The 576,716-nt window shown below is 39.2% G+C and overlaps 22 protein-coding genes and 1 non-coding gene across 44 annotated transcripts; 10 read left to right on the forward strand and 13 right to left on the reverse strand.

Moving 5' to 3' along the window:
- Positions 1-4,510: 4,510 nt before the first annotated feature.
- LOC140561325 (mitogen-activated protein kinase kinase kinase kinase 4-like) lies at positions 4,511-59,412 on the forward strand. 8 transcript variants are annotated; one of them, XM_072686459.1, is made up of 32 exons: positions 4,511-4,835; positions 5,189-5,254; positions 20,704-20,760; positions 23,656-23,781; positions 25,201-25,311; positions 25,744-25,834; positions 26,619-26,749; positions 27,531-27,585; positions 28,025-28,103; positions 28,376-28,551; positions 29,369-29,441; positions 29,731-29,941; positions 30,994-31,155; positions 32,088-32,174; positions 33,800-34,423; positions 36,075-36,230; positions 39,406-39,555; positions 40,353-40,447; positions 40,552-40,688; positions 42,579-42,673; positions 43,523-43,701; positions 44,714-44,828; positions 45,670-45,918; positions 47,665-47,776; positions 49,210-49,377; positions 49,988-50,131; positions 52,273-52,407; positions 52,613-52,713; positions 52,943-53,092; positions 53,499-53,658; positions 54,637-54,776; positions 56,253-59,412. In XM_072686459.1, exons 1-32 carry the CDS (start codon positions 4,779-4,781, stop codon positions 56,334-56,336), a joined length of 4,476 nt encoding a protein of 1,491 aa, XP_072542560.1. In that variant the 5' UTR covers positions 4,511-4,778; the 3' UTR covers positions 56,337-59,412. The 8 variants fall into 8 exon arrangements, with proteins under 8 accessions (XP_072542560.1, XP_072542563.1, XP_072542562.1 ...); XM_072686460.1 differs by lacking the exon at positions 4,511-4,835 and adding an exon at positions 13,893-14,138; XM_072686462.1 differs by lacking the exon at positions 45,670-45,918.
- Positions 59,413-62,998: 3,586 nt separating this feature from the next.
- LOC140560727 (interleukin-1 receptor type 2) lies at positions 62,999-70,019 on the forward strand. The gene is made up of 10 exons (XM_072685243.1): positions 62,999-63,025; positions 64,423-64,492; positions 64,924-65,179; positions 66,158-66,329; positions 67,514-67,691; positions 67,911-67,979; positions 68,216-68,281; positions 69,022-69,157; positions 69,327-69,460; positions 69,877-70,019. Exons 1-10 carry the CDS (start codon positions 63,005-63,007, stop codon positions 70,017-70,019), a joined length of 1,245 nt encoding a protein of 414 aa, XP_072541344.1. The 5' UTR covers positions 62,999-63,004.
- Positions 70,020-76,757: 6,738 nt separating this feature from the next.
- Positions 76,758-103,676, forward strand: LOC140561327 (interleukin-1 receptor type 1). Its single transcript, XM_072686468.1, has 12 exons — positions 76,758-77,228; positions 77,739-77,786; positions 87,322-87,414; positions 88,661-88,913; positions 89,214-89,394; positions 89,822-89,993; positions 90,329-90,391; positions 90,977-91,112; positions 93,164-93,309; positions 95,190-95,333; positions 97,388-97,555; positions 100,646-103,676. Exons 3-12 carry the CDS (start codon positions 87,324-87,326, stop codon positions 101,080-101,082), a joined length of 1,791 nt encoding a protein of 596 aa, XP_072542569.1. The 5' UTR covers positions 76,758-77,228; positions 77,739-77,786; positions 87,322-87,323; the 3' UTR covers positions 101,083-103,676.
- A 2,201-nt stretch (positions 103,677-105,877) lies between these two features.
- Positions 105,878-131,198, forward strand: il1rl2 (interleukin 1 receptor-like 2). Of its 3 annotated transcripts, none has more exons than XM_072686469.1 (11): positions 105,878-105,980; positions 107,269-107,419; positions 113,105-113,321; positions 114,974-115,151; positions 115,288-115,435; positions 117,750-117,812; positions 119,346-119,481; positions 122,675-122,817; positions 124,884-125,018; positions 125,448-125,594; positions 129,728-131,198. In XM_072686469.1, the coding sequence occupies exons 2-11, from the start codon at positions 107,359-107,361 to the stop codon at positions 130,180-130,182; spliced, it is 1,683 nt and encodes a 560-aa protein (XP_072542570.1). In that variant the 5' UTR covers positions 105,878-105,980; positions 107,269-107,358; the 3' UTR covers positions 130,183-131,198. The 3 variants fall into 3 exon arrangements, with proteins under 3 accessions (XP_072542570.1, XP_072542571.1, XP_072542572.1); XM_072686470.1 differs by lacking the exon at positions 105,878-105,980 and adding an exon at positions 106,734-107,006; XM_072686471.1 differs by lacking the exon at positions 105,878-105,980 and adding an exon at positions 107,067-107,173.
- Positions 131,199-132,837: 1,639 nt separating this feature from the next.
- Positions 132,838-147,345, forward strand: il1rl1 (interleukin 1 receptor-like 1). 2 transcript variants are annotated; one of them, XM_072686473.1, is made up of 11 exons: positions 132,838-132,908; positions 137,924-137,999; positions 140,406-140,652; positions 140,766-140,919; positions 141,434-141,584; positions 142,422-142,490; positions 142,573-142,696; positions 142,973-143,106; positions 143,257-143,394; positions 144,064-144,228; positions 146,384-147,345. In XM_072686473.1, the coding sequence occupies exons 2-11, from the start codon at positions 137,924-137,926 to the stop codon at positions 146,776-146,778; spliced, it is 1,653 nt and encodes a 550-aa protein (XP_072542574.1). In that variant the 5' UTR covers positions 132,838-132,908; the 3' UTR covers positions 146,779-147,345. The 2 variants fall into 2 exon arrangements, with proteins under 2 accessions (XP_072542574.1, XP_072542573.1); XM_072686472.1 differs by lacking the exons at positions 132,838-132,908; positions 137,924-137,999; positions 140,406-140,652; positions 140,766-140,919 and adding exons at positions 145,298-145,341; positions 145,503-145,665 and having other exon boundaries at positions 141,342-141,584.
- A 707-nt stretch (positions 147,346-148,052) lies between these two features.
- Positions 148,053-158,961, reverse strand: ifngr2 (interferon gamma receptor 2). The gene is made up of 7 exons (XM_072686474.1): positions 158,786-158,961; positions 156,517-156,622; positions 154,975-155,132; positions 154,169-154,323; positions 153,661-153,802; positions 152,712-152,866; positions 148,053-151,664 (listed from the first exon to the last, which is right to left on the reverse strand). Exons 1-7 carry the CDS (start codon positions 158,838-158,840, stop codon positions 151,539-151,541), a joined length of 897 nt encoding a protein of 298 aa, XP_072542575.1. The 5' UTR covers positions 158,841-158,961; the 3' UTR covers positions 148,053-151,538.
- Positions 158,962-167,468: 8,507 nt separating this feature from the next.
- On the reverse strand, positions 167,469-180,391 carry LOC140561333 (interferon alpha/beta receptor 1a-like). Of its 2 annotated transcripts, none has more exons than XM_072686477.1 (7): positions 180,309-180,391; positions 172,910-173,036; positions 172,283-172,452; positions 170,960-171,099; positions 169,765-169,909; positions 169,464-169,591; positions 167,469-168,216 (listed from the first exon to the last, which is right to left on the reverse strand). In XM_072686477.1, exons 2-7 carry the CDS (start codon positions 172,999-173,001, stop codon positions 168,010-168,012), a joined length of 882 nt encoding a protein of 293 aa, XP_072542578.1. In that variant the 5' UTR covers positions 173,002-173,036; positions 180,309-180,391; the 3' UTR covers positions 167,469-168,009. The 2 variants fall into 2 exon arrangements, with proteins under 2 accessions (XP_072542578.1, XP_072542577.1); XM_072686476.1 differs by lacking the exon at positions 180,309-180,391 and adding an exon at positions 176,572-176,709.
- On the reverse strand, positions 177,216-199,045 carry LOC140561332 (interferon alpha/beta receptor 1b-like). The gene is made up of 7 exons (XM_072686475.1): positions 198,807-199,045; positions 190,263-190,392; positions 189,507-189,697; positions 188,568-188,728; positions 184,812-184,959; positions 182,433-182,590; positions 177,216-180,690 (listed from the first exon to the last, which is right to left on the reverse strand). The coding sequence occupies exons 1-7, from the start codon at positions 198,859-198,861 to the stop codon at positions 180,340-180,342; spliced, it is 1,194 nt and encodes a 397-aa protein (XP_072542576.1). The 5' UTR covers positions 198,862-199,045; the 3' UTR covers positions 177,216-180,339.
- Positions 199,046-200,812: 1,767 nt separating this feature from the next.
- LOC140561334 (interleukin-10 receptor subunit beta-like) lies at positions 200,813-212,652 on the reverse strand. Of its 2 annotated transcripts, none has more exons than XM_072686480.1 (7): positions 210,043-212,652; positions 209,190-209,307; positions 208,511-208,677; positions 208,138-208,292; positions 205,571-205,739; positions 204,068-204,219; positions 200,813-201,323 (listed from the first exon to the last, which is right to left on the reverse strand). In XM_072686480.1, exons 1-7 carry the CDS (start codon positions 210,095-210,097, stop codon positions 201,066-201,068), a joined length of 1,074 nt encoding a protein of 357 aa, XP_072542581.1. In that variant the 5' UTR covers positions 210,098-212,652; the 3' UTR covers positions 200,813-201,065. The 2 variants fall into 2 exon arrangements, with proteins under 2 accessions (XP_072542581.1, XP_072542580.1); XM_072686479.1 differs by having other exon boundaries at positions 204,068-204,222; positions 210,043-212,650.
- Positions 212,653-212,807: 155 nt separating this feature from the next.
- Positions 212,808-231,930, reverse strand: crfb2 (cytokine receptor family member b2). The gene is made up of 13 exons (XM_072686735.1): positions 231,469-231,930; positions 230,686-230,818; positions 229,715-229,896; positions 228,634-228,791; positions 228,011-228,161; positions 227,769-227,875; positions 224,573-225,355; positions 219,118-219,241; positions 217,515-217,644; positions 216,726-216,901; positions 216,339-216,496; positions 214,817-214,973; positions 212,808-213,210 (listed from the first exon to the last, which is right to left on the reverse strand). The coding sequence occupies exons 1-13, from the start codon at positions 231,527-231,529 to the stop codon at positions 213,077-213,079; spliced, it is 2,454 nt and encodes an 817-aa protein (XP_072542836.1). The 5' UTR covers positions 231,530-231,930; the 3' UTR covers positions 212,808-213,076.
- Positions 231,931-233,957: 2,027 nt separating this feature from the next.
- On the reverse strand, positions 233,958-245,889 carry crfb1 (cytokine receptor family member b1). 5 transcript variants are annotated; one of them, XM_072686482.1, is made up of 9 exons: positions 245,732-245,889; positions 244,366-244,454; positions 243,662-243,782; positions 242,837-242,997; positions 242,590-242,669; positions 241,597-241,789; positions 240,548-240,672; positions 237,115-237,246; positions 233,958-235,840 (listed from the first exon to the last, which is right to left on the reverse strand). In XM_072686482.1, exons 2-9 carry the CDS (start codon positions 244,415-244,417, stop codon positions 235,070-235,072), a joined length of 1,635 nt encoding a protein of 544 aa, XP_072542583.1. In that variant the 5' UTR covers positions 244,418-244,454; positions 245,732-245,889; the 3' UTR covers positions 233,958-235,069. The 5 variants fall into 5 exon arrangements, with proteins under 5 accessions (XP_072542583.1, XP_072542584.1, XP_072542582.1 ...); XM_072686483.1 differs by having other exon boundaries at positions 241,597-241,681; positions 242,590-242,744; XM_072686481.1 differs by having other exon boundaries at positions 242,590-242,744.
- Positions 245,890-247,293: 1,404 nt separating this feature from the next.
- On the reverse strand, positions 247,294-254,857 carry LOC140560728 (exosomal polycystin-1-interacting protein-like). Of its 2 annotated transcripts, none has more exons than XM_072685244.1 (2): positions 254,687-254,857; positions 247,294-251,222 (listed from the first exon to the last, which is right to left on the reverse strand). In XM_072685244.1, the coding sequence occupies exon 2, from the start codon at positions 251,178-251,180 to the stop codon at positions 250,482-250,484; it is 699 nt and encodes a 232-aa protein (XP_072541345.1). In that variant the 5' UTR covers positions 251,181-251,222; positions 254,687-254,857; the 3' UTR covers positions 247,294-250,481. The 2 variants fall into 2 exon arrangements, with proteins under 2 accessions (XP_072541345.1, XP_072541346.1); XM_072685245.1 differs by having other exon boundaries at positions 247,294-251,225.
- A 413-nt stretch (positions 254,858-255,270) lies between these two features.
- On the reverse strand, positions 255,271-259,982 carry tyw5 (tRNA-yW synthesizing protein 5). Its single transcript, XM_072685246.1, has 8 exons — positions 259,831-259,982; positions 259,404-259,558; positions 258,801-258,870; positions 258,241-258,285; positions 257,757-257,894; positions 256,618-256,705; positions 256,357-256,473; positions 255,271-255,978 (listed from the first exon to the last, which is right to left on the reverse strand). Exons 1-8 carry the CDS (start codon positions 259,909-259,911, stop codon positions 255,704-255,706), a joined length of 969 nt encoding a protein of 322 aa, XP_072541347.1. The 5' UTR covers positions 259,912-259,982; the 3' UTR covers positions 255,271-255,703.
- Positions 259,983-260,598: 616 nt separating this feature from the next.
- maip1 (matrix AAA peptidase interacting protein 1) lies at positions 260,599-264,418 on the forward strand. Its single transcript, XM_072686487.1, has 5 exons — positions 260,599-260,941; positions 261,942-262,013; positions 262,095-262,221; positions 262,573-262,717; positions 263,653-264,418. The coding sequence occupies exons 1-5, from the start codon at positions 260,636-260,638 to the stop codon at positions 263,729-263,731; spliced, it is 729 nt and encodes a 242-aa protein (XP_072542588.1). The 5' UTR covers positions 260,599-260,635; the 3' UTR covers positions 263,732-264,418.
- A 691-nt stretch (positions 264,419-265,109) lies between these two features.
- Positions 265,110-289,941, forward strand: pgap1 (post-GPI attachment to proteins inositol deacylase 1). Its single transcript, XM_072686486.1, has 26 exons — positions 265,110-265,303; positions 267,237-267,390; positions 268,334-268,509; positions 269,713-269,884; positions 270,108-270,268; positions 271,425-271,477; positions 272,216-272,282; positions 272,372-272,477; positions 274,239-274,297; positions 274,410-274,493; positions 274,725-274,774; positions 275,046-275,097; positions 275,757-275,834; positions 276,075-276,150; positions 277,305-277,378; positions 277,539-277,590; positions 277,688-277,754; positions 277,865-277,970; positions 278,391-278,429; positions 278,622-278,806; positions 279,072-279,302; positions 280,006-280,141; positions 280,618-280,668; positions 282,385-282,599; positions 283,354-283,458; positions 283,904-289,941. The coding sequence occupies exons 1-26, from the start codon at positions 265,172-265,174 to the stop codon at positions 284,043-284,045; spliced, it is 2,823 nt and encodes a 940-aa protein (XP_072542587.1). The 5' UTR covers positions 265,110-265,171; the 3' UTR covers positions 284,046-289,941.
- A 3,645-nt stretch (positions 289,942-293,586) lies between these two features.
- On the forward strand, positions 293,587-341,020 carry hecw2a (HECT, C2 and WW domain containing E3 ubiquitin protein ligase 2a). 3 transcript variants are annotated; one of them, XM_072686495.1, is made up of 30 exons: positions 293,591-294,050; positions 303,373-304,289; positions 311,905-312,012; positions 313,030-313,124; positions 314,353-314,422; positions 315,182-315,351; positions 316,627-316,769; positions 317,033-317,133; positions 317,577-318,346; positions 318,930-319,251; positions 319,389-319,487; positions 320,435-320,585; positions 321,319-321,422; positions 322,301-322,425; positions 323,711-323,896; positions 325,111-325,245; positions 325,460-325,562; positions 326,608-326,704; positions 328,502-328,585; positions 329,694-329,782; positions 330,171-330,291; positions 331,346-331,459; positions 332,529-332,681; positions 332,872-332,970; positions 334,353-334,482; positions 335,549-335,695; positions 336,116-336,230; positions 336,826-336,911; positions 337,425-337,537; positions 338,230-341,020. In XM_072686495.1, the coding sequence occupies exons 2-30, from the start codon at positions 303,965-303,967 to the stop codon at positions 338,339-338,341; spliced, it is 4,467 nt and encodes a 1,488-aa protein (XP_072542596.1). In that variant the 5' UTR covers positions 293,591-294,050; positions 303,373-303,964; the 3' UTR covers positions 338,342-341,020. The 3 variants fall into 3 exon arrangements, 2 of the variants coding, with proteins under 2 accessions (XP_072542596.1, XP_072542595.1); XM_072686494.1 differs by having other exon boundaries at positions 293,592-294,050; positions 318,927-319,251; XR_011980055.1 differs by lacking the exons at positions 335,549-335,695; positions 336,116-336,230; positions 336,826-336,911; positions 337,425-337,537; positions 338,230-341,020 and having other exon boundaries at positions 293,587-294,050; positions 318,927-319,251; positions 331,346-331,407; positions 334,353-334,445.
- A 5,143-nt stretch (positions 341,021-346,163) lies between these two features.
- stk17b (serine/threonine kinase 17b (apoptosis-inducing)) lies at positions 346,164-356,147 on the forward strand. The gene is made up of 7 exons (XM_072686488.1): positions 346,164-347,099; positions 350,298-350,510; positions 350,654-350,792; positions 350,901-351,027; positions 351,592-351,640; positions 351,909-352,088; positions 353,277-356,147. Exons 1-7 carry the CDS (start codon positions 346,981-346,983, stop codon positions 353,509-353,511), a joined length of 1,062 nt encoding a protein of 353 aa, XP_072542589.1. The 5' UTR covers positions 346,164-346,980; the 3' UTR covers positions 353,512-356,147.
- A 2,049-nt stretch (positions 356,148-358,196) lies between these two features.
- On the reverse strand, positions 358,197-362,636 carry c8h2orf69 (chromosome 8 C2orf69 homolog). The gene is made up of 2 exons (XM_072686492.1): positions 362,042-362,636; positions 358,197-360,491 (listed from the first exon to the last, which is right to left on the reverse strand). The coding sequence occupies exons 1-2, from the start codon at positions 362,303-362,305 to the stop codon at positions 359,784-359,786; spliced, it is 972 nt and encodes a 323-aa protein (XP_072542593.1). The 5' UTR covers positions 362,306-362,636; the 3' UTR covers positions 358,197-359,783.
- ftcdnl1 (formiminotransferase cyclodeaminase N-terminal like 1) lies at positions 361,566-370,094 on the forward strand. Of its 2 annotated transcripts, XM_072686490.1 has the most exons (7): positions 361,566-361,626; positions 362,987-363,271; positions 365,028-365,145; positions 365,264-365,359; positions 366,644-366,799; positions 366,889-367,077; positions 367,341-370,094. In XM_072686490.1, the coding sequence occupies exons 3-7, from the start codon at positions 365,034-365,036 to the stop codon at positions 367,778-367,780; spliced, it is 993 nt and encodes a 330-aa protein (XP_072542591.1). In that variant the 5' UTR covers positions 361,566-361,626; positions 362,987-363,271; positions 365,028-365,033; the 3' UTR covers positions 367,781-370,094. The 2 variants fall into 2 exon arrangements, with proteins under 2 accessions (XP_072542591.1, XP_072542590.1); XM_072686489.1 differs by having other exon boundaries at positions 362,987-365,145.
- Positions 368,149-373,551, reverse strand: nabp1a (nucleic acid binding protein 1a). The gene is made up of 6 exons (XM_072686493.1): positions 372,414-373,551; positions 372,048-372,186; positions 371,816-371,887; positions 371,623-371,707; positions 371,237-371,297; positions 368,149-370,911 (listed from the first exon to the last, which is right to left on the reverse strand). Exons 1-6 carry the CDS (start codon positions 372,505-372,507, stop codon positions 370,718-370,720), a joined length of 645 nt encoding a protein of 214 aa, XP_072542594.1. The 5' UTR covers positions 372,508-373,551; the 3' UTR covers positions 368,149-370,717.
- Positions 373,552-374,326: 775 nt separating this feature from the next.
- trnas-cga (transfer RNA serine (anticodon CGA)) lies at positions 374,327-374,408 on the reverse strand. The gene has a single exon. It is a non-coding gene; the product is annotated as a tRNA-Ser (tRNA).
- Positions 374,409-380,695: 6,287 nt separating this feature from the next.
- cavin2a (caveolae associated protein 2a) lies at positions 380,696-408,411 on the reverse strand. The gene is made up of 2 exons (XM_072685247.1): positions 407,519-408,411; positions 380,696-382,999 (listed from the first exon to the last, which is right to left on the reverse strand). The coding sequence occupies exons 1-2, from the start codon at positions 408,080-408,082 to the stop codon at positions 382,124-382,126; spliced, it is 1,440 nt and encodes a 479-aa protein (XP_072541348.1). The 5' UTR covers positions 408,083-408,411; the 3' UTR covers positions 380,696-382,123.
- Positions 408,412-417,626: 9,215 nt separating this feature from the next.
- On the reverse strand, positions 417,627-550,137 carry tmeff2a (transmembrane protein with EGF-like and two follistatin-like domains 2a). Of its 2 annotated transcripts, none has more exons than XM_072686497.1 (10): positions 549,459-550,137; positions 523,380-523,489; positions 508,768-508,897; positions 480,794-480,820; positions 447,151-447,247; positions 427,864-428,012; positions 424,882-424,941; positions 423,076-423,199; positions 420,261-420,419; positions 417,627-417,809 (listed from the first exon to the last, which is right to left on the reverse strand). In XM_072686497.1, exons 1-10 carry the CDS (start codon positions 549,613-549,615, stop codon positions 417,713-417,715), a joined length of 1,110 nt encoding a protein of 369 aa, XP_072542598.1. In that variant the 5' UTR covers positions 549,616-550,137; the 3' UTR covers positions 417,627-417,712. The 2 variants fall into 2 exon arrangements, with proteins under 2 accessions (XP_072542598.1, XP_072542597.1); XM_072686496.1 differs by having other exon boundaries at positions 447,151-447,250.
- Between the last annotated feature and the right edge of the window lie 26,579 nt (positions 550,138-576,716).

Here is a 576,716-nt window from a genome sequence, read left to right on the forward strand (position 1 = left end):
ACTTTTCAAACACAGAGCAGCAGAGAAGGACTGTGTTCAGCAGATGGTGCTGCAGAGCAACATATCACTCAAAACCTGGGCATCCTTTGTGAGTTAAATGCATTTTTCAAAACCTCTGTGGAAGGAGGGACATGAGACAAGTTTCTACTCATGAATAAAACACATGAAGACTCCACCACTTTTGGGCCCCACTGGAGCCTTTGGGAGGTCTGTGCTGCTACTGCCTTTATACAGTACCTGAAACAGTATCTATTTCATTTAAACAACTGCTTTAGCATGATACAGTAAGCAGCAGTGAGTGAGATTAATCCAGATCCAGTCTAAAATTTGTCACTGTGTAAAACCAATGTAGTTGCAGTGTGTCTAGTTCATAACTAGAATCCATCATATTCCAACAGTAGAGACCAAGGCCAAGCCAGATAACCTAACTAAACAATGTAAATAGATAAATATAGCATATTATTTATGTTATTTAATTTCTATAATGTGTCTTTGTATTCCTTCTTACTGCAATAACTACTAAAAAACTTGAGATGTAAAAGATGTAAAAGTATTTGAGGTAAAAGTGGTAAAAGCTGTCTAAGCATTTGACCTATCACTGGGAGATTGCAAATTAGTATAATTGGCCTTACTCTCTCTGGATGGGTAGGATGGTCTTCCCTTTCCCTCATCTCTCACTTTTCTGCAGTGCTAGCCACCTCTGGCATCTGTTAGCTGACATAACAAAATTGGCATGTGGCCTTCTGCTTCAAGAGCGTTTAGCTGTCCGTTGACATTGTATTAGCACCAGTAGAAAAAACAGATGGGGTAGGCTGACTTTACATGTCTCTTAGACACATAGAGAGTCCAAACTATTAAGTGGGAATTGGCATTGATAAGAAAATTGGGGGGAAAAAATCATTTAAAATGCTTTAAAGGTGTTTCAGGTGTTCCATCAACTGGGGAACCATAGGACCTGAACGTAAAAAGGTGTACTTAATGGCTGAACATTAAATGAATGAAGGATGGTCTCTGACCTTAATACTTCCTTTAGGATCCTTGGGGATAATGTAACTGAGGATCTCTCACGGACCTGCACCACTTCTTCTTCCATCAAAAAGGCAAAGTATTTTTCGAAGTGTATTCTGCCAGGGAATACCAGGTGCCACAAGTGTTGTCTGTATTATTGGGAGATCACAAGTTTGTTGCCACAGTTATCAATGTGTGTCCAAGAGAGCTTTGACTTTGATCTCTTTATGGGTTTGATGAGATGGTAGCCAATGTGTGCGTCTGTTAGATGATGTAAAATAACTAGCAGTTAGTGTTCTCCTCCAAGCACGCTAAGCTTCCCATTGCCGTTGCATTAACAGCAAACTCCTTAAAAGGTCTTGTCCATGCCTTGATGGGTCAGATCTGTTAAAGTGACACAAGGTGAACCTACTTAATATTAGGCAGGTGGTGCTAAAGTCTAGTAGTAACAGACAAATTCTATTCTATTTGAATCTTTTCCAGTTTTTCCAAATTAATTCAGTGAATTTAAAATAAGCTCTTTTTGTAGCGCAGTTTCCAAAGACAGATCCTGTAACCTTTGAATCTTTCATTTTAAAAAATGTGAAAAATGAGCATTTCAATGGAGTAGAATAGAAAGTACTTCCTAAATGACAATCCCAAAGGAAAATGTCAGAAATGTAGCATAGGTTATTTTTTAATTTTTGGAGAATGTTATCATTTTAATATATCATTTTTAAATCTATGTGTTGGTCTAAACAAACTTATTCAGAATTTAGAGCATTTTGGACACTTTCAGAATCCTTTACCTAAAAGGTTTGTTCCTCACTATAGTTCTTCACTGCTTGGTGGCAGCTTCAGTTAAGTTTAGGACCAATCAATGTTCAATGTTTATCAATGTTTGAATTTTATTTATTGTATTTGACCTTTTTGTCTAACTGGGAATGTTGTGAAGGAAAATTCTAAACCTTGTGATGCAAATCACACATTTTCAGAACGCTCCTGGAATATTATGTTACTAGTTCACCTTTTTGGAACCTTTTGAAAACATTGCAACATAACTCATAACTCATTCTCTGCTAACTGGGTATATACTTCATGTCATACGCCAACATAATTACATTATATAAAATGAAGTGAGATGCACATAAACACATTATTATTTACACCTGCATTTAACTGATCTTCACATATACTCTAAATATGTACTAAAGATGTACAGTGGCATTTAGTCAATAAGTGACTTAAATAAATAGAAGCCAGTATGTTTCCTATTGCAGGGTCAGAGAGGGCCAACCAACATTTCTCATAGTCAAAGTCAGCAATGAAAAAAAATTATTTTTGACCAGTATTTCTTATTTTGGAATCATGTACATTGACCTTAGCTGAGGAAAATGAGGCATGCAGTTCTTTAGATGCTTGTCTGGGATTTCTTGTGACGTTCTGGATGAGTTGTCGATGTGCTCTTGGTGAAATTTTTAAATCGTAAAAACCCAGTTGTCAATTGAATTTAGTTATATAACTTTTCCACAAGGGTGACTATAATAAAGGAGATCATTTAAAAGCTGCGTTGCATATCTTGTGGACAGAGTTTTGTGGCATTTCTTGTTTGGGGACTTTTTGCCCTTTTTTCCTGCAAAAGGCTTCTAGTTCTGTGTTATTGGGCCGTCTTGCTCTTGCCCTTGCCCAATTACATTTTGTGACCAGGAGTATCTAAACTTTTTCATGGCACTGTGAAGAAAGAGGAGATGCACAGTATGGGTTCTCTTTATGTTCTTCGTTCATAAAGTAAGAAGGACATACAAAAATGTAGCTATGTAGGTTTTGTTTTCTTCTTTGCCTGTTATGTTGCCTAAACCATATTTGCATCACAATAAACGACACACTGCAATAGGTACATTTAGCAGAATTTAGTTCATTTTATACTGTAATGCTATTATGTCTATTTTTATTAGCTACTTTTTAAATAGATTATTACAATGGATTATTACACAACACTTTGTTGTTACATTGTATCAAACACATTAGTGCCCTATTGCACTTTTTCTATGACTAGACCAAAAGGTGGATCTACATTTGCTCTGGTGATAGCTGGGGGCTATGTAGCACCACTGCTTTTCTGCACCACTTAGTCCTGGATTGGCTCCCTGTAAGTATCATATTAATGTTGTAAAACGGATGTGAAATGTCAAATCTTAAGTAATTCAACTATAGAACATAAAAATCAGGTAAAAAGTATTATATTGACTAATATCCGCACTAATAAATCAATAAACCTGAAGATGCTACTCACTCCTGTTACTGCCACTCAGTCCTGTTACTCTTTATTTGCGTAACAGGACTAAAAGGTCTTCTCATGGCCTTCAGAAGATCCAGATGATGTAACTTCCTGTTGAACATGTGACTTGTAGAGTCTCAGTTTCAAATTACAGAGAAGGGTGAATGTTTTAGGGTACAAATTGAGTAAAAAAAAATTGGAGACAGAAATTTGTATTTTTACCCAACATATGAATAAAATAAAATAAAATAGCACACAATAATTAAGTCACACAAAACAAAGTAGAGGATATTATCGTTATATTTCATTAGAGACTAGGGGCAGGTATTTTCAGTTTTTAAGTTTAAGTTTTTTTCTTACATTTGCAATTAGACCAATGTGCAGAACACTTGGCTTAGTAATAATATGTATTTTACAGTTTTCAAATTTCATTTTTACATATATTTTTACATGTTATGTCCTGGGGAAGGGAGTGTCACTAATTTGGTGTAATGGCCCATTAATAATTCAGCTGAACTGGTTACACAGGTCAAGTAATCACAATTCTTGACTTGTGTAACCAGTTCTACATAGTTCTAATTAAAGCCTAAGGAATTCATTATTACATTTTTAGGTTAATCGAATATAAAGAAATATGCATGAAAATTTGGTGAAAACGGTATTCTGTTATGAGCTAGTTGGAGAGGTTGTGTTTACTTCTCACTTAACTTCACTACTTGCCAGGATGCCCAAACCATTGCATACAATATTGGCAGAATTTACAGAATTCAGATTTCAATTCAATATGAAACAGGGGTGTCTTGATTATTTGGCTCTGGGTTACTGATTTTAGGGTTGATACCCAGGTTTTTTAAACTACCACTGTTGGGCCTGTTGACTCTCTCTGCTTCAGGGGCACCTAATTGGCATGGGTGACCCCAGACCCTGCGCATTTACCCCAGTTTTCCATGAGATGAGAAGAATTCCGTTGTACTGCACAAATGTGTGTAAGTATAATGACAACACAGGCACCTTCTTCTTCTGTCCAACACTGTACTGCAAAGGCTAATATCATGGTTATTAACAAATGATTGTGCAGTTGTGCGGATGAGGTTGTGCAGTGCTAATCAATATTACACATTATAGAGTTTACAGTACACACGACGTCATTCTGTTGGTAACCATTTGTAGCCTCTCAACCCAATCCTCCACCCCTCCACCCCCTCCCCCAACCCAGGCTCTGTATCAGTCATTCCGCCGGGTGTCCTGTGAGTGGCGTCCTCCTTCTGAGAGCTCAGCTCCGTCATGGAATAACCAGCCCAGCCTCAGCCGCAGCTCCTGCTCGACCACTCCGGGAATACAAAGGTGGAGGAAAAACGGTCCTGGGGTCTCACCGTGTCCGCACGAAAAGACTTAGGATTATTACCAATAACCAAAGGATGACCTGCTGCGTCGCGGACACACCAGTAGCGTGAAATCAACGGATTAACGCGTTGCAACTTGGGGGGGAAAACAAACAAAAAACACTGATAAAATGGCGAACGATTCCCCAGCTAAAAGTCTGGTTGATATAGACCTCGCCTCTCTGCGGGTAAGTACGGCAGCTAGCGGCGCTGCAAAGCTTAGCCCATATTTCAAAGCACAGAGAATAAACCGTAGCCGCACGCCTGTGTGTAATACAGAGTACGAAACACACCCTAAAGTCGGGTTTAGACCGGACCTGGGGGTCTAGTCTCTGTGCAGAACCGCTAACGTTAAAGCTAACGGATTTGTTATTGATGTGGGTCTCCAGTACCGACGAGCTCTTTGTTTGCAAAAAAAAAAAAGCAGCAGTGCAAAGCTCACAGCTAGCTGTGTGTCTGGTTTTGTCTCTACCAATAAACATTTTTTGGATTGTGTTCATTTACTGTCGTGAGAACATTTTGTGTGCCTTTTTATTTTTAGGACCCTGCTGGGATTTTTGAACTGGTGGAGGTGGTCGGCAATGGCACGTATGGACAAGTATACAAGGTTAGTCTGTTCTCTCATTTGATTTATTTTTGTGGAACAAGCTAAGGCTAAGCCAAGGCGACTTTTTGGTCAGGATGTTAAGATATTTTTGGTTGTCAGCGACGACGGCGCTGGTGGTCAGTGGGTTTAATCCTATACCCGACGATGGCTATGGCGTTGGCCCCGGCCCCCACTGGCCACTGCCCTATATTTCCTCAATTCTCTTCGGAGTTGGACAGTCTTTCAGCGTTTGCTGCTGGCCTGGTCTTCTTAGTCGAATTGCACGTTCCGTCTTAAATGGTGCAGCAGGGTTAATGCCAATAGGATGGTCAGGGTGCAGAGGCGCATGCAGTGCTGCTGGGTGTGATCCGTTTGCGCATTCTCCGCTTTGTAGCTCGTGTGCTGCGACCAGCCCATTGCTTATTGGCTGGGGGGTATTTCACCAAGGAGGATTATGCAGCTAACTGGTTGACTTAACCCAAAAAGTGAGTACCGTTTGATGTCCATCTTATTGGGCACATAGCTTTGGCTATGTAGCTGACATAACCACACCCCCCCCCCCCCCCCCCCACACACACACACACACCACCATCACCACCACCACCATGATGCATCTTTGTAGTATGGGGAAACAACAGCAGGCCTCATGTATGGGTACTGATGTCGGGCTGATATCAGCAAAATGCTTGCTTGGTTGTCCCAAGGGGAAAATCATGTAACAAGCTTAAAATAGCACACACTCACACTCTGTGAATGCATCTGGCTAGCGTTGTGTTGAGATGCCCACCATAAGTAATCTAAATGGCTTCAGATTAAAGAAACCAAGATTTGTGACACTGAAGACTGTTCCTTCTTAGGGCTCCCTCAACCTCGTTTGTGTGTGGGTGTCCACACTTCGTGACCACACACCATTTCCACTGTATAGTCTCTAAATAGTAGACCTGAACAAGAGCGTAAAATTATGTTTAAAATGCTGTCAGTGTAAACTTAATATACAGTCAATGAGCACTTTAATAGAAAGACCTGTACGCCTACTTATTTATGCAATTATCTAATCAGCCAATGTGGCAGCAGTGCCCAAAATTATGTAGATACTTCTCAGGATTTTCATTACAACAGTCCCTAGAGTTACTTGGAGTTACTTTACTTAGGTTCAGTAAAGAAAAAAACACCCAGTTCTGCGGTTTGAGCTGATAGAAAGGTAGCTCAGGTAACCTCTCTGGGTAATCTACTAACTGGGAAGCAGCTATAAAAAGTACTCAGTAATTCCTTAGCCTATTACCTGTGCTTCACCATGTATTTTCTTTTAAGGGCGCTGTCTACGATTTCAATTCAGTACACTTTTTGTAAAACTCAGTCAGTTTCCAGCTTGCATGCTGTGAAAAAAGTCTGGTGCTTATTTTTTTGCACAATGCCGGGTATCTATTCCTGGATAAAATGAATGAAGATTTATTTTGTTACTACTTTCTTGCTAATATTGTGGTATTTATACCAGCAGCACCAACTTCAGCCACAGTACTCTAGTTCAAATTTGCTAAATGAACAGGCTTGTTGCGCAACTGACAGATGAGGAGGAAAAAACGGCAAGCAATCCTGGGAGTCTTGGCAACTCCATTTCATTTTTGCTGCTTTTCTGGTTTCTTTTCTTCTTCTGTTGTCTGATGGGTGGCGATAGCCTGCCTTAACCTCCTGTAATTGGTCAGAAAGTCTGAACCATCTAAAAAAGTGTTTTCGAACAGGATCATGGTTTCATCGACCCTGAGATCACCCCTTTTGTTCTGATCAAAATGTGGTCCTTTGGTTCCGATTGTGGTTCGCTGCACTTTTTGGTTGGTTCAGCCCAAACTGAAAAGTCTGAATATCCTGGCGAAACCAGGTAGATGTGAAAGCACCAAAAGAGACTACGGGGCAACCGGAACAGGTTGCGTTCATGCTCGTGCGCAGGATGGGGTAGGGGGAGGGGCAGAGGAGACTGTGTTTCTGGCAATTGCTAACTAGATGTACAACTACATGCGTTATCAAGGAGTGATGTCAAAGAAGCAGCCAAATAGATAAAGATCTGACAAAAACACACTGGACATAAGGTTCTTAGATCAGGAGAGTTTGATGGAGAGATCTCTGAACATTGAAAGGCATGAAAAGGGATGAGTGTGTTGCTCGATGGGTAGCTGGGTAACACTGACTTTTTTTTTTTTTTTTGCTACTAGGTCAGTATCATTTTGTCCCATTTGCGAATGTTCAGAGTAATGATCACCATTTTGCTTAGCAGCAGCAATTGTAGCAACAGTTTGCTAATGGTAACCTAGCTATAGCTAATTACTTGTCATGATGTTGCTCTATAATATTATGGTATTTGATCATATAGCATTTGCAAAGAGTTCACTAGGGTTTATTTTTATTTTTTATATATATATATATATATATATATATATATATATATACTAGCACAGTGGGATTCATGCGTAATTCAAAATGCTAGCTAACATTAGTTGGACAAGGCCGTTAGCCAGCATGTTACTGTCGCGATAGAAATGTTTGGTGAGGCTCCTAGCCTGCGCGCTACCATCACAGTTGCGGTATTTGACAAGGCCAGTACACAGCTAATAAAACAGGGTTTCCTTAAATGAAAAGAATACGTAGTTCAGGGGAAAAAAAACCCGAGCAACCACTTGGTGTAGATCACGAGTGCTACACTTTCTGTTAATGTTGGATAACTTTACTGCTTGATTAAAAAAAAAAAAAAAGATGCTCGATGCTATGGAGTTTTGATCTACCATCCCTTTACGCAGTTTTCACCATTTGTGTCGGACACAGATGGAATTTGGCCTTGTATTTCACTTTGAACTCCACAGTGCAATTCAGAGCCAGCTAGTTCCAGCTAGTCTCAGCTAAACTGAGCTTCTGTTATTTATTGTAAATAAAAACTGGCTACAGCTATAAAGATCTGTAAATCCAGGTATATGTGCTTCCATGCTGTATTTATAATCTCGATGGGAAAGCCAAGTTTTATTTTCCTGCTAAATTCTTGTAAGCACTAGCAATCCAGCATTTATTTTGTCCTGTGTACAATTTTTAATCCCGGGACAACAGGATGATTAGTCCAGAGCCCTGATTCTAAACAATAAAGTGGTAATCTTGTGAACCTTAAAGGCCTGATTGTGGAAATACAGTATGTTCCTCACCCTCAGCAGCATCTTAGGTTTATAGCAGCTAAAAAAAAAAAAAAAAAAAAAAGCCTAGGTTAAATGGTTAAATATATAAAGATATTAAAAAAGCTGTCACTGAACCAAGAGCTTATCATGCATCCAGTAGCAGTTGACCATTATCATGGATCACTGTAGGGATAGGAATCCATAACCTTTAATTGAGAATCTCGACCATGTCAATTATTTTGGATTTGTGTAGTCACGTGACTCCGCCCTGTTCAGGCATGGAATCAACGTGAAAGCCACATGGAATTAACATTAAGGCGAACTGAAACACTGAGCCAACTGAGCAACTCGAGCAGCTTATTTAAATGTCTTCAACCGTAACCGAGGTAAAAATGTTCAGTTAATGTTTATCGTGTTACAGTACCATGCTGGAATTATGAGTTATGTATTTGCCTGACTGGGACTTTAGGTTTGTGACTTATTCTGTTCTCAAGAGTACATGGAATATTAAACAATTTATCATGCATAAAATAAAGGTTTTAAGTAGTGTAGGGTAGGGCTGGGGCAACGTGTCAACATAATCTACGTAATCAGAATCAGAATCTCTTTATTTCACCAAGTATGTTACACATACAAGGAATTTGTCTTGGTGAGAGCAACACGTATGACAAGTAACAAAAAACACAGAACACAGTCTTAAACTAAAGGAAAATTACACTAAACAATAAATAGGGTAGGGGATATTTACAGAAAGTAAAGAGCTGATATTTACAGAAAAGAACATCTGTACAGTGTGCAAATAGTCATAGTGCAAATCGATTGCAGAATTATGGCAATTTTCATAATGTGCGTCGATGCATCTCAAAGATGGCCATGCCCACTAAAAGCATGGATGTAATTTGCCAAACTACATATTGACAAACCCCAAGGCTTCTGGGAGAATGTCGAATGGACAGATGAGACAAATATTTAAATTTTTGCCAAGGCACATCAGCTCTATGTTCACAGATGGAAAAATGAAACTTATCAAGAAAAAACACTGTCCCTACTGTGAAACATGGAGGCGGCTCTGTTATGTTCTGGGGCTGCTTTGCTGCATCTGGCACAGGGTGTCTTAAATCTGTGCAGGGTACAATGAAATCTCAAGACTATCAAGGGATTTTGCCTCAAAAGGTTGTGCAACAAAATATTAAATTAAGGGTACCATAATTTCTGTCCAGGCCTGTTTCATGAGTTTATTTTTTTTTTAAATAATTCTGTTGAAGCATGGTTGAAAAGCAATGTCTGACTTTCATTTGTTTATTTCAATATTTGTTTTTATTATTACTTTTGTCAGATTCAAGTTATTTCTGTGACCATTGTGGGTTTTCTTTCTTTAACCGAGTGGTACCAACAATTCTGTCCATGTGTGTACATAGCTGATTCTCAAATGGATTTCTGCCAACATATATAGTCAACAAAATGTCAGATTTTTTTGTCCGTGAGGTGTGTAGGCTATGTGTCACTTGTGCCTCTTAAAGTCCTGTTAGAGCGCAGTGTTTCAGTCTTTTTAACCATTTATAGATCACATGCGTTTAAGGTACCCTACATTAAGTCATGCTTTTGAGCCCCCCACAGTGCAGGGTCACCAATTCCAGTCCCTTGTGTTCTGTCGACAACAACACATACATATATATATATATATATATATATATATATATATATATATTGAAAAATGTTCTGATACAATAGTCCCTAGAGTCAGAATGGTTCAATAAAGAAAAAAAACACTCTGCGGACAGAAGCATCTTGTTGATGAGACAGGTCAACCGAAAATGGTAATCTACCAACTGGGAAGCAGCTATATAAAATACTCAGAAATTCCCCAGCCTATTACCTGTGCTGTACCATGTATTTTCTTTAAATGCGCTGTGGACGTTTTCAATTTAATACAGTTTAAGTTCGAAGTTTAAGACTTTGGGCTTCAGGATTGACTTAAATATTACATTAAGAAGTCAGGCTGTTTTGAGTTTTTCTGCATTGAGATATAATTCAGGGCACAGAAACATTCTTAAGGGTGAACCATGGTGATGTCTCAAAGCAGCTTGCAGACAGTCGTTTTAGATTTATTGAAACAAATAATTAGTTATTAAATAATTAAGATTATGAATGGCTCATTTACTAAATAACTCTTATGTAGCTACCAGCTTTTAAATTGAGCTTTTAAAATGTTATTACTGCTAATATTAAAGATTAGTAAAGCTTCCACTATCTTTTTACTGTCAAAATGTGAAACCGATGATGTGCAAAGTAGCAGCAGTAAAATAAATAAAAACAAAACCAAATCAGATTTCAGCTAAAATTATCATTTTAGCTTTCAGTTTGGAAGTGTACAACAAAATATTGTCATATTGCTCAGCTCTAGTTGGACCCCTAGCCACTAATGTCCGGCAGCCCTTAGCCTTTTTAGTCTTACTTCCATATCCTCCTCCAGTAGCTGTTGCATTTGCGCTCGAAAGGTGCTCGAAAGAAAACGTGCTGGGTGTATGTAAAATTTGGTGTGAATATATTGCGACGACTCGTTTGAGTTCGCGTTATGGCACTTATGTGAACTCTCATTATTCAACTGTAAAATATCTTATACAGCATGTCCATGACTTCCCTTAAAGCAGCTGAGTTTCCTATATTCATAACCCCAACATGTAAAGAAAAGATTAAGGGGTATGAAGTGTAATTTTATGGAAAAAAGTTTAGATTTCTTTTTTATTCACCTTTTCTCAGATTTAAGTAAGATGTTTGGAATTGACTGGGTCATTAAATTAATTATCAGCTGAGCTGGCATAACTACACAAGTCCATACTTAAGTAAAAGTACACATTTTACTTAGATAATACTTAAGTAACAGTTGAAGTAAAAGTACACACTCCTATATGTATGTATGTATATCTGTAACACAACCATGAAATGTTAAAAATCAAGAAATGACTAATAGTTTGTACTAGAACTGCAGCACCATCTGCAAAATCATACAAAGGATTTTTAAATCTGCTTTTGTGCAACAAGAACTAAAACTATTGTCATTAAAATACAAGTTTGCCAGTTTCATATTTAGTTCAGTAATAAATGTCGTAATGTATGGTTCTCAGCTCTTGATACCCTGAACATGTGATATAATTACAATATTAAAGTTATTTTTAAACCAGCAAAATAAAAAACTGACACTGCCCCTCTGAAATCAACAAACCCTCCACTTTAACTGTGTTCAGTTTTCAGTTATTTACAGTTATTTACCTCCTCACATGACTTGACTATGACTATGATTTATCCCATTGAACTGGCGGAACTAATTGGCAATAATATTCAGTGTTAAAACACTGTTAGCTAGTTATCTATGGATGCCTTTTAGAGTATAACAGTGAGAAAAACAGTAGATTAAACATAGTTTTACCTGGCTATCAGATTTAGCAAACATATGTGAAACACCTGACATACCCCTGACATTTTTACTTTGAATTGAAACAGATATTGACTGTAATCTAGGCTGTATAAAGGTAGGGGCATAAGAACACATTTAGCTGTTGTTAAACATTGTAATACAGCAGAAAAGGTGTTACATTTACTAAAAGAACATACACAAACTTGAGGCGCCAACAGAAAGAACTTGAGGCTGTTATTAAAGTTAGGCACTTGGTGGTAAATCCAGTTCTAACCAGCCTGTGGCCTCCTGCATACTGAATAAATCTGTGACTTTTAAAATATTGGCGGCATGTTCTTAAAAGAAAATAAAGCCTGGCCAAAATATTGGTTATCTGAAGAATTACTAATATTGAGATTCCACTGATTTCCACTGAACATCCAGTTGATAAAGCATCAGTATCGCTTTGTTTTATGTTAAAAACAATTATGTTTTTACCCTTTTATGAGTAATAGTTTGATGTACAGAAAAAACACTGCTGACAGCTACTAATTTATTTTCTACAGCAGTTTGACTCTGCTTACTGTGGAGGAACCTCCTTAAGGTGCTGTGAGGAACCTTTAATGAACCTTTTTGTTCTAAAAACCTTTTCCAGAATGTTCCTTAAAGCACCTCCAGAGGTTTCTCCACAGCTTTAAATTGAAGAACCTCCAAATATTTCTAAAGGAACTTACACTTTTAACAGTGTACATAGACCAGTCTTAAAGGCACAGTAACAGAAACAACCAGTTTAATTATAAGGGTTTGGAATATTGAAATTAGAAAATACTGATGTACAAATACATTATGATATATGTAAATGTTTCTAAATGGTTTTAGATCTGTATTGAGATTTGTTTAAAAAATCCATTCCTTATTATTTGTAACTTCCATGTGAATAAACAGAGCCAAACTACTGTAAGCTGAAAGGGCATATATACGTAAATATGTTGGTTTTCATTATGTCACAAAAAATCTGTATCAGTAGCGGTCTGTGGCAAATAGTTGCAAGAGGGTGGATTATTTACAATAAATTTCCAGTAAATTATAGGTATCTTTCCATGGGAACTTTAGCTCAAGAACTTTGGAAATATTCCAAATTGTAAACTTTCTATGGATGGGAATTTATTGGAATTAATAAGAAATATTGGATCATTCAAAGGAAGCGTATCATTCACTATCATCAATATACTATTTGTGTGTCAACAACAGACATGAAGGCATAACAATACAAATATATTTACCATGGAAATAAATAAGTAATAAGTAAAAAGTAATTATGGATCAGTGAACAGAATTGCAAGGGCTGTTTTTCCCATTTTTTCCCCATTAATTCCCATAATAACCCGCTAATTCTCATGGTAAAATTCCTGACTTTGAGTGTATGTATGTTATGTTTATGTTAGCCCTAATGTAACATTTAATATCTAAAAATGGAAAATCATAATGGTTGCACAGTTTGTGGTTCCCAGTTCCAGGTAGTTGCTAGGCTGTTTGCTAGATGGAACACTGTTTTGATAAGTGATTGCTATCATTTATTTTTTTTGGCAATTGCTACATTTATTTTGTGGTTGCTAGTGTTTCTATGCAGTTGTTATTTACTTTCAGGTTGTTGCTAAGGCAGTTGCTAAGATGTTTTAGGTGGTTACTAAACTGTTGCTATCTGGGTGCTATGGTGTTGCTGAGGTGTTTGTTGGTGGTTGCTATGGTACCTTAGGTGGTTGCTAAGCTAATGTATCATCTTTTCTGTGTGGTGTCGCTGGCGTCTTGTGCGATTAGAGGATTTGGTTGTTTATTCTTTGTTTACCTACTATCTTGCCCTGTTTTTTTCTCCTCCGCAGGCCTTATTCCTGCAGGTCTTCAGTAATGCCTATATTTAGAATATCTGACACAGTGGTTTTCAAAGTGGTCCTCAGGCCTCTCAGATGGTCTCCATTTATGCTCTAACCCTGTGAGTGGGGAGGGAGCGCTGATCACAAACTAACTGATCCATCGCACACGCTTCACACACTCACTGAGTTTTCTTTTTTTTTTCATCCAAAGCACAACGCCTCTCTTCCTCCTCTCTTCCCAGATACGGGCCTGGAGTCAGCTGACTGAAACCAGAGCCTCTGATTGGCTGGGGAAAGCTGTGCATTTTTTCTTGTAGCTAGGCAGACCTAACTCCTACAAGGAAGTGGCCCTAAATACCACTGTGTTCAAACCACACACAAGAACACATATACTGACAGTTCTCTGTTTTCTGCCACATCAAGTAAATTGGATCAGATATGTTGTCACTGCTTTAAAGATGGTGACACAGACCGTACAACTAAACAGGGTAAGTTGTCAGTGATTCCCACAGGTCTCAAACAAAACTGGGGGGGTGTAACCGGGTGGAAAAACCGGGTGGAAAAGTGTAGTTCATTTTAGTTGTGTTTATAATTGATTGCATGTTAGATTAAAATGATTCAACCCCCATTGCAAATTAGGGTTATTGGCAAACTTTGAGCTGTTTTCAATAAAATATCAATTAAAGAAGAATAACTAATGACAAGCATCTTTAGTAATTAGTCAAGCATCCTTTTGCTGTAACAACCTGCTCCAAATGTGATGCATAACGTGCACTTCTGGCAGTGTTTCTGAGGAATCTTAACCCAATCATCATGGGCAGTGGCCTCCGGTTCGCTAAGCGACTATGCCGAAAACTCTTCCAGGACTTCTTCTGAAACCAAGCCTTGATGGACTTTGAGGTATGCTTGAGATCATTGTCCTATTGGAAGTTCTAATGACATCCAAGCTGCAGCTTCCTTACAGAAGGCATGACGTTTGCTCCTAGGGTTTCTGTAGGCTGTAGGCTTGCTGTAGGTTTCCAGTGCCAGAGGAAGTAAATCAGCACCACAGAGCCATCCTCATGCTTCACTGCTTCACTGCTTCACATTTCTAACATGCAATGAAATGTCACAGTCAACAAACCCATATCCCGAATATTTAACCCCTTATAACTGCAGACAATTGCTAAAATGACATTTTCTAAATCGTGGAGTTTCCGATCTTTGCCATTTCACCAATTACATTTAACCTTAAAAGTGCGGAGACTGTTTTACAAATGTAAAACATTCAGAGATCAGGAGCCTTGTGGTGTTTTAATATTAGTTTTGACACATATAAGTGTTGTAATGCAAATATCCTCTGACTATCCAATATCAGAATAACTATACTAAGCTCAAAAAATGTGCAATAAAAAAAAGATTTATGGAGGCAGGTTGTGCACGTAATTTACTTTACTATTGTTTGTTTTGTTTTAGTTTTCAGTGTTGTTTAATGTCAATAAGCCCATGTGTATGTGTATGCCTAATGTATTCTTCATCATTAGCTTAGCTGTGTAGTGGGAAAGCAATTAATACAGCCTTCGTAGCATTTCAGATACAGCTGAATTAGTAATGTAATGACATTAAGGAGTAACAAAGAGCGACATGTGAACAGAGCTTATACACCCTCAGTCACAATGCAGCCATATTGTATGTACAAAGCCTTGTTCAATTCCACATGTCATATTTGTGAAAAAAAAGTTTACCTTGAGAATACATCTGTCTATGCCATTATTACCTCAACATTTAGCTCTTCAGGAGATCAATAAATAGATTAGATATTGGTTTAATATACTTGAAAATAAAACAATACAATAGCTTATCACAGTATGTGGTTTTTCAGGGAAGGTTTGTGATAGGATCAGGTTGGCTGCATTCCTTGTTTTCCCTTTGTTATCCCACCCAGTATTTTCTACTGATGTCAACCCAAAAGTAATACCTATCAGTACTGATATGTCATCAAAATATATAATAAGTATAAAAAATATAACATCCCTAGCTGAAACACTCCTGACAACACATAAGACCGGGGAAAACCTTTTCTATCCCCCACCCTCCTTCTTCCTCCAGCTCTCCAACTGTTGTTGGTTTCTATGGCAACGGCTCAGAGCTATTTGGAGCGGAGGTGACGGTGTGAATCAGCTGTGAGCTTGAGCGCGCCTCGCTGCTCCAGATTCTGTCGGCCGGGTTAGCAGCTGACGCTCTGCGCTGTTCAATTTTGACCCGTTTACAAGCCCAGTGCAAATGTAAAGAACTGTAACTATTAATACTGGGGTCACACGTATAGGGGTCTGCTTACAAATCCTCCTCCCTAAACTCCAAAAAAAAGGACAAAGTCAGTGGCTTTAGTATGTGGACAAAATGCCATTGTACTTTCACATGTTATGATTGCCATATCCAGCAAAATGCATTATGTAACAAGGAAGCATTATTTTGACTGAAATTGTTGCATCTTGCGAATCCCTTTACTCATCACAACACCCACAGAAACACTGGGACTTCAGGCATTGTTCAGGACATTCTCAGCACACAATGGACGTTTCTGTGATTTATGAAAAGCCTCATTTGCGTATTGCAGCCTCCTGCGATACAGCATTCATAAAGTCAATGTTGTGATAAAGATTAGCAAACAATATATGGTGCAGCAGTATACTGTATATAATTTTAATATTGTTCTTTTTTTAAAGGACAGATTCTCAGGCATTTTTACAGTGTGGATACTTTATCAAATGGAGATTACACCTTGTTACACCGCTGTTATACATGTTACATGTCGTTTCACCCATGCTATACATACTGAAAGCTATATTTACAATGCACAACAAACACTCCTCTAACATCCTGTATAGAATACAGATTGTAGTAATCTGTGGAGTATAATAATCAGGAAAAGCTTGCTTCATTGTAACAAACGGACGGGCTAATTGTCACTGTAGCTAAAAAAAAAACAACAAAAAAAAATAATTTTTACAAGCACAAATAATTAGCCAAAAATCAACTTTCCAGCCTAAATACAAAACTATTTGCGTCCAAATAAATGATTAGACAAAAAAGATTATTATGCTTATTATGACTGCAAAGTAGAAAAGTAAAATGTTTCTTATAAATCGATACAAATTCTAAATTCAGTTATTGTTTGATTTATTTTTTTGTTTGCTTTTTTTTGGTAGAGAAATATGGACTTTGTTCATTGTTTCTTCCAGGACTGTGTTAAACCTTACCAAGCATGTTTTATTAAGACATGTTTTACTATGTAAAGACATTTGTGGTGTTTCTTTTCATTTGTTCATTATAAAGTTACAATATTAGAAACATTCAAACGGCACTATTGAGTTTTGCTTAAATACTGCAAGCTAATGCACTAACGACAAGCTAGCGCATAATCCTAAACAAATGTGCTAATGGCAAATTAATGCAATAAATCGCAAGCTACTTAATTTGCTCCTCTATTGAATATGTGGTTAAATGTCCATGTAAATTGAGAAGGGATGCATCAACGCTGCATTTTCAAACGCAGACTGAAGACCCACCTCTTCAGAGAGTACTTGGACGAATAGTTCTATGGTCGCCTTATTGTATTGTGTTTAGCAATGTCTAAGCTTGGAGGTATCTTTTGTATTAGTCTATTCTAACTAGCTGAGGTTTTCTTGGGTAAATAGCAAAGCACTTTGTAAGTCGCTCTGGATAAGAGCGTCTGCTAAATGCCGTAAATGTAAATGTAAATGCATCAATCTCTTTCTCACAGTCTTATTTACATAGTCAGATCAGAATATTATGACAATCTGCCTAATAGTGGGGGTAACTTCCCCTGGCGTTAATGACGCTAGCGAGACACTGTGGCGTAGACAGTATTAGGTGACGGAATATGTTCATTGTAGAGGTTAACTGATCTATGGTGGCGCGTCAACTGCTTTGTACCATGCACTGGAGTTGTTTCCCTCTGGCATCGATGGCCCATGGGGCAACACTGTAATACTGTTGGAAGTCACTCAATGCGCACACAACAGTGGCTCTAGAACATCCCACAAAGCTAGCGGTTTCCAGCAATACCAGCAATAAATTCAAAACTAAATTGTCAAAAAAAAAGCTAAAACCAAGCCAGATGGTCCTGCTGTTAAAAATAAAGTATAAGAGATGCTGCTGTCTGCACTGAGTAATAGAGGTGGACACAAAAACAGAGAAAGATGGAGCATGATGCAAGAGAGAGGCAACCTGACCAAGGGATAACCTCCTCAGGCCCGCCTCGCTGTCTCATTCATTATCACACACACATCACTCTCCTTCACCCCAACTATTCACATACCCCTCACTCTCTCTCCGCACACTCTCGCTCTTGCCTTTTTCTTGCCACTGGCCCCACCCCCTCCCTCAGCCTGGATGACATTAACTCTTGGCTGACCATGTACTCTGCCGGGCAAATGCAGGAGCGAGGGGGTGTATAACAGCTGGGGGGCTCGAGCTGGTTAACAGCGCCTCCATGTGAGCCAAGCACTATTTATAGATCTTCTGCCGAGCATGGATGGATTGTAGGTTAGTGTGTTGAGCACAAAGGGTCCAGTTATCACATGTATGAGGAAAACAGGCGCAGTATATGAGTGTCTCAACTTGTTGTTTTTGCAGTTAGGTAGAAATGTTGCACCCAGACTTGCTAATTGTGTTGCCATGACCAGTATACACGCATACACCGATTTCTCTGTATGGCATACTGTCACACAGACAATGCATCTTTACATATACATATTCCACACATTATTTCCTCTCAGCTTACTATTGTGTTGTGTGTTGGTGTGGCGCAACAGAGAACACCACTACCTGCCAGCTATCGCACCATGTGGGAGACTGGGGTTCGATTCCCAGTCTGACTATGCTGCGCTACACTAATAAATCTACATTGGCCTTACTCTGTAATATGAGTAACCTTGTAAGCCGCTCTGAATAAGACCATCAGCTAAATGCCATAAATGTAATGTAAATGTTGGTCAGCAAGTTGACCAGCAAGTAAAAAATAAAACCTTTGTATGTGGGCACAAAGAAGCGACCAGCTGTAGTCGGTCATCATCATTTACAGATCAGCTTTTCATCAGACTGATCCATTCTTGGCTTTGTAAGCCAGCTTCAGGGTTTTGAATCTGAAGCAGGCAGCTACAGGAAGCCAGTGAAGAGAACACAGCAGAGGAGTTACAGTAACGGGAAGTTAGGAGGCCCCATATATATCTTATATATAAGATGAGTGTGTGTAAACTTCTGACCACAATTGCACATCTCTTTGCTCAAAGTGTTGAATGAAAAAGGGTTGCTTGGCTTCTTTATAACTGAAAGACGTTGTCTATGGCTTTATTGTCTGTTGTATGTCATGTGGTCATGTGAAGGTAACATCTTGATGCCCCCAAAAATCTAGTACATGGATAGAATTGAGTGTGGCTACAATATACCAGGGAAGTGATTCTTCCCTGTAACTTTTAGACCGAATCAGTATTTATGGGTCAATAGTGAAGTAACCGCTACAGTACTGTAAGGGAACAGTACTCTTGATCTCTGATGATCTAATTTAGTTTAGAACCTGCAAGGCTAGGGTAACATTGCAACCAAAAACTGGACTGTGGCTGTCACCAATCTCATCTTGAGGAAATACATGCCCAGCAGGTTGTTTTTTTTAAAGCAAACAAAAAAACGTTTGCTGCAATGCCAAATGCTGTGTTTTAAGTAGCTATACCAATTTTATTACATTTGCTTGCATAGTTTTTTGGTACATTAGCACTTAATATTTAACCTCCGTTGCAAATAAGGTTTATTAGCAAAATTTACATAACTTCCAGCTGTTAACAGAACCTCCAAATCCTAAACAAAACACAAAATAAAACACTTCTAATGACTGCAGTCTCAAAATTAGTTAGCCCCCTGAATAGGATCCCTCATTAAAGCATACATTTACAAATCAAGTGGCAAATTAGGGGCTTCATTGGCTGCATTAGATGTGCTTGGGGTAAAACCTGGACTGACTAGGGATTTGTTGACCGTGACGTTTGACTGCATGTTGGAAATAAGTTAAGAGAGTTGTCCAAAAAGTTCAGAGAAGAGATCCTTGCTTTGCCAAAACAAGAAGAAAGGATTGTAGTTAAGAAGAAGGATTGTAGTAAAAATGTCCAGTCACTGGGTAATCAGTATTCCTGGCTACAAATACACCATGACAAAGACAAAAGAACACTCCACAGAACTCTGAAATAAGGTTATTGAAGAGTAGAAGTCAGTGCATGTATACAAAACCGTCTCCAAGTCACCGAAAGTGCCCTGGAGTTCAGTTAAATCCATCATATGCCTAGAGCAGGCTGTACCCTCAAGCTGAGTGACCATTCAAGAAGGAGACTAGTGAGGGATGCCACCAATTTTAATTTTAAAGGTGTATATTCCATGATTCCATTTATAAAATTAATAAAATGGAAAAAAATATTTGTAAATAAGCCACTGAGGTTTTGGGATTCTGTTCTGTGGAGTAGTGAAACAACTTTTTGGGCCTATTGAACAACCTGCCTACAGTGAAGCATGGTGGTGGTTTGGTGATGCTCTGGTGATGCTTTGCATTCTCTGGCACTGAAAACCTGCAGCATGTGGAAGGCAAGATGGATTCAATCAAGCATCAGGAAATGACAGAAGAAAACTTCATAATCCACCAAGACTTGGTTTCAGAAATATGTCCTAGAGGATTCTGGAGTGATTGTCAACCATCCACATTGGAAATCTTTGTCGGAATTTGAAGAAGGCAGTTGCAGCATGCAAATCTAAGTATATTAGTGAACTAGAGTCCATTGCCCATGAGGAGTGGGCTAAGATTCCCCAGGAACACTGCCCACTGGTGTCTGGCAATGCATCGCATTTACAGCAGGTCATCAAAACATCAAAAGTGTACTCTACTAAGTACTAAATGCTTATTGAGGTCTCAAAAGATCCCTTCAAATTGTGAATGTTGGAAGCATTCTAAACTCTGAAAAACATTTTTTTTTAATGTCCCATTCACTTCTGTCTTTTCTCTTTGAACAGGGTCGACATGTCAAAACAGGACAGCTGGCAGCCATTAAGGTCATGGACGTTACAGAGGTAAGAAGAGAACAAAACAAAAAATATATACGTAGTTCAATTCCATTCTAAATAATAGCTAAGAAGATATTTTGCAACCAACAAAAAGATTCAGTAAGCTGGTTTATTGGACTACTCCCAAATAGGGATGTCCCAATCAAGTTTCTTTGCCCCTGATCCAATCCAAGTACCCTAATGCTCAGGTGAAACAGATTTGATCTTTGTGTTTATACAAATAATAGCATCATGTTTACAACAAACCTCTGAGCTAAAATAAGTCTAACCCAAACTTTGTTCCACCCTGTTGCCTGCTTCTCTTCTTTTAATCCCTATCCTAAACAAAACAAAAGAGATTTACTTGAACAGATACGCGTGGTGAGGTTGCCAGAAAGCCAACAAGGCTTCCTAAATGGTTAACCTTAAACCGTGCTGCAGTTATTTTGTACATTTCGACTGGAGAACATAACTGCTGCATCATTCGAGGTGAAACAGATGTTTTTGCTGCTAACTGGTAACATCTTCACAGTTATCAGTTTCAATAAAGCTTTTTTATTTTGTTCACTGTAATAAGGTCACAGAGGAACACTGTTTAGGGTAGTTTCTGAGTTACTCATCGTGGCAGGCAGCAGCTGAGAATCTTGTCTGTTAATGGGGCCTAGAGGATGCGAGAGGGCGCTCTGCTACAACAAAACCAATGATTGGGAGTGGATCTAGTTTTAAAAGCCAAAACCCGATCCATTAAAAATGCCTGGATCTGATTGGATCCGATTGGAACTCCTAAATGTATAATATATATTTTTGGACCAAACATCAAGACAGTATTTTTAGGGATGCACTGATGTTTCAGGCATCAAAACATTTCAGCTGAAAAGGGAACAACTGGCATGGTAACTACAGTTTTGAGAAAATACTAAGAAAATATTGTAGTATTTGGAAAATACTGCACTAAAGGTGTCTTTACTAAAGGTGTGATATGACTATAAAAGCAGCATTATGCTTGACATGTAGCACACAGTGCGCAACAGAGGAGTTTAAACTGTCCGTGGGCTAAGCAAGTTTTGGGCGACCAAATTGTTGCTCTGACATGACATTATTATCAGAATAACAGTGATATATTATACTATACTATATATATATATATATTATAAGGATAGATTGCTCTCGTCCGCTGGCTGTGTGTGTGTTTGTGTGTGCCTATAGCCACAGGACTGACTCTAAATCAGCTCCACTGGTGCAGCTCTGCGCCTGACCCATATACAGCTTCCTGCTCTATTTACAGAGAGAGAGCATGAACGAGGGAGAGAGAGGAAGGTGGCAATATTTATTTTCTTTTTTCTTTTCATAAAGAGGTTCAGCAGAAGTGCTGTGGGATTATGGGAGGGGGTAATGGTTTTTATCTCTCTCTCGTGCACTCTCGCTCTCACCTTTCTCCCTCTCTGTTTCCCTCTCTCTATCTCTCTCACCTTTGCCTTTGTAACACTCTCTCTCTCTCTCTCTCTCTCTCTCTCTCTCTCTCTCTCTCACTCTCTCTCTCTCCCAAGATTCAAAGAAGCTTTATTGGCATGACAATAATGACAACAATATTGCCAAAGCATTACAAAAATAACAATAATAACACAATTTTAGTGCATTAAAAGTAACAATTACAAAATAAGTGACCGAAGTGAATAAAAATAGCATTAATTAAAATGAAGACAAAAGGATATATATATAAAATATGTACATATACTTTATATACATACTAATATCACTCTCTGTAATATCTCTCTCTCTCTCTCGCACACTAGCTCTTACTTCTCTTGCTCATACATGTGCTCTCTGGCTTTCTCGCTAAGTGAGGGATTTTCAAGAGGATGAGGTCATCACACTGTATATTTCCCCTCCCCCAGTGGCTCTACAGATGCACACCCCACATGGTGTATGTGATGCCTCCAGAACATGTGGCATGTGATGGCCATTGGTGGACTGATGATGGCATGCAAAAGTTTTAGTAATGGTACTAAAACTTTTGCATGCCATCATCAGTCCACCAATGGCCATCACATGCCAAATGTTCTGGAGGCATCACAAAAAAGACTCTTTAACCAAGGGCTCAGATAACTTTAACCAAGGGCTCAGACCTTAATTAGCCTTGCCGTGTGATGCATATTTGAATATTTCATAAATACTCCTCAAACCTTGATCCAGCAATTATTGTCTCTTCTAAACAGCTGCCTGCCATTTACAAAATGTAAATAATCGATGCCCACAAAGCAGGAGAAGGCTATAAGAAGGCAGCAAAGCATTTTTAGGTAGACATTTCCCCCGTTTGTAATGTAAGTAAGTATTAACAGGGACAGTGGAGGTCAAGTTGAGTTCTGGAAAAGCTAGAAACGACCTCAAAGAAGTGCTGGTATGTTTGATAGAAAGGAAATTTAAAACCCATTTGAGTGCAAAACTGGGAGATCTGGAGAGAGGAGGCAGGATGCAGATGCAAGCTCGCTTTTTTGTGGACAAGTGAAATCTGACTGTGATACAATCACTAAAATCACATGTTAATGCCAGGTGTAAACATGCTCTTATCTACTACAAAAACCTTTTTGTAGTACAACCTTTCTTTTCATCCTTCCCAAAGGGGAGATAACAAGTACTGACCAAGCATGCATGCTGCTGTATGAAGTGTTCACTGTATTCTATTACTTTCAGAGGAAATGTCTTTTATATTCTATCATTTTATATTAATAGTAGTTACATACACTTCTTTATACACCTCCCAAAGTACTGTTGAGGTCTAATGTTTGCTGACTCTGTGTAAAGTGTTTATTTTCTGGTTCTGGAATTGTGATTTCCTCCCATTAAGAATTTATTGGTGCGTTTGTGGAGTTGCCTCTCATGCCTTTCTGCTTTTTCTTTTGGTCTTGTTTGTGTGATATCTAGGATGAAGAGGAAGAGATTAAGTTGGAGATTAATATGCTGAAAAAGTATTCCCACCATCGAAACATTGCCACCTACTATGGAGCATTCATCAAGAAGAGCCCTCCTGGACATGATGACCAGCTCTGGGTTAGTGTTTTCCTCCTGAGCCCCTTATATTCAGTTCACAGATTGACTACATTCACTGGCCACTTTCTAAGAAAGCCCCATCTCATAAGACCATCTTGCTTGATGATCTTGATGTTCTGTGAGATACTGTATTTCTGTGAGATTCAAGATATTATTATTATTATTATGTATTAGATTATTATAATAATAATAATAAAAAAGGATTTACATTTTTTGTGCACATTAGCATTATTAAAAGTGGAAAAAGGTTTCAGCTACTGGGCTGGATTTGGAGCCTCCCAAGGAGGGTGTGAGCAATTGAGACTGGTCTACTGATCTACTGGTCTATTGGCACTAACCACAATCTGGCTTTGTTTTATCAGTAGAACACAATTTATATTAATTTACCGGTCACATGATTATATATGTAACATTTCAATCACTATTTTGGTGTACAGAGAGTCCTATTTTATTGGCAAGACTTATCTACAAAGTTAAAGTAAATAAGTTCATTAGGAGGTGTGATCACAAAATTTTAACAAGAAGTGTAAATTAAACACGTGCTGTATGCTAAAAGCTAGTCATCAGTCTTGGAATGCCACAGAACATCACGCACATATCAAAAACTGCACTGTAAAAGAAATGGCACTGTAGTAGTCATTAGTAGACTAACACATACTGTCTTAATTATGTAATTGTATATGAATATGCAGTTTCCCACACTTGAAACCAGCAAGCTGATTGGCTTTTTTTGTTGAAAGGCGCGCCTTTATCCATAAACGGATGCCATGTTTGCGTTACAAGAACTCCCTTTCGTATTTCAACTAGTGACCACTCTTCTCATTTTTCTCTGGGTTGACTTGAAGGTTTCTTCTTTTTACACTCAGCCTATGTCCACATGAGACCCCCATGCTGCACAGATATACTCTCCACTTACACGTTAATATGACAGACTGCTACTCTTTGTTTTTTTCACTGCAGCTCTGCGTCAAGTTGAGGGAGTTATTACTGTAAAGTGTAACAGTGGCAATAAAACTGTATTCCAAACTGTTATGGTTGAACTTTGACTTTAAATTTGCAATCCACGTACGAACCAATCATAGTTAATATGAGAAACTTGCATGATTGTGTCTCCAATTAATCAAGTATTAAATTGGTTAACATTCATTTATGTCTAATGTATATTGTATGTATTTATTTAGAATCTCATTTAAAGAAAGTACTACTAAAGCACATCTTATTTTGATTTTAAACCCTTGGCTAAGTTGGCTCATGTTAAAACGAGTTTCCTGCTTCTTTGCCACCTTCACACGTTTGCACTGGTGAGAAGGCACAGTGTCAGACATGACAAAAAAATCTAGAGAATGTTGCTGAACTGCTGAAGTTCTGGAATTATTTGGAATTCTGTGGTATAACTGAGTGTCCTTTCTCTCTATATAGCTGGTTATGGAGTTCTGTGGTGCTGGCTCAATCACAGACCTGGTGAAGAACACTAAAGGAAACTCACTGAAGGAAGACTGGATTGCATACATCTCTAGAGAGATCCTCAGGGTAGAGTACTACACCCACTCGCTCGCAAGCGCATTTGTTTGCTGCCATTTAAAAAAAAATGGAAAGACATCTACAGTGTAGTCCATGAACTACAAGACAGTTACACATTTCTTTCCTATCTTGGATCTGAAATAAAACCATGACTGAAGTTAAAGTCCTGAATGGCAGCCTCAGTTTGTAGTTTGTATTTACATCTATATAGTATATATAATGAAGCATACAGGAATCACATAGGAATAACGTTCTTAGTCGCTTCTTGGGTTGCTTTGAGTCTTTTACCATTAGTTAATGTTCCAGAGAGCTAACAAAAGGTCTAGAGCTGGTTCTAGAAGGTCCATCTCAGCTCAGCATCTGTCATACACACCTTAACATTTGCATTTGTATTTTTCTCCAGGCTCAAAGTTTATGTGTGTGGTGTATGTTTCTCTTCAGGGACTGGCTCACCTACATGCCCATCACGTCATCCATCGAGATATTAAAGGGCAGAACGTACTGCTGACTGAAAATGCAGAGGTCAAACTGGGTAAGACTAGCACCAATACTATACAAATTTCAAATAACAAAGTGTTTCTAGCAATTTTAGGAGGAGTTTCAAATCTAAATGTAATGTAAGTAAATGTAAGGAATTGTATGTAATGTATGTAAATGTAAGTTGATTCCAATAATGCAAGCCCCCACATTAAATATGAATCTTTACATAATAATAAAATTAAAACAAGTAAATGACTTCACTCTTCAAGCGAAAGAGCTCAAGCGAGTGGGTCAATAAGCTGGGCCAAAAGCTAAACCTAGCCTAGTAGCATTCCAAATGAGGCCATTTTAGCTAGCTGGGCTAACCCAGTGCCTTAAATGCACCTTGCATTTAAAAATGACATGTTTGTTAGAAGAACACAGTTAAAAGAAAACTCTGTGTTCTTCAGCCACTGTATGGATTTGTTCAGCTCCAACAGCAGCTTATCTGCTTTACTTTAATGTAGGATTGTAAACTAGGAATTGGGTGGTAACTATCAGTACTAAATTGGACATTTTCTTAGATGCCTCTCAGATTTTTGCATATTATTTTACAGTATGGTAGCATTATATTGTTGGCACAGGTTAACCTATTGCTCTTACTGTACAACGAGGTCTGTGCCAACTGAACACACAAAAGATGAAGTCAGTTAAACGTAGCCTATTGTTACCACCATATACGTTCAAATATATTTGGCTATAAACTCTAGAACCTAAATGAATTTTACATTAATCCATCTGTCTGCTCATTTGTGCTGAAGTGCTTTAAACTGGTTTGCTTTGATTGCATCTGGTAGTGGACTTTGGTGTGAGTGCCCAGCTCGACCGCACTGTTGGCCGTAGGAACACCTTCATCGGCACACCATACTGGATGGCACCTGAGGTCATTGCCTGCGACGAAAACCCTGACGCTACGTACGACTACAGGGTAAGACCTGTACCTGTTTCTTAAAAAAACTTTACTGGTGCATGGTGATGCATACATTTTTGTTTTAAACAGCTATTTGACTAGTGTTGATTATAATTGATCAGTATTTAGTAATTCATGATGGGCATTACATTTTTTACAGTGTACCTCGTATGTGGAACACATAGAACTCCTAAGGTTTGCAGCTCACCAGATGCATTAGGCAAGAGACATAAACAATCCAGACCTTTCTGTGTCATTCCATGTCAACGTGCCCTGCCAATCAGTGATTTCCAGCACTGCTCTGAGCTCAGCATTACTGCATTAAATTAAATTACTGCAGTATTACTCTATCACATTACATTTAGATGCACACAAAAGTATGAGAGGAGATCATTTGCTTAGCAAAGATCAAAGTTTCAAGCAAAATTTGTTTTATTACACTTTCAAAACTATTCATATATTGTGACTCATCCCTACCAGAAATTTTATAGTGGTGAGGAATGACTTCCAGGAACTGTACAGTTTTATCGAAGGCATGCAAGTTTCATAGTAGGAATGCATAATATAATTAACAACTCAACATGATTTGAGTCAGATGTGTAATTTAGGTAAGCAGTTTGGACAATGCTAATTGGCTTACATAAGCTTTCGTATTACTTGTTAGCTACATTAGCATCCAGAGCAGGACTAAAGAAGAAAATATAAGACATAAAACATGACATAAATATTGGACTACATTTGGATTAAGAGGAAAATGTACATTTATTTTTTAAACTATGCCTTTTTTTACTTAATCCAGAGTGATCTGTGGTCCTGTGGAATTACAGCTATAGAGATGGCTGAGGGAGCACCACGTAAGTGCAGTTTGCTCAGTAGAACTCTTCTTTCTTGACCCATTTCCACTCTTTGCTTTTTGTTCTTATAAAGCTGTAGGGTTTACAGTGAAAATATTTGGGAATTGTGAAAATTTTTGTTTATATTTATATTTTCATCCAAATCATTTTTATCCAAATTATAGTTTCATTTTGTATGTGTGAAAGGTATTTAATAGTTTTTATGTTGTGTAGGGAATGTTTGGGCTAAACCAGTACCATGTCAAATGAATAACACATAGCAAATATAGATATGCTTTTGTTTAACTATCATCATAACTACTCATCAGTTCAATTAACAGGTGTTTTTAGGCAAGGAAAATCTCCAAACTTTGCAGCAATCCAGCCCTCCAGGACTGGAGTTCTACATCCTTGCCTTATATACTTCTTTAGTGTCTGTGCTTTCTCTTGGGCTTTCTAGCACTGTGTGACATGCACCCGATGCGAGCGCTATTCCTCATTCCCCGAAACCCTCCACCCAGACTTAAGTCCAAAAAATGGTGAGTGAATGTTTTGGCCTAGGGGCCTTGTTTAGTAAATTCTACTGTAAATTAGTCCAGAATATCTCATTATAGAAAGTGTTACTAATACTACTTTAGTCTTTATTAGCAGCACATCTTATAAAAACTGTATGGCTGTATTATTTATAAAAACATAGGGATGGGAGGGCAAATGAATTTAATTAAAAATTAAATTTTGTTGTTCCCCCACTCCTTTTTTCCTTCCATCCTTCTTTCAAAATCTGTCTTCCACTGCTTTTCTGATGACTTAGGTCCAAGAAGTTTTTTAGCTTTATTGAAGGCTGCCTGGTGAAGAACTACACCCAGAGACCTCCCACAGACCAGCTGCTAAAGCATCCTTTCATCCGGGACCAGCCCAACGAAAGACAAGTGCGCATCCAACTCAAAGACCACATCGACCGCACCCGAAAGAAGAGGGGGGAGAAAGGTGCGATATGGCATTCATTAAGTAAAGTAGGGACCAATATGTTTTAACATTGCCCTGCAATTCTAATAGGGACCAATTAGTAGATCATTTGGTCTATAAAACAAGCTAAGATTTTTATTGAAAACACTTGATAAAGTATCATGTTTCATTTTGCAATGGCAACATTGCAGTTATATGCAGAAAACTATTCTGTGAATCTTAGCCCAAGGTGCTACAAATTTATATATTTCAATTCTTATGAGTTTTTGTTGTTTGAGCTTAATCTGTAATAATTTGGTATTTGAGAGCTGTCATATCTACTGGTGTAGATATTTATTTATATTTATATTACTATATTATTGCCTTTAGCTCTTTTTATTTGATAGTGGGGATGGATGGGGCCATGATTTGTAGACAGCTAAAGATGTACATAACTGTTTCTTCTTTATACAGGCTTTTATTTTTTTTACATTTTGTAATATGTAAAGACAAATATCAGTTACAGTGGTTCACTACAGTTCCAGAAACCCCATTAACTCTTCTTAAAAGGCTTATCTGTAACAGTCATTTATGCTGGATGTAAGGTTATTTGGTTAAATCAGTCAACCTTCAAGTTATTGAGATGTCTAGAAACTAAGGATTTTGCTGTTCAAATGAATGAAAGACTAAAATGCTGAATTTCATATCTAAAATGACTTTAGAAGGGCAGGGCCTATTTAATTAGTGGGTTCACAGTGGCCGGAAATTCAGTTAGTTTAGTTACTGGTTGTGTGTGAATTTTGTTTGTTTGTGCAGATAGATTGAGAGTGCAATAGTTATATGCTTCTTATTCTTTTAGATGAGACAGAGTATGAATACAGTGGCAGTGAGGAAGAAGAGGAGGAAGCTCCAGAGCAGGAAGGAGAACCAAGGTAGTTACACACACAGCACATGTAGCACATCTACCTCTTTATTATGCCAACATAAAAACGTTTCCCTGACTTGTTAGAAATCAGCATTTGCCATGACATGTTTAGTGTCTGTACTTTTTCCAAGTAATGGAAGCTAATTAACACTGGAACCATACAGTGTACCGATGTCTGTAAAAATAAACACAGTACAGTAGTACAGTACAGCTACTACTGGATTATGTACTTCCAGCAAAAAAATACTGATTTGCTTTTTCTGACAATATGAGCTTAACACCTCTCCTAACTGCAGCTCTATTGTAAACGTGCCGGGAGAATCAACCCTGCGTCGGGACTTCATCCGCCTTCAGCAGGAGAACAAGGAACGTTCAGAGGCGCTAAGAAGGCAGCAGCTTCTCCAGGAGCAGCAGCTCCGCGAGCAGGAGGAATACAAGCGTCAGTTGCTGGCTGAACGACAAAAACGCATTGAGCAACAGAAGGAGCAAAGGAGGAGGCTTGAGGAGGTAAGAGACACTTGTCTATCAATACTGTAACATCATAGTGTTTGTCAGTATATCACCAGTTTTTACAGGCGAGTACAAGTAATATTGCATATAAACCCGTCACCAAATTTTAAGGCAGACAATTCAATCTTGGTAGACGGGCACTGGTTTAATCATTTATCTGACCATACAATTTATCTGGCCCATCAGTACTGCAGCTCTTTCTAACTGTAAAAGGATATTTTGATATCCTAAAATGGAAAGAAAAATATGGCAGAATTGGAGATACTCTTGACGCATGACTGCGTTAATGTGCAAATGGACGCTACTCTTTCCAGACTGTTCAAATTGTCAGCAGTTCAACTCACTGGTAGGTAGAGTTGGTCATTTGGATAAAGACTATTAGGTACTTAGTTAGGTACTTGTTTCATGTCTAGTTTGTATCTGGAAGTGCCTTGGCTATTGTATTTACACTTTTCACTAGAATGCATCCCCAGTGTGACCAGATGAGCTCCAGTTTTACTTTCCCACATAAAAAGTACAGTAATCTGCTGTAAACTTGGTCAAGATCAGTTATGGACCACCTCTGGTTGCCATCTGATTGTAAGCCAATAACAATCGTTGTGCTTGTGTCTTTTTAATACAAACAATTATGGGATAAGACAAATTAGATTTGTTCTTACTGATGGAAGTTTACCATTGCTGTCTCACCAAAACCTCTTCAAAATGGCAACTTTACAGAAAAAGGAATAACACCTCAACTTTTATAGGAAGTCCCTGTCAATGAAATTTGACAAAAATGTGCATATAAGGTTTATTTCCGACAGTGGTTTCATGTTAAGACATGGTGTAAGCAGCCTTTTCGAGTGTTGAATTACTTTTAATGAGTTTTAATATATTTTGCCACACTGATCAATGAACTGTGGCTGCACAAAATATTCTGTAATGTTGGAGTTGATATCTTATTCTTACCTCACGCTCTCTCTCACTATCTGGCTCTCCTTTTCCCTCCGTCAATCTGACTCTTACTGTCTGTGTGTTCCACTGCGTCACCCTCTGCTGGTCATCCACAGCAACAACGGCGTGAGCGGGAGATGCGGAGGCAGCAGGAAAGAGAGCAGAGGAGGCGTGAGCAGGAGGAAAAGCGGCGCCTGGAGGAAATTGAGCGCAGGCGCAAGGAAGAGGAGGAGCGGAGAAGGGCGGAGGAGGAGAAAAGGAGAGCAGACCGGGAGCAGGTATAATGGCAATTTTCGCCCTAGACAGCAAGTCTGGAGAAGAAACAGGTGAAACGTCCTGAATTCAGCTTACATTACTGAAGTCAACTTGTGCTTCAAGAATTAGCACTTTTTGCAAACCACAAATTTACAAATCCACAATGCGTGTTTGACATCAGTTCATCACCAGAATCTCACAATCCACTCTTAACCCCCAAACCCTTAACCCTCAGTGGCCAATGAAAGTTAAAATTAGTTGGAGAGAGCAGAGTTTGAAAGCTGTAGGCTTTGTAGGCTTATTGTATGATATGATCTTTGTTTGCAGATATGCCCGGACCCTCACTAGGGTCTGTTGTTTAAAATGGAACACAGATGCACAGACCGCTGCAGAAGCAGTGCCAGTTCTATTAAGCAAACAAACTGCTTTTGTTTAAATTTTTGTTTCAAAATGCACTGTTTTCAATCAGTATCATATTTTTGAGCTCTATAATGCAACAGGAACCAGTGCTAAGTGAGCCGCCTTAAGTTGGCTGGAAGAGCTGCAACACAAGAAAGCCACAAGCTCGAGAGTGAATTTCCAGGGCTTGAAGATGAATTCATATCATACATGCACTGTGGAGCCCATACTGCCATCATGAATAAAAAGTCTAATTTAGCCCATATGTAGTGGATTGGCTATTGCGGGTTTGATAGAAGTGGGCTGATACATTAAGCATTTTGGTTTACAGTATGAAATTGTACACCTGGGTAGTGGACCTAAAATGTAACTGTAATGTGGTGGGTTGCCAGTGAAAGTAGAATGGTAAGGCTTCTAATAAAGTGCATCTGTGAAAGCATGTATATATGTTCAATCAGAACGATATATTGTGACAAAACTGAAGTATTGTTCAGCTTCTTTGTTAAGTGAATACAGGTGTTGAGTTGTCCCTGCTTGTTTGGTGTTTATTTGACAGGAATACATCCGTCGACAATTGGAGGAGGAGCAGAGGCATCTAGAAATACTACAGCAGCAACTTTTGCATGAGCAGGCCATGCTGTTGGTAAGAGTCACACATTTCTCTAGCTCTGTCAGTCATTTTTCCTATAAAATAAGCTAATCTGGTTTGGGTGATAAATGCTGATAAATCCCAATGTGCTTTTCTGAGTATATTATGGGTTGTTTTATACCAGAACATATACGGAAATATAGTGTACTGATAATGTAAATGTAGAAAAACTATAATTGTAATATACTATATAGACAAAAGTATTGAAACACCTGCTCATTAATAGTTTTTGTTTGTTTGTTGTTGTTTTTTTCAAAAATGGGTGGAGTAACTGTCTCTAGTGTACAGGAAATGTTTCTCCTGCATTTTGTAGCATTGCTTTGAGGATTTGATTGTAATCAGCGACAGAAGTGTTAGTAACCCAAAAGTATTGAATGGAGCACTGACAATCATTTCAGAGAACTCCACAGTTCAATGCTGGGGGGCTTTATACCTCTCTAGCCCATGTTTGGCTTTAGTCATGGTGCCAATAGGTTCATTAGGTCATATTCTATTGGAAGTACTTCTCTACCATGTCCACACAAGCTGTGCGTTCGTGCATGCATGCGATTTTGCTTACACAGAAGGGAACATACTTCTGCCATATATGTGTATTTAGTGTACAATCTGTCCAGATGCTTCGTTGCCTAATTGGAAGAAAATGCAGATTGAAGGAAAGGAAAAGCGTAAATGGTGTAAATGGAAAATTAACAGTTATTAACCATATAACCAGTAAGTTTTAATTTTGGAATTCCAAAAGACAAAGTACAATACAAACACCAATGTACTGTGACTGCATTAATTGCACCGCAACAAGTAGAGCCCACTCGAAAGCCTTTGATCACCAATATTGCTGAAGTAAAGCAAAGGGTTAAATATAATCAAAAGCATGAAAATAATTCATTGAGTCTTACAAAAACAGTACTTTTTTGGGGAAAAAATAGAAGAACAGGAGCAGTTAGACTTACAGAAACACAATTTAAAAGTCTTTGCTCTTCTGAAAGTAAAGTCTGTAAACCAGGGTTCTTTATATCCGTCTCTGGAGGGTCCACTGCCCAGCATCGTTTAGTGATTTCTCAACTCAAATGACTCATTGTAGGTCACCAAAGTGGGCAAAGCACCAGTCCTCCAGGATTTGTATTTGAAGAACCCTCCTTCCTTATGTAGATTGTGGAGCAAGCCTATTCACTGCTCAGTCATTGCGTGTTCATCTTGTCCACTCTTTGCCTGCACAGTGAATCATCTTTGCTTTGCACTGTGTATTTTGGCAGTAAAAATCGTTTTGCTTGTTTTTAGTATTTTTTCTCGTAGAGTTCACTAGTGCATCAGCCAGCAAAATAAGAATATTGTGACCTGTGTCTGAACTTGATACATCACATTGTTAACAATTTACGACCTAGATTTTCAAAACATTTGTAAGGAAGGAATACTAAACATCTTTCTGTGCCATTATTGTTTGAAATGCAATGAACCTGTTGGCCCCTCACAGTGGTGATATTGTCTCCTGGGACTTAAAGTAAGGTATTAGCAAAAAAAAGTTACTGAGAAAATTATATTTAGATTTCCAACTCAAGTTGTCTTCAAACTTTTGATTGGCAGTGTGGATTAAATGCATTTTTTACGCACTGTGTGTATGTCAGGAGTTTAAGTGGAGGGAGCTGGAAGAGCAGAGGCAGGCAGAGAGACTACAGAGACAGTTACAGCAAGAGCAGGCCTACCTGCTTTCCCTTCAACAGCCCAAAAACAATCCCCAACAACAACCTCAACCACAACAGGTGGACAAGACCAGAAACCTCCAGCAGCCTCCGTCTTCAGCTCAGAGGAGCAAAATTCCCCAGCAGCAGCAACCCTTGGCTGATAAATTAAAAAAAGGTCCACCAGGGCAGTATCAAGACAAGATCAAAAACCAGCAATCCCAACCATCAGCGATTCAAGATAGGTCTAGAATTCCACAGTTACAGCATTGTGCTGTCGACAGGACCAAAACACCCCCATTACCTCAACAGTCCACACAGGATCGGAGTAGAATTCCCCAGCTGCAGCAGAGCACACAAGAAAAAAAAATCCCACACCCTCAGCAATCCGCCCAGCAGGATCAGGAACTTCCGCCAGAAGCAAGCCGCGGATCCACTGCACAGCAAAACCAATCACACGAGAGCCCAAACTCCCAGCCTCAGCAGCCTACCCAGGATGAGGGTCAAAGCAACATTGTGCTTCCGGCAGAATCTCAGGGCCCCATCCCAGACTCTGAGCCAGTTCGAGAGGTGAAACCGTAACCCAGAGGTGTCCAGTTCTGGTCCAATACAGTTTGGTGGTTTTCCTGCGCAAGCACACTTATTAAACCTGCTATCTAATGATGTGTTTGGACAGTCCTTGTTAAAAGTGAGAATATTACTATATGGTAATGACAGATCTGTGACTCACGCTTGAGATGTACTAGGGTTGTTCATAGCCTACTTCATGCAAGTCAGCATTAAGTCTAAATTGAAGTCTGCTAGGCATGATAAATAATGATTTATCATGATTTGATTTTGCATGATTTAAGCTGTAGTTTGTATAGCAAGTATGCTTTCTAGTTAGTGTAATAGCTAATCCAGCTGAAGTGTTAATAAGCTTTAAAGTAATTGATCTGTAACTTAGATTAGCTGACCGTTAAAGCTAAATTTGCTGTTACACTAACTAGCATACTCTCTATCCAAGCTGCATAAATATTGACATTGTTGTGAGGAATCTAATTGGTCCTTCCTTCAAATATATATTGTCCCTATATCCAAACTTTTGGTTTTACAGAAAAAAAACTTCTTAACTTTGATCCTGAGTCAAAGTCATTTTCATTCCATACATTTCTATTTTCCTATTCATCATTCATCAAAAGTAAAAAATCGAGATACAAGGTTTTTACAGTGACTATACGTTTTTTCACTTGCTACAGGTACAAATAACTGGAAGTTATGATTTGGTGTTGGGACAATTTTACAACTACACCAACTGTCAAGGAACCCATTATTCTGCAGAATAACTCTTGAAATTATTGTGATGTGTTTGAGCAGAGAATTCACCAAACCGTACTGGACAAAAAGGCCCTCCATGACTGAAGATGGACATTTCTGCCTTAACACACGCAGTAACTTGACTTGCTAATCACACTTTCTGCTCGGACTGATGAAGCTGACTCTCCACGTTAAAGGGCATAAATGTCGCTGCTGTTTCACGCTTGCTCACTTATACTAATATTTCAGTGTTTTTGTGCTTTTAATTGTTGCTGGCTTTTGTGGTTTTATTACTGAGCCAAAGATTTTTTGAGGTGTAAATGGACATCAGCAGCAAGAAGATTTCTAGCAGGTCCCCTAGGTTGGTCACTAGGATTTAGTTTTTTAGTTATGCAATCTGAAATGTTTTCTTTTTCTTTTTACAACGAGTAAACATGAAATAAAAATGTGTAATGATGTTTAATCGTATGGCATTGCACCTTCCTTTGCTTGAGATGACTGCTTGCATTTAGCATCGGCTGCTGAAGCAATTCTCATTATGCTTTGTTTGCTTGTGCATTTGTTATGAAATCCACCCTTGAATCAAATACTTTTCAGTTGTTTCGAGCTTAAGGTTTTTGACACTTTGCTGCTTTCTCTTTGGCACCTTCTTGTACTCCTGCAGAATACACTCTTCCTTACTTAGAACTGTTCAGTCTCATCAATGTGTGTCTTCAGGGCTCAACAATGAACAATACTCACATGCTAATTTTTTACTAGCATTCTAGCTATTTTGTGCTTAAAACTATTAACACCTCCTTTTACAGGTTAACTCCATTCTGGCTTAGTCTGAAATGTTGGAGTTCTTGTCCTCGTTTTGTAAACAAATAGAGCTTAAGCAGTCTGCCCAAAGACTGACCTATTACCACTGTTCCTGGGTTTGCAGGCAGATGAGCGGCACCGTAGGAATGTGCAGGGCTCTCCGCAGGCTGCAGGGGCGCAGAAGCAACCCCCTGCTGTGCCACCACGGGCTGAAACCTTTTCCAATGGCAACGCCTCTGAACAAGCCCAGCCTGCGATGCATCGGCCCATGGAACCACAGGTAACAGCGGTAACATCATCTCTGGTACCCCATTTGTGCTGGACCAGTTGACAGTGCCTGCTGTAAGTGGGAAAAGTCAACACCTTCAGCTTCATGTTGGCGTGTTTGTGCCAAAGCTGACAAACGTTACTGATTTTCCCGTCCTGTGTGAAAACCTGATGGAATATCAGCTTTCACAACGATGTGAGGAGGGAAAAGATGGTGTGGCTTATTTCAGTGCAGTTGCCAGACAGGCCTGTCACAATTGTCTTCTGATCACAGTCATTTAAGTTGTCTGCAGTCACTTTCCACTGTAGTTTCATTAAAGTCATAATTGCAAAAAGCAAAATGTGAATCACACATTGGCTAATAAATAATAATAATACAAAAAACATTTAAAGTGAACATATTCATTAAAATATGGTTGTTGGTTTTGCAAATCTACAAAAAGTCAGACTTAATGTAACAGGTTTATATGTTTAGATTAGGGATATCCCAATCCAATTCAGTGGATCAAGGCCTATCCTGGCATATCTAAATGTGTCAGGTATTGGCTATTTTGATCCCAATTCTACCACTACCACAGAAGAGCACATTCAGATTAGAGGTTAACGCTAATGCTAGTACACGTGCACTATAGAAACCAAAATCCCAGCACATTCACCAGCTATAAACCAGTTATTTCACATCAGCAGTCGACAGATGTCAGTACAGATTGTACTACTACACACACAGTAATTTGACTGCAGTGTTTTAAAGGAACTGGGAGCTGAATGGCCGAGGAGATGAGTAAGGCTAAATTATACAATATAAAATACACTGTAAAACATTTTAAGAAAAGTCTCTAATTATCTCTATTTAGACTAAACTAAATAAATCAGTCCAGAATGACTAATAGTATTAATTAGCAGTACATCTTTTCTAAACTGTGTGGCTGTATTATTTATTAAAACACAAAGATTGGATTGGTTTCGGTTGATGCTCCGCATTAAGAGACTCCCAATTCGATTGAGGGGGACCGGAAATGGGCACGATTGTGACAGACCTGTTATAGCAACATTGTAAATGTGCTGGTGTGAATGCAAAATGATTCAGTCAAAGCAGTACCTTACTTAAGAGTTCACTTCTCTTTACCTTTGATCTCAGGCAGGTACTTACTTTGACTTTAACCCAGTATATTTTTTGCATGACCACATAAAGAGGACTCTTTCATGTTCCTGAAAGCCCAACACTGCCAATTTGGAGGCCATTCCCTCTGAACTGGGCAGTTTTTAGTGAGAAGTTAAGTTTGTTTTGAGTGTAATTCACGGTTTAAAAAATAGAAAATCCACCCCTTTCTTTACTCTTTGTGGATTTGTCCTCTTTTCCTAAATGTCTTTCTTTCTCTCTCTCCACCTCTACCATTCTTTTACTGGGCTCTGGACAAGCCTCCTCTGCTTCTTGCTGGTCTAAGGGATTTTCACTTTAGCTCACTCATTTCCCCCCTCCTGTGTTGAGGTCAAGTAGCATTTTAATCTGTAGTACAGCACACTTTCTGCTTACTGACCACTGCTTGACCCAGTCTGTATTTAGAGCAGTTATGCAATTTTAGCTTTTGCTATCTGTGCTAATCAATGAATGAAAGCAAGTGGGGTCCAGTTAGCATTAGTAAATGTGTGTCATGTTAACAGCTCCCATGACCCTTCATTCATTATTAGCCATGTAGTTGTCTGTCAGATACTAAATGTGCATTGTAGTCATTGCTTGAAAAGCTCTTTTGTGCTCTCTCTCTCTGGTAGTTTACTGTAGTAGTCAGGGTTACTAAGCGCTCTCTCTCTCAGCTTGTTCTCTCTAATCCAACTCTTCAGCTAATACACTCTGTTATGAGCAGTATTGTTTTCATTGCTCTTTTTTTCACACTTATGTCTTTAGCTCACAAACTGATTTACTCACTCCTGGCTATTATGTGGTAGATCACCATTCTCCAAACTTCATCTCTGTCTGCCATACTTTCTGTTTTCTATTTTACTGGTATATAGAAGATGGGCCAGTTTGGTGCAGTTGTCCATGGTTAGCAATGTTAAGCAATGGGAACCTGTCCGGTGGTTGGTTGATAAACAGGGATGCTGTGGCTTTGACTAGCGTCCATGACTCCATGCCCTGTCAATTCACTTGCTTTTGGCTGCATCATTCACTCTCACCTTCCCGTGTTTGCATGTTTAGTGTGTTTTTTGTTTGTTTGTTTTTTTGTTTGCATTAAAACCATCAGTATTTTGGTCCAGTGTCTACCCTGTTGGTATGCTACAAAAGTATAGCACAGCTAAAACCACATCAATAGTATGTAATGTTAGAATATCACAAAAAAACAACATATAGAATTGGTATAGAAGCATAGAAAGGCTGAACACGATCGATCAGCATTTTACATTTAACTATTGATTTTAGTGTGTTTACTGATGTAGTTCAAAATATATCCAGAAGGCAGCAGCAAAATAATTGTGTTTACTAGGGATGGCTTGTAGCCTACTAAACTTATCATTTTACAGTATTTTTGACATGATACCTTAAACCTGTTGTGTTTTTTGCACTGAACATTTCTAATTGTCTGATGAATTTAAGTGATCCACACTGATGACTATTGGGGCATCTTTAGCTTCAGTGGCCACATAGAAAGAGGTGCAGTTTGTTGCAGTCTGACGTCAGGTAATTTAACTACACTAGCTGGAATTTAAAAGTAATAAAATATGGCAGTTTAGACCATAACGTGGCTTGAAAGGACAAAGCCTCCAAGTGCTAAATAGAAAAAATGATATCAACATAATAAAGCAATATGGTATTAAATAAAGTATTAAATAAATTTTAATAAAGTGTTAAAATTATTTGGGCCAGCCCTAAAGTACATTGCTACAGAAGCAGCATCATTTTTGAGGCTTGATACTTTTTTAACATTTTAATAGAAATTCTGATTGGGGTTAGTGTCTGATTTAGACATGCAGTATTTTGATGGTGGTTATACATTTCCTTCTACATTTCTACATTAGCCCTGTGGCTCTAGTCAAAGGCTAATGTTTTTTTCATTGCTTACACCTCATTACTTCTCCTGTTTTTTGTTTTTTATTTTCACCTGTTTCCCACTACACCCCCTTTTTTATGTTTAATATCTGGATTTGCATCCTCTCCCTTCTCCATTGCTCCATGCCACTCCGCCTGTGGAAAGGTGCAGTGGTCCCAGCTAGCCGCTCTTAAGAGCAGCTTGGCCGCTCCGCACTCCATGTCTCGCTCACACTCGCTCAGCGACCCCTCAACCCCGCAACCCCACCAGCGACCCAAACCACCACCGCACTCACACGACGAGGAGCCCCCCCGGGTAAGCACAGGTCCTCAAAGCTCTAAACTGCCGGACAGTTCATCCGCTCTGAGCAGGGTACTGTGTTCTGATGGTGGGAACCGGATAGTCATAGCATGGGTGCTTTAGCTGGATGTTTTTTCTAATGCTTCTTTAATGTGCTCATAAGATGTTTCTAACCCCCCACCATTTCCAAGTCATAATAACGCAGTCAAGTGCTTGGCATTTGATAGATCTTCTGCTAATGTTGACTAGTTAGTATGGGTGGGAATCTCTACAGTCACAATACAGTATTCTACTTACTATAATGAAGTATATATTAATTATATCGTAATACTTCACAAACCTATTGTAAGCTGGTATTTTAAGACTTGTAATTTGCTATGTTGCTATTCTTTTGCTATTTCTGGCATGTTTCTGACAGATTTTACCCTAATTAAAATGTGTTTCAGGCCAATATTGGCTGGTCTATTGTAGATAGCTTATGCAATGAAATCACAAAAGACGAAATGCATAAAACTTGAACTTGAAAAAAATTATTAAAAAGGTAAAGAACATTAACATGTAATTATGACTTGACAACTTGTCCCATTTTAGGATGAGAACACACTTTACTGTTCACTCGAACAGCATTGAAGCAAGACTAAATTGTGTGTATGTAGGGTTTTTTTTTTTTTTTGAGTGAATGAATGTGACCTTGTTGACCGGTGTTCTGGACGGCTTTAAGAGGGTTGCTGTTTCCCCAAATGTATCTTTCACATCATTGCCCAGCCACACACACACGCATCAATGAGTGTCCCTGCCTGTCTCCCTGGAAGGTTCCGGTAAGAACAACCTCTAGGTCACCAGTGCTCTCTCGCCGTGAATCCCCCCACCAAGGCAGCGCACTGCAGGCTCAGAAGAATGCTGGAAGGTATGTGTGTCTGTGTGTGTCTGTGTACTTTGTAAAAACACTGACTGCTAGGTTGTGTAGGCTGTGTCAGTGTGGGTGTCAAACAGTCATACCTGTCTCCATAGTAATGCTGAACCACGGTTGCTATGGGAACGTGTAGAGAAGATGGGCCCGCGGCCCAGCAGTAGCAGCAGCTCGTCAGGGTCTAGTTCCACTTCCAGCAACTCTAACACCGGATCTGGAGAGAGATTCAGACCACGCAGTGAGTGTATACACACACACACACACACACACACTAAAAACACTTGACCTGAAGACTGATAAGACCCAAACACTACACCACTAAGCCTAACTTTAACAACATGAAGAAACACTCATTTTTCAAACAAATAGGGAATTTTTCTAAAATATGTGTGCTTCAAAAAAAGATATGCTGCCAAAAAAAAATCCTCCCATTGACTGTCACGGGACTAGAGCAAGACAGCAAAATTGCTTTTAGAAAAGAATGTATAGATAATATAGCAAAGCAATATTAAGGTCAGGACTCGAAGGCAGAGAGGGCAGCATAATTGTGAACTTGATTTAATATACAGCACATTAAAAAAACACTCTTAGCAAGAGAAACGGTTTATCAAGGCAGTTTGTTTTTTTTTTGTTTTTTTACAAAAACATAATGTAGCAAGTTATGAATGTCTCTTACTGTCAACATGGTGTTTGGATGTTCAGAAAAATGAAGAGGCAACTTGTAAAATATGTGTCATATCTAACTGTAGAACTGTGGTCACCAACTATGCTTTTGGAGATCTACTTTTTAGTAGACCTATAGTAGATCTATCCAGTCGTTCTCATAAGTGTAGTCTGGCTAGATGTGCATTACTACCACAAAATATCATATAGCCCACAATATGCTTTTGTAAATTTACTGTAGCAAATCCTGAATAAAACAAATGTGATGGTGCTGATGCATTTTGACTATGTTCATACAGCAGGTGAAGTGGCCCAAATCAGATTTTCTCTACAAATGTTTGTTAGGCTGTTCACACTTTTTTTTGTTATTCGTCTAAACAGTTCACACTCTTAAACTGACAAGCATGCACAAAAAAATCATGCTTTACGTGAGGTTTCAAGTGCATCCTCACCAGCAGTTATAAAGAGTTCTATTGCCTGACAGCGCTCAAGCTCAAGCTCTCTGTAAAAAGCATGCGTGATTCGGTCACAGACACATCTTTTCTTCAAACTTTGCTTTTAGGCTTTTTATTTTCCCTTAATACTACGGCTGAAAACCTCCCATACTGCTGTCGTCCATTTTTCCCTCTCTTTGGAGCACATTTAGGGCAAATGTCATATTGAATTTATGTAAAAGACACGTGAATTCCGATCTGGCCTTCACAGTATGGTACATATTGTGTATTGTATAAATGTCTTTTATTACAATATTGCACTAGTGGTTGGCTGATGTCTTTTACTACTTTATTGGCACAGGTCTGGTCCTCATATTGACTAATGGCCTACATTGACTAGTGGTCTTCAGAAGTGACCGAATACCTAGTGTAGATCTTCGAAGCTGTTATACTTGCACTAATGAAGAAATTAAACTCACTAGAGTAGTCAAACATCTATGTAGCCCTTTCTTCCAAACATTATGCTGCTTTGAAATGAGGGGGGTGAAATGTATTGGGTGCAGTAATTTGTACATTATAAAACTAAAATGTATAAATAAACCCTTTCTTAACTTGAGAATCTGCACTTTAACCACAAAAACCTGAAGGCTGAATACAGTGCTAATGCGTGTTAAATGTAATGCAAATGTAACATTTTATTAAGTAATTTTGCACCATTTCTGTTCCTTTTGTCCTGAAATGTACACACAATGTAATGGACAAGTAGTATTTTCAAATGGTTTTCTATCATCCATGAATAACAATGAGAACAGCATTCTGCCGGCACATCTGGCTTTTGGAATTTGATTGTTTCGTTGAAAGACTAAATTCTTGTAGAGTTTGGAGTGTTTTTGGACTTACTTAACAGACAACAAAATCAGAGCCTGTGTCATGTCTACATGCAAAACAAACTTCCACACTTTGGAACTGAGGCCTGGACCACAACAGTGTGTGCGCGCATCCAGTTCTCACTCTCGTATCTCTTTCGGCAGCCTCTTCTAAATCCGAGGGTTCCCCGCAGTGGCTGGAGCATGCATCCAAAAAAACTGAAGAGAGGAAGGATTTAACCCGGCCGGGGCGTCTGGTGGTGAGAGAACACTGAGATGTAGCAGAAAAGAGTGTGTGCGCTTGCAAGGGTTACATGTAAATAATTATGTGCAACATAGTTGTGTAGTACGGTTTGACCTTTCCAGTGTTTTAAAGGTTCCACAACATCTCTTTTGATACAAGCAGGGTTTGATTGCATTTTTGTTTCTATATTTCTCTTTTTTTGTTTGTTTGTTTGTTTGTTTATTTATGATCATGCACTGTGGAACTCAACACCATTATGTGATCCTCTGCTGTGGTTCTAATAGGCTGAAGTGGTAAGCGTGAGTAGGTTGTTTTGTTGAATGGCAGATTTAATGTTGGCTGAACAGAAGTACTAACGGCTCGTCTTCTACTAATGATTTGTGTTTTCTCTCGGGCTTGGACTGTTTCTCTGGTGTCCCGCAACTGCATTAACACACTCTGTGGATCACAACCACAACCTCACTCATTACAACCTGCTCATGTTCATACAGGCTGGCTAACAGGAGGACTGGGATTGGTTGGGATGAGATCAATCATCTGCTTTTGTTTTTTTTTTTGTTTTTTTTATTCTGTTTGCTATGCTCTTATCGGCTTCTGACTGACCTTCAAGCCTTTAATCTTACCCTGTCGCAGTCAAATTGTACAGCAATGCAGACCTTGTAATGAGCCCTGAATGGCAAAACTAACAACAGTTTTAAAGTGAGAGAGTGCCATTGAGCTAAGGATGAGAACAAGCATGAAATAGAGAGAGCTGAGACATTTACCAGAATGCAACAAGAGTGTAAAGAGAGAGAGAGTTCAAACAGAGTTGGGAGTTGGACAGTGTACCCTGTCTTTGTTTGACCTTTGGCCCCCTCAACCACAGGATTTGACAGCACTGGCCAAAGAGCTGCGTGCGGTGGAAGATGTGCGACCTCCCCACAAGGTCACCGATTATTCCTCCTCTAGCGATGACTCCGGAACCACTGACGATGAGGATGATGAGGAGGTGGATCAGGAGGGAGGAGAGGAATCCACTTCTGGGCCAGAGGACTCACGTGGGGGGTAAGCCCACCAAAGCATGTCATCATTTTCTTGCCATTTTCAATAGACTAAAAAGATCAATGCTCTTTGGAATATCAAAGCTATTTTTTTAAATGCATTCACTGGCCCCTTTATTAGAAACCCAAAAGTTATGTAAACAATTCACGTTCAGATACGTTAGTATGTTCATGTTTCCATTTTCAACATTCTTTTAAACATACAATATTAAAAACCAAAGCCGTGCTTTATAGTGTCATAAAGCCTTAGTACTGAGCTAGCACACTAGTCTTGAGATAACATGCTTGTTTAAATTCAACGCAATACACTGAGATGCAAATTTAGTACAGCTCTACTGTGATATTCTTACCAAAAACCTAAACGGATGGCATGTGCTGGAGAAATGCTATCCATATGAACGCCAGGAGTCGACTTGACATTCGACTTGACAATAGAAGTTGAGCCCAAGTCAAAGCCAAAAACGGGCATGTCCAAGTATGAGATTGGATCAAGATTAAAATAAGTTTGTAGTTCATATTACAATCATTTTACTTAATGAATTTTATAATAATGAAATTAATATAAATGAGTAATTCATGCTCAGTCTTAATGTTGAGCTGTCACTGATAACATACTGACTGATATACTGAGGCGCTGCCGTTATTGTTGGTGTATTGGTGTTGGAGCTGCTGCGGTAGCAGACTCCCTACATCGTTGATATTACATGTTATACAATTAAAAAACGTACTGCATGCGGTGCATTTTTATACCAGTAAGTAGCTGCCTCTTGTTTTACAATATACTTTATTTTACATAGCTGTGAACGTAAGAAATTAATGGATAAAAAAAAGATGTTGTGTATAACTGGTTTCATGAAAAGGTAATGTCTTTCTCATCTTGAAACCAAAATTAGGGTTTCTGATAAAGTGGATGGTGAGTGCAATTCTAATTGTACTTGTTACATTTTCATGTCTTTAATTAATTTAAATGATAGCTCACTACATTATGTGACATAATGCATGTATGTGACTGACAGCTCATCCAGGCTAAGCAACGGTGAGACTGAGTCAGTTAAGACGATGGTTGTCCATGAAGATGGTGACGATGCCTCGTCCACTCCATGCAAGGATAGCACGCTAGTTGTCCGACAGGTGGCACACGCACATTTCCCTTTCACATGTAACATTTTTGAAAATAATAAAAAATTTTTAGTCATATAGTAAGTTTGCATGCTACAAAGTACTACAAAATGCTACAGTACAGCACAACCTATAGTGGCTCATCTTTTATTTTATTCAACCTGTACCATTAACCATTTTAACCAACCTTTTTCTACCCCATTATGTATTTCAAACCCTTATGTTTACATTAAGTTGATGTTTGTTTAACTTTTATGATTTGTGTTTGTTGAGTTTATGATTTGTGTTTGAGTATTTATGATTTATATATATTGTTGTTATTACTAGTGAAAACTAGGGCCCAAACTGAAAGTGTCATAAACTGAAAATGAATGAATTCTAGATCTTGGACTGAGCTCAGTCAAGTTGTGTTATTCAAATGACCACATTATCCTTAACAGCAACAATAGAACTATTTCATAACGGCTTTCAAAATCAGTAAGCAAGTATCAAAAAATTCATTTCAAACAAAACAAAAATGCTTGCTAAATTAGCTAGTGAGTTATAATTCTTGAGTAGCTGGAGTAGATGACCTGTCACACAAAGTCCCGCATGGACTGAAGCGGGACGCAGCCCACCTTCATTTGACGAAGATGAGAAGGCAGTGTTAGCAATATGCTAAAATGCATGCTCATCGATTACTGATTTCAAAATCATTCAATAATACAAATCTGTTTTTTTACCAAACAAGGACAAGTTAGAGATTATGCTTATTAGAAAAAATAATGTTCAGACCTTGTGGTGAGAAACCGATCCTCAGAGCTGTTTTCACCTCTGAGGCTTCCATAGACAATCTACCTCTTCTCGATTCCAGAGCTCAGGGGATATAAAAAAGCGTCCGGTGCCAGGGTCTGGCTTTGGCTCCCCCGCAGTTGCGGGCCTGCAGGGGATCCAGGACCGGAATGGCTTTTCGGGCCGAATACACCTCCTGCCCGACCTGCTCCAGCAGAGTCAGCCCTCACCCCCTTCCTCCTGTCCCTCCACCCCCTCTTCATCCTCATGCCACAGCAGTCCTGCCCTGTCCCCCCTCACGCCCCCGGACAGATCGTCCTGCCCCATGGAGGTACGTCCTGGCGCTTCCCACGTGCCCTCCTCTGGCCTGACTGACGAGCAAACCTCTTAGAAACCCCAATAGATGTCCTCAGAAAACTGTGAGAGGCTAAGAATAAAGTCTAGTAACTATTTGTCCCTATTCTTACTACTAGGGCCTGACCGCAACATCAGTTAGGTTATAAAACTGTCTAATATTGTATCTAAAACTGTCTAAGTTATCCAGAGTGGTGAAATATGTGATTGTAATTGAACTTTGAGTCACCAGTGGTGAAACCCAGAAATTACCTCTGCCAAGATAAATAAGTATCTGTAGATGTCATGGTAAACAGACATCTCAGAAATCAATCATTTTAAATTTTCAGTCAAATTTTTGTGCTAGTCTTTACATTGACCGCTTGAATGGCAATGATCATTTTCACTTTAACTCGTAAACTTGAAAATAAAATAATGTTTTTTTTTTTAAAAGCAAAAACATGTAAAAAGCATTAAGAGGGGATGATGAGACAAACATATTCGAAGAGATTTAAATAATGTAAGTGTTAATTTACAGGAATGAACAAAATCAAAATGCTGCCAATCCGCCCTCGATTTAACTTTAGTATTTCGGGACTTTTTTATTTTATTTAAGGATCTCTATGTAGGTGAGAACTGTCCTATCGGTCAGGCCCTAATTTTAAGTTCCTGTATATCTCTTCTCATATTCTCTCCCTTCCTTCTCTTGCTGTATTATTCTGTCTAGTCCTCCCAGTGGGAAAGGGTAGTGTTGGTGGTGGTAAGTCTGGATGTTGGCTTCATATTCAGCACTGACCATATGGCTGCTAACGCCCCTCCAAGGAGATAAATAACAGTCCCCAGGAATCTTTCACTGTCTAATCTTTATTGCTCACTTTTCAATATTCCATTTAATACAAGACACTTAACTTACTGATTTGGTGGGAAAATTGGGAAATTATCTCATTAAGCAAGTTTAATTTCATATCATATTTAATGTCCTATTTTCACTTTCTCTGTAAACATATTTTTCCCATTTCATTATTCTTCTCATTCATCTGCCATCAAGAACAGTAATAGGTTTATCGCATCCAGTTTATCTATAATCTCTTTATCTATCACCCCTCACACTGTATTATTACTGTATAATCGTCTTATTAAAATGAGTCTTTTGTCTAGTGGGATTAATTAAATGTATGCTATGCCTGTTGTGAATACTATGCTATGTGTGTACAATTTCAAAGATCTGCTTTGTGATGACAAAAAATTAGGCAATGATACAAGATACTTCATAAATAAACTGTATTAATAATTTGTTAGTACATCAGTTATCAGTGACCCTGGACTACTGTGCATAGTTATTATTTTATTTTATTTTTTGTAATAGATGTCAGGTAATCATTAAGAAATGTAAAAATATAGCAAGTTTTCTGCCAGTTATTTTTTCCCGAACCTATTTTTTCCACAATATTGTTGTTTTGTAAAATTGAATTAAAGTTTTTTTTTATTTATTACACCTTTAACATAGACCCTTAGATTAGCTGGTTAGTAGCCGATTGGATTTATTTATTTAATTTTAACTATTTGACTTTTACTCTAAATAAATTGATGAAGTAGAATAAAAAAAAAATCTAATTTAGATTTTCATAAATGGGGGGAAATGGATATAGATTCTATATAGTTTCACCAGGGGGTGTTTTGTAAGTTGAACTAAGCTGATTTATTTTGCCCATGATTTTTTTTCTTTTATTTTGCCAATGAGCAGTCACAGTCCACCACAATGCAGAAGCACAAGTCCTCCTCTTCCTTTACTCCCTTCATCGACCCTCGCCTCCTACAGATCTCTCCATCCACTGGCAGTGCCCTTAACAACGTGGGTAAGTTAATTCCACCCACCTACAGTGACTGCAACCCTCCCACATTTCTCACTGAATATTTGCGTTGTGTTTCATGGTGAGCTATGTACCATTGAAATTAAAGTGTGTGTATTTGTGTGTGTGTGTGTGTTACGGACTCCAAACATGCACAAATGAGTACACGTACAGAGTGTGTGCATGAGGATAGTGTCGTGAGGTAGGTATTTAGACAGTCAGGTATGAGGTCCAGTTGTTTCATTTCAGACCAAACAAACATGGTTTTACAATCCTGCAGATTCAATAGAAAACAACTTTCTGTACGTCATCACAGCACATTTTTTATTAGATAAATGACCTACTTCACCTTTAGTATTAAAATAAGAACATAAGAAAGGTAATAAAAGTGCTAAAATGTTCTCATTCTTGTACTTTTTAATTGGCAACATTGTAGCATTTTGAAGAGTACATTTGTTCTTTTCTAATTACTTCTCATTATTTTACCTAATAGTTAATTAGTTTGAAAGAAAAAAAATGGCCACTTGTGATTTGTTACTTTTTTGGAGTTGGTAGTTACTTAGTACCTTAAGTATTGGGACACCTACACATTACACCTTTAGGTGCTTTTGGGGGTCATGAGCTTGAATCCCAAGCCATAGCACTTTGCCATTGGTTGCTGGAGTCCAGTAGAGCCCATTTGGTCATGGGTACATGGCATTTGCTTTCCTCATTCCTCATAGACAGTTGGTGTGGTGTGGTGGAGCAGAGGATCCAGCAATTTCCTCCGCAACGGTGGCAGTTCGTAAGCAATGTTTCAGAGGAGACATGTGTTTAGTCCTTAAACTCTTAGTGCCAAGAACATTGCTAGTGCTAGGGGGAGTTATGAGCGGGTGAGTTAAATGACAGTGTAAGAAAAGCAAAATCCAGCTTAATGTTTGTTTTAGATGTTACCCTGAGGTCTTTTATTATTTCCTGTTGAAGTTTACCACTACACAGAAAATTGCTTATCATCTGTAAGGTTTTCCAGCCTGATGAACTTTCACTGTTGTTGTTGTGTGAGGTCTTCAGTTCAGTTTCACCAAATGTAGGCTAAAATTGTTGTTAAAGGCCTCGGTTATCCAGCTTAAACATTGATACAGTATTGATTGATTTTCTGGAATATATGTGTTTTCATATACTGTAAATCTGTTGTAACATCCTTTTAAGAAATTTCTTCTTTTGCTGAATTCAGGAAGTGGTCTTTGTGGAAGGAACAAGAAGATATTTCACGGAAAACTTGAACCCAGTGAAACTAACCAGAATTGCAAAGTTTACATAAGGGTTACCTAAATCTATGTAATTTAACATTGGGAGTCATACAAGGAATAAGCAATAATGTCAGAATTGGTCAAAGTCTGACAGTGAAACCAGCATCACTCTTCTAATTTCACTCTTTACTTCTGCTGTTGGCTCCCCAGGTTATGGGAATGACGCAAGGCTGCAGGAGGCCCTGAGGCAGGACGCGTCTCGTAAAGGCTCCGTAGTCAACGTCAACCCAGTGAACACCAGGCCACAGAGTGACACACCTGAGATCCGCAAGTACAAGAAGAGGTTTAACTCCGAGATACTGTGTGCTGCTCTGTGGGGTGAATATTTCCATTGCACTAGCACCCAGTAAATTTGACATGTTACATTTCTTCAGTGCTAAATTTAGAGTGCTAACAAAACACTGTTGGTATATTACATTTGTGCTAATCAGGAACAAATTAATACATAATACATATATAAATCTATTAATAAACCTAATAAACATCTACCCACACATTTCAACAGAACACACACATAAAACACAATTCATCATGTTCTGTTTAAACTTTGGCTACTAAAATGGCAGGTCCTTTTTACAATAATAATATATAAACTATAATTAATTAATATTTAGATGCCAATTATGTCATTGAAATGTGTTCTGATATAGGTTGTCAGCGTCTGATCACTGTCGTTTAATTAAAGTAAAGCAAGGTTGTTTTTAACCAAAAATACTGAGTGCTGCTCAGTGTATATGACGGGTGAAGAAAACAAGTTTTATTATAGGATATATCTAAAAGTTAAAAATGTGAATAAATAAATAAATCACTATGTACATAAATAACTTGTTATACTATTTGTGCAGCAGTGCATGAACACAAAGCATGTCCTAATTCACTTGTCCTAATAAATTAAATCTATTATAGTGAAATGATTTTTCCTCCTCAGGTGTGAATCTGTTGGTTGGGACAGAAAGTGGTCTGATGTTACTTGATCGTAGCGGTCAGGGGAAGGTCTATCCTCTCATCAACCGCAGACGCTTTCAACAAATGGATGTGCTGGAAGGCTTAAATGTGCTGGTGACCATATCAGGTATGGTGAACGTAAAATTTTACTTGTGATATATACATAAAATGAACTCATCAATAAACAGAATCATAAACATATGAGATACACTTCTACAGCTATTCATATTGTTCGCTCATGAATTTACACCTTTTGCATCTTTTACACCTAATAAAACACTACCTGCCTTTACTGGCACTTTTTTTCGGACACAGTTGACTAAAAAAAAAGGTGCACGTATTCGTCACTGTACAGTGTGGACTGTACAGCGAAATGTGTCCTCCGCATTTAACCCATCTGGTAGTGAACACACACTCACACACACACACGTGTTAGGGGCAGTGAGTACACACACACACCCAGAGCGGTGGGCAGCCAACTCCAGCGCCCGGGGAGCAGAGAGGGTAAAGGGCCTTGCTCAAGGGCCCAACAGTGGCAGCTTGCCGAGCCCGGGAATCGAACCCACAACCCTGTTATCGATATCCCGGCGCTCTAACCGCTGAGCCACCACTGCCCCCTATTGGTGCTGTGTACATAATGTACAGTCCATCTTTTCCCATTCACACATAATGTTAGTAATCCTCTATCCAGTAGTCGGATGGGGATATATTGTTATATCAATCAAACAGAGCCATTTGCTTAGTCATTAAAACTACACTTAAGATCACAGTGTCACTGATGAGAACTGCTGTTAATGAAGCACTAAATGCTACTTGAAGTTTCATATCTTTAGTGGCTTGTAGTTTCACTTAACAGGGAATCTCAAAATGACTCCACTGAGTTGGTAAACCGTTTAAGCCTGTTCACATTACTCAGTGAAATTGTGCAATTTAACAGAGGTATTTATCTTATTTTATAGATGTTCCCAGTCAAGTAGTTGAGTGCTACTTATCCTTGAGTTTTGCACATTTTTGTCTGGTTTGCTTTTGGATCACCACCACATTTCTTTGTCTAAATGGTTCTATTAAGTTTAACACACAACAGGTTGTACATGCAAGTCGGCCAAATGGAGAGTGGATGCAGTGTACAAGAACTGTGAAAGACTGGAATTGTGGCAGAAACATTTGAAATCAGAGTTACAGGATAATAATTTGTCATGAGGTCACCCACTTCTTGCTTTTGTGTCAACACAGGCTTCCTGGTAGCTAAGTTGCAGGGTGTGCTATTTTCTAGCCTCTTTTTGAATGATAGGATAATTACTCATAACATTTTCTTTGTAGAGAATAACTGAGGTGCTGTTTTCCTTTTTCTCTTGTTTCTTCACTCTACACCAGTCTTGGTTTTAACAAGGAAGAGTTGCTAAATATGACCGTTTCTCAGAGACAAAGGAAATTGAGCAAATGTCTTGTTTATTTCCCGGTGATCATGTGATGTTCATTGGACAGAACGATTCCATGACATAAGAGTGTGGCCACAATGCAAAGATGTTTAAAGTGCTAGTGAATAGCTGCTACAGTCATCTCATGACTAGCTTTCGGAAAGAGTGTGAGACATGTTAAAAAATATTATTGCTGTTGATGTGCATCCAAGATCAACATTAGCAACAGGTGAAGTGAAAAACCACTGACATCTTTATCTACAGTGGCATCTGTCAAGGGGTGGGATAGATTAGGCAGCAAGGACAACAGGATCAACAGGATAAAGGCATATTGATGTGATTCATGGAGTGCTGCTAACACCTTTAGATAACTTCTGGAGTGCATGCCTTAAATGATCAGATCTGTTTTGGTGGCACTAGGGGGAGATACTCGGTATTAGGCAGGTGATGCTAATGCTGTGGATGCAGTCATGTGAAAATTTAAAGTTAGTAAAATATTAACAATTAACAGAAACTCAGTTCTCTAGTGATAGGAAAAAGTTAGTTCATACTCTGCACTAATAGCGGGTATTTCCCTCTTTGGCTAAAATATCCTCAGACATTTCCTATAACCGACTATCCGTTACCGACTGGGATAGTGATTTTCTCACTCCTACATGCAACAAAAATTTCAGCTGTGTGACATGTCTAGTTTTTGAACAGATGGTCTCATGTTTTCCACAAACACTCTGATGCAATAAAAAATTTAACTGGATTCATAGTAATTCACCAAGCTTTTTATATCGGTCTGGCTGGTTCATCCTTTTTTCTTTCTCTTTTCTTCCTCTTCTGCTTCACTTGCTTGCCACAGGGAAAAAGAACAAGTTGCGAGTATACTACCTGTCCTGGCTAAGGAACAAGATTCTTCACAATGACCCTGAGGTGGAGAAAAAGCAGGGCTGGACTACTGTAGGGGACTTGGAGGGCTGCGTCCACTACAAAGTCGGTATGTGTCCTGTTTCTTTCGAGAACACTACATTACGCATTTAAAAACAGCATCTCATTTAAATCTTGAATTTTCCCATTAAATTGATCTTGATGCTTGTAATGTAGGTGGATTGCTAGTGTATGACCACCAGGAACTGTTGATTGCTCTGGTTATGTCAGTCGGACAGTTTTAATGGAGATCTGCCCGTTTTGTTTCATTTTAGTGAAATATGAGAGAATCAAGTTTTTGGTTCTTGCTCTTAAGAACTCTGTGGAGGTATACGCCTGGGCTCCAAAGCCTTACCATAAGTTCATGGCTTTCAAGGTCAGTCAAGCTGATGGACACATGGGACACATGCAGTTAATGCCTTTGTTTGAATGTACACATAGTGACGTCATTGCAAACATTGATGTTATTGTTGAGATATTTCATTGTAGCAATGCCTTTTTATGGGTTAAATGTTTATATAACTGATTAAGTATTCTTTAGTAATTTACTGGACACACACCATTATTGATCTGAGTGTTAATAAGCTTTTTTTCCTCTGTGGCAGTCATTTGGTGATCTAGTACACAAGCCCCTCTTGGTTGACTTGACCGTGGAGGAAGGTCAGAGGTTAAAGGTCATCTATGGCTCGTGCTCAGGGTTCCATGCTGTGGATGTGGACTCGGGAGCTGTCTATGACATCTATCTACCCACTCACGTATGTGTTATAACCATCGTTTCCAGTTTCAAACCTATACACCTTGGATTCACACCAGATGAACCAGTACAGTAAAGTACCATCTTTCCAAACCGAGACAGCTTCTAGCTAACTCCTGCAAGCCAATGGTTCTCAAATTGGTCTTCAGGGTCCCCCAGACAGTTCATATTATTTGTTGGATAAATTAAGTGGACTGTTTGGTGGGGCCCTGGGGACTGAATATAGAGCTAGATTCTGATTATGCTCTAAGTGTTTCTGGGGAGGTTATAGTTTATATCTAGTTTAGTTCTAATATGATTAGCAATGCTATGGAAAGTGAAATTTATGATTATGATTTGATTGGTGAAGAAAAATATACCTTTGCTCACATATACAGTCAAAGTCTTGCTTTCTGTTTCCTGCTTAGATTCAGACAAGTATTCAATCCCATGCCATCATCATTCTGCCAAACACGGATGGAATAGAGCTTCTGGTGTGTTATGAAGATGAGGGAGTTTATGTCAACACCTACGGGCGTATCACAAAAGACGTGGTGCTACAGTGGGGAGAGATGCCTACCTCTGTGGGTATGTGGTACAAGCATACGTGTGCAAGCACTCGGCACATTTGTATTAGTGATGGGCATTTGAGTCAAATTTTATATTTTTTTCACTCCATTGTTGTAATGATATTCAGTAAATTCCACCATCTGTATCGGGGGGGGGGGGAACAGTTGACCATGACCAGAGCTGCTCTCTGAAGGCATAAGTGTATCGATCATGCACAAGTAGGCTCTTGTTAGCTGACCTATCTTTACTGTGGTTTTTGTTCTCATTTGCCTTCCACCAATTCGGGGGATCCATGTGTAGTGGTATGCACATTTGTCGCAGTAGTCATTAAATGGTAAACTGTGGAAACTTCAGCTAGCAGTTTTACATGGCAGAGTTTACATTGTACCTAGTTTTTATCTTTTCAATCATTTACAGCCCCCTCTGGTAGAGAGTTTAGACCTGTCTCTTTTTTAAGATCGGACATGCCCATGTATTTAAATATGACTGTGTAATGTTAAAAAAAGCTAATTTGTATATAATCAAACATAATTTACTGTTCCATTTTCACACACTTCCATGAATACTTGATTATTCAAACATCATTCAAACTCCTCTCTGAGTTAGATACCAGTATGCTGAGACACTGGTGCTTGGACCCCGATGATTACTATGTGACATTGCAAATATCTCAAAGATTGCAGTAATTTGTATACTGTGGCTAAGCTCTCATATTGGTTACCCAGGTCAACAAAAATCTAGTCAGTGGTCTGCAACTCTCCAACCCAATTTTAACACACCTAACGCTGCTGATTAAGAATCACTAAACAAGCAGAGTTGGAGACCACTGTTCTGTTTTAAACAAAAAAATAATGAAATGCCAACAGTGAATAATTTAGACATGCTTTCTCTTTCACTCACCTCTCCTTTATAATTTGCCATTTCTGTAGTAGCTTATAACCAATGCGCTAGTGGTTTTGATGCAGCACCTTTTTTGTTTGTTTGTTTTCCTCACAGCATACATTCGCTCCAACCAGATTATGGGCTGGGGAGAAAAGGCCATTGAGATTCGCTCTGTAGAGACTGGGCACCTGGATGGGGTCTTTATGCACAAGAGAGCTCAAAGGCTGAAGTTCCTGTGTGAACGGAATGATAAGGTGATTAATTTGCCAACACAGGCACGCATGTACACACATTCCCAGTTCCCAAGTGTGACATTTTGATTTCGAAAGGCACATTCTTCAATATAAATAATTAGTAATACATTTCCAGATAATTTACACCTCGTTATGTTGGTGGTCCAGGGTCAGAAGTTCAGTAAGCCCATGCAGCTAGAGAGAAAAGACAAAAGGGTCCCTCATTATCCAGACCCTTTACCTCCTTTATTATCCTCTTGCCCTTTTTTTTCTCCTAATAATGCACTGGACATATGTTTGTTGCCAGAAATGTGGTGTAAGACAACCATAGTATAAGATAAATTAGCCCCTAATTATAGGCTTATCATGGAGCACTAAAAGATAAGAACCTAGAAGTAAAAAAAAATGGAGCATAATGTTGCCTTGAGACAGGATTATTAAATTCAGCTATTTAGGCTTTTTAGGATTTTAAAGTAACACAGTTAAGGCAAGTGGCGGGCATACTAACACCCCATTTACACCTGGTCACTTCAAGTATTTGGATCATATCCTGGTGAGATTTTAGCCATATGCAGGCAAATGCGTCTTCTGGTTAGTCCGACCAAAATTGCTGTGTTGGACGGAATTATGCAAATGTTTGTTGTTGCGCAGCAACCAGTTGTTTATCTGTTCAGCCTCTTCCTGTGTTGTGCTAAAGATGGTTGCGCGAAGTTTGCAATTTTATATGTTGCCGTGCATGATTTTACAATTTGTCATCCCCCATCATTGTCAAGATTGACACAGATCAAGTGCATAGCGACGTACTGCATGGGGAGGTGTTTCTGTTGTACTGGTAGGGGTTCATGTGGCTTGGCCTTATCCAGATATTATCCTGATACTCAAGATGCAGTAAGTGACCAGGTGTAAACAGGGTTAAAGTAAGCATTTTAATTTTGCACTCAGCTACTCAAGGCAACTTGAGGCAATTGGGTGATCTAACCTTGAGAGAATGTTGTTGTAAACATTATTCATTTACTAGTTAAGCATTGCATAGTGGCTTTAGTTATGGATGGAACTTTACATACACTCATCACAGACAATGTCATGGCAATTTTGGGATTTCAGTGATGTCTTTGAACTGTTGTTTTTTTGAGGCAGAAAATGAGTGGAAACATCTTTAATAGAAAAAAGAATGCCAAGATTTAGCTGCACAAGTTCGAATTTTTAACACAGGATCAAAATCCTATACCTAAGCCTCTTCATACCTCTGATCTTGATTGACAACAGGTCCAAAAAATGAAAAAGAAAACAGATGCTTCTCTGCATCACTCATTGGATTGACCAACACACAGTACAATGGGGAAAGTCCATCTGAAAAGGGTGATTGTAGATTGTAGGAGTATCTGTAGCACAACCTTGAACCAGCAGCAGCTGTTCTACAAAGACATGTTTGGTAAGAGGAAGATTTTTGGAGGAACTGTTATTTAAGCTTACATGCTTTTGAATTTTTCCCACCAGGTTTTCTTTGCATCTGTGCGTTCTGGAGGTTCCAGTCAGGTCTACTTCATGACCCTGGGTCGAACCTCCTTACTCAGCTGGTAAGCGGCACCCGCCGGACAACAAGCCAAGCCCTCTTTATGTTTCTATGACAACAGCATAGAAAAACTACAACTACCACGAAACTGAACGGCGACTGGAGTTCTTCAATGTGATGAGCAGAGGCTGCACTAAACGAATGGCTTGCGCCTGCTGTTGTAAGGCAGACTGAGAAACTGTACAGAAAAAAACTTAGACGATAACAAAAAAAGAAAGAAAAGATGGTGTGAAAGGGAGCGGAAGCCCAAGAGGCTTGAGCTTACAGTATTATTGCTAGTCTGTATGTCCTTTTTTTAAACCTAGAATCCCTGCTTGACCAACTGGTACAGTAAGGTTGGCTGCCATAACTACAAGGAGTGAGTTTGTCATGATGGAGGGCAAAAAAACAGGCTCTAGTGCTTTTGTATTGTTTTTGTTTTTTGTTTTTTATTATTATTTATTTTGTTTTGGTTTTGTTTGTTTGTTTTTTAAACTGGGGAAGTGACTTGCATTCAGACTGTGGGCAGGTTTGTGTGTGTGTGGGATGGGCCTAGGACAGAGACGGACCATTTTAAAGAATATTTTTCAAAATTCAGTTATCCTGTTATGATGATGATTTTATTATTCTTATTATTCCCTAAATGCGTGGATTAGCATATTCTGCTTTTCAAGGCTTGCATGTCCTTTGTCCATAGTAATTTTGGCCCTTTTATAAATTTAATCAATGCCCAGTGTACCAGCCTACTCTGTTTTAAAGAAGCAGAGAGAGAGGAACACGCATGGACATTGTACATATTTAGCCAACGTGGCTCCTCCCTGATAGAGCCTAGGAAGCTGACGTTCATGTCCGGTCACATTCTCTTTCTTTCTTTCTTTCTTTCTTTCTTTCTTTCTTTCTCTCTCTCTCTCTCTCTCTCTCTCTCTCTCTCTCTCTCTCTCTCTCTCTCTCTCTTTCTATCTATCTCTCTCTCTCTCTCTCTCGCTCTCTCTCCCCCTCGCTCCTCTATTTAGAATTAAATAGACTGTGTATGAAGTTATATACCTGCTGTGAATAAGTGATATAAAAACAAACGGAAGTAGAGATATGTGTCACCTCAGCTGTGTGTGCGTGCACACGTATCAGATACAACCAAAAGGTTTAGAGAGCTTTGGATTTAATCACGTCTTGTGAGATTGTCATAGGGAACACACACACTCACTTATGTTGTTTTCCCTTTTCTTTTCGTTTTTTATTTAATTTAATTTTATTTTTTATTTAATTTTATTATTATTTTTCCCCAAATATGCGATGCACTAAGTTGGAATGTAGTGTGAAAATACTGTTTTGTGGTTGATGTTGAAATGAAAGGCATGGATCCACATTTTCTTTTCTTCCTTAAGATGTTCAACAGTATAACTACAGCGACTGAGCCTGTCCGATTAATTCTGTCATATGTGACATTGAGACTGCGATAACTCTGTTTAGCGGTGTTGGAAACGGAACTGTAAGGATTTTACCTTCACCTTTACAGGTTAGATTTTCTTTTTTCTTTTTTTTTCCTTCTTTTTTTTCTTCAGTGTTACATAAAATGTTTTTAGCATTTCTTGGTGTCATTTTTTGCTGCCTGCCACCTGGATTCCCATCAGGTGATTTTGACAGTTGTTAGTATTTACTCTGTGTTTCTTAAGAGCTTAACACTTGCAGTCAGCAGTAAGAGCAGTGATCTGTGGTTTTGACTATCCTACTGTCCTAAACTCTGCTTTACTTCAAGAGCGTTTGCACCTCCGTGGAGAGCAATATCGACCCCAAAAACACCAACAACCTTTTCGTACTGTCAAATGTAAGGCTGCATGATATGGACAGAATGCCATGTTACAATTTTATCACTATGTAATGCAATATATTGTTTAAGAACACATGACCCATGAACCCATGAAAAGGATATTGCAAAGGCAAATGATTACTAATTAAAGTGTTGTGCAGACCTTCTTTCATGTTTCACCTCTTTCTGTAGCTTTGTTTCTGCAAGCAGGTATAGCAGAGTAACTACTTTTGGAGTTTTTTCTTGTCTATGGCAGAAAAAAACACAACTGCTGTCTTCTCCATGTTGTAAAGACGAATGCAGTATTTAGGTGAAATATGTTGTTGATGCATTCAAATGTTAAAAATGTCCTTTCCGTACACTGAGGAGGCATTCAGTTTTAAAACTCTACACATTTATATTAGCTGACTCTTTGGGAAGGGCGGTCTCTCACATACAGAGACACTTGATTGAACAGCCCTTCTGGCAGTGTCCTCCCGTGTTTTGTGATCTTTCGCCCTGACCAGTTCTGATGTTTATTCCTTCGCTTTACTTTTCTCCTACTTCCCAAACTACCACCCAACACCAGACATACACATGCTCACACAAACACAGTACACTCTACTACACTTTTTTTTTGATTGTTCATATGATTTTATTTAATGGTAATTAGTATTAATAATTGGGCAAGTTGATAAACTGTAACCTCCAGCTTTATGCAAACAGATTACCGCTTTGCATAAGATAAAGATAAAAAATATATATATAAAATTGTGCTGAAGTGATGAATTTGAAAACATCAGAACTGGTGTTAAGAAACCACTACATTAAATGAAGTAACTTTTTTTGGCTTATTTTTAAAAGCTTTGGGTACTTTTAGTTAACATAGTTAAGATGTTAAACTATAGATGGTTTCTGTAACTTTTTTTTGTTTGTTCTTCAGTCTTTACAACTGTATGACTATAATGACCTAATATAGTGCTCACTTAATATAATGCTCACCTGTTGAGAATGTTTACAGAGGCGAAGTTTTGTTACACTAATGTGCATCATTATATTTATGTTCTCTCACAGAATTCTTTGCTTTTTTGTATTGAACCTTATTTTTGTCAGTATTTCTCTGCTCCGTTGTTCTAAGGATAATTGTTCAGACAGCATTCTCTTAGTGCTGTGCTGACCTTTCAGAAACGTTCCCGGCTGATTGGATGTCTGTGTTTCAGTCGTGGCGCTGTATCGTATGTCTTCTGTGTATGGCAGGAAGTCCTGTATTTTCCTGATGGTCCTTTGTTTTTCTTTGAAAATAAACCCCTAAAGTAATTTAAGGTATTTCTGTCAACTGTTTTCATTTTTCCTTTTTCTTTTGTCTCTGCAGAACTTGAACACCAAATTGTAAAATTCCACAAATCCCACAATTATATTTGATCAATAATATTTATTGTAAAATATTTTTCTAAATTACTGTTTAAAGACTCCAATATATGTACAGTTGTGGCCAGATGTTAACATACGTTCATCGTGGGCATAAAAAAATGGCAATATTGGGTTTTCAAAGATTTCTTTGAAAGTTTTATTTTTTCCAGTGAAGAACAAATATACATACAATAAAAATATACATACACCTACTTAGATTATTAATTTAGTGCTAAAGGTTCCAGGACACTCCAGGTGAATCGATTTCTCAGAATATGCAGACAAGGCTTTGGGATATAGCTATTGTGAGGGCTGTAAAGATCCAAAAGGGGAAAAGGGATACCTACCCAGTATTAGTATAGTTTATAATAACGTGCTCGCGAAAATGCATGTAAATTTGAAAAAGCATTACGTGTACTGCAACCTCCTCTTAAAGGTCTGCTGTAAAGTTTCATAATTGTACTTGCGGCATTACTGGCTTCCTCTTTATTTTCCCCGCAAGTTTTTTCCTCTTAAAAGTGGTGTGTGCTGAGTAGGCATTGTACGTGGTCCTTCCCAAGGACTTTTTGATGAGCTATGCAAACACCCAAAACATTATAATCAGACTTATAAATAATATAACTGATAAAACATAAGAATGTGAATTCCAGGATGGTACTGTCAAAAGATGCCATCTGTGCAACAAGGTCAGTCGTGCAGTGGAGTAGTATTCTCTGGAGTGACAAATCACACTTTTCTGTCTGGCAATCCGATGGACGATTCTGGGGTGGTTGCCAGGAGAACAGTCCATGTCTGACTCCATTGTGCCAGGTGTAAAGTCTGGTGGAGGGGGGATTATGGTGTTGGATTGTTTTTCAGGAGTTTGGTTCGGCCCCTTAGTTCCATTGAAAGGAACTCTTCAGGATACCAAGAGATTTTTGTTAATTTCATGCTCCCAACTTTGCGATATATATATAAGGAGCCATGACCAAACTTATATTGTAAAGTATCCTGAAGAGTTCCTTTGCTTTAAAGAGTTCCTTTCCTTTCACATTAATATATATATATATATATATATATATATATATATATATATATATATATATGTATGTATATAATTACCTTCTACGTGCCTCTGTTATACTACATTGATGGCCTCTCATTAATGCTAAATTGGCAATTATGTTTTTTCCATTACTTTTGTGACCATTACATTCCACAGCCCAATAATCTACTGAATTTTGTTTAGGGCAGAAAACACTTGCCTCAACTCTTTCCAATGAGTCAATTTCAGATGATGTCAACATGAAGTGTAGTTCAATAAGAAATAAGTTTTCCATAGCAAAGGTAACATGAAAGGTTACATGAAATCATTAGTGTGACATGTTACTCAACGTCACAGCAACTTGTGAAAGCCTTGTGTAAGCATGTGTGTGTGTGTGTAAGTAAATATATTTTTGGATTAGCGTCACAGCAGGAATCTCTTGTTTTAGTCATACAAAGGATGCCACAGGAAGCACTTGTTTTGGAAGAATTCCTACACAATGCAAGTGTGTGTGTGTGACAGGGTATGTACTCTGACCCAGTCACTGTGTTGTGTCATAGTCCTAAAGTAGATAAGCAATGTCATGCAAAACTTAAGGGAATAAAATCACATCAATAACTGAAATATGTGTATGATCTTATAAAACATGGTTACAAAAATACAACACTATGCAAATTCACAAACCATAAACATGAAGTCTGTGGCTTTAGCTCTTGTTTATGTTTTCTGGAAGTAGGACACTGTGTGACGCTGAATAAAGGAACATGCCCATTCTGACTCATTGGGCTTTCATGGTATTGCAACGTTGCAGCTTATTCAGTAGAAGCCACTGATGCATACATGCGCCATTGGTCTTTGGGCTGTTTTGACAGTTCATGTGCCACTTCACTCACAATTTGCAATATCTAAATAAACACATCAAATGAACATATTTGCACATATACCTGTAAGGTGTAATTTTTCTGATGTTTTAACTTGATTAATTTGGGTAAGGCTCACTACTTTGCAAAGTTAATAGATTAATGTTCTAAACATTGCGAAATCATGTGTAATATGATTTGGGATGTGGGAAATAGTTAAGATTTATTTTAAGATCAGTTGTACATTTCTTTATTTACATTTAAATTAAGCTACATTTTACTATATGAGAGATTCATATTTCATTTAAACAGGATTCATGCTTCTGGAATCATCTGTTTAATTTACAGCCTACCTCGCCTTTTCTGTTTACACCGATCATCCATCAAAGTGGTTTTAAAGCGGTCATTCTCATAAAAGTGTCAAACCACAGCCATGCATATAGTTATCATTGAGAGAAACAACATTAACAAAATGGGGGATCTATTACATATATATGTAAGGTGAATCCCATAACTTTAATGTTCCTCAGTTGCCAATGTTCCAGCATGCAGAAAGTTAGAATAGCCCATATTTGCCTACTGGATCAAGTTTTAGTGTCTCTTAATATGCCTTAAGTTATACTACTTCTAAACTACTACTAAAGCTATATAGAAGTCCAATGTCTTGTGACTAATATGTTTAAACAGATTAAACCAACTTAACTTAATCTAAACTTAGTTTCTTAGTTTCTTAGTAAGCGATAGCATTTATCAAACATCAAGTAGCATTTCACAATGTCTTTAAGTGACATTATATTAAGTAATGTTAAAAGTTCCACCAAAAAGGCGTTACTTATAGGCTGTGGTGTTTCAGCTGTGTTCATTCACGTGTAACATCACTGTCTCCTCAAAAGCACTATTATTACAAAAGCCAGATATGTTGTGTGTGCAAGAATAACAGTCTTAATTGCGCTACCATGAAGACAGGCTCACGTATGTTACCGGGGCCAACTATTGGGTCACTTCCTCTCATATCATAAGACCTGCTTGCATGTGAACTATTGAAAAATAAATAAATAAATAAATAAAATTAAAAAACATGTTATACATGTTATATATATATATATATATATATATATATATATATATATATATATATATATATATATATATAACATGTATAACATGCCCAATAATAATATATAATATAATATATAAATAATATATAAAAACATTCTGACTTCACTTTGATATGCCAAGCCAAAACAAAAAAGGATTATTCATACCTTTATTAGTTATTAGTTTTCTTGTCCTGTTCACACAGGCAGAGCGGAAGAGCCTAAGAGTGCACATTTGTCTGTGTTGGTGTGTATGCATGTGTCAGGGAATGGTGACTTAATGGGTCTCTGATTAGGAAAGCTGAGGAATTTCCAAGCTCACATGAGGGACCTTAAAAAGCATGGAGGTTCCCCCCATCTCACCGCCTACAGAACACATGGACAAAAAAGGAACTGCCCTGTTCCCCTCCTCTACAATATATGTGCCTATAACTCTGTGTATGCTCCCTCACACTCTTTCTCTCTCTCAGGTTTTCTCATTACATTTCGCATCTCCCCTGTCGGTCAAGGACTTACCTTCACCATGATTACCATAAAGCAGCAGGTGAGGGTTTGCTCGAAAGAGTCTTTTTTGTATTTCTCATTTTTGATCATGATTTGACAGTATATGCTGAATCTTAACAGAATTGATGTTCATGCCAATTTTTCATATGTTATTTTGTATACTTTGTGGTTGCAGCATTATTGGCTGCCAAACAAAGTAGTGTTATGTGCTAAATATTATTTCTTGTTGTAGTATAGTTTTGCTGTATATTTAATCATCATATTGTAATATAGTAAGTGGACTCATATAATTATACAGAGCATTATTCATTAAGAATACTTGCACTAATCAGCTTATGCAGTTCGGCATTTTTATCTGTTTATTAAAAACAGACTTAAATGTTAAAAGATGTATTCAACAAACTGTTTTAACAGTATACACAGAGAAGTCGGCAGAAACTGTGATTTTGTGAATAATCCACTCAGTTGATGAAGCCAGTTCTGAACTAAAACTGTTGTCAAAGCAGTTCACTGAGACCCTGTTCAGGCAGATTCATTGTGCCTTTTGGCCTTTAATGTCAAAGTTGGCATTCACATTGGGTTGTAACTGGTTCATGAATGTAAAGCTCCTTCATGTGTGCAAAACAAAGAATATATACGCTTGTAGATATATGATCACATATGGTGAAAAATATTAGACACCGCTGTTCAAATGACATGTTTGTTGATTGTCTAGATGAAAGCTTTGCAAAGCCTCTACAACAAGGAAACAAACATGTTAATGTTCTATGTCACAATTTATTGGCTGAATTTACTATATTGGAACAAAACTATCCTAAAATGTCCCATAACCTTTATACATTGTCAGTGTGAACAGGTAAGGCTTTCCTGTAAAAACAGTGCAATGATTAAAGGCAGTTTTCACTGTGAAGTTAGACAGTAATGACTGGACATTATATGGTTAGTTTTAACACTTTAGCATTGTATGCATTGTACACCAACCTCTTTTATTTAAAAATGTTTTTCCATGATATGGGCTCATTAAAAATTAAGCAGTGAAAAACTGGATTGTCAAAACTTTTGAAGACTCTTAACAGATTAAGGTAGAAAAATAATATTTAGTGACTTAAAATGTTCCCTAAATGTATTTAATCATTCCCTCAGTTTAATATCTAGTTCATATAAATCTAAATAAATGTCCCCTCTGTTTAACTAAAGGATTACTCTAAACTGAGGAAGAACGTATTAAACTAAGGAAACGGATTGTCAAATTGAGGAAACAATTTATGTCTTTAACCTCTTTTTTTACCATAATACTTCAGGGACTCCATGTGATGAATTTGTAAATAGAGTCAGATAACCCTAAATGGTTTACAGTGTTTGCTTCCACATCAACATTTGGATGAATGTATGTGGCTTATGATTGTTTAAGCATGCTTCCTCTCTCATTACCCCTAGTGCATCTTGGGGTTTGCATGGATTTTCGTGTCTGTTAGCCTTGATGCTGTCTACACAGTCCCTATAAAAGGTAATGTCAGTATGATTGTGGAATGACTTTGTCTGGGACAGAACTTTAAACTTTAAAGATCTTTAAAGAGCATTTGCTTTGTATGTGTATGGATTGGTTTGTGATGTCATTTGATTCACTGAACTGAATTCAAAACATTTATCTGATATTCTCAGTCCAAGGACTATTCCTGGTGTAGTGTTGTGTGCTTGCTTGGTTAGGAAATCGAACCCTAGTCTGCCAATAATTCTAATTGCTGTGTTTAGCTATTTAAACAAGTTATTGTTCCCATTTGATGTCAATATTCTGACATAGATTTGAGTTGTGTGCTACAGTTTCTCTTAATGTTGCACATGTTCTGTACAGCTCCTTATAAAGATAACATTTGTAGGCAGAGCATTGAACCGTCAATTACCCTTTAACTCTCTAAATAATCTGTTATGTTATCCTAGACAGCTGTACAGTGATGCATCCGGAGATGCCAGATTTTCACGCTCAGGGAGAAGCAGTGGTCATCAGATTTCCATTTCTCGAGAACGTTATTACTTACAAGAGGCTTCAAGTGGACGACAGCACCACATTTCACATCTCTCACAGCGACCATGATGACCTGCAAAACCACAGTCACAGGGTTGTACAAAGTGAACGTTCCCTTTGGCTCCTCCCGTCTTTGCCCTCAGACTCTGGAACCTACACCTATGTGTTCAGGTTGGATTTTGTTAATGGCACATATCTGAAACCTGCTGTTCTATGCTAAGCTATGTTCCAAATCTTTGTAAGGTTTCTATATATGTAGTTACAGACTGTATCTGCTGATGCTCAGTGCGCTGTCCTCTAGCTCATCATCATGGTCCGTTCCCACAGGGCCACTCTTGGCTGGATACGTTTGGGTAGTGGACCACTCTCTGGTGGACCAATCTTGGATTAACAATGACATGTAAACAAAAAAGAACAGCAACACTTTTGTTTTATTAAACTGACCAATAATGAATGGGAAAGTGGGGCTTCTGACATGCTGTGCAGCAACAAAATGGACTACAGTCTGTAAAAGTATACCTGTATAGTGGACCTATAAGATAAGTAACTAGTACATGTGAAAGTACATGGCAAGAGTTTCTAGTAAAGTGAAGGGTGACTGTACCAAGTTCAGCTATGGCATTAAAACAACTTGCATAGTATTAGGTCGGTCCTACTCCACTAAAACAGCTCTAAACTGTACAAGACACACCAAGTTTTAACGTTTTTTTGTTTTGTTTTTTTTTCGCTTTGTGCTACAGTAACTCTTGTGTGGTATCAGAAGGTCTAGCCTTCACACCCCACATGTGTCAATGAGCACTTTTGGTAGGTACTAAACTCTGCACACCAGCAACACCCCACAAGACCCACCCCTCAAGACCTACCTACTCCAATTGTCTAACCATCATAGTTTGGCCCTGTAATAAGCAATACAGTCATGAGCTAATTTAACTTATGCTGGTGATAGAGATGCTAATCTTGAGGACTGGCCCTCGTTAAAGAGATCCATGCTTTCCCATTTTCCCGCTTCCAACACATCAAATTCACTTGCTGCCTAACATGTCCCACCCCTTGACAGGTGCTACTGGAATCAAATAATCATGTTATTTCCTTCACCTGTCACCTTTTTGGAGATATACACTCATGTTACTGTCTATGTTGTCCTTTCAGAAGCAGCACATTCTGCTTTACTGGGGAGATCACTGTGATCATTTACGCATTAGGAAAAGAAGACATGGATATGATGTCACATCCTGTTTCTACACAGCCAGACAGAGACCTGACCATCAACTGTCCTCACATAGATCATTTCCAAAGGGCGGAAAGTCCACAGTGGTATAAGGTACGTTCCCGTGCAGGGTGACAGGAGAGAAGACGAAAAGAAGACAGAAGGGCGGATATGTTTGGTAACAGTAAGACAGGCTATTTGTCAGTCTAGACAAAAAAGAGACAAGGTCCTGTTGCCTCCACTTGCTCAGTGCTTAGGTCTACTTGAAAGCCAATAACTGATTTTTATAAATGTGCTGATGCTACACAAATTATCATGCACAATATTTTTTACAATCAGTTCAGTCTGTGGTTAGCTATATATATATATATATATATATATATATATACAAAAAAAAATTAGTGTGATTATTGGCTTTACAAGCAACATCGACAGCTAATTTTCTACATATTTTCTATATACAAGTGTTTGCCCCATCTGACCTGAATTTGTACTTATTTTAAACACCAAATGGCATTACATCTTTAACTTATATGTAATATTGCATGAAAGGGGGAACAAACCCCAAAATAATGTGATGGTATTCATGGAAGACTTGTCTCACATTTGCAAAAGCACCTTAATGACCCATAAGCATTTTGAAATAAGATTCAAAGTCATAAAGCTGACAAACATCATACAACACCTGTCAAATTTGGTGTTGGTAGTGTGATTGTGTGGGAATATTTTTCACACAGGGCCTGGGCAGCTTGCCATAGTTAATGGAACAATGAATGAATCAGAACAAAATACTTTCTCATGGCACTATTACCTACATTTTAGTCTGTTCTTCAGCAGAGAAAGGTGCCAACATGCCACATTGGCAATATGTTGGTTTCCAATTACACAAATGCAAAATCATAAAGATAATTGTTTAATTATTTCATAATTTTATTTATAATTAATTTTTTTTATAATTAAATGTATTACTTTTATAAATTCATAATTTATATATATATATATATATATATATATATATATATATATATATATATATATATAAATAAATAAATATAAATAAAGTAGTATTAGAGGCTAGCCTGGTTAGTAATTATGTGATAATTATTTTCCATCAGGAAATATTTTGTAATTAAACATACAATTGGTTTATAATAATTGTAATAAAACATAATTGTTTTAGAGGTTCCAATCAAGTAATATATAAAACAATAAAGTAGTATATATATATATATATATATATATATAGCTTGGACATGTTTTCCTGAATTCCTGAGAGTGACCCTATTGTTCCTTTACAGGGTTTGCACTCAGAGGCTTTCCCTTTAAACAGCACTCGCTATAACACCAGAGCAGAAGACCAGCTTACTATCAGAAATATCTCTGTGGAGGACGAGGGGTTGTACACCTGCAAGCTCAAAGTTACAGTCAACAATACACAATATAATGTTAGCAGGACCTGGAAACTACAAGTGTCAGGTAAATTACAGTACCCAGCATTACACAGTGACGGTTACACAGTGACGGTTACACAGTGACGGTTACACAGTGACGGTTACACTCTTTATTCCTGTACCATTACAATTTAACTATTCCACCCTTTAAAATGTTTGCATTTTTACAATGCTGTTTATATATTGTTTGTATATTTCTATATATTTAATTATTTCTGGTGTTTTACATTCTGTTATTTTTCAGTGCCAGTCACAGTCATTCCAGACTTGCTCCCTGAATCCACGACTAAATCAAGGGATGCTACTTTAACATGTGAGTAAACCTAGACTAAGTAAAGTTTGTCATTACTGACAAATACCAACTAAAAGTTAATTAACACATGCATATATAATATATATATGATATATACGTATACAGTAAAGTCTACATCTGTTTTTCCTCTCTTTAATTAAAAAGTAGAGACAATCCTCTTAATAGGAATCTATTAATAATATATGTAATGGATATGAAGCGTACATGTAGGTGTTGATATTGATTTTTTCATGCAGCATCAAGCATAATCTACCCATACATCACCACCCCTGTAAGCGGCTCTATTATCGAAAGTCATCTTGGTAAGTTCAGTGTACGTTTTTTACTTTTTGACACACTTCTTTACATTATGTAAAAATATCATGATGAAGGGACCAACAGAAATGCTACAAATGACTTTTCTTTTGTTTTTTCTCCCGTAAAGTTGCCATTTTAAAAACAGCAAAATGGTGGCTCTGCAGTCAGCATCCATGTTTTAGATACCCGCTTGAGCTTCACTGATCACTTTCTGTGGGCCCAACACAATTTTTTCTTAAATATTGTAATTCAACATTTTTGCTGGTATTTGTTTATGCTAATTTAATTGTTTTTGATGGATGTTTTTGTTTTACCTTGAAATATCTTTGAACCATTACTGTACAAACATTACAGTTTGGGACAAGCAGTTGCAGTAAAAATACACAGTAGCTACTGTGTGTCTATTAATGATTATAATGTGTAATCAAATTTCACAAGGGCAAGTTCAATCCAGTAACCACAAGCTGTAAGCCATTAGCAAGTTAGCAACGTGCCATGCTAAGCTTAGCTCAAGCTGACTATGGAGAGCGCATAGGATCTAGAAGGTTTTTTTTGTTGTTGTTGTTTTTTATTTGTTTTTTTAGGGGAATGTTTGAATTGGAATTTAGGGGAAATGTCGTCAATGGTTTATGAAATACAACAACCTAAACACATACCAAGTATAAATAGTAAAACCAGAGAAACTGATAATGGTAGGAATTAAATGCAATGGTTAATAAAATTGCATTACATTATTTCCAATCAGGTGCTACTTTGGTGATCCAGTGCAAGGTATTTGTTGGCAACCAGTCAGCGGACTCCACTGAGGTCGACTGGTTAGTCAATGGCCAGTCACTTGAGCACTCTTATCTGAGTGGACGAGTATTTCAAGCGAAGCAGAGGTAGGCATTTGTAAGCTGCTGCTGATTCCATTAAGCTTTATGTTCTCCATATAAAGTGGTATTTAAGGTGCAATCTACCAGCTTGGCCTAAAAAAAACTAATAAATACAACATCTTTGACACACTGGATCTGAGGTCAACTTTAACATAGAAATGTTTGATATGTGCAGGGTGACGGCTAGCCATATTGAGGTGCAGCTGGTTTTCCTGGAGGTGCATGAGGAGGACACTAAGGTGGGCCTAAAGTGTGTCGCTCAGTATGCATCAGGAAGACAGGAAGCAATTATACAAATTAAACTGCAAGGTAGGTGCACATAAACGTATATTTACTGTTTGTGTAGATCATATGCACATTTTTAAATTAATTATTAATAAACAGTTTAACAAGATTATTTACTGCTTTACTGATAAATTAACATATTTAAGTTGAAAGAAAATTTAAGAAAAACACATTCAGTTTCCCATCTTTGTCTTAAAACACACACACAAAGTTATCTAAAATATATTACCATATTAACTTGAATGTCATCACTAGAGCACTACTGTAAAAAACTACTGTACTAGTGTAGTATCAGCATATGACCACAAGATGTCCTTGTTGTAGAGCATACAGTGGCCAATACACCTAATGATCAATATAGCCTATTCTTGGGTCAAATAAGTAAATTAATGAAGAAATTGTAATAATAAAAATAACACTTTTAATATCCCTGTTTACAGACTCCACATTTGTGTGGTTGGTGACAGCTGCTATAGCTGGCAGCTTTTTCCTGATTGTGCTGAGTGTGTTTCTGCATCTGCTGTGCCCCAAACGGCAGAAGCAACGGGACTACATGCTGGCCCGGCAAAGCAGCACCTTTTAACTGTCCTTTCCAACGAAGAAACTTTGTCTCGCCTGTTTTTTTTTTTCTCTTAAATTGTTTTATATACTTGAGCTCATAAAAGCCTTTATTGTACTTTGTACTTTCCACTCACTGGCCCACTTTATGAGCGCTACCAACTTTATATTTGCTAAGGTGGACAATTGAAGCCCATCCACCGCTGCAAATTTCTTTATCTGCTCTCTACCTCATTCATCACTGGTCAGTTTCAGGCCACAGCGCCACTTTTAACCAAGCCACCCAAAACAATACCCAGTCAAGAGCAGCTCTTTGGTCATAATCATATTATTATGACTAATGATGGTAGAGAATGGCCATGGAATGATACAGAATGGCTAGGGACTACAACTTATGATCTACAGTCTCTGTACAAGGAAGGACAGTGCAGGTGTATGTATGCTTTCTTGAACCTGTTTTGACTTTAGCTTTATTTTTTTATAGTTTTATTTTTGTACATGTATACTGAGTTTAAGTCTTTATTTTAGTTGTGAAAGTCACAAACCAAATGTGTCTATTTAATAACAGCTGAAAATAAACTATGATAAAACTACTTTTGTATTATTTGTGTGCTGTGAACTAAACATGTATCCAGTTACGTGAGATTAATTCAGTACTACATTGGTTCCTAAAGCCTTTCCCAAATACCCCATGATTTAAACTATTTTATTAATTCAACACCCAAGTTGAATCAGATGTGAAAAACAAAGTAAAGCACAAAACCATGTATAATGTGGGATCCCGGCATACCATCATACAAATGGCAGTAAAGATGCAGAGCTGCCAGTAGAGCCCTAGGGAATGCTTGCAGGGTTTCTCACCTAACAAGGGACAGAGCAGTGATTTTGTGGGCTGAGCCAGAACACAACAAAAACTCCAGCCAGCCAGTTGGAAAGAGAATTTCAGAAGAGGACCCTGTTGGGAAAGACCAGGGTGTAGGCTATAGTTTAGTGTGTTTGTTTTTATCTTTAAACTACATTTCCCAGCTAGTGTGAATAAGCCCCTCCCCAGCCTGAGGTTACAATTGCTATATCTTTACCATTTTTTAAAATGTATTAGCATGCCAACATAAAACCTCTGTTGATAAAAAGAACTAAATCAAGTAAAACCAAGACCAGCTAAACCATCAAACAAAAATGCATGCTCCGTGCTGGTGAACAGCTTAGCTCGAGCTAGACAGGCTGTTTTTTCAGGAGGAAAACAGGACAGAGCAGCACTGGCAGTACTAAATATGTGGTGTGAAAATCAGGGCACCCTTGACCAAAGGACATCAGACAGCAACACACCTCCCCCTATATACACATAGCTCAAAACAAGTACCAGTATTTAACTTCTGCCTGTGGCATTTAACAGTTTGCTCTCCTGTTTTCAACCTCCCTCAAATCTTCATTGGGCTCCAGCAGTCAATTAGATGGCAGGTAACATGTCTGGAGGTCGCTCTAACACGGACAAAAGCCTGGTTTGTTCTGGCCGAAGCAAACCAGCAAACCAAACAAAGAAGCTTAAGCGGAGTCTTAAGTCCATTGAGCAAATCACACCTTAGGTGAGGTGTGGTGCCCAGCCCTTTTGCATGGGCTCCCCACTGGCCCAGCAGAGGGAGACATTACAGTACCATTCAGTGCCGCAGCAGCACTATGGACTCCCCATCCGGCTTGCAGGCCTCCTTCGGGGCACTTGGCGGCACAGAGGCGATCTGAGAGCTGGGACTCCTCCATCCGACTTGGGCTCCCACATTTGCTCCAGGGGACCTGGCAGTGCTGGGGCTCCTTATCTGGCTTGCAGGCCTCCTCCAGGGCACTTGGCAACACTGTGGTCTCCCCATTCCCTGTGTGCCCAGCCATCTCCATGGAGACCAAAGGCCTGGCCTGAGAATGGTATAGCCCCCCCCCCAAAGTTATCTTGGGAAGCCTCCTCTGGATTAAAACACAGACTCAAGGAGGTCCCAAAACAGGCTAGAGGGGTGAGTAGCCTCGCTATGGTGGCCATATATCTGAACTGCGCAGTCCAAGACAGGCCCACATAGAAGTAAAACTACAAAACCTACTTTGCCTTCCTTGGACTGGAACACCTCAGAAGAGTGGGCCAGATAGCTCAGGCACTCACCTCTAAACACTCCCCACTGCTTCAGGTCCCCATGGAAAAAGCAAGGGTACACAGATGGTGAGGAGATGGTCTTAGGAAGGATGTCCTTTGCTGCATTCTTCATTGGTGGAGTCTTCTGTGAGATAGTGGTTGTAGCAGGCAGTATGCACCAAAGGACTTTATTAGGGTTTAGACAAAACTCAAACTCAGGGCAGGCAGGTAGGCAGATCCATACTCCAGTAACAAAAACAAACCAAGAAACTAGCAACACAAACACAGCAAGAATCAGTATTGTCATGGAAACTCCACACCAAACAAAAGAATTTAAGTGGAGTCTTAATCAGTCCATTGATCAACTCCACCTGTGTGCTTAGAAGTGATCCTCCCGTGAGGGGCCGCAGACTGAGACCAATGAGGCCAGCAGAGGAAGACATTACAATCTGTGATTTTTATTGAAAGATGTCGTCTGGTGGATAATCAATAAACTTATGTTTGCCTAGAAAAAAAAAACATTTTCACCCCACCATTAATCTTAACTCTGCATGATTCACATTATCTGTTGACTGCAAATACAAGCAGAGATAAATATTTTAGTCATAATTTATCTGTTCTCATATCATCATAGTGAAATTCAACATATTTTATGTTCATATCATGCATCCTTTTACTCAAACTTTGCCCCAACAATCAGCAGCAAATTTTGGAAGCAAACATCACACCATTTGGTAAAAATAAAACGGCTTCTACAGGGTGATAATAATCCTAAACACACCTTAAAATTCACAGTGAATTTACAATTGATTACTTTCAATGCAGTGCTGTAAAGAACTGAAACTTAAAAGAGCAGTGCAGCAAGACCCAAGAACCTCATTGAGCTAGAAGCCTTTAAAAGAAAGAAAAGGGGGGATTTCCTCAAACTAAAACTAAAACTTAGCTGCTACAAAAAATGTTTACAAGCTGTAATACTTGCCAATAGGCTGGTACGAAGTACTGTACTGGCTCCTTGCCCTTTTTCTTTTTAATGTTTTGATATTGTAAAAGATGACAAATACACAAAAATGAATCATGTTTAATAACAAAGAAAAGTGTCATCATAACTTTAGGAATATTGTTAAGAAGAAATAGCAAAAGGACTGGGCACAAACCCAAAGCATATGACGGAGCTGCCATGGCTTGGGCATGTATGGTTGCCACAGGTACTAGCGCACATATCTTCATTAATAATGTAACTGCTGATCATTCAAATTATCGTTACATTTATTAAAGATAAAAAACTATCCAGTTAATCCAATTCAATTGATAACTGGAATCTGGTAATGTAAAGCAGGCTGGAAGGTCTTAAAAAGTAGCTTCAACTAAAAAATTAAAAAGAGATTCAAATACAGATACGAAACAAAGTAATTGAAGTCTCCAGGACTCCAACGATTTACAGTGAGAGGCATTTTTCACAAATGGAGAAAAGTTGGAACAGAGGTGGATCTTCCCAAGAGTATCCGGCCTTCCAAAATTAAATTTTCAAATTGAATTCTGTTGTCTATCAGAAAATTCTGAATGAGAATGTCTGTCCATTTGCACAGCACAAGCACAGTTGGGTTATGCAGCAGGACAATTATCTAAATCACATAAGCAAGTCCACCTCTGAATGGCTTTAAAGAAACATAATTAAGGTTTTAGAGTGGCCAAGACAAAGTCCTTGAATCCCATTAAGATGCTGTGGCAAGACCTTAAACAGGCAATGGATGCTCAAAAACCCAAGATGATACTGCAAAGATGAGTGGGCCATAATTGCTCCATTGCAATGTAAACGACTCATCAAGGTGGCACAACCAGTTAGTATGTTTATTGAGCAATTACTTTTCACATGCTTGAAATAGATTTTGTATGAATATTTATCTTTAATAAATGGAATGATAATTTAAAACCATGTCATGTCATGGTCGTGAAATGGGCCTTTTCATCTAAGAGAATATATAGAACTGCCACATGCACCTTTAGTGAGAAATGATAGCATACACATAGACATAGACATACACATTGGCTTCCAGTTAAATTCTGTACTGACTATAAAATTCATCTATTAATAACATACAAAGCCCTACATGGCCTCGCTCCTGAGTACCTGCAAGATCTTATTACATATTATAAACCATCAAGATTACTTAGATCACCGGGTGCTGGTTTCTTAGTCCTTTCCCAAATTCAGAAAGCCTCAGCAGGGGAAAGAGCCTTTTTTTATAAAGCCCTCCAACTCTGAAATAATAATCTTCCAGATAATGTTCAAATCTAGGCTGAAAACTCACCTGTTTAGCTTTTGGTAATTAATGTTTCCCCTTAGATAAAGGTTGTAGGTCCAGGGGTTCACAGACACGGGTATTGTAGTATACTGAGATGCTGGAGCTGTTGTCTTGCTGCTTACACGCGATCACTCAGGTTTGTGGAAGGTGGAGAAGATGGACGCCAGTGTTTCAGGGTGCTCCCGTGTCTGTGTTACCTTCTGGCTCTCTCCTTTTAATTAAGCTGTTATAGTCAGATCTGCCAGAGTCATCAGACACACTTTGTTACTGCTCAACATTCTCTGCTCTCTATAAACTGATACTGCTCAACATTCTCTGCTCTCCATACATCCATTCAGAACTAACTCTGTCTCCTTACCCTCTCAGAGTAAATGGTTGCCCACTTACCCATATTAAGGTATACTATACCATGATTATTTTGATATGATTAAGAATATGTTACACATGAGCAGTACAAGAGTTTAGGTTTGATGACTTTTATCAATAATTTATGAATAGTTCTGACCAGAGGAGGATGGATCCCCCTTGTGAGTCTTGGTTCCTCCCAACATTTCTTCCTTTACCTCTCAAGGAGTTTTATCTTGCCACTGTCACCTTTGTCTTGCTGGGGGTCTTATGTTTTTAATTTGTTCTTATGTCATTGAGTTCTTGTCTTTTTACTAATTACTGATTGTGTAAAGCTTTGTGACAACAACAGTTGTAAAAAGTGCAATGTACATTCACAAAGATACAGCCTTTGGCTAAAAGGAAGTTGTGCATGTTTGTTTTCTGTTATTGTTTGCTGAATGTATTACATGTACTCTGACCTCACAATCTGAAAGTCATGAAATAGAATAAAATATTCCAGTCATTTCCTATGTTCTGGTTTCCCCTATCCTGAGAAGAACAATATCACAGGCTGCAGCACTGTGTGCATTTACATGTATGTATTTAATAAACACAAGAACAACACAGCAGAAGACAATGGTTGTAGCAGGCTACGACCAAGGACCAAGACAAAGTAATGCTAGCATGTTAGCTGGAAATTGAATAAAGGCCTGGCTTTTGCTCAGTACTGCTGTTTCTTTGTATCCATGCTATAACCAAAGCAATACTGGTATGCATGGAAGGCTATCACTGTAAAGTCAACAGGGTTCAACAGGGACTCATAACAACAATGGAACCCTCTTTAGTGCTATATAGAATTATTTTCAAAGATCCCTGATCCACTGACAAGTACAATATAAACATTCAAATCATTTTTTGAGTTGTTCTATTAGTTGTTCTAGTTGTTTCATGGTTCTATACTTGTGTTCTCCAACTCTGCTTCTGGAGAGCTACCTTTCTGCATACTTTGGATGTACAAATACTTTGGCTTAACTAAAGAACCCTTGAGGAACCTTTTTTTTAATGTACTATTACATTTTAATGCTATTATTGAACATCAGCTAATCAAACTGTAATCTACTACTGCCAAAGCAGCTTAACTGCCACACTGGACAAAGCTTGTTGTTTTACGTTTGGAATTTTAGCATGACTTATGGCAAAATAAATGTTGTATAAAAAGAGCTTTAACTATAAAAATGAAACAGAATGACTTTTAATGACAACCCAACTCTCATGGTCAATACAATAACACATTGATACATGCCCCATGAACAGTTAGACAACATGTGCCTATTCAAAGTTCTCATTTTAACACACATTGATGAACCATTGTGCATCGCCAGTCTAGCTTTTGTCACAATACTGATCTGCTACCCTACCTCTCCTCTGTTTGAGCTACTACTGAGTGAGCTTGTTTCTGTCATCTGTCAAAATAACACGTTGATGCCAAATGAACTGTGAGGGAAACACTATGGATTTGTTAAGTATTATTGTTACCATTATTCTTGACTCATGACACATTAGCAACTGGAAAAGCTGAAAAAGCTTATCCTGTTAGCGATGTGGATTCAAAAGAAAGTGCATGACTAGTAAAGAACGAGTTCTGTTAACCGTTAATGTACAAAATGACTTCATAAAAAATCTACTAGATACAGACGGACCGTTAAATTTTCATGTTGTGCTAGGGATAAGGGAGTGCAACCCCATAACGATAAGTTTGAAACCTAAGAACGTTTAACAACAGAAGTTCAACAGAACTTTTAACCATTAAAAAAAGGTTAAAAACAAAGAGGTTGGACCAAACTTTTTTTAAGTGACCTTTTCTAAAGATGCGTGGGAAATCGTGGGTGGGAGTTGGCTGGGTAAAACCGGAGGAATTCGGGATGTGAACTCACTCTGAAGCCTGCTGTGCTCTTGGCTTCAGAGTTCCTCTGGGAGTGTTTTTGCTAGGCTGGCCGAGTTAACTAACGGTAGTTAAAAAGGAGTCTTTTTTTTGGGAAATTACTGTGAGGAAAATGCCTGCACAAGCCGTGTCTGATTTGGCAGACGTCTACTTTTCCAGTTGAACGTTTAGACACGAAGACGTCAGGACAAGGAGTAGCAAAACTTCACAACGTGATTCCTCGCTTACTTCTCCTTCTCCAGCCAGGGTTCGCTTCTGGAGTTGCGCAAGCAAACTTAACCAAGGCCGATGAAGAGGAAAGCAATCCATGCTGCGAAAGGAAGTTGCAACATGGGCTTTCTCAAACTCTCAGACGCTCCTTTAAGCATGGAGAACTAAAGTGTTTCTACAGCGTAGCCACTTCCACGGGAAAAAGCACGGTTTACTTCGTGACAGTTTGTTTATGGACGCACCGGCCGACCGTTGCCGAGCTAAATCCAGTGATGTGCCGAGAAGTTTAAGGCCAGGCTGTCGAGAAACGGTGGTTGTGAAAACTCTACCTAGCTGTTGGTAAGGTTCTTCTCATTCATTATTTGTCTGGCACACTAGGCTTAGGCTGTTTGTCTGCTTGTCAGCTTCTTACTCGAATTTTCTGTTCCACCTTAAAGTGCAGCAGTTATGTCCAGGCGCCTGTCGTCGCCACACTGTAGCTGCTGCAGCGTTTAAGGTGGAACGGATAATTCCAAAATCAAATGGAGGTCTATGTGGGAGAGCACAGGATATGGATGTGGTGTGTTTGGGAGGGTGTATGTGCTGGTCACTGCTAGCGTCCTGTTACAATGTAAAAAAATGAAAAAGCCCTGTCAAATTTACTGTTGTTCATTATTCAATTTCACTACTATTGCCTGAGCCCAAGGTGAATTATTTGCTATTGTGATTATATGCAGCAAAACTAATGACACATTTTTGTCATTATCCTTGAATTGACTTAACTCAGACTTTACTGTCTTCTTAGGTCAATTTTAGATGACATGCTGAGAGTGATCCTAACTGAAAGTGTTTTTTTGTTTTTTTTTTAAGGTCAAGCGAAAGGCATCAGAAGAACAGCAGGAAGGGGAAATTTATCAGGTAAGTAGGGCTGAAGGATGCATAAAGGGTTCAGCACTTCAAACACTTTCATGGGCCTGGTTTGTAATACGCACCTCTAGATCCACCACAACAAACAGCTTTGTAGTACAGAAGTTGCACATTCATAAAAGAGCTCATTCATATCACTGGCTTGTTTTTACTGTTTGTGTGATATCTGGTGCTTTTCCCCTTTAAGTGATTCATAACAGAACACTAACCTTTAGAAAAACACCACATGATTAAGTGTAAAGGTAAGTTTCCCAGTTAGAAAGCAATATAAAAGCAGTACCTTTCTATAAGGCTTTCAAACATGTTTGGTCACACAAGCCATTAACCAATTCTGCATATACACACACTAAGCTGATTAACTATTATATGTAAAAGGCACAATTAGATGTGGTTGGATTAAGCATCCTGACAAATGTTGCAGCTGCAGTTGAAATGAACTTGACATGCTTTTTTTTGTAAACATGACGCAGAAACAACAAATACTCTGTTCTACCTGCAAGAGAACCCCAATTCTTTCTTGGGTTATAAACCATAATTGAAGAGGAGGCTAATGCACACACACTAAGTGATCTGACTGCAGAGTTTGTCAGTTAGACTGGATTGTAAGATATTCAAGTTAACATTCCTAATTATTATCATTATTATTATACATATATTTTATTTATATCTTACTGACAACAAATCTACTCTGAGAGGAACCTGAAAGCCCAGCTCATGCTCATTAGGTGTCCAATGTAAACATGTGTTTTGCTCTGACTTGAGGGAGGGAGGGAGGGGGCTGGTCACTCTGACGCAGCTTTATGTTTGACCATCAGTCACACTGTGTGCTAGGCTGTAGTGAGTGGTGAGTAATAGGAGCGTAAGCTCTTTGCCTGGATGAGACTTGGTCCTCCCTTCACTGAGGTTGGTTGGCATTACGGTGAACACACTCCCCTACGTCCTGTTGCTGGCTTCTGCCAGATCATTTTATGGAGGTGAGCTCCAGTTTTTCCTTCATGTTTAAATTTTATAGATCATAGTATTATATACTTTGACTTTCCCATGTGATTGGTTTGCATAAGCCTTTCTAACAAAACATGCTGATTCACCAGATGTCTCATATCCCCTTTTAGTTTCCATGAATCAGCATGGAGGTTTTGGTTGTTTATTGAACAAATGGTGCAGCATTGTGGGCACTCGCAAATATAACTACTAAATTCAGCATATTACACAGTGCTTAACTTCATATTTTATAGACATTCACTAATGTCTTTTCCAGTGTAAAAAGGGCAACTGATGTTCTCAAATGGTATAAAACTATTAAAAAGGTTAGGCTGCTTTAATATGACAACAGCTGCATGCCTCGGTTCAGTTTGATAGATTTACATTTCCTCTTGTCTTTTCTTTTGATGGCTCAGTGCACAGAGCTAGTTCCCAGGCCATCACTTGACTGCTTGCTCTCCGTGCTTAATTCTTGTGAGAGAGAATGTGGCTTGGCAAAGATTGATTGAGTGCACTAGACTGTCACGTACAAACAAGCAGAGAGAAAGATAGAGGGAAAAAGATAAATGGCACAACATTGTATAGAGCACCCCTCGGTACTGTTGTTAGACTCCCTTTTTTATTTTATCTTAAAGGAGATTAATTTTGTCATGATTTATGCTTCTGGTGTCATTGCGAAATGCAACATCTATATCAAATGTCACTTTTTTCATGCATATGATACAGTGCAAGTGGTTAATGTGGCCAAAATAACTTTCATGAAACTTTGGGTGATTCTTGGGCTGTCTTTGCAAGCAGGCCTTTTTTTGTCCACAGATTTTCAATTATGTATAGGTCAGTGGACTGTGAGTGCCATTAATTTCTTGAGGGTGAACATTTGAGGTGGTGCACTGTGTCCATTATCCTGCTGTAGAAACCATCCATTTTTCATCTTCCGCTTTTTCATACATTGTGAGATAGTTGTTCTCAGAATTTGCTGGTGTTGAATTAAATCCATGCGTCTGTCTACCAGTCAAATGTTCTAAGAAATTCAAGTTTAATGTTAGCCTTTAACATAAGGATTAATTTAGCTATTGCTAGCTAGCAGCTCCTTTACCAACAGTGGCTGCAGCCAGCTGGGTTTTCCCCTGATTTGTTGAAACGTAGATACCAAAACCGCTTCACCTGCAGAAGTTTCCAGAAGTGATTTTTGTGTCATGATTATTGTCACATTTATCCAAATTAAAGTTAAAGTGGCTCCAAATGCTGCATTACTGCCATGATCAATCTATAGAAAATACAATCCTCATCGATTAAATTCATCAGTAAATGTAATAGTAAAGTACAATATACTGGTTAAGGTCATTCGTCATTCAGCCACTTTTACAGAGGCATGCCAGCCCTTATTTAATTTTTTTTTCTATGTACAGCAGCATAATATAATTGTTGTCTGACTGCCCATAGGTTTATAGGAAATTCATATTTTGTTCAACTAAATTGTCAAAGACCTGGACATTTGTATTTACCACCAGTCAAATTAGACCAACTGTTTTCACCCAAAAGGGAGTGGGGGTATTTTGCAAGAGCAACGTACACGTACACATTGTTCTCATCCATTTGTCCATACTATGTAGTCCTAGCACACAACCACCACCTCTTTTGATTGTATAATAGGCAGTTGCTGTTGTTTATTGGTATTTGTGATCATATTGTTGTCATTGTTTGTTGTGCTGTTACATGATTGGATAAATCAATAGAATATCCCAGTACTTCAAGTTCTAGAAGGTGGTCTATTTTCCAGCAGTTTCAGAAGCTTTCGAGAAACTTAATACTTATGCCAATGTTTAAGTGTTTTCCTGTCACTTAAAATATGAAAAATAATCTAAAATCTGTTCATAGGATGTGAACTATTTGTTATACTATTTAAAGATCAAACCATTTTTAACCCCGCCCAGGTATATTTACTTACTAGTACCAGTCAGTAGTTACCCAATATCAGTCATCGTTGGAAGCACACTTTAAAGGGGGTGCAGAGTCTATAAACCACTAATAAATGTGTATAATTATCTATAATCAGAAAATTGCCCAGAAAGGAAGCCAATTACATTTCTCTTTTTGTATTGTAAATACATATACAAGACAGACTCTGACATCAGACAAATCGATTAGGCATACAGTATATTGGCTGCTGTCAGAATGGACCATTTTCGTATTTAAACTTCCAGTTCCGTTATAAATAAGTAAGACCTCTTCTTAAATAGGAAAGCTTGTTCTTAGCACTTTAGTTAGATAGGCTTATTTTTACATCACATCCTCTCAAAATAGTAATACTTGCCTTTTCCAATTATTTAAATAAATGTACACACACTATGCATGTTGAAGTGGTGAGCTTTAAGAATCAAGAAATTAGAAAAAAATATTGAAATGTTTTTTGAGTTGAACACGATGAACCATGAGTGTAAACAATGGTTTATGCTAGAACTGCGGCATCCTCTGCAAAATCATACAAATGACATCTGATTTTTACTACCATAAATAAAATATCAATAAAAGTGTATTAGTTCCATATTCTGTTCATTGATGATAAATGCGGTAATGTATGGTTCTCAGTTTTGATACCCTGAACATGTAATCAACGCTAGCCTGTTCCTGGCTTTTCACTTAGACCTTATTTACTGATTAAACTAATTTACTTAGACAAATTTACTGATTAAACTCAGTATTTCTTAGACATCATAATTATATCAAATCAAACAAATTTCTAAACCAGCAAAAACTGACACCACCCATGTGAAATAAACAACCCCTCCACTCCTGTTTAACTGTGTTGGTTTCCAGTTATTTACTGGTTTTAAGAAACAAGTGGTAGAGATACTGTTTATCCAGAAAATTGGTCAAATGTTGATCTATGTTTTAGTGTTGTCCATTCAGATTTGAAAACCACTTGAAAGACCACTGAAAACCCCACCATGAAAAGCTTTTTCTCAGAACCACTGAAAACCCCACAGTTTATCCCAAAAACTGGTGAAATGTTCATCTATGTCTAATGTTTGGAAACCTGTTTCTCACATCACTAAAAACATCATTCTTACCTCACAGAACTAACTGAAGTGGTAAAACTGGTAATATTAATCAATATTAATAACTGTTAGCTCGCCTTTTAGTACACTGTATAACAGTGGGAAAACAGTAAGTTAAATATCATAGTTTTACCTGGCTGTCAGATTTAGCAAACTCATCAGTGTATCTGACAGTAGCCTCTGAAATACATCTTTTACTTTGCCTACTAAAGTGTCAGACACTTACTTTGCATTGAGTTCAGAGAAATCAAACAATTTTAATCAGATTAGAGTTTTTCAGTTTAAAGAGTTGAATCCGCTCACAAAACAAAACTTTAATGGGTTCAAATTCACAGCAGCACGGGTGATTAGATGTCTGATTAGAAACTGTGCGGTTAAAAATTGTAACAAGTTATGTTATGGAATGTGTGTGTGTGTGGGGGGTAGAATTGACAGAAATACTCAGATTATACTCAGAAGTACTCAGTTTATTACATTTACGCAGAGGTAGCCATTAACAGCCCTCATTATTTTTTGCTTGTCTATTTTCCAACTTCTCTTTATCTCTTAGAATTGAGCAGTCTGCTTTTGTCTGTGCCTTTAAGACTGATCAGTAGAAAAAAAAGTGCATTCAGACTGGCTGCTAGACTAAATAGGCAGGTATATGTAAACGTGCTGGTTGATGAATTCGATGAATTTAAAATGTTTTCATATATAGACTACACACCACACAGTACATTTTAAAGTTTTAGCACATCTCATTTAATATGTTTGTCTTGTCAATGTGCTTACTACTGTGTAAACGGTTGTTGCTCCATGCTCCAGAAAGCTTGATAAATGAATGAAAACGGAAATGCACACAGTAATACAGTCTGTGAAATGGCTTGTTATCATGAGAAGATATGACATAGGAAACAAGAGCGGGCCGGGGGGTGAATGTCATGTTTCATTATATTTTATTATTCCCAGATTGCAGTTCAGCAAACAATAATATATCAAACACGCACACAATGTATTTTTTATCCAAGAGCAATGAAAGTCCATTAGACCAAACTATAGCACAAAGTTGAAGCACAGCAGGACTCCATAACTTCATCTTATACCTACTTTGTACCAGGAAAAATAAAATCAGTTGTCATGGCAACGCAAATGTCTCTCACACACCTGATTAGGCATGCAGTTTTTCTAAATGTAGGTGCTGCATATTCTGCCGCAGTGTAATGAAACGGTAAACCCAGTCCTTAGTCAGAAACAAGTATTTAACAAAAGAGCTGTGGTGTGGTTTTCTGAAAACAGTTTTTTTTTTTACAAATCTAGCACTACTAGTGCTTTTTGTATATATTTTTTTATTTAGATACATATTGTGTACAGTGAAAATAAGAAGTGTGATGGTATATTTTACTTATATCTTACTTATATAGGGAAGGAAGCTCAATAGCAGTGTTGGCTAACAGACCTGATGTTGCAATTACAGAGGGTTGTCAGACCTGATTGGGAATGTTTTTTTTACAAACAGGCCCAAACGTGCAGCAGCTGTACCAAGACGTTTTGCTGAGCAAGTGGTTAGAAAATGTGGAAGTATTACTTCCTGAAATCAGAAATGTTCATCCCTGAAATGCAGAGTTCAATTGAAATTGTCAGATATACATTTTTTTTTAGCTTAGGGTGAATCAGACAGATTCACAAAAGTGTCTGAAGAAAAAAAAATATTCATACCTATATGAACTAAAAAAGATTAAACTTTTTTGTTAATTATAAAAGTTAATATTTTCTTAAACTTATCTTTAGATTTAAAGTGGAGATTGTTCTTAAAGTGCTGTTCGTTCTGCTAGTTTCTGATGTCACACCGCAGGTATTATAAATGTTTTAAGAGTTTTCTTGGAAGTAAAGACTTATATTTGAGACTTTAAGTTGTTTTTTTGTGTGTGTGTGTGTGTGTTTTTTTCGGAGAACTGCATTTAAGAATATTGTTAAACTTTGTTCATTGTTCTCTTAAGATTTTTTGTAAGATATTTCTTTGAAAAGCTTTTGTGAATCTGACCCCTGAATCTAAAACTGAGATTTTTTTATTGGCTGGGAAGTTTCAGCACAGCTGTAAGATTGTAACCTCTAAATTCATTTAACATATATCTTAAGGCTGATATTAGTAAACTCCTGGGGTGAACGCGATGCTGCTTTAGCGGAATTTATATGAATCAGGAGGCAACTCTCATGTCCTGTTTTTTTGGGGTGTGTTCTATTTTTAATTGGTGGCGGTCTTACATTTTTGCTGAATTGTAAAGATTTAGTTCCACTATGTACTGGACACACCTTCCTCTTTGCACACACTGCTTTTTTGGCCTGGGTTTGATTATTGGTTCTGCTAAACACTAATGTAGCAGTCATCACCCTCATTACACATGTATCGAATTATCAGAGTTTCTGTTTTTGTTTCTGTTTTGATGCTGGTCAAAACTTAAGATCAAATTACTGTTTAAAAAGAAAACAGATTTTAAATATGTGATCAAATCTGACAAAAACCTCAAGATTAGGCTGTAGAATTTAGCTCAATAAAGTACAAAAAACACGTAAGTAACCAGCAAGCTGATTGGCCCATTTTGTTGAAAAGTAAAACTTTATCCGTAAACAGATGCCATGCTGAGCATTACGAGAACTCCCATTCATATTTCAACCAGCGATTAGTCTTAGACTTCTGTCCTTCACATACTGCACTAATTTGTTTATTCGATGAATGTGTTGTGCAGTCGTTCTTGCATGACATGATAAGCAGGTCTAAACAATACCTAAAGCATAATTTAGAATCTCTTAAAGCAACATTATATAGCATGTTTACCTTAAAATAACAGCTTCTCCACAAAAATCTTTGTGACGCTCCATTGGACTGTAATGGGGAGAAAAGTGTCTATATTGTTGTTACTCTGGGTTCCACACACTGCTAACTGAAAATACTATTGAGAATTGTGTAGTGCTGTGTAACCCAAGTCATATTTGTGTACAATCCTGTAATATTTCTCTACTGCGGTGGTCCACAAGATTCTTTCACTTTAAATGCTGGTTCTTGTGGGGTGGCTTAAAGTGTGAATTCTACTTCCTGTAGAATTCTGGAGGGGGAACCTAAGAGCAAGAAATAGCAATTCTCACATACTGCTGCTTTAAAATGGAACCAGTTAAGCATATTGATGTATTGAAATTCTAGACTAACATTGCTAACAAATACTGGACTGGACAATCTAGACAAAAATTACACATTTATGGATTAGGATGATGAGCTAGATGAGAGGTGACGCTAGTCTAATTGTTCATTGGCCTACTATTTTCTACAGAACTACAGAAGCTCCAGAGACTTAAGATACCAGATATTTATGATTGTATATAATTTTAATTTGATTTTGAATTTGATTAAAGTCAAATGTATCTAATGATGCGCTGGTGCAGGAGTGAGCTTCAAGTCCTTGTGGACCCCCAGTGTCAAGTTGTCTTCTCACAGTGGAAGGAAGGACAGAAACATATGTGGATGCTTTCAGGCTTAAAGCAAGAGTGAAAAAATATTTTTCCTTTTCCCTCAAAGATGAATGCTTAATTGCTGTTCATCTAATGGGGTGGTTTTGGTGATCCATAACGCCATTTTCTATAATTTTTTATTCATTTTTGAACTTCTTTACCTTTGGCTTTCCCCTTCTTTGTGGGAGTGTATTGTGTTATCTAGTGTTCTTAGAAATATTTCCTGAATGTATTATTGGAAACTTGTCCCTGACCACCAAAAGGGCTTCACGGTAAGAAGACGTTGCGCTTACAGCCAATGGCAGTCAGTGAAACAGGAGTAAAATAACCTTTACATGTGTTTCGCAAGCTGCAGGTACATCCTGACCTTTGAGTTTGGAGAGCAAACATTCATCATTCACAGTAAATGTTTACGTCAGTAAGGGTTCAGAGTCTGCTAGCTAGGTATCTGGCACATTTTTTCATGAACATAAATCAAGACAAAGACTGAATGATTGATTGTTTGCGAACATCTGCGGCCATTGTACTGTATTATGTATTACAGACCTAAAGCAGTGCTGGGGGCTCAGAACTGCAGTGGAGTAAAAGGAAATGGCACTCTTCACTGTACTGTCCGTCAGTGGTCGGTGGTGTTTCCCATGTCTTGGAGAAAGCATTTAGCTAGCTTTCCAGTTCCGTGGTGTCGTGTGTGTGACTCTGTGAGGAGCTGGAATTTGACACAACCGAATTAGAGAAACTTCTCTCGAAAGTCCTCAAAAAAAAAAAAATTACAACTTTTGTATATTTCTTTATTTCGTTTTGATTAGAGTGACTCATAGCAAGGAGTGGGTGAAGTGCAAATACCTTCCTCTGTTCTCCACCCACACATACATGCACGGCCAACACACCCATTATAACACACACACATACACACACAGCTCAGTTTAACATTATCTAACAGGTTAGCTACTGCCTTACCCTCTTTTTAATGCTTTTATTGTACTTAGCTCGCAACTACAGTGGGCTTGTTTATTTCCCCACCTATTTTCATAGCATGACCTCATCAATCAGTGAGCTCCCACAGCGCCTCCACCCTGTAGCTCCCTTAAATGTACATAGGTGAATGAGCTTATTTGGCCATGTACTAGATGGAGACAGAACAAAAATGACACATCAGACATCATAAAAAAACATTTAAAATACTGTCCTCATTTTCAGATGCAATCAACTTTTTTAAATACTGCAGCATATGGTATATGGAGTTTTGCTTGCTTTTATAACTGACCACCTTTTTGTTTTCTGGGAGGCTGATAAAATCACGGCTCTTTTACACAGTTGTGTTAATAGTGCAGGTATTTTACACTGGGCATTTAAATAAACAAATAAAAAGTGGCAGATCAAAAGCTTATTTTTGCTCCCCCTCTGCTGAATGTGGGGTGAGCATGTGCTCTACTTACTCAGTGTACCTGGTCTTGTAATGCAAATCTGTTCTATACCATGATTTAGATTTAGATTAGATTTTCATGTTTGCTTCAATAATATGTCATTCAAGGCCAGTTACATTAACACAGTTATTACCACTTGAACCCATTGCCTTTGTCATCTGTGCTTTTATTAAACAAGAAAGTACAGTAGAATAAAACAAACCAGTGTTCAGTGAGTAGTCACATTTATTGTTAGTAATGCTACTGAGGGTTATGTAATTTTTGGACTCCTTGGGAAGTACAATCGTGAGCTGTAATTTTTTTTTTCTTGGAGAGGGATGTGAAGGGAATGACTTGAATGACAGTGAGTCATTGGCACGTCACATGCTCTCTTCTACTTGACACATCCATGATGCAGCAGTGAACGCCCCACTTCCACTGTTTTGTCTCGTCATTTTATTTAATTTTATTTTTTTACATCACATATAAAAATAATGTAAAATAAATGCATGAGGTTAGAAAAAGCTACACAATAGTAACAACTACATGGTTGGGTGTTGTGGGAGATTTTAAAAGTAAAATGTTTTTTCCCCCTCTTTACAGAAATGAGTGTTCAATACCTTACTCTGCTGGGCTGTGTTGCTCTGTGGGCATTTGGAGCTGGTGCATTGTCATATAATGAAACTGCATGGCTAGGTAAGTCTGTGTGTGTATGGTAGCTCTTTGCCCAGTTGAATACATGCCTTACTTCAGACAAACAAACAAAAAAAACAACATTGTAAATATCTACTGGCCCATTACACTGCTGTTGACAAATAGAGCCACCAGTGCTCGTCATTAGGTAGACACAAGTTCAAGGAGTTACCACAGGATTCAAGTAATGCATGCAGTTATATGTTGGGTTGGGAGGGTTACTTTTAAAATTGTATCCCTTTACAAATGACCAACCACACTGTTTATACAAAATACATTAAAATAAGTTTTTTTAAATGAGCCAACATTTAGAACATTGTCATTATTTATTATTTTTGAGAGAATTGTATTTTTGACAAATTATAAATGATCAGTAACCAAGAAGGAGTTCTTTTAAGAAAAGTTGTGCTTGTGTGGCTGGAATAGGCTTCCATAATTGACTACATTGTTTTTGGGGATGCTGACAATATACAGGTATTTTTTTACCGGAAGTTCAAATATTTTCCTCCCTCTCTGCTAAACCGGGGGTGGGCATATGATCCACTTGTTATAATATATGTACCAAATACCACATATGTACCAAAACTGTATGTCCAAAAAGGGAACTTTACAGGAAAAAAAAATTCATTTTCATTGTTAATGGAAAGTATTGTAAAAAGGTCAAATGATCTTCTGCAGGACAGTGTATGTGGCTTTTTTTTATTATGTTTATCCTGTCAGTGAGGATAATTAATATTTAGCTTACAGGTAATTGTAATTAATACCATTTTTAATACTAAAATATTACACAGAAACCGTCATGGACACTCTTTTAGCAACAAAATAAATGGCAAGTGGTAGATAACACAAGATAGCTTTGTGTCTTTAAAAAAAAAAAAAAAAAAAAAAGTCATGACAACCACATGAACAGCAGTGTCTCACAAACACACATTTGGTGGATATGAAGTAAAATACAACCTGAAAGTAAACCGAATGTCAATTAGATGCTGCTGCAGTTTGACACTCAATCAGAAACAACATTGTAAGAGTAGTGATCCTTGTTCAGCTATAACGGAATCCTGCTAGTCATCACCCTATTTTATTTTATCCGTAATCTAATGACTTTCTCATCATTATATGTATTCTGTTTCTACCCAACCCTGGTGTTAATATGAAATATTTTGCCCCAGCTTTTCAACAGTGACAGCTTATAATGGGTATCTTTGTGCTTTTGAAATGAAGTTATTTGTCTTTGTGTTGGTTTGTACAGATTTCTGCAAAGACTATCGTGTGGCATTTGAGCGTGTATTCACAGTGCCAAAAGAGGCTGCAATGCTGAACTGCCATTTGATAAATAAACATGCCTTTGATGTTCCAAACACCCCCTATAACGTCACATGGTACGACCAGAGAACTGGCCTGGAGATCACAGGAGAAGAAGATGGTACCATAATAAAGGGGGCATCGCTTTGGTTCCTCAACAGCACCATGGAACACCAGGGAAAGTACTTGTGTGTTGTCAGGTGTGTTGTCATCAGATTTATCTAATGTTACTCAAAGCTGCAGCAAAATTGAATTTTACCATACTCCAGACAGTGTCTAGGATTTTGCAGTTTTAATGTGTAGTATTATAATAAGTAATATATAATAGTGGTGGTAAATGATGATGCAACAGTAAAATAGGGTGCAGCCTACTTTTTATCTCTGTATCAGCAATTTAAATCAAATTAGTCAAATTCAAATGTATTTAAAATTTATATTTTAATTGCTCTTCAAACTTAAGCATCCATTGAATCATTTTGCTCTCTTGTCGTTTTGAGCAGAACTCCTGAGAAGTGCTACAAACAGGCCATTGTTCTACAAGTGAGCCAGCCAAACTCCAGAGAGTGTGGTAGACCGCAGACGGCACCACAGCTGCTGAAAATGTCCGTGAATGACAATCTGGCATGTCCTTTAAGAGATTACGCTGAAGCAGTGGACAGGTTTTCTATCCAGTGGTACAAGGTTAGTTGCGCAACATGTGTGGTTCATGTTAAGGGGAATTTCAATCCATGACTGAGAATTGTATGAGGGCATTTTGGAAGTGGATCCATTTTACAAAAAATAAATAAATAAATAAATAAAAGTTGTGTGTGATTTAAAGCAGCATTCTGCCAGTAATGCTCCCCCTATAGTCCAGAGGTGTTCTTTATACTTCTTCCATAAAATACAAACCATGCTTTAATTTAATTAATATTACAAGATTTTCCCAGAGGAAATGCCAGAGGAAAGGAAGGGTGGTCTCAGACTATACCATACAATAATAAGGAAATAAATACATTTAGATAGTCGACTAATAGATCTTAGCTAACGATTTGACATAGAGTGGACAGTCCTAGTTATGAGCTTTAAAACACAGAAGAATCACTCACTCTTTCTTCCTATGACTTAGGGCTGTGAGCTGCTTCAAGAAGGCCCTACGTTTGGCTTTATGGACAAAAACCTCTTGCTGCTTATCCGTGATGTATCACACAACGAGGCTGGACTCTATACCTGCAGAATGACATTTGTCCTCGGTGGGGTCATCAGCGAAGTTGCAGAGACGATCGAGTGTGTAATAAGTGGTGAGGAGACCGTATATGGTTCACGTAACACCATTTTTTTGTCAGTGAAAGACATTTGGTGCATACATGACCAGTATTTGCAACCTAAGACTTTCTATGTGTGCATTTCTGCTGTGAGAAATATTTTCAGTGTTGATTTAGTGTTGTCCTTAATACTAATGTATATAAATATTTATAAGAAAGAGCTCTATTCAATAGTGGCTTCTTCTGGTAAAAAGTGGAACGAATTGGTTGTTGACCAATGTATCTGTACTTTTGTTCGAAACGCGCATTAACTTTATCTTTTATCTTTTATTCTGCTTTTTGTAGTAATTATTTTCGTGTTTCTGTTTCAGAGGCAGTGGTATGGAGACCTCACATGATTGAGCCAACTAATGAGGACATTAATATCGCACCTGGTGAGTTTTACCTTAAAAGTATGTATGTGTGTGTGTGTGTGTGTGTGTGTGTGTGTGTGTGTGTGTGTGTGTTTATATGTACACCGATCAGCCATATCATTTATCACCTCGTGCCACCACAACAGATCTGACTATTTGAGGCATGGACTCTATTCAAGGCATCTGTCAATTATGAGGTGGGGCCTCCTTAGATTGCATCAATGAGCCGTAGGTGCCCATAACCCTGTTGTCAGTTCACTAGTTGTCCTTTCTTGGACCACTTTTGGATGGGCTGACCACTGCATACCAAAAAAAAGTGTTTTTCACTTGACCTTTTTTGTTTTTATTTGTTTGTTTGTATGGTTTGTATGTTTTTTTTACATTTTAATGTACTTTTAATCTGGTTGTTGTTCTTTACATTGTGTCAAAATGTCATGCTGAACGAACCAAAAGAAATAAAAATTAGAATTAAATCTTTTAACACAGTTGTTTTGGAAATACAACATTTTTGCATAAAGGCCACAAGATTGATTACTGATTTGTTTATTTATTGCTTTTATATCCAAAATTAGAATTAATTGATCATATTCTTGTGTGTTTTAACAGGTTCTCAGTTTAAGAAGCAATGTCGTGTTTTTGTACATGGCAAAGACACCGACCATGGGGTTACCGTGCTGTGGGTGTTAAATAATAGCTTTGTCTCCCAAAATACCTTAGACCGCATCCACCAGACTCCTCAGAAGTAAGTACAGTTACTTTATACTTCCAGTGGTCATGTGAAAAGTTTGTGTCACAACACAATTTTATCTTAACGCATTTGTTAATAATAGTGCAGTACTGATGCATTTACAAAAAAGCATCTCAGAAAAGTGCATAATTGGTGGTAATCAGAAATCAGTAATGTCCACATGTAATACTTTGTAGCTGAATATTACTCTGACTCAATACATGTTAATACGTGTCTGGTACTAGTAAAATTATGTACAAACTAAAAAAGAGTTTATTTATTAGATATTTAACTCTCTGTGCTTTTCTCTTTACATATAACATATTTTAATAGTATTATATATACAATATACCATAGGGTTTTTTTTTCCCCAAGGTGACTTTACCATATGATAAATGTTAAATACTCTATAGCTCACATTTTGCCTGATTGTAATGCACTTATGGGCACCTAAACAATTGGTTAAAGGGTGCAGATGCACACATTATTATGTCATTATAACACACAAGAACAAGATTTATTAGGAATCCTGTTCCCGCCAGGAAGAGGTGGTTTTCCCCTCTGTTCCTGAGAGCAGAAGTGATCTGTATATTTATTGAAATAAACATATATACATAATATATAGAGCAGTTAGGACTAAACAATAGCTATCTTTCTCAATTATTCCATAAATAAGCATTCATTTCTCATGATTTAAAGCTTTCTTTAAGAACAGCAGCTTTGTTGTAGAGTATATTAGACAGTATATTAAAATGATCAATTTACAGTAATGCTTTTTTGTATTAAAATGTAATTGCTACTTTTCAAATACGAGTCACTCGGCTTTCCACAAATGGTCATTTTTTTGTGAATTTATATTTTAAAAATGTAGCGATCAACTATTTGTTTAACTTTTTCAGTATATTTGAATTTGACTATTAACTGTTTTGTGGCTGATGCTAAAGCTTCGGCCTTGGCTCTAAAGGACTGTGTGCATGTTAAGCACCTGAGAAACCTTTGAGCTACATGCCCCATTATTAGCCTACTGGATGTATTTTGAATTGCAGTAACAAGCAGGCTTAAAGTATGGTAATTATTAATCTTAAATATTCCTAAGGGTTTTAAGGGCGCATATCCAGAGCTTGTAAAATGCTGTTTGGTCCAGCCCTAGTATGTAGTCCATGTTTGTCAGCATACAAGATGAGGACTTTCTATCATTACAGAAAGGCACACATTATTGTTCCTTAAGAAAATTCCCATCTGGCATTGTTTGATATCACTTTGATGACAGAGGCTTGCAGGCTGTATAAACACAGGTTGCAGTGGCAGTTATTTCCTCTGGATAAGCAGATCTTTGCCACATTTCCTTTTGTCCTGCTGGTCATAAATGATTGTGAGAAGCGTGAGCGGAAACGGTGGCGAAAGTCTAGCCACAAGTGCTGTAAACGTGCCAGGAAATGTTTAGGCAACACCCGAGCTTTGCACTGCATTGTCTTTGTTCTTTTTTTTATCCTTTTGTTTTTTATTATTTGATCTGTGCTTTAAATTTAAAAGACAATATCCACAGTAACCACTGTGTTGCGCTTGTTTCTACCCCTTTAAATAATTTTCAGACAAGAAGTTAATATAGCTGCTATAGATGCTTTGTACTTAAATAAAGTAAATAAACAGCAAGTAGTCTTTATAATGTGCAGAAATGTTTCTGTAGAGGATGTTAACTCATACACACTTGTACACATCATGTAATTTGCAACAGGGTGCCCAAACCTTGGCAGAATTTCTACTTCTGACACTGAATAATAATAATAATTGTTCTTAATTGCTGTTAATTCTGAAATAAAAAAAGACGAATGTGATTTCTGACGTTTGCACAGAATTACATGCATATGAACAGTATTCCTCAAATCTGTCACATTCCTAACATTTTCTGAACAGTGTCCATTGAAACCTAAATGCATATATAAATGAAGAATGACGCATTTAGTAAAAGCATAATATTTAAGGACTAAGGTAATGAATAACAACACTTCTCTGTTGCATTGTTCCATGTGAACAGTTGGTCTAAATATTGTCTTCTCATCTCACAGTGAAACTTATGTGGAAAATGGCTTTTGGCTGGAGAGCGCCTTGCTGTTTTCTTCAGTATTGCAAGATGATTTCAACCAAAACTTCACCTGTGTGGCCTTCAATTATCGAGAAAGCATTTTCAGCTATTTCAGACTCCAGCCAGCAAGTAAGAAAATACACAGTTCTCTTCAGTTCAGCATTCTGCCTGTGTACTGGTATTGAGATGATACTTAAACAGGCCATATTTAAGACTCCTCTTATATACTGCTCAAAAAAATAAAGGGAACACTCAAATAACACATCCTAGACCTGAATAAATGAAATATTCTCATTAAATACTTTGTTTTGTACAAAGTTAAATGTGCTGACAACAAAATCACACAAAAATCATCAATGGAAATCAAATTTATTAACCAATGAAGGCCTAGATTTGGAGTCACACACAAAATTAAAGTGGAAAAACACACTACAGGCTGATCCAACTTTGATGTAATGTCCTTAAAACAAGTCAAAATGAGGCTCAGTATTGTGTGTGGCCTCCATGTGCTCCTGATGCTGAAGGATGTTGCAGGCAGCAGATCGCTCTCCACGGTGTCTCCAGACTCTGTCACGTCTGTCACATGTGCTCAGTATGAACCTGCTTTCATCTGTGAAGAGCACAGGGCACCAGTGGTGAATTTTCCAATCCTGGTGTTCTCTGGCAAATGCCAAGCGTCCTGCACGGTGTTGGGCTGTGAGCACAACCCCCATCTGTGGACGTCGGGCCCTCATACCATCCTCATGAAGTCGGTTTCTAACCATTTGTGCAGACACATGCACATTTGTGCATTTACATTTACATTTACATTTATGGCATTTAGCAGACGCTCTTATCCAGAGCGACTTACAAAGTGCTTTGCTATTTACCCAAGAAAGAAACCTTAGCTAGTTAGAATAGACTAATAATTCAAAGATACCTCTAAGCTTAGACATTACTAAACACAATACAATAAGGCGACCATAGAACTATTCGTCCAAGTACTCTCTGAAGAGGTGGGTCTTCAGTTTGCGTTTGAAGACAGCGAGCGACTCGGCCGTTCGGACACCCAGTGGAAGTTCATTCCACCACTTTGGTGCCAAGACAGAAAAAAGTCTGGACGCTTGTCTTCCGTGGATTTTGAGGGATGGCGGGTCGAGCCGAGCCATACTTGAAGCTCGAAGGGCTCTTGGTGCAGACCGGCTTTTGACCATTGCCATCAAGTACGGAGGGGCTGGTCCAGTCTTGGCTTTGTAGGCCAGCGTCAGGGTTTTGAATCTGATGCGGGCAGCTACAGGAAGCCAGTGGAGAGAACGCAGCAGTGGAGTGACATGGCTGAATTTAGGGACATTGAAGACGACCCGTGCCGCTGCATTCTGCATCCAGGAAGAGACGTCGGCGAGGCATGCTGAGATGCGGGCAGAAACCTGTGTGTCAGACGGTGGGAAAGAGAGCATGAGTTGAGTGTCGTCGGCGTAACAGTGGTAAGAGAATCCATGGGAGGATATCACTTTACCAAGAGAGCTAGTATAAAGTGAGAAAAGAAGAGGACCAAGAACCGAGCCTTGTGGAACGCCAGTGGAGAGACTACAAGGAGCGGACGTGTCTCCCTGCCATGTTACCTGGTATGAGCGTACCTGCAGGTATGATGCAAACCATTGCCATGCAGAGCCGGTGATTCCAAGGCCGGCAAGGATAGTGGCCTGCTGGAGGTCATTTTGCAGGATGCAGGATACACAGTTTCTGACTTTGATTAGAGATTTCAGATTATGCAGCAAATTTAGTTTACAACAAGGCTTAATATCAGTGATTTTTGAAATTCCCATTCATTTTGGCCATCAAGAAATCCTGTCTAGATCTGAAGTTCCTTATATGGGCTGGATGCCGACCACAGAATGACAACATGACCTATGTGGTCCTGTAAAAAACTCACACATCATTTACCCCCTTTACCTCCTTACCATGTGTTGCAGAAAACAAGTGTCTGAAGATAAATTCTGTCCTTAACTTTTAAAAATTTATGTCAACAGATCCAGATCTGCTCTTGCCAATTGGACTTCTTCTGACCATGCTGGCCCTGCTGTTAATGACGGGAGTTTTTCTGTACAGAGCGTTTAAGGTGGAGCTCACGCTGGCTTTCAGGACCCATTGTCCTTTCTTTTACGAAAGCACAGGTAGGTGCTTTGACAGGAAACTTGCCCCCTCGCCCCAGCCTTTACTAATTTAACACTTGTCTGCAAAGAAATGTGAAAACCCGCTGAGTACTGAGAATAACCCACCACAAACAGCTTCCTCAGCAACAGAGCGGAAAACAGGAAGACACAAATACGCAGACGAACGAGGCATGTGCAAACAGGTAGACAGCATTCGTGTTGATACTTGTGAGTCCACTGACAACCTGGACGTCCTGTTTTTAAAAAGTTTGAATAAAAATACTACTTGAGTTAAATATCTGTTACTGTCAGTTGAGCAATATGCCAGTCTTTTCATCAAAACAGTTCTTAATTCAACACACACAACTGCTAACACTAAGTGTCATAAACAAACAAACATGTGGGGCACATGCAGACCACTGAACTACTTTCTTTTCCTGACACTTGGCTTTGTCTTTTTTTTTTTTTCCAGGCCTAATTACCTTCTCATACCTACCTACTTTTAGTATAGGATACTCATTTCACACAGATCATGTCTATCGTCAGGGGGGAAAAAAGATTTAGAAATTTTGCTTCTCACCGTGTTCAGTCTCTTGCTGTCTGTATTCCCCAAATCACAGAAAAATGGAAGGTTCTGACTCTCTCAGCCGTTTGCTTGGTCTAGGTGGTAGAACTTGGTCTCCATCCTCTCCACACTGGGAGAGCATGAATAATAAAGTAATTCAGAAAAATTATTAATGGCTGATGAAAGGGGCAATTGTAATGGATATAAAAAGCATGTTCACAATTTGAGCTGCAAAAAAGTTTATATTTTTGTTTTCAGTAATTAGTGTTAATACATTAAAATGATTATTTGGGTATTTCTCATTACTTGTTTAAACAAATAAAAAAAAAGGAATAGCTACAGATCTTACTCTTACTGTAAAAGTCAGAGACTTGATAAAGGAATACCTCAAACAGAACTCCTACAAGTCCTAGTTATGTTTATAGAGGTAGGCCGGCTCAACAGTAACCTTGTGTCATTAAGTCTGATATTAGCAATCCACACTTTAACAGCCTGCTTATCCGCTTTATACAGGGATTTTAACATAGCAAACGACAACTACACATCAACATGTTCTTTTTCAGTGAGAGGTGGGCTGAATGGCAAAGCAGCATAGGCCAGTCAGTGCAATGAGAGAACTCAACACCAAGACCTATACTCGAGACAGGTGATAGCTAGCTACTGTTGCAAAGTCACCAAAGTTAACCTGCAGGAGATGGGAACATTTTTTTGCCTGCTGCATGAGCGCCTCAGCGGAGTTCTCACCTTTCACACAGGAAGTGGACAGAGAGTGGGGGGTGGGGTGTGCAAAGAGTGTTTTGATTTGATGCATACTGTGTGAAAAAGCATTTAAAGCAGCTCATCACACATGCAAGACCTATACTCAGGCATGAGATGTCAGCATTTTAATAACCTTCACTGCTTTTTGACATTTAGCCTCATGTACAAACCCTGCACTGTAGTCTCTGCCATATGTTTTCTCTCTCAGTAGCGTCATCAAACCTAACTAACTGAGAACATCATTCAGTGTCATTCATTTTTCTTGTCAATGTTGTCAACTTGTAGTTTTCTGTTATCTGCTTGCTGCTCAGAACCTTTGAGTGCAGAATCATGTGAACATGTATAACAAACAACAAGCAGTTACCTAGAAACACCATAGCAACCAGCCATTTAAGATAATATAGCAACTGCCAGAACAGCCATCTAAAACACCTTAGCAGTCACCTGAAATGTCATAGAAATGTCAAGCACCCTAATCACAGTTTCACCATAGTGATCACGTATACATGTACAAACAGCATAGAAACTCCATTTGCTTTGGGAAATGCACTTTTATAGTAAGCGCTAGTTATAGTGATGTAGGGTTATAAAGTCATTATATTAAAAAACACCTGCAAAAATGCTTCTGCAGTGCTACAAATTCATACATGTAGCTCCACAAATCTAATGTTTGAGAAAACTAAGATTATTTGCTATTATTTGCTAAATTGAGCAAACTTAATTCAGACCTTTTTACTTTTTTGCCCCCCAGATGGTGATGGAAAGGTGTATGATGCATACGTTGTGTACCCGCGATTCCAAGGGGATACCTCCAGTGAAGCAGTTGAGATTTTCACCTTAAAGATGCTGCCACAAGTTCTGGAGGGACGCTTTGGCTACAGACTTTTCATTTTGGGTCGGGATAGTCTACCTGGACATGGTAAGTCCTTTTTGTTGCATATTCTTGTTTTGAGTTATGCATAATGAGAGATACTGGCATGCATTTATTATTATTTCTTAGTAATAACACTGATTTAGCGTCAGGCTCTGTTCATTGAGCTGGCCACCCCTATTTTGGCACACAGTGACTGTAGCTTATTTGTTCCTGCACAGTTTGTCAGCCCCCACCCCTAATCGTGAAACATAGTACAACTCAGTTTATACTGAATGCATTTTCTGCTTCAACATGTGTGTTGAACAGTTCTGGATTAATAGCTTTTTTGTGAGAACATGGTATCTAGATAATGACGTATTGTGATAAAATAGTCAACGTGTTTGAACTGACAGTGTTCTGAAACCACCCACTTCTTACGATCCTTTTTGGTAAAACATACCCTTTCAGTTTGTGTTTGTGCAAGACTTTCTAACCTCAGTCTGACCTCATGCTGAAATGTATGCTTGGCTTTGCACTTCTTCATGTCACCTTTTGAAAACCTCAGTTTGTTACGGTGTGGTGTGGGGTTTGGACTCAAGTGCAGTTAAAGTTTGTTTTATTATGATCAAATGGAACTACTCCTCTTGTGGTGTGTGCTTGGTGACTGTTGGGCTTGTTGGGCACAATACGTCATTATCTAGATACCATGTTCTCACAAAAAGTTATTAATCCAGAACTGTTCAACACACATGTTAAAGCAGAAAATGCATTCAGTATAAACTGAGTTGTACTATGTTTCACGATTAGAGGTGGGGGCTGACAAACTGTGCAGGAACAAATAAGCTACAGTCACTGTGTGCCAAAATAGTGGTGGCCAGCTCAATGAGCAGAGCCTGACGCTAAATCAGTGTTATTACTAAGAAATAATAAGAAATGCATGTCAGTGTCTCTCATTATGTGTAAAATGGAAGCGGCCAAAAAACAGTGCCCATCGTGCCTGCCGAGGGTTCAGTCGTTTGGCCTGCTGTATGTAAGCCAAATTTTTGTGGTCTGTCCAAACAATAAATGGGTGTTTGGCCCCCTCAAGCCAGTGCCTCCATTCCTCCAGAGCCAACTTCACCGCAAGGAGCTCCCTGTCCCCAATGGGATAGTTGCGTTCCGCCGGGGTTAGCCTGTGGGAGTAGAACGCACAGGGATGGAGCTTTTTACCTGGACCCAGGCGTTGGGACAGGACTGCACCTACACCCACATCAGAGGCGTCTACCTCAACGACAAATGGCTCATTGGGGTCCGGTAGCTGTAAAACCGGGGGTGAGGTCAACCTCACTTTAATCTCTACAAAGGCCCTTTGAGCCTCCATGGACCAACGAAAGGGACCTGGGGTCTTTCGAGTCAGGGCAGTAAGGGGAGCCACCACTGTACTGAAGTTCCGCACAAAACAGCGAAAGAAGTTGGCGAACCCCAGGAAGAGAGAATAAGGACGCCTAAGAGAATAAGGACGTGGCCAGTCTTTGATGGCCTGAATCTTGGTTGGATTCCATTTGAAGGGTGCCTTTGGAGATTATGAACCCCAGGAATTACACAGTCTCTGTGTGGAACACAGACTTCTCCAACTTGATGAAGAGACGGTTCTCCAAGAGCAGTTGGAGGACTCGCCTGACGTGTCCCACGTGTTCCTCCAGGGACTGGCTGTATATTAATATGTCATCGAGGTAGACATATACGAAGCGGTCCAAGGCCTCCCGTAATACGTCGTTGATAAGATGCTGGAAAACCGCTGGGGCATTCATAAGGCCGAATGGCATGACTCGATACTCATAATGCCCTGTAGGGGTGATGAAAGCGGTTTTCCACTCATCCCCGTTGTATGCGGACCAGGTTGTAGGCACTGCGTAGGTCCAGTTTGGTAAAGACTGATGCCTGCTGCAGTGCCTCAAAAGCAGTCGACATGAGGGGGAGGGGATAGCGGTCCTTTACAGTGATCGCGTTTAAGCCTCGATAATCTATGCATGGGCGGAGTCCGCCATCTTTCTTCCCCACAAAGAAGAAACCAGCCCCAGCCGGGGATGAGGATGGACGTATGAAACCGGACTCCAATGCCTCCTTAATGTAGGAGTCCATTGTTGGTCGCACCTTTCTGTTAAAGTGTGGTGTGGGGTTTGGACTCAAGTGCAGTTAAAGTTTGTTACACTTTGTTAAAGTTAAAGTTTGTTGAAACACTGATCTTAAACAACACAGAAAACGGCGGGAAAATAAACAAAGGAAAAACCAGGAGTGATGTTTACTCAAACTAAAGACAGCAACTCAAATGCTTTTCTCTTTTCTGTTCACAATTTTAACTTTTCTCTTTTCTGTTCACAATTTAAACTTTTCACTTTTCTCTTTTCACTTTTCACTTTTCTGTTCACAACTTTTCTCTTTTCTGTTCGCAACTTAAACCCACTGTTATCATTCGCCCCTCTACAAAGGTGCGACGGGGAAGTGTGTTTGGCTGGGTGTATTTATACCGTGCCACACAGGTGGGTCTGGTCAGCGTTGATTACCGCTGAGAATTCTGGGGCTTGGAGTTCTTTGCTCCAACCCCACTAGCTTTCCTACTTTGCTGGCCGGGCCCCCTGCTGGTGGCAGGCGGTACATGCTGCCTGCTCACACAGTTATTGCAGAATGAACTGTAACATAAATGTGCTCTTTGTTATGAGCTGTTAACTCGATTAGCACATTTTGAGTTCTGAATGTTGTAGTTATAATCAAAGTAAAACAAGCTTAGGTAGCCATGTTAATAAAATAAATAAAACATAAATAAAACATGTGGCATGTGCAAATGTTTGGACATTCTTTCACTTGAAGAATCTTAGAACATAATTGGCTCATTACGCCTAATCACTTAACAAACACTTCAACCAGACTGTGGTGTGGTCCGCTGTTTTGCAAAAATGCACGTAGACCAGTGCAAGCAAGCCAGTGATAATGAGCTTCTTCCACAAACAAACCCAGAATCGATCCAAGAATATTGCAGAGCTTCAAACATTCTGTTAGGAAGAGTGGGTGAAATTTCCTAAATACAAAGATAGGAAGACATATGGGCACATTCTGATTACAGAATTGTAATCAATGCAAATAACATGACACTTGTTCTTTCTGGCCTTCTCTTTCCAGCTGTGGTGGACGTGGTGGAGGACACTCTTAGCCGCTGCCGTCAGCTGCTTCTTTTGTACACAAGAACGTCACTCTGCAGGCCAGAAGGGGTGGAGTGGTTTGAGAGGCAGGCGGGCATGCACCGGGCACTTGTAGAGGGCTCCCTCAAGGTGGTGTTACTGGAGCTGGAAGAGGTCACCAACCCTTTGAGCCTCCCAGAGTCGGTCCGTCTGCTCCGCGAGAAGCAGGGGGCTGTGGAGGCCTGGGAGAAGAAAAGGAGGTGGAGGTGCTGGCCAATGTGCTCTAACCAGAGAAGGACAGAGAAAGACAGTGACTTAGAGAAGCCGCTCACTTTTTTCACCTTGCCCAGTCGTTTCTGGAGAGAGGTGCGCTACCACATGCCAGTGAGGGGCAAAGCTAAGCCTCACTCAAAGAGAAACTTGCTTCTGAATGTGTGAAGTGAGGAACTGTGTTGATTTTAGTAAGGTTTCAAAAACCATCCGGTACAACATGCCAAAGGCTACGGTTTTCTGACCAGAAAGGCATTCCAAGAGTTTCCTTCCGAACTTGGAAGAATTTAATTTCTCTAGCCATCTTGAAGGGCATTGCAAATTTTTGCTGTCACTTGAGGGATTTAGTCTTGGAATGGAAGAGCAGTGCCATGTCCTGAGGTTTTTATTCAGCATAAGGATTAAGAGCAATCCTTAAAGCTAAATGCAGATGATATGTACTTTCAGCTAACGTTAAGATAAACTGATCATATGCAGCTATCATCGTGTATGCTGACTGCACACACACATGTTTTACAACTAACATAAGTTCTAGATAACATAAACCAGTGTAGGTTTAGCTTGTGCTGATCGCTTGCACTTGTGCTCAATACTAACAGTAAGCAGGGGTCATCTCTACACATCAGTCAGCCTTTCAGATTGAGATAAACTCACTGGACCAGAAAACACATTTAATTTATATGTGAGTTTCATTTGAAGGCGGTAATAGCAAGTGTGGGGGATCCTCGCATGTCGGCTTAGTATGAGTTAGTGTTGCGGACTACACAGTGTTGTACTACACAGACTGATATGTCAGTCAACTAGTAATTTGTCCTGTCATAGTCAGCAGTTCTAAAAGTCTAGTTCAAGTGGTTGAGGCACCCACAACTAGTGGATGTAAAAGTTGAGTAGTCTATGCAACCCTTAGCTCAAACTTCTAAAGTCTATTTCATTGTTAAACCTGCAAATGAGAAAAAAATCTTCAGCAAATGAGTGGTGTATGTGCAGAAAAGAAGGACAGTGGGAGACGAATGTGGGAAATGCAGTTTTGGAAAAAAGTGGTTTATATGTGTATTCATGAGTTTGGGGTCACTGCAGAACCACGACAGGCACTCCAGTGATGCAGCAGTTATTACTGTACTTTTCCCATTAAATATTTCTTGTTAAAGAACCTGCTAGATCATCACATTTGATCAATGGTAGGTTTTCTCTCAAATGCTTGAGATTCTAATCCAGTCTTTGTGCTTGTATAAATAATACAGGGACAGAGTTTAGAAAAGATTTGCTGCTGATTAACACTGAGTAAAATCACTTTATGTATAGTAACATTTTTATAACCAGACATTCTGGACTGGTTCTGGATTTAGTTTAGCAGAGACTTTTCTTAAAATGACTGTTTTATAGTGTTTAATATCTTATAATCCAGTCTCTGTCCTTCCTGACCATTCAGCTCCCATCTCCTGTACAACACTGCAGTCACATTAGTTTGTGGGTGTGTTTGTGTAGTAGTATACATTCTGGACTGATATTGGTTGTTGTTTGTCTACTGATGTGAAATAACTGTTATGTAGTGAGGTGAACGTGATAAGATTTGGGTTTCTGTAGCATGTGTGCATTAGCATTAGCGCTAGCCTCCACTCGGTTCTGAATGCGATCAGGATTAAAATAGCTAAAACCCAAACCATTCAAAATGCCTAGATCATCTCCAATCCACTGGATCAGATCAGGACATCCCTGCACATAGATGCAGCTAAATGTGTGTTTATATCACCATTGTCACATAAAAACCTGTTTTTCTAAACAAAAACTAGAGATCTTATATAAAAATGAAAATACATGTATTAAATAAAATGTGTCCCTGTTTTTGTTTTGTTTTTTGTTTTTTTTGCCACATTTGAAGTTTGAGTCATTGTCCTAAAAGGAATAGGGGACAACAAGGCACAATGTAATATATTTTTTGTTAAATACATTTTAAATCAAACTTCCAAATCTCACAAATACAAATGAGAAATGTAAATGTTACACTCTGCATGAAGTTGGGGCTGTAATGTTTGCACTCATGCTGCTTTCAGCTGCATTGTCTGGTTTCATAATTTAAAGTACGCACAATGAATTTAATACAGTTCCATGTTTTACAGAATTAATGGCCCACTCAATTTGATATTTGATAGGACATTCAACAATATGTAACGGTATGCTTTGAGTCATTGTCTTACCATCCTTGTCCAACGGTACATGTCCTCTAGGCAAAATCAGTTTTGCTTTAAAAATCTAAAATATATAATATATATTATAACTGATTAAACACTGGAATTACAAGCTGAATGTGTAGTGGTCCTATATTAAGAAAAATGCCATATCATTTAATATCATAAATTCTTACTTGTAAATAAAGTATGTAAAAATTGTTACATTTTTTAAAATATCTTTCTCATTCTGCAGACATTTCACCCATAAAAAACACACTTCCTCACCCACATTCTTTACTGGATTTTTTTTTTTATGGGAGATGATGGAAACCCCAAAGCTAAAGGCTCAGTCTGAGGTGTGAGCTTTGCAGGCACCACAGCTCATATATCCATCCACCTACAATGGAACACGTCAGGCATATGACTCGTCTGCACTCTGTGTGTTGTAATGTACTGTTTGTATGCTCTTGTTCTGTGTTGCCCTTGTGTTACTGTCTGTGTTGCACCATGGTCCTGGAGGACCGTTGTTTCGTTTCACTGTGTACTGTTTATAGTTATGATGACAATAAAGCCTCTTGACTTGAGATGTTCTGACCCAGACGTCTTGTGTTTGGTTCTTGTCAAAGTGTCTCAGATAAAAACAAAATTAAGAAAAGATTTTTTGCAGAAGAATGCAGGTAAATGGACCACAACAACAGAAGATCACATCTGGTTAAGCCTCTGTCAGCCAAGAACAGAAAACTAGAGGCTAGAGTCGGCACAGACTTACCAGAACTGAGCGGCTAAAGACTGGCTAACTACCCTGACTAATCTGGATTTCTGCTAAGGTACACAGATAGTAGGCTCAGAATTTGCCACAAACAGCATGAATTCATGGAACCACCCTGTTTTGTGTCAACAGTCCAGGGTGGTCGAGGTAGTATAACGGGTTGTATAAGTGTGTTGGGAAAGACACACTTTAGGCCTGTTAACACCTATAAACCATCATTGACAGCCACAGCCTATTTTAGTATTGTTGCTAACCATGTGCATTCCTTCATGACCACAGTTTACATAGCGGCTACTTCAGGCATGAAAATGGACCTTGTCATCTCAAACTGGTTTCATAAACACCACAATGAGTCTGGTGACTGGGAAACTAAATTCAGTAGAACACATTTGGGATGTGATAGAACAGGAGATGTGCTCAGCAGGAATTAAATCACAAATGTCAACAAGCTGAGGTTGTGGCAAAAAGTAATTTAGTCAGCCACTGATTGTGCAAGTTCTCCTACTTAGAAAGATAAAAGTATTTTTCATCATAGTTCCAGGAAATCACATTGTAAATTATGGTGGTCAATAATGGTTTGGTCAACAACAAAAGCTCAACTCAGTACTTTTTACCTTTGTTGGCAATGACAGAAGTCAAACGTTTCCACCAGTCTTCACCAGGTTTGCACACACTGTAACTGGTATTTTGGCCCATTCCTCCTTGCTGATCTCCTCTAGAGCAGTGATGTTTTGGGGCTGTCGCTGGGCAACACAGACTCCAGGACCTTGAAATGCTTTTTACAGAGCCACTCCTTTGTTGCCTCAGCGGTGTGTTTTGGATCATTGTCTGCTGGAAGACCCAGCCACGTTCCATCTTCAATGCTCTCACTGCTGGAAGGAGGTTTTGGCTTAAAATCTTACGGTACATGGCCCTGTTCATTCTTTCAGTTGTCCTGTCCCCTTTGCAGAAAAACAGCCATAAAACATGTTTCCACCCCCATGCTTCACAGTAGGTATGGTGTTCTTAGGATGCAACTCAGCATTCTTCTTCCATCTTCAAACACGACAAGTTGAGTTTTTACCAAAAAGTTCTATTTTGGTTTCATCTGATCACATGATATTCTCACAATCCTCTACTGGATCATCCATATGCTCTCTGGCAAACTTCAGACAGGCCTGGACATGTACTGGCTTAAGCAGGGGGACACCCCTGACACTGCAGGATTTGAGTCCCTCTCGGCGTAGTGTGTTACTGATGGTAGCCCAGATCGAGGGAGATTATCAATGGTCCTGTTTGTCTTCCATTTTTTTTTTACAATTGTTACCACAGTTGATTTATTCACACCAACCTGCTTGCCTATTGTAGATTCACTCTTACCAGCCTGGTGCAGGTCTACAATTTTCTTCCCGATGTCCTTCGACAGCTCTTTGGTCTTGGCCATGGTTAAGTTTGGCGTCTGACTGTTTAAGGCTGTGGACAGGTGTCTTTAATACAGATAACGAGTTCAAACAGGTGCCATTAATACAGGTAACAAGTGGAGGACAGAAGAGCTTCTTAAGAAGTAGTTACAGGCCAGACATCTTGCTTGTTTGAGGGTGATTAAATACTTATTTTCCACCATAATTTACAAATAAATTATTTAAAATTTCTACAATGTGATTTCCTGGATTTTTTTCTCATTTTGTCTCTCATAGTTGAAGTGTCCCTATGATGAAAAAAACTAATCTTTCTAAGTAGGATAACTTGCACAATCAGTGGCTGACTAAATACTTTTTTGCCCCACTGTATGTATTACAATAGTGTCTTTAATAAAGTACTTGAGTGTACATTCTGTAATAAGGGAATACACACTAACACACACACACACCGACCCACTTCCTCCCCATTTCCCCCTTGAGTGTACACTCTGATGAAAACACAGCTACTTTTTTTGTAGATGTTTCATAAAAAACAAAACCGCAGGCTTCCTCACCCGCATTCAGATGAAATGGCAGCATATTTGCTGCCTCTTCATAGGAAAATGTTTTTAAGGGAGGTGACGGAAACCCCAAAACTGTGAAAAGTTGTGCAAGAGCTGAAGGCTCAGTCTGAGGTGGGAGCTGTGCAGGGAGCATCGCTCATATATCCATCTACCTACGCTGGAACAGGTCAGGCATATGAAGGAGAGATTTATTTCAATATTTTACACAGTTGCTTTGTTATATCTTAAATAACAGATATAGTCAACTAGCATGAAAACATAGATGAAGACTAGAACAGTAAGGTTAACACTTACATTTTAAATATATTACTTATAGTTCATATTACTAGTCTACTTAAAAGAACTTTATAATAAATAATACTTATGACTTAAACCTTAATAAATAATAAATAGGAAACAAATAATATATATATATTATAAAAAGTGAGGAATATACTTTTACGCATATACAATACACACACACACACACACACACACACACATATATATATAAATAATGCGGATAACAGCAGTTATTAGAATTTTCTCTAGGTTGTGCTTTAATAGAAAGCAATTTGGGATTCAGTCATAGGTTTCACAACTACCTGTTTTAGGTTTAGTGCCCTAAAAGTGCTTGAATATTGTAGAGCACGATATTATATAGGGAGTATGGAGCCATTTGAGACGCTTACAGCTTGATAAAAACAAGGTTACCACGTATCCTGGAAAATCTGTAAAACCTGTGGATTTGTTAAAATGCCTTTTGAATCTATGTATGTCTGGAAGGCATTGAAAATGTTTTCCTTAAAAGACTGATAAAGACTAAATCAGCAAGGTAGCTTCTGTGAAAGTTAGATGTTTTGTTGTTCGTACACATTTTAGCTAACTTGGCTTATGTATGAGCAACAGCTTACAAGTTCCTCTCACCTCTTGGTGGCCAGAACGTGTTTGGCACACAGTGAAGAGCCTGTGAGGAATAGGATGCTCCGTGATGTCGTTTTACTCTATAAAGCCACGTTAAGTTGTGTGATAGTCCTGTGGCAATTCATTTTCGATTACAGAAAATTATGTCGGTAGACAGTGTCTTTAACCTAAAACTACACAGTCCTTATGACCAGGACGATGTGAGAGTGGGTTTTGTAAGGTGATGTTTTAGTACTTTAATCCACAGTAACTTTATTTTACGCGAAGATCTACTTCAGGAACTCACTGGGTCAGTTTACTTTACGAACTTACTTGTCAAGTAGTGGAATTTATTTCGGGCTTAGTTCAGCATAACGCGAACTGTGGTCTAGTCGAATGTAGGTCTACAGTTTTAAAATGAATAGGTCTAGCTGTTGGGAAAGTCCAGGTTTCCTGTCACTCCTCTACCCCTTATTGGTAAAGTGACTTCCCTCCTAATCTCTGGAAAGAAAGAAGTGTTTTTTTTTTCGACGGACTTTCTTCGGCTTGACATTTCAATGTATATTTTCCAGGCTCCGAGGCTCTAAACAATCCCTGAGTAGAAGAAAAAACAGACGAGACACTGAATCCGCGTCATATCTTTCAGCTGAAGTTCGGAGAACATGATTCACACCTTTCCCTTCCAGTGGTTGCTGATTCTCACCCTTTCCGCACAAATCAAAGGTAAGCTTTAGTTTCAGTATTTACTGAACCTCACAAAATGTTGTTTTACTTCTTAGGGAATTGTTGGATGAACGCGCCTTTTCAGCGATATAATCAAAATGGTGGAAGTGGTGGTGAGAACGAAAGTGTGTTGGTCTTCTATGATGTCATACAACATTTATTTTTAGAGATGACAAAACCTAACTGCAAGGTTCTTTTTTATCCACATGCTTGAATGAAAACAAAATGGCATAAAACTAAATAATTTATTTCTGAAATATTATTATTTATTCTTATTTTATTTTAGACAGAACAGAGCAAGACTAACAACCATTTTTCTTAAAGACATTCCCTTCCATAATGTTTTTGGGTTGTGGATCACTCACAGATATTCAGAAGAAAAACACTGGCAATAACTGATGTGTTTGATCCTGTGGTAAGAAAATGACCAGTGATTAATACGGTTGGAGTAGAGAACACAATTATGTCCAAACCGAAGTATAGTCCTAGTAAATTCTCTCAGGATGCAACTTTAGCCCAACTAAACCTAAATTTGGCCGGACAAAATCATCACAATCATAGCTAACTTTGAGTGAATAAAATAGTAATAATTTATATAATAATATAGATGTACAATTGTCATTTGATTTAAATTTTAAAGGGTTGTATTTACAAACAGCAGGAAAAAAGGTTAGAAGTTAAATTGCCCTGCCTTTTTTGACAAAAGAAATCCTCTTGTTAGATATTTTAAAATGTTAAGCCCTAAAAATGTATATCAAAATAAGGAATAAAAAAACCTGCAGTTACACCAGGTCTTTGTGGATAAGATGCTGCAATCATCCCACCTGACCTTTAAATCAAGACAGAAAGAGGAAACAATAATTGATGGTGACTTATATCTGTATTAAAGGTGCTTTAGAATGGAATTCTGTATTTACATTGGCATAGTTGAAAAATGAGAGTTAGGTTCATGGAGACAGAGCTGTAAAACAGGCCAATATCAGAACCTCAAAACTGTTACTCACCAGTCTTGGCTCATGTTATTTATGCTCCCAAATTTTACATACACCCAGCCCACTAGCAAGAGCTAGCTAGCAAGACTGGCAAACACAGTAAAACGCAATGGTGACTTCGGTAGAATATGGTGTTTTGGATATGTTTAGTCAGTTTTGTGGGATAATCACCTCTACAGATTCTGATATTGATAGATACTGAAAAACATGTTGCTATGTGAATCAGGCCTTGTGACTGCAGCTTTTCCTATGCCAGTGTTTGCAGAGGGGTAACTCAGACTCAGTGAGCAAAGTGATGTTCCTAGATGACCAGCTTTTACCATCTCTTCTTTCCAGTGTTCACTCTCTCAAAAAAAAATAAGTTGAGCTAACCACATTCAAGGGGAAGGGGAACTTAAAAGTGCTGTGTCGCATAAGTAAGCAAAGTTAAGGGAAGTGTGATACGTGGGTGCTAGGCTAAATGCTTACTCTATCACAATCTCCCTAAGCTAGCTAACCTCACAGGGAGGACAGAAACACTCAACATCACTATTACTTCTGAGTATGACTCGGAAATACTTACAAATGTAATTATAGTATTATAGTTACAGTGATAAAAACAAAGCCCACTGTAAGCCGTCGGGGTGCCACAAATCAGCCAATCAGAGTCCAACACAACAGGAAAATTAGCATGTTTTATTCTGAGGTAAAATAACAGGGTTCCAAAACTGCATCTGGGCATTTTTTACACCAACCAAAGTCTCACACACTCACTATTTATACAATATGTGCACCTTTACCTTTACCTTTACAAAGAACAACTTAAATACTTAATATCTTAAATACATTCCATGGCACCTTTAAGATCTATGGGAAAGATTCTAGTAAACAAGGCTGTAAATTGAGATGCAAAGCAGACGTTCAGTGACAGTTCTCTGATATGTAAGAAAAAACAGAAACGCAGTTATGTCTCAGTGTACTAGGTGTATGAACATTTCAACAGTCCGTTCACAACTTCATATAGAGGGAGGTTACAGTAGGGCTACAGTGCATAACCCCTCACTACAAAGACAAGCACACAACTGAGAGATCAGGGGTGTAAAAACCACAGGCACTGGTCAGATTACTCATCCTTCACCATATTCTTCACAAGTGGACAGGTGCCTTTGTGGCGTACACCATAGAGAACAATGCAGGCTTGACTGCATGCTATTCCACTGCAGGGCCAAATGGTCTAATACGGACCTGTTAGACTGGTTACATTTTATTTTTCCATTTGTTGTTTAGCTAAATCAGGACCAGGAAGTGCACTGCATTTCATAAAAATTGCACTACTCCTAGGCTAATGAATCTGTTAGCATTGTATAATCTGCATGCATAAATCACACTCGTTTCAAACCATGCCAAGAAGGCCATTTTACAGATGTAGTATGCCAAATACTGGAATATTTGGAATATTTCCAAATATTGGAACTTAAACAAGTCTGTTTGACCAAGTGTGTAATAACTTCGCCAATTGCAGTTAGCACATCGGGTAGCTATAGCCGTGGTACTGGCATAAAATACAATACAAAGTCATAAGATCATGAAGATAGTCCAGCACAGCTGTTACAAATCAACGTTTAATACAGAAACCCTGCAGTTGGCTTTTAAGTGTCTCGCGAAAGTAATGCTAGTTTCCTCTAAGCAAGGTGGGCCGTGCTAACGCAGTGGTAGTGATGTTGGACGAGGTCCATAGCCAACTCAAGTATGATAAATGTTTTTATTATGTTACTGTGCATTAAAAGTGTACTTGTCGCCACACTAATGATCAATGGAAATTCTTGGACTAATTAGATACTGTCTCTGCCATTTTTTGTACAGAGAAAAATAAAGGCTCCAGATTTTGCAGCACAAAGGTGCCACCAAAAACGTTGTGTGAAGTTGGGGTGGTGGTGGCCAAACATCTCACAAAGACACTTTATGTTGACACTTTATGATACCTTTCCTTTAATTGGTCATCTGTCTGTAGGTGCAAAGCTGGGATAGCTAAAATCTAAATGTAACATTAAAAAAGAAATACATTGGATGTGTTATATCACTATCACCTCAACCAATTGCCTATAGCAACTGTCAAAATGAAAATTAGGTCAGTGGTGAGTTCAACTACTGATTTTACATACCCACACTTGGCTCATAACCCACGGGCTGGGGGGCGCTTATTTACTAGCATAGTAAAAAACAAGGTTTAAAAGTGCAGTCCTGATGGCTTGCATTTAAGGTTGCAAATGTGCCAGTTACTCTGCAGTTTAGTGCTTCAGATCATACAGGGATCACGACTAGCATTTGGTTTCCACTTGGTCTGTTGATGTTTGCTTCTCTATAATAGTAGAGGATTCTATACAGCAGTTCTGTAATGTCTGTAAAGTAACAGTAATGTATGGTCTTATGATTTTGTTATTAGTTAGTGAACCTAGCCTAAACTTTAATAGCCATTCATAAAAAAAGGTTTACTAAGTCTACAGATAGTGTTGACTATAAAATGGGGGGAAAAAACACTAGATCTATACAGTTTACAGCATGTATATAACAATATATCATACATTGTCAAAAAAAAACTTCAGTTTTTTCCACTTCAAGTGTATTTAGTCATATAAGTGTGTAAGTGAAGCAGTGTTTTTGTAAAATAGGTTGACTTTTCAAAAAGAAATTCAAAATGGTTCTTTTCCAAAACATTCAAATATAAATTCTGCTATGTATTTAAAAACTGGCACGCGCTATGGGTTTGTGCACTGCTACGTGTCCATGTGTGTGTAGCAAGCGGGGTGTATATGCATTGGGCACGCACCTGTGACAATTTACTGCCAAGATAGCAATGAACGCCTGACTGTTAACGTCTGCCTAGGTTGTTTTCAGTCAGTAGCACACCTGTTTGTTCGTTGCCAAGATAGCAATACTCTTGAAATTTACCTGAACACACCTCATTTTGAGATCAGCACACCCATCAACGTAGATATATTCGCATGAAAATAGACTGTTGATGGGGTGTAAGATGGCAATGAGCATTGATTATGCCATCAAATTCTGCACGCTATCGGCAGAAAGTGGATGGAATGTCAACGCTCTTGTTTCACCCTTTCACCATAGTCTCAGTGAGGAGCTCAAGGATGAGCTGGCCTACCGTTACCGTCCCACCTCCCTCAATCGACTCATTGAGTTGGCCCAAAGAGTGAATAACCGCCTTGAGGAAAGGTGTAGTGTCAGAGCTACCCGTTGCACCTGTACAGTGCCTACAACTTGGACAGGGTCAAAGAGGGTGATGAGTGGAAGACGGCGTTCATCACCCTTTCTGGGCACTACGAGAACCTTGTCATGCCATTCGGATTGATGAACAAGCCCACCATCTTCCAACAATACATCAACTAGGTCCTATAAATGACATCCTCATTTATAGTACGTCCGTAGACGAACATGTCGCCCACGTCTGGCGGGTTGTACAGTTGCTCCTGGAGAACCAACTGTTCATCAAACTGGAGAAATCACAGTTCCATGCACAGACAATCTCCACTTTAGGCTTTGTCGTGTCCCACAGCACCCTGCACATGGACAAAATCAAGGCAGTGGAAAACTGACCCAGGCCAACGTCTGTACGCCTAGTCCAGCACTTCCTGGTCCAACTTCTTCCGACGGTTTGTGAGGAATTTTGGCTCCGTGGCAGCCCCTTTGAAAGCGCTGACGAGTAATCCCCACGATAGGCCAGGTGGGAATTGTTCTTTACTCGATCCGATTTCATATTATCGTTCCGACCGGGCCCGAAGAACATCAAACCCGATGCTCTCTCTCACCAGTGGGAACTCCCTCCTCTATTGAACACGGCCACAAACATAGTCCCCGAAACCCAGATTGTGGCGCCCATCTAATGGAGACTAGAGGACGCATTCCTTTTGCGTAATTCCATATTGGAATTCCACAACTCATTACATTTGTGTAATTAAAATGATGGAGTTCCACAACTTGTTGGTGTAATAACAAATCAAAAATCTTCAACTTACATTGCTACATTTGAGTATTTGTGAATCACAAATTTTTACAATTGAGTAAATAAATAGGGGAATTCCACAAATTGTTGCATTTGTGTAATAACAAAATTCTACAACTTACATTTGTTACATTTATGTAATTATGCTGGAAGTTTAATTAGGACATATCCTTTTAGGACAGTGATAAATCTTTGATGTTCTCTTAATGGTATTGTTAAGCAAAATGTTTGTTGTATTTTTTCACCCAATGCAATCCAGGAAGCAGGAAGGAGTGAATTCAGCCACCAAATAAAGAGCAACCCAAACGGTGTTAAATTTTCAAAATGTACCTTCTATTTAAACTAAGCTTTGGTATAAGAACTCGTTTGGAATTCATTGTTTCAGTGATGTCACAACAAATCAACACATTTACATATATCCACCTATTTATCCTACAGCAGTTCAGCCATGCCCATTAATGTTCAGGTTATAAGCAGTGTTTCCGTCTGGACTGCCTTTTGAATAAGGCGCAAAACAAGTCAGCAACTCAAAGCAGATTTTATGTGGATATATCTGTCTTAATATAAATCTTGAAAAGATGTTGAAAATGTAAAAATGAATTTTGACTGTTATTTTTGGCAGTAACCCACACAAATTTCGATTACTGAAGTTGAGAATTATACAGCAACCTTTATCAACTCTTCTCTTTTCTCTAGGGTACCAGATGACAAATCAACTAGAGATCAGTGCAGGTCACGTGTTTCCACTCGAGTGTACACATGAAGAACAAAATGTGGAAGTAAGGTGGAGTTCAGAAAAGGAGCTGAACTTTGATATGGACAGTCTTCCTGCAGGAATAAAGATAATAAAAAAATCTCTGTGGTTCTTCCCTGCGGAGCCCTCACACAGTGGAAACTACTCTTGTACTTTCTGGTATGTAACCACTTCTGGCAAAAATATAGTGGTTCCTAGTTTCAGCCTCAGATGCTCAACCCCCATGTGATTTATACAGCATGATAACCTAAGAATGGAAAACTATTACATTGGCATTATTGAATTATGTTTGTCACATGGAAATGATTAACCATGAACCTTGATCATTGTTCCTCATTCAAATGAGAATTCCTCATTCAAATGAGAATCCAGCATAATCAAAACAGAGCTGTAAAACAGGGCAATTCCAAAAGCCTGAAACCGTTTCATAACTGTTCTGCCTAATTATATTTACACACCCAAAATGTACATAAACCTAGCACATTAGAGAAAGCCTATCAACACCTAAATATTGGTCATGGTAAAAATGCATTTGCTACTTCCGACAAATATGGTGTTGTTGGAACTTGTAACTCTGGAGAGCCACCAATCAGCATCAGACTGGTCCTGGGAACACAGGTTTCTACACATACCAGACCTTGTGATGCACACTACATAATGTTAGCCCTGATTCATCAACAGGTTTTGGAAGTCACCGAAAAAAACATTAGCTCAAAGGCAAATCGGTTTTGCTCGGGGCTCAAAAATCAGTTCTAGATCGCTATGTGTGAATTGTTCAAAGACGTGTCTCGACTGGCTTGCAGGTTGTATCTAGCATATCTAGTATCTAGACCTGACATTGAAATCCTGTAGTATGAAAAGTGTCACAACCAGGTTATGACTGGTTATGCCAACGAGAATGCAAGGAGTGAGGAAAGCCGAGGAAGAAGGGAAAGGACTCGCACAAACATATTTAACTGCTCGCTTTTTGAGGACATCCAGATCCATGTTTTTTGGAATAAAAAAAAACCCCTTTCTCACGCACAGTATCGCGTCATCCTCAGTCTCTTCTGTATTTTTATCTCTAAACAAGAGCAGACAGACTCGTTTGTGATTTTTCCTGGAACGATCGTAATCTGTTACTTGCTGTTGTTGAACAGACGTGTAGTGTGCAAACCACAACAACTTAAACATTCACGATTACAAAAGATTGAGTTATGTAGTTTGAATAGTACAAATGGTGTTTTCAAACAATCTTACACTGCATCACTGTAACACTGTTACAGTGCTAAAACCAAAGTTATGCTATGGTAGCGGAAAACGCCATTTATTTGACTTTTCTTAACCTTTTGAACTTTGAATGGAATTTTATTTATTTATTTATCTATAATTGATCATTGGCTTCTATATAATTCACACACAAACTGATGCGGAGTCATTGTACAGCTTGAGGTACAACTATTTCTGCTGTTAACATCAGCTTACAAATGCTACACTATCTAGCATTTCACAGAGTGACTGAGAGAAGATGGGACATCTTGCCAACCCAGAGAGAGTGAGGCTAGTTCTGGTCTCTGAGACTCCCGATCACAAATGGCTGCGGCATCACCAGGGATCGAACCTGGCATTACCAGTTTCAAGAACCTAGCAACCTACTGTACATAATGTTACTTGGACAAAAAATCAACTCAACAGTTTCAGTTAAACAGTACTTTCTGTGTTCCCTTAATATATCCACCCAACTGTTTATTGGCTGGAGTGAATGGTGCAGAAGCTGTCATATGTGTTCAGTTTCCCATCTGCTGTCTTTTTCTCTTTTGTTTATGTGCCAGGTACAACAATAGTAGCAATCACACCAAAAGAGTCTTTTCCATTGCCGTGGCCAATTGGACAATTCCAACAGTGACACGCCACGTTGTCAGGGGTACATCTACGTTCCTCAGCTGTGACTTGGGCCACATAAGCAAAATCCTCCAAATAGACCCTGGTTTTCGTGTGACCTGGATAAAGGTATCCTTTGTCAGACATTTGGTTAACCATCTTATAAACAATCTACATTACAGGCTTAAATTAACTAATGTTAATTTCTTGTCATTGTAGGCTTTATGTTCATATATTTATTTTATGTCTTTGTCCCTTTGCCTAGGACGGCAGCAATCATAGCAAGGATTTCCTTCTCCGGTTTTTGAATGTTGATGAGAAGGATAGCGGAGAGTATACGTGCTTAGTGAATTTTACCCATGAAGGAAATTTGTACACTGCTGCTCAGATCTTTCAACTGTCCGTTTCTCCAGGTAAATACATAGGGTTGCAAAATTCTGGGAATTTTCAAAGTTGGGAAATTTACCATGGGAATCAACGGTAATTAATGGGTAATTATGGGAAATATTGGGAATAAAGTGGGAATATTCAAAGCTAAAGGTGAAAAATTTACATATAGTTGGTAAACATATACTGAAGCATAATCTTAGCTAAAATAATAAGATATGATACCAAAATAGTTGAATAGCAAAGTAGCTTCTTAATCCCAGGGACATGGTACAATTTACACTGAAGGGCTATTGAGACCACACCCCATGCATGCACATGTTCATTCCTCCATCACATGTACAGTATATGTACAGTACACCTAATTCCCCTTAATTTATTGGAAACTTTCCACCCCTTTGCAAACCTTTAAATACACAAGAATAAGGGTTAGAAGTCTAAATGTTGAGAAGTGTATTTGTGCAGTACTGTGCAAAAATCAAAACAGCCATTACAGCTTAATAACAGCACCTGTTGTACATGCTGAAAACATTTATTTAACAGATAATTGCACAGAAGTCTTATCAACTAAATATAAAACGATTTCAGTATTTAATGCATCCACTTTTTACCTATTACTGCCTCCATTCTTTTCAGAAAAATTACTTCAGTCCACTTATGAGCTGCATTTCCTACTATATTTCCTACACACACATGATATTGATGATAAGGTTGAATTGTGTAAATAAGTTGGGTAAATCCCTTTATTTGAAATGCCCTGCAAAAAACAACAACTAATAGATAACTAGCAAACTAATGAACTACATTACATTATGTATGTAACATTTGTGACAAACACACATTGAGGACATTGTTTTTACAATTATTTTGCGTAAATAAGGGAACAAGCCAGCTGTTTTAACACAAGACACACAATGACTGACGAGCAAACTGCACTGTCAACTTCCTGTGTAGTGATATACTTGACTACTCACTACTTAGTTCCCTTTAAACTGAACGCTTTCACTCACTATCCCCAGAACACGGAGGACCACACAAATCAACTAGTTTAATTAACTACATCAAGCCACTGCAGCACTGCAGCACTCTCACAAATAATCACGTGCAATCTGGCCAATTCACCTTTTGTTTCCAAGTTTAAAGACTTTGTAACAGACACAATGTGTTATTTCTCCCACTAAATTGCAGTTTTATTGGTCCATACATAATATCTCCAAATGGTTGTAGACACCCCTGTGGAGCTTTGTTCTCTGTAATGATGGCACTCATTTCAGTACTTCTGGGATGAGTTGAGGAGGATCATTCAACGTTCTGACCTCACTAGTGCTTTTCTTGCCAGAATACGACCAAAATACCCTTGATTTAAGATGAAATAGTGAATGAGCAGGTATTATATTACTTTAGTCACGTTTTGTACTTTGCAGGATGCATGGGATTTATATTGCATATTTTCCTTTTTAAACTTTCAACTTTGATAAGTTGAACCTGTTACATATTTGAGTACCACTGGCTTACAGTTTTGCAGTGTTGGAATCTGTGGTTATTTTAAAAGGGCTCCAAGAGGACAATTATGTGTAAATGTATTTGTGTAAATGCTGTTATTAATGTTGATCACTAACAGAAAGTTAAGAGCTGCTGGCCTTGGCAAGAAAACAATATTTCCAGCACTATTGAAATAATAATCTAAGTGGGTGCATGTATATTCGTTACGCTATATGTAACATTTGGATATTTTTTATTAAATATATATTGTCACTCATTTTGCACATGAAAAACATCAATACAAAGAAATATTTGAAAGCCCGGTTTTGAAGCTACATCTTTACACATCATTGCTGTTCATAGGGCACACCACATCCAAAAGTGTGTGGACTCCAGCTGTGAGGAGTTGATTGCATTCAACCACAATGATGGCAGATGTTTAGTTCAAGAGGATTTGTATCCTCTGCTCCAATTTCTATCCTCTGCTCCATAATCAACACCTTCAAGGAGTACACTTTAGGCATCTATCCCCAAGAACACTGTACAGACTGCTAAGCAAGGTGGATCATAGCATCACGCCCTGGTGCTGTTTTGCTGCCAGGGGCATTGATACATGGAATTGGGTGTTTCAACAGGATAGTGACCCTTAACACACAGCACTGGAAGTGATAAAGCAGGCTAATAATAAGCTTCAAAGAATCATCATTAAAAGCCCAATATCGCCATGACATTCATGTCCATTGTGAGTGTATGTAAACATCTGACCATAGCTGTGGACATTATTTCGATGTTGTGCTTGTTGTGCTTATATATTTTTGTTTTTGCAGTCATGGTTCAATATGTTTTTTGTGCCAACAGGTGTAATTGCACAGATACCCAGAGTGCTCAGCCCACAACAGGACATTCATACTGTCCAAATTGGTGAGTAATGTATCAGTGCTTCCTTCTGAAACCAAGCATTAGTTGACTTTAAGGTATGCTTGGGATCATTATTCTTTTGAAAGGTCCATTGACACCTAAGCTTTAGCTGTCTTACAGAAGGCACAATGTTTACAGAAGGCAAACATGAACCTGTTGGCACCATGCCTGATGTCAGGCATGGGCTAGAGGGGTATAAAGCCCCCAGGATTGAGCTGTGAAGCAGTGCAACTGTGTTCTTTGGAAAGATGGTACTCAATTTATTACTCTTGCTATGAGTTGGGGAGTAGGGGATAGGATAGGGTGGTGATCATCCAACTTACTGACCTCACTAACATGCTTGTTGCTGAATGCAATAACATTTTCACAGAAAGCTCCAAAATCTAGAAGAAAGCCTTTTCTAGATATACTTTTTCTTAATACCCTTGATTTCAGAAGAAGCAACAAATGAGCAGGTGTCCCAATATTTATGTCTATATATCATTCCACATAGAACTCCAGAAACTGACTGGACACAATTATTGGCACCCAATATTCAAATTAATATTTGGTAGCACACCCTTTGGAAACAATAGCTAAAAACAGTCAGTTTCTGTAACCATGAATGAGTTTCTTACACCTCTCTTGGAATTTCAGACCACTCTTCTTTTACCAATTGTTCTCTGAGATTTGAAAGGTCTTCTTCCAACTGCTGTTTTGACATCTCTCCACGTGTTCTATAGGATTTAGACTTGGACTAATTAATTTCAGAACTCTCTGGCTCTTTGTCTTAAAGCATTTTGGGTGCTTTTTTTCACTCCAGAAGTATTCAGATTTCATAATGCCACACACACAGTCAGTGCATTCAGAAGCAGCATATCAACCCCAAAACATCTTGGAACACCCATAATGTAATGACTGTTATTTTCTTTGAAGATCTCATTTCGTTTTCTGTAAAAAGTAGAATGATTTACTACAAAGCTCTATTGCGGTCTGTCACACAGGACACTCTCCCAGAAGGATTGTAGCCTCCCTCAGGTACATCTGGCTTTTTATGCCTCTGTGCCAACAGTGGGGTTCTCCTGGGTCTCATTCAGATCTTGATGGATAGTATGAATTGACATGGTTGTACCTTGTATCTGCAGCTCAACTTGACAACAAATTTGTTTGGAAGTTGATTGAGGTTTTTTAGTCACCATTTAATTTTTTTTTGGCTCTTTCTTTTCTCCATGCTCAGTTGATCCAAAGATTGAATTAGCTTTTCATGATTTATGCCACAAACAAAATGGTGCATCACATAATTAAAAATCCAATTATTGATTGAAAGTTCCAAAAAGGACCTGTGCTTTTTCATAGTTTATTTTTAGAATTCTGTGTTTAATGAAATCAGATTTTTTTGGTTTGTTCTTATGCAAACAAAAGAAATAAGCATGTGAATACCAAAGCATTTTTAACAGCAACAAATATCTGGGGAAAGTGGTGCATTTGGTGCAAGAAGTGCAAGGGTGCCAATATTTCAATGTTTGTCCATGTAAGTGTTTGTGTTTTTTGTTATAGGCTCAAGACATGAACTAAAATGTAAAGCATTTGTTGGAACTGACGAAGATGATTTTGCAGAACCTACCACACCTTATTGGATTGTGGGTAATAAATATGCTTCCACTTACCCAAAACACTTTGTTATTAAAAATGGGTAAGTATGAAAATGCAAAATGATGCACATCTTCCATGCTTACACAAGTACATTACAGCAAGATTGTTTATGTTTGACAATGTCACAGTTTGTCGAGCTCTGAGACTGACGTAAACGCAGGGTATTTAGGCATGGGCTAGAGGGGTATAAAGCCCCCAGGATTGAGCTGTGAAGCAGTGCAACTGTGTTCTTTGGAAAGATGGTACTCAATTTATTACTCTTGCTATGAGTTGGGGAGTAGGGGATAGGATAGGGTGGTGATCATCCAACTTACTGACCTCACTAACATGCTTGTTGCTGAATGCAATAACATTTTCACAGAAAGCTCCAAAATCTAGAAGAAAGCCTTTTCTAGATATACTTTTTCTTAATACCCTTGATTTCAGAAGAAGCAACAAATGAGCAGGTGTCCCAATATTTATGTCTATATATCATTCCACATAGAACTCCAGAAACTGACTGGACACAATTATTGGCACCCAATATTCAAATTAATATTTGGTAGTATTTATTAATAGGAAAACACACAGAACAAACAGGCTATAAACCAAACACTGAGACTAAAAACAGAAACAAACAGAACAAACAGGAAAAGCAAACAAGCACGAAAACTAACAAACTAAACAGACAGGCCAAGCCATCAAAACGCAAACTGGCGTGAACACAAACACATAAATATGACCATTTTAGCACGCACAGACAGGCACAAACACTGGAGCCAGGACCTTGGGTGCAGACACTGTATTCGGGGCAGACTATTCTAGTTCGAGAGGGCGCAGACATGAGGAGGTCCATAATATCCCATGAAGGAAGATCCTCAAGACATGCACCATGTTAGCCTCGCCTCTCCAGTCCTGAGACTCAAGACCAACAGTACCAATCCGCAACACCCCCTCCCCCAATTATGTCACAACTCTCAAACGGAGAATCATCTGGTGAGGGAGAGACCCCAGTACGTTGCATGTGCTGAATCTTACGCCTGTGGGTAGAGGAGGTCTCCTTAACATCCTACACATACCCGACAGGCAGACCATGAAGGGATCGCACATCTGGCCCAGGTATCACAGTTTGTCGAGCTTGGAGACAGAGGCCGACGTGCACGCAGGAGACTTATTAACCTTATTAAGGAAAATAAAACTAAACAAACAGAAACCAAACAAACACTAAGATTACCAAATAAAACTATGCAAGAATCACACAAATGGGCAAGTCAGCAAACCATAAAATGGACATGCACATGACCAGACAAAGGAATGCTGAAACAAAGGTACTTATAGGAATGATAACAAGGAACTCCTGGGAGTAACAAGGGGGCGTGGTTACAAAGGAGACACTAGTAGGAACACTAATAGACAGACGGGGCTAGGACAGACGAGACACAAACAGAGGTAGACATGACAACAGGGGCAGACATGACAGACACAGACAACGTACACATCTCTGGTACAAATGAGGGTACTTGCTAAAATGTCTGGTAAATGAATACAAGCACAATTAATTCAATACAAATGTTGTAGTTGTATGAGCTTTGCAACCATACACTTAAAATACCTGCATTAAATGTGTGAAAATAGGCTGTGTCAAATATAGCAGAGAGACTGGTGAGGCTGAGGATGAGAGATATTCTTAATGAAATTCTGATCCAGAGCACTTAGGACCACAAACTGGGCCAAAGGTTTACCTTCCAACAAAACAATGAACAGTCGAGACAACGCAGGAGTGGCTTAGGGACAGCTCTGTGAATGTCCTTGAGGGTCCCAGCCAGAGCACTGACTTAAAGGTTCTGAATATTTATGTCAATGCAATATTTTAGTTTTACCTTTTAAATAAATTAGCACATTTTTTTACTTTATCATTAGGGTGCATTAGGGTGTTTTGTTGAGTGCAAAAAAGATTTCTATTGTTTGATTGTAATTGTTTACACTTTACATATATGGTGGTAAGTTGTTTTTCAGTGTGGTTGAAAGTTTACATTTACATATTTCATATCAACAAACAAGGATTTGATTACTAGATTACTAGTTTTTAATTTGTGTCACTTAGATTGGCAGTTCAGTTCATTAATTCAGTTAATTCAGTTCCTAAATGTCTTTTAACTTTTCCCAGCTAGGACTTCCTGTTAGTGATTTTACTCTACAAATTCTGCCAAAACAATGGTCAAATTTTCAACCAGAATTCTTCCTAAAGCTTGTTGATGGCTACCAAAAGTAGGAAGCCCCTCTTCCCTAGTCTAACATCCTATAAATTCCATCTCTACCTTCATGCGTCTATAACAAGTCTGCACACCTCCTTCACCACCCCTTTACCTCCCTTATAACCCTGTCAACAGGAAGGTATTATTATAACCCATATCACAGGAAGGTACTGGCTTCCTACCACAAAAGCAGATGAGCTCCACATAAACTCCTCCCCCCCCTTTCTATTAGAGTCTTCTCCCAAATCAAGTTGAAATCAAGTTGAAGGCAAGGTCCAACCTAGCAAAGTGTCTGGTTATGGTAAACGTAAAAGTAAAGGGGCATTTATATATACTTTGTGTGTTTCTGCGTGTAATTTTGATCATGTGTTTATTGTAGAACATATCCAAACTTTCAACCACAACTCTAAATGCTTCAAAATACTGCTATATTAGGGCCACTGAGATGTCATGGTCTTTGACATGGGTGTGCTATTATAATTTGAGAAGACAACCAAATGCATGTTCTACTTGGACCTGGTTAACCACATAAAACATTGTTACAGTAGCCCCACATAGTTCTATTCCCTCTTGTAAAACATTTGAAAGTAATACATGCTGGATACTTCCTACATTGGCATGTTTGACACATCAAAATTGTACTGAATTAATTGTGTTGGCATGGATTTACCAGACTTTTTAACTATTAAAAACCCTCAGTCTATTACTATTATCCCTGTCTTGCATTTCACACCTACATTTGGTGCAGACCATTTAAATGTTTTCTTGAGTTTGCTCCATTTTAAAACGTGTAAACACTTTACCCATATGAGCACCTGCAGCAAAAATCAAAGGTTCAGTTCGCTGCACTTGGGAAGGCATTGTTATAATGGTCCAGTTTTACAAATCCACAGTATCTGCCTTTTCTTTTGACTCTAATGTAATGTAAAGTGTGACTGCCTCAACGTCAACACGTTCTTCATATTTTGTGCTAAAATTTTATTTTTTGTTTGATTGTAGGTGTACAACGAAAGACAGTACAATATATTGCAGCACTAATCTTACCATATTGGAAGTTCAGAAAGAATTCTTACACATCCCTTTCATGTGTGTAGTCTTGAACTCCAAAGGTTTTCACAATGGCACAGTAACACTTATTCCAGGTAAGGGTTTTGGAAACATACACCCATCAAATCATTATTTACACACACACAAACACACACGTGTGTATATACCAAGAGAGCCTATAGTAACCACTCAAATCTTGAGGTGGACGTGCTACAACAGCAGAAGACCACATCAGGTTACACTTCTGTCAGCCAATAGAAAGCTGCATTGGGCACAGGCTTACCAAAATCTGTACAGCTGAACGCCGTAAATGAAGTAATTTTGATTTCTACTGAGGCATATATATGGTAGGATCACAATCTGGCATTAACAGAATGAATCCATGGCCCATAAACAGTCATGGTCAAAATATGTGCACCCTTCACTTAGACACCCTAGACACTGCAGGATGTGATGCACTGTATGTTGCAACACATTACGTCTGAAATATTTGTGAAATTTGCCACAGTGGCGCTTCTGTAGATTTAGATGGGAGAACCTTTGTTGCACTTGGGCATCAGTGAGCCTTGGGTGCCCAACATCCTTTTGCTAGTTTGTAGTCACTTTTGGATGTGAGAGAAGATTGTCTGTCTGAAGGTGCTCCTGAAAATCATGCTAACATAGACCATATTCTCAAAGGAATGTTTCTGATCATCTTGTTGAATACATGCCACAAAGAATTGAGGCCGTTTTAACTGCAAAGGCAGGCCCTACCCAGTATTAGATTTCTGATAGATTGCTTAGTGGTTGTCAGTATATGTGAATGCAGCACCTTCATCAACAAAAATACACTCAGGAAAAAGCATTACTGCTGTATAAACAACAATTGCAATTGGTGTAGTTCATCTCCAAACCACTTGAGGGCATCCAGCGCATAGCACATAACATTGTAATCAGGTAGTCTTCAGAATGGCAGATAACTTGATTGTTTAATGTAGGAGAAAGAGGGGCACAACATAACTTATTGATTATTGCTAAATAATTTCAAAAATATATAAGCAAGAAAAAATATTTCTAAATACGAGCAACATGCACATCTCTCCCACAAATGAAAATATAGTATACAGTCTAGGTGAAAGTGTATTAAGTGGAAATGTGACAACTCACCACATAGACACAGTTCATTTTTACAGACTTAACAGAAACTGTGCAGTTGCTAAAAGGTTATTTTGCTGCTTATTTTACATAGTTATTGTACGTAGTAGAACAGCAAGTATCACAGCAGTTTAAATATCACACTGATTAAACATACAATTTTTACCTTACTGAATCTTTGAACAAAAATACTACTTGTTATATATTTCTTAGTTATGGTGCTGTGCTCTCCCTGTGAGTCATTTTGTCTAAGACCATCCTTAATTTAATTTCCAGCGAAAACAGCCATTTAGTGCTTAAAAAAGGATTAAACAGAATTGGACAGAAAATGACATTGCTTTAAGAACAGCAGTTTTAGCAGTTTGATTTATATATATATATATATATATATATATATATATATATATATATATATATAGATCTTTCTTCTTTGGTTTTCTTTCACAGTAGGAAGTAGAGTCTTGAATGTTCTCACAGTGGATGTATACACAGAAACATCTTGACTTCAAATCTGAAAAATCAGGAGTGGAGATTCTCTTAAATATTAAAGCTGTAAGTGCTGTTTATCTGATGGGGCCAGTTTGATGGTCTACGAAGTCTTCCACAAATGATAGGGAACCTATTTTCTTTCAGTTTTCTTTTGACCTCCCTTTATTTAAGTGATTTAAGATCTCCCCAGAAATATCTATTGAAAAAGCAATAACTTGTAATTAATGGAGATTTTACTGGAAATTAAATAAAAGAGGTGGTCTGACTTTTGAACACTATATTCTCAATGCGTTCTTACATACAGAACAAAATTAGCATTACATTTAAAAATTACAATATATTAAACACATCCGTGCTCAGCAGGTAGTATTGTATGACTGCTTTATTTTAACTTAAAAACAGAAGTTGTGTGTACATTCAGTGAGAAGTAGTGAAGTAGCACTATAAATCATTCTTCTGAATTATATTCTTCTTGAATAATTTTTTTTAAATCAAATTGTCTTTATCAAAATGCATCTTAATCTGTTATTCCTAACAGCTAGTCCAAGTTATTGGGTGGTGGCGCTTGTTGCTTATGTAGTGCTAGCACTGGGTCTGCTGATGGTCCATCTCTTTAAGGTTGACCTGGTTCTGGCTTACAGGAAACTCAGCCCTTGTTTAAAAAGACAGTGTGGTGAGTGATGCAGTTTTTATGTTTAATATAAGTAAACTTTAACTTTAGATAATCTTTGGTTAGGATCTCTGGTAGAATGTCTCTGATTTTTTGCTTCTTCATTAGAGAGACATTTTTTCTGAATGTTTTTTTTTCGGAATGTAGAATGCTTTATTACTTTAATGAAGGACAAAATACATAAAAGTATGTGGCACTTATATAAGCCTTGAATTGGTTTAATTATTGTTTTATATTATTATTTTAAGGTAAACTACATTATTATGCTACATTATGTTGCTTTGACTGCAGATATGGCATAGGTAGTGTGGTCTTCAAATGACAAATGTAAAGCTCAGAAGGGTCAGTAATATACATACATATATAAAATACATTATTTTAAACACTGCTTGTTTATGTAATACGTTGTTTTGTTGTTTTTGAACTTTACAGATGGGAAGCTATATGATGCCTATGTCAGTTACTTCCATGGAAATTACCAAAGCATTTCCTTTGCCCTGCGTACCCTTCCTGAGGTCATGGAGGATCATCTTGGCTACAAGCTGTTCATTAGCAGTCGGGATGAACTACCTGGAACAGGTACATGTACAGTCAGACACATTCATGGTCACACCTGAGGACATATATATGAAGGGTGCATATAAATGAGCAACAAATGCTGAGCAACAACCTATGATATTTCTGAAAGTGGAACTTTCTACAGAAAAAACATACCCACAATAGTTTTTAGTTTTAATACATTTTAGTTGAAGATAAAATGCTTTTTACTTGAAGGTTCATGTGAACAAAATGCCAAGTGAAAATGCCTGCGGTGAAGCAGGTGATACACTTTGTCACATTCGACCAACAAATAGATTACTGGCCATAAAAATATTACTGGTCAGCTAGCTATATGTAGGATCCAGTAAGGTGCCTGTTTAGGTGGTTGTCAAGTCAAGTCAAGTCAAGTGGGTTTTATTGTCATTTCAACTACATACAGAGTACACAGTGAAACGAAACAACGTTCCTCCAGGACCATGGTGCAACATAGACAGTGCATACAAGACACAAGTGCAACACAAACAAACAAGTGCGGACAGACAACACAACACAGTACAGACCAGAGAATAATAAATAATGACGGTAGTGTGCAAATGGTGCAATGTGCAATAAATAGAGTCCAGTGAGGTAGTAAAGTTATTAGTGCAAATGCTGTGCAAAAAATGCTTCCCATGTTATCTGGGGTAAATGGTTGGAAAGAGAGGGAGAGTGTACACGTACCAGAAAGATATCAGTTCGGAAGTTGAGTTGTGTTGAGGAGTCTGATGGCTTGGGGGAAGAAGCTGTTGCAGAGTCTGGTCGTGTTGGACCGGATGCTGCGGTACCTTCTTCCTGATGGCAGGAGGGAGAACAGTCTGTGTGAAGGGTGGGTGAAGTCATCCACAATGCTGGTTGCTTTGCGGATGCAGCGGGTGGTGTAAATGTCCATGACGGAGGGGAGAGAGACTCCGATGATCTTCTCAGCTGTCCTCACAATGCGTTGGAGGGACTTGCGGTCAGAGGCTGTGCAGGTCCCAAACCGGGCAGTGATGCAGCTGCTTAGGATGCTCTCTATGGTTCCCCTATAGAAGAGGGTGAGGATGGGTGGAGGGAGACGGGCCTTTCTCAGCTTTCGGAGGAAGTAGAGACGCTGTTGGGCTTTCTTGGCTGTAGAGCTGGTGTTCAGGGACCAGGTGAGGTTCTCCGCTAGGTGGACACCAAGGAACTTGGTGCTCTTAACGATCTCCACAGAGGAGCCGTTGATGTTAAGCGGAGAGTGGTCCGGTCTTGATTTCCTGAAGTCAACAACCATTTCCTTGGTCTTCTCTACATTCCAGTGAAGGTTGTTGACTGTACACCAGTCTGTCAGCTGCTGCACCTCCTCTCTGTATGCTGACTCGTCGCCTTTGCTGATGAGACCCAGCACAGTTGTATCATCGGCGAACTTTATGATGCTGTTAGAACTGTGTTTCGCAACACAGTCATGAGTCAGCAGGGTGAACAACAGAGGACTCAGTACACTGCCCTGGGGTACCCCAGTGTTCATGGTGATGGTGCTGGAGCTGCTGTCCCCGAACCGGACTAACTGGGGCCTTCCTGTCAGGAAGTCCAGGATCCAGTTGCAGAGGGGGGTGTTGAGGCCCAGCAGGCTTAACTTCCTGGTGAGGTTCTGTGGGATGATGGTGTTGAATGCTGAACTGAAGTCTATGAACAGCATTCTGACATAGGTGTCCTTCTCCATGTGGGTAAGGGAGAGATGAAGGGTGGTGGTGATGGCATCGTCCGTGGAGCGGTTGGGGCGATATGCAAATTGCAGGGGGTCCAATGAAGAGGGCAGTTGGTTCTTGATGTTCCTCATGACTAACCGCTCGAAGCACTTCATGATGATGGGCGTGAGAGCTACGGGACGGTAGTCATTGAGGCAGGACACCGTGGACTTCTTTGGCACTGGGACGATGGTGGTGGTCTTGAGGCACGTTGGGACAGTGGAGCTGCGCAGGGAGACGTTGAAGATGTCCGTGAGAACATTTGTCAACTGGTCTGCACACTCTCTGAGCACTCTGCCGGGGATGTTGTCTGGTCCTGCAGCTTTCCGTGGGTTGACTCTGCGCAGAGTTTTCCTCACGTCCACTGCAGTCAGGCACAACACATGCTCGTCCGGCTTGGGTGTGGTCTTTCTCACCAACGTGTTGTTCCGTGCCTCAAACCGTGCATAAAAGTCGTTCAGGGCATCGGGGAGGAAGGCATCACTGTCACAGGACGGTGGCATTGTCCTGTAGTTTGTGATTTCCTGGATGCCCTGCCACATGCGCCGTGTGTCACCTGTGTCCTTAAAGTGGTTGTGGATTCTCTGAGCGTGCGCTTTGCCTCTCTGATGGCTCGTGACAATTTGGCTCTTGCTTTCCTTAGGGCCGCCTTGTCACCCACTCTGAAGGCCGAGTCGCGGGTCCTCAGTAGCGCACGCACCTCAGGAGTCATCCACGGCTTCTGATTTGGGCGTGTGGTGATGGTCTTGGAGACAGTGACATCATCAATACACTTGCTGATGTAGCCAGTGACTGATGCTGTGTACTCCTCCAAGTTAACAGAGTCGCCTTCAGTCGCAGCCTCCCTAAACATGTCCCATGCAGTGCACTCAAAACAGTCCTGAAGGGCAGAGATGGCTCCTGCCGGCCAGGTTTTCACCTGCTTCTGAACTGGTCTGGAGCGTCTGATGAGGGGTGTGTAAGCTGGAGTCAGATACACAGACATGTGGTCCGAGAACGCGAGGTGGGGGCGGGGCTCCGCCCGGTATGCGCTGGGGATGTTTGTGTAAACAAGGTCCAGCGCGTTCGCTCCTCTCGTGGCAAAGTCCACATGCTGATGGAATTTAGGGAGGACTGACTGGAGATTTGCATGGTTGAAATCTCCGGCGATAATGGTTGTATAGGTTGTGTTCACAAAACAACAGCAAAGATAGCCCTTGAGATTTTCTGAGAAAATTGACTAGCTTTTTTTTCCCAAACAACAGAGTCGAAAAAAAGTCTTAGCAAGCTAACCAATAATATAGCTACACATTACAACACTGTAACGCAGGTATACACAAAATTCACACGAAATCTGTTCTGATTGGCTACCCTGTGTTTTTACTTCTAGTTTAAGGTAAAAGCATTTTAACCCTTGATTCCAGTTGTTTTAATACCAATGAGTAAAATGTTTTTAAATGAAGGCCTTTATGTTTGTGTTACTGGTGGATGTTGATATTGTTGTCACCAGTAAAGAAAGTCTGCATTGTGTTTTCAGGTTTATTCGGGTAACAGAAATAATACAGCCATCAATATTGGCAGTGAGCCCTCTGCCCCTGCTTTTTCTGTCCTCTCCTCCTCATGTAGAATAAAAGTTAAAAGGGAGGATGCAAAGATAGCAAGATAATATATGGAGTTGTGTAATAACTGAAAGTTTGGGAGAAGGACCACGCCCAAACTCCTCCCCTCCATTACTACACACTATAAAATCGTTCCTCTCCCTTCTTGTTCTCATGACGAAAACTTGCACCCCACCACCGCCCCTGCTCCTCCTGATCATCCAATCATACTCAACCGCTACCTGGCAAAGGGGGGTCTGGCTTCAGGTCCCATCAGCTTGAAGCCCCCCAGAACTCCAGCCCAAATTTCTCGAGTTCTCCTCCTCAGCTAGCGTGGTCCGCATTCACAAACAATGATATTTTGCATACCTGGTAACATAAATAATACAGTATTGGCAATTAGCCCCTGCCTCTTCTTCCCTCCTCTCCTCCTCATATGAAAACAATATAAAAGAACACGCTAAGCTGACTAAGCATGACTGAGTGAACCATGTGGTGTAATGCTAGCAATAAGTGCAGGAGTATAATTCACCCCAAAATTGACCATGAGCAAAATCTAATACAGTGCAATTACTTATAAAGAGTCCAGAACATATCAGTTTACACTTGGTGGGCTTCTTATGAACTGCAAATTAAGGTTTTACAGTCCAACCTGGGGTGTCCCAACCTGAACTGCTCAGCACCAAAACAGGCTATTATACATTATATACTGAGATACATTTTGTGTAAATATATCAACTGAACACATATAGATTTTACTTTTGTTACATGTGCAGTATAGGAACATGGACCATTACAAAAAATCTTCCAAAATAACATTTTAAATCATTTAATGCTTTGTTTTTTCCAGCGGTTCCTGACGTCATTGCTGAGACAGTTGGCAAGTGTCGACGGTTAATAATCATTCTTTCATCTCAGGCCTGCACAAAGCCTACATACAGTGCCACTGAGGGACTTATGCAGGAAATGTCTGCTGAACACTTGAGCTTAAACAATAATGGAACAGAGGTTTATCCACATCTTTCTGATCCGGCTGAAACAAATGAATTGAACTGGGGCCCTTACGAGTGGTGGGTGGGTCTGTATGATGCCCTTGTAAAAGGGGGTCTGCAGGTCATTCTGGTCCAGGTGGGAGAAGAGGTGGACGAAGCTCAGCTGCCAGAGTCACTGCGCTATCTCAAGCGTACTCAAGGCATACTGCGCTGGAAGCAAGACTACACCACCAAGCCTAATGGAAAGTTCTGGAAGCAGCTGCGTTACCGCATGCCTCTAGTGCAGAAGGGTAAAGTAAGTGCTGTGGTCTAAAGCCACCTACCATTGTTGTCTGTGATAATAAGGGCAGTTCTTTACTTATCCACTAAGCCTATCCACAAAATAATGCTCCAAAGTTTCTTATTAGTTATGCATTTTGTTTGTTATCAGATTGTCCCTTAAATATAGAATAGAGCTTTTGTTAAGCAGTTTGACTTACGATTTAAGATACCAAAAAACTGGAGCACAGTTTTGAAATGTTACACAGTTATTGAATTAAATTTAAAAACTTGCTTGAATTATCAGTAGAATCTAACTCAAACCTGTCAGCCACTGGTAGGCATATGGCCAGTAATACTCCCATGCTGTGATATGAATTTCAGGTACATTTTAAGTTGTTTGTGTTTGTGTGTTATGTATACATATTCGTGTAGAGTATTGTATATATCTCTGTAATTTTATTCATTTTACTCGCTGTTCAAACTTTAGTTTGAAAGTGCATTCCTCAGAGTTCTACAACATTTATTATTTCTGTCTGTATAACACACCAAAAACATGCTTGACTGAACAAGCTGGTCTACACATCTTTAGCTAAATTTGGCTTTCCTCACATTTCCCCAGGGCAATCACAAGCCACCGCCCACAGGCCCAAATAATGACTTCCGTTGCATTACTGCATAACTACAAGATCACAGAAGTCTGTGTCTTAGCAATATTGCTCTGTTACGCGTCTTTTATTACATTGTACTATTTATAATGATGTAGTAGGCAATATTATGCCCCTTTTGTCTGTTAAACACTTTCATTGAATAGTAGACTGTTGGACACAAAGACTAGCTGGCTAGCTAGTTGCTGTAAGCTGATAGCAGTGAATCTAAATGTAAATGATTAACTGTGTATGGGTGTTTTACATGGTTTATTGTTTTTTGTACTTTATATGTTTAATTATTTTCATGTACATTTTATTTTTAGATTTTCATGTACATATTTGTTTGTACAATATTTTGTTATGTATTCCTACCTCAAATGAGGTTTGGATGGGTTTTAAATAAAGATATGAAGGAAATTGAGCTGTTTTCTTGCAGCTTCTGTGGTCTGTATATACAGCAGTTTTAACAACAGACATTGTCCCAAAGCAGTTATACTAGAATCCCAAGTGACCAAGCCAATGATGACAGTGGCAAGGAGAAACTCCCTCTGATCAGGAGGAAGAGATCTTGAGAGAAACTATGACTCAAAAGAAGAACTCCCTGCTCACTGGATAGTAACACAAAAACCAGCATTATTTCCCCACTGCGGGACTAATAAAGGACTATCTTAAGATGTAGCCTTTTCTTTTAAATCATTGTAAGGTACACTTGCTTGTGTACTATAGATCATTGTCGTGTTGCATGTCGTGTTTTCTGATACAGAAAAGAATTCATAGTTCCTTTAATAGTAGCAAAGTGTTCCCAAGCCATCACAATACCATCACCATGTTTCACGGTTTGAATTAGTTTCTTACTTTCTTTATAAAACTCACCTTTTAAGTTTTGGCGCACATACATTTGGGTGTCTAGAGTACCTATGTCATAAGCTGTCCACATTACAATTTTACCACCTCCCATCTGAGTTTCACCCACTGCCCCTACCAATTTCAAAAAGCAGCCATGGTTCAAAATCATCAGTGCCTTATTACACTTGAATATACATTTTAAGTAACAGGCAGAAAAACAGAAGGATCATGCAAATGTTCCTATTTTGAACACTGACCTCAGTTCTTGAATTCTTTGTCACTTCCTGAAGGATTTATCAAAGAATCTTCAAGAGAATATCAGGTCCAGACTGAAACCCTATTGAAATGGTGTGGCAGGACCTAAAAGGCCTACACGCCACTGAGCAGAAACAGGTAAGACACTACTGCATGACTACATCTCTTTTGGTTAAGTAGGTGAATCCACCACCTTCCATTTCCACCCCTAAACACAAATTATTCTTTTTATAAAGAATGAACCAGTCATTCTCCCACTTACTTCACAGATTCCTCTGTGGTGTTTGGCCAGAGCAGGCATCAACCCAACTGAAATGCTGTGGCTGGACCTTAAGAGAACTGTGTATAAACAAATTCCCACAAACAGCAACACTGAACTGAAGCAACTTTATGTGGGAATAGTGGGCCACAATTTCTCCATTATGATGTGAGAGGCTGAAAGTTAACAGAAAACGTTTATTTCTTGTAATTGCTGCTAAAGGTGGTTCTACTTTGTGTATTATCATATGATATATATTTGTATTTTATGATTATTGTTTAATGGTTTAAAAAATACTTGTATTTACTTCCCTTCCCACCGCACACATGCATACCCCTCCACACACACATAAGTATGAACAAATGACACCCGTCATATCAGTTATTAGGAAATGGTCCTTGAATATTTGCAGATAAAATGTGCGTGGTAAAGCAGGAAGTGGAGGCTATCGAACATCCGCCAGTAACTTTGTGTTAGTGTCAGTTTTGGATGTAGTTGTTAGTTGTAGTTGATTAAATATTAATGAGCCTAACTTATATGGTCAGGTTTAGGTGTCTACATGGTACTGTTTAGTGCGAGCAATATCTAATAAACCCCATAAAGATAGAAATGCAAGTTGTGTGTGTGGAGTTTATCTATCATCAGCGCACACAAACATTGGTCTCAGTGTGCTGGTGTGTGTATGATCAAAAGAGTAAGTGTATCCTTTGCGACGGAGTGTATTCTGTGCTCTGAAGGCTTCACTGTTGCAGAGAAAAGCTTGACCAAAAGGTGAGCAAACTACTATCTGTATGATATAAAATACATATAGCAAAAATTGGAGCACAACATTACACATTTTGTTTTTTTTGCTTTATTTAGCATTTTTATACAATCAAGCTCATTTGTTCACAATTCAGTTTTAACATCCATACAGTGGGTTAACTTTATCAGACAGAGACTATACTCTTAAAATGTGCTAGAAAAGGTTCTTTTAGTGATGCCAGAGAAACTTTTTTACCTTAAGAACCATGTTTGTATACAAGATCTGTGAGCGTAAAGAACCTGTAAATTACTTTTTTGGACTTTTGAAAGACATTTTGTGTACATTACCTGTTTTACAGAAATGAGTCTTCAGGGACCAAGTAGTGGTACTTTCTATGGCATCAAAAGAACCTTTTGTAGCACCTTAAGAGTGTAGTTGTAACAGTGCTAAAAAAAAAAAAAAAAAAAAACGGTTGCATTGACACATGCACATTTAATTCAGCACAGTTTGAGCTTCCCAACCTGAATACACACAAAAATATGAATCAATCTAAAAAGATTAGTGAAAAGAGGCTCAAAACATGGAAAATGTAACAGCAAATGATAGCACAACATTTAGACAACTAAAATATTTTCATGGCATTTGAAGAATATTTTAATAGATTAAACTTTGGAATGACTTTGAACTTTACTTAAAGAACACAATAAAGAATTCAATCCATTGTACTAAAACTGTCAGGAATTTAGAAAAAAAAATTACATTTCAATTCAAATAAAAAAATAAGTGACTCTAAGTAAGCTCTTAGTCCAAACAGTCTGAATCGGTGGTTTTGACAAAAGTAAGACATCTCTGTAACATCTCTATTTCCATCATAGAGATTTTAAGTGTTCTTTGAGTTGTACTCTCCACTACTTTACACTGATTTCTCTACAGTTTGAGTTTACTGAAAACAGTAGTGATTCAACTTTATTGTATAGAAGGATTAAAGAAAAAGGATTTCAAGCTACAGGGTCACTATGGTAATCAGATATCGTGCTGTTTTCAGTGGTTGTGTCTCACTTAATGGTCCTTAAGTCAAGAGTCAAGTGATTAAACTTAAAGTTATTAAAAAAAATGTCAGTTAACAGGCAGACAGGCCTTGATTCTATCAGTTCACTGACATCCTGTTTGAAAGCAAGAGTCAAGTCAAGTCAAGTCAAGTCAAATTTATTTGTATAGCGCTTTTTACAACTGTTGTCGTCACAAAGCAGCTTTACATAATTAGTACTTAATAAAGGACAGAGACAGAGAAGAAAGAAGAAATAACATGAAGGGTCAAAGACCCCCGTGAGCAAGCCAATGGCGACAGTGGCAAGGAAAAACTCCCTCAGAGCTGGAGGAAGACACCTTGGGAGGGACCAAGACTCACAAGGGGGACCCATCCTCCTCTGGCCAGACTATTTAAACATTAATGATAAAAATTACCAAAGCAGATACAACAGAAAGTTAATAGTGGTGATATTAATAGTGTCAGACAGACACGAGTCCATCTAGGTTTCAGCACGGCCACCAAACAGGCAGCAGCGGCAGGCAGGTGAGCCATGGGTGGTGGCGGGTTGGGGGGAGCCACTGGCCGGACTGGTAGGTGGCAGCTGGTTAGACGCAGGTAGAGGGGACCTCAGCGAGCAATCTTCCAGCAGGTCGGGCTGGGTGACCATTTACAAAAAGCTAGTTCTAAGAGGAATTTTATGGAGGGCAGAGAATGTTGAGCATCAGCATCTGGGTATGTCTGACGACTCCGGCAGGTCTGATTATCACAGCATATTTAAAAGGAGAGAGCCAGAAGGTAACACGGACGCGGGCGCACCCTGAGAACACCAGCATCTATCTGCTCCACCGTCAACAAACCTGAGTGATCGCGTGTAAGCAGCGAGACGACAGCTCCAGCATCTCAGTGTACTACAATTCCCTGGGTCCGCGAACCCCTGGACCTGCAGCCCTTATCTAAGAAACGTTAATTACCAAAAGCTAAACTAAACATATAAGTTTTCAGCTTAGATTTAAAGATTGAGACTGTGTCTGAGTCCCGAACATTATCTGGAAGGTTATTCCAGAGTTGGGGGGCTTTATAAGAAAAGGCTCTTCCCCCTGCTGAGGTTTTCTGAATTTTGGGAATGAGTAAAAGGCCAGCACCCTGAGATCTAAGTAGTCTTGATGGTTCGTAATATACAATAAGATCCTGCAGGTACTCAGGTATGGCAGGTACTCAGGTTTGATATGGTCAAATTTTCTAGTTTTAGTAAGGACCCTGGCTGCAGCGTTTTGCACCAGCTGAAGTTTATTGAGGTTCCTGCTGGAACAACCTGACAGTAGTGCGTTACAACAATCTAGCCTTGAGGTAATAAAAGCATGTACTAGCTTTTCTGCGTCTTGTAGTGATAAGGAGTTTCTTAGTTTGGAGATGTTCCTAAGCTGCATAAAGGCTGTTCTACTAATATTAGGTATATGTTGCTCAAATGATAAATCTGAGTCAAATGTGACGCCAAGACTTTTAGCTGCTAAACCAGGAATGATGGAAGCATCAGCCAAGTCTAACATTAAGTCTGAAAGTTTATTTCTAGAGTCTTTTGGACCTAAAAGGAGAACTTCGGTTTTGTCACTGTTGAGGAGAAGGAAGTTATGTGACATCCAGAGTTTTATATCCTTTATACAGTCCTCCATTTTCTGTAGTCTAAATGTATCATCAGGTTTGGCTGAAATATAGAGCTGTGTGTCATCTGCATAGAAATGGAAATTAACGCCATGTCTGCTTATAACTGAGCCCAGTGGTAACATGTATAATGTAAATAATAGCGGTCCTAAAATTGAGCCTTGCGGAACTCCATATCTTACTTCTGCGTAGTTTGAAGATGAATCTTTTATCTTTACAAATTCATAGCGTCCCGTTAGATATGATTGGAACCATGATAGGGCTGTCCCTGTGATTCCAACCATTTTCTCTAATCTTTCTAGTAATATAGTATGATCTATTGTATCAAAGGCTGCACTAAGGTCTAGTAGGACTAATAAAGATACGTAGCCTTGATCAGAGGCAAGAAGGAGATCTTTCGTCATCTTCACTAGGGCTGTCTCTGTGCTGTGACTGGGTCTAAATCCAGACTGGAATTTCTCATACATGTAATTTTTACTCAGGTATAAGCAGAGTTGTTGGGCCACAGCTTTTTCTAATATCTTAGATACGAATGTTAAGTTTGAGATGGGTCTATAATTAGATAATACGCTAGGACCAAGATTTGGTTTCTTGATTAAAGGTTTTATAACTGCTAATTTAAGGGTTTGGGGTACATGCCCAAAGCTAAGGGATGAATTTACAATTGTTAAAAGAGTTCTGATTATAATTGGGAGAATTTCTTTTAGCAATTTAGAGGGAATCGGGTCGAGTGTACATGTTGTACAATTAGCTGAGAAAATCATTTTTTCTAGTTCAGGCTGTGGAAGTGGGTAAAAGGCTTCCAGCCTTTGTTCTACAACTAAGTTATGTTCTAAAGCAACTACATCAGGTGACTGCCATGTTTGATTTAATAAGCAGGGTTGGATTTGTTGTCTAATATTTTCTATTTTATTATTAAAATAGTCCATAAAAACATGACTGGTTAAAGATGTTGGGATCTGGGGTTGAGTATCTGCCTGGCTTTTAGTAAGTTTAGAGATCTCACTAAAAAGAACTCTGGGATTGTTTTTGTTTTTCTCGATCAGTGAGGCCAAATACACTGAGCGAGCTTTAATGAGTGCCTTTCTATACTGACTAAGGCTGTCCTTCCACGCGGAGTGGAACACCTCTAGTTTGGTCGTCCGCCATTTACGCTCTAGATTCCGCACTGTTTGTTTTAAGGTACGAGTATGATCACTGTACCGCGGTGCGAGCCTTTTTTGCCTCAACATTTTACTTTTAAATGATGCTACTTTGTCTAAGGTTGATTGAAGGGTATTTTCTAGATCGTTTGTTAATTTAACTAGCTCTGTTTGGTCTGACGGAGTGTAAGCTAAGGTCGATAGGGGTGAGAGGTTTTTAGTAAACTGTACAGCTGTCATTGCGGTTATTGTGGGCTTTAGACAGTGTTGGGGGGGACAAATTAACATTTTGCCTTAGATGTAGCTCAAAGGAGATTAGATAATGGTCTGATATTACTGAGCTTTGAGGTAGAATATTTAGATGATCGATGCTAACACCCAGGGTCAGGACTAAATCTAGGGTATGGTTACTGTAATGTGTGGGTCCAGTTACGTTTTGTGTGATGCCGACAGAATCTAAAATTGATACAAACGCCTTTGTTAATGGATCGTCTGCTTTTTCAAAGTGAATATTAAAGTCTCCTACTATTATAACTTTGTTGCTGCACACTGCCAAGTCTGCAGCAAAGTCACTACATTCTTTTAAAAATTCAGAGTAGGCCTATAAATATTAATCAGTGAGAAAACATTTTTATTTGTGGCCGGATTTGATATATTAATGTAGATAAGCTCAAAAGAAGTGAAGGTGTTAGTGTTTTTGAATAATATCTAGTGTATTCTGGTAGATTATGCATACTCCACCCCCTCTGCCTGATAATCTAGGGCTATGTAAATATTTATAGCCTGCGGGGGTGGCTTCATTTAGTGCTAAATATTGATCAGGTCTAATCCAGGTTTCGGTTAGGCAGAAAACATCTAGTTTCTGATCACATGTAATTTTATTTACGATCACTGCTTAACCTTCTGGCAACACCTTTATAATAAGAGCACAGGATACAAATTCCAGCTCCAGTTCTGAAAGACATTAGTTGACAGAATGGGATATACATGTTCTAGTCAATAAACAAGCAGCAATACAACAATACAGTTAATACTTTATGGTCCCTATGGTCTCAAACCTGGTAGTAATGCCTACTATAAGCATTTCGTTACTGATGATTTCCAAAGAGTTTTGTAGAATGATGTGTTCCTTTATGAATATGATATATTTCTCACTCTGGACTGCAAGTACTTGCTCTGATCATATTGTAATTGTATCTATATTTTGCAGATGGCACAGTTATGGATGATTATGATCTGCTTCCTGGCTGAACGTGTAAAAACCTCTACATGTATGGATTTTACAGGTGGGGTGCACTATTGAATGAGTATTAATAAGTGGTGGGTCTGAAAAAAACTGCATGTATTTGGCATTATACCAAATTAGTGCGGAACAGAGCTTTCTAAAGCCTGGAAAGTGAGAACCAAAAATCTGTCACAAAGACACTGTCATTGGAAGCTCATAGTGTCAAAAACCACACACAGGTCACATCCTCAGGGAGGATAAGGACATACAACGTGAACATTTTAGCACAAGTTCTATCAAGAAATTAGAGTGCATACTCAATACTCAGTTAATACTCAACTAATTACCAGCTTCCACCTCTCTTCAAAAGAATGCTACTCACATGGCCATTTTGCTGCTTCCAGCGATCATGCAGCCGTCATGCCAATGTCTAAGCTTCCTCATTTTCACTAACATTTTTAGGGTTGTGCTTGTTTCCCTGTCTCCACCGCTGTCACTGTGAAGGAGTGCTAGCCTTGCATGGTCTCCTTGCTGTTGGGGTGCTTTTTAATCATATGGGTGCTTGCAGTGTTCGGGCTAGTAGCGGTTATGTTGAGGGTTATGTGGTTATGTCTGCTTGTGGTGTATTGGTTCATGAATACTCCTGATACATACAGCTTGTTCCCCACAGTTCGGGATAAAGACAAAGACTTCCATATTCACCATTTGTGTTGGACAAAGATGAAATCTGGCCATCACTTATAACCCATCCATGCAGTGAACTCACACATAAACACTTGTGAGCAAACACACACAGTGGACAGGATCATTCGAGAGCATTTAGGAGGATCTCATTTAAGGTGTCATTTAACCCTTATACATTTAGTTTGGTTTGCTTTTGATTGGTAAAGTAAGTGGTGTTAACATGGTAAGATCCAAAGAGCTTTCGGAGGCCTTCAGAAAGAGGGTTGTAGATGCAAATGAGTCTGGGAAGGGGTTTAAAAAGAACAATTAGAAATCAGCTGCTTCCACAAAATAATTGACATGTGCAACAACTGCCAACATGGCCAGATCAGGCCATCCTAGCAAGTTCAGGCCAACAGCAGACCAGAAAATGTGTAAAGAAGTCTGCAACAATCCTAACGTCATCACAGGATCTAAATGTAGCTCCAGCCGAAGCTGAAGTCAAAGTATAGCATCAGAAAGAAAGCCCACACATTTGAGGTGTGCAAGGAGGAAACCCTTGCGTTCAGAAAAAGATTAGAGCAAGACTAAAGCTTTCCAGAGAGCACCTAGACCAAGACCACTAAATATGAAATGCCACACAGCTGAAAGAATTCTGCATGGAGGAGTGGGGAAAAAACTTCTCCTATTTGATGTCAGAGACTGGTAGATATTTATAGGAAACTATAAGTTATTTCAGCCAAAGGTGAAATAGGGCATAGGTTGTCTTAACATTTTCCTCACAATAGAATTGCATTTCTGTTAAGTACATTTCACAAATGATTTTTTTTTCAGTTGTATGTGTTTAGTTATATTACCGATATCTCTCAATATTGTTAAAATGAAGATCAAATGTCCATTTGTTTAAAGATATTAAAACATTTTTTAAAAGAATTCTTAAAAAGATTTGGTGTCTGTCAGGATCTGAATTAGCTCTGTTACAGCTTCTGTTCAATGTGTATTCCATGGTCTGCTCAAGGGAAGTATTATGTTTGCCACACTTTCGTTTTGACCTGTCTTTGGTAGCCCTGTTTATAGTTTTTCCCTTGCAACTCCTGCTTGTATTTTTACCCTGTGCCTTGTTGTATTTCTCTGCTGTCTTCCACTGCTTCGTGGTTTCGGTTTATTCCTGCCCTGCCCTGTTTTGCACCCAAGCACGGCATGAGGTTTTTTGTTATCGTTTGTTTCTGATCCCCTCTGAGCGCTGCTTAGCTGTCTTGGTTTATTCTTCCTCTTATGTCCCTCGTCTTTCTGATCCCAGCCTCTTTCTAGTCCCAGGTCTGCTGTTTTGCCCTGTCTGTATCTGTTGTCACGTTACATCTGATTTCTAGTTCTGCTCTTTAGTTTGCTGCCTTAGTTTGATGCCTCTCTAGTTATCCTGATTACTCCATTTTGTGTTTTACCCCTTTTTTGTTTTTTAAATAAATCTTGCATCGTCCATCTCTGCAAGTGTTCCTTGGTTTGCTGCCACGGCTGACCAGGCATGACAGTGTCCTAACTTTTTCACATGACTGTATTTTCTCCTCACTGAAGAGTCTTCATTCAGGATGATTTGGTGTCCAATACTAGGCTTAACCTTTAGAACCTGACAGTCTGTATGGCTGCCTTTACTTGCCTCTTGACTCAGGAACAGGTCAAATGCAATATAATGCACATAGTCATTTTATGCAAAGAATTATGGGAAAGAAATTATGTAAAAGTAATCATTGTCCAGAAAATGAACTCTAAATGGTGTGTGCAAAGCTTTTTCTTTTTGTCTTTTCAGAGCAGTGTGACAGACCTGATAACAAAGAAGAAGTCAAAGCTATTCAAGGGGAAGCATTGTATTGGCCATGCCCAAATCTAGAGTGCAGCAAAGAAGCAGACCACTCGCAGATATATTGGTACAAAAACATCAGCGGCAGAATCCAGGAAATCACAACAGAGAAGAGTGCCCGAGTTCATCATCATGGCCCTGTTTTATACATCCTGCCTTTGACTTCAGATGACACAGGCCTTTATATCACACGGTGGTCATTACAGTGTATTTTAATGTTTGCTATTTGCATAATGAAACATCTGAACACCTACTGTATCTGTATGTCTTTGCAGTGCAGTATGGTGTAAAATGTGCTCTGTCTTGCAGGTGGACTGCATTGAATAACACTGACTGTGTTGAGTTTGAAACTAGCCTTGTGGTTGGTGAGAAGTTCCACACTAAAAAGTCAGAGATCACAGACACTGTGCTGATTATATGTCCAGTGTGTGAGGAGCAGCTCAAGAATCTGTCCTGGTACAAGGTACATCCAGGAGGAGACCCATAGCTCCTTTAACTAAGGTTTTATCAGACAAAGTGATTTTAAGGGGTTTGACTGACCAGTTTGTTCAGGATACGTTATGACTAGAATTGATATGTTAAGACTAGAATTGACACAGACAAGCAAATAAAAATGTCCTATTAATGCCAGAGCAGCTAGTAATAGGTGCTTTAAATGCCATAGACAAATGCATGACAAAAAGAGTATGAAGAACATTTTGAAGGTCTAAAGAATTTTGACTTAATTTAAAGCTAACTAACTATTTTGGCCAATGTTAGTCCAACATGGTTATAACACAGTGTAAAATGTACTGTAGATATTTATGTAGTTAAAAGATTCTGGTAAATTAAATATGTTTTAGTTTAAAAAAATATTATTTATTACATTATACATATCTGTATTTAATACAGATATTATTAGCTGTAAGCTTAATGTCTGAATTGTAGAATACTCACACCTGTTTGGTGTTTTTCCAATATGTTGAATGCTTTTGGAGGATTTCCATCTTATTCCTAATGAATCTAAGGAAAGGCTATATCTTCGCAATACATCAAAAAAAGATGAGGGCATGTACACCTGTTTGTGTACCTGGGAGCATGATGGTAGACAATACAACACCAGTGGCTCTATCCACCTGCAAATCAAAGGTAAATCACACCCCCAACATAATCATAATTTTTTAACCCCCGTTACAACTTTATTAGCAAAACTTTGGCTGTTTGCAATAAATCAAGCAAGAATAATTTATATAACTGAACACAACTAATATGACACGTGCTTTCTCAAAATCTACCACAAATTACCACTTTTAACTACTACAGCAGTCTCAGAATTATTCAACCCCCTGAACAAGATCTCTCATAAGACCACACATATACAAAACAGGTGGCAAATCAGGAGCTTCATTAGTTGCATCAAGTGTACTTGAGCTAAAACACACCCAATACCTGGTATTTAAGTATTCTGAGAAGAGATCATTGTCTTGGCAAACAAGAAAAAGAGTAGACAAAGAGCGCAGAGGAACTGTATGTTTCTAGAGAACTGGATACAAAGTTTGCAGGTTCAAAGTTAAAGAAACACTGGCTATGCTACCTGGATGTGACAGAAAGAGGAAGCTCCAACCAATTGCCAGCAAATTCCTGAGGAAGCAGGTGATTAAAAACCATTGAGACCTGCAGCAAGATTTAGTGGCAGAATTTTGTGTTGAATTTGGAGAATCCACTTGTTGTATCAGTTGTGTTGAGCTATTTAAATGTTTTTGTTTGATTGTTTTTTTGCAAAGGTTGTACATTTTGCTAATCAACCTAATTTGCAATGGGGTTAATTCATTTTAAGTTTAACTGTGTGTAAACACAACTCTGACCAGGTACTGCGATTACCAAATTTTAAGGTACTGGAAAATGGCGCACATAAATTGCAGTGAATACATCATGTAGTCACATATTGAAGTAGAGCATGAACTTTACTGTTAATTTTGTTTGCAGAACCTACAACAAGTTTTACTCCAACTATTGTACATCCCAGGAACAACTCTGTAGAGTTCATAGATCTGGGTGAGAATCTAAGTCCAAATTTAGTTTAGTTAGAGCAAATTAAGAATTAAGAAAAAACTCAAACTGATTCCTCTTGTTTCAGGTTCTGAGGTGGTATTGAACTGCTCTGCGTTCTTTGGTATCAATATAAAGAAGCAGTGCTTTGTTATCTGGCTCAGGAACAACACCAGACTGGAAGGAGTGGATGGATATACAATTCACAATTGGTAAAACTATCAGCTCATAGTTGAATTATGTTGTGTTTATCATTCTTTTGGTTTTATGACTGTTGAACTTTGTGAGTAATTCAAACAGCAGTTTTCCTGATGGGTTGATATCACAATGTAAAATATCTTAATGGTTTAACAAGTGACCTGTACCTGTAACCTGTTTTCTAAAGGGTTCTAATGGTTTCTAACAGGCCAATTCCTTTTTAAATCCTTTAAAACAATCTAGCTATCATAAACTAAAGCACCTGATATTCTTACTGCTGCTTTTTACAGGGACCAAGAAGGGACATTTCATTCAATTCTGACCATCAATAAAGTTTCAGAGGTGGACCTGCATTCTGAGTTTCAATGCAAAGCCATTAACCTAATGAGCTTGTCGCATGTAATAATCACTCTTAAATCCAGGGGTAGGTTACAATTGATCTTTGTAGAATGTAAAGTTTCTAGTGTGTGAGTGTGAGAAGAATTAATTGATTCACTGATTGTAATGGCTATTAATATAACTAAACCATATTGTGGACCACTGCCTCATTTTTGTGAATTTCTTTATTTTTCAGAATCAGTTCTACCACTGGTTGTGATGTTTCTTTGCACATTCTTGATCTTTCTTCTGGCTGCTGGCACCACAAAATGGTTTGCCGTGGATCTGGCCTTGTTTTTCAGAGGCTTGTGTATTATACGGACCAACAATGATGGTAAAATGTCTGATCTGTATACACCAGTCAGCCATAACATTAAAACCACTGACACGTGAAGTGATGTGAATGGCACCTATCAACGTGTGGGATATAGTAGGCAGCAAGTGAACAGTCAGATCCCACAGGACACCTTCAAATACAATATGAGGCTAGATAAGACAGGACAGAGGTTCTTAACCTACTTTTTTGTTTCCAATACACCAGAATGTAGTAGTCAGAATAACTGAGGGCAGACCAATTTAAGCACTAAGCAAAACAGACAGCTGCCTAGGGCCCCCATGAAAATTCAAACTAGATAGATGTTAATTAACCTGTTCTGAGATGTATATACATTTTAAAATCTCTGATTTTTTGTTTCCTGTCCATCAATGTCAGAAAATCACTACATGTGGACTTTTCAATAAAGCCTCTACTAAGCTTAATGCTCTGTATATGTATATCATAAGGTCAGGTCAGTCAGGTTGTTGACAGAAGATATGAGAGGGCCTAAAGGAATTAATTTAGATTCAGATTAGATGTGTCTCTGGGGGTCCATTTCAATTTTTTTCTCATGGCCCCAAAGTCACTTCTATCTGGCCCTGGCTAGTTGTGTTCCACGGCTAGCATAAGAAACAACAATTACGAAATCCTGAGATGCCTGAAATGACATCTGTTTCTGACCTTTAGATGGAAAAGTATATGATGCATATGTGATCTACCAGAAGGACAATGAGGATGGGAAAACAGAAAACAGTGTCTCTCATTTCATCAATATAGTTCTCCCAGCCGTCTTGGAAAACAGCTGTGGCTTTAAACTTTACATTCACGGTAGAGACGACCTGCCTGGGGAAGGTACAGTATGTATTTTAGACATAACATAAATCACATAAAATCTATTCATACAATTATACGTTTAGACATTACCACAGGCTGACCAGAGACCTTGGTACAGAGACCTAGTCTCATGATTTGAAACTGTGTAACTGCAGAAGCCTTGCTTTAATAATCAATACTGTCTAAACCGACTGTTATTATTAGTGTTATTAGTAACTGTGTCATTTGCCACACTGTTATCTAATTTGTGTTTTTCTTCTTATGATTGTTTTTGCCTGCACACTCATCCTTATGTTTGATAAGGATGAGTGTGCAGGCATCCTTATGTTTGATAAGATAATCTTAACTCATAGGGAGAGCGTTCCGTGTAATGTTCACTCTTCTGTTTAAAAATCCTCTTTGTGCAAGGATGCTTTTGGAAAACTCACTATGTACTTGCTTTGCCCTGTATACACCAGTCAGCCAAAACATTAAAACCACTGACAGGTGAAGTCATGTGAATAACATTAATTATCTGATTCCTATGGCATCTATCAGTTAGGTATATTAGCAAAATTTACAAACTTTCAGCTGCAATAAACCAATCAAACAAAAACACTTTAACTAGCTCAACACAACTAATACCAGTGCTTTTTCCAATTCAAACTACTGTAGTTTCAGAATTATTCAACCCCTTCAAGACAAGCATCTATTTTGTTGTTAGGAGCACTCTTGATGTTATGACCTACTGCAAACATGGTGCATAACCAGCTTCTAGCAGCATCCATGAGAAATACTATTCCTTATTGGCAATGACCTCCAGTTTACTAATATTCTTCTTCAAATCTCAACAAAGATTTTCTATGGGGCTCATGTCTGACTGTTCAAGTGACAACTACTTGAGAATCTTCCAGGACTTCTTCTGAAACCAAACATCAGTGTTCCTTTGATGTATGCTTGGGATAATTGTCCTGTTGGAAGGTCCAATGATGCCCAAGCTTCAGCTGCCTCACAGAAGGCACAATGTTTTCTCATAGAATTTCCTGATTCTTAATTCTTAATTTTCTTGATTCTTAATTAAACCCATTGTGCCCTCCACATGTTGCAGGTTTCCAGTGCCAGAAAATTCTCCCCATAATTCACTGTAGGCAGGTTGGTCTTCTCAGTGTAGCCTTCATTCTTCTTACTACTTCCTACCTTTTACTGATCCATATAACCGAAAAGTTTGAGGTTTGTTCCACGGCTAGAAAGAACAGAATTCCGAAACTGTGGTTTATTTATATGGTTCTTTTCTTGTGCTTTTGGGTCAGTAGAGGTGGGTCATGGGACCTTCAGTGTTTGGTATGTGCCATATGATGCAAACTGGCACCAATTCTTGCTGCAAGTATTTTGCGGTCACTCAAGGGTTTTTGACCACCTGCATCCTCAGGAAACTGGCAGTAGCTGGTGATGGGTTCCTCTTTCTGCAATATCCAGGTAGTGCAGCCAGAGACCCTTTAACTTTAAACATGCAAACTATGCTTTCAACTGTATATCTAGAAACATTTAGTGCCTCTGATATCATTTTGTATAATTTTCCTTGTTTGTGCAAGGCAATGATCTGTCCTCTGAACTTTTTGACTGCTCTCTAGACCATATTTCTTACATGCAGTCAATAAACCCCTAGCCAGTCCAGGTATTTGATGTGTTTTATGGCAAGAACACCTGATGCAACTAATGGAGCCCTTGCAAATGTGTGCTCTTATAAAGGATTCTATTCAGAAGGCTGAATCATTCTGAAACTTCAGTAGCCATTAAAAGTGGTATTTTTGTTGAATTTGGAGAATCCACTTAGTTGTATTGAGCTATTTAAAGTGTTCTTGTTTGATTGGTTTATATATATATATATATATATATATATATATATATATATATATATATATATATATATATATATATATATATAGATCTACACACACACACACACATCGGTTTATATATATATATATATATATATATATATATATATATATATATATATATATATATATATATATATATATATATATATAAAAACTGATGTGTGTGTGTGTGTGTGTGTGTAGATTTAAATATAAAATGGGCCTGTATGAGTATACTGTCATAAGTTATACACTATGTTTGATTAATAAAACACAATTACAGTATGGTCAGTTACAACTGTTTCTGTCACCAGATTCTATGGAGCTCATAGAAACGAGAATGAAGCTCAGCCGAAGACTCATAGTGGTGCTAACTACAGGGATGAGCCATGGACAAGAGGTTACAATTCCACAAGGTTATGACTGGCAGATGGGGCTGTATCAGGTGCTGGTTCAACAAGAAATGAGCATGATTCTCATTCAGCTTGGGGACACGAAGGACTACTCCCATCTGCCCCTAGCGATGCAGCATCTCCTGCAAAAGACCCCACCATTAAAATGGAATGAGAAGAGTCACCAGGCAACTTCCCCCAGCTCCCGCTTCTGGAAGAGGGTGCGCTACATGATGCCTATTGTTCCAGCTCAGGTGTGTCCAAATTCTAGTTCTGCCAAATACCATTGCCAAGAATTTTGTGACACACATTGCTAAAGCTGAGAATTTCTAGTGTGGAGACCTGGAATTCAAAAGGGCCCTCTTGGGTCAGATACTACAGGGTAAAATTAATAGGTTTTGTTTCATTAATGGTTCACCTTTTTTTTTTCCAGACAAATACATGCTCACCAAGCAAATTAACAGTCAATCATATTGCAATTCAGAACATAATAATTGCAGCACATAAAATCATGCAGATACAGAACAATGCAATATTTACATCCACCATCAGAAAACAAAATGGGTAGCTGTTTTGGGTAGAGTAAAAGGAGGCCCTACCCAGTATTAATATAGCGTTTCTAATAATCTGATATTATTTCTTCGCTCTGAGATCCAGAAAACATGATGTGAACTCTGTTAGGAACCGTTTTAAAAGTTTGTGTTGTTGTTTACCTCTTTTTATTTCAAAAAGTTATTTAACCAGGGGTGCCCAAATTCTTATTTTTTGTTCAACTGAATACTTAAGTTGTAATTTTTTCTCATTAGTATTTCTTACTTTTTATTCATATTCATTTTATGTTAAGTGGACATTTGCACACAAATGATCAAATTAAATAACAAACAAAAGCATCTGCGTTCTTGTTTCCTGTCATTGTATCAACTACTGGGGTTGTGAGGAGCGTTAGTATAGATCAGGCACCTGTTATTACAATGTTGACCTTTGCAGTAATACTATTGCAAAAGTCTGCAATATGCAAATAAGACCTGTAATTACTCATAATGTAGGTCAGGCACTGAGTTGAATCATTTATGTTAAACAGTTGTTAACTGAAACAGAACAAAGCCAGCCATGTTTGGTCTACTCCTGTTTTAATCATTCCACTGGAATGATTACCAGAAATAAACTTGTAAGGAAAAATCAGGGGGAAAACGCAAACACTAAATGCAGTTTTCAAGATTTTGACATTATCACTTTTCTTATTTGAGATTTAAGTTTATGAGGATAATGGGTAAAATATTTTAGAGCAGAGGCGTGAACAATTCGGCAGTTTAAACACACATCATGAATCTTACGTATCCTTTTCTCAAGAACACATTTTAGGAAATTTGAAAATAAAAAATGTGATCTTAGTGATTTCAAGATTTCAAGTGTTGCTGGTTTGAGTTTACTCAGATAAAAAAAAAAAAAAAAAAGTCCAGTGAGTAGCAGTTCTGCTGCCAAAAATACTATTTACTGTCCATTTACAGTAAATTAAACCACATCTGTGCACAAAACAAAGCAACAACTGACACAATGTTTTAAATCAAGTCAATGCTTCTAGAAGATAATCTATTTTACCTATTTTATGAAAATACACTTTTATTAGTTTTGCCAACGATAAATTGAAACCACAAAATACACAGAAATAAATTATATTGTGCAGAATACATTCAGACAAATTTTACTTGAAGCCATTAAAACATATCAGCTCCCCATCACATACAAGCTAATCATTACCCAACATTTAACATTAATATGAACACGGTATAAGCATCATTAAAAAAATCTGTATATACACCAATCTAAATTATATTTATCCATCAGCTAAATTTCAAATCTGATTCTTTAACACAAATCCATGTGTTACGGCCTAGTAAAAACATTTGATAGTAGACCACATTAGATGCACAGATTACATTTAAACGGCATTATGGGCAGTAAAGTAAGCAGTTGTAGGTACACATGTGGACAAAATTGTTGGTACCCCTCGGTTAATGAAAGAAAAACCCACAATGGTCACAGAAATAACTTGAATCTGACAAACGTAATAATACATAAAAATTCTATGAAAATGAACTAATGAAAACCCGACATTAATTTTGAACCATGCTTTAACAGAATTATTTTAAAAAGTAAACTCATTAAACAGGCCCAGATAAAAATGGTACCCCTGAAAATAATGTGGGACATGTTAAATCAAGGTGTGTCCACTAATTAGCATTCAGGTGTCTCCAATTTTGTAATTAGTCAGTGGGCTTATATATAGGGCTACAGGTAGTCACTGTGCTGTTTGGTGACAGGGTATATACACAACACTCAACATGGACCAGAGGAGGAGTTTTGTCAGGAGATTAGGAAATAAAAAAATTATAGACAAGCATGTTAAAGGTAAAGGTTATAAGACCATCTCCAAGCAGCTTGATGTTCCTGTGACTACAGTTGCACATATTATTCAGAATTTTAAGATCCATGAGACTGTAGCAAACCTCCCTGATCGTGGACACAGAAGGAAAATAGAGACGGATAATACAAATGGTAACAAAAGAGCACAGAAAAAATTCTTAGAGATTAAAGATGAACTTCAAGCTCAAGAAACATCAGTGTCAGATCGCACCATCCATCGTTGTTTGAGCCTATGTTCACAGAAAAAGTAAGCATATCAAGAAAAGAACACTGTCCTTACTGTGAAACATGGAATGAGACTCGGTTATGTTCTGGGGCTGCTTTGCTGCATCTGGCAAAGGGTGTCTTGAATCTGTGCAGGGTACAATGAAATCTCAAGACTATCAAGGGATTCCAGAAAGACATGTGCTGCCCAGTGTCAGAAGGCTTGGTCTCAGGTCATGGGTCATGGGTCTTGCAACAGGATGACCCAAAATATACAGCTAGAACTAAGAATGGTTAAGAGGAAAACATTGGATTATTCTGAAGTGGCCTTCTATGAGCTCTGACCTAAATCCTATTGAGCATCTATGGAAGGAGCTAAAACATGCCATCTGGAAAAGGCACCCTTTAAACCTGAGACAACTGGAGCAGTTTGTTCATGAGTGGGCCAAAATACCTGCTGAGAGGTGCAGAAGTCTCATTGACAGTTACAGGAATTGTTTGATTGCAGTGATTGCCTCAAAAGGTTGTGCAACAAAATATTAAGTTAAGGGTACCATCATTTCTGTCCAGGCCTGTTTCATGAGTTTGTTTTTAATAATTCTGTTGAAGCATGGTTAAAAAGCAATGTCGGACTTTCATTGGTTAATTTTCATAGCATTTTTATTTATTATTACTTTTGTCAGATTCAAGTTATTTCGGTGACACATACCGCACATATAAGTATAAGACAGTATAAGACACTTCTATAAGTTAAATTCTGAACATTCAATTGAGCACTCCACCCAAACAAAAACAACACATTGTTCCTGTACAATTACACTGGTCATTGATTATCTTAATAGTTTTATGAGAACAGAAACACTAACAAAGTTTGAAATGTTAAAGAAAACACAGGAATGGAAAAGTACTTTCACAGGTTCAGGATGTCCATGTAAATATTATCAGTTGCTAACTGCAATTCCTAAAACTAAAATGGGACATTGATTGTGCAACATCTGTCACTGGTTTTACAGATAATGGTGTAGACCTTATTTTTAATGTAGTGTTTAAAACACTGACTTAATAGTTCAAAGGAAGGACTTTATGAAATGTATCCAATACATTAAATTATATTCAATGACTTAAAAGAGTATATACACAGAAAAAAAAGGTGTTCAGTCCAGAAGCGGAACTGACTTAATATAAAACTACCCAGTCATGAACACCGTCAGTGTTTGTTTACTGGAATCTGAAAAGATAGCTAACTTTTTCTAGAAAGCTTCTCTGGAGATAATCCAATCTTAGTTTAGAAAGGGTAGCAGCAAGAAATAATGCAACTGGCATTTAATATATTTCACATAGTGTGTCAACAAACCATGATCAAGTGAATCAGACTGCTATCACAGTAAGAACACAGGTCACAGGTTTCACTGTATGTAGGTTACGGTATGAAGCATCCTGACTAGACTTGGTATCTGTATTAAAATCAAAATCGTAAAATTCATAATATGAAAACATTAATAAAAAGTGCATAGTGTTTGGGGACAAAAAGCTAATACACATTACTATAGCACAAAAACTCTGATCCCATTTTCCTCTTTAAAGGCACAACAATCCTAGAAAAAGTTTTTTTTATATTTAAAGATATTTTTCTGCTGGCATTTCGAAGGACATTAAAAGTTGTCCCTTTGTAAATGACTATGTAACAAACACAAACCATGTAACAAACTGCAAATAGTTTTTTTGGAAGTAATGTTTTAACTATTCTTTTTCTTTCTTAATTTAATTCATTCCTTTGCCCCAGAGACCACAATAAAAAAAACAGATGTGCATTACCAATCAAAAAGTCACTGTTTCATTCTAAGATCACTTTTACACATAAGCCAGCAAGAAGGTAAAGTCCAAATATTTTAGAAAACTTTCAAATCTGGAGAACGGCTAAGGGTTGTATCTTGCCACAGAGGCAAATTTAACTAAAAAAACAAACAACAGCCAATCAACTATTCAGCACTACATGCTGAAGGTAAGTAAGCAAAAAGTGCAACAAATGCAATAGTGAAACAGATTTCTACATTCAAACATAGTATAAAATGTGAGTGAAGGTATTCCCAAGTAGCTAAACAATCTGTCTAAACAATGGCCTCATCATGTTGTAGCCATCTGTTTCCTAAAGTCCCAGAGAGACTGGCCTCCTTCTCCACCCTAATACTAAGCTTGATAGCCAACATGGGCATCTTCTGGCTGATGTAAAATAATTTTTCTCTAAGCTTGTTGAGCTTTCCATAGACAATGTGAATTATTATTATTATTTTATTTATTTATTTATTTTTTAATGCAGTGGACTTCACATGTCTCAGAAGAAGCATGTCATAGTCTTTACCCTCCCAGTGTGGGTAACACTGTGTAATGGGGAGAGACCTATCTAGTCTTTAGTCACTCATGGGGTGAGGTGGCATGCCAAAAGTGTTCTTTAGGTAAAACGTCCACTCTGTGCATCATCACCTCTGCTCCCTTCCAAAATTACAAGATCATTCAGTTCCAGCTCTTGGCTATCAAGACAAACACGTTCCTGGTGTGGGAATTCCTCGGACAAGAACTGCAGAAATATAAAAGAGAATAATTCTTTATAATCAAGTGTGCTTTCTTCATGATTAATTACATAATCACAAAACAAACATGTATGATAGGAACCAACACTTTTTCACAGAATAACCTGTATATCATTATGTTCCAACAATCACTGCTGTCTAAGAAAAACATTAATCTGCCTTTTTGTTTTCTTCACACTTTGTAAATAATTCTGGACAAATATACCATGCTCTATAACTGCTTTTAGAAACTCTTATTTTACAGTAACTTTTTCTGCAAAATCATCATTTTGGAGATACATGTTTTTCATTAAACAACGACGATATGCTTAACTGTCTTTTGGAATACTCCCCCCCCCCCCCCCCCAAACTAGGTTCTATAGCACAGTTTTCCAATGTAGGCCCAATTTTCTTATTTAGCTGGTCAATAATTATCTACCCCTGCAGCATTTATGTTTATGGATCTCATTGAGTTTAACGAAGTTACAGAAGTGTTGGAATAAAGTGCTAGCAGTTGGTGCTCATTCAGTATTTAAAAAAAATATAACATTTTTTTTTTTTTAAAAACCCACACACAAAGACCCCAGGTTTCGTGCTTGCCTAATGAAATAAAAACAATAATAAATAGATAAAACAAGGCCCTACTATTTTGCAAACATGTACCCAAAAAAGTGATCCAAATTGCACAATCGATCTGTGTTTTGTACAGAATTCTTCAATGTGAAAGCAAACCAGTGATAATGATCCCCTTCCCCAAAACAAACCCAAAATTTGGCTTGGGTGCGGAATTGTGCATTCGGGACACGTGTGAAAACACTCTGAAATCTTTTTTATATTCTAATAATCGAGTCATGCAAAATATATATATATATATATAAAATTGTAAAAAATAATAAAAAAAATACTGTGATAAACTGTGAACCACCAGAGTCTTAAAAATAATACTATGATGCACATTTTTGGTATTAAAAGTGTACAGTGCTGTCCTATTCCCAGTATGCTGCATGGAGGGCAAGGGTGTTCCCTTCATCACTACACCAAAAAAATAAACATACCCTTTCAATGTGCTCTGGAATATCCAGGGGGGGCTGAAGGAATAGTTTCACCTTTTTGTAATTCTTGTAAACAAAGTAAAGGCACACTCCAAAAATAACCAATCCCACGACTATTACCACCCCCGAGATGATGATGTGAAAGTTTTCCTGCGCAGCTGGACAGAAAAGGAAAGAGAAAAATAATCAACGAGTGTTAAGATTTTCATTGTGAAGTTTCAATAGCTTTTATCACACTAAAGTGTCAGATTCCATTTCCTATAAACAACAAAAAAGGAAAAGGGCCAGAAGCAAAAGCTTGGGTACCCTGAATGGTCAGCATCACAGCTTATAAGGTTTTTTTTTTTTGTAGTCAAGAGTCTCTCAAGACTCATTCTTCCTTGCAAAAGGCCTCTAGTTGTGTGAGATTCTTGGTATTATAGATGTCACTATATAGTATTTGAGCTTTGAAAGCTTTGAAATTTGCACCGCCTGGCCTTTACCAACGATGACTGTGGACAAGCTATTTAAAGTCTAAGACTGATTAAGGTCTAAGATTTTTTTCAGAGCTCAAATGTCTTGGGGTGCCCAGACCCTTGCATGGTGCGCCCTCCTTTTTCTCTTCTTGTACAAATAAAAGAAAATAACACACATCTGGCTTGTAATGTAAATCAGAATGTTTCATCTTTAACATTATACCCTTTGTAGATCAGTTTGTCTACTACCTTTATTATTCCCAGTAACAGAATTTTTGACTAGGGTGCTTAAACCTTTGCATGCCACTGTAAATGTTTAAAGCGTTAAATAATTATGTTAATTGTTTCAGATTCCCTGCATTCTTAGTGGTATCTGTCCCCTTTATTGTAATATGCATTTGATAAACATTATGATAAACATGAATAATTGGCAAAACACTGACATTTTAATAGTACCTAAAATAATCACAAGAAGGTTTACAAACTCCACAACTTACATGATAGAGGAATTACTTTACAAAGCACATGGCTGGGATTTCCAAAGGATTTACTGTAAACCAGATACACAACCTGGAAGCAGTACTTTTGTCCAAACTCAAGGCCCTCTATTGCCAAGGTCATGCCTCCTGTATTGCGCTCCTGGAAATGTTAAAAAATTGCTTTATTTTCCTTCAGAAGTAGTAGGATGGATTACATTTTTTAATTTATAATTTTTAATTCATTTTATAATTTTAATTAGTTTTGAACAAAACAACACAATCTCAGGAATTTGTAGATTTACTGTGCCCAAGGCAACAATATTGTGCCCAATATTGCAAATTGTTTGTGCTCAAACACATGCCTTAAAATATAAGGCATACAAATAAGATATAAAAATGTTCTTATTTTGTCTTGCATGTTGTTCTTTCATAATTTAAACCATATTCAGTGCACAGCAAAAAAAAAGCTATTTTGACTGCACTACTAAATTCCTTATAAAGGTGACTGTATAAAAGAATACTGTACCTGGTTATCACTGACTCTGGCTTCTTTCCAGTACAGAACCCTAAAAGTGATGTGACCCCCAAACTCTTCATATAGTGTCTGGTCTTTGTGGCCCATCCACAGAAGTGCCTTGTTTGTTTTTATTGTCAGGTTGAACAGGGGAGCACATGTGCCAGCTGAGGAACAGGGAAAGCAGAAAGCAGTGAGTCTATGGCACTATACCCAGAGTATATATTTTATATTTTATATATTTTTTTAATATAGCTTTTGAGTTGTCAATTGGCAGAACAGCTGTAAATGTATGTAAAAATGTTAAAATTGCACCTAAAGGAGGCCAGTGACTAATCTGTTACATCAGTTTAAAAAAAAAATAAACAAAGTATCAGAACTGGATCTGGCCTAAAATAGCTGATACCGGATCCATTTAAATGTGAATGGATCAGCACCAACACACAGTATTAGATCAGGAAGTCCTTTTTTCAGTATTTTGGTATTCAGTGGTATTAAAAGTGTAATTAGAGTAAATAAAGGTATTAAAAGTATATAAAATTATTAAAGTAAGTATTAAGTAAAAATATTTAAAGTAGAATTGTTAAAAGTATAAGAAGAAGAAATTATGGCATATGAATATCAAGTGTCCTTACTGTCAAGAAGAAACCTTCTATCTTCATGTGCATTACATTCTGTCAAGATTTCATGATGAATGGCCCAATATAATAAAATGTTTTATACTGAATTCCATTAAGTTAGATTCTTGTCCTGCAGGGTTACCATTTTGAAGATACAATGACTTTCTGTGACGGTGATGACCTTCAGATTTGACTTACTGTGTTCACACTGGACCTGCTTTGAAAGTTTCCAAACTGATGTTTGGTTTGCGGTCTCTGCTCGCACACGAAATATCTTTCCATAGAAATCTTCAGCTGTAAAGTTGAACTGTGGCTGATTACAGCCACACACATTGTGCCACTCTTCCTCTTCTGCCCTAAGATTACAACAATGACAGAACTGACTTGAAACAGGTTTGTGTGAGCCTACAACAGCCACACAGCTGGTGTTGGAAGCTTTAATAATTTCTTGGCTACAAATCTTTGTGATATATACATTCTGGTCTTTATCTCGATACTAAGCTGCACTTAAGCTGAACCATCTCTTAAAGAAGCTTGGTGATTAGCAGAGTTGAACATCATGGATAAAAAAAAAAGGACAAACACCAAATTTTGCAGTGCCAAAGGTCTCCATTGCATACATCTGTAAATAAGGGTTTACAAATTACAGCTCACCTAAATATCTACAGCTACTGGGTTTTATATAATTAAGATACTGTCCTCTGTACTACAGATTTTTCTCCCAAAAAACATTAAATAAAAATTAGTGATGTTTACTATAAAATGTTTAACATGTAGAGTGCAAGCTATACATTACATCTATCAGGTTTTCTAAACATATATATCATATCATATATACATTTTTTAAATAAGTAATTTGTGCAAGACCAGTGGACATAGCAAAGATAGGCCAAAAGCTTAATGTAGAGGAAGTCCAGTCATCAGTCAATATTTTGAAGCTGGAATATGCATCAAGAAAATAATCCAAAGCACAAGAGCAAGTCCACCTCTGATTGGCTGTTATTATTGTAATTATTTTAAAAGGACCAATATGGTGGGAACTTAGCATTACCATGCTATCTATTTATTAACATTACCTTATTATGATTATAAATAAAGCAAAATGAAAAAGATGCAGACAATGCAATGCAATAGCCTAGTGTCATCAAAAAGATTCCAGCTGTTCCAGAAGTACAATAAATACATTCTCAAATATTGAAATATCAGTGATCAGATGCATACAAACAAGAACACAATTTCAAACTCTCTGCTTTTTAGTAAGTGGTATATAAATTTTTTTTCTAACCTGCAATCATACAAAAATCTAAATTCCACTTCTTCTGCGTTCTGAGTTTTTGCCTGCTTCAGTGCACATTTATGTCATTTTGGTTCACCCTATAACACTCCTCTTTCTTTGTCTGGCTGACCTGAGAATTTCAGCTGATTGTAATCCTCAGAATTACTAGTATGCTTGTTGAATACAAACAATAACTGACTCACTTTATATAAATGTCTAAAGGCAATCTGGAGTGTACATACCTCTTTATTGTGTATAAATAATATATAGTACAATACAATAAGGAAATGTATTGTATAGTATGTAATAGTATGCTTGCAAATGCATGCTGAACTTTCTGACATCAAACATGCACTTGCTGTCATACACCACATTGCTTTGAGGACTTTTTGCATTACTCATAAGAACTTTACACAAATTATTCTGTGTTGTTGATATACACACAATGCAGGAACAGGACTTACATGCTGTACTGAACAGTATAAGTCACATTCGTTTCGCCTGGTGGAGGTTTCCACGACAATACGGATAACTCAACTTTAACATGTGTTGGTGGTTCAATCGACCATGCTGTAATAATGAAAACAGAACACAGTTCAATGAAGACTATTAACACAAAGAACAATCATTCAATAATCCCTAGCTTTCATTAATAAACAACTGACATTACCGTAATCTTACCAAGGTCAGAGAGCAGAGTAGCTACAACTAAAGCACATCAAAACCAAAGGACTGTGTGGGGAGGACTGTTTCATAGGGGACGATAGTTTTTTTTTTTTTTTTTTCATGAATCTACCTTAGACACACGCACAGGCACCAAAAATAGCTTGAGAAACAAGAGATGGAAACAACAGTGAAAGCTGTGGGTGGATCTTAAATAGAAGAATAAAATGTCATCTGTATTGCCCATATCTTAAATATTACAAAGTGATGTGATTGTACAGTATAATTATTTTCTTGGAGCTATAAAATAACATTTTCCAATGGTTCTTTGAGTGTTCACAGTTGTATACATATGTAGCCTAAATACTAAATCCTAGTCACAATCAAATCACTATCAATTAATCACTATTATTTCTAATTTTGCAGTCAAACTGTGGACTGAATCTCCCACTCACAGCTGCTTTAACTTTGAAACTAAAAGTTGAGGGTACAAATGTATTAAATGACAAACATATAATCAAGAATGAATGGTGGGTCATTCTCAGCACTGCGGTGGCACAAACATGATGGTGGTGTGTTAGCTTGTGTTGTGCTGCTGGAGTTTTTAAACATCTCAGCATCCCTGTTGGACTGAGAATAGTCCACCAATCAGAAACAGCCAGCAATGTCCCGTAACCACGGATGAAGGACTAGAGGACGACAGACAAAGTGCAGCAACAGATGAGCTTCTGTGTCTGACTTTTACATCTACAATGTGGTCGAACTAAATAGGAGTGCCTAACAGAGAGGACAGTAGGTAAAAACTCCAGCAGTTGACACTGTTGTATCTGATCAACTTGTACCAAATCAACACACACCAACACAATTATGTCAGTGTCACTGCAGTGCTGAAAATGACCCCCAACAGGTCATGTGGTGTCCTGACCATTGAAGAACAGGGTATTCAGAGAAACAGACTGACTACAATCTGGAATTATACAACTACAAAGTGGAGCTGATATAATGTCCAGAGTTTATCCCAAACCAGGGATGGTCATAATATTCTGATATGACCGTTTATATTGGTGTGATCACTGATCTGTCTACTATGATATTCCATAATGACTGTAGTTATTTAGTATTTGTAGTTATTTATGCAATATCTTATAGGTAATATTACTGATAGTAAGATCCTTGGAAATTACAAAAATATATATATTTTAAAAGCAAAATACGGCCACTAACAGGCGGATAAGGGAAGGGTTTTCCTAAACATCTAAAAACAAGAATAATATTGAAACGGTAAAGCAAGGATCCCACTGATCACTCTCTTTACCAGTTAGGTTCACAGGAATAGATGCGGCTGGGAAACACAAGAGAATATAGCTAGCTAATTTCATAAATACTTATGATTTCACTAATGAATGTGGTAGGAGCACACTTGTAACAATGGTGCACAGGGTTTTACACACTAATGACTTCATATTCCGTAGCACACATCGTAAAAAGTATCTGATGAGTTTGTGTGAGGTAGGACAAGAAACAAAATCAGAGCTGTAACGCTGTAGATATACATTACTAAGGAATACTTTACAGGAGAGCAAGCGCCACTTTTATATGAATATTTATATGAATACTTATAAACATTTTGAAAACAGAAAAAAGTAGCGCTACCATTATTTAAGTGTGCCACCGACAACTGAAAGCTACTCAAACTAACTAGCTAATATTAAAAAAAATCCCCAAACACCAAACGTTAACTTGGCTAGCTAACGGTTAGCCAGCAAGGGGTTCATGGGGAACTGTGTAGCTTACGGGGAGATAAGAACCAGTGTGGCTTTTTCAGCTAATTTTTTCACAATTATTTTATTCAGGTACTTTATATTTAACACCGAGTTCAGTGTCTAAATACACACCATCTTAACATACGTGGTTTAATCGCAGCAGCTGAACGGTTGTTAGCAAGCTAGCTAGCTAGCAACTTTAGCAATCCACGGCCAGCTTTCAAGCAACAAGCTACAGCTATGGGAGCATGAACGCTACTCGTACCTTTCTTTTCCATATAAAACCCGATACGAATAAGAACCTTACCACTGCTTGCAGTGAAAACGACCAGACATGAGACAAACGCGTTCCTCCAATCCATAACGAACAGCGAAACAATTCAGCTATCTATATAAAATCCATTATTTGGCACGGTGGAAACCTGCCGCTTCCTTCTTCTGTCTCCCGGACTAACGCCCCCGCACTGGTTCCGCTTCAAAACGAAAAGCGAAAATGCAGCCCTTTCTCAGAGTCCATCGCTCTGTTTAAAGTCACGGTCCTGCCTTTATTAATAAAAAAAAACCCTCCATATTTTCAGTGACAATAGCACATAGTATTATCGTAGTGTTTATACGTATGAGCAGTAGTAGCTGGTGATTCTCACAGTGGATGCAAGCGAGGTACAGTGTGAACTACAGTGACTCCTCTGCGGTTTCTGTGGACAGATGTGTTAACCGTCAGTGTGTAGTATGAGTTGGAAACCCCACGACACGTAAACTTCTCAGAAGCCTCGTGTAGTTTACCAAGACTGTTTTTGCTTTCTGTAATAAAAGCTGTGAAACTGAATGCTAAAGTACATATATATGAACGATCGCAGTAGAAAAATAATATTTAGGCATAAATCGTTCCCTCGATGTATTAACTAATTTTCCTATTAAAAGAAAATGTTTCCCGATTTAGCGTTCCCGTATGATAAACTGAGGGAATTATATTGTGGGAAAACAAATTGTTTAATTGATGGTACGAATTGTTAAGTTGAGCGTAAGATTGATTCAATTTAGGGGACGGGTTACTAAAATGAGGAAACGAAATATTAAATTGAGCATACGAAATGTTCAGTTGAGGGAACAATGTTACTAAAGTGAGAGAACAGATTTTTACAACGAGAGAACGATTTATTAATTTAAGGGAAAATATTGTAAAGTTAAGGAAACAATTTATTAAACTGAGGGAACGTATTGTTAAAGTGAGTGAACGATTTATTAAATTGAGGGTTGTATGACTTTTGTTTCCAAATATTATTTTCTTCCTTGGTACTTTGGGGGCTTTCATGTTGGGGTCGTTGCGCGCACTGGACTCTTTTCTACACTATATATGTCGCTGTCTGCTCACAGACTCGAGCTCGCCTCCGGCAGAGAGCAGGCGAGAGAAACAGGCTAAACACAAGTAAACGCAACACAATGGACAATATCGAGGGCAGCAAAAAATATCGAGGCCATAGAAATATATCGTGCTTGTCATTAATACTAACTGCAGTCACTACATATACCTAGTAGGGGGTACTGGGGTGCAACAGTAAAGAGCAATCACGAGCTCTTGGTTTCAAGAGTAAGTAGCTAAACGTACGTAATAAAATGAGCCTTTTCCCTCGACCTTCCAGCTGCCATATATGTTTATTAAGGTTCCACATCACACATCCACATATCACAGTCACGAATCAGGCTCTGAGGCCTTGTTAGAGACAGTCAGCTTTTGCGAAGCTTAGGGTGCTTAAACCACAGGTCACACTGATGACCTTTGTTTTATTTTTGATGTATGAAAGGCAGACTAACTGTAGGGTATGCTTTACCGCAAGTGTTTATTATGTTTGATTAGCTAGTCTTAAATCATTTGGTAAACTATGTGGGTGCATTAAGGAGTGTAGTTTTGTTCAGTGTTTATTTGACCCCTTTCCACAGGTCAGACAGGATGGATAGATACAAGGCCAGAAAAGTTCTCAACATAAAACATAAGATGACTAACAGATACAGACAGTGCTACAGTGTCTCATTTCCTTTGCTACATCAGTTGCGCTATACAAATAAATGAGATTTTATTTGATTTGTTTTTCATACAATTTGCATGAATGTGCAGTATCTCCCATGAGGGAGAAACCTGATATCACTGACAATTCAGGCATGGGGGGGGTATTCAGTCTAAAACACTTTCATCTTTCATCGTTTAAAATTTCTGCTGCCTAAATATTTATTTCAGATGAGACTAAATGTCCTGACATTGAACATTTTTGTATACTAATACTCTGTATCTTCAGGCCAGATGAAAAAAGAGTCAAGTGTTGGTTAAGTGGGTGTGCATGTGTGTGTGCTGTGAATGTGGGCTTTTTGCAATGCTATAGCACACGATAGCCTCAGCCAACAGTCTTCTGCTCCGTGGAAAGTGTTTATCAGGTCAGCAGCCAGTGACCTCGCCATTGTCTCAATTGAACCATGATCCGACAGAATCATGAATGACTCTTTGCAACCCTTTTGACATCAAAACCACTCTTGATACTGTCACACATTTGTTGTAGTATAAAGAGCCTCTTAACTCTTGAATGCTATGATGCTTTTGGGAAACACAGACCAGATCAAATTTAGCACACAAACATTACAAAATGGTAGTCACACATGCAGTAAAGTCTCTCTCTCTGATTTCCACCATGTTCCCATTAACAAGCTTTAGTATTTCAATAGTGTTTTCTAGTAAGTTAAACTTGATAATGATTATATTCGGAAGGCTGTGGGTGACCATGTTGCAACATTTTGAACTTTGGCCCTTCAAGGCTCATCAGTTGCTGTGTCACTGTAAGTATTGTTACATCAGTGCTGGGGATTCAGCAACATTTGTCTGTATGTAACAACTTTTTCTTCTGATGTCCTCATCTAGTAAGTATGTGATAAAACATGTAGCTTGTAAATAAGAGAACCAAAAATGGATCCTTATGGAACGCCAACAGGGGCAGATGTAATTTATATTTACCAGTGTTGATTATTGACTGTTAGTGAACTTTGAAATGAACCACTCAATTACTTGCATGAAAAACCAACAGAAAATAGACAGTATATCATAGTTTACAAGGAGGTCAAGGTGAAAAATATATATATATTAAAAAAACATCATCAACAGTATTATTTACATAAGTTGTGATGCTATCACTCTTTTCAACACCAGCTTAGAAGTGAAGGTTGTTCTGTAGATGATAAGAGGATTTGTGAAGGTCAAGTTTCACATGGATAGGATGTAGAACACTACATTCAAAAAGCACTTATCAGTATCAATGTTTTTACAGCAGACATGGTTTGGAAAGTTGGTTGGTGATTTGATCTGATCTTGATCTGAGCTGAATACAGCAGTTTGCTTTCATTGACGTCATAAATGTACATTGTAAGAAAGACGGAAATGGAAAGTGTTTAAAAAGATGACAGTGTTTTATACTGTTCTGTTTTGAAAAAAACAAGTGCATTTTTAAGCAGGTCTGGGTAGTAACAGAATACATGTAACAGAGTTATGTAATCAAAAGTAAGTAACAAAGTAACAAAAAAAGTTATTATATATTATATTTTGGAATAAAGTAATTTTTCAATTATGAACTTTTAAGATTTTTTTCCTTTTCCCTGTGAAGTTTCTATTTTTAATATTTTGGATTTTATGTTTATTTATATGTGATGTTTTTATTTTTTCTTAATTTGAATAAATGGCTTTAAAAAAGACAAATAATCCATTGTTACTGATTTGCTTTCACACAGAAAAATTTCATTCAAACCATCTATTGCAATTCTGAACAGCACTTTTCTGTGTGCATTCTTGCAAAATACTAGGGCCTAGGTTCATCCATTTCCTTTTCTTATTTTCCTTGGAGAAAAGCAACAAAGAACTGCACTTTCTGGAGTCATGGCATTTTACCATGCAGAAACACATGTAGACAAGGAGTCACTCTCATAAGAGAAGCTTTTAGCTATGCAGGCAATATGTCAAGGCCGTCACATGACAAAATACACCAATCACGCAATCCCACATGCGGCATTGGGATCGGATAGCTAGACCAGAGATCGGTTTTCTGGGCTGTTTCGGGCTTTAAAACGTCTTTCACACTTGACCAAGCGTGTTGAACTCTTCAACTCTTCCTGGATGAAAAAAAACACCCTAATAAAGAGAAAACAAGCAATCTGTATAGATAACTTCTACTGTTGCCCTACCCACCTCTGGAGGACACCACACCAACCCCTGCTTCAAAGCCAAAAACAGATTAAAATAAATGTTGGTCACCCAGCAATATATTTATGTGTTCATTAAACATCTTGTTTTATAGGCATTAAAGAAATTATTTAAACATGTTTAGTGTTCATGTTTTCTTACTAAGCTTAGCGCTGGAGCTACTAATGCTAATGTTGCTACACTAAAACACTAAAAGCCAATAATAGAAATACAGAAATATATGCCTTCACACTTTTTCACTCAAATCACATTAATGTCTTCATTAAATTTACACAGGCTTGCCAATGTTGCTTAGGGTGCAGTATGATTTAAAATGAATTGAAAGTACACTTAAACCTAAGTGTGTAGCGCATTGCTAAGTGTAGGCATTTTAGACAGGTGTTATGACTTGCATTTATGCACATCACACAAACATAGGAATGTGTCAGACATAGGAATTGTCAGAGGTGCCTGAACATAGCTATGGTTGCTAATCTAATATTAGGCCAATCACTATCTAGGGGCAGGACTTAGCAAAGGACAAAGTCAATGGAGCGTGTGGTTTGTCATACACCCTCAGGTGCGTCTACAGGTAGAGGAAAAAATATGTATAAAAAGGGAGATCTGTAATGACCTTATAAGTGATATGTACACAAGAAAACCCAGAAGGTGCTTTGTGATTTAAATACCACCGAAAATGTGAACGGGGTTTACCCAAAAACACTGAACACTCTCTCTACCAACTGTTAACACTCATGTGACACGGGGACTGAGAGTTGTGGAAAAATATGCTGGTTAAAACTGAAACTTCGTAAATCACGCTGTTCCATGAGTTTATAAGGCACTGTATCTGAATCATTTGCCTTTTTTTAAACGAAAGAGCAATTCTCTCATTTTAAGGATTTCCCCTAATCTTTGTTGACTGCTTGTGCACACAGCCTATTAAGATTAAGAGAAGGTGAGAATGATAATATGCTTACTTAGCTCTTTTTTAACTCTTTAAACACTAAAGGCATGTATCTGGACCCATATTTCAGTTCCTCAGCTTCCTCTCAGTCTTATTTAATGTCAAAACAATTTGTCATTTGAACAGAGGCATTCATACTGTTATGCCTGTATATATGAATGTCCAAAATGTCAGTCAGCTCTTATTAGACATTTATTTACAGCTAGAAATACTTTAAATAATTGTTCTGAAGTCATTTTCGGGATTGTTTTAAACAAAGAATACCATTGTAGTTTTAAATGCACTTAATGTGCAGTAATGCCTTACTACTAATAATAATCTTATTGTGGGTCTTTTATTGTGAAAACGAGTTAATCTGAAAAAAGCAATGTCTTATATAACTGAATATCAAATAAATATCAAATCTGTGTACTTTTATGATCACAAACTGAACTACACCTGCAATTTACCACTGCGCATCTAGTAGTAGGGCAAACGTACAGTCAAACGCCTGTAGCTACATAGTGCTTGCGACCTAAAACACAACTTGTACAGGTAGATCTGAATGAATGAAAAGTACAAAATGTAGTGAAATGCAAATTTGCACATCTGAAAATGAAAATTAATGCAGTAAGACTCCAAAAGTACCCACCTAGAGATTTGCAGGTATTCCATTGGACCCGTTAAGAATGAACACATTAATCATTCTTCCTTCTACCACCAAAATGTTTCCTGTGCAAGCCCAACCTGTGCTGCACTCTGCTGTGCCCAGTCTCTGAGCCCAGTCAGCAACAACTGTCAAGGGAGACAGAATGTGATGGAGGTGTTGTTCCACCATCACTGCGTTTTTTTTTCCTGCCAGGGAGCCCGGTGTGCAACTGAACACAGAGGACACCCACACTCCTCTGGACCTGTTGAAATAGTTTTTTTTCCAGAGGAGGCTGTGGAATCCTTCTGCTGGAACACCAACAAGCAAGCTGCCAGGAATGTAGCCAGAAGTGCAAAAGTACAAAAGGGATGTTGGAATAGTAGACTTTTACATTGTATTGGACTGATTTTCTACATGGCCATGATCAAGCTGGATCACAACACTCACTGTTGGTGGAAATGCCGCATCTTTTCCATTCCTTTCCCACCACGGGTGATGTCCAGGGACAGACACCGGACATCAGTATCACAATATCCTGGAATATTCACATGAGTGACCCAGATGAGAACAAAGTGAATGATGCCAAGAAGGGAACCTCAGAGCATGATCTACTATTCTGTGTCAAACCCCTCATTTGCACTGAATGCCTGTAAGTTATTCTATCATCCCCGCAGGAATGTTGCTCTGGTTGAATATATGAAGGACAGGCCAACCAAGTGGGGTTTTAGGTTGTTTGTGCTCACAGACTCCAGCAACGGGTACACTGGGACTTGTCTGTATTCAGTGGAAAGAACAAAGGCCAGGGACTCTCTTATGACACTGTCATGTCACTGATTAACAGAAGGTATTTGGGGACTGGGTACCATGTGTACATGGACAGTTTCTATACAAGCCCGAAGCTTCTCAATGACCTGTTTGCTTGTAAGTTTGTTGTTTGTAGAACATACAAAGAGTCCAGGAATGACTATGCACACAATGCTGTTAATGCACAGACAAAGATGTCATTTGGAGGAACGCACCACTGGAGAAGGGATGGTCTTCTTCTCTTTGTGAAGTGGATGGACACACAAGAGGTGTCTGTCTGCTCCACAATACATACAGCTTTCACTGGAAATGCAGTACAGAGAAAAGTGAAATCCAGACAGAGTGTCTGGACCACAGAGTCCTTTCCATGCCCCTCACCAAGGATGGAATACAACAAGCTCATGGCAGAAGTGGACTTGTCAAGCCAGCTGATCTGGTATTACACAACACAGCACAAAACACTGAAGTGGTACAGTAAAGTCTTTCTTTATTTGTTGAACATTGCTGCAACCAATACCTACATTCTCCACAAAGAACTGCACCAAGGCAGCATGACCTATGAGGTCTTCATGTAGTAGCTCATTACACAGCCGTGTGGTGTGACACAGAAACTATAAAAGCTAGTCTGTGTTGTACCTTGAAGAATTAGGGAAACAGAGGCACACAACAAGAAAGAGACATCTTCTTCTCTTGATGTTGATATGTTAATCGTTTCTCTTTTATCTCTAAAAACACTCATGATTGCTACTGCAATCCACGGCTTCCCTCAATTCTCCTCATAAGTACTACAATCAGGAACAGGAACTGATATTAGATAAAATTAGATGCCTATCTTAGTCTTTCCAGATCTCAACTTGAACTCCACCATTCCTGTTAACTACCATTCTATTTTCTTACAGCATTCTACTTCTTTGTGGGAATGAAACACCCAGCTAACATGCTAAAAATCCCAAATATCTTCAGTTCATGTATACAGTGGAGGAAATAAGTATTTGACCCCCCACTGACTTTAAAAGTTTTAATACAAAAAATTAATGAAACGTCTCATTTTATGACAGCTTTATTTTAACTGACACATAGAATATCAAAAGAAAAACTGAATTTCATTGAAGGAAATAAGTATTTGACCCCCTAGTAAAACATAATTTAATACTTGGTGGCAAAACCCTTGTTGGAAAGCACAGCAGTCAGACGTTTCTTGTAGTTTTATTAGGTTTGCACACACTTCAGGAGTAATTTTGGCCCACTCCTCTCTGCAGATCATCTCCAAATCCTTAAGGTTTTTAGGCGTTCATTTGGAAACGCAAGGCTTCAGCTCTCTCCATAGATTTTCTAAAGGATTGAGGACAGGAGACTGTCTAGGCCATTCCATGACCTTGATATGCTTCTTATGGAGCCACTCCTTTGTTTCCTTGGTTGTATGTTTTGGGTCATTGTCGTGCTGGAAGACCTATCCACGACCCATTTTCAGTGCCCTGGCAGAGGCAAAGAGGTTGTCACCCAGGATACATTGCTCTGTTCATCTTCCCGTCGATGCAGTAAAGTTGGCCTGTGCCCTTAAAAGAAAAACACCCCCAAAACGTAATACATCCATCACCATGCTTGACGGTGGGGATGGTGTTCTTAGGGTCATATTCTGCATTTTTCTTCCTCCAAACACGTTGAGTTGAGTTGAGACCAAAGAGCTCAATTTTGGTCTCATCTGACCACAGCACCTTCTCCCAGTCTCTCTCGGAGTCATTAATATGTTCATTGGCGAACTTGAGGCGGGCCTAGACATGAGCTTTCTTTAGCAGAGGAACCTTGCGTGCACTGCAGGATTTTAAACCATTACATTACGAGTGTATTACCAATGTTTTTTTGGAGACTGTGGTCCCAGCTGCCTTGAGATCATTAACCAGCTCCTCCTGTGTAATTCTTGGCTGATTTTTAACCTATCTTGATCAATGACACTCCACGAGGTGATATCTTGCATGGAGCTCCAGGCCTAGGTTGATTAACAGTAATGTAATGTAATGTACTTCTTCCACTTCCGAATAATTGCACCAACAGTTGCCACCTTCTCATCCAGCTTCTTACTTATGGCTTTGTAGTCCATTCCAGCCTTTTGCAGGTCAACAATTTTGTCCCTAACATCTTCAGACAGCTCTTTAGTCTTGCCCATGGTGGAGATGTTGGCGTGTCACTGAGTCTCTTGGCAGGTAGCCTTTTACACTGGTGACAATTTGGGACAGGTGTCTCTCATGCAGGTAACGACTTCACTGAGATTAGGGTGTGTCAGTGGTCTGTGGGAGCCAACATTAGTCATGTTTTTTAGGGGATCAAATACTTAGTTCCCTCAATGAAATGCAAATTATTTTTTATTTAAATATTATTTTATTTTCTAGATTTTCTTTTTGATATTCCATCTTCTCTAAAATGAAGCTACCATAAAAATCATAGACTGTTTAATTATTTGTCAGTGTACCAACTTTCAAAATCAGTGGGGGATCAAATACTTATTTCCTATATATGTATGTATATATATACAGTATATATATAACATAGAACATGCTATCCAGTCACTCTCATCTGCTGTAAGCTTGTCTTGTAACGCCTCAATGGTAGGGGTGTAATAGTTCTCAGTTGTTTACACAAGTTAAACATTTGTCAAATGATTTAATACATAACTAAATAAACATAAAAAACCAGCAGATTCAAACTGTTTAAAAAGAGGATCATTTCTAAACATCAATCACAAAAAAGGAGAGCAGCATTCAAATGTTATTTAAAATCTAAACATCACTCAATCTTTACAGGTTCTGAATTCTGGAGTGAGAAGTAGATTTCCAAAACTAAAATTCAAACTGTTGTCAGAATTTTTAGAAACACAAAACAGTCCTGAGGGCAAAGGTTCACATTAAGACCATTAGTCCTTTATCAGCTTTCTTCTCCAGAACCGATGCCGGAGTCCTGCTCCGAACCGTTGCTCCATTGGCAGGACACTGCCTGAAGCTCAGCTATGCCATCATACTGCTGCTGGGAGAGCTGTGGTGACTCCAGCTGTGGGGTGAGTGCAGTCACAAGTGCTACATCACAGCTCATCTCTTGAGCCTCCAGAAGGGGAGGGTGGTCAAATGGAAGCCCCTAAGGATGACAGAGTACATTATATTTTATTTCCTTTTGTGACTCCTATATCTTGATTCAGCATTTGTGGTAAATGTAACAAACACATGTTCTACAAAAAGAACAAACATAGGAAATGTACAAACAACAATAAATTCCCCTTTGAGGTTGTTTAAGTTAACTTTTTGACTACCTGTCTCTATTTTGGACCCACCATGCGCCCCCTGTCAACAACAACATTTTTAGCATCTCATGACTCAATATGTGTTTGTTTTGATACTGGTGTATAGATTTAGAATCAAGCCATCCTAGCTAATTTTATCAATATGAACAAATTTGATGCTCAAATGTCAAATGCTACTTGAGGCTATTTGATAATAAATTTCATGCTTGATATAGGATTAACCCTGGAAATTTCAATATAAGCAATAACCAATTTATTTTAATATAAATTGGTCCACATCACTGCTTGAGATATGAGGAAGGTCCTTAAGACAACATTTAAAGTGCCCTACGGCTAACCAGATGTCATTTTACCTGCTTTGTTGCTATTTCCTTTTAATGACATCTGAGTGTGAAAGGGGTCTTTGTGGATAATCCAACTTGTTTTTCAGAACTAATGCTAGGCCTAAATAAATCCTAGCAAAATGTTTAGTTTAAAATTCTTTGTTTGAAATATTCTGATTCTTAAAAAATACAAACTATCCTATGAGAGAATTTTGTGTTCTATTTTTTTTTTTATTTCACTTTCAAGGTGTCCAATAGATTAAGTAATTAACCAGATCACACCAGTCACTCGGACATTAGAACCTTGTAGCTCCACTATGCTGGTGTACAGTAAGTCCTAGTGTTTGGGTTTATTTTGGTCTCTGGTATTTGATGATATTTCACATTTTACCCTACCATCCAGTTTATTACAAAACATGCCCTTTATAGTGCCACATTACTGGCGTACTGTTAAAGACTATAACCCATTGGTTGATGCACTGATTGTGGATATTTTTGGGTGGTGGAACAACCTTAATGTAGCAGTTGTAATGTACGAAACCTGCACTATACACTGCAATGTTAGCATGTGAGAACTATCCACTCCCAAACAATATGTGGTCAACAGCAGCCCTGTGACCATAATACTAAATTGTGTAGAGACTGATTAATAGTTCAGCAAAGATGGGCTACAGTCTTTCATAGTACACTTATAATGTGTCTTTAATGAAGAAGATGGGAAAATGATTTATAGTCCTATATAGCACACGTCAAATGCTTACTAGAATGCTGTCAGGGGTTTTGTATTCTGGCAAATTTCTTGTAAATCTGCAGAAGAATAGGAGTAAAAACCCCAATACAAGAATACTGCACAACACAGCAAGCCATCTCAGCCAGGCCAAATGTTGGCCTAAAAGTGACACAAAAAAACACAGCACTTTAGAGAGAGATTGGCATTAGCATTCTGAATAAAATCTAATCAAGTAAGATATATGTATTAAAATAAAAATATATAAACAATATAAACCTCATAGTTATATAAAGAAAACAAGCAAAGTAGGAATAAAGACCAAGGCTTAATACCTGTTGTAGACACACACTGTGGGGATGTGAAATTGCTCCTCTTATTGTAGTCCTGATTAAAGACACTCACTTGCACACAATATTCTGTCCAAGGCTTTAGTGAAGTCAATGAAGCGTGTGGGTTTTCAAATACCTTCTGGTCCATCTGCAGGTTATGAGAAAAATGTAATATACAATGAGAGTCATTTGTGATGACGACATAAGTGACAGGCGCTCAAGCAAACCAGCACCTTAATATCTTAATCCTATGAAGCCTTTGGTAAACTGGGCTCTCAGAGGTTTGTCTATCTGTTAGCTGAATAACTAACAACTGAACACTAGAGGTCAGTATTAAATTGCAATATTAGACGTTATTCTTTACTCTGAAGACAGTTTTTCGGAATTTACCCAACAGTTATCGATCACATGACACAGGGACTTTGAAATATCGAATTAAAAAATGCCTTTGTAAAAAAGTAAAAAAGATAGTTGTTGAAAAAGATGGCTAATCATTGTTGACTACTAGTACACACAACCTACTGTTAGATTAAGAGAAGTTGAGAAGGATTTTAATATCATTAGCTTCCATTCATTAAATATAATGGTGGTTGGTGTGGTGCGGCAGATAACACCACTACACCACCATCATGTGGGAGACTGGGGTTCGATTCCTGGTATGGGTGACTATACTGCGCTACACCAATAAGAGTCCTTGGACAAGACTCCTAACACTACGTTGGCCCTCCTCTGTAATAAAAGTAACCTTGTAAGTCGCTCTGGTTAAGAGCGTCAGCTAAATGCCGTAAATGTAAATATTAGTTGAAAATCCAACTTTATGTTGTCAGACTCCAAGGAATGCCTGAAACATGCTTTCTTCACACAGTTTTGTGCCAATTTGCAGTGGCTTTTTTAGCAAGTTAATGCATTCTGTCACTTTGCACACATACTGTTTGGTAATAGTTTTAGTAACATAATTTCCCCAAATCTCCTGGGGAAGCATCTGTCTTACAGTATATATTGCTAACATTATTTTTAGACTAAAAGAAAGTCTTAAAAGGACCCTTAAAAGGATTCCCAAAGAGATGTACCAGTGGTACTTCTATACACACACCTTGATCACAATTCCCACAAAGTTGGTGAAGTGGGTGAAGTAGGCTTGAGGCGTAGGAGGGTTCATATTACAGATTTGTGCATGGGAGCATGTGGTGCATGTTACCTGCTCAGGTTTCAGCCGCTCCCAGTACCACAACTTGTATCGCAACGTCATCACAGAGCTCATAACTGACTCAGAAATGATTAGGATTATCATGTCCATGTGTACCTCCATGTCCACTTTGCTGGGAGGCCCAAGCAGCACTGCAACATTCAGGCAAAACAATTTACTGTCCACTTCATCGGAAATGTGTCCCTTATACTTCTTCAACCTAGATACTTTAGGAGCTCCACATATCGCATACCATCATTTAAATGTTTGGAATACCCACTTTAATTATGTTAGTTGATTTCATGTACAATAATGACCTACATTATCTTGAAAACTCAAACTATCAAAATGTATTTATTTGTATATTTAAATTTTTTGGAATGAGTAAAGTGGAAGAGATACATAATATACACCATTGCTGTTTTTTGTTTATTTTATTAATATCATATTATTATTTTTGCTGATATTTCATCCGGTAATCCAGTCCAAGATCAACACCAAACCAACTCTGAAATATTCTGTGACACTGACACTTTTACACAGTTGAATTTTGATGAATATTGAATGGGTATACAGTGTACCAAATGTGTTGGTGATTTTTTTTTTCTTATTGGTATGAATAATGAAACCACACCAAACACCTAGGAATATCCTAGCAACCACCACAGATACCACACCAACTGATTAAGTCTTGCAAGCAACTTAAATACCATCAAACCCCAAGGCATTCCCTTGGAACAGCATAACAACCGCTTGGCAACCACCACAGATACTGTACGATACCATTCACCTAGCAATACTACAGCATAGCAAAGATAGCACAGCAACCACCTAGCAACAATCCTGAGGCATCACAGCAACCACCTGGAATATTTTAACAACTGCTTAGCAACACCCTAGGGACCATTAAATATACTACATCAACAACCTAGAAACACCCTGACAACCACCTGGAATGTTACAGCCTCTATGTAGTAATGACCTTGATTACTATAGCAATTGTCTAGCAACACCCCAGCACCCAGCAACTGACCAGATATGATTTGGGTGGAACACTGTTAAGCAGTGACACTGATGTGGCCATGGCATGGTAGCATGTGTTGCTGGTATGAGTGTATCAAGCACAGTGGTCCATCCAAAGATTATCCAGCCAATAGTAAGTCTGTGATTAGAAACTGACCACTCATAAATGACTATGGGATGGATGATTCAACAAAACAAAGGTTTGTTTTATAAAAAAAAAAGACATCCATATTCCTGTAAAAAGAAATTGCAACTACATTTATTCATCTTTTTATCACTACCACTGCCCAAAACTGGGCAGGGTTTGCTTACCATCCTCATCTGGGGTGAATCTGAGATGAGTCCAGTTGGAGTGCTTGCTGTTAGCTTCGGCTCTAACCCTTATCTGGTATGTTCCTCGAAAATTCAGCTTGTGGGTAAAATCACACTTGAGTTCTCCAGAGCCTTTACATGCCTGCTTATACGATCCATCATCTTGCCAGCTGAGAACAGCAGGACATAGGGGTTGTGACTAAGCCATGTCACATGAACTGATCATAATGTAGACAATAACAATTATATATATTACTGGTCTTTTGTTTTTTTTTATGCACCTGTAGCAGACTGACTGGCCTGAACCCAACACAACTCAAAAATTCTATCTCATGGTAAATTTACAAGGAAAGGACAAACTATTTTAAAGGTTAATGCAACAATACCTATTTGAATACTTCTGGACCATTTCTATTGGTATATCCTTTCTACTAAAATGACCATTCAAGGTTCTGTCCTGACAGTGTTGATCTTTAAACTTTCTTTTTGTATTCTTTAAAGATTTAATCTAAAAGTTTTGATGGGATCTCCTGATTGAATGTAAAACATACTTTAAACTTTAAACTTGTATTGGATAGCCTGGTTAACTAGTACCTTTAAAGCAGAAAACATGCTGGAAGGACTCACAAGGCATAATCAGCTGTGAAGTTGACAGAACCATTCAGTTGTTTGCTCCTCCAGGCCCACTGCAGGGTGTAGTTCATGTCCACTGCAACCATTCTTACATCATAGGGGCTGGGCAGAGATGAGGAGACTGTGGGGAGGACAAATGTAACATTGTATTTTTCTGCAATATTTATACTAACAAAAGCAGCAGTGCTCTAGAGCTGTCTTTAAGTGTCTTTGTGGAATTTAGAAGGAAGCATTAAAAGGCCACTGCAGCCAGCGTAAATCCCACATCTCACATCCACTCACATTTCACTTCCCACGGATCACATGCTCTGCTACAGTTAACCTGTGTTTTCTGATGGCCCTGCCCTTCACGTCCTTTCTTACTTCTCCCTTCCTACCCTGGAGTGTCTCCTTCACAGAGGGAAGCTAAGTGGTAACACTATTGCTATCATGAGTAAATGTGTAGTTTCATGGGCTCCAAGTGGCTTAGTCGTCTAATGCGCTACCACTATGGCCCGAGAGCTGCAAGTTTGAATCTCAAGCCATGCCACTGTTCCCTTGCTGACTGTCCGGCAATGCTGCATTGGAGACATTGGAGTTTGAAAAGAGGTGGTGTCTGGGTTCGCATTTATATCAGAGGAGAGATGTTAAGTCCTTTCCTATCTAGTGTCAGGAGCATTGCTAGAGCTAAGGGAGCTATGAAGGGGGGGGGGGGGGGGGGGGTGTTAATTAGTAAATTGGGTTTGGACCATGCTGGATGAAATTAGATGAAATCCTGCCTGCAGTCATACAGGCCCTTTGCAATAAGACAGGTTCCCCTATGGAGATGATTTGGAGTACAAAGTTCTAACACCATATGACAAATTTGTACTGGAGATATGATGATGTTATACTTAACAAGTAAGGGAGCCTTAAGTCTACAAATTAGCACAGTCCAAAGTGCATGCTTACAATTTACACCACATACCACATCAAGTTGTTGAGTAATCTGAAAAAAAACATCTTACAGTGCCATTTTTTAAAGTCTCTATATTCAGATATTTGTCACAATAAACAGTTTCAGATCCTTATACAAAATGTAAATGAAGACAAGGAGTTAAACGTTCTGTGCAGAACGTGCTGCGTAGACAGCCTTCAAGAATGTCGTTTGTAACTTTCTAGGCAACTGTAAAGCACCTGACTATGCCGAACAGGTTCAAAGTCTGCTTCAGGCATACAAATCGATAAAGTGCAACATGTCACTAGATTATCTTCATTCCCACTTGGACTTTTTCCCAGACAACCACGAAAGACCAACATGGTGAAAGGTTTTATCAAGACATTGTTGGCATCTTCCGCTTTCGAGGAGAGGCCACCAGGTTTTGATTTTAAATATCCTGATATTTCGAGTTCATGATGCCATGCACCCTAACAAGGTTCCAGGGGGCTTTGGAAAAGAAACCGGCCCACAGCATCACCGATTCTCCACCATACTTCACAGTGGACATGAGGTGCTTTTTTTTTAAAAAAATCTTTTTTTATGTATTTCTTTTTTAATTCACTTGTGTTGAAGGTTTATGCTTATGCTTGTGAGATTATGCTTCTGTAATAAAAAAAGGACAAAAAGGAATATGCTTCACGTATGAGAGAAGATTCCACTTGCCATGATACCGTTTCTCTATACCAATAATATATTGGTATAATATATAATATAAATGGTATAATATAATAAATGGTATAATATATAATATATATTATTGGTATAGAGAAACGGTATCATGGCAAGTGGAATCTTCTCTCATACGTGAAGCGCTGGACAGTGATTACAAACAAAAGACTGCGGCAAAACATGTTTTGTATTGTTTCCTGATGCCAATATTGTCATCATAGTGTATGTCGCTTGACATGTGACAATGCTTCACGAATATTGCAATTTTCTGACAATTGGTACAGGATACAGACATCATAAAAACATATTTGTGTTCAGCTTGCTAAAACCTACTTGTTTCACTAAATATTATATTGTAAACAAAATGTACAAATGTATTTATCAGTTTAATTCAGCAAAAAAAGGAATAAAGATAAACAAGAGTCAGACAAATTTACCTTTCAATTCGATTTTTTGTTTTGTGTCACTGCTACGTTTCTGTTTGTGACACAATCTGGCTGGAGCCATGATATCATTGACCCTTCTCTGTTTGTGGTGTAAACAGCAAAGTGGAAGGGCCTTATTTGTAACCAGTAAGCTTATTGTCTCTTTGTGTTGAAGGGTGGGACTCTATCCGTAAACGGACGGCATGTTGAGTGGATTCTTTTTTTTTTAACCATGTTTCATTACAGATATAACTCTACTCTCCACTCACACACCAGTACACACATCAAACCTGTACATTTTAAACAGTGCAATAATGTACATAAAGTATGTATAGTGTGTGTATAGAATATGTACAGTGTAAGTTAATCTGTACATATTCTGTATTTCTATTTTGTAAATGTCTGTGTTTTTCCTATTGTCAAAGACTACATTTTCTTTTACTCACCTTTACACCGGTGTAATTTGATGAGACAATAACATGGCCTGTGTGACATGATTCAAATCGAAGTCACCCCGGGTAAGAGCATCAACTAAATTCCATAAACGTAAAAAGAAATGTCTTCTACATCAACAATGTTCCCTCATTCAACCTCTCGCTGATCTAGAATTCACGCTATGTTCTATAATATTCATCTTCACACTGTTCCTCAAAGTTCTCTACATCCACCACATTTTAGAATGTTCTCCTCATTCACACTATTTTAGATTTGTGCTGTTGTAAAATATTCTTCCCACATATGATGTTATAGATTGTTCTACTCCTGTTCACAAGTTTACTTCCTTATTCTACCTTATTCTACACACTGCTAGATTATTCTACCCCCATTCACATTCCACAAAGTGCCCCTGTATTCTTACCGCTCTTGAATGTTCTAAACCTACCCAGTGTTCTATAAGTTTCCCACAGTGTCCTAAAATGTGATTCCACATTTACACTGTTCTACAAAGTTTGCCACTATTTGCAAAGTTCTAGAAAGTTTCTTCCCATTTGCACTGTTCTACAATGTTCCCACTGCATTCCCACTGTTATAGAATTTTCTAACACTATTCACTGTTCTAGAATATTTTCCCTGATTCAGTGTTCTAGATTGTTCTAACCTTCAACTGTGTGTCTGGGGAAATGTTGTGAAAGTTAGTGTTGATGGGCCGCAACCTGCATCTCGAGACAAGGGAGTTCTAGCACACCTGATCCATTCCTCTGAGAATGTGAAAGCTTACAAATGGGCGCGGCTCGTTACAAATATGAGACTAATTTACATAGAAATGCAGATACGCGAAAAACAAAAAAACACTGGAAAAAGTGGGACAGACCTCACCATAAGAAGTACCAGTTTTTCAAGCCCAAACACGTTTTTGCAATGATGGTGCTAGGCATATCTACACAGGAAGTCTGCTCACTCAGTAATGATTGGAGAAAACACACACTTTTAGACATTTGTTGTGCTTGCTTACCGACTACAACACAGTCCAATATAGTAACTGTATCCTTATTTAGACTAATATATATATAGAAATAAACATATATAGAAATAACAGAAATAAAATGGCAGCTAAGTAGGCAGTCTTTATCCACTTTCTCTTTCGAATTCTCTCATTCTCTTACCAGAAAAGAGGGCGAGAAAACTGAGTCCCACATGGAAGCACAGAAGCATTCCTGTTGCCAATCATCCAGTATCGTTTCCCCCCCCCAATGCCTTCTGCACAGCATCAACCAGCGCTAGGAGTGCATACATCCATCACCTTGTCTGTTTGTCTACAGGAAATGTGAACCAGAGAAAAGCTCTTCACAGTATGTTTTAGACAGACACTCAACCACTTCCGTGCCAGGCAAAATCAGCTGAGCTGACAAAGGCAGCACGTAATGTGGTTTATGGAGCGCTTGAGAAGGCATCATTTTGCAATGACATCTCTTCTCATATCTAATGTGTACAGAACTGTATTCACAGTCCTACTGTACAATACAGTGTTATGTGAAGGAAACTTTTACCATAGGTAATTTACTGTACAAGTGAAATTCAACAAACAAATTTAACATAACCCTCAGTTGGTGTTGATGAAATGCCAACATTGTCTATATCTATATACTCTGCAGCCCTGCTACACAGGAAAGAACAGTCAAGTGTTGCAGTCCTGATTTGTTTTTTGTTTCAGATGCTTTAATTCACATTCTGTGGAGAAAATTCCCACAGATGATGAGGATGAAGAGAACGATGCTATGTAAAGCAGAATAAAGACAGTATGCAGTACTGGGTTTTCTGCACCTTTATTTTACATTTCTGTTCAACAGTCAGTTGTCAACAAAATCAGTCACACACTCAAAACCTTGAGTATGTCTTAAATGCCCTGGCAAAGCATTCATGAAAGGTATTTTTTATTTTTATTTTTTAGAAAAACCTTGAATGTCCATTTTTAACATAGAAGCAGAGCTACTCAAACGCTATTCTTTCTACAATTGTTCTTCTAGACAGCTTACTTAAACAACAAAACAAAAACAAATTAACATCTGGCTCCAAACTTTAAGTAGAAGACAAACAAAAGATATATAAAGTGCATATACAAATAACAGTTTGAGACAGATGCAGAAAACCTGTGCCTTACAGAGCTTATAGTGCTTTACTGAGCTTAACAAAGCATCTCACAAACACTAACGAAAGGAAATCAATGAAGAAAAAAGATTAAAGAAATCTGTAGCTTCAGATTCTATAAGAATCATATAAACCAAAACGGGCTCGTTTTGACTGGACTGTGAAACACTCAAAAAAAGGCAAACACAAGTATATACAAAATCAAATAACTTGTTTGTTTGCAAACAACATAAAACTCACATTATTCAGCAAGGGGCAGATTTACAAAAAATAAGCATCAGATTCTGGTAGTCCACTGGTGATCATGGCCGAAGAACTCCCATACAAATAAACACAGACGCAACTTTGTAATTAAAATAAGCAGCACAATATACACCTACGTTGACTAGAAGCATGCTAGTCTTCTAATAGTTAAGGAAAAAGGAAAAGAGTGGGCCCACTTACTGAGAGTGAGAATAAATATGCTCTGTTGGACTCCCACCCATGGATGTCTGTGTCATTAATGGGGATCAGTTAAGAGTTTGACAGGGACAACACTGACAGGTGTGCCACTTGAGAACCCCATACAAGTCACTGGATAATTGAGGTCTGGAATAATCTGGGGAAAATTCCTGCATTTTATATCATCACAATATATATTGCAGAACAACAAAATATGGCACCTTCGATTTCCAAAATCGTGCAACCCTAGTTGACGGAGCGCAAACAGCGGAACTCAGAAATATGGAAGTGCAGCACCGGACAATCTGTATCTGTATATCTGTAGAATACAGGTGCAAATCTTTGGCAATAACATTCACTTCGTCCTTTATGAGCTCCTCTGTTTAGCAGCAACAAAAGCATCTAGAAGAACTACAACAAAAGTTGTAGTAGCTGCCAAGCAGAGGATCATTAAGCAAACAATGCTTCCACCCAACTTATTATAACCAGGACACACAGTATTACTTATGCAAAGCACCAGAAGCACCAACAGTTCTCATGTGGAGAATATAAAAGCCTTCTCCATGTATTCTGCGCTTTGAGAGGCAATGGGCCAATAGAGGAAAAGGGCAACAACTGCTTTTGTGATTTTATTGTGGGTGCTGGGATCAATACTCCTATACGACAAGTAAGTCACTTTCTAATGCTTAAATGGGCCTGGCAACATCGCAAAACATGAAGTAAATCTGCCCCCAGGTTTTCTTTTTCTGTACATTCTGAAACATTCTGATGATTTGATGAACAGGAAATAAGTTCACAATAAACAAAACATTATCTGGCTAAAGAATGCATACAATGTACAGTCGAGGTCACCTAGGCTTGTAGAATTTTTGCAACAACAGAATTTCACAGATTTCAACAGGATCCAAAGGAATGAGTGATTTAGCACTGGCTATGCTTCCTCTGAAAGAATAGCCTGACTCTGAAACTTAAAACAGAGATACTAATGTCAGCCATGTTTATGCATAGCTATTTCTTCCTCACTGGCTCTAAATAAACTAAAAAGGCAGAGACTGCACACACAGTAAATTAGGGAACTTTATCTTTCTGTGATTTTACAGTTTATTGTAGGCAAGTTAGCCTGCATGCTGATGATTAAATTATCTCCTCAACTGTACATCTCAACCACTGCCCTCATTACCTGTTATACATACAGTTTATACTACAAACGCAACAAATTATGTTATGTACTGTGGTGAGTATGTCATTTTATGGCATGATTATGCTCACTGTTGTAATGTACTGTTTGTGGTTACATAGTTAACTTGCATGCTAATCTGCTGAGAGGAGATAAATACTTAAGTTAAGGTAAATCACCTACTGCCCCCAAACAAAGCTGAAATATAAAGTTTTAGATTAAACCCAGTGTGTGGTGCTGCACTAATGTTAGTATATAATTATTAGGCATACTGATGTTCTCTGTTTATGGTAGCTATGGTACGCAGCCTGCTAATTGTTAAGTTAGCTCCAAGCTAAGCGCAGTTCCACACAAAGATGCAATGGATATAATTATTTATTTGTGTTTTTACTGTTAGTTAGTTAAGTTAGTCAACGGACAATGGCGTATATCAAGGACTGGAATATATATGGGTGGTAAGCGGTTGTCACAGGTCTGCTGCTAATGTCTTGGTGTCTGATACCACAGGACACATTCAGGGGTCTCGCAGAATCTCTGCCTCAGCGAGTCTGGTAGCTGTTCTGGTAGCGTAATAAGCAGGTGGTCATAAGAGCTTGCAGCTACAGAGCAAAAGTAAAGACTCAAGCTTCAGCTCTTCACTTGAGTTAAGGGACTAAATATGACGTTTTAGGAAGCTGAAAATCTCTTTTAAGGCTGACTGCGGAAAGGGAGCACTTCCAAGTGTTCCATCTCGCACCAAAAACACACAGCAGCACCCTCAGAACGCTACAACGACACCATGCCTCACTAACATGTATGTAAATTTCATGGCGTGCCATGAATAACCAACAAAGTCACAACATCCTGTGGTCGCTTCATTGTCTTAGTTGTCTAGCGGAAGAGAATTAGACAATGTAATGTGCCCCCCTCCTTTACTCAGGCACAAAGAACAACAGAGGATCAGCAAGGCACCCTTTCGCCATCCCTTTGAGGTGCATTCTTTTTCCTCGCTGTTGGACCTATCAAACCAAGTCACAGATCAAAATATCCTCATTTACTTTCTCCTTCTAACAGTGAGTATGTTTGTTTATTTTAGTCCCACTATAAGAAGCAGGCAGGGGAGGACAGAGTAGGCAACAGTAGAACATAAAAGCCTACTTTTATCTCCAAGCTGTTTCCTTTGGCTGTGTTAAACACACGCATCCTGTATCCTTTGGTCCAGCTCTGGCCCTCGCTCTCTGTGAAAGCTTATGTGGCCCATTTTCACCAGCTTCACTTCTTCGTTTCCCCTCAAGGCCTGGCTGCTCTGGCTGGAGCCTGAGCCCTCCTCAGTAGAGTACACCCCAGAGTCCCCGCTATTGTGGCGACTGTGGTTCCTGCCGTCCTGCTCTGAATCCTGGGGCGGGGCATGGATCTCCATGACGACATCCGTGTCCACAGTGTCGGTGGTCAGGATGTCAAGCCGGTCGCAGCAAATCTCCACCTCCGACTCGGTGGTCAGCAAGGGTGGCATTTCTGAGCCAGGTGAGTCACCGAGGTACTACAGTGGGAGGGGGAAAAAAAAGACAGCTGAGACATTTGGGACTGAAGGAGTGACTTATACACAGTGGCTGTCCGCTTACACAAGTTTGAAGTCTGCCACGGCTGTCTGTACACTTGTGGAGAGAAAATCAAGAGAAAATCAAAGAATGGAGACAAGAAATGTATAGATTATGGTCAATAAATTAAAAGAAATAATAATGTAGAAAAACGCTATTGTGTTTGATAGTGTATCTCTTTAATAAAGCACTATGAAATAAATGTTAATTGGATTGAATTATTAATTTTTACTAAGTTACTCTTATAATATGTAGTGTGTATGTTTTCTTATCTTATTTTTTATTCTTGGATATCGCTGTCCAATGAAAAACATGACAGTCCATTTTTGTCCGTTCTTGCCTATATTACTTGGAATCAACTATTATTTTACATTAACGTTCATTCAAAGTAAAGAACATTTTTGGCTTCTCCTGTAAAGTCACCATTTGGAGATGCATGCTTTTCATTGGGCAGTGACAATATACTTGTCTTTAATTATCAGCACATTATCAGTTGACTACTGCAACTCTTTTCTGGCTTGTCTCCCTCTACGCACCATTAGGCCCCTGCAACTTATCCAGAACGCAGCAGCACGGGTTGTCTTCAATGTTTCTAAATTCAGCCATGTCAGCTCACTTGTTGCATTATCTTCACTGGCTTCCCGTAGCTGCTGGCATCAGATTCAAAACCCTGACGTTGGCCTACAAAGCCAAGAATGGACCAGCTCCTCCATACTTGGGCGAATATAGTGGTCACCTTACTGAATTGTGTTAAGTAGTGTCTAAACTTAGAGGTATCTTTGAATTTTTAGCCTATTCAAACTAGCTGAGGTTATTCTTGGGTAAATAGCAAAGCACTTTTGTAAGTCCCTCTGGATAAGAGCGTCAGCTAAATGCCTTGAATGTAAATGTTGAATGTAATTATATTTTATTATGACATTCCAGCTTTTAGGTTAGCATATGAACACAAGTAAGCAATTCAATCTAAAGTTAAAAATGTGGGCTGACCTTTTGGGGTTTTCTTGCTAAAACATTGTTGAAAATACATAGTGACACTGAACACCATTTATTTTTGTTGACAACTGAATGACCCTGGTGCCTATTTTGGTTTCTAGATTTCTGTTTGTCTGTCTGCATAAATTGTGTGAAAGCTCCACTTTAGTTTGCACTAAAATACACATGTATCTTCATGTTTTGTAAAAATTCAAGTTAATATGTATTCAAAGTCAATATGTATATGTATTACGAGATATTTTAAATTTATAGATTATGATCAATAACATTTTTACATGTATTAAAGTATTGGAGATGATATATCTCTGTAATTAAGCACAAGTAATACATGTTATTACCTAAAAGTTACTCTTATGAATATAAATAGTGTGCATGTTATGTTTATAACATCGCTGCAGATACATCTTTCTATATTTCTATGCTGTTTATTGTGACAAAAGTAGTAGCAAATAAATATTTAAAAAATGTATCTTATTTGTATATTTATATAATCATTTTAATTTTGCAAATTAGAATTTTTTGAACACTGCTTTGTGTTGGTGTGTCTACAAATGTAAAACACTCACTCGCAGACCCAACAAAGTTTTTACAGCATTAAATGTACAAACATATACCAACTTTATACCAACATTGGTGAGTTACTGTGTATTTGTGTCATAATTTCTGGTGAGCTAAGATGAAGGTGTTGTACCTCTTGTATGGGGGTAGGGAGCTGGATAGAAGGGTAGAAGGTGGTCTTGATGACCTTAAACGACTTCAAGAAGCAAAAGGACAGCCCCAGCACGATCAGGAAACTCAATGCCAGTGACAACAGGAAATAGAGAAAAATTTGCCAGTAAGGCATCTGACCTGAAACCACACAGATATCACATGATGAATTTAAAACCCAGATCACATTATTTTCTAGACACCTGTTTGTCCATTTAGCAGCGAAACACTACATTTTGTCTATACAGTCAGGTTCAGGTATTTGGACTGCCTTTATACACCACCTTATGGGATTTAAAATTAAGCAATCCAGATATAAGTGCAGACGTGCTGGCTCCAGCACTGCTGTCTGTAAGTTATCTTATCCTACTGCACATTTGAATGACTGTTATAATGACACTACCTGTTGCTTCAATTATCCATTATAGTTTGCACTTGACACTGCTTGTGTGTGTAGGGTGAGTGTAGACACAGCTTGGCTGGAGTAGCTGGACGCAGTTGGTTTATTTACATATGGTGGATACTCAAGTTACCAATAGAGGTACAAAGCACACCAATATCAATGCATCATAAATAATGAATTAATTATTTTCCTGAACTTTCATCCAATCAGCAGTTCATGTGTCTGACATGGAAAAATAATGAACTGAAATACTGCATGTTAACACAAATAACTTCACTATGAGAATGAGACTTCCAACCTGACTTTTTTAGGCTACATGAAAATGCGTCACCAAAACAGTCACTTAAGTCTAAATGTAGTCCGTCTATATGGACATCCTATGATCCAATGATCCATGTAATACGTAAGTTAATCATCTCAGTCATTTGACTGATTATCCTATGCAAATATACACTGTTTGACTACCAACTCAAGCCAACCCCCATAAAAACACAAGCAAACTGTTGTAGTCATAGTCAACAAGTAGCCCTTTTATTTGTTTTGGCAGGATGGGAAATTCACCAGCAAAAAAGAATAACCCACAGGAACATTATATACAATACCAGGGACATTTAATCAAATACTAGGTGTGCTGTATTTATATCTTTGACTCTTTGACCATTTTTTTCTGAAAAAATTATAAATAAACTTTTGTTTATTTTTATTAAACATACCATTCTGCCCCAGACAAAGTACAAAGAAGTCACTTAAAAGCCCAATAGGGTCATCAGATTTATGTTTGTGATAAGTTCATGTGAACATTCAACCACAACTGTATGAAGGCTATCCTGGTGGGCTACCAAATATTTTTACTTTTTCATTCCTTCCTTCATATTTTCACACAGGTGTCTGGTGGTTTTCTGGCATGACAGCCAACAAATACATTTCGCCAATACATGGCAGAAGTGGGGCCAGCCACTGTAGTTTGGACACAAAAATGTGCTTTGGATTATATTACTGGATGGAAACAAAAATGCTAAAATAAAAAGTGCTTGCTTATTCTTAAGGCAAGAATTTGTGCCATTATTGTGGGTTGCATAATTCTAGCAACATCTTGGCAAAATGAAGGACATCTGCTTGTAAATTAATATATCAATGTGACTTAGAGATAGCACCAATGCAATACCCAATATTCTTACTGGGCCGATATCAGCAGGTCATATAGTCATGATCAAATGCTGAGGGTACATTTTATTAAATAGCAGTATTACATGTGGAAAGCTTATTTTATCCATTTGCCACCATTAAAACATAATGCAAGTTCACACTGTGCCAATGGAATTTGGAATCAAGTGCTTCCAATGATATTTGCAGATTTAAGATGTGTACCTACACTTTACATTTGTTCAGTAAATCTCAACATAAATCCTAATATTTTACAGAATAACCATTCCATCACCAAAATGGGAAAAAGCCTATGTACGACTAGTTTGTCACACTATACATATTTGGGGATGCTTGAGATTTATAAGCACCCATGATGATTTAGGACACAATACTGCCAAATGCTTTTTACTGCAGTTACATTATCTTCGTCATCTGAAAAATAATATGATTGTAATTTGAATATATTTAAAAATTGGGCAAACAAGGGAAGACACAATTCTAATTTAATTTATAAAACAAAGTTGGCAGCCCAATTGGGCTTTACTTAATAAGCCGAATAACGCCAAGAAGCACAAAAAGCATTCTAGTTAAACTGGTCTGTTTATGGTCACACACAAATGTTACCTGCAAAGTGACCTGCTTTTTCTAGCTAGCCTTTTTTTTTAACATGCTGAATTTATTTTAACAACTTGAGAACCAATGCTGTAGAGAAACAGATCAGTCAAAACCAGTTGCAGATTAGCTTTAGCCACATTAAAACATAGGCCACACAGTGCAGTCTTACTTCAACTGCAGACTATCTGGGAAACTTACCATCTGTCTGTTCACAGTATGTGGGACTAAAGTTGCTGCTTTTGTTGTAGAAGTCATATCGAGACTGCACTCTCACACAGTACCACGTCCAAGTCTCCAGATCAGATAGAGTTACCAGGTTACGTGGGGTGCTTAGCTGCTTATGTTTCTGTAGGAAAGTTTAAAGTAGAGAAGAGAAAAATCATGAGAAAAATCATGATGACTTAATACATTACATATAAAGCTATAAGCCATGTCAGAATAAAAGGCTCATCATACGTCTGAAAGTACTATCCAAGGACCAACTCTGAAAAGAAAAAAAATGAGGAGAAAAACCACAAAATCCAAAGAATTATATTAAAATAGATATTTAAAAGCTGTATCTCATTTATTATTTAGGCTGGATCTACTCCATTGTGCCATTCAGTTGTGATAATTAGTAAGACTTAAAAAATAAGTGAAAAGGCTTAAGCACTGCTTTGATTCTGTTAAATGAAAGACTAATTTAATATTTGCTTTGCAGTATAAATAATAATTAGTAGTAAAATGACTAGTTTTTTAATTAAATAGTTTTGTATATGATGACAATGTGTGTATTTAGCAGTTTCTTCTGTAATGCAGACTGTTAGGTAAACACTAGTTACTGTTAAGACTCCTTGTTTAACCAGTTTACACTTTATATTCTCTGTTACTGTTATATTCCCTGTTATCTCCTGTCCTCTCTAGAGAGTAATATAAATAAACAGGATTTAAAACAGGCTCCTAAACATAAAGAAGTACGAAAGAACTGCATGAAGAATAATAAAACCTTTGCACGCTGTTGTTTTAGAATAAAAAAAACAAAAATGTGCAATTAGAATGTACCACTATGCTAGCACCCAACTAGAGAAGGATACGCTATTTGTAAAGCAAATTACTGCAGTAAAGGTTTTTTTTTAAAACGACAAATTAGTGGATATTAGAATTTATTTCTCTTCCTCAATGTGGCATCTTGACGTAGTCCCTAAATGTATCCATTTCTCTAGGTTTACAGAACACCACACTTTCACAGTGTCATAAACTTCATTATTTACCAATTCACACTAAAGTGTGAAGTGTGAACATCAGAAGTGATTCAACCTGGACTGCTTTCTGAATAAGGCACAACACAGGGCAGGCAATCAGCTCATTTATTTACAGTCACATGCAAATGTTTGGACACCCCTGATCGAAATCGGATACTGAATAGCTAAGCCTTGTCCTTAAAAAAAACAAAAAACACAAATCTTTAATACACGATTGTTTAATCTTTAACATTTTGTCTTATTGAGATCTGTTTATCTTCTATTCACTCAACTTTTCACAGTAACAAATTTTGACCAGGGGTGACCAAACCTTTGCATGCCAGTGTATATATCAGTTTTAAAGATGCAGTAACAAAAACATAAAGAGCCTTTTGAAACTGAGCATATAACATTTTGACTGTTTTTGGTACATTTACCAATCTCACAGAATAAAAGAGGATATGAACCCTTTAACACTTTCAGTGTCTGTAACCACACACAATTTAAGAAGCAAAAACTAGGAACTAAACCAGCAGGTAAATCAGCGGCCAAAGAACAATGCTTCGAGGCAAAGCAACCAAAAGGAAAACAAAGTCAAATGACCGAAGTCACGCAACTAGAGAACATTTGCAAAATTGACCTCAATATACCCAAGAGGAACTTGTAATTGTAACTGAGCTGTCTTAAAAAAAAAAAAAATGGCTAAAACAATTATATTTTTAAAAATGTGCAGTTTTAATTTGTGAGGTATAAGCTTCCATTACCTGTTAAAAACTAAAAAAAAAAAAAAAAAAAAAAAAAAAAAACTAAAAAAGCAAACTTTTTAATTTTACCCTAAGTGTTTAGGTACTGTAAATCTGGTGAAGACAACACAAAACAATAAGGATGCACTTGGGTTGATCTAATGGTAATATGTTACAACGGAGTACTTAAGATTATTATGATATTTCTAAATTCAACTTTCTATTGCGCATCTACACTAATAAACAGGCAAATTTCAATAGTAAATGAATCCTATAAACAAGCATTAGCCATCTAGTCTTTTAGACTGAAATGTGAGATCAGAACAGATGATGCAGTGATGAACTGAATATCTCAACTGTGGTTAATAACAATACATTGGGTAGTGCTGTTTTAGATTTTTTTCTGCTCCAATTCAAAGATTTCATTTATTTTGTAAAAAGTTATGCATCATTGGTCATTTTTGGGGGTGGTTTAAAGGTATAAAGAAACTGGACAACAATTTATTTAATGCACACCTAGAACCTCGAACACCTACACAAACAATCTAAAGATGTTGCATCCATAAATAAACAGACAACTTCTGCAAACCTTGCTAGGAATGCAGGTGTGCCTTTTACAGGCTGTGGTCAATCTACAGTGGTGTGGTTACACTATGCAAGGTGTCAATTTGAAAGGAACACAGATTTGAGATGTGAAAGCAAAAATAAATGCTGGCACCTGTCACCACAGATATTACCAGCACTTTATCAACATCATCATCATCATCATCACCACCTTTTGACTTTATCCGTATTACATTTGTGTATAAAGAATTGTTTTGTGAAAAGGAAAAACATAATTTCTAATCAGGTACAGTTAGCAGGTGTATTTGATAAGGAGTGTTTAGGACATGTTAATGACATGTCTATTTTAGTGGCAGCAGGGGAATTTGATTTGTGTGCAAGGGGCAGTGTATTGTAAGAAATAAATGTGATTTAGTGTTTGGTGTTTTAGTGATTAGTGTAAGGAAGGAATAATTTCACTCCAAATAGATAAACGTTTAATGACAAGTTGTGAGGAAAGTGTTGTTGATTGGATCATAAACGGCCACAGCAACATAGGAAGGGAGGCGCCTACCTGATAGAGCTTGAGATACAATGAATGATGAGAGTAAGGAAAAAGGAGATACTTCTCACAAGTCATCCAAAATACATTCAATAGTAGAGGTCTGGAATCTGGAGTGATCAGTCCATTGTTATGAAACACAAGTATCTTTTGTCTGCGTCCTTTTCTAAGTAAGGGCTTCTTGTGCTACAAATTCTTGCAGACCCACAGCGAGGCATGTTGAGTCATGTTAAATTTACATAATTTCACAGCATTTTGACTGACACTCTTATCCAAAGTAACTTACATATGAATCATGTTGCACAGGTAGAAGAATGTAGCACATCAAGTAGTGTGATAGCCCTATCAAGGAATCTAACCCTGGTCTGCCATAGGGAGGGTTGTTACCCACTACACTACTATAGCAATGTCTTCCCACAGTAGAAGGATACACAGAAACACCTATGGATCTGAGGAGCTTGAGCTGTATCTCAATCATAGATAAAAGTATTAAGTGCTGGTTATCTGTTGGTACTCCACCAGGTATAACATGTATCTTGGAATTGTTTTTAGTTTTTCAGTTGTTTTCTTTTGACTTTCATTTTCCTTACACAATTTTAGAAAATGAATTACTCTGTGACTGTTCGGAAACATTTGTCTCAGGCAATTTTTACGCTACTGTATGTAATGACATTTAAATAATGTAAACTGAAATATGCTAATATCTTTTAAATATCGTTTGGAGGGGTTCGTAAAATGGAAAGGAGAAAGCACACAAGTTTTATTTAACAGTCTATATCTTAGACTGTGACTAGATCATTGCAAAGCTTTCCAAAGTATCAGCTCTCACATTTTTATAGTTACAGTCTCACAGTGGACAGGAGAATTTGCGACTATGTGTGCTTACCTGCATCTCCAGAGGATCCTTCCAGTATTGGACAATATACTTGAGACTTTTTACCCATTCCTTCATTGAAGTGTTTCTGTTAGACAGCGGGTCAGAGATGGCAACCTCCAGTACACCCTTAACAGGTTTCACGACCACTGCAGATGGCGGGCCGATGGCAGCTGCAGAGAGAGAAAGTCACATTCCCAGTCAAAGACAAAGTGATGGGTTAGGGTTAGCAGGGTGACTTTTCTTTTCAGTGGGAAAATATATAAAAAAATATAACACAGTTACACAGTTTACCTCAAATTTGTCAAAACCAACCAAGACATAATTGCATTTATGGCATTAGCAGTAGCTCTTAACCATAGCAGCCTACAAAAATGCTTTGTTGTCCTTAAGCAAGTGTAAATATGCAGGGGTCCAAAGTTGCTTCTGAGTTAACACATATAAATCACTGCCAATACAAAGATACTTAATACACAAAAATTACAGGACACTTTCACAACCAGTGCAAGAGTAATGTTTATTTCAAAGCTTTTCAAAGAGCTAGAGGGTCTTCTTTTGTGTTTGAAGACGAGTTTTGGTGGGATGATAGGTAAAGGTAAAGGTGCACGTATTTGTCACTGTACACTGTACAGCGAAATGTGTCCTCCGCATTTAACCCATCTGGTAGTGAACACACACTCACACAGAACTCCAGCGCACGGGGAGCAGAGGGGGTAAAGGGCCTTGCTCAAGGGCCCAACAGTGGCAGCTTGCCGAGCCCGGGAATCGAACCCACAACCCTGTTCTCGATATCCCGGCGCTCTAACTGCTGAGCCACCACTGCCCCAGGTCGAGTGGACACAGCAGACTGGACCTAATCCTGTGACTGGAGTGCCCAGTACCATATGTCACATATGCATATGTATGTTGAATGTTTTGCCAAACTACTGCTTTAAACTATAGGTGACTCACCGTCTCTGTCAGGACAGAACTCGACTTGGATCCAAGGGGACACATGCAAGTTGCTCTGGGCCCTCACACGAAGGATCCACATTCCCAAATAATACAACTCTGCAGCAGTGAAGTCGCAGTGGTGTTCAGATGTGGCCACACACATTGTTTTCCAGTCATTCTTGTGCTTCCGACTATTGATCTTGTACTTGCTGTTGAGACAAGAAGATCAAGAAGCTTAGCCAAAAACAACATGGGTAAACGCAACCAAGAGGCATTGAACATGAATGCTACCTGGTACCACACTTCAATATATGAAAAATTGTTCATAACAATGATAATTTAGACAAAACTTTATCATTAAAAGGTACTGAAAATTAAAGAATAACCTGTTCAACTGTATTACATGGACCATGGAAGGTGGCAAAAAACCCTATTCACGCTCAAAGCCAAGGACATTGCTATTACGTAGAAATATGAAGTATGAACAGTCCTTCATTTTTGAATCATGCAAAAATTCAGTAATGTCAAGTCTCATGAAAACCCTGTTGTAAAAACACCAGCAATGCTGTGTTGCTTTGCCAACCACTCAGAAAACAAGTTAAACATTTGTTTTTGTAGGCTTCCCCTACAGTTGGGAAGTGTAATTTGCACTTTAAGACACCACTAAAGGACACAAAATAGTCACTGAAAATAAAATGATGTGGTGGTGTTCTTAAATTAGTAAATTAATCTATCAATCAATTGCAAGAAATGTCAAAAAGAGGAATGCCTTACGCCAGATATTGTGCAGTGAAAGTAACGTTGTCTTTGCTGCCTGGTCTGTGTTCCCACTCCCATTTCAGGATGTAATTTGTGTTGAGAGTCTGAAGAGTGACGTTCCCAGGACTTGGCAAATCAGCGATCACTGTGAATGGAAAGAAGAAAAAGAGATCTTGTTTAGTCTTGGTCACTTTATCAGAGTATCAGGATTATACATGGGTAAGGCCAAGCCACATCAAACTGCAAGTGTCAAGACAACAAAGATTCACTTAGAACACAGACAAATTCGATCACTCGAAACTACTTTAGAAGGGGGTCAGAGATGCATTTGAGTCCTCTCTCAAAGACACATTTGACAACCAAAATCCCGCCAGGTACGCCCAAAACTCTAGTAATGATTGCCACGCAATGAGCGAATTTGCATTTTCCATCCCACACAATCCTTTACTAAGCTTTACACCAATTCTAAATGCATGTATGTATGCATGCATGCATGCATAAATCTTGACCAGGTGTAAATGGGGTCAGAGAGCAAGACAGCGAGTTAGTTAAAGATTAGCTTACATAATATTAGTTTGATGGCTAATCATGTGGTGAGACACTGTTCTACATTTACATTTACTTACATTTGTGATATTTGGCTGCCACTCTTATCCAGAGATCCTACAACTGAACTATGTTAAACAAGTAGGAGAATGTAGTGTTAGCAGTCTTGCCCATATACTCTAATTGGTGTACGGATTAATACTCTTATAGTCTGCCATGGTGAAGGGGGTGGTATTATCCACTACACTACACTACACCAACCATGTGCAACAAAACTTCTCTCTGGAAAGAACAATAAATGTTTCTTTAGTTAAGTCAAGAAAATCAGTATTGGTCAGTCTTGGAATTTGGACACAGTTTCTGCTTGCTGTCCTTAACCAGTAAGTAACTGGTCATTGTGTATGTTTATTCAGCCGTCATGATATAAGCACAATGGAAAGGTAAAAATGAGTTAAAATGGCTTCAAGTTTCACAACCATAAACCTTCTTTTGAATCCATATGCAGACTCCTAAAAGTAGCTTGCTGAACCAAAGAAACAGGAACAATGCTGAAAGCAGCAGATGAAGCTCACATGATGTCAGACTGTGACATCAGACAGCTATATTGACGCCTGTGAGTTCAGATTACACACAGATTCGAAAACAATGCCTGACTATTTCTTCTCAAACGGTGCAATACTTAAAAAAAAACTATTTACCCAAATATCAATTGGCGCTGAAGGCAAAGTGCTCTGGAATCTTTACACACTGTCTGGAAAAATGACTGACATGGAAATCACGTTACCCCATCTGCCTATGTAAAACTAGCCCTGTCCAAATAGGGCTTTAGAAGGTAAAGAATCAATAATTTCCAAATAAGTACCAAACCACCCAAGAATCTATAGTAGAATATAAACCATAATTGAGTTGTGTGAGTGTCTTGTGGAAAGTGCTTATCATTTTATCCATTATTATTCATTTCTACCTTTTCTGCACTATGTTTCATTATATTTAAAGTTGGGATTTTGTGCTTTTATCCCTCTGTCTAATACCCCAACAGGGGTATTAGACTTATTAAATATCCCACCATTAAATGGATTTTATTACAGTGTATTAGATTTGGCCACATTATTAACATTATTAACAAGCAATGTTAATAATGTGTAAACTTTAACTATACTAAACTATACTTTTTCTTGTTGATGATACTCAACATATTAAGAAAATAAGATAATAAAAGCCTAAAAAGTACACTATGTGTCCAAATGTTTATGGATACATTCAGCTATTGGCTTGCTCACGGGGGTCTTTGACGCTTCATGTTATTCCTTCTTTCTTCTCTGTCTCTGTTCTTTATTAAGTACTAATTATGTAAAGCTGCTTTGTGACGACAACAGTTGTAAAAAGCGCTATACAAATAAATTTGACTTGACTTGACTTGACTATTGTTGGCACAGCTGTGCAAATGCACACACCCATCTTGTCCAGGCATTGTAAAAAACTGGTAATAAAATAGAACTCTCAGGATCATATGAGCAGGTTTGAGATCTGTTCAATTTTAATTTATCTACCCCCCCCCCCCCCCCCCAAAAGAAAAATGGGTTTTAAAACTCCACGAGTCTAGTACTTTTGTCTAATTTAATAGTTTTAGGGTACTTGCAAGATCATTGTTTGTACATGAAAAAACACAAATTTAGATTAAGTGGCATGTCCTCTTTTCTGCTTTATCGTTTGTGCAAAAGCCTCTAATGAGATATCTAAAAGATATCTAAGAGTCATCTTATGGTAAAAAACAGACAGTGAAAAAAGGTGACAAAAGGTAAAACACAAGTTATGAACATGTATATACATAATAACCTTCAGAACTGATGCACTATTTAAAGCAGCAATATGCAAGAAATTGTATTTGCTGCTCCTGGGCACCCTGTACAGGCAGAGAGTGTCATTCACTTTTACTCCAGTTTATACAAATCACGCTTTTGTACACAAGCATTGAACATGCGGAGAGATACAAAAAAAATGGCAGTAAAGTAATATCACAAAATTTTACACAATTATGACTCTATGATGTAATAGGTTATGCAGTGTTACGCAGTTCTTGCGAGTGTTGTCCTGCTTGCTTCACCAGTTACATAGTGCAGTTAGCAACGTGCCAAGCCTGGAGAACCATTGATGTAGACGCTATTCTCCCTACTGAACTTAAATGAAGTTAAAATCAGCTTCTCTTAAAACTTTTTTACAATTTACAAAGTAATCAGTTTACCAGGTTTTTAAGTAAAATGTTTACAGTTTACAACTCATGTACTGCTTTCAAGGTATTTTGATGGTTTTGATTCTGTTTACAACACAATTCCATGACATGTTCAATCTTGGAAATATCCAAGCACGTAGGAAGTGAAAAATGCTGACAGGAACTGGAAGTTAGCATTCGTTTATATCACTGTAGCTGTTGTCAAATTAAAGATAAAAACCTTTCTCAAGCTATTTTTCTTGTTAAAATACATAGTAGCAGAAAAAAGTAAAAGAGGAGCCACCGAAGCATTGGAACAATCATCAGGTGATTACAGGGTCCATCCTTGTAATTGCAACAGTCATCTGAGACCAGAGAGAATATCGATGACCCTTCTCCCCATCCTATCCTTCAGCACACTGCTAGCCACACTGTTAACTGATGTGACAGAACTGGCCATTCGAAAAGAAGAGGTCGGTCAGATTAATGTTATTCAGAGGAAGCATCTGTTAGCCTCCAACCTAACTAGTGAGTGGGAATTAGAATTGACTAAACCGGACAGAAAACGGAAAAAGAAATGTGTGTGTATTTGTGTGTCTAGCAGGAAACGTGCCGTTTCTCAGTTGGGCTGGTCTTGTTGGGCTGGTCCTGGATGTGTTTTGGAGAAGTGTGTCTTAATACGATAAAAGACAAGAAATAGATAAACAGCTCTAAACTAGTTAGAGAAACATTAAAAAAAAGAGGAACTAAGCATTGTGTGAGCCTCTGGGATTCTTGGCCCTGAAACTTCGGGCAGCTTGCTTAGAGATTCACCCCACGCCTCACTGAACTTTTACGCATAAAAAGGAAAAAAGAGGAACATGTTAAAAGTATCCCTGAAGCAGGAGGATTTTAGCCTGCTTGTGACTGCACACTACGGGTTACACAATCAAAGTTTTACAGTTTCCGCTCCATAAGCTCTTTCTGTTTTTGTCTTTCCCCTTTGACTCATACCTTCCACAAAAAAAACATTCAACAGCTTGCTAATTTACAACCCGTCATTCAGGTACTGTAAACACTATAAACACTCATTACAGACAGTCTTCTTATGCTAAAAATCTGAAAAAAGTAGTGTGGTTAAACAATTGAAAAATTAGCACTTTTTTAGCATTTAGCAGTTTGTTTTTTAAACCTTGTCATAAGGGACATTCACTTCCTGTACAAGCTTACAAAAGCACTGCTTGCTTATACAGTAACATACAGCATTGTGCAAGACCATCACACGATGTTTAAACTGGTATAAAGAAGTGCTCTCAAAGCATTTTTATTACATTTTGCAAATCAGGGACTCCTTTCTGTGTGAAACATAACCCACAACCCTTCACAGATTTGTTAGTGACTGCACACAGCAAAGACTCTAGCAACCACCTATGATACCAAACCAACCAACAACCACCTGTGACACCATACCAACCACCTAGCAACCCCATAGCAACAACCTGGGATGTGCGAGACACCACATTTCTGTTTCTGGCCCTGGGAACCTCATTAGGGTGCATGGCATCATGAACTTTAAAATACCAGGACAGTTTATATAAAAATCTGGTGCCCTCTCCTCGAAAGCTGAGGATGGGTCGTCACTGTTTTTTTTTTCCAGCAAAATAATGACCCTAAACTTGTGGCCTAATGTACACAAAAATGGTTCATCAGACACAAAATCAAGCACCTCCCATGGCCATCTTGGTCCCCAGAACTGAACCTGTTTGAAAACCTGTGGAGTGAGCTGAAGAGGAGCGTGCATAGGAGAGGACTGGTCTGTATTCTCTTATCTTGTGAAGTGTTATAGGAGAAAATTAAGTGCTATCTTGTTGGCAAAAGGGGGTTGTACAAAGTATTAACATCAGGGGTGGCAATAATTGTGGCACACATGATTTCATGTAAAATAATTATTTCTTAATGTGGGATTTTCCCTACTGAATAAATGCACTTGAATTAAAGAATTTTTTTTTTGCATAGTTGTTCTATATAATAATAATAGTAATAATGTTACTAGAAGCCCAAGAACACATCTTAACCAGGGCTGCCAATAATTGTTGAGGGCACTGTATATTTAGTATTACTGCAACAAAGGAGAGCACAGCAAGAGCATAAGTTGATCAATGTTTTCATCCAGTAAGAAACATCAGTAGCATGCACTTGTTTCTGTGTAAATAAGAGCAAGCCATTCAAAAGACTCTTTACTGCAGTGTTCATATGTTGCTGCTAAATAACTAAAATACAACATGTTTAAAATATAATCAGGCTTGTTTCCCATCAATAAATAAAAGACCTGGTCAAAATGCACTTTTGCACTTCTTTTAGAAAATCCACCACTTCTCCAAGAACATTTTTGCAAATGCGTTGGCATTCATCATGTTTATTTATTTTGCTTGCATTGGAACACCACAAAAAGAGCTAAGAAAAGAGTCAAATCTTACATCATTTTTACAAAAATGACCAATACCCTCAACTTCATATTTGGTAGCACCACCCCATAAATACTTAAATCAGTTGCTTCCTGTAACCATGAATTAGCTTTTAATACCACTCTACAGGAATTTTGGACCACTCTTCTTTTGCCAACTGCTCCTAGTCTCTGGGATTTGAAGAGTGCCTTCTCTCAACTGTTTTGAGATCTGGCCACAGGTGTTTAATAGCATTTAGACCCAGACTGTGGCCTCCTAAATATTTGGTATTCTTCAGATTTTGTAATGCCATACACTCGCACACAGTCAAGACATCCAGTGCAAGAAGCAGCAAAACCTCAGAACATCTGTAAACCTCCACCATGTTTGCCCATTCTTTTCTCATTTTGTTTATTATGTTTAAACGGTACTATGATGTGCTTTACCAAAAAGCTCTATTCCGGCATCATCAACGTCAACAGGACATTCTCAGCAAAGGATTGCAACCTCACTTAGGCAAGTTCTGGTCTCTGTATCAACAGTGGGGTCCTCCTGGGTTTCATAACATACTATTTCATTCAGTTTTAAATCACATCTTAATTTTTGGTAACTGTCATATTGTCTATGATTTCCTAAAATGTTAGATTTCTCTCCTTCATCCAGTGGAAGATTAAACAACAAAAGAAAGTATTTTTCTCCTATCCTTACCAAGTGTGCCGATATTCTCCAGATCAGTATATGGTGACAATGTTCACAATTCAATAAAAGGTCAAGCTGGTCATAAGAGTCAATGTCAACTTAAAATACAGCTTTGAAAGGCAGTGCAGTGCAGCCTAACACACCCTTGGAAAAGATAAACAGTTTACAACCCTTGTGAAATGTGTGATACAGCATACTGGTGACAGTACACGCTATCTGCATGGTTACAATCTAAGGTTCCATGTACTCATATCACACTATAATATTTTACTTATGCTGGAGAATTTGTATAATGTACTATGGCCCAGTTACACATCACAAATATTATTTTAAATACAGTGCCGCTACAAAGTTAAAGACAATATTCAGCAAACTTTATAGTCAAAACGGCCAAGAGGTACAAGTTTCTAATTTTTCAGAATCAGGAAATGAGAAAATTTGCAATGTTCTTCGTTGTCAGCTTGCTTTTTTTTTTTTAGTAATCACTGTTGGATGGACAAACTGTTCTGCAGATTTATTTTTTTTTTTTTTAGAACTAGAAGCCTAAAAGCCTAAATGCTGTTTATTTGACAGTGTGCTTTTGGGGAGCTACCAGCTTTTTAAGTAAAAAAACAAACAAAAAAAACCTAAAACACAATACTCTGGCTTAGTATCCCCTTATTGTCCTTTGACATTCCCTTTCCTTTAGTAAGCAGATTATCTTGGATCTAATCCTAAAAAATTAATTACTTGTACTTAGTGGCCGAAGGGTAGTTGCTGACTTTTCTCTGCACTGGGGCTCCGTCATATGAAAAATAGATCCTTTCAAACAGTTTTGTTCAAGCTCGGAATTCTTTGGCTCTGATTTTCACAAAAGATAAGAGCTGCCTGAATGTGCTGAAAAACAAAAACTGGTCTCCACAAAAAGTGCAAGATTTATATTAGTTGGAAAACGAATTACTATTAACACAGTAAAAGCAAAACACAAGTTCTTGCCCGAACTCTGTTGTACTTTAGAAACTGCCCTTGACTAGACAACTGCTACCCACAGCAGCGACACTAAGTGACTGGTCAACCCTTAGTCCCTAAGCTATTGATTTTCCAAGAGCTAATTAAATTTTTCATCCTAGTGCGCTGCACTCATTTTTGTTTTAAGATGCTGATGGACATCCTGTTTCAGGGCTGTGCTGGCAAACTATTGTTAACTAGGATGTGCATTCCAACTAAATTCTATGTAAGAGTAACCATAGGAGTTAATGAACCTGTAGTTGGTTAACCACAAGGAAGACTTCCCATAAATATCTCCAATATAAATATGCACATGCTGCAAACACAAAATGCCAACACTGGCAGGAAAGTCATATCACAAATTCAGTCTATCTGTAATGCAGTTTTACCTGGTAGAAATGTTCAGATCTAAACTTTAAACTCTATTTTTACTAGTAATACTAGATCTGCAGATCAATAATGCCATTGTTGATGCCAATGTAATGTTATTTTTGCCAGGATGTAATATGTTACTATTAATTTACATGGAATCTCTCTCTCTTATCTATAATTACATTTTCACAAGAAAAAATCCATGAATCCATTCAATTATTTTTACCAGTGCAAACAGTGATTCCTACACTGTAATTCAGACTGGTCATAAGCACGTTATTAATAGTATTACATATTAATATTATCCTTACTAGTCAAAACTGAATCATAAATATCTAAAGCTATGTTTTACAGATCTGAATCTGCACTTTCATCCTGAATGCATATTACAACTAGTCAAAACTAAATTACAGATATCTTGAATAGCATCTGCTCAAGTCAATATTAATTTATGGATATGTAGACCTGTCATTTTAGTCAAATAAAAAACAAGATTCCATGCAAATCAATGGTTAACTAGTCATTTTAAAATGCAATTATATTTTATACAACATTATTATCTGCTCTTGCTTTTGTTCGTCTTGCTATGTTTGTGCTGCAGCAATGTGTGACTTTCCCTCGGGCTTCAGGCAGTTGACCAAAGGCCTTGTAGTATTTACTCTAGTAAAAGGTAGCTATAATAGCTACTGTACCAAGAGCTTAATCGTCCATGTTCCAATAAGCACCGTTCTCTTCATCTAGCAGACCACATGTCCCCTGTTATGCCTTCGTTTATGTTATTCATACAACAGTATAGGACATTTTCTATGATATTTTTACACACAATTCTAAACTGTCTGGTCTCACTGACTACAGTAAACAGGTTACAGATCTGCTGTTCGACATGACAAATGACAATTTGACATATCACATGCAAAACTAGTCCTCCCACTGCTAACAGTGAGTGAGGAACATCCGTTTAATGACGGTATCGACAGCATTTAAATGTAGCTAGCATTTAAAGTTTTATTTTATTTTTATTTGACCGTTTAAGAAATTAAAACAGTGGTAGATATATTCACGTTATCGTTGTTTATATCGCTATGCAACTAGGTCGCAGTAGCAATCATTAGCGACTGGGTTTATATTGTATTTAGCTAGCATAGCTAGCACTAGCTGCTAGCTAGCTAACTAGCTACTCCAAGCCTGTGAGCTGTCAGTGACCAAAAAACACAATAAAACGCAAGCAACGTTATCAATGTTAAATACAGCATTTAGAGCGGTTAGTATTAAATATTTACTAGAAGTGTATTAATATTAATATCAATAAAAAAACAAACTCACCGACTGCAGAAATTCCCAACAAAACGAAAGCGCTGAAGGCGAAGTGTGTCTGCATCGTTCACCTTTGACACGAAAACACACTAAAGCTCCAGAAAGTCCCTTATTAGATGTTAAGCTACAAATGTGGTCTAAATTAACCTCTACAGACACATTTCCAGCTAAGCTGAGAGGAGCAGAGAGGAGAGGATAGAATTTACACCTTCAGGTTTCTGTCTGACTCGCAGCTCCTCCCCGCTTCTTCTCCTGCTGCTCTGATGGGTCTCAGCAGTGAGCTGGGTTTAGAGCGCGACCTGCCTCTCACACTATTAACTGCACTCTACATTACAGACGTGAACCCAAAAATAAATAATAATAATTATTATTATTATTATTTTTATTGTTGTTGTTGTTGTTGCTAATAGCAACAGTAATAACATCAGTAATAGTTACTAACTAGAGCTGAACTGTAAAAAATAATAAAATGCAAACATTATTTTAATACTAAAAGTATCAGCAGGATAATTAGCCTATACATATACAATAAAGACAGAACATAAATATATGTGTATAGATATATAAGATAGATATAAGATATATGAAACAATATATGTATAACAATATTGTTATTATTGTTATATGAATTATTAAAACACTATTTGATATATAGTACAGTTAATGCCCAAATGTTTGTGGACATGGATGTATTCAGCCACTTTAAGTGGTATCCATGTGGTACCCATGTGGCACTCCACAAAGCATGTTTCCACTGTAGACTCAACCACAGAAACCAATGCCATGAATCCCCTGGCTCACAGTTTTTGTGCTGATGTTAATGCCAGAATGTTGGCAACTTTTATATACTGTTTGTCTCAGCACTCGCTGAGTTGCTGTGGGTCCTAAACGCTTCCACTTTTCAATAATACCACACACAAATGTTTAAGGTGGAATACCTAGAAGGGCTACTGAAGGCCACTAACTGTTGCATCCTATCACAGTACCACACTGAAATTTAGTAAGCTCTTTAGAACAACCCATTCTTTTACAAATGTTTGTGAAGGCAGACTACATATGTGGCAATGGGATTGAATAGAATCCCTGAATTCAATGGTAAAGATGTGTGCCCCTTTTGTTCATGTAGTATAAGTTTATGTATATTTTACACTTAATTTACGTGAGATCAACAGTTGGTATTTTATCGGACAACATATATAGCACAGTTTGATTATCAGTGATTGTAACTAAAAAACAGTCAGCAGGTGGTCAGTACTGTCTGCTGTAGGGAAACTCATTGCATAGCTTTATTGCAGTAGGTCAGGATGATCTCACATGCCGCACTTTAACGCAGCAAAGCTGAATCAGTCTGACACTAATCATGCTTCTCTAAAGTGAGTTTTGCTTTGCCATGGACTGAGAGGCTTCAAGACAGAAACCCCTGAATCAAAATCAACACCTTCAAGCTTGTTCAAAGGACAAAAAAAATTATGGTTAAAGTTATGGTCAGATCAGACCATTATTGAGGTTTTTGACCACAGTAACCGAAGGTGTTTGGAGGAGTCATGTGTCAGTCGTCACCCCTCATTGTCAGAAGCATCATATGTAAGACTTTATAGACATTATAGTGATCTATGTCTTCTAAAGAAAATCTGGGTTTAAAAAGAACATTAATTAATTAATAAATACTTGAGCAAAACGTTAGATACGTTATACAGCCTTTATAATGTTTAACTTAATGAGTTATACATTAAATTTAGTTTTTATCCCAGACTTGACAAAAGCAGAATCCTACAGTTGATCACAGATTGATTTTTGAGACTGAATTTTTGGTGGGAATAATGCATTAATGCCTACATTTAGTGTTGTGCCAGATTTCTCCCTTAAAGCAAACTCAGGAGAAGACCAGAGTGTTTTTAAAAGGAATGCCCAGAAATATCTGCTGGAAATGTAAATAGAAATATTTAAAAGGTAATAAAACATTAGCATCTATTAGCTGGTTTCATTTAGGTAAATGTCTCTAGATCTACACTTGCTTTCAAATAAAATAAACACATTTATTGTGCAAGAAGGCAAATACACTCACAATGTGACTCACCATACTTATTTTTGTATATAAAAATATTATTCTTCACTTAATCTAATACAATTCCGATTCACTGCAAATACAAGAAATGTCTTTAGCAGAAACTTGTAAACAGCATGAAAATGCACACACCAATGTCAACTTTGCAGAACTGAAAAACATATTTACAACAATATGTGTTTGTTTCTCCAATAAGGTCTGCCTTATTGCAATAGTTGCTCCATCTCTCCATCTTTATTCTGCTCATGGCCACAGACCTCTTGACTCTGTCCTTCTTCTGGTTTGGAAGAGATGGTTGCATAAGGTTTAGTGCACTTAGGGCCTTCTGCCTTCTGGAGCTCCTGAGGCACAATAGGGTCTTCCAGACACTGAATGATGCTAACCTCATGGTAATGCTCCTCAGGCTGAGGGTTGTTCTGCATGGCCAGGAACAGGGAAGATTTGGGGTGCTCACATAAATACTGAAAAAATCAAAAAAGAGAAGAAAACCAGTGAGTGTTAGAGTGATAGGAGTTTTATAGTGGCAGCATTATGACAATACTTTACATTTTGTTAGTATGATACACAATACACTTTTTGAGCATGTTGTGGATATTGTTATTACTTAAAGAGCACTGACTAAAGACATATTCAGCACATTTTGAATAAAAATCATTGTGCTATGTATGTAATAGTATTTGGATGCTTATTTTAAATAAATAAATCCCCTTGGCTGTGGGGCTGAAAATTCAAACAAGTGTCATGAGTGAAGCTGAAGGTAAAAGCACAGCATACAATGTAAAGAAAAACATGCCCATTTTAGTGTAGTAATGCATTCATTTGTACTTAGTAAACTTAGATGTTATATCCACCCTTTGTTTGCATTTAAAAGTTAGATTTAATTCAGATAAAAGACAGATATAAAGAATAAATATACAGTGAGTCCAAGAAGTATTTGATCCCTTGCTGATTTTCTTTGTTTGCCCACTAATAAAGACACTATCCTTCTGCACTTTTAATGGTAGATATATTCTAACATGGAGAGACAGAATATCAAGACAAAAATCCAGAATATAATTTTAAAGAATATATTTTAATTAATTTGTATTTCAATGAGGAAAATAAGTATTTGATCCCTCTTGCCAAACACACTCAATACTTAGTGGCAAAGCCTTTGTTTGCAAGCACAGCGGTGAGACGTTTGTTGTAGTTAACCACAAGTTTAGCACACACACCAGGGGGAATTTTGGCCCACTCTTCTTTGCAGATCCTCTCTAAATCATGAAGGTTGGTGGGCTGTCGCTTGGCAACTCTGACCTTCAGCTCCCTCCATAGATTTTCGATCGGATTGAGGTCTGGCGACTGGCTGGGCCACTCCATGACCTTAATGTGATTTTTCTTGAGCCAATCCTTTGTTGCCTTTGCTGTATGTTTAGGGTCGTTATCATGTTGGAAGACCCAACCACGGCCCATTTTCAGATCCCTGGCAGAGGGGAGGAGGTTGTCCCTCAGGATTGTGCGGTACATGGCTACATCCATCTTCCCAGTGATGCGGTGAAGTAGCCCTGTACCCTTGGCAGAGAAACACCCCCAAAACATTATGCTTCCACCTCCATGCTTGACGGTGGGCACAGTGTTCTTGGGGTCATAGGCAGCATTTTTCTTCCTCCACACATGGCGGGTGGAGTTGAGGCCAAAAAGTTCAATTTTGGTCTCGTCTGACCACAAAACCTTCTCCCAATAACTTGGTTCATCTTTCAAATGATCATTGGCATACTTGAGGCGCGCCTCCACATGTGCTCTCTTCAGCAGGGGTACCTTTCGGGCACTGCAGGATGTGAATCCATTGTTGCGCAAAGTGTTGCCAATTGTTTCCTTGCAAACTGTGGTCCCAGCTGCCTTCAGGTCATTTGCTAACTCCTGCCGAGTGGTTGCAGGACGATTTCTGACTGTTCTCAGCATCATTGCCACCCCACGAGGCGAAATCTTCTTTGGAGCACCGGGCCGAGGTCTGTTGATTGTCATGTTATACTCTTTAAACTTTCTGATAATTGCACCAATAGTTGTTACTTTCACATCCAACACCTTACTAATCTTTTTGTAGCCCATTCCAGCTTTGTGAAGGTCAACAATTCTGACTCTGAGGTCCTGTGACAGCTCTTTGGTTTTACCCATGTTGGAGACTTGAAATCTGTGTGATCTGTCTGATTCTGTGGACAGGTGTTTTTCACACAAGTGATTAGTGAGAACAGGTGGCTTCAGGTCAGGTAACAAGTTGATTGGGAGTGTCTAACTGGTCTGTAAAAGCCAGAACTGCTAATGAATACTAAGGGATCAAATACTTATTTCACTCCATGAAATACAAATCAATTAATATATATTCCTTAGATTTATTTTCTGGATTTTCTTTTTAATATTCTGTCTCTCCATGTAAGAATACATCTACCATTAAAAGTATAGAATGATCATGTCTTTATTAGTGGGCCAACGAAGAAAATCAGCAAGGGATCAAATACTTCTTGGACTCACTGTAACTCACTCCAGCCTCTTGTGTAACGAATTTGTGTAAATGTATCAAAAATGTGTTTAGCTAGATACATACTAACTCATGTTCAAATAAACAGAGACAGATTATCTTTGTTGACTGCAACAATGACCTTTGTGTTTCAAAATAATTTTTTGTATTGTTCATTTACAAATTTATTTCACACAAACCATAGCAATATACTACCATTATGACACATTAACAAAATGTTAAACTTTTTACATGCTGAGTGAACTGGTGTACTGGCCAACTGAATGCAGGTGCTGAAGGTATCATGTACAAAAAAGGGACTTTTATGTGATACTGTGTATATTTTAGAACATCCTCATACCTCCTATCGCAGAATCAGGTTTTAGACAGACAATGGCTTCAGAAGCTAAGGTAAGCAGTCTTAGACAGTAAAGAGTGTGTTACATTTGCAACCTCGGTTCTTTTTACTACCACTAGTTACTCGCAGTTTGGTGGCAAAATAAAACAACCTTTTACTGAACTGCATTTGAACATTTATTGTGTTGTTTTATTTGCAAAGTTTAAGCTCAAATATTAAGGTCAACACTGCTTCAGTGCCATAGACCATCTCAACATTACCCAATCTCAACATTTATAATTATTGGCTAACTGAATGTAGGTGCTGCAGAGGCCAAATTCCATAGTGAATATGGGTGTCTTTGAAACACAAACCTGCTTAAAGTGTTCAGGCAGTTTGGCTTTCGGGTGCAGGAATCTGAAGCCTCTGTAGGTGTACCAGCAAGCAAAGAAAACCAGGACCACCAAAACCAAAACCACCACGCAACTGCCCAGCAGGACGACTACTATCAGCCATGGCTCCACGTCTTCTACAAACAGAATGAGATTTTGATTATAATAATACAATAAAAAGAGACATCACATCCAAAGAGAAATTTACATCCTTTAAATTGAGCACACTTATGCAATGCAGAATTACTGCTGCTAAATGCTAAAAATAATGGGGTGGGGGGGCATAAAAAGTTATATGAAGTCAACACAGGGTCAAAAATATACAGACAGCACACTAAATATTTAGTTAAATGTTCCGTAGCAGAATGCAACCACCAGCTATCTTACCTCTGGCAGAAATCGCATTGAAATCGCAGTCCACATATTTTATTTTGGTTGAAGTGAGAACTTTGGGAAGGCCATTCCAAAAGCTTAATATTAGCCTGCTTTCTGCATTCTACAAACCCCTTTAATGTGTGTTTGGGGTCACTGTCCTGTTGAAATATTCAACTGTTTCTGTAACTAACCTAGCCGATGATTTAAGGTTAAGCTGAAGAATTCTGAGGTAGTCCTCCATTATTATTTTATTCACTTTGTACAGTGCACCAGTTCCACTAGCAGCAAAACTGCCCCAGAGCATGCTACTCCCACCAACTTGCTTAACAGTTGATACAGTGGAGTTGAATGCCTCATATTTTCTCCTCCAAACATCCCACTGGTCACTTTTGTAAAACTTTTCTGTAGGCAGTGACACTGGTGTTCCAGCAGCTCCTGTCAGGCCTGTTCCTTGCTGGTTCTTGACCATTTAAGCCTATTTCTTGTCAGCTGAGGGTTTTACGTATGTGCAACTATTTGAACTGATGATCTCGGAATCTGCAGTTTGGAAATAGCCCCAAAAAACATTGAGTGCTTTCCCATTGAGTGTTGGTCAATGTAATTAGCTCTGTTAAACAAACCCTTTTTTATGTGGGCACAAAGAAAAGCTACCAGGTGTAGTTTTACTACACAGTTATCACTAACAAGGAATCACTGACAATCACTAAAGGAATGTTTAAATCAGGCATTAAGACAATCACTAATAATCATTTACAGGAAGTTTTCAGCTCTACTGAATTAATATCTGAATCTAAATATTATTGGTTGTTTGTATATTTATGACCCTGTATGTATAATTGTGACCCTGTGTTGACATAACAATTCTTGAACCAAATTTCTTTTTTCTGTTAAAGATGTGCGTTAAGAAATTAGAAGATAGCTTAAAAGGTATGGAAAAAAAACACATCCCTCTTCCTATTTTCTTGTAATCATGTTTATATAGCGGTATAATAATAACATAAACACACTTAGCACTGAGATAAATAGTTTTAAACAATTTGCTTAGATGTCTAAGATTTTTTTTTAAAGAAAGAGGGCAAAATCTGTTGGAAACGGAAGGCAAAAGCTTACCATTCTCAGTGTTGAGTATACAGGTTTTGTTGCTTGGCAGGCTAGTTCTGATTTCACCACTTGAACTTTCAGTATATTTATTTGTCAAAATCTCTACTTGCACACAGTACCGGACCTTTGGTATAAGAGTCTGAAGCATGATCCTGCTCTGCTCTGCCTTTAGCTCTTCCTGCAGATAATAAAAAAACATAACTGAGAAAAAGTCATGGGAATGGTGTAAGGTGAAGTTCTGTCTTCAATTTAGCATTATAGTGAATTATTAACTGTCTGATCTAAGAACTGATCACAGTTCTGATCACATGATGCATGACTATAATGCATAAGAGAAGATCTGGTCACATGTTTTAAGTCAGTCACTCAAACAAAGAATAATCCTGGACTAAACAGCATTTTTGAATCAAAAGAAAAAGTCCAGGACAGTCCTGGGCAATGCTTAATCCCTGTCCATGACACCTAGCCTTTGTGTTTTCCGAAATAATTTGTTCAGCAAGTGTAATCATTTTTAATCTATAAGCACATTTGTGAATAAAAATATTCTGTTAAGCACATTTGTGAATAAAAATTCTGTTTCAAGTACCTACAGTGCCCTCCATAATTATTGGCACCCCTGGTTAAGATGTGTTCTTTAGCTTCTAATAAATTGAGTTTTTTTCTAAATAATATAGGACCACGATGGAAAAAAGAGTAAAATCCAACCTTTAACTCAAGTGAATTTTAAGGGGAAAAAAATCCCTGACTAAGAAATAATTATTCTTCATAAAATCACCTGTTCCACAATTATTGGCACCCCTAACATTTCTTAGGAAATAAATGTAATTAAAGTATTTCTGTCAATTCTACAGTAGTTTACGAAGTTGATCAGAGTATGTTGGAACATTTAATTAGTAATTCACAACTTCCTGTTTCCCTGGGGTATAAATATGATGTGACACAGAGGCCATTTCTCTTCAACATGGGAAAGATAAAGGAACATACCATTCAAGTGAGGCAGATGTGTGTTGACCTCCACAAGTCAGGCAATGGCTACAAGAAAATAGCCACTCACCTACACCTGTCCATATCTACTGTCAGAGGAATTATTACGAAGTTTAAAACAACTGGAACAGTGGAAACTGTGAAATATGGGGGAGGATCAATGATGCTGTGAACCTTGTTAGGGTGCATGGCATCATGAATGCTTTGAAATACCAGGACATTTTAAAACAAAATCTGGTGGCTTCTGCCCAAAAGCTGAAGATGGGTCGTCACTGGGTCTTTCAGCAAGATAATGACCCAAAACATATGGCCAAATCTACACAGAAATGGTTCACCACACACAGAATCAAGCTCCTCCCATGGCCATCTCAGTCCCCAGACCTCAACCCCATTGAAAACCTGTGGGATGAGCTGAAGAGGAGAGTGCAGAGGAGAGGACCCAGAGATTGTGCAAAGAGGAATGGTCAAAGATCCCTCTATCTGTATTCTCCCATCTTGTGAAACATTATAAGAGAAGATTAGGTGCTGTTTTGCTGGCAAAAGTGGGTTGTACAAAGTATTAACATCAGGGGTGCCAATAATTGTGGCACACATGATTTGATGTTAAACAATTATTTCCTAATGTGGGATTTTTTTCCTACTGAATAAATTCACTTGAGTTAAAGGTTGGATTTTACTCTTTTTTCCATCGTGGTCCTATATTATTTAGAAACAAACTCAATTTATTAGAAGCTAAAGAACACATCTTAACCAGGGGTGCCAATAATTATGGAGGGCACTTTATGTACTATTCAGCTAAAATAGCACATATATAACAACTTCAATCAGTTAATTGTCAACGAGTCAATTGTAATGATGGGTTAAATGTAAAATCAATTAGAAAAGTTTGGAAAATGGATTCAAATGTTATTCCAAAGCAATTGTATATAATATAAATCAAACTGAATATGACTAGTGACAGAACTACAAAGTAGAACAGTAAACAGCAAGTTAAAATTGAACTAGTTTTTTAATCTGTAGATGTTTTTAATGATTTTAATTGGATTTTAAAAATATAACACTGTTATAACACTGTTAATACTAAGCCACTCACAGCTCCTACTGTGAGTTAATCATGTGCTTCATAATGGGGCTATATTACTGCAACCTAAAGGCACACAAAAATAGTAGCCAATATTAAAATACTGTACTTCCCCCAGGCCACCTGAAGCCATCCAACCACATCTTTTTAAACTGTTCCAATAATCGGACAGCTCAACACACTTGGAGGAGAACACTACTTTGTTACATCTTTGAAAACATTGTTACATCAGACAGAAAGATGACCGCATAGTCTAGGATGGAAACCAGTCTCCCAATGATAGGATCAACGTTTCCACAGCGTCCCACAACGTCTCTTGTATATAATAATAATAAATGTTTGAAGAAATTACCTGCCAATGTCAATATGAAGTAATTACTTGCACAATATCATTGCATCAGTCTCCTGTTTTACTACAATTTTACTATGACAAGCACAATGTTACATTTAACACCAATACTGTGGATCACATCAGTGAAAAGAAATAACACAAAGTACATGGTACAATTACCTTTTTCTCTTCCCCTTCAGTCCAATAACGAATGCGGTAAGAAATGGGATGAAAATATTCCCTAAGGTTACTTTTTCTGAGGACAGGGTCAGTGATGTCAACCTCGATTTCCCCCTTTCTGCTCTGTAGCTTTACTTCTGGAGCACTTATTATAGCTGCATACAAAAGACAGAAAATTCTTAAGACAGGACATCAGCACTAAAAAATATAAATCTGTAAATCTATCACCACTTAGCTGCCCCATTTCATCTATTGCAAAGTAGATGACTTAACATTTAAAGGGAGTGTCACGCAAATGCACAGTAACGTCTGAATACACAGATACAACACTGCCATTAAACACTGTGTTAAATACAAATGAAGCCACACTCACTTATATTATCCAGAGATATGTTCTCAATCACTACCCAATCAGAGCTCCTTCCTTCCAGCTCTGTCCGCACACGGAGATCATAAGTCCCAAAGGCAGTGACGTTAGCAGTGAAATCACAGCTTAGTGACCAGTCATTTAGGCAAACTGCCTGGAATGACCTATACCCTCTAGAAGACAAAAATGCAACTTTACTTTATTACCTTTTCTTTATCACATTTTTAATATTTCTTTATCACAAGGTAATATGCTAATATTTTAAGCAATATTGGACATTATTCCAAACTTGCACCCTTTCCATTTATATAGTATAGTAAATAAATAAAGCAGTTAGAGTGTAAATAAAACAGTGTATGGGCCTGAAACAGAACATTAAAAGAATGTGACATAAAAGTAAAAAGAATAGAAAAGGAATAAATTAAAAAACAAGCCTTGAAATGAAAGTAACTAAATCAACTGATATCTGTATATTGTGGATTTAGGTAATCCTTAAAAACACTGCATTACAGGGAGCAATATTTAAACATAAAATATGTTTTTTTTTGTGATGCTATCAATGTGAGACATAAACATGAATCAATCATTATACAAAACATTTCTACTTTTAATTCTGTTCTGTTGATGGTTCTGTTTGTGCATATTGAACAAAACTGGCTCTGGTGCTGACACTGTTGTGTCTTACTTGTACTCTGCTGTGTAAGTGAAGTTCTTCCCAGTGGAGTTCTGTGGTGGATCCCACGTCAAAACCAGCCCCATGTCGAGCGATATTATTGTTACACTCTCAGGGGAGGGAACTTGACCTGAGAGCAATAAATGCCTTAAACATGACAATAGCATTTGTGCGGTTCATTCTACACATTAAAATTTGTAATAAATGTACAGAATTTGTGCAGAGATACTTTCAGGAGACCTGAGTGTTACCCAGGAAATGTTTACACTGCAATTTTATATATAACTTAACATCAACATAACATCATCATTTAAGATCAAACATAGCGTTTTATGGTTTTACAATGCACTGTACAGAAAAGTAAAAATGCAATATTATTCATATATCACATAAGACACTCTCTATAGGAAGCTCCAGGAAAATACTGCTTTCGGAAACCTTAGCAGTTAGTTAATGAATGACTTAAATAATCGTATAATAACAATAACACAAACATTATATATATATATATATATATATATATATATATATATATATATATATATATATATATATGAGCAGCTTGAGTAATTGTGTATAGCTGTGGCTTTAGATCCGCCTCCTGTAGGAAGTGGAGGACGAATTTACAGTAAATGGTTCCCCATGGTTTTCCCCAAATCCCGGCCACTAAAGTACAGAAAGCACAGCCGGGGAACTGAAAGCGACACTACAGAGAACCATTAATCTAACAGCTAACAGAAAAGAGCGAAACACAAGCTAATGCTACCTCAGAAATAGCATATTCTACAAGCTAAGGTCCAAGCCAGAAACATGATAACATAGCTAATTACTTTAACGATATAAAAAATTTAAAACCGAGTCTTACCTTCAGCAGCATTGAGGGAGTTGTAAAACAGCAGGGTTATAAGTGTTACAAACATTATTTCGGGCTTTAAGAAGAGAGAACAGGCAAAGACAAGAGCCACGTTTGAAGAGCTCAGTTCCGTGTTAATGAAATGTGCTGTTCCTCTAAATGTTTAGGAGAACAGCAGAACAGGCGGAGCTTGCTGAGAAAACGAAAGTAGTAGCAGACCGGCTCTGGCCAGGTAGCTAGCGCAGAGCGCTGTAGCTGACCATTCACTAAATACTGGTCTCGTTTCTCTTTTTTTCTCATGTAGTCTCTAAACTAATATGTTCCGACTTAGCCGTTTTGTTAAAGTAAGTAAGGCTAAAAAACACCCATAAAACACACATTTACTCTTTGAGAGGCGAGTTCCAGTGATGCCCCGCTAGAGTCGACTCTTGGTGCTAGAATCGATTCTTTGAATTGACTTCGTTTTACAGGAAAACTGTATAAGCCCTGACATCGTTGACTAACGAAGAAAGGGGTATTTTGGTTTTTAAAAAAGGAAAGGGGGCTTCAAGTATGACTAAGAACCATGGCAAACTGTATGCGTGAGAGTTAAAACCACTGATAATGAACAGTAATACGTACAACATGTACCATTCATGTACCAAGACAAATAAAAAATCCACAATAGACCGCATGGCAAGTAATCGTCTTTCATTTCAATTCATATGTCTTAAAAATAAAAAGTAAAAAAAACATAATGCTGAAATTGAGGAACTCCCCATCACTGCTTAGTTCATGTCTGAGAGTGCTGATAGTGTGTTTGATAAGATAAGCCCTGTGTACTGAAAGCTTATTGAATTCACCTGCATTAGAAAAAATGGAATTTGCTTTAACGCTGGTTTACTTTTGACAGTTTCAGTATGAATATGCACGTATAATCATACTGAACTATGTACAGTATTTACGTCAAGCTTGACGCAAAGCATAGAGTAATCAGATTTGCAGTAGTAAGCTAGCCAGTGCCTGTATGCCATAATGTTATCTTTTTCTATAGTATTATAATTTGACGTAGAGTCTGACTAAATTAATAAAAACATCACAAATGTAACAAATCAAACTAAAAGTGATGACCAAATAGTGCAGAATAGAGTGTTTAAAATGAATGTACACATTTTTATAGTGGATATAAAACTTCCACACCCCACTGTTAAAATGTTAGGTTTTTGTTAGATTAAAAAGAAGGCCAAGATTAACTATTTCAGAACTTTAAAAAACACCTTTACCATGACCTATAATTGTGCAATTCAACTTGCCTTTAGTCTTTCTGGGTCTAAGTTTATCACCGTGGCATATCTTGACTTGGCAGTCTTTGCTCGCTGTTTCTTGCAAAAGCGCTCGAAATCTGTCAGATTGCGAGGCTATCTTCTGTGCGGTCTTCAAGTCACCCAACAGATTTCCAATTGGATTCAGGCCTTGGCTGGGCCTGGCTAGTTTTGGGCCATGTTTTATTTCCACTGTATGTCCATGCATGATAGATTTATAGGTATATTATAGCCTATTATCCTGTACTACTTTGTTGTCAAGCACCTACCCATTACTTATCATAGTTTGGAAGCTTAAGACTTAACAGCTCCAGCATCAGACTAAACAGCCTCATCTGGTCTCCCCTGGGGAAACCTGGCTGTGTAGACTTTTTATATCCACCATATATTTAAGCATGATAGACTTTATAAAGGTTTACCGTAGCCAAAAGTATTAAGGTCTTCATTTGGAATAGTCTTTACCTAAATCTTGTAAAAAAAAATGTAACAAATTTTTTAATTTAATGTTGTATTTGTCAGACCCTTGTTATCGTGCTCTCCCCATTAAGGACTTCCACCTTCCAGTTCATTTGTGTTCAATTTATGTTCATGTGTTGCACCTGGGACTGGGAGCATTTAAGGAGCTTCCTGACTGCTACTCTGTGCCGTGAATTGATTCTCCTCGCGTGGTGCATTACGTCACTTCCTGCTCATGCTCCTTGGCAACTCCAGCTCACGAGGCAGTCACGGCGTGACGGCTTGCCTTGTTATCTAGTCTGGCAGCTGGCTCTCCAGCTATCCCTTTTCTTTACTCAGAGCGCGGCTCTGGTTTTCAGTTCTAGTTTCCCCTGCATCCCAAGCTAGGCTTGTGGTTTCGTTTGTCCCCTTCCTTTGTATAGTTTCTTAGTTAAGTCTGGCTCATCCCCTGACACTCCCTGTTCCTCCCAGTCCCAGATTTGTTGTGTTTGCCACTTGGTTTGTCATCTTCTGTTCACGTTCTAGTTTTGACCATTAGCTTGCTGCACCTTGTTTTCTTTGCACCTTGTTTTGTACGCCCTTTTGTGTTTAATAAATATATTGCTTAGTTCCTTCTCTGTGAGTGTTCATCCCACCTTGTCTGACCGTACACGGCATGACAGTATTAGCATGTGTGTGTATATAGGCAGCCCAACCGAGCCCCATGTACAAACCTACTCAGAGCCCACTCCTCCTTGGAACCCAACTTGGCCACTTTCAAGCCAAGCAGGCTGCTTTTTCGTTGTGTTTTTTAAGAAACAGATTAATGATTTTTTTTTTGTTAAACAAATGTAATCAGTATTTTTTATGCATTTCTTTTTTTATTCATCTTTTTATTTGTAATGTTTGTTAGGGCACATAAGAGATTAATATATATATATGTAATTAATAATATATAATATGATATATATATATATATATATATATATATATATATATATATATATATTGCATATACATTGTAGGTTTTGTGACTAATAATTGAGAAATGTTCCCTGCTATTTTGCATCTGTCTAACATTTGTATATAGTTAACAGATAAAATATAAGTTGCACATTACAAGTTAATGTTCATATGAAAACCCAAATAAAAATTTAAAAAGTATGTTGTTAAGCGCAACAAACAAAATTTTACATAGAGAGCTATGTTTCCTCATAGAACTCCAGAAGCATTTGAGTATGAATTTTTTTTAGCTGTAGTTGTCAGCAACATCAATCAGATGTTCAGCTTAAATATTAGCAAATGTAAGATTATTTATTTATTACTTTTACCAAAGTTCGTAGGGCCTTGTGGAGCATTCCAAGCTGGCCACTGTGGATCAGGGCTGCACAGAATAGCACCACCAACAGGAAGAGAATGCAGAGTGCAGTCAGAAACACAGCCACTACAAGAAAGAGGGAGGGAACAATATAATGTTATTGTAACATATAAACAGTAGCTCTCTTATTCGTATATAACTACCCATAAAGCTACACTTAATCACCCATAATGACAAACTAAAAACATGTTTTTAGAGAGGAAAAAAAAAACCCTGAAATCTTATTCTCAAAAATATTCTGAACCTTTATTCACTGCTTCATAGAAACCCTTTGAGGGGCAATTACAGCTGCAAATTCTATCAGAGACACCTCTATAAGTTTTGGTGCAACACGATTTGGCCAGTTTCTCTTATTGTTTATGGCAGATTGTCTCGAGCGTCTTCAGGTTGGACGATAAGTGTCCGTGAACTCTTTACAGAGTTTGGAGCTTAAGTCTAGGCCACTAAAGGACATTTCAAGACTTGCATCAAAGCCACTGCAGTGCTGTTTTGGCTGTATGCATTAAAGGTGAACTGTTGAGGATGTTCTTCTTTTCTATAAGGATGTTCCTGTATTTGGCTGCATTCCTGTCTCAGTTGTTATCCAGTCTCCCTGTCTCTGCTGCTAAGAATCACCTTCATAACATGATGCTGCCACCACCATGTTTCACTGTAGAATAATATTTACCAGGTCAAGTACAGAGTCTATTTTTTGCCATTTGAACTTTTATCTCATTGAACCAGAGAATCTTTTTTCAAGTTGCCAGGCTTCAAGCGAACTGTCATATACCTTTTACTTAACAGTAGCTTCCATCTTGCCACTTTGCTATAAAGCGGAAACTGTAAAAACAACTCTTCATCATTGTAGCTGTTTAAGGGTAGAGCCGTAAAATAACAATTATGTCTATTTGAAACCAAATTCAAAAAGGAGTACTTTCTGCACTGTGTCTAAGCAGTTTAGCCAAGCAGTAAAAGTATATTATATTAATATTAATGTTTAGTAATAAAAAACTATTGAGGGGACTCAATAATGGCTCAGCAGTCTAATGAACTACCACTTTAGCTCAGGGGCAAGTTCCAGAATCCTGAGCCATGCCACTTTGCCATCAGCCCGGAGTCAGAAAGATCACGATTGACCATGCTCTTTCTGGATGGGTAGATAGATGATGCTCTCTCTCCCTATTGCTTTTGAACTACCATTGGCTGGTACAGGCGTCTGTTAGCTGGTGCAGAGCTGGGGACCCTCCGAGTGTGCACAAACCCTCCAGAGTGTGTCTGCTGCTCAGTGAAAAGAAGCAGTGGATGGCTTCACATGTATCAGAGGTGACATGTTAAGTTCTTACCCTCTTGGGGGCATTGCTAGTGCTAGGGGGAGCTACGTACAGATGGGTTAATTGACAGTAGGAAATTGGCAGAAAAGGGAAAAATGTTACAGTTACCATAATATACAAATAACCATGACATACTATAACTATACTCATAAAGTGAAACTATGAGTATAGGTAAAGACTTAATAGATATAATAAATATATAATAGATATAATAAAGATATAAAACATATAAAATAATGAATTTTAGTCCAGTGACCTGTAAGCTACAGCATCAAAATCAACCTTTGTTAAACCAAGTTGTAATGAACTAAAAGTAACTAAACTTACTAAAAACTTAAACTTACTTATTAACTAAACTTTACCTGTGTTGACTGGTGGTGGGCTGGTGTAGGCACAGTGAGGTCCAGAGGGAACAACAGGATTGTTTAGTTTCGTTACTGGAAGGATCATAACACAGTATTCCACCCCTTTCTCCAGGTAATCGATTCGATTCTCTCCAGAGTACGCCATTATAACAAACTAAGAAAGAAATGGAGATGTACTCATGTACTCTGAAACTGCATTTCTCAAACAGTTGAACTAAAAAATGTATTGTGAAATTACTCATTACTATTTTTTCCAGGTTGTTCAGGTTGGTTGGAGACCACAAATATTGAAAGAGTGCACAGATTGTAATGTGATCTGGACTTTGACTTTTTGTTGATCTACCACTTCTGCGGTGTCCTGCTTAAAGTTAAAGCTTCTCCTAGGCTTCAGTTTATTAGCAAACTAAAGCAAGTTGTTTTGACGTTGCTTTGTTGTTTGCACCATCCATTTTAAAAAGAAGCCAATTCCCCACTGCTGAAAAGCATTCTGTGTTGTGGGGTTTTGCTGTTTCTTTGTGTTGACGTGACACTCTTAAACGGAAACCACAATTTAAAGGCAAAGCTGGGTCTCACTTTACCTTTGCAGGAAACCTTGAAAAAGCTTGCCTGGAAGAAAAACACAACTTTTTGGAGAACGGTTGTGAAAGTGCGCTTGTGTGCAAGTGCGCTTGTGTGCGAGCTGCGTTATCTAGCAACCACAAACCCATCTTTGTGTGCAAATATATATGTCAGTACACAGCAGAAATCCCCATATCTGGTTTAGGAAACAGCGGAGGCTGTTTACAAGCAGAAGACATCCATTTTCATAACATTTGCACCATAGATAGAGAAACAAAGGAAATAATTATGCATCCTAAAAATCTGCAGCTTAATTTTGCATGTAGAATTTCTGGTATGACTGTCCTTTTCAAGGAACAGAGAAATGCAGTCTTGTGAGAATATTTTTTATATTGCTATTTCATTACCTATTTATTGTATTATGTCAAACTGAATGATTATATAACTTTAAACCTGTAATATTAGACAAAACTACCCAAAATATATATTACCAATTTAAACACATATCAGAATATACAGTATATTAAGAAAACTATCAAAAATATCAAAGAAAAAAAAATTTCAAGAAACTCTAACAAAGGTTTCTACAAAGCTTCTACAGCATCACTGTCTGAGTAGCTGGTGCTGTTCTAGAATAGTGTTCAGTTTATCAGTGGACTTACTTTCATGGAAGGTCATTTCAGTGTACAGTAGTGTCAGCCTGCTTGTAGCATGTGTAGCATAAGTGTAGCAAGGCTCACATTTGGCTCCTTACTGAACTATACATTTGACAAAATACAATTTATAGAAAATTCCAGCTTAGATCTCAAGTTCCTAAAAAGAGCATGACAGTGACCACAGAATGATGCATGACTTCAGAGATTCTATAAATGTAGTCTATAACATGTTTGTTGAATATGTGGATGTATATATAACTTAAACCGAACATTTAAAAAGAAAGAAAGTCATATTCCAGACTCACGTGTGCCTTATCTCTAGTCCTGGACACATTAACATTATAGTCACGAAACAAGTATTCCAACTGTCTGGTGTGGAGCCCCCTGCTGGCTGGACGGCTAAGCTTCAGGAGCAGGCAGTTTCCACAGCCTGTGAGGGCCACCTCTGGTGGCCCTAGAGTTGCTGCACAGAGAATAAGGTGGTCAGCTGATGGACTGGGGATTGGCTGGCTGAATGTACTCCAGGTAGTCAATAGGGATGAGTGATATCACAACCTTTTTTTGTTGTTCCAATATCAAGTAATACCCATGTTAGTATCTCAACACCAATACAGATCTTAATTTTTTAAAGCTTTTGCATTGATAATAAACTGCCACATAAATAAAGCATTTAGTGAAATATGTTTTCTTACTTTGCCACAGGGGGTAAAACAGTTTTGAACTGGTCCAGTTGGATTCCTGGTCTGAACTGAATGCTTGCACCCGCACCAAGTAATGGCAGTATAAGTCCTTCAGAGAGTTTGTTAAGTCACATCGCTCGCCAGTTCTCAAGTCTGAACAGTTCAAAACAGGCTTCCAGAGATGTTTCCTGCAGAAACAGTGAAAATAGATACATACAGGTTTCAAAAGTAGACAGAAGTCATGATGGTCAACAAACTGGGTGAGGCGAGTCATGGTGGTTGACCAGCTTTGTTAATTAATGCTGGTCGACTAGCTTGCTTAAACTGACCATGCTAATTGATCAGCATGGTCTTGCTGGTCGTGCTGGACTGGTTGACTGGTTTGGTCAAGTTTACAATGCTTGTAAACTCAGATACAGTACAAAAAAGAACCTGTGCTAATCATCTAGTTAATCTGTTCAAATAACTTAACCAGGTTTTTTCTGCATGGGTGTTACCCATGTTAATCTAGCAAATTAGCTAGTTATTTGATATAGAGTAGCTTTTAGCTAACATTAATGGCTATAAACTATTAACTATATAAACTATTAACTGGCTATAGTGTTCACCAGTATTTGCTAGTTGCATGAAACATTTTAAATGCTATATAGTGATATTTTATGACTGTAATGACTAAAATGACTAAACTGCTACTCTGAATCTGCTATTTCCTAAAATTTTATGTAAGCTGATGTTGCTCAGCTCAGTACAGAGCTATGCATATTTTTTGTTTTTAAATGTATCATGTATTTCTTAACTTACTTCATAGTATATTTCTGCACCCTGAATTGTGCAAAGGCAGGTGTCCCGGGGCCGGGGGTCCAAGTGAGCTTGTGCTCCAAATTAAAGGAAACAATGGTGACATTTTGGGGAGCTGGGAGCAGGCAGTACACTTGAGGAGAACAAAATGAGGGACAAGCTAAGTAAAATGGAGTACATAACAGGAAAAGCACTCACAAAAAAACCCTGATTTGCACCTGGACGGCTTGTCTTCACAGTTGATACTCAAACAGTGTAAAGCTGCTAGAAATCTTCTGATGCTGTGGAGTACAATTTGCCAGACCTATTCCTATCACCAGTTTCCTCCAATTTGTAAAAAGCCATTTGATGGTTTAGGAAAATTATTTATTTATTTGACACTTTTTGCAATTTCAGGCAAGAACTGCAGTTTTAAAGGTTATAATGGTAAAATTGTGAAGTGCCTTTATGCAGTAACACTGTCTGTCCCAACACTGTTTTATCAGGAGAAGCAAAAAACACAATATTCTCACAATATAGAGAACAACTGCAAAATTAAGATTATGTGAGAAAATTAATAGGTGTAATAGATAATAGATTTCTTTATTGTCACTGCACAATGAGTACAATGCAATTAACTAGCAAATCCAATGATGTTCACACACAACAAACTGCAATAAAATAAAAAATTATTAAATTAAGCGAAGAGTGCAAAAAAGAAGCTAGAATGTTATTTATTTGTAATAGTAAATAAAAAGCTAAATATTAAATAAGCTAATAAATATAGTAATTATTAAGTGCACACATCACCTATCAGCATAACAGACATTGTGGAAAGTGAAGACTGTGCACAGATTGAGGTGTCAATCTGAGGTGCATATGAAGTGAGAATAGTAAAATATCTGACATAGTAAAGTGATTGGAGTACAGTAGGTATAATGCAGGTTGTGTCCAATCATATCCCCATACAGCGGATTCTGTGCATTGGTTGCACAGAATCGTCAATGGCATTTCAACAATGGGAACATTGGTGAGGTTTTGTGGCATAAAATGACATTTGTTATGTTTCATGTACCATGATGTAATTTATGTGATTCTCCCTGGTGAAGGACTCCGTGCTCTGAAAGCTTTAAGATGTAAACCACAGCATTTCAGCTACTTAATTCATTCTCAACAAGTATTTTCTGCTGCTCATTCGTAGCTTCTATTGAATGAATGTAATCCTATTCTTTTTAACAAGACAGCATGGCATTAGTGGGCTCAGGATGTTGGATGATCATCACCCCACCTCAATAGTATTGGATGGAGCTTTATCTGAACACAGCACAGCTGCTCCACAGCTTATTTATACTGGCATTAGGCATGGTGTCAATAGGTACATGTTTATCTGCTCTAGAGAGTTCTGTTCTATTGGCAATACTGGTCTACAGGTTCTAGAGAAGACAAACTGTGTCAGCAATGGGTGCAGCCATTGTATGTATGTCCACAGAAACTTGGACCTATACTGTATTTACCAATTAAGCATTAAGCATGTAAAGCTTTGTATGACCAACACTGGTAATATGTAAAAAGTATTCCAAATCCCTCTCTTCACTTCACCAAAATATGAAACATTTTTGAAACATACCTTGGTGCTTCAGAATGAATAAAAGTATCCACATTTTTAAAATCCAATGCTGTTTTGAGGGAGTCGTCATCATAGCTGACCACATTGAGGGTGTTCTGTGGATATATGTGCAAGCTTCAGTGCGCTCTCAGGTAAGGCTCAGCAATAGTTAAAAGTGTGCTCAGCTGTAGGTAAGTTTTTTTTTCTGCTGTTGTCACTGCTGTCAGTGTAGATAAGTTTCCATTTCCCCACAAGTCCCTCCTTGTGCCTCTGTACCACCCAGAGACTAAAACGCTCTCTCGTACAGATACGTGACCAAAGCATGTGCATCTGTGAATGCATCTGTAGACTAGCTTAGTTAATAGCAATTACTCTTTGTTGTTATTACTTTGATATTACTTTTATATCTGATTTATGTACTGTTGGAATGTTCACTATATATTCTGAGTTGGAAATGGCAAAGAAGCTTAAAACTAATGGGTTTGTAATGTTTTCACTCCAGTCACCCCTTAGACCATCACTGACTGAATCATAAAAAAATCAACACAATTGGTCTCTCTCCCTCTCTCCCCACATTATTTCAGTGTGATGCTGGCCAGCACAGGCATCTGCGGAGGTTCAAAAAGAAGTGGATGGAGAAGCGGATGGAGACCAGTCTCTTTCCATTTAATTAGACTATTATAGTCAGATTGGACAGTCGTTAGCCATACTGATAATGTTTACATTCCCTGTACTTCATAAATCCAATTAGAACTCGTTCTATCTCTTTATCTTCTCCGAATTAATGACTGCCCACTTGTCCGGCCTGACTTTGATGGGCACCCCTGCACACGTGACATACCAGCTGCCCACCCTTCTGCTACTGCTATCTGCATATCTGACTATGTTGAAGTTCATATGGACTCTAACCATTTGCTATTATTATTATTATTATTATTACTAGCATTACTTTCATAATTGCTACCATTTGCTATTATGCTTATATTAGTTCTATTATGCCTATATCAACACACCAGAACAGAAGAACAGTCTTATGTGTTTGTACGGTGACTTCATATTTAATTTATAAGTAGGAGGATGGGTCCACCTTGTGAGCCTTGGTTCCTCCCAGAGTTTCTTCCTCCAGCTTTAAGGGAGTTTTTCCTTTGATTGGGGTTGTTTGTTTTATGATTTGCTGATCTTCTTGTCTTGGTCTTGTTATTGGATATGTGTAAAGCTAAAAATAATGAACAAATAAAAAACACTTTTTTAAGGTGTGATTTAAGGTGGCTTCGAGCCACACAAAGTACATCACCACTTTTTTCCACATGCCGCTAGTGCGTCACTGGACAGCTAGAACATGCTTCAACGAGAACATTACCTGCCTGTTCAGTTAGGTCAGCTAACAGAGGCCTGCAGGAAGGGAGATGGCCATCATACCCACCCAGAGAGAGCAAAGGTCAGTTGTGCCTTTTCAGATCATCACCAGGGGACTGACCTGTGACCGCCTGATAATGGGCCAACACTTAAGACAGCTGTACCTTTTAGTAACTTATAAAAAGATCTGAGGTACTGAAATAATTGAAACTTTAACTCAATATAAAAATACTTTATTGTAATAAGAGTAACACTTTATAAAGACAGTTAAAAAAATACAAAAAATAAATGTACACATGTAAAACAATACTGTCTGAAAAAACTGAATAGAAAGGGTCATACGTTTTCATTTATTTTATTTTTTTTCTCAGCTGTAAAGCTGCAGTCACACTAGACTTGAAGAACTGTCGTTCATTTCAATGGGATTTTCCACAATGCACAATTTTGCATCAGCAACTTCCAGAGTGAATTCATTTTGCTTGTGGAACCTTATGTTGAATTCGCATCCATGACCAACAGCATGCCTGCTCTGGCACCAGATCGTCTTCCAACACATCAACTTTAAGAACTGATTGTTCACTTGCTGCCTAATACATCCCACCTTTTGACAGATGCCACTGGAACTAGATACTCAAATGTTACTTGCTTCCCCTGTCTGTGATTTTAATGTTATGGCATTGGTGTACATACTAATAATATAAAATTAAAGTAGACAATAAAATGAAAAAAGAGAGTTATGGAAATGGTGTATCCTCATCATTACTTATGTAAGTCTGATATGTAATGGTAACAAATAAATGCCAAAAGAAAAATACATGCATGGCAAAAGAGTCAAACCACTATTAACTATCTGTTGTATCTGGTTTGGTAATTTTTATCATTAATGTTTAATTAGTTCTGACTAGAGGAGGATGGGTCCCCCTTGTGAGTCTTGGTTCCTCCCAAGGTTTCTTCCTCCAGCTCTGAGGGAGTTTTTCCTTGCCACTGTTGCCGTTGGCTTGCTCACGGGGGTCTTTGATCCTTCAGGTCTTACGTTATTTCTTCTTTGTCTCTGTCTTTTATTAATTACTAATTATGTAAAGCAGCTTTGTGACAAGAACAGTTGTAAAAAGCGCTATACAAATAAATCTGACTTGACTTGAAATACATGGAAATAATTGCTTCATTCAAGTAACATTTTCTGAAATTAAGCAATAAACAATTGTTAACCTTTGTGTTTCAAAAAAGATACTCTTTGACCTTTTATACAATTCACTGGTTATGTGCTAAGGGCTCTGGCAATGCACAGGGACTATGATTCTAAAATTACGCTTCAGAGGAAATGTAATGCCTTGCCTGAAATGAAACTGACAGCTACAGTTTAATTCTTAAAATTCCACAGTACCATTACAAATTTCTACAGCACAGTTACAGTCACATTATATAAATCTGAACAGGCAAGAGAACAGTACAACTTTAAGATGGGTAAAAACTAAACAAACAAACAAACAAAACAAAAACACACACATACAACCCCCCCCCCCAAAAAACAAAAAAAAACAAAAAAAAAAAAACATGCAAGTGTGAATTGACCTCACTGCGAGTGAAAAGAGAAGGGAAACTGCATTGTGATTTGCTATGAATAATTGCTTTAGCAGTACGGGCATTTCAAGTAACATTGTGGTCTTCTTGCCGTATTCTAATTATATTGTATAATAATATCAACATTACATTTATATTCAAATAAATAATATGTTTTAAAATCAATTACCCAAACCAGGCACATGCACAACAATGGGATAACTCAGACTACAAGTGCCCCTTGCTAAGTTTGAACAGTTTTGTTTTATACAGCCAAAATACAATTCAGCAAGGCAACATAGAGGCTGTGAGTCAGCCGGAGATTCACTGCTACTGGGCATCTCTCTGGTGCAGTACCGACTGCCTTTTACTTAGGGACGCACAGATCTGACTTTTTCTGTTCTGATACAAATACAGATACATAAAAATTTGCATATCAGCCGACACCCTATACAGATCCGATACCACTGTTGAATTAATAAACTATATACCTCACCATGTGGGAGAGACTTAAGGCAGAAAAATAAACCCTTCTCAGTTCTCCTGGAAGATCAGCTGTGGTAGTGACATCATTTCCCCCTCTGCCTCACTCTGTCCACTCTGTCTCACTCTGACGGCTGTCCTCCATAATAGGCGCATGTCTGTAAGTTACTATGATCCTGAGTTATGAAGCTTAGAACACAGTCAGTGCGGAAATCGGGTTCAGCAAATGGATCGGCCTAATTATTCGACAACCGATCCAGTTAATTTTGTCAGTATCGGGACAGATATTGGATTCTAGTATCGGATCAGGGCATCCCGAATCCCGAATCAGTGAATTCTGCTCCTGGTCATGGATGGCATGAACATAGAACTTGCAACGATACGACCCGATGATCAGGCTAACATTTGTGAACTCAATGCCAAAACCATTTAATACCACTTGTAAAATGTGCAACACTGCACTAAGCCAGTTCATGTTCATAGGCTGTTTAATTCTGCTATGTATGAATGGGTGTCAACAAACAGCACATATTATACAGCACTTTGTAATGCAGAATTCTTTAGTTGTAAAGTAGCTTTAGTTAAACCAGTTAGCCTTGTTATGATGGTGCTTAATTTGTAGCATACAAAGGAAATTTGCTAATGTTACATTCACAGCAAGCTAGCAGTGGTATCCATCCACTTACCCACGTGGGTAATGGCTAAGAAGTGGCTCAAGTAGTGGCTCAGTGGTTACAGCACTGGGCTACTGATGACAGGTTGTGGGTCTGATACCCAGGCTTAGCAAGCTGCTACTGTTGGGCCTTTGAACTCCCAGGGTGAGACCGCAATGGCTGCCCACCCCTCTGGGCACGTTTGCTCACTAGTGTGCATGTGTGTGTTCACCGCATGGATGGGTTAAAGGTGGAGGCCACATTTAATCTCTGTACAACACAAATGGTGAATATGGAGGCCTTTGTTTTTAGGCTTAATACTATTTACTGTAGCCGTAGTTTAAACACAGATATGAGAAAACTGTAACAGACTTTTAAGTAACTTATTCTTGACTGTACTTTGATCTAACTCAATTTGTAATTGCAAACATACATGTACATGCATTCCACTGATGCACACAAAAGTAACGTAGTTTAACTGAGTAACTGCAACAGTTGAACTTCAACAGTTGAAGCTGGCTTGCAGTTTACCAACACTTTAAAGCCATTAAGATGGGTCATAAGGAGCTACACGTCCAGTCTTTTAGATTGGATCAGAACATCCCTATAATTTAAAAGAACCCCACATTTCTTAAACTGCCTCAATCCCTTACACTGTGGCATACAGATGTGTCTTGTCTCGTCATCAGTTTTGACAACATTTTCAATAAAGGCACCTGCTCACAAGTGTGAAATTTTGTATAAAATCTACCCCAGTTTGGATCTGGTCTCATCTCATGACATTCACTACTGCTTATTCACAAATATATGCTAAAAATATCTCTGCTCTGTCAGGCAGCTTGGAAGAGAGGAAGAATGGGCAAAGATTTGTAAGATCTCAAAGCAGACGCCCCAGTCGTCTATTTAGACTGTGTTTGAAGGATGCTCCACATTGCTGCCAGTGTCAGACATTACAGAGCACCACAATCCACATGGTCTGTCCGTAAATTCAGTAGTTTTTCTTCTAGTCTTTAAGATCCTTGCCCTCAGGTTGTCTATTAATTCAGACCGATATTATGTTTGGAAGCTTTTTAGATTGTAAGACTAGAGTAGTACTATAGTAAAATGGGGAATGTTCCATGATTACTGTAAACTGTCAATGAATCAATTAATTATTATGAATAGTAATAGGAATCCATCAGTCATTGTTATTGTGTAAGTGTGTGTGTGTGTGTCTGTCTGTATAAAATTCAATGACGTGTTAATCATTAAAGGTCGACAGTCGATGACCCCACAAATGTGACCACTGAAACTTACTAACCTTTAGGTCAGATTTTGGTCGAAGTTGGCGTTTGAGGTAACATGCTGTCCAAAAGAGTTGGCAATACTCTATCACAATAGAAAAGACTGAGAATGTGGTTTCTGGTATTTGACAGGCACTTCTAATTCCGCTTTATATAACCAGAGTCGTTATCCTCTTCTTCTTCTTCTTCTTCTTCTTCTGTTTCCTCATCCACCATTACCCTAAAGTTTGTAACATGCCTGCCAAAGTCTGAAGAGTGAGTGGGCTGAATGTCTGTGAGATTTTCTTGTCCCTTTTGAAGAGATGTAGGCACCACCAGTTCTGGAATCTCCATGTTCCCAGCCTTCTCTTTCTTCCACTGTTCCTCCTCCACACAGCCTCTCAGGATCAAAGAGAAGAGATTCACGTTGATGCTACACTCAGCCTCAGCATTCTGTTCCTCTTTATCTTTGTGTCCATGTCTGAGGAAGTTCTTGTTTGTAAGATCTTCAGATAAGATTCCTGTTGCAAATCTCTGTCTTTCAATTTGGGATTTTACAGATTTTTGTTGAAGCCCATACTCAGTCCTGTGCAGTTGTTTCAAAATCTGCTCTTTGGGAGCTGTGGCATAGTGGGCTTTTGCCACTGGTATAGATGATATGGGAATGTCCCTTACATGACCATGTGTTCTGTCATAATCAGCCTCACTGTGGTCATCTGGGGATAGTGGATTGGAAGAGCCCGTTTCAGAGGTCCCACAGCAACTTCCCGTCTTATCCCCTAGCCTCTCGTATGTTACATTCTCATACTCCTGATACTCATCATCTCCATGCTCTTCATCTTCCTTGATTCCCTTAATGGTGTCAGTCCCCAGAGAAACATTGTGTAAGGATTCGATGGTGGGATAGCATATTAACTGCACTTTATATGGGCTTCGAAAGGAATCCTGGGGGGGACAAATAAAAAAAAAACATTTAGCTTCTGCACAATTATTTGTACAGAGTAAGTCTGTCTGCTGTCATTTTTTTGAGATTAGGACGTGTTTAGATTAGGACCATCGTCCCCGTGCCGAAGAAGTCCACGGTGTCCTGCCTCAATGACTACCGTCCCGTAGCTCACGCTCACATCATGAAGTTCTTCGAGAGGTTAGTCATGAGGAACATCAAGAACCAACTGCCCTCTTCATTGGACCCCCTGCAATTTGCATATCGTCCCAACCGCTCCACGGACGATGCAATCACCACCACCCTTCATCTCTCCCTTACCCACCTGGAGAAGAAGGACACCTACATCAGAATGCTGTTCATAGACTTCAGTTCAGCATTCAACGCCATCATCCCACAGAACCTCACCAGGAAGTTAAGCCTGCTGGGCCTCAACACCCCCCTCTGCAACTGGATCCTGGACTTCCTGACAGGAAGGCCCCAGTTAGTCCGGTTCGGGGACAGCAGCTCCAGCACCATCACCATGAACACTGGGGCACCTCAGGGCAGTGTACTGAGTCCTCTGTTGTTCACCCTGCTGACTCATGACTGTGTTGCGAAACACAGTTCTAACAGCATCATAAAGTTCACCGATGATACAACTGTGCTGGATCTCATCAGCAAAGGCGACGAGTCAGCATACAGAGAGGAGGTGCAGCAGCTGACAGACTGGTGTACAGTCAACAACCTTCACTGGAATGTAGAGAAGACCAAGGAAATGGTTGTTGACTTCAGGAAATCAAGACCGGACCACTCTCCGCTTAACATCAACGGCTCCTCTGTGGAGATCGTTAAGAGCACCAAGTTCCTTGGTGTCCACCTAGCGGAGAACCTCACCTGGTCCCTGAACACCAGCTCTACAGCCAAGAAAGCCCAACAGCGTCTCTACTTCCTCCGGAAGCTCAGAAAGGCCCGTCTCCCTCCACCCATCCTCACCCTCTTCTATAGGGGAACCATAGAGAGCATCCTGCATCACTGCCTGGTTTGGGACCTGCACAGCCTCTGATCGCAAGTCCCTCCAATGCATTGTGAGGACAGCTGAGAAGATCATCGGAGTCTCTCTCCCCTCCGTCATGGACATTTACACCACCCGCTGCATCCGCAAAGCAACCAGCATTGTGGATGACTCCACCCACCCTTCACACAGACTGTTCTCCCTCCTGCCATCAGGAAGAAGGTACCGCAGCATCCGGTCCAACACGACCAGACTCTGCAACAGCTTCTTCCCCCAAGCCATCAGACTCCTCAACACAACTCAACTTCTGAACTGATATCTTTCTGGTACATGTACACTCTCTCCCTCTCTCTCTCTTTCCAACCATTTACCCCAGATAACATGGGAAGCATTTTTTGCACAAGCATTTGCACTAATAACTTTACTACCTCACTGGACTCTATTTATTGCACATTGCACAACTTGCACACTACCGTCATTATTTATTATTCTCTGTCTGTACTGTGTTGTGTTGTCTGTCCGCACTTGTTTGTTTGTGTTGCACTTGTGTCTTGTATGCACTGTCTATGTTGCACCATGGTCCTGGAGGAACGTTGTTTCGTTTCACTGTGTACTCTGTATGTAGTTGAAATGACAATAAACCCACTTGACTTGACTTGACTTGACTTGTTTGCCAGCAACAATAGCCTAGCATCTCCTAAAGAAGCGCACATTAAATATCAAACATTGGCTGCCTGACTGACTGAAATAATAAGGCGAGGCCTTGTAACTACAACTGTGTGCACTGCAGTCTTCAGTATTATCACAAGATTGTTTGTGAAATTATCTCTATGGAATTATTGTTTTTCTTCTGTAGCTGCATGAAATGACCTAGCAGTGATCTCTATGCCTTACCAGCTGCTATAAACAATCACAAGCCTGCTCAGAAATTCCATTTATTTTTCTGTTCCACCTTAGTACACTCATCACATTCTGGCCTTCACAAAATATTTAATGTAACTGCTGCACAATTTAAGGTGGAAGAGAATCAAATGTTCCATCTTAAGAGAACATTTGAAATAAATAAAAACCTTTCTAACAAATATAGAGACCTTACCATCCAATATTACATTCAAAATAATAAATGCTCTTCACTTCTACAGTTTAAATGAATATGTGTCTTTTTGGTTTCCAAAGCATGCAGTAATCACATATTGTTTAAGGGTATTTTAAGAGCTGCATGAGCACACAAATATAATCTTTTTAAATCAGATGTGAGACATTTATATGTGGTCCTAGATTGGCCACCTGTTTAAGAATGTTACTCTGAGTTTTTCTTTTTGCCTTAATCCTGCAACTGTAGAGCAACCTGCAATGTTGTATGTATACCTCAAAATATAATTGAATAACCCTTCACCATAAAAAAAATTAATTCATCTTACCAGAACAAAAGGTAGACGGGTTTTCAGGCAAAAGATCCGGGAGAGCACACCGAAGAACACGAAAAACGGTAGTGCTGTTATGCACAAAGCCACAAAGATCAGTGCTCCTGAAACAAAAACAATAATAAAACATAAGATGACGAAGAAGAAGCAGCAGAAAATTCACATCAAATAAGCAATTTCAGGAAGTCATGGTGGAGAATCTTCAGTAGATGTGGACAGACTTTCTCACACCCACATACCAGAGTTAGTTTCTCCCTTGGTTGTAGAAGCACACACTGCAGGACTGTAAGCAGAGCTGTGATCTTTGATGCCAATGTTCACACAATACTGCTGACCTGGCATCAGGTGCTGTAGAACCACAGTCTGCAAACTCTGTACTTCCTTTGAGAACTGTGTAAATAAACCACACACACGCACACACCAAACACAGATGTCAGTTGGAAAAAAAACATGCCCCAACTTGCAGGGGTAGTACCTACATACACTGCTTGGTACAAAAAGCACTTGAAACTGAGTTACACATATACAAAATATTTGTCTTTTTAAATCCTTACACGTATATTCACTCCCTTTCAAATCTTGTCATGCTAATAATATAAGGTATTCTATAGATTTATGATTCATTATTCATTCATATATCAATATCATTCATATATTCAATATTCATTCATATATTCATTTTTATAACAAAGTCAGCATAGGTGGACCATCAGGTGGACTTTCTAGAGCTTAGCGTTTGACATTAGACCAAAACAATCCAAACATGTAGAATATATAATCCAAAAGCGTCAGTTTCTATTAGTTCTATGTGAAATCACCACAAAAGTGAATAAATAAGGTATCCTAAAAACTTTTTTCTCACCTTAAATTTGCCGTTGACACTGATGTTCAGTTTGTACTTAAAGCACGGGTACACTGTACAATTATAGATACTGAGAAGCCTCTTGGACGGAGCCTGAAGTTGCACACACAAGGACTCACTGCATGGTACGACTGTCAGCAAGGGGGGATCCGGGACAGCTATAAGACACAAAAAGACATTTCGTTTAATGAAAGATGATACATTAGTGTGTTTTAGTTTAAGATTCCTTCTTTTGAATTGAGGGGTTCTTTAAAGCTCACATACATAACTTGCCTATACGATTTGAACCATACATTAAATTTGATACAGAAATTCATGCTTTTTAACATTAGTTTACTTTCTATTCCCAATGTATGTGTTCTCAGAAAGATAACTGTAAAGAGTAAAAAAAACAAAAAAAAAACAATAACAACTTAATTCAGGGTTTATACCGGTCATTTACTCCTCTGTGGAAAAATTACTAATTTTGGGGGCTAATTTTTCAACTTGCAGTGCCACATATTACAAACATTACATTTCTGGATAACACTGTCCTTTAAGAAACACATTAAGGATGTATTAAGGTATTGTTCTTAGGTCAATAAAGCCTAAATCTGACATTTCTAAATTATTTAAATTATTTTTTTAGTAAGCATACAATCATTAAAACGTATTATTTTTAAATAATAGGTCAAATAATTGTGTGAAAATCACTAATAATTGCAAAAGTAGTTGTTTTAATGCACATTAAACAATTTACCACCCGGTATTGCAAGTTATTCAGCACTGTTTAGTCTGTTCATTATGCAACATGCAAGCTATGAATTGACTGAATTCATGATCCAGACTGACTTGTTAAATGACTTGATTTTTAATCTCTGTGTTCTGATACTGGTAAGAGGTGCTACTCTGCTTACTCTACTTCCTGCTTTACTCTACGATGCCACTAAAGTGATTAGACAGCAATTACAATGATGTCCTTAAGTTCAGCAGAGGACTTTGTTTAGACAGTTTAAACACCACCTGCGATTGGACAGCAATTACAACCATGCTCCGGTGTGGACAACGAACACACACAACAACAAAAAAGTTCTTTACTCACTGTTCTTGAAGGGTTCAAATGGCTTTAATTCAGTAGGTTGAGAGGTCAGGGTCCCTGAGCGTGCATATACTCTGGTGTAGTAGGTCTTGTGTGGATCTGTGAAAACCTCGGTCAGATTGCACTGCAAAGGTGACCGTTTAACAGGGCTGCAGGGGGCCATTTCACAGCTCCTCCCCACTTCACTGTACATTGATAAGAACATGCATAAGTAACTTTGATTAAAAATATTAATCCACCACTTCAAGTAGTAGTCTGATGCAAAATCTAATTTACCACCAGACGTATTACCACCAAGATATGTCTTGGGTCAGACAGTATCATTTATACGAACTTTAAAATGCACTGTACTGGTTAAATGTATTCATTCATACACTTCCATTACTTGTTAGCCACATTATAGCAATACCAGTTATAATGCAAAACGCATAATACAGTATTTTGAACATCCAAACACCATGAAAACATATCCACAGATCAGTTAATAAACATAATACTACTTCTTTTACTACTGTTGATGTAAAGTGCAGCAATCTTGATTTTGGAACTTTCTCCCGAGTAGGCAATCTAACTTGTTGAAATTTCTTACTTGGGACTCAGAAAATCCGACTTCCTAGTTCAAATGGATTGCAGCATAAAGCTTGCGTTCACATGGTTTTGTAGGAATTGTAGTGGATTAAGGTATTGCTATGGTTGCTATAAAAGTTGTTTCCCGTGTCCTTACTCCTCTTACTGCAATAAGAAAATAAATACAAAGAAACCTAACCTTTTCATGCCTGACCTTATTGGGGACCTTATCTTGTTGCTTATTTCTCGTTGTAACAAATTCCAAATTGTTCCACAATGTGAACCAGACTATGACTTTTGTGCCCCATTACACCCTTAATGTGCATGCATTCTCTGCTAATTTATAATAGGCCAAATGTACTCTAGTGAGTGAAGTGTCTCAGTGCAAAGCATGCAGTCAAACGTACCCGAGTATACAAACTTTAACACTGTAATACACATCTTTAGGAGACCCAGGCCCGGCCTCCCAGCTCAGCAAGTGGACAAAATGCTGAGAATCTATTAACAAGTTGACAGGTGCAGGCAGGTGCATGCACAACACTGCAACAGACAAGGAGAGAGAAAAAGGAGGGGGATGACAGGAGATGACAAGAATCACTAAAATCATGCTTGTTCAAAATCAGCTTGTTTGTTTAAAACGTGGCTCAACAATCTTTACCAAATTATGACACAACTTTATGTTGTCATATAACTATACTAAGAAAGGATTCTACATTTCCAGTCCCGTAGAGCTTGGTGAGTTCCCTTGTTAAATACACCCAATCCAAGCCAACTAACAGGTGAATTGAACCAGATGTTTGAGCAAGGAACTCACCAAACTGTTCAGGGCAGCTGCCCCCCAGAACCAGAACTGAAAACCCTACTTTAAGACATTTTTCATATTGTTTTATTTTAATGCAAAATGCAATGTAATGTTTTATATTGACATATAATCCTATGTAAATCAATTGTAATCTATAATACTGAAAGAAATGTGTTAGATGCTTTATGTACCTCCCCTTATATGATAAAACACAATATTCCTGTAGTATTTTTGACTGACAGTGTCTTGATTAGGAATGTGACGTGAATATTACGTACATAAACAATACAAATATAGTAAATATATACGTGACATATATATATATATATATATATATATATATATATATATATATATATATATATAATTTATTTATTTTATTTCCAACCTGAGCTTGGTAGAGTTGGCAGCATTGCGATGAGCAGTAACGGTAAGTGAACACCGCCCATTTCCACAGATGAACTCCCCCATTAAGCGGAGTCCCTGGGCAACCCATATCTTCATCTGCACATGGTGCAGAATTCCCCTTCCTCCTCCTCCTCCATCGTGGCAAGACAGCAAGCTAATAATTTAGCTAGCACTTCAAGTTAAACTTTAGAAATCACATCGTCCCACATCCAAAGCTCATCAGCGACAGCTATTCGGCTAACAGGACTAACGTTAAAAGTTATAGCACAGCCTCATAAACAACAGTGACATACGCAACACCACTACTGAACAACAAACAATTTACAATTAGCTAGCTAGCTAAATTACACTACCAGATCAGGGTTACTCATTTATAACCAGTCGAAAACATAGCTAGCTAACAGAACTCGAAGCACCCGATGACATCCGTGGTGGAGGAAGTGCGCTGGATTCAGGGCAAGCGATCATTATTTCTCGGAAACCTATGATTTGCACTTGAGCGAAAAGCAGTTTTTCAAAATAAAAGCCCGATGCCTTCAATAAACGAATTTTATTTGTTGTAGATTAAGTTGATTTGCAATGGACGGTACTTTTTTTTTTACTTTGCAAAAAATGTGAATAATATACGCACAGATGTTAAGGGATGGCCAGAACGAGGTATTTGAAGCTAAAACAAATATTATAATTATGTGTTATTGAAGGAAGATTATACATATATAATGTGTAGAATGACATTAAGAGCACAACTTGAACAATTTCCAAAATGTTTTAGAACATCTCTATTTTTCCCAGTTTTTACTGTTAAATTTAACGTTTAAGCAGTTCAGTCCAGTTAATAACCTGTAAATGTGGGTTCGAATATTTGCACTAAATTAAATCATTATTAAAATCAGTGGGTTTCCACTAACAGCTGGTCTGTAGCAATGGAAGTAATTTGGGCTTTAAAAATGAATTTATCCAATTCAGATTCACATCCACAGGTTTGTAATTGTATTTGTTACTGAAACTCTCTACTGCAGTATTTACACAATATTGCATGTTTGAATGGCTATTATAATGACTGAAAAAATACACTTACCAAAAAGACACAGATAGATTATTATTACACTGTATAAAATAGGCAAACAAAGAAATAAGTAAATAAATAACAAATAAAGGTAGAGTGTGGTTGGTTCTGCACTGAAGAGGTTTGGTACAGGGAGAGGTCTGACAGACTCCCCAATAACATCAAAAGACAAGTTTCTGAGAGTCAACAGTTTGTGTATCAAAATTTAACACTGAGACTTAACACTTAAACTTGGCGAGGGCAATAAAATAATAACAGTAATTCTAAAGATGAAACAATTTTCTCATATTGACAACATGTACTTCAGGCATTCACTGCCTCAGTCTGGTATTAGCAACACAAGCTTGAATTTTGAACACTTGCTACTTTGGTGCATTGGGTGGCGCTGTGTGCCTCTTACTAGAAGTTAATCACTTTTAACTGTGACCCACTCAGGGTGAACCAAGCCCCTGCTCATCATTTTCAGTCAATAGGCAGGTGCTCAGTGTTGATCAGTGGCTTGATCAACCCCAAATGGGTCACCTTAGTAGTTTGACTCAAGTGGAAAGACCTGAAACACCTGATGACCCATGCTGTAACCCTCCATGACCTCCATGTCCTGCTCAGTCTGTGACGCTCAGCATGCTGTATGTCCCTGCAGAGATTCCTGCCAGCAAAACCCTTAGCATCCAACTAGTGGACTTACTCCTACAATGAATGGAGAATTGAGAATGACAGAAAGGCTACAGTAACTCAGATAACCAATCTGTATAAGCGTAGTGACTAATAAAAATGCATCTCAGAATTTCACAACAAATTAAACTTTGAGGCAGATGAGATAGCAGAAGATCACAATCGGGTTCCACTTCTGGTTAACCAGAAGCGGTAACCCTTTGTGAACACTACTCTGTCTCTAGCTCCTCAGCAGTAATCCTACAATATCTAGAGCAGGAATCTGAGTTTTGCTTATTTTATTTATTTGCAAGACAACTCAAATCTATTTGTTTATTTTGCTTACTTAGTTTGTTTATTTGCAAGACAAGGCAAACCCGCTTCTTTTCAAGATGCCATTATCCTAGATGTTCACATATTTTCTACCAACCGGAAATGTAAAGCATGTCTGGCGTGTTATTAATAATAAATTAGGTAATTAATACTTTATTAATGAATATAGCAATTAATTATTTTCATTAAGGAATAAATAATTTAGCAACCATCCATATAAAAGGTATTTGAAAGGGTTCGAAACATCTTCTTGCTGCTATTCAAACAGTAACATGAGAAATGTTTTTTTTGAGTTGGTATATTGAAACAGCCACAAAAATATAAAGTTAAGATATTGTTACATGTACTATACAGTAATGACAGCAATGATGTTTTACAATGAAATATTGATTGATTTAAAAGTATCCAACAAACACAAAACATCATTACAAAAAAAATTGGAATGACAAATACAGGAAACTTCAGCATGAGAAAAAATTAAAAATGAAAAAGAAAAAGAAAAGAATAGAAGAGTTAATCAAGTAGAACCAAAATAATTCTGCATATCCCTGTCCTGGCAATAATAGTTATATTATTTATTTATATGTATATATATATTATTTGAGACTGTGACTGACAACTAAGAACTTACATCTTACTGACTCTTACTGACACTTACATGTCAGTAAAGCACTGTTTTGGTAAAACCAACAGCATAAATCTAAAATATAAATTAACTTATTAGCCTATATGATATTTAAACCCTTAGAATTGGCATAGACATACTGACATATTTTCACTAAACTACACTACAATTTGTCAGGTTCAATGATAGTTCTGTGAATCTTTTTCACCACAGCAAACATCTGCTATAAAAGACAGTGCTATTAAAGATCTGTTGCATTTTTATATCCCCTATACTGAAAAGTATAGTCCTTTGTGTTCAGATGTTTTCAGTACATACATTTAGATAGTAAAGTCAGCTCTGACCTGCAGATGTCACAGTGAACCTATGAGGCTGGTGCCTTTATTTGGCAAAAGATACAGTCATGTAAACACTGCCGAACAAACACAGAGTCCTGCAGGATCTGGCACCAAAACATTAGCAGCAAAGCATTTAAGTTCTGTAAATTGCGAGGTAGGGCCATTATGGATCATGTCAATAAGCTTTGGTTGCCCAAAACCCTGTCGTCATTTACATCTTTTGGTAGGTATTGACCACTGTGTACTGCACTGACCCAGTGATCTAGCCTTTACAATCTGGCCATTGTTAAAGTGGCGAAGACACAACGCACACTTTTTCTGCTTCCAACACATCAACTTCAAGAATTGATCGGTTACTTGCGGAATAATATATTCCATCCATTGACAGATGCTATTATGGTGAGATGATCAATGTTATTTCCCTTCACCTATCAGTGTTATGTTATGGCTAATAAATGTACAGTTTTATAGTACACCTATAAATGTGTATGGAAGTATGTGTGGAAGTACGGAGTTTTAAATAATGTGGTTGTTCCGTGTTAGTCCAAAGACACGATATAAGCGCTGGTCATCGTGTCATGTACCCAGAGTTTTCCCCCTCCTCTTCCTCCTCCTCGTCTTCCTCCAATAAACAGTCATTTTCTGGGTCCAGTTCCCCCCCCTGCGTAGCCATATACCCTCTTTTTGTCCTGTCATGCCTGATCGGTTGGTCCAGCCTCATCTCAGGGAGGTCTTTTTGCTTTTGCAGTTCTTCATTTCGCAATTCTGCCTGCACGTTTCTATGGAAATGAAAGTGTGTCTGAAGCCCCAACAGTGTGGGCTTTCCGGTTTGTGTCTTTGACAGATCGAGATCTTCCGCTAGTTCTCTTGTCAATAGCGGTAAGACAGGCTGCCTACCCTCTTTAGCATCACTCACCTCTCTCTCTTGTGCTTGCATAGACACCAGTGTTACTGAAGACAGGTTGATATTCCTAGAAGTGCCTGCTTCTGCCTTGTTTATTTGCCCTTCTTCTTGTCCGCTTTCTTTCAGCATGAGAGGGTCTGTTTTTTCTATTCTCAAATCAACCAAGGCTGATTGCTTGTTGTCTGCAAGCTGCTTGTGCAGAAGCTGAGAGAGTGTTATACTGCTGGAAGGAGGCTGGTCAGCTTCAACAGGTGGAAACTCAGCATTACGTCCCCCAGAATTCTCTGCCACTTCACAGAAATTGATGGCTGTGCTAGTGGAGATTTGCCCACTGTTGGTGGCTTGGGAATCACTGTCGTTGATGCCTCGGTCCATGTAGTTACAGTCATTCTCTCTTTCATTGTCATCGTTGTCATCATCATCCTCATCTTTCAGCTAAAAGAGGGAAAGCATGAATCTCAGTTACTTCTTTTGCAAAAAAGTATGATTTCTGTCCAACACACTATTATGGTGGGCTGGTATCCACTTTTTTTTTTGTTCTAAATACAGTTATAACGTCTCAAAATATTACACGTTGGTTCTACGCTTCTGTACAGTCCCACTCTGCATCAAGTTTCCTTTGCTCACAGGGTCACACACTAAGTACACACTGCATGCAATTATAAATCATTCAATGTATGTTAAACCATCTGTCTGACAATCAAAATGTTAGTGCCTTAAATCAGGAGAGATAATCTGGTTAGCCTTAGTTTGGTCGGCATAATAACATTCTGTTCACCACAGAACACGCTCCAGATGTTTTGGGACCTACCTTCTGTGGACACCCCCACTTCTGTTTTCTTTTTTGGAATAGTTTATTTCTGATTTTGTACCTGCGAGTTACCCAACCCGTATGTATTCTCTCCCTTACCCCCATCACACATGCCCGACACTAGTGGCCCTCCGACACATGTGCAGCCAGCCACACCTCTTTTTCAAACTACCGCTGATGCGACATCCCCAGGCAACCAACACGCTTGGAGGAAAGAGCCATTTACCCTTTGACGCACTGGCTAGCAGACGCCAGTGACGGCCAGGGCAGCTCTAGAGTGATGTGGGGGGAGTGCGCCATCTACCCACCCTAAAGAGAGCAAGGCCAACTGCCCAAGCTGCCGATGGCTAGCAGCGTGATCAGGATAGGAACCAGTGATCCTCTGATCACAGTGACCGCGCCTTAGTCCGCTTGACCACCCAGGGCACCAACACCCCACTGCTACTTTAAGTTGGGCCTACTGCAGACACAGATGTGCAAATGCACACAGCTTGTCTAGACCCTGTAGAGACGTAATGCCAATAGAATAGGTCTCTCTGGAGTAGATAAACATGATGCCAGGCGTGGTCTAGAGGAGTATAAAGCTCCCCCAGCATTGAGCTGTGGATAAATGGGAACTTTGTTCTCTGGAATGATGGTGTTCAATCCAAAACATTTGGGATTACTTGAGGAGTTAGTGATAATCAAGTTCCTAACCTCACCAACATTCCAAAGTCTAGAAAAAAGCCACTTCCCTGGATAATAGAGACAGTGACTCAAACAAAAGCAGACTAAAGAAAAAACAATGAATGAGCAGGTGTCCCAGTACTTTCGTCCATATAGTGTACCTCCCACAAGCAAGCCAAATCATTGATAAACAGCTTGCTGTTAAACCCTTTGCAGAGGATGTGTTTCTTACTTCTTTGTTCTCCTTTTTAGGGTTGCCGGCCTCAATCTGAGAACCTTGTCTTGACTTTACGCTGCAATCCACTTCAGCTACTGACAGATGCGCCTCCTCTGGGGAAAGGTAGTTACCAGGCACAATAGCAGTCTAAGGAAAAAGTGGAAGCGAGAGAAAGGTGGGTTAGATTAAAGGAATATAGAGTTTTCCCCTACTCCAACTTGCTTATGTGGTGTCCGAAGCATTTAGTATTTATACAAGCAGCATTCCTATACAGTAGTATGAAATCCAGTGTCAGAAATCATCTAAGCAAGTTTTTTTGGGCCACAAAACCACATCAGCAAGCCTATCTAAGATAGCAGCAGGTTACACAGTGCTAACTGATGGGGTATATGGTTTCAATACTTGGTAACTACATTAGCCTTAGTTTTGTTGCAAAAAGAAAGAAACCACATCTTTCTTTTTGTTCATGAAAAGATCACAAATTATTTCTTCAAAGAAACTCTGTAAACAACATTTCAAATTATCGTGAGGCAGAACGAAAGCCAGAGACGCAGATAGAGGTTGTACTGTGGCAAAACAATGGGGGGCAATCCCCAATGGGGGACATCCACCAGAGGCAAGAGAGCTACTGCAGCTCTGTGCCTTTGGCATGGAAAAGCAATTGTGTCACCTACGCACTAATTCACACCACACGAGACACAACAGAATCTTACAGGAAAAAGCTTTTCAGGTGTCACACGTTCTGTTTTGTGGTCTGACCTTTAACAGTGACCGAAAGACTAAAGACTTAACATTCTATACATACATCCTGCCTTCTCTCCTGAGTCTTTATTATACACCATGACTAGAATATACTGTAAAATCTTTTCAGTACATTGTGATTATGGTATGGAATAGTTTAGTCATCATTTACTTTTAGTTTCTGTAAGACAAAAATCTAATTTTGTCTATTCAAACCATTTTTACAAATCTGACAAGAGGTGATGCCAAAAGGGTGACAACAAACCTCACAAGAGACATTCACATTATTACTAAAAACAAATTAAATTACACTCAAGACAGATAATACAGACCATGCTTTTGGGGATATACAGTCGTATCTATTACATTAAACCAAGATTAGTTTTACACATGGAAGTGAAATTCTATCACAGTGTTAATGATGAATTTGTATGGGTAAAGGAATCTTTATATAAATGTCAGAGATCCTCCTCGACTCTTTACTCTCAACGCGTCACTGTCACACCCAAAAAAAAACCTGTGTGACAGTTTTGTACCTTCGCTTCTGAGAGTGGAGGAGACTAAACACTCACTAAAGCTGACAGAAGCATGACTCCTCTCTGAAGACCTTTGGAAAATCTTTGTATACTTGTGATTTGTATGTTACAGTTTCCAACACTTGACGTTTTCCACGTGTCCCCACGAAACCCCTTTTTCACAGGATGTGATGGAATATTTACCAACATGCCAATTCACATAGGATTAATATAAGATGCTGTTGTTTTACAAGTCATTGTACAGAAAAAATAGACTGCAGAATCTTTACTGATGCAGTCTGAAAAAATGACAGACAGCAGATTCGGACAATAATGTACCGGTAACGATAAACAAATTCTGTCTGAATTGGGCTTTTGTCTTATTACTTTGCCAGGATAAGTAAATTATGCTCATTATACAGTAAACTAAATAGGGTGTGTATGTGGAGAGTCCAAAATACTGATTTGTTACCCATTAATATCTTTACTACCTTACCCTACGCTGTTATTAAATGGATACGAAATAGTCTACAATAACAACAACATACAATAACAGGCTTTATTTTAATGAAAAGTGGGAAAAAGAGGGGAAAATATCAATCTCTGAAGACAACTGGGGAGGGAAAATTGGTTAATTCCAGTGGCTACAACAAGTTATCCAATCTGAAAAAATAATTGTTGGAAAAACATTCCTGGATTTTTTTTTATTAACCAAGACAGAAATGGTATCAGGGTTCAGGATTCAGGTGTTGGAGAGTCTTCTGGGAGTGCACTATACTATCTGGATAATTGAAGGCTACCCCCAAAGCTATTTATGTTATATTACAGAAATTGAGAAGTATTTTTTTTTATTTTATTAATTTATTATTTTGGAAAAATCTACCTCAATGGTGCTTTTTGTTTGTAACAGGAATTGTACTCTTGATTTACAATTCTTGGAACAATAATTGTGACACTGTACCTATGTTTTATATATATATATATATATATATATATATATATATATATATATATATATATATAGTCTACACGGTGGGGGGGGGGGGGGTGTAAATGACTAACAATTACTGGTTTTAGTCTTCACTTTTAGTTTTGATTCTATATTTCCGATAAATTAGTATTGCCCCAGTCTAACAACCTTCCAACCACATAATTTACCAACAGTTCTGTATACATAGAAATGTCTACAAAAACATATTTACCAGACACATTTTACAGTTGTGTGGCTGTATTCATAATTACTATTACTATTGGCATAAATGCAGTAATCCCCTTTTGTTTCTAACATTCTAATGTTTACCTCTACCTTCTGTGACTTTTACACCCCACCAGCACACCTCCCTGTTACATAGTCACATCTCCTACTCCTACCTCTGTTCATCAAGGTGGGCCTTCTAACATAAGTTCCTGGAGTTTTTTCCCTTCCTACAGTCATAATTTCTTCAATAATTTGTTCTTTATTACATCCATTTATAGAGGAAATTTGGTTCTATGAATACAGATTGTAGTCCATCTATTTCTCTGCATACTGTCTCTTTTGATCCTGTTGTTCAATAGTCAGGACCCACAGGACCACAACACAGCAGGTATTGTTTGGGTGATGGGTCATTCTCAGCACTGCAGTGACACTAACATGGTGGTGGCATGTTGGCATATGTTTAAGTGGATCAGACACAGCTGTACTGCTGGACTTTTAAACACAGTGTCTGCTCATTGTCCACTCTATTAAACACTCCTACCCAGTTGGTCCACCTTGTATATGTAAAGTAAGAGACTGAAGCTCTAGTGTTGCTGAACAGCCATCCTCGATCCTCCTTCATCAGTGGTCACAGAATGCTGGCCAGAGTATGTTGCCGGCTGTATACTTTCAAACGTTGGACTGTTCTCAGTCCAGCCATGGCACTGAGGTGTTTGATAACTCCAGCAGCACTGCTGTGTCTGATCCACAAGCACAACACACACTAACATCTCCACCTAGTCAGTGTCATTACAGTGCTGAGAATGATCCACAACCAAAACAACACCTGCTCTGTGGTGGTCCTATGGAGTTCTGATCGTTGAAGAACAAACAAAATATTTGTCAAAACAGATGGACTAGAGACTACAATGTCTGTTGTGTGAAAGCATTTGGAAGAAATGAATTTATTGTCAGATGACATTTCAGTTATGTTTGGGTAGGTGTCAGGTTTTACCAGTGCTTTTGGCAGACTGATTATCCACTTGCAGAGCAACCTAGTATAGACGAGGCTGGCTGTGAAAATCAGCAAACCCAGTCCAGCCAGTACAAAACCTGCGGTCCAACCAGCCACGAACGCCACTAAAGTGAGAGAGACAATGACACACTTTATTCAGAATACAAATTAAAACATATTAATACAGAAGACATGACCATAAGATAATCCTTTATTAGTCCCACAGTGGGGAAATTCTCAGTGAAACAGAACACCCAAGCAGAGTTTGTAATATTTTTCTGCTTTCTCTCGTGTCCCTTGAACATCTGGTGTGGGGTGTTTTGGTTCCATATTTGCTTTACAGAGGAAGGAAGGAAATCTCAGTGTGTGGTTTATACGCAGCCTATCGGCATGAAAAGCAGAAAAGCTTGCTTCCGAGAAAGTAATAAAGTAATAGCAGACCAAAACGCGCTAAAGAGACCAAATTGGAACGTGGGACGTAGGGGTGCTAAGGTGGCTGCTTAAAACCTAATATTGTTTTACTTAGAAACTTACCTAACTTAAAAATGTTACAAAAAGTTGTGCACACTCCTACATATAGATATGTATTATTTAATAAGTGATGTGCATAAGATTACTGCAACAAATTAACTGTATAAGATTTAGTCTAGTATTTAGCCTATAAATCAATATAATGAAAATATGTGGGGAAAAAAAAAAACTCTCAATTAAAGATAAACCCTATTGTCTTCCTTAAACTGTCTTTGAATAATAGCAAGGAAGCGGCAGTGCTGTAACTTACTAATAATAGCAAGGAAGCGGCAGTGCTGTAACTTACTGATCAGTGTGGCAAATGTTTTAAATGTTTTAGGTCAACTTAATTTTATACTTAAAGGGGTAAGAGTGAAGTTAAATAGGAAATTATTAATGACCAAATATCAAATTAAATGACTAACAAAACTAGAGATCAAACTGATAAATGGAGATGGAGATCATAAAAGCTAAATATTTGCATTCAGTAACTGCATCCTTTAGTATGAAAAGCTTCAAAGTAAGTTTAGACATCTTACCTCCTCTTTCCTCTACTTTACTGGTAAAAGCACAAAACCAGTCAGAGATCCGGGTGTTGTAGTTGGAATTAAGTTGTGGTTGTGCCTGCACACAGTAATTGCCACCCGGCTGAAGATTTGGTACAAAACACTCGTATGCGCTAAATGTGGTATGCTGCTTCTTGAAACGTGCACAGTTTTTGAACACATTATCCTGAATTAAACAAAACATAAACAAAAACACAATAAAAGGAAATGGATATGTATAATTGAGCATAGTCAGCATGGTCATGCAAATGTCATGTTTCCTGATGTTTCCTAGCGGCCCGTTTAGTGACCAGAGGCCCTAAAATGGAATCTTGTGGAACATTATATAAAACAACGTTTTAGAACGACTCCCACACACAATTAGAATTGAAACCATTTTAAATTCTATGTTTGTGCTTGAATGGACAGGTCATTCACAACACAGACAAATGCTGTATCTGTACTATCACCAGGAAAAAAAAACTGACTTTCTCTAGTAAATTACTGGAGATACACATACATGCATGTGATTGTTTAAAAACAAATTTATCTATGGTTGTCTTTAAAAACTAAATGTCTTAACATAGGATCCAAGCTAATTTAGTATTTTAGTAAGGGCTTCACCATGGCAGTCTTACACGCATCTGACAAAACAAATACACCACTAGTTGACAGAGAATAGAGAGCTTATAAAAATGCACAGTATAAAGTAACATTCAGGTATATTTCTTTTTAGCTTGTTAACTGACACAGAAATGGTTCAACGTGAAAACATAAGGAACACAAGTTGTTTGTTGAACTGTCTGACTGTACTGAATTCCATGGCATTACAGACACCTCCTGTCTCAAAGTAGAGGCGGGCAATGAAAATAATTTGTTATGATCAATGTTGTTACTCCAAATACAGCAAAATAAATCAGGCAGTGTATTTTATTAATTTGGTTGAATACATAGAAAACAGAATTTTTTTTATGTTCTACACTTTACCTTTTCATCTCCTACTTTCTTCAAATGTATGTCAAAACTGATCCCTTTGTAGAAACTCCAGCAATTCTCTGAGACCTGTCCTTTTGGCAGAGAAAAGCTGATGTTGAGGCAATCACCACAGCCAGACAGGGTCACAGAAGGAGGACCAATGATGGCTGAATCACAAATGAAACACAAAGGTTTTTTGTTTACATGTTACAGAACCCACAGATGACTGTATTCACTACAACTCCACAGTGTGACTTACTTTCTATATAGGGTGTAATCTCTTTTTGGACCACGGATGATGATTTGTTGCCAAGAAATGCGTTAAGGCGGAGAGTGTATTGTTGAAATATATCAGACATGTATTTGGAGACATTAATGGTTGTTTTCTTGGTTCTGGTCTTTCTTGTCTCTCCGTCATAACTACGGTGGAAAGAACACAAACATATGTATATATAAATATCCTATGTACTACAACACGTTATGTACTGTAAATATACCATGTATAGTCCCTGAATAGACACAACTTACTCTGTTTAAAGTATGAGTGAACTGGTATGGTATCCTCTCAATCTTTACACCAGTATGCCACAAATAAACACAGATTACAGATAAAGTTGTGAAAAGAATATAACAAAGAACAACGGTCCCCCCTGCTCCTTAACCACCCTCACATTGGCCAGCACTTTTCTGCTGGCCCCAGAGAAGCTGCGGAGCACACATCTGTCCCTATTGTTCAGTTTTGCTTTTACTATTGTGCAGAAAACAATATTTAAGATTTTCTTCAGCTGTTGAAGATATCAGCAGCAAATCTTCCACCCCATCTCGCAGGTAAACACAAACCCATGGAGACCTTCTTCCATTTCTTATAGGTCCAGTTCCAATGCTCATGTGTCCACCGAATGCTCTTTTGACAGTGGACAGTGTCAAATACGTGGAGGGTGTGCAACAACTGGGAGACTACAAGAACCAGCTCTTCAGATACCATGTAACATATTTCCCAAATGACGTATTTTACAGTGATGATTGCATTTGATGCATTTAAGAATCTAGAATTATTTTAGACAACTGCACTGAAAACTCTTACCCCACACTGATGATGTAGACAGTTCTTGGTGGTGTGCCTATTCCAGGACTCCAGCTCAAAGTGTGGTTGAAGTTGTTAGACAGCAGCGTTACATTTACTGGTGTAGGGAGCAGATCAGTGGCTAAAAAGACAGACAAAGCTGTGAGGCCTATTATAAAAACTAAAATACACATATAATGCATACACTAATCCTCAGAAAACAAGGCCATCCATGCTTTATTTTTATCAATGCTTCAGGAGTGAAATACACCCATGCTTTTGATTGTGGGCAATGTTTCTTACTGTGTCAATAACATTTAATTAACACTAAACTCATAAGAAGATATGGAAACTTCTGAAATGAGAGAAAGAGGTGTTAAAGAATAAACGTCTGGTCCTGGGGTGCAACACTTATAACAGGAAACATATGGGGGAGAGAAGGATTTATAGGATGTAAGTAGGTAGCAGGTAGAGTATTAAAAGTGGCCCTGACCCCAGTTTCAGCTTCAAAACCCGTTCATAACACTATACTGCTGCACTAAACCTTTTTTTTCTGTAAACAAACAACAAATATATTTGGTCTATAAGAGTGGTCTTCAGTCCTCCTCCTGGAGAGCTACCTTCTTGCAGGTTTCAACAAACCTCACACCCCAATCAGGTGGAACGATCTGCAAGGAGAAAGCTCTCCATGAGCAGGGTTATAAATCAGTGGTCTCCAAACAAACCTTGAGCGTCAAGAACCACGCAAAAAATATACAGCAGGGCCAGTATCCTCATATTAACTGTCAATCAGATTTGCAACATCACACTGTCCCTGCAAAAAGATAAGAAAAAACAACACAAAAAAACAGCACTGTGAAAAACTGCACACAGCTGCTTAATATTTGATAAGTGTTGCCTACTTTAAACAATGGTTATGTAGTCAACATTTTGAACATTATTATGGCAGCAAACAACTCATTTGTATGTAAAGTGTAAAATGTAGTTGAGTAAAGGCATCCTGAGCAGTCACATGCATGTTAGTCCTGTCCCCTGTGAAAACACTGGCTCTCCCCGAGTTTAGTCAAATCGGTGCCTTCTTATATGATAAAGGCAATTTTATTAAAAAACAATATTATAATTTAATAAAAGAGAAAAAACACTTCAACTCACATTTGACTAAATCATTCTTAAAATGGCAAATGCCATCTGAAAATTACAGATGATTACCACTAGCACAAATGTTTCCTTGTGCCAACAATTTCCTGGAGTCTTACTTTAACCTATGTATAAACACCAGTGAATAGGTTTAATTTGTATACAAACCAAATGTACCAGCTGTGGGTAGTTCAAGAACATCAGGACATCAGGAAAACAACAACTTATCATCACCACACCTTCGCAATCAACGTGAATATAACTAGGCAATGGTCAAACTCGCAGAGTCTCACTGTCTGCTACAGAAGAAGCTCTGTAATGTGATCAAACTCACAGCATAATTCAATGTTACCTTTCAGAACTATTCTCTTAATGGGTTGGTAAGCTATCTCCAGTGACTTGATACCTTCATATGATTTGTTTCATCCTGCAAATAAACAGCAATTGTGTATTTAACGGTGCAGTGTTTTCTGTAAAGAATGTATAGTTATTTTAACTTAAATCATGAATTACATGTTATTTAGGCCAGAGGTGCAGTGCCCAAATATTCACACAAGAGTCTATACAGTTCCTAGTCTTTGGATGGACCCACTGTAACAACAGGAAGTGTCTGTGGAGAAATTGTGGTGTGGCAAATCCAGGTCCAAAAGTACAAATCCACCCCAGCATTTTGTTCCAATTGCATGGGAAGGTCTACTACTGTCCAGGCAGTTGAAACAAGCTCCCGGGACGGAGTTTTACTTTCCACCTCCACCGAGACGCTACACACAACTAGTCCACTTATTTATCACTGTCTACATATAGCACGACAGGCTGTCTTACACGGTCAATTTGTCAGACTGAAAGGACAAGTCTTGTAGGTGAGCTACGATGGAGCTATCGCTGCACCATTTGCAAAACAACACAGAAAGCGAACAAAATAACGACGGCTTGGTCACAAATGTTCGTACTTACTGCTTAAAATATCTGTCCTCTGTTTGGAGGTGGTAAGTGAAAGAGTCCAACACTGGGAGGAAAATGAGAGGTGGCCGAATCATTCCTGTCTTCTGTCTTTCAGTGTTTTTTATTGAGTGAATTCGCTTTCCACCACGACCCTACCAGCTCTACCCACCCGTATTGCGGAAAGGCCCGCCTCCTGGGTGAGGATGGGCCAGTACGTCACACTCCCGACGAATCATATCGCGGTATGAACTGCTCGCTAGACGTCAGTCCTGGGGCTAAAGGCAGTGCCTGTTCAAATACGGGTGGGTAAAAAATAACGTTTCCTACCGTCATTCTTGACAATCATGTGACTCTCTTTTTTTTTTGCTATCAGGGTGTCCACACACGCCAGAAACCTTAAAGATGTAGCACAGATGGAGATTTTCCTGTGTAACTTAAAAAAAACCAAACAAATATGTGAAAAACATTTAATATATGTTTCCACTATTATACAATGTATATCGTTTTATAATTAAATGTATTTTAATAATAATACCATATATTAAATATATACAAACTGTCATATCATGATAAAATTGTTATACAATGTACTGTATTATTACATAGTATAACATATAGTGTTTTATATTTAAATGATTGTATTTAAATAATACAGTATATTAAATATATGTAAAACTATATGACTACTTAATACGTACAGTACAATTAGTTTGGCTTGAAGCACATTAGTAAATTAAGTTTAGAATATGGCTTATATAAATTGGGAATCACCCAAAGACTGAGAGCAGCACATCTGGGTACTTTGCCTTTTCCCTTGCGTAATGACCCACCCTATTTAGGTAAAATCTGTCTCTCCAATTTGACTAGCTGTAAATAGAAATGTAGATGTCTCAGACCATTTAAAAGCATAAAATAATACCATATTAATATAACCAAATCTAGCACCAAGTAGATTATAATAATTATTTTCTATAAATAGTAATTATTTCACGTTATTGCTGATCATTGATTAGCATTGTCATAAAAAAAACGGAAGAGATATTTTAATTTTGGCACCCAAAAGGGTGCGTGGTCATTCAGATGATGGGCAAGAGGCACATGTCTCTCATTGATGGTGGTGGGAAATTGAACCCCAGCCTAATTATCACATCATTGGAATTAATAACCAAATGCTTGTTGACAAATGTTTTGGTATTTTCTCAACGATAACAGTAAGACAAAATCTCTATAATGATAATAAAATTTTACTAATATACACTTATTTATAATGAACAAAAATGTCAATCAATGACCATAATGCTAATTTAGCATTTTTATGCTATTATGTTAGCGCTAAGCTAGTGGTGTTATCATTTTATCAGTCCACACCTCTTATTGAGAGTCAAGCTTAAACACTTACAGGATTACAGCAACTTCTCACTGCTGTGTCACTGCTAGGTTGAGAGTGAGTCCTAATTGTCTTAATTGAAAGTCTCTAATTGTATGCCAGCAAGGCTTTTAATAAAGGGGTCAGTAGGTGCATAAACAGCAGCTTTAGAATATGCTAAAAACACAGACAGACAGAAACATAAACATATGTTACAAGATTTTATTGGAGTCTAAAGCCCATCAGAATGTAGGTCACACTCAATTGTTTTCCACATTCAATGCAAATTATAATTAATTGTTTAAGATCCTGCAACAGCAGCAACCTGACGATGTTCATTATTCTCCATTTTGATGTAAACATGATAATGACAGAACCTGGGTAATACTGAAAGGTCTGTTTTCTGATGGTTAGTTTCCTAGACATGGATTATGCTCACGACTGGATTAACTTGTAAAGCGAACTGTGATCATCTACACTCTAAAAACTGAAATGTTAAACTTACTTAGCAAATGTTATGTCTGATTCCATGCAATTGTGTTAAGTAGCTTGGTAAATAGTTGATCAAGAATATTTCTGCAAGAGTACAGTTTAACTAATTGGACTGAATATTGTATGTATTAGTCCTAAATTGAACAAACTGTAGTTACCCTGCTGAAAACACCAGCCTGGCCACCTCAAGCTGGTTAAGCCGATTGACCAACTTAGCTTTTGACCACCATAGGGTATGTTTTTGTTTAAGTTTGATGGTTTAGCAAGTCAGGATCTGGTTAACCAGTTAGCTTACCAGTAAAAGGTAGGTTTTCGCCTGGATGACCAGCTTTTTAACCACCTTGACCATCAAAAACCAGACCATCTAAAACCAGCTACCAGCCAAAAGCTGGCATTGAGCTGGATTTTTCCACAGGGAATGTTGAAGTAAGTTATGGGTTTAAGTTAAAGAAGGAAGTCCAGGGGACTAGACAACATGATGCGACTGAACATGATGAACAAAAAAATCTAAATCTGACAAGCCACCATATTTAATTGAATCAGTACAGCCCACTTAGACTCAGGTATAGTCAGACACATTAAAGATACCATAGAATGAATCCATTTCGTATTTTAACTGTTTTCTGATGTCTGCCTAGAAGCTACGTGACTTTGGGCAGGGTGAAAAATGCTCAGATGTGGTTTTACACATTAATTTACAATCCCATGATTTGGCTCTTAAGAAAACAGGCTGTTTTTAATTAATTTTTTAAATTGTGGGCTCATGTTGTCAGCACATTTTTGTAACTATTTCTGACAACGCTAGAGCCGGTTTATAAAGTCTGTGCCAACCTGTCTTACTGGATAGAGCTGCTTTCCTGTCAGCTGGCTGAATGACCAAATCAATAATGCTGCTAGGCTAGGGTTAGTTTTTAGCCTTGCTTCCTGCTTTTGCAAAAGTAGTTCGAAAATACATATACATAAAGTACATAGTCCCAAGCAAGATTTTAGCATCAAGAAGAGGTTTTTCTTAAATCCAAATCAGAAAATCAGTTTATCAAACTAAAACAATGGAGTTCCAGTATCAGCAAAATCAACGCTAAAGCAGCAATAAATGCTATTTTAAATAAAAATGAGTGGACAGTAGGATTTGGCTGTGTAGGAATTAAACTGTCCAGTGTTTTCTACAAAGATGCAAGAAAGGTGGACATTTTAATGTTCTTTTAGACCTGTAGACCACATAATATCACAACTTAGTACCTTCTGACTAATGCTGATGCTTCGGCTTTGAGCCTCCAGAGCACATGCATTACCATAATACTGGAAACACAGTTATCAACTGATATACAACATATAACAGCAGCTACACAAACTGTACTTTAATACTGTCAAAGTAACTTAACAACTAATAAACCTTTAAGCTTGGAGGCAAGTGGGTGTTTGCTCATCACCTGTTGTACCATTTACATTTACCACATCTGGCTGATTCTCTTATCCAAAGTAAATCATGTTACACAGGTAGGCAAATATAATCTTAGGAGTCTTTCCCAAGGACTCTTTTTGGTGTTGTGTGGTGTGTTTGTCCAGCCAAGGAATTAATCCCAGCTAACAGACGCCTGCGCTGGCTAGCATCATGCTGAAGAAAAGAACCATCCTACCCACCCAGAAAGAACCAGGCTGGTTTTGGACACCTGGACTCCTGGCCAGTGTTGGCTATTGTTTAACTCAGGGGGAAAAAAACAATAAATAAAAATAAAAGGATTACTAAAAATGTTATTTTTGGCCAGACATGAGAGGAGAGCATGTGTTGTCGTGGAATATTTTGTTAAATAAAGGTTATTAATTGGCAAGCAGCTCTAGAAAAAAAAATTGCTTGTTTTTTTTTATGAACATAGGAAGAAGCAACAGTATTTCCGCAGAATTGTTAGAGTTGTGGGGCCCAGTGTAATATCTGTGGGGCCCAAAATCCCTAGTAGCGCTCCTTTGAAGAAGCACTGATGTCCCGCTGTGCAAAAAACAACATTGCACTGCAAATATGCAGTTTGTTTACACAATTACATCATTTTGATAATGCATCATCTTACCAGAATCTTACATATGCAGTTCAAAGGACTTTGTACATCTGATTTAAATAAATCTATTATAGAATTTCAAAAAAAGAGCCAAATCTAATTTCCTTATCTTTAAAACTGAACTTCAATATAGCACTACTAAAAGCTGAGCGAACAGCAAGAATATGTAGGATTATATTTGGAGAATTGCTTTCTGAAAACAGGGCCTCAAGGAATGAGGAACTGATTTTGGTTTAGACCAGAGATCAGCCACCTATATTTAAGAGCAAACTGTGCAACAGTGCAGACTGAGGATTTGTCAGGAAGTTGAGGAAGTATCCATCTATTGTGGTAAATCATCACACACTTCTCTGCAACTGCTAGGCAGAATGTTATAAAGGATATTGTAGAATGCGGTCACCCTCCCACCCCACCTCTATTTTTACCTCCTTTTTTCATACCTACTAGCGTAAGGGCCAGTACAGTGCTATCTAGCTGCATCTTTTCAAACTTTAGCTATTGCAATGTCACTTGACCATTTTAACAACGTTATCCGACATTTCCACATCACGTTAAGGGATGGTGAAAGTATGAGTATAAGAGAGTGAGAGTATAAGGCCAAGAATTCTCTCTTGTATGCCCAGCAACAGATGTCTGTGGCATCACCAGGGATCAAACCTTCATCTCCTGATAATAGAGCCATTACTTAGACAGGTTAGGGTTGTGCTTGACAATGTAAATTCCACATATAATTTTAAAAAATGTGCAAATTTGCTTCTTCCCTAACCATTCCTTTAGCTGATGTTTTCCTCAGGTTTGTTTCCTCAGAGATGTAACCTCAAGAAGGCCTAGCTCTGTAAGGATTATCACTGGTCTAGTAAACAAAAGTTAGCATTGATGGCATGTGGATCAACTCTGGGTCACTGCTCAACATGTTGCCTAGTGAGAGGGTGAGGTTGAGGAAGTGCTGCCTGAGCACCTGAAGCGAAGGCCCAACTACACTGTAGGCTTTTAAGCGTAGGCCCCCAGACAATGACCCCAAGTCCAGCAAGGTAATGCTGAGGCCACTGTCCTGCACCTCAAACCCGGCACTGGAGACGATGTTCAGGGCTTGGTCCCGGTGCAGTGCCTCTTTGGCTGTTGTGTACACCTGCAGCCTCCTCAGACCTACAAGGGTGAGATATTGGGCTGGGCCAAGGTCCAGGACAGGGGCACACAGAGACAAGTGGAGGTCTGGGACATGACTGCCATTCAGTAGCTCCCTTAGGACCCAGGCTTCGCGCACCCACACTGTTAACGTCCTATCTGTCCTCCTGTTGTCCTGCCGCAGGCCACCTGGGGTCAGTGACGAGCGAGAAACAGTGACACAGTTGCACAGCAGGTTAGCTAGTGTTTCGTCACAGGGGCGCACTACCGCAGCACAGCTGCAATTGCGCAAGCTGTCACTGTGGATGGTGCTGTCGAACACCAGGGTGACGTTGGGACGGAGGTATGGATGAGCCTCTGTGCCCGCAAAGTGCAAAGGGAGAAGAACGCACAGGAGAGGTGGCAAGCAAGAAGATGGCATTTTCATGTCCACAAGGCTCTACATCTTGGTCTTGAGATGACTCTGCATCTGCTAGGAAAGAGGAAAAAGTCATGTGTTTTTGTTGGTTGTTTGTTTCTTTGTAACCATTAAATAACATGACCTAAGATTGTTAGCCCCAGTCCTGGATTCTGTGCATGGTAGTGTGTCAGAAATAAGGATATGAACAAGTACACAAGTACCTGGTGTGCAGTATGTGTGAAGTTCGGATAATAAAGTCTCTGTTCAGGTACTCATTACTCTGCAGCATGAAAAGTTGTGGAGAAAAACTGGGGTGGTGGTTTAATTTAGTGATCTGTGATTTTAATGAAGTATCCACAATGTCCATAGTTATTTTTTAAAGAACAAGCTTTACACATGCATCTCTTCACAAGCTGAGAGGTACAGTACTGACATCTGAAGTTGAAGAAGTCATATTACAGAATTTTACACAAATATGTCCTGGGTTACACAGCATAACTTTGTTATCATTTCATATCAGTCTGCTCTTTTGACAGTGCCTTTGTGTTAATCAGCTACAAGTAAAAAGTAGGGAAAGGGGATAAAAAAAAATCAGTGCTTGTGTACATACATTTGTGAGTGCCCGTTAACCCCAAAACTGTTAAATTAGACAATCCAGTCTTTTGTCGGCTGTCCAGGTCTGACAATGTGTGATACATCATTTCACAGGACACAATAGAATTATACCGCCCACTATTTGAGTATCTTTACCCAAATTTATTTCCTATACCATCATGTCGAAGTTAAGACCTAAGCCACCTGCTTCAGAGGACAGAATAGCAGTGGATGAAGCTTTATTTTGATGGTAATGTACAGCTACAGTTGGTAAAAACCTGCTGTTGTGTGTGCTAAACACAGCCTGACTGCTTTCACAATCTGGTTTAGTAATCCGCAGGACTGGCAGCATCATCTTTCCTCAAACAGGGATCAATTAGCTGTAGCAAAATTGCAGATGCAAATTTTTTTAGTAAATAATAATAAATAAAATAATTAATTAAATATATAAATAATAAATGTTAAAAATAATAATGATGATAATAAGAATAATAATAAATAAAGTAGTTGCTGCGTGTTTCTAATACAAAATGAAGGCCTTTATACATGGGGAAAATTCAATCTTTCCTAAGAACAGGCCATCAGGTTAGTGTTTTGATTATTTTCAACACCGACTCCTAGGAATCAACCACATTTTCCCTCTAAAACTCTCTGCCTGTCAGTGGAAAAAATAGTGCAAGGTGCAAGCAGTAAAACCTCTTTCCTCTGTTCAGGCCTTGAGAGGTTTTATTGGGCATTTTCAGCTAGTGAGGGAAGCCAAGGCATGGCAAACGTAGGTTGTGGTTTCTAACGTGCCTAGCTAAGATGCTACATAATCATTCGGTCCAGATTTACCATGCCACCAAGAAGGAGTGTCTCTCCAATTTTCCAGGGGAAAGACATCTGCTAAACTCTTAAACCACTGTCATGGGCCAAGTGTGTTCAGCTAGGAAACATAAAAAATGCAGCTTATTCTGGTTGTAAATGAAAGGAAGGCTTAAAAGTTTTAGGACTTTCCAGGAACACTTTCACACCTCATTCTTCCCCCATTGCTGGCATTGGCCCTACAGCAGGACAAAATGTACTCGGTTGGTCTGGCAGACAGGAATCATGACACAACATAAAGCCATGTCATAAAGAGCCCTTTAAGGCCTTCTGTCTTAAACTTATGTAACCTTAGCAAGCGCTAATGTGTTCCCTTGGGAAAACCAGTTTGCCAATTCAGTGTTTAGCAAATATGGCAGCTTAGACAGTTGACGGGCCTCCGACACAACAGTGGAAAATACGACTCCACTGCAGAGGAACCTTGTCTTTCAGAACAGAAATAAGGAAGGATATAAATTCACAGCATGCGAAATTAAGGATCTAATAGGGACGAATATTTAAAATAATAGAGTTATGCGAAAACATTTCAAGTCATGGTTAAATAAAACAATTTTTTAACATGTATAAAACAACTCTGTGTAATTGTCTTTAATTTTAGTTGGCTGATATGTACAATTATGCTTCACCAGCACAACATGGAAGCTAACACCATTTTAAATAACTGAAAAACTTTGTGGGATGCAGAACTTGTTCACAATTGATTAGTCACATGACACACGGATCTGTAAGATCTGTGCCAGACCTTAACCTCAAACAAGGTTTTCCTGCCTGACAGGTACATATATATCTATATGGTCAGATCCCACAATGAGACAAGGTAACACAAAGCAGCTATGAATGCCAAAATGTGTAATGTTCTGATAGTCTGGTTGCAGTAGGAGCTCTACAGTGCATGTGTGCATCCTTAGTGTCCAATGAAATGAGCTGGGGGCATGGTCATGCCAGAACACATTATGTACATGTGACTTATCTCGGATGATGCATAGTTTTGGATGTTTTAACACTTTTGCTCACATATGTCAGATGTGATCCATGTTTCCAGACATCCCCTTAACCTTGCTAGCAACTGTAAGTGATTAATGATGTGGTCTGACATGATGTAGACAGCTGGAGCCCCTGATTGCCACCAGATTCCTCTCCATGTTAATGCCTGGCCAACCCTCAACCCTCCTCACACTAATGAAGACAAACTGGAGTAAGGAAATGACTGCATTACTGGCCTGGTAGTGAGGGACCCATGACATGATTATGTCATGGGTCAGGAACCTTAGGCAGTCATGGATAGAAAAGAGTCTGCATTCAAGAACTGAGCATGTTTTTTTATTTTTTTTTTATTTATTTACGACTATTTTGTCTGTCCAATTACTCTTGAACTCACCAATTACTTATGGACTGAGAATGGGGCCTAAAGGTTAGAGAAGGGGGGTTGGGACTGTCAGGTCACTCGTTTGGTCCCCTGGACTGGCAGGAAGTTCGAGCAGAGGGAGTGAACCCCCCCCAATCGGTCCCCGGGATGTGCACCTGTCCTGTTCACAAGTATGTTTACATTGCCATGGATGGGTTAAATTCAGGGGTTGTATTGCTGTGCAATTGCTGTAAAGTGTTTCCAAATCTAAAAAGCCTAACATTGTACATTTTAACTCCATATCCATTAGCTTAATGCAAATTTACAGAACTGCATCTCTGTAAATACTGACAGTAAACATCACTGGGCAATCTGTACAAGTATGATTGATTATGACTAATAGGTTGGGAGGCTTAGTATATTCTATGTTAAAGAGGACAAGGGATGAGAAGGCGAACAGCATTCCACTGAAATCATAAGACCTCACCAGCACCCACCCTAAACACACGCCGTTACACTCCCATTTCCACTCTCTCTGTAATGATATCTTTCTAAAGAAATGCCCAGCTGAGTTATTTTACTAATATTTCATGGGGCTAATCCAGAAAAAAATGACTTCTTCTAAGACTTTAAAAAGAGATAAATAAATTAATATAGGTAGCAATGTAAAAATTGGAGTTTAGAGAGGCAGAGATAAATGAGAAGATGAATGTGAAGAAGTAAAACTCACCATATGAGAAAAATTAGATCCATTAGCTATTGAGTCCCGGTACTGTTTGAATCTCTGCTGCCTTCTGCCTCATCTGTGCTTGTCCTCTCCAAAGTTCTCGGTCTTCCTTATTCTCTCCTTCCTCTCTTTTCCATCTCTCCTCCCTTTGACTCACAGGCTCCCCTTTCCAAGGCCCCTTACATGGTCTAGTTGGCAAAGAATGTTCTCAGTGTGAGCTCAACAGCACACAGCCCCCTAATGGTACTAAAAGGCAAAAGGCATTAACAGCTTGAACACTCTGAACTGACATTCACGCCTCAACTACTATGCTGCCATCTTGTGGACATAAAAGATTCATTTTGGGAGAGATGCATAATGATGCTGATATATAGATATTATTCTATTCTATATTATTAACATTTTTAACAAAATTATTTAGGAAATTTTGTTCCTTTCTTTCCCCCCCCCCCCCAAGACAAAAATAATCCCTTTACATCTTTTAGAGACCAGCTCATCTTCTACTCGTTCATCTTCTACTATTTACAGCAACCAGGTTAAACAGTGTTCTCATAGGCTGATCTCTATGGATATCAGAAAACCTTACAGACTGGAAAAGTAAGCAAATTGCCATTTTACTGTTTTGCATTTAAATGATAAAACAGTGTAAGACCAACTCGCTCTACAACATGCTCTCAGGTCTGTTTACATTCAAATTCTGCATTTATAATATGATGGTAGAAGGGTGATGGCTAGTGATGGGCCAGTTTTACTCCCTAGATCCAACACTCAGACGCCAATAAGGCAGTGTCAATATGGTTGCATGCTGCCATGTTGTTCTGTAGGACACAGTAGATGTTTTGTAATGGTTATACTTTGACGTTCTCCTTTTGATGTCAAAGATTGCAGCCCATTGGCATCTGTTCTGAATGAGTTTTGAGTCAACAGTACAAAGAAAAGCATCAAAACCACTCTCCATAGTAACTGACAGTATGATACAGATGGGGAGTCTTTTTTCATCCAAGTTAACAAGTGTGACAGTCATTTTCCTTGTGCTGGTTCTGCAGGTTGGGAAGTGTATGCCCGGCTTTGGATGCGCAGCACCATGCGGCGGGCATAGAAGTCCCGATAGTCATCCGGCAGATCCTCCAACAGAGCTAGAGCTCGCTCAACGGACTGCAGGGCCCGTGAAGCTGCCAGGGGGTCCTTATTTCCGTACGGGTCCTTTTTATCATAACTGTCCATTGGAAGGTGGCGCCAGAAGACATTGATGCCCACACCAAACTGAAGAGCCAAAGTGTTGTGGAACCACAAAGCTGGAAAACATCAGGCACATGTTAACATCTTAATGTATTTTTTTATGCTTCTATATTGTGGCTTAATGATAAGCTAATGAAAGGGCTAAACAATACAGTATGATGTCTGTTAATCATCATCACAATATTTGCAAAACAATATTTGATATCACATAGGGCAAATACACTAGTGGTTTATCACCATATGGCCATGTAGCGTCACATTAGTGGGTGTTTTGCTGGCATACGTGTATCAGGCACAGTTGTGGGGCCTTAGCTCATTCATAGATTCAAAGCAAATAACAAACTCTGCATTTGATCCACTGCATTTGAGGTAATTGAGATATTTTGTACTTGCTATTTAACTTTATATGAGACAACAATTTAAACATCACTTACCTGGGATGAAGAGCAGGTCCCCTGGTTCTAAAACACATTCGTAGCGACACGCTTTCACAAAGTCTGGGTACCGCTCCAAGTCTGGAGAGTCAATGTCCAAGACCTCAGACTTATCACCTGTTTAAACAGGAAGGAACATGACATCATATAGCATCGTTAGGAGCAGTAATTTTAGTAGGGAATTCAATCATACAGAGACGCTACGGCAACCAAAAAGGGTAGATGTGCACAGCCTTTTTGTGGCTCTGTCTTGACCCTTACCTGACAGGTACAGGTGCAGGGCATCTTGAGGGCTGTAGAGAACAACACGCTTTCTACCAGTCACCTGAGCCAGCAGGTTGTCCATGACCTGAATAAGACATTGTTGGAAAAACAGGAAACAGTAGCCAGGTTTACACACAGCCTGATAATCCATGTTTCATCAAGTCGCATAAAATCATGAATGACTGCTGTGTAATACAGAATTTTTGCTGCAACTGTTAGCTGTAAATTCCTTCTACAACTCTCTCTCTCACTAGTCTTTACTGTGCACACTTTCATTTAGAGATTGAACTGGCATCAGCTGTAGGACTAGCATCCAGCTCATGTACCTCGGAAAGTTGCAGGTCATGACTTCTTCCTCTTGCCCCCTTTTTAATAGGTGAATATGAAGTACATTTTCCTGAGTGTGCCATCATTTTAATGCTCAGATTTAATCAGATTGTTTAGTAGTGCGTAAATATAAGCATCTCTTAATCTGTAATTTGAATAAATTGGAGAAAATATTTGTCAACAGAGCATTATTTTGATACTATGAATTGCAGTGTCCCACACAACTTGTGTGAGCAACCCTACAGCCCTTCATTATCTATAACCACTCTTAATCTACCCAATAAAAAAAAGAAACCCCCAAAAACTAAACAAAGGGGGTTTTTCAAGAGTCATTTGGGCCCGTCCACCCGTATCTGGATATTTACGCAACCTTTTCTAACATTAGAAACTGTTTATCATCGCTATGCATTTAAGTCCGTTTTGGCTGCTGCTTTTGCCTCCTGAGGGAATTGGACATCAATCTTTGTGAGGTTAGGGCCCCCTACTGTGCATGGTTACACCACAGATTTTAGAGTCATTTTTGTGCTCTCACACGGACAGAGGTTTTCAGAAACGCTGATGAAGACAGACAGAAATACACGCATTTTCAAAAAATATATGATCCTATATACAACTATAACAACTCAAAGAACCAAATAAATGATTAATTGGTTCTTTGTCTGGTGGAGTGGTTCTTCTTTACCACCCAAATAATAGCTGTTCAATGGTTTTCCTGTGAAGGACAGGGTAGATGGGACCTGATCAACTGTGCAACAACACATGATACAGTGCTGTGCTGAGCAACAGTCTACCAACAAGGTTCTACTCACATCATAATGCGTCCACAGCTGCAGCCCAGGTGAGCTGATACGAAACACACTGGAGAAAAACTGCTCAGGCTCAAAGAATGGAGGTATGTGGAAATCCTCTGCCAGTTCAGGGAACTGCTTCTTCAGGTCAGCAGGGTCCTGAGCTCCAAAGTAGAAAAGTGGATGTTTAGAACTAGTAAAAATTGCCCAAAAAATGTAACTGACCTTTTTAAAAATTTGTGCAATATCATGATTGATCATTTCCATAATCACACACTCAAAATGATGGAATCAGGTTAAATAAAGATAAATGAATAATATAATGCATTATAATTGTATGTAATAATTGTATAAATAATTATTAAAGATAAAACAAAAACAATCAATGACAAGTGATTCCAAACTTTTGAACAGTAGTGTAGTTTAGATGGGTGACATGGCAAAAATAGTTTTCATAATAAATTGCCACTGTCAACCTGTAACTTGTGAGTTCAGTCAACTTTACCTTACGAGCGTCCTCTCCGAGTGACCGCAGGTAGTAACTCTCATCCTGTTGAGATATGTTGTGACTGTTCAGACAAGGCACAAAAAAAAGCATTCTAAATAACTGGATTAAAATCTTGAATTCGTCATTTACTCCAGGTGTTATCAGCTGGAAGGCCTCATTTACACTGGACAGTAATATTTTTTTCCTTTTCATATTTAAAAATGAAGTTCATTCAAAAACGTATTTTGATGTTTTCTTTTGAACACTCAAGATTCCCTATACATGACTACTCAACTTGCTCCATCTGTTAAAAAGAAAAAAAAAAGTCACAACAAAAACTCTTCTGAAAAGAAGCCAATGTGTTTCTTGACGCACAGCCAAAGACAACCTTCATATAACAAACAAATGAGTTGTATAGGACTCAGCAGTAATGAATCTTAAAGCAGAGTGATATACAGAATCTAATAATTTAAGGAGGCACGTGTGGCATCACTCTGCAGACTTTTCAAGATTCATCTGAACTGATAAAGCCCTTTTGGACGGAGGCTTGCTGTTGTTGGATGAAACAAGTGACCCACCTTGCTTATGAAGAACTCTGGGTGCTCTGTTGCTGCAGCTCTCTGAACAAACTCGCTGAAGGGTAAAGTCCTGAAACATACAAAGGCCAATTTACAGACTCTGATTAACCCTGAGACTAAAAAGATTTTTTAATTGTGAATAATGATGAATTGCTTTTGTCACAATATTAATTGGGTCAATTCAAGACTGAATTATCCCTTTTCCACTAAATGCATTTTCTAGCTGTGATGACTGCCAAAAGTCCAAACTTTTGCACAGGCAAAATCTGATTTTTTTTTCTTTTTAAATGTTATAAAAAGGATATGCGACTATAGGGTTAGCTGCAAACAAAATGTGTTTTGTGTTTTATTAGATAAAACTGTATGTACTGTTAATGTGGAGCATGGAAATGTTTTAAATAAAATTTAAATATAAGCAATAATCAACAGAGACAGAACATCTCTAACACTGTTTCTGTGGACATCCGAAAACGTATGCATATTTAGAAAAAAAAGATGATATAATTATTATTAATTATTAAGAATTATCCATGAAATTTGAAATTAATTTAAGCTTGATAACTACCTTTTTTCAATAACATGTATTTACATGTATTTACTCACCTGTATATAAAATTCTTGTGCAAGAAGTCCATCTGAGGCACAGAAGACACGTGAATTTTGACCTCCCGATCGCGTCCCTTCACTGTCAGGTAATCCACGGTCCATTTTTCCAAGCAGGGCCCTAAAGGCACTCCTTTAAGTACTGCTGGCCGTCTCTGAAAAAGCATGCACAGAAACATTGGTGGGGAAGCTATTAGCTTGTTTTTTTGATAACTAAATTTCTATGTACAAAACCAAATCATACTAGCTAGCTAACTAACACGAGTCTGAGGCTGGCTTATTATTTGAATCGTCCGATCCGCGGCAGTAACAATAACCCATGTACAGGAGCCAGACTGTAACTGTAGTATGTAAGGTGGACCACGAAATTCGTACAAGAAGCTGGTGATAGGCGGATATTTAGCTTCATGCGTTTCAAGCATTTTACCAAAGGATAGATCTTCTTTTGGAAGACCTCTTTGTCCACAGCTGAGAAGACAGTCACATTGACTTTTTCCTGATGTTCCATAAAGGAATCTGTTAAACCTTTGCAGTCTAGATAACTTCTCGGATGTGTTTCCTCTGGTTCATGCCTTAGCTAGCACCTACTGACTGTGTTTCTCATACATCCTCCAAACAAGTTTAGTCATCCGAGGGCATTTTTTTTTTTTAACTCCGTAAGATTTAATTCTTTATGTATAGCTGATTTGTAGATATATCACGTACACTGTCAAACTAAACTTTCAGTTACTTGGAAATATTTACACGTTTTTAAAAAATGTAGGAACGTTTATTGTCGGATTTATTAGCAGACGGACAACTAGGGTACGTTCCAAATGGCATTATGTACTGCCTAGTACACTTCAAAGGAGCATGCTTGCTCTATCTGAAGTATTTTTAATATCGGTCCTTTCAGTGCTTCGTTTCTCAATGATGTTTTTCAGATTTTGTTCTGAATAAAAAAAAAAGTCCCCAGCTCAAATATAATAATAGCAACACAACATCATGTTTATTTAACCAAGTTTATTAATTACATTTACTATAGAATGTCTGGCTATATTGTTATTATAATCGTTGTGTAATTACGAAGACTGACAAAGATTGTACCCTAAACGTGTAATAGAATATAACTGACGAGTTTCAATGTAAATAATCGATCATCACTGACGAGGGCAGATCTCCTAGAGAAAATGGAGTAGGGTATAGGCTAGATCACTTCGAAATGGAGCAGTGCAGGCAGTGGGAGAGGAAAGATGGCGCTGCCCTTGCTCAGATGGAGCTGTAGGAGGACTACAGCGGTTATAAACTCATATTTTAAGTTCGACAGATTTATACAAAATAAGACCATTACCAAAAGACTGGCTCCGTTAGGAGCTGTTGTGTGCGGTGGGAAGTCCTACAGCTCAGACCGTGATGGCGGCAGGCAGTCTCCGGGCGTTGTTGTATTTAGCTTCCACAACCCGTTGGTGTGGGTTCGGACCCGAATCTACCACTTTCTGATCAAGACTTACTTCGACAAAGATTTCAGCTTCGAAGAGTTCACCAAGGGGGCGATACACGTGGGTTCAAGAGTTTTTCTTCCCGTTGTGTTGAAAGATTGAATAGCACAATACTGGTGGGCATTTTAACAATGCAAGATTTTCCATATAGCCATATAGCTAATTAATAAAATACATAAATAAATAGATAAAAATAAAAAACAAATCAATCAATTAGCCAGTACTACAACAGTAAATTAGTATTCATGTTGGTTAGTTTTCATTTAAGGCTAGTTATATATATAAAAGCATATAAGGGGGTCATTGTCCTGATGGAACACCCTATTGTGTCCAGGTTTAACCATCTAACTGATGGTTTGAGGTTAGTCTGAAGAATTCTGAAGTTGTTCTCTTTATTCATTATTTCATCCACCTTGTGTAAAAAGCAGTTCCACTGGCAGTAAAACAGCTGAACATGAACATGATGCTACTACCACCATGCTTAACAGTTGGTATAGTGTTCTTGGGTTTAATTGCCTCCAGGCATAGCTCCAAACTTTTCCTCCTGAGGACAGTTTGAGTCTTCTTCCAGACCTTAGCAAAGTGGCTACACCTCCCACATTTTAGATTTTTAAAATATGCTTTCTTCTGAAAGTCTCTAGGGAATATGCAAAATAATAAAGATGGTTATAATATACTATAAATGTTATATTAAGCACTCATAAATCTGCTAAAACCTATCTGAGGCCTATCAAAGTGTGGTCCTATTACTCCAACAAGCACACTTGACTTAAGACTTCCAGCCTGGAGTAGCTGTGCCGGCCTTCCACGCTTCCTAGCCTGGTTTTTCATCCTAAGGCAAGAGGGAAAGAGATTAAAACATTTAAATAGCATGAGTATAAATATAAATATGTATCTTTAGCAATAATTATTAACAATGAGCTCTGCAATACAGAATGAATAAAAAAAAATCTTCTACAAACAACTCATATTTTACAAAGTGTTTACTGTAAGGTACTGTAGGCGTAGTGACGAAGAACACCTGCTTCTCACCCCTTTGGCATGTATGTGTTTATTACAGGCTTTCTCACATGTGTCCCACCTGCTGTCTCAGTGTCAGTTCGATGCGCTTGAAGGCCTAGTCGCTAATGATGTAAGTATGTGCTCTTACAGTGAAATGGAGGGTGGTGTTTTTGTTGAGTTTTTGTTGAGTCACTCTCTTTGTCTATATTAGCTAGTAGGGAAACTGAAGGACAAATGTGCTGATCTCCCACTGAGCCACAAGAAGGCACTCTTTGCTGATCCAGATGAGATCATTTACTCAGTTCTATGGGACATGGGCATCTACTATGACGACAAGGGTAAGAGAATATACCAGTGCATGTTGATGCACAGTTCCCTGTGTTAATATACAGTAAGGAATTCCGCTGCATTATAGCTCCCAACACACCCAAACAGAGCCAGGTTAAAGGAAAGTTTTTGGTACTGAACTTTTGGTTTTAATGACATCCCTGCCTGCTTGATAAACACACTAAACAGATTTTAGCAGTTTGCTTCTTAGTTTGGTACAGGTAGTAAATCTTACCTAAATCAGATTTGGTTTGTAAAGGCCTGGATTAGGGAGTTGAGGGGGAATTTTTTAGATAAATAACAGTATACATGATAAACACTTGCTTGCAGAACTAAATCTCTGTTTCCTCACACTTTGTCAGGGAGGAGGTTTGTCAGCATTTTGATGCGGTACTTGTACTTTACCAGCGTCAATTTGCCAAGGGACCCTGTGGAAGGAGCAAAAGTCTTTCAGATAACCGTTGATAAAGAGGGCAAGAGCAAAAGACTGGTCACGGCACTTTATGAGTGAGTATGCAAATGCAAGTAAAAAGGGGTGTAAAAATGTGTCCGCACATTGTAACGCATTGATATGAAGGTGATGATTCATGCCCGTCAGTTTTGTAATGTTGTAATTGATTATAATTCTAATAATATTTAGTAAAATGTGCATTTGCACAAGTGATCTGGCCTATGTGTGCAATTCTCAATTAATTTATAAATGTAAAAAAAGCTTAGTGTTGTTTCTCACTATGTTTCACTTCTGCATAAAATAGTTCATTGTTTCTCTAATTAAGTCAAATTTCAAGTCCCAAACCAAGATAATTAAATTGTGTAGAAAAAGTGAGATTTTGTGATGCTTGGAATTGTAATGTGTAAAGCTCTCCAGTTCTGTGATTTCTATGAACACCAGTTCTCTCTGGAATGTTTGGCATCATTAGGATAGAAAATGGATATAGAACACTATAAAACATTACTATAGGTCACCAACTTCTGTTTTGTTCCTAATCCAATTTTTGTGTGCTACAAAAACCTGGACAGAACTGGAGTATAGCAAATGTAGCAAAACCAGAAATTAGACTGTAATGGGACTAGAGATTGGAATGCAAAGGCCTCCCTTTCATCAAATTGTGAGCTGTATAACCAGGAAACATCCTTTACTGTCTGCTGTGCTCTATTTTACCTCATCTGATAGCCATGTGGATCCTAGTCAGCTCTGCTGGTATATTTTGTAAGGCCATGGTCTACAGAGCAGGCATACAATGAAAAGAACATGGAACAGGAGTTCCAGATACAGTATGCTCAAATGTTTGAGCGCTGTAACACACTTAATATTATGATGCCATATCTCAGGTGCTCAAGTTTTCCTGAAGTTTTACTGAAAGCACATGTTCTGTACAAGGTAAATAAAAACAAATGTTTTTGTAATGTCATTAAAGCCAGGCATTTACACATCTCCACAGATTCCAAAGGGAGTTTACCCAAGGAGTGACACCAGACTGGACCATTACAAGAATAGAGCACTCTAACCTGCTGGACTGAAACCATTAAGTCTGTCTATGTGTGATTTATTGTTATTTGTTTGGTGCAGGTTTAGCCATCAATTACCATCGTATGGAAAGTTACCAACTTGCTCAAATTACATTTGGTTAAGGTCTTTTAGTGAAGCTGACCTTGTTCAAGTCTGTAAAAAAATACTTAGATCACTTTGTGCAGTGCTGTTTTCAGTGGGAAGATCCAACTGGATACACACACAGCACACACATGTTTATTCTGTACAGTGAATTCTAGGGATTTGCAACATAAAAGCAGCTCAGTAAAGAAGTGTGTGTAATTTTGGTTCAGTGTGAACCAGATTTATGGTCAAATAAAATGTGTAATTGCCAGGTGACCAAAGCTAATAGAACGTGACCTTAATAACAAAGCTGCAGTTATTTTTTTGTTGTTGTTGTTCTGACTACTTTAAAAAGACCATGGTAACATACATGCTAATGTTTCTAACTGTTAAGGAATTGGATTTTTTTTTTTTTTACTTTTTACAGTGAAAATGTGTTTCTGTTGTTATTTTGACCCTAAAAATACATTTTGATGATGTGAAATGCTTTGAAACATAATGTTGCTCAGATTCAACAGTCATGTATTTGTCAAAGATGGTACAAAGGACAGTGACCTTAATATAATGTAAATTTGTGTAAGGGTTGTGTGAAATAAACCTGGATTTTGTGTATATTTCATTTCTTTGGCAGTTGAATTTGTTAAGGGATGAAGTTGTCATGAATTAATACTGGCCAGACTCATGCCAATCAAGTCTAAACAAAGTGGCTCATTGGGGAGACGCGAGGCAAAATGGCAAACAGGCATATAAAACTGATTCCAAGCATTTTTTGTCCCAATCAAAATCATATCTTTTTATCCTGCTATGTGTGGGCCTGCCACCATAATTGGTTTTATGTGTTCATTTTATTATTATTTTTCATATTTTATTATATCTTTTTCATATTAATATGATGCCACTGCTAAAATGATTAAATAATAGCATAATCATTATTATATAATAGCATAAGAATGTTTAAATATTAAGAATAAATAGAGACATTTGAATTTGAGTAAATATTTCAATACTCTAAATAAACTGAACTAATACCACTGTTTTAAACAGAGTCGACATGTCAGCTCATTCACGTTAAAGGGGTTGGGCAGCCAAAATGATTGCCACCACAACGGCAAGACGTAGACGTCGCCTACCATTTCTCTACTTCGGCTGTGCCTTCGCCTTTAAAAACAACCTCCTTCGTGATTGGCTGGCGCACTGCTAGTTGTCTCTTCTCATTGGTCGAGCTTGAAACCCCAGCTGTTTCCTCATTGGTCAGCAGCGCTGCCCGTCATTCCTCATTGGTGAGAACCAGTAGGGCGAGTGTTCAATGGTGGGGAAAATGGAGGCGAGGTGTCCGCGAGGGAAGTAAACACGGACCTGTTGGAGACATGAGCCCGTCTGTGTACGCGCTCTATGCCTGTGCGCTCGCGCTTCTTCTCGTGGGGATGCGTGAGCTGCTCTTCGGCTTCGAGGAGAACCGCTGCAGCATGACCTACATGTTCGAGCATCCCGAGTACCGGGTGGGTATCTGGACGCACCTGCTCCGTGAGGAGCACTCAGCTCACCTGAAGCCCGGAAAATAGTAGCTAGTGATGTAACCAGCGGTGGTCACGGCAGTTGCCGTTGTGGTCGCCGGTATATCACCTAGGCAACCACGTCTTTTTACCGAGCTAACAGCATTAGCTAGCTAACCTACCTGCTACTGTCAACGTTTACATTAGCTAGACTATTAGCTAGTTAGCTGCTGTAGTCGGGGATCTAGCTACAAGAGATCAGAGAGCCACCCTGGTGGTGCTGAGTAACAAACCTAGCTAATTAAAAAAGTAGTCAGTTTATATTTAATAAAGAAAACTGCTGCATTTGCTCTCGACGCTTTATTTAAACGATATATTTGGGTTCATTAGCAGTTTGTAAATGTCAATGCTAAGCTGCTGTTTGAAAACACAACAGACTTGTCAGCTGATTAGCGTTGCTGAATTACGACATGGCAGATGCAGGTTTTTTATTTAAAATATTCTGTTTAAACCAGTTCAGAAACTGAACAATACACAGCTACCCCTGAACTTTACACAAAATGTTGTGTCGAGACTGTATTGCCCATTGTAAGCAACATTATGCAAGAGTGTAGCAGTTTTTGCCCTGGCTCTCCCTACAGCTGGAAGCCACATCTTTTTTTTTTTTTTTAACTCTACAATGTTGTAAGTCCTGAATTGCTTGGTTATAATCAACCTTGAGAAATTGTGTAAATAACATACAAGTTGTTTTGCTTTTCCTTTGCATTGGTAGCCTTGGTTGGTGTACGTTTGTTCCTGTATGTATGATCACTTTTTTGCCTTTCTGGGGGCAACAGGGGGCAAGTCAGGGTGTTGGCTCTTCACTCTTCACTAGAGCTGTGCTGTTGTCACCACTCTGTTGAGTGTGGATGTAAAAAGAAAATATAAAAAAACACAAATCTCAAGGCAAAAAAAAATTCCTCCTCCAGCTCTGAGGGAGTTTTTCCTTGCCACTGTCGCCGTTGGCTTGCTCACTGGGGGGTCTTTGATCCATCATGTCTTACGTTATTTTCTTCTTTTTTTCTTTGTCTCTGTCTTTTATTAATCACTATTTATGTAAAGCTGTTTTGTGACGACAACAGTTGTAAAAAGCGCTATACAAATAAATCTGACTTGACTTGACATCTTAAAGGCATGCTTTACACATGGGTTTCTGGACAAGCTGAGAGATACAGAACTAACATTAGAAGTGAAAGAAGCATGTGATATGACATAATGGAGTAATGGATTTTACATAATTGTACACAACATGACGCAGCGGTGTATAGTTCTGGCAAGTGTTGTCGTGCCAGTTTCACCACATTTACATAGCAGCGTGCTGACCGTAAAGTGGCAATGACAGAGACGCTATTTTGCCTTTTACAAATTAGTGGAATATCAAAATGTTAAGGTGAAAAGCTACATAATGCTACAAAATGATATGTTTTAAGGGTTTAATATCTATAATATTTATAATGGGAAACCCAGAAGCTCAGGCATACCCTAAACAAGTTCTAATTAAATCCTTACAGCAATGTTCCAGAGTCTTGTAGAAAGCCTTCCCTGGAACAGAAGAGACCGTTACTCCAACAAAAGCAGGATTTTAAAAATTAAATCGAAATATACCCTTTTTGGAATTTTGGAAGAAACCATAAATGAGCTCTCCCAATACTTCTGTCCATATATTGTGTATACGTATATCCACCTGTTTAGCATACAGCGTTTTCAGCTCTGACCTTTCACACTGATGTTATAGGAATTTATAACTACTTTTTGAGTCACAATGCTGGACAGTCAATCAGCGCTGAAATCATTTACAAATGTCAGTCTTGGGCCACAAAAACAGCCTGCCTATGGTACAAATGTTTATCTGCTTATGTTTATATGTTTAACTGACTCATTTTGTATGTTTTTTGTGCAGCGTATTCAGCTTCCCCGCCGTGTGGCACGTCAGTACCCGGCTTATGGATTGTATCTGTATGGCGAAGGCTTGTATGCTCAGGAGACGCGGGGGCTTAAGCTTACAGGAGCCCCTGTGCTCTTCTTACCTGGAAATGCAGGCAGCTATAAGCAAGGTAAGATTTCTTATTGGCCTGAAGTAAATGTGTAGTTCTAAATCGCCTCATTGTTGCTTACAGCATGCTATTTACATTTAAGGCATTTAGCAGACGCTCTTCTCCAGAGAGACTTACAAAAGTGCTTTGCTGTTTACTCTTTAAATACCCGTCGCTAATTTGTATTGGCTAGGATCCAAAGATACCTCATCTTAGATACTACTAAACGCAAAAGTTAGTATAGAGACCATAATACTCAACACAACACTTTGCCCAAGTACTCTTGAAAGAGGTGGGTCTCTTTTTTTTTTTTTGCGTTTAAAGACTGCGAGCAACCTTGCTGTTCAGACATCCAGGAGAGGTTTGTTACACCACTTCGGTGCCAGGACAGAAAAAAGCCTGGGCGCTAGTCTTCCGTGGATCTAGAGGGATGGCGTTTCAAACTGAGGCATACAAATTAGCATCTGTCAAACTACATCTATTATGGAGCTTACATAAATTATATCAAATTCTTTTCTAAATGTTACTTGATGTAACTGATGCTGTTACCCAACACACTGGAGGCACACCATTCCGCCTGGACACCCAGACAGAACAGCTACACTATTCAGTAAGACGAATATAAATGTGAATAACGTGAATAAATACAAAAAAAATATATAATTTTTTTGTTTTTGTCAGAGGTTCTGTTCGGGTAATCTATGCTGTGCAGCTGCTGTGGGCCAGTTGAAAAAAGGGAAAGCAGTGTATTTTATTCTGAGGCAAACTGTTTTTTAAAGTCACATACTGTTTATACATCAAAGAACAAGTAAAATTACTATCATTTCGTTAAATATATTAGATTCTAACACTTTCAGATATTTAGTTTTTTTTTGAAAAAACATTGTGTTCAAGTTATCTGAGAAAAATCTAATGTCTCTGTGCATCTCAGTCAGTTTGTTCGTTTGTTTCTCTTGCCCTCCAGCTCGTTCTTTGGGTTCCGTGGCATTGAGAAAAGCTGAGAATATGGAAGGTGGAGTCCACATGAATGTTTTCACTATTGATTTCAATGAGGAGCTGGTGGCGCTCTATGGTGGAAGCTTGCTCCGGCAAACACACTTTCTTCACGAAAGCATTAGGGTCATCCTGCGTCTTTACAAGGTTAGTGAACAAGTTTAGATATACCCAGGACAGCAGATATTTAGATGTTCTTTGCTTCTTTTAGATGGATGGGAAGTTATGTGTAAATATGTCCCACACAGTGACTTTGCTATCATGATGAATTAAGAAATTCTGTGTTTTTGTAGTTTAGTTCAGACATTCTCTGTTGCCTCTGTGGAAGACAGGATGTGGGGTCCAAACCACTTGAGTTCCTTTAAGGGCCCATCCTGAAAAAATGAAGAAGTTTCTTTTTTTTTTTTTTTTTTTTTTTGAAGGAGTTTAAACTCTCAGACCTTAGTTAGCTTGTTTGGGCAATGGATTGTTTAGTTAGAAAACAGCAGAGCAAGAAATTGACAGCAGGATAATTATCCTAATGACATGTCAAAATCCACAGTGGAATACCTATAGAAGCACAAGCCTCTGCATGCCACTGTAGGCCATTTAATGCTAAGATGTCATTACCAACTGGGTAACTGTTGAGTCCCGTCCAATGTTGGCAGTAATTCAACAACATAATGCCCAATAAAGGTGCATTATAAATAAATCCAAATCAGGTCAGGTATACTAGCCTGCCGATTTCTTTTTCTTTGTCAGTTTTGCTATGGTCATATATAGTCATTACTGCGATGTCTTTCTCCTGTAGCTCTCAGTGGCTGGAGGTTTACATGCAGGTAATGCAAAGTATAAAGAAAGCAAGCAAAACAACTTGAAATGGTTGGCTAATGCAGTTTTTATGGTAGGTACCCTTGCTAGCACAGTAGCAGTTTAGTATCTTAAAATCACCTGGATGTGCTATGGAAGAGTGTTGGTTTGCATTAATGAAAATAATCTCTGCTTAAGATATTTGAATACTACTCTTAAGAACATTGGGCCTCAGTCTCCAACCATTCTTAAGAAGTTTGTTCTTAAAACCAAAAAACTTTTTTTGGAGTTCAATTTACAAGGGTAATGTAATCCATCATTATATTAGCTTTGAACATGTCTGCTTTTTAAAATCATCAGGAATCTTGCATAGAATGAATGTAAGAACATTTTTAGGAAGTTGGTAAATGAGGCCCATTGAGTATTCAAGTTTAGTTTGTTTATTATGCTTTCAGTTCAACAATTTAAGTAGAATTAGAAATCTGCAAACTACTAAACCTTGGCATTAACAAGCTATTTGTGTTCTTCACTTCTGTTGAATGATCTCTTGCGCTTTGACAGAACTGTCCGGATCCTCCCACTAGTGTGGTGCTGGTGGGCCACTCTATGGGTGGTGTAGTTGCTCGAGCACTGTTCACACTGCCCCGCTTTAACCCTCGCCTAGTCACCCTCATCCTCACCCAGGCATCGCCTCACCTTGCCCCTGTGGTCTCTCTGGATCCATATATACTGGGTATGGACTCCCCCCATTTTCACATGGTTGAGACAAGAATAATTTGTTATTAAAAAGGTTAGATTTCCGCTAAAGTTGTATAATGATACATTTAGCTTGTCATTTGAATGCCACAAGCACTTTACCCGTTATTGCAGTGACCTGCCCATTATCTATTGCAGACCTGCTGATCAGATGTGTAAATGTGTACATTTCTTTATGCACGTTTGTGTCCCTGCTGTAGATTTTTACTCCTCAGTCAGGCAACGCTGGATCACAGGAGCACAAGACCTGCGTAATGTGACTGTTCTGTCCGTGGGGGGTGGTTACCGGGACTACCAGGTGCGCTCCGGCCTTACTGCCTTGTCATGCCCTGTGGATGACCACAACAAGCTGTCTGTCGTGGTAAGATAAACTGTAGTCACATTTATTACACCTGCGATTTACAGACAGTGTATGAAACATGCATAATAAGTTGACACACTTTTTTTAAAGATTAGTAAAATATTTTTGCTGCCTTTTTTGTTTTATTTGATCCAAGTTCACCTTATTTAACATTTGAACCCTTCTGGGCAATTTCTTCCACCTGAAACAGTTTTTATAATTTATTGATTACAGTATTTTCAATTAAATTGCTATATGTATGTATGTGTAATTTAGCAGGCTATCTACAAAAGAAAAGAGCGCTGTAGTGAATGCTGCATTGCGGCATTACAACTGTACCAAGCTAAACAGGCTCAGCAAAACCATAAAAAGAATTATTAAAAACTGTTAAAATATATCTAGGAACAAACCTCTGGAGGTTGTGAATATCTTGCAGAGCTTCAGTCCATGAGCAAACAGAAGATACTACTCCTAGTTTCAGACGGACCTCTGATAACTTACTCATACTTTTGGTGGTGCATTTCCACAGCCTATCACAACATACCTAATGTTACTAACAAAGTAATACAGACAAGGCAGTTAACAGTTAATGAGTGTTCATTTGAGGTCTGGAAGACTTTAGCAGTTTCTGTAGGGGTGGTGCACTGTTCTATTGTGCAGAGACGCCTGCATAAATATCACACTAACTAAAGAGACATTTAGATGAAAACCTTTCCTGCGTCCTTAGCAGTTAATGCAACGTTTGGCGAATACAGGGTGCCCAGACATTTGCATTGGGTCCTTTTCTTTTAAGAACAAAACCTTTTCTTCCTGTTATTTTAAAATGGTTCAAACTGGACAAAAATTGTAATCTTGTTTAAAATGGCAATTAATGTGCCTTTAGTTTTTGGGGGATATTAGGTCTTCTTTTACTTGCATTTGTATGCCTTTGTACAAGTAACAGACCTATAACTGACAAAAGGAAAGCCAAAATAGTCCAAAAGTCCAAAAAGCCAAAATAGTCCAGCAATCATATACCTTTTGTAGTTAGTCTTCAGTTAGGTATTTTTCACCAGCAAGGACATTTGGTTTTAAAACCCAGGAATGCTGAATTTTATTCCTATGTTTTTAAGGGTATCAGAATGAGCATTCTGTGTGGTCCGAAATGCACATTAGTCTTGCGCATATGCTTTTGTAGGTCACTGCAGTTCCCAGGACGTGGGTGTCTACGGATCATCTGTCCATCGTGTGGTATGTGGTTTGCTCGCATTACTGTCCAAAGCATTGCCTCGCCAGGGTAATGCTATAATTTCTCAGAATCGCTGACACTTCGGTTTAAGGTCCCTACTTTAGAATTTCATTGCTTTTATTTAAAGGTATTTATCTAATTATGTAATTAATTTTATAGTTATGTAATGATTTACATTTGATTTTTACATTCTATACTGACAAATTAGGTGTTTTGATAAATCAGGACAATAAATACAATTTATTTAGCTCAAAACAATACTAGTCAGTCTTGTTACAAGTCAGTGTTTTATTTTAACCCCTTATACAGTCCTTGGCCCGCTGGCGGGACGAATGTGTTATTACAAATTCTATTACCAAAGATAATAAGCCTTTCTGCATAAAGGAATAGTTCAGTAAAATTTTATGTTCCACTATTCAATGTTTCAGATGATCTTAAATATAGTCTTTAACTGGGCTTAAATGCACACCAGTGTTTTGATATTAGTCTGATATTGACAGTCTCACTAAGCCGTGCTCTTGTAGACGGCATGGTTTAATCGCAAAGGTACTAAGGTTCTAGTTAAACTAAACTCAGCCTGATTGAAATATCAGTCCAAGCTGGCTTTAGTCAGATTTTTCAAGAATGATTTAGACATGTGAACACTTAAACTGGTCCATGACTTGGACACAGTGCTTTTGAGAAAGCTCATGCTTAATTCTATATAATATTTATTTATTTTTTGTTTGTTTCTGGTAAAGGTGTAAAGAATTGGTGCTGGCCACTGTACGAGCTTTTTTTGACCTGATTGAACCTGAAACACAGCAGGTGAATACAATATTGCTGTTTGGTTGAAATGTTTATTGTGTCTGGATCCATCTTTTAGGTGCTCTGTATTGATCTATATTATTCCATAGTTCACACCTGATGTTGGAAAGAGGATGTCTGTCTTGAACCATCACTTTATCTGCCACCCAGTCCAGCTCCCTGGTGAACAACCCGACACCCCTGTCGTCCTTTCTGGTATGTGTAAGCACAGTTAAAGAGGTCATTTACAATATAGATTTGTTTGTTTCTTAAATATAATAAAACTAGGCAGTAAACAACACAAATAAGAGTATTGAGTAGAAGTAGTAATAATGACTTCAAATGAAATGTAACGTCTAAGAATAGAAATGAGGCAAGCTTTAAATTGTTCTGTATGTTATTCTGGGTAACAGGTGCACTGAAAGTAAAAACAGCCAGCACCTGCAACATAATCGAATCATTTGGGCATACTCTGTAAGGGCTGGCATTAAAAAAACAACAACAAATGAATGTAAGGGGGTAAAAGACATGTAAAAAGAAATGTAAGTAATGTTCATCATGCCTTAAAGGGGCAAAAATAGACAGACACCTTAATTTAACATACAGCTCACAATAATAGTATAGACTATTATAATTATCACCAGTAAAAAATAATAGTGCAGAGTACGAAGGCCTGAGAGTTAAAGCTGAAGCATGCATGTAAAATGATCACTATAATTCAAGACAGAAAATGAAGTTGCCTAATAAACATCCATCTGCACTGTATGCTTTGTTTTTTTTTTCTTTTCTCATTCATCCATATGTCAAGGTACTATTATGAGCTTATCGTAGTCATTTTTTTTTGACCTGGAAGCATGAATTTAGTTTAATCTTTTTTTTTTTTGTTATTGAGTGCATTTTTTACATCATTAAAAAGTACCAAATGTCCTCAGTATAAAGTGTATTGAGAATATTAATCTTCTCCAAAAAAAACAAGCACAACAATATCTACATATTTACTCTCTTCTTAAAACTCTGCAGTCTTTATAGTTTAAAGTTAGTTTAAGTGTTAGTTTAAGTACTTGAGTATTTAAGTAACAGTACCCAAAAGTCAATTGAGGGAGAAAAGGAGCAACAAAAAAAACAACAAAAAAAGGTGACCCTTTTTGCCTTAAAACTGATGAAATCCGTTGGTTTTGTTTGGTCGCTCATTGTCTTCTTAGCATGGCATATATCTGCCCTTAGATCACACTGCTGAACATCACTTAATTCAGCACACAGCTTTTCAAAAAAAATTCAACAACATCTTTTAACTTTGCTTGAGACTAACAAGCTCTTTTTCACATGATGTTAAAACCATCTGATTAAACTGCTACTTTAAACTTTGAAGACAAAGAATATATAAAAATACAGGTATAAGCATTCATGCTGTGGACGAAGATGTAATGCAAATGCAAATGTAGTGCAAAAGGAAGTTCGAATTGGCACACAAGTAAACAACAAGCAAACAGGGATCTGTGCAGTGGTAAAAGCTAATGCTAGCAGACCACCTTTGAGGGGAAAAGGTAAAAGCTTGCGTTAGATTTGAACTTAAATCCCTTGTGTGCTCTCCCTACATTTGCTTCATTGTATGGCAGATTTGAGCTTTTTGTGTGTTTCTAGGTTTACGGTTCAGTTAAACCATTGAACTCTAAGACATGAGTTACAAATACGATACTGATGGACAATCATTACAATCATTGTTGGTAACTGGCACTGGCCGTACTGGCTATACAACATTGAAATATACTAGAACTAGATCACTGATCATCCCTTACAGTTTACAGTGGGTGGGAGTGTATGTTTGGGAACATATAGATCACTTTTGACACGCAATTTCACTCAGTCATTATTCTCACAAGACCGTATGTCTGTCACACTCTGCATTTAGCCATGTGCACACATGCATGCTGTTAGATATCTTAAGCTCTCTCTCTTAATTTCTCACTCTTTCACTAGGTTCCCCTGAGGCATGGAGTGAGGTAAACACCCTCCGTCTGTTCTACAGTGCCCCCAAAGTAAGCTGCAGTCACACAAATTTCATCTACTTCTCAACATTAAACATGAAGCTAGTAGCATGGCTTGCTTATTCTACAAGTTAAGGTGTCCCATTCGTTCGTCTGTTTTTAGGAAGCTACCGTTCAGTACTTTCTGTTTGCCCTTTCCAGTCGGAGGAAGGCGTATACCCACTTCTACTGCCGCAGCAGCAACATGGTGAGGATGTAATGTCTGTGTTAATTATATGTTGTCATCATTAGCCCAGAAATGTTATTGGTGCAGCCCTGGCTGAAATAATTCACATCCCTTACCAAAACTCTTATTGCTAAATGCTATTGTAGTACAGCTGAACATTAGAACTGATGTGAATTCCTCCAAAATCATGGTTCACATATAGCTTTATGAAATTTATTTTAGTGCTTTGCATTTCTTTCTCCTTATTTACAGGAAATGTCCAGCTGGCTCTTTGGTTGCACCCAGATGAATGGGCCCATATGGTGGGTATTCAGCCTAAATCAAGCCCAATTGAATAGTCAACTATAGAAGGGCAGCAACTAAATTCAAGCACAACAGTGAGGTTTATATTTGTTAATAAAAAATTCTATCTAATAGCTCATTCAAACTAATATTCAAATTTATATTTAAATACAATATTTTACTGCTGTTTGCTTAGGGTTTAGATTTGTAATATTGAACATATTGCATTTTTATTGAACTTAGTCCTTGGTAATTGTTCTCGTTTTCTGTTCTAAATGTCTTCTCTCTCAGTACACAAGCAGTTGATCTGTCATGGAGAGCAGAACTTCTCCCAGCCTACAAGGTAAATGTGGCACAGTTTTGAAATAAACGTTGGTGTTCAGTAACCAAATAACAAATAAGAAAAGCAGACCTTCATGTCCCATGTGATGCTGAGACCCACAAATTACCACAGAGGACAAAATGTGCCCACCTTGTCTACATACAATACAATCCATCATTTCCAAGTTTGAATAAACGATTGTAGTAAAGTACCCAGCAGATAATTAAGGGTGATTTTGAACATGAAGGCTTTAATAGACTTTTAAGTGACTAAGAGGTCACTTAGGATTTTGTTTTTCGTAAATTGGAGCTAAACTGCTGTAGGCTAAATAGCCAGCTATAATATCACCGCCATACAAAAACCTTGTTTCTCCATTTTGTTGTTTTTTAACTTGATCTAAACTGAATCTGGCAGTTGTTCTTTACATTGTCAACTTATGATGATTAATAGACCAAAAGAAGTGCTCCAAAATGATGCTGAATAAGATCTGCCCCCCCTCCTGTAAAGTTTTCATTTTGGAAATGTAAATGCGTTTGTCTGTGTGTCAACAGTTTTGCAATGTCCACGCACAGTCCTTTATTCCAAAAAGCAAAGGACAAATGTCTATTTGAAACAGTTATTAATGTGTTTATTTATTAAAACATTGCCCATATTGTGTTGTGTGTAATTTATTTCTCCAGGTTCTGAGAGTTAAGTTGGATGAGCAGTTAACCATTTCTCATCTGGTTGTTGATGCTTCAAATCCTAGTGCAAGACAGGTACTTCCTCAGGCTTTGTCCCTTAATGTGAGGCAAAACTACAGACAACAGTAAAGAGACTGGAAGTGAGAGGTGCCATATTGTTATTCTGTTTCACTCAGAAAAACAATGTTGTACCTAACCCACAGCCCTGGCTGTAAAAGTGTAGCTTTTTCATGGTTGTTTTCAAAAATGTATTCAAAGATATTTTGTACTTGTATTACATCACTGTATAATTTCTTGCCTTTTTTGTCTTTCCAGTTTATAATGGAATGTGAGTGGCAGAGAGAGAAAAGCCTGACTGTCCCAGTGGCTGTACCCCATATTTTCTCTTTTGGTAAGGGCGTTTTTCAGAGAATTAGTCTTTTACAAATGTTATGTAAGAGACCCTTTTTTATTTTTTATTTAAGTTTATTTAAAAGGACATGTATCATTTTGCTTTTTTACAAAACCTTCTGATAAGATAGTAAGTAATGTTAACACATTTAAATAATGTTACACCATGAAAGTCTGATTCCATTGTCCAGTATTATATATATACGTACATTCACACATACAGACATCCACTCACAATATTACAATAATAATCATAATATATTAATAATATACTCATAATATATTACAATAATTATCATGATAATAGAAACAATGGTAAGAGACCATTTTCACAGGGGAAAACTATCTAGACAATCTCTTTTTTATTAAATTAAATAAACTAATAAAAAAATATTTTATTAAATAAAATAAACACATTTAGACAATCATGTTTACATAATCATATATACAATTATAAAATATTTGTTTCTATATGAAGGATATGTTTCTATATCCAACTGTATGCACTGCATGTTGCAGTTCTGTTGTCTTTGTGTGTGATACTGCCATATGGTAACAGAATGCATAGTAACCCTTAAGTAGTTTCTTTTAGCTTTTAATTAATTTCTATTAATAGATCTATAAAGTCTATTAATATTTCTTTATTTAAATTATAGAAGTCAACAAAAATTTTATTCTAGGTTTATAGGATACTTTAGAGGTGTAAATGTACGTGTATTCGTATCGAACTAGCAAATCACAGGGAGTTGCTGGTAACGTACTGGTGCACATAGTCGCATGGAGAATACATGGTATGCGCTATTAGGGTGTATTTAATCATGGTGGATTGGAAAAGGGTAATGTGTCATTGTGTGTGTGGAAATGCATTAATCATTCCAATCATTCTGAATTAACACACTGCAGTATGTATTAACTATATGAGATTAGATGGAACAAATTGTAACTTGCACAACTCTCTGTTCAAATTAAATAGTTAGGTTTTTTTTTTTTTTTTTTCTTTTTCTTTTTCTTCCCTTCCTCTCCCAGTTAGACAACACTCTTACCGAACTGTGAGGTCTGAATTGTGACTTTTGTGTACCTAGTGTCCTTAAATAATGCTAAATAAAATAAAATAAGAATCATTGGTATTTTTAATGCTAATGTTGCTCTTGGCAGGTTTGGCAGCAAGCGATGTCACGATCAACTCCTCTGGGCTACTCCACACAATACAGCTGCAACACTTTCACCAGGTTTCTCTTTCTTGTGTTTGTCTTTGCTTTTGTGTCATCATGGTGTGTCCTCTTAATCTGTGTGTTGTGAAAAAAGAAACCACATATTGTCAGGCTGTGCTTGGCCCCCTCAGTTGATATATATATTTACTTTTATTTTGTAAATTGTTTCAACCCACAGGTTTATCAGGCTTTTAAAATCACAGTGATGAGCCACTGCAAGACCGCCAAAGGTAAGATGGTGTCTGATAATGTAGTGTGTTAAAGTTTGAGTAGTCCAGACCTTAATAAAGAATAAAGATTAAGTAATATCTTTGCTTTGGCCTGTAGATAGATTACCCAACATCTACAGACTGAAGGTGCCATGGTTTCAAGAAGACTCCTTCCTCACTGCAGGGTACTGTAGGAAAGATGCTGCAGTGTTGCATTTTTGTTTCATGTCGTGATCAGATCATTTCAAATTCACATTTGTCTTTTTTTTTTTTTTTTTTTTTTCCCTTATTTCAGAATTCCCTCGGTCACTGAGATATCTGGCATGCTACATACAGCTCGTAGTGACAACACCTCAAGTGCCCTCTTACAACTTCACACTGCCCCAAACTGCCAGTACAAGGTAACTTTCCATAGCATATTGGCACATGTGTACAGTCAAATCTGATTGTAAAATGACAATCAAGGACAAGAGTCCTTGGGGAAGACTACTGAACAATAAGATTTGTGGTAATACTGATTTATGTTATGAAGAGGGCTGTTACATAGTACAACAGTATCATTAGGACAGTCATTTTATTGCTTTGGTTTAGTTGATTGTAAGGTATAATTGCATTAATTTTACAGGGAAAAACCCAGGCTCACATTCCTCTGCTTGCTTTGCTGTTCTACTTCCTTTAGAGACCCCTATTTGAATTTATTCAATAAATTATTATTGTAGTTTTAGTAGCCATAACTTTACCTGGATATCTGTTTAATTGGCAAATTATTCATTATAGTATGAATAATAGAAAATAACAATTCTAATGGACTACTTCTTCAGGTGTCAGTGCGGACCTCCTTTCCCAAAGTGCTTGGACAGGTAAGCAAATCAGTTGAATTTCCTGTTTTTACAATTCCCAAATTATTCAGGCACAAGGACAAAGTTGCTTCTTTCAGTTTCTTCAAATACAGTGATAATTTTAACACTTAGACAAGCAGAAATTCTACAGAACTGGAGTCCTTCTACAGGCTCACGTCATAAACTCTATCCACAAATGTCCCCTTTTCTCAGATCCTGCGTTTTTGTGGACCAGTGTTGCCTGTATACATGGCTGTTGCGTTGCTCCTAGCCTTAAGGAGACAACTTTCTTCTGTTCTCCAAACGGGCCATACTGTGGGTATGAGAGAGTCTGTAGCTAAAGGACTTCAGCCCCATAAACTAGAGTTGCCGGTCCTGCTATTGCACCTTTTGCTTAGGTGAGTTTTCTGTTGAATATGGACGTGTAATATTGTTGGAATAAATATTCTTAAAAAAACAAAACATTTTAGGTCTATTGACAGTCTGTGAACACATCTAGAAATTCATAAATCTTTGTAGAAGTGGTGTATTTGACAGATTCCTCTGGTGTTATCAAGCAATACTAACCAGTCTCTAAAGGGACAAATTGAAGCCCAGTATATTTACAAATAGTGGAGTTATCTAAGACCATTTTTCCTGTACTCCTGTCGTTCTCTCTAATAGACAGACCTGGTTTCAGGAGGGCTGGTCCACTATGGGTCTTCCTGCAGTAGACACCCTGCCCCTAAGCCCTGCGGAGGACCTATCCCAGCATACAGCAGTGCCAGGACAAGACTGGCCTCATCTGGTTTCTTTGTTACTGTGCGTTTTGGGGACAGCAGTTGCATTCTGGGGTACCACGGTCCTTAGTATGTCTTTACACATGATGTCTTTCATCCTGGCTCCACTGCATAGGTAATGACCATGTAATGGAGATACAAAATGAAGAAATAAATACAGATGGATTGATTTGTTTGATGGATCTGGGATTGCTAGATATACAGGTGACATGAACAGCTAGTTAGTTACAGTTGCAAGAACAAGTGAAAACACTTTAGAATTACATGCATTGTCATTAAAAAAACAATTTCCTTTTGTTAACCGTTCTTTATTTTCTTGTGTGCTTTGAGTCATAGTTTTATTGCATCACCCATCAACTCTTCAGTTTGAGGTCACTTTGAGGGACTTTACATTCTCCTGTAAATGTTTTGGTACATCTTTACATTCATTGTTCTCTCAATGATTGCAAGGCGTCTGGCAAAACAGCCCAAACCATGATGCTCCCTCCACCATGTTTCACAAGTGGAATAAAGTTTTAGTGTTTGTGTCTGTTCATGGAACAGTAGACGGCTGGGATAAATAGATGGGTAGAGATGGATTGATGCTAGGTGGATAAGTAGATAAATTGGTGACTGGATGGTTGGCTTCACTGGTAAATTGCTAGACATAGTATTAAGGAGAAGTGTAAATCTTAATATCAGGTCAATGGAATGTTGTTCATCTTATTTGTATTGAATAATTGCCAACTAAAATCATGATCATTCATCAGTGTATAGATTTTTTTTTACATTTTTTCCAGTGTTTTGAGAAACGTTGTTGACGCTTGTTTTTCTTGCAGGCCTTCGGTGTCTCGAAACTGTGGCACCTTCCGACTCCCCTCTCAGTTTCTCCTCATCCTCATTCTGACCGTGCTTGGTGGAGTCACCTGTGGAGCCTTATCTATAACAGCCAGCTATCTGCTCCACCTTTACCGGGTAGGTGTGGCTAACCAGTGGAAGTAGTGGAAATGAAAAACTGAGAAATCCTACTTGGTCAGTGCATAATCTGAAAAGATAAATCTTCTTTCATTTTTGTGAAACAGTATTGAAAACGGTCTCTGAGCTAGCTCAGTGTGTTTAGACGATGATAAGTGCGGGTGGTGGGAGGTGGAGCGTAATGTTGGTAAATTGGTCTTAATATGCTCAGGGACATGAATAAAGTCAAGCATTATATTTTTCAAATAAAGTTTATTGCATACTGTAGGAATTCTCTTGCACAATAGTGTATTCATTATCCAACTGTTTCCCTGCATGTTTCCTGAGATTGGAAGATTTCCTAAGTCTAAATAACACAGTCTGGGAATGTATTGATCCCCCGTGGAAATTTAAAGCTTGCTGTTATTGTAATGATTAAGTGCTTGTAAAGCCCTTTTTGGTTTAAGTAATTTACAGAATTGTGTGTTATTCTCTAGATATTGAGATTACAGATGACGGAGAGGTCTCTCAGTCATATGCTGAACCTGGTGAGTGCAACATATCAAATTACTTATAGGCAAGTCTGTTCACTCTGCGGCCACAAGCCGTTGCTTGTGTTTATTCTTTGCATAGTGTTTTTGGTTCTTTTGAATGAAAAATCCACCTTCTGAATGGTGGGAAAGTAAATATAGGGCAGTGTAAGGAACAATAATACACTGTGTGCACGATTATTAGGCAAGTCTTATTTTTGAGGATTACTTTTATTAGTCACCAACTACAGTGCTCTTGGTTAATCCAAAATGTTAATAAACCTCAAACATAAATGTTTAAGAAGGTAAATGTGAAGTTTTGGCTTTCTTAGGAGAATATCTAAATATGCACAATTATTGGGCAACTATTATTGTGCAGAATTATTATGCAGCTAAATAAAAACCACACATTTTCCCATCTTACTTTTTTAAAAAATTTCATCTGTTTAAGTGGTCATTATAAACAATCAACTTTCCAATAAACATTTCTGACATATAAAAAAAAAGTCAGTGACCGATATAGCCACCCTTCTTTTCAATAACCGTGATAAGCCTTCCATTCATGGAGTCTGTCACTTTATTGATCTGACGACCAACTTTTTGTGTAGCAGCAACCACAGCCTCCCAGACACTGTTCAGAGAGGTGTACTGTTTTAAATCTCCCGTTTAAGAATTGCCCACGTTTTCAATTTGGTTCAGGTCAGGTGAGGAAGGGGCCCATGTCATGGGTTTACTGGCTAGCCATGCAGAGGAGTACTTGGATGCATGTGAGGAAGCATTGTCCTGCACAAAAATCATTGTCTTTTTGAAAGATGCAGGCTTTTTCCTATACCACTGCTTAATGAGAGTGTCTTCTAAAAACTGGCAGTAGGCTTTGGAGTTGATTTTGAGCCCATCTTAAAGCCCATTTATCTGGTCCATCAAGAATCACTCTCATTTCATCAGCCCATAAAACCTTTGAAAAATGGTGGTCGGGTTTTAGTCCTCCTTACCCTGGCCATGTCTCTGAGCACTGAACATCTTGTACTTCTTGGTACTCCAGGTAGGTTGCAGTTCAGGAATATGACAGAACTGGAACATAATGGGTTCCGGGTAGCTTCACACTTGATTATTTTCAAATCCTTGGCAGTTAATTTACAACTTTTTTTCTCCACACGTTCCTTGCAACCCTGTTGACTATTTGCAACAAAATGTTTAAAGATTCTGTAATCACGCCCCAATATCTTGGCAATTTCAAGAGTGCTGCATCTCTCTGAGAGACTTTTGGTCATTTTTGACTTTTCAGAGTCAGTTAAATCTCTTTTTTTTTTTTTTTTTTTTTTTAAAGAAAAAGCTGCCTAATAATTGTGCACACCTTGATATAAGGGGTTGACCTTCTAAGGCCACACTCTCCCTCATTACACAGATACACATCACCTGCTCTGCCTAAATCCATTAAACATTCAAGTTTATCCAGCCTAAGAATGATAATATGGTAAAAAATACTCACTTGCCTAATAATTGTGCATGCTGTAGAACTGTGTAGAAAAAAATACTGATCTTTATTTTCAGTTCAACATTTTATACATGCACTTGGACATTTTTATATTGGATATTTTTATTGGCTGATTGGATATCAAATAAAAGAATGATCCTTGCACTGTAACCCCTGATAACAATCATTTCCATTGAAGAAAATAATGTTAAGTCTTGTATAGATTTTTGTATGAGTTCCCTGCATTTCCTTTTGACCAGGTGCCACAGAAAACACAACAGAACACAGAGAATGGCTACAGCAGTACAGAAAGCCAGAATCAGCTTAAAGAGTGTAATGGCTCCTCCTTTTTGTCGGAGACGGTACTGCATGATGTCAGAGATGACCTGCAACTGCATCTAAGCGTGTCCATGCTGTTCACAGTCCCTGTGATGCTCAGCGCACCCTCCCTCATCTACTGGAGCCGCAACCTTAGGTAAAAAAAAAACTGGCTGAATTTCTTCCACTGCCAAGGTGTTAAAATGATATCAAGATACAAAGTTGTCATTCAGTAGCAGTTGGTTATATTGGTAGGTTATTTGGTCTGTTTTTTGGGTGTTTTTTTTTTATTATTTTTTCAGTTAAATTCAGTTACCATTTATTTACCATATATGGTCAAATAAATTACCCTCTACTTCAGTTTGAACACTAAATTAGATTTGTATACAAGCTTGTCACATACCAGTTCTGGTCCTAAAACATGAGAGAGTTGTGTCCCTCTTTATTTAAAGCACTGTGTTATGCTCTTTCCACCTGTTTTAGTACCTGAGTAGGTGTGTGGGCACTCTCAGCAAGACCGCAGGTTCAGTTTGGTTCAGAGCCATTACAGTGCTAATTCATGTGTATTCAGCTTCAAAACAAAAAACTTTTTTTAACCTGCTTGCTTATCTTCAGACTTTGTTGCTTGTCTCTATTAAATACATAAAATAATGTAGGCTTTTTACTATTTAACATAGCTTGCTCTATGGAAACATTTAGTTGCTTTGTTGACTGTGGTGTGCAGTAGCATTGTAAACCCAAAAATTGGAACATCACCACATCTGCATTTACACTCGTGGTACGCTGTTATGCTGAGGATACTGGATGATGTGAAAATTCAGCACACGGTTCACTCTGCTTAATTTCTGAGCATGAATTGCAGGAACAAATCTTTGCAGTTAATGTATTAGGATTGACCTTTTGTGTTTTAGATATTCAGTTCATCTAGATCCCGACCCCTGGTGGCCACACACAGTGCCTCTACTCTTCGCCTCTGTACTGCTCATCAATTGTAACACACTCACTCTGAGCCTCAGGTGAGTTTATGCCGGCCTCTTTTTGTGCCTGCCTCTTTTCACTCCACAGGTAGAAAATATTCAGAAGTAGCCTAAATCTGGTTTTACTGCCCAAGTGCATTTTTTATTTGGTTGTCCATGTTGTCTTTTTAACATGGCTTATACAGAATGTGTTTACTAGATACCAGCTCGAGGTCACTTTCAGCACCCCTGAATTAAGAATCTAAGTGGGTTCAGGTACATGGGTTGCACTTTATGTATAATTTTAGCCCTGTGTTGATTTCAGAAAACCTTGTGCACAAGATTCATGTTTTTCCTATTAGGATTAGAGATGCACAATATTGGAAAAAAACTGACATTATTGTTTTGCAGAACAACAAAATATCACATAGTGTACAGCCCTAGAATGGAAGCACTGGATGTGTTTTGGAACATGTTTAATCTAATCCAATTACCTCTCTTTCAGTAAACTGATGCTGGCTCTTACCTCCCGCCTTCTGCTCCCTCTGTGCATCGCCATGGTGACCTTCTCTCCTCTGCACCTGTATCGGGTCACTCACTTCCTCTCTGCTGCTCTGACTCTGCTGGCCACTTCGTGTTACCTTTGACCCTCTCCTTAAGCAGTCAGGTGATGATTGCGCCTCTAAATGTAGTCACGGCTGAGTTTAGACTCTCAGCTTGGACCAGACCGAAACAGCCTTAGCATGAGCTACCTTCAGTTCTCAGTGGAGTCACAATGATTCCACTGTCCTCAATCAAGCCGTTTGTGACTGATGTGACAGCGCAGGTAGCTTCTGAACAGGGTAATACATTCGGAAGCGCTTGGGCATCTTTTATTTATTAATGGTATGACGTCACGTCTCTAAGAAGCAATCCACTGCATTAAGATTCAATTTGAGCATGAGGAGTTACACTACAGTATTTACACAGTAGTGGAATATAGACAATAAAGATTCCACCAAGCTGGATTTTCATGCTTGAAAATAACCAGAGAATTTTATTTTGGCCAAAAAAGTATCAAGTTGCAGGTTGCAGTTGAGTTGCCATCTTCCATTATGGCCTTAAATTGTTTAATTTCCAGTATGCAGTGTCTTGTTTAGGTGCCTAGTATCAAAGTACAATATCCAAGTGAAGCACATTCACCCCACTGACAGCAGTACATGAACTTACACACAATTGTTACACTTCATTTGGATAGCCTGCTGTTGATGCTTTGCAGATATCTGAGTTATGTTCAACTAAATACTGTATCTATTAGCAACATCTTGATTTATTTATTTTATATATTATATTGCCAATACAAGCGGCCAATGATGATCTGATTTGTTAGTCTACTCATCAACAGTTTTAAAGCTTAAAAACGGCTAAAAATGTTCAGAAACCCTACCGGCCCATTGGAAGAAATACACAACTAACAACATGACTGTTTCAGGATAAATGTGTCTCAAGATCGGATCAAATTCCTTTTTTTCTTTTTTTTTCTTTTTTTTTTTTTAATTTTAATATCCGGCCCATCAATTCTGACATGCCATCTTAAGTTGCATATATGTTGCCCTAATGGAAATGTTAAACCTTGGGGCATGTTAGTATTTCTCCATCAAATGGTAATTGTGGTTATGGTAGTTGTTTTCAACACAGGACCAAGATTCAGTCCCTCAGGGAGCAGACCAAGAACACATTCTGGGCATTACAGTAGCCTAAAGTACCTCTTTCCAGAAGGCCTTTTTCCAAATTATATATGTAATTTCCAAATTCTATACTTGATTTTTGAAGTAAAAAAAAATTGACACAACCTTGGGGGTTCGCACTGCTGCATTTCTTGAGTCTGCCAAGGGCAGCACTTCTTCCTGTTTGTAGTACTGCGATAGCTGGCAGTCATCTGTATAGCAAGCTATCAGAATGTTGAGGCAGAAAATTTGCTTTTAACTACGTAACTTGGTGCTGCTTTTTGTTCATGTTTCGATCTATGAGGGACTGCAGCCACTAGTCCTACAGCACACCACAACTTTTTTTAACCCTTCATGTGATGCATAGTAGTATGCTTTTTATAGCTATGTTCAGTTCAGCCAGTTCTGTCAGATAATCCTCCATGGAGATGTTCACATTCACATTTTTTTTGTTTGGTTGTTTTTTTTTTTTTTACTGTTAATGGTAACTGCATTAGCAATATACTGCAAATTGCAATTAGCTTAGTTAGTGTGTCATAGCTAACACACAAAGATCCAACCTCCGTGTTTAGTTAGCTTGCTAACCAGGCTTCCAGTCCAGGACCAGTCACACCCAAGGTGACACAAACTGCATGTGTAATGAAACCGTGACCGTGGCTTTATTAAATCTGTATTTTTAGTGTAGTCCAGGTAGAAAAATTTTTCTTTCAGCAAGGTTTTCTTTTTAATCCCATTAGTCATTTAAAATCATGACCGCACAACCTACTGTTTCATGATCTGTGTAAAGTAAGCAGAGAATGAGTTGTGTTAGCTGGTCTGAAATCATTTGCCAAGTCATGATGTTTTAAAGGCGTTTTTTCGCCATAATTTCTATATGCAGCATAGGCATCATAGTTGATGGCATTTGTTGTTCTGCGTTTGTGGGTTCACAATTTTTGTTCTGTGTACAGAAAAATGCATATAAAGGCGGCTTGGATAAATAGCAGATAGAGGTTGGGTTGAAAAACGCTGGAACATTTCTTTTAAGATCCAGTGCCTTTCTTCCTGCCCTGTTCACCTGTAAAGACAGACTCCAGTTTCTGATCATCAGTCAGACCAGCACTAATGGGTGGCTCTTTGCCACCCGAATGCCTCCTCCATTCTAAGCCCCCCCCCCCCAAAAAAAAAAAAAACAACAACAACAAAACACCACAAAGAAATTGAATTCCTGCATTTATCTGTTATAAGGACCAAGTTTCACACACTTATATAACGAACAACACTCTGGAGTGTCACCTGCACTGTGAATGTACTTACCGTGTGTGTGTGGCTTTTATGACCTTTGCTAATGAATGTGTGTGTTCTTTCTTTTCCTTTTTTTGTGCGATGCAGTCTCGCTTTAACTCTTTTTGAGATGTTTTTTCTTTTTGGTGAAAGTTGTGGAGAAACCTAGATTCTTAGATTTTTTCATGGATGTTTTATGGTTCTTTTATTGGTGTACACTGTGATGTGCTGTGGTTCTTTTGAGGCCAGAGACTGTATTTACAAAGTTTCATGAATATGCTTTGTCTGATTGAGGATGTTGGCTGCCTTATGCTACCTGGTGGAATGAAGATGAGCGTGCACTAAGCTGCTGGTTAGATATGGCTTCTGCTTTGGCTGCACTGTTTAGATTTGTTTGTTTGCTTGTGGGAATAAGGCTTATGCTATAAGAAGCTGTTTAAAAACAGCTTCAAAAAGCAGTTTAAAACAAGGGACTGACCGATATGATATAATATGACCGATATGATATGATCTGTCACAGTACAGATTTATTTTTTTTAAAAAGAGCTTAGCCATTAAATTTGACCTGTCTATGCTACCTTTCAAACATTTGGAATGAATGTTTTCAATGAAAATACACAGCTTTAGATAAATGTATGAAATAATTGTAGCACTGAGATGCCGGGCAAGACGAGCAGTGGCCCACCTAATGAGGGCTGAAATCAGACAATTCTAGGAGAGCATAGTTCAGAGACATTTTTCAGACAAGCTTTGAATTCTGCATTTTAGAATGTCAAAAATGACATTTGAAGAGCTGTGTGTCATGATTGGACCATCCGTAGGGCCAATCATTTCCTGTCACTGGCTACCTGTGTCCTCTGATAAGAGAATCACGTGACTTGCAGCTTGATGAGCCAAGGATTTCCATCACTCTTTTTTGCATTTTGGCTTTAGCAATGTTCTAACTTTTACACTGTGTTCTAGCATGAAAAGTTTTTTCTGTTCAGGTGGGTTTTTTCTTTTTTAGTTTTTGCATTGTCTTTAATTCAATTAATATATCGGTTAGGCCCTATTTAAAAACCGAAATACTAATGCAGAGGACCTGTTGGTATGTGCCAGTAGTTGTGAAAAGGAAAGGTTCACCAATTTTCTTTTAAAATATATTTCTTGATTTTATACTTAACATACTCTGTAATAGTTCCTTTATTAGACTATGTTGAATATAAAAATGAGTTTTGAATGAAAAATGAGGGGAAATTGGTAGGTTTTTATGGCGAATGAGTAACACAGGCTCCTTTTGTGAAGGAGCTAATGGGCAAAAGCCACAACTTGTAAAGTGTTGCTCCATCTTCTACATAAGGTATCTTATTCTCATCTGATTGTGTCAACTTGTCAGTTATATGTAATAGGCTTTTGTATACTGATAAGAAAACATTTTCAGTACTTCAGTTATGGCATCTGTGCCTTCTCAGTCATGTCCTGAGAACATTGTGTTAAGAAGAATTGTGTGACAATGGAAGTCAGTGTGAAAACAAGCTGCTGGGCAGCAAATATCGGACATTCTTTATTTCATCAGGCAGAAAGACAATGAAAATATAGTTAGCGTCTTCTGAAATACAACAAAAACAAAATGGTGAACTTGTACTTTTGTGTTTACCCTGCAGCAGTGTAGTGTTACCAATTAATACTACTAACAAGTCAAGTAATATGTCATGGTCTGAGAATTTCCCCACTGCGGGACTAATAAAGGACTGTCTTAAGGTTTGCCATTTATAAAGGTTTGCCATTTTATTATAAAGCAGTTCTAACTTTTTTGTTAACAAGAATGTAAAAAAACAAAACCTACAGCATAATTCCATTTCTGGTGAACTAACAATATTCTGTATAGAGAACAGTTATAGCTTTTGTAATTGACTTTAGTGTATAATGCAGCTCACTGCCTCGTAAACCAAAATGCTGTTGATCCATATTACAGTAACTGTACAGTCATTAATGGTTGGTACACAAAACCTGGTGACGACTACAACTAACATATAATCTATTGACTGTATGTGGTGTTTGTATATTAAAGAAAGTGGTCTTAGGTTTGGTAGTGTCAGATTATCTATTAATATTTTATGATTCTTTATGATTGAGTTTCTTGTTTTTTGTTTTTTTCTTTGTAAGTCTGTCATTGTTCTGTGAGATTGATGAGTAAGTAAGGTCTAATAAACATAATCAGCAGATTTAAATTATCCATTTAGAAGCTTTGGCCATACAGAAAACATAAATAAATTATATTGTTCTGTTGTCAAAACAGGGACAGCAAATAATTCAGTTAGCTCAAGATTTATTTTCCTGCTTAGTACCTAACAAATTGTTTGTAAATCTACACTATTGTTCAAAAGTCTGGAATCACATTTTTTGTGGAAAATGTAACTCAATTTGATGGACTAAATTTTCTCATAGTATGCAGGACACTATCTCTGTATGATCTAGAGGCTTGTGATATGGGCCAAATCCATGTTCGATGTTTTTACTGCTGTGCTGCCCCAAGCCATTCACTTCTTTTTAAACTGCTGGACAGCTGAACATTTTAAAAATGTAGGCCAAAAAACAAAACACCAGTACACAATGGTATAAATTATTATTATTATTATTATTATTATTATTATTATATATAAATTGTCTGTAAATGTTAGTAATCACTGACTGCATATTTTACCTGATTGCCTGTACTGTCTATAAAAACACAAAAATCGGATTGATGCCTGTTGATACTTAGCATTTAAGGTACGCGAATCAGACATAAAATCGCTGTATCATGACATACCTTCTACAAAATGTCCTAAAATATTATTAAAATAACTAAAAATACAAAAAAATATACGTATAATTAAATGAATTCTCGACAAGTCGCTACATATAAGATGATAAAAAAAAGAACATGATGGGTGATTCCAAACTTTTGAATGATGGTGTACATGGCTTTTTTGTAGAACTTCTGTGTGAAATATATGTAACATTCTTCTTGCCAAAATTCTTGTTTCAATCACAAACCTTTTTGAAATATTCTTTAACAAATCAATCAAGCTACAGCAGGTCTACAACATTGTAGTATCAAAAATCAGACCTTGGCTACATACAGAAATTCATGTTGCCTTGCTTGTTTGATTAGAAATGGGTCATTAGGATTTTTGCAGAGGCTGCTGTTGTTATAATTAACAAAAGCTACATTTGTTTAATAGAAACTGTCTATATCAGTGTGTATTTCCAGAATGCCATAAAAAAGTGTCCAGAATGGTTAGACAGTGTTTTTGTTTGTTTGTTTGTTTGTTTTTTAAAATCTATGAAAGATTGTGTACTTTATACAGTTTAATCAGTGAACTCAAATACGGGCTACTGCTGATTTTCAGAGTTCAGCAGGTGGCGAAGTGACCGAGTGAACATTATGTTGATTCTCAGGTTTTAAAATGTCTTGTGGAGTTGTGGGGTGGCCTTTGATGACTTTTATTTAGCTGTTTTCTTTTGTTGTTGTTTATATATAAAAAACTTTTACATGATGGTTGTGCAATTTGTGCGAGCCTGTACAAATAAATAGTGAGCGATTACAGTATTTTCATTAGTCTGTCTTATTCAAAAAACAAGCCAATTTCAAAACTCCAAAACTGTTACATAAGTTATATTTTCACTCTCTAAGTGTACTTAAACACAGCCCTCTAGTGAAACCCTTTTAGGCTAAATGCAATGATTACTTTATGGAGAATATGGAAGTGAGGCTAAAAAGACTAAAAGCATTGGTGTGGTTCTAATTAGAAAAAATGTGTTTCTATTATGTTACTGTTACAGTTCCATGCTATAGGCTTGGCTAGGCTATACTATACTTTATACGTTTTTGTTTCTCACTAACCCACCATAAAATAGAAATCCGCAAAATAACAGTGCATCTGAGCATTTCTCACTCCAACCAAAGTCACGCACAAGGCCAGTTTCCAAAATTGGGATTATGCCTAGTTCTGGACTGTATTTTTCTTTAAATTGGCAATTTTCCATTTAGAATGCTTTGTAGTCCAAGACTTCGCTGCATCATTGTCTGGGAAACCAGCTCTTAATGTTTTTGCATTACACAGTAACTTAAAATACTGAATAAATGCATTCTTTGGGGTGTTCTGCCATGTGTCTAATGAGATGCACAGTAGTTATCCAGATGCGCCCTCTAATCAGTGAATCCAGCTACTGTAAGGTTGTAAGCTTGTATAATCTACAAAGAAACACATAAAAAAAAACCTGAGAAGTACCCAATGCCAAGCTTTCTTTGTAGCACTCCAACTAATAAGAACTAATCACCTAGCATCAGTACCTGACCTCTGTGATCTTAACTGCAATGTTCCAACATGAAGTGTGAAGGTTTGCCAGAGTAGTAGAGATTGTTACTGCAGCATAGGAAGAAAATCTTCCACATAATAGCCCTGATTTCAAATGAAATGTCGGATAAACATTTGGCAACAAACTTGGAGTACTCAAGTATGTAGGTGTATCTAATGAGATTTCAATTTAGCGTACAAATCCTGTTACAGTCTTGTGAATTTGAAACACTGCATCTTACGACCATCACAATGCAAATCGAGAGAGGGAGAGAGAAGCTATGAGGATCCTAACCTAAACTGACAAATAAACTGACTGATAAAATGATCTTGATGCTTTACAGCTCCGGGGAACTTTGGAGAGAAGCCTTGGCCCTGTCTAAATCATCCATGGGTCGTCCTCTGGAACTCCTCTGGTCTGATGACTTATGACTTGCAACGTCTACTTAAAATGATCATAAGAAATCACTTTAGACAGTAAGCGAACAGTCAGTTCTCATGGTCGTCGTGTTTGATGTAGGGGCGAACTGGGCAAGCGTGAAGACTTGAGCGCCTGTAACAAGGGCCAATCCATAATGCCCAGATGCATTGCATTATGGCAAACTAATCAAATGAGTTTTTGTTGTTAAAAAAAAACGTCTGTAAACAGTGGTGTGCAAAGGTTCAGGCACCCTCGGTCAAAATGTCTGTTACTGTGAATAATTAAGTGAATTATTTTTTTCTTTATTCTTCCTTGCAAAAGGCTTCCAGTTCTGTGAGATTATTGGGTCATCTTGCTGCACTGCTTTATCCACTGGTCTATCCACAGATTTTGATTATGTTTAGGTCAGGGGACTGTAAGGGCCTTGAGCTTGCGCATTTTAACGTGTGTTTATAATTATCCTGCTGTAGAAGCCATCCTCTTTTCAGGATTAGCTGGTATGTAATTGGATAAATTCTTCTATCTGCCAGTGAAATGTGTCTGTGCCACTGGCTACAGCACAAGCCCAAAGCATGAACAGCCCCAGTGCTTAACAGCTAGACATGTGGTTTTTATGAAATTCTGCACTAAAACACACCTTTGCACATGGCAGTGAAAAAGTACCTCAGTCTTATTTAGATGTTCCTTGCAAAGCTGGCACAGAATTTTCTGGCAATGACTTTCTTTTAATGACTCTTTCATGAATGTTATTTGTGCAGTAGTTCTGAAGATTTTTTTTTTTTTTGTCAGACCAGGTTTTTATTTTTTTAAGCCTTTTAGCAATCCTTCTAGCAGTTCTCTCTGAAGCTTGAAGCTTTGAAGCTCTTTTAGCTTGACCTTCGCCAGTTGTGTTAACTGCCATTTCTTTATTACATTACTGACTGAGGAAACTGTTACCTGAAAGGCTTTGCTACCTACTTAGAGCCCTCTCCTGCTTTTTGGGCATCAATTATTGTATTGATTGTTGGGGCAAGGTTTGAGGAGTCACTGTATTTATAAAACTTATATATTAACTTATATATATATATTTATTTATTTGCATCACCTGGCCTATCCTAATAATGACAGAGGACTAAGGATAGAATAAGGGTTTAGGCATGGATTGCCATTTTACATTTTTGTAATTTTCCTTGGTTACAGAAACGTTATGTTTGACCTTAAGATTAGTCGCCTGCAAATCAAATAAAATCGGTGTTGTCACAAAGCAGCTTTACACAATCAGTAAAAAGACAAGAACTCAACAACATAAGACATGAAAATCTAAGACCCCCAGTGAGCAAGCCAAAAGCGACAGGGTCAAGGAAAAACTCCCTCAAAGGTGGAGAAAGAAACCTTTGGAGGAGACAAGACTCACAAGGGGGACGCATCCTCCTCTGGTCTGAATTAAGGATCAATTATTGATAAAAGTCACCATCATCTTAATCTTCATCATCATCACCTTCCCTGTATTAATTTGCAATAATTGCAATATTTGCAATTACCTGTAAATAATCTTGTTATTGCCTTTTTACTTCTTATTTATATTGTGTATATAGTGTAAATTATTTATCTACATTTTTTGTAACAGTGTCTTGCTATCCCTTTCTGCTGTGACACTGAGAATTTCCCCACTGTGGGACTAATAAAGGATTATTTTATCTTAATCTAATCATGGTGTAGTATAACTTAATATAATCTTAGCAGTGATGGTCAGAGCATGAGAGTAGTGATAGTTAATAGTGGTACTATTAGTAGCGGCAGATAGTTAAGAGCCCCCAAATCCTGTAGTCTTTTCTTCGCTTCGTTTCCTCTGAATGTAGCAATGGGATTAACAAACGGCCAATGTGGGCGTTTTCACTAGGAGATCGGGCTGAATCTTGCCTAAAATGTTGTAAAGAATTGTTCATCTTTAACTGGATGGCTTCTGAAGATCAGTTCGCCTTCTGCTTAACTATTTAAAGTAACACATTTTGAACGGGGTGCCCAGGCGTATGCTTCCTGCTATATGTAGGTCTCTCCAACACGAATTAGACACTTGGACTAAACTGGGCATAATCTGGGTCTTGAAAAAAATCAGGTCTCGCGACAATTCTAGTTCTCAAAATGGTAGAAAATACCATTTGCATTCATATTATCATCTAAGCAGGACAGAAAATTCCAGAATGAACCTGTTGCAGTCTTTTTCTCCACAAACCCATCCCCTGCTAAGTGCATTAATGATTAAAAACAATATTTTCATTTTAATTTTAAGAACATGACGCAGCGGTGCTCCTACTTCTTTCCTCCGTGCATTTTCTTTTATTCGTTTATTTATTTATAAGACGAGGCATACAGGCACACACACACACACACACACACACACACACACACACCCCTACTCCTCCCCTGCAGGATGGCTCATACACACACATACACACACACAAACACACTCAACTCGTGAATGCATACATCCCGACACACACACACACACACACACACACACACACGCGCGCGCGCGCGCATATCCTGCAGGATGGCTCGCTCCCCCTTTAAGCCACCCTCTCTCGTGCACCGCTCCCACAACCAGCAGCAGCAGCAGCAGCAGCAGCAGCAAAACTGCTGAAGCTCGATCCGTCGCCACAGCTGCTCTGCATGCCCAACACTCCCTGCCCACTGCAGCCTCACACACCTTCCCTGCATTAATATTCAGCAGAGGGGGGCTCGTCTGGCCGCGCAAAGCGCCTCTCTCTCTCTCTCTCTCTCTCTCTCACACACACACACACACACACACGGAACGTTCTGCCCCAGCTAGGGGCAAAGGAACACACACCTTCGGGGTTTGCTGGCTGGATCAGGCCCTAGAGGCGTTTCATTTAGAACAACGCTGGATTTACGACTCGGGGAGGGGGTCTCCGTGTCTCGTGCATGAGAACGCGCCACAAGGTAAGACGTGTTACACAACACTCGGTCTAACAGCACCGTGCTGTAAACACACGGCATCCCTGTGTTATTCCTGTGACTAAGCAAATACTGCTCGGTCGTCGTGGTTCTGAAATGGCATCTTTTAGGAGTTTTTTTGAGCGTGCAGGTTTTCAGGAGAGCAGTGCAGAGGTTTGCAATTACATAAGCGCAGGACGGCTTCGGGAGTTCTCCTTGATGCAGCACAGGGCTGGGATGTGGTGGTGATGACAGCAGACGGCCTGCATGGAAGGGAATTCCCTACTGTAACTCAATAGAGACGGGAACTGCACGCGTGACTGACACACAGCAGGCGTGAGGCAGTCGTGCGAAAAACACGCCACGCGCATGCGTGCTCATTTTCACAGCAGTCGTGAGCCCGTTATGCGAAAACTCGCTTTGGCGCGTGTGTAGTTGTCACAAGAGCGATCGCGAGCTAGCTCTCAATCTGTATTCAGAGCATCCCGGCAGAAGCAGAGGGGGTGTGCAGAGGATCCATAGTAGAAAAATGGGTAGAAAAATGAATATTTAGAGACTTTTCTTCAGCCTAGAGGGAAAAATTCATAAACTAAGAAAATGATCAGTCAAAGCAAGAGAATTATTCACAGAATTATGGGAACATTTAATATTCTTTTTCTACCTTGATAATTTAGGGGCTCCATAGGATTGCATCACTCCAGCATTAAGGAATGAAGGAAGAAGGAACTCCTCAAATGACTGATTTTAACAGATTATTGTATGATTCAAGAAAATCTGCATCATATTTATGTTATTTTTTATGTTATTATGAGATAAGACGGCAACAAATTCCAGATCCCGAGCAGGCAGATCCCGGACGGATCCAGAAATATTTTAATGGTTTGGGTATTAGCTATGTCGAGCCCAGTTCTGATCCTTTGTTTTTACCCCTGTGTTTTCAGCAAAGCTCCCTCTGACATCATCTAGGTGCCGTTAATGTACATTATTCACATCAGTGACTAACGTTCTCAGAAGGAAACAGAACAGTTCATTGTGAAACTGTTTTACAGTGGAACCTGAGAACTTAACGTACAGTGTGATATCTGTGGTTCTAGTGCTTTGAGTATGAGACTGGGGTTTTTTTATGCTGGTTTTGTCCAAACCGCTGAACCAAGCCCGTTTGCTTACTGTTTGTGAGCATTTGTGAACCAGTTGTCATGAACCAGTCATGTAAAAAAACAAGGCATGTGCATGCTGGGTTGTCATAAACAGGAACAGAGCCTGTTGTGCATGCATGGTTGTTGTACAGCAATCGTATGCCAGTCAGGGAAAAATAACATTATGTTCATGTAAGCGGATTCTAGTGCCACTCACTGTCTAAGACACTCGTTGTGTAATGTGGGATATTACGTAATTCACACCCTCTGCTAAATAATGAAAAGATTTTTGCTTTATTGATCACCCTCCCACCCTCCCACCCTTCTTCATATTGCCTAATGCATCTTAAACTCCTGCCAGTCCAAAGATTATTTTCACACTGATTGCAACCCACATCACGTACTTCCATTAGTAATTATTCTCAGACACGGAGAGCTGGAGAGCAGAGGTGTGATCCAGTGTTGGTGTAAATCTGCTTGGTTGCAGTAAACTGTGACAGCACAGTGTATGTCTCCTGCTTTTGGGTTACACCTGTAGATTTATAAAACTTATTTCTAAGACATAAATTGACTTCAGACTGCCTCTGTCTTAAAGGGACAGCCACTCCTGCTAGATTGGTGTGGTTTTTACTGTAGCCTGTCGCAATACGTGAGCAGCATAGCTTTGTGACAAAGTGGAAAAGAGGAGCCTGAGCGCTGCCTGTTACAGTTTGATTGTAACCTTCTGTTTTAAAACTGTTTACAAGATGTGTTCATCTACTTCTCTGTTCCTTTTGTCATAAAGAAATTCTGAGGAGAGGCTTTGCAGAGCGGGCTTTAAAGCTGCAGATTTAAGGACTTCATACCTGGAAATTTTGCTTTATGTAGCAAATGACATACACACACACACACACACAACAAAGTTTGCTACTTTACTCTACTAACTTAGCTAGCAAGCTAGAGAATGCTATGTATTCTATATATATACTATGTATGTAAAAAATTGCTTAGGTAGCAAGTTAGCTTACTGAGGCTAGCCCTCACTTTCGGCAAAATAATAGCAGAACCCCTTCTGAACAATAAAAACATTATTATTTAAGATAAGATAAGATAAGATAGTCCTTTATTAGTCCCGCAGTGGGGAAATTCACAGTGTAACAGCAGAAAGGGATAGCAGGACACTCAGTTACAAAAATTTGGATAAATAATTTACACTATATACACAATATGAATAAGAATTAAAAAAGCAATAAACAATATTATCTACAGCAAAAGACTCTTAATTGCACATGGGGGTGGGATATTGCACATAGTATTCCCTGAACATGAACATGTGTGTGTAGTTAAGTGTGTGTGTATGTGGTCCGCTGGGAGCAGTGTTGGTTGTGTAGTCTGACGGCAGCAGGAAGGAAAAAAACATTTAAATATTTTTTTTGCTATGTATGCACTGGCATGTTGTCAATATGAAGTAAAAACCTGAAAAGACAAATGGAAATGCAATATATTGTAAATATATACCATATATTGTGCGCACTAGTGTGCAGATCACCCGACCGACCCACCCGACAGCTGGAAAATATATGTCCAAAAGTTTGTGTGTGAACATCCCTTTTAAAAAATGCTTTCAGCTACTTTGAGCCGCACCCTTTGCTGACACAAATACACACAAACATGAACCTGTTGGCACCATAACTAATGACATGCGTGGGCTAGAGGGGTGCAAAGCCTCCCAGCATTGAGCTGTGAATCAGTGGATCTGTGTTCTCTGGAATGATGGTGCTCCATCTAGGGTTGCAAAGGGGTGGAAAAGTTGCGATAAATTTCCTGTAAATTACCGGTATCTGTCCATGGGAACTTTAGTTCGTGAAGTTTGAAAATATATCCAAAATGGAAATTTTGGGAATTTTTTGGAATTGATAGGAAATATTGGATAAATTAAAGGAACTATATCATACGCTATAATCAATGTACTGTTTTTGTCAACAGCAGACATGAAGGCATAACAATACGAATAAATGTACGATGGGAATTAGCAGGTAATTATGGGAATTAACTGGAATTAATGGGAATGAAATGAAAATATTCTAAGCTAAAGGTGAGAAACTTACAGAATCCTAACTAAAATAATTAATATGATACCAAAACAGTTAAATAGCAAAATGTTCCTCCTAAGGCACAGGGCTATTACGACTACACCCCCTGCATGCACTGTTCATTCCTCCATCACATGTACAGCATATGTCCAGATCTCTAGAAACCTGACACTGCTACTGAAAGCACACGTTTGGACCAATGGACTACCTAAAGTCAGGTAATATTTTGACGAGGTTCATATTTTTATTGACAGTAATAACATTGAAACATTTAAGAAATTGTTAAATCAAGGTAATCTCACAGTTGCTATCTGGTAAATCAGGAAAGCTTAATGTTTGAAACCAGTGTAGCAAGGCTAGCAGGCTAGCAAGAGGTTAGTCTACCAAGGCTAGCATAGGCTAGCTACCTATATTTTTTCCCTTGATGTAACCAAGAATTAATACTTATTAATTATTAACATCAAATTAAATAAAGTGTACATGTGATGGAGGAATGAACAGTGCATGAAGGGGGTGTGGTCTCAGTAGCCCTTCAGTGTGTAATGTGCCATGTGTCTGGGATTGAGGAGCAACTTTGCTATTTAACTGTTTTGGTATCATATTAAATATTTTTAGCCAAGATTCAGTCTATGTTTACCAACTATATGTAAGTTTCTCACTTTTAGCTTTGAATATTCCCATTTTATTCCCAATCATTTCCATTCAATTCCCATGGTATATTTCACAACTTTGAAAATTCCCAGAATATTGCAACCCTAGCTCCATCCAATATTTTTGGGACAAGTTGAGGAGTTCCTGACAACACTCTTGTCACCAAATCAATATTTAATATTAAAGCCACATTAAAGCCATATCCAGCTAAAAGTATATAAATAAATGTATATAAATAATGTGTATAAATAATGTGTGTGTGTTGTGGATCATTGTCTAGTTGTATACACTAGCCTCTTTTCAGTTTCAGTTTACAGGAAGTGCTTTTCATCAACACATAGTTGTTGCCAAGAAGTTATATCTTTACCCACTTGTACACAGCATGGGAAATGTCTTTGGCTTATGGAGATATTAATTTGCATACTTCACATCTAATGATTCTTCAATGCAGATCATGTTTGAGCAACAAACACCGCACAGTAGAACAGTGCAGTGTGAGCTAAACCTTTCTGCAGGTATTTGTCTTATGGCAAAATTTTCCTTTGTGCCAGCATACTGGCAATTCTATCTGATATTAGTTTGTCTACATCTTTTAAACATCTATCATCCTTTAAATTTCATCTCTACCTTGTTCACATGTCTATGACAAGTCTGTGCAAGCTTCCACCTTCCCATCACCTCCCTTAAAGCATGTCATCTATCATTTCTGGCTCCACATATCACAGAGTGAACTGGCTTTATACCACAAAGCAGAAGCCACCCGAACTCCAGCACCTCAGAGTTCTCCCCCTCTTACAGTCTTCTCCCAAATCATCATAAGCCAAAGGCATGGTCCGAACTAGCAAATATCATCTTAAATGGTAGTGAGAATGTTTCATGTGATGCTCGCTTTACCATTTAACAACAATATTTAATATGAGCTGAGAGGGAAACTCAGTCCTGTTGCTGACCACACTGATCAGAACCAGTTTAGCTGCTGAATAAAACATGTCTAAATATTCCTGAACTGTATTAATCTGTTTGTACTGCAGATTAGAGCTGAATACAGAACAAATGTCATAAGTTATTATTGTCAAAATAAATATTATTTAGAAAATAATATTTATTGTTTTCCATAATTATTTGATTTACATTTATTATTTTCTAAATAATAAAAGAACAGAACTGAGCAAAAGGCATTAGCTGTTAGCAACATGCCATGCTAAGGCCATGCTAACCTCCTCCCTGCTCTACCAAACCATGTTGTGTACCGAACCATGACTTTTGTGTAGTGCTCCACCCCTATTCTAATATACTTCATATACTGGACATCCATATCCATATATCATATTTCTGTATGGGCTGTAGCATCAACTAGCTTCATGTTGAAATCCTCAGCCATCTGTGTAGAGGAGCACATGTTTATTGTTGTTTATTGTTTGCACAGTCAGAAGAGTCAGAATTTATGTGGAATTGTCATCAGCTGACGGTTCCTAAAGACAGGTCTTGATCTGCCCAACTATTCCTAAGAAGCCAGTAAAAACTTTTGCACATGCCACGTTTTGTTTTATGCATTTTATATTTTTACATTATAACATAAAAATAATATTTGCAGTACCTGCAGTAATTCTGTTTAAGACCACAACATGTATGTGTAATAATATGCCTTTGTAAAATAATACATATGGGATATATTACCTCATAAATATATAATACATATGGGGCTTTTATGTCAGGACCCCAAACAAGCTGTGTGTGTATAAAAGAGTGTTAGAGAGACAGAGAGTGAGAGAGAAACAAAAAGAACCCCCCCTCATCTCATTGTACCATTTTCTGTGCCAGCTCCCCAAGGTGCCCGTTCTGTCAAGCAGAAGAGTGCTGCAGTATCCTCCACTGGTGCACAGTGGGGACTTTCCTGTTAACAGCAATAACAAAACACACTCTTGGGCACACACTGTGTTTATGCACAGATTCTCAGACGCCATTGCTTAATTGACTGTAAGGTCAAGTAACAATTATCCAGCTGGGTTCTGCACTGGCATCTATTCACAAACAGCTGTGAAGCAGTATAACTTTGATAACTTTGTGGTACTGTTGTGTACCTCTGTACGTCTACAAATCATTGCCGATTGTAGAATGTTTTGGCTGTAACACAGTGCCCAAAGTTTAAAGAACTAAAGTTGCAACCTACACTCTTAAACACATGGGTGCTATAAAGGGTTCTTCAAGTAATGCCATAGAATAACCACTTTTGGTTCCTTGAAGAACCATCTTAGTAGAAAAGATATGTGAGTATTTTATGTGTATATATCAGAATATGGCTCGGCTTGGCTGACACTAGCAAGACGTTGTGGCATGGCTGTATTAGGTGACGGAAGATGTTCAATATAGAGGTTAACTGGTCCACAGTGGTGTATCGATTGCTCTGTACCACTTGCTGAAGTCGTTGTTCCTTTTGATGACTCGTGGGGAATCACTGTTATGCTTTTGCAAGGCACTCATTGTGTGAGAAGTCCATTCTTGGTACACCTTTGCTACAGCGGCTCCCACAAAGTTAGTTGCTTCCAGAATGCTACCACCTTTCTCGCACTTCCCACAGTCATTTCAGAATATTATGACCTCACCCCTGGTTTGGAATGAACTTGGGATGTCACGGATATCACATAACAGGGTTTGCTGCATGTATAAATAAGTGAGCGCACCAGTCAGTTGTAGCAGAGTGCAAATCGAGCGTCATAGGCAAAGGACGCAATTTGACTGATGTCCAAAGGCGCATGATAATAGGGTACCAGGTGAAGGGTGTTAGCATCTCAAAAACCGCTAACTTTGTTTAAGTGCCACCGAAGACCATGTCCATCATCTAATAATGTCCATGCCATGACGTCTCGTCATTTGAGCCAAGGGTAGTTCAATATAGCATTTAACAGTAATAAAATCTAGTTATTTAGACAAAGCCTGATCTTACTAAGATCTGTGTACAAAGATACTTAAATATAAAGCAGAGCAAAGTCTTCACATTTATTGCAAGCAATTTAACTTTTGATTTGAACTCCCTCAGCTGTTACTGTAGTTAAGCTATCCAGATAATCAGCTATGGATTCTTTCTAGTCTAGTCTTTCTAGTCTGGCTGAATCTGGATCAGCTAATGCTGTACTGCATGCAGTCAGGTTCATAAATATTTCGAGCATCTACCACAGCGTACTGGAGTTGAAATTACAGTCATTGCCAAAAATATCAGTACCCCTGCACTTTTTTCAGAACATGCACTGCTTTTCTAACCAAGCATATATCACTCAAGGTTAACTGTCCCTACAACAAGCAGGAACAGTAGACAGCTGCAATAAAGACCCGTCAGAACATCACCACCAGGAAAAACAACATCTGGTTATGTCTACAGGTTCCAAACTTCAGGCAGCCATTAATTGCAAACAATGTCTTTACAAAGACATGACTTTAGATGAAACGTCCTCTTTAATGACAGCTAAACAGATCAAATGGTTTACAAAACAAGAAAGTTTTTTAAAATTCTTGTTGTTGTAGTCGTTTATATTCAAGTCGTTTATATCTGTTGCTGTCAGATGTGTAGGGAATTGTACTCGGGAAGTATTCTTACGTTAGTAATTACTGGAGAAGAAGTTAAAGTAGGAACTTTCCGCTGTTATATAACCCAAACAAGAACAATTTATATAGCTTAGCACAACTAATATAATATAACTTTCTCCAAATTCAACACAGCATGCCACTTGTAATGACTACTGCAGTCTCAGAATTATTCAACCCCCTGGCAACATATTTGTAAATCAGGTGACAAATCAAAGGCATCAATGGTTGCATCAGGTATGCTTGAAATAAAACACATCATATTCCTGGACTGGTTAGGGGTTTGCTGACTGTGACGTTTGAGTCCATGTTAGAAATATAGTCAAGTCAAGAGAGCATATTAGCAAACTGGAGGCCATTGCCAATGAGGAATGGGTTAAGATTCCTCAAAAAGGCAGACAGAAACTGGTGTGCTCTACTAAGTACTAAAGACGTCTATCATGAAGGGGTTGAATAATTCAAATGCAGTGTTATTAAAAGTTATAAAATTGTAAATTTTTCTGCTGAATTTGTAGAAAACACTTTTTATATTAGTTGTGTTGAGCTGTTTAAATTCTACTTAAAGAGACAACTGGGCAAAGAGTGCAATTGTGAAGCCCAGCTGAGAGCCAGAAAGCTTTATCCTTGGGTTTCATGCTGATTTGGGTGGGCTGTAACAATGGGGGCCATTTGGGAAGCCCAATAACAACAGGTAAGTCCATGCCCACCTGGAACCCACCAAGCCTACGTTCCACCCATGTGAGCCCCTTGTGAGCATATTGGGAGGTAATATACATGTATGTCACAACTTTCAAATATGGACCTCATTTCTCAAGTTTTGAATATCTATATTTAATGTAGAACAGCTAAAATGTTTCAGACCCCACAGGAAGGTTAGCACAAATTAACATTTTAGTACTGGTGGGTACTGGTGGGTTTATGGCCTTATAGCAGGGTGTATATAGCAAGGGATCAGAGATAGTTACTCAATATGGTGTCTCCAGGCACTTCAGTGTCCTTCAGTGACTCACCTACAGGTTATAAATGAGGTTTAGTTTAGGATTAGCGTTTGTGGAGCCTGAGTAATGCTTTGAAACACTGACCCTCTGGAAGATTTAATAACCCATGTTTTGTGCCTTTTGGCGTAGGGTACTGCATTGTTAGGAAGTGTCCTGGAACTTTCCTGGAACAAGGTTTCTAGGAGTTAGGAGTTATAAGCAAAACAAACCTACAGCTTCAAGTCCATCACCATACTTTACTAAAGGGATTGGGTAATAAAATGAATGAAAGACTGAATGACTGTACCTCTGTTTACCCCAGCTGACCATAGAAATTAAATCTGGATTAATCAAAGGTGGATTAATGAGTTTCCTATGGCATGTCTTCCTACTGGGAAGATTTTAATAATCCACATTCATTATGAAATAATGCAAAGCAAAATAAATTAGTTAGATTAGCAAAAGCAATATTTTACACTTTGGTTAAAATCTCAGAAAAACGAAGTCAGCTTCTATTCCACTTATTCCACTATTGGTATCTCCTGTGAGCACTTCGCAATACTCTTTTATTTCTGAAATACAGTAGGCATTGTAAATGTGTTGTTCTGCATGCTAAAAATGCCTTGTTGGGCAGTTTTTCTCCCAAGAGTGAGGTTAGTTGCTTATGCTTAGCTGCAGTTCGTAGCAGGCTGAATAGCCTGACTTTAGAGGGCACTGCTGAAGACTAATGACTGATGAAGACTGCTTGTTCAGGGATTCCTTCATTCCTCTTTTTAGCCAAAACCTTTTGGGTGCTCTTGCTGTGCATGTAGATGGGGCAAAAGTACTGATGCCTCTTTCTCCCTCTTTCTCTCTCTGCCCTCTTCCTCTGCCATTTCTGTCTTGTTTCCTTTCTCTTTACCTCCTTTCTCAGGTTCTGGGAGCTGTTATTCAGGGATAACAGCTCATGAATTCGGATTACGGCACAATTCAGAAGCCTTTCCAGATTTTTCTCTGTCCATTCAGATAGTGCTCTGTCTGAAGCCTGTCAGGCCACATTTATGGAACCACAGAAAGGATCAGTGGTTCCTCACTGACAACAAATAACAGAGAGGCAGTTGTGTTGCTGATGATCTGAAAGCTGCCGTCTCAGCTTGTCTAAGAACACACACATCAACTTGACAAAAGGGGTTAAGTATTGCCATATAGTGTAACCTCTTCAAAACAACCTTCTGTGTTTATCACCCCTTTCCCATTTTCCCTGTCCTATGAATCTTTTCAATTATCTAAATCTCCTGGCCGAGATCTTTGCCATCTGACATCATCTTAAAAAACCTTCTCCTGAAGTTTGCTGTAATGGAAGTCTAGGCACTGGGAATTCCCTCCTTTCACACTTTTTCTGCCCATAACTCTCTTTTTAAGCCCCCCAATCTCCTTGGCACGTTCCCCCACCAGCAGCCACCATTCGCCCCTCTCTCGCTACAGCGGTCCTCCCGTCCAGGCCCCGCTCCCAACAGGCGCCAGGCATGGCGCCCCAGGGGCGGGAGCACCTGGCCGCTCGGGAGCATCAGCAGGCCGGGCGCAGACGCAGCCCTAACCTGCGCCACACGCTGAGCCCGGAGAACCTGCGGAGCCTGTCAGAACGAAGCGGGTCGGACCCGACTGGGGCAGGCTCTGCACCGGGCCTCCCCAGGGCCACCAGTGATACGGACCTGGTCAGTTCCCAAGGTCGCTCTTCCCTTACAGCCTCTACGCTGGAGTTCACCCTCAACCGTGGGCAAAACCTGGTCATCTCCTGGGACATTAAAGAGGAAGTAGATGCCACTGACTGGATTGGACTCTACCACATAGGTGAGAGCTTGATTTTTTCCATATTCTGCTTTGTCTGAAAAGCTGATATTTTCAGGAAACGGCTGAAATATGGGTTATAAGCTGATGTTAACCACATGATGAAAATGCCACAGTTCCCCTTAACTGGCAATTCTTAATAACAGTCTGCAATGTAAACGCTTGGCTGTCCTCTACCAGCCTTACCCTGTCTTGATTCTCTGGCATCAAGTACTTTCAATTTCAGCTCTTAAGAGGTTTGCTGAGTGTTAGCTCAAGGTTTGAAAAGTCTTGGAAATTTGATTCAGCTGACAGGTCCTAATTACAATCTTTGACATGACATGCAAAGACAGTGACATGGCATGCAGAGACTGTGTCAAATAAATTGCATTTCTTTGGGTGTTTTGCACCCAACCTTTGCACATTCCACATTGATACGTTTAATATTTTAATGTTATGATTAGGATTTGATTAAAATATTGCTTTCATTTGACTGTCAACAGAAGCTTACCACTACAGAGTTTACTATGTCTCACTTGCAATATCCTTCAGGATCAATAAAGTGTTCTCTTATTGCAGTGTAATTTGGCCAAAGGTGCCGAAATTTTTGCATGCAGTTGCATTCAGTAATGGCTTTTATAAGAGTCTGAGTCAGAACCTTATCAGAGGGTAAGCTGGGAAGCTGATGAGGTTTTTCTTTCTAGTTTAATGTCCAGTTAAGCCTTATATCACACAGGGCTAACAAGCTAAGAACATAAAGGCTAGCACATTCTTCCTCAGAGACATGTAAAGTGAAACAACATCTTTTATGTCAGCTAACAGACACCTGTGTTGGCTGCCATTATGCTGCTATCCTGTGATGGGAAGATGGCAGAGGTGTCAAGTAATGATGCACAAATGCTTTATTTAATAATTTTAACTTAATTTTTGGTTATCTATAATTTACTGGAGTAATTATTTTTCAGCCAACCTTTTATTTCTACTCCTTACATTTTCACACAATTATCTGTACTTTCTACTCCTTACATTTTATAAATAGCCTTGTTACTACTATTTCATTTCTTTTTGTTTTCATTGCTAGTCATTGTTAAAAAAAAACCTATCCAGATAAATCACGCCATCCGGAAAGAGTGAATTTGATTGTGGTTGGATGAGAAGTAGAAACATATACTATTCTATTGGTTTATAGCAATCCATCGCACCTGCACATGTGACATCACACTCCAGCAAGGACATAGCAGACGTATGTAGCCTAGTATGAAGATGTCCGTGGCAGAGACTCAAGAGAGCGCGAGTGAAATGTCCCAACTAAGCCCAACATTAAATTCCATTAAAGCGTATTGATCACATGCCTCTGAAGATTGACTTTTTGCACCATTACAATACTTATATGCAACTACTCATCATATTTTCTGCCCCATGAAACATGTTAATGCTCAGTAGTGCACATAGATGCTCCTTTAGTATATCTAATATGACAAAAATGCATTAATTTTCAATGGACATATATGCAGCTGAAACAGGTAGTCTAGTGCATCCCACATTTTTCAACATTAACATTTTAATATAACATTATTGTCATTATGGCTTTTATAAAAATATATTTTTTTTGAGGAGGTGGGGAAGTGCACTATAGGCCCCTGTTTCAAAAGTTTTTGGCATTTGTTTTCCTTACATAACTATTACTATACAATTAAGCTTGGACTTTTGACCATTGAGAGATGTGGCCTCACCAGAGGTCTTGCAAAGAACTTGCAAGCTTCTGAGGACAGCTCTTAGACCAGTATTCTCAAACTGGTTTTCGGGGCCCAATAGACAGTCTAGATTTTGGCTCGAAAGCAACTCGCATTATATACAAGGACTGAGCAAAAAATTGGCCCATCAGTGGATCCCATTGAATCACTTGGAAACACTGAGTGTTAGTTTGGTGTGCTCTCACCATGTTTGTGTGGGTTTCCTCTCACTTCCCAAAAACACACATGGTAGGTGCACTGCCCATGCTAAATTGCAGAGTGTGGTACCCTGCGATGGACTGGCACACTGTCCATAGGGTATTCCTTTCTTCTTCCAGCAATTCTGGCTAAACACCGGACCCACCTTGTCCCTGACCAGGAAGAAGCAGTTAAGAAGATAAATGAATAAACATCACTGCATATTTTATCAACTTTTAGTTCTGAACACTTTCAGTACAAGTAGCCATTTTTGAGATAACCTTGGTCACATTACTTCTCCTGTGGTTCCAGCTGCCACAATATAGATTAGGTCTATGATCCTGGAGCCTCAAGAGTCAATGATGAAACTCTAGCTTTTCAGTTGTACTCAAGGGAAGCCTGGATGTCCCTGAGTTGACAGTACTACCACTTGATGCCATTCATGCATCTTGTTTTGCTGGAGGACTAATTTTACACATCTAAAAAGGATAGATTCAAGTCACATTTGTTGTCAAAGTTTCCATGTTGCTAGTAGCATAAATGTTAAATATAAGCCATTAAGCTTTAAGAGCTTGACTAAGAATGAAATGATAGTGGATTGTAGAAACTTTTGAGATTTAGCTGTACTTTTGCACTGAGCTTTGTTTGCAGTCTCTACACATTATTTCTTTGGCAACTGTCTTACAGCAATTTTTAGCAAATAAAACTGTAATAAAGAATGGAACTCTAAATATGCAAAATCTGTAAAATAAAATCTATAAAATGCAAATCTGACCCTTTGAGGCCACTTAGCTTAACTACAAGGCTAAAGTTGAATAAGAAGCTAATTTCTTCTTTGAAGCCATTTCACCAGAAAACTATTATTGCATACATAAAATCAATAGGTAAACAGTATGCCTTTAAACTAATAGCATAAAATAATAAAAAATAATACGTTTATGAAAAAACAAAAACAAAATATTAAAGTCTTCAGTCATAAATTATAATTAATTTCTTCCAGTGCTGTGAACTATTTGTAAGTAAAACACTATCAGAAAGGATACAGATTGTCATTTCTAACTACAAAACTTCAAATGTTGGCTGAGACAGATACAATATTGCATATGCTTTTTTGCTAACTGAAATATAAACATAAGCATAGTTGTTAAAGTGGCTGTAATGTAATAGGCTTTAGTTTTGCGTTTAGTTCTAACTAGGCTAACTAGGCTAGTGTTTGCTAATGGGCTAACTAGGCTAACTAAAATGGCTTGGCCCACATCATGGAAAACATATTTTTCCTGGCATTATTGAGCTAAAAGAGTTTAATGGAGCATTTTGGCATTGCTAAACTTCAAAACTTTTGCAATTTATTACCATTTTTGCTTTTACTGGAATCCATTTACATATCTGCCTGTTCAGTCTTATTTTCCATTATGTTCTTATTTTCCATTAACTATTGGTGGTTGCCAGCTTTGTGTTAGAATGTCCGGTGCAACAGTGGATCCACTGATATAGATAAACCACAGCGATAATAAACATACAAAATGAGTAGTATAATATGCTCAGTTAGAGGGTGTAACAATTTGAAGAAGAGGAGAATTTCCCTCGAACAATATTGCTAAACTTAATATATCCACCCAAACGTTCATATGTCTGCCTATCCTACCATTTCATCTTTACCCCCAAAAAATGGAAAATGGTGAGGCTCTTAGCTTGCAAGGTTAGCCCAAACGCTGTCTTACCTGTCTTACTACTAAGCACTCAATGTGTCCACTTCACCGGAGCTTCATAAAATAAGAGCAGACGTATGGACGTTCAGGTGGATGTTTTAAATCTAGCGCCTTTAGCCATAGATACAGGTCCCCTTCTTCTTTAACAAATGGTGCTCCACAGTCTTTTCAGTCTTTTCTGTTGTGTTGGAAAGCAGATAATGCTCTAAATTGCTCTAAATAAATGAAATAGCCTGCTGAAATGTTGGGTTAGCACAGCTAGATACTTTATGATCAGTGTCCACAGCAGTAGCCCTTTTTAGACTGCATTAACTTTGAATACAGCACGGCCATAAACCATTTGATGCAGTATGGCTGGAAATTCTAAGACAAAGTCTGAATATGGGGCCGTGTTAATATGAAGTATGACTATTCATACATGGCTGTACATATAACCTTACAGATGTCAAAGACAAGAATCATAAGATAAGATAATCCTTTGTTAGTCCCGCAGTAGGGAAATTCTCAATCATATGCAACACTAGCGCATGAAATAGCTTGCTAATTGTGTTAGTGTGAAGAAAATGAGCTGTGAAAATTAGTAACTAATATTCCAAACATTTTGCTTATAGTTTTTGTTATTGTTTATTATTTAATAATGTAATTTATTCACAAATTTAAGCCTTAATGAAGGCCTCAACACAGGGCTAGCCCCGGCCTCCTAGAATGCCTTAACATCGCCTTGTGTATGTAGTGCAGATTTAGGGCATTCACCTTTCTTGCCCTTAAAGACCAGGATCCCAATCTCTAACAACGTGCAAAAATATGAGAGCAGGCAAAACGATCTGGGCACCTTGCCTCAGCCTATCGACCAGGAGGCCTCCGTACTTCATTACCTTCACAAGGGTTCCATCCCTGGGGTGCTCTGCGTTTCAACAGCTAAGCAGACATTCAATGATGGTATAAACGTAATCCATATCTCAGCTCCTTATTAAGAGGGGGTTTGTGCAAGGTGGCGTGATTTGCGAAGCCACACTTGCATTCTTTTGCAAGAGTATAATTTGTTGTACACCTTGGGTCCTGTGTACTAGGGTCCCCAGTCTTTTGAGGAAAATATTTTCCAGGACTTTCCAGAACATTTTCTATGACTTGATACAGACATACATTCGATGACTGTCTTAAAAGCTTCTCAGTATGAATTGGTTTAACACACATGGTTGCTAGATCTGTACTTAATATAGCTAACTGATGCTAGCTGGCAGAAAAAAGAAGTGTGTTGTAAAAGACGTGTAACCCGGCAGAAAAATCCAGCTCAAGACCAGCTTTTGCTGGTGGCTGATTTTAAATAGTCTATGCTGGTCATTGATGGTCAGAGTTGAAAAGCTGATCATCTGTGCTGGAAGGCAAGCTGGTTAAGCTGATTGAGCTCTTAGTTCTTCACCAGCGTAGCAAGTGTTATCATTTGATGAGTTTGATGGACTAGCTGGTTTATCAGGATGACCAACTTGACCAAGTTGTTTGTCTATCTGGTCACACTGGTGGACCAAGTCATGCAGGTCAACCAGCTTCGTTATGCTGGTCAACCACCTTGGTAATGCTGGTCAATCAGCTTTACCATGCTTGTCATGCTGGTTAACCAGCTTAGTCATGGTGGTTATACTAACTTGGTCATGCCGTGATGCTGGTCAACCACCTTGATCAACCAAACTCAAAGTAAAAAATAAATGAATGTGTAAATTTATGAATCCAGGGGTCTGGAGTTGTGGGTTCAAGCCTCCTTTCGGTCACTATCTGTAAAAGTGTTTGGTTTCTGCCATGGTTGTGTGTGGTACGCTGTGATGCTTCATAGTGACATCTTGTGCATTGTTTTACGCAAATATGTGTTAAGACTCAAGCTGTTAAAACTGGCATAGAAACCTCCAGCTGCCAGTTATAGCCTGGCATAGGGTCCTCCTCATCGCAATACTAGCGTCCTGCTTCTTAAAATGGCTTTTGCTACAAGCAGAGCCAGACATCATGACTAAGGAAATCTGTTCCAGACCCAGAATTTTATTGCTTAGAGAGCGGAAATGTTTTTTATAATTTGCTTTAAATTATGTTTTGATGTGACGTTAGGGTACCAGGAGTCCTCTCATGGAACAGAACACAGAACAGTATAATGTTTTACACAATAGTATACAGTTTAGCTGAAAATCTTGGAATCTCTTTTGTAAAATAAATAAGCATTAAATTCCACCTGTATGCAGCTGCATACTCTTCCTCTCTGTCAGTTAGTCTTGTAAGACTGGCAAGTGCTTTTGACTGCACTCTGTTGTCATTTCTGGATCACACTGGCGCCAAATGTTAGTAGACAGCCAAGTTTTGTCTTACTGGCTGCCAGAGCTTGCTCAGAAAAGTGCACTATGTGCCCTAACAAGGATCCCTGGGCCTTTGAAAAAAAAAAACACAGCCCCCCTCTTACTTCACAACTGTTTGTACTTTGACCTAGGGTTGTTACAATTCTATAGTTTCTATAGATACTGAAAGTATCAAAGCAAACAATACTATGGCAAACAAGTCCAAACACCCCCCCCCCTGCTACAAAAAAAAAACTGCTTTAGCTGGTAACTGGTTTTAAATGGTCTAAGATGGTCTTTGATGGTCAAGGTGGTTGAAAAGCTGGACATCCAGGCAAAAACATGCTCTATTCTGGTGAACTAGCTGGTTAACCAGTTATTGACCAACGCAGTATATGTTACATTTGCACATTCTTCTGGAAGTGCACTTTTGCAGCTTATTTAACCAAAAATAATTGAAAGAACTGTAATTTCTCGTATTGACAGTCAATAGCACAATCGTGTTGCTTCCCTCATAGTTTAAGAATTTGTAATAATTGGTTCAGTAAGTTTCACATTAATACAGTTTTACCATTCAAATATAACATAAAAATGAAGAAATCTCTTCGTTATAAAATTCATAAATCATAACAAAAGTTTAGTTTCTTTTGTTCTTCTTCTAGTATCTTTTTTCTTTTTTTCACTTTATATACTATTTTTCAATGGCAAATTGGACTGGAATTGGCTCAGGTTTTACCTGGGTTTCCTGTATGAATATTTAGTACATCATAACTTGTATGATGGGTTTGTGTATGAATTATTATATTCATACACAATTATAAAATAAATATGCTGTTGTTCAAATTGCATGCTATTTTAATTTATTATTTTACTACAAAAATATATTTTTTTGTTATTTATTAGAATTATAAATAACAGTATATTATAATTTATTATAATAATAATTAATACTAATAATAATTAATTATTAATAATAATTAAAAAATTTAAGAAGAACAAAAAATGACAAATCAGTTACATAAATAACTAATTATCTATGTACATCTTTGTGTCATGCTCTGTTATCTGCCTTGATATTCATTTACCAGTATTAAAAAATAGGCTTTCTGGATATGAATGTATTATAACCCCATTCATGATGTTCGACAGATTAATCTCCTGGTTTGTTCTGTTTTGTTTTTTTTTCAGATTCAAAATTCAGATTCAATTTTCTTCAAATTATTTTGAAAAACTGTGGAGGCGTACTGGATGAGCACATAGGAATGAATTTATTCATTTATCAGCAAACATTTCATTAAAACATCTGGATACTGCACTGTTCTACAGTACATAAATAATAAAATGACTACTAAATAAGTAATGCATTTAAATTATGTATCACAAGTAATCAATTAATAATAAATAAATAAAGTTTACAAATGCAGAGGGGCTTGCGCTACGTGTGCTTGCTCTCTGCTAAGTTAGTTTCTAAATTAGGGATACGGTAAGTGTTTAGCCTGTTACATTTTGTTAGCTTGTATGTGGTTTATGTTTTCCATACACTTGAGCCATTTTGGTTAGTTGTGTCATCAAAAGAGCCCTAACAAAATACATACACAGTGCTTATGTTTGCAGAATTATTAAAATTTAGCTTAACATATTGTGCAGAAGCTAAAAGCTAAGACATTCCCTCCCTTTTTTTCAGATGAAACCTGTCCATCAAACATGTGGGACTGCAAAAATCGTGGAGTGAATGGAACACAATGTGGTCAGATTGTGTGGAGGCTGGAGCCCGGGCCATATTTTCTGGAAGGTCAGTCTCACAGCTTTAGCATCACAGCTGTCTTATTACAGCGGTCATTAGATTAGAATATGATACTCACACTATGAGAGCTTGGTAATTATGGATGAAACAATTAGAAGATACAGTGGCATACAAAAGTATTAATCAGTATGCCTGATCAAAACTTCTGTTACTCTGAATAGCTTAGTGAGTAAAAGATGACCTGATTTACATAAAGTTAAAGATTATACAGTTCTTTAATATTTTGTGCAAGGATATTTTATTATTTCCATGTTTTATAGTTACTAATTAACAGAAAGGAAAAAGTGCCTGAAGCTAAAGTGTTGACAGTCTAAATTGTACCTAGTAAAGCTCATCCGTGATTTTTGTAGCCAGCTACAAAAGAGTCTTTTACTAGGCACAAGGCATGAAGCCTCTAGTTCTGAGCGATTTTTGGGCCGTCTTGCTCTTTTGTAGTGTATTCACGATGCATTTTCGATGATGTTTAGGTTGGAGGACTGTTAAGGTCTTTGTGGAGAATCCACCCCTGTACATTAACAGTTAACAATGTTTTTGTGAAATTCTGCATCCTTTTGTCCAAACAAACCTTTGTATTAGAGACCTTAATTTTTAATCATATAATATATGTATATAATTATAATTAATAATTACTTATGGTCTAAGACTTTGGTGCTCCTTTTTTTTTACTCTAAAATAGTACAGAACATAACAACATAATACACTATTGCTAAAAATGTTGAAAAGAAATGACCTCAAAAAAATGTTTCAACTTGATGCTTTTTGGAGATCGGTTCATCTTCTACCAACTTTATCATTCACACTAACACTTCACACTTTGATTTGGATTGGCCAAACGTTTGCATGCCACTGCATGCCTTTAGTGCCTTAATGAGTCTTTAAAGAAATCTTCAATGATTGGACACATGTAGGCTACTAATAAAGCTCTATCTAGCTTGCAAACACATTGCAGTCATTTAAAGGACACATAACTATTGCAGCATTCTACTGTTTCTGTTTCTCTTCTAGCGGAGACCCGGGTCTGCTTCAAATACTACCATGGAGTGAGTGGAGCCTTGAGGGCAACGACACCGTGTATCACAGTCAAGAATCTGCGAGTTTCGGTCAGTAAGTGTGTGTTTATGTAATATGTGTGTCGACCCCTTGAAATTTTATTAAGCTGAATTTAAGAAACATATTTTTATTCATTTTGGATCAATGATTAATTTTATTTTTTTCTAGAGGCTGAGTTAGCAAATACACAAATAGTTATATTTGTATATAGAAGCTAACAGTGAATGCTAATGGCATTAGAACATTAAAGGCGCGGTATATGATTTCAATCCAAGACACTTATTTCCTTTTTGGTTCGCTAGCTCTCTGATCTGTTTGCGTTATGAAAAAAAGAAACAATACTATTTCAGGCAATTAGCAACAGGGGCTGTTCATGCTCAGGATGGGGGGAAAGGATAGGAAAGGACAAAGAGGCGTTTGGATGATGAGCCCTCCAAATGTTAAAAGGGATGAAAATGGATGAGGATGTAGCCTAGTGATGACATCCTCTCAATATCCAATTACCGCAGTAATCTAGATGAAGATGAAGGGCCAGGTAGAGTTAGCCTAGCACCTGCTCCCTTCATCTGCTTCCCTTCACCGCATGGCTCTTTCCGGCTATTGCTTCTCTGCACTTCCATATTCTTCTGAATGGCTGTTGCATTTAGTGGCAAACGCCTTCGCTAGTCAAAACAGACTACAATTATTTTTTTAGGTTATGCTGGTTTCAGGTACCGATCTCTCATTATTCGATTATGGCAAATAAAATATCAGTTTTAATTCTAGGCCACCTTTGAAGACATTCTAACGATTTACTTGAAATGTGTTTTTGGATATTTGCCCAACCCCATGTATATTGTATGTATATTTCTGGTACTTCTGGTAATGGTTTTGAGTAAATGTTCTGGAGCCTTTAGTCACCTGTAGTGGATTACTCATAAAAAGCAAGATATGTTAAATATGAAGTATTTCATTTATTTTAATTTAAGGTAAAGCATAGATATAGTAAACTAGAGCGGGCCAGAATGCTCTTTTTTAAGTGTTGTGCTGGATCAATTTCCGACTCCAGTGCCTCATCTGTCTCACCACATTTTAATGTGCATAACTATTTGCCTTAGCTTTCACTAAGATAAACTGCAGCTGCTTGGGAATGTTGTTTGTTCACATACTACAATTAGGTAAATTTTTGTTTAGGTTTTTTAAGGATTGGGTTTGTTTGTGCGCAAATAGACAAAAGGAACAAAGACAGGGATTGATAGAAGTAGGCAGAGTGATATTGATTTCAGTCTTGTTTCCCAGGCTGAAGGCCAAGGTGAAGGACAGCTGACTTCAGACAACAGTCGAAAACTGCTCAGCTTTACCCTCTCAGGTTGGTTGCAAAGTACCAGTCAAATGTTTGAGCACATCTATTTGAATTAATAATTATTTTGGGGGTGGGAGGGGGTTAAACATAAATGGAAATAATCTGAAGAGATAACAAATCAAATGTACACAGTTATCCTGAACAGTTTACCCAAGCCAACTTGGTGTTTTTCTTATTGCCACTCCACCTGTGAAGCCTGTAACTCCAAGTCTTCTCTTCACTATTAAAACTGAGACTTGGCCCAGTGTTAAGGTGTTGTCATGTGAGCTACCTATTACACAAGCTGCTGACTCTCAGAATCTGGTCTCCTGATGCTGTTGTGGATTTGAGTCTGACCAGTATCCAATAGTCTTTTGATTTTGTAGGGAGTATTGATGATCTTTGATTTGCTGTAAACATAACACGGCTATTTCCGCAGTGTACTTTTTGCATCTTACCGTGTCAGTCTGTTTCAACACTGCTTTTGTTCCTGGACAGGCTTAGTAAGCAGTCAGCAAAAGTTTTGTGAACTAAATTGTTTGCATGAGTTTAAATGACTTCCACCCAGCCCTTCCCCCCCAGCGGTTTACTGCTTACTTTTGTACTATTTCAGGTTATGAACTATACTTGCTTAAATTGGGGTGTTCAAAATGTCTTTAAGGTCATTAAAAGCATATATTTAATCAGTGTGTCAAACTAACTGCTACAGTATTCTGTACGTGAATAAATGTATCATGAATCATGGATGAATATGGTTTTCCTAAGATTTGACTGCTATTCATATAGACATTCGGGCTGTGGGCTTGAAGAAGGGGATGTTCTTTAACCCTGACCCTTACCTGAAGATGAGCATCCACCCAGGCAAAAGAAGTGGCTTCCCCACCTTCTCCCACCATGGCCAGGAGAGACGATCTGGCATTACAACCAACACCACAAACCCTGTGTGGCATGGAGAGGTGATACACTCACACAAAAAAATTGGAGACACACAAATGTTCGCCGCCCATCAAAAGCTTGAGAACATTTTACACTTATTATTATTTTTATTATTGACATTATTACTAAATTAAAATGTTTCGTCAGTTTTTACTTTGCAAAAACTGCAAAACCAATAAATAAAAAACTTTTTGCCTTTCAACATGAGCTGTTAAAAGGGAATTCGGTTGATTATTATTAGTGTTCAGAGATATAAACCGCAAAGGTCACAGTGGTTTGGTGTGAAATGGTTCCTTGAACTGTCTTAGATTTTCTTGCAAGTATATTTACAACCCAACACCACCACCACTGAATAGCTTTTGTATGTGTAGTTTCTATGTGTAGAGACACGCATATGTAATATTGGAGACAGTTGATCTTCTTAATCTGAAAAGAACCTGTGTACTATTTATATTTTCCTCTCAAAACACCCTGCATGTACCCCTCTGCCATGAATGCACTTCATGCACTTCAAAATCATTATGACATTTCCCACAGACTATTTCAAAAATATGTCTTAGACATTAGGCAATATAATATAATAACAATTTGATGTAATCATTTTCTTTGAGGGAGCTTTTAGATATATTAAACTCTTCAGAGGTCTGGTTCCTTTCACAACAATTTAAAATTTCTTTAAAAAATATTGTGATTCCCTTTTTTCAATAAGAAAAGCGGTGAGGAGCATGAAGTGTAGCAAAATAAACATAGAGTTTTCAGATTCAAAGTTAAAATTAGTGAAATCAATGTGAATCAGTAAAAATACAAATACAGTCATGTGAAAAAATTATCACACCCCATAAAGGTTTTGGTGGAGGTAATACAATTCAACTCAAAAGTAACAAATAAATTATGTATAACATAAATAATGTCTAAATTGTTTTGTGAGGATAAAGTTAGGACACCCCCACATTTATTAGTACTTAAAATGGCTAAAATTAGAATTAGGTGCAGCATAGAGGAGCCTGTCTTATTAGTTTAGTTTGCTCTTGATTGTTGAAGTGGTATCACCACAGCCAGATTCAAAGAGCTCTCTGAGGCCTTTAGAAAGAAGGCTGTATAATATAACATAGTTATATTACCTTCATCTCTCAATATTGTTCAAATGAAGGGCAAATGTCCATATGTTTAAATATGTAAAGAAAAACGTTTTTCATGGGGTTTCTAACTTTTTCACATGACTGTATGTAACTACATAAAGTTGCTTACAAACACGCTCATGTTCTCCTTTGGATGGCTTTGGTCTGTCTGTTTAGAGACACACGTTTGTGGCACTGATGACAGACGTACTAGTCATTGAGGTAAAGGACAAGTTTGCCAAAAGTCGACCAATCATTAAGCGCTTTCTGGGTCAGCTGAACATCCCTATCCAGAGGCTGCTGGAAAGACACGCATCAGGGTCAGTATTGTGGACAGTATTCTTGTTGTTTCACTGCAGCTCAGCTGCAGCTAATTATTCATTAGACTTGGTCTTCCACGAAGCTCCAGTAAGATTCTACAAATGTGTAGATAATTGTCTAATGTAGAGACCATCCAATCTATATGTCCATTTAATTATAAATATATTATAATTTTTTTATTTTCCGTTTTTTAATGAGTGCCATGATGCAGCTTACTTAAATAGAATGTATTTCTGCTAGCTGTGTTATGTATTTGTCACAGGAACCAGTCCCTGAGTTTCTCTCTCTGCCGCCGGTTGCCTACTGACCATGTAAGTGGTCAGCTACAGTTTAAGGTGGATGTCACGTCCACTAACCAGGAAGGTGAGTTGATTTGTACAGTACATATCAGTACAGCTTTTGGTGTCCAGTGATTTCCTCTTTAACCTTTAAAAGTCAGTCCTTTGCAGTGTCACTTTCTGATTTCAAAGCACGTGCAGGGACGGCCTCATATGCCTAGAGGAGTCATTTTCTCTGTGCATTAGTGCAGATTAACTGCTTTAAATGTATTTTGAGGGATATGGAATTCTCTCAGTGAGAATTAGTTGTAACATGACCTTTACACTAGTTGTTTGCATGCTTCAAAGTGGTGCTATATTACAGCCACCAAGAGGAAGATTTCAATAATATTGGTATAAATTCTTACACAAAACAATTACGATATTAGATATTATTACATTTTTTTTAGTCTTTAAAAAACAATAGTTTGCTGTGACATTATGCAGAAATTGTTCTTATTAAAATGCTACTTGAATTTTCAATCCCAGATGTCTCCCCCGAGTCGTTTCTTGGAGCTGCAGCCCTGAACGGACCCCCCGGTACCCCTTCAGATGATGAGGATTTGCCCCATGCTCTCCCGGTCATGTCTGGAGGACCATCCCCCACAGGTTCACAGGGTTCCCACAGAAATGGTGACGGAGGCAGCATTCAGTCGCCTGATACCGAAACATGCTGCCCAACTTTGTATGACGAAGGCCTTCCTTCACCTGACTTGCTTCCGAGCGCCTTTAGCGAGCAACTGGACGAAATTGAGGCTCCGAAAGGCCCCGGAGAACGGCCGATGGGTGCAGCTTCTCCCAAACTCTGCTCAAGCTTTCCAACACACACCCGCCTCAGTGCCATGCTTCACATCGACTCGGACGAAGACGAGGAAAGGTCAGTTAGCATTGATCCTGCACCATCCACTCTGAGCATGGTTCCCAGAGTCATCAGAGAACTGCCTGTGCTTCCCAAGCCCACTGAAGAACCCCAGATACCTGAGCCAAAGGCAGAAGGAGAGGAACCACCAGGAGAAGAACAGGAGGAGGAGGTCGGGCTGGAGTCAGAGGTGGAAACTCTGAGCTTAGGGACTGAATTGATCCTGGAGCCAGAGATAGTCCCCAGTTCTGTGGCTCCAGAGGTGGAGACAGCTAGTCTGATGGAAAGACAGGAGGAAGGGGAAGAGGAAGGCCTGGGGCCCAGTGAAGAGTTGGCGACGGAAGTGGACATCTCATCCATGGCTTCTGACAGTGGTCCAGTCGCTAGTCCTGCCATGCAGGTAACTGGGTGTGATGATCTTTTTAGTGTGATCATCGGAATACCCCAAGTCTCTCTTAAATTACCTGAACATTTCTGTTCCATTTAATTTAAATAGTATTATGCACTAGACATCTAAATATGTTCTATCTATTAACAAACTATCTAATGAAACACATTAGGGTTGGGATATTAACCAGGGTTAGGTCTAGCCCAGACCCTTGATTTAGGTTAAGATATAGTTAGGATTAATGCTAAGGTTACCACACTACACCAAGAAGAGTCTCTGGGCAAGGATCCAAACACTACATCCTCTTACCTGTGTAACCTGATTCAAATGGAATTCACTCTAGAAGAGGGTGTCAGCTACATGCCTGAAATGCAAATGCAAGTATAGATTTACCCACTAAATAAAGACAAAGAAGTTAAAGGAATAGCTAAAAAAAATATTTCAATTAAAGGTATATTAATTTTGTGTCATACAGTCACACTCATGAGCCTGGTGAATCAGACTTCACTTACTAAATAGTTAGATCTGCATTAAACTTCTCTGCTGATAATCAAGTTTAATGATAATCTTACATTTTTTCTTGATCAATCAGCAGGAAGCAGAGCAGGGGGCAGAGACAGCTATAGATCCAGGGGGAGGAGATTCCTCAGATGAACTGCCCACAACCTGTGGTGCCGCTGACCCCAGAGGGGAACGTCCTCCGACTAATGCGCTTGAACTGGACGTGCAACCGCCTGAACTGCTAGCCAATGACGACGAAGAAGATGAGGTCGAGGAGGACACTATGTCCAGGAGGTGGAGCCTAGAGGCAACCGCGGGTGTGTCTCAGGACGAAGAGGAAGAGGACGAGTTGCATTCGGTCGAGGGCGGGTCTGTGGATTCTGAGACCTTTGTTACGGAGACAGACACAGAAACATGTAAGTGTCACAGCTGCACACAGTGTTCAGTCTAGGGTTTCCAGTAACTCTTCTGCAGGCTTCTACAGGTTACTTACTTGTATTTTCACTCTAGTGTCTTGGCAGTAAGTAACTGTACAAGCTCGTCTGTCATGTAGGTCATCCCCAGGTAAATGGGCATCAGCAGGTTCGTTCTCTTCCCTCCGTAAGACAAGATATCCACCGATACCAGCGTGTGGACGAGCCCTTACCTCCCAGTGAGTGTGTGTATGTGTTTACATACGTCAGCATGTGCATGAAGGGTGTATGCATAGCATATTCTATGCAGGTGGGTGCACTTATGTCTCTGTATGTATGCAACATGTAATCTCCAGCACAGTACAGCACAGGGGTTAGGATACTGCTAGGATACTGGGCGATACTGCAAAATTTAATATCACGGTACTCAAACACATTTTCACTGTACTTGATACGCAATATATTGAATTACTCTGAGATTTGATAAGGTGGACCAGATAAAGAAACAGTCACAGCATCACACACTGTACTACATACAATCCAGCAGCTGGTCAGACTTTTTAAAAGTATATTGTGATTTATTTATTGCTGTTAACATCGCATACTGTTGTACATTGTGGATCAAGGCTTGATTTCCCAAAAGCACCTTGGCACAAAGATTATTCTTAAATGGCCGAGTGAGCGTCACACTAAACACTCTCTCTATACCAGCTGTCATTATCTTAACACTAAGAAGCTTTTGGGGAACTGGGCCCTGATCAACTACATTTTGTCAGAGGAAAATGTGTAAATCTTTTACCAAACTATGGCTTTTTGTCTGGGATTGTACTGGCTTTGTTCTAAAAATCCAATCCAAAATCCAAAGTTTGTAAAGAATAAGGTATAACTGGGGCCGGGAGTAGCATTGTGGATGTAGCGCAGATGGTTTTATGTTTATGTGGCTTCCGCACAATCACATCCTGCGTTATTTTAAGCGAAAAACAAATGCAAAGTTTGGTTTGCTTTCAGGGTCACAGACTAAGTCAGACTAAGTCTGGTCAGTTTGACAAATCCAAATGCTAAACTGCTCTGAATCAGCAGAGAAAAGCTGGCTAGCATTAGCTTAGCATTAGCCATCTCTTTAGTAGTATATATTGTTTTGCAATGCAAGCCTGGAACTGAACCTCTCTGTGTCCTTCTCGCTCAGATTGGGAAGCTCGTATTGACAGTCATGGCCGTATCTTCTTTGTGGACCACGTGAACCGCACCACCACATGGCAGAGGCCCACAGGCCCTCCAGCTCCACAGGGCCTGACCCGGTCAAGCTCCATCCAGCAGATGGAACAGCTCAATCGGAGGTTAGAACTTTACATCAATTATTATATTTTCAATAATATATAGAGCTTTAAAAGGGCCTGAAAATTGAAAAAAAAATTGGTTTTGCCCAGCTATAGCTCAACAGAATATAGTCTGAACACATCAGTGGTGCAATAGTGGTATCTCTGAACCCAGCCCACAACAGACCACAACTCAAACCGAAAAACATTTCTAATAATAGGGGCTGTACAAATCTAACTTAGTGAACAAAAGATCAGCAGAGAGCAAAGAATGGCTTTCATTAAATACCATTAAATTTTGGAAACCGCCAGTAAAAAGCTGAAGATGAGAAGAGGATGGCTTTTAGCAGAATATTTTGAAAACAGAAATCAAAATGTAGTCTTACTTAAAACATTAATGAAATTTTAATCTTTAACTTTGTGCATTTGGTAAGCTTTAACTCACTTATTTGTTTTTTGATAATTTTTTTCCTTTGACCAAATTAAGCCTTTGCATGGCACTATAACTTTGCTCATTCCTGCTCAAGTCTACAAGGTGTTGATTATGAATTATGATCACTGTTGAAACAACTTTCTCTTAGTGAAGGACGATACATTAATGCCTAATGTGGATCCAACAAGCCATTAAAATTAGCCCTCAGCAGCATTTTCAGTAGTGTGAACTGGCCTTCTCTCTTATAAATAAATATTCATCCATTATTTCTTTTTTTAAACCAGCATTTCCTAATTAGAAGCTCACATTTTATCTCTGCAGGTATCAGAGTATCCGCAGAACGATGACCAGTGAGCGGTCCGAGGAGCAGGCCGCAGACCTCCCTCCTGTTGAGGATATGGACGTACTGCCACAGTCGATGTCTGGTGAGATGCTTGACAAACTACAGATTCTACGTGGCAATTGTGGATGAAATTAAATTACATCACAATACTTGAAGACTTTTTTAGAAGACACTATACCAAGGAACTGAAAAGTACATGTCTGTAATTTTCACTAAAGTTCACTAAAGTTCTGCATGATAACTTTAGCCTGCTAAGTTACATAACAGCACATTAAGCTCAGAGTAGCAACAATAGATTTACTATTCTCCCTATTACAGGTCAGTGGAGCATCCGATTGATTTTGGAGCTGTAATAGGGAGAATAGTAAAATAAAGATGCTACATAATGCTGCTTTAAGTTATTAAAACTTCTTTATCCATTTAGGTAACCATTCGCTAAACAAGCTCTGGTTAGGTATTCAATAGCAAGTCCAAGCAGATCAGATCAGATCAATATATCAGTATAATATACCAGTATAATTAGGAAGATGGAGAAGAATAAACCAAGAATGGCCAATGATCAATGTCATTTGCAAGTTTTCTGTAAATGTCTTTTGAATTAGGCATGGTAAAAAAAAATATTGTGGCATAATTCATCATAATACGATTATTTAATAAGTTATTATGTTGTCCACTGCTGTTGTCTGAAATTGAATTCTGACTGAGAGGGGAAATTGTATCTGCTTTTTACATGAAGAGGAAAAGTTTTGTGTTGCAGGTCAAGCAATGATTATAAGCAAACATTCTACATTAAGTGGAAGCTTGGACCACATCCTCCTAACTTTGTTAAGTGGCCTAAGCGGTAGAGCTCTAACATCATTGGAGTTAGGATCTGGCACCAAGCTCTATAGCATCAGCCAAAAAAAAAGTCTTCTAGAATATAATTGATGTGTGTGTGTGTGTGTGTGTGTGTGAGTGTAGAGTATCGTAGGGACAGCTCATTGGCCCACACCAGCTCTCGATCACGTCTGGCTCTGCTCCTCCAGTCTCCTGGCGCCAAGTTCCTCTCAAGTCCTGACTTCTTCACTGTGCTGCATTCCAACCCTGTAAGTGAGAGAGGCACACACACACACACACAGCAATGATATTCAATGTAGATTGGAATTTTAGAATAAAGTGTTTTTCAATGTTTTTTTTTTTATAGAACGTTGGGAAAACCAGTTTTAATGGTTAATAATGGATGACTTTGTACTAATTCTTTATTGTCATCCTGTGATGTTAACTTCATTAGGACACTGATATTATACTTGCTTCGTCATTCTGAAAACATCTACATTTTTCATTAATAAATTCCTTTAAACTGTTCTAACAGTTCTACATTAAAGGACCCCATCCTACATTTACCTTGTATTTTATATTTTTCCTTAGAGTCCATTTACAGTGTTTTGTTGCCGTGACAAAATAAATAAATGAGCTTTGTTCTGATTGGCTGTCCTGTACCTCATTCAAAAGCACTCAGGGCTGAAACACCCATATGAACTGTAATATAGGTGAGCTCAAATGTGGTTGGCTGAATAGGCTGAATGGGCTATTTTTTCAGCTTAATGTTCTATATATAAACTATATAGACTGGGAGAGTTGACAGAAGTGAACCCTGAATACAAAACCTAGTAATACAGACAAGCTGAAGGCCGCTATCAAAGCAATCTGGGCTTCAATAACATCTCAGCAGTGCCACAAGCTGATTGCATCCATGCCATGTCGCATTGATGCAGTACTTTGTGGTAAAGGAGCCTCAACCAAGCATTTACTGGATAACTGAACATACCTTTCAGAAGTTGGACATTTCCATATTGTGCACCCTTTTCTGTTGGAGATTCTGGATTTAATAAAGAAGTAGTGAAGTAAAATACTTCAGTACTGTTATCTGCATCTGTAGTTATTACCCAGTACATCAGTAGAAATGCTAGTTAGGTAGTATTGCCCATTTGATTTCATTTACATAAAGCATGCTGGGTACACAAAAATGATTATAAGTTCTGAGGCTGAGCAATGAGGCTGAGATGCTGTGCCACAGAATTTTAGATAACAAGACAAATAAGATATTAAATGCTTCTCTCAGGTCGGGATGTCCCTTGTTGGCCTGGCATTTCTTAATTTAGTACTTTAATAAGAAATAATTCCAGTATCTTGACCAGTGTAGAAAATAAAAAGACATTTTCTAAGTCCACGGATCAACCAGTTTCACCAGATTACACATTGTACGATCATAATGTGCCGCATTTTAATGGGAAATGTTTTATTATGATGACATCCGTAACTACTTATTGTAAGATTTGAGAAAATCCTTGATGTTCCAGATAACCCTTTTTCTTCGGTGCTGCTTTCCAGAGTGCCTATCGCTTGTTTACAAGTAACACATGTCTGAAGCACATGATTAGTAAGGTTCGGCGGGATGCGCAGCACTTTGAGCGCTACCAGCATAACCGAGACCTGGTCACATTCCTCAACCTGTTCTCCAACAAGCAGCTGGAGCTACCACGAGGTTGGGAGATGAAACACGACCACACTGGCAAGGTGTGTGCTTACTTGTATGTGTATGTGCTAACATTCTTCTTCCACCTCCTGGTCATCTTTATCCTTCTACCTTTTCTTATTTGATTCATTTATGTTAAAATGTTCAAACAGTATGAAAGTCAGCTGTTTTTTATCATAGCAGTAATATAAATATTAGTGCCTAGTCACATGAATAGTTATAATATAAATAGAGGTAAGCTATAAAACATCCTTCTGATGGGCACATGAAGTTTAGCCTTTTCTCACCTAATGACATTTAATAATAGTAAGGGAATAATAACAAACATTAGATATTTAAGCACATTAAAAGTACTTTACAAAAAAGGAATGCAAATGAAAACCAGCACAAAAGAAGAATTATAAAAAAAGCAAAACCAAGCATAATAGCATTTCAAAAATAAAATAATAAAAATGTAATTAGAAAAATAATAAAATGAGGAATTGTAGCTCCAACAAAATAAAATCGAAAGAAAATCAAATTCTAAATCTAAATCTAAAATAAAAATGGTCAGATTTGGTAAAAAAATGTTGAATGAAAAAAAAAAAAAATGTAAGTTGTTTGTTGCTCATTTTGTGGACTACATTGTTGTGACTATTAGCTGTCTCAAGTGCTATGTGTGGTAAATAGTACTAAAGAGCTGGATGTTATTAAATTATGTAAATTTAATTTTAGATAGATAGATAGATAGATAGATAGATAGATCACTTTATTTATCCCACAGGGAAAGTCAGTTTTTACAGCAGCAAAATCAAACAAGAGAGCAGCATGATAGAGGCATAAAAGCGTAAAAGTGTAAAAGTGATTGTAGTGCAGTAATAATTACATTAATATAATGTAATATACAGAATGAATTATGTGTAATGTAACAGTGCAGTAACAGTAACTACATTAATATAATGTAGTGATGTAAGGCATAGAGGACACGCATAAGAAGAAAGTAAGAAAAAGTAAATAAACCTAATATAGGTGAGAAAATAGCGTCTCAAGAGACGGAGCTGCTGTAAAGTGCGGCCACTCGCGCGGCGCCGGAAGATTTTTTACATTTTTAAATAGGTTGTATCCATAAATTTAACTTGTTTTTTTTTTAAGAAAGGTTTTTGACATATATATATATATATATTTACTTATCATTGGTGACAGTCTAAATCCAATTTTTTATTTGTTTTTTCACCAAACGTTTTCTATAATGATTTCATATATATCGTTCCTATAGGCATTCTTTGTGGACCATAACTGCCGTGCCACGACTTTCATCGACCCACGCCTGCCCCTGCAGAGCTCCCGCTCCAGCGGTCTTTTGGCCCACCGCCAGCACCTTACCCGCCAAAGAAGTCACAGTGCAGGAGAGGTACGCCGGGTCAGCTTGTGCTGCTGACTCCAGAGCTGTCTTTTAATTCTTTCACACTTTTATGAACAATGGTGCCAAAGGAGTTGTGGAGCAATGCTATAAAAGAATCACAGGTTCCATAAAGCCATTTGGAGAACCTTGTCGTAATGTTAAGCTTACTACTAGAATTATACATCAATGTTAAGAACTAGACAAGAACTTTTTTTTCTATCAGGTTGTGGAAGACTCACGCTCCCCGAGCCCTCCAATACAGCCACGAGCATCCAGTACCTTCAGCAGTTCTAGCCGCAGTCAGTACCAAGACCTGGTGCCTGTGGGTGAGTCAGTATGCACTTCTGTTCTGCACTTCTGTGTGACAATGCTATATTCAGATTACCAGCCTTATTATTCCACATGTTGAAAAATGTATTATCTACTTGCATGATGAAAAATAAGTTTATAAAATGTATGATTGCAATCAGTGGAGGTTCAAACCCCTTCTCACCACTCCCACCACCCCAAACATACGCTGCTGCCACCAAATAGGCACTTTTCTGCGCGAACTGTAATTTTTATTGAGACATTTGAACAAGACTGATTTTACTAATTGTTTTAATGCTGTACAAAGTCAGAGACAATTGCTCAACACTAACTAACTAACAAGCAGACATAAAGATAAACACATCTGTGGGTTTATCATACACATTGGCACATGCCCAAGACTCGACAAAGACTGTCTGAAAGCAAACTGCAACATATACTGAGACAGAACAATGAACACCTGGCAGTTATAACAAGAGGGGCGGAGTTAGATATTAAAGATGCTTGTCATGAAGGGATTGAAAAATTCTGAGACTGTATTAAAAGTGGCATGTTGTGCTGAATGTGGAGAAAGCGCTTTTTATATTAGTTATGTTGAGCTATTTAAATGGTTCTTCTTTGATTGTTTTTTTGCAAACAGCTGAACAGCTTTTTGTCAGTTTTGCTAGTAAACCTATGGAGGTTAAATAATTTTGACTGTAACTGTAACCAAGGACATGGACTAAAGAGGTTAAAAGTTCAGTTGTGTTTTAGGTATATTTTTAAAAAGCTGAGCTAATTAACTTGATGATGAATTATAGCAGTATAACAACAAAACTGACCTACATATGAATTATGGTGATGTAAAGAGCGAATAGTGTTGTGGTAACACATTTGTTCAATCATCAGTGAGGATTATTGCCCTGTTTTACCTATTGCGTGATACTCAATTAAAATATGCTCTATATTAATTTTAGAAATGAGAGCAGTTACTGAATAACTAGCAGTTACTAAATGGTGGCTTTTAAAATGATAATACCCTGATTTTACCCTAATACTGACATATGCAGTGTGTTTCTACAGCTTATAATGAGAAGATTGTGGCATTCCTGCGACAGCCCAACATCCTTGAGATCCTACAGGAGAGGCAACCGGAACTCGTGAGGAACCATTCCCTCAAGTATGTTTCCCTGTCAAGCACAGCTTACCAAGTCTAGAATCAAATGCTCCAGCATGGCACAATGGCAGAATCATAGAGGTGCTGTAGAATACTATTACTAATAACGCAAAATGGAAAATGATCGTTTGTTTTAGGTTATACATCAAACATCAACATCAGATGTACTCAGCTTTCCCCTTTTGTTTGTTGTCCAAAGTTTGTTTTAGTTTTGCAATGGAGATAAGGCTGATGTAGCTAACAAATGAGGAGCACATTCATACAAAACAGCATTGTGCTAATTGCATGTCTAAATTATCATACAGCTGTCTGCATTTCTTGATTTTGCCTGATCTGGTAGCCAAGTTGCATCCATCTTTTAATGTGTACAGAGCTCTTCTGGTAGATTTAGTGTGGCCTCATGTCTCACAAATCAGTCCAAAGCAAAGAATATATACTGAAAACATTTTTGTAAGTATTTGAATGCACTTGGTGTGCTGAGGTGTTTGCTACCATTGTTTTGTTTCCTGTGATATTGTTTTGCAGCTACTGATTAAACTCTGTAATGCAATGCTAGCTAGCAATGAGTGAATATATGACAGGAAGTAATTAAGACATTTTTTGACATTTTAGAGTGGAATGAAGTAAAGGAGCACAATACAAAAGTTTGAGCACCCCAAAATTTGAGCCCTCATAATTTTGGCCAAGGTTTCAAACCTCATCTAGTTTGTTAGGGATATGAGTTGTTCATAACCTGTCACTGTAAGAAAACCTTTCCTGTGTCCTCACCTCACCATCACTTTTTTTAATGTTAATAAACCCCAAAAGAGAAGTGTAGCGAGATGAACCACTAAATGTGCAGAATCCTTTGAAAGGAAGAACTGGCAAAAACTAGAATGGAAAGACTCTTGGCTAAATTCAAAAAGCATTTAAAATTGTTTGATAGTGAGGATGTTACTAAGTACTAAAACATCTATTCCTCTCATAGACATTTACTGAACAATACTGCACACTGGTATATAATGTGCTAACATCCACTTCTTCATAACATGTTCTGCATGAGAACATCTGCTAAATCAATGGCTAATCAATGAACCTGTTTTCATATGTGGATTCTGATATAAAAAAGCATTACATCATTCTTCAGAATTATTCATTATTAGTCATTGTTATCTGCAAGTCATTTTATTTAGTTGCTGTCTCATAAAAACCTAGGTACATAAAAATTTCCCTAATTTAAGAATCAACCATTAATAGAACCATTAAGAGAAACTGAATTAATGGATTAACAGAAGTCATTTGAAGTCATTTGAATTATTTCTTATATATATATTTCAAATGTATGACATATATTTCCTTATAGCCAAAATACCTGTCACATATTGAAATATATATGACATATATGCCAAATATTAGATAATATGTCAATATAAAATATAATTTATTTAATAATTTCACATATCAACATATACAAACATATATGTTACACATATATGTAACTATGTATAAAAAATGTTGCTGTCCTGCAGATACTTTACAGGAGGAAGGGAAAGAACCTTTTAACAATGTAAAGTGATTTTATTTTAAGTAAGTTTGGAGCATTTCTATTGGTCCATTCATCATGAAATTGTAAATAAATATGTAAAGAACAACAATATGTATCAGATTCACATGATATCAAAAAGTGAAAACAAAAAAAGTTTACAAGGTGTTTATTACATATGTGGAGTGCTTGTATATATGCAATATATATCCTTGAATCCTGTCTAAAGATTGATTGATTTTAAAAGTGTGTGTGTGTGTGTTTGGCTACATTTGCAGAGAGAAGGTTCAGTTTATTCGCAATGAAGGGGCGTCTGGATTGGCTCGGCTCTCCAGTGATGCGGATCTAGTCATGCTGCTCAGGTCAGTGTGTTTCTGTGTGTGTGTGTGTGTGTGTGTGTGTGTGAGAGAGAGAGTAGTAAGTAAGTAGGTCTGTGTACACTACAAGTTTGAAATCACTTGTCATATTAATTACTTTATAACTATTGACAATGAAAATAAAAAGTCTTAAGTGCTAATAATACTTTGTTGTCAAGTTATCTTTGCTTGTGATTTGATTGCCATTCTTGTTGGTAAAGAGCTTTCTCAGTCATTTTAAAATCTTTTACAGCTTTCTTTTAAATTTTATTATTTAAATTTTGTTATTGATTCATTTTCAACTATTTTTTTAAACATTGGTTATTGAAAAATACTTATATTGTCATCATTATTTAAACTAACTTGCAGACAAAGTGATTTTATATGACTGTAAACATTGATTACAAACCAAGGGTATTGATATGTCCAAAAGTATTCAGCCACCTTTTATAGCTTGGGAATTACCATTGTTAATGATGAGGATAATTACTTGCTGCATAATGTTGTATCTCCGGTAAAATGACTTGAAAATTAACTAATAGTTCCAGATAAAAGATTAAAATGAGCCAGTACAGTTTTAATTTGAAGAACAAGCGTAGTACTGTGAGTGCATCAAGCCCCCTAGCTCTGGGCTGTATTTAGATACATACCTTAAAGGATCCCTATCATAGAAACTGAATTTCCCTTTTTCACTCCCCAGGAAACTAAGCTAAAAAAACATATTGAATTTACTGTTTCTTTGATGTCTCCAACACTAAATAATTTATATATCTTTGCCTATCCAGCCTACCACAGTTTAAACCCGTCCATTCATGTTGTATTGTATCTTATTTAATTTATCTCAAACAGAAACAGCCTGTTTAGAAATGTGACTGTTCCTGAGATGGGTTAGCCCATTTTATAAATGGGTAAATACATGTTTTCTTAGATTCCATTCCCAACCATAGAATAACGCCTGAGGAGTGTGTGTGTGTGTGTGTGTGTGTGTGTGTGTGTGTGTAAGAGAGTAGACAGTAAGCTTGTTAGATGGAATCAGTGGGAGTGGACAGTTGAGTGTGTATGCCAGTTTTGTCCAGATGTGCACACCTATTACATTGCCCCTCTCTCCTTGCAGTCTGTTCGAAGAGGAAGTGATGTCGTATGTGCCGCCCCATGCCTTATTGCACCCCAGCTACAGTCATGCCTCCCCACAAAGCTCTCCTGGTGAGCAGTCATATGATCTTGTCCCTCTGTGTTCTTTCCCCATGTTTCTGTATAATATTGTTGAAGTTAAGCAATTATTTGATGATTTGTTGACCAAACTATAAACCAAATGTTAGTAAACAAACAGTTTCCATTACCCTGCAAGACCCAGTAGGTGGCACTGATACTTTCAGACGTCTAGGTATAGCCCATCTAAGGAGTAAAGCATGCAATGAATGCCAATGAGTCTGTGCAGTCTTTTACACATATGCCAATAGAGACCACAAAACACTGGCAAAAATGTTTGACCTCAGTTGTATTTTGAAACCTGAACTAAGCAATGACAGAAGAATAAAGCGATGTTGAAATTTAGTTACTCTTACCTTTCTCTTTCTTTTTTTCCACACAGGAACGTCTCGCGCAAACGCTCGTGCCCCTGCCCCATACAAACGGGACTTTGAGGCTAAACTAAGAAACTTCTACCGCAAGATGGAGACAAAGGGCTATGGACAGGGACCGGGAAAAGTGAAGTAAGTAGTTTTAGAAGGTGAGACTGATACCACACCCATGGCCGGCAGTCCAAGAGAGTCCTCGCTGTCTTTTGGTGGGTAGGATTGCCCAGTTAGCTGAGGTAATAGAAATAGCAGTAAGCGCTCCCCTCCAAACATGTTTAGCTGTCTAATGATATTGCATTAGTGAGGATTAGGAGGAAGCACATGCTAGTCCTCCAGGTTGCTTTTCAGCAATTTGCTTTTCTTAAAGTGCAAGTATTTCTTTTTTATCTACAAACCTTTTCACATTCTTCTTGTAGTGTTTTGTTAAAACAAAGTTATTTAAAACAAAGTGATTTGTCCAACAAAAACATTTTATGCTGATAAATAACACTGTCCCTGTTTCAAACCTGGCTAGTGCAACCACAAATGGCTGAAAATACATTTCTGCTGCGTCTTTGATGATGAAATATTTTCCCTCTACTATGTAACATTGGGCAGCAACCTTCCAAATGTTAATGTACCCACTGCACCCTCTAATTGGCTTTTCTACTTCCCTGCTCACACCCCATATAAACCCCACCTCTACACACTTGTTAGCGACCCCCTAACTTGTGTTTTGTAAATGTGCTGAAAGGGTGGGAGACATGGAGGGTGAACATACTCCATATGAAACATAAACCAATGAAACCCTGAAATGCTTTGTTCTGCCTCAAGACTACAAACTGTGAACCAAGAAGAACAGAAGCAACCAGATCACAATGTGAAAAACTGAGGACAACATTTCAGGCAACAATCCATCTGATTATAATTGATTTAGAAAAACGATTACTGGTGATTTTGTTTTTTTAACATCAAAATATTACAAAGAAAATAAATAAAACTGCTATATTGATTAAACCTCAGGGGTCTAAGAAATGTAATAAATCCAAAAAACATTTAATATGGATCAGATTATTTTAGAAAAACTCCCCCCTTTATGTGTTGCCACTTTTTTGTCTCCCACCCATTATCTCGTTTAAACTTTCCATAGTGTTGTTCTTAAAGGGCTTAATTTTGCATAATTGCCTGTTATTGTTGTCCTTTTTTTCAGACTGATAATTCGCAGGGATCACCTGCTGGAGGATGCTTTTAACCAGATCATGTGCTACTCCCGTAAGGATTTGCAGAGGAGCAAACTCTATGTCAGCTTTGTTGGAGAGGAGGGGTGCGTAAAGAATGCCATGTTCCTTGGAAAGCTTGGCTTAGGCTGGGATGGTTTTTAGTTTTTCTTGCGAGCATGGGTTAAGGCCATGTGTTGTAGTACAAAAGCACCACATTTGTCCCACGAACTGTTGGACTTCATAATGATCCTGCTATCTCCTTTGAGAACTCACTGGTCACTCCATCTACAGAAGTACAAAGCCTTGGTGTAGTCAGGGATGATCAGTTGTCATTCTCAAGTCATGTTGCAAGTCTAACTCTGTAATGCAGACTTCTCCTTTACAACATCCGGAGAAATCAACCCTTCCTTTCTAGAGAGGCCATCCTGGTGCTTGTTCAGTCTCTTGTCCCTTGAAGACTTGATTACTGCAACTCCCTTCTGGCTGGTCTCCCTTTTGCACACCATCAGGTATCTGCAACTAATTCAGGATGCAGCGGCACGGGTTGATTTCAACGTTTCTAAATTCAGACATTAATTGCTGTGCTCTCTTCACTGGCTTCCTGTAGCTGTCTGCATCAGATTCAAAACTCTGATGCTGGCCTAAAAGCCAAGAATGGACCAGCCCCTCCATACTTGATGGCAATGGTCAAAAGCTGATTTGTACCAAGAGCCCTTTGAGCTTCAAGTATGGCTCGGCTTGACCCGCCATTCCTTAAGATCCACTGAAGGCAAGCATCCAGGCTTTTTTCTGTCCTGGCACCAAAGTGGTGGAACGAACTTGACTGAACGGCAGAGTTGCTCGCCATCTTCAAATGCAGACTGAAGACCCACCTCTTCCGAGGATACTTGGGTGAAGTGTAGTGTTGAGTATTATGGTCTCCATATTGACTTGTGTTTAGCAGTATCTAAGCTTAGAGGTATCTTTGAATTCTAGTCTATAAAAAATAGCTAAGGTTATTCTTGAGTAAACAGCGAAACACTTTTGTAAGTCGCCCTGGATAAGAGCTTCTGCAAAATTCCATAAATGTAAATGTGAATGTAAATGTTATTGTATTGTTAATGTACAAATTATCTGAACATCATAACTTTTGAAGGCCTACGCTAAAAACCCTTTTGTTGATTCGCCAATCAGGTTGGACTATAGTGGCCCATCAAGAGAATTTTTCTTCTTGGTGTCCCGGGAGCTCTTTAACCCATATTATGGACTCTTCGAGTACTCAGCCAATGACACCTACACTGTGCAAATCAGCCCGATGTCGGCCTTTGTGGACAACCATCATGAATGGTGGGTAAACAGTAAATAAGATCATCAGTAAAAATGATCTCTAATTGATATGTTACAGCAAAGAAATTACTGTTAATTATTCTACTTGATAATCAACAGTAATTATTAATGGACAGTAAGGGTAATTTTATCTTGTTCAAAGATTTTTTGAGCAGTTTGTCCAAAATTCACTTGATTGTGTTGCTCTCAGGTTCCGGTTCAGTGGGCGTATTTTGGGCCTTGCTTTGATTCACCAATATCTTCTGGATGCCTTCTTCACTCGACCATTTTATAAAGGCCTGCTACGCATGTGAGTGTTGATATTGAGATATAGTACTGTGCAATTATCAGCGACCACCCTTCATTTTTTTGTGATTTAAGGATATACAGAGACAATGGGACTCCTAACAACCATGCAAGACCTGCTAGATCACCAAAAACGTTCTCTGTCAGATAAACAGCACTGAAAGCTTTTATTTTTGAGAGAGAGAGAGAGAGAGAGAGAGAGAGAGAGAGAGGAAAATCTAACTTCACTGTCACTTTAGATCTGAAAACATCTGATAATTCCACTGTGAGTTCCAGCTCAGAGTAGGAATGACAGAGACGCTATTCTCCCTATTACAGTCATTGGAGCATCAACATGATTCTGATACTGTTATTTTAGGGTTCAATTGCTACATAATGTTCATTTAAATAAGTTATAGTGGAATTCTGTTAAATGAAGGGGTCACACACCTCGCAGGTGTCTATAGCCCAATCATCGTTAACCTCGTGCAACGCCATCTGCAGAAGGCTGAAGTCATTCCCACCTCAAACATGCAAGAGTGACTACAAAATCCCAGGTTAAAAGCAATGTTCTGCTTATGGAATATTTTTTTTAACAATGTGTCACTTGCTTATATGAGTAAATGACATCTGCTCCATTTTGTCTTGTTACTTGCTTAGTAATTGAGACTCGCAATGCGTGGTACACATTAAGCTCATGTAGTGAGCTAAGCTGTTAGCAAGAAATTACAAGTACATTATGGGATATTTTAGTGTCCTTACTCAAATTCCACTTTACGATTTGGAAACTCTGAGAAAAATTGTTGACATACTTAATAGTGCTGAGTACTTAATAGTGCTGAGTCCCTCTCCGCGTAGTGTGTTACTGATGGTAGCCTTGGTTACTTTGGTCCCAGCTCTCTGCAGGTCATTCATCAGGTCTCTCTGTGTAGTTCTGGGATTTTTGTTCACCTTTCTCATGATCATTTTGACCCCTCTGGGTGAGCTCTTGTGTGGGACCCCAGATCAAGGGAGATTATCAATGGTCTTGTATGTCTTCCATTTTCTTACAATTGTTACCACAGTTTATTTATTGACACCAACCTGCTTGCCTATTGTAGATTCACTCTTACCAGCCTGGTGCAGGTCTACAATTTTATTCCTGGTGGATTTTCCAAAAAAACTTTCCACCATAATTTACAAATAAATTCTTTAAAAATGTGATTTCCTGGATTTTTTTTCCCTCATTTTGTCTCTCATAGTTGAAGTGCACCTGTGATGAAAATTACCTCTCTCATCTTTCTAAGTAAAAGAACTTGCAAAGTGGCTGACTAAATACTTTTTTGCCCCACTGTACATAGGGATCCATTTCGAGCACAGCCATTCAGAAAGCCACATTGACTTAGAGTCTCCTCTCTTTACCTGCAGCCCATGTGATTTGAGTGATCTGGAGTTCTTGGATGAGGAGTTCCACCAGAGCCTACAGTGGATGAAGGACAACGACATTGAGGACATGCTGGATCTCACTTTCACTGTCAACGAGGAGGTGTTTGGTCAGGTTAGCATTTTTCATGTTTTTCTCTAAAGTCTACATAATCATTCACATGTTTTCATGGATTTCAAAACCAGTCATCCTTCATATTTCCATGAACTGGGGATGTCATACAGTCAAGGAGACATGTTATTAAAAATTAGAAAAGAAAACGGATTTACTGATTTGTACTCATGTACTTATCATGGAAATGAATGTCAGGGTAATATTGGGGTTTCAATGATTTCAGTGAAATGTTTTTGGGGGGGCAGAACGAGTTTACTAAATACATAAGTACATAGGGGCAGTGGTGGCTCAGCGGTTAGCGCACTGGGATAGGGTTGTGGGTTCGATTCCCGGGCTCGGCAAGCTGCCACTGTTGGGCCCCTTGAGCAAGGCCCTTTACCCTCTCTGCTCCCCGGGCGCTGGAGTTGGCTGCCCACCGCTCTGGGGGTGTGTGTGTGTGTACTCACTGCCCCTAACATGTGTGAGTGTGTGTTCACTACCAGATGGGTTAAATGCGGAGGACACATTTCGCTGTACAGTGACAAATATGTGCACCTTTACTTTACAATAGGGTTACAGTTATACATACAGGGTCAAAATGTGCCCTTAGCAAGTTCCACTTTGACCAGATGCTTTTGGTAGCCATTAACAAGCTTCTAGCAGACCAGAATAGAGTAGAATTAAATTAAATATTCTGGTTTGCTGGCATGGACCCAACTTTTAAGCATGGTCACATATTTTCAATAGGGTTATGGTTTTGTCTAGAAGCTTTATGTGTCTGTTTGGGTCATTGTTCTTTTGGAACACCCAGTAGTGTCAACCATGTAGCTTATAGTTTAAGGTTAGGCTAAAGAGATCTGAGATAGTTCTCCTGATATGCATAATACTACCACAACCACTCTTAAAAGTGCATTAGTTGATTTTGCCTCCCTTTTTTGATGTATATTGTAACTTATTCTGCCTTAAAAAAAATAATGTTGGGAGGGAGAATGTGCCTTCTCCCCTCTCTTTAGTCTCCCCTCAAATCATCATATGGTCCAAACTAGCAAAATCTTGTAGAATATTGAGTTTACTTTCCCTACTCCAGATTACAGAGCGTGAACTGAAGCCTGGTGGAGCTGGCATTCCAGTGTCTGAGAAAAATAAGAAGGAGTACATTGAACGCATGGTGAAGTGGCGCATCGAGAGGGGAGTGGCGCAGCAGACTGAAAGCCTGGTGCGAGGCTTCTATGAGGTAGGACACTTCTAATGTCTTCTAATATGACACTCACACTGGAATGGCTGATTAGGTGTTAGCATTTATTCACACGCTGCAGAAAATGATATATTTGCAAATGAAAACATCTCAATGGCAATAGGTATAATGTTTCAGAGATTCACCATCTAACTTCTAACCACTCCTGTAACTTAATCAAGTGGCCTCTGACAAATAATTTAGCTTCTTTCAAGCAACAACACATTATTTTCTTCAACAATAAGTCTTTCCTCAAGACATACTTTAAATAAATAAAGCTTTCAAGAAAATCTAATGTGCTAAGGCAATAGTTTTGACTTTTTTAACATCATTTTAAATGATTATTATAAATCTTGCATTAAGTTATATATATATACATATTTTGCAGTGCATTCTCAAATTTCTTTTGTGTCTGTGCAGGTGGTGGATGTGCGGTTGGTTTCTGTGTTTGATGCTCGGGAGCTGGAGCTTGTCATAGCTGGAACAGCAGAAATCGATCTGGCCGACTGGAGAAACAACACAGAGTATCGAGGAGGTAGAAAATGTCATAGTTCTGCAATAAAGTGTGTGCTTGCACCTTGGAGCTACAAGGATAATGTTACTATCAAGTAATGGGATCTTACACCCCACCAATTATTGTTCTGCTTATCTGCGTACCTTAAACACTACAAACCTAACACAAACCACATTGGATTGTTAAAGGTATAGTTTGACCATAAATTAAATGAACATGATTTATCCCCTAGACCAGATGCAGTCAATCAAACAAGACATAGATATCTGATATTTGCTTTCGTTTAGAATGAGTAATGCTAAGGTAACACAAACTGTCTTTTGATTGTCACCAATTATTTGCAATGACACAAATAAATAAATATTTTGGCATGTATATTAAGATGGGAATAACACTGTTTGCCATTTTATGACACCTGCCCAGTGCCCACCTGCCCATATTAAGCTCAACAAGTTCATTGTGTGAGCATACAGGTGTGTTGGGTCTGTATGTTAACAGGTATAAAATATCTATGTATATTTAATATGACTATAAAAATGTGTCATTTTGTAAAGCTATTTACATTTTTGCTAACTAAGTACAATAAAAAATGACCAATACTGTCCTTTCTCTGAAGGTTATCATGACAACCATATAGTCATCCGATGGTTCTGGGCTGCAGTTGAACGATTTAACAATGAACAGAGACTGAGGCTCCTGCAGGTACAGTACAAGTCCAGGAAATGTAGTCTGTTGTAGGGCTGTCGTGATTACTTGAATAAACTAGATTACACTCACCATATAAAAAATTAAATAACAAAATTGTATTGCCTAAATGGTAATTTATAACACATTTATTTTTATGGGATCTTTTTAAAGAGTTCTTTGTTCTTTTTTTAATATAGTATTTTTTCTTCTATTATTTATATTGTGTATATATCGGTAATTTATCTACGTTTTGCATCTGAATGTCTTGCTATCCCTTTGCTGCAGTGACACTGTGAGTTTCCCCACTGTGGGACTAATAAAGGATTATCTTATCTATTTTATCTTATTTTGGAATCTTTGATCCCAAATCACACTATAATCTCTATCCCCGTCACACTATATACCGTCACAGCATTACTGTGTTTTCTTTCTGTTGTCATCATATTATATTTTCTGACCCTTACTGACTCATCAAGGAGTCCTGTAGTTTCCAGTGTAAATCACATCAGTTTTTGGGCTTCTTTGCAGTTTGTTACAGGCACCTCAAGCATCCCCTATGAAGGCTTCGCCTCTCTCCGGGGGAGCAATGGCCCACGACGGTTCTGCGTTGAGAAATGGGGCAAAATCACTTCCCTTCCAAGGTTTGCCTGCCTGCAAATACATAGATTCATGTATATTGAATAATATTGTTTTTGTGGTAGAAAATAAGCTAGCTGTTTTGAAAATTGCAAAGATTACAAGGGACAGAGTATAGTCAGTCAGCTAAAATATGTCAAAATATGTAAGTTACACAATATAGAAATCTAGGTGCCCAAGCTCCCAGGACAAAAATTAGTCACCCTATATGTTTTAGGTGGTAGTAACTTCGGGCTCCTGCAGAAGGATGATGACGCTATAAATACCTGCAGGTTGTGTGATGGGACTCGGTACAGTGCAGTGTAAAGGGGAGTTCTGCCACTGCTGGTGGACCTGTATGACTGTACATTTCCATACTATTTACAGCCTGATCATCCCCGTACAACGCTATCTGCAAGAGCCTTAAACACCATAAACACTCAACGTGTCATTTCTTTTTGTCCTGGGAGCTTTGTTGGGCACCTTTAAAAAAATTTCAGAATTTACTTTAACTGTAAATGTAAGTATTCCAGGTCAAAGATGTGTGTTGTACAGGCACCATTTACATAGCTGCTATAAGGTTAAAGCAGCCAACAATCATTAATCCCAGTTGCCAGTAATCACACTATAGTGTTCACTGTTTATAAGTACAAGTACATAAGTACATAGGTACTTAAATTAAAAACAGGTAACTTGTGGTGTCTGTATGTATCCACAGGGCTCACACCTGTTTTAACCGCCTGGATCTTCCTCCGTACCACTCCTTCTCCATGCTTTATGAGAAGATGCTCACCGCTGTGGAGGAAACTAGCACCTTCGGCCTGGAGTGAGGCTTCCTCACTAAAACTCTGCTTCACTTTCCACCACATCTGGACAGCCACGCCGCCGTTTTTTTAGCCCACCTCGACCCTCTTCACCCCTCTTAATATGGCCTTTGTTCCTGGAGCCTTTATTCCTTTCTTGTGAATCCAGGTCTATGTAATTGACTAAAGCTGTTCTTGGTGGCTCTTAGTAGACTTAAGGCCAAGATTTGTTTTCTGGTCTGTAGACACACACAGACAAACACACACACACAAACACACCAAATGCATTAGTTGTTTGATCAGGAATGCAAACACCTTCCCTGTCTTTAATAGAGATATTTCTCTCTCTTTTTCTCACATGAAAACACACAAACCATAGTTACAATGTAGGTAACCCATAATCCTGTGCATTCTCTAGGTACATGCACATACACACACACACAATTCTTCACCCACTCAAACAACTGACTTATCTCATTCTCCACCTACAAAAGTTACCTTGTTTACACACACAGAAAAATGACACACAGTCTCTCTGTAGGTGACCTTTCACATGTTGAGTACTATACAAATGTCAGAGACCACCCTTTGTTTATTTCATTTCCATCTACAACAGCTTTTAAGAACAAGTTACTTATTTGTCAGCATCAGGGAATAGAGCAGAAGGCATATATTTAAAAGGAGATTATACAGAAGCCTCAACAGCTGAATCTAATAGCAGAAGAGTCAGTGTTTAGTGTGTCCACCCTTTACCTTCATTACAGCTTCCATTCTTTTCAGTCAGTCTCACTTTCAGTGTTTCTGCAGAAACACATTAAATGATGTTGAGGTCTGGAGGTCTTGTGGTGGTCTGAGAACAACTGGGAACAGCATCAGCTTTTTTGTCTGTTTGCTTTTTGCAGTGAGAGCCTTTTCTTCAGCTCCACGTCCTTTCAGACTCACAGTGTTGAGTTGTCTTCTCACAATGACAGGATGCACAGAAACATCTGTGGAGTGAGAGTGGATCTTTTTTCTTTTTTTTTTCGACACCTGGCATTAACATGTGTTTTGGTGATCGGATGCATTTTTGGTGATCGAACCATGTCCGGATTTAACTCGTCCTCATTAAAAAAGCCAGTTATAAACACCCCGAAGACACAAAGTGATCAGATTATGATCAGATTGCTCAAACCACATTCGGAGGTGGTTACAGACGGATCTCGTTCACATTTAATACACATTTAAGTGTAAATGGAATGTGTTTTCTGTGATTGCATTCCATCAGACAAGCGGAAATACATCTGTCAAAACTCCCACCGTTCCTTTAAACTCTTCACAGTCTCCCGGAGCAGGACAGTTTTGATGAGAAACCATTGTTTACAGGAAGTAAAGCGAAAAAGATTTACGTGTTGGTGTGCTATTTACTCTGGATCTCATCTGATCACACTGGGGACACATTTTACCAACAAATGTAAACCCGGTCAAAGTATATCCAGATACAGTCCGGATATAAAATGCATACTAATGCCAGGTGTGAATAGGCCCTAAGATAACCACTGTAAGTGTTAGTGATCTAGCAGATCTTGCATGGTTGTTAGGGGTCCCATTTTCTGCTTTTTGGTCTCCGGTTTTGGAAATTCTTCACTTATTCTGCTGACTTCTTTATGCAAGTGCAATATCTTGGATTTAATCTCCTCAGAAATATTTAATTAAAGATGCTTGTACTTAATGTTTTGGCTGAAAATAATATAAAAAAATAGATATATATAATATAAATAAATAAAGGGTGGTCTGATGTTCGCACAGTACTGTATACAGTGTTAATGGTCTGAAATTAGCAACATATTTAAATAGGTATTTGGATAAAGGACAAATGAGGTGTGTTGAATGGCATAAGTTCATAGTTGTTGTAAAAGACTGCATCCAAAAGAACACATTTGTGGATAGAGAAGAGGGAGGACAAACCCACGAATGTACAGAATAGAGTGATAAATGAATGAACACCCATCACTTTACATAGGTGGGCTGAATGTCTTACATCATGGAGAGTCATTGAGTATGGTTGTATTGCACTGTATCTACTGTCTTCACTTATGAGATTCATCTCATAGAGATCACCAACTAAATACTGACTGTTCCTCATCTATGGAGAGAAGCTCATACTGAGGCCTTCAAGACACATCATTTATGGAATGTCACTAAAAGACTACCCAGTGTTCAGCTATATTAGAGTGCAAATGAACCACTGTAAGCTCTTATGTAGTTCATACAGCATGTTCTCAAACCAATGGTACAAATGTTGAGTCCAGCTTTGAGGGACCACCGATTCTTGTTTCACAAATGATTCATTGATATAACAGATAATTAGAATGACTAGACCTAGCGGGCATTATAGCTTTAAGATTTCTTACAGCCGAACACTGAAGCTGCATGTTATTGTAGCTGCTGAGAAAACTCAGAGATCAGACCCCTTATTCTAATAATGTAAAGATTACCCTCTCTCTCAGTTTTTAACACTAGGTCTATCACGTCCACCATGATACCAGTACTAGTGTATTATAAAAACGGTAATGTGTACAACAATGACTTGTGGTTCAGAACGGAATGGAGTCTCTAAAAGGGCCTTCTGGTGACGTCAGATGGAGTGATTTTTCATACCCATTTTTTAAATTGGAAACTCCAGCACCTTGAGGTCACAGTTTCAGTCTGGGAACTTTATTTAAGGGGGGGGGGGGGGGGGGGGACTGGCACTAATAAACTACCCATTGATTATCTAATGGCTTAGGCTTTTGGTTGAGGTTTGGGATTGAGTGAGTATTAGGTTTTAGGGTTTATATCATGGTAAAAAAACCCTTTATTGAAATAAGGAAGTTATATGTAAATATTGTTTCAGTAAACACTGTTAACTCCCCCAGTCCATATATGGAAACAATACAGCAAACACAGCCTGGTTTGTATTCAGTCTCAGATGTCACAAAAAACAAATCATTGACATATCTTAGTAGTCTTTCAGCTCTGAATGCTTTTTCTATTAGGGTATAATTCCGAACAGCCAGTCAGAACAGAACTCATTTGTCTTATATCAGTCTTAAAGGCATAGTAACACAGGCATTGTGTAAGTTGTCCCTAAGATAAAAAAAATACAGCAAAAATGTAGGATTGGCCGTTTAATTGAATTTAATAAATATGTAACTAAATATGGGGGGGTTAAACAGTGGGTTAACAAAGTAACAGATGTGTAAATTTCACAACCTTTCAACTTTGTAGAGAAACATAATTACATTTTATTACAGTGGCGGTGATAGGAACTCAGAAATATTTTCATTAGATGTGCTTAAATTTATGCTTAAGAAAGAATTGAAGACAAATTAATATTTAAAAAAAATAAGCTGTAGATGTAAAACACTAAGGCTAAATTAGAAAACAACAATGAAGGTCTTACGTGGATCTTAAGAAATAATTAAGACTTTCTTCAGAGAATATTTAAAGAAAATTGCATTTAGAAACAATTGTATGAACATCTTAGAGTTTATCTTAAGATTCTTCCCCAGCTCCCTGAGTTCAAAGGGTACGATGTCCTCTTGGCCAGAAATATATTTTAGAAAACCCTCAAAACTACAGTAAAACGTAAAAATGTCTCAGACATCAGACAGCTTATTTTGATCTCTGGTTCCTATTACCACCACTAAGAACAGTGCATTTCATGCCAAACCATGCTTTGAATGATTGTGTCTTAGCAAATGTTATTTCACAAACATTTCAAAATTCAATGGAATTCCGTTTTAAATGTTTTGAAAATACTCCAAGTGACATCATTCAGGGGCCCTCTCAAAATCAAGGGGACCATATGATGATTTGTTGATGATGTATCGTATTGAACTAAATTAATCTAATGCTGCAATATGGTGTATGACAAACAACACTAGGTTATGTGTTTTTCCTACTACTTTTTCCTAGTTAACTGGTCTGCAGAAATGCTGAAGTGTATCTGTTGTGGTAGCCCACCCCAATCCATCCACCTGTGCACACACTCACACGCAAGTCTGATTTGGTTACAGCATAGATTAAAATGTTCTGATTTGTCCTAAATTAGCGATGCTCTTTTTCTCTGTATAGATTGATCTGTGGCTAAAACTAATGCATGCAGGGTCTAAAATGCAGTACCTGAGTTCGACCCTTAGGTGGCGTCGTGTCATAGCTTGATATTGCATGCTGGAGTTAGTAAACTACCACCAGTCCAGATTAGCTTTAACTTGCATGAGGAGTTGCTGTTAACAAACAGCCGGGATGGGCTCGAGGTTTAAAGAAGAAAAAAAAACAAACCCACCCACACACACGAGAACACCTGCATATTCATGTCTTTCGACTGTCATATGTCCTGAGATGAAAAGATTGTAGTAAAAGGCTGATAGAGCTAGCACCTTGCTAACAGTTGGTGAGACTGAGAGCGTGCATGTGGTCCACAATCATGTCCATGTTTGTATATAGTTGTACTATATGGATGGCTGTCTTGTTTCATGTTTAAATTATATTTTGCACTGAATGTACCAAAGGTTTTGGGGCTAGAACAGTCTCTTTTTGCCTCTTTTTGTGTGTCTATCTTTGTATCTTTTGTCTTCCATGTGTGGTTTTCCTAAGTGGCACAGACACTTAGCAAATTAGATCTGATCATGTCTCATGTGCCTTTGCCTCTTGGGCACATTCAGCATGGCTTTATTTTGTAAACTGTCCACCTAAAACTCATTTTTTTGTACAGGAGATGGGTTTTCGTTTACCGTATCTGTACTGTTAAAGGAATAATTCACCCAAACCAAGACATGATTGGTGTCTGAAGGTGGCTGCCTGTAGGGTGTATTTCTGTTTATACTTTGATTCCTTTGGTTTGGACCAAAGCAGAAAAGGAACATTGTTGTATTCTACTTCTGACATCCTATAGTTGTCTTTAGTTTTAACTGACATACACTAATTGGCCAAGAGAAAAACATTGATTATCCTCTTCAACAACTGCATCTGTCAAAGGGTGGGATATATTAGACAGCAAGTGAACAGTTCTTGAATGTGATGTGTTAAAAGCAGGAAACATGGGCAAACATAAGAATCTGACCCTCAAACTGTGATGGCTAGATGACCGGGTCAAAGCGTCTTCAAAACATTAGGTTGTTGGGGTGGGTTGGATGATCTCAATTTTCAAATATTGGCACAGTTTCTCGACTGGATTTTAGAGATCCATGGGACCAGACTTTATCCCACATTTTAGCTGGAGTACTCTGATGCGTTGTGTTTCGATGGGATTTTTTTCAGTAGTTGCTCATTTCTAGCTAGCAGAGTTTTTGATATTGTTGACTTGGACACCTTGACTCTAATCTCATTAGAGACCATAAGCTCTGTACCTTCTTCTTTTATCCAGAAATGTTGAAATGTCTTAATGATTCACATGTAGAGGTTGTAAGCCAGCTGTGTCATCATTAGGGCAGTATCTTTTACCTGTAAAAAACATTGAGCTTCCTCAGCACAGGTGTGCACATTGCTATTTTCAGTCAGCAATTTTTGCCACAGAATATTTCCTTACATAATCCTTACATAATTGCACTTTATTCTCTTTTTGATAGTTGATCTTTTGAATTAATGTGAGGCCGTTTAAAGGGTGGAGTACTGTTGCTTGGCATTACATTTGACATTGAACCAAAGGATATAAATAAGAGTCAAACAAGTGAAATGCACTGATTTCTACAGTTTCCAAATATGTTTTGCAGACTGAAAACGATGGTCAGTTCAGGATTTGGTCAGTTTTGTGACTTAATTCAATTTCAAACTGCACCAGAATTTGTTTGGAAGTAGAAAGAGACAGACCTCCTCAAGAGGCCCACTTATCAGGTGCACACCAGGGTTTACATGGCAGCATTCTCAGTTGTTGTAATGACCAAGGCTTGCCAAGGGTGAACACGCCCTTAGTTTTGCACTGGAACGATGAGGCTAATGTAGCTAAGATGTAATGGAAGTCACCCAACACCTTTTCAGTAAATATAGACTTCTGTTACATTAGCCTTGTATCTCCAGGGCAACACAAATGAAGAAACTACTTGAGACACCAACCATGTCTGCCTGAAGGACTGTAAGATGGTAGGATAAAAACTGTATACATTTTCGGTGAACTATTCCTTTAATGGCATCTGTCTTTTCTACAGTGTTTCACAATTCAGTGTGTTTCAAAAGTTCACCTTCCACTCAAGATACTTCACATATCCTTCATCCAATCAAGTTATAATTCATCCCTACAGTCCTACCATTAAGAATTAAACTCTTTTAGTTTCTGTTGCTCTCAGTGAAAAACAAGGAAATGAGGAATTCTGGTCAAAACACAACTCTTCTGTGAATGCACCGCCTGTATTTCTCCATATCAATCCAGTGATTTTATTAAACAATGGTGATTACGCTTGTTCGGATCAAAGGAAAACAACTTTTATTTGTTTCAAGCTTTGTTTATTTCCGTTTTGTTGTTTTCATTTTGGACAGAAGAGGGTTTTTATAGGATGATTTGAAGTTTTTGTACTAGTCAAATGGGGTAAATTTCCAGTAAAAAGTCCCCTTTAAAATTCAAAAACTGACATATTATCATATTATATTACTCCCAAACTACACACTCCTTCAACTGGATATGATTTCTACAAGGAATTCCCCAGTGTCGTGGCAGTGTAACAAACATGAAAGCAAAACCTGACAGTTAGGTTACTGCTACAGCACTTTGACACATGTGACTCAAATCCAAATTCCCATAATCATAAATAAATAAATAAATAACTTACTGTACCATTGCACCTCTAGCTGTTTACCTAGCTGACATATCAACTACATACCAGCTACACACACACAAAAAAACCCCAAAACAAAAAGAGTGGCACAAACTGTGCTCTTGCCAGACAAGTCAGAGCTTACAGTGTTATCAAAATGAAAACAGAGCATTCGTGTCACAGGCTGCATAACTCCTTAAAGAAATCATGCTTTTATTTTATTAAATATTAAAACATCATATCTGCTGGGACTGAAATTACAGCTACATGTCAGTACAAAAAGAATAAATTTATATGACATGTTATGACCTTCTAGACCTTTTAGGATCCTAAGGCACCCTAGCTTGTCAAAAAAAGCATGTGTATAACTGTCCACACAGTGATTTGTGTCACGCCATTATTGCAAACGTGAATTTTACTTTCCAACTGTAGGTGAAGCCCATGAAAAAAAAACAAAAACACATGAATTCTCACAAAATGTTGTTGAAAAACATATTTATTTTAAATACATCTCTTTAGTAGTAGGCTTTTTTGTTGCAGCATTGTTCACACAACCTTGTGACATTTCAGTGTGACAGTGGTAGCCTAGCAGTTTTGGTAATTTGTGTGTGTGTGTATATATATATATATATTATTTCCAGAACAAACATGTATTGCTGGTGAGTAAAATATACAATGTTACTTTAAAGGCGTAATCGCCGCAAGCAGTTGACCTCATGCACGCTTACCTTTACACCCTGTTTTTTCAACAGCTCGTTTCATTGCAATATGAGACTGACCATTTTTATTCCGCCCGTATTCAGAGATCGTCCGAACTCCTGCACTACGATTGGTTAAGAGTTCATACAAACAAGCAGTCCGCCTATCCACGGAGGCATACTTTTTTAAAACCCACCGGTATTCCGGCAAATCCCGCCTTCCCTATGTTAACATTGGCTAGCGATGCCTCGTCATCTTTGCTACCTTTGATGTAAGTGGTGTATGCGCACAAGCTGTCCGCCGGCACTAGCCAATCCTGGCGCAAGAGGGCGGGGTATCGGAATACGGGTAGGAAAAACACAACTCCAACCCATGAAGGGGAAGAAATACTCGACCTGAACGGATTACAGCTGACAAACTAACCCCTAACGGTTTGAGTTTAGCAAAAGGGGATTCTCAAACTGTTTAACTAGCTACCACTGTCGTAGCTACCGAGAACAACAATATCGGTAAACATAGCTAGGATAGCTAAAGCGGTCCGCAGACTTTCTTTCGTGGAAGTTAGTTAGCTAGCTAGCACTACGAAGAAAAGTGAACGGACGCCTGGAAAATAACTTGTAACGTTAGCTAACGTAGCTAGCTACCGAAAGCAACGGCAGTTTTGACATTTGTCACTATTATCCAGGCAAATGCATGTTTTATAACACAGCTGTCCGTATTGCTTTGAACGAGGAAGATAATGCCACTTTTATCAGCCACAGACTTTTTCAAACGTCTCTAGGTGGCGTCCAGTCCAGACTCGGTTAAGCTGAGACAGCGCTGCTAAGCTAATGTAGGTTTAACCGGCGAATAGAGTAACTAACGTTAGCTGACTAACTTAGTTACGATGAATTTTACGGATAGTGGCAAAGTATATTATTGTGATAAAGTCGAAACAAATTCACTTCTAAATCGTGTTTATTTATTAGACGGGGTTTCTTGCCAACATCACCGACCGGTTAGTCTTGAGTTGACCGACTAGCCGGCTGTTTAAGAGCTAGCGCTAACGTCTGCAATTGGGCGTCCGAGCAGACTTCTCTGTTTCTCAACTTTAATTAGCTAAAAACAACTGGATAAAAGTGAACTGAAGGCCTAACGTCTCGTTGGCTTTGCCTGTGGGACTTTCCTGGACATTTTGCCCTTGCTCCTTGACTGAGGCCGATGTACCGGAGGCGGTTGGAAAGCCGCGGGCTGGCGGCGGGTCTGCTGGGGGATGTCCAGACAGCCATCTTCACCGAGCCGCTGGACAGCCTGTACCACATCACTGGAGAGCTGGGCAGGTTAGTAGCTATAGGTACTCTTGGAGATGGACAGCGAGGCTTTACAAAATTGTCAACCCGAAATGGACACTCATCACTGTTCTTAAACTCTTAAAGTATAGGACACCACCAGCTATTTTAACCTCTCTTTAATAACGTGGGCAAATTCTTCACCGGTTGTCAACTAGCTTTACGCTACTAGCTACAAAAGCTGGAGAGTAAAAGTTTGGAATGATATAATATTGGTATACATCGCCCTTGACGCAGTTTTATTATTCATATCAACATGTGAGTGTTTACACTGCTGTATGTCCTACTTCTGTCTCTCTGGATAAACACAGGAACCAAACCTTAAACTCAAATAAAGGGAACTCGAGTAGCTGTCCTCTGGTTACCGAGACAGGAGATCATCTGTTTCAGAGCTGTAAAGAATTTGAAGGATAATTCAACCAAATGATTTACTGTAATAATTGAATTAATATAACGACTGGAGTTCCCCATTTAAATTAATGTTTTGAATAAAAAGAGCTGATGGTAGGTGCCACACTGAGTAGTTATTACAGTTAGCTACAGGCCTGAGTACAACACACACACAAATGACATGGTTGTGCAAGGTCTAATTACTATGGCTATGTTCACTAGTATATCCGTGTTTCTACTGAGAGTGTAAAATTATTTTTCACCAGCCTGTATTTGAGGGAAAGTTTTATGGGGAATTTACACAGGAATTTATTATACGTGTATCACAATGCAGACTTCAGACTTAAAGCTTCATATCATAAAAAAAAAACATGCCCATGTTTGCATTTCTGCTGTAACCATGTGATACCATTTAGGGTCAATGAGTGACTTTGTACATCTGAATACATCTGAATACATACAGTTGTTTATTAGCTATATTATGTGATTTCATACGTGTTGTACTTGAAATGCATACAGCATACCTAATTTTTGGTAAAAAAAAAAAAAAAAGAAAAAGACCCTTGGCAAGTTGCACCTTGACACTTGTTGGCCATCCACAAGCTTCTGGCAGAATTCTGGCCACTCTTCCTAGCCGTTACATTTAACGGTGTCCTGGTATGAACCCAACTTCTAAGCACAGTTCACATATTTTTTCATAGGGTTGAGATTAGGCCATTCAGAAAGCTTAATGTTAATGCCTGCTTTATCCATTTCACAACCACCTTTAATGTGCAATGAAGTTGTTGCACTGGCAGTAAAACAACCACAGAGCTTAACAATTGGTACAATGGTCTTGGTGTTGAATGCCTCACCATTTACTCCTCCAAACATACCTCTGGTCAATCTGATTTAGCTGTAAAATTAAGTTTAGTTTGAAGATTTTTTTTGGAGTAGTTGCTTCTTTCTTGGCTGTATACCATGACACACCTTGTTCGAGCAGGTTCCAGTTCATAGCAGGTCTAAGCACTTGGTGATTCTTTGGTTGTTCCTGAACATCCGGACTAATTTAACCTTTAGCTGAACTTGACAATGAGTCTTCTACCAGACCTTGACAAAGTGACTATACCAATAATTTATTTTTATCTATAATTGCTAAAACTGATGTTCCATCGTCGAATCTACAGTTGTCTCCAAGAGACATTCCTGACTTAAAAAGTAAATCTATGGCCGTCCTTCGCAGATCTGCAAATAGTTTATTGAAGTTTCATGTTGTACTGTGTGTTGGTCATAATCATGTGTGTTGGTGACAATCATGATCAGTAATTCACAATAGAATTCCCCTTCATACAATTGGGGGGGGGGGGGGGGGGGGGGAATCACAATTAAGGTGTAGATATTGGTAAACAGCCCATTTATCACCAAAAGCCTCGGTTTTCTCACGTCAGGCGCTGTTTAATTCAGAGCTGATTTGTTACACTGGTTGAAAAACACTGTCCTCCTTAAGCATTCAGGATTGGCACAGAGCATGACGAATGTGTGTGTATGTGATTGTGCCATGGTTGTAAAGAGGAAGGAAACCAAAGTGGGAAGTAGACTCTGCAGTACTGTGAGAATGCTGAGAAAGGAGAACCAACATCAGGTCCTTCCTCTCTCTCTCTCTCTCTCTCTCTCTCTCTCTCTCTCATACAGAGTTTCTCTCAGCTGGTATGTGTGTTTGTATGGCGGAAGTCACAGTTCTGTTGTAAACATGTCTTATAAAAGGGCCTTGCATGCACACACTTGCCTATATACGAGAGGGAAATTAAGATTGGCTAAAATGCGGTGGTTTATTAAGGATGTTTTTGCATTTGAAAGACAAGAAAAGTAAACTAGTCTGGTTTGGGAGCCCTGCATGTCAGGACCAGTAACTGTATGTTTGGGATGTTTAGTTACTGCTGTTGACCCGTCCTTTTAGTGCTAGCAGCGTGATGTGAAGAACCCATGGTAGCATAGTGGAAGGTCCCCCAGTCACCCTGCCTTTCATTTAAGTTGTTTCTACTCAGCAAATGGGGAAGTATTACTAAGTGTTGCAAAACCAATATTTATCTGTACTAGAGTATTCAGTTCTAAATAACAAAAACAACCTGAGCTCTTTAATAATACATAATGTCTAAGACCTAGCTGCAAGGAGAACTGATTTGTTTTTAATCAGTGATTATATGTGACAAACATAGCTTTGAAACATTTTTCTTTAGAGAACATTGAAAACTAGGATTGGCTATAGGGATCATGCAGGTCTGTAGTAACAGCCTCAATAATAAAACTACAGCAGGGTGAGCGAGTTTCTCAAAATGAGTGAGAATTACCCAAGTTGACAAAAGTGGATGACGAGATTAGTTGGTGATGTCATTGTGCATGTTTCTCGGGCAAACTAGGAATGGTTCTGGATGTACGTGGGCCGTGGATTAAAAGTCAAAGTTTAGCCATCACAGTGTGGAATACAGTTTTACTGCTGCAGCTACTTCTTACAGTAATAATTCCTTCAATCTGGATGCAAAGCTACAGTCAAACCATACAGACTGAGCAGGGATTATGATTGAGAGGAGAACGGTCACTGGTTGATCTATAAATGGGAATGAATTTTCAACATTGCATCTTTTTATGGATAAAGTCCCAACCTTCAACAAAAAAGAGCTAGTCAGCTTGCTGGTTACAAGTAGAAAAGGGTTGACGATATTGTGCCTCCGACCAGACTGTGTCAAAATAAGTCACTAAAACAAGAAGTAGTAACGCACAATAAACAGTTGTTTAAATTGTTCATTTTTCTCTCTGTCTCAGGGGTAAGTTTGCAGTGGTGAAGAAATGTGTGGAGAAGGGTACAGGCAAAGTGTTTGCTGCAAAGTTTGTGAGGAAGCGAAGGAGGGGTCGTGACTGCAGAGCTGAGGTGATCCATGAGATGGCGGTACTGGAGGCAGCCAAAACTAACCCCCGTGTAGTCAACCTGCACGCAGCCTATGAGACTGAGCATGACATTGTACTGCTGCTGGAATAGTGAGTGTGTGGTGGGATTTTTAAAGTTGTCTAATGCTTGTTGTTCAGTAGTCTAATTTTTTTTTTATTCTTGTAAACAGTTGTACTAGTGGTTTTGCAAAGTGGTTTGATGTAAGTGTGTGTGTGTGTGTGTGTGTGTGTAGTGCTGCAGGTGGGGAGATATTTGACCACTGTGTGTCTGATGAGCTGCTGTCTGAGGGCCACATAATTCGTCTAGTCCGACAGACCCTTGAAGGCATCCACCAACTGCACCAGAGTAATGTTGTCCACCTTGATCTTAAGGTCAGATGAAAGGATTTGTTAGTAGGATCTGTAGAAAACATGAGATTTTATATATATATATATATATATATATATATATAATATTATGGATTATATTTTCTGTTTCAGCCTCAGAACATCTTGCTGACCAGTTTAAATCCTTTGGGAGACATTAAGTTAGTGGACTTTGGACTGGCTCGCAGACTGGGGTCAGCTGGAGAGCTGCGAGAGATCTTGGGAACACCTGAGTATGTTGGTACGTTTTACCCTGCACATACGCTACACCTACCTATCACCAAATAACATTGGTCACTTTTATCAAAATGACTTGCCATGTTACTGATTAACAGTTGTTACTATCCATATCTCCATGCTATAAAACATTCCATTAGCAAGTGAATCTGCTAATAATAGTCAGTAGCAAGATTTTTGCAGAGTATTAGGATATTCTTCCATTCCACTGTCCATAGTTTAGCACATGCCACTTGCTGGTGACTGACTGGTATCATTTGGCGGTGTAAACTTCAACAGCAGAATCCGCTACAAGGCAGTAAGGGCAAGTTGCTGGTAGTATGCTATTTTCTTCTGTGTCAGTGGCGAAAGAAACATAATGTCATTCATTCTGGGAAGTGATGACACATGGTGAACTTTGCAATAGGTATCATGTATGCACCCCCCCCCCCCCCAAACAGTCTTGCAGTGCTGGTGCACCATTACAACAGCTCAACACAGTATTTTTTATATAATTATCAGTAAGTAACCTGGTTGTGGTGTCACCATACTTTCATCATATGTGTCATAATTATCATTTCAATTCCAGCTCCTGAGATTCTGAACTATGAGCCCATCACCACAGCGTCAGATCTCTGGTAAGTCTGTAAGCCGTTTATTTAAAAAGTCTTATGACATGGATGGCATGAAAATATCCTATTTTCCTTTTACATGTTTGATTGTGGGTGGATGCTTATATGTCTGTTACATAGTAAAGAATGTGACTTCTTTTTTTAATAGAACAGTACATTTGTTAGAATGTGTGATAGGATTTGTCAGGGCATATGGCTTGGTCTAAATAATAATGCTATATTGAAAAAGACAGATGTTGAGTTGAACACTTTGTTTGTTTGCCTTGAACATCAGGAGTGTTGGTGTAATTACCTACATGCTCATAACTGGAGAGTCTCCCTTCGCTGGCGAGGACAAGCAGCAGACCTTCCTTAATGTCTCTCAGGTGAACGTGGACTACAGCAAAGAAGCTTTCTCCAGAGTGTCTGAGCTGGCTGTCCATTTCATCAGAAAACTACTGGTCAAGGCACCAGAGTAAGTTTCTTCAATCTAGAACAAGGATGGAAGTTAATTCATTTCTTTACCCAAAGTTGCTTAAAGTGACTGTAGAACACAAGGCAACCTGTCCCTTTCTCTTACAGGATATTAATATGTATGACAGCATATTCAGTATTATTAGGTTTACAGGTGTGTTTTGAGAATTTGAAATGCAAGAATACTTGGTGATGCTAGCCAACATGATGTTAGCTGATATAACTAAATAGGACAATTAGCATTCACGTGTCCAGATGCAGCTTGAAAAGAAGCTGTTAGGTAGCTTAATGTGATCAGAAAGTAAGAGTGTAACAGAGTGTACCTCACTAGTGGGGTGGAAAGTGGCAGTGACTACATTTTGGAGACATTCATCGGATACAACAAGGTCTGTTATATGTTTTGTGAGGGTTTATATGTCTTTCAAAATATTTCCATAGCAGTAAGTTAAATATTCACTTCCCTTTTGTACGCCCTCTGGGATTTTCTGCTTTTGTCTTGCTAAATACAACAATTTCTTTTGGTTTTGCCTATGTGGATGTTCTGACTGATGTAATCTGTGTGAAAATACTGAACTACATTTGTCCCACAACGTCATTACTTCTTTATCAAGTCTGTCCATCAAAACATGCAAAAATAGATCAGAATGAAAAAGATACTCAACTAAGAAAACCTTTTCACAGTTTAAAATAGTAAGCTATTGGTGGAATGCTGTTAAGTGAGGTTAACACATCATATAATCACTGGACAAACGCATGTAATGAGCACATTGTCACATCAAGTCCAGGAAAAGTGACCAAGCAATGGATCTGAGAAAAATCTAATGTACACTATTTCCCCCTGAAGCTTCATTCTTTAGTTTTTTGCACTGGGCTAATGTACCTAATTGCTAGAGAAAGCAATATATAGCCAGATATAGTGTGGTTTCTAATACTGTATCATACAGTGCATTTCTCTTTAGCTATATTGTGTTAATTTTATTGTTAGCAATTTTACAACGTTCCTTTGCAGAACTAGGATTTTAAAATTTTCTGTGGTTTAATTCTTACTATGTGTTTACTTGGAATAAGTAGACTAGTGTAAAGTTATTTGCATTGAAAGTATATAGGCTTAATAGGCCCCCTTGCAGTTTTGAGTGGGAAAGGCTTCTAGTACAAAGCACAATCAGACTCTCTCTGTGCCTGTTTAAAGGGACCGTCCCAGTGCTGCTGACTGCTTGAGTCACCCCTGGCTGTGGCAGCAGGGTCCAGGCTCCGAACCTGTCCCCCCCAGCCCACGGACCCCTCGGGAGAGGAGCGGCGGCAGCAAGTGGGCTGCTCCGCCCGAAGATGCAGAGGATAAGGAAAACATCTTGGACTCGTCACCGCATGCCAAAAGGTTCCGATTCGAGGAAGATATCCAAGCCACGAGGGAAGGCACCATCTAACCGTTGTCAAATGGAGAGTACAAACATACATACACATTCCTTAACTGCTTTTGGTCTCTCTTTTTTTTTTTTTTTTTTTTTTTTTTTTTTTTTTTAATTGTCCTCCACATGAAATCCGACCAGCTCTCATTTTCTCCTATTACTGTTAAATTAAATCCTCCAACCACACCAAAGACCACCTACTAGTGATGCAGCACAGTTCTTCTGTGGCAATAAGACGTCATAGCTAAAGCACTGTCTGCTCTTCTCAGTATTTGAGCAGCTCTTTTCTGTTATGTGAGATTTTATGTGTTTGTCTTTTAAATACCGTTCTGTGTCTGCATTTTGTGTGGGAAAATATTTATTAGAGGATGAACTCCAATAAGGTGCCTAATTTTAAAGTAATTTAGGAAGGCCAGTATTTAAAAATGATTGGGCCAAGGGTTCATCTAGATCGGCAATGTTTTAGTAGTGCACAAAAAGGGACCAGAAATGTCAGGTTTATTCTAATTTTCCTTTCAGCACTCTGAATCACTGTGTGCTGGACTGGACAATAAAGGAAACTAATATTATGCTATTTCAAATAAACAAGGCATTGTATTAAAATGCTTGAAGAGGGCCTTTTTATACCAGTAACGTCAACGAGTATTCTTGTTCTTGCCAACAAAACTGCCTTCCTGTGGTGAAACCTCAATTTGTGTGTATGTGTGAATTACAGTGTGTATCTCTGCCCTTGGCAACCAAACACCAGCCGGCTTCTTTATGAGGTTGTGACTCAATTCAAGTCATGCCACACCCCAGGTTGTTTAGATACGTTTTCTCATTCATCACTTCCCCTTAGTCACTGGTGTCATAAAGCACTTAATCGCATATAGGGAAGTATGTCAGAAAGAGAATCTACTGTCTATCTGTGCTTGTTTTAAGGGAGTGATTTTTTTGTTGTTGTTTTGCTCTTATACGACCTAACCAACAGCCTTTCAACACTGAACTTGTGTGACCTTTGTGTTCTGTCTGTAACTCTGTAGAGCAGAGTGATTTGGATAGGCAAATACGGAGAGAGTTAATGCTGTAGGACAGAGAGCTAGCCTTGAAGTTCAAGCACCCGGCTGCAGTATATCAGGTTTTTTTTTTTTTGCTCCTAACATGCAAAGAGTTTCTTTTATTTCCTCCTCTCAGGGTTAGCAATAGCTGCACATCTCCCCCCCCCCTTCATCATACTTCTGGTTTTACTCTGATATAGCTTGGTTTGTGCACATCTTTCAGCTTTGATTAAAAAAAAAAAAAAAAAAAAGTCATGTCATGTCCACACACACACGTCAGCACTCATTTTGATCTCTCTCTTTTTTTAATACAACTATCTCTATTTTTTTTAACCACTGTCTTTCATCTCAGCTCCTTTTCTATTATTTAGATCTATTTAAAAAGGCAGAGGTGAAATTAGAGACTCTACTGTGCTGATTTGTTTTGATTAATGTTATCATTAACGTTTGTAAGTTTGTGTTGGTCGAGGTTAGGTGGGGTACCGAAAGAGATTTGCGCTGATGTTATGAAGGTGAAGGGAAGTTTAGTTGACAGTTTAAAGTCATTAAAAGGAAAATTAAAATGTTAATGAGAAGTTCTTGAAATGGGACCGTGAACACCACAAGAGGTTTATGAAAGTCTGGGTTGACCTATAGCAGAGCGATAATTTTCGTGCAATAACACACTAGTCAAAGCAGGGGTAAAATCAGGTGTATTTGAGTAGAAAATAAACGAAATTCTGCTAAACTAAGGCCCATTACACCCTTGACTTACACTTTTAAAATATAAGATTCTTAAGAAACCTTAAGGGGTTTCTACACAGTTTCAAACTGAAGAACCTCCAGAAGTTCTTCAAGGAACTAATCTTATTAATAACAGTGAAAAGCACATCCTGGTGTTCTTATCGGCCAAAACTTGGTGGATACTGTGAAGTATGAATTTGGTATCGGTGTGACCGATCAGAATGTAGACGAGAAAATGAAAGCGATGTCCTCGTACACAGTTCTAAGAGATGATAAACATCAAGAAAGATCTTGTATCTAGTCTCCTAGCAGTGTGGAACTCCTGAGGTAAACTGGAAATGTTAGTATTGTGGCCTTTGAGGTTGAGCCCTTTTGCCATATTTGCGCTGTTGTAAGGTTTAAGGAATGCATTTGTTTGCTCTATGGTTTCCTCGAGATGTCACCAGGCTGCCCACAGAAAAAGGCTATTGTCTTTCAAGACAGTCGTCTCCTGTCACAGACCTCACAGCATGTTGTCATCTTATAAAGGCCAAACTGGAAAAGCACCTCAGCTTTGTTTGTCGGAACTGGAAGTCTAGCGAAATCAACTAGGCCTGTATGTGTTTTGTTTAGAGACACACCACCATATATTAAAGAGATGTATTTCTATTTTGGAATTTGATAAGTTTTTATATCTGTGTTGGAATTAAATATATTTAATTGGTTTGTAAATTCATTTTTGTATTTAGATTTAATTAAAACATTTTAGATGCAGCTACACACAGAGAAGTCGATGTAACCGACATACGGGTTTTGGATGTTGTTGCAGTTCAGTGCCATGACACAGCAGTATGTACCAAATTCTGTGTTTGACCAATTCTTTACTGGTATTTAAATAAACACGATCAAATCCTTTTACAGTTTGCATGTGTTTGGTTTGCTCCGATCCCAATTCTTTGTTCTAACTGGCTTCCATTGTACAGCTAAGAAGCTTGGAATTTATTTTCAATAATAACTTAATTTTTAAGTTCAGGTTATGGTCCTCCTTAGGTTTCAAATAATCTACAGCATGCAGTGTGTGTGTGTGTGTGTGTGTATATATATATATATATATATATATATACACATCTTTTTTTTTTTTTTTTTTAACCTTATTTATTTGCAGGAAGTTGACATTTCAGGGAAAAAAACACCCAGAGCATCATGACACCTAAGTGTTGATGCCACAAGTCTTTGGAACTGATTTGGAGGGCCTTCTCTTAATTGGTGTTTTGATGATCAATAACATCAAGCTAGAAAAGTAAAGGTGATCAGTCACTTTGTATTTGTATGTAGCTGTCTTTCTGTCCAAGGCCCCATCCACACACATTTAGATATTTTGAAAACCTTTTGGCCTCCCAACTACACAAGGATGTTTTAGTTTTAGGAACTGTTTAGTGTTTTCATGTGGATGGGCATGTTAGCCTTACCAGGGTTATGGCCTAATGACTAAGTTTACTTTTTTGTTACCCTGAGACCTGTGCTCACATTCTGAGAAATCTACAGGAACTGTGGTAAAATAATCTAGAGTAAGAGTATTTTCCCCCAATTTCCCAGTGTTTGTTGCTCGCTTCATTTAGGCCTATTTTAGCTGTTAAAGCTTTCTTAGGACTCACACTTTGAAATAAAGATGCCCCTCCTGAGTTCAGAAACCCTGCTGGGCATGGATTGAAAAAAAAACAACAAAAAAAACAACTTTTCAGAAATAGCTGGATATATGGAGATTAGGCCTAAGGGGGTGTGAATTCACCATTCCATCATAGCCACCAACTACTATTGTAGTGGTCAAGCATTGAAGCTTGTGCCGTTCCTTTGGTGTACCTCACACAAGCATTTGTCCCCCAGTTGAAAGTATAGTGCATCGCTTTCTCCATCTCTGTACAGAAGTGCCTGAAGTTTAGTTTTTTTTTTTTTTTCCATCAAAGAAACTCAATTGTGTGGTTGTCATGCACTGTAGCCCTACTGTAACATCCCTTTCTATGTAGTTGTGGACAGACTGATGTTCTGTCACCTGAGAACCAGCTGCTCTTGTTTTTTTATGTTGCACTAATGCATGAGCATCACACTCACTAAACATGGGCTTTTGACCACATATTCCAGTCAATTACTGATTTTCAATCTAAATTCAGATGTATTTTAGTCCCATGGTCTTATTGAAACACCAGCCAGTTGAGCAGTAACCTGTTATCCATACCCTCAACACTGAACCCTCGTTGGCAGTTATTGCAATATTGTACACAGAGCAGGGTGGGATGTTGACTGCTGGGGCCATGTGTATCACATGGTTTGCTTGTCTGTAACCATTTTGTATGTTTCCTTTAAATTGTCACCCTTCTCTAAATATTTTATATGACAATTTATAATTTATTCATATTAATTATATATCATAATGGACTTTAAAGCCATATTTTTTATTTTAAATGGGCAAAATGTTATATCCTCTTCCTTACTAATACTATTGGCCTACCTTACAACTTCCAGAACTTATAGCTAACGTCTTGATGCCAGATACCACAAGACACCTTCCGAGGGCTTGTGGCGTGCATGCCTCGATGGGTCAGAGCTTTTGGCGGCACAAGACAGACTTTCACAATATTAGACCTGTGGTTTTAATGTTATTGCTGATCTGTGTACTAGAACTATGACTAAGGATTAAAAACCCTCTATTCACCCCTTTAACACAACAATACCTTTGCTTACAATGGCACTGGTTCAAAAATGTGGGTGCCTTGATTGTAAAGCACAGATGTAATCCTGTTCCCTCCTTACTATGGTGCACAGTCTCTGTCCAGCACCCTGACAAGTTGACGTCATTTTTCATTACAGCACCAGTTGAATCCGCGTCAAGGCACCAATTGTTTCGCTTAAGTGTGTACAGTATGTGGCAGTGATGAAACAAACAAAAAAAAACAAAAGAAACCAACGTATAATAATTTAAATTAATTTTACTTTATCATCAAGTATAAGAACATAAGACAACAAGCCATTTTGAATTAGGGAATAATAGCATTTTGCAATTGTACGGAATGATACAAAACATGATCGTTGCAAAAAATGATCTCAAAGTGAAACCAACATTTTGAGTCATTTCATACTTGTTTTAAATCAAATTCTTAATAAAACAGACTCAACACAACTTGCGGCTATATCATCTATATGTTAAATGATTTCACTTGCACAGAGAACATTTTTTGCAGTGTAATACATTCAATGTATTGTATTTGTGCAGAAAATCCATCCATATGGATCGCTACATCAAGTGTACTACACAGCTTTAGAACTAGAGCGTAGACTGCCTTGTACATGGCCGCTTAGTCTCCGCCGGAGAAACTGGAATTGTTGTAGCTCTAACAGTCATTTGACAGTTGTTTTTGAGTTAGACTTAACCTCACTTTAGCTTTCAAGCATAGAGCAACTACCATCTTCCATCCATTTGTAGGATAATCAGTGAAGCAGCTAGCAGACTAATCTATTAGTCTATTATCTATTAATCTGGCATGTAATCATGGAAATAACCGCATTAGAGTCTTTGTAAATGATTTCAAATCCTAACAAAACCGCATGCTAGAATCAATATTCAAGCACAGCATCTGTCCTGCTGCAAGTGATAAGTCAAGTCATGAAGCTTTGTAAAATAACCATTTGAAAAGGAGAGAGAAACTCAGCTTTCTGTGAGGCATCAGGCCTCAGGGAAGTTTTACATTCAGGTGTGTCGAAGCTAATGAACAAAGAATGTCTATGCATAAAGGCAACATAAATGAGAATACTCTGGAGAAATATATGCTATGCTATATCTAAATAGTTCCATTTAAGCTAAGCTTGTCTTACAGACATAGGCGTAAAAAGGAGAAGCCCTTTGGACGCACAGGGAACTCAAAGGCTCCAAAATGTTTCCCAAAAGCCTTGTTTCACAGTCATGTGAATTATGATTATGCAGAACACTCATGTTATCCAGAGATTTGGTCTAAATGCCTTCCCTTTAATAGGGAGGCAGGCTGTCCCAAGCTGCAAAAACTGTAGATGTGCAACACAAACAATAATTGTGCTTGGTGGCAAGATACATTCCACAATAAAAACATTTTAAATGTGATTTGAAAAAAAAATCACATTTATACAGGTTTCCTCTTTCCTATGTGCTCAATCAGCCAAGACGTGTTTAGTGTTAGCTTCTTTAGTTTTAAACTGGAGCTAAAAATACGCAAAAAAGTTACGCAAAGTTGACTTAGTTTAGATAGTAGATAATAGTATGCCAAGCAGTGTCAGAAACCACATAAGCAAGTACATTTTTGCATTTTTAAACACTGTTTGAAGTGAGTGTGATTATTCAGACATGCAGTTTGAATGGTGCCAATTGGTGGAATATAAGCTTGCACACATTACTTGTTAACCACATTGGCCTCGCAGCTCCAGAGCAAAATTTTTGGACACCAAAATTTCATTTGAAACGTGTGTAAATGTGATTTCGTTTGTAAGATCATCACTTTAAGACTCAAGAAAGCAGCGTTGGGCAGGTCAGAACTCCTTTATGACCCTAAAGTGATTGTCAATTGAAGCCGGTTCATCCTCAAAGTGCAGCTTGTGCGTGATGCAAGCACCAAGCTCCTCCAGTGTCTTCACAAAGCGCCTGTGCTCCCTACCCACCCAGGCCCTCATGGGGTCTTGCACCTCATAGGGGGTGACGTGGGCATGCACGGCCACGCCGCAGGTTGCCAGCTCTCCGAGAGCTCGTTTGTCTGTCACCCATGTTTCGCTACCTCCAGGGTGCCCCCCATCTAGCCAGTACATGTCTGAAACGCTGTTGAGAAACGGCCTCAGCTCTGGGTCGGCCCTAGCGCCCACCAGCTCGTACACCATCTGGTTGAGCACCACGCATCCCTTGCTGAAGCCCACCAAGGTCAGTGAAAAGCCGTGAGGGAGGGGCGCAGCACCTCCCAAGGGCGGCAAGGGGTTTGGGAGGCCTGCCCGCTCCATGCCATGACCCAGGAGGCCTCTCAGGTGGCGCAGAGCCCCATAGTCCGGAGAGTGCTCTGGTGCTCCGAACAAGTTGCTTTCCACAAAGTTCTGGTAGCAACTGAACTTGTGCAAGTACATGCGGGAGGCGCGGATCACCCAGACGTGACTGCCGGGAAAACGGGCTCCAAGTATGACGGCCACGCGCTCCAGGCTCCAGCACTGCCATGGGGCGGCCTCGGGCTGTAGTGCCATTTCCTGCTGGAAGTTCTGAAGGACAGAAAAACTATTCACAAGTAGAAAAGGTAATCATGGACAGGCAAGAGAGAGGCCTCCAGAGACTAAGGAATGAGGAAAACTTAGTGCAACACTTTACAAATGTATTTCTGACATTTTACAACCTGTGTGGGGGTGGGGTTGCTAAATGAAGTAAACTACAAGCTTCTTGTATGTTTAGTTGTAACACAAAGTGTTGTCATGTGGTGGTCATGAAGACAGCATTCTTTCTTAGAATTCGGATCAATGGGCAATAATCATGCCCATTGGGACACCTGCTCAGTAATCGTTTCTTCACAAAGCAAGCTTTTATTGAAGCAACTATCTCTACTGTCCAGAGAAGGCTTTCTACTAGATTTTGGAGCGACAGGAGCGTTAGTGAGGTCAAAATGTTCAATGATCCCCATCATTCCAGAGAACACAGTTGCGTTGCTCCACAGCTCAATGCTGGGGGCTATATAGCCCTCTAGCCCACACGTGGCATTACACATGGTGCCAAAAGGTTCATGTTTATCTGCTCCAGATTCTCTATAAAGGACTGTGGAAGCTGGAATGCATTTGCATGTGCATGTCAGCAATGGGTGCAACTTAAAGTAGTTCAGTGCATTCATTAGAAGGGGTGTCCACGAACATTTGGACAAATGGTATATTACATATAGTGTAAAATTTAATTTTTTCCATCATACCTGTACATTGACATGCAGTGGTAAAGGAGCACATCCTATAGAAAGAATCAAATTCTTACCTGACTTCTGTAGTGTTCTTTTTATCAGATTAACAAAGCGCTTGTACACTTGTTGTACGACCTTCTGCAGTTACCAGATTATTGTAGGCATGTAAGCTTACTTACTTTACACTAACTCCGCCATGTGGAGGCTGTCCTTTAGGCTGGCAAGCTCTCCATTATTATTTTAAAGACATATTTTGAAAAATCAGTTAAATTTAGAAACAAATAGACACCATAGTATTGTGATCTGAATTTTGTCCATTACCAGAATTATAGCATTATAGCATTTTCATCTAATCAAACAAAACTGAGATCCCAAAAACTGTCACCACTATTGAAGGGAGGGTGGATACGGCGAAACTCATTCCTGGAAGCACGACACTAATATGGGACTGGAACAGGGTAACGTTAGCTAGCTTAATCTGGTATTAAAGCCGGAGGCCATAAATAGTCTCTAGTTGAATGTTAGCTAAAGCTAATCTGTATCAAATGACTTAATTTTGAGAACTTGTCAGGTGTGTGTTCAATGTGTTCACCTCGGCTCCGGTATGGCTTGCAGACTGATTTTTAAGAAAATGTCGAATTAAAATATCGTGCTTAATTAGAAAAGTAACGTTTTTGTCGGAACATTTGGACCAAACGACCGATGGACTGGCTGCAACACAGAGGACCTTATCGTTAGCTCGCCGTTTGCATCCACACCGAAAATGAACTGCTAGCACTACCGCGACAGGTTCATGTGGCCAAACGCGAAGATGCTGCCGATTACTGGCCTGTTTCAGCGAGTGAGGAAGCAACGACAACTCGCTAAACCCACCTGAATATCACCGGGGAAAAAGACGACATGGCTGTTTTCGCTCCGCGGCCCTTCGGGGCTTAGCAGCAGCAGGTCGTTCAGGCGGTGCTGCTCTGATCCCGGGACCGAGGTTAGCCGCAAGAGCCGTCGAGGAGGAGGAGGAGGAGGAGAAGAAGGAAGAATCGTGCTTCCAGAGGGCCCCAGCCCACCTCCCGAGGCGATGCTCGACATATGAGCCACGGCAAAGAGCGACAAGCCGGTAGCCACCGATCGGAGGCTAATCATGGGCAATTGTGCGTGATTATGTGGCGAGGGGAAGCGCTACGACTGCGCAACCACGAAAACCGCACTCACATCGCGCCCAGTGTGGTACGGAGAAAAACACTAAACCCAACGGTCTGATCGCGGTTGGCACTGGCGTCCTATTAGCGAAGTATCCACTCGCCGTAAATGCCTCAGTTTTCTTTTACATTTTGAAGCTACTTTAAGCAGCAAGCGCCTGCTGTTTAAACCGTGTTTATGTGCTGTGCTTTACGTCGCTAATCGACGCTGTGAGATGTAGAAAATACGTCGGCGTAGTGCTAGGAATCGATTCCATGAGGAATCGACTCATCGATGCGAGACATTTAGCATAGGAACCGAAAGTCCACTCCTTCCGCAACTAAAGCGCACAAATAAAGCCACTTTTTAGATTACTTTTAATAATACCTGTGCCGGAGCTGAAGTATTCACTCACCTTACGTTAGTTAAATAATTAATTTAACTAGACAGTTTTGTTGATTTCCCTAGCGTTTGCAAATTAAACGTTTGTCCTCGATGAACACCTTAAGTGTTGGTAGAACATGTTTGTTACATATGCCAATATTAATTCATGTTAGTTTTTTTTTTTAAACTGAAAACCCAGAAGATTGTTGTGTGAAACCGATTTTTGCAATCAATCCCATTGCTTTCTCATCACCCAAACAGGAATCGGAGTCGACTCACACTTTTGGAATCGAACATCTACCTTTTGGAAACCCCGCCCCCACACGAGGAAGATTCGACTGCGCACGCGCGGATGTTGAGCCTGGCTCTTCACTTCAGGACTGATTACTAAGGCATATGGATACAATGGCAGCACTAGAGATTTGGCTTGAAGTCGTACAAATGACTTGTAAATTTGCAGTAAACTTTTGAGTCGAGGGGTTGTTGTGAACAGAACCATACGTGCATTTATGTGATTACACGAATACGGTCGTGTTTACAACACAAGTAAGGCACAGACATGCATAGGCATTACACTTAATTTGACATGAAGTCTTATTGAACGAGCCATTCTGCTGGCATTTTAAAAATGTCAAGTCGTGTTGTGTATTTTAATGGCGTGTTGAAGCTAAAGCAAATGCAGTGTCCTGTATTAATCCGGATTCTACTAAAGCAACTAAAGCACAGTCCAGATAATGTTGTGTGCCGTCTGTAAAAGTTATCTTGGCTTAAATGGCACACGATGTTTTGTAGTTATATGAGTTGCTCTAGAATTTGGGGTACATGTAGCGTCTCCCAGATAAACCTTTGGTTGTGTTTCCAAAAGCTTTTGTGATTTTTTTTTTTTTATTTTCCATGTAAATCAGTTTAGAATAATAATGCTAAATACATTTTTTACTATTCATAATGCTTGAGGTATATTTAAGACACCATTTATACACGTAATATGAACTAAATGACTCCCAGCCAGCACACTGCTATGTCTTTGTCTCCTGATTGATACATTCAACTTGAATTTTACATGAAATAATTTTAATCAGTCAAATTGTTGTGCTTACTTTATTAACAGTTATAAAGTCAATTGCATAAATGACTTATCTGTAAAAAAGATAAGATTTCAGTCATTTAAAAAATATATATCTGTCTGATATAAAACCACATATAATCAAAACATGTGACCCAGTAATCTGCACCCAGTACTGTCACATTCACTGTCAGAAGACAGTGAGATATGTCAAACTTCTAACCTCATTAATTTGGATTAAATGTTGAGCATAAATCAACAGTATCTTTATTATTGGTCAGAACTATTGTTCTGGTATTGACTGGTTCTCCCATTTATTTGGTATTCATTTTTTTTATGTTTAAAATCAGTACAGTTCTGTTTTAGACGTGCTCTGTGGAGCCTTTAATGTTTTTCTTTAATTGGTATGGCGTATAGCTCATTCAATTATCTGAAATTTTAATGTTGAGTTTGAGTAGATTACTATTCAAATAGTATACATACTGTATATCTCTCGGTCAAGTTTAGCATGCGCTAAACTGGAGAAGATAATAGTACATTTTGCATTTCATTTAATAATCAAGGTCCTACACTCAGGAGAGGCACAGAATCCAAAGTGTCTGAAGTCAAATGGGAAGTTTCTGCAGTCTGTGTTGGTTTGATGCATCATGTCATCTGCTGGTGTTGGTCCACTGTGTTTTATCAGCTCCAGAGTCAACACAGCCACCTACCAGAAGATTGTAGAGCACTTTATGCTTCCATCTGCTGACTGGCTTTATGGAGATGGCAATTTCTTTTTCAGCAGGACTTGACCATGACCATGATATTAGGCAACTCTTCGGACCTGAACCCCATAGAGATCAACGGGTAAACACCCAACCCACAGCAGTACAGACAAGTTAAAGGCCACTGTCAAAACAGCCTGGGCTTTTAGTAACATGTCAGCAGTGCCATAAGGTCACACCACATTGATGCAGTCATTTGTGGTAAAGGAGCCCCAACCAAGCATGTAGTGGATCAGTGAAAATTACTCCAGATGTTGGACATTTTTATGTACAGCTTTTCTAATCATTTGAGATACTGGATGTCATGAGCTATAAGCCATACTGGTCAAAAGCAAAACAAAAAAAGGCCTGAAATGTCACTTTCTGTATGATGAAAATAATAGCTTAAAAAATTAAAAATTAAAAAACAAAAAAACAAAATATGAACAAAAATGACCTTTAAAAAACATTAAAAGTCTTTAAATATACTAATAAGACAGGAATGGCCTCTACTCTTGGTCGCCGCTTGGTTGCCTGTTTACTGAACATCTCAGAGGCCCGGGAGAGAAATTTGGTGGAGACTGTGGCTCAAGCAGCTATAACTGATAAACATGGTAAGGTTACACAAGTGAATGTCATGTGTATATGACTGCTTATTTATCATATACTCTGCAGTAATATGTGTAGTTTTTCCAACTGTAACATTCTCAATCTTGGTGTAAATTACCTCAGGACGAAGACGAAAGGGCACAACAGTTCTCAATATCTTCAGTGACTACGACTACAACCGATCTGTCATCACAATTGTGGCCAGCATTGACCTCATCAGTAAGTTGTCTGGATGTGGATTCTCTTAAACCTGCTGATATGCTGCAGGTTCAAGTGCACCATATCAGTTTACAGCTTACAGCTGCTCTGTAGCAATAAGAGGAAAATTAAGCTTTAAAACTGATGTCAAGCATTTATCTGTCCAAACGTTTGCTGATTACTTACAAACCCAAAGACTTTGAGCTGCAGGTTTGACAGGTAGAGTGGTAGTATGAAAGTCATTGCTAAGATGGTAGAGAATGAAAAGGAGGTTTGCATGGGCTGTGCTGCATTACTGTACTGCTATTCCCATCACCACTACTTTGTACAATTATGCTGTACGTTTCTCTAGGACAGAGCATTTCACACCAAACCACTTTGACTGACTATTGATGTTTTAATTATGCAGGAATTCATTTGGAAAAATCAGTAGAATTCCCATTCAGTCATTCCAAGACTCACAACTAAACCGTTTCATGTTTGCCTTTAGCTTGGTGGACTAGAGTCCAGTGCAGTTAAGTGGTTTTTCAGCTGTTTACTTAGACATGTATTAGCAAATTCACTAAAGAGCAGCATTTTCCCTATATCTGCTGTAGCTGGCCTATTTAGCATAAGGATTATTTCAATGCATTTACATTTACATTTACATTTACGGCATTTAGCAGACGCTCTTATCCAGAGCGACTTACAAAGTGCTTTGCTATTTACCCAAGAAAAGCCTTAGCTAGTTAGAATAGACTAATAATTCAAAGATACCTCCAAGCTTAGACATTACTAAACACAATACAATAAGGCGACCATAGAACTATTCGTCCAAGTACTCTCTGAAGAGGTGGGTCTTCAGTCTGCGTTTGAAGACAGCGAGCGACTCGGCCGTTTGGACATCCAGGGGCAGCTCGTTCCACCACTTTGGTGCCAGGACAGAAAAAAGCCTGGACGCTTGTCTTTCCGCAGATTTCTCTGCTTAGTCAAAGGACAGATAATAGATGAGACACTTATAATAGAAACCAATTGACTGTTGTCTTGGCAACAAGTGCTGAAGTGTTCCTGTAACAGATTAGTTCAATTGCATGGTTGAGAAGGGAAATCACATTGAACTGGACTCTGGCCCATGTTTTTGATGTCCATGAGTGCAAGTACCTGAGACAATACCACATCAGATGAGCTGACAGTAATGTGATCTGACACTCTCAAATTATGGATTTGTTCTTTCTTTTGGTTTGATCAATGGTCTCTGAAATCTGCAGCAATTATATAATTTTTGAGTTAATAATAATCTGTCTTTTTTGGTTGGTACTGTCTTAGAGGATGCAGTCTTGTCTGCATGCGAGCAGGCGTTCTCAATGATTGATATGAATGAGCACGAAGGCGTTCACCCCTGCATGGGAGCTGTGGACCTTGTACCCCTGTACCCTCTGGGACAGGATGTGGATTTGGAGGATTGTGGAAAAGAGGCCCGAGGTAAGTCATGTAACATGTAACAGAGCATATTAAGATTTTACCTAGCCAGTATGTTCCTGTGGCCCTGTCATACCATCTTTCCTGCTCAGTTTTAGCCACTGAGCTGACCGAACGGGTTCTGGGCACCAGTGCGTTTTTCTTTGGCTGGGCGGATGTACCACTGCGTCGTGGCCTTGCTCAGAGGAGAAAGGAGATGGGCTGGTTCCGGAAGGTTCCAAACATGGCGGCTATCCAGCCAGATATTGGACCACAACCTACAAGACAATATGGACTAACAGGTGGGAAGTGAAGTCCTTCCTTGGCATCAAAGTCAAGTATCTGGATAATAGCGACATGCAGTTACACTGAGTAGTTAAATGCATCTCCAGTTAGCCAGACTAAAATTGGATTGCTTCGTGGGACAGGATATGCAAATTTGCTGAATTTGCTGAATTGCGCCTTTTTATTAATCTTGTTGAATTTAGACTGAACAGACTTGGAAAATGAATTCCATAAGAAGGGTTGGTGAACATCAATGTCCACTTTTTATCTCATTCTTTAGGTATTGGTGCCAGTTCTTATGTGATGAACTGCAACGTAACCATCGATACCCAGGATCTTGCCCTAGGTCGGGGTGTGGCTGCAGCCATCCGAGAGTCCAGTCCAGGTGGTATTCCAGGTGTTCAGGTCATGGCCCTGCCCCATGAAGGCACTGTGGAAATTGCCTGTAATGTAGAAAGTGTGCAAGCAGGCTCTCCGTCTGATCTGTCTAATGGCATGGAACCGTGGCCAGCATTCACCATTGGGGATCGGAACTTATTCCACGCGCCAGCCTCACTCATTACTGCCCGTGTCACAGAGTTGGCTGGTTGCCATGGGGTGGCTACCAAAGGTACAGCATTAGTGGGGTTCACGCCACTTGAGTGCAAGGACTTAGCAGAGAGGGCGCTGGCTCAGGAAATCGGAGAATTCTGGAAGATGCTGCACAGTGTACGAATGTAATTACACAGGTAATTAAAAAATAATATTCATAATTTAGTTTAGGAAATTGAGTAGCGTAAAACTAATGATAAGCCATGTGTTAACCATTTATTACAAGTATTGTGTTACAGTACCATGAATCTGTTGTACAATATTATTGTGAATTTTAGAGGTACAAGTACAAAACAATGGCCTACTACACTGCAAATGTTTGTTGTAATTTAACAACTGTATAATGAATCCATAAAACATGTATTTGATTATTATTCATAGAAAAACTTGAAAAAAAACCCACCTGTTTCACTTAGTTAATGGGTAATAGTATACATGTTTATTTTATTTGTAATTAAGACAAAATAATTCACAAAATATTCAATACATAATCGTGTAGTATATAGTGTATAATAATGTAGTATACTGGACATTGGAATTAGGTGTATTAAATAATGTTTAATTAATAAAACACATTACACACATTTATTTATTACCAATGTAACACTCAAAGCAAGCACTGATCTTAGCTGAACTGATCCTAAAATACTTTTTAAATTATACTTATTTAATTACCTTTATTAATTAGACCTTTTATTACTGGTTTACCATATCAAACATACCATATCAAATGGTTAAAATAATTGTTATTTTGCTAGTGCAAAGAGTATGCGAACCGCTAAGAAAATGACAATTTGAAAAGAGGACAGTGCTCCCATGTATTCAGACAGGTTTCACTTGCCATGCAAACAAACAAACAAGTTTATCACAGCTAAAACCACTCTTTACATAATTACTAGGGGTTTAGGTAGTAATTATGATGGAGACATCAGTAATGCAAGAGTCTCTGAGTATGGTGTAAAAGTGAGGTTACCACAGAGCAAGTTCAGTCTGTTCAAGACACTTTGAGACACTGGTGACCGTACATTCAGTGCTTGCTTTAGGCTTGCTGAAAATCGCACAGATTTCATATATTCAGTACACTGACCAGTGAAAAGAAATAAAATTACTATGTAAAAATAATATTTCTGTATCACTTTACTTGGATGGTCCAGTATAGATGCCTCGTATATGCTCATCTGACATTCAACTAACATTCCACAGAATATGCATTAAATGCAACTGACCTTTAAGTTGAATGTACATGACTGTCTATTGAATGTAACCCCACAACTACCCCTAACCCTAATCTTAAATTTAACCCTAAACCAAACCCTAAAAGGGTGAGGTTAAGGTTAGGGTTATGGTTACATTCAACAGAGAGCCATTTACATTCAACCTAAAGATAAGTTGCATTCAGTACATATTCAGTTTATGTCAGATGAGCATTCATGAGGCACCTGCAACTGCACCATCCAAGTATTACCAAATATATTTTCCAGATGTTGAGAACATTGTTCCCAAACAAGCTACATTCTACATTTAACAAAATGAACTCGTGATAATGGTTATTGTGCACCACAAGTATTTCAGAGTAATCATAGCATATATAATACACTAATTCCAAATGCCCAGATTACTACATTGTACAAATAAATATTTGGACTTACATAAAAGGCATTTTCAAAATACATGTGGAAATGTTGACAAATTGACCAATATTTCATTTGGTCTCTGAAGCATTAGTTTTTTTTTTTATTAAATATAAAAAATATATAAGAAATGAACTAATCAAACATCTGTAGAAACATGTAAAATAATGTTACTACAGTTCTGAACATAAGGATAAATATAAATCTTTTTTTCATACTGATCTATACATGATCTGCACATTCCTGCAGATACTGAATGTGAATTATACCTTGGGAGGTGTTTTACTTCTTTTAAAGGCAGCAGTATTTTGGCCTAGTATTCCTCTGTAATTCCAAACAATTGTTGATAAATGTCATGAAAGACCACAAGTGACAAACCAAAAATGAAGGCAGGGGGTATATCATGTAGAAAACAAGGCCAACAGAATTTGCAAGTCTGTGAAATGTGTTTTTGCATTATACATTTTATGATTTAGAACATTGTTCGTTCAACTCTGCAAGAGAAAACAAATGGAATTAAGACAATTGCCACTATTTATTGTGTAACTTTAATTGCTTGTCTGCTGTGCTTAGTGATACATCCTAGAGACTTTCTTCTTAGAAGTTGGCCAGGTGTATGGGTGGACATCTTGTGTAGGCCAACATTCCTAGCAAAAAGGATTCCTTCTTATGAGAAGAGGATGCTTGCTGAGTCACTGTACTGTTCCATAAAAGGTATGCAAGCTCATGCTCAGTAGTGAACAAAATGGTTATACTTGTGGCTGCCTGCCATAATTGGCAGGTAATAAACTTAATCACCTTTTGGCAACATTTATTTTTACAGTCCAACCTTTTTTTGGTATGTGTTCATATAACGGGAGTCAGGATGAACAGAGACCACAGGGTAAAATTCACACTTGTTAAATTCTAGTTTTATTCCTAATTAAATAAACCTACGTGTCAGAATCAAACTATCACCGGTCCTTTCACACAGTCACTTTTGGTACTTTTTGGCCACAGGGCAAAACCCACAAAGGCGGCAGCCACTAGGTTCTGCCTGCCTAGTTGCAAACAGCAGTTAACCATTCCTGAATTATATGACAGTAATGTGGTTACTATAAATTAATTGAAGAAAGTGCATCAAGTGTTCAAGTAGGGTGTATAGTTTCAAACACACTTGGGGAAGGGATGCAGATGGCATGTACTGCAACCTGCACTAAATGGAAGAGAAAAAAGTGACCTTACAAAAGGAAAAAAAAAAAAAAAAAATTTGGCATAGTTGTCCTAGCCATTTTACTCATACAGTCCTAGGTGGAGAAGCCAAAGTCTATATCCAGTAAACAGACTAATAGACTTTGTATCCCTTGATTGGCAGTTACATTGCAGAAATTCAAGCTTTTGTCTGTGCACAGAGGGGTTGTTAAGAGGGCGGGACAGTGGTTTCACAATCAGTGTCTCATCTCTTCGAAGCGCGTCGGGGGTCCCTGCCATTGCTGATTGTGACAGATGGTTTGGGTGGGGCAGGAGGTCCCCCTACAGTCACTGAAGGAGGGCCATTGCCTGGAACACGTCCATTTGTTCTTCCCTGAGCCCCAAAGTTAGAAGGTGCAGGAGCAGCATTGTTGGGAAATGTCTGCATAGCACCGTTTCCTGTCAAAGATGCAGTAGTGAGTTAAGAGACACATCAGTTTCTCAGGGGGTGCAAGTCTAGCCTTGGAGGGTCACATCACTGCAGAACATCTTTCATTTAACACAGATCATCTAACTTGGCTAGAAGGAAATCTCTGCACTGCTGTGGCCCATCACAATCAGACTTCACACTTTTTTTGGTCATATATTGTTGTACTATTCTTTTGCCATTGCAGATTATTGCTCAAATGGGCATTTGTACAATGTTTTTTTTAATGGTTCATTTTTAATAACGAATTTTAAATGTCACAATGGTGAATGTTCATGAAGGCAGAAAGATCCTTACCTGCTTGTACAGGCGTACCCACATTTTGATTGGGTGGAGAATTTCCTCGCTGTTCTTTACCCTTTTGACAAGAAACCAGAGATACTTCAAAACAGGAACAGTTCACCCCACTTTACAGTTCAGTAACAACTTCAGCCACCCAAATGCTAATGTTGCAAGGAAGTTTTAGTTTCCATTTCCCCTCATAAAGTCACTTCTAGAGCTTTCAGGCTACACTTACAGTACAAAGAAAAATCCCTCAATGACATTTTATCTTTCAATCATGAATACTTCATTTTATGATCTGGAGCCTATTTATAAGCAGTACATGTGAAGGATGCCTTCAAACAAGGTGAAGCAAGTCTCCTGTATTTTGCCATCCAAGTGTACAGTAAATATTAACTTACCGTCTTGTTCTGCTGGTTGGCCTGGGCTAGCAGCTCTGGATTTGGCTCACTAAAATTAGGAACTTCCGAGTACACCATACAGAACCTGGATAAGAGTTAGACTACTTTACCATCACACCACATTACACTGCCATACATTCTCACGTATGTTACCACTTAAAGCAAAAGTCTCAGGTCAAGATGCACTACTCACTCTCCAATTTTCTGTAGGTCTCCACCTCGTCCAGTGTACAGGGTGAGGCATCCCTTCCAAATGGAGGCATAACTGCACCACAAACCATTTAAACAGTTAATAATAAGAAACAGGTCACTTTTGTATTTTGTATCTGGTCAATGAAAGTGTACAGACCAGTCAGATGGAGAGGAGAAATTAGAAGTGATGCTGTGGGTGTGCCAAAGTGTACAGTGAAACAAAGAAGCATTACCCTCGTGTAAGGCGAATAATGTCCCCTGGCTGGATGAGGCTGCCTAGTTCATCCCAAACAGAGATGGCGATGCTGCCGCTTTTATCGGCCACTTTACAAGAGCGCACTTCATGACCATCCTTTGTCTTAGTCACCCGACCTGGAAAGTGAAAGCACAGCAATTGAGAACAGTGCAGTCGGGTTTTAACACGAGTCAAGGCGAACTGATATTGAAGCCCAAGAGTAGTATCGGACAGTTAGTCAAGAAACGAGTCATCAAAACGGATCGCTGTCTCTTTAAGGGTTGAAGGGGGGGGAAAAAGAAAGAAAAGGTTTAGCCAATTTGTCATGAGAAACACATCGCGGAGGGGGGGTTACACAACTCACCTATTTCCAAAACTATAAAAACGATATTGAGGTTTTTCGATCCCGGCTTTACGTCTTTGATCAAGATGACCGCCTCGTTGGAAACGCTCGACATGTCTGGAGGAGCGCTGAACTGAGCGGCTAGCAGAGGGCTAGCTTAAGGCTAGTGCGACACCAAGCAGCATTCGGCACAGCTAGCGGGCTAGCTGGCTAAAATGACAAAAAAAGGAAGAAAAATAACACACCAACACGAATGTAAACTTATGGGGGCTTAAAAGCCCAGATCCGCGTGGTCTAGCCTGGTTGACTACAACGATGTAAACAGAACAGTCGAGGCTAGATCGCTAGGAGGATGTTAGCTATATTAGCTACTAACCGGTAAACCTGAAGTTAACGTTTGAGGCGCCGTGTTTTACAAAGTAAGCCACCTTGCTATTACTTGAAAAACGGGAAATCCTCTTGTCCTCACACTAAACAGCAGCATAATTATTCACTTTATCATTCTGCTGTTCAGAGTAGCTTTAAACCCTAGCTGCCCGTTTGGGGAAAAGAGAGAAGAAAAACGAGGACGCTGTTTGAACACGGTTAAAAATACTTAAAAAAAAAAAACCCCGCATGAGTGTCTTATCTGCCACTTCTAGCTACCCCCGTCTTCCTTTAAAAGAAAAAGACGAGCTAACGTTGCGCTAACGCTGAGGTCTCCCGAAAATCTCACTGACGCCTCGCTTCCGAATCTAGCTACACAATGAAGGTGGCGAGGAGCTGCAGCCACAAAAGACTGCGAACAAGCGAGGATATTTTCGTCTACACTTTAAGATAGTGTGTATTTCTGTTCGCCCTCTCAAAAGAAAAGAAAAAAGTGGCTTAAATAATCTGATCGACGAACTGAACTGTTCTATAACGCACTCGAAAAAATGTAGGATACACCAAGCTAGCCAGCTAACTTTACTTCTGGTAAAAAGTCTGGTTTTGGTAAGCGTTCATAAACTCGCTATAACGGCTGTTTAGGTTGATTGTTTTTAACCTAGCTAAGTGGTTCTATTTGTGAGGCACTACAGTCATCTTTATATTAAACCCCGACCTCGGAAAAAAGGGAGAAAAAATTAAATCGCTTTGACATTGCTGCCTGGCGCACCCTCACCAACAGAAATGAAGGAAGAAAGAAAAAAAAAACTCAGAGTAACGCCAGCGTGCGTTCGGCAGCGCTTAAATACACCCCGGACTGTTCCATTGTCCCGCCGGATGGGGGGGGGGGCTGTGTAGTTTAACTGCACACATCGTGTGTTAGTATTACACATTCAACACTTTACATTTCTCATTTAAAGTCAACGTAAAATAGACGCCTAAAAGCAAAAACGTGGTGTTGGCCGCGTTCGTGTTAACGCGATGTCAATATCTGATTGGGCACATTGAGGAATGTGTCCACATGGATAGGAAATACCCGCACAGCATTTCCTCACGCTGTAGCCGACGTTGTGTAATATGATTTGATTACATGCATCCGAAATATTTCCCCTTCCAATGATATCAGAACTGCTGTGATCACTGTTTTTATTTTTTTTCTCGCCCCCATCTCCACCTCTCCTATCCTGGAGCAGTGAGATGAGATCAGTTAATGGCTGTTTTACAGGAGGTCGGTACACAGCTGTAATGCAGAATTGCAACCAAGACTGGAAGTTTCTGTGAGATCTAGTTTCATGGTTCCCTTTTACATAGCTAGCGAAATACAGGATTTGTGAAAGCAGTGCCAGCACGTAAGGGAGGGGAGGGGAGGGGAGGGGGGGGGGTAAACCAAATAGGCTTCTCAGTCGAAGAACAGATTTTTAGTTGACCTGCTAAGAATGTGCTGTGTAAAAACTCTTAAATATAATAATTTTAACTACTGTAGCGTGTATTTTCATTTTTGATTTCCAAGGGGGGGAATAAAAAATGATCGTCACGAACAGGATTCGAACCTGTGCGGGGAAACCCCATTGGATTTCGAGTCCAACGCCTTAACCTCTCGGCCACCGTGACGCCGCGAGATTGTGTGGAAAGATGGCACATTAGAGTATGTTGTTCAATTCCATGCCTCTATTAGCTAGTTATATTATTGTGGTATTTTATAATACGTTTCGATATAATTTCATTGAATTATGCACGATGAGCTGACTAACCAGAGCGGTAAGAGGAAACTAGTGCTTGCTAGCGCTACATGGGAAATTCACCAAACATGTTTAATAACTGAGCTAGTTAACGTGAGTTGTGGTTACCATGGCGACGCAATATTTCGCATAGTTTAGTAAGTTTAGCTTGAGTTAACCTTTTTTTTATAATACATTTTCAGTAATTAAAATTATGTTTGCTGTGTTAGATGACGAAGCTGGCTACGTAGCGGTTAGTTAGTTCTGCACTAAGTAAGGTTAGTAAGGTTAGCTAGCTAGGTTCCTGGTTAGCTTGAGGATTATTCACATACTGAAGCCTTCCACACACTGACACCGAGCTCAGTATCTTACAAAAAGGTAAAAACTCATGTACACTTATCAGCCAAAACTTTAAATCCACCGACAGGTGAAGTAAATAACATTGATTTTCCGGTTACAATTGCACTTGTCAAGGGGTGGGATATACATATTGGGCAGCAAGTGAATAGTCAGTTCCTGAAATCGATGTGCTGGAAGCAGGTAAGCCAAGTTGTGAAGGCTAGGTGCCTTTCTTGTGGGGTGTTCCCAAAATGCAATGCTTGGTATCTACCAAAAGTGCTTCAAGGATAGACGCTTGGTGACCAGATCTGGTCTAGTTTTAGAACATAGAGGACAATCACAGTGTGCTGTGTGTGGGACTACGTAGCTACAGTGCCCATGCTGACCTCATCCACCACCAAAAGTGCCTACAATGGATCAACTGGACCATGAACCATGGAAAAAAGGTGGCCTGGTCTAATGAATCGGGTTTTCTTTTACATCACAAGGACCACTTACCTGCAGGAGAAAAGACACTATAATGCACTATGAGAAAAAGACGAGCTAGTGGAGACTGTAAGATGCACTGGGCAGTGTTTTGCTGGGAAACCTAGGGTCCTAGCATTCATGTGCCTAAACAGTGTAGAAGACTGACTACACCCTTTCATTGTAATGATATTTTCTAATGGCTCTACACAAAACATTTTTTCAGGAATGAATTTAGGAACATGAGTTCAAGGTCTCCAGATTCCCCAAATTTTAATCTGATTAAGAAGCTTTGGGATGCATAAACAAGTCTGATCCATGGAGGCCCAACCTCACAACTTCAGGAGTCTTGTAGAGTCCATGCCATAAAGTGTCAGAGCTGTTTTGGCAACTTAAGGGGGGGACTAATATTAAACATGGTATTATTAAACTAATATTAAATATTTCATGTTTTGGCTGATTGACTGCATTTTTTCATGATTTGTTCTGACCCAGTTGTCCAGCCCTGAAAATTTGGCCCGTGTCACATGCGGCTCAGGTTCTTATGCTTGCCCATTTTTCCTGCTTTTAACACATCACTTTAAAGAACTGGCTGTTCCCTTTTTTGTATATGTTTAAAAAAAATTCTGTTGTTCTACCATTGCCTTCTGTTACATAAGAATAGTGTGTGATTTTTATGTAGATCTTAGACAAAGAATCCTATTTTTAAGCACTTACACTCCTTTCTGTGGGCCAGCAGTGCTGTTAAAATGTGGCAGTGTTAGTGTAAGGAAGAACATGCTAACAAGATTTTATACACAAGGTGGAGCTCATTCACTATTTATGGTAGACAGTATTCCCCAGGGCAAAAAAACGCAACACAGTTTTGTCTCTTGACACCCATAGACGGGCTAATTTTATGCTAGTTCTTCAGTTGGCAAACTGGATCATCAAACTAAGCTAATTTACACACACACACACACACACACACACACACACACAGAGAGACACGCACATACACACACACACACTCTCTCTCTTAAAAGCTCCTTTCAATTGACACATACCTCTATACATTTACTTTCAGTGCAGGAGAACAGGACACAAACTAACATGTGGGTAAAATGCAATGTACGTTTTGGTTAGAAAACTCTCTGTTTCAAACAACAGAACGGTATTAAATGAATTGTTGTTTACATTGATTAATCTAGCTATTCAGTCCTTTACCCTGTTTGCATTGAGATGTGCAGATGCCTTGTATAAAAATAAAACATAATAATCTTACTTAATCTTACTTAAATACCTTTAACATTATTTCACAAAAAACAGAATGTGTTTGCTTATGCCCTGGTCTCCTTCACATTACATCAGACCTGCGTTCAGTTTTCAAGGTGTAGCTTCACATTACAGAACTCGCATGATTTTCTGTTTCGACAGGATGCAGCATTCTGTTGTTGTTTGTGACCACACCTAGGTATCGAACAAGCAATGCCTCTTAACCCTGAGGCAGAGGTAAAACTATGAGTCAAATTTCATTACATTGTTATTTCATTCGCCTCAAATAGATAGTCTTTCACATGCCTAGCTCTGCTCTTAGCAGTTAGCAGCTAGAGAAATGCCTGTGATTACTCTCATGCCCAAACAGGGCCTTCCTTTTAGTTACACTAAACAATGCATGTGTAAAAGATTTAGAGTGGATGGTAAGAGGCTCTGAGTGGATGGGGTATGAGGGGCAGAGAGAGAGAGAGAGAAAGCCAGCTTGGCTGCCAGTCTCACATGTGGTTGATGTTAAAAATGAGACGGAGCACATCTCTGTCTGGAAGGAGTACTCACCTTTACTCTTTCACAAACACTCCGTCCACTAAATTACAATTTAGCATGCCAACAATGATTCCAGTGAAATTGGCACCCACATGAAAGTTTTCTCCAGCAATTATATATCATAAACCTAAAAACTGAAACATTCCAGTTCTAATTTTAAAGGGCTGGTATCCTACATTTTTCCTGAGGTTTCCGTATGACTTTTTTACATGAGCAGTCTTGCTAACTTTCTGTAGCCCTTAGAATTAAACAGCTGATTTTGGTGATGTTGTTATGTAAATGATGTATGACGTCTTTTCTGACTGGGTGTCCTCTACTATATCTCAGCCTAAAAGCAAAACTCTGAATTAGAGTGACAATGGAATTCTACTGTCACATAAAGCAGCTGACTGAATGCCCAGGAGGCAGTTAGGGGTTAGGCACCTTGTTCAAAGCCATCACATCCATGAATGTTAAGGGAAGAGAAAAAGATGTTCCTTCACTCCCCCAACTTTCCTGCTGGTCCAAAGGATTGAACCAGCAACCTCCCAGACCAGGTCTTTAACCTTTAGGCCATGGTTGCCCTAAGCACTGATATATGTCAGTGATCCTTTGTTATGATTGGCTGTCCTGTACCTCATTGCATGTGTGTAAAAGGATTTTATTATAGTTGATGTGGGTTATTGTACTAAAACATTTATAATCCATATTAGTGTGACCATTTTCAGCTTCACTTTATCCATCACAATAAATCAGGTTGTTTTTGTTACTATTCCATAAGGCTGATATATGCAAATGACCCCTGTTTGAATTGGCTTTCCTGCTCTGTACACTCTTTGTAACTTTGTTGTGAGTGGGCAGGACTAAACTTCCAGATAATCTTATTAGTGTCTGCAGCACCAGAGCAGCTTCATTCACTATTTCTTTATACTCCTAAAAAGACCTATACAGAACCAAGACAACTCAAAGAACCATACTGGTGCTTAAATGATCCTATGCCTGGTCAAAGGGTTCTTTGCAATGGTGGAATACCATTTGTGGATGGTTCTATATAGAACCTGTTCTTTAGAATAATGAACCTAGAACCATTTTCGTAAACATATTGTGCCATATTGTGCCAATGTATGCATGTATAATTTTAATATTATAATTAATATGTGAAAATAGCTTTATTTGTTTATTGATTAAATATTTATAGATGAAGATCATACATCCAAGTACTGGTGTGGAGTATAACTGTACCGTCACTAAGACAGATGGCTGAGTGAGCTTTAAACACTGAACACCTGTGGAGCATGAGGGTCCTCCATGCCCCAACTTCTTGGTGGAAAGTATGCCATCAATCCCCGTGGACAGACAGTCACCACCTCTCTCATCTTCACTCCGTGGAAAATGGACTGTGAGCAATCCATCAGAACCAGGAATGTGCTTTTCTTGCCTGGTGTGTGTATGTGTGTGTGTACATGGGCACTATGCCTCAAACTCTAAGATGGTGCTCCCCAATCCTGATTACATAAGTTTAGCATTACAGTTTAGAGTGCCGTCCTGGGGTTGAGAAACATGTACATCATGGCTATGTAAGCAGCACTAGCTTTGTAAAACAGTGTAGGCCTGTTTATTACAAATTAATATTTGACTAAGCGTCTGCAGCTTGAGCCATATGGAGTATACAGTGTTATGCAGAAATCTGCGCACCCCTGCTGCTGTGTGAGTAGAAGATGAACCGATAATGCATAGTCATTTTACAAGGGGGCGGCTTTGTAAAAGAAAGATGTGCACCGATTGCCCTGTACCACTTGCTGGAGTAGTCACTGCCTTCTGGCATGATGATCTGATCTTCAAAGGTCACAGTTAAAGAGTTAAAGATGAAACATCCTTTTCAACATTTTCAGCAACATTAGTGCACTTATTTAGAGTGACAGTGGGGAAGGAGCACCATGCAAACATTTGGGCTCTCTAAACACTTTTACCAAGGTCTCAGACCATGCTGTTTGGGGCTTGTTCTGAACCTGGGGTAAGGAAAGGCCAGGTGATGCAAAATCCAAAGCTTTATAAACGCTCTGATTCCTCAAACCTTTTGCCAACAATCAGCAGCCATGGGCTCCTCTTAGCAGTTGCCTAGCACTCTGAAAATGCTTTCCACAGCAAAAAGGAGGCAATTCTGTGAATCCAGAATGTAAACAAAGGTGTGGGATTTTGCATAAGCATGTTTTCTGTAGGTGTGTGAGCAACCACTATAGTGTGTAAGTCTTCTTAAGATGGAATACAATTTTGTTTTTAGACTAATTAAGTAATGTCACTAATCCAAAAGCTTGGTCATTTTGCAAGGATGCTTTTTGAAAGGAAGATGTACGCAGGTTGTCCTGTACCACTTGCTGGAGTAGTCTTAAACCCTCTGGTATTATTGACCTGTGCCATGGGGCACTTTCAGTACACCTTCACTACGGCAGCTCTAGAACATCCTACAAAGTTAGCGGTTTCCCTGATGCTGCCACCCAATAGCATAACAGCGATGCCCCACAGTCCACAGTTTTGTATTTACTGTGAATATGACAGTAAATCTTTAATGTAAAGTGTCTGTTCACATATATAGGTAGGGTAGTAAGTAAGAAAATATTTGTACATAAGGTGTAGCAAACATGTTTTGTTGGTTGTTGGCAAGATGTGTGTATGTATTTATGAGGAAGGAAGTATACTCTTTCCTATTACATTCAGTTCCTCATTATTTTATGGGCTTAATTTCATTGTGTTTTGCTGTGGAAGCATCTAGACTTTTTTGCTCATTACTCATTTTGGAACTTTGGAATTGGGTTTTATTAGGACCCTAAAAGTCTCTTTAGTACTATAAAAAAAAGAGTCTTTTTAGTATAGTATAGTATATTTAAATATATGGACATATATGGACAATAAATATATGGCAGTGGCAGTGGACAGTAAAAACAGCTAATTTCTAAATGATCTTTTAAAAAAAACCCTTCCCAGACTCATCTGCATCTTCAACCCTCTTTCTGAAGACTCTACTAAGCTCTTTGGATTTCATCACAGTAATAACACTCACAGATAAAGAGCCAACCAAACTAAATGTCTGAGGTTAAATAAGACAGGCTCCTCCAAAATCATCTGTAATGACGTTAATGCTGATGATGATGCTAATGTGGTGCACCTGAGTCTAATTTTAGACATTTTAAGTAGTAATAAATGTGGAAGTGTCCTAACCTTTTCCTCACAGGTCATATTATTTTTTATTAATTGTGTATTACCTTCACCTCCCAATATAGTTCAATTTCAAGATCAAATGTGTGTGAATATATTAAAAAGACTACACTGTATCTACACATGACTGTAGATATTCCACTGCAGTTCATATCTGTTCCTATAATGAGCTGATAAATGATACTAATGATCCATTACTACAGAACCTGTGTTTGTGGTAATTTATGACTGAGTATGTGTGCTTTCAGGCCCTTTCCTTTCAGACAGCTTGCATCAAAACATTGTTGCCATGGAGACAGGCACTAAATCCAATGGTTTCATTGACTCTCACTAAGATGTATTCTACAATAATAATAATAATAATCTTCATCAAACAAACAATACTTTCCAAACATGTGCTAGATGCTTTAATACATTTTATAAAACACCAAAATAACACCAACATTAGTTGCACATACAAAAGTGTCTGGGATATTTTGCAGACAGTAAAACCTGAACCCTGACAAACATCATGAGCTTACTGGCAAGTTCAGGAACTCGCTGAGATCCTTACAATCTTGTTAGTGTGATTCAGTTCACTCGCTTTCCTGAAAATGGCAGCTGAGTTTTGCACTCCCACTAAACACCATAATCATTTTTACAGTAATTTTTGTAGGAAATTTGATTACCTATTGGAGCACATTATGTTACAATCTGTTGAAAAGTAATACAAGGTCAAGAAAAAAAGCCTACATGCAAGCTATATACAGAAATTGGGATACAGCATTTACAGTAACACAGTGTTTCTCATCCCTGTCCTTCGGCCCCACCTTTTGCTCAAATCTAGCCACTAGTACACACATAATACACCTAATAGAGAACTCCACTGATTGTTCAAAACAGGGGCGTCATTAGACCCAATTAAAATGTTGCTCTGTCTCACTAAAATCACGGCAGTAAAAAGACAAATTTTGTAGGAAGAGCTACAGGACACACCACTGCAGGCACAACCTTTTCCACAAATCTCCCTGCCGTTAATGCCTTCAGTCAGAGCCAGTTTATTTAGATTTTTGCTAGTAAAAGGGTCATTGACAACAAAAGGTTGTGAATATGTGATATACAACATATTCAATACCATACAACAGTAAACTACTTATTTTAAAAGCCTGTCTGATCTACATAAAATGCACTTAAGTATGTAAAGACAAAAATCACAATTTCACATGTAGTTTTATGCCGTAAAGAAAATTTAATGCATGTATGTGACAGGTAAATTATTAATATGATAATAATGTTATTATTTGCATATTAGTATTATAGATCATTTTTATATAATTATTAACTAGTAATATTATTAAGCAAGCAGAAGGGTACAGCTGTGCCCCTCATATTTCTGTATGCCTCAGCACAACAAGTAGTCTAGAAACACCATGGGTTCACATTGCATAATTAAATTGATAAAACATAATTAATGTGATGTAATGTGAGATGGTATATTGTAGAGAAATCAGATTTCTTTCAAGTGTATTGGGAGCCGGGAATTGGCAAAAAATGTGACATCTGGTTGGCCTCAAAAACCAAATTGAGAAACACTGTGCTAACCGATAAAATGTGGCAGGACATTATTATATTCTATTTAGCTTAAGTGTAGTCACCCATTACCATATAAAAAAAACCCAGTTATGGAAAGTAAATGTCTTTTTTTTACAGATGAGTGGGTTATTCTTTTTAAACAGATGATCTCTTACATTATAAAATTACTTTCAACAGGTGAGTGGCTCTTTCAAGGCCTCCAGAACAGCTTGGGTACTAGTTGCACTATGCCTAGTAAATCTAAGAGGCTTGCTGGACAGCCACGGCAGCTGATGTAGGAGATGCAGGTGCAGGCCTGGACTCGTCCTCCTCTTCTTCTCCACCATTTTCATTACTGCCATCTTCATGATCATCCTCATCATCCTCATCCTGCTCCTGCAGCACCTCCTCCTCTGCAAGTGTAGCTGTAGGACCATTGTCAAGATCTCCATCTTCTGTGACAGATAGGCCACCATCTGCACTACCTGGGGTGGAGGTACTGGGTTCCTTCCCGTTAGCCTTTTCCTCTTCAACGTGAACCTCGGCCACTGGCAGCTGACCATCAAGCCCTTCCATGGTAGGTACCTCAACAGTGGTCAAGGAGGTTGGTGAAGCCTCAGGATGAGCAGCTTCTCCATCGCCATCCCGCACCTTCTTGACATTAAAGGTCATGGGTGAGATGCGGAAGGAAGAGCTCTTGGTGGTGGGACTCTTGGGATGGTTGGGTGTGAAGCTCTTCTTGATCTTCTCGCGCCTCTCAGGAGGCACAATCTTGTTGATCTTCTTCTCAATGCTGCTTCTTGAGAACGCCTTCTTCAGGCTGTCCACCTTCTTCAGACTGGAGCGCTTGAACTTGTCAGCACGTGAGCGCTCCAGACGGTCAGACCCCAGGCCCGGCAGGATGTCTTCCTCATGTGCTTCAGCCAGGGGCTCTATGCTGCCCTCCGCCGGAGGGCTGGCTGCTCCCTCGTCCTCATCGGAAGACAGGCTGATGGTCTGCAGGCCTTCATCGTGGGAGCGGTTGGTGTCCATGGCTGAAGCGGGTGGAGAAGCAGGTACCTCATCCAGGACAGAAGTGGAGGCAAGATCTGCTGTGGAATCCTTAGTTACCAATGTGGAGGCGATCTCATTGTCTTCCTGAAAGGTATTGACAAAAATAGTATCTACATTAGAGAACAAATTTAGACCAAAAAGACATTTGTAACCTTAGCACAGAAATTGGCCTATCACGATAATTATCTTAGCAACTTATCGTACGATATATAGACCTCAATCATTTTAGTTGATCTCGATTTTGCACATTGTATTTACTTGCACATTTTTCAGGAGAGGCGCTGATTTTAGCGCATGTTAACAGCAGATTAAGTGCTGCAGGTTTTCTCACCATTTATTCAAGTGATATGTAGGCATATGTAGCTTGTATTCAAATGCAGAACAGAAACCGTGGCAAGTGTGTGTCACCTCCATAGTAAAACTGTGAGCAGGCAGCATGTACCGTCAGCTACCAGCAGGGGGCCCAGCCAGCAAAGTATGAAAGCTGGTGGGGTTGGAGCAAAGAACTCCCCAGAATCCCCTGTGGTAATCAATGATGACCAGACCCACCTGGGTGGCATGGTATATATACACCCAGCCAAACACAATTCCCCGTCGCACCTTTGTAGAGGGGCGAACGGTAACAGTGGGTTTAAGTGAGAACAGTGAAGAAAAGCTGAAGTTAAAAGAGAAAACAGCTGAAGTTGAGGAAAGCTGAAGTTAAGAGAAAACAGTTTTAGATGTGAACAGCAAAAAGCTGAAGTGAAAAGAGAAAACAGTTTTAGATGTGAATAGCAAAAAACTGAAGTTAAAAGAGAAAAGCATTTGAGTTGTCTTTTGTTTGAGTAAACATCACTCCTGGTTTTTCCTTTGTTTGTTTTCCTGCCGTTTTTCTATTTATGACCAGTGTTTATTGCCACCTCTTGCAGCTGTGGTGGTGCAGTGGAAGTACACTGGGCTCCCATGACCAGGGTTGGGAGTTCAAGCCCAACAGTCACCAAGCACACACCATAAAAGGGGTAATTTCATTTAATAATAAAGCAAAAAGTTTAACTGCACTTGAGTCCAAACCCCACACCACACCGTAACAGAAAGGTGCGACCAACAATGGACTCAGCAGAGTTGGTGCCGATTAAGGAAGCCTTACAACATCAAGGCTCCGCCGCCATGAGCAACTGTTTTTGGCGACCACAGAGCAGTTGAACCAGCTGGTTACAGGCCAGGATGAGGCCTGCCCTGAGACCGCCGCACAGCCGGTCCCACTCCCTCCTCCTGAAGTAGCCACGGTTGGACATGAGACCCACTTGGTTACACCTGAGCGTTACACTGGGGAATCAGAAAAATGCAGAGGATTCCTGCTGCATTGCAGTCTCGCATTTGAGCAGCAACCTTCCCGGTTCCCCACAGAATGCTCCAAAGTGGCCTACATGGTGTCACTGCTCACAAACCAAGCTCTAGCATGGGCTACGGCCTTGTGGGAGCAGAACTCCCTTGACTGCCTCACTGCTCAGGCGTTTATTAAGGCGTTGCGTCAGACATTTTACCAGCCATTAGAGGGCAGAGATGCTGGCCCACGACTGCTAGACCTCACCCAAGGTGCACGCTCTGTAGCGGAATATGCTATAGACTTTCGCATTCTGGCAGCGGAGAGTGCTTGGGGTGAAGAGGCCTTGAGGCTGATCTTTCTGCGAGGTCTCAATGGCAAGATGAAGGACGAGCTACCCTCTACACTCTCCGACCTATATGACGTGTGCATCCGCCTGGACAACCGCATACGTCAGAGGACCAGAGAAAGAGGACGTAACCCTCGTGCCACAGGTTTTGGGCACCAGCAGCCAGTCAGTCCCACTTGGGAACCCCCACCACGGGAGGCTCCTGAGCCCATGCAACTGGGAGATGCCCGATTACCTGACCATCTACCACCCCGACCTGTCTCTGGGGACAGGTCTAAGACAGTCCTTTGAAAGTCGGGAAAACGGGAGGGTCTAACCCGAGCGGGGGACTCTGCCATAGACCATGTGGTATACCCCATCTCGGGACTACACCTCCAGGTTGCTCTAGCCTGGACCTCCCAACATAAATCGCTGACAGCCTTTGTGGATTCTGGGGCTGCAGGCAATTTTGTGGACAGCTCACTGGCTGCTAGTCTTGGCCTTCCTGTGGACCCCCTAGAATGCCCACTACCCGTCCATGCCATAGATGGGAGGATTGTGGGCTCTGGTCCTGTGACCCATCGCACCAAATAACACTGTGGATTGGGGCGCACACTGAGCAGGTGGAATTGTACTGTGCTGGGCTACCCCTGGTTGGAACTTCACAACCCACGAATAGATTGGGCAACCTGCTCAGTCTATGTGCTTGGGGGCCACATTGTCAGGGGGCCTGTCTGGGTCACAAGGAAGAACCCCCTCAGAGAGACAGGTCAGTCATTCCTCATCTGGACAGGGTTTCTGAGGTGTACTGGGATCTCTGTGCTGTGTTCTGTAAGGAGGAATCGCAAATCCTGCCACCTTATAGGCCTTACGACTGTGCCATAGATCTCCTACCGGGGACTACTCCCCCGAGGGGGCGCCTGTTTGCAATTTCTCCTCCGCCTCTCAAATAGTTGCTCCCCTCCGCTAAAACATTGAGGAGGACATAGTGCAAGCCCTCTGTCAGGAGCCCGACCCTGGGGGTGGTCCTCCTGGTTGGCAATATGTGCCCTCTGCAGTTCGCCAGGCGCTTCTGCAATGAGGACATTCCTCCCCATTTTCTGGCCACCCAGGTGCGGTCCGGACATTGGAGTTCCTGGACGCTTCTGGTGGCCAGGAATGGACAAGGACACACGTGCCTATATTGCCTCTTGTGAAGTGTGTACCAAAAACAAGGCACTCCGGTCCCGACCACCTGGCCTTTTACACCCATTGCCGACTCCAGCTTGTCCATGGTCCCATGTGTCCCTGGACTTGGTGACTGGTCTTCCACCATCCAAAAGCAACACGATTATAATGGTGGTCGTGGACCGTTTCTCCAAGGCATGCAAGTTTGTGGCATTGCCCAAACTCCCCTCGGCCCAAGAGACAGCAGAACTGCTGTTGCAGCACGTGGTGAGGGTGCACAGAATGCCTTGTGACCTAGTGTCTGATCGGGGACCTCAATTCGCCAGCCTGTTTTGGAGAGCTTTCTGCTGGTTGATGGGAGCCACAGTCAGCCTTACTTCAGGTTTCCACCCTGAATCGAATGGACAAGACTGAATCAACCAAGACCTTGGCCAGCTGCTCCGCTGCTTGACCGCAGGGAACCCAGCCTCTTGGGTGGATCAACTGCCCTGGGCGGAGTATGCTCACAACACGCTTTGGCACTCGTCCCTGGGTATGTCTCCCTTCGAGTGCCAATTTGGGTACTCTACTCCCTTGTTTGCAGTACAAGAGATGGAGGTGGGGGTTCCCTCTGCTGTGCAGCTTGTTCGTCGATGTCGTAGGACCTGGCGACCTCAAGGGCCAGAAAGCAGATTGCGGATCGCAAGAGGTGTCGTGCTCCACCTTTCTGTGTGGGTCAAAGGGTGTGGCTGTCCACCCGAGACCTCCCGCTGCAAGGTGTCTCGCACAAACTGTCCCCTAGGTACGTGGGGCCCTTCAAGATACTTCGGCGAGTGAACCCGGTCTCCTTCCGGCTGCAACTACCCCCGAATATGAATGTACATCCCACCTTCCATGTGTCCCGCCTGCGTCTGTTCGTATGTGGGGCCCCGGAACCTCGGGCCCGACCCCCTCCCCCACACATGGTGGGGGGTGCCCCAGTGTACACTGCCCGGCGTTTGCTGGACATGCATACGGTCCGGGTGGTACCCAGTACCTGGTTGACTGGGAGGGCTACGGGCCTGAGGAGCATTCTTGGGTTCCGGCACGCCAAATCCTGGATCCTACGCTGATCAGGGATTTCAGGCGTAGTCGTGCGGCTGGTTTGGAGCTGTCGGGTGCCGCCCCTATTTTATATTCCAATTGCAATGTTTTACTATTCTTAATAATTAACCGCTCACTACTCTTCATTATTCTGAAACCATATTTCTGATCAAATAGCACCCATTTGCCATACTAGTCAGAATCCGACTCCTATGTATGTGAACACTGGATAATATTCAGTCCCTATAAATTCAGGGGTCTGGGAGAGTGAGGTCATATTTAATGACATATTTTGGTCAACTGTCAGAAGAGTTATTCTTAGTATTATTAGTATTAGGGCTTGGACAGCAAGACAATATATTGTAATAAACGCTCAATTAAAAAAAAGTAATTCAAAGATAATTTTTCAATAATTTATATAAAAAAACATAAAATGCCATCTGGATGTTTGTTAGGAAAACATTTTAAAAGTTTAAAAGCTTGCAGGCAAAAACTGTGTATGTTTTCAAGTCTCAGACTCATTTGAATATTGTATTAAGAAAGCAGAACAGTGTGTAGTACTGCTGTGAGGAAGTGTGAGGTTTCACCCAGCCTTTTTTTCAGTACTGTAGTTAAATGTAAGAATTATTCAGCACAATTAGCAAGAAAGAAGCACTTCTAATCTGAGGGCATGAGTGTGTGCACTAGTTTAATTTAGTGGCCACGGGATACTTTTTTAACTCTTTACAAGGTGAATGAATGGGCCCTGTCATGACATGTCTAAATATTGCAAAAGATCAGTGTGGGCATTTCCATGGAAAGGCATTATTATGGCGCCAAAGTGAGATATAAGATTCCAAATCACTGCAAAATAAACTGGCCAGAAGGTTCACTAGCTGCACATCTATTATTCTATTCTTATTATTTTTTCATTTATTTTGAAGAGCATGCATGAATTTATTTCAATCTTGAACCGCCTTTCTTGATCCAGCTTACTAGTCTCCTCCAAATCTTGAAAAGCTGGTTAGCACAGCAGAATAATGCACAGAAACCTGTTACTGCATGCTCTCCCAGGAGTTAAGGAAGCTTCAGAAAACCATGTATTTACAACTTGACAGGAGAATAAGAGTAAGAGTGAAGTTCACAGTATTTCTGCAAAATATTTGCACAATTACTGTTGAGATGTAAAATAAGGATTTCCGAGTGTGGTGTTTTTTTTTTTTTTTTATGTGAAATGCTCCATTCTAGAAAGACCTTATGATTATGACAGATTTGCCTGATATTTAAGACATTTTGGCTTTGAATGTGCCACTTCCACCAGTTCCTCCTGGGGATCCCCATGCACTCCCAGGCCAGCTGGAAGAATATCATTACCAGGTCCTGGGTCTTCCCTGGATTCTTGCCCCAGTTGGTTTTGCCTGGTACACTTCTCAATGTGAAAGATATCACCTGGTATCCAAGCTTCTCGCCACAGAAGAGTGAACCCCGCCACCCAGCAGAAAAAAAAACATTTTGGCTGATTGTATTGGGGATACTCATTCTTTCGGTCATTACCCAAAGTTCCTGACAATAGGTGGGGGTAGGGACTTAGAATTCACTTGTTAATTGGAAGAGTTGCTTTATAGCTCAGCTCTGTTTTCACCACTGCAGTCTGGTATAGATCATCACATTATTGCAACCTTTTCACAAGACCTGCAGTTGATCTCACAATCCCTCACCCGTCACTTGTGAACAAGACCATGTGATACTTCTTATCTTTCTCTCTCTCTCTCTCTCTCTCACACACTCACTCACTCACTCACTCACTCACTCACACACACACACACACACACACACACACACACACACACATGTTATTTCTCACCTCCAGGTTAATACACAGAAATTGCATGTGAGGGCATATTCTGTGTTTAAGGGGTTAGGGTTAGTCCTCAGGGTGGGGAGGAGTAGTACGGGACCAGTCCCACCTGCTCACTTAAAGTAAGAAACCCTCTCACGGCACACACACACACAAACGGACACACATATACATAGACATGTATATACCTGTGTACACTAAGAACCCTTCATTACACCCTAGATTTATTTGCATTGGCCTAAAACTCCACCTTAAAGTGGAATTCCACTGTATTTAAAGCATCTGCATACATTGTGATGTGTAAATGTAATGTAAAAATATTCAGTCATATATAGCCATTTTATTACTATCCAAAATGACCAGTAAGACTTCTGAGCTTGTAAATATACAATCTTTCAAAATACATTATTTGGAGTCTGTTTTGTCATATATGGTCTAAAAACTGTGAACTGGGAAGTTTTTCTACAGCAGATCATTTTACATCAAACTATGCCATGTAATTACACAAATTGTGTGGAATTCCTCAATATTTGCATTTACACAGTTTTCATTCTGTGTTCACACAGTTTTCAAAAACTTTTCTTTAGTTTTGCACTTTCTGCAAATTTTGCTAACAAAGCTGTTCACCTCAAAAATGTGACAAAATTCAGACTTTAAAATGGCTGCTACTACATGCGTTTAGCTTTGTGACATACTTGTGACAACTTGTCTTACTGTGTCTAAAACAACATGAGCAAGTCATATTTAGATGACATGACCCTGACATGGTTCTGAGGTGAGAGTATGATGATTTAGAATGTAGTTAGCATAATGCCAACTAATGTGAATATGCTTATTTTGCTGGTTAATAACATTTTAGCCTCGCAGCTTCAGTGTAAAAGTAAATAAACAAACTTCAGACTTAAACAAGTCTTGATGAAAAATATTATTTAGGCCATCATGTAGGTGAACTTGCACATGCACAGATGAACATGTCCAACACTGGATTTTAAGGTGTTCTTGTCAGTGTACAGGGTAGGTATGTAATCTGACCTTTCTTGACAATGAGCTGCAAGTTCACAGACTATTGCTAGACCAAGGCATTGACTCCTTCCGGAACAAAGGAGAGAAGATTAACTGACTTTGACCATGGCCAGCAGCTGTCTTAGTGCATTTTATTTAATTATGTATGGGGCATTATTAAAAAAGCAGCCCAAGCACACCTGTGCAAATAACTCCAGGGGAAAGGATGTAGCAGATATTAGTTCAATTCAAAACAAGAATCAGTTACCCGCATTTACACAGCTGTATAACAATGACAGTAATATTAAAATGAAAACACAGAGGCAAAAAAAATGACTCTTGTTCATTTCTTTTTCTCTTGTGTCTCGTCATACAGCTGGTGCAAAAAGGCCAAAAACAAGAACACTGTCATTGTGGAGGAACGTCTGCACACATTCTTCTCCATTACTGTTGCATCACCGTGAAACCTCCAGGAGTTTTGTCATGTTGCAGCTGATTTACATTTTTTAAGGGTTTGGCATTCTCCTAGTCTTCTGTCATTCGTCAATGATACTGCTTCATACCTCCAGTGGAGAATCCAACATTCGCATTAATGCATCCATCCTTGAGAAACTCCTACCGTGTACCTTGTTGCTGTACAATTAGACACTGCAGCTCATCTGTTTGTGTTACCCACCCTCTAGCCCTTCATCATTGGTCAGATTTTGACCACAGAGCTGCTCTTGGCTTGAAGAATTTGGCTGGTGGAGCACTTTTAACCTAGCAGTAGTGATACTGACGTGTAAAACCCCAGCAACACTGCTGTACCTGTCCGCGTTACTGCTGTGCTGAGAACAGACTAACACCTGAATAATAACTGGTCAGCAGCAGTTCTGTGGTCAGAAACTATCTAATGATGTATGGGGTAGAGTGTGGCTGACAAATTGTGCAGTAACAGGGCTACAGTTTGTAATTGTATGCCTTTATAGTGGAACTAAAAGGTAAAACAGTAAAAATATGGAAAGACAAAGTACTGTGCAAAAGTCCCCTCTTTAATTTACACATTCTATAGGAGATATTTGCTGCTGCAGAGCAATGGACTGACCAGAGCCCAGACCTCAACATTTTTGGGATGGCTTGGATGGTAAGGAGTAAAAAATGCTCCAGGTTCTAAGACTGAAGTTCGGAGGGGTGGAAAATGTCCTGCAGATGTCTGCAGAAATACTAAAAGTGAGTCTCCTTTACAGAATAGAAGCTCTAATGAAAAAAAGGTGGAAACAATAAACACTCAAACATCTGATATTCTATAGGTGATAGGTGTTGAGGCTTGTGAATAAATACCTTGTACTGACCTGCAGTTTTGGCTGAAAATTAAATAAAAAAGACTGGTCTCTGACTTTTGCACAGTGCTAAAGATTGGGAGGTTTTGAGTTTTAAGGACCTTTATGAGCGTCTCTATGTGCAACGCGATGTAACATTCCCTCGGGGCTCCATTCCGGTCCAAACCAGCTTTCTGGGTTAACCAGTTTTTCTTCACCGCCGCTGGCTTTGCCACACAGAGACACTCCCCAGACTCTGAGACAACAAGAAACCAAAACCTGATCTGACGCTTGGCAGAGCTTGACTGTTTTGTGACTTATAAAGGGCTTTTTCTTTCTTAGTTTCGTTGTTCAGACTCAGTGGCCTGTAGACGCAGTGTCACCCACATGCAACAGGAAAATACCAGAATATGTTGTTAATAAATGGCAACAGAAGAATGAAAATACACTGTAAACCATTCACAATGGACAGGTATTCAGATCCACTGAGATTCAGGCATTTGTCATTAAAGAATAGCACAATGGTCCTCACATGTTAAAGGACCGCATACCTTTGCTCAATAGGAAAGACTGTTGTCCTTTTTCCTGTCCATGTTCACTCCAGAGAGAGAGAATAAGAATGGAAAGACAAATACAGATAGAAAATAGGAAAAAGTGAGCAAGAAAAAGACAAAAAAAGAGGGTGCGCAAAAGAGCGAAACAGAAAGAGAGAGATATAGGGTCTGTTTACACCTGGTATTAAGAAGTGTTCTGTATTTGCTTTACTTCCTGTAAACAGCTCATTAAAATTGCCTTGCTCTGGGAGACTGTAGCTGCGTTCCAAAGCCTAGGCTGCATGCACAGAAGGCTGTTCCAAGGTGAAGACTCCATCATATACAGCCTGGAAGTGGAGCCTACATTCTGATTTTAAGGACACAACTGATGTATCCTTCCCGGCCCTTGGTTACCAACAGTTCTCTGCGCACATACAACGTGAAGGAAAAAAATCACCATGAAAATGACAAAAACACTGCCTCCGGAGCAGAGCTCTTCTACAACGTGGTGGAACAATAGATGGGAACAAACACTGTAGTACTGCTCTCACCTACTGGTAAACATGAGCGTAAGCATGCATATGTGCACACACACAGCGAGTGAACGAGAGAATGGACACTTTTAATTAATGAATGCATTTAGCTACTTTAAGTTGCTCTGATATCTGACAAATATGTGCAAATGCATACACACACACACACACACACACACACACACACACAGACACACAGAAAGCTAATGCGTGGGCTTGAGGGGTGTAAATCCCTACAGCATTGAGCTGTGGAGCAGTGGATCTGTGTTCTCTGGAATGGTGGTGCTCTGTCCAAAACTTTTGGGACAAGTCAGGGAGTTGGGGATGACTTTACTAATGCTCTTGTCACTAAATACAATCGAATCCTCACAGCAATGCTTTAGAGTCTAGTAGAAAGCCTTCACTGGACAGTAGACATCGTTTTTCCAACAAAAGCAGGATGAACTATTTTTAAATACCCTTGATTTCAGAAGAAGGGAGCAGATGTCCCAACATTTTTGTCCATATAGTGTACATATAGTAAATAGTGTCAGGAGCCAATGTTAAACATATCAGTTTTACTTAAAGAGGTTGCACTGACCGAATATCAAGTAAACTCTAACTGTAATTCACCGAAACATCACGACTGCCCCAGTTTTACTCAGGTGCACGCAGCATTGCTTGAGAGCTAATTTACACAGACAGCACTGCTGCTTTTGCTTTTTTGAGCATGGTTTCTCCATCAATCACTCTCTAGTTGCCAATAGCAACAGACAAAACTGTTATTAAGTTGATCCTAACTGAATGTATTAATTCACCAACTCTGTGCACATCAGTAACCTTACTCTTATATCCAGTTGAGTGTACAATAGACTTTAATGTACAATGGGCACTCTTGTGTCTCACAGTCCGTCCTCTAAAATGGTAATAAATCAAGGCTGCCATTTATTCTTTGACCTTTCACTAAATACACAACAGGATGTGAGGCTTTGAGGCAGACCAATGAGGGAGAGAGTGAGCATGAGTAAAAGGGAGAGGGAGAGAGAAAGAGAGACAGTGTGTCTTTGAAAACATTGTGTCACATGTTCGTACCCCTGTTTTAATGTGTAATCGGAGCCCAGATAATTAATGCGCCCTATTGTGAGCCCCAGACTTATTAGAGTGGAAACATCACATAGAAGCATGCATGTGCATGTATTTGGTCTTTTGTGGGGACTGGTGCCCCTAGTATGATGAAAAACACAAGCATTTTGTTGTTGTGGGGGACATATGGTTGCATGTACAAAAAACACTTCCCACTTCACTTCACACTCCCTCCGCAACTGCAGCTTTTATTAGATGAGGTAACGATTAGGGTCTGGTTAATTACATATACTCATATAGAAGAACCTGGAGACACCCCATTAATGCAGGAATACACAAAAACAGCAGAAAAGGGAAAAGTGCAGGAAAGAAGCAAAGGAAAACTTACAAGCACTGAAAGACAATCTAGGACCAAATCACTCGAACAAAGGAAGGCCCACAGGAAGGCCACATTGAGGGAACATGAACATCTGTGTTTGTCCATAAGGAATAACATTTTTGACTTAATGACTTTGACTTTTATATCTGAAGGCCACTTATTTAGAGATGCTAGGTTAAAGCTAAAAAGCAATTTAGTATAACAGCATGACTAGACTTTATTATATAAACTTTTAAGCTATTTAATCTGCATCATGTCCGGCTTTGTAGTACTTTTGCTGTTTCACTAAATGGCAACGCATGCTGTACTGAGATAAACGTGGTTCAGTTATTCAGTTTGACTGCCCAATCGTCCAACTGTGTGGCGATGTTTATTTTTTGTTCATAGACTAGTCAGATTGATCTGCCTGAGATTGGTGACAGTTTAGGCCCAGTGTTTGTTAGCAATGTTAGCCTAACGTGCCCTTCTATGAGCAGATGTCAACTATTTCACTCAACTATTCCTTTGAAACTGTTCATTTAAGAATATTCCTTTAGGTACATTTAATGTAGAGCTTTGCACACAAGTTTTACCTGCATAGACCTACACTACACAATAGAACAACCATCATTGTTTTTTATAGCATAAACATTTTTAACATTTTGACATTTGAAATTTAAATCTAGCAGTTTTTCTTTACCTTGTGTCCATTGGATGTTATGAAAGTTTGGAGTTTTGGAGCTTTTTGTGTCTTTATATAAAACATTTAAATATGAATGACCATCAGCTACCAGCAACCAACTCCAAGAACGGTCACATTCCTGTTTTCTGTCTGATTTTTATCACCTTGCCTTTATACTTCCAGCTATACTACACAGGCCCAGGTGTTCCCATCCTTAAAGTTTGTGTAGCCATTTTTAGGGTGTACTCTAGAGGATGAAATCAGTGAAAGACAATTATTTGATTCTAACCTAACCTGTAACTCTTAAACCGTCTGGAAATGAAAGTTATAGATTTAAACATAAGTGGTTCCATAAATGAAGCTTATACATAATGTTTTGGAATGAAACTTTGTTTGCGTGTGTACCACAACCCGCAATTTGCCTCATGCAAATTTGGTAATAAATCGACCTCCACTAGAACAAATGTCAACCGGTAACATTTTTTGGTGTATACGCTGTTTGTTTTCAGCATTTTCCAAAGAGCAGAAAGCAGTAACTCTCAGTTTTATAAGCCTGCATAGTTCAGTAGTTGTAGCATTATATACAGAAGCTGTTATTCAACATAGAGTTCAGTCTACTAGTAATTAGACAGTGGCACTCTTTAAATCAGGTACACTATGTGGACAAAGGTATTAGGACACCTCTTAATCATTGAATTCAGGTGTTTTATTCAGTCCCATTGCCACAGGTTTATAAAACCAAACACCTAGCCACACAGTCTGCCTTCACACGCATTAGTGAACAAATAGGTTGTTCCAAAATAGCTGACAATCCCAGCGTGGCACTGTAATAGGAGCCACTGCTGCAACAAGAAGTCAGTTTCAGCAAGAAATTTCTTCCCTAGACATTCCACCATCAACTGTGAGTGGTATTATTGAAAATTGGAAGTGTTTAGGAACCACAGCAACTCAGCCATGGAGTGACAGACCACAAGTTAAAGAGTGGGACTGCCAAGTTCTGAGGTTCTTTGACTATAACCACTAATAGTAAAATAAGAAATAAGAGTTTTTTACTAAATGTGCTTTAGCAAATAATGACAAATCAAAGAAATGGTTCTAATTTATGATAGAACAACCTCTTATATATGGTTCTTTAAAATGGTTAAATATTGCACCAAAATGGGTTTCACAGTTGTTTCACAGTTGTGGTAAAGAACCCTTTTTAGCACTATACAGACCTTTTTTGTGCTATGAACCAAACCATGTGTTGAAATGGTCTTTGCATTGTCGTGTCCAAATGCTCAATTTAAAGATGAATTTGTACACAGATACACTAAATAAAGTTTTCATGCAAAGTGATTTCTATAGAATATATAAACCATATTCCGTAATCAGGATCATCCTTAATCAACTTCGTAAAAAGTAATTCTACGACATGCCATTTGGACATCAAATCTATCAAATATAAAGCTGAGCAGTTGTATGATTGTGTAGTTTGCCCCATTCCCTGCTTTCTCAGTGTCATATCACATGTGCTCATCCTGAGAAAACAGAGCAGCGAATGTCTCTTCCCACGGACATTTGACTTGGAAAGCATCGCAGCTTTATCTGCATGTACTTTGATTAACCATGGAGGCTCATCCCTCATGTGTATCTACGCAAGTACGTGTGTTTAGCTCTTTGTGAGGACCAAATGTCCTCAAGAAAATGGAACATTCCCATTTTTGTGTTGTAGACACTGGTAAGGTAGAGAAATGCTTTTTTTAAAAACAGAAATTGTAGTTTTTATTGCGGTTGTTGAGGTTAAGGTTGGATTTGGTGGAGCACAGCAGCATTCACATATACTCATACAGAAGGCTGTAGAAACCACCCACAAAGACAGGAATCCAGCTGCAGATGGCATAATACTACTTCTTTCTTGATCTTTAATCATAATAAACATTAAAACCTTGGACACGGATGATATTTATACAGTTTTTATTTATTTGTCAGTATTATACAAACCCTTTAGCTTAAAATAATGTACACGAACACTGTAAATATGAAATTTATATGTTAGATAATTGACAATAAGATTTTTGTTTACTTTTGTCTGTTAACAAAAGATGTTGATATCCAGCAAACCTGGCAACTATCAGATAAGTTTGATTAGGTTTGTTTGAGGAGGAAAATCACCAACTGTGCTAGACACTAGCCCTCCGGCATCATAGTTTAGGGACAACTCAGACAATGTCATTTAAAATGTGAGGCAAGCCAGGTCTTGTGCTTAAAAGCAAAACTGTGCTTTCTATCTAATTAAGCTAATCTTGCTCCAATCAGCAAACAAAACACACCCATCACCCAAAGTGCCATGTTGACTGCACAAACACAATCTTTATGGCCATAAGAAGAGAACCTTACCTGCAAGCTCATCATAAAGCTCAGCATTTAAGATATAGAACATCTAGACAAGACAGATGAGTTGGCAGTGGCACTGGCAATATTGTAGGTGTAGAGAAGAAAGACCAGCATGTTCTGGATATGAATATCAAGCCATGCAAACCAAGCAGCAAAGAAGAAAGCTTTTATAACAGGAATGGCCTTTGCAGTCCCCGGACCTGAATTTTACTTGAGAGAATTTGAAATGGCGTCTTCTGAATGCTGCTTAACACCCCTGATCTACAGCAATAGGGCTGTTTATAAGAGTGGATAGTACACCCCCGTTTACTCCCATTGCAATGTTTTAAAGCCAAAATGGAAGCTGCCATCTTGTTTGTGCCTGTGTAGTAGAGGACATTGGAGCCAGAGCAGAGATGAAAGGTGAAGCTGTGTGACCACAGTCTGTGGCAAGCCCTCAGACTGTCCCTATACTGGCAGCAAGCACAGTGCCTAAACTTGACTTTTTCATTAGAAATGAGAAAACGTGATTACCACACAATGACTGCTCAATAAACTTTTCTATGTAAAGTCTCTCATCTCTTTACCAGACTAATTTAAAGTTTTCAGAATTTACAGAACACAACTATTAATTCAATTCACTTTTCTTTTTGTCCAGTACACAGTTATATGGTTATATGGCTATGGTTCAACTAACTAATTGTTTATGTGCTTGGATTTGAGTTCTAGTGCAGTCCTGATTCCTCTAATCAGATACTCCTGAAGGCTTGATAAGGTCAATCAGCCATGTTAAGGTACTCCTTAACATGGCTGATTGACCTTATCAAGCCTTTAGGATAGAAACTTGTGCAGAAACTTGTGCAGTTTATTGAGCAGTCATTGTGTGGTAATCACGTTTTCTCATTTCTAATGAAAAAGTCAAGTTTAGGCACTGTGCTTGCTGCCAGTATAGGGACAGTCTGAGGGCTTGCCACTTAAATAGGTCAACACTTAAATACTGCTCAATGTCAGGGTCTGTTGTCAACAAAGCATGAAGGCTTTTTCAGTATAATAAATAATACTACAGTAATAGTTCAGTAATAGTAGCACTCCAAACCAAGGGAATATTCAGGAAGAAATGTATTTGGTTAAACTAAATGTCAATATACATACCAATCAGCCACAACATTGAGACAACTGACAGCTGGTATATACCATTGATTATCACATTGGAAGCAGGAAAAATGGGCAAGTGTAAGAATATGAGCCACTTTAACAAGAGCCAAACTGTACAGGCTAGACGACTGGAGAGTCAGAACAGGTCTTGAGGATTGTTCCCAGTACACAATGGTCAATAACTACCGAATGTTTGTAATAAAGGACAACCGGTCATGGTTATGAGCATCCAAGGATCCATGGAGTTAAAGGATCTGGTGCTAATACCTCGGTACCTCGAAACCACAATACACCTTTAGAGGTCTTTTATAGTAAATGCCTCGATGATCAGAGCTGTTTTGGCGACACAGTGGGGACATTTGCTGAATTATTTTTGGATCTGAACTTTTCACCCGACAAAGATGAGAAAAGGTTCAATAAAACAAAAACATGTTATTGTAATAATATGAAACATAGCACCGGTGACAGGAAGGAAGGAAGTATCCCTCGATGTGGCTGAATAAACTGTGAGGACTGCTTTGTGAGCCAAGGTGATATTCTAACACCCCAGGCCTGATCTGGAATTTGGGGTATATATAGGATGCACAACAAACCCCCAAACAAATGCACATCCACAGGCGCAGCACATAAAAATGTGCTCGCTCACCCATAGCCTTCTCTTGATGGATGGATAGAAGTTCAGAGAATTGCTGGCCTCTATCCCAGGCGAGAGAACGTGGAGAAGCGCGGCCAGTTGGCCAGAACACGCAGTTCGGAGAGATATTGGGCTGTCTCCGAGTGCTAGCAATTTCTTTTCACTGCGGGTTTTAGCTGTGGCTGCCCCGGCCGAAAGGACTGTGGATACTGTTTACACACTGCAGTTCAGGACTTGTGCTTAATTCCTCTCTGGGAAAATTCCCCATAAGGTTTAACCAAATTTGTTCTGTGAAAGAAGTTTTTAATTTTACAGGCATAAATCTATTTTCTTTAGAGCACTTAGCCCTTTAAAGCTCTGTTAATCCACCTTTATTCCTAGGGCATAGAAAGGCCTGAGGGTTCCCTATTGAGTTTTAGCCCAGCAGGAATACTCTGGATTTCCACGCCTACCTCAGATGCTGCTCATGATGCTTAACCAGATGTCCCACCTCCACTGGAAGTACAGTCAATCTCCTGCATAGCAGGAATACTATAGAGTATCTGGAAAATAAGTTCTTTTTGAGCAAGCGAGTGAGGGAGTCGGATAGTTAATGACAGCGAAAGAGAGAAGCGAGAGAGTGACACAAAATGACAGCATACTGACGTGTCTGTCTTTATGCTAGGTAACAATCAGTTTTCTCTGTGGGTGGTATTTATAGCTAACCTCGCTCTCTGTGTCCATACGTTCAGTATAGTGTCCTGCATCAGTTTTTGCAGGGTAAGAGCAAAAGCACCTTTAGCACTTTTTATGGGTTTCTCTGGAAGTGGTGTTCCAGTTACCAACACATTCATTCACATACTGCAAAGCCATAGTCAACCTTTAAGCCCATGTCTGAAAAGACAAAGGAACGCCCTAGCTTTAAGGGGGAAAAGGTTTGGGCTCCCTCTCCTTAACAGCACTTTACTTGCAGGCCGATCTTGGCTTGCTGCCTGCATTAAGCACATGATGAGTCATGCCAGCGAAGATAATTATACCGCCTCACACAAAGTCAACACCTGCATGCTTCTGACTGTCCACCTCCATTGATGGATCAAGAGCAAACATGTGTCCTTCAGGTTCATTCTTTTCTGACCCTTCAAAAAAACCCTAACAGTCAAAAGGTCCAGGGGCCGTAGTTAAACCAAACCAGCCGTAACCCAACAACGGAGGGCAGTAAGTTGACTGAGCCTTAATTAAAACTCCACACTACAGGCTTTTGACCACTTGTTGTCCGCAGAAGCTGGTAATGGGCTCAGGCAAACCTAGACCCATGTGCATTGCTTATACTGTTTCATAGCTTGGCTATTTAGTTCTAGCTTGAGTGGATGATGAGTTTGCAGGTCTTTAGAATTGCCCTAACTTTTCCACTCATACGGTGCCCCTGTATATAAGCTCCCCAGACAAAAAGAAATTCACCTTGCATGTTTAAGGTGGTAATAACTTCAGGCTTCTGCAAATGGTGGTGCAAGAGGATGATCGGGCGACAGGATTTATGGATTGCAAAGAGGTGGTACAGTGCAGGGAATGTCTCGTTTGATGTGTGAAAAATGGGTTGCAAAGCAGTCTACATAAAGGTCTTGTCATAATTGTAGCTGAAAGACAAAACTGACGGGATCTTTGCAAATTCAGCTACTTCCTTCGCACTATGGCTCTCATTTACACTATGGTCTGGAGTATTAATGGTAACTTGGTCTTCTCTTTGCTGCAGTAATAGTCTTATCTCCCTTAGAAAGGCTTTGCACTAGAGGAGTTCTAGCATTGCAGCATATCCCAAAGGTATTGGATGGAGTTCCATCACTCCAGAGAATGTAGTTCCAGTAAACTACAGCCCAATCTTCTATTATCACCCGATCCTAAAATTCTCTGAACATGTAACTGAGATTCGCATAGAAACATCTTTATGCTTGAATTAACTCCAAATCTCACAAATTGGCAATGCGTTCAGTCCCTCAGTAAATAATGATTAATACTGTTACTGTAGAACCCCGGATTAATAATCCATCACTGAATAAATATAGAACAGCTGAACACAATGTACTTTAGGGACAGAGACAGAGTGGGAGTGATTTAATGAACCTGAATCAGTAAACTGAGATTGAACAGTGAGAAGCTGTTTTCTCATCCATCAGTTTGTTTTTCCGTCGTTTCCTCTCCTGCCCTCGGCACTCTGGCAGGCCGCTCTGCTATCTGTCTCTCTGCTCACTGCTGTTGTAGTCTTCCTCAGCGTCATGCTCTTCTCAGTACTGCTCTCCCTCCTTTAAAGTGCCTTTCTTTAAAGTTTGCTTAAAAGCTTCTTTTTACCCTCATCTATAGCTGTATCTGTTTCATATAAACATATACTTATATATTTCATATTTTTCTCTCTCTCTCTCTCGCATGCTCTTTCTCACTCTTGGCCTCTCAGGGGACGAGACCTCCCTCGCTTCTGAGCTCTGGGAGAGAGATAGGAACGATAACAATGAGAAGAAGGCCAGCAGAAACATACTGCCGAGTGTGTAGGAATGAAGGCATGTGTCTTTAACCTTCTCTCACTGGACAGCCCTTACTTGTCCAAGCTGCATTTTTGGGCAACCACTGCATAACTGTCAAACTGACAGCCAGTTTTCATCTTAGTATCAAAATAAAAGAAGTCAGGCGCATGAAAAGTGGTGTTTTCTCTCTTCTTTCATTCAATCCTACTGAACTTACTACATCATCTGATATACACTTGATCCACTGATATACACCTGATATACTTGGCCACTTTATTACAAACCCCAACTCACTGATGCACAGTTTGTAAACTTGGAGTGTTTCCCCCTCAGTTTGGTTTGTTTTCACACAGAAAAAATCCAAACACCAAAAGATGCCACAACAAACCCAGTAAGAATTTCATAAATTCATTCATTAAACTCATGAATTGCTCTTAATTCCATCAGTTATGTGTGCATGGAGCTCATCTTTTGATGCTTAATTTATATTCATCTTTTAGTTCATGGTGGGGGTCCAGCGAAGTTAGTTGATTTTCCTGCTCTAACACACCAGCTGAACCTGGCGAGCTTAATTAATGAGCGAGTTGAATCAGGTGTTTTTTGGCACCTTGTGGACAAGTGAACAGTTTGTGGAAACACACAAATAAAATGGCTATTGAGTATAGATTAATTGATGGTTAATAGCAGAAGGTTCTTAAAAAGCAACTATATATATTTAATCTACATTTTCTAAACATGGTCTGTGTAGCACTTTGTTAAAACAAGTGATTTTCCAACAAAATACATTTTTATGGTCATATTAAGTGTTATATTTTTTTGCTATATCAAGCCTGGTTAGTGCTTAATGGAGTGGCCCACTGAACTAAGGCACTATTTTCATGACCCAATGATCGCTGGTTCGAACCCCAGGACATGCTGCCTGCCATCAGCAGCCAGTGCCTAAACCTAAACCATGCAAATCTTTTCATCTGTCTTTTTCATTCATACAAGTAAAAAAAACTCAAATGCTTTAAAGAATGTCTTTTGTAGTAAAACAGAATGAACTTGTACTTCAGGAGGAACATTTTTGTTCGCCACTTGAATGTGTTTTGTTTGCTCAGCCCGTGTGTTATTGCACAAAGTGATTAGATTGAATATGTTTTGGTAAAGCCTGTCTGGCTGCTGTCACAAACACACCCTTCCAATAGGACGTCCCATAAACAGAGGCTATCGGGGGATTTCCTATTTGTAGCAACCCCCCGCCCACACACATACACACACACTCCTGTAGAAGCATGGACGTTCCCACAATTCACATCTCTCAGAGAAGAATTGTCAGGAATCTAGATTATGAAGGGCTACAAACAGTGGAGCACAAATATGCACTCAACAAGAAACAGACATGCTGGTTTTGACCAGCAATCCGATTGGCTATTTGTATATAATCATGGGTAAGGATGTTCTTAGACATGAAGTGTATCCCATATTTGCTTTATTATTATATTATTAAGTATTGGTTGGCTATGGTATCTGTGGAGAAAGAGCCAAGTAAGATCTCTTATTGGTTATACCTTCTGGACCTGGACTGAAGACCTTATATATTTCCCACGCAATTAGATAGTACAAGGAATTAAGGAATCAACCAATCATAATTTTATATTCAATGAGTATGACCATTTTAATCAGCTTTAGCTTAACACCAACATGCTATCACAAACCCCAAAGCAGAAATAAGCATTATTGTAGAGATGTGGTTTAGCTTTTACAGTCACTGTTCACTGATGGACAGGGGCGCCCATGGAGGGGGGCATGTTTAAAGGGCCTGTGACTGACCGGGGCCCTAAAACATGTATTAACTGAGTATTTTGACAGAATTTTTAGAGCTGTGGGGTCTACTGTAATATGTTTTCATGGGGCCCAAAATGGCAGCACCCCTGCTGATGAATAAGAGGAGGGATGAAGCCTTAGGACATAGAGTGATAGACCAGTGTATCTTACTGTCACGGACCTGTAGCCAAAACACTTTAACATCTTTGCAAATTGTTCTAAAAATACAAGCAAGCAGTTCTTCACCGGAATAAACCTGCTGCGGCTGAAATCAGCAGTGGGGAAAAAACACCCACCGGAAGCGTAAAAGAAGAGCCAAGCTGGAAACAGGCCGGTCAGTTTAGGGCACAGGATGAGCACTGGAGCACAAACAAAAACAAACATGGCCCCAAACGGGCCGTAATTAAAGTCCCCTTTACTGGTGCTCATTAGCAACTGTTAAGGCTCGTTAGAGATCGTTAGGGGAAAAGGTTGAGGGGGAAGATGCAGCCAAGCGATGTGGCCCATCACTCCACACACAAGTACACACATACACACAGGCACATATTGGCCCCCCCTCCGTATATTCCGAGCCTTCTTACCATCTTCCACCTCGGGTAGCATACACAGTGCACTAAGTGTTCAGAACCACGTTGATGAGGAAGGATACACGTCTCACCAGACTGTCCTCAGCCACAAAACAGTAAAGATAAGTCACATGTTTAAGCCACGTTTAAGCTCAGTACATTGAGCCCACGGATTCCACACATTGGTATCTTGTAGAAAAGCCTTTTTTCACTTTGCCATGGGTAACATAGACATGCACACAGCACCAGCCTGCGACAGATTTAAGCAATCTTCTTTTCTTTTGGGCCAGCTACCGTGACAGCTGAGGGCAACATAATTGTGCCCCCCACGACCAAAACTGATGACCTAGAGTGACGTTTTTTAATTTCTGTCCCATATAAGAAATTTTGCAGATCTACTGGGGTAATGCTCAACTAATGAGAGTACAAAAGTGTAATAAGAAATGTAACAATAGTTTAAAATCCTGATCATTTATTCATTTATTTCATACAAACCATAGTAAGACACCAGTATTCCCATAGGTGAACATGACTGAACTTTTGAACATGTTCGGTGGCACAATATCCTACATCAGACTAGGCTTAATGCTTGTCTGGGAAATGCTGCTCTTGTTCAAACAGGCTAAGCTAAGTGGCTAGAGAGCCATGGCATTAGACTGTAAACCTCATGCGACATTCACAATTCTGATTAAATAAAGTTAATTTGGCAAAGTTTAATTAAGGTGATTAAAATTAGTAGTAGGAGTAGTAGTAATGAAGCATCAGTGGTAAGGTAAGAGATTTTAAAGACGTTCTCCACATGCCAACAAATTCTTTGTAAAGAGGCTGTGTTTGGTTAGAGTCGACTCTTTTGGTTGTTTGTTAAAATGACAGAACAGATATGACAAGAGTGAAGAAAAACAGTGAAATGTGGTAAAGCAATGCAATCTACAATCAGCAAAGCAAACCACAAAAGTAAATGTATGCAGCCAAGCTAGTGCAAAAATAAATCTCTATTTCCTACTGTTTCCTACAAGAGCACTGTGGTTACTGTGGCATGTAAAACCAGGATAAGCAACTAAATTGCAGCACAGAACTTGTGTCCATTTCCAATTATAGCTTCACAGGAGAGGAAATGAACGCTTCTGTCTCTCAGCCACACCTGGTGCGACACTGTAAGCGTGGCAGAGTGTGCGCAAGCCACCATTTTGCTATGTGTGCACCAGCCATGTGTGCTAAAGGGAGACACACCCCACAGATAACAGCTTCGACTGACACGATCACATGCAAAGCAACATCTGGGGATACACTATAATTGCCTTTGTGAAGGCTGTACACTGTAGAGATGTTAACTAGAAGTCTGTTGTGAGCTGTTAACGTCTAACGGCAGCTTTTGTCATCGCACTGAGTAGGCTCACACGTTTGTTCACGCGTTTGCGGGATGACATTGTGCAGACTTTTCAGGTGCAAGTATACAACTTCAGCAGCACTGCTAGCTGGGGATGATCAGCTTATCTGTTGATAGCTAACAGCTTTGGTAATTAGCACCAACTCTGTTGGGCTCTCTGTGAAAAAAGAAATCATTAATAAAGCATTCTATGTTTTAATCTGAGGTAGTATTATATAAAACAAATCTAAACAGTAAAACTGATCAATATTGAAATACCTGCACTAATGTGGTAGTTTCACTGTTTTACTACCAGTGAAAGATTCTGAAAGATTGAAGCTTATTTATTTTGGTTATGAAATGTTAGCAATCATTATAATTATATTAACCTTTTTAAAAGATGGCTATTGACATGTGGTTAAAAGAACACAGTATTGTGACTAGCACGCTAGCTTGTGGCTATCATATTAGCCTGCAGGTAGAGCATTATATTGAAAATAAATATATTTGATATTTAGAAAGCTGATTGTTCTATCCCAGTTAGAAATTGTTGGTTAGTAGAACAAAATGTGAACCTTCTGAACAAACTGTCAAGTTTTCTGTACATTCTGTGCATATTTATTTATTTATTGATTGATTTATTTATTTAGAATTAATTAATTTATTATCACAATGAGTAGGTTGTTCTTTTTTTAATCAGTGTAAATTCAGAAAATGTTCTATTCTATGTTTAAATAAATAATGGTCTGGCAAACCTTTTATGACACATTCAATACATATTATTTATCAGTAGTTATGGATCAGTTTCTTACAGTTTTTTTTACTGTATTATATTTTATTGCTGAATGTCCCTACATGTTTTCTGCTAACTGGGAATAAGCTGAAAAAGGAAATATATTATTGTAACAAATGAATGTAAATATTGCTGTATTTAAGAATATATCGAATTATGAAGTTGGTTGGCATTGGTTGGTTATTCTTAATACTAGGCTTCCTCAAATTGGAAATGGTTAACTAATCCTTAGCTAATACAATGAATTTCTATTGATTATAATATTAGTATTTTAAATAAATACATCTTGTGCAGATACATTTTCTCAAATGTTTGCAAAGTACTGTACATGCATAAGGATATTGTGTTTTTGAATTGACAGAGCCTTTTTTCTTAGTTGTTTTATTAATTTATAAGTGATGAATATTTAAGTTGCTGATTTAACACAAAACAGTGGGCCAACAATGAACAACTCATGTTTGGTCAAAAAGAACTTGACTTTTGGTGGCTAATTAGGGGTACTAACAATAGTGAATGTGTACAATTAAAACAGCTGCTGTTTCCCTCATCTAGTCAATGTCATGCTGGTATAAAATGTTACTGTTATCACCCAACCACCTCTAATCAGAGTAAAGTAAGTTTGAGCACATGGAACGGCCATGCCTTAGTTAGCAAACAGTTTCAACTGAAATCACACAATGGAGCTTGTTTGTCTTTGGGGTTTATTTGGCTTGATAAATATGCTGCCATGCAAGCTTTTTGCAGAAGCATTGTGAAACCCATTATCTAACTATCAGAAAGGCTCGTTCATCTCCATGTAATTCCCAACTTTTCTTGCAAAACCAGGAACTGTTCAGAAATTCAAATAATCTAGCCAAAACCCTTGGGACATCCCCTGCTCCTACATGTCTACACAAGCTCTGACGCTAATGTGGCTTAATGGATGCAGTTGACTCTAGAAACTCTAGAACTCTACCTGCCCGCATAGATCCACACAGGAATTCATAGGAGCCAGGGGTGCTAAACTATGATCAACCCCACCCTTTTCTCCACTACTTCTGAACTGAATGCTCACGGTTTATGCACTTATGCAGGGTACCTTAAAGGTATGACCACATTAGGGACCCTTTGAATGAAGTTAAATGCTATGGTGCAAAACAGACCAGTGGAAAAGCATTGCAGAATACTACACTTTCACATTAAAGGTCCACAGTTGTCTGTGAACAGGGATCCCAATCAGTCATGTCACAGTATCTTGTGGCTGCCTGACGTGCAGACTGTAATTCTTGATTTTATCATCTATTGCTTATGTTTGCTATCTCTGAAGAGTGACAAGTGACATGATAAAACATTTAGGGTCACATTCTCTGTAAGAGTGATGACTCCAGCTCTGCATAGGGCGATGTCGCTGCCAAAAAGTCCTTTTCCCTCCCAAACAGAGTTGTGAGCCCTGTTTTTCTGCATGCTCCCACAAGTAAAGGATTCTCCATGCTAGGGCGCTAATCAGCTAGTGGCTTGCTTTGGGGCAATCAGATAAGAAAAGAAGGCCTGAAAAGCACAGCTGCTTAAGTCAACACAACCCACCCTTTAGCTTAACCAACCGGCGAGTGAACTCCAGTCAGCATAATCGAGTTTCCTGAATGCGTATAATAGTGCAGGCTGAACACACAATGCACCTCTCCTTAGGACCACAAAGATTAGCAAACCAAAACATGCCGGGCGGCTGCTGAGCTGGTTGAGCCAGCACACTTTGTCGGCCGTTGCTGTGAGGACACTGAGTGACGGCGGCAACATCAGTTGGAGGAAGAAAGTCGGTTGTTGCTCTGTAAACACACTGTAGCTATTCATTATTTTGCGGAAAGCAAAGATGAAGGATGTGAGAACCGCAGTGGGACTCGTTTTGTTGGCTTCACAATCTGACACATTTTTTTTGGCATCTCTAAGCACCTGCATGGGCTCAGAACTCAAAAACCTTCTCACCACCTGCTGTTGTTCACAGGCACAGTCACCATTTTTTGACCACTGACCATGCATGAACATTCTGATTGCCTCATATAACTTTTTAACCCAGGTAAAGGTAATAGTGTGTACTTTTGATTGCATTTACTTTTGGTGAGCTAACACAGTTTGTTAAACACTTAGTAAATCAGGTTAATTAGAGAAGGTAAATCTGGTCCAGATGAAGGACTTCTAGGATCAGGACTGGTCACCCAATGGTATAAATGATTCTAGACCAGAGCTGGACATAATTTCTGTATATTCTCCAAGGAACAGTCCTTCTCGACAGCTTACCTGAAAGATGAGGACCTTGAAGTGGTTCCTCTTGAGCAGGTGGGCATGGTTGGCTTCCAACCTCTTCACCTGGTTGCCCTGCCGCTCCAGGCGCTCTCGAACCTCTTTGATATAGCCGCCAGTCTTGCGTGACCGCTCCAGCAGTTTGGCCACGCCATTGGCCGTGGTTGAGTGGCTTTTGGCCAGACGAGCAACATCGCCCTGAACCCCACGCACGGTGCCCTCCAGCTCAGCCTGGCGCCTCTCCATGCGCCGCTGGTTGTCCTGCACCGCCTCAACCATTGCCACCAGCTTGTCCAGCAGGGCCACCACTGTGATGGCGCTCACCTGACTCCCAGAGCTTGTGGGGCTTGTCGGAGTCTTGGTCCCCAGACGAGGCAGGGTGTGGGAAGGAGACGATGGGGTCGAGCTGGGGTTGAAACCAGGAACCAGGATGTCCTGACCTTCTTGGGGGTCCGAGGCATCCACCACAAGACTGGTGGTGGAAGGGTCAGAGTTTTCTGGTCCAGGCAGGGAAGCTGCAGCTGCAGCACTGCGGTCAGCATGACCTGAATCTTCACCCATCCTGAAGGATCTAATCAAAGTGTGGTTTGGAGGTTTGGGGGGTTCTAAAGAGGTGTCCTCAGAAAAGGTTCTTATGTAAAGGTCTTTTTTTATTCTAATGTCAAGTTCTTCTGAAGGTTGCGTCGAGGGACCTAAAAAGGCTACTTCTGTAAAGATTCTTGATGAAAGTTGTGGATAAAGGTCTGATGGCTTCTTCAGCGTCTTCTAAATGTTGTATTCAGGGTCTAAGCAGGTGTCCACTGCAGTAAGATGGAGGTACGCTGGTTCCTGGAGGACAAAACCTGTTTGCTCGTATTTCAGTTTGTCCTGTCACATGGACACACTTTCTCTGCCTCCTGTGTCTCTCTGACACAACATTCCTGACACTCCACTTAAAAACTCCCCACACACCCAGAGGAGGAGCCTGGTTGCTGTGGTAGCAAGCCCAGCCCATTAGTGTAATGCAATACGGGGTGTCAGTGGTGTGAGAGTGTGCTAGAGAGAAGCAGAATGACTAAGATAACGTTATTGTGCTTTTGCAGCAAGAAATAATAAAGTTGTGTTTGTTCACACAATATGCAATGACCACACCTTAACCTACACAATGCAGAAACGGTGTGTGTGTGTGTGTGTGTGTGTGTGTGTGTGTGTGTGTGTGTGTTTTCATTCTTACCTCTTACCTCTAATGATATTTTTCATCTTCTATCGCTCTTACTGGGCAACGCTGACATTTGGGCATGCAGAGATGAATGTTTGAACAATGAGCTCATCCTTGCCCCTGGCTCTATGCCAGAATCAGCACTTGTCACACACACACTGTCCTGCTCTCTCTTACCTCACACTCAAAACAAATCAGTTCTGTGCATGGCCTTTGCTATACAAGCACACAGATGTCTTAGGTGAGATTCCATACTAATCAAGTGCATTTGTTTGCGTTTGTTGACCCAAAGTGTTAACAGTGTTAAGTCCTGGTGCTTCCTTTTCTACTAAAACAGAACACCTTAAAATTAGATTAGCAAAGGAATTCCAGTCTAAAATGAACATTGCTGCATTGAGTGGTTGCAGAAAAGAGCTTGAATACATAGCAGCAGCGCTACAGTGTTTTGTTTTTTTTTTTTGTCCAGGTTGTCTCAGACTTGTCTTTGAGTCAGTGGTGTTTATACTTGGCCACTGCCTGTACAAATTTGGGCTGTGGTCTCAAGACCAACCACAGTTATTTTGCAACTGATGAAGTTGCAAAAAGAAAAATAATACAATTAATACACTTTAATTAATATACCACTAAAGTGCACCTCAAGAAATTTGCCTGTAGGAAAACCCCACCTTGATGTGGAGTGCAGCAGCCAGAACAAGCCGCAGAATCAATTTTTTTTTAATGTATTACTGAGACAAACACTCAGATCTATTTATAAGGTTTTGGTCAGATGTGATCAGATTGAACAAATGTTTCTGAAATGGTAATCTGACCTTCAGTTTCCAGTATGTCTCTACCTATTCAGAGAGATAGGAGCTTGGTCTTGTGTGACTGGAAATAACTGCCTGGCAGTGTTGCAAAGATGATTGCTGTGTGAACAGACTTTCCTAGAAGGACTCCACCACAGCTTCTTCTCATGGCGCTTAAAAAAGGGGGTTAATGGACAGACAATCCTGCAAAACGGGTAAGATTTCCACATTCTGCTATGGTTAGGTTGAGGGTGAGGGTTAAGTTAAGTTTAGGGGAAGGGAAGGGTTAGGTCTGTTTACGTTGGAATCAGGTTTAGGTATAGTAGGCTAAGTTTAGATTTAGGTTGAGTTGTAGAATTAGGTTTAAGTATAATAGGTTAAATTTAGGTTGAGGTGTAGGTTCAGGTCATAAAAATACAATTTGTACTTAAGCAACTCAAAACCAGATCTCAGGACTTGTTAGTGTCTGATTTAGCTGACTGGATTGGAAAATGGCCTAATGTGTGATTGTAGAAGAGGAGATGCTTTTAATTTGTGGTATTGTTTTGTGTACAGTTTGGTTTTACTGGTCTTTAATTTTTTTAACCTGTCAGTTTACATTACTGCCAGTGTACAAATTAACCTGTAGGGGTGTATCTCACTTCTAAATGGCCATTGGAGCATGTACTTGTGTTCAAAAATGTGTCACGAGGCATTTTATAACACAACACAAGTTCTAAACATTGCTGCAAAGGGTGCTACAGAGACAGCCAAGTTGTCTTGCTGTGCTTTTCTTTAAGTCAACTTTCAGTTATTAAAACATATATTTTATGTCTGTCCCAATGTTCAGGTCAACTCTGTTACCTCTGATTTGATGCTGCTTCCTCTGGTGGGAAACATGTAGAAGGCAGTGAATCTAGTCTAATCTCATTATTTTTTATAAAATATAAAATGTTGAGGACAAATCAACAGTATCTTAATTATTGTTCAGATCTGTTATTGTGGTATAGAGTGAATCTCCCATCCCCCCCCCCCCTGTTATCTTGGGGTGCAGTCACTACGAGCGCACACACACAGGCATTCACTGGACTAATGTTTCCTTTGTGGGTCTCTTGGTTTGAACAGTGAAATCTCTCATCCTGTGCTGAGATTGTGGAAACAAAGAAGAGAGACCTTGACCTATCCGCCCCCCCCCCCTCCCCTTTCTCTCTCTTTCTCCTTCTTTCTCCCTCTTTCTCCTTATGCATACATACATGACCCCATACATACTGATCAGCCATAGCAATAAAACCATTGACAGATGAAGAGAATAAGATTGATTGACAGGCTCAAGGACATCCAAGGCTCACTGCTGTGAACCATGGAGGCCTCACCTTACAATTTACAGGACTCAGAGGACACCAAGGACACCTTCAGAGGGCTTGTGGAGTCAATGCCCCAACGGGTCAGAGCTGTTTTGGAGGCAAGGGGGACCTACGCAATGTTAGGCAGGGTGGTTTTACAGCTGGTCGGTGTATATGAACGTAATGGCGAACACCATAGCATTGTGCCCCTTGCTGGTCAAATGCATGCACTGCATCTAAGAACTGACTTGCCTTTCTGGTTGCTAAGGTAAAATATTAGAAGCCAAAGATATAATACATTTTCTCTGAGATGCGCGACAATTACAAAGGTAAAGCTCTTACCACAACGATTATCTGACACTTCAGTAAATACAGAGCTTACTGAATTGTTATGAAGCCTGAAAAAGTCCAGAATAGCCTGACTCTCTGATTACAACCAGAATTACATCCTGTTTCATAATTTATTGCTTCTATTCTTTGCACTATTTGAAGGACATGTCGGTCTGAGGACATTTTGGGCCCCTTCAACTCATGATCAGATAAGTGAGTTTAAAATTAAGTTTCCAGTCTCATTTCCTGACCATCTTTTACTCCTCTCATGCTCAAAGCTGAATTACACTTAAAAGATATGGCACAACTTTCAGTGAGCCTGAGAACTAAAAGTCAAGACTGACCGATAGATCAAAGACTCAGGGACCTCCCCATTGGACAGTCTTCACTTTTGGCCTCAAACGTTATTGGAAAATTCTGCTTATATGAAGTAACCCCCCCATGACAGTGTGCTTATTTTGAAGCTTACCCCCTCCACAACACACACAAGCAGCTGTGATTATTGTCTGTTTCGCCCTGTTTACACATATCACACAGATCCATTCAGGTTTCTCTTCCATGGGAAAATTCCAGAGTGTAAACAGGCGTGTTGCCACAGAGCAGTCTGAAATGGTGCCAGCGTGTGCCGTTGCGTCGTTAATAATTGCCATGTTTGCAATTGCCAAAACTTGCATGGCTGTGTTAAACAGGTTTGTGTCTGACTGTCACACACACACACTGTACTGTGAAACAGTGTAATCTGTATCTTGATAGTGCACTGGAAACGGTCACGCTATAGCATTGTGGACACCCCTTCTACTAAAGGCATTTAGCTACTGTAAGTGCCACACAGCTTTTCTAGTCCCTGTGGAGAAGTATTGCAAATAGATTAGGACTCTATGGTGCAGATAAGCATTAACCTTTCATGCCTAATACCAGGCATGGGCTAAAGGGCTATAAAGCCCTTCACTATATAGTGTATATACAAAAGTGAGTACACCCCTCACATTTCTGCAGATATTTAAGTATATCTTTTCATGGGACAACACTACCAAAATGACACTTTGACACAATGACAAGTAGTCTGTGTGTAGCTTATATAACAGTGTAAATTTACTCTTCCCTCAAAATAACTCAGTATACAGCCATTAATGTTTTTAACCACCAGCAACGAAAGTGAGTACACCCCTAAGAGAGTACACCCCTAAATGTCCAAATTGAGCACTGCTTGTCATTTTCCCTCCAAACTTTCATGTGACTTGCTAGTGTTACTAGGTCTCAGGTGTGCATAAGGAGCAAGTATGTTCAATTTTGTAGTACAGCTCTCACACTCTCTCATACTGGTCACGGAAAGTTCCAACATGGCACCTCATGGCAAAGAACTCTCTGAGGATCTTAAAAGACGAATTGTTGTGCTACATGAAGATGGCCAAGGCTACAAGAAGATTGCCAACACCCTGAAACTGAGCTGCAGCACAGTGGCAAAGATCATCCAGGGTTTAAAAGAGTCCACTCAGAACAGACCTTGTTTTGGTCGTCCAAAGAAGCTAAGTGCACGTGCTCAGCGTCACATCCAAATGCTGTCTTTGAAAGATAGGCGCAGAAGTGCTGTCAGCATTGCTGCAGAGATTAAAGAGGTGGGGGGTCAGCCTGTCAGTGTTTAGACCATATGCCGAACACTACATCAAATTGGTCTGCATGGCTGTACCCCAGAAGGAAGCCTCTTCTGAAGTCTGTACACAAGAAAGCCCGCGAACAGTTTGCTGAAGACATGTCAACAAAGGACATGGATTACTGGAACCATGTCCTATGGTCTGATGAGACCAAGATTAATTTGTTTGGTTTAGATAGTCTCAAGCATGTGTGGTGGAGATTAGGTGAGGAGTACAAAGATAAGTGTGTCATGCCTACAGTCAAGCATGGTGGTGGGAATGCCATGGTCTGGGGCTGCATGAGTGCAGCAGGTGTTGGGGAGTTTTCGTTGAGGGACACATAAACTCCAGTATGTACTGTGAAATACTGATACATGATAATGACCCCAAACACACCTCTAAGACGACCACTGCTTTATTGAAGAGGCTGAAAGTAAAGGTGATGGACTGGCCAAGCATGTCTCCAGACCTAAACATAATAGAACATCTTTGGAACATCCTCAAGCAGAAGGTATCTGCCAGCTTAAGAATAAATTTACACTGTTATATAAGCTACACACAGACTACTTTTCATTATGTCAAAGTGTCATTTTGGCAGTGTTGTCCCATGAAAAGAAATGTGAGGGGTGTACTCACTTTTGTGATACACTGTATACACACTTGCGATTAAACTATATAGACAAAAGTGTGGGGACACCTGCAAGTTTGTTCTCCTGTAGAGGATTTGTTGAAAATCAACAACTGAACACGTATCTGACTGTATTGATCAGATTCTGAACAACACTCTACAGTTCTGGTCCCAGAGAATGGTATTCCAGGTGGTTGCTATAATGTTGCTAAGTGGTTGCTAAGTGGTTGTTATGTGGTTGGTGTGGTTTTCCAGGTGGTTGCTATAATGTTGCTATGTTGTGGCTGACTGGGTGTGCCATAGTGTTGCAAAGTGATTCTTATGTATTTCAAGTTGTTGCTAGGGTGTTGCTTAGTGCTTGTTAGGTGATTGCTGTGTTCAGATGCAGCACAAAGGTTCTTTTCATTTCTATGTCTTGTATGAAAATTTCCTTATGTGTTAATTTAGTTTTCACTCAACTTCAGAGGTAAGAGCACCAAATCAGTGAATTTTGGCATGTCTGTATTGTGTAAAAAGTGTTAAGTTAACAAAGTTAATAAAGTTAATTAAGAACTGTTAAAGAAATAGAAATAGTTTTTAGTCTGACAAAAACAGGCATGTTATGTGATCCTCAGGGGTTTATTCAAAGGCCCATTTTGTTTCTTTGCAAGCTTTTATTTCATCAGCTTTAGTCTTTGTAAAGCATTTAATACTACCAGAACTCTTAAATATCCCTGATCTGTCAACAAAAGAAAACGAAAATGATATTATAATTATATATTTTTTCTTTTTATATAACACATCCACAGTTTCATGTATCTGGGCTATAGACCTGTAGTATTGTATTTAGATTTTGAGACACTCATGTTGCCACCTTTTCTAATTCATTTTAAAATGCATACTTTAAAATAAAGATTTAGTTGGTCTAGTCTTTATAAATAATATTAAAAAGCAATATAAACAATATGATGATTCAGTTATAACAGATTAATTACAAATCTGCAGTCAGTTTTGTCGTTGACTGTGGCACTATAAAGCTTTCAGTGTTCAAGATAAGGACAGCAGCCAGGTGGGAATTTCCTTTCATCAAAGAAAAACACTGCAACTGAATCTTTTATCAACTCTGGATTTTTGCATGTATACAAATGTTACCTACATGTGTTAGAGCTTCTCATTCTTTTCTATTGCTCTACCAACATACATTAAAACACTGGCTAGGAGCTAAATGCATTGCTGGAATTTAAACTCAGCTGTTTAGCAGAAAAGCTGGCAAACCTCTTTGCCGATTTTGAAGCAGAGAGCATCATGAGGCAAGGTCAGTGAGTCTGCAAATTCTTTCATATTATGAGTTTATGTAACGCTGCGTTCTGATGTCAAATAAACAGAAAAAGGGCATTATGTCAAGACCGAGGGGGGGAAGGGTGGGGGGTGCAAGTCCCAGGGAAGGGAAGGGTAGGTTTCCTGTTCAACCTTTCCTCCCGGACAGAGGACAGAAAGAGGTAGGATTCCAACCGCCGGGAAGATCTTCTGTCGACTGGGAATGCCAGGAATCCTGCAGAACCCTGAGGCCTGTGCACTGCTCCTGACCTTTGGTGGCCATAGTTGTTGGGCTAGTACATGCTAACACAGTGCGGTTAGCCTCTGCTGTATTTGACTGCATACAAATACAATTCTGTGTTTGACTACATGCAAATACAATTCAACTTGTTCCTGTGAGCTTCAGGAATGACGGTACCAGTTTTTAAAATCTGAGAGAATTGGTTAGAGGTACAGTGGTGATTTAGAGTGCTTTGCATTTATTAAGTACCTTTTGGGTTTTACTGTTGGTGCCCAAGTGTGCCAAGAAAATGCAGGGTCTGATCCCTGGATTCATGCTGTTGGTTAAAAAGTCTGACCCTACCACCTGTGTGCGTCAGCAGGAATCCAAATTCATCAAACCAGGCTACATTTTTCCAATCTCCTGCTGCCCAATTTTGGTGAGCTTGGACATGGTGGTGTGCATTCTGAGATGCTGCTCACCACAACTGTTCATTTAGGTATGAGGTATTTTTTAGTGCACTTTTCTGAGTAAACTCTCTAGACTATCTCTAAAAACTCTTGTATAAAATCTGAGTATTAGAAATACTCAAACCAGCCTGTCTGGCACCAACAATCCTGTCATGCTCAAATTTACTGAGATCACATTTTTTCTTCATTCTGATAGTCGATGTAAACAGTACCTAAAGCTATCGGTTCTGTATAGCACCACTGCCTTTACTAAAGCTTAAGAACCTTCAGTAAAGGTGTTTAAAATATATAAAAACACATTTCATAATAAAAGCACAAACAGAGCACATTGTTAACACTAGCTTAGCAGTACACAGTATTAGCTTTACAAAAGTAATGCTATTACAGCCCTTCTGTGCTGCCAGGGGCAACTCAATTAATATTCAATACGTATCAAAAAAGGTTTTCTAAAACATATTTATCTTAAACTCTACCATCATGTAAACTGTAAATTCAGACAGTTTAGTAATTATTAAGGCACTTTAATTGGTAAAGTGTAATTGTACTGTAAATCATTCCTAAATCTTAATACTTCAATGGTTGAGGTGTGAACAATAATTTAGAGTGAAATGCCCCATTCTGGAGAAACTTACAAACTTAGATTTCTTTACAGTTATGATGATAACCAAGGGTCACAACACAATATAGTAATTTTATTTACTGTTCATGTGTTTGCTGGGCTTTATTTGAAATGATAATAATAAAACAAATTCTTTTGAAATCTATTTTGCTGTATAACCCTCTGCACGCCTTCTCCACAAATTATGTTTAAATGGAGTTATGGCATAACCAAAGTTTGGGCGCAGAACTATGCCTTAAACTCCTCCTCTTCAGCCCTATACATACCCTCCACTTCTCACTTCACCTTTGTGACGAACAACTTCACACTCACCTCCACTCTTCTTCTTTAAGCTCACCTCAACCACAGGATGGCTTGGCTTCCCACAAACTCCAGCCCAATAGTCTACTGAGTTCACCTGCCCGTAACAGCCTAAGTGAATGTTAAAAATAGTAAAAGGGTACTCAGAACTAAATCGTTAGTTAAGAACTTTATGTGATTGAGTTTTTGGAGACTCAGTTTAATGGTTCCTTTCACCCCTACTTTTTAAGCTTCTCTAGAATGGAACATTTCACACCAACCCACTTTGATTGACTCTTGATCATTTAATTATGAAAACAAATATATATATATATATATGAATCCTATAATTTCCCCTTAAGGATAATCTTAACATTTAGATGCTTTTGGGACACTGGGTCCTACAACTGAGCATTGACAGATGTGGGTCATAAAAACATTATATAGAAACAACTACAGGCTATTTACATTTCTGACAAATGCATTTACAATTGTCAGTTAATTTAGGAAAGTCATCTTAACCATTTCATTATGCAGAATTTGAGAGGCTGTAAATTATTTTTTAAGAGTCACTAGACACTCTGTAAATGCTACATAACCAGTACATGGTGATATCTAGAAGAGATCCACTGAACTGTGTGAATAAAACTAATTAATAAAACACAAACTAAAAGAAAGAAGATATTACACGCTTGTGGAGTCACCGGGTGGTTCGGTGGCACCAACTGCTTGTCTTGAAGCTCTGCATTTTGAGTTAGTGATGCTGTTGTTGTTGCAGATGATCGATCTCTTCAGTACTGACCTTAAAGCTGCCCCCCCCTTCAGTATTTGATAGTATTCCCATGGGTCTAAGTCACATAAAGCTTCAATGCAGTTTTTTCTTTTTTTTTACAAAAAGCTTTTTTGTTTTGTCTTTTTTGCTTTTTTATTATTCCATCAAACTGAGCTGGAACATTATGAAGTTATATCCTAAAACTTTTTTTATTGTGTGGAGCTGAATGACAAGTGTAGGGGCCAGGAAACCCCCACAGCCTTCCCAAATCAGCATTCACTATAAACATACAGTGCCATATCATTTTTTTTTGTGATATAAATTATTTATTTACATTTACAGAAAAAGACCCCATCGAGACAAACAAAGAAACTATTGGAAATATTACCCATACATAACCAAATAGCAGGACTTGTCCTAACGTGGTGTCCTAATATCCTCTCGGTTTAGTGTCCTGTGCCACAGGTGCAAGGCATCGCGTGTTGTCCCCTCCGTTCCTCCCCTACAGCCACACCCTCGCCACCCTCCCACCCTCCCCTCCCCATCCCGCGGCAGAGTGGTCCAGCGCCTCCCGGAGCGCGCGTTTTGTCTCTACGTCCTCTCCGTTCCCTACGTTTGCCATGGTTCTGTGCTCCCGGAGCTTAGATGAGGCGGGTGGAGGCGCGCAGGGTGTTCTCCGAGTTGTAGTGCGTGACGTTTTGCTTTTGGCGGTTGATTCGGTTGGTCCGTGGGCACTTTCTGCACAGAATGGGAAGAGAGAAAAGGAGAGGGCATGTCAAACACCAGCGGATATCCATGCCTTTGCTTTATTGAAGGACATAGAAAAAGCTTGCCTGTCCATAAAGAAGTCCCCTCATTTTCACAGACACTAATCCTGCACTGCCATCTAGTGGTGCAATAATGATATGTACACACACACACACACACACACACACACACACACACACACACACACACACATACAATATATATACATTAAAAATATCAAATAAATAAAGGTCTTTTCAGGATTTGGCGATTACGTTTTTTTATAAGGGGATTGGGGGTTTTCTTTACACACATTTTTAAAAATAAATACATGAAATACATGAATAATCACACTGTTGTCACTTTTAGATTTTGGTCTGAGGTGATCTCATTCAGTGTTTGAACTGGACACAAATTCAGGAATTCAGCCGTCAGCACGTTTGGCACATTATTATGCATTATTATGGTTTTGTTAATGCAGAATTTTTCAAAATTTCATATTTGACATTCATATAGGGTTTTTGATTTGCCTGTTTTACCAGCACGTAAGTAATTCTCTCTGAGAGTTTCCTTGGCCTTCCAGATCTCATCTTCCAGTTCCACTAAACTGACATTTATACTGTATAAACCGTAAACTGAAACTGCTTGGATATTATCATATTAGAGCTTTCCCTGCCTTTTGGCCATGCATTACTTTCAATTTCAGATCTTTAGACAGTTGTGCAGATGTGGAGCCTTTGCAATGCTTAAAGTGTCCAAACTTTTGGACAGGTCACATTAATGATTTGATGTTTTTTAATGATAAAAAAGATCTTTGCACATATATGTTTTAACAGTAACACCTCTGTCTAGCTGGTTGCTCTATATTACCAGCATACATTTCATCTTGCTTGCACAATATCTTTTTTTTGTTTCTACATCTTCTGATGAAAGTTTTTCAGTAAAGAGGTGGGAATTATACTAACGATGCTATGGTTGGAGCTCCTGTGACGTCAGGCAATGGATGTAGGCTGTGAAAGCTGTGCTGTGAAAGCTGCCTGCATTGCCTGCAGTGTTCACACAGATTCAGGGCACATTTTTAAAACCAAGTGTAAACAGAGTGTTAGAATGCAGTGTAGGGATGAAGGGATCTACACAGTCTATAATATGTGTCTTTTGGAGTGCAGGAGCAGAACAGGAGGGCATTTCACAAAGGCCCTGTGAGGATATTTTACTTTACCCCCCCCCCCCCCCCACTTTTCATTATTTCTGCAGCTATTGTCTATATTTGTGCTGACCTCGCCTTGCCCAATCTGCCTGCAGATCGACAGGCCCACCAGGAATTCTCTGGCTGCTCCAGATGGCAGGTCTGCAATTGCGTCCGTCCACCCAGCGAATTGATCAGGGAGTTAAAGCTCCCCCTTGTGGTCCTCTGCTGTATGTGTATTGTGCGTTTTTGAGCCTACCAGTTATTCATTTGGAAGGTTATTTGGGAGTGGAGGGGATTTAAGTTTAATCGCTGCACAGGCACCCCTATCTGCTGACCTTTAGCTGAGTGTTAATTCAGCAGCCTCCCACCGGAACTAAATACGCTCCCACAAAGTCACGCTGTGAAGACCTGAGTGTGGATATGTGTGTGCGCTGCCTTCTCTGCATAATAGGGTGAGAATTGAGAGGTTTATTGAAGACTGTGTGTCTACAAACACTGCACAAGTTTAGGGAAACCTTTTAGAATAATTTTTTTACTGATACTTTTCAGTTTCTCAAGTAAGAAAAAATAACAGATTTTGTTCATATAAAACTGCTGTTTACTAATAATTGCATATTTTTTCAGCTTTTTCCTTATAATGATAGTGACACTTTTCTGGAAAATATAATTGTTGTATTTTGACATGAGCTTTTTACAGAGGTGGAGAGAGGATCCAGTGGTCACAATATCTACTATGCAAAAAATGCTGCTTTATAAAGCCCCTGGAGCGAGGAGAGGCAGAAGACTAGTTTGAGAGTCTATTTTGAGAGTCAGTTTTGCACAAAACCATAGCCAGACAGACAAATCCAGCAATAACAGATGATAGGCAGATGACGCACAGATAAGAGAGGCACGGCGAGAGGCAGAGACAACTATCACAACTTCCTATCACCACCACTGTGCATGGTTCTGACTCCAGAAAAGTATGTCTATAATTGAGCATTGTACACTCTGAGCACTGTAGTGCTAGCCACTTAGTTATTCATAAATTCTGAAAAGTTATATTTTTGTTTGAAAAATCAGAGCTAAAAGCTAAAAGGTTTTCAATTTTAGTTATAAAGTAAAAATGCAAGACAGACACAGTGTTCTACTTAATATCTTCCTGAAAAACAAAGACAGCATGCTTATGAGTATAAAAACATAAAGACTTTAAGAAAAGTGCTTTAAATTACCAATGCATTTGAGTGTGCATGTAGTTTAATGTCTGGACCTACCGGGTGATACACAGCACCACCACACAGATGATGGCCACCTGCAGCGCTCCGATGATGGAGGCGATGAGGACGTAGCGGAGTTTTCCGGAACCCGGCACCACATATAGCACGTTATACTCCTTGGTGTCACACTGTGGGCCACTGAAGCCTGAGTGACAGCTGCACGGACAGAGATAAGGAAAAAGGTGAAATCACAATTCAGAAAGGGATATCCCGTCAAATCAAATTCATACAATTTCCTATCACAATTGTAGGTGGTCTGTAAATATTTTTGAAACACCCCCACACCTATTCTGCCAACTTTCAGAATCTCAGAACCGATGTACTGTTCACACTGCCAGTCACCTGTAACCTGTTTTTACAGTTGTGGAGGGACGTTTTCATACCCTCATCATGGACATAAATGCCATGGCAATATTGGACTTCTATTGGGCTATCTGGGGCATTAACAGTATTTTGGTACAACAATCCTTTGAGGGCTTCCTGGAATCAACTCAGGCTAAACAAATTATACATACAGGTCAAAACTATACACACTGCAATCTCAATATTTAGATAAATGTCTTTTAGCAAGTTGGACCTGGACCAGATACTTTTGGTAGCCATCAACAAGCTTCTGGCAGAGTTCTGGTTGGATATTTGACTACTGTTCTTGGCAGTAGAACTCAATTAAAATAGTTGGCTTCCCGGGATAGTCTGCATGTTTTCAGATTTTCAAGTCAGTCAGTAGGTCCAACCCAATGGCAGACTGCAAAATGTGTAAATACGTCTCCAACAGTTCCAACAAAAATGTCACTATGGGATTTACAGGTAGCTCTGGCCACAGTTGATGTCAAAGTACGGCATCTGCCATCAGAAAGAGACAGCACAAGTTTGATTGCCATGGGAGGTGTGCAAGAAGGAAACCCTTGCTGGCAAAAAACATATCAGGGATTCATCTGTCCAAAGCACATTGTTCCAGAAGCCCTGGTCTTTGTCCAGGTTTTCTCCAGCAAACTTTAGCTTGCTCTTATGTTTTTTTCTCATCCTTGCACACTCATATAATGTCAAATGTTAGATCTGAGAAATCAGCACAAGTTGTTGTTTCTACTAATAATGTAGAGAACACAAAATATAGCATTTTGTAGGTGTAAGTATATATTTATCAGCTTTGGTTAGATTCAAACAAATCTTATGCAGACCTCTACTTGCAGCCCTCTGTTATCCGTGCATCATACGTCACCTTTTTTCATTTGGGTCAGCATGAACGTGAAGCAAATCAGGACTAAAATCACTTTCTTGCTTGGTCTGGACCAACGGAACAAAACTACAAGTTTCTTCTTTATTTTCTGGGTCCATACATTGCGAATGACCAGCACAGATTAAAAAGATGCCATGAATATTTACTCAAAAGCTCCAAACACAACCATGGCAGTGGTAAGCACGAGACTTATTTTATTCTCATGTATATGGATATTTTAGGATGTTTTATTCAAACACTCATCTTTAACCCATTTGCCATGTTGAGTTGGTTGCTCATGCCACATTTCCTGAGCGTTTTTTCCCTGAGGAGCTCACACTACAAGCTCCATCACTAAGAACTTCAAACACTCTACTCTACACTCTGCATTAGTCTAAGAACCTTTAACCTTGTCCTATCCAATGTTTAGAGGGTTGACCCCCCCCCCCCCCAATTTCTCTGGAGCTGTGACTTCAGTTTGAATGAGATATGTCGCCAAAGCTTTGATATGTTCTGAGAAAGTCCATAAATAAGTATATAAGTAAGTATGTGCTCCTGTATGTGTGCTGTGTGTAGGGATTCACAACTTGATACTCTTTTGATGTGGCAGGATTTGCTACTTATACAAGTAGGCGAGCACACCAGTCAGTTGTAGTCAGAGTCCACAAATTTTTTTTTACAGGAAATGGATGCAACTTAGGCGATGCGACTTAGACGAGTTGTATAGAGCAATTGATGTATCACTGTGGACCTCTATAATGACCATCTTCTGTCACCTAATACAGTCCATGCCTCTTTAGTGTCATCTGAGCCAAGGGTGGTTATTTCCACCATTAGGTAGATGGTCATAATATTCTGATATGACTGCACATCATATATTTTATGTCACAATTAATAAAACAGCTCTACAATGCAATCTTTTCGTTGTGATGTCACATTGGTTTGATTATTATTACATTAAATGACATTGCATTATTACACTCATGGTTGTGTGTGTAAGTGAGTATCCTTCTCTGTGAAGTGGACAACAAGCATGCTTTAGTAAATACCTACATCCTGTTCAGTGACTCTGAAATTGACACACACACACACACACACACACACACACACACACACACACACACATACTCCTCTATTCTGTTCTCTCTCGGGAGGTCGTTGCTGAGAAACACCTGCTGAGTCTTCAGTGCACCTGTCAGACCTAAACACTCTCTCTCGCTCTCTCTTCCTCCTACTCCTCTCTCACCTTTCTCTCTATATTCTTCACTCTCACTCTACTCACCTCCCTCTCTCTCCTTACCTCACTCCTTCCTTTGTTCTGCCTCCTTCTGTGCTCTCTCTCTACCCCTGTATCTCATTTCCCCTACTTACTCATTCCACTTTGCCGGCCCTGTTTTTTTTTCCCTCTGTAACAGCACCTTCCCTCGCTCTCCGCTGATTCTGTCTAATCTCTTTTGTTCACTTTTCTGGTCGATAATAAAAGTGAACAGCAGGGGGAGCCCACGGGCTGCATCTCATAACTTTAGCTTGACTGAAGATGCTGGGCTGGCTTCAGAAGTGTGTGTGTGTGCCCACCCGGAGCGTGTGTGTGCGTACCTGCACGATGGTGTGGAGAGCATATTGGGATATTCACAGTCTCCGTGTACGCAGTAGTTTTTGAAGTGGTCGGGACAAGGGATGTAAAGTCCTCGTGCCACCTCTGACACCTCAGGCTTCTCTTCTACACATACACATAGACACACACAGACACACATACACATATATGAATACGAAAAGTAGAGGTTAGCAGCATACTAATGTTGTTAATAATAAGGAAGGGCTACACTATTGGTGATATTAGTAGTGGAATAAAGTAAGTTATTGCAACAGTAAATGTAGCCATCAAGGTAAAGGTAAATTAATGAATATACATGGCATTCATTGAGCATTAACAAACCAATCATGAGCTTAAAGTAGTCCAAAATACTTAAAACCTAAAGTAGGACAACTTCATTAAAACAATTTGAGCCAGATTCATCAAACACATCACCTTATTTACAATAATGTTAACAGGAAACAGCAGCAACACATTTGCTTATTCATTAACAAGGATTACTGGCCTGTTTTACTGTTTGCAATTTTCCCTCATTTGCATTAGCTGTTGTGAACAAAGCACTACCTCCATGAACCTGAAAGTAAGCCGAAATTGTTTTAATGATGTTTTCAGAGATGTTCAGTCACACATACGTCTTGATGCACATAGATGCACTCTTCTGATTAACTGATATATTCTATAGACTAATTGTGATGTGTTTGGATTAAGCGTCATGGCAAACACCACAACTGCCGCCCAAATTAACGTAATAATAATACACACGCTTTTACAGGAGCTTTAAAAGTGGTTCAGTCAATCAGACTGAAAAACAGATGTAGAGGTAAGATACAGTGTAGCAGCTATGTTTATGATTTAAATAAGAATTAAGTTGGCAGGGAATGGAATTTATTTTTGTTGTGTTTCTATCAATACGGTTTAAAATAATAGAAACTCACAAAGCTGTAAACATTAAATTATGAAACAGTAAATAAATTAAATTAAACTCCAAAATTGTTCATAGTTCAAAGGTGAAGATCACATAATAATACATATTTTACATATATATAAAACATAATACATTATAATACTATTATACATTATATATTATTATATATCTTAAAGATATTGTGATTGTAGGTCAATTTTAAAATAACAAAAACTCATTGTGAGGAGCAGCCAGTCCATATTATTATTGTTATTTTTTTTTACAAAGACAATCTGAGTAAATTGAGGTACAAACGGCAATTAAAGGTAGAAGAGGGAGGGTTCTGGGGATCAAATCATATCAGACCAAACAATCTGGAGTTGAAACAGTGTTGATTTATAGTAACAATATGACTATAATAAAAACAGAAGGGAATGGGTCTTCCTTTCCACAAAGAGTTTAACAGGTAGCAGAATCACCTGCTGAATTTAAAGTCTGAACAAGCTGTGCTCCTTTGTCTAGAAATAAGACATCCTTACCATTTGGAGTAGTCTGACCTTCTCTGGAGCATAAAGGATGCTTTTCTAATGCACCCAGGCTGCCCAGTTCTGTGTACTAGTGATGCTGCAGGGCTTTACATGGTCTCTGTAGTGAATCATTTATGTCCAAAAATTAAAGTGAGCCTCTGAGTACTCTAGGCAATTCAGGTGAGAACTGGATGTGTTAGTCTAGAATCGTCTCATTGTAGTACTGGATCTCAGATCAGAAGGGCTGTATATTAAAACACTCCCACATCGTGCTTCAGAGTATCTGATTTGGATTCAAAAATCTAAAAAAGTCTTATAATCGTGTCCTAAGCTCAGCCAGCCTTACTTAAAGAGGCCATACACCCTTGTGCACTCACCTGGGAAGTCCGCCCTGGCGTAGTGTCCATCTCCAGGCTTGTTTCCTGTTATCATGTCACCTAACAGTTAAAACAAGGTCATAGGTCAGAACAAGTGCACTGCCATTTAGACTGCTGCTTAGTCATTAGTCTGTAACTATAATTGTCATTTAGTCATTAAACTGTAACTTAAAATGTCATTTAGTCAGCATCTGTGCTGCAGCTGCTGCGCAACATGATTCAGGTGATGTTATTGCACTCATTAGCGCCGTTTTTGCTTAACCGGTACATTTGGCCAACTGTCTGTCCATGGCAGGTGGCCACTAAGCAAAAGAACTCGAAAATACTTCAGACATCCATCTGCAATATACTCGATGCGTTACAATGTCTGTGTGTTCAATACTGTAAAGCATAAGAAGGTCCGGTAATCTCCTTCAAGTGATAGTTTGGCCAGAAATCAAACAAAAGCAAACAGCACTCTAAAGAGGGCACACATAGAGAATAGACTCATTTCCAACGCTAGTGGAAACCAGTGCAAATAAAACATTTTTTATTTGAATATCTCATTCCCAACAGGAAAATATTGGATACAGTTTTAAACAAATATGATATATAATGCTGTGAAGGTATTTTACATCAAATATGAGATACTCATATACAGTGGAGGAAATAAGTATTTGATACCCCACTGATTTTGAAAGTTTGTACACAAATAATTAATTAAACCGTCTATGATTTTTATGGTAGCCTCATTACAGTGAGAGATGGAATATCAAAAAGAAAATCTAGAAAATGAAATAATATTGAAAAATAATTTGCATTTCATTGAGGGAACTAAGTATTTGATCCCCTAAAAAACATGACTAATGTTGGCTCCCACAGACCACTGACACACCTAATCTCAGTGAAGTCGTTACCTGCATGAGAGACACTTGTCCCAAATTGTTACCTGTGCAAAAGGCCACCAGCCAAGAGACTCTGTGACACTCCAACATCTCCATCATGGGCAAGACTAAAGAGCTGTCTAAAGCTGTCCGGGACAAAATTGTTTTGGTTCTCCCAAGACTGGGAGAAGGTGCTGTGGTCAGATGAGACCAAAATTGAGCTCTTTGGCCTCAACTCAACTCGACGTGTTTGGAGGAAGAAAAATACAGAATATGACCCTAAGAACACCATCCCCACCGTCAAGCATGGTGATGGAAGTATTATGTTTTGGGGGTGTTTTTCTTTTAAGGGCACAGGCCAACTTTACCGCATTGACGGGAAGATGAACGGAGCCATGTATCGCAAATGGGTCGTTGATGGGTCTTCCCCAAACCATACAGCTAAGGAAACAAAGGAGTGGCTCCATAAGAAGCATATCAATGTCATGGAATGGCCTAGCCAGTCTCCTGACCTCAATCCCATAGAAAATCTATGTAAAGAGCTAAAGCTTCGCGTTTCCAAATGCACGCCTAAAAACCTTAAGGATTTGGAGATGGTCTGCAGAGAGGAGTGGGCCAAAATGACCCCTGAAGTGTGTGCAAACCTACAAGAAACGTCTGCTGTGCTTGCCAACAAGTATTAAATGATGTTTTATAAGGGGGTCAAATACTTATTTCCTTCAATGAAATTCAAGTTAATTTTAATTTCTCATTTCATGTAATTTTCTCAGTTTTTCTTTTGATATTCTATATGTCACTGTTAAAATAAAGCTGGCATAAAATTATGAGATGTTTCATTTATTTTTTGTATTAAAACTTTTAAAGTCAGTGAGGGGTCAAATACTTTTTTCCTCCACTGTAGTTCCTCAGTTTTTTTTTAATACACCATGGATAGTATTAATAGATTTTCCTGTTTAATGTATAAAAAGTTTTCTTTACTTTTACTTTCCTGACATTAAAAATGTGTACCTGTAGCTGGTTCCAGCCACCCTAACCTAACCTAAATCACATCCAAATCCAAGGTCATCTTTTGAGACCCCACATTGATCAAAATTATAGACAATTCTAAAAACATTATCAATTATTTGTGCTCTACTGCCTTTCTAATGCTGCACAGTACCTGGGCTCCAATAATTGCCACTTGCCATGTAATTTAAAGACTGACACTCAACACTAATAGTGGAGCACAGAAATCAATGTGTTCAATATCAATTTCACATGGAAGGTAAATATTAGCTGATTTTCTTGGCTCCTAGGCATGATCATTTATACATATAAAAGTATTTACCCACCGTTAGAAAGAACATAACAAAATGAAGGCACCTTCAGTGTTCACTAAATGTTAAAAAATGTTAATGTTATCTTAGATCTGACTGGCCTATTAAAACTAAATACTATATCTATGGGTTGGTTTAACAGTAAAATGAAAATGTAATTCCTTTTTTGTCAGTTTATGCCACTGCCTCTTCCTTTTTTGTACAATGTACATTTTCACAACCTCCTCCACCATAGGGAACTTTCAAAAAAGATTTTTCGAAGAAAAAGGTTCCTTGAAGGTTCTTAAAATAATCTTAAGAGGTCCCTTCATAGTTTCAAACTGAAGATCCTCCAAAAGTTTTAACAGTGTAGAATGATTATTCGCCACAAACTTTAAAATAATAACTCTTACTACTGTGGTAATACCCTTCAGGATTTGTCCTCAGTGCATTTAGTAATGAAATCCGATTTCACTTCAGGCCTTTTGTTTTTCGATTAAAAAAAACAGATTGTGAAAAGGTACAGATGTGCCCCTTTCTCCTGGGAAAGTGAATTCAGTGTCTCATTAAGGTACAACACAGGATCATAAGAACCACATTGTACCTTTAAGGGTACATTTACATTGTTTTCTTTTTCTACTGCTAAACCTACTGTGATCTGAAACAAGTGAGGAACAATCTAGGTCATTGTTACACAGAAGCTTTCATTATTTGTTAGCCACATTAGCCTCATACAGTAGTTTACTGCACTGCAAAACTATACTGTGGAAATGTAATTTTTCCACAAAAAAGCTATTCCTTTAAATAACAGGCGGATTTCTTGCCTTGACAGTGTCCCAGGAACTTGACTTCGATCCGCTCCTGCCTCTGGCACGATGCCTCCTTCACCTGGCAGGGGTTGTCGTAGGAACGGCCATCCGAGGCACACACTGGGTTGAAGCTTATGTGGGAACAGTCAATGTTGCAAACACACCTGTGGGACAAAACAAAAGCTTTTCAGACAAAAGCTATTCAGACTTTTCACTGGACCAGAGGACTATCCCTCTTGTTATACCAAAAACACAAGCACCTTGGACAGGATTTTGGATAATCACCTCCCCTCCCCTCACATACAAAAGTGTTGGATGGAGCACCATCATTCCAAAGAACACAGTTCCACTGCTCCACAGCTCAATACTGGGGGGCTTAATTCTCTTCTAGACTATGTCTGACATTAGGCATGGTGCCAAGGTTCATGTTTATCTGCTCAGAGAGTCCTTTTCTATTCGCAATACTTCTCTACAGTGACTAGACAAGCTGTGGGTGTGTGTGTGTGTGCATTTGCACATCTGTGTCAGCAATGTGTGCAACTTAAAAAAGCAGAATGCATTCATTAGAAGGGATGTCCACAAACATTTGGACATATATTGTATTTACTGAGTTATGATTGGTGACAGTGTAATTCCAGTGCCTGTTAGCAATATTAGCTCGGCATCTCCAATTCTTTTTAGCGTAAAAGCTTTGCTTGCCTAGACCAACATTTCCGGGCATGGGTAAAAATGAACACACCATACAAAGTATGCAGGACTGCTCACATTTCAGATGCATTTTGCTGAATATGCTCCACCGACTGAAAGCAGCCTAAAGCAAGCAGCATGCCTTCACTGACGTCATAAAGGCACATAAACCACTGATACAGCAGCTTATAACTAGAGCTAAGAAGTGTTCAAAAATGACAGCCTTCACCGAGAAGACTTAATTGAGTGGCATTTCTCCTCACTAGAAAATCTCAGTCTGTGATTCTGTGCATTAGAGTGAACTTGCACCAGATGTAGCATGCCAACATCAGGTAAGCAGTGCTAGTGATGTGTCAGCAACCGTGCGTCCAATCCAAATGCTTCAGAAGCGAATATCAGCCTTTTTTCTTCTTTTCTTTCTAATTAAACAGCTTGATTGTGAGTTTAGAATATTACAGCTTAAACACATCTGTTCTTGCAATGAAATCACAAGCAGGAAAAACTTGGGATAAGTCTAGTTTTTCTCACTGTTGCGTTATGTTACAAACCTCATCAGAACTGCAGCTCTGCAACTGCTAGGCCACCCAGATCTTCACAGCTGATGTGGAAGAAAACACTGACTATAATAATGGGATTAATAATATTAATATTAATAATAATGTGTGTTTGTTGTCTTAGATGGATAACTAAAAAATGCTTTAAGAATGCATCCAGTGTAATATCTTTGCTTCTACTGACTGTCTACGTTATGAGTTTCACCTCTATTACAGGTCCAATATATAGGCCTACAATTAATCTTTACCTCCCTGGTCAACTTTTGACCCCAGGCCCACTACTGAGAATGGATGATGGTTGCATGTTCTCAACATAGCAGCGACACTGACAAAACAGTGGAATGACTGTGCAACAGTGTTGCTAAGCTTTTTACCTACAGTAGTGTCACCACTAGGTTGAGAGTGAGTCTAACCACCAAAGAGCAGCCCTGTGGTCAATAACTGACCATGGATGAAGGTCTAAAGGTCTTGCAGTAACAGATGAAGCTACAACGTAACCCTTCTTATAAAGTGGACACTTTCACTTATCCAGTTCACATCAGCGATTATAAATGGCATCTATTAGTTGTCCTCCCTCCTCGTTCCCACGTTTGAATAAAAATCACTATGATTCGTGTCAGTGTTGTTACGAATAAACACTTCCCAACCTTAGCTTTATGAACTGTAACTGTTTTAAGGTCAGCATTTACTCGAACTTTCTAAAAAACAGCAATAAAATACACTGTTTTTTTCCCCCAGGACGGTGTAAAATAATGTTTGCCCTACATGACACTTGCAACCATATGGGGCCTGAGGAATGGAGTGCCACCAAGTTGTCTGTAGTATTTTTTTTTGGCAAATGTGTTGGAAATGAAAGTAAATGGCTGGTTTAATATACTGTTTAACACCACTAGCCCTGTGCATTAGACTGGTGTTCTATTCCCTACCAACACAAGCACAACATATGAAGAGTACTTGAGCACCAACTTCTTTGCCTACCTCAGTGCACTATTAAACAGTAAAACTCTGGATAAGAGCATTAGCTCTGATGCTAGCAGGCTAGCACACCAGTGGTCATGTGAGGTCATTATGTTTGGGCACACTCTTTTTTTTTTACTGTCTTCAGTCTTGTGAGTGCGAGTGAAATAGGCAACCAACCCCAGCTCCCTGGCCGCTGCAGCCAGGGCTGCTCACCACCCTGGGCATGTGTGCCCATGTGTGTGTGTGTGCTTACATGTATGTGTTCATTTCACAGGTCACACTGCAACACAAATGGTGATTAAGTGTTTCTTCTTCCTCTATCCACATTGGTCAGCATCAGAGACTGGTGGTTACACAGCTTTACCTTCATTGATCAGCTTCGCAGGCTGGAGGTTACACAGCTCCACTGGCCAACTTTTATTGTTTGTTATTCAGCTGCACACCAGTGATACAAGATAGCCTACTTTTAATCCAAAATGGTCATTTCTAGCCTTGCAAGGTGATGGTCTGCCACACATGCTCTGCTGGCATAAGGTATCTGTGGGTATATGTGTATGTCCCCTAGATTAACCTTGAAGGCTGGTGATTATATATCTATGTATATATATCGTTCAGACTCACAGCCTTAGAGGCTACTCAGCTCCACCCCATTAGCACCACTTGTTTTTTTTAGCCATTAACATACTTTTAAGCCTTGCAGGCTGGTTGGTTACGCAACTCTGCCAACATCGTGGCTTCATTTTATGGCAAGGAACACCTTGTGCCATCTTGGAAGGATGTGATTAGCCAGGATTGTCTAGGTTTCTGGGCTGCTTCCGAGTTTTGCTGGCTCTGATGGGCCTTCACTTGTTCTGGCTGCTGTTCTTACTCACATATGCCTTCATTAGTGAGGATGTAGCCTAATGAGTGTTTGACTGGGTGCGGGAAAGACACAGACACAGAGAGAGCTAGAGAGGAGGAAGAATACAGTGATTGCAGGTGCATTCTTCTTGCAGTATGTGTGTGTCTGGTCGCAGTGTGCATTAGTGGTTGTGATGGTTATACAAAACTCAGTATTTGACTAATGGAATTAAGGTAAGTGTAGGAGGATGTGCTAGTAGGTCTGGGTAATAAGATGATGCAACCGGATATCTGCGTTGACTGACAAACCGACTGCATCAGGCTAAATCAAACAATACAACATGGTATACAAACATCAAGCATGAAATCATTTTACTGCAGTGTTTTAAAGAAACTGGGAGCTGAAGGGTCACGGAAACCAGTCATAATGTATTGAAAGATATTAAAGACAATAGAAAATGATTATTTAAAAAACAGGCTTCCAAATGAAATAAAACAGCCCAGAATGTCTCATTGTGTAAACAGTTAAAAAGTTATTAATTACCTAAATTATGGGCTGCATTATTTATAGAAATTCAAAGATTGGATCAGTATCAGTTAACACCCATCATTTATGTTCTCATATCAGATCAAGGGCAAAAAAACTGAACTGGGACAACCATAGTTCTCATAGGTTCCACATATGGACTTTATGTGTTTACATATTACTTCTAGGGTATCCTGATCTGGTTATTTTACCCCCTGATCTGATTCAAGTCTCTTGATGCAGGATATCAGCCAATACTGAGATGTGCTGCTAATGTAGGCTCTGAGTGGTCCAGTGAAATAAGTCACTACGACCAGAGGATCGCTAGTTAGAATCCTGGTCATGCTGCTAGACATCGGCACCCGGTGCAGTGAGAGAGCACAACTGCCGTTGCTGTAGATGCCACGTTCTCTCCACTTCAATCCAGTGCAATGCTGCCCAGCCCTGGTGTCTGCTGGCCAGTGCAGCAGAGCTGGATACACGGGTGCTTAGTAAGTTGCTCGGTGAAGTTGTATCAGCGGCAGTTCGGAAAGAGAGGCGTGGATTGGTCTTCACTCTCCCAGTATCGAGACCATTGCATGTAATAAGGGGAAAGTAAGTATGGGTCGGGCAACTGGTGATCCAAGTTGTTGAGAAAAAAGAGACAAATTAAAATAAACAAATAAATAAATAAATACTCATAATTTATACTGAAGGAATATCACATTATTTTTTAGGAAGAGTTCCTATAAGGAAACATTCAGGACTGATTTCTTTCAATCAGTAGCGACTTTTCTTAAAATGACTGTTTAGTGTAGTGATAGTGTGTCTACTATCTTATAATCCTCTAGAGCTAACCTCCCTGACCTGGATTCAGCTCCCACGTCCTCCCACTCAAGCCGCTTTGTATGTAGGGGTGCACACTCTGGATTAATATCTGTTGTCGACTACTGATGTGAAAAAACTGTTTTATAGTGGGTGAATGTGCTATGAGTTGGGTTTCTATAGGGTGCGTGTATTAGCTTTAGCGTCATAACCTTCTGAGAACGCTCCTCAGTGCTGGCAGCTAGGCAATAATGTTAATGAACACCACAGACTCTGACTCTCAAGACTCTGAACTGGATTAGGATTAAAACAGACTGGGTCGATCGGTATTCATGAAATGGGACCTGCAACAGGGTTTTTTGTACTCAGTTTGTTTCCAGTATTCCTTTCCATTCCTTGAACTGGTTTGAGGCCCTGTTTACAATTTATACCGAAATACAGATTTTTAATTCGTAAAAATGGTTAAAAATAGTAGTAGTAGTAGTCATGATCTTCTTCACTTGATATTCACAATAAAAACAAACAAGATGCCCCCCCCCTCCCCCCACACACACAAGATGTTTTGCTGACAGCATGCTTCCCCAACGAGTGACAGCAATTCGTTCCGCATCCAAGCATACAGGTGTGGCGGCTGCTGGAGCTTCATCTCACAGCCGTGAATGTGTGTTTGGGGGGGGGGGAGTGTATGTGACCCTGTTGGCTGCAGCAAGCATGTTCAGCAAAAACAACTACAAAACTGCTGTCCCTGGACACTTCCCATAAAGCAGTGCCAGACCATCAATGCTGTAATTACAAATCTGTCATTTTTTAACATGTTCTCTCAGTTTTTTTTCATTCTATCCCCTCCACCTTGTTTGCTTTAAAATCCCTTATCTGAGCAAAATGGTGGGCTGGCTTTCTACTCTTTGGGAGCACTGCAATTAGCATAATGCACACAAACTGGAAAACACATGGAAAGATACAGTATTTACAGGTATACATTGATCAGCTATAACGTTAACACCACTAAGAGGTGGCATGAAAAAGATTATCTTCATCTACAGTGGCATCTGTCAAGGGGTGGATATATTAGGCAGCGATATAGTCTAATATAGATGTCGCAATATAGTATAGGCAGTGAACGATCAGTTGTTGAAGTTGTGTGCTGTCATGCAAAAACCTTGTATCTCAATCTTTGTCTTTTTGTCAATTTTTGAATGGATTCATAGAAATGCTCCAAAATGGCTTATCTTCTCTGGTAAAGTTACCATATCTATATCCTTCCATTAAAATATATATAAAAATATTTTTTAATGCCATGTTGGAAAATGATGTTGGAAAAGTGAAGTGATTTGTAAACTCTTACAAATGTGAGAGACAGTATTATAATTAACATATTTCTCATTTACTTGAGAAACCTGCTTTGATGCTTAGCCATAAAATGAGCTATTAGGGGTGTAACAGTACACAAAAGTCATGACTTCACGGTTTGGTTCGAGTTTGGTACAACAAGAAAAAAGCAAAAAAAAAAAATCCCCAAAAGCATAAAGATAACCTTGGTTTCCTTTGTGCTCAGTCTGATCCACCATGATTTCATCTCTTGAAATAACACGGAGAAAAGCAGCACTGCCACCAGCTACTGCCACACCAGCTCCATAAACTAGTGCTCCTGCGTCACAATGCATTGATTTCACATTAAAGAGCTCTAGACTCAGAATAATAAGACAATTCTGCTAAAACTGGCTGTTTATTTACTGACAAAATGAATTTCACAGTAGAGAGTAGAGAGGACAATCCTGCTGAAACATGGCTGTTTTTTTTACAGTGTAGATAATACAGCTACATTATTTTCTTAAGGATAAGGACATGTTCCAGACTGAGAACTATGTGTCCTAGTAAACTGGGTCTCTGTCCCTATCCTAGGGACACCATGTTCTAGACATTTGTGTTTTTCCGGCTCCTAAACACGAGTGACCTGGGTCATAAAGGGATTGAGAATTAGTGGTGGATATGAAAAGTTTTCATTTGTCCAGCTCACTGGATTGTCTAATTGTAGTAGTTTACTGCAACGTCTGACATCTGGATGTACTAGAATAACTACTGATACACTGTTGATCTGAATAGCAGACAGCCTAGTGGTAAGACAAGCAGGCCTGCAATCAGAGGGCTGTATAAGTTCACTGTTTATCATTTGTACTGCATTAAGCAGAGCATTATCCCAAATTTAAAAACAACGGATAGAATGAGTGTTCTCTGAAATAGCCCAACACTTGTTCTCTCTTTGTCAAGTTAGAATAATAAAACATTGTAACATACAGCCCACCATAGCAATATCTCATTGAATTCACTTCAAGAACAGCTTGCAAATCAACCAGGTGCAACATATACTATGCTGTGTTACATCATTATAAAAGGTGGCAAGAACAAAATCTAAAATACATTGAAACGTAAAACTGATTGTGGGTTTGAATCACAGCAGTGGCCGAATTGACTGCTGCAAAACTGCAGAGTTGTTAGTTGCTGGATCCTAGACATAACCATTCTGCAATTGTGGCCTTGGGCAAATATGCTTGACCCCTAATGTCCAAGCTAATGCTGTTCTGCTTGGTGACGTTTTATTCTTCCCAGTCTGGACACTGTTAGGCATCTGTAAAAGGGATCAATAAAGTATAATGTACCTTAAAATATAATGTGCAGAGCATGAGGTTCCTCGAATCCACCATCTCAGTAAATGTTTTATAGATTGGTAGCTGCCCTCAGGGTAGTGAACGCTTACATTTACTCAATTACATATACTTTTACAAGTAAAAGTGGAATGTTTTTGTGCTTTCCAGAGTGTTTTCAAATGCTATTAGTTTTACTTGGACTCAAGTACATGTCATTTTAGAATATTATGACCGCCTTCTTAACAGTGGAAATAACCACTGATGACACTACCGAGACATCATGGCATGAAACGTATTTGGTGATGGAAGCTGTTCGCTTTAGAGGTTAACTGCATCGATTGCTCTGTACCACTCACCAGACTCGTCATTCACCTTTGGCATCAATGTCCCATGGGGCACCACTGTTATGCTGTTGGGAGGCACTCACAGTGCGAGAAGTTCATTCTCTGTAACCTTCATTATGGCTGTAGAACATCTCACAAAGTTAGCGGTCTTGGGGTTCTGGTTTCATAAACTTGGCCCGGGACATCACAAATGCCACAGCAGTCAGTTGTGGCAAAAGGATTTGACTAATGTCAAAAAGGGCATAATAATAGGGGACCGGGCATGTACCGTGGGATGTTCTAGAGCCATCGTAGTGAAGGTGTAACAAGAATGGACTTTTCACAATTGTTCATTATATCCATAACAAGGGAATTCATTCATAAATTTATAATCAATTTATAAATTATGTACAATTATTTTTATAATGGCTATTCATTAGGTTATAACACAAATCATAAGCATAAAAAAGCATAAGTGTCATACTGCTTATAAAATTCATCAATCATGTTAAACCTCAGACATAAGTGTTCGTAAGTCATTAACAAATCAAGATTCAGCAATATAATAACATAATATATAATACAATATATAACATGAATGTGGTCACTGTTGCCCCTTATTCATGTCTAATAACCACATTTTTATTGGCTTGTAACATGGTTATGTATCTAATTATTTACCAATGTAAACTAATTTTAAGCCATCCATGAACCCAACCCTGAGGGCAGCCTCATTGCAAAGTATCATCAAAACTCAGCACTCAGGCAAAGTCCAGTGTAAGCAGACTACATACCAGTACCAATCCATATTTTGGAATAACAGTGAAGACACTAAAATGATAGAAAACTGCATATGAAATTGCAATGACCAATATTACACACTATATCTTTAGTCAAAGTAAGATACTGTACTGATGCAGCTTTACACACTATTGGTGTTCTCTCAAGCAGCCTCACAGGGTAGTCCTTTTTTTCACAGGTAGTAAGACATACAGATGTTGCACATATCCTAAGACATTTTCATAATTTTCAGACTTTCATAATGGCTGCTGAAAGTTGTTTTTTTCATAATGTAAGATTATGGAAAATAGAAAACATTAACACTTACCACTGTCAGATATATCTTCAATCAACTAGAAACATTCAGACCTACCCTACCTCATCACTCACTGGCAAACACATTAGCATAGATAGAATTATTGCACTAATTAACTTTTAATGACAACTGCGATTTTCTAACTCTAAGGCTTTGTTCTTACTGCAGGGCAAATCACATTTGTTTCCTAAATCTGATGGTGATGTGTCCCATTACTTAATGCTTATGAAAGGCAAACAGAATGATCATGCTCTATTTCACCACAGTGCTGCACTTTCTTTTAACCACATGAACAGGACATTAATGTAGACTGACCCGGTCAGTAGATAACAGTCAGAGTTCAGAGAAAGGTTTTAGGTTCAGAGTTTCTCATTTCCAGACATGTGACTCAGTTTGACAGGCCAAGATTGAATTTCATGTGTTCTTTTTCTGCGGATGTCAGAATGCATGTTTAGAACCACAGAGGTAAAAAACACGACATCTGATCTGACTGGTCAAAATGAGTAACGTACAGACATCCGACTTGAAACCACATACAAGGGTTTAATTACATATGACTTAATGCTGCTTTGAGTGCTTAGGTTCTTAATTGGTCTCAATAAGTATAGTTCAGATTAATACAGCAATATTAATCAATAAATTATCTCGCTCACTTTTTATGAATCTTAATAGTTTTCTTATTTGCATCTCTTTATAATTCATGTGTAGGCAGATATTGGTAACAGGGGTGTTTTTTGTAAATTAGAAATCTCAGTGATTATAAGAGAACAAAACTTGTGAGGTCTGGTCAGTTTAATTATTAGAATTTTTCATTGACACTACAATTTCAAATATGTAATAATGTATTTATCTAATAATAAGAGTTTGATACATGGAACCGACATACTGTGAACCTCCTCCTTCAAAAGTGAAGTGATTAGAACGGGTGAAGACGTAAAACACCACAGTGCCTTTGGAAAGATAAGGTGTTGTTGATACTAGAGAGCAGCTCATCACCTTCAGACAGAAACTAGGCCTTGTGACCGTGCTTGTGTCCACAGAAGGGTAGTTTAAACACAGCATACAATGAAGTGACAGCTGCATAGGCAAATGGGGGTCCATGCTAGGCAACATCTAATTCTTTTACCATCATCCACTCCCTCGAAAACAAGCTGGACTACCTCAGCTGAACAAAACTGGAGCGAAACACACTACAGAAGGGAAAGCTCTGGCTTATCTTTTTAACCGGTAAGACTCAAGAAAGTCAAACCCAGTGAAGTGAATGGAGGTGAGGGTAAAAGCTAACTAGTTATGATCTCTTTGGCTTGCTAACAGCACACTGATCTAGGAGAACACAATGAGAAGACAGCAGCATTATCCGGTAAGACTCTGGAATAACGACTGTGTTTTTGTTACATTGGCCTGGTGTCGTAAACCAGCCAAAAAAACACAGCACAGCACAGCACCCATGGGCACCCAAAGCTGACTGAAGCATGTGTTAAATGATTGCTAGCTTGCCTGGACAGGACTTCAGAATGGTCTGAAGCCAACATCTCAGTGCCAGATACCACAGGACATATTCAGAGGTCTTGTGAAGCCCATGCTCGACGGATCAGAGCTGCTTTAGCGGGACGAGGGGAACCTACAAAACGTTAGACAGTGGGTTTTAATGCTGTGGCTGATTGGTGTATTTATAAACACTAATATAATGCCCAGCAGTCTGTGTAAAGTCTACACTTTCACTCACACACACACACAGGCATGCACACAATTGTCTTCACTTGGCTTGGAGATGCTCGCTCTCCAGATTGACCGTCTGTGGTGGTCATAAAGGATAATGTGTCTAGAGTATTAATATTTAATGCTGCCTCTCACTTTCTCGAAACGCTGGTGCTACTGCAACTGCACTGCGTCAACAACACATGCACACACACATACACCCCCCTCAAACACACACACACAAATATGCATGTAGTGGTTCTGACAGGGTTGAAAGCAGTAATGAGCATTAATGGCTTCAGAAACCATGTGATTTCTCTATGTGTGTGTGTGTGAGTGCATGTTAGGTTTTAGGTGTGTACTGATGTGCGTGTGGGTGGGCTGGAGGACCAATGTGTGTGCGTGTGTGTATGTTTTGTTTGTGTGTGTATTTGAACAGATACGTTTTTTTCCACAGGGGTGAAATTTCCCTGCTAATTTAGAGAATGTGTGTGGCAGCTTTATCTGTGTGTGTGTGTGTGTGTGTGTGTGTTTATCTGCTGGAGTGAGTGAGGGGATATGTCTTATTGATTTGTGAGAGCCATGTGGTTTCCCTGTTATCTAAACTTGGCCAGCATTGCCTGCAGGCTTCCTGTCTGTCCACCTGTCCTTTTAGCCTCACTTTAGCCACTTTAGCCGCACACACACACACACACACACCTGACCAGCGGCATCGGTCAGAAACAGAAGTGCGCTTTGTTTGAGGTTGTGCTCGGCACACGGCTAAAGCACAAAAACAATATTACTGCAGCTCAGAACACTGATTTCATTTCTAATCCCTCAACTCATTTTTTACCTCCAGTAATCCTTTCATACAGCAGACAGAGAGAAAGAGAGAGAGAGAGAGAGAACACAAGAGCGAGAAAGAGCAAGCGGGAAAGAGAGAGAGACGGGTGTTTCATAAAGAGAAAAGGGGGTTGTGAGAGAAACAGAAGGAAAGAGAAAAGCAAAGGGAGAAAAGTTGAGAAAGAGAGAGATGGAGATACAGGAAGGTGAAAACAAGGTGTTTGAAGAGAGGAGACAAATAAACTAAGATTGTAAAGAAAGAGAAATAGAAAGAGACTAATAAAGGGAGATAAAGAGAAGCAAACAGAGACAGAGAAAAATAAACAGAGATAGAGAGAAATAAACAGAGAGACAGAGAAATAAACAGAGAGACAGAGAGAAATAAACAGAGAGACAGAGAGAAATAAACAGAGACAGAGAGAAATAAACAGAGATAGAGAGAAATAAACTGAAAGACAGAGAGAAATAAACTGAAAGACAGAGAGAAATAAACTGAAAGACAGAGAAATAAACAGAGACAGAGAGAAATAAACGGACAGACAGAGAGAAATAAATGGAGAAATCAAGATAAATAAATGGAGAGACAGAGAGAAATAAACACAGAGAGAAAAAAAACAAAGAGAGAAATAAACATTTAGAGAAAAATAAACAGATAGAGAGAAATAAATAGAGAGAGAGAGAGAAAGATAGATTGGGATAGAGACAGAAAAAAAACAGATACAGAGCGATGGTGGAAAGTAGAGGATTGAGAAGAGACAGAAAGAGAAAAAGAGGAAACAAAAGGAAGAACTGGCAGAAAGAGATAAGAGAGACGATAAAAGAGGGTGAGAGTAGAATGAAAGAATAATGCAGTATAGTGATAAAAAGAAAAGAAAGAGAGAGGATGAACAACATGGAAGAGACAGAGAGAGAAGAGACCAGTAAGAAAGGTGAAAGAATAAGAGAAAATGAGGGATTGTGAGAGCATAAAGAAAGACAGGTAATGAGTAAGGAACAATTGAGAAGGGTGGAATGAAAATAGGACATTGGGAAAGGGAGAGTGAAAACACATGGAGAAAAGAAAAGGGGAGAAACAGAGGGACTGGAAGCAGAGAAAGAACAAAGGAGACAACGAAAGCCGAGGGAGAGAGAAACAGAGGGAGCGAGAGAGAGAGAGAGACAGAGAGAGAGAGCTGCTCAGGATGCTCCCTAAGGCTCCAGTGTAAACGGGCTGAATCAGGAGGATATCAGTGAGCGGGCCGAGGAAGGGCGCCTCGATCTGTTGAGGAGAAACTCCCCCGCTCTCAAGCCGACACTCAGCCCAGCCAATGCATAATTCCCCTCAGAGGACCGGAGCAGGGGGTCAAGAAGACCCTCCTACCATTACAGCTTAACACTGTTCTCCCAGACTGCTGGCTTAAGGGCCAACCGAGCCAGCAGGCGTAACGAAAAAGCGCTCAGATGTTCCTCTAATGACGTTCTGGAGAGGAGGTGTTGGGTTGCTAAGCTAACCCTTAAGCCGGACACACATCTGCAGTCATTTTAGCTCAGTTTTGACCCCGATTTATTCCTTCCAACAGATTTTCACAGTTGGAGGGGATTTTCCAGGTCGGGGGCTTAATCATGAGCGGGTTACCTGGTGGTGTAGGAGGTGAAACAGGTCAATCTTTAGCCTTCTGATTAAACCCTGGAGTGACTGGAGACATCATCTTATTTTCAGAATGCTCACGAGTCCTGTTTGATGAGATGTCAGCGATGTAACTGAATGAGTAATTCAGAAAACAGCCAATTAGAGAGAAAGGAGAGAGAGAGGGAGAAAAGGTGAAGGGACGTGTATGATGATGGATGATGGAGGAGCTGCTTGTTGAACTCTGGCAAATGTGTGCCACCATCAGCATAACTTCAGTGCCTTTATAGTAAACAGAACTTTAAGGCCTTCAGGCTGCTCGAGACCTGCCAGGTCTTGCTGCAGAACAGAAAGATTTCGGTGCTTCCTGACCCCATAATTATCCACAGATTGTGTTTTCACTATGCTTCTTGTGTGCATAAAAGCATGTGTTACGTATGTGCCATGTGTTGTCATTTAGCTACTACATTGATACGCTTCATCAGCAAGCTATATTTATCTATATATTTATATATATATATTGTAGAGACAAGCTGTTAACATAGATATTAAATGCCTTGTCCCGACTGTCTTAGAGGCTATAGTCTTTGTATGGAAAGATGACGATTTTTCACCTTTTCTCTCAATTCGGTATTGCCAATTGACCTACCCATTCATTGCTCCCGCTAGCACTAGCAATGCTCCCGACACTAGAAGGGTACGGACTTCTCCTTCAATACATGCAAAGCCAGCCCACTGCCTCTTTCCTCTGCTTTCAGAGGAAAGCGCCAAGTCCCCAGCTTCACCGCACCAGCAAACAGACGCATGTGCTGGCCAACATCGCTTAAGGACAATAAGAGGAAAGAGCGCCATCTACTCACCCAGAGAGAACATGACTCAAACGGGATTGAGCAAGAAATCCGACCGGAACCCTCTGCACTAAAAGCTAGCGTATGGAAGAACTTTGCTCTGGTTGGCAGCAACTACGACTGGGTGTTTTCCGTTGCTGCCAACCAAAGGACCATCAAGCTAGCAATGTCAGAGGATTTGCATTCATATTCATCTGCTGTGCATTTTGGAGCCATCTCCAAGATATTTTACTGACACAGCAATCCCCCTGCTCTACATTGAGACCAATACTTAAACCAATGTCATGGAATTAGGATTACAATTAGAATTAGGATAGCTGTACGATTCTATGCCACAGAATCTTACGTTGAGCTGTTAAAGAATATAGCAGAGGAACGGCAGATCACGAAGAAAGATTTAGTTTTAGTTACTGATAAAGCTCCAACATGGTTGTTCCTGCTGAACTGGGTAAATCCCTACATGTGCAATGCTATGCCCACAAGATAAACCTGGCCTCTCAGTGAGCTCTCAAGTTGTCCACTGTGTCAAGACTACTAAGGAACCCTCCTACAGCAAACTACAGGACACACTACAGCAAAACCTTCCATTTGACTTCCAGCCACATCGCTTCCATTTGTTTCATGAATTAAAGTTATTGGAAGTAAATGTTTAAGCAGTCACACAGCAAAAAACAGACCCCTCAGAATCGAATCGTGAGGTGCCTAGAGATTCCCACCCCTAGCTAACCTATATGCCTCAATGTCAAGTGTAAAGAAGTGTTGAGTGGAGAACAAACTATAGTTCCTGTAGGGCACAGTGCCACATTTCAACATGAAAAAGATGCAGACACTCCAGTATGAAATACAATAAATACATGCAAGAGATTCAACAAAACAATAAATCATTAATGGAATTAAAGTGTCTGTACATATAAATATAACTTAGTGTGGCATCTTACATGTGAAGTAACTAGGTGCAGCAGTGTGACCACCTGGATAAAGAAACTGTTCACTGCTCAGAGTCTGGAGGACCTGCTGTATAGCCTGTGTCAAGACAGGACAGGTGTAAACAGTCCATGTGAAGGGTGAGAGAGATCCTTCCTGATACTGCAGGCTTTCCTACCGCTCGGTGTACACATACTTGATGGCAGGAAAACATGATCCAGTAATGAACTGGCAGTCTTCACCCCCTGCTGCAGTGTATTCCCGTCTAAGATAGTTGCCATACCAGAAACTGATGCTACAGGCCAGGATGCTCTCTATGATGCTTCTGTGGAAGCAGCTGAGGATGACTGCAAACATGCCAGTCCTCTTTAGATGAGCAAGGGACCAGTAGAGGGATATGCTCTCCCAGGAACCTGAACTGTTTCTGGTGTCGTCCTACTAATGAGTAAAGTGGTCTGAGGTTCAGAGGGGGCAAAGGTGGCTCATTGATTGGATGACTTGGTTGTTAAATTTTGGGTTTGATACTCCCATTATGGGGCCCTTGCCTATACTGCACTCCAACCCTGGCTTTCAAAGCTGGGATATTCAAAGAGAATTTCATTGGACTGTACAGATAAAATGACAGTTTGTCTCCTTCTGAAGTCTACAATAATTCAAATCTATTATTTTCCTGACATTCAGAGACTGCTGTCCTTGTTGTCCAGGGGTTTCCCACCTGAGTGTTTCTACATCACAGCTATGAGACATATTATCTGAATGACTCTACATCACAGCTTGGATATTTTCACGGCCTGCTGACATAGTGAAACTACATCGCAGCTTGGATGTTTTTTCCAGGTCCGCTGCCAAAATGACTACATTGCAGCTTGGATGTTTTTGCAGGCCCGCTCCTTGAGTGACTCTATATTGCAGCTTAGATTTTTCCCAAGCTTGTCGCTGGAGTGTCTTTACGTTGCAGCTCAGATTTTTCCTAAGCCTGCCGCTGGAGCGACTATTTGTTGCAGCTCAGATTTTTCCCAGGCCTGCTGCCAGAGTTACTTTACATCCTGCCTCAGATGTTTTTCTACACCTGCTGCCGGAGTGACTCTGCATTGCAGCTGGAATGTTTTACAGGCCCACCACTGCAAATGATGTCTGAGACATTCCTGGGCTGGCGATGTCTCTACATAGCAGATTGGGCTAACGCTATCTCACCTCCTGCCAGTAGATTGTATCATTGTTGGAAAAGGGCCTTGCTGTCCTTGCTGTCCAGGTGGATGTGGCATTTTCAGGAATGGTTCTGTTATGTATCCATAACAGTTTATTTGAGCTACAAGCAAAACAACTGGTAAGTGCAACAGGGCAGTAGTCAGCAGTGGTCATTAAGGTATTTTACTGAGGACTTCATTGTCACTGGAATGACAGAGCCTAATTTGAAGGTAGGAGTAGCAGCCTGCTCCAGGTAAATGTTGAAGATGTCCATGAAGACATCAGCTAGTTGGTGGGCACACTCCTTAAGCAAACTTCTTGGGATCCTGTTGGTGCCAACAGCTTTGCGTGGGGGCCCCGCTTCAAAGGGTTCTTCTCATGTCAGCAAGTCAAAGACAGCACTTTGTCAACAGGAGATGTGATCCACACTGCTGCCTTTGTGTTGAATCCTTCAAAACAAGCTTCTTGAGGTTCTTGACGGCATTTGATAGGGTGGCGTTGATGCTGTAGACGAGGTGATTCCTCCTCATGTAGTCAGTGGCAGTATCAATGCCATGCCACATGAGTTGTGGGTCATTTTTTGTGAAATGTTCTTGACTTTTTGACCCACTGGAGGTGTTAGCCTGGCTCTTGCTGCTTTTACACCTGTTTTGAATGTGACATTGGGAGCTATAAAATAAACCAAAAATAACTAGCATTTAGCCAGGCTTTCTGGTTTCGCTGTGTGACTCTTTTAGAGATCATCATCCACACTTATGCCTATGTACGCCTATGTAGCCAGTAAAAGATGGCACATGTTCCTCCATGTCTGTGTGGCCCCAACATGTACCAACAGTTGGAATCAGTGAAACTCTGTCTGAGGAGAGGGACCACCATGTTCATCACACTGGTCCTAGCCTTCCCTGGGCAATAAGCAAAACTTGGTACCCTTATAATTATGTTTGGAAAATGAAAAGAAAGGGTTCATGATCAACGGTCACACATAGTGCAAGTACTGTCACTGCATGGGCATGTATGGCTTCCAGTGAAACTGGGTCACTGGTGTGTATTGATGGTGTGATGTAGCATAGAAGTAGCATGATACATTTTATAGGGCTCTACTTTCTGCTCATATTCAGTCACATTTTGCCAATCTAAAAGGATAGTGCTTTACAGTACAGAACCCCTTGAATTAAAATTAAGTCTACCAGTATTCTGTCACTGTCCAAATACGTACTGTATTTGTATTTTATTGTGTTATTGTCTTACAGGGCCCATTGGGTACAGGGCACAGTTCTCGATTGAGCCTCCTCTGAGAATTTTTACTGACCCAGATTTGAACTTTTTGTTTATGTATATGTATATACAAGCCTTAAGGCGTGATTGCAAATCTGCTGAATTAGCTTCCAAAATAATCCATCATAAGAAAAGAAAAAAAAATCAGCGACAAGTTTTGTTAGCAAAGCAAAATGTCTGATGACCTCTATAGGGCTTGATTGGACTGATTGCCTGCTGTCGCGAGGCAAGGGTCCCCAGTGAAACCTCTTGAATATCAATGTTCTTGATGATGTGGTGGAGAGCCGGGCTCCATTAGCGAAGATGAAATTGTCATTATTGCCCTCATTCCTGCGTCCCACAGAATCCACTCCCCAATCAATCATCAGTCTCAGGTCAGTCTTTGAGCATCGACCCTCAACATTGGGACCGGTAGAATAAGTAAAAATAAAACAAAGCCTACGGGTAAAGTACCCCAGAATGAGAAACCCAGTGCTCTGCTAGACTGCAGAGAAAACTAAATCATAGGGCAGATCTGGAACCTTCATTTATCCCAGCAATGGCTGAGAATCTAAATAAAAAACATTTACAGTTTGATACATTTGAAAGTATATGGTGATCGGATCTTGTTCAGATTTCACTTCACCGCATGAAAGATGCACTATGATCGGATCACACAAATCAGATCATTCTGAGACGGGTCTCGGATCTTGTCCCCATTTAATACAAGTTTAAACGAAATGTGTTTTCTGTATTCAGATTCTGTCAGGCAGGGGGGAAAAAGGTCTGTCAAATCAATGTTTACACGAATGTTTACATGTGTTTTTTACGTGAGTAAGTACGCAAGTAAAATTGTCTCTTATCTAGTCACACTGGGGACGCATTTTAAAGTGTAAACAGAATCCGGTCAAAATGGATCCTGATACTATCCAGATATAAAATGCATGTTAATGCCAGGTGTAAACAGTCCCTAAGTGACCTACTGTGGTAGGACGATAATATGTGTGTTTCCGCTGCCAAACTTATGTCCTACTTGGCTTACCTCATGGTAATTAATCAGTAAGGAGTCAATACAGGACAGGTCTACATCAGAAAGTTCATGCTGTGACTTCCCTGTCAGTTTTTTTTTCTAAACAAAAATACGGCTGATCTGCATATTGTGTTAATAAAAGAATACTGGTTTATGAATTGTTTCTTCCAAACCCCCCTTTGGAGAACAGAGGAGATCAACATCAACATTTAACTGTAAGAGGTTCTGGGCATAAATGAGCATATTGAGTACAAGTATTCAATATCAGTAATGCTTCAGGTCTCTCAACATGATACTTAAGTAGCGTGATGCTCAAGTACTTTCCACCCCTTATGAACTACTTTGTGGCTACATATGAAGACATGCTACAAAAATGTAGGTACATTCGTGAGGATGTACTAAAGAGAAGCTGCATATAATTTTAGCAGAGGAGGACAAAAGTATGTTCCATTTTCATGTGATTCGACCCAATTTTTGGTTTAAGACTGGCTTTCAAGGCATCCAGCTGTACACCCCCCAGCAACTCTGTGTTGAACTGGAGTCATTGTGGCAGAAGTATAAGTGAGTCTTTGTGTAGTTAAGTTCTGAAACGTTCCCTTTAAGGAAAGGGTTATCAAATGAACCTTTCAGGATAAAGCCAGATTGGTGTGTCTCCGCTTCTGCCATTTGTTGACAATATACCTTTGTTCGTGACTCAGGCTATTCAGGCTATTTCTGTGTCCTTGGTTTTCCCTGTTGGCTACTTAAGCGCGGTGACCTTATTTGCCACCCAGCTGGCGGACTACTTGTCTTACTCTGTCGTATCAAATCAGGGGGAAAGTGGCAGAGAGCAGCAGATTGTGGGGAACGCCTGAAAAGGGCACTGATCATTTGACTGTCATACAGACAGTTTACGTTTGGAAAAAAGGCATTGCTTTTCCTTGTTACAACAGGAAGGCTCTGCAATTCAGCTACATTTGCCTGTGGGAAACCAAGTGGGGAACTCTTGAGCTGAATGCAGAATGTTGAGGATTTTCTACACTGGACACTGTGGAAAACCCCAAGTACAGACAGTCAGGCAGTAGAGTAATGGTTTAATAATGCCTGTAATTATTCATTTCTACTTCATACTGTAATTATTAACTATTTATCGAGTTAAAAGTACTCTCTAGCTCTATATCAGTTCTCTTTTCATACCACAGTGATAATCGCCTTGACCATTGCTAATCAACCATTGCTGATATCCATTTACATTTTCCCTTTTCCTAGAATTACCACGCAACAGGAAACTGTTAATTTTTATAGATAACAGTGTGTCATATGCAGTCTGAGGCACGTGTGTTAGCTATGCCGTTTGCGTGATGCTAATTTGTGGTTATCTTCATCAGCTGTGTAGTTCTGGTGCAAAACTGAAAAACAAAAGTAATCTTGTTTGTCTGATTAAAAAAGATACTTCACACCGGACTATTCCTTTTCAAGTTTAGAGGTTAAACCTGTCAGCTATCCCTGACTCACCATACATCCTCTGCATCCACGTCGCACTCTGCGCCGAACTGGCAGATGTCGCAGGTGGACGTCTCCTTCTGGCCGTTCTCGGCTGAGCCCTCGTTCCCTGCTGGGGCAGACATATAGGACACAGGTTAGTTTTTTTGGCACAGAACCACATTTTTTTTGACAGCTCCTTAAGAGAAAAGAGGAGAATACCATTTAACATAGCATTTACTGTAAGACCTTCTGGAATTCCATGAGGTGTCCTTGTGCACTTGCATAAGAAACTTTCTGTATATAAGAAAATGATCAAGACTTCATCTTTTAGTGTGTAAATATAAATTGACTGAGACAAGAGTTGATTTGAAACAGAACTTTATCATGCCAAGAAAAAGTAAATGATATTAGGAGGAAAGTTTATTTATCCGTCAGTCAACCTTCACTTAGACTCAGAATACATCAAGCATGACCCTCATTTGCAACATAGCTGATTAAAAGGTAAAAATGAAGTTTAATCAACTAAAAAAGTCATTAGCACTAAATGATCAGGATAAATGATGTGGGGACTAGGACCAATCTCAGTCAGTGGGAGATTGCAGAACAAATTACAAAGGGACTGGAACCAAATGCAGCCAGGGGGCTGTCTCAGAGGAAACAACTAGTCTAAAACTCTGAAAGTAGGGCCAATTGCTGTTAGGGGGAGGAATCAAAAGAACACTGTGATTAGGACCACACAGTAAAGAGGTCTTAGAAAAATAATGCAGGGATTAGAACCAAATGCAGTCAAGGGTTGTTTTAGCACATATGACTCGGGAATCGGGATCAATCACAGTCAGAGGGAGGTTTTAGATCAAGTGTTGCAAGGATTAAGCCCAATCGCAGTCAGGGGGAGACCTCAGACAAAATTCCATGGGGATTAAGACCAATCAAATTTAGAGGGAGGTCTTAGATCAAGTGATGCGAGGATTAAGACCAATCACATTCAAGGGGAGGTCTCAGAACAAGTTACGTAGGGATTAGAACCAGTCACATTCAGGGGGCAGTCTTGACATTCTGTGGTGATTAGGACCAACCACGGTGGGATGGGTGGACTCACAAAACAACTGATGTGGGAATTAGGACCACACAGTGAGGAGGAGGTCTCAGAAAAATAATGCAGGAATAAGCGGTGAGGATTTAAACCAGTCAAAATCAGGGAGATTTCGTAGTACAAATGCCATGGTGATTAAGCACCAATCAGGGGGCAGTCTTAGGAAAATAAATAGGTGGGGATTAGAACCAATCAAAGTCAGGAGGAAGTCTAAAAACAAAAATTATGAGGATGTGACCAAATCAGAGAACAAATTATGCTAGAATCAGGACCAGTCGCAGCCAGGGGAAGGTCTCCAAATGAATGAAGTAGGGATTAAAATCTATTAAGTCAAGTCAAGTCAAATTTATATTGTATAGCGCCTTTTACAACTGTTGTCATCACAAAGCAGCTTTACATAATTAGTAATTAGTAAACGACAGAGACAAAAAAGAAATAACGTAAGACATGAAGGATCAAAGTGATCAAGCCAATGGCGACAGTGGCAAGGAAAAAGACTGGGAGGAACCAAGACTCACAAGGGGGAGCCATCTTCCTCTGGTCAGAACTATTTAAACATTTTTGATAAAAATTGCCAAACCATCTATTTTGTTAAACTGTTCTGATCATAATCATAATATACTAATCATGGTGTAAATGACACGGTATTAATAACATAGGAGGTGTCAACATTGTTGTGTTCTCTCCCTCTTGTGTTGTCTGCATTACCAGCACGGAATTTCAGCCAGACTGAATCAGACTGGACCTCTTTTTTATCTCCTTCCAAATCCCAAAGCCTTCTGTAGTTATGAATCACATAAAGCACACAGGTGTTGGGTTGGTAATGAGTGAGAATGAGATGGCGACCTGGTCTTCAAGGAAAAATAGGTAAAGGACAAGGTTCTTATTCTCCCTTTGTCTCTCACAGCTGCTTTCAGGCACAGTTAAAATCCCCCACTGATCTTTTCTCTGCCTCTCTCCTCGTTTCATCCTGATGAGCTCTGATTGGCTGCTCCGGGCTCCCTGGCGACGTGAGCGGCCGGGGCTTAAGACACTCATCAGTGGACGGGAGAGAAGCAATCCCGCGGAATTTAAATCGCGCTACCTTCTCAGAAGATCGCCGCACCCCTGCTGATCCCCACCCTCCATTACGAGGAGCTATTTTTATTTCGAAACCCCGCGCGAGAGATTGAAGAAAGACCTGGTCTTAGCGTTCTGTACTCCCAGACAACACATATTCCCACTGAACCTTTGATCTTTTCTCTGCTCTGTGTTCACGAATATGAACCAGCTTAACCCCCAAGCCGAAAGTAGGGAAGCAAGCTGTTACTTTCAAAGTTTTAATACTATACTGCAGTTAGGTCAATTTGCCAACAATCAATTTGCCCATCATTTTTATTTATGATTTTATTTATTTTATCAGATATACATTTGGTGAATCTGTAGAGCCAGCCTTTTCGACTGTGTCTTAATGCCAGATATGTAAATTATATCTGGAAGGATAAGGCTGTGAAGATGAATCAAAAATATCATATATTCAGATATTGTCATTGGCACACAATTGCCATATTGGTGCATTTCTGAAAGAAATGACAGAGCTCATTTAGATTTTTTTCCCAATTTCCCCAACTGCCAAAACAAGAACTCTCTCCTGGAGAGAGTAGGATTAATGACAAGAAGTCATTTTCAATCAAATAAAGGAATAAATAAATAATTAAATACACACAAAGGGTAAACAATTTGACACTGCTGGTAGTGTATCACTTACATGAAACATGGAGTGTTATAAAGTACTGGAAACGATTAATACATGCTAATATCATAATTATATAGATATTAGCAGATAATTGTTCATATAGAAGTTGAATATATTTTTACAGAATACAAATGTGTATGTGATTTAATGTGCTATACTACATCACAACTGATTAAAAAATATTTAAAAACTCCAAAGGCATCACAACTGATTCAGTTTTTTGAGCTTTATGGAGCATCTGAATGGAGGAATCAGATGGATCTAAATCTGGCTGCAAAAGAAATTGCAGCAGAAACACTGTTTTTTTTTTTTTTTTTTTTTGCTTCTCGACTTTTGGTTTGTGAAGATGCTACACTCCTAAAAATGAAGGCACTAACAGAAGAACTACTTTAGATTACTCAAAGAAGCTCCCAATGGTGAGTTCTTTGACTTCTTATAAATTGATCTTATATACGACTGGTGGCGACCTCCGATTTCCAGGACCACTTTTCTAAACTTTATTTAAAATGTTGTGCAAACTCTGTAAATAAAAATGAATCATTTACAATGGAAATACACCACATGGACAAAAGTATCGGGACACTTGCTCATTCATTGTTTCTTTCAAAATCAAGGGTATTATCCTCCATTTGTCCCTACTGTCCAGTGACATTTTTCTACTATATTTTGGAGCATTGCTGTGTAGATTTGATTGCATTCAGTGACAAGAGAGTTATTGAGGTCAGGATGTTGGATGATAAACACCCCAAGTCCCTAACTGAGCACCATCATTCCAGAGAACACAGTTCCACTGCTCTACAGCTCTACAGTACTTCTCTACAGGGACTAGACACGTTATGTTTGTGCATTTTCACCTCCCATGTCAGCAATAGGTGCAGCTTAAAGAAGATAAATTAGTTAATTTGATCAACATTATTGATAATGTTAAAAGATTGTTATCTTTTGATTAAGGAAATAAGCTGCATGTGTGTGTAGTTAAAAGAGGACGGAGCTAAAGTTGGAGGGGGCCAATTCTGAACAGAAGAGTCCATGGGCCAGATCTGTAGCCTACACAGAGAAAAATTTCAGATCTTTTCCTTGCACTTCATCCATTGAGTCAAAACACACTAATAATAGAAGCCAGTGGGCTGCGTGTGTTTGAGTCAGTGAGTTTTCTGTTATTTAACAGCAGAGGTGGGGAGCTCCGGTCCTGCAGGGTTGGATTCCTGGACAGTCTGGTGAATTTCACACCTGTTTCCACTGATCTGTTAATAGCTAGATCTAGTTGGTATGCCGGAGTAGGGAATAGCCACACTGTGCAGGACTTTGGTCTTCACTTCTTGACCCCTGTTTTCCAGGAAAACGTTTCATAAAAAGAACCACACTTTCACTGCGGTGGTACTCTGAAGGATGCACTTTTAATACCGTTAGTTAGGGAACTTTTTTATAGTTGCTCCCACACACTGTATCTAGACTCCAGGCTTTTTACTTCACTTTTCTAAGTAGGGTTATGAAATTGTCCAAATGTCCCCTTTCCCTGGAAAAATGCATGCAGTGTACTTCCGAGGTGCACTAATGGACCTTAAGGGCTGTTGTATCTTTGAAGGTACATTTACATTGTTTGTACCTTGGTAAACAGAAATGGCACAGTACATGGTAACATGTACCTGAAAAACAAGAGAGTGGTTGGTGTGGCGCAGCAGATAACACCACTACCTGCCAGTGCACTACCACACCATGTGGAAGACTGGGGTTTGATTTCCGGTCTGGGTGACTATGCTGTGCTATACTAATAAGAGTCCTTGGGCAAGACTCCTAACACTACATTGCCCCACCTCTGTAGAAGTCGCTCTGGAAAAGATAAATGTAAATGTAGAAGGTAAAAATGTTCTTAACTTTTAATGGAAGTTGTAAAATAAGATGTAACGCATTTCTATTGGTGTGTTTATTCCAAATTATTTTTATAGTATACAGAGCAGCTATGGGATTCAAACGATGAAAAAATTGACAAAAGTGGAAATATATGATTTTCACTGGACGCCAGATATATAGAGACTGGGTTGAAAAACACAGCAGCCTTCCTTTAAAGAACCACTGAAATGTTCTTCTGGATTCTTTTGACACTTTTCTCCTCTCAGAGAGTCAAAGCTTGTTTTACCCCTTTTACGACTTGTTTTTCTGATGTTCAGATCAGCCCATTCTCTTGGAGATTGTGTGGTTTGCTCAGGAGTCTGTAGTGTAGAGCAGTGTTTTCCAGGTTTGATTATTTGCATACGTAAGATTCTCTAGTGGCTGCATTGTGTATCTCTCTGTGTGTGTGTATGGCCTTTTTCTACTTTTGCCACAGCATACTACCACCTGATCAAAGGGCACAATGGAATGGACAGCAGCACAGCAATGATGCCAATACTGATATATTAATGAAAGAATAAAAAAAAATCTGTAATATTAACACAACATATACTACATACCCCTAAATATCAGCTTCTTATCCAAGCTGTATTGTCACAGTATTGTCTTGAAAAATCAATTTACACCTTCACAAAAAAGGGGAAAAACCTTTGTCAGGGATGGGTGAGGGTGTAAACTGGATCAGCATACAAAGCAAATACAAAACAAAAAGCACAAGGTTTAGTATTTAGAAACTTTAAACTTTAGAAAGTGGGAAACGAGACTAGATGTCTTTGTAATGAAAGCATGTAGCTACTTTACGTTGCACCCATTGCTGACACACACACTCAGCTTGTCTAGTCCCTATAGAGAAGTATTTCTGATAGACTAGCACTCTCTGGAGCAGATTAACATGAACCTATTGGCACTAGGGTATAAACCCCCCAGCACTAAGCTGTGGAGCAGTGAAACTGTGTTCTCTGGAATGATGGATGGTGCTCTATCCAAAACTTTTGGGATTTGGGGAGTTGAGGATGAGGTGGGGTGGTAGTCATTCAACATCCTCACCTCACTAACGCTCTTGTCTGAAGGGACTGATAAATAACTGGTTACAGAAGAGTTTCTGATAAGTGATTAATTGTGGAAGAGTGTCTGATAAGTGTCTGATCATAGAAGAGTGCCTGATCATAAAAGACTGATAAATAACTGATGAAAGAAGAGTGTCCGATAAGTGATCACAGAAGTGTCTGATAAATAACTCATAACAGAAGAGTGTCTGATCATAGAAAAGTGTCTGATAACAGAGGAGTCTGAGTCTGTGTCTGAGTGTCTACAGAAGTGACTGATAAATAAGTGGTTACAGAAGAGTTTATGATAAGTGATCAATTGTAGAACAGTGTCTGATCAGATAAGAGTTTATCTGATAAGTGACTCCGACCTTAGAGTGTCTGATCACAGAAGAATATCTGTCAAGTGACTTATTGTGAAAGTTTCTGGAAAGTGACTGATAGCAGAAGAGCACTGATAAATGTCTGATCGTAAAAGACTGTCTGATAAGTAGCTGATTATTACAGAAATGTCTGATAAGTGATCACAGAAAGTGTCATTAGTGATTACAAAAGAATGTCTGATAAATGTCTGATCACAGAAGTGTCTAATAAGTGAGTGATCGTAGATGAGTGATGGCAGAAGAATCTGTTTAGGATGTATTATCTGTCCATTCTGAGTCATTTGATTATGTGTACTTGGTATGTCTATAGCATCAATCAGCACTGAAGAATTGAGTGAAAATGTAGAAGAAGTCTTTTAAAAGTGGTATTAGAGGCTTAATGTACTATTTCTGTCACTTCTTGATTGTTAGCTGATACTCACATATGACCATATTATATCATTGCACTGGGATTAGGCCGTCTGTCTTATTCAAGGGGAAGCATGTTTCAAATAACAGGGAGGACACTTTCTTCGACCAAATAAAATTACCACAGAAGTGTCATTATACTCTGTCCCACAGTGGAATTATACCAGGGAGGTCTTCGCAAGTAGTTAAATCTTAAGTAAATCTGAATTTATTGAAAATGATTTGATATTTGTTGGTATTAGATGTTGCTTCCAACATCCTGACACCTTTGCATATCGAGTGTGATACAATGCTGAACAAACCATTTCAAAGACCCTTGGAATCTGGAGTTACTGCCAAGCTGCCAGGCTTTAATGCAGCCAGTCCTGCTGAATGTTGAAATATACCTGTCTGAACAAAAGTAACAAAACAATCTCTAAGGTTCTAGAGCATTAAAGAACCACAGTGAAAACTATTACTGACAAATGAAGAGCCCTAGGAACATTGACAGGATTCTTGCTAGGATTGGTTAGTCTGCCAAACAGCATCTTCAGGTGTGCAGGGGTGGGAACTGGATGGTTGGGAGAGAACCTGTTTTTGGATTTTTGGTGGGTGGGCCTTTTGAAAAAAATGTGTCAGATTGTTTACACACTAAACATGAGGTTTTTACAGTGGGCTGGCATATCTTACTTAAATGTGCTATAGAATAGAAATCTGTATTTACCTGATATGATTGAATGATATATAATATTAGAGTAGTAAAACGGGTCAGTTCCCCAGACAGCTACGCAACACTGACTCATTATTTTTACGCCTCTAACATTTACATACGACCGGCCCACTACTGAAAACCCTAAAAGTCCTAGTCAAAACTGGTGAAATGGTAAAACGCTACGGCCACTTCAGGAGAATGTGCTGTTGTTGTTCTTTGTATTAGATTTTCTAACTTTCAATCTTGGCCAAAAAACTGGCAAAGCAGAACATCACTACCAGCCCCTGCTAGATATCGGTCAACGTGTTGCCACGTGAACCAGGCCTTGTGATCGTGGCTTTTTCCTGAGGCTTGATCCGAGGAGCGTGGAGTCAAAAGCAGGGAGTGAGGAAGCGAAAGCTGGGAAGACGAGCAGAAACCCATGCTAGGCTACGAGCTAACCCTAGCTGACCAACTTTATTATCTCTTCAGCAAGCTAACCAAACACTGTCAGACAGAATCAGCACTATCCACTCTGACAAAAAACATAATAACAATGTTCTTCTGATAGTGCTTAAAACAAAACTATGACAAGCACTGTTACGCTATGTTATGCCTCACTGAACTAATATACAGAACTAATATACACGTATTCCCTTACATAAGAAAAACCAGCATGTTTCATTCAGAGGACAAATAGCAGGGTTGTAAATGGGCTTGTAAAACTAAATGTGAGCATTTTCCACACTAACCAAAGTCACATACCTAACATTTATACATTAAACAACAACTTGAACACTCAATAAATGCTTTCTAAGCACATTTAAATTACATGGCTGTATCATTTTAGATTCGGCTGATACTCAACATTAAAGCTGTGGAATTTTGGGATGATATCCAATGTTTTTCATGTACAGATCGGCCAATGAAAAAATATTAACATTCATAAAATAAAAAGCAGAGTAGTTTTATTCAGTACAGAAAAGTATAACCTTTATTTTTTTTTATAAAATTACCAAAATGTTAATAACAATGATGTTCAATTACATCTAAGCAATTATCTGATGATACTGATATGATACTGATATTATTGTGTATCCCTAAATAAAGTACTCAAATTAGAGGATCTATTTTCCAACTTTGCATGATTGTGTTTATTGAACAACAAAATTCCAACTGCAGCAACGCCTTTTTAAAGCAAAGGAGTAGATTAAAAGACATAAATAATTGCTTTTGGCATTTGCCTTTCTGTCACCTGACAAATATATGAATTCAAAGTGTCTCTAACAATTATTCCCTGAAATTATCCAACATTGTTAATATTGATAAGTAACTGATCACTCCTCTATGCTGAAACCTCTTCTTATTGATTGTCATGAGCCCAGATGGCGATCTCTTCAGGGATCAATACAACCCCTCCATATCCTACACAGCCAGTCTGAATGATTCGTTTCAAAGTTAAATCCCAGCCATATCCAGCACACTATCCGGCTAGGACTGATCAGCCTTGGGGTCCGTAGTGCTTACCGCCTAATCTAGTCTCCAGCCTCCAAAACTGAGCTTATTAAAGAACCATGTTCTTTCTCCTCACCCCCCCAGGGTGTGGCTAATCCCCATGGATCAGGGAAAGGGAGATGCTAGCTGAGGGGAGAGGCCGTAACAATTATCCTCATTTCCTCTCTGCTAGATGGCCGCTCTCCTCGTATCGATCGCTGCTAACCAGAAGCGTGTTCGATCACCCACCCCCATCGCTTTCATCCCTGACCGCTGCATTTAAGAATGGTGGGGGTGGTAGGGCTGCTGGTGGAACTGCAATGCTAGTTCGTTTGATGATCTGGGGCTAAGCTAAGCTGCATTTAGCATTTAGGCCAACGCTCTTCGATGCTCATTAGAGATAAAAAAAATTTCTCAGAGATAATTGCTTCCACAGTCTATATTTAGCAATCATCAAGCCCATTAAATGTGCACGGCTGGAGTTTTTTAAATTAAATACCTTTTATGGCTTGTAGCTGATGATTCACGACATGTTCAAAGCTGCTGATAATTCGGTATCTGAGGTACGAGATGCACACTTCAGTAGGTATGAACGGCCACTGTGTATGTACATTACTGTCTAGGTCAGAGACAGAGACCACCCCTGATTTATTTAATTTCCAATCGGACAGTAAATACATATGGATGGACTGGCTGTGAAATGAATGCATGGATGGATGGATGTCCTGAATGGATGACTGTCCTGAAAACATTTAAAGGCATCGCAGACGTTCTGGTAACTCACATTTTAGACTTTTGAATGTCAGTTTGGTGAACAATACATAAAAAATAGGATAAACAGTCAATAGACTGAGGGGGAGGTATATCTTACACAACATTTAAGCAATTTCAGCTGCAGCTAATTTACTAATATTTTTGAGGTTCAACTCAATAGTGGTTCAACTCAACTTCAACCTGAAATGCAGCTAAAAATGTAAGTTAGAACTTTTGAATAAATTAAGTTGAGTTAACTCAAAATTTGGCCTAAGTTGGCCTGACTTTTTTACAGTGCATTTAAAGGTGTTGGTGAAAGAATGGATGAATGATTGGATGATTTGTCTGGAAACTGTAGAACTGGCTGTTTCCATGTAGGAAAGATTGAAATGCTTTTAAGTGACCCATTTTTTAAATGTAGTGTTAAAACAACCTAAATATCCCAAGCTTTAACTCAACCAAAGTCAATCAAGTCTCATAGGATGTATAATGTGAGGCATATACCCAAATAAATTAATCATGCTAAACTATAAACTGGGTGAGGGGTGAAATTTGTATTTTCAAAAGAAGTTATTTAGTTAAGTCTGCTGCCATCGGGACCTAGGGAGACTGGCCTAAGAGACAAAGTTTAATTGGTCTCCTCAAATATCACCATCCAGTTTCTTTCTCAGTCATGATACTTAAACTAATAAGTAGATGTGAGTGAAGCTTCTTTTATGTAGTGATAAAAAAAAAACAAAAAAACGGTAGCACACAAAGCCCCAGTCCCGCATTCTGATCCATTTAACTACACTCTCAAAAATAAAAGTACTACAAATGTGTTCTTTGAGTGATACCACAGAGGACAATTTTTGGTTCTGTAACCAAACTTTTTAGTAAAAGATATGTCAGGCAAAAGCAAAAATGTTCTTCTATGGCATCACTTCAAAAAACATTTATAGCACCTCCATTATTAAGAGTGCATGGTCAATGTAGCATACTTTAGGAATGTATCTCTGATGCAATGTTACATGAGATTCAGTCAGGATAATGTATTGGTTGATGTAGTGTAGTGGGTAACAACACTGCCTCCATGGGGAACTAGCCTTCAAATCCCTGGCCAGGCAAGAATATCATTATACACCAATCACTGTGTAACAAATGCAAGTCACTCCAGATAAGTGTGCCAGCCAAATACAGTAAATTTAGTAAGGTAACTGTAAAAAAAGTGTTCAAAGAGAGGCAGGCAAAAACCAGACACTCAAAGCAACCAGCCAGTAGTAAATGCTGCAATACTGCATTTGTCCTTTGATAGAACAGACCTATATACTGTATATGCAGTGTGAAGTGAGCGAGACAGAGTGAGTAAAAGATATAGGGCAAGCCTGTCATCCAGATGATGAATGGGAGCTATCCATGTCCCACACGCACAGCGTTCGGAGAACGACCTTCGTTACAAACAGGAAAACCGCTTGTGGTGTTCTGCTAAAGGTCCAAGAAACAACACATCTTGTGTGGTCGGATGTAAGAGACTCTAACTCGAACACTTTAACTATTTCGTGCAGAAATCAAAAACGACATCTCCGATTCTTCTTATAGAAGTGCAAGTGATCTATATTCTTGGTAGGCATTTATTTTATTTTAAACAGTACGTAAAACAGAATGACGCCAAGGGAAATTGTTCGTTATGCATGATGCATGAGTCAAATAATGGAACATGACTTATTTTGCTGACACTGAAACTGTTGAAGCGCTGTGATAGAGGCATCAGCACTCTAAAAGTTACACAAGTGTGAAGACCTTTGTAAAATCTTTTAGACGCTCAATAGGAGAAAGTACAGATGGTATGTATGGTATTGACGAGGATTGGAATTCCTGGTGTGAAACACCCACATGCAGTCTGACACTGTTTCTGCACATACAGGGATGTGGATGTGGGCCAGCATGTATCGTGAATACAAAAAGTGTACAGTAGACATCCACTAGGTTCTTGAGGGACAAATAGGTCAACTGCTTCTCCATAGATTCAGGGGGCAGGCTGGCTCGCATGATCAATAGTCAGAGGAGAAAGTATGATGCTGACAAAGGTAAGAGGATAGCATGCAAGCAGGTCATGCTTTGTTAATGGCTTCCATCATGTTCTAATGGCCATAGACCTTCTTGAACTTCACCTTCAAACTGGAGGCCGTTTCCACCCTAGTCACAGCAATTACTAGGGAGGTGCATAGGTATTATAGCTAAGGTGCCCTTAAGGTCCTTAATCACAGAAGGACAATACATGGAAAATATTCAGGCTAACAACTGAGTGATTGTATGTTGTAACAGGTCTGTAAAATGCTCATATTTTTTGAATATGTATATTATATTATATTATATTAGTTATAATACAAAAGTAAAAAATGATGTAATTCTACAAGCACTATTAAATAAACAGTGGCTTTAAACAGTCTTTAACAATCTAAGCACGAAATTCTTAATCATGCATTTATTTAACTTTTCAAAAAACGCCTAATGAAGACAAAGGGAAAAAAAAATCTGTGCAGCAGTTTAGTCTGTGCACAGAACTAATCCTTCCTCTTGGCATTCTTAATTAGCAACCTTATCTGCTTTACCTTTACCTTATCCTGTTACTGTATCTGTGACATTTCTGTCTGTGATCATTAAGAGTGATATTATAGAATTAACAGCAAGTCATCAGGTTAGTCAGCTGACACTGACCTTAACATCTCTGTTACAAATAGGCTAATTATCATTACTTTGAGTTACTACACCTGTATCAGTATCACCAAAGAAAGCATTTGTTCAGTATTTTAAGTTGGGCGAACAATTCTAAGACTTGATGCAACAGGGTCTATTTACAGGTTTTGTGATTTTTTTTTGTTGCTGATTTACGGCCCTACACACAGAAGCTCACAGAGGCTGCATATTATAGCATAGTTTTAATACTGTAACAAAAACACTGTAACCATTCCAGAGTCTTGTGCTCCAAAGGATAGTGCTTCTGTGTCCTCTTAGCATGATGTGCCGTTGTGATGTGCAAGCTGAAGGGATTGTAGCTTTGGTTAGCTTTTTGATTTGCCCCCGCTCGCTTCCCAGGTTTGGCTTTCTCTAGTCTTACTGGTAAAACAAACAATAAGATGCTGCTTCCCTTTTTATTCCTTTCTGATAAGTGTTTAGCTGCAGGTTGGTTCAGCTGAGGATGGACAGAGGAGATGGTAAAAGTCTAGATGGTAAAAGTCTAGATTTTAGCCTAGTGTGGGAAGCTGCAGAGGTTTGGAGGTGATGTGCGGCTCTTCAAGAAGTCACCCTTGCATTTACCGCTTCACCAGAGTTTTTTTTAGTGAGCTGGGTTTATGTAGTTTTTTTGGGTTGTAAATATAATTTGTCAACAATGTTCTATGAAATGAGAGTCTACGAAACCTGGGGAATGGAATTAGCACGTTTTACAGCTCTGTTTTGGTAATGCCAGATTTTCTTTTGAAGGGGAAACAACAGTCTTTAAGCTTCATGGTTTTTCAAGTCCATGCACTGAACTCTCATTATTTAACTCATTATGCCAAGATGAATAAAGTCTGACATTAGGGCCCATTTAAAGCATGTGCAAATGTACACGTATCACCATGTAAAAGCATTACCTGTCTTTAAACACAGACTGCAGACCCACCTTTTCCGAAAGTACTTGGGTGAAGAGTAGAATACTATGGTCTCCATATTGACTTGTGTTTAGTAGTATCTAAGCTTAGAGGTATCTTCGAATTTTAGTCTATTCAAACTAGCTGAGGTTATTCTTGTGTAAATAGCGAAGCACTTTTGTAAGTCGCTCTGGATGACAGCGTCTGCTAAATGTCCTAAATTTAAATGTAAGTTTATAAGTATTCCTTCAACTAAAGTTGCCCAAGAAAGTTTAGCTTTCAATCAACCTTTTCTAAACACAAAGGCATCAAAAGCTAAATTCACCAAAAATCCTCTATAAGGCCGCTGCAAAGCTGTGTTCAGCTCTTGAGCATTTCCTGCAAGGACACTGCCAATCGTCAGTGTACTCCAATCACACACTCATGACTAATCCTCCCAGCACAGTATGACCATTAAAATTCCTACTTTACTCAGGCAGGGGCTTCACAAGTGCCCCGACCTCCCTGGAAATGGTGCGTTAGGAAGCCTTTTTTTCAGCACTTTGCCTCATTTCCTATCCACACCTGACAGAGTAGAAGGACCTCAGCAATGATCCGTTTGCACATGTAATTACGGCCATCGGCTGACGAGAGCAGTGCCAAGTGAGGGTGTCTCATTTCATGGAGTGCTCCCGAGGTCCGTGTTCTCGGCGGCTGAAGGCTTTTGTAGAGTGCTCCAAAAACAGCAAAGCAGGGAGGTGGAAACGAGCACGATGAGGCAGAGCTGGAGGAGAGGGTCCAAAGTGGGACGTCCTCCTTCAACGGATTAGAGGGGGGAGGATTACGGGGAAATTAGGATTTAAAACTTCATTCCGGTTCCAGCGGACCAGATTATGTTTCCTTCGCCTCCCTGTGTGCCAGTGCTGTGTCATATTGTACATTAACTGCTTTGACGATGTCGGCCAACAGTGTGAATCAGATGCAGAGAAGCACGAGTGGGGCTTAATAGCTGCCATGGACCCGTTATGTCTGGCTAACATCTAAAACCTGAAGCATGGTGGTGGCTGCAGCATGACCTGGACACCTTGCCGCCATTAAGAGAACTATAGACACTATGCATTCTGAAACAAGCAACTTATCTTATCTTAAGTCTACCACACAGTGCAAACAAGCAAGTTTGCTTTACAGTAGTTAAAAATGAAGGAATTTTCCACTTTCCAACTTTTGGAATGGTCTACTCAAAGTCCTGACCTAAACCCTACTGGAACTAAAGCACATGATTCATGCTTCAAGCCCTAAAATGTCTTATTCAAGGAAGAGTTGGCCAAAATTCCCCCGTGGCATTGTGAGACACTAATTAGCAACTACAGAAGTGCTTGGTTGCAGTCATTGCTGCTAATGGGGGGGTGTAACCAGCTATTGAAAGGAAGAGGGCAAACACATTTCACAATGAGGAATTAGGTGTTGAATCTGTTTTCTATAAATAAATAAAATGGAATCGTGACTTCCCTTGTGATTTAAAATATAGCACAAAGCCTGTCTGTTATTATCACAATATGCCATTTCTTTCTTTAGTTTCTGGCCTATTGCCTAAGTTACAGTAGGAAAGGGGATCTGTGGGTTGATCGGAGCACTGTGCTTTGAGGACATCAACCACAGACGAAGAGGCTGCTGCCTGCAACCTCTTGAAAGATGTACCCTTCCAATTACAGGCAGATTTACTGAGGGCCATGCAATAATCTGCAGCGTGTGCTAAAATTTAGCAGGCAGAGTTGGCGCTCGTTTGACCCACTGTTCAAATGACATCAACCTCAAACTTGAGTTGTGGAGGCACGAATGTCCACTCAGAGCACTCTTTGACCAGTTGTAAACAGAAGTAGGTGAGCAACTATAGGGCATCTATAATGGACCACACAAGTCATTCTCTCTTAAAAACTGTAAACTGGTTACAATAAATATGATAAATTGTTTATTACAGTTGTTCATCACTTGAACTTGAACAGGCTCTTGTGTAAATGTAATTTCCTTTACAAAACCATTTATGTCATTAAGACTTTATTGGCATAAGCTAATTATAGGTTTTGCTGTATAAGTATGTTATTCAATGCTGTTGTATGTGTTATGAGGACCCTATGTAGGTAGCCTTCAAACAAAATGTACCAACATTTTATAAATGTACATTTTTCCATATAGGAAGAGCTAGTTCCCAGCCTACTGGACTTTAAACTATAGGAGAAAACTGCTAAACCCGAGGTCATCAACTCCAAACCATCCCTGCTGACACTAAGTGGCCAGTCACCAACAGCTGAGGTAACGAATAGTAAGCACAAAATCCAAGAGCAGATGCCATATTCAAGGTCGAGTGTGTTGACCTTGGTATCCAGTGCATATTGCTGCTAGCAGGGGCCAGGTTGGTCTCTGTGCTGGTCCGAAACAGAGGAACCCCTAAGAAACATGAAGAACTAGAGACTGTGTTCAGCCGTTTTCTCACCTCGTTTTGCTTGGCCTTAAAAACAAAGTTTTACCAGTCAGTTCACGTTAGTGTCCTTCCCTGTTCTTCAATATTCATGAAATCAGTCGCCTTAAAGCCTGCAGCTCAGTGGAGACCTTGTGTGTACAAGTGAACAGACTTCTGCACACACACACTGATAAACCAGCTGTAGATGCTTCTGCACATGTAAAATGCATTAGTGCCACAGCAGATGTTTAGTAGAACTGACCCTGAGTGTCAGCCAATGTACAGAATCTATCACTTTTGCAATCACAGTCAATGTATCCCTCATAAAAGGATTGGACCCACTCCCCACATCACTAATCTGAAGTCTCAACTGAGATAAGTGGCTGATACCTGGATATCACAAGCCAGCATTCATCATATAACTCCTCACAGAGAGGGACTCATTGAGTCCTAGAAGTGGAGGACTGTGGGGTGAGAGAGAAAACAAAGCAGAGCAACAAAAAGCACAAGGGGATGCTTAAAAGACGAGAGCTTGAATAGCAAGGCAAAGAGAGCAAGGTAATGCAGAGAGGCATGTAGAGCAATAAAATACAGTAAAAAAAGTCAACCAGAGAAGAATTCCTCATGGATTGAGTGATGTGCAAGGATATAAGACACAGAAAGCGAGAGAGAGAGAGAGAGAGAGAGAGAGAGAGAGAGAAAGAGAGAGCGACACAGAGGAAAAAAAACACCATCTCCAGCACCTAAGCGGTCGATGGTCAGTCAATAAAGTGTCACTTTCTGCAGGCTAAGAATGGAGAGCAGGGGTTGATGGAGGCTCGGAGAGGGGGCCACAGGCTGTACTGAGAGTACGGCGCATTAGCGGTTGCAGAGCTTGGCGTCTCGCCCTCTCGACGCCCTGCTCTCTCTGCAGTTCTCGCATTTGCCAGCTTGGCCCCGGAGGGGGAGGTGTAACATCACCAATCTCTGTTGTTATACAAGGTTTTATGAACGTGAGCACAAAGAGATATAAAAAGGTTAATAAACACATTGAGAGGAAGGAATAAGGGAAGATAACCTCCGGAGACTTAACAGTTTTGATTAGGTTTTAGAGTTCATGAGTTTAGTCAACTGCAATTACTTTTACAATCCCTGTGGTCTTTGGGTAACGGTCAGGGGCCGCTCTACTTTAATAGAAAATATGATAAGCAGTTTTGAATCAGTGAGACATCATTATGTTAGATGCTCCAAAATGATACCAGGTTATCAGGTAGACTTGCTTTACTTTGCTGTGTTTATATTCATTGGTCCTTTTTTTCGGGTAGACTAGAAGCTAATAGGAAGCAACCACCTGTATTGTTGTATTGTTGTGGTGCTAAGTGTGGTCCTTTAGCCAAATAACATCTAGTCTTGGTTGTAGTGCGGAAAGATATTGTACAACTGAAAGGCAGTACAGTTTGGCAGTACCCACTTTTTTTTTTTTTACATAAACGGTCTCCAAATATCACAGCAGTGTGCAGTATTACAGGGGGCAGGATGTAGCTAATCAATGATGTTGTGCAAATGTAAACATTGGCTCAATCCAATTTCTAATTCTGCTTTATTTCAAAATCGAAGATAACAAAAAATATGAATTTGTGACCAACTGAAAATCATGCTGTGTGCAATCCAATAAACATTTGCAGCCAAGAACAAGGCTAAAGGCTAAAGGTCCTGTACAAGTGCTCCAGAACTGCAGTTTGCACTATGATATTTTATGGTCACTTGCATGACTACTGGGAGAGGACTGCACGCTGTAAAGTATCTCCAATCAAATGCTTTGTTGCATGATGTGTTTGTGTGTGACGTTTGCTTAGCTGTCATGTGTGCAGCACAGCCAACAATCCTTATTTTCTCTGCAATCGTGTGCCACATTTTAGCTCCATTTCTGCAGACACCGGCACAGGAAAAGCCGTGGTCATGAGGCCTGGTTCGCGTAGCAACCTATATTCCCATAACTAGCAGAGTCTGATGTTGATGTGCTGCTCTCCAACAACATCATATTCTCCTGATGTCAATGTCACATTTTACCATTTCACCAGCTTTGACCAGGGCTTTTGCTAGTGGGCTGAATTTTGGGGATTTACCTATAATACAGCAAGACTGTTACAAACAGTTTGGGGGGATTTAACCTGGGCTGTTTTATGCCTCAAACAGCAGTTTGAGGTTCCCGATATGCCACTTATTTGTACCTAACTTTCATTATTCCACTACGCTTTAGTAAAGACAGGTTCATTCACATTGTTGTGCCACAACACTCAACACAAGAAATCAGCTGCACAAAAGACAAAAAAAAATAAAATAAAACAATCAGCGGGAGCTCACTTTAAGTCAAATTTGATGTCAATCATTCTTTTCTTTTAATAAACCAATGCATTCATCTTCCAACCCCAATAACAAAAAGGAAAGTGACCATCAAAACAAGAAGCGGGGAGAGCTTGACAGATGAGAAAATGACCAGGAATGAAAAAAAAGGAAAACACGAGGACAGCTCAGATAAGGACACCTCAAATGACAGACAAGCGGTCACTGAAACCAATCGAGAGGAAGCAGGACCGTAGGCCTATCAATTATAATGAGAAAGATTAAAGAAGTTGTACAATGATGGAGATGAGAGTCGTCCCAAGAGCCAGTGGATTGTCACTTATATAAATTGGCAGGTGTTTGTGTGTAGATGTGTGTGCATAGCAAGGGGATAGCTTTACTGTCGTGTACAGGTGCAGGTGTAGGTACAGGGTATGTGTATATTTTTCACAAATTTAAAAAATAACATTTCAAAAGATTTAATTATTATAATTTAACAGTAAATTGGTATATTGTTTATCAAAACAATGAATGTCTCCCCAAATGAGCACTGATTGGTGATATCATGCTCTAAAAACAGAACCACTGTTGTAAGTTAAGCGAACAGCTTGAGTCATTCCATATAAAAGAGAGAACAAGCAAACCTGGATGAGGGAATCTGCTAAATGTGCCTAAAACAGCCGTAAGCAGAGATGAAAACACACCAAACAAGCAGTTCTATCTGAAAATGAAGCACTCTCTATCCTGACATGGTTTCGATGGACGCATTGTGCTGGTTAAACTAATCTTAGTAAAGTTCTGTGCCAAGAATCTGTGACGACCAGAAAGTGTTCTGGCTGTGACTGTTTACTCGACTTTGTGCCCTCAGATATAAGACTTTATCCTCTAACTGTGTGTGATGTGAGCCCCAGTAATCAGGAACACGGCCTATGTTGTGGTTTTTGGCCTGTTAGCTGACTTATCCCAGCCTAGCTACCTGGATATAAGTTCAAACGTAACATATTCAGTCACATTATAAGTTTTATTGTCAAACATCAGAATAGCGTAGAGTATAGAGTAGAGAATAGAGTCAGAATAGCAGCTGCACTGTACTGCGTGGTACTTGGTGGCTCTATAGCCGAGCAAGCTAATCTAAGGTTAGTTTGGTGAATGGGCTACAGAACCAACACCACAGGAACAAAAGTCAGTGCTGAGTGAGCTGAGTCATTCTAGTCTGCACATTTATAATTAGGGTTTCTGTCAACCAGACTTGAACAGGTGTATTATTCTGCTAACTAGGCTAATGTTGGGGGTTAGGGGGAGTTTTTCGGTTTTAATGTAAAGCAGGATGTTATAAACCAAGAGCTATGTCAACACAGAACCATCTGCACTACACTAAACAGATGTTGGTTGGCTGTGGTAAAGAAACGCTGTAAAAAAAATATGCACACTAATTCTGATTGGTTTGAGGGATCACTTAATGTCAATGTCTTCCAATATAGTCCCTCTCAGCTCAAATACAGCAGTGGAAAAATCCCTCCATCCCACTAACATTGTTCTGACAATCAGCTAAATGCATGAACAGATTAGGTAGACCGTCTACGTAATAGCTATACTTAAGCTTTATAAACTCCAAACTTCAATTAAACAAATGCTTATTCTGTTCTGTCCCGAACAGCGACAACTCAAGTTTTGTATCAGTGAAAAGATGGGAAAACCTCGCCTTTTCCAGCAAATGTCCTAAGCGCAAAGAGGAAGCGAGCTGTTCCAGTGCTCTGAGTGCCAGCTTTTGCTACCAAACTCGGCTAATCCCTCTGGCTCCACACTCCCCTGCTTCCGCCCCGGCCCTGCTGGTTGAGCTTTAGGAAAGGTCCAAGTCAGCAGTGCAGAGTTAGCTGCTGGGAACACCAGAGCTGGATGCTAAAAGCTAATCCTTTCTGCTAAGGTTAGCACTGCCAAGGAGGGAAGGTTGCTGCCAGCTACGTTAGCATATAATATCATCTCAAATGAGTTCTTTACTTGTGAGTTATTTAAAAAATGACAACTAATAGAACAAGTGAATGCCACTGTGGCAACTGCAGGCTCAGAGTTTTTTAATGCCTTCATAACAAGAGGCTTTAGTACTTAGTAGATCACTTTTTTTGCTAAAAAAGTGATGCATAGCCAGACAGCAGCTTCTGGCAGTGTTGCTGAGGAATCTTAGCCCATTCCTCATTAGCAAAATCCTTAAATCCCACCAACGATTTTCTATGGAGTCAGGCGACTGTGGCGACCACTCCAGAATCTTCCAGGACTTCTTCTAAAACCAAGCCGTGGTGAACTTTAAGGTATGCTTGGGATTACTGTCCCATAGGAAGGTCCAGTGATGCCCAAGCTTTATCTTCACAGAAGGCATAAAGTTTTCTCCTAGGATTTCCTGACACTTGATTGAATCTGTCCTGCCCTACACATGCTGCAGGTTTCCAGTGCCAGAGGACGCAATTCAGGGCAGGGTGTTCTTTTCAGTGCATGCTTAATTCTTCCTTGTCAAGACATGCCGCTGGTCCAGAGGTCTGAAAAGTTCCATTTTTGTTTCATTGATCCACAGAACAGAACCTTAAAACCTTCTATGGCTTATTCATATGGTTTTGACCAGATTGGAGCCAACTGTTCTTGTGCTTTTGGATCAGTAGACATGTACTAGCATGGAGACCTTCACGGTTTAGTAGTATGCACACTTGATGGAACTAACAAAACCCTGTGCCATCTGATCTGCAAATGTGTGCTCTTATGAGGGATTCTATTCAAGGGGTTGAATAATTCTGAGACTACATAGTCATTAAAAGTGGCCTTTTAGGTTGGATTAGAAGAAACCACTTCCATGGTGTTGAGCTATTTAAATTGTTCTTGTTTGATTGGTTTATTGCAAATACCTGAAAGTTTGTTAATTTTGTTAACAAATTTAACTTGCAATTGGGGTTGAATCACTTTATTAATTAAAAGAACCAGTTTAGAACATATCCCTACTATAATAACAACCCGTGACAAAGACGTTTTTTAACAATGCTTGTGATCTTATTCAGAAAGTTGTTGTCTCTCATTAAAGGGATTTCACTTCATTCAGAGGAAATCCGTGGATCCATGTCCAGAGCAAAAATTAGCTTGTGGCCTTTAACACTCTGGGCCCTTTTAGCATCTAAGAACCAGTGCACTGTTCAACCAATAAGCCTTGTCCACATGAGAATTCATCTCAAAACCATTCTATAATCACACACAAACAACTAAATCCTTTGGGTGAGAATTTACACATTACTCTTTAGAGGATAGTAAGGACAAGCTGGGCTACCTAAGAAACTAGCTAAGAAGTTTAGCTCAAATCTTAGAATTTTGCCAAACCCTAAACATAACATTTATATAAACCTTATTTCAACCTGAAACCTAAATCTAACCCTAAATGTTATTTACATTAAGTTCATTTACATAATTTGCCATGTACACTCCTAACAATAAAGATGCTACAAATTGAGCAGTGCCACAAAGAACCACGTCGGTAAAAGAGATGCGAGTGTACATGATGTAAAGGTTCTTTAACCATTTAAAGATTTTTTACACTCAAAAATCTCAAAGAAATTTGAGAAAGCACTTTTATTTTTCAGAGCATACCCCAGATGAAGTCAGTCAACCAAGATATTGTGTTTACTGTGTTTACAAAAAATTGAAGATTTGTTCATTTATTAATAGCTCACAGTAAAGCCCTATTTAGATGGGATGAGTTTTACATGGGGAGGTGGGGTTATGTAGTTACTCAGTGATTTTAGCCCCGTCCGAATGTGTCATGTCAATTATTGTCATGGACTATTGGCTCATATCCTGTGGTGGCACAACGCTGCTGCAAGCTTTAGACAAGTCATTGTTAGCGTAGCCTATAGCCTGCACACATGCATGAACATGTAGCTGCTACTTTTCCAACAAAAATGTATTATTACTTTAAGTGGGTTAGAAGATTATTATTCTGTTTTTGAGGTGACTGCAGTGTGTAAATCGAGTAGCTACTCCCATCTCAGTCATTTATGCCCAAATTTCTTCTTCCGTGCGATTCAGTCATACATTTTATAATCTCCCTGTAGTAAAATTGCATTACCCAACCTCCCCCCCATGTAATCCCCTCTGAATAGGGCTAGAGTCAAACTGTGCCCTAAAACACATCGCCAAGTCTGTACAACCTTAATTAAGACCTGGTGTTGCTTTGAAATGCTCAGTCACGGTGTACAGAGTGGTTCACTGCTTGCGATGGTGTGTTCCCACTGATCCCAACTGAATCCTTATAGAAGAGATATCAGATGCACTGTTTACTCATAGGTGGAGTGTCTGAGACTAGTTGTTAACAGTTTGAGCATTTCTTGATAAGTTTTAGGGGAGTGTGAAAATAAAGCGTGACCGCCTTCAGAAACTGAAAACGCTGCAAATCGGTATATGATTGTGGTGATCGCGCAGTCCATTTCAATCGAGCGGCACAAACCTGCACAAGTCAGCAAACAGGCGTAGGCATAAGTGCCTAAGGCAGTCCCAAGCAACTGACCGGCTTGGAAGTCACAAGTCCAATCACTCCCCCTCCTCCTGTGCGGGCCTACTGCTCCCAAACTCAGCATGTCACCAGCTCCAGTAGCGCAGTCTATTCGACCGCAAAGGAAGCGGCCTGCAAAAGAAGCCGGCATACTTTTTTGCTTCAGAAAGTCGAAGGCAGGCAGTCGACCGCGGTCTGGCGGAGCTCCTCTTTGCTCCTGTGCACGCTCTCTTCCAGCTAACAAACAAACCGGCAACCTCGGCGGAGTTTGCAGACGCATCCCAGGATAAATGAGCCTTTCAGGATCGAAAGCTCTGTAGATAAACAAACAAGCTCCTCAGATGTTTACATTTCAAAACACTGCGCTCCATCTCCAGGGACGCCAGCCTGAGCTAGGTTACAGTAATTTGGAGGCTGGAGGCTGGAGTATGCTGGGTATGCCGATACAGAGATTTTTATAGATGTGGTTTGATGCTTCACTAAATCGTCACACATGTGTGAGCCTAGACCCTCACACACACACACACACACACACACACACACACACACACACACACACAAACACACACAAACAATACTGGGGTTCTGTTTTAGTTTATTTCTGAAAGTAAGGCCGGAGGTAGACTGCCAATAGCTTTCTCATAAATCTCATGCTGTCTACTCCAGAAATGACTCTTAAACCAACAGTCTGGTGAAAAGTCTAATAGACACTACTTTTCCCTCAAACCACACACAGTCAACCAGCTGAGACATGTTTGGTGCCAAAAGTTTGCTTCTTTACTTCTGTGTGCAGGTTAATGTCAAATCAGCATCATGCAAATTACTGTTGTACTTCATAGGATAGCATACTGTTATCTGCGTACCGTGGGGTCCAAAAGACTGCCAGTAATGGCGGTTCCGGAGCCTAACCAAAATCACTGTGTGCAAGCCAGAAATAATCCCCTGGACAAGGCACCAGTACCACACACTCAGTCCCTTATACATTCACGCTTAGGGAACAATTTAGAATAGCTAATTCTCTGTGGACCAGAGCAGAAAGAAACCAGAGCGAGCATTGAGCCCATAAACCCAGTCCCCTGGAGCTATGTACCACACACACTACATGCTGCACTACATGTGTGCCAATTTTTGCATTCATTCCTACTAATTTACTACAATGTGTTTCAGTACACATGAGATGATAAACAAATCATGTGAAATCTTGAGTGTTTTTTTAGTATTAGTGTTAGGCACCTTTTTGCTTTAACTCCTTAAACCCTGTATGTGGGCCTACACTACAATTCTTCACCCTTATAACTGTGTTACCCTCAATTATGAGTATCATAGGGCCTAAAATAGAACTTTGTGGGACTCCATATATTAACATATACTCTCCAGGTCAGCTGATGTATCCTTCCCGGTCCTTTATTACCCTCTGTGCACTTACAATGTGGCAAAAAGGAAAAATCAGCACCACAAAAATGGTGTAAACTGAAGCCTTTATTTTAAATAGTTTATTTAAAAATAGAGTTCATTTAAAATAGTTTTCCTAATTCTAATTTTCTAATTGTAATTCATTTCCATAAAGAAATACCACGCTCCCTGATTAGATTGTTCCGTCTGGTAAAACTAATCTGACTAAAATGCAGCATTTTAAAGCATCAACAATAACAATAACATGTTAAATGTTATACAATGCATTATTATTGAACATTGGCAGGTGTCTATCGAAGACTATTGCTACCTCTCTTATCTGACTGTCACTTTTTCCAACCTCTACTTGTTTGTCTGCCCTTTCTCTCGCTTTCACTTTCCTCCCTCCCTCACGACCTTGAGGCCAATTCGCCTCATTCAGCCTCGATGATGAAAAAAGGCACCCGACTCTCCACTCCGGTAATCTAGGCATAATCCTGCCATTACTGCAGATGGCTCATGGTTATGTGTCTAGCGCAGTTCAAGAGAGGCCCATGCTCATCCCTCTCCTCCCTTCCCCACCCACCTGCCCAAGTCATTATTTTATATTTCCCAAAATATACTCTGACAGAAATCCTCTTTTGCCCCAAGGGTGACCCCCCATTAATATGGCACATAAGACAGAAGGCTCATGCAAGCCCACAGCTCCCTCTTCTCTCCCTTTCCCCGTTGTTTCATTCCGTTCGGATCTCTTTGAGTTTGACAGAGATTTACATTTCATCAACGCCGGCCCTGAATTCATTAAAAAGTCCGGGGGCATTTAATGAAGCTGGGAAAAGAAACAATTGGGTTCAGGTGCTTGGTTCCCTGAATTGCAGTTAAAGTCATACCTAAGGTGGCTCGTCTGTGATACCTAAGAAAAAGGAAATATGAAGTAATTTTCGTTTATTCAGAGCGATGTATTGTATGCCAAGCAAAGTCAGAAATCCCTTTGTCTTAGTTCATTTCTATGAGGTGCTAATGAATTAAACATGCATGGATCGACCAAGTGTTTATGTGAAGGTGCCCTTTCCAATGAGCACAGGCTGGATAGAATTAAATAAGACGTTTTTGTATGTCTAGATTGTATAATTCCTTGGCCTCTGGGTTAACAGTAATGATAATTTGCATTCGGAGTGCCGGACAAATACATTTATAAATGCTTTCTACCTTTTATTTTCCATTACTGACAGATTTGCTATTAGATGTGTACATGATGAGTATGATTACTACAAATACAAAACTTTAAATACAAAAAAGGTTTTCACCCTGGCCCAGTGCAGCTCAGGAACCTCCAGGGCATGAGAGTCTGAGACAGAACATGTCGCACCTTGCATATTGTTGTGTTGAAAGTCTGACCTCACACCTCTGATCGTTCGTGAGATTAGATTACTTGCTCTCCAACCCCTCCTAACCTTGTTACCATGGTGATAGCACAGCGACGGAGGGAAGAGTTGAGCCCCCGGAGAGGCCGCAGAGGCTGTCTGTTGTCGCCACGGGAAGGTGAGGTCATTAATTTTCCCCAGTAACAGCAGTGTCGGAGTGGTTTCCGTAAAAGGTCCGAGGCCAGGCGCAACGGCCAGTTTGATGAGAAAGTCCAAGTGCGGTCAAGTGCAGCTGACCGGCCCAAAACAAATAAATGGTCAACCTGATGGCCTCCTATAGCTTGTTGTAAACTGTTGTAAACATATTCTTGCAGTTTAGCACCCCCCCACCGACATCCACTTACAATGTTACAGTTGTCTCATGTGTCATGAGTTAATTTTTACATTCGAAAAATTAGTTCTCTGTTTCTGATGCAGATTTAGAGACATTTGTAGAGCTATACTGTTTGTAATTACTACCTGTCCTGTATTTTTTGAACTTTTTCTTTGGATCTTTCACAAAACCGACTGATCTCAGCAAGCTTTCAAGAAAAGAAAATCATCTCTAGGCCACTTTCATGCATGCACAATTTCCTCATTGCCAATTCCCACCCTTTAGCTAGCACCCCCCTCATCACACAATGCAACTGCAACATCATCAAAGAACTGAACACGCTTGGAGGAGAACACTCACTGCCAGTTTAGTTATGTCAGCTAACAAATGCCAGGACTTGCTATCGCTATTGATGGCCAAAAAGGGGGTAAAGAAAGGTAGGAAGGTGCCACCCACAGAAAGCGAGGCCAATTACATCTCTGTGGACTCCTGCATTCACTTTAACACAGAAATTTCTCAGTAATTAAAGAAAAAGTTGGCTGTCAATTGGAGCCTGTGGTGAAATCATGGCATAGTCGACCCACCACCACTATACTTGACTTTTTTTCATTTATTTTTGGAAAAGATTTATACAGATTTACATATATAGAATTTATTTATATATACATATTTATATATATAATGTGTATATATATATATATATATATATATATATATATATATATATATATACATATATATATATATATATACATATATATATATATATATATATATATATATATAGTTGATGTAGGTATGTTTAAACAGTGTTTATGTAAACACAAACTACATCAATCTCTATAATAAAAAAAAATGAAAATAACATTTACCATGTTCACCATGATGGGCATAGCTAACAAACTGTTAAACTCATGGACTGGGTGTAGGTTTGCATTAATCTTAGGCTGAAGGTTAGGCTTAGGTTTAGAGTTGAGATTAGGTTTAGAGTGTTAGATTTAAGTTTAACAGTGATGTTGAAGGAAACATCTGTACTGGTAAATAAATAAGCAAATTCCTTTATTTAAAGACGAAAAAAAATCAAATGAAAGCTTTTTACAAGTATGCCTTTCTGTGGTGGGCTCCTTTGCTCCATATCGATTACAGAGAATCTAATAACATTAAATACATAATTGGTCCTCGATATGGATCCCTGGCCATACAGTAAAACGAATTCCTCGATGCAGTAATTAGGATTAATGAAGTGCCTGCAAATCTATAGCAGGCCGTTGCTGAGGGCTGCTAAGGTAGCACGATTAATCACTGCAATTAGGCTGCATCACTGTTTACAGTAATGCAACAAATAATACTTGAGCATCGATTATTTATCAGACATGCGTGTGGAGGTGAATAGCTGAGAAAGAAGGGAAAAGAAGAAGAGCGTGAAAAAAGGCGGAAATCCAAACGGCTGCTTTCTAAACAGAGATAACGAGGTTGTTGTCTTGAGGTTCGTCAGGTACACATATTTGAAGCTCCTTACTGTAATTAAAACCCACCAAACAGAGTTTTAATGAGAGAGAAGTACGGAGAGAGAGAGAAAGAGAGGGTGCACTCAGTGTAATGAAGCAGCTCGTTATGGTTTGTACGCTTTGGTGCTCTCGTTCGCTCACACCAAGGCCGGTTCTTGGTCAAGGATATCCAAGGCGTCCACAAAGCGATGGACCACAGTTAAAAGGTCTATGGATTAAGGTCTAAAATATACATTGTAGTTTGATTACTGATTACGTTTCAAGGCTCACCTGGCTTGCCATTAGTCACAGCAATAAATCGCTTGCTTGGACATCATGCATTAACATTAATAAAGGCTTATTTTGACAAGGACCTGTTATCATGAAGGCAGCTTCTGCCATATAGGATGTCTTCTCACCTCAGTAAGTGCTATGACAACTCACCTTGTTGAAATAAGCCCATATAAATGCTTAAATTGGTTTATGCCAGTTGTCAAGAAAGGCTTATGTAGGTGTTGTGTGCACTTGCTGCATGCTGCCCTACAGTAAAGTGTTACCTAGGTTTATTTATGTGCTTTCTTAGACTGCATTACATAATCTTATCTACACCACATGGCCAAATGTTTGTGGACTTCACTGACACAACGTTTCCTCTGCAATTAAGCATCAACACATCAGCTATGTCAGCATTAGTCAAGTCAGGTACTGATTTTAGCTGATCAGAAAATGCCATTTCAACTCCAGACTTCAGCTCCAACACTCCAGAGGACGCAGCCCACAGCCTAATGTCAGGTGGCTTAATACCCCTCCACCTGATGCTTGGCATTGTGCATGGTGACCTTGGGCTTATGTGAGGCTACTTCAGAGCATCCTATTCCACTAGCAGTGCTTTTCAATGGAGATAATGCAAGATCCATGAGAAATTGGATGCCTTTGTCTTGACCTTGTCTTGACCCTCTGGAGTCTACGAGCACTCCGCCATGTCAAATTTGATGTTTCACAATGTTTGTATTCACATATTTGTGATAATACAGCGCAGAAATAGGGTTAAAAAAATTCCTGAATCTGTAGGGCCTGCCCTTACGACTGCATCTCATTGCCAGATCATATATGACTCACCCTCACAGTTACAAGGCTATGAAGACAAGACATATTTGACAAGAGATATTTGTCTCTGTCTTTCTCTGTGTATAACTGCTGGATTTGTGTGTCCGTCATCTACATCTGCAATTCATCTAAATTTGTGTGTCCATTTATGTTTTGTGTGAAACTCGTGTTATGCCTCTAACCGTTTATATATCATTTCAAGCACCAAAACAATTCGCCCACATGAGTAAAGGTATGTTTTCGCAAGAAATATGAAGAATTTCTAAAATCGACCTTCAATTTTTCAGGTTTAGGGTCGAAGCATCTCTTCACACAGTTCTCTAGGTCACATGGACCATTATAGAGAGAGCTGAGATTGTTCTAGGCATTTTGTTTTAAAACATGTGGGTCTTTAAGATATGCAAAAATCAAGAATCCTGAAGCTATTTTCACTAATTTGAAGGTGGTCCTGGAAATGTTAGGCTTCAAAATAGTTGCTTTTATGCTTTTTGCTATATGAGGTATGTTTACCCATTCTATAGATAACAGTATACTCAAAAAAGGGCTCTGTATAGAACTCTGACCTGAACAGTATTATGAAGAAACATTTTTTAAAAGATTGGAAAAGGTTTGTGGTGAGAGACACAGAACAGTACAGCAGACATTTAAGTGTTTATGGAACTTGGATCATATATCTTGTATGTGTGCCAACATCAGAACGCTGAGCTTTCTGTGTTGTTTTTACTGGTCAGGCTTGTCAAATGGCGAACTGTTAACCAGCCCTGGTGTGAAGGCTGCATAAAACTAAAGTGCAAACTAAACTGCAAACCATCTAAAGGTTTGAACTTTATACTCACTGTAGCCCCTAGCTATTTGAAAGCAAAAGAGAATCTTCCATCTTCAACTTAAAGAATATGTGAATTCTGACCTTATCATGACCTTCTCAATGTGTCAGAAGATAAACTGCTCTCCAAGAACTTCCAATAAATTCTTTAAACTGTTTTTTTTGGGTGCCTAGGAAGCTCAGCTCAGAAAGATGGTCATAGATTTACACAAGCCAGGAGTGTCTGTTAAAGCTATTTCTAAACAACTGCAGATTCCAAGATCATCCAAGTTCAAACAACCGTGCATAAGACCCAAACTGTTCCCCTTAACTGAAAGGAAACTGATTTGAATGGTCAGAAACAATCCAAGAAGAACCAAGGCAGAGGCCTGCCATGAACTGCTGAAACACCAGTGTTACTGTCCTCAGTCAATTTTTTTTTACATCACCATGGACTGAAGCTGCCGCCCAAGAATGAGATAAAGATCCTGCTTTAAAATCAACACCTTCCAGCTTGACTAAACGTGGCAGCTGACCACATGGGCAAAGAAAAAGCCTTCTGGAGAAAGTTTTATGGTCAGTGGATAAGATTTAGCTGTTTAGCTACAGTAACAGTGAGACATTTAACCCCAAGATCACTGTACCAACTGTTAAGCATGGTGGTGGGAGCAACGGCTGTTTTGGTTTCTGTTTTAATCTTATTCTGATTATGAAACGCTCAATTACCAAATCACTCTTATGTAGCTATCAGCTTTTAAATTTGGTCATGTCATGCATTTGCTAACATACAGTGAAGAAAATAAAGATTATTATCTTATTGTAAAAAACATTGCTGCGAATATTAAAGAGAAATAAAACTCCTCTGTTTTTGGTCAAAATTTAAAACCAAGGATGTGCAAACTAGCAGCAATGAAATATAACAAAATTAGTTGAATTAGAATGTTTCAGATCAGCAAATAAGAAAAAAAGTTAATGAAATGTGAGGCAGTAGTTTTAGCTTTTACTCTAAAAGTATTTTGTGTCACTGCTTTGTTTGTATTAGTGACTTTTATTTTGACAGTATTTGGCTGGAGCCACAATACCAACGACCTTCCACTGCTGGTAACCATCAAAGCTGGTTGTTTTTCTTTTGTTCTTGAAGGGCGGGGCTTTATCCGTAACCTGCAAGTTGATTGGCCCTTTTTGTTGACAGGTGGGACTTTATCTGTAAACAGGCACCATATTAAGCGTTATGAGTACTCCCAGTCATTTTTCAACCAGTGACCGGTCTCCTCATTTATAATGTCTCTGGGTTGACATACTTGAAGAGTTCTCCTTTTTATACTCAGCTCATGTCCATATGAGACCCCACACCTCACACTAATAGAACTGTGCTCTCCACTCACACACTTGAGTAATATCGCTGCAGATGTGTGGCTGTGTTGCTAATTTTATCCACACGCTCCGTTCACGTGAAAGACAGCTGCTCAGTCTGTTTGTTTTCACTGCAGCTCTGATACATTTCCACACATTTAGTCGACTAAGTCGAGGAGACGTTGAACCCTTACTGAATTCAAAAAAGTCTGTGATAGGCTACTCATGTTTTGTTATTGTTTCGTTAAGTTCACTTTATTTTTCTGCCTTTTTTAAACTGTCCTGCCAAAATAATCAGCATATTACAAGATTATTAGCATAACTGGTAGTGACAGTCCAAGTGTGAGTGTGTGAGCGTGTGTATGAGTGCACAATGCCCTCCGGTTCCCCTGGTGTGCTCTCCCATAAGAGCTCTAAAGGCCTTTGTGGCTGTAAAGCGTCCCTTATGATTTATCTCCCACCATTAAAATACATTTGATTTTTATCACACCACAATGCTTCTGCGCTTTACCTACCTCTCTCTCCTCTCTCTCACCCGCTCTCGTCCATTTCTCACTATCGTCACCTCCCTCCCTCTCTTTCTTATCGCTTCATATCTCTACCCACTCTCCCTCCCTCCTCCACAGCAAATATCTACCCCGCCTTATCTATCGCTGTCCCTTCCAGCTGATTCTACCCTCTTGTCTCTCCTTTGTTCTCTCTCTCTTTCTGTCTCGCTCCTCTCTCATTCTATCCTGTTCTTTCTCTCATTAACTCTCTCTGGTTATCTCTAGCTCATCTCTATCTTCTGTACTGTTCTTGTTCTTTGTCTCGTCTCTCTTGCTTGCAGTCTTTCTTTATCGCTTCTATTTACTCTCTCTCTCTTTCCTCTTTACTGCTCTCTCATTCTTTCTCTCACTCTCAACATGGTTTTATTAACGCTCACCTCCTTCAGTCTTATCACTTCTCCTGTCCATTTGTCTGTTTTTTTTTTCCTCTCCTTAGCTTCATCACCCTCCCTTCATCCGCCGGCTCTGTCTTGTCCTCCGGCAAGAAGACAACGCCAATTTTTCAACTGAAAGCCGGCCTTATCATCCATCGGCTGATGCATTCACTAAGCGCTACAGCAGTACATTACATCTGCATCATATCTGGGCCAACACTGGATTTAATGAGGATTGTATCTAATGTTGCATCTAAGAATCTTTGTCTATAATAAAAACCTATATTATGCATGAAGGACTACCTTATAATTCTTCAGCATGACCATCAGCTAGATGGTTGAAATGTGGACACAACTGAGTGTTCCATCAGGATATTTGACCCCAAACACACACAAAGGTTGTATGAATAAAACAAGTAGGCCTTCTGTAAGTCACTGTAGGCCATCTCTGAGTCACTGTAGGCCTTTTGTGAGTTGCTAAAGGCCATATCCGAGTTACTGTAGGGCTTCTGTACATCACTCTAGGCCTTCTATGAGTCACTCTAGGACATCTGTGAGTCACTCAAGGACATCTGTGAGTCACTGTAGGGCTTGTGGAAGTCACTACAGGCCTTCTGTGAGTCACTGTAGGCCATCTCCGAGTCACTGTAGGCCTTCTGTGAGTCACTTTAGGTCATCTCTGAGTCACTGCAGGCCTTTTGTGAGTCACTCTAGACCTTTTGTGAGTCACTCTAGGCCTTGTGTGAGTCACTCTAGGCCTTCTGTGAGTCACTGTAGGCCTTTTGTGAGTCACTGTAGGCCACCTCTGATTCACTGTAGGCCTTTTTGAATCACTGCAGGCCTTCTGGGAGTCACTGTAGGCTTTCTAGGAGGCATTTTGTGAGTTGCTAAAAGCCTTATTCGAGTCAGCATAGGGCTTCTGTACATAACTCTAGGCCTTCTGTGAGTCACTCTAGGACTTTTGTGAGTTACTCTAGGCCTTCTGTGAGTTACTACAGGTCTACAAGTTTTATAGAATGCCTTTTAAAAGCTTAAAACGTCCATGTTTAGGTCTAGGCCATGTTTGCTATCTAGAGTGAACAAAACATAAACATTTACATTTACTTGTCACGTTAGCAGCAGAAATTTGCATTAATGTGAAAATAATAGTTTGCCACTGACTGTATCCTGTGTTCAAAAATTATTGTTATAGTGTCTAGACTTACTCTAGACTCATTCATTTGAGCAATGCTGACGCTTACACAAGATCACTTGTTTGTTTGTTTACTGTCTTCCTCATCTAAAACAGCCTCCATCTTTTTCTTATATCAAAGAGCTTTGCAATCTTAAGAATAAGGCAGGAGACAAGACCCTTGCTCATGATGGATAACAACAGAAACGGAGAATGAAAGCGAGTGGAATATTATTTATGGAAAAAAAGGATGTTAATATTGCCTTGCTGCTGAAGATTCCTGGTGGACTTAGAGAGAGAGACAGGCAGAGAGAGAGAGAGAGAGACACACATCTTAGATGAGCCTCATATCCATGTGGAGCGATGCAGGATATACTGTCATTCACTCGTCACACGCAATATGTGTGCCTGTGTCTGTGTGTGTGTGATAATCCCTTTCTCTCAACAATGGATGAGCATGAGAGTAATTGAATTTCATTTTGCGGGGGGAGGGTTTCCACATGAGGAGAGATGACTGGGGACGGACTGTGATTATGGGTGAGCGTGTATGAGAAAGAAAGTTAAAAAGAGGCTTGAAGAGTTTGTGCGCGTGTGTGTGTGCGTAAGCCGGTATTTAATGAACAATATACAGTGACATGTAAAAGTCAGGGCACCCCTGGCTGAAAGTTCTGTTACTGTAATAGTTAAGTGAGCAGAAGATTAACTTATCTCAGAAAGTTTTTAACTTACAGGATAAATGTTAGCTAGCATGGTTGTTTCATGCCTAAATAAGCAATTACATGTGAGACTTATAATTTCTGATGGCGTTTCTAATAACATATGTGATTTGCTACATTTTGGTGAAACAAAGTAAAACAGTGAGTTACTCTCAACTACATTCCTGCTTACAGTTGACTGGGGCAGCTCTAGCGGGGCAGAGATTTGAAGAACCGGCCCACACTAAAGGGTTCTGCGGGGCAACCTATTCTTATGCCAGTGTTTGTCTATGGACACCTCGACTTGGCTGTACACTCGAATGTATCGACCTGTGAACACAGGCTACAATAGGTGAATCCACAATTTAGAGGGGCTGTCCACATACATTTGGCTGTGTAGTACAACTTGTTTGTGTGTATGTGTGTGTAAGTGATTGAGCGGTAGAGAACAAGGAAGAAAGAGAGCCTGTGTGATAGCATATACTTAATGAACAATAGATTCAGAAGACTATGCACGTGTCTATTAGGTGCAGGAAATTAAGGACAAAAAGTCCCCATGTGTGCGAGTGTGTGTGTGTGAAAGCATACATTTAGTGGACAATAGATATGTGGTATGCGTGTGTGCACATCTCATCACCCTTACCTTCATCCCCAGATCCTGAGCCAGGCTCTGCAAGACAAAAGCATAAATGTCAATAGCAGTGCTAGAGGGTTTCTTTAAAATGTATAGGGGTACAGCTTACTGATTACCTGTTACCAAAGGACTCACATACTAAAGTAACGGAACCTTATTACTTTTAATTACTTCTTGATTACTTGTCTTTTTATATAATTAAATCAAATAATAAAATAAATGTGCTAAAAGGAGCTATTCAGGATTGTCAACAAGACAACCTTTACTTAACACAGCAAACAGGAGGTCTTGTATGTGGCCAAACCCATAAGAAGCGAGACCAGGTCAACACAGAGACCTTCACCAGACAAGTTTTTTTCATCAACATTTGTGTCAGTAGCTCAGAAGCAGTCAGACAGCACAGGGCTGTCTGATACTCAACGAGCTAATTAAGCAAAAGGCTAGCTTAGCGAGTGGGCAACAGGTCCAAAACCACAAGAAAAAAATTAAATTCAGCTTTCTGATCATTCTGTGAGTCACTCTAGGCCTTCTGTGAGTCACTACAGGCCTTCTCTGAGTCACTGTAGGTCGTACTAGAGTAGCTCTAGGCCTTGTGTGAGTTACTCTAGGCCTTCTGTGATTTACTCTAGTCTTTGTGTGAGTTACTCTAGGCCTTCTGTGATTTACTCTAGTCTTTGTGTGAGTTACTCTAGGCCTTCTGTGATTTACTCTAGGCCTTGTGTGAGTCACTCTAGGCCTTGTGTGAGTCCTCTAGGCCTTCTGTGATTTACTCTAGGCCTTGTGTGAGTCACTCTAGGCCTTGTGTGAGTCCTCTAGGCCTTCTGTGATTTACTCTAGGCCTTGTGTGAGTTACTCTAGGCCTTCTGTGATTTACTCTAGGCCTTGTGTGAGTCACTCTAGGCCTTGTGTGAGTCACAATAGGCCTTCTGTGAGTTATTCTAGGCCTTGTGTGAGTCACTCTAGGCCTTCAGTGAGTCACTTCAGGCCTTGTGTGAGTTACTCTAGGCCTTGTGTGAGTCACTTTAGGCCTTCTGTGAGTCACTCTAGGCCTTGTGTGAGTCACAATAGGCCTTCTGTATGTCGCTCGTTCATTAGTCACCAGTTGCTCGAATAATTATTGTCTAAACGTTTATATGTTGGCTTCCTGGCAGTCAGACTTGAATTTGTTCTGTGGTGACCAGACTGTTTTGCTGCTAACTAAGCTAATGCTAACCAGCTTCTCTCTCCTGATTCAGAGCTGTAATGTGTCATTTGTAATTGTCAGATTGACGGTTTAACATTTAATGATTGATTGATTGATTGATTTAAAAGTACACAGTGTTAACTTTGTCATTTCCTCTGTTAACCATGGTACTATTTTCAGACGGTATGACTGTACTGATACCGCACAACTCTAAAGGCTACAAGCTTTTCTTTCCAAATTAAACATTATTATTAGCTAAACTAAATAATTATTACTTATAAATAAAAACCTAAGTCATCAATTATTAGTTAATTATTATAAATACTGTAATTACTGATTTGTTATAAATCTCTTTTGGAAAACCCGAAAGCCTGAGTGCTAAAGCCGCAGTATCAGTGCAGTTGTTCCACATGGCCAGCCGTTCCCTTCAGCAGAATAATCTCTGAATAACAGCAGGAGACTGAGGAGAATGAATGACAGGATATAGGCGAGTCACACTTTCACTGGAATATCACACGCACACACACACACACACCATATTTTGATAGATAATTCTCAGGATTCGCTCTGAAAACTGCTCTTGTACTATAATAGAAACTTTGTATCATGGTAAGTGTGTTTATTGGATTATTGAGTTGTGTGTGTGTGTGTATAGGTCACTGAATTTATTCCTTTATTTATTATTTGAATCTCATTCTTGGTGGCTGCAATAGAGCCATATTTAAGCATACACACAACTCACAGTGAGAGCTAGCCATGGTTAAACATAGCCTTTGCACAGAGGGGTTAAAACAACAGGAGAATTCCAATTGTCCTCCCTGTCCTGTAAATTCAAATAGATTCACTGTTGGAGAGATCATATCCACAGATTAATCAGAAGCATACTACTGATATCTTATCTCGTAAATATGAAATGTTATTGTGTTTGTATTAGCTGTTGTGGTCCTGAATGAAATGCTGACTCATACTGCTTATTATCAATAATATCTAATATTTTATAATATAATATATAATTATTTTATTGTTACTGACCCTCCACTGCAATGCTGGAAAACTTTACCACAAGAAGGTGCTACTAGCATTCAGTGCATAGCATCGGAAGGGTAGAAACCGGTGGAGTTTCTACATACCACGGACGCGTAGACTGGACTGGTGTTTTCAGAAAGAACATTCTTGGCAGGTTAGCTTGCAAGAACGAACTTGCAAGAACACAGGGACAGAGGACACCTATTGAGATGTGAGCTGTGTACTTGCTGTTGCGCAACACAATGAACCCAACTGACAATTCAATGAGTCCAGTTAGCCATGATTATCCAAAGCTTAGCTAAGGCAACCACAGGAGAGTATACAAGCCTCATTGTTGTTGTTTGTACTACTTATTTCTAGCCTTGTTTTGTTAAAAAAGCAGAATCACCTACTGAGCAGCATTGTTTCTTTAAAATATGAGAACTCTGCATGTTCTGCCATAACATCAGCTCTGAATTTGCAACAAATGCTGGGTATTACTGCAGCATTCTTTCATTTTTTTGAAAAGTCACCAACCAACACATCCTTGGTTTTTTAGGACGAAGAAAAAAGCACATCTGAGAACTTTAACCGTTCGCGGTAAATGCATTCTTGAATTGGAATGCAACTCAGGCAGTGGAAGATCATGTCAGGCAAGAACACAAGAACACAGGAACCAGGCTGGGCCACATACTCTCACAAAGACATCTATACTATTTTTTTCACAGGATTACTTTTACGTGGGGTAGCGTAATTATCAGTGTTTCTCGGTGATTGTCGGCCTAATCTGGCATGTCAGTCATTTTTAACATGGCATGTCAGCCACTTGTCGGGTCTATAAATATTCATCATATGCTGTCAAAAACGATTTTTTGTGGATTTGTAGAGTATGAAGGACACCTGAAGAAACCTTTACTTACATTTTCTGTAGCCCAAATGAAGGCAATACATATTGTTTTACCTCAAGTGTACAACTTCTGACATTAAGGCCCAGTTTTAAAGGCACAGATTAATTCTTGTCTGCTGTGATTCCCCACCGAAACGTCTATTAAAAGAAGGTAAAGGTGCGTACATTTGTCTATTACTGTACAGGCTATCACAATGTCACACACGAGACACTGCAAACATCTGTGTAGACGAGACAGCTCAGTGTCATGCGTCTGAGAATGTGCCAAGAGAATCAATCAGCTTTTCCTCAGGTGTTACTGCTAAACGGATGCGCTCTGACCTGGTGTAAAGATAGCACACAGAGAGAGAAGGGTAGAGAGAAATAGAAAAGGACAAAAAGAATGAGAGGCAGGAGAGAAAGTTATTAACCTCCCTCTGCAGCTACCACCTGAGGCTGGTTTAGTTTCCTCTGCAGGAGAGCAAAACGCAAGGATTCTTGTGAAGGGAATTTTCCACCTCTAATATTCACATGCGTTACTCAGATGTGTGGGAGGAGAAAACTATTGACTACGTCAAAGATTAAACAGACTAAAAAAATAAATGAAAATGTGAAAAAGGATTTAGACAAGCTTAAATTAAAGTGTATATTATGTAAACGGCATCCTGAACTGTTCTATGTTCGAGTTACATTAAGAATATATAGTACTGTATAATATATATTTGATAATATCACTGTAAATAATATACAATCCACGGGCAGTCAAAAAGAACTGCCTCAATGCTCCTTGAAGTTCAGATCAGGTTATGTTGATCCCCTCAAGCAGATCCAAGTCTCTTAATGCTGAGCATCAGCCGATAGCAATATGATTCAGTCTTTGTGCTTATTTAAATAATCCAGTCATGCAGTTTCCATAAGGTGAGCATCTGATAAATACTGAAGTAAAATCACTTTATTTTTAGTAGCAGCTTCTATAATGAGACATTTTGGGCATTCTGATTTAGTTTAGAGACTCCGCTGGTAAAACAGAGTGTTCCTGGCATAGTTTCAGATATTATGGTCTGTTTTCGTGTTCCACACTGCAGGTTCTAAACTCGTTTATTTACCTTCTGAGAACTTCCTTACTGCTGCCGGCTGGGAGTAATGTCCGTTAATGGGACCTAGAGGCCACCAGATGTCGCTATGAACACTGTGGTTAAAACAAAGACTCGAAACTGGATTCTAATTAAAATAGTCGATCACTGATCCACTAAACTGTGCCTGGATTGGATAGGGACATCCCTAAAAATGACTTGTCTGCCAACAAAACACTGCAAGACACCACACCACTCATCCAGTGAGGTGTGAGGAAGTTCAGAGATGTGATGGACAATACAGTCACCAGAGTTAAGTATCAAGCAAGCTTGTGGACAGGAAAAATCCAACCACTATAGCAGGACTGTCACTTTTATTGATTTAAAATAATCTGGCCATCATTCCAACTTTACTAAAGCTAATCATCACTTCATACACTTCTGTGGGGCTTACACTATGTAGCAACACTATGTAGACTTTTTACTTTACAATAATAGCTCCAAAAGCATTTTAATCTTCCACTGACCTGTAATAGGGATAATAGCGCCACTATTGTTGCTACCAGAAACCGCAGTATGTTACTTGGTAAAGTGGGCAGGAAATTGATTACGGAACTGCGCAACACTGTGCAATCCTAGCTATAGTCTACCATGCTACCACGTCAGTCCACCTGCTTCGGTTCTGTATCTCTCAGCTTGTCCAAAAATGCAAAACAGCATGTCCTTTAGAGGAGTTAAAAGCATAAATGACACTTTCAGACAGTAGGGAGATTCTAGGAGCAAGAAATGCTAATTCCTGCATAATATTGCTTCAAAGCCTCCAATACAAAAAAAGCACTTGATTTAAACAGGGCTTTAGATTGTGCTGCTCATATGTTAACTACGAAGCTGAGCTTATTGAAGTTCTTTGGCAATAACCCACTAACTGGCCAACTGGCCAAAACCACTAGCACATATTGTTTGTAGATTGTTGGTAATTGGCATCTCTTTTAGTAAATCTGCCTCTTCGTTGTACCAGTACATATAGCAGCTTTACAAACTCTTGGCATTCTCTCAAGCAGCATCCCGAGGAGCTTTTCCAAAAGGCTCCAAAAGATTTCACATATGCCCAACACTTGGCAACTGAAAACTACTTGTTGAGGGGAATTTATTTAACATGTTCATAACTTCTACATGGGCAAACCAGGCAAACCTGAAGAAGTTTGACTAAATTTCCCTTCACATAAGGAGAACTGCTTTTGACTTCTATGGTATACTATACTACACAGAATCCAGTCTATTATATAGAAACTGGATCATTTAGAACACAAAAACATCAGACATACATGTGTAAGTACACTCTGAACACATATGATACACATATGCTCATGAAAAGCCCACGCACAGATCAGTGTTGCACTTGGATCACTAATAAATGCTAAATCACAGACTTATATCACACACATATGCATGTACTGCTTTGTTGGTTTTGCTGCTGAGCTGAGAACAGTTAAGTAACAGAATAATTTCTGGCCAGCAGTGATCCTGTGATGATCTTTTTCTATTGATGAATGGGGTAGAGGGGGACTTATACACACGTAGCAGCTGATAGCCTGCAGTCAGTAACTTTAAACCTACAAAGTGCAACTACTTGTTAGTTGTTTCTGATAAAATGAAGTGTATCTTCAGGGTAAACTGGCTTCAATGACCTAGCAACTCAACAAACCAAGACACCCCTGATTTGTGCTTAGATGATTTTATAGAAAAATGTACCCACTAAATGACTAGGGATCATACCCTACACCTGTTGCTGAACCAAACTGAACACGTCCCAAAAAATCATGTATTCCTCGCGTTACTTAGGAGACGCCGATTTGCATCACTGCTTGCGCCAACCCAAAGGTGAAAAAAGCCTTTGAGTGAGGTTGTGGGTGGTATGACAGAGTCAGCATGGTCTGTAAAGACTGCAGAGGGAGTTGCAGGTGAGTAGCACAGCACATATTAGAGCCTACCCCACACTGGAGGCAGATGTTCACTTCTTATGCGAGTTTCCACCTTAATTGGTGCTGCAGTCTGCCTAAAAAAACGATGCTTTTCATGTTCAATTTTAATTGACTATTAACTGGACACTTTCAGATTGAGACCAGTATGCACTACCTGACACTACGTTAGTCATGTTTTAAATGCTCCAACTAGTCTGAAATGTGATTGGGAGGCCAAAAAAATGTGAGTCTACACCCATCACACACTACTCGATTCTTTCTCTTGAAAACTGATAAAATGGAAATAATCTGCAGACTAGAGCCAACCAGCACTGATTCAGCCAGACTGACAATCGAGGCTAAAATCGGCATAGAAACTGAGTAGTGTGACCCCAGCTTTAGGAGCAATTTAAAGAAAATATCAAATTGAAATTAACCAATGTTGTGGTCAACTAGTTGCAAACCTAGCATTAAAAAATCTATCCTGCTTAAATGTTGACCATTAAAACTAGTGCCATAATACATGGATACAAATGCTAACCACATTATATATAATATAAATATAGATAATGTATCTTCTAGAAAACACGGATCAGCCTCTACTCTTCTGGGAAGGCTTTACAGCAGATGTTTGGACACTGCTATGATGACTTCCATGAGAGCATTAGTGCGGCCAGCTACTGACTGTTGGATAATTAGTTCTGGATTACAAACACCACTCCAACTAATCTAAAAGATACAGGATGGAGCCTGGACCATCGCTCCAGAGAATGCTCCACAGTCCATCTCCACTGCACCACAGTCCAATATCAGGGAGCTTTATACTGTACCAATTTGCACTGGGTATGGTGACTCGTGTGGACAACTGTGTCACCTTTAAAGCAGCCAAAATAACTATTTAGGGGGAGATGTCTGGATACTTTTGGACACAGAAGTGTATGTACTACAGTAATTCATGGGCTACCACCATTACAAAGAATGCCACTGTCCATTCGTCCTAACAACAACAACAACAACAACAACAACAAGTAGAGCTTAACAAAAGGAAACACAATGTCAGGGGTAACAAAGTTTGAAGCCAAAGAGCGTCCATTCCCTCGACGCGGGAAAGAGAGGCACTTTTTAAAATGAACATGAAGTTGGAGGTACAAAGAGCATTCCTCGGCGGGACGCTGCCTGTGAGAGACAGCTCTGCAGTTTTTTGCTTGGTTGGAACAGGACAATGACAAGAGGCTGATTAAGTCTGAGAGTCTTCCGAGACCTCCGGCAGCTCCCGTATCTCTGCTGCTCGCTCGGAGAACAAAAAAGGGGAGTGATGAGGTGACTCTGCACTTTTCCCCCTTCCCCTGACATCAAGGCTTGAGTGTTCAAGGCACGGAGGCAGCTGGCCACTGTCAGCATGCAGCACACGGCCTGACCAGCTGTAATTAAACGGCCGGTGACTATGCTGTTGAGACATATCTCGTGTTTGAAAGTCTCGTGCCGAGCTTTTGACCCTTTGTCTTGTTTTTTTGAAGATTTAAAGAACAGTCAGTTAAAGAGAATATATTTATTTTTTGCATTTAAAAACAAAGAAACTGTAATCCATATAAACTGATAAGCCATTAGTATAACATTAGGTGAAGTAAAAGACACTGATTATCGTCATCTACAGTAGCTGCTGTGAAGGGGTGGCTATCTTAGACAGCAAGCGAACAGTCGAAGGTGATTGGAGTTGAAAGCACGAAAAGTGGTCGAGCATAAGAATCTAAGCCAAACTGCGATGGCTGGACGACTGGGTCAGAACATCTCCAAAAGATCAGGCAGGTCTTGTGAGGTTTTTCTAGTATGCAATGATCAGTACCTATCAATAGGGGCAGTGGTGGCTCAGCAATTAGAGCACCGGACTATTGATGACAGGACTGTGGCAAGCTGCCACTGTTGGGCCCTTGTGCATGGCCCTTCACCCTCTCTGCTTCTTGTGTGCTGCAGCAATGGCTGGCTACTGCTCCAGGCACGTGTGCATCACTAATGTGCGTGTGTGTGTGTTCACTGCACGGATGGGTTAGAGGCAAAAGTCAAATTTCATCTGTGTCCAATACCAATCGTGAATATGGCTGTCTTGTCTTTGTCGAAGAGGTCAAAAAAGGACAACCGGTAAACTAGCATCAGGGTCATTGATGCAATGGAGGCCCCATCTCACAATTTAGGATCTGTTGCTAACGTCTTGATGCCAGATTCAACTACATACAGAGTACACAGTGAAACGAAACAACGTTCCTCCAGGACCATGGTGCAACATAGACAGTGCATACAAAACACAAGTGCAACACAATACAAGTGCGGACAGACAACACAACACAGTGCAGACAGAGAATAATAAATAATTGGCGGTAGTGTGCAAATTCTGCAGTGTGTAATAAATATTGAGTCCAGTGGGGTAGTAAGGTTATTAGTGCAAATGCTTTGTGCATAAAATGCTTCCCATTTTATCTGGGATAAGTGGTTGGAGAGCTCTGACATGCCTAGAACTCTGACATGCCTAGAACATCCCTAGAAAAACTGCTTTACTTATATATTTATTTCGAAACATCCTATCTGAGTGCCGCCACAAATGAAAAAGGGCCCTTTAAAAGCATTTGAAAGTCATTCCTGCACACTGGACCCAAGCCCTCGTATTGAGAGTGGTGCTTTAGCCAGGGATGAAGTGTGTTTGGTGCTGTGGTGCTATCTTAACCTCGATTTCCAATGGCGAAAATGAACTGCCTTTCCTCCCTCCCCTTCTCCACTGTTACGCACCACTGAGCTAATGGCTAACTGCCCCGCGCCGACGAAAGCAGTGGAAAAAAAAACCTCAATATGAGCGGCGGCCCGTTCCTTTAATCAGCACATTATTCACCCTGATCGCAGAGTGGTGCGGCGGCATGCTCGCTAACGCTAGCGGGGTAAATAGCTTACTTATCAACGCCAGATGGGAAAAAAGAGAGAGGGATATGAGCTACTCAACTCAGTAGAGCTTCTCGACTCGGCTTTGGAGAGCTGGTTCTGAGATGGCATTTTGGGCGCGTGCTGAAAGGACACTGGAGAGGGAAACTCAGCTGCAGTGTGCTGCGAGGAGCTGTGATTGAAATACGAATGAAGAATGAGGCCATATGTAGGTGACTTCAAATGCAGTGAGTAAGTTAGCAAGGGACTGAAGTGGCTCCTTTAGCAGTTAGTTCCTAAATTGTCCCCTAAGACATTTAAGAAAATACATTGTTAGCAGGCTTGATGACTCAGTGAAATTAGAGAACATGTTTGTACTGATGGGTATTGATCGGATATCATAGGAATAAAAAGAATGAATTCAATACAATACTCTAACCGGCCAGGCCTGAAATAGCACTCGCTCACACTGTGTGATGTGATTTTGTTAGCTGGGTGTTTCTTCCTGTAGGGTACTCGACTGATTAAATCATTTGAGCCTGGTAGCCTACTTTTAAACGCTTCTCTTAAGTCAAGCTGTTCAGTTAAAGGTGCTAAGGATGTATTTTAGGTTGTTGTTTGATGTATAAACAGAAAGTGTGTGACTGGTTTGGGTCTAAGATGCTTATATGCAGTTTTATAAGCCTATACAACCCTGTTATTTTGCCTTAGAATGTAACCGGCTGATTTTCCTTTAATGGAAGGCTTGCAAAAACAGGAAAAAACATTTTAACCCAAACCACTTGGCCAGACCGCCAACAGCATTTCAACAATAAGGAGCTGGTGACCAAAATATATGCCTTTCATGTTGAAAAAGGCACTGACATAAAATAACATCTATAATGTACTTTAATGAATCAAGCCTTGCCATCAGAGCCTTAAGATGTTGGTCTCATATTTTCCAGTTGCTGATGTGAAGGGTCCAGGACCTCATGGGGTAGTGATGCTGGGCAAGGCCGGAAGCCAGCACACGATAGCGATGCTAACAGCACACTAGTGTTGCTAAGCATTGCTGGCAGCCGGTGCACAAACACAGTGGTAGTGATGCTGGATGAGTCTGGTCGGGCGAGGCCATCGACCTGAGCGGTGTTGAGTCGACATGCTATCACTATGGACTTTCACTCTCAGCAGCACATATAATTGTTAGTTTTTTGACCGTTGGTACGAGCAGTTCGGATGCATGCATGTTTCAAAAAGGTGCATCAGTTAGTCACTCACTCATTTAGCCAGCCTCTGCTCTGCATTGAGTCAAGAGGCAGAGGACTGTGCACTGACGAACATAATGCAGAAACAAATTCCACAAGAGCAAGTTTCATTCAGAAGTCTTAAGCTGTAAACTCTATCGCTATGGTAAATGTAGTCTTGTTGGATCTCACCTTCCCCCACTCCCTTCTCTTCCTTTTCCCCCTCTTCTCTCCATTTAACGGCACTGTAATGCCCATCCCTAGCTTCGTCAGAATAAGCAAGTAAAAAAGGAAAACCTGTAACTGAATGTGTAACACAATACAACAGTAATAAAAAAGGACTCTTTCAGACTTTGTAAGTGTTAGTGTAACTTTCAAATTAGTGCATGCTAATGCTATTATGGCAAGCTCATGGAAAAAAGGTAAATGTCACACAGCACTGGATGGCATTTACCTTTGACTTAGATGAGACAACAAAACTTCAAATATTAATTTATTGTGTGAAAAGGATGGTGACATAGGTAAAACATAGGGATCTAAAACAGATGAAGTGTATGAGCTAGTGTAGAGCCGTGTGTGGGTTTGTATTCACTGCAATACCTTGACCTCTGTATGTGTGGCAGAGAGGTCCCTTGTGTCCTTTGGGCCTGCTACTGCACACAGACAATCAAAGACACTCCTGAACACCCCCACAGCATTCTAAAATCTTTATAGATGTCAATGCAGGCAAAGCAAACACGCAAGTAAGCCAACCTATACTATAAAACAAGCATCAGTGCACCGATTTGCAGTTAAGCAAGGCAAAGTCCCAAGGTCACTCAGCTACAAACACTTTCTCTGCCATTAGCTGGACAAGTGTCCTGTGGCAGAAGGATGTGTAAAATGGCTCAGTGATGACAAAACACACAAGGACATCACCAACAGAGTGATGATACACTGATAACACCCTGCATTTTATACTTGTTGGGCTAATAACCAAAGGAAGTTGGGAGTCACAGTAATTTCTGACAGTATTACACCTGCCATCAAAAAAACTAATTCATGAACTTCTCAGACAAAAAATGATTTACATGCATTGTGTCTTCTTTTATACTTGGTTATAGGTCAACTTGCCTCAATGGCCACTCCAATCCTGTCAGGCAAGGGTTGCAGTAGTTAGATAATTAGAATAAGTAAGGGTCACTACCTGGTGCAGATCCCATTCTAGCCCACCCTTCCACTAATCTTGCACTGAACACAGCATTGAACCATTCCCTTGTATACCATGTATACCATTCCCGTAACAAAACTGGGGGTCCTTTAAGGGTTCTGAGCACATCATCTGTCACTGGTTCGTGGTCTGTCCTACTTACCACCAGGTACCACCAGTTTGACCAGGAACATCCAACAGGCCTTGCAATTTCAGAGATGCTCTGACCTTGTTGTCTGTACATTATGATCTGAACATAGTCAAAGTCGCTCAGGTCTTCACACCTACTAATTTCTCCTGCATCCAACATGTTGACTATGAGAATGGACTGCTCATTTACTTCTAATACATATCCAAGGCCTTGACGAGTGTAGTTGTATAAGATCATCTGTGAGTGGTCATCATTTCTTGACCATGACTCTAGCAGTCTAGATAAGAACCCTTGCTAAAATGGTTCTGTGCCTGGTTAATTGTTTTTTCTCCAAGATGGCAAACCTCTGTTAGACCGCTCTTTAAAGAGCCATAGCATAGCATATAGCATCAGAAAGTGTTCCCATTGTCAGTCCATTATAAAAGGCTTTCTGCCAAAAGCGTAGGGTTCATAAGTCCAAATCTGTGAGCAGACATGGTGAAGACACATTGCCTAAGACCACCATATCTCAAGAGCTGAAATATGTAAATGTAAACTCTGAAATGTAGAAAAGGAGTCAAGAAAATGGACTACAATCTCAAGAAACAGGTGTAGTTTGCACTTGACAAGATGGACCCAGTTATTAAGGCAAGAAGATCCGTATCCAAGTATTAGAAAAGAAATGACGCATGTATTTCATTTTCAGTCGGGTGAGCTTAGCCCTATCACTGTATAAATAACAGATCCTGGTGAGGTGTGTAATGACGTTAGTGCCTCTCAGGCTCTGCATATTTTTTGTGCTTTCCCTTCACCAACATTCTGTATTCATAGCATTCAAATAAGCATCAAGCTTTTTAAAAACATGCCACATAATGGATGGGTAAGTGCAATCTTTGTTGACAATGAGCAACATTAACACAGGCAACATCAGTGGATTGTGATGTGATATTTTAAGAGATCTGACACACTGATGTGTTAAAGCATTATGACCACCAGCCTAATATACTGTTGGTCCTCAGCAGAACACCAAAACAGCTCATGCTACTTCTAAAGGAGCCCTGCATTATTTGGCATGAGTTAGACTCACCGCATACTTGGGTGTCAATGAAATGCTGAAGAAACAGAACTAGGCAAACGTCATAAACTGTGAATGAACAGCTAAGATTTGGAAGAGCCTAAATGCCAATAAAAGAAATGTGTTAGTATGACTTTTTAATGAGACATTTTGTAAAAATGTGGATTGTATGTATTGTAAACACTAAAATATGGACAACATGCTGTGAAATGGTAATTAATCAATGCTAGATACCTGCAGGAACATTTACACAGATATAGTGTAAACTTAAGAGACTGAAAACTCTCGACACCAGAGGAAAAAATACAATAAGATAATGGCACAATGGGATGATTTCATTTTTTGAATGACAATGAAATGTATCCTCATGTCGCCAACCCTAAGGGACAGCCATGGGAAGACTGAACTATTGAAGAGCAGAACGGCCCAAATGGCAGGGCTCTTTTGTGCCAAGATCCTTTTTCCTTCTGTCTAAAAAAAGGAATTGATGGCAGGGAGGTAGATGAGAGCAATAAAAGGGCAGAGATGTGCTGACCCCATTTCACTTCTTTCTCTGTCTCTCCCTCTCTCTCTCTTGTTGTCTCTGCATTAGTTTGTATCTGTAATAGGAGTATTGGTTTTAGAAATGCTTGTATGCTATTATTAATCTTCTTGATGTTTATTTTGAATCATATTTCATGTAATGATTCAAATGACAATGTTAGAGATGCTTTAAAGTGAAAAATATTTTTTTTGCACAATTATACTCTTACCCAAAATGTAGTCCAGCCATTCAAAAATGTGTGGTGTCTGAAGTTTGTTTAGTTTTCTTTAGTTTTATACTCTAGATCCATGGCTAATATATTTAAGAAGTAATGAACACCTAAACCCGTCCATGATTTGATTTGATTTTAAACCATTCCTTTAAAGAATTATGATTCAAACTTAAACTGCATTGACTATGTTTGGTGGAAGTGGAAAACATTGTGCCTCAAAATTAATATTACAGTATTACTGATCTTATTTCTATATATAAATGTTTCATTCTACTGAAAATAATTTTCCACTACTATTACTACTAATAATAAATATAGGTGAGGTGATTTCCGGGCTGCAGGCAGGGCCATCTGCATCAGTACGAAAGCATTCCTGAGACAGAAGCTACATTATGTGTAGTTTGTGTACATGCAGCATTTAAAACTTTGTCCTTGTTATTTGGTTATTGTTATTAATACCATAGAAATAAAAAAGTCCAGCATAATTTCTCTAGATTTAATATACTTAGAACAGGTGGGAAGACTAGAACTGACCAGATTCAGTCACCCCAGTACATTAATGCTACCTTAATACTTAGCTGATATCGATCTGATTTTTATGTGTGTATAAACAATCCAGCCACACAGTTTAGGCAAGATGTGCTGCTAAATAACACTGACTTAAAATCACTTATTTATATTGTAGATTGATTGATTTATTTTAGTAGCGACTGTTTTATAAATGGCCATTTTGTAATGTGTTTAGTATCTATTAATCCAGTCTGACTCACATCCTAGTTCCTAGTTCCTTTAAAACACTGCAGTCAAATCACTTCATTTGTGTGTGTGTAGAGTGGTACACACTCTAAACGGATAGCTTCTGTTTTTTGTTGACTACTGATGTAAAATAACGATTTTATAGTGTAGTGTTATGTGCTATGATTTGGTGTTCATTTGCCTCCTCCTCTCAGTTTTAATCTCACTGTTCAGTGCTGGTTTTAAACTGAGGGTAAAGCAGGGGTGGAACAGCATTTTTCACCACCTGTCTAATCCTGCTTGCCATCAGCAGCCTGAGTCAGAGAGAGCACAACTGGCCTTGTTTGCTTAGGGGTGGTGTTATGTTGGTCAGTACAGGTGTCTGTTACCTGTTGTACCCTGAGCGTGCTGGCTACCTAGCAACCAGGTAGGTAGCAACCAGGTAGCAGCATTAGCAAAAGTTAGGTGATGTCTGACTTCATAAAATACTTAATTAAAAATATCTAAGAATAATCTTCTAAGACTTGTATAATAGGGGCAGTGGTGGCTCAGCGGTTAGAGCGCCGAGATATCGATAACAGGGTTGTGGGTTCGATTCCCGGGCTCGGCAAGCTGCCACTGTTGGGCCCTTGAGCAAGGCCCTTTACCCTCTCTGCTCCCCGGGCGCTGGAGTTGGCTGCCCACCGCTCTGTGTGTGTGTGTGTGTGTGTGTGTGTGTGTGTGTGTGTGTACTCACTGCCCCTAACACGTGTGTGTGTGAGTGTGTGTTCATTACCAGATGGGTTAAATGCGGAGGACACATTTCGCTGTACAGTCCACACTGTACAGTGACAAATACGTACACCTTTACCTTTAATAATCTTGTCCAAATAGCTTAGGCCTTTACGCCTGCCGATTTCTCCCACATTATAATGATAATAATTTCATTATATTGCCTAGATTTAAGATGTTTTAACTTTCTAAGATCTCATTTGTTGCAGTGCAGCAAACCCAAACGTAGCATCCATGTTTATTCCAGGTATCAAAAGTCTGATGAAACCTGATAGAAAATCAGGGAGGAAATCAAGTCAAACTAACAATGAAAGCCGTGTTTTTTTTTGTTTTTTTTTTGCGATGATTTAATAAGGGAAAATAAACAGTTAAAAAATAACTTGAGTAAAGTTACATTCATTTTTGACAGGATTACAACTGTATGAATTGCCATCAATAAACTCATAATCATCTCAGACAAAAAAAAATAGAAAACATGCATAACTTCTATCTCTAGTACTTTGCTCCAACAGCTCCAATCCTGTCAGGTCTGTACCAGGTGGGGGTTACTTCAGATCCCATTCTACTAATCCCACTCACTAATCTCATATAGAACATAGCTTTGAACACTCTGAGATTCCAGGACAGTGACTGTACACCCTTTAAAAAGGGTTCATAGCACAGACTTGTCTGGGTCACAGTAGCTCTTCTGCTGGTTCAGATCTGACTGGATAGTTTTCATTCACCAAGGAGCCTTGAGCATCCCCATGCCCTGTCGCCTATTCATAGTTTGTCCTTCCTCAGACCACGGTTTGTAGGTACTAAGCACAGCAACTCTTTTAGAGATGCTCTGACTGAGCCGCCTGACCATAAAAATTGGGCCTTTGTCAGAGTAGTTCCGGCTTTCAGTTCTGCCCATTTCTCCCACATCCAACATGTTGACTTTGAGAATTGACTGATTTCCTGAACATTTAATATATTCCAATTAGATATGTCCTGATGCATGTCAGTGGATTGGGTATCAGCTTTTTTAATCTCAATCCCAATCCAGGGTCATTGTTTTAACCATGGTGTTCAGTGCGCCATGTCGAGGTGCCGATAACAGACATAACAGCTGACAGCGGCTGTTCTCAGGGTGTTCTCAGAGAGTGGAACATGAAAACATCTGAACATCTGAAACTCAAAACCCACATGAGATGACTTGACTGCAGTGTTAAAAGGAGCTGGGAGCTGAATGGTGAGTCAGACTGGATTATAAAATAATAAAACGAAAACGAAAAGTCTCTCCTAAATGTAATAAGTTGGTCAAGAATGTCTCATTATAGAAACTGTTACTAAAAATAAATTGATTAATCAGCAGCTCATCCTATCTAAACCTTGTGGCTGTATTATTTATACAAATACAAAGATCAATTTCATATGATACTCTCATATGGCTTTGAGACTCGGATTGGATTGAAGTGGAAAAATAACCTGATCGGGACATCCCTAATTCCAACACTCCATGTTCATGTACTTCAAGGCACAAACATGTAACTGGTTAGCTATGTTTTGCCTAGTCTTTACTATGGCAACCAAGCAAATGCGAGTACAGCCTGATAGAGAGCAAGTTTTGCGTAAAGATAATCATCAAGTTTTCTTATTCAAACTACTGTGAAAAAACACAGATTGGCACTCTTTGATAGATTGGCAACTTTCAGATTATAGATCTGATACCATACAAGCAAAAGACAGATGGATCAGCAGGCAAACAAAAGTACAGAAATGAGGAGAGGACGAGAGAGAGAGATAAGAGGAGAAGAATAGAGCCGTCTCCAGAGCTGACGTTCCTGTTTTCTCTTCTTTCTTTAGCTAAATTAGATTCTGAACGCAGAGAGCACATGCTCACACACATGCAGCCTGCTGTTACTGAATCACGACCACATACCGGCTCATACTGACAATAAGACACAAAAACACACACCCCCTCGAATGATGCCCTAACAAGTGTAAACATTTTTAATCTGGAAAATAAATCTAATATTTAGCTCAGCGAGAGTAATTATCTTACCTCTCACCTTCCACGCATAATTATTCATGCGTTTTGCAGTTATTATCTTTAAGCGCAGTTATCTCAACACTCATGACTGATAATTCTGCTGCCTTCAATCATTAATTCCTTAAATACCAGTAGGCACTTCTTTTTCACACGTGCCCCCACACATGCCCCCACACAGAGCGACACCTTTTGTTTTTCTGTTCTTTGTAGAGATCACTCTGCATGCATTTATTTTGCTTCGGAAAACACAGCTTCTAAGATGGAACAGGAGTGTAATGATTTACACACTGTATTGATACTTAATTGTATTATTAAAGCGGCCCTAGAATGTTAAACAGTGAACCTCAAACACTTGTTCCTTCTTCAAAAGAAAGTTTGAAGTTTCTGCATAACCAAAACAGGGATATAAAACAGCTGTAAATTCCAAAACCCCAAAACTATGTTACGTAAAAGTCTTAATTCATTATATTTACACCCCTAAAATTTACATAAACCTAGTCTAATAATGGAAGTCTTAGTCAAAGCAGGTGATATCGTAAAATGCAATCGCGACTTTGGGGAAATTTGGTGTTGTTGATGCTGGAGAGCAACACATCACCGCCAGACTCCAGACAGGAACCCAGTCTTGTGACCTAGGCTTTTCTTCTGCCTGTGTCCACAGAAGAAATTTGCACTTGGTAACTGTTCATGAGAACTCCCAATATGCGGCCCACAGAGGTGAGGATGCAAGTGAAGGATTAGCATTAGCAGAGCAGAAACCAGTGGCCAAATCAACAATCTGGTACATTCTTAAAAAGATAACAATAAAAATGGGGTAAACGTGCCTCAGAAAGAGAAACACCACACAGAGGGAAGAAAACACAGGATTCATCCCAAACTCTTTATGTAATTATGACTACATTTGAAATCTAAATAGAGCATAATACATTTGTAATAGAATAGTATTTATATTAATTCATATGTCAATCTGACATGTAGTGCTATCTGCGTGTAGCTGTTTTATGACTTATTACCTATTAAGGAAGTTGGAGGAGGTATCTGGGATTCAGCCAGAAACTCAAAAATCACAAATGTTTTGAAAAGCTCCCTTTTCAGTGACCAAAAACGTCTTTTTTTATGTGGACGGGAGATCAAAACGCAGACAAGAACCTACATTTTTAAAAATACCTAAGGAAACAGCATTTGTTGATGTTCATGGTATAACTGAATATCGCTGCTGTCCAATGAAAAACATCTCTATTTTTGTCCGTTTTTAGTTTTCTCCATCATTTGAGCTTTGCAGATGTTCTGTACACTGTGTAAATAATTCTGGATTAATAGGTCAATAGAAATGCTCTAAATATTCAAAGTCATAAACATTTTGGAGATACATGTTTTCCATTGGGTAGCGAAAGTATTTTCTTGTATCTATGAGTGAATTTTTTTCCTAATTGTTCCCAAGTCTATATTATTCAAAGTACACAAGTTTGCCTTTTTGCACTGATGACGGCTCTACCTCCTTCCTTTCAAGTCAAGAGCCTCAGTGTCATCCTGGATAATATGTTTACTTTTGAACATCACATCATAGATATATCCCAGACTGCTTAATTTTATCTCTGCAACACTGCAGGACCAAGCTCTGCCATCTTCCAGCACAACACAGAAGTCTGCACGTCTTGGTAACTTCTTGGATTGATTACTGTAATACTTTTCCAAACAAATGCCATCCCAAGCTCCAATTTTCCCAAAACTGCACTGCCTGTTCTATCGAGGGAGCAAACCAACCCTCTACTTAGTCTCCTTTGCTGGCTTCTTGTAAAATACCAGACTGAATACAAAATCTTTCTGCTCACATTTATAGTCCTCCACAACCTTGTCCCTTCTTACCGCTCTGATATCCTGCACGTCTATACCCCTGCACATACACTACGATCATCCAAATCTGTCCTGCTGTCAGTGACACCTTATCATCTCAGTATTATGTGTGCTAGGGCTCTCAGCTGTAATGCACCCAGACTCTGGAACTGTCTCTTTATCTATTCATCAGTTAGACTCTATTGTATTATTTCTTTAGATCTCAGCTCAAGGCACATTTGTTAAGGATGGTCTACTCTGTTTAGTGCCCTTATCTGCAATCAGTTGTTTTTACTTTTGTTTATGTTGTTATTTTTATGCTTTTTGTTGTAGGGTGACCTTGGGTTTCTTGAAAAACGATAAATGTAACACACTATTATGTAATATTGACTATTTCAGTATCTTGTATTGAATTACCTTTCAGAATTCCGGAAGTGTTCATGTGTTGATGTTTCCATTTTCGGTTTAATGGGAAATTATAAACGTCCAACATTAAAGGCTTTAGAATGGCACAGCAGGGGTTCTGCCAAATCCATTCAGACTGGATTCATATCAGCACAGAATTCCTGAAGAATTCCAGAGGTTTTCATGTGCTAATGTTCCCATTTCCGGTTTATTGGATATGCAACACTATAAAAGTACAATAATAAAGTCTTTAGAATGGAACAATGGGGGGTTTGCCTGATCCATTCAGACTGGTTTCTTATCAGCCAGAAACACTAAACAGGCACAAGATCCCAATCTGGTCCTGGAGTACCCCCTGCCCTGCTAATTTGCAAGCCCCTAATAAACTGAACTGGAGATGTTAGTGTGGGGAAAATGCTAAAGAATTTACTAAGCAGGGGCACCCTAGGATCAGAGTTTGGAACCATGATGTATAAAAAGGAAAATATTATTCCAGTCCAAGAGCCAAAGAACCACTGACTGACAGGGAAGCTAACTGCAAACTTGACTGGCCAACCGCAAACTAACACACAAACCGCAAACTAACACACAAACCGCAAGTTAACATACAAACCGCAAGATAACACAAACCGCAAGCTAACATACAAACTGCAAACTAACACACAAACCGCAAACTAACACACAAACCGCAAGCTAACATACAAACCGCAAACTAACACACAAACCGCAAACTAACACACAAACCGCAAGCTAACATACAAACCGCAAACTAACACACAAACTGCAAACTAACACACAAACCGCAAGCTAACATACAAACCGCAAACTAACACACAAACTGCAAACTAACACACAAACCGCAAACTAACACACAAACCGCAAGCTAACATACAAACCGCAAACTAACACACAAACCGCAAACTAACACACAAACCGCAAACTAACATACAAACCGCAAACTAACACACAAACCGCAAGCTAACACACAAACCGCAAACTAACACACAAACCGCAAACTAACATACAAACCGCAAACTAACACACAAACCGCAAACTAACACACAAACCGCAAACTAACACACAAACCGCAAACTAACACACAAACCGCAAACTAACATACAAACCGCAAACTAACACACAAACCGCAAGCTAACACACAAACCGCAAACTAACACACAAACCGCAAGCTAACACACAAACCGCAAACTAACATACAAACCGCAAGCTAACACACAAACCGCAAACTAATACACAAACTGCAAACTAACACACAAACCGCAAACTAACACACAAACTGCAAACTAACACACAAAATAACACAAACCGCAAACTAACACACAAACCGCAAACTAATACACAAAATAACACACAAACCGCAAACTAACACACAAACTGCAAACTAACACACAAACCGCAAACTAACACACAAACTGCAAACTAATACACAAAATAACACACAAACCGCAAACTAACACACAAACCGCAAACTAACACACAAACCGCAAGCTAACACACAAACCGCAAGCTAACACACAAACCGCAAACTAACACACAAACCGCAAACTAATACACAAAATAACACACAAACCGCAAACTAACACACAAACTGCAAACTAACACACAAACCGCAAACTAACACACAAACTGCAAACTAATACACAAAATAACACACAAACCGCAAACTAACACACAAACCGCAAACTAACATACAAACTGCAAACTAACACACAAACCGCAAACTAACACACAAACCGCAAGCTAACACACAAACCGCAAGCTAACACACAAACCGCAAGCTAACATACAAACCGCAAGCTAACACACAAACCGCAAACTAACACACAAACCGCAAACTAACACACAAAATAACACAAACTGCAAACTAACACACAAACTGCAAACTAACACACAAAATAACACAAACCGCAAACTAATACACAAACTAACACACAAACCGCAAGCTAACACACAAACCGCAAGCTAACACACAAACCGCAAGCTAACATACAAACCGCAAGCTAACACACAAACCGCAAACTAACACACAAACCGCAAACTAACACACAAAATAACACAAACTGCAAACTAACACACAAACTGCAAACTAACACACAAACTAACACAAACCGCAAACTAACACACAAACCGCAAACTAACACAAACCGCAAACTAACACACAAGCCGTGAACATGAAGTAATAGGGCACGTTAGCATGTAAGCTACAAGCACATTCATTTGTGCCGACTCTTCAAGTTCACTGCAAGTCACTACCAGACTACAGTGACTGATTGACAATAGTAGCAACAGGCAAAATGAAAATGTTACTGGTCAGTATTTTTGGGGCTGATACAGATTTCACGTTTGATGAATGATTAACCTTGAATATTCAAAAAGCTTTAAGCAATCGATTTTTTTTTATTATATAAATTGGTCCACGTCACTGCCTGAGATATGGGGAAAGTCCTGGAGACAACATAACATGCCATGCCATGCCATGTTTTAAAATGCTTGACAAGCTAACTGGATGTAATTGTACCTGCCTAGGGCTATTTCTATTTAACGGCATCAGAGTATGACAAGGCTACGTCCACACACAGGAGTTGTAGAAGCAACCTTCCTCTAACACACACCAATCGGTCTGTAATATTACAATGAGCAGTTCAGAAGGTGCATATATGCCCTTAATGGAAGCTCTTGAATATTTGTTGTAGCTTTTACGCAAATATGAATATGATATTTGTTGATTATTTCACGACTAATCAAATATCAGAATAATCTTTTCTTTTTTTTTTGCAGCTCTAACTGTTAAACTTTGTAACCAAGGCTCTGGGGATAAACAATGTACTGCATCTATCATTATTTGAGATGCCAGCAAGGAAGCTCGAATTGAACTGAACAGACCTCTCTGTCTTATTTTCTCAGTCTCTCAATCTCTCTTGCAGCATCCCTCGAGTGTCTCCGAAGAAGTTTAGAGTATTTAGGTGCTCTTTAATGGAGACTGACTCAGCAGCAGCCCATGCACCAAACATCTGTCTCTCCACAGCTCCGCAATAGCAGAACCTCGCCGACACAACCGGCCATTTGGGCACTGTGTCTTTTAGGCCAGGACTGAAGGAAGGTTTAAGAACAAACATTTCTCTCTCTAGCAAAAGAGACTACCGGTCAACCTCGCTTATAAAACCATGCTTCAAAACCACATGAGCCTACAGTTATTTACAGCTCAGCAGAAAGGAAGCAGGGAATCTTCAAACTCAAAGCCGTCTCGAATAGCCCCGGGGCCTGCGTCTGTGAAGTGCTTCGGAGTGCGAAGGCCAATCTCGGATGTGTTTTTTTCTCTTTTTTTGTGAGCAAGATCGCTATAAATAGTGGAATCTGATGCGAGATCTCGCATCCCAATATCGGAATATTTTTTTTTGAACACAACACCCACTCACAGTCAAGTATTATGACTTCAGTTGGGGAATGAACGCAAGCACCCGAGTGAAGTACTTAACCCAGAGGTCAAGGGACCAGGGACAAAACTGCACTTTTAAAAAGGGACATCTCAATGGAAGATGGAAATTAGTTCCTTGCACCTCTTTTCTGAGAATCCTCAAGCGAAAGGAGGAACTGAATGGAAAGGAACTTTGCAGTCCTTTAAAGCCGAAGTCCACCAGCGGCTCAATGGCACTTTTGGCAAGATAAAGAGGCACAAGGCTACACCTGGACGTGTACGATTATGGCTCTGCTTTATTGATTCCTGAAAAGAAAAATAGGGTCATCATGTCAAGCTTTGATGGTGCTCAAGAAGAAACTTTCAAGAACAAATAACGGCTGTCACAGACGAGACACAGATGGACACCACAGGGGATAGAATGCACAGATGCCATGCACAGTTATTTTAACTACAACTGTGTAGAAGTAAGAGTCCTTCATCTCTTTGATTTGTAGTCAACTGTCACACTATCAGGTTTACCACCTGATTCAGTGGACTACAAAACCCACTATTCCCGCCAGACTCACATGACTGTCACCAGCCCTCGACCAGCTATCACTGCTTTGTATTTAAAGCCTTCCTTTGTTAGTCTTGTTGCGAAATAATGCTGACGAATTATTGTTTGTTTTTTCTCTATTAAAACACTCTCCTTCTGGTTTTATCCACGAGCATCTGGGGTGTCCTAACCGCGTTACATCAAGAGCCATTCATAGCTCTCTCTAGCACTAGCAAATTTCTCGACATTAGGAGGTTAAGGACTCATCAAGTTTCCTTGCTTACATTTAAAGCCAGCCACTGTTTTTTTTTGTTTTTTTTTTATAACTGTCGGTAATGCAGTAACACACCAGCTAATGGTCACATGTGCTGGACAACATCACTTCAAGAGACATGAGGGGAGAGAGCATCATCTAACCACCCGGAGAGAGCATGTCCAATTGTGCTCTCTCAGACCCTGGCTACTGATGGCAAAGCGGCATGGCTCAAGATTCAAACTTACCAAAACTGACCAAAGTGGCAGCGAATTAGACCTCTCGGCCCTTCAGAGCCTCTTAACCATGAGTTTCTCAAATTGAAGTAGAACGATTAAAACATAGAGAGAGAATAATAGGACTCGTTGCAAACGTGCAACACCTGCTAGACCACCAAAACCCTGCCCCTGAGAGTGTAGAAAATCCAGCTCTACTCTCTTTTCAAGTCTGAAATGATTAACAGGTGTTTGTGTCCATCTTTCCACTGTGAGAGGACCACTCAATGCTGTGGGTCTAAAGGGGTATGGAGCTGATCATGACACTCTTACTGAGAAAAGCAAACGGACAACAAAGAAGAACTTCAAACAATGGACAGACCATCTCCCAGCCCATACCTCAATACGTACCCCTGTAGCTCAACCTCACTGGCACACACAGTATATGCAGTATATGTAGATGCACAGTTTCTGTTAGCCATCCTGTAACCCTTTATCAGTGCTCAGTTTCTAACCAGAGGGGTGCACTGGCCTGAATAATCTTGGGTGCTGGACCTTCTCTCGACCTACTCTCGGCACTGTGCCAGATACACTCATGCCAGTGGCCCACATACACTAACATACGACTAGAACGTCAGAGTTATTGCTGTGCTTACAACAGTTCACCAAATAACATCTCCTGTAGTCACAAACAGACCAGTGAGGGTGGTTGGCAGTCTATGGACCTCACGAAGCGACCCATAAAAGGAAGTACAAGGGAGGTGTTTCTAATAAATAGATGGCTTGTGAACTGTCACTTCGCTTGCAAGTAGTGTCATTTGTCAAGCCATAAAGTCAAAATGTTCAAATTAAAAAGGTTCAGGGCATTTGCTTCTCCACATGAAGACAATTCATTAAGGTTGTGATAAATCACATGATGTCAGTGACTCTTTCACTTGGGTAAGATGCCTGCCAGCAGGACAAGAAAGGTAGGTGCTGGCCCCAGTAACAGTTTTACACTTTCTTCCCAATGTCTCTCTTTATACTTTACACATTGGCTGCCATTGGATGTATTGTAAATGCAGTAATTAATATAGTTAAAATTACAATAATATATTAAAACTACTACTTACTACTGCAACCTAGTAAATCATCAGATATAATAGGATAAATTATTTTGACCAAAATGACTGGATATTGTGAATGCCCTGATTCTTCCAAACTCATTCAGAAACACATCAGAGACACAAGAGAAAGTGACATTGTACTCATAGCACACAATCTAACATTTGCAAAAGGCAATATTTTGATAACCAATATTGAATTTTGTGCAGACCTACTGTATTCTGTATTACTAAATGCAGGTCAGTCAATTCAGTTCATACTGACAGCGGAATAATTCTGACATAGCTGACTGAAACTACTGATTGCTTAAAGAAGCAGTTATCTTTCTTTAAAATGGTATTAATGGCACATATCTGCATTTATAGCACCAACAAAAACAAAAGTACATGATTCATAATTGATAAAATTATTCACATTGTCTTTTTTCCTAGAAAAATAATCAATGTTTTCAAACAGCTTAGTTTCAGACTGTGCCTGATTACAAGAGACAAGCAGTGACCACACAATGCAGAGCAGTGTGTAATTAAATTCAGTAGTAGCAGTTAAGTTTTTGGTAATTTGGGCTGTGTACTCAAGCTAAATCAATTTGAGGTTATAGTGCAAAATATCACCTTTAATGGTGTTTCTGTTCATTCTGAACAAACTGATTTACAGCCCTTCACAAATGTAGTTTACAATAAATATAGTTATAATAACTAAATGGAGAATTGTATGAAGAAAAGTGGGAAATATCTGCATGAGTTGAAGCACTACATGCAGTAAATGTGAAAATTAGTGTGTGGTTTGTAAAGCAAGTTATGATTGCTAATTAGCATAACCGCTTATCTAGATGAAGTTTTACTACACCGAAAAAGAATGTCTTCTGTAACTAAAACTTTGTCAACTTTATATGTAAACATGCAAAGAAACCTCGCAAGTCACAAAAGGGCTAGACTGAGTTGCAAATCGCAGTCTGAGCAGTGAGTCAATTAGGAGCGAGTCAAAGTCGAGTTGCAAGTCACTTAAGGGCTAGTTTGCTTTAAATTGTAAGTCGTTTAAAGGCTGGTCTGTGTTGAGTGGCAAGTTGAGTTGTGAGTCATTAAAGAGACAGTCTGTTGAGTTGTGAAACATTTAAGGGCTGGTCTGTGTTGAGTTGTGAGTGATTTTAGGGCCAGTCTGAGTTGTGAGACATTTAAGGGCTGGTCTAGGTTAAGTTGTAAGTCATTTTTGGGGTTAGTCTAAATTGTTAGTCATTTAAACGCTAGTCTGTGTTGAGTTGAGAGTTGAGTTGTGAGTCATTTAAGGGCTAGTCAGTGCTGAGATTTGATCCAGTCAACACGTAACTGAGACACTGACTCGAGTCCATATTTCTATGTGTAGTGGAGAATCACTTCTCGCAGCACTAGCAGATAAGCCAAACTAGGATGCCCCCAGAAGCATCATAACTTCAGTACCTCACTGTACAGCAGGACATTGATCTGATAGATATTACTAAAGCAGCGAGTTTTCCAAGACTTATAAGTGCGGCCCTTCTTGGCTGCCCATGCCAATGACCTCACTTGAACCCCACTGAAGAGTATTTTACTCGCTGATGTCAAGACATAAGGCAAAAAGCACTTTTACTTTAACTTTTACCTTATAGTCATTGTTCCATTTCAAATTCTATTTACTAGAACACACAGACAGAACAATAAATATTGGGTTACTGGTTAGTTATATACACCTGCACTTACTGTAAGACCAGGCTTATTACAAGACGTGGAATTCCCTCCTACTTTTTTTTTCAGCACAGAAAAAAATATCTCAAATATCTATTAGACCTTTCCAGGAGTTCATAATTGTTATGAGGTGCATACAGCAATGCATCTTGTACTCCCAAAGTAGGTTGGTAAACTTGCAGAAAACCTACAGCCAAAATTCTCAGGTACTGTGGTACCATATGCTCAAAGCGCTTCCTAATCAAGGAACTTAGAGCAAAAGACTTGGATCCTTAGCCCATTAAGCTGCTGGAATTTTGGCACTGATGTAATGCAGCAGGTTTTCTAATAAAGACAGAAAGATGAAAGAGTTTAGGGACTTTGAAACACGCACACACCAATACTGACCTTAGGATTTTGGTAGTTATTTAGAGACAACACGTTCCAAGGTACTTGTATGAAGATCTTGAAATACCTTCAGTTGTTTACAGGCTTGTTCAGCCTCCAACAAACTCATAGTTCGGTGCACATGTCATTCACTTTGTCGCGATTCATGCCTCATTCTTTGTATCCAAAGCATGTGTCTCAATTTCTTTTTAAGAATATTTAATTATAATACTTTAGTATTGGGGCACAGTAAAATGTTGCTGTGAAGCCATGTACCTGATTCAAGAAACAAAGAAAGCTGCTTGCTTAAGTCTGCTACTTTCTGCAAGGCACCAACGAGTCAAATCTGCAGATTATAAGCAGTGTTGTGTTTTACACTGCTACATAACAGACGCAGAGAGTTTAACCCTTTAAAAAGCCTATGGACCATCAGTGGGTCGAAAGTGTTATCACAAACTTCTATTACTAAAGAATAGATCCACCGGTTTATATAGAAGTCCCTATAGTTACTGAATAATATGCCTTAGTGTGTTAGGGAGTTAATATCAGCAACAGTTCATTACACAAATGCTTAAAAAAACACTAAATCGCATCAAAATAATCAGAAAAGTAGCTCTGAGAGATCAGGTTATTAACAGGAAACAGTAGATGTTTTTACGTTGGACACAATGTTACATTTATCACAATTGGCTGATGCTTAAACCAACCCAAACCAAGTACATTGAAATCATAGTACACAGTTAGTAGGGATGTCAAAATTCTATAAACGTGAGAGTACTTGTTTTATATGGTACCAAAAAGGAACTAAAAACTGTCACAGCTGTCAGAGATGGTGCTTTCTCCAGAACTGATGGGGGCAGCACAATATGCCTATACATGTAAAGAGGGAAGCGGAACTTCTCTGATCATCTGACCACTGTGAATACTTTCTAGAAGCGGCATGTTGGTTTTAGCTACTTGAAATACTACCAGTATTTACAGTTAATGTTGCACTTGTTTGTTCTTGTATGTTTTTGATCAAAGGAAGCTGTTGCTGACATATAATGATTGCTAAATCACACAGTATGATTATATGCCAATGCTGTAGAGAATTATAGAATTTCTGTGTTATTGTGATGACCGTATCAGGTAGGAAAATGTATAATTATTAAGTATAATTAACTAATAAACTAAAACACACATAAACATACGCAAACACACAATACATGAACACGTACAGACGGCAACCTTACCGACAGGACAGGATCCTTCAGAAACCACCAAGATCTCAGTCTGCTGTTTGCAAGCATCCCTCCGTAGGAGACACTCGTTCTCGTAGTTTTCGTTATTGGAGCCGCACACCGGGACATAGTCGTTGTTACACTGATTAAGAAAAGAGAAATATTTGCATCAGATGATTTAGGAATATATATAGACACCCCAAATAATCCAAAACAGTGCGAATCTTTCATCATATAGGTACAGATATACAAGATAAACAAGTACTGGAGGTGGGCAATAAATCATAAGTATATCAAAAGCATCAGCAGCACTTAAAGAAAACTGATCTGTAGATCTGATATGCAGATTATTAAAAAGAGAGCTGAAGTGGTACAGTATTTAGTTCCATTAAATGATAATGAGCCACTGCTCATCCACCCTTTGATTACTGCTCTCCTCAGCTACAAATTCTTAGACTTTAGTTTTAAGTTTATTCTGCTCTATCCCTGCTGGCCGTAGCTCACTAATATTTACTTCACCTTGAGTTTACATTTTTCTTCTCTCTCTTCCAGCTGTAGTCTGCTGCACTTGCTTGATTGTCTTATTTCAGTTTGTAGTTTCTGGTATGCATTTCAGATACCCATATGTATGTGTAAAATCATAATAATTTAATGCATTTTTAATAGAAAATCACAGTTCAGCATTTCATGTGATAGGGAGAGAGTACTTGTGGGTTGGCTAATTGGGGAGTAAAATTAGGTAAAAATATAAATAAAAAACATGCAATGAGTCATAGGGTAGGAATTCACTTTTGCCTGTGCAGAGACAGTACATTCAAATGGCTCTTAATATGGCTGCTACTCCCTCTCTCAGGTTATGTAGTGCCCTGAAAAAAAAAAAACTCCTAATTTTGAACACTCTTAAGAGTAGTTTTGGCACGGAAAGTTCCAAGAGAACTGTGACTGAGAACTGCTTGTGCAGGAAGTTGCCTTCACCTCAGCTGGAAGCCAGCACAGATCAAACAGATAGACTGGCTGTGAAATGTATGTTTTAGTCCAAGACAAATTTGCACCTGAAAAACCTTCATGAACCTCAGCATCTTCTCCCCCTTCAGGCTAACTTTGATACAAGTTTTGCGTTATTCAGCAACCGGGCTTCATGATGAAACAAAGTCTGGAAAGGACAGGTTTGATGTTTAAAGCAAATGAACATATAGTTGGCCTAAATATCCTCGAGCTGAACTCAGCTATTTTAGCAACTTGTTCTTTTTTTTCCAAGGGAATGTATTTGGGTAAACAGCTAGCAGAGGAGAATATGGAGACTGTGTGCACGTAGAATGCAAATGAGGGCACTGTAAGGATGGCTGAAATATATCCTGGCAGCTTTGCACTTCCCTAGTTCTCAGGTGGTGAGAGAGAGAGAGAGAGAGTGTGTGTGCTTGATTTCAAGATGACAAAACCGAGAGGCAACGTTTCAGTAGAGATGAAAGACGCACTTGCCAGTTGTTAGCTGTAACATGTTGACACATCTAGCTTATTACCATTTGCCTTCACGCGTGTGGAAGAGTTCAAAGTTATATCAAGATTGGTGATTTTTCAGATGAGGACTAAGCAGATGAGTGTCAGGGCAACCAAAGCCATCTGAAGCGAAAGCCAAAATCACCGCTGATGTACTGGTTGCACAGAGATCTTAGTGACGATGTCTGCAGCAATAACTACCAATCCTTTTTTAAAAGAAACACTTTGCAAAAAAAATGTGTGCAAAAATATGCTTCAGTCATTTCAACTGCATTACGGCACCAGAAAGAGGGCATGCTTGCCTTTGCTCCCTCATTTCCTGCACATGAAGTGGGTGGCCTGGTGGAAACTGGAGCATGTCCACACCTCATGTAGGTATTCTGGGGAATGAGACGATGCCACACACACGTACACCTGGCCTCAGCAAGTGAGAAGAGAGAATCTGTCTGCACCCGATGCCATGCACACGATGGGTCTGAAAGCCCTGGAGAGGCAGGCGTGGTGTAGGGCTGAACTGGACTGTCTGTTCACAGGTTGGCTGAGTGGCCATATGGCCAGGGGCCAGCCGGCAAGGGGTCAGAGAAAGAACCGTGCCCATCGATCCTGGAGCTCTCTCTGCGCCCGCTGTTTTATCGGCCGAGAGGCGGTATAATGCAGTAGGGGAGTGGTCTGGGCCAAGGTTGGCAGTGGTGCAAGGGTTTCGGTTGAGTGGGAGATCAAGGGGGAGGGAGAAAGAGGAGAAGGAAAGGATGAAATGGAGAAAGAGAGCAGGTGGATACGCTAGTGCACCGGTCGCTTGTGGATGGGCAGATGGATAGACTAGGGGCGGTTGATCATGTAAACGTGGCTAAGAGATCACATAAAAACTGGGTAAAAATAGCGGAAGAAAAAGTCTCATTAGGGAACGTTTTAGTGATTTTGGGGTATGACTCCATCTTAATGAAAATCATTACTGAAACAAATGATTCGCTCCTATCAAATTAATCTAAATTAGAAAATGACTACAGGAATCTAATGGCAGAGAGGGGGGATGGACAGATAAGCAGGCAGGGATAGATATATGCAGAGATTAGATAGATAGACAGATAGACACACATGCACACAGAGAGAGCCAGAAAGAGAGCTGGAGTCCGAGAGAGAAAGGAAGGGGACTGAGCAGAATTAAAAGACAGTGCTCCAAGCTACTCTGCAAGAGTAGTGCACCACTGAGATCGTAAGGAATAAAGAGATAGAGAAATCTCACGAGAAAAGGACGAGAAGTTATGAAGGACTCGAAGGTCTCAAAATAGATGCAAAGGAAGCAGAGGGGGAGTGTGACAGAGACAAGGGAGAAGGCAGCGATAGAGAAAGAGAGAGAGAGAGAGAGAGAGAGAGAGAGAGGGAGGATGGGAGGGAGAGAGGGAAAGGGGAAGAGAAGACATTCCGGAGCTGCCTTCTCCCAGCCTTCAAACCCCTCTTCCCCGTCTGCATCTCTGCAGCTCAGAGTTTTCAATCAAACCTTCGCTTTTAGCCAGACATGATGCAACAGCACGAAAGATGCCCTGCAGGACCCCGGGGTGTCTTGAGAGGCGCCTGTTTTGCCAAGCCCCTGCGATTCGGTCTTTTCATGCTTGGCCCCCCGAGGGGAGGGAGGGTATTAAAACCTCCATCCTTTAGGAAGCATAGCCGGTGATGAGGAAAACGATGGGAACTGTTCTCCCTGCAGCCAAAGAAGTTGCTGAGCAGTCTAGCAAAGCTATAGGAGAATAAAAAAAGAACTGACGGGCTGTGAACTGTTTTGAGTGCATAAGCAGCATCTCAAATCGGACATCACTGAAAGGACTATACGGCAGACTCACGCTTGCCTTAGGGAGGGGCATGGAGATGAAAAACCTCAGGCTTGGCAAATGGTCAGGGTTGTCTAGAGGGATGTAGGTTTGAGGTTATGTAATACAGTAGGTCTCTCCAAAAAGGTCTGTGCATCAACTCAGCTACAGGTTGAGATGGGACGGAGAGACGTATAAAGACATGAAGGGAGAGTAAGAAAAGAAGAGGGCATTGAGGCAGTCGTGAGTTACAGCCATAAGGCTGAGCAACTACATAAGGCTGTGAAACTACATAATCCAGACTAACAAGTTTGCCACACCCAAGCAGGACAAATGCTGATGCATAAATACCCTAAGAATAACTAAAGGCATTACTGCAGCTCACATACATCAGAGGTCATTTTTGTGTGAACTGTACGACCACTGTTTCAGGGCACCCACTGCAAGGGACATACTTGAATAAGTGCTGCACGTTTTTGCATAACACCTGTATTGGTATACGGCAGTTCCACTAATGCCCTGCAGGGGCTGCTGTGGCTCTTGCATTCCCTGACTCTGACTCCTACGCTTCTTACTCTGGTATGTATTAGGATCTCTTATCCTGGCCTAACACAGGAGAACACTACCCTGTAGAGAAGTCAGCTTTCACACATCGCTGACCCTTTTCTGACCAACAGATCACAGCGCTGACACTCCCTTACAAGATATCCTTTTCTCCGAATCTGTCTGTTCATATGTATTCTTGATTCTTGGAAAGCGTATGGGAAAACGGAGAGGAGGTAAATGATGTAAGAGGCGTGATAGTGTGCTTTGATGCAAGAACTCTCTTGGGAGCATGTGAGTGACTATCCATTCCTGATTTCATTTTTAAGTCCATCCATCAATTAATCCAATCCTGCCTTCTGCTTAAGCATTAATCAATCCATCCATTAGGCCAACGATTCATCCGCCCAGTGACGCAAAATAGTCCTTTTGTCCAAAGACAAGTCAATCCATCCATGCTAAGCGTAGCGAGTCTGAAAAACCTGAATTAACTAGACCTGACTCTAGAAGGCGGTGGGAACAGACTGTACTGAGACAAGCAATTAAGAGTCACAGAGGCACAGGGGATGGTGCAGAGTAGCTAGAGATCAGTGCAGTGATAAAACAGACCCTGAGCTATGTAAGACTATGTAAGCCTCTGTAAGACAGTAGGAACAGCAATTGGTTGCACAGCTATCAGGTCAGCCTGAGGTCTGAGAGCTGGGGAGACAGTTGCTGGGGTGAAAAGATAGAAGACCTTTATTCTTCAACAGCTGTGCAAGGGTTGCATGAGCAAGGTGAGAAGGATGGTGTGCGTGTATGTGAGTGTCTAAATGTCTAAATCTGTTGCGTGTGAAATGCTGGTTCTATATGTGGTTATTAAGGTACCTTTACATGATTAATTTAGCGAGTGTACATATTTGTATACAGTGCATACGCTCTTTGTTTGTGAGCGAGTGAGTGAGTGAGGGAGTGAGTGTGAAATGCTATATTTCGCACTCACTCACTGTGTTACTGTGTTACACTGAAAATGGCAAGATGTCTTGAGGGCTAATGCCAGGCTCCCATATGGTCCCTCAGCCTGCAAGCCACTAATGTAGTTTTTGAATGGAGCTAAGGGAATAAGAAAAGCATCCTTGTGTACTTGACTCTTCCCTGGACATTCAACAGCTTGATAGGAAATGGGTATACCGAGTTAATTATGCATTGCGCAACATGATCCAATCCATTTGCATCATTAGACATTATGTACCCCTTCTTTCACCCAAAATGCCTTTGTGAGAACTGACCCCCGGGCACATTAAGACGGCTGAGACAGCGCAAGCCGAGAAACATGAGAGCACGCGGTGATGGGGAAAGTGCACTGTGAGTGAGAGGCCATGATTGCAAACAGCCAGAGGAGAGACATGGAGCACAGCCGCGGACACGCACGCACATACTCACTCAATTTAACCTGACATGTGCAGAGACACAGTCGCAGACAAGCCGTCTGCCTCAGACCTTCTTCTCCACTACCGCCTCCTCCTTATAAGTTTGCACTCGCGCTATCTGCTGCATATCAGCTAACAGCACAGCATCTGATCCTTATCAGGAGAACCAATCTGTCAGAGAGGCCGAGCCCTGAGGAGAGAAAGGGCATGCCAGGACATGGGCTTTTTGGATTCCACAACTTTGCCATTCGGCGTCTGTAGTGCTCCATTTGGGGATGTTGCAATCCTCCCATCAAGCAGTCTTTTCTGGGAAACTGAAGGTCAGCTCTGCACAGCTTCATTTCGCCAATGTGGATAAGGTGGACAAAGGTGGTTGAACGCACCCCGTACCAGGGGAGCGCCACCTGGGGTTTCTGACAAAAGACAGGAGCTTTGTTTGAGATTCTGTATTTGAGTGCTTCACTCTCCTGTCAGCCAAGCCTCTGGTGTGATGGATGTTCGGTAGAGTGTTCCTGACATGTTAAAAGGCCCTCGAGGCTAGCAGAGGTAAAATCAGGCCTTTTGTCAGACAATTAGCCTGGCACTACGAGAAAAGATTTACCTTAGACCAATGGGAGGAGCAGAGATGGAATGTCCTATGCAAGGACACGAAGGGAACGTATTCTCTTGTCTTTCCATTCCCAAAATCTCTTCACCTAGTCTGCCGTCCCTTAGGACCTTCCCCACAGGTTAAAAACAAGGCAGTTCTAACCATTTCTGAAAAAGGGATTAAGGTACCCTTCCAAAGTGATAAATTCAACTTCATCCTTATCAAGGAGAGCAAGAGAGCAACTCTGTCTTAGTACATTTGAATTCAGTCCGAGTCTTCTCAAAGATGCACATTATCTATGACAGCTCTGAGGGAGGGTGGGTGAAAGAGGGTCACAGAGAGAAAAAAGAAACAGATCAGCCACGATATCCCTGAGAGAGGGACAGGGGAAAAAAAAGAATCTGCTGCGTGTCTCTGCAGATGATGTATTCTTTCCGCCCCTCAGACAGAGACGTGCCTGCCGTTGTCTGACTGAGTGACATTCCCCATTGCCAGGATGCCCTCGCCGGAGTAGTGTGTGCCGCCTGTCTCTGACAGTGGCGAGAAAGAGGGTGGAGATGGTTAGTGTATGTGTGTGTGGATTGGGGGGGGGGGGGAGGGGGGGCTTGGCTTCTGCCTCCCTCTTTAACCGCTTGGCAGTCTGCTCTTGATTAGACCGAGTCTCTCCTTGGTGAGGAGCTCCCGGGCCCTGTCAGGAGAGACGTCTCTTCGGTAATGGTGTCTGACAGGCTGAGGAGAGCTGCACAAGGGCTGACACAGATGCTACTATCCAGGGGAGAGGCTCTCGCTGGAGTTAGCACCCCAGCACTTCCCCCACCCTTGCCTTTGCATTCCCTTGATTTTACAAGGCTATGGGTTATTTTATTGATACAGATGACTCTCCTATTTATTTGCCCGGTTCTCCAAACGACTACGGCCCCCTTCACGGTCCCATCAATCAATAACAAGAACGTTTTTGTGGTTGATTAAAGATAAAACAGATCATTTGATTTGGGAACAACAATAAGAGGCAAAGACTAGCTACTTATCTGGTTTCAAAAGCCCCTAAGACAAAGGAACTAGCGAGTAATCTTGGCATACTAATGGACTCGGATCTCAGTTTCATGTTAAGCAGTTAATTAAGTAAATCAGCATTTTATCACCTTAAGAACATTAAGATTAGAGATTTTGACTAAGCCAACACTAGCGAAAGTCATCCATACTTTTATTTCTAGCAGCATTGATTACTGTAAAGGTATTTGAACCGCACATCTAAAAGAGACAAACAGCTTTAACTGATTCAAAATGCAGCTGCCATTGTTACACTGGCTAACAATATTACAGAACAGACTTTCATGTACTATTACTGGTCTATACAGTGGCATGCAAAAGTTTGGGCACAATATCTGTTACACAAGTAAGCCCTGCATAACATTTCCAGAAGGCAATAATTTAAATATACAACATTTATTTAATATTATAAGCAAGTTTACTTTTTTTATGTTCATCCTTTTACAGTTTAGACATGACATCAAAGGAAAAAAGGGCCCAAAGGAAAAGTCTTAACATCCTGCATGGTCAGTACTTACAGTACATGGACAGTAACACCCCCTTCGGCAAGTATCACAGCATGTAAACGTTTTTCTAGCAGCTTAGAGTCTTTCAATTCTTGTTTGGAGGATTTTCATCCATTCTTCCTTGCAAAAGCCTTTTAGTTCTGTGAGATTGTTGGGCTGTCTGCTCTTTCAAGGTCTATCCACAGATTCTTGATGATGGTCTGGGCTCTGTAAGGGCCATGACAAAACCTTTAGCTTGCGCCTCTTGAAGCAGCCCATTGTAGATTTTGAGGTGTATTTAGGATCATTATACTGCTGTAGAAGCCAATCACTTTTCATCTTCAGCTTTTTACAGATGGTGTTATGTTTGCTTCCAGAATTTGCTGGTATTTAACTAAATACATTCTTTCTTCTACCAGTGAAATGATTCTCGTCAAGTCATAGCCTTAACAAGCTATGTAATGTTATCTGAGAAATAAAATTTCTTGTGTTGCCCAAACATTTGCACGGTTCTCCTTTTTCCTTTTTCACTTTAAAATGCTTACAAAATAAAAGTAATACACTAGTTTTTTCAATGTTGAAAGAAATGTTTCATCTTTAACTCATTTTTAATGCCTTTTGGAAATCAGCTCATCTTCTACTCACTTAGATAATCACAGTAACAGCAACTTTGACCAGGGGTGCTCAAACCTTCGCATGCAACTGTAAGTGACTCAGTAGTGTAGGCCCAGTGTATTTATCTGAAATACTGCAGCAATATGAACCAAGGTCTCAGATCATAGAGACCAGCCAGAGCATTAGAAGAGCCCTGACACTAGACACTACACCATTACTGTACTTTTATCTTACACTCTTAAAAATAAAGACGTTTTGAACGGTTCCTTGTGACACCATAGAAAAAGCACTTTCGGTTCCATAAATAACTGCGAACCCCTAAACTGGTAAAAAACCCTTATATCCCATAATGGTTCTTTAAACCTTTAAAAGGTTTCTCACACTTACACCTTTCTATTAAAATTACAACTTCTTTTTTACATTTTTGTATTTTAAAGCACTTTGAAAGCCATCCGCACATGAAAGAGGCTATACTAATGACCTCGCCTCACATACTTAAAGGCACTGTATACAATGCTGGAGCCTCCCCCCCAAAACCTGCAAGCTGTGTTAGCAAACCGTTGCTACAATTGCTGCTGCTAAGCAACCCAGTTGTGATTATCTATCACAAACATTCGCAAACAGGTCATATCTAGCAGGAATAGAGTGACATTCTCATCCTTCTCATGCCTTTCAGCATTCTAAGGTCCCGCCACCATCCAAATACAAATACAGTCAAATACACTTGCCCTTTTCCTCCCCCTTCCCCTTCCCCTGTCTGGTGCCAAAGACTACATCGTTTGCTGATTAACTGGAATAGTGTTGTGCATCTCGTTGTTTGAATCCCATTTACAGAGTCAGGGCTGAGTACGAACATTTTTTCCAGCACATAAACAGATCGCAGAACTTGAGGAAATGTTCGCTTAATTTTTACAAGAAGTGTATCGGATTAAAATCATACACAGCACTTTTAACTAACTTTCTCAAGGAAGTGATCTACCAATCACACTGCAGGTCCCGGTAAGGACACCAGGATAACTTTCTCCCCAAACACATCTTCTGAGTTCTCACGCAGCAGGGAAGGACAAAACCAACAGGTTGCAACGCTATGCCTGGATTCTCATTCCAGTCACACTGAGATCTGTACTAGGAAACAAGTCCTCTATCCTCTCTGCAAGGGCTGTCTCCCTGATTTTAATTGCTGCATTTGTAATGCATCGGTGGGAGTTAACCTTTCATGGACTACGCAGTGGTATCCTACGGGACCTCTCGGAGGGATTGAGGCTGTTCATCTTCAACTAAAGCTATTAGGAGGGGCATTGAGGGGTGAAAGACACCCACAGAAAAGTTAGAGTCCAGGCAAAAAGGTAAGCTGCTAAAATGAGCTGAGAATGCAGATAAGCTGGTTGAGAAACAGACAGAGAAATGGTGAAGGTGAGGTAGAAGAGCAATATACAGTAATAATATTAGTGCTCTTTGTACAGCTGGGTAAACAGAAGTCACAGGTAAAAAAATAACCTTGCAAGAACACTTGGCTGTTCTTGTATTCTGTGGTTACTTCAATCGACCAAGGAGTCGAACACTAAGAGGTTCTGTTAATATAGCTGTTTAGTGAACACTTTGGACCTGATCCCCAGCAAGAACAAATAATACTTGAGCATCTAAGCCAGGCCAGGGACTGTCCCCAGGTACTCTTTCATCCCGGATGGCGCCGGGGAATACAGACTTGCCATTAAATCCGCTGCCATTCAGCAGGAGGCCATATTGCTGCTGGATAAAGGGCTCATAAATGCATGCAAATATATGTAATGAGGGCTGCATGAGCATGGCTGTGATGATGGGCCAGTTTGAGGTCCAAGGGGAATGCCTCCACCGTATGTTCCGGCCTACCATTCGTGTGCAGAAGCTTGCCACTGGAAGATGGCCGTCTCAAGTAAATGCAAAAAGGGATTTGAATAAAAGCACAATTATTTGGACTCTCCTTTTGTGTCAAAGCTGCATATAAGCTGCATCTATAGTATGTCAGCAGGTAGGGTACTCTGTCAAGCGGTGGGGGAGGAGGGGGGGTGCAAGTGCCAGCCAAGCAAAGCGACAAAGCGAGATAGAGTGAGAGCAAGAGCACAAATTGATCAGTCATGCCAGACAGAGGGCCAAGACCACACATCACAGAGAGAATGGACTGACATACATCAAGTGCTAGATCAAGGCACAAAGAGGCATTTTGAATTCCAGGCAATGCACTGCAGACGAAGCAATGTCCACATGATACAGTGAATCTAGTGCAAAATGAAAGCAAGACAGATGAATGATTGAGCACATCAAAGCCTGAGATGAGAGGAGTCACAACAAGGTGACTCATCAACAATGGCAAATGCGGGGCACGGTTGTACATGCGGTAACCCAGCAGGCTGTAACTAGGCATGACAAAACGCCTCATGAAAAGACATGGAAAAGAAGCCAACCAGATAAATGGCGAAGTCCCACAAGCCAGGACCACAGTGGTAATAAAGAGGAAATACAATGAAGTGCCTGCCTGGCTGTTTTAAATGAATAAAAGCTGTTTGCCAATTTTAAAACTTCACCTGTTCTTCCACTAAATGGACAGATTTATAAAACATGACACTACCTGGTCAACATTATCTGAAATCCATGCAAATCCAACTGCACAACATCTGTTTCCTTTTTGGCTTTAAAGGTGCATTTGTCAAGATTCCAGAAACACCACCTTTAGTAGATAAGCAAATTGACGCAACACTGAAACCAACACTGGAACCAAAGCATGTCCCTAAAAAATATCTTTTTCAGAGACCCAAGTCAGAGCATCTTATAACATTTAGCTTCTTGATAATACAATTCTAAACCTTTCAACACTTTAAATTAACTTCTGTGAGAATAGTTGGGGGTATTCACTGTCCAATAGTTCTTTGTAATAAGCTCCTATGAGTTTATCAGTCACTACCTGTGTTAGTAGGTTAACATTGTTAGCTGTAGCTAAGCAGTATTACATGCATTTCTCTGAAGGAAGTTCACCCAAAGTGATAAAGATTTATCAACTCGATTTGAGTCTGTCACTCAAACAGTCTAGTGCATTGTACAGATCTACAGTATTTACCTAAAGTTCACTAATTCTGCATCCAACTTAATCCCCTTCAGGTGTAATAATTGTCTCTATTTTAGAAAAGCTTACCATTTACTGCTTTCCGCCACCTTTCTCGCCCGCCAAAAAGACAGAGATAGAGGTGGAATAATTTTCTGTTTTCAGTTAGTAGAAAATGGAGGGAAAAGTAACTAATGCACCTGTACATATCCAACATATGGGCAAAGATTTAATAATATTATTTAAAAGTCCCTAAAACTATGGGTGTAATATGCAGGTATACATATGTGCAAATGCATGAGTTAGTGATGGAGTTTAAAAACAAGCATGATGAGCTTTAGATAAAACATGGCACACGCAGAACGTGTTCTAAAAGGATTAAAAGGGTGTTTTTTTCATGCTATTTTTGGCATGCCTCTCTCGCCTCCAGGTTGCAAAGCTCTCTTGCTCAGTGATGCCAATACTAGTTTCTAATTGAATCACACAAATTGAGAGCTATTAATACTACACACTTTCCAGCAGTCGAGGCAACCTGAAAAACACACAATATTGATTTGGCAGGCTTGCCATCCGTCTAATGGGACATTATAAGCGCTAAAATTCTAATCCATTTCCACTGTTATTGTACTCGAATAATTCTGCTGGAAAATGACCACCACTGAAATATGCCTCTGTGTCCAGACACAAGTGGGTAGTGTCAGGGTCTGGATCAACTTGAGAGGCAAGAAAAGCCCATACGTCCTCTTTAGGAGACCTCACCAGAGTGTTGCACACCAAAGCCCAAAAAGGCAGCCATTACGGAGACACAAGGAGCCATAAAAGAGCGAATCCCAAACAGGCATGAAGCCTGAAAGGCCTGGTGTGAGGTGAATAAACATCGCTGAGCGGACACCGCGAGCTGAATGACCTCTATTCATCCCTAGAGATCAAACCCACTTCCCTTCTTCCCAGCTCGCTGTAGCTTTTGCCGGCCTCCTTCAACTCCCTCCACCGTACCACCCTACCCCACCCCACCCCTCCCGGGCTCCGACTCCGGCTCTGACACAACCCTTAAGAGGATCCTCCTTTGATGAATTACTCCACTTAATGGAATAAAGACATAGACCATGATTAGGTTTAAGCTTTCTGACGTCAGGCTTTTACAGCTGCGTACATGCACTCGGTGGCCCATGCTAATCGGGGGGGAAGGCCGCATTTGCACGAGGGCCTCGCCGGAGGTAACAGGCTCCGAAATGAAAACAATGTGATCCAGTGTACCCGGAAACACGACAGCCTCTGTCCTGAGATGGCGTCCTGTTGTCAGAGACTTATTTTGTCTGGCTTAAACAAAAAAACCAAGAAAGACGGATGGGGGTGAGTGGGGGAGGGGGTGCTTGGGACTGAACTGGTAATGTTATTTATCTCACCAAAGAGACTAATGGTGCCTTGCGAGCTGGGATAAAAATAACTGACTCATCGAGTGTCTGTCTGCTCAGTGCTTTGAAAGTGCTGTAATCCATTTTCATTTAGGCTAAACTAAAATAGATTATTAAGGACATCTCTCTCTCTCTTTCACACACACACACATACATATTTGCTCCTTCTACATTCCACATCCAACTGTAAGCCAAAGCTAAATTGGATAGCAGTGGTGGTTCACTTCCACCGACAAGACAACAACGAGCCAGTCAAGTCAGTTGGACGTAAAACAGCGCCATGTGAATTTATTACATTAACACATGGCCGCTACAATTACCATGGCATCAAACAGCACACAGATAATTCAATTTCCCAATATGCCGGGAAACGAGAGAGGTTTCCAAATAACTGTGTGCTAAAATTTCAAAGAGGGTCATGCTTAATTCATACAGATGCACATGCCATAGGCGTGGAATTAAGCTGTGGCCAATGACAGTCTTCTTCTTTACCATATTATGAGCAGTTAGATGTCAATATGTTATCGATCGTACAGAATAAAACCATCTGTGCAGTGCAGGATCAAGCTGTGCATGGAGGAAGGTAGGAAATAAATCCACTGAGTGTTATGCAGGCAGACGAAAGACCAAAACCACTGACAATGAAATCTGTCAGAGTCGTAGGAACTGATTGTATGATCTGGCATACCACTTTTCTTCTCTTTTCATCACCCATGCCACACTTCTTACTGCTTTGAATAAGGTCTTTAAGTCTTCAATCCACCCTTGAAGAAACAAACACTTTCAGCCTACAACAGGGTCAAAATGGCTTGATTTATAATGCTTCAAACAAGCCAAGTTAGATGGCTTAGAGCGTAAAATATTTCTCCAAACCCGTCGGGACCGGACTATTCCCTTTCCACATTCATGACATATTTCTCAGGCTTCGATCAAGTTCAGATTTTAGGGTGCATTTTTCTGGATGGCCATTCTGATCTAACTGATATTCGAGTATTAGTGAGAGTAAGTGTATTCGTCACAGTATGGTTGACACAGCTTGGTGTACACAGTCGTATGGAGAATACATGGAAAATGGTAAGCTATGAATGAAATGTAGTTGACAAAGATTACTTAAACACAATATTATCATCTGGAAACCTAAAGTTTGGATTTGTATGTATTGTGGGAATTGTAGTGGATATTGCTATGATAGCTGTAGTTTTGTCAAATCTTTGTCCTGCCCCATCCTGTTCTTTACCTCTCACTGTTCTATTGGGAAGTGCAACAGCTGAAAATAAGGATTCAACCAATATTTTAAACTTTTACCATTTTATTTGAACTCAAGAACGACCTAAAACAAGACTAAAAGGAATAAGACAATAATACACAATAACTGCTATCAAACAAATAATTGGACATCAAAAAATATGAAACAGAGTATAACCCCATAACACAGAAAGGCTCATTACACATTAAAGTGTATTATTCAGTCACTACAGGGACTTCAATACAAACTGGCGGGGCTATTCTTTGGTAATAGTTGTTTGTAACATTACTTCGGCTCACCGGTGGGTCATATGTTTTTTAAAGGGTTAATGTGTTGGTCTGTCTAAGGACCTGGAGAAGGAACTGCAGGCTGTGCAGTGAGTGAGTGGAGTGCGTTACTGTGACATAGCAACATGGTGCTGATTTAGCAACTGTAGATTGGCAGAAGGGCATGCTCACATTAGAACATATTAATTGCTACATTCACAGCTCAATTTATTTATTTCTTACTTCATTTTTTTTCTGAAAGTAGTGTGTTAATGTGAAAATATCTACAACTCATGTTCGGTTCATGTCTGCTTCATCACAGCTGTGCTGTTATTTCATGATCTATTGCTTTAATATTAGCTACTGTGGTTAGCCTGGTAAGCAATATAGCACTACTTCTTAAGTACATCCTTAACAACACTTCCATGCCGTCCTAGGTTTTTACAGACTTTTTTTTTACAGACTTTACAGACCTTGCTACAGCTGGGATGAGGCAGAATTCCGTCCGGCTACAGTTGGGTTGCGAATCTGAACTCACCACTGTGGATCGGGACAGGTTGGACAGCCACATTGGTCCGATGCGTGCCACCTCCAAATAAACGCAATGATGGTTAAAATGCAGACTCACCTTGAAGTCACAAATGCAGGTTATGATGTCCCCTATTCTGAGACACTCGCCATCAAACTTGCAAGTGTTGGTGTCACACAGGAAGAGATCCGTGTCCCGGTCATCATCACCTGCAGACATACACACAAGAAAAGGGATGAATTTGCATATGACCACTTCAATATGGAGCAATGTAGGATCATGAATAAATGATGTTTATTTAAGTACTGTCCACTCATTCATAATAACGTGTAATAGAAAATGCTAGAGGAATGAGTCAGCATAAGTGGGGGCAATGCCATAAAGTGCTGACACTGCAAAATGTGGTGCATGAGCAATTTAAGTTACACTTTGCTACAACCCTGCTATATAACAGAAAAACCCTTTTCACTATAGATGAGCTTTAGGGTCCAACAGATATGACACTTCTGTGACCAGTATCGCTAAATCATTGAAGAGATAAAAGCTGACACATTGGCTGATTTATATAAGCTCCTGAATGGCCCATATACAACTGTTTCTTATGTCTTATTTAGTTCCCAGAGGTCCACTTATGACATTTGTATGGAAAGGAATATTCGATTTCTCAGGCTTTATTGAGTTCAGTTTGGGGCCTAATTACAAAACCTTAACACTGGTACACCACCAAAATGTACATACACCGAGCTCTCTAGAGAAACACTAGTCAAAGCTGATAAAACTGTAAAAGTGATGGCAACTTCAAAGTGAAAGGTGTCGTTGATACTGGAGAGCAGCACATCACCTCAAAACTAGTAATGGGAAAACGGGATGCCACATGAACCAGACCTTGTGACTGCAGCTTTTCTTGTGCCAGTGTATACAGAAGGGGAGCTCGAACTCAGCACACGACAAAGAGAATGCCACAGAGGCAAACAGGAATTTGTGCTCCCTTAAAAACAAACTAACAGTCAAATGGAAAGGATGGTACTACAAAGTACAGGAAAGTCACTGGCTATCCAAAACTGGGGGATCAGGTTCTGTACATGGGCCTGTAATGCTTTAGTCCCTGTATAGAATTGCACTCAATAAATGCATTCGTTTAAATCATCACAGTCAGCAGGGTGGTGAGCAGGCTGGAGCAGGTGATGCCTATTAGCTTAGTCCCTGTAAAGTTAATCTTCTTCACAACAGAAGTCTTTATTCTTTTTTCTTTAAATCTAGCAAACAAGCTTTATTGACAGGATTCTCATGAATACCAACAGCTAATAGTTCTTGGCCACAAATGCATTGGTCGGCGTATACCTACTACTTTTTATCAAAACCAAGACGAGTCTAACCCTCGGCCCTAGCTGAGACGTGCTTCGTCTGAATACCTTGTTCAGCTTCATGCATATGCTGAGTGTGGTGTGCCTGTGCATGATTTGAGATTTTGCTGAGATGTCTGACAGGATCATCAAAAATAGGAGGCTACGCAGCCTTTTGAACCCAGCGTGGGCTCGGAAACAATGTTGACGAATCAGTTCTCGTTATGGGCCACCTCTGAGTCCGAGCGGAATGTGCAAAAAACATGCAGTTGCCATTTGTTTAACAAATGCAACCTGTTAAATAACCGGTTCAAATGCAGTACTCAACAGCAGAGATTCAGTATAAGCCACACAGACTGTGTGATGCAGTCTGACAAAGTTTCTGATTGCATGTGGAAAAACAATATTTGTATCATTTGCATCTCTTTGGGCATGACATGCTTCTTGTATGCAGCATAATCTTTCATGATACGTGGCGTATTTCTCTCATATTTCCACATTCAGAGTTCTATACATCATTCTAACGAGTTTATATTGCAACGAGGAATTGTTTTTCCTCCTTGGGATATTTGATGTCAAAGCGCATTAGCTTATGGCAAAGGATTATATATTTTTTTTTACTCAGTGTTACCCAGTCTCGCCTCGCAGGCTAGAATGAACCGGAACATTGCTCAGCACAACGGCTGCTCCCGAGGAGCTGATGCTACTTAAAGTTCCTGCTAAAGGGCCCGTCCGGGAGCGGCGAGGCGCCTTACGTAACCAGCATGCCTCATTTACATGCCAATTAAAGCAATTATCCACGGACTTCAGAAGCTGCTGGGAGCAAAAAAAAGAGGGAAAAAAAGTAGAGCCTGCGTAAGCCTTCAAGAACTAGCTTGGCTGGTTGGGACCAAACACTGAAGACGAACTCTGGCCAGCGGTTGCCCTGCTAAAACAGGGCATATGGAGGGCACAAGACAGAAGTAATAATGAGTTTAAGTTGTTTTTAAATTCAATCCACTTTAATTTGGCCCATTATTGTCAAACATAGGTCTGCAGCAAATTATTTTGTGTAGTAATGGTTCAATCTTTGAGACCAATGGCCAAAGATGTGCGTGGGTTCTTGAGTACTTAACTTTGTCAGGTGGCAGTATCTAAATACTGAAATCACTGTTTAGTTACTACTTTATCTGATGTTAGCTAGGTCAAGAAACAATCAAATATTCACCAATTAGCTGAAAAACCAACTCGCTAAAATTATGTAGGTCTCCCTTGTGCTGCCCCCAACAGCTCTGACCCATTGCAGTATGGACACCACAACACCTTTGAACGAGCCCGATGGTATCTCAGACCAAGAAGTCAGCAGTAGATCCATTAAAATCCCGTAAGCTGTGAGGTAGGGCCTCCATTGATCTCATCAATGAGCCTTGGGTGCCCATGACCCTATTGCCAGTTCACCATCTGGACCACTTCTGGCAAGTACAAACCACTGCATAATGGGAACACCCCACAAGACCTGCTATTTTGGAGATGCTCTGACCTTGTCATCTAGCCATCATTATCTATTGGCCATTATTCCTGCTAACAACACATTAACTTCAAGAACTGACTGTTCACTTGCTGCTTTTCATATACCAACCCTGACAGACGGCACTGTACCGGGATAATCAAAGTTATACACTTCACCCATCAGTGGTTTTAATGTTATAACTGATCAGTGTAATTCTCAGTGTAAAACGTTTGCACAACATCTACAAAATACCCGATGTTGAAGATGTGGAGTCTTTCCATGTGGTTAAATAAATATCATTCACTCAAGTCTTGTATATAGTCAAATATCAAGATTATAATGTCAACAAAATCTAGAACCAAAACAAGAGATAAACCATAGCACAACAAACAACTTAAGGCCACAAACAATCATGAGACAAAAGGACCAGAACCACCACTAATACCAACAATGCACAACAAACGGCCAGGCGAATCCTAGACCAAACATGGAACAAAGCTGGAACTGATCATGAAGGGGAGGAGTTAAGAGTCAGACATCAGGTTAGGGCCTTAACAGGTAGCAGCACACAGGAGGAACACTGGTTAAAAAAACCCAGACATATGGCCAGGTAAGAAAGAGTGAATACAGGAAGGAACAGGGTGAGAATGTTAACAACATTTAAGAATATACTGCTGTGTATTACTGTAAGTGTTTTAGACCTATATTAGGTCTAGAATGGAAGACGCCATTGGAAATAAATCAAGCCAAGCAGAATATGGCTGAAAATATCATGAAAATACGCAACAGCACAAAATGTTTAACAGTACAATTTAATCTGCTTTAAGCAGTTAATCTGAGTTGATTTAAGCACCAGTTCCATATTTCCATATGTAATATGTTCAGAGCGGCATCGCAGTGACCAAATGTTCTGCCACATTTGACCACTTATCCACCCTTCATATTTTTATAATCAATACTGTTATTTCACCTTACTGCACAATGTACACACCCCCTACCCAGCCCAGTCCACCTTTGTCCAATGAGACAGCCAATGAGTTAATATTCTATGAAAGGACCTCCTAAAACTGAGTGACAAAATATATACATAACTCTACAAACATCCTTTTTAGTGTGTAGACACTATACTAAACACATTTAACACAGAACAGCTGAAGATTACTGTTGATTGTAACCATAGTATACAGTACTATGATTACAGACACACATGGGCCTGACTAAATTCTTGGTTAGTCAAAGAAACTGGACTAAACCAAGAAGTTTACAAAAGATGTACACAAAACAAGTTCATTTACAGAGTCCATTTAAAAAGTGTTTAGATACAATTGAGGTGTTTCCTCCTTTCTTTTATTCGAAACTCTGTTTGCGTACTGTTTTTTTTGGCTGTCCCTGAACTTATCTCCATTCATGAGCTGCAGCAGACCTGTTGCTTTTCCTTGCCCTTACTGACACCATTCCACATATTGTTATGGTGTTGTTCTTCTTCCCTTTGCATTTGATGTTGACTGTATGTGTAGGCTTATTATGCTGCCCTCGTCAGTTCCAGAGAAATCACAATCTCGCATATAAATGGCAACTGCACTTTTGTTCATTTCAGTACCACAGAAGACGAGTAAGTCACATTTGCAGAAATCTTGCACCAAAGTATTGGCACTGACATACCTAGTCAGCATAGTTTGACCATTTCTTATTATTTAAAATATCTGCATTCTTCTTAAAGTTGCCATATTGTGTAGATGGGGCCAAAAGATTGGATATTGAAGCAGGAAAGGGAATGACTCCCATCCTATCCTGTAACAAATCCATCCTGAAACAGCACACACTTACTTGGTGTGATGTGGTATTGTTAGCTGTGTGTTTTTTATCGGTAGGGTAGTACATGTTTGAGAAGGGCATCTGAAAGGTGCCCTGGAATGTCAAATATTTACATTGGCATCGTAGTTGAATAATGAGTTTGGCACGTTCACAAAATCCTGCATAACCAAAACAGAGCAGGCCCCAAGTCCAGGTCTAGCGGAAAAAGACGCTGTCACTATGACCAAAGGATCGTTCAAATCGTGGTCATGGTTGCTAGCCATCAGCACCCAGGCCCGAGAGAGTACAACTGGCCTTGACATCACTCCAGTAAATTATTGGCTGTGCATGTAATGGAGGACACATGTGCCAGTCTTCACCCTCCTGGTGTCAGGAACATTGCATGTGATGGGGGAGAATATGTATAGGTCCAAATTGGGTAAAAATCATAATTAAACTAAAACAAAAAAACAGGCCAATTCTGAAACCCAGTAACTGTTATATAACAGTCTTGACTCATTTCTTACGCATCTAAAATTGACTACATCCAGCCCACTAGCAAAAGCCACTGGCAACTTGACAACAGCCACTTCTGGAAAATATGGTGTTGTAGCACTGGAGAGCAGCCCATCACCACCAGATTCTACACGTTATTGTAATTTATGGTAATAAAAGCTAATGCTACCTGAGTAGCTTTTGTCTCTCCAACATCCGCTCCCTTGAAAACAAACTAGATGCCATCAGCTGAACCACTGGGGCTAACCTCTGTACAGAGAGGACAGCAATACTATTTGTTAAGACTGGTAAGAAACATTATAAAAAATTATGTTGTTACAGTGATTAAAACAAAGCTATGCTATAGTATGAGAGGCACAGCCATCTAAACATTGGACTATCAGGGGATCAAACAATAACAGGACAAAGATTAGCCATCGTTCTCTCAGGGGGAAACACTCCCTCGCCCCATCACTCAATGTAGTGCTACCCAGCCAATGAAGCAAAATTGGCAGTTAGCATTCTCCTCCAAACATGTTCACCTGTCAAACAGTGGTTTCTCTGGCTTCATGTGCCTCAAAGAAAGCTTACACTAGCCTTCACCCTCCCTGTACTGGTAGTACTGTGTGAAAGGGGGAGTCCTAGACAGTGTCTAGGACATGGAAATGACTAAATTGAGGAGAAAACTTCAGCCTGGACCATGTTTTTAATCAGACAAGCTGCAAAAATCAAACCACGATTAGATAGACAGACAGACAGACAAGCAGCTCTAAGCTCAAACCACTGGTGTTATTTTAAACAGTCATTGTTGCATCCAATTAACCATTCATATGAAGCACACTCACATCAAAAAAAGAAAAGGCATTGATTACAGTCCAAAAAAAAAAAACATCAGGTCATTAAACCATAATTTGACCCTATCACTAGGATTTAGCTGTGTGGAGTGAAAATCAGTCTCTTTAACTCGCAGAAGCTTAGCAGTGACTGTATTGAAAATATGACTCAGCATCCGATTACAGTGCATAACAGCTCTCCATAATAAACCAGATCAACACGAGGGGAATTCATTATTCTACAAAAAGCTATCCTGCTCAGTTCGTCCAGGGCTGGTCTAACAATCGAAGACTGCGGACACAGAGCCTCATTACCCAGAAAGCACATCAGGATCAGCTTGTTCAAGCTATGATTATATGACCAAGAAGTTTAGCAGTACAGGCCTGGAGGACGTGTGACAGAGAAGAGTGGGCAATTTGAAGGCCTGTTGTTTTTATCTTCAGGGCAGTCAGTACTTCTAGTACACTGAACTGCTGCATCATTGAAATAGCAATGCAGTTGAATTTGGACCCATGCATTGCAAATCACTTATGTATTTTACATCCATAATGCTCATTAATCCAATCCAAAAATGATCTTATGTGATTTTAATAAATTGTAATGTATCTAGTTTCAATAGTCAGCTGATACGCAATCAGAGGTGGGTGCTGAATGAGTAGTAGGTTTCTAGCAATTATAACATTAACATACACTATACGGACAAAGGTATTGGGACACCTGCTCATTCACCGTTTCCTCTGAAATCAAGGGTATTAAAAAAATTATCCTGCTTTTGTCGAAGTAACTGTCTCTACAGTCCAGGGAGGAAGGCTTTTTTACTAGATTTTGGAGAACTGAGCACCATCATTCCAGAGAACACAGTTCCACTGCTCTATAGCTCAATGCTGGGGGGCTTTATACCCCTCTAGCACACGCCAAGCATTAGGCATGGTGCCAATAGGTAACATTTGGACATATGGGGATTAACTCTGTAAATTCTTTTCATATCTCTGCATATATCAGACCTGAAATGTTGAAACTGGTTCTGAGGGTCAGGTACAACCCAAGAACTATCAAGGCACAGGCCTGCCATGAACTGAAAGCTGCTAGAACACGAGTGCTGCTGTGTACAGTAAAGCAAGTTTTTACTATTAACTGAAAGAGTGCTGTACAAGAAAGAAGCTCCAGCTTGAAAATCAACACATTTATGCTCATTTAAAGTTTGTAGCTACATGGCCAAAAAAGGCCTTCTAACACCATCCTCTGGGGCAGGTTTGCCGCCAGTGACACTGGTAGTAGGTGGAATTTTGCCTAAAGCAAATTTTAGATATGCTATTAGATATCTGCAAATCTTTTTTTATTAAAAATGCATGTTGTACACTGTCTACCTATGGTTTTGGATATATTTGAAGGTATTGAAGGTATAGTGTTGGAAAATGAGATGAGAAGGAACATCCAACCCCTACAGGAGGTCAGAAGATAGCATGAAGAATGGCTGTAAATCAGCAAGAGCTCACAAAGGCAAAAAACGAGAAGAGATGGGGAGAAAAATAGATGTGTTAATTTAGCAATATTCTGATTTCCAAGCAAACACTGAGATTGTAACATTATGTAGTGTGGGGGGTCATGTAATATATTTTACTGGGAACTCCTCACCGTGTTTGGACAAGTCTGCAGATTATTAAAGTGCCAGCTGCAGCCTGCAAGTAAAAGGTCACGTGACTCAAACAAATGAAAGGAGCTATAACGCTCACATGGGGTACTTCATAACTGAATATTGGTTAATGCGACAGTTCTGCAGACAATAATCATTTGTCTAAATTTCCATTATCGCCCAGGCCTAGTGACTAACTAGTTTTAGCTCAGAAGTAGACAGAACCGTTAATGGTTTGAAGTAGAACGCAATGAATTGGGATCAAATTAACCTAAAGTATTTACTCAGGCTGCTTTTGGAAGCAGTTTGTGACTACACCTTTGTTCATGGCTAAACGTTGATCTACATCACACTAAGTCCATTAGCTTCTAATTTTAGTGCCTACATCACACGAGACACTGTGCTCGAGCAAACAGGTTGTGGTGTGCTAGCAATTTACCCATTATCCCCTCTCAGACATACGATCCTCAAAAGTCTGGCCTACCAGTCTAGGTCGAACCTTGGCAGCCAGGTTCAACTTCCAAACACCAAGATCTAACAGCATTTACCCTGAACGAAACTTGAGCTTCTTTTACAAAAATGTCAAATGACACTAATAACACGTCAACGGAATGGAAATTATGATTTCCTTTTCTTTGGTAACACTTCATGAAAACCATCACTTGACATGGGAGTTTCTGAGTGTTCACTCGCGAATGCGTACGACAGACAAAGTCAGTGTTCAACCATTTCAATCATCTCTGATTCACATCCCAATTAGCAATGCGCTTGCATAAGAAAACGGTTTGCGCAGAGCAACAGATAAAGTACCCAGCGATCATCTGAAATTGACCTTAATTACTTTGAGGTGCCTGCACATTGAATGTGACAAGGTACTGGATGCGTTGTGTCTTGCACGAGCTTGACTGCTGAGGAGAATGTGTGGTTGATGCATGAATGCTTTCCGTAGTAATTTATGGAGGCAATTCCTTGTAGCTGTCACAAGCAATGCAAACGGTACATTTAACTTCGAATCAATGTTCCAACCTGCTGGGATGTCATAAAGAAGGTCTTATGTAACTCTTTCTATAAATCTTGTATGCAAAATTCATTATAAGTGCATTTACACAATGTTTTATAATGGTCCATGGCATAAACCATAACAATCCATTATAGTAACATGACAACACATTATGAACACCTTATACGGGCATACATCTATAAATACAGGGCTGCCAACTCTCACGCACTGGCCGTGAGACTCACATAATTATACTTATTCTCGTTCTCTGGATGCCATGACTTCTGGATGAATATAAATTCAGATAAAGTTTCCTTTAACGGCTGTAGCTCTGACTTTCACTGAAGGATACTCTATATACTGTTTAATAACTCATCTACTTTATATATATAGATTATATAACACTTTCTATAAGAACATAATAGTTGAGCATTCAGAACCCATTGCGAAACATCCATGCCAGCATAAAGGATGCATGGGAGTATGTTTCTGCTTGTAAACTCCTAATCCAAAAAAAAGGAGCAGCTTGGTTCCAGATTTCTCCTGGACGCCACATTCCATGACCAGCTCACCTGATTTAACACAAGAATAACACACTGATTTGCAAGCCAAGTGAAGTTGGAGATGTTTTGATGAATGTTATTTGTGTGTATTCTAATATTAGGGTTTTAGTGAGTATATGAACACTTACTGCCCAAATAAGAAGCTTTTATTTTCTTTCTAACTTTCAAACAGAGACTTCTATGAAGTACTGAATATTATATTCGGGCTTAATACTTAACCTTTTACCCAATTAACATTTAAATAAATTTTTTCCTTTATACATTTACCTCCTTGTGCTGTAGTACCGAGGTCAAGAAATTACAGTAGCATCTTCCAAGTTATTTTTACTCACTAGAATCTACACATTTAAATAATATGAAAACCTTCGACTGGATTATGAGCCTCACATTGACATAAAGTTATGTTAATTTACCATATTAACTTAGCTTCATAACACTGACTACTCACATCAACCACAATAATACAGTACATGACATGTATTAAGTGTGTGCTTGTAAGTGTTTGCATTTTAGTTCAAAGTGAAACTCATGTTCACAAAAGCTGATGCTGAAGCCTGTATTCAACAATTTCACAAATATAAAAAAGCTGATACTGAAGCCTGTATTCAACAATTTCACAAATATAAAAAAGCTGATACTGAAGCCTGTATTCGACACTTTCACAAATACAAAAAAGCTGATACTGAAGCCTGTATTCAACAATTTCACAAATACACAAAAAGCTGATACTGAAGCCTGTATTCAACAATTTCACAAAATAAAAAAGCTGATACTGAAGCCTGTATTCGACACTTTCACAAATACAAAAAAGCTGATACTGAAGCCTGTATTCAACAATTTCACAAATACAAAAAAAGCTGATACTGAAGCCTGTATTCAACAATTTCACAAATATAAAAAAGCTGATACTGAAGCCTGTATTCAACAATTTCACAAATACAAAAAAAGCTGATACTGAAGCCTGTATTCAACAATTTCACAAATATAAAAAAAGCTGATACTGAAGCCTGTATTCAACAATTTCACAAATACACAAAAAGCTGATACTGAAGCCTGTATTCAACAATTTCACAAATATAAAAAAAGCTGATACTGAAACCTGTATTCAACAAATTTCACAAATACAAAAAAAGCTGATACTGAAGCCTGTATTCAACAATTTCACAAATACAAAAAAGCTGATCCTGAAAATGGGAGCAATGATCAACCTCCTGGAGCTCTCTGCGGGCTTCAGGTATTTTATTAGATTTTATGTGAACACTTACTTTTGCTTTGCCACACATACATGACACAACTAAACGCCCACTCCAATGCCTCCATACTTAAGAAAACCCAGGAAAACTTTCCCACAGGATGTGATGGAATAGGTTGGAACAGTTTTGAAGCACCATTTATGACCTGTGTGGGACAGGATAAAGTGCAAGCAGGAAAGCTCATTTGATATGAATAGTTTCGACATTGTAGCAAACAAGCACCTTTTTAAGATGTTCAATATCTACACTATATGCCCAGCTGTTTGAGACACCCCTTCTAATGAGTGCATTTAGCTACTTCAAGTTGCCCCCATTGCTAACACAGATGTGCAAATACACACACGCAGCTTCTCTAGTCCCTGTAGTTAAGTAATACTAATACAACAGGACTCTCTGGAGCAGATAAACGTGAACCTATTGGCATCACGCTTAATGCCATGTGTGGCCTAGAGGGGTACAAAGCCCCCCAGCATTGAGCTGTAGAGCAGTTGGACTGTGTTCTCTGGAATGAGAATGCGAATACATTTAGTACTTTTGGGATGAGTTGGGGAACAAGCTAAGAATGATAAGAATCAAATAGGGCTGACGCAACGTCAACGTAATCGCTGTCATCGATTATGAAAACACGTGCATAGCATGCGTTGGTGTGACAAACGTGTGACAAAGGTTCCCACTGAAAACATATGGATTTCTCTTGAAAGCAAGCTGCTGCTAAAAAAACACTTGCCCACGGGCATCTAAAGTGTGGGAGTTTTTTGAACAGTGACCCAACAATGTGGTACGCTGTAAGCTTTGCGAAGTGGAGAATGGCTTATCACAGCGGTATGACTGCTGTGAACACTTGAAACGCAAGCATCCTTGAGCGCACTGTCAAAATTGTAAAAAGTAATGCCTACACTTGCTGTTATGCTAACGTAACTTATACTATATCCAACTGTTAGTCTGCCATTTTCTATTTTCCTGTTTACTTCAATGGCCGCGAGAGAAAAGCTGAAGCTACAGCCTGTAAATCGTTTTACATATTATAAATCCCTTTACATATCCCCTCTACATGTTACCCCAATGTAACTGATTTCATGTAAAGGGCTGCTGTGCATAACTCAAATGTTCTGTTAACACTGAGGTATTATGTGCTTTTAAGAGAAGATAGTTAAAGAAATATTAAAGTAATAAGAGAAATATCATTTTTACATTATTATAGTTATCATTTTAGTCACCAGCTGTGCATAAGTGCTGGCCAATTTTAACGGTTCATTTACTGTTCTGTTTAAATTCGTCATATGGTCTACTATTATTACTACTAATACTATAATACTGTTATGCAACAGAAAAAAAATAGCCCTGCGTAATATAGACCCATCAAAAAGAGCACAAACACTTAGCATGCTCCTCTGAGGACCCCACGTAAACCTGCATGTTACTGCTGGCTGGCTGGCAATTACGCACACACACACACATGGGGGCCAAACAGTTTCTGATCACGCTACACTCGTATTGAAAGCGTAAATGCTTTCTGGGTTAAAACTGCACTTAAACACACTAAATATTCCTTGCTGCTACGACTCCTAGACCTTGGAAAGGATATCACATGTGCTTCCTCACACATAACAGCATGATCATGGAACAAAGAACAGTACTGTTGAGTACCAGAACAGAAATCCAGGTGTGAATCAAATTATGAACTGTACCCAGCCCAATCTACTACCCCACAGGAAATTATAAAGCACAATATTTTAATACTGGTATCGTTAAAGAGAAGGTAGTACCGTTCTAGTGCACTCTAGTGCTGAGCACACATTTAATCTCAATACATAACACCTTCACCCAGCACTGCAAGTCCTTTTCACACTCTTGAAGTGAAGCAAGAGTACTTGGATATGCAGCACTGGATTATTTAGGCTAAATGAGCTCTTCGTTCTTAGAAAAAAAAACTGATATTGAACACACAAAGCAGCGCGCCACATGTTTTTGTAATCAGCCAGTTCCAACAATGACCGCTTCACTTAGAGCACGTTAAGTGCACTTATTATGTTATATAACCTGCCTATATAAAGTTTAATATCCAATCTGCTTAATAATATAAATAGTTATGCTTACATGTAATGGTTTATTCATTGTTTGTGCATGAAATATAACACTGGAGCTCTTATTAAAGCATTTAGGATTTATTTATAGGGGTTCACATGAAGTGCTGGTAAAGATCGTAAACAATCTTTCCATTCTTAGCATGTCTCCACAGCACGGTCATTGAGAAATGAGTTACAGTCCATTAGTACATGAAATGCTAATCCTTGCTGTCAAAAAGCACTTGACCTCCCTGACAGGCCCGACTAAAGTGCATGTGTGTCACACTGAGCTAGCAAATGATCCCTAAAATTAGACACTGATGGAGCAACATGTTGAATTCTCATGGATTGTGTCTGATTTCTTTTCCGTGAGGTGGGTAGGCTATGTGTCATTTGTGTGTCCTTTAAAGGTCCAGTCAGAGCGCAGTCTTTTAGTAATTTTAACCATTTATAGATCAACAATTCTAAAGCCCATATACATACTTAAAATATTCTATTCAAATACTGTCAAATAATTTAATGTTTTATTTTATCTTTGTACTGAAGAGCTCAGACTTCAAACATGTTACTGTGAAGAGCTGCAGTAGTGCATATAAATCTGCAAAGTTCCAAACTACCACTGGAAGCAACATCACCACCAAAACTGAGCATCAAAACCTTCATGAAATGGGCTTCCATGGTCCAGCTGCTGTATACAAACCCAAGCTCACTATGTGCTATGCTAACTGCCAGCTGGAGTGGTGTAAAGGATACCACCACTGGACTCGGAAGCAGTGGAAATATGTTCTCTGAGTGATGAAACACGTCTCACTATCACTAGACAGACTCTGGGTTTGACAAATGCCCGGAAAAGCTACCATAGTTTCAGCAGTCTGGTCCCACTGGGGAAGCATTTTAATGATGTGAACAGAATCTGGTCAAAGTAGATCCAGATACTATCCGGATACAAAACGCATGTTAATGCCAGGTGTAAACAGACCCTGTGTGATTTGTCAAACTACACAAACATCATACTATCCCACAGAAAGAACTCGAATTACAGCAGGGTTTTGGATGATGTTTTATTCTCATTACACCCAATATTCAATTCAATTTGCATTAATTTCCCCTCACAAAAAAGTGGTTTATTTGTATTTATTCTAATGCTAGTGTTGAACTAATAATCTCCTACTACCAAGATAAATAGCCTTTATACAGTACTGTATATTGCGTAACGAGTTATTCTATTAAGCTTCGTTACAATACAAGCTAATACAATGCTATGTTGTGCTTTTTCTCAAGTAGATAAATGCATTCTCTAGGACGGTTTTCCGTCCGAGCCATCTTACGAAAGCTAAAATACTATTTGGACTAATCGGCTCACCCTGTAAACACTGTCTAACCGGTATTAAGGCAGCCCACCATGGCCCATTCTGGGATAATTTAGAATGCACTGGCTCCTGTCTGATGAAAACAAAAGAACTCACCCAAGGTCATTTTTTCTTAACTGAAATTCATTAAACATAACATAATTGGATGGGAAAATGTCCAATCTGGCAACAACGTCCAGCTTCCTGTGGTTTGCGAAACAAATTTAAATACTAATGCCACTGTTGCATAAGGGGTTTAGGGAGCAGGTGATTATTGCACATTTTACTGTTGTGTAAGAGTAATGTGACAAAGGATTTGATATTAAAATAGCGAGGCAGAAATATCATGAGAAGAGAGGCGGATCTAAGACCAGTTATTAGCAGGCCATTCTATCACTTACTGTTGACCTACAGTAATGGGATAGAGTCTTTCGCCAAATTGCTTTGAAATTGGGGTCATTGTAGCGACCGTCCTACAAATCAAAGACCCTATTTAATTACATGCAGCACATAAAGCAACCCATGTTTTTTTTTTTAATGGAAGTATAGCTTGAGCGGTAATTGTTAAGTAATAGGTGAACCCTGAACTAGGGGTGGGTGCATGCCAAAGGCATCAGGGCATCCAATCTAAGACTGTCACTATAACTCAATTAAACTTGATTAAAAAAAACACCAATGACTCAAATTTACCTTCCCAATAAATCAGTAATTAGTATTTGGCCATTTATATACAGTGGCAAAGTTTAGGCACTCCGGTCAAAATGTCTGTTACTGTGAATGTCTAAGGGAAGAGATGAGTAGAAAATCAGACATTCTTTTCAAAGTTTTGTGCAAGAACAGTGTTTTATTTTTGTTTTGTAAACTTTTAGAGCGCAAAAAGGAAAGGAGCACCATGCAAACACGATTTGAGCTCTCAAATAAATTTGACCAAAGCCTCATACCTCTAATCAGCTTGTTAGAGACATTGCAAATATTCTTTCGCGATATTTAAATACATCTTCATGATACACTTTTTTTTTTTTTTTTTTGCAATACATGTGACCATAGACAAAATACACCAGTAGCATCAGATTCTTACCAGGTACTATTCAAATTATAATTAAAAGCTTAGAAAAACATGCTGTGTATCACAATAAAACAAATTTTCATAATAACATACATGATCGCCATATTGCCCACCCCTGGCTCCAAGGCTTTAAGAAAATAGCAAAGCATTTGCAAGTAGCTGTTTTTTCAGTTCATAATGTAATTAGAGAACAGCTCCAAGAATTGGAAAGGCAATCACAACGGCAATCAAAACCCCTGTCTGACTGAAAAAGGCCTTCAGTAAGATTTAACAGACAGTGGAGTGGTGGTGCACTGTTCTACTGTGCAGCACACCCTGCACAAATGTGACCTTCATGGACGAGTTGAGAGCAGAAAATCTTTCCTGCAACTTTACCACAAAATTCAGCATCAGAAGTTTTCAAAGGAACAAAGGTCCTTACTTAGCTGGCTACAACAAGCGTTTACAAACTGTGATGCCTCAGGGGGTGTTACTAAGTGTTGCTTTGTGCCCTTTTTATTTTTGTCATTTTTAAATGGTAAAAGACAGAACATAAAAAAAGTAATCTTGCCTTTAACTTCATGCTATTTGGAAATCAGGTCATCTTTTATTTGCTTAACTATCCACAGTGACAGACATTTTGAGCAGGGTTCCCAAACATTTACATTTACATGCCACTGTATTAATGGTTTGTACTCCATGAAAAAGCTTGGTGGTGATGATACTTGACAGTGATGTTTGACGGCAGAAAAGAATATGACAATTTCTTACTAATCTTAATAAAGAAATGGCAGCTCTTCTGTAGTTTTGCTGGAATTCATGTTTGCTTGCTTACATTAAATCAAAGTAAACAGCACTGAAGAATCATGTGACCAATGGAGGAGCGTATCTTTAAATGCAGCTTGGAATTGAAGGGTAAAGAAGACGAACAATATACATTCAATCAGATGAGCCCAAACCTTTCGCGCCTACTATAAATCTAAAGAAGGATTAATTGAGGTCATGGAGACTGTACTCTGATGATGCTGATGATGATTAGTTTAAGAAACGTATCCTTTCTAATAGAGAACTCTGATCTCCTACATTGCTGTGCTTCATCCCAACAAACAACTAGCAACCAAACTTGCTATGAGACCTTAATATTTTTGGTGGCTTAGAAGACAAGGTGATTTGACAGTAACACTTACTGTGCCTTAATTAAGGTCTTACGGTTCAGTGAAGCCCAATTTAGACACTTTTAAATGGAATATTCACTAAAAATTAATACATGTGACCTGGATGAGAACATAATGTGTTTTTTCATAATTGTTGTGCATACTACACAAATTCACACCATATTAGTGTATAATTGGTGTCACTTGAGTTCTGTATGCCTTAAGTAGTGACTTCTGGGGCTTTACAGTAAGTCTTTAATACCAACACTATACTAAATGCTTGTAAAACAGCTCAGAAATGTGCGTAACAAGGTCTTCACAAGTGTTTCACAATATTCACAAGTGTGTTTATTGTGCCTTATTTCACCTAACAACGCAATTATTAGTGACTAATTATGTACTAACAGAGGCTGATACACAGTAAATAAACATTTAGACGTCTAATTCAGGCTTTACTGAAAACACAAAAAGTACAGAAAGGTTTCAATTAACGGTTTTAAATAGCTGGATCAGGTGGGATGGATTACGGTTGGATCAGGGTTGGATCTTAAGTCTGCAGGAAGATGGCGCTCCAGGAGCACTGGTTGGAGGCCGCTGATCTAGACAAAGAATTCTATCTATAACTTATTTTAAAGAATTAAAAACATATTCTGACATAGCTTTTATGATGCAGACTATTTTTCCACATTAGATCTTTTGAAAGGACTGTCATTACAGCATCATAAAAAAGCCAATAGCAGAATATCTTGTCATAGCAGGTCCAAATGAAGACAGAGGAATCCACTGGAAGGGACGAGCATAAATCTTTCCTATTGAATAACAAGCAATAAACTGCTGTGTAAAAACACTTCCACAAACCAGAGGACGATAATGAATCAACTAATAACATCCGCATCAGCAATATCTCTGTAAAGTCAATAGGCTGCCGCACCGGCGCAGAAGAACTCAACAAGGTGCTACCCGCTCGCTCATTGCGATGGAAATGATGAAAGGTTGGCTCGTGTTTTCAGCTTTTACAGCTTTCTCCCTCCTCTCTTTCTGTCTTCTCTCTCTGGGAGCATAGCAATTGCATCGTGCCAAAATGGGAAGGGTTAGCCAAGTGCCATGTGTACACATATGCCAAAACGTGCAGGTATCGGGGGTAGGGGGTGGGGGGTGGCAAGGTCTGATTGTTCTTACTGCCTGAAGCCACTGTTTCGGGAGGAGATTACAGCCCTGTGAATAATTAAAAAAAACAAGCTGCCAGCCATCAAATATTCAAAAGGTGATGTTTATACACTGCTGAATAAAGCATTAGACCACTTATTTGGCCAAAAATGAAACGCAACTTGAAACCAAGGGCACTGGCCTCCTGTGGAAACTCTCCGAGCTCAACGTCTTTGTGTCTAAATGGACTGGAAAAACAAAACTTTGTTTTTGGGATTAGGATTATCTTCCCTTAGCGATCTGAAAAGAGTAGCACACACACAGTGGTTTGTGTTCACACAACGACACCAGCCTCAACAGATATATAAAAGTACAAATGTTTGTGGACATCCCATATCTAATGAACGCATTCATACACCCATTAATGACACAGATGTGCAAATGCACACACTCGGCTTGTGCAGTCGCTGCAGAGAAGTATTGTCAATAGAATACATTCTCTGGAGCGGATAAACATGAACATGGACCTATTGGCACCATGCCTAATGCCATGTGTTGGCTAGAGGGATATAAACCCCCCTGGCATTGGAGCAGCAAAACTGTGCACTCTGGAATGATGGATGGTGCTCCATCCAATACGTTTAGGATGAGTTGGGGAGTTGGGGGTGATGTGGGTTGGTGATCATCCAACATCCTGGCCTCAATAACGCACTTGTCGCGGAATGCAATCAAATCCTCACAGCAATGCTTCAAAATACCTGTATTGTTTAATATTGCAATATATCTTGCAGAAAAAAAAAATTATCAACTGCAATGTCAGTTCTTTCCAATGTCATGCAGCTCTAGTTCGGTTCACACCGTGATTTGGACATCACAGTGCAGTACACGTTCGGTACAATGGGGGAAAAATGCAAAAAAGACAGAAACAACAGTAGTGCAAGTTCCAGTTTGTTCCACCTAGTGTTGTATAGTTCCTCCTACGGCTGTCAGAAATGTCTGTATTGCATTAGACAGTAAAATGTACACACACTGTGAATAGATGTGACGTCAGTGGCAGCAAAAAGCCAGACTGAACGGCAGGGTTGCTGTTCAGTGTGAATGCTGCTAACACAATAACAAGAACGAGTGTATGCCTGGCTTAAGGTTTCTAGATTGAACTCTTGTGAAATTTGGTTCTGCATTTCATTTATCAATCTTTACACATAGGTGGCGGCGTATTCTCGATATGACTCCATGCACCAAACAATCCTTCATAATGTTCATAATGTGACGGTCACATGAACTGCATGAAATAAAGAGTGAAATAATGGCAAAAACAATGAGTATTCATATGTGTGGACTGATAATAAAGTATATTTTAAGTAAACACCAAATTAAAGCCTATATTACTGCCCACACCTGGTTATTGGGTCTATGTCAATACATTCAGTACATGCAAAAAGACAATAACCATATATTTGAATGTGATTTGTTTTTAAAAGGATATGTTTTACTTAAGAACATAAAGAACACACAAAACAGATTTCCTAAAGCTTTATTTTCTGTGACCCAAACCAGCATTTACATATTATTATATTATATTATATAATATTAGGTGAAACCTGATTCACAAACTTGTTAAAGATTTAGGAGAAAATAAAGCTAAATTAAGGGCTTGTTTCCATAATCTATATACATATTCTATAGTTCAAACTGCAACTGCAAAAAGCTCACATTTATTTATTGCAGTAATCAACCAATTAATCAACAAAGCCCAGGTCAGAAAACCTACACCAGTCAGACAGCCTCACTAGCTGCTGTAGGCAAAAAGGTAAAAGGTGGCTCATAAAAAAATAATAAGTCTGTAAGTGTACACAGTATCGCTTAGGCTTACCAAATGTCTGGACACAATGCTTGGCTAATGTGCAAATAGATTCTATTAGTACAAACTGCCATACAATCTTGGCTCTTCCGGTGTGAGCTGTTACACAAGAAAGCAATAACACTCGTTACATGGCACATTTTTAAATATACTAACCAGAGGAAAGGATGGAAACTTCATTCATAGAGGCATTGGTCCAGTTTCAGTCTACCTACGTGACCTACATTGATCTACCTACCATTAAAACAAAGTAGGCCTCAGAAGCAGTAAATTAGCTTCCATCACTGGTAGCAATTCTAAATAATGACTGATGCACTGACGCAAACAGAAGCTTCTTTCCCCCCCTCGAGCGGTACTTCCTACCTCCTAGCCGTGATGCTTGTCTGATCTTCGCCAACCTCTTACCGCCAGAGCCGGAGTTAAGTAATTACAATGCCTCAATTAGAACAATTACTGAGTGTCAAGTATACAACAATGGAAGTCTTTCCAGTCCTTGCATGTTATTAGTCCTTTGCCCTTGGCTGGTGTAAACAAGGCATTTAAGCGCCGTTTTTGCAAGGCCTTTTAAACACTGACCTTCGGTCACTTGCAGCAATATACTAGAGCATAGACTCCAATGTATACGCTTGACGCCCCCATAAGCCATTAGTTGCACTACAACTGAAGTCAAGTGGTGTCAGTAGCTGACATTTTGTGCTTTCAAAAAAAGGACTATATATATGGTTTTATGTACAATTTGCCAAATCTTCCTGCTGTGGTGTTGTTGTGCTAAGCTACATAAATGATGCTGTAGTTACGTTCTGCTGTTGCACTGAACACAATAACTGCTGCACTCTTTAGGGTGGAAAGAAGAGTTAGACTGAGAAGCCTGGTAACTGGTAACGTCACCACACTTATCAGTTCAAATAAAGCACTTTTTTTGTTTTGTTCACTGAAATAAGGTCAGAAATGTTTAGGGTAGTTCTTGATAAAAAAAAGCTGCAGGAACGGAAAAAAACGGTAAGACTTCAGCTTACTTTAGTATAGCTGAGCTCAGAGCCTCGTTAAAAACGTGATGCAGCAACGTTAGTTAGTTAATATTTCAGAAAAGAATCATTTGAACCACTCCTCTGTAAAACCTGTGTGTAACTTAACGTTAGCTAGTTTAATCTACCTTTCGTTCTTTCTTCTCTTCTCTCCCTGTCTTTATTTCTCCCTCTCTATTGTGGGGTGTGTTGAGATAGGAAGACTGGGTCCACTTTCTGCGGCCGTCATTTCAAATGCACAATTAATTGCAATTTCATGACATTCCATAAAATTCTGAAGCAGTGGTGGCAGTAATGTGACAAACAGTAAGTGATGTGACACATTCGATGTCTTAGCTTCGATTTTCCCCACCCACCATTCGAGAGCTATAATAGGCATCATTCGTAGGGGTGTAATGGTGTGTGTATTCGTACTGAACCATCATGGTATGCACGCCACGGCATGGTGCATGCAGAATATAGAGAATACACAGGGCCCAAACCGTGGTGTAAACCGAACTATGACTTTTGTGTACCATTACACCCTAATTATTAGTAATATCAGTCTTCAGCAATAAGTGTCTTCTGTACTATGGACATTCTTGGGACACTCTTGGTCCACCAAAACAAGTCTTGCATAGTCTTATTTAAAATCAATGTATACCTGATTTCATTTATTCGCTCAACCATAAACCCACAGCACCCACAACACTCCTTCTATCTGCATGTTTAAAGGTCAGTCATAGAAAGCTCTAGCTTGTTTTCCCAATATCAAGATTGGCGCTTAAAAACATGCTGGATGATAACAAAGAAGTGCACTGTATGCTGAATGAGTAAAGCTTAGCTGCAGCCTCATATTTAACGCTGTTAATAAGACAGTTATAACAAGTAGCTATGACATGATAAAATCCACTGAGCTGGTATTGGGCCTGATCCAGGCATTTTTTTATAATAGATCAGGTTTCGGCTTTTAAAGCTCGATCCAGTAGAGGTCGCTGTGGCGTCCTCTACAGACACAATTTCAGCTGCCATCTGCCACAAAAAGGGATTCCAAAACTGCCCTAAACAAGGTTAAAATTGCCCCCTCATTCAAACATTCCGTTCCACCTTAAATGATGCAGCAGTTACATTCTACTGTTGAACGGTACACAATAACTGCTGCACTATTTAAGGTGGAATGGAGAGTTCGAATTAGAAGCCTTGTTTTGGATGCTAACTGATACCGTCACCACACTTACCAGTTCAAATAAAGCTCTGGGGTAGTTTTCGAGTTCCTCACTGCAGCAGGAGGCAGCTGAAATCATGTCTGTTGATGAGGCCTAGAGGACGCTAGAGGGCGCTCTGCTACAACAGAACCAAGGATCAGGTTTGTTTGAGCATTACAAGGCGATTCCTGGTCCTTTAAAAAAAATGCCTGGATCAGCCCCGATCCCGAGTCACTGGATTGGATCGTGGCATTGCAGTGTTCTCTGTTTAAGGTAGAAAACTAGACCTACAGGAACGAAAAGTTTGGGTAAGACTTCAGCTTACTTTAGTGTAGCTTAGCTCAGAGCTCAGAATTTTAGAAATGATAATTTTAACCACTCTTCTGTAAAAGCTTAGTCAACTTTCTGACGTTTTTATAGTTTAATGCGCTAGACAAGCTAATCACAGTCTTTCACATCATCAACAAACCTCAACAGCTATTAGTACAAAGTGTGTACCACAATACACACACACACAAAGAGAGTTGTCTGCAGTGTTTTAAGAGAACAGGAAGCTGAATGGTCAGGGAGGCCAGTCAGACTGGATTTTAAGATATTAAACACTATAAAACAGTCTTAATCAAATAAGATTCGAATGTGTGATTACAGAAAATACAAAAACATAGTGATTTTACTAGTGTTTATTAACAGCATGTCTTACTCAAGTTGTGAGGCCGTATTTTTTATAGTAACACAAAGACTGGATCTGATTGTTATCAGCCGACTGTCAGCATTAGAGTATTCGGATCGGGTGGCAAGAAAGCTTGATTGGGACATCCCTAGTTACAAGCTTGCCATAAATGTGTGTTTTGGTCAATCAAGAGATTAATTTAAACCAACAACAAGTCTAATTTAGATCACACTTGAAGTGTGCTACAATATTGACTTACATTAGCATACATTCAATTATACTGCAAGGCATGTATTAATATGTATCACTGTAATCAGATTCAAGTTATTTTGTTCAGCCCTAATGCAATAAATCAGCATATGAGCACCTACAGCCATCACTCTCTTTCTGTTCCTCATCTCTGATATCGCAGTCAACATCATTGATGTCATCGTCACCATCATAACAAACTTTCCCAGAACTGGCCCAAATAAATGACCATATTTCAAAATAACAGCTGACAGCCTGAGTCATATTACACCACGTTTCCACTGTGCCGCCTAAACGGCTCTGACCCGTCGAGGCATCGACTCTACAAGACCTCTGAAGGTGTCCTGTGATATTTGGCACCAAAAGCTCTGTCGTCTAGGCATCACAATATGGTCAAAGTGGCTCACACCATTTTTCCTGCTTTTAAAACAACAACTGAATTGACAGTTCAGCTGCAACCTAAAATGTATAGCCTACCCCTTAGGTGCCATCAACAAGATAATCAATGGTTTTAATGTTATGACTGATCTGTGTTCCATTCTTTAATAGGCCAAAGGTTGACTATAAAGAGCTGTGAGCATGATTATATCACACACAGTACCGTATTAATCAGAAGGCCACTCAAAAGCCCTTCTTGCATAACGTTATCTAGAGCTTGCATAATACACTTATTTATATGCAATTCTGAATCCCTGACTTCAAATAACTGTAAACCAGCATCTTTCCTTTATAAAGCAACAGTGCTCACCATACATATTTCATCTCCAGCACTCTAACGACAAGCATTTATCCCAGGCTGTCCAACTACAATGCGCTCAGCATTCTCTCAAGGCCACGATTTGAATCACAAATTAGCAGTCTGGACATGCTGGACTTCATCACCTCAGCAATCACACCTCGTCCATTTTTTGGGGGAACTCTCACACAGCTCAGTTAAATGCCAGTCAGTATGCAAACCATGCAAACCGAGCTTCGCAAAGACCTTTGTCTTCTACTGCTACTATGATATGCAGCCAAGAACGGGAGTAAGCTGGAGAGATAAAATGTTCAGGGTCAAGTCCTCAGTGTCCAAAGTGGCAGCCAGATGAACCGAATGAAAAAGCGACATGTTGCTTCTGTCTTCTGGCTCCGAGGCGCAAATCCAGCCTCTGAAAATCTAAGAAAGTTGTAGTTAGAGACAAAACAACACCGTGTGAGTGGTTCAGATCTAAGTCACACAGCTAGCTGGTGTCCCGTGCTTGATTTGAGGAGGGGGGCAGAAGAAAAATGGCACCCCTTCCAGTCAAGAACAATGACTTGTAAAACTGCCATTCCTTCAGTTCACTGCCTTTGGATTAAAGAGCCAGGCAAACTGAAATTCCAAAACAATGTGTTTAATCCGTGGTACATGGAAACTAAGCTTACTTAACAATGACATGTCTTTGGATTCACTGTTTTTGTGACGTCACAAAAACGAACCCATTTTCATATAGCCGCCTATTCAGCTTACAGCAGTTCAGCCCTCGCCCATTGTCCAGGTGTTTCAGTGTGCTTTCTGAATGAGGCACAACACAGAGCAGCCAATCAGAACATGGCTCAATCACATATCTCAGTCTTAAAGATACAACAATCACAAACAGCCTATTCAGGGATGAACTTTTGGCTTTGGACCACACAGTACAAGAATAATGCACGATTAATACTTGTTACCATGTTATGGTGATAACAATATGCTTTTCTAAGCATCGAGGATACTGTTAGTGCTTAATAAACACTGATAAGCTGCAGGTTTCATTACTAACAGTGTAATTAGACTGGTTTAATTAGATAGAGAGCAGCAGATGTTGAATAAGAATGACTCTATTCAGTACAGGAGAATGTCTGAATAGTGGTTTATAAGAATCTGTCGCTACTGATGTTTTTAGTCTGTGATTAAATAATATCGATACATATTGTGTATCGCGAAAGTATTTTTACCATTTTGCCCAAATAATACATATTTTTAACTCATTCATATTTAAGAGACAGCAAGTAGTTTGTTTCTATAAAGAACTACAAGTCACTGCTTTAATTCTTCGCCCTTGAATCCAATAACAAAAGGCAATAAAGCATGAAAATAAGGAAAAGGTCCCTGAAGGCCGATTTTAAAATATATTGTGATATAACATGTTGTTTATACCTGGGCAAATCTCCACAAATCATATCTTAAGTTAATTTAATTTAGCTAATTTAACCCATAAGACCCTGTATGTTAGCCCACACTTCAGTTCTTCACTCTTGTAACTACATTGCTGTTGCAATTAACAACAGATTCATAGACCCTACAATTAAACCCTGTTGGACTCCACGAGATATGCTAAACCAAACTTTTCCAAATCAATCACACTTGCTTCTGCATTAGGATTAATAGCTAGCTGAACAATAAACCTAGGGTTCAAGGGGTTGAACCCTTAGTGTCTTTTAGTGTCTGTCCGGAAACAAACAGACACCAGCAGTGAAGTCAAAGCAGAAATGCCAGACATAAATGAAACTCTCAGGTACATTCGTGCTGTGGTCTATAATGAGGAGTATATAGTGCAAATTCAACACTGCACTCTAGAGATTTTACTGTATGCTGTGGTGCTGTGCTGTAGTAAACGCTTCACAGAAATTGTGAGAAAAAACCCCACTAAGACCTTCATAAATCAGTGTACTAGTTAAGGAGGACTGCTGCTGCTGCTGCTATATGAATGTCCTTGGCTGATAGGGGCTAATATATATATATATATATATATATATATATATATATATATATATATATATTTTTTTTTTTTTTTTGTTTTTTTGTTTTTTTTTTTTTACAGCGACCTACTTCAGCGAAAGACTGAAACAAGCTCGAAAGCTAAGCTAAGCTAATTGAGGGTTAACATTCACCAAGCTAAACAGGGCTGTGGGGCACTGGGTTAGCCTCAGAAAGTTCAGAAATGTGAAAGAGTGTGTCTGTACGGACCATTAGTGTCCAATTAGCTGTGATTTTTTTGGTTGGAGACTCCTGGCTAACAACTGCCAGCTGTTGACATATTTGAGACCAGAAAAAATAACCTTCTGGGGGGAGTGAGGAAGGAAAATATAAAGAAAATAAGAGAAATGTAACTATTTCCGGAGAAGGACTGCAGAAATACCAGCCTATTACCAGAGAAACTCGACTGCTGCTGCCTCCATCACTCCCAGCGACACCAACCCATCCGCCCCAGGGCTCTGATTCTGAAGCTGGTGGTTAAAAATGAAACTCGTGAAAATACCGTTACTGACTTTTCCGCGCTGGACACGAATTTTAGAAGAATGAGCGTGGAACCCGTTTGATATCACTAAGTCAGATTTATATTTATTATTATTATTATTATTATTATCGGCCTTCGAAGATCGTTAAAGATGTTTACGGCCATCCAAGAGTCTCCACCTCAGGAGCTCAAACTGATATAGGGAGAGATTGCCCCCCAAAAAACGACGCTAAATCGACACTAAACGGTCGCACAGGTTGTCATTTCAACTTTCCGATCTGCGTTTCGTTGGTTTTCCAGTCAGGACGCCGCTTGGTTCAGAGAAGCCACCTTCTCCTCCTCCTATAACATCCTCCTTCTCTTCAAAAAATCCTCCAGCAGGAGCTGCGCAGCGGTCGGAGACCTCGCCGGCTGGGAATGGGAATGGGTGGGAAAATGACGATGCTGTCTGGGGTCCTAAGAAGTTTTTCTTATGTGTTTATTGCTGCGATGGTGTGCAATTATAACGAGTGCTTAAAATACAGTGAAATAAATAATCAAATAAAAACGAAAGAAAAAATATATAAAGGTCTAAAAATAACAATAAATATACACCACATCTTATTATACTCCCAAAAATACAGAAACATTTAAGCCTGTAGTAAAGGAAATTATAAATGTAAAGGTAAATAAAGTCACGTACAGAAAAATGAGCCAAAACATAATAATTAAATAACTCCACACAAGACCAAGAAACCACCTCCTTCGCCACCACCAGCACCGCACACCACCCCCTGCCCCGCTTACCAGAGCAGTTCCAGCCGGTGGGGGTCTGGCAGTCGCTCAGCGAGGACGACGGGAAGGCACGGGGCTGCAGCACCGGGAAGGCGGCAAGGAGCGAGACGACGGCGAGCCGCAGCCAGTCCCCAGCGGCCCGGCTCCAGCGCGCCACCCTCATCCTCATCCTCACACTCCTCCTCCTCTTCCTCCTCACCCTCCTTAGATCCGCACGCTCAGATCCCCGCGCGCGCTTCACGGACGAGCCCCGGGCCACGCGGAGCGCTTACACACCGACACGCGGGCATTTTCCGCGGAGGAGACTTTGGCCCATGGGGAGAGGCTCGGGTCCACCCGAGCCGAGAGGGATGAGATGATGAAGAAGAAGAAGAAGAAGAAGAAGAAGGGGAGGCGGAGGAGGATGACGAAGATGTCCAGAAAGTGCAAAACTGTCAAGAAAAAATAAAACAACTAGAGCAGACAGAGGAGGGGAACGCGCACGAGCCCAAAACACAATTCCATCCGCCGAAGTTTTCCGTAACATCCACGGTCGGTCCGTCTGCGTGTGTGTGTGTGTGTGTGTGTGTGTGTGTGTGTGTACAGGCTCTTCAGTCTGACTCCCGCTCGATGTCTTGCTCGCTCGCTCGCTCGCAGGCACGCACTCACTCACACACTTCGTCTCGCTCGCTCCCACAATAGCGCGCTGCACGAGAGCACCCGTTTTTCCAGCGCCCTCCTGATCACATGCCCTCTGAAGGCGGGGACGGAGAGAGTCTGCCGCAGCGCTGATTGGTCGAGAGGGCTGATTGGTGGAACATATGCGAAGATCCAGCGTTTCGACGTTGTTTTCCACACCCGTAGTCCTGAAAGGCCACGCCTCCTGCGGTGGGGTTGGCTACTAGCTTAGTCCTCCCGACTGTTACCCAATCCGTGCGCAGGAGGAGGGACGGAAGTGGCCTATCGTATCGCAGGTGGTATGGAAGCGCTCGTGCGGGAGGCGGGGCTTGTCGTAAAGCGGGTTGGATAAACAAAGTAGCGTCTCCCCTCTGACGTCCAACTTTAATTTAGGGCTTGTCTTGTATGGATAAGTGTGTGTGTGTGTGTGTGTGTGTTGGTTGGGGGAAGGGTGGGGGGATGCGAGGAGTATTGATAACATGATATCATTAATGTGGGGGATGTTATGGGAAAATCATTCGATTAAAGTATCACGTTTCATAGACAACTCTTCAGTCTTCATCGATAACGGTTACCCCTGTGCTAATGGATCTGTAATTCAGGTCGCTAGGCAGCAGTAGGTTCCTCATAAATAAAAAAGCAGTGTTCAAATAAATTTACATGCTCAAAAATAATTACCAGTATTTATAAGCAATTAATTTGCTATTATATATATATATATATATATATATATATATATATATATATATATATATATATATATATATATATATATGCAAATATGAAGCTAGAATATTTAAAGCTTCATTTGTTATTGGCTAAAATGTCCCCATTCTACCTTCAAATGGCAGTAGCTAATGATGCAGTAATAGCCCTCTTCAGTGCCTTTCACTTCTGGTGAATGTGACCTATAGAGGGAGGTCTATACTACATGTGTATTACATATGCTTTTAACATAGTACACTCACTGAACATTTATTAAGAAGACTGTACTCATACTGGTTATTAATTCTCAATTCTACATCCCACAAGATTGTTGGAAACAATTCCTGCAAATTATTCAGGAGCATTTTCATGCTGCGGATCTCCTGTCCTACCACATCCTAAAGCTGTTTCATTGGATTCAGATCCGGTGACGGGATCCGGTGATGGGCTACTGAACAACACTGAACTTCTCGTCATGTTCATGAAACTAGTTTGAGACAAGGTTTGCTTTGTGACATGGTGCATTATCATGCTGGACATTAGTTAGAAGATGTGTAAACTGTGGTCATGAGGGAATCAATGCTCTGACTCATATCAAGAAAACATTTACCACCGCATTCCACCACCTCCATGAGCCTGGACAGTTGACACAAGGCAGGTTGGGTCCATGGATTCAAGCTGCGGCCTCAGCTTTCTGTTCTTGGCTGACAGGAGTGAAACCTGTTGTGGTCTTCTACTGTTGTAGCCCATCCAGCTGAAGGTTGGACGTATTGTGCTTTCTGAAATGACCACCATAACTGTACCGTGCAGTGGTTATCTCAGTTACTGTATCCTACTGTAACCCTACTGTAGACTGTAGACATTTTTGTTTTGCTTTATTTCACCATTCACCATTTCTTAATCCCATCATCCCAGGGGATCATCAGTTCTAAGACTACTGAAATCAGCCCTTCTGGCACCAAAATTGTCCCCTGGGCTGATGGCTGATGTGAACATTGCCTGAAGTTGTTGGCTGTCTATGCTTGATTGTATGCATTATCCTGTCACACAATTGGCAGAAAAGAGTAGGTGAATGAGTAGGTGTATAGGTCTTCCTAATAAAGTGCTCAGTGAGTGTATATATACAAGGCTCAAGCTTCCTTGACAGTTCAAGGTTGTGTTATAAACTGGCATGTTAATAAAGTGATGAATGAGGATGTGTTAATGTCTGCACTCACAAGAAACCTTCAAATCTGCGCTCGATTTGTGGATGCATTAGTGCTTTTTAAGGAGTGAGTCATACATTGTATGAGTGTGTGTGTGTGTGTGTGTGTGTGTGTGTAAGTGAGAGAGAGGGAGAGGGTGTTTCTCATGTATTGTACCAAGATCTGTTTCTTCATTAGTCTTCTTTTGTCAAGGGAGAACAAGCGTGCCTACATGTGATGTAGTCTACGTGTGTGACCGGATGCTCTTTTCTTTCCATTGTCAGCCACTGAAAGTCTGATGTGCGTGTGGGTATAAATACTAATAAGTACATCAGTGATGATAAATGGTGGTAAATAAACAGAAAAAGGAAAGGTTTTTATAACCATTGTGGCATAAGTTGACAGAAGATCAAGACATCAAAAAAAAGATCAATGGATGAAATATAGTTTTTATTTGATCATTTTTATTCTTATTTAGAAAGGATGTATATTAGACAAATATATTAGGTCACGAAATACTACAGTGTGGCCACAAGATAATATATGAAGTCCATTAAATAATATATTGAGGCCACAAGATAATACATGCTGAATATATATTAAACGAATATACTGAGGCCACAAAATACTACATTGTGGCTAAAAGATAATACACAGAGGCCATCAGATAATACATGAAGGCCACAAGATAATACTCAGAGGTCACAAGATAATACATGAAGGCCACAAGATAATACACAGAGGTCACAAGATAATACATGGAGGTCAAAGATGATACATGTGAGCCACAAGATAATACATGGAGGTCAAAGATGATACATGTAAGCCACAAGATAATATATTGGGACCACAAGATAATAAATGCAGACCAGAGGGTAATGTATGGAGGCAACTAGATAATATATTGAAGACACAAGATAACACATGGAGGCCTCAAGATGATACATGGCGGCAATTAAATACAATATAGAAGACACTACATGGAGGACATTCAATAATATATTTAAGGGCAGAAGATAACACATGGAGGACATTCAATAATATATGGAGGCCACAAGATAGTATATGGAGGCCACAAGATAATATATGGAGGCGAGAAGATTATATATAGAGGCCATTAAATAAGATATTGAGGCCATTAAATAAAATATGGATAATATATAATAATATATTCTGTGGTATCTGGCATCTAGGCTTTTGCAACAGATCCTTTATGTTCTGAAGGTTGTGAGGCGAGGCATCCATGGATTGCATTAATGGGACCATGACCCTGTCGCCAGTAGATAATCTGTGTAGTTCTTGTGTTTACTAGAAACTTAATTTGTGGCCTCAACATCTTATTTTGTGGCCATGCCTTATTTAAAACAACCACCATGTGACCTTGGGGGCTCTGTAAATAACATAACATAATGCTTTTTGAATTTAGATTCCTAAACATGCTGTAGTTGTAATGGTGGTGTTGGGGCAGCCTGCATGTAAAGAATGGCTTTATTTCAGAGCGTTCCAAATCTCAGGCAGGGATGATTGAGCAAGCTCAGGTAAATCTATAAAACAAAATCCAACAAACAAAAAAGAGGTCACTACTAAGAAACAACATACAAACTAACAGGGCCCAGAACTGTAGCAGAGATTTCACAGCTGGAATGCAGAAATACAGAAGTATAAATGAGAGCGCTAATGAGTCCAGGATAGGCTGCAGGTGTTTGTGCACGTCGCGCATGTAGGTGTAACCCAAAAGAATATAAACAGAGCCCTCCCAGAGGGGGGAGAATTCTTAATAGCGAGGGTTTCTCAGGTGGATAAGACATCATGACAGCTGTATTCTCTATGCTCAAGCATTAGACAAATACAGTGAATCTGCATATTCCTCCTCAGTAACTTTATGTGGCTATTTGGCTTAGTTATTAACTTTAATGCTAGGTGTTTTATATTTACATATATCCTACATATTTACATGTATTAAAATATTATGTTTTAGAACTTCATAATTATTATCTTTCATATTATTTTTATTATTATTATTACAATTTAACACAAGTTACACAAGTTAATTACAAGTTACAATTCTGATGAAGTCCACATATAATAATGACCTTCTTAACAGTGGATCGCAACACAACTCCCATTGTTCATGCAAGACTGATGAATTTGCTTAAGAAAACAATGTAAATATTAGTAAATATTTACTAATATTTACAAATTCCCATGTACCCAGCCCATTAGCGAAAGCTTTTCTAGGCCTGGTGAAAGCTGGTGAAGCGATAAAACAAAACAGCAACTTCAGGAGAATATGGTACTTTTGTTACATCACCTCCAGACTCTGCTAGTTATGGTAATACAACAAGCTACGTGAACCAGGCCCTGTGACCACAGCTTTTCCTGTGTTTGCTGAGAGGGAGCTCAAAAGAAGCGCAAGGCAAAGTAAAGGCTAAGGACTCATGATTAATTAGAAAAATAATTACAATGCTTTTGTTACTGAAAGCTAAGTTATGCTATGTGGCTCTTGTGAGCTGTCACAGTGATGTTAACCAATATCAGGATTGTAAATACAAAAAAACCCAACATCAAAACTGAATAAATGCACTCTATGGTGTCTTTAATAAGAGTTTTAAATGTGTGGGAATATTTACAGCAGTAAATAAATAGTCAACTGGAATGTTTGTAGATACTTTGTAGATAATTAAATACATTAAATTGACATTAATTATCACTAAGCTACCAACACCTAAAAGATGTATACTAACACAGTGAATTATTTGGATTCATATATAATTCAAATGCTTTGCTAGGTAACACTAGTTGGATGTTAGATGATGTGGTAACACCATGGTAGCGATGATGGATGAAGCCAGTAGCCGACATGGTACCACCCTGGTAGCGATGTTGGACGAGGATTGTGGCTGACGTGGTACCACTGCGGTAATGATGTTGGACGAGGTCGGTAGTCGATGTGCTAACACCGCAGTAGCAATGATGGATGAGGCTAGTAGCCAACATGGTACCACCCTGGTAGCGATGTTGGACGAGGCTGGTGGCCAGCATGCTACCACCTATGTAGCAATGTTGTATGAGGCTGGTAGCCGGAGTGGTACCAATGCAGCTCAGTGTTGAATGAGGCCAGTGGTCAGCGCGCAAACACCGCATTAAAGAAGTTGAACAAGGCTGGTGTGTTTTGGATGCGGTATTTGTGTTTGCTGCCTTTTACCTTGGTCATTAGCTTTGCAATACGTATGCATGAATTTGGATGGGGCAGAACTTCTGAAGGAGCACTGAAAGGAGGGGTGTTTTTTTTTTTTTTTTGCTGTTGAGTTGAAAAATATCCACAATCAGTCTCTAAAACAATCTTTAGCGCCTTTTAGGATCGGTTACAGCAATCCCAGCAGGGGGAATCAAAACAGCAAACAGTAAATTCAAGTCTGCTGTGATTGGTTTCTGTAATTTACTAAAACTGTTTTTAGAAACTGCCAGAAAAATCAATAGGTAAAATAGATCATGTGTCGCTATTCACTGCTGTCATTTATATGTAATATTATGATCAGATCAGACAGACAAACCTCCCACTCTTATGCCTCTTCTGTTACTGTATGTGACTACCTGCCCTTAGTTTGCCAACTTTTTGACACCAGAATTAGTATCAATACCCTTTTGGTACATTTCAAAAGTACCCCAAAAACAATACTTTCTATGAATTTCACATTTTCACCCATGACTGCAATTTAAAAAACAACCTGAATTTGGCAGAAAAAACATGGTTTACTGGATCCGACAAGCCAAGGAGGGTGAAACATATGAATACAGAAAATTACTACAGCAACACTGCTGTAGTTATCTCACTGTTCTAGCAGTTTTACTACCATGGTATTGTGCTCCAGCCTTTATGCTAGGATTGGAAGGGCATCGCTCCCTACTTTAGTCTTGAGGGAGCAAATAACTTAATGACCCCCCCCCCCCCCCCCCCCAAACAACCTATGGCCAAAAGTGTTATTGCAAAGTTCTGTTACCAAAGAATAACCCCACCAGTTTGTACAGAAGTCCTTGTAGTTACTTACACCTTAATGTGTAATAAGCCTTGCTGCATTAAGGGGTTAAAACTAATGCAGTATAGTGTTTTCTATGATCAGGACTCTGAATATGTATTAGGAAAACAAACAGGTGCTTCAGTGTCATGAAACATTAGTCAATAACATTTGGACAACTTTACTACTATAACTTGATGGCCTATCCTGAAAAGCAGCAGTAAGTAGCAGGGATGAACCAATATAGGAACTGTGTGCAGGTCTAATATTTTTCATGTACATATCTGCTGATGCAGATTCAGATTCATGATTAAAAGTACTGGCACTGCAACAGCATGGGTTAGCATTATAAGAAAAGCCTGACATGTATTTCTCTAGGGTTACAGCTGAAATAAATATTGATAACTTATTTAAGCTTTAACTGCCAATAAGATTCCGATACCACTGTGCTCCTCTAGTCGGTAGGTCAGATATTCTTAAAACATCTTACTAAAGCTTCCATATGCAGATATATGACCTACTCACTGCTGTAGCTGCTGTAAATAAAATACTGCAGTCCAGGACAGAGAAAGAAAACAAGAGAGACTGAGACAGATGTGTAAAGAAATCATGATGTCAATATGTAAGAACAGAGCTTTCTGAGGACTCAAGTAGCATCCTACAATAATTATTACATGGATGGTAGAAGTTCTGCTGTTTCACAGGAATACTACAGACCCAGAGTGAAGGTGTTAGCTTGCCTGATCTCTGGAGGGACATGTTTCCCACCTGTCTGTCCTAGAGAGCATTGCAGGTCTGTAACTTCAGACTTGTTATCTCTGAAAATACATACATTTTTAAAATTATAATCTTTTACCAATTACGGTTGTCACTGGTGTTGGCACAGTGATATCCAAGATGATAGAGTGGTTGCATCCCAGCAACTAGAGTGCTTTTTTATCTAATGGCAAAAGGATAGCACTGGCCCAAACGTTGGAATAATGCAAGATAGATTCCATAATCATTCTTTGTATGCACAGGATGACCTTCTCTTTCCTCATCATCTCTCAGCACGATGCTAAAAAACATCACTTATAGCTGACAAATCAATCAGTGGTTAGCATTCTTCTTCAGCTGAATTCAGTTGCCCAGTGACAAGTTACAATGCAGTGGTGTTTTATATGTCTTGGAAAAAGCTGTTGCTAGCCTTGCTACCCAGCACTAGTCATCAAATCAAAAAGCAGCTCAAGAGCATCTCAAATTCAGTTACGGATGTCTGAGCTGTGTGAAAAAGCACTCTGTAAAAATGTAATCTCCTGAATGAGATAAAACTCTAAAGCTAGATCAGCTCTCAGCTGTGTCTAAGTACACAACTCTTCCTTTCCTGTCCTGAAATTTAATTTCCAAATTGTCTTGTAGTATATGAAGCTAGGTTTATAATCATATGTCCTGTACACAAGATGTTTAGACCAATGTTAGCTCCTTTAATTCCAGACGATTCTAGCTTGACATAAACATACACCAAGTCTAACTTTTCACATTCTTTGTAATCTATGCAGTGTGGATTTAACATCAGGCACCAAAAAATATATATTTTTTATATTTAGGTAATTAACTGATTTAAGTGGTCTACCCACTTAAACACTGCATGCCCCAGACACCACCATAACACTGGTAGCTATAGCTGTCGCCTTCTTTAATCAACAAGGCATGGCAAGCTTATTGGGATACCCCATACTAGCATCATTTTAAAACCTCCAGGAGTTGATCCTTGGGATACCCAGTTCTAGCTAAACTGTAATACCTCTAGGGGTTGAAATTCTGAAAAACCTCCTGGAGTTAATAAAGCTTTTAACATTTAGGTGTAGTTGAACCATTTTCAGCAGTAAGTAAGAAAGAGCAACCTTTAAACTGTTAATCAATCCTTAGTGTATCCAATGTGCTGAAGAGCTTAGGAGAACATTCAGATGCACGCAAGTTCTTTCTAGCAAGTGAGGAAGAACAACACAGTTAACCCTTTTACCTGTTAAATGCAGCAGTAACTGACTAAAATCTGACTTTGACATAATACCAACCTATAAAAGCTTTTAATATCTGAGCTAGCAAACTTTTTAAAAGCTCCAAGGAGCTAAAAAAGCTTATGAAAACATTTAGATATCTGATGAATAAAACCTTGAGAATTAAGAACATTGAATTAAAACAAAGGACATAAGAGTTATAATTAAAACATAATTAAAAGAACACACAAACAGTATATTTAAAAGAAAGAAAACTGAAACATGAACAGCCTATTCTCTGGATGCTGCACAGACTGTGTGAAGTTTTACATTAAAAGAGAAGCAAGCGAGACATCCTGTTGATTCAAAAATTGATGTATACATCAAAACAAAGCATAATAATCTTCACACCATGACCTATATAGAATATACATTGCATATGAAAAACATTCAAGCCTAATTCTTCTCTGAAACTCTTCAAACAATAAAGATGAATGGTGGGAATGAACAGAACTCAATTAAATTCTCCTTCCTGCACTTGGTCCTATATGAGAATTTCCCCTGTGTTACATAATATCCTCCATTCAAGCGTCACCTTTTGAAATCGTGTTCTGCACCACCGCTTTTCTGTGTTTCTCATCCCCCCATATCATTCCCAAAAGCTTTCACTTCAACAGCTCTTTCCCTGTTTTTCCTGATCTCACCAGTCGAGTATCATTAACACACATACTGTACATATAACTCAGTATCTCCACCGGGGGCAGTGGACTTTGGGTTATCTCCCGTTGGCACTTATGGCTGTTGTAACAACCTATTCCACACTCACTGCTCCCCCGTATGAAGCCATAATTAAGACTATTCAGTGAGGAGGTATGGGAGAAAGCTGTAAAACTCTGAAGGGTTTCAGTGCTTTTAATGATACATCATTGACATCTGCTTGTAAATATGGTACTTTTTTTAGATGATTCTTTCATGCAGACATATTTTAGCATAGCCTTAGTTATGTTAAGGGTCTTTCAAGCCATTATTAAATATTTCAATTCATTCCCTCCACATGAAAGCAGAATGTAAGTAACATAAAATTCTGAAACTGAGAAATGTGGAAAATGAGGAATGTGTTTATTTAGATGTTCGTTTAAAGTCACTGCAGGACGCTTTTTGCTGAATTATGCTGATTTGTCCTATTTGTCCAGCATTACCATTTAAAATGAATGGTAACAGTTATATCAAGTTCTACAGAGAGACTTCATAACATACCCATAAGCCTGGGATAATGTTTTAACAAGCAGCACTGACAAGATAACATTATATTGGGGCACCCCTGTGACCAGAGGATCGCTGGTTCAAATCCTGGATCAAGCTGCTTGCCATTAGCAGCTGGAGTCTGAGAGTGCACAATTGGACTGCCCTTAGGTTACACTTACACATGATAGGGTAAGAGTGGGTTGGGTAATTGGCCATCTAAAATTTGGGAGGGAAGGTTAAAAAGACAATATATTGCCATAGAAGAACCTCTTTTTTGGTTCTATCAAGAACCATTCTTGTAATAGATCAAATTGATCAAATAGGAAAACGTGCTGCTACAAGAAGCAGGCCTTGTGACCGTGGCTGTGCCAGTGTCCGCAGAAGGGGAGCTAAAAGTCGGTTGGTGAGTGAGGAAGCTAAAGCTGGAAGAAAAATTGAGTATCCTTACAGGGCTAAAAACTAACCTGACAACAATCTCTTCAGCTAGGTAACCACACACTATGCTGAGAAGACAGTGAGAGGACACTGAGAAGACAGTGACTGTCAGGTAAGACTCAGGTAAGGATAATTACAAAAAAAACCTACAATGTTCAGTGCCAAAAACAAAACTATGTTATGGTAAGCTATTTTAGCTTACCAGGGGCAGTGGTGGCTACAGGGGCAGTGGTGGCTCAGCGGTTAGAGCGCCGAGATATCGATAACAGGGTTGTGGGTTCGATTCCCGGGCTCGGCAAGCTGCCACTGTTGGGCCCTTGAGCAAGGCCCTTTACCCTCTTTGCTCCCCGGGCGCTGGAGTTGGCTGCCCACCGCTCTGGGTGTGTGTGTGTACTCACTGCCCCTAACACATGTGTGTGTGTGTGAGTGTGTGTTCACTACCAGATGGGTTAAATGCGGAGGACACATTTCGCTGTACAGTCCACACTGTACAGTGACAAATATGTGCACTTTTATCTTTTTATACTATGCTACATGGCTCCTTGCAGTGCCATAGATCATTAAAGCCCTGATTCATTCAGTAGTCAGCATTATTCCCATATTTGAGCTTGATTTTCAGTAGCAAAAATTAATGGGGTTTAATGGTCATACTGCTGTTAAGGAAACTGTTTAAGCAGGTAGAGCAACTCAGCCACTATAGCACTGATCATTAGTGTGGCGATAAGTACACTTTAGTGCACTGTAGCGTAATTAGGTTGGCTACGGGCCTAATGCAACATTGCTACTGCAACGCTAGCACTCAGGACACTAAGGTAATGCTAATTACTGCAAGGGTGTTTGTTTCAAAAGTTGATGCTCTAGCTGTGCTAGACTATGTTCATGATTCTGTGACTTTAACGACTATAGCTATCCATTAGCATAGTGCTAACCGCATGACGAAGTCATCAGACACGTAAAACTGAGTTGAAGTCAAATAATGTTTAAGTCAACATTATTTTGTATACTCTAACTATCAAATTTATGCACGCAGATTATACAAGATGAATTATGGCTACTGTAAGTTAACCTTGTAGTTGTATTGCAGATGATGACATATGAAATTTTTGCATAATTATGCAATTGCACTTTCAATTATGCAAGTATGCGGTGCACTTCCCGTTTCCGATTTAGCAACACAGAAAATGGAAAATGAAACTGTAACCAGTCTACACCCACATGGAACAGGACTTGGTCTTGAAACATAACATTTCGAACTAGCATCTACTAGAACATTTTTTATATTTTTTTGTTGACTTGTAATCCTACCTAAACTTTTGGGACTGTATCACAGCGCTCATGTTATCATTATTGGTGTCATCACCACAGTCGACCTTGATAACAACAGCTACGTCTTTTTCTTTTTTGCCTCGATTACGGCCGTGCGCCATTTTCTAAATGATTTCATCACCTCGCAGCCAGCTATCTCCTGCCCTGGCTGGCAAAATCCCCTGCAGAAAATACTGGGGGAGTTGACATGGCAACTGGAGCCCTGTGGTTTCATTATAAGGAAAAAGTCTCGCTCCGGTGCAGTGCTGCCTGTGTATGGCTAGCAGGGGGTAATGAAGGAGGGTTGCCTGGGGATCAGTGGGAAGGTCACATCTCAGGGGGCTAGCAGTGTTTGAGTCTCCCCGCAGCATGGGAGTCCTTAATGATGTGGGCGTTTGAAGACGTTCCCTAAGGTTCCTCCGGAGCCAGCCATGGCTCAATTGCTGGACGTCTTCTGGGCTTGCCTATCGGCTGTCTGCAGATTTCTATGTGTAGCATTGACAAATGCCAGTGATTGACCTATTTTGCATAAGCTACATTAGCATTCATGCTCAATAGTTTTCATATATGATGCCAATAATGTCAAAAATCTTGACGTTCAAGATGTCCAAACGATTAAGTAGGTTTATGTTACTTGCCATGAAAGGCTTATGTCAGTATCATGAAGCCTATTGAACAGTTCATTTCAGTAAACATTTGTTTTTTTTGGAAAATGTGAATGTGCACAATACACAGATAATTATATTTGGAGTCTTAACTTTATCTTGAACTGTCTAAGCTAAATGTAGTAGCGTCTGCCAGAGAACATTTTAATGCATTTTTGCTGATGTGAAATTGCACCCAAAAATGTATTTTATATGAAGTAGATGCTTAAACTGCTAATTAAACACACCATGATATCAAAGGTTTTGACGATGCAGGCATTTGGAGACACTCCCTAAGGTTCTTCCAGAGCTGGCTATGACTCACTTGCTGGATTTCTTCCAGACTTGCCTCTCAGTCTTGTTTTAGATTTTTAGGTATTGCACTGACAAGTGCCATTGTCAATCCTCTTTTTATATTTAGGTTAGAAAATAAAAAATCCTGCCAAAACCCAAATAAATCCTACTTTCAAATGTGTTCCTAAATCATAAATAGAAAATGATTTATCAGGAGTGTCACGATTTGTCCTGTTTGTGCCCTTCTGATCTATTTTCTTTTGTTTTTCCTTTAGTCAGTTATTTTGGTTTCCATTTGGTCCCATGTGCTCTTCAGGTTTTGGTTTTGTTTGTCTTCGTATCTCCTCCTTTATCTCCACCCTAGCCCCGCCTTGCCATTAGTGCATTAGTGTTCCCAAGTGTGCCTCTTTTGTTGCCCTGCCCTCTTGTTATCTTCCTCAGGTGTTCTTTGTCAGTGTCTGTGTATATATGGTCCCTTTGTTTCTGTGTTAGTTGTCTGGGCTTTTGCATCTTTCATGTTTATGACCGTTCACAGCGTCTGTTGATTGGTTTGTTTGTTTTTTCCTTTAAAAGGTGTTAAAAGCTTTAGCTGCTGGGATACTTTGAGAGACTCTGCATATGAAAGTGTTCACCAGTCAGAGCTTTTATGACAGCGCCAAAGAGAGTCAAATCTTGACTGCAGTTCTCCCAAAGACATGTGAGAGACTCTTAGGTCAACTGGAAGGTTTGGGCTAACGTGCAGCATGGCGGTGGCAGCATTGATTGAACTCTTTCAGATTATGAATGATACACTGATTTACATTGCACAAACTCATATAAGTATTTACACCCAGTAGTTATTATAGCATATGACGCCAGTAATCTCAATGACCTTGAAACTGAAGCTTTTCCTTGTTGCCTCATGCAATTAATTTCTCTTTAATGGAACAAAACAGCGACGTGGAGGGAAAACAAACTGCTTTTTTATTCTGCAACAATTCCGCAAACAAGATATTATTCATAACCTGCTTAAAAGCAGAGTAATTCAACCAGTTAACCCTAGTCATTATTTTGTTCATTGATTTGCTGCGATAGTTGATAGGTCGTGCTCTGCAGTCAAACCGTGTTTTATTTTCCCTCTGATTTACAGACGGCCAGCTGGGGGAACAAACCGCTGGCTGGCATCACTCTGCACCTTCTACAGCTGTTTATTTGCTAAGAAAAAGAAAATGAATCTTTAATGCCCTTCTTGGGTATCGTAGGCATGTAAGTGAAACCAGAAAATGGGGCCATGGTCTCTTTTGGGTCCATGTTGTATCTGATATCACCTTTGAGGATCAATGTGATGAATTGAGTGGTTGGGTGGTCCTGTTGACCCAATAGTTAAACTTTTGAGATTTTCTGAACCCAGAAAGCAAGCTTTCTAATGTAGAAGTAGAAGGATGTTCTACAATTTTCAGCTTTTTTATATTTTCCCTCAGGTCCTCTTATAACATGTAGGTGGATTTATGTACCACAACAGTCATAACTCAACATGTCCATTTCCCAAACTTTTTACTAACCCTTAGAATCAATCAGGCTAATATTGTTCCTTTGCCTTTATGACTGAATTATATACATTAGTTCTGTTCTGATTGGCTGCCCTGCATTGGGCCTTATTAAAAAAAAGCAGTCTAGCTTAAACCACTCCTCAGAACTTGGTGGGAATGGGTGAGGCTGTGGGATAAGCATAAACATTACAACCACCCATAGATGAAGTGAATCATAGATGATGTTAATTGTCCCGTAACAGCTGCTCATGTCTGGGATGAATGCAAGACAGTTAATAGTCAATGACCAAACAAAGGCATCCATATTTACCATTTATGCTGGACACAGATGGTATTTGGCCTCCGCCATTAATCCATCCATGCAGTGAACACACTTGTGAGCAAACACACATACACACACACAGGGAGCAGAGAGGGTTAATAGCCTTGCTTAGGGGCCCAACAGTGGCAGCCTCTGAGCCTGCAATACCTCACAACACACAGTGCTGCGCAGCAACACACAGTGCACAGTCTACATCTGGACTGGACCTTGGAGCAATGGAAGAAGGTCACCTGGTCTGATAAGTCCTGTTATGAATGACCGGGACATGTGCCATTCATCTGTGAGATGCATTAAATCTGAAATAAAGGATCTGAATAATATTAGACAGGTCTGTAGGATGTAGCATTTAATCTGCCCTACATGACCATTGCATGTCCTGTGAAGTGACCATTGCACATGCACACATTGTGAGGACGATGCTAAATGGTATTTTGTGCAGCCCTATGATTGGATGAGTGCTAGGTGGGATTGGTTAAGGTTTGGAATAGATACAGGGATTGGGCATGTGCTGTATCTCTCTTACTCTCTCTCAACCCCTCCAGCCCACAGTGCAGAACCGTCACATTAAGTCAACCTGAACTCTGACGCGGTTAGTTGCACGAGCGCCACTGTGCCCCGCCACACTGCTCACACAGCTGCCAGCTGCTCCTTCAGCCAATCAGCTGTCACCATGGCTTGCAGGCAGCATGGAAAACTATCGATGGCAGTAAAAATAACAGCACCTCTGGCTACTTGCCACTCACTTGAGAGGGGTGCTGCTAGAAAGCACAGGAAAAAGAGAGGACTGGTGAAAATGAGCCAGGCTAATAAGGCAAACAAACGGGAAAAAGAGGTTTAAAAATTTGCAACAACAACAACAACAACAATAATAATAATAATAATAATAATAATAATAATAATAATAATTATTATTATATGGACTGTAAACTCCAAATACTTCTAGAATTTGTAATACATTTAATAAAAGCCTTTAAACTGAATGTCATTTAATGTCATTTAATGTCATGAGAAGCTTTTAATTTAATGTTACTCAAACATGGGTGTGTGGGCAGTATAGCCCTGTCGCCTCCCTGTCTATTTTACTCTGAAATAATAATGAGAGTTTGGTACATGGAACTGACATATTGTGAACCTCAGACACTGTTGTTTCCTCATTCAAAAGAAAATCTGGCATAACTAGGGGAGTAACGGTACACAAAAGTCTGGTTTGGACAAAAGAAAAGAAAGATTTAAATTTAAATTTAAATTTAAATTTAAATTTCATTTAAGAAGAGGAGGAAGGATGAGGGCAGAGGGTTGTTGGGAGATCCAACTACTTGAAGTATTGTGTTTATATATATATATGTTAAATGTTAAATCAAGGTGTGTCCACTAATTAGCATCACAGGTGTCTACAATCTTGTAATCAGTCAGTGGGACTATATATAGGGCTACAGGTAGTCATTGTGCTGTTTGGTGACATGGTGTGTACCACACTCAACATGGACCAAGGAATTGGAGGAAAGAGTTGTCTCATGCAATTAGAAAGAAAATATAGACAAGCATGTTAAAGGTAAGGGTTATAAGACCATCTCCAAGCAGCTTGATGTTTCTGTGACTACAGTTGCACGTATTATTCAGAAATTTAAGATCCATGAGACTGTAGACAACCTCCCTGGATGTGGCCGCAGGAGGAAAATTTATGACAAATCAAAGAGACGGATAATACGAATGGTAACAAAAGAGCCCAAAAAACTTCTAAAGAGATTAAAGGTGAACTTCAAGCTCAAGGAACATCAGTGTCAGATCACACCATCCATAGTTGTTTGAGCCAAAGTGGATTTCATGGGAGACGACCAAGGAGGACACCATTGTTGAAAACAAATTATAAAAAATCCAGACTGGAATTTGCCAAACCACATGTTGACAAGCCCCAAAGCTTCTGTGAGAATGTCCTATGGACAGATGAGACAAAAATTGAACTTTTTGCCAAGGCACATAAGCTCTATGTTCACAAAAGGAAAAATGAAGTATATCAAGAAAAGAACAGTGTCCCTACTGTGAAACATGGAGGAGGCTCTGTTATGTTCTGGGGCTGCTTTGCTGCATCTGACACAGAGTGTCTTGAATCTGTGCAGGGTACAATGAAATCTCAAGACTATCAAGGGATTCTAGAGAGAAATGTGATTATTCTGAAGTGGCCTTCTATGAGCCCTGACCTAAATCCTATTAAGCATCTTTGTAAGGATCTGTAACATGCCGTCTGGAAAAGGCACCCTTCAAACCTGAGACAACTGGAGCATTGTGCTCATGAGGAGTGGGCCAAAATACCTGCTGAGAGGTGCAGAAGTCTCACTGACAGTTACAGGAATCGTTTGATTGCAGTGATTTGCCTCAAAAGGTTGTGCAACAAAATATTAAGTTATGGGTACCATAATTTCTGTCCAGGCCTGTTTCATGAGTTTATTTTTCAAAATAATTCTGTTGAAGCATGGTTGAAAAGCAATGTCTGGCTTTCACTGGTTAATTTCCATAGCATTTTTATTCATTACTACGTTTGTCAGATTTAAGTTATTTCTGTGACCATTGTGGGTTTTGTACCAACAATTTTGTCCATGTGTGTGGACTAAGGGGCCGAAACCAACTCGAAAAACGAACCCACATCATAATCCCCCCTCCACCAAAGTTAACACTTGGCACAATGCAGTCAAGTTCCATTCTCCTGGCAACAGGCAAACCCAGACTCGTCCATCGGATTGCCAGATGGAGAAGCGTGATTCTTCACTCAAGACAACATTATTTTACACCACTGCATCAGACGCTTTGCAGTCTTAGCTGCTCTGAGAGCAACCCATTCTTTCACAAATGTTTGTAGAAGCAGTTTGCATGCCTAGGTGCTTGGTATTATACATATCTAATTGATTGGAACAACTGAATTCAATGATTTGAATGGGTGAGTGAATCCTTTTGGCAATAAATGAGTATATATATTTAATACAGCCCATTAACCCAAGTCATAAGAGGCTAATCACAAAGGATATTGTGAGCAGGCAGCATGTACCATCAGCCAACAGCAGGGGGCCCAGCCAGCAAAGTATGAAAGCTGGTGGGGTTGGAGCAAAAAACTCCAAGCCCCAGAATCCCCTGCAGTAATCAATGCTGACCAGACCCACCTGTGTGGCACTGTATATATACACCCAGCCAAACACAATTCCCTGTCGCACCTTTGTAGAGGGGCGAACGGTAACAGTGGGTGTAAGTGAGAACAGTGAAGAAAAGCTGAAGTTAACAGAAAACAGTTTAAGTTGGGAACAGTTAAAAGCTGAAGTGAAAAGAGAAAACAGTTTTAGATGTGAACAGCGAAAAGCTGAAGTGAAAAGAGAAAACAGTTTTAGATGTGAACAGCGAAAAGCTGAAGTGAAAAGAGAAAACAGTTTTAGATGTGAACAGAGAAATGCTGAAGTGAAAAGAGAAAACAGTTTTAGATGTGAACAGAGAAATGCTGAAGTGAAAAGAGAAAAGCATTTCAGTTGTCTTTTGCTTGAGTAAACATCACTCCTGGTTTTTCCTTTGTTTGTTTTCCCGCCGTTTTTCTATATTGCTTATGACCAGTGTTTTATACTGCCACATCTCGCATCTGTGGTGGTGCAGTGGAAGTACACTGGGCTCCCATTACCAGGGTTGGGAGTTCAAGCCTGACAGTCCCCAATCTCACCAAGCACACACACCATAAAATGGGTAATTTCATTTCATAACAATAAAGCTAAAAGTTTAACTGCACTTGAGTCCAAACCCCACACCACACCGTAACAGATATGTTTGCTATTTTGGGAGATTATAGGGCTAAAAGATTACACGCTAACACAAGGGTTGCACAAAGCAGTGTCCAGCTACTCTGGCTCTCCCCTAGCCATTGTGTATTCAGTTAGATTGCTAATATATATATATATATATATATATATATATATATATATATATATATATCCTTTTATGTATCCTTTTTTGTTAAATTTAGCAGCAAGTGGTGATTCTCCAAGGTTCAAGCACATATTAGTCCCAAAGCCCAACACATCAATATGGGACCATTCCTGAGACAGAAGCCACATTACGTGTAGCTTGTGTTTATTAACATTTTAAACTTTGGTGAAGGCATGTAATGAATGCATTCAGATACTTTAAGTTACAGCTATTGCTGACACAGATATGCAATGAAGCCCTCCAGCATTGAGCTGTGGAGCAGTGGAACTGTGTTCCCTGGAATGATGGTGCTCCTTTCAATACTTTTGGGAGGAGTTGGGGAGTTGGAGGTTGAAGTAGGGTGGTAATCATCCAACACCCTGACCTCACCAACACTCTTGTTGCTGAAATCCTCACAGCAGTGCTCCAAAATCTAATAGAAAGCCCTGGAGAGGCTGTTACTCCAACAAAAGCAGAATTAACTCTTTTTTTTAATACCCTTGGTTTCAGAAGAAGCAATGAATGAGCAGGTGTCAGAATACTTTTGTTCCATGCATCTTATATTTTTAATGACTGGCATTGATTAAATATATTGAAGCTATTGAATATAATGTGTCACATAATTATCAAAAACACCTAAATCTTTAGTGATTGATCCCCTATTGACTATTATGTCATCTGAGCTTGACATCAATAATAAACCCATTGACAACAGCCGAGATACTGAACATGAAACTAACTATGGTGCAACCTGGACTAAGGGCCAGAATCCTACAGAACATTGAGTATGTTGCAAGAGTTACAATTTATTGTTATATATTTATAGAATATTTTATTCTGTAAGCTTTTAGTTCCTCAGTCCTACTGGGTGACACCTGACAGCTTCTCATGCAATGAATGTCATGATAAAAGCAGCTGTGTTAAAGAGGAGAAGAAGCATATAAAGAAAGAGCCAATTCTGTCAAGTAGTTCAACCTTCACAGCGACTGTACAAAAAGGCTGGGAGTGTAGAAGGCCGTGAAAGATGAAACGACAGAGGACAAGTGTGAATGACTCCCGCTACCACAAATGAGTCAGGATTACTGTTAACTTTCTCACTGTCACTTGCATGGTGGTATTAGGCACGCATAATAGCTGGATCGCTTTGTCTTCGATGCCCTTGAATGAACAGCAGTTTCATTCACTAAAAATGGAGAACAAAGGATGGAAAGGCTTCTTCTCACACAACGCAGCGCGAGCATTTAGCAGATTTTCATTCATGGTGCATCTTGTGAACTCAGGTGTGAGAGATTCTTCCATCTGCAGAGGGCATTATATGGGTTGGAGTAAATGTCCTGAATGCGGCCAGCTGCCTCTTTTGAATCTCTTCTCATCTGCTGTTAATGGACTTAAATTATGAATTCTTTGCGATAATGGGAGATGAATAATTCAGTCTGAAGAGGGCTCTCGGGAGATCATAGCTCCGTTTTCAGGGATGCCATGGTTGAAAGGGGAACGGTCTCCTGAGGACACCGAGATATCTCCAAGAGCAGGTCCTGATGGGACGGCTAGTGATGCTTTAACATTTTAAGATGGTTTAACGGTAGAACCTTCACAATGGATTACTGAGAAAGGTGCAATCGTGGTAATGGCAACATAAAAGCTCCAGACCTTCAATATTAGAAACCTTTTCCAGGAAGCTCTTGCATGACTTTAACGGAAGACACTTACATTTCTGTTAATTGATGACACATGCTGTATCTTGCCTCTGAACCGCATGTGCAGACTGATCATTTGACTGAAGCTTTGCCCTAATCCTATTCCTTTACTGTTCATTAAAGATTTAAAAAGAAAAAGTCCTTGAAATATTTATTTGAAGATTATAATACCTGTTCTGATCTGACCACAACATGGAAGCGTGAGCATTTGCTGTCACTACGTATTTTATTTTAAAATCCCTAAAAATCTCAAACAATTAATCTAAAAAATCCCTGAGCCAATTCATTGAGTCCCAAGGTCAATTCTTGAAGACTGGCAACCTTGACAGTGAATGTTAGACATAAAAATTCAGAGTATGTTTTCTAACCTCAGCTAATCTTTAATTGTTTTCTTTACCTTAACTGAATTATAGAAATGATCATTAACCGGCTTCCCTCCAAAATGAGGCAATTTGGTTGGTCCAACAAAATTTACTGCAGTCAACTGAAGTGTATCTAGCCATTTTCACTCTGTCCTTGACTCATTATTAGCTAAGTTAGCCCATGTCCACAGAGGTGTAGCTGCTAGCTTGGCACCTTGAGGTGATGTCAGCGTACTTGCTAAGCAACACACTGAGACACCAGTACTGGGAGTGCTTTTGTATCAGTTGCAGCCTAGTTGTGCTGGCTAGCTTTGTTGTCTTTGCTGGTTTTGTATACTTCAGGTTGTCAACAAGTGCATGTGTACAGCTGTCCTAATAGTCCTAATAAAGTACTACTAGGACAGTATAGATGAATAAGCTCAATAAGGTAGAAAGGGGCAAGGCCATGTAGGGTTCTAAAGGTTAAAAGAAAGATTTTGGGAGGCGATTGGCAGTCGCTTGAGGACAGGTGTAATGTGTGCAGTGTGTTTGGTGAGTGTGAGAACCCTTGCTGCTGAGGTTTGGAGAAACCAATTATATATATTTTTACTGGTGAAGATGTGCAATTTCATGGTCACTACTAGTCACCCCATTCTGAAGGCAGAATAACAGTAGCTGTGCCTCCAAATATAGCTCTTGAACCTCTTTCTCTCTCTTGGGCATGCATGCCTCTGCTGCATGATATGATCTTGCAGGATGCTGATGTGGTTCTTCTCACCCTCTGGACCTACTTGACCGCTTTGGAGCCATTTGCATGTGCCACTCTCCCCCTTACTGTGATAAAAGCCTAGCATATACTGTCTGCTTCAGAGATTTTAATGACTCGCCCACCATCACATGCTTCAGGCAGGACTTCATAATGAACGTCTGAATGAACATCTAACCTGTCTCTTGACCTTCTAAACCTGCCTTATTTTAAAATTGAATTTTGTTCCCCTCCATGCTTTTGTAAATACTAGGGATGGGTCAAAAAGCTAGGACTCAAAAAAGGAATTATAGGAATGTGCAAAAGTCAGCAAGTAAAAAAATGTAAAAAAAAAAGTATTTCCCAGTGTATATTAGGGCATGATATATAGGACCAGGAAATGTATTTCCTGAATGAAACATGGAATGGTTGTGCAGCTAAAGAAGTTTCTACTTCCTATGAGTTGCTAGATTATTCTAAATGGGCACTAGTGTGGAACTATGTTTGCTATGATTTGCTATGATTTTTCAGGGTATTCCACTTAGTTGCTATGGCAGTTACTATGGTATCCCAGGTGGTCAAGGGGCTGTCAGCCCCTCTGTATCGCGCACTCCTTGGGGTGATGTTCAAGGGAGAGTATCCTTCTGCTCTCAATCCAGCTATACTGCTCTTGGTCACGCGTTGGTAGCAAGTCTGTTACGCTTTGCCGTTTGTGTTCTGTGGCTGGCCCCCCAGCTCTCGTTTCTCCGTCTTGTAGTTTGCCCAGCGCCTGACGAGCGCAACCTTGGTTCTCCGGTGTTTTCCCCAGGCACTGCTTGCTGGGTTAAGTTTATATTTCCCTTCCCGTTCATTCCCTACCTCCTAGCTCAGCTCCTGGAGTCCCACCTGCCTCAGGTGGGTTTTGTGTTGTCCCTTTGAGTTGTCACGGTTGTATTTGGTTTATCGTTTGCCCTGTACTTGCTGCCTTTGCTATGTTCTCCCCTGTTTTGTTTTCTTGTATTCTGTTAATAAATATACTTGCATTGGATCCATCTCTGCGAGTGTTCATCCCTCCGTGTCTGGCCTAACCCACCATGACAGTTGCTATTGTGTTGCTAAGTGGTTGCAAGGTAGCTGCCAAAAGTGGTTGCTATTGGGTTACTTTGGGGTTGCTGAGTGATTGCTTAAATTGTTACAAGGTGGTTTCTAGGCAGTTGTTCTGGTATTCCCAGTGGTTGCCATGGTGTTGCTAGGTGGTTGCTCTTGTATTCATAAGTGGTTGCTAGATGGCTGCTACAGTATTTTGCAATGCACAACCTTCATAATCCATTTGCATAAGAAAGGGGAAACCCAAAAGAAAGTAAGTGAAAAAAATAGGAGTTTCTAAAACTGGAGTTCAATACATGTGTTTAAAGATACAGAGAACAACTGTGCAATTCCTGCTAGGCCACCAAAGTTGTCCCATAAACAGCACTTCTTTAAGAGAAAACATCCACAGTTGTTTGCGTCCATTTTTTCCCACTGTGAGAAGACAACAACTCAACACTGTGGGAGCTGATCAAGAGTATGGGTCCTCCTGTTGAGCCTTGGCTCCTTTCAGTGTATCTCACGCTCCTAGGTAGTTGTTTCCAACACTGTTGCCCCCTATGAGACTCATTAAGAGGCTGGATCCATAGTTTTGGGGCAAAGGCTGTTGTAGAAAGAGCCATATGTTTTTTTTTTTGTTTTTTTTTTTTAACTGCACACATGACTGACAGTCATCGACACTGGGCACTCTAGCTCAATGCCGGTGGAACACATCCTTCTGACTGTGGTAAGGGATCAGTTAAAACCCTACATCACTGTGTCGCATGGCTATGGCTGGAATAGTGTGCTTTCTGTTGCTCAGCCCACCAAGGCGCACTGTTTGGAGAAATGTAACGCTCTCTGCCCATGAAATCCAACTCCTCCTTCTCCTCTTACTGGCTAAGCTGCAACAATAAAAAAACTATCGATTCACTTGGGGGACAGGGAACAGCTTTATCTGCTAAACCTTCGTGTCCCAGAGGCTATTACCACTGAGCCTTGCATAGCCTCATGAGCGACTAAAAAAAGATTTGCAAAGCCTTAACGACTGGAACCTGCCCCATGTGGACATGGGGGGGATTGCAAGAGCAAACATCCTTTAATATTACAGGGGACATAATAGATCTTTTTTTCACAAGCTAACACAGTTCCCCGGGGTCTTAATGAAATCTCTGACACATTTGGTCAAAATTCCTCAAGGATCAGGCACAGTGCCTGAAGTGGGAAAAAAAATTACAGTACTTCCTTTATTGACCCCCCCCCCATCCCCCACCCCCGCATCAAACCTCCAGCAGCCTTTTAGAATATTTGGTTCTATAACTGACTTGTATATAATTTGGTGTTTAGGTCTTCAGTCTTTAGGCTGCAGTCAATCATCATCATCATCATCATCTTAGATGCTTAGATGAAGTGCTCGGCTTTTTCCAGACATCTAGTGTCAAGCTGCTTGTCAATTAATAGTTGTAATAGATTAGCAGCTTCTGATTGGTCATCAGCAGGAAGCAGGATCATTCAAATTGTAGCTCCTGTAATGTAGAAAATTGCGTCCATTTGAAATGCGATTTTCATTAAAAAAAAAAAAAAAAAAAAAAGATTAATCTTTAAGCCCTATTGACATTCATTATGTGGTAAATGGGAGGAAGCACAAATTAGGTGTTTCCAAGTGGAATGAGAGATATATTGGAAGTACACTTACACTTACAAGTAACATACATTAAACAGCCTCCCTCTCCAGCCTACTCTAAAACAGTCCAAGGGTAACTCTCCACCTTCAAGGATTTTACATGTTTACTGCATGAACAAACATATAATATTGTATGCATGATTTCTACCTGATCAAGCATGAATTTCTAACCAGTTGATGTTTACTGCTCTTATAATTACTAATCTTAAGATTGACTTTAGGGAGCAAGTAACAAAATCATCTGAGTGAGAAATTATATAATGGAAATGTGGGTCCTGTGCAATCAACATGTTTAAAAGAGAAAAAAGCTAGTCAATACCAGAGTGTGAGAGAGCACAACTGGACAATCTCTCCTCTCATCCCTATGGCAGAGCTTTCTTCCACATATGTTGACTGGTATCTGAGGATATGTCCTTACCCTCCTAGTGTTGGGAGCATTGCTAGTGCTAGGGGGAGCTACGAATGAGTGGGTTAATTGGCAGTACTAAAAAAACGGACAAATAAATGTATTAAAACATAAAGCAATGGTACATCGAATATTACATTTTAATAATGTAATGGGAGCTAAATGTAGAAAAGTATGTAATAGAAACTTAAATAATGATAATGTTTTCCCAATAAACAACATCCCAAAAAAATAAATGGATAAAATTGTACAAATGTCTGAGAATTCAGTTATGTCCTCAACCCACCTAAATAAAATATGTATGTTTGTCTCCTATGGTGTAGCCTACTAAACTCACTATGGGCAACTACTAGTGATTTTGGGTATGCCCATTATGCCCAGTGGTAATCTGTCCCTGCTATGTCTGTTGCAATCTATGGATTTCTTTTGTGTCTCATTTCTTGTGTTTGGAGAACTAAAAAAACAAAAAAAACAAACTCTGAACCTCGGCACTACAGTAATCTGAAAAAGGTAGGAAAATAACCATCTTTTTAGAAGAACTCCAGCATTTTTCAAGGTAAATTCTAAAGGGACTTCCCTTTATCTCTCCAGCAGAGTCACCCCACGCCATAAAGACAATGTTTCTTTGAAAAGAAGTCTGTGATGTTTGAACAACACCCCCTGTCCCATGCAGCCCCATAACGCCCCAGCCTGCTTCCCTTTTCTCTCTCTTTTTGCCACTCTTTATTCCATATCTTCTAAGCCAGCTCACTCATTTCCTCAATTTCCCCCTGCTCTCAAATTAGCCCTGTGTCAAGCAGTGATCCCCTGGTGAGAGGATGGTCTGCTAAAGCTCTTTAATAAATTCGGTGACATGTCCAAACCAAGGCCCATGCACGTTTTTTTTTTAATTTTTTTTATTCCTTTTCTCCCCCCCCATCTTCAAATCCAGTGGCGCGGCCTATCTGTGACTTGCACACCCGCTAGTAATTAAACACCTCAATGAACAGATTAAGAATTTCCCCATTTGGAAATTTCATTACCATTGCTGTAATTGGATTCCCAATTTAATTAGCACTCCTCGGGAAGACAGCAGGTGACGCCGGCACCGGGACCGAGCACTGTCCGAGCACAGCCAGAATATGGAAGGTTCCAGTAGAGCTGTGCTTCGTCTCACTGACCTGTCGCCCAGGATATGGACAGCATACATACAAGTTTAAAAAGTTTGACTTGAAAAGTTGTGCACTTGCCACTAGAACCTAATCAGCAATACTGGCCAGGATCTGTGACCTGTGTTTTCAACGGTCAATAATGTGCTGCCTGTTAACAGCTTCTTTGGGCCAAAGACTTTGAAGCAAGTGTGTCAGTGGGGAATCAAATATGAGACTCTGATAGCAATGCAGTTGTCTTGGTTCTTCTTAAGGGTTCATCCTTTTTCCTAGTCACTGTCACCCTTGGCTTGCTCAACAGGGGGTTGAATGTAAGGCTTTTAATACAAGATGAAACCGGATAGAATTAAACAATTATTGAAAGGTTATTAAGGTCATCAAAATAAGAGGTCATTACAGTGGCATGCAAAAGTTTGGGGACCCCTGGTCAAAATTTATTTCTGTGAATAATTAAGTGAGTAGAAAATGAATCGAAGGTCAAAGATTTTGTGCAAATTATTATTATTATTATTATTATTATTATTATTATTATTATTATTATTATTATTATTATTATATCTTAAGAGATTTGAGCTCACAAATAACCTACCAAGGTCTCAGACATTGTTAGCTTGTTATGTCTGTAGCTTGTGTACAATTATGGTTGTGCAAATTTCAAAGCTTTATGATTATATTTATTTAACTGTACAGTGACATCTGCATAAATGTGACCTTAATGGATAAGTCATGTGAAAAAGATCTTCCCTCCACCATCGCAACAAAATCGAGCATCAGACGTTTTCTAAGAAACATCTAAAAAAACTCACAGTGAGCAAAAGTATGTTTGGAAAAAAAGCCTCTCCAACTGTTACGAACAGAGATGGTTAAATCAAGCTTTGTGCTTGTGTTGCAGCCAGTAGCATGGGGAACCTTTCACTGGTACAGAACAAAATGGATCATCATTGCTCAGTTTCTGGCCACAGGGCCATTGTTGACCAGATATTATTTGGGCGGTGGATTATTCTCAGCACTGCAGTGAGACTGACATTGTGGCATGGTTGAGATGTGTGTGTGTGTTGTGCTGGCATGTGTACTAGGTGCAGAGGTGTTCCTGGGGTCTTTACACACATCCCTGTAAACTCCTGTAAACTCCTCAATCTCCTTGATTGAGACAGGCTGCTCTTTGTTTGATATTTTGTCAAACAAAGAGCAGCTCTGTTGTGAGAAACCAAAGAAATGTGTTTATTAATTGCACAATTATATAAAATTATACAAAGAAGTACCAGATAACTTTGTCTTCTTATGTGCTTTGACAGTGTTAATGAGGCATTAGGAAAAGGCTTAACCCCTTAACACAGAGAAGGCTATTTACATACTAACTGGTGGGGCTATTCTTTGGTAACAGAAGTTTGTAAATAACACTTTTGGGTCCCTGGCGGGTCATAGCCTGTCTAAGGGCTATGGTTAACAGCCATAAGCAATTGTTAAAAGTTGCCGTCAAAAGGCATTTCAAAAAACTATGTTATATATATATATATATAATGTGTGTGTGTGTGTGTGTGTATGTATGTATGTATGTATGTATGTATGTGTGTATATATATATATATATATATATATATAGATAGATAGATAGATAGATAGATAGATAGATAGATAGATAGATAGATAGATAGATAGATAGATAGATAGATAGATAGATAGATAGACCATCGTGCACATGCACAAATTACTGACGCAACTCAGACACACAGAAATCAAATGATTTGAATAGAGGATGTTACAAAGCAACCAGTGAAATTGTATTAGGTTAACCTAACCCTAACCATAAGCTAAACATATCCGGACTCTTATCCTAATCCTAACCCTAAACATAACCACTCCATGTCGAAGCATGTCTTCAGAGTTTCCGTCTATTAATCACTTTTGACAGGTGTGTGATCGGCAAAACAGTGCCACCAGTGGACTGGAGCTCCTTG

Source organism: Salminus brasiliensis, chromosome 8 (assembly GCF_030463535.1).
Source record: "Salminus brasiliensis chromosome 8, fSalBra1.hap2, whole genome shotgun sequence".
NCBI classification, from domain to species: Eukaryota; Metazoa; Chordata; class Actinopteri; order Characiformes; family Bryconidae; genus Salminus; species Salminus brasiliensis.

What these genes read in the sequence shown, in the direction of transcription:
- LOC140560728 (XM_072685244.1), bottom strand. Translation starts at nt 251,180, where the DNA reads ATGAAAATGCCATCTTCTTGCTTGCCACCTCTCCTGTGCGTTCTTCTC.
- il1rl2 (XM_072686469.1), top strand. Translation starts at nt 107,359, where the DNA reads ATGATTCACACCTTTCCCTTCCAGTGGTTGCTGATTCTCACCCTTTCC. An exon ending in CACTTTGTTATTAAAAATGG is followed by an intron (nt 119,482 to 122,674) that starts GTAAGTATGAAA and finishes GTTTGATTGTAG; the next exon opens with GTGTACAACGAAAGACAGTA. An exon ending in GGATGAACTACCTGGAACAG is followed by an intron (nt 125,595 to 129,727) that starts GTACATGTACAG and finishes TGTTTTTTCCAG; the next exon opens with CGGTTCCTGACGTCATTGCT.
- LOC140560727 (XM_072685243.1), top strand. Translation starts at nt 63,005, where the DNA reads ATGATTACCATAAAGCAGCAG. An exon ending in CTACACAGTCCCTATAAAAG is followed by an intron (nt 64,493 to 64,923) that starts GTAATGTCAGTA and finishes ATGTTATCCTAG; the next exon opens with ACAGCTGTACAGTGATGCAT. An exon ending in GTATTTCAAGCGAAGCAGAG is followed by an intron (nt 69,158 to 69,326) that starts GTAGGCATTTGT and finishes TGATATGTGCAG; the next exon opens with GGTGACGGCTAGCCATATTG.
- ftcdnl1 (XM_072686489.1), top strand. Translation starts at nt 365,034, where the DNA reads ATGGCCTCTACTCTTGGTCGCCGCTTGGTTGCCTGTTTACTGAACATC. An exon ending in GGCCAGCATTGACCTCATCA is followed by an intron (nt 365,360 to 366,643) that starts GTAAGTTGTCTG and finishes GTACTGTCTTAG; the next exon opens with AGGATGCAGTCTTGTCTGCA. An exon ending in TTGTGGAAAAGAGGCCCGAG is followed by an intron (nt 366,800 to 366,888) that starts GTAAGTCATGTA and finishes TTTCCTGCTCAG; the next exon opens with TTTTAGCCACTGAGCTGACC.
- LOC140561334 (XM_072686479.1), bottom strand. Translation starts at nt 210,097, where the DNA reads ATGTTTGTAACACTTATAACCCTGCTGTTTTACAACTCCCTCAATGCT. An exon ending in CATATCTCTGGATAATATAA is followed by an intron (nt 208,293 to 208,510) that starts GTGAGTGTGGCT and finishes TTTTGTATGCAG; the next exon opens with CTATAATAAGTGCTCCAGAA. An exon ending in TATACTCAACACTGAGAATG is followed by an intron (nt 204,223 to 205,570) that starts GTAAGCTTTTGC and finishes TTCTGTTTGTAG; the next exon opens with AAGACGTGGAGCCATGGCTG.
- ifngr2 (XM_072686474.1), bottom strand. Translation starts at nt 158,840, where the DNA reads ATGGATTGGAGGAACGCGTTTGTCTCATGTCTGGTCGTTTTCACTGCA. An exon ending in GCAGGTCCAGTGTGAACACA is followed by an intron (nt 154,324 to 154,974) that starts GTAAGTCAAATC and finishes CCTGTTCCTCAG; the next exon opens with CTGGCACATGTGCTCCCCTG. An exon ending in CCAGAGTCAGTGATAACCAG is followed by an intron (nt 153,803 to 154,168) that starts GTACAGTATTCT and finishes TAACATTTCCAG; the next exon opens with GAGCGCAATACAGGAGGCAT.
- crfb2 (XM_072686735.1), bottom strand. Translation starts at nt 231,529, where the DNA reads ATGGGCGGTGTTCACTTACCGTTACTGCTCATCGCAATGCTGCCAACT. An exon ending in GTTAAAGTTTGTATACTCGG is followed by an intron (nt 229,897 to 230,685) that starts GTACGTTTGACT and finishes ATCAATGTACAG; the next exon opens with TGAAGTGGGGAGGAGCTGTG. An exon ending in CCCACCACCAGTCAACACAG is followed by an intron (nt 213,211 to 214,816) that starts GTAAAGTTTAGT and finishes TCTTTCTTGTAG; the next exon opens with TGGCTGTGTTTCTGACTGCA.
- LOC140561325 (XM_072686459.1), top strand. Translation starts at nt 4,779, where the DNA reads ATGGCGAACGATTCCCCAGCTAAAAGTCTGGTTGATATAGACCTCGCC. An exon ending in GGAGAGCAGACCGGGAGCAG is followed by an intron (nt 31,156 to 32,087) that starts GTATAATGGCAA and finishes TTTATTTGACAG; the next exon opens with GAATACATCCGTCGACAATT. An exon ending in GCACGCTAGTTGTCCGACAG is followed by an intron (nt 44,829 to 45,669) that starts GTGGCACACGCA and finishes TCTCGATTCCAG; the next exon opens with AGCTCAGGGGATATAAAAAA.
- nabp1a (XM_072686493.1), bottom strand. Translation starts at nt 372,507, where the DNA reads ATGTCGAGCGTTTCCAACGAGGCGGTCATCTTGATCAAAGACGTAAAG. An exon ending in TTTTATAGTTTTGGAAATAG is followed by an intron (nt 372,187 to 372,413) that starts GTGAGTTGTGTA and finishes TTCACTTTCCAG; the next exon opens with GTCGGGTGACTAAGACAAAG. An exon ending in ATTATTCGCCTTACACGAGG is followed by an intron (nt 371,888 to 372,047) that starts GTAATGCTTCTT and finishes TTTGTGGTGCAG; the next exon opens with TTATGCCTCCATTTGGAAGG.
- LOC140561327 (XM_072686468.1), top strand. Translation starts at nt 87,324, where the DNA reads ATGAGTGTTCAATACCTTACTCTGCTGGGCTGTGTTGCTCTGTGGGCA. An exon ending in TTTCTATCCAGTGGTACAAG is followed by an intron (nt 89,395 to 89,821) that starts GTTAGTTGCGCA and finishes CCTATGACTTAG; the next exon opens with GGCTGTGAGCTGCTTCAAGA. An exon ending in GGACATTAATATCGCACCTG is followed by an intron (nt 90,392 to 90,976) that starts GTGAGTTTTACC and finishes GTGTTTTAACAG; the next exon opens with GTTCTCAGTTTAAGAAGCAA.
- tmeff2a (XM_072686496.1), bottom strand. Translation starts at nt 549,615, where the DNA reads ATGAGGATGAGGGTGGCGCGCTGGAGCCGGGCCGCTGGGGACTGGCTG. An exon ending in CCTGCATTTGTGACTTCAAG is followed by an intron (nt 508,898 to 523,379) that starts GTGAGTCTGCAT and finishes TTTCTTAATCAG; the next exon opens with TGTAACAACGACTATGTCCC. An exon ending in TGAAGGATCCTGTCCTGTCG is followed by an intron (nt 480,821 to 508,767) that starts GTAAGGTTGCCG and finishes TTTGTCTTGCAG; the next exon opens with AGCCTGGCTCAGGATCTGGG.
- crfb1 (XM_072686481.1), bottom strand. Translation starts at nt 244,417, where the DNA reads ATGAGGATACTGGCCCTGCTGTATATTTTTTGCGTGGTTCTTGACGCT. An exon ending in AGAAAGTAGGAGATGAAAAG is followed by an intron (nt 241,790 to 242,589) that starts GTAAAGTGTAGA and finishes TGTTTAATTCAG; the next exon opens with GATAATGTGTTCAAAAACTG. An exon ending in TCAGTCTGCCAAAAGCACTG is followed by an intron (nt 237,247 to 240,547) that starts GTAAAACCTGAC and finishes CTTTTTCCTTAG; the next exon opens with ACTGCTATTGTGCCTGGTAA.
- hecw2a (XM_072686494.1), top strand. Translation starts at nt 303,965, where the DNA reads ATGGCGCCCCAGGGGCGGGAGCACCTGGCCGCTCGGGAGCATCAGCAG. An exon ending in CGGGCCATATTTTCTGGAAG is followed by an intron (nt 312,013 to 313,029) that starts GTCAGTCTCACA and finishes TTTCTCTTCTAG; the next exon opens with CGGAGACCCGGGTCTGCTTC. An exon ending in CTGTGCTGCATTCCAACCCT is followed by an intron (nt 322,426 to 323,710) that starts GTAAGTGAGAGA and finishes GCTGCTTTCCAG; the next exon opens with AGTGCCTATCGCTTGTTTAC.
- c8h2orf69 (XM_072686492.1), bottom strand. Translation starts at nt 362,305, where the DNA reads ATGATTAGCCTCCGATCGGTGGCTACCGGCTTGTCGCTCTTTGCCGTG. An exon ending in TTTTCCCCGGTGATATTCAG is followed by an intron (nt 360,492 to 362,041) that starts GTGGGTTTAGCG and finishes TCTGTCCTTCAG; the next exon opens with AACTTCCAGCAGGAAATGGC.
- maip1 (XM_072686487.1), top strand. Translation starts at nt 260,636, where the DNA reads ATGGCGCTGCCCTTGCTCAGATGGAGCTGTAGGAGGACTACAGCGGTT. An exon ending in TCACCAAGGGGGCGATACAC is followed by an intron (nt 260,942 to 261,941) that starts GTGGGTTCAAGA and finishes TGTTTATTACAG; the next exon opens with GCTTTCTCACATGTGTCCCA. An exon ending in CATCTACTATGACGACAAGG is followed by an intron (nt 262,222 to 262,572) that starts GTAAGAGAATAT and finishes ACACTTTGTCAG; the next exon opens with GGAGGAGGTTTGTCAGCATT.
- il1rl1 (XM_072686473.1), top strand. Translation starts at nt 137,924, where the DNA reads ATGGCACAGTTATGGATGATTATGATCTGCTTCCTGGCTGAACGTGTA. An exon ending in GGATATACAATTCACAATTG is followed by an intron (nt 142,697 to 142,972) that starts GTAAAACTATCA and finishes TGCTTTTTACAG; the next exon opens with GGACCAAGAAGGGACATTTC. An exon ending in TATACGGACCAACAATGATG is followed by an intron (nt 143,395 to 144,063) that starts GTAAAATGTCTG and finishes TCTGACCTTTAG; the next exon opens with ATGGAAAAGTATATGATGCA.
- LOC140561333 (XM_072686476.1), bottom strand. Translation starts at nt 176,620, where the DNA reads ATGCTTCTGTGCTTCCATGTGGGACTCAGTTTTCTCGCCCTCTTTTCT. An exon ending in TTTTCTCGCCCTCTTTTCTG is followed by an intron (nt 173,037 to 176,571) that starts GTAAGAGAATGA and finishes TCCTCCCCACAG; the next exon opens with TCTCCTCATCTCTGCCCAGC. An exon ending in ACAGTGTGTGTCTACAACAG is followed by an intron (nt 169,592 to 169,764) that starts GTATTAAGCCTT and finishes TGTCACTTTTAG; the next exon opens with GCCAACATTTGGCCTGGCTG.
- pgap1 (XM_072686486.1), top strand. Translation starts at nt 265,172, where the DNA reads ATGAGCCCGTCTGTGTACGCGCTCTATGCCTGTGCGCTCGCGCTTCTT. An exon ending in AGCTGCAACACTTTCACCAG is followed by an intron (nt 277,379 to 277,538) that starts GTTTCTCTTTCT and finishes TTCAACCCACAG; the next exon opens with GTTTATCAGGCTTTTAAAAT. An exon ending in CCCCAAACTGCCAGTACAAG is followed by an intron (nt 277,971 to 278,390) that starts GTAACTTTCCAT and finishes CTACTTCTTCAG; the next exon opens with GTGTCAGTGCGGACCTCCTT.
- tyw5 (XM_072685246.1), bottom strand. Translation starts at nt 259,911, where the DNA reads ATGGAACATCAGGAAAAAGTCAATGTGACTGTCTTCTCAGCTGTGGAC. An exon ending in TCGGAGAGGACGCTCGTAAG is followed by an intron (nt 257,895 to 258,240) that starts GTAAAGTTGACT and finishes TTTGGAGCTCAG; the next exon opens with GACCCTGCTGACCTGAAGAA. An exon ending in GGACCTGCTCTTCATCCCAG is followed by an intron (nt 255,979 to 256,356) that starts GTAAGTGATGTT and finishes GATGTTTTCCAG; the next exon opens with CTTTGTGGTTCCACAACACT.
- cavin2a (XM_072685247.1), bottom strand. Translation starts at nt 408,082, where the DNA reads ATGGGTGAAGATTCAGGTCATGCTGACCGCAGTGCTGCAGCTGCAGCT. An exon ending in TCAAGGTCCTCATCTTTCAG is followed by an intron (nt 383,000 to 407,518) that starts GTAAGCTGTCGA and finishes AATACCTTTCAG; the next exon opens with GAAGACAATGAGATCGCCTC.
- LOC140561332 (XM_072686475.1), bottom strand. Translation starts at nt 198,861, where the DNA reads ATGCAGACACACTTCGCCTTCAGCGCTTTCGTTTTGTTGGGAATTTCT. An exon ending in GTTGGGAATTTCTGCAGTCG is followed by an intron (nt 190,393 to 198,806) that starts GTGAGTTTGTTT and finishes TTCCATTCACAG; the next exon opens with TGATCGCTGATTTGCCAAGT. An exon ending in TTCACTGCACAATATCTGGC is followed by an intron (nt 189,698 to 190,262) that starts GTAAGGCATTCC and finishes TTGTCTCAACAG; the next exon opens with CAAGTACAAGATCAATAGTC.
- stk17b (XM_072686488.1), top strand. Translation starts at nt 346,981, where the DNA reads ATGTACCGGAGGCGGTTGGAAAGCCGCGGGCTGGCGGCGGGTCTGCTG. An exon ending in ATTGTACTGCTGCTGGAATA is followed by an intron (nt 350,511 to 350,653) that starts GTGAGTGTGTGG and finishes GTGTGTGTGTAG; the next exon opens with TGCTGCAGGTGGGGAGATAT. An exon ending in GGGAACACCTGAGTATGTTG is followed by an intron (nt 351,028 to 351,591) that starts GTACGTTTTACC and finishes TTTCAATTCCAG; the next exon opens with CTCCTGAGATTCTGAACTAT.